At 36.3% G+C, this 515,349-nt stretch overlaps 4 protein-coding genes across 8 annotated transcripts; 1 reads left to right on the plus strand and 3 right to left on the minus strand.

Annotated features, from left to right (window-relative positions):
• Window positions 1–11,462: 11,462 nt before the first annotated feature.
• On the minus strand, window positions 11,463–103,448 carry LOC150099280 (SPARC-like). 2 transcript variants are annotated; one of them, XM_090403937.1, is made up of 8 exons: window positions 103,379–103,448; window positions 75,739–75,815; window positions 65,692–65,779; window positions 44,586–44,701; window positions 32,880–33,018; window positions 32,550–32,760; window positions 28,180–28,328; window positions 11,463–12,061 (listed from the first exon to the last, which is right to left on the minus strand). In XM_090403937.1, the coding sequence occupies exons 1-8, from the start codon at window positions 103,431–103,433 to the stop codon at window positions 12,021–12,023; spliced, it is 876 nt and encodes a 291-aa protein (XP_090260063.1). In that variant the 5' UTR covers window positions 103,434–103,448; the 3' UTR covers window positions 11,463–12,020. The 2 variants fall into 2 exon arrangements, with proteins under 2 accessions (XP_090260063.1, XP_090260062.1); XM_090403936.1 differs by having other exon boundaries at window positions 65,692–65,775; window positions 75,720–75,815.
• Window positions 103,449–182,784: 79,336 nt separating this feature from the next.
• LOC150099281 (uncharacterized) lies at window positions 182,785–292,271 on the minus strand. Its single transcript, XM_090404302.1, has 11 exons — window positions 292,093–292,271; window positions 288,627–288,681; window positions 264,581–264,601; window positions 251,109–251,128; window positions 229,174–229,270; window positions 223,482–223,648; window positions 218,942–218,994; window positions 213,303–213,413; window positions 209,109–209,247; window positions 188,038–188,158; window positions 182,785–183,052 (listed from the first exon to the last, which is right to left on the minus strand). Exons 1-10 carry the CDS (start codon window positions 292,137–292,139, stop codon window positions 188,059–188,061), a joined length of 810 nt encoding a protein of 269 aa, XP_090260428.1. The 5' UTR covers window positions 292,140–292,271; the 3' UTR covers window positions 182,785–183,052; window positions 188,038–188,058.
• A 5,425-nt stretch (window positions 292,272–297,696) lies between these two features.
• Window positions 297,697–406,146, plus strand: LOC150099282 (renalase-like). Of its 3 annotated transcripts, none has more exons than XM_090404227.1 (7): window positions 297,697–297,970; window positions 321,774–321,879; window positions 333,182–333,321; window positions 363,082–363,252; window positions 378,118–378,291; window positions 395,932–396,107; window positions 405,037–406,146. In XM_090404227.1, exons 1-7 carry the CDS (start codon window positions 297,856–297,858, stop codon window positions 405,190–405,192), a joined length of 1,038 nt encoding a protein of 345 aa, XP_090260353.1. In that variant the 5' UTR covers window positions 297,697–297,855; the 3' UTR covers window positions 405,193–406,146. The 3 variants fall into 3 exon arrangements, with proteins under 3 accessions (XP_090260353.1, XP_090260354.1, XP_090260355.1); XM_090404228.1 differs by having other exon boundaries at window positions 333,182–333,282; XM_090404229.1 differs by lacking the exon at window positions 363,082–363,252 and having other exon boundaries at window positions 333,182–333,282.
• A 4,594-nt stretch (window positions 406,147–410,740) lies between these two features.
• Window positions 410,741–474,816, minus strand: LOC150099283 (marginal zone B- and B1-cell-specific protein-like). Of its 2 annotated transcripts, none has more exons than XM_090404397.1 (6): window positions 474,683–474,816; window positions 452,237–452,320; window positions 435,685–435,824; window positions 426,970–427,070; window positions 419,986–420,090; window positions 410,741–411,097 (listed from the first exon to the last, which is right to left on the minus strand). In XM_090404397.1, exons 2-6 carry the CDS (start codon window positions 452,289–452,291, stop codon window positions 410,929–410,931), a joined length of 570 nt encoding a protein of 189 aa, XP_090260523.1. In that variant the 5' UTR covers window positions 452,292–452,320; window positions 474,683–474,816; the 3' UTR covers window positions 410,741–410,928. The 2 variants fall into 2 exon arrangements, with proteins under 2 accessions (XP_090260523.1, XP_090260524.1); XM_090404398.1 differs by lacking the exon at window positions 474,683–474,816 and adding an exon at window positions 463,538–463,595.
• Between the last annotated feature and the right edge of the window lie 40,533 nt (window positions 474,817–515,349).

Raw genomic sequence — 515,349 nt, forward strand, 5'->3', positions numbered from 1 at the left:
TCCATAGCCAGCATTCTAAAGTGCTGATATTGTCTTAGTCACTCACCTCTGGACCCTCTCCAATGTCTCCACATCACATTGAAAACCAGGTGACGAGATCTGAGCACAATAGTCCAAGTGTGGTCTGACCAGTGCACAACCACTTCCTTATCCTTGCATGTTTAGAGTACTTCTTATCATAGCAGCACTACGATGTGCAACCTTTGCGATATATAGTACACAGCCTCATATATATTTCTGCTTCCAAAATAGTCATCTATTCAAATCTTCCTGTAGAGTATTACTGTCAGCAGTACTACTTATAATTCTTACCAACTTTGCATCATTCCGCAAATAATTGAAGATCCTTAGTCAGTCCACATGATGTATCGTTTACAAACAAATTAAACAGCAGGAAGTTTCAACTGCAGATTTTAAGCATAATATCATATGTCACATATAAGAATAATGAAACAAATCAAATTTAAATCATGAAGGTTCAGCTGTAATAATGATATTACTATTATGATCACACCTGTGCATCCAGGTGTAATAGTAATAACCCAGTTAAATATTTTTGTAAGAATTATGGATCTCTACCAGGACTAGTGGCATCAGGCTCTTGTCAGCTCATATCATCCTGTTGACTAAATGAATTAGTCAACACTTAGCATTCTGTTGACCACGGAGGAGTACTGGTGGTACTCCTCCATGGTGTTGTCTTCTTACACACCTTGGAGCACCACCTTTAGATATTCTCAGAGCTGAGAGAGAATGTGTGATATTGCATACTCCGGTCATTCATCATTTTAGTCAATCTTCGGTAATCATTCACTGAGGCAGGTTGGATCTTTATGCCATCAACCTTATATTAGCCCCAGCATATGTGATTTGCATATCTGACATGGTGGACCTTAGAGTCATCCACCTGTGCTTTTCTTGAAGGACTACTGGAGGCACCTTCTCTTTAGGAGAGCTAGAAGATTCATCATTTGGGACTTCATCTTCCATCCTGTCATCCCTAAGTGTTTTTTTCTGTTCTACGCTTCTTGCACGTGTGTACTTCCTTAAACTCTTGTGGGTGGGGAAATGACCAAATCAAACTTTTCCTCCTCTGGTCTCCCCCCCCCTTCACTACTTGTCATGGAGTACACGTTTAGAAATCCCGACCATTCCTCGTCAAATCTTTTTAATTAGCTCAAAAGCATGTTTCTTGTTAAGGCTTTGGATTAAATTGTCCGTATCTAGATTATTCATTTTAAATCACTTACCTGTGAATCCGCCGACACGTCCTCCAGGCAGTCAAAATTAGTGCAATGTCACAGTTAATAAGAAAACTACTAAATTCTCAAAAGTCAAAATTCAACCCTCACAATTCTAATCTCATGCTCTAATTGTAATACTACTCAATCTCCCTACTCAATACTCAACAACCTAATTCCATGTGGCTGCAAAAAATATTGCTTTCTCTCTCTCAAATTAATATACATGTTATGCTAGAATAAATGAGGTGTTTTGACAATTCTTTGAAAAAAAATCTCCATAAATATTAATTTTTATATTATATAAATTATAATTTTATAAATTTAGTTTTTATATTATACACTAAACTGAGGTCTCAGTGACGAGAATTTCGCAACAAGTTCAAGAAAGAGTTATCTGAGAATCTTTTTCTTCTTTTAGGTTTGCTATGTGAAATAATTTCTCAGTTGGACACTGCCTTATATAACTCTCGGGTTACCATCATCTATATCTTGATAAATACCCTCAATATCCCATGAACAGGATACTGAGGGAATTAATACTATATTCCTATCGATAAGTTATCCTCACATACCCTAATAATAACCCTAATATATATATATATATATATATATTATATTAGGGTTACCAAGTAATTTTATAAGCTTGGTTATTTAACTCCTAATTCAAAGTATGCAAACAATTAAGTTTGCGCCTGAAACATAGCCTGAAACCAAGTTAAAAAATTAATTACATCGATATCTCCTCCAGAGATTCTTATTAAAAATCAAAACACCTTGCAGCAACTTCTATAGGTAAAGTTGATAAGGCTCTGTATTGCTAAAACCATGGTGTTTAGGGTCTAGCTACTCACTGAGGAGACCTCAAAAAAGGTTGAAACCGGTCTGGGTAGTGACCCCACCCATAATGTATTGCAGTATACATCTTTTAGTGAGATGTGCTTTACATTATGGAAAATACTAAGAACAGTGATCAGAGCTTTACCTACCTTTACAATGAGTTCCCCTCGTGTTGTACCATCTTTAGACTTGAACTATGTTTCAGGCGCAAACTTAATTGTTTGCATACTTAGGATTCGGAGTTAAATAACCAAGCTTATAAAATTACTTGGTAACCCTAATATACAGTATCCCCAAGTTAAAAAATTAATTACACACACACACATACACACACACACACACACACACACATATATATATATATATATATTATTATTATTATTATTATTATTATTATTATTTTGACACCTCCAGGGAGTCCAAAGACTCATCGAGGGAGAGTGTGCCGACAGCATCGAATGATTGGTCCCCTTCCAACTACTAACCGCGCTCAAACTTACTTAACTGAGCCATTAGTAGCAGAGGCTCTATATGAAGGCCTTTGTTATAAATAAATATAAATACTTATTTATAAAAAAAATTTTTCTGTATTATCTATAAATATAAATAAAGAGGAAATACAAATAAAAGAAAACATGAGCACTAAATATGGCTTGGTATTTTAATAATTTTTATTCCATATATTAAAATGCATTGATATAATATACGAAAATTGACATGCCATGCTTGTAATAAGCACAAAGTTGGATTGGAAATTCTTTATTACAAGTAATGAGGAGCTTTGAAACACTCATCTTCGATAACATCTTAGCTCGACTTGAATTCTTAAGAGAAGAGTATCGAATTTGTTGTGACATCATCTTTCTCACTAGGAAGGTCCTCGTAATACCACCAATCAGGAAATGACAAGTCTGCTTCGTTTAACCACATTTTAGCAACATCTCGTAGAGAGTTGAAGCCCCTTTCAAACCACCGATTCTCACGTTGGCGGGACGAAAAACCCGAGGTTCCGGGAGAAAAACCCTGCCAACCTTAGAGGAGAATCGACTAACTCACCTTCACTTGAAAAGTGCTCTGAAGGAGTTCTTCGAGTTCTAAGACGGGAATTGAACCCCCATGGAGATTTCCAAATAAAGGGAGAGCTTCGCTACGGTGTTGATGTAAAAATCAATTTTGAGTGAATCAAAGTCAGAAAGAAATCATTTCTAAGTCAACTGCTGCAAATAAGATCTGCATAAGAAAACTTGACGATCTGCGAGATCAATTAAAGAAAAAAAACGTCTTTGTGTGATGGTAAAGAATTGTTTCGAAATATAATTCAGTCCACACATAAGTGTTGAATCCTATCGAAATATGGAAGAGAATAAGTCGTGATATAAAAACAGAACATGATATGAAAATGTTGATTATTATACAGATATAATATATTTCTTAAATGTGTTATTCTTATATTCGCATATGTTGTTTCTAAGGGTAAATTCTAATTATTTTAGAAGATTTATTTTAAAAGAAAAATGAAAACATTAAGCCTATTTTCTTTCTGATGCAAACTCTTCCAAAAAGAAGATGCTGCAGTTAACAGCAGTGTACATTGCGATGGACTACACTGTGATCGGAAATATGTTAAAATGTAGTCATCGTTTTAAGCCTTATTTGCTGCAGTTGCCTCTTATATTCCTAAAATTATTTCAAAATGAATTTTTTAAGCACATTTATGTAATGTTACCGCGCTCGTGTCTTCAGTGTCGGTAGAAATGGCTTCCACCATCCGTTCGTTCAGCTCCACCTCAACCTCTTCCGCACCGCAAGACGGAGGCCCTCAAAGGGGGTACCACTGTCCCACAGAGCTGAACGTGTCGCCGTGAACCCCCACGACCTCGCCTCGTATCACGGTTAGAACAGGTGGATCACCCGAGTGGTTCCATTTCCACTGGGCTACTGCGCAGCTAATAGAAAGAATGAGGGAGCATTGGAAGGGATGTAGACCCACAAGATTCTCACTCAGTGTTCTAAATGAGGTTCTTTTGCATTTGTTAGAATTTAGCTCAAAGACGTCTAAATGTCATAAAGAGACATTCGGAGATTTACATGCGTTCACTGGCTGGTTTGCTATTGCCCGCAGGAAAAATCCTCAGCTTCCGAGAGAAAACACCGACGCACACTGGCCGAAACCAGGTGCTGCAGGCATCCATCCCACCGGGAAACAGAAATCTTTCCACCTGTTGGCCATGAGTAAAGTTCACAACTTGTGTGCCTGACAAACCTTTCAAATAACCCTCATAGGACCGAACTGCACAGCGAAGCCAATTCATGTTGGACACTCCGACACGAGTGTTTGTAGGCAAAGCACACCCAACACAGAAGGATTCGATGAATTCCATTCTGTTACACTTTCATTGTTCACATATAAGGGGTAAAAAAGGAATTTCTGCTGTGATTATTACCGAATGTGTAAACAGCAGAGCAAAAATATTTGTAATAAAGTTCGTTGTTATCCACTTAAGTTCATTGTTGTTTTTGAATTCTGTTTACATCTCTCGGATTGGTTAAATATTAAAATTGAAATTGAATGAATTTATTGGTTTATAATTAAGCAAAATCTAACGAAATAAATATTTTACTATATTAAAACTATTATTTCATATTATTTATCTCGTTAATTTATCTTGTTTTCTCAATATTGTGGAGATTATTATTATTATTATTATTATTATTATTATTATTATTATTATTATTATTATTATTATTATTATTATTATTGTTATGTGATCGGTTCAAGAAGCGAAAGAATTCATCGCGGGAGGGCGCTCCACTCCACTTCGCTACACACATCTCATCGTCTGCTTTACCGTTTATTTCTGAAACTTCGCACAACGACACTACTACCATCATCGCCACCTACCGCCCATCACCGCCAACATTCTTTTTGTACATAAATGGCACGAGATCCTGTGTGGGCATATCTTTTCTATCTGCTCTCATCTTGATTGCCTTAATAAGATTTTCCTTTAACAATCTTAGAAAGACTCGCATGTCACATACACGAAGAGTAGGGAAATATGCCGTGAATTTCAAGGAAAGCATATTTGTCAGTATGTCATTTTTTTAAGACTTTTTAAAGAAGAATTAAGTTAATTATTTTAATGAAGAATTAACTAAATATTAAAAGGCGTTTAACTCTGCTTTTATGGTTTAACAATGCAAACCACAATTACCGTCATTATTTGTAATCACTGAAAATACATCTTTTGGAATGAGCGAAATTATTGTGTATTACTTTTATTTAACTCAATCGATGCAGTACTAGAGACCAGTTCATATCGCTTGATATTCTACAAAAAAGATTTTAATCATATTTCGAATCCTTAACCAGATACTAACTAATATCCTGTTTGTGTGTGTTTGTGCGCGTATGATCACGATATATGCATAATACATAAATATGGGATGTATTCTCCGACATTGTTCAAAAGAAACAGAGTTCAAAAACAACAATGAATTTATTTACGAATAAGATAACAACGAAATTTATTACAAATATTTTTGCTCTGCTGTTTACATATTCGGTAATAATCACAGCAGAAATTCCTTTTTTACCCCTTATATGTGAACAATGAAAGTGCAACAGAATAGAATTCATCGAATCCTTCTGTGTTGGGTTTGCTTTGCCTACAAACATTCGTGTCGGAGTGTCCAACATGAAATGGCTTCGCTGTGCAGTTCGGTCTTATGAGGGTTATTTGAGAGGTTTGTCAGGCACACAAGTTGTGAACTTTACTCATTGCCAACAGGTGGAAAGATTTCTGTTTCCCGGTGAGATGGATGCCTGCAGCACCTGATTTCGGCCAGTGTGCGTCGGTGTTTTCTCTTGGAAGCTGAGGATTTTCCTGCCGGAAATGAGAAACCAACTGGTGACCGCATGTAAATCTCCGCATCTCTCTTCATGACTTTTAGATATCTTATCTTTGAGCTAAATTCTAACAAACACAAAAGAGCTGTACTTGGATCACTGAGACAGTTTCTTGTGGGTTCACATCCCTTCCAATGCTCCCTCATTCTTTCTATTAGCTGTGCAGTAGCCCAGTGGAAATGGAACCACTCGGGTGATCCACCTGTTCTAACCGTGATACGAGGCGAGGTCGTGGGGGTTCACGGCGACACGTTCAGCTCTGTGGGACAGTGGTACCCCTTTGAGGGCCTCCGTCTTGCGGTGCGGAAGAGGTTGAGGTGGAGCTGGACGAACGGATGGTGGAAGCCATTTCTACCGACACTGAAGACACGAGCGCGGTAACATGATAGAAATGTGCTTAACAAATTCATTTTGAAATAATTTTAGGAATATAAGAGGCAAACTGCAGCAAATAAGGCTTAAAACGATGACTACATTTTAACATATTTCCGATCACAGTATAGTCCATCGCAATGTACACTGCTGTTAACTGTAGCATCTTCTTTTTACAAGAGTTTGCATCATTGCCAATAGAAATCTTCTAAAATAATTAGAATTTACCCTTAGAAACAACATATGCGAATATAAGAATATAACACATTTAACAAATATATTATATCTGTATAATAATCAACATTTTCATATCATGTTCAGTTTTTATATCACGTCTTATTCTCTTCCATATTTCGATAGGATTCAACACTTATGTGTGGACTGAATTATATTTCGAAACAATTCTTTACCATCACACAAAGACGTTTTTTTTCTTTAATTGATCTCGCAGATCGTCAAGTTTTCTTATGCAGGTCTTGTTTGCAGCAGTTGACTTAGAAATGATTTCTTTCTGACTTTGATTCACTCAAAATTGATTTTTACATCAACACCGTAGCGAAGCTCTCCCTTTATTTGGAAATCTCCATAGGGGTTCAATTCCCGTCTTAGAACTCGAAGAACTCCTTCAGAGCACTTTTCAAGTGAAGGTGAGTTAGTCGATTCTCCTCTAAGGTTGGCAGGGTTTTTCCCCCCGGAACCTCGGGTTTTTTATCCCGCCAACACGAGAATCGGTCGTTTGAAAGAGGCTTGAACTGTCTACGGGATGCTTCGAAAATGAGGTTAAACGAAGCAGACTTTTGAGTTCCTGATTGGTGATATTAATAGGACCTTCCGAGTGAAAAAGTTGTCACAAAAAATTCGATACTCTTCTCTTAAGAATGCACGTCGAGCTAAGATGTTATCGGAGATGGGTGTTCGAAGGCTCCTCAGAACTTGTAATAAAGAATTGCCAATCGAACTTTGTTTTTATACCATGTCATGTCTAATTTCGTATATTATATCGAAATATTTTAATATATGGAATAAAAATTATCAAAACACGAAGCCATGTTTTGTGTTCATGTTTTATTTATTTGTAGTTTCTCTATATTTATAGATAATACAGAAAGATTTTTTATAAATAAATATTTACTGGCTTATACAGGGTGTTCGGGATAAATTTGACAGTTTCGTAAGGAAAAAGAAAATCTTCTTTGTATCTATTAAATTTAATGAATTGACAAAAAAACATTACAGGCAGAGTTAATTACAATACTATCAACAAGATTTACTCAAAATAACCACCATTAGCATCGATCACAGCTTCAATTCTGCTTCGGAACCTCGAACAAGCTGATGCTACAGTCTCCCTGGGAAGGGCCGCAAAAACTGTTTTAATTTTATCCATTAATTGGGCTTTTGTATTACTGGAAGTGCGATTGGTGTCTTTTTCAACTGCGCCCCATACAAAATAATCCATGGGGTTAAGGTCTGGGGAGTTTGGAGGCCAAACATTTGGACTGGTGAAGTCGTAGAAATTTTCAGACAACCATTTTTGACTTTTCCCAGAGGTGTGGCAAGGGGCCGAATCCTGCTGCCATACATACGGCCTACCATTGGCTACCCTTGTTATCCAGGGCTTGACTACACTTAGCAACTCCACGAACAAAGCCCGAATTCCAATGCCAGGGTTCTTCAACACCTGTTCCTGCAGATTTGCGAGGAATTCTGCTGTACGAACGCAATCAGATCGTCTGCTAGGGATCTTTCTTCTTGCTACATCCTCGTAGTCACCATTGCAAGTCTCTAGTTCATGCCTGATTGTTTTTACTGTATTCAGGGAGCATTGGGCAGCAGTCGTAATATCCTTATTTTGATGGCGGGCACGAATCATCATGATACAAGTTATTCTCTTCCATGATTTAGGTGGGTTCCAGCTATCCATCCTTTCTGACATCTTGTATATGAATGAAGAAGGGTCCAAACTTTTAAATGAAGAGAAGTGTGTGTTAATACATGTAACTTACGGAAAAATATAATTAATTATAAATATGTCAAATTTATCCCGAACACCCTGTATGTTCACACCGTGCAGAACATAGGCCTTCATATATATATATATATATATATATAGATCTCACTTTAGCATATAATTGATGTGTGTTGGTGAAGATGAATGGAATAAAGCATTTTTAATATATAACGGAAATTTAAAATAACAGCAGTAGAAAAAAAAAAAAACTTGAAATGATAGTGTTTAACATTTTACTGGATATTACTAAGCTTTGTGAGAACGTATTTGTTTTGTCGTAAGTGGTCCATGTTGATTCTCTTTTAATTCAAACCATAAAGTCTTTTTTTTTTCCCTTCCAGTCGTATTTGCGTTTCATTATATGCCAACAAAGCACTCAACATTCTTTTCTCTCCCAACAGAAGAATTATTTTCGTAATCTAAATGGAGGAAGTTCTTTAAAATGTACTGATTGAAATGTCAAACCGCATAACTTTTTATTTAAACAAACTTACAGAGATCATTTTATTTTATTTATACCCGCTTGAGGTCGCAAAACAAAATTTGCATTTAAAGTACACTTAAGCAAATCAAAGTTTGAGCTTCTATAATTTTACATCACGATAATTATAAAGAATGCAGTACGAAATTTTGAGGTGTTTGTGCTGATTTTCTCATTTAAATACAACATAAACAATACACGAGACAGTCTCATCGTGTTAATTGCTTTGTGACAATCTATCCATTACTGGAATATTCTGCTCTGGTGAATAATTATATAATTATTTTCAAAAATTGTAATTTGGATAAAAAAAAAATAAGAAAATTAATATTTATAGAGATTATTACTTTTTCTTTTTCAAAGCATTGTAAAAAAACACCTTTCTTATTCTACCATAAAATATATATTAATTTGAGATGGAGAGTAATTTTTTTATAAGTTCCTCTAGATAACTGCGTTCGATTAGGTCGTTTATTTTTATTTCGTGTTCCTCATTTTGCACTGGCTCCGTCTCAACTCGAATCCTACTTTCTCCCCCTCTGCACGAAAAGTGTATGAGGTCAATGGCTGCATAGGCCCGACCCGAAAGGACCAGTGGTGTATATTTCGTTTCTAGGGAAGTATGTATTTTGAGTTGAAGCCAAGTGAAAGCACGACACTCCCTCCCCAACGCTAGGTGTTTGTCAGACACACATTATTTTGCTAGTGGACTCACGTGTGAGTCCACAGGATTCTGTTGGTAGGTCAACAGATCTACGCGATTTATTAATAGGCGCTCAAGCCTGCTGGATTGCTTGGACCGATCAGCTGTGCTTCAGTCTGAAAATATCTCCATCCAGCCAGCACTGCTCGAACAATCATGGAGAGCATTATTATTAACAGAACACGTAAGACCACAGTAATGACTTTTAATAACCACAGTAATTATTCGATTCCATTAACTTTTTTATGATGGAAAGTTCTTGTTATAAGATTTCTGGAGAAGAGCAAACTTTATGTGCTCTATTAATTAGAGATTTAAGAATGCCAAATTTTTGAGATGTGTGGTGAGCAGACTTTTTATGAATGTATCTGCCAGTAAATGTGGGCTTTCGAAAGGCGCTTGTAGATAAGGTACCAGAAGAAGTTCGAATAAGAAGGATGTCCAAGAATGGTAAAGTACTAGAATTTTCTTTTTCATGGTGAATTGAATACATGGGTGAAGGCTATTTATCTGTTGCAGAAATGTGGAAAGCTCATCTTCAGTATGTTTTCATTCATTCATCCTCAACCATTTCTTTGGTATCGTTATGCAGGGATCTGGGCCAATATATTCCAGAAATACTTTAGTTTTTCCCAAGCTATGAAAAGGTGGTGAGATGGTTGTTCTAGGCGAGGTTGAATGGGGTTATGATCTGACGATAGTTCAATCAATGTCCTGATGCTGTACTGATATTTAATGTTCAGTAGAATGACAATATTTAGGATGTCAGCAGTGCCAGTAGGACTGTAATGAGTTGATTCAGTGGGACCTGTCCAAACAGCATAGCTAAGTCTTGTATAACTGAAAAGGATGCAGTAATTTTTGTTGGTAATTCTACTGCTCCATGATGGATGTTTGGAGTTTAGATTCCCAGTGATAATGATGAGCTCCCTGACTTCAAGGAAGGGTATCCAAGTAAGAAATTAGCAGAGTTTTTTTTGGCGAGTTGGAGGCAGCATAGATTTTGTTTTCCAGCTCTATTGGTGTGAACTTCTATGCCTGTGATCTCAAGATTAGTGGTTTAAGGGCAATTATTGTATGAATGATGTTTAATTAATGAATGATGCTTAATGTAATTTTTAATAAAGATGGCAGTGCCATGCAACTGCCTCTGTAGTCCAGCCTGTCGTTTCTGTGGAGCTGGTATCCTTTCAGCTTGGGATTATCTGCAGGTCTTAGATGTGTTCCATTTATTAAAATAATATCATGATATCTCTCTGCAAATTCTTGTAGTTCTACGATCTTACTGGTTAAACCAAGCTACAGATTATAGCTTGGCATTCCAAGCTATAATCTGTAGTGAATCCAGAAGTCTATTTCTGATCATTGGTGAGAGCAGTTAGGACTGTATTTTGTGCAGGAATCTTTTTGTAGAATTTAATGATCGGTTGGATTTACTAAAGTCGAAGCATATTTGCAAGAGAAGCTGTGATGATTGCTGTTAGGTTTGGATGTGATTGATCCTGATCTTGTTGTGTTATCTTTTTCGGGCAGGCCATGTCAGCATACGTCCTTCCCTGACATTGAATATTCACCCTCTTAAAGACCTCAATCTGCGTTAGCTGAGATTCTGCCTTCATGAACTGAAGCTTCTGATGACTGCATACAAGAGAAAAAGGTAGACTGTTTATTAGAATCTGTCCTTTTGTTTTTCAGATAGTAAATACATCCTCTATAATTAGCAGGGTGTGGGCCACTGCAGTTTGCACATTTAGCCAGGGTGGTTTTCGGCTTGGGGTAAGTGTTAATAGGTGGCCCCTCACCGCATTTTAAGCACTTATATTTGGCTTTACATAGCTTTTGAGCATGACCATGCTGCTGACATCTGTGGCACTGCCCAGAAGTAAATATGGAGTTTAGCAGAATTGAATTTTCAAATGGAAATCATTTTATTTATTTCATTACAAGTAGAAGAGATTAAAAAAAAATTTATAAAGAAACTTAATTTCAATGACCTTTCAGTAAAATTTTCCCACAGAGTTTACATTTTTTTTGTTTACACTGAAAATGTTGCATGTATGCAGCATTTTCAGAAAACATTCTGACAAAATAAAATCATACGTGACAATATTCCTATTTAGAATTATGTACTCAAGTGTTAACATATTATTTGGCTTCATGCATCCATTTGAGTAAGAAAAATACACAATTTTATTTTATTAAAAGAAAAAAAAAAGAGTTTGCAATGAGGAAAAAAAAAATTCTGGCAGTGAACAGCTGAACAGGTCACAAAAGTAGAGAAAGCACATGAAATGAGGCTTGTATGTTCCATAATTTGCACATTTTTCATTTCTTCATACATTAAGTAGCAGCAAGTACCATCAGTAAAAACATTCTTTATCTCTGCATATTCATCAATAAACCATCTACAGCAAAATGCTTTCACAAAGAGGACTGATCAAAACAAACATATTCTGATGTCTTTACTGTTGTCTAATATCTTGACATTTGTCTTCAATTTCATCTGCAAAAAATTAAATTATCTTCATTATAAGCAAAATAAATTATGCTACTAGAATCCAAATAATTAAATAATTATTATCCAGTAACTGTTAGCAGTTATTTTACAAAGAATTCATTGGAATTGTTTTCATTAATAATTTTTTAGATATTACTGCAGGCTTAAATTTTATTCTATTGTTTTTACTCTTTGAACCATATTCATTTCTATGGTTAAGTTGTTGGAGAAGCTTGTGAGAACTAGGATTCAGAGTTAGGTTGACAACAATGGTATTATCTTTGATGAACAGCATGGATTTGCTAAAGGGAGGTCATGTTTTAGTAATCTACTTACTTATTACAATAAGCTGACTACTTCCTTGGACAGAGGAGAAGGATACACAGTAATATACTTAGATTTTACCAAGGCTTTTGATAGATTACCTCATGATAAATTGATAGTCAAACTACAGCAGATGAGGTTGGATTTAGATTAGTGCATTGGATTGGAGACTGGCTATCAGATAGGTATCAACAAGTTGTGTATTGGGGAGTGACATCTAGGAAAAGGAAAGTCACTAGTGGAGCGCCTCAGGGGTCTGTTTTAGGGCCATTACTGTTTAACTTGTATATTAATATAGGTGAAGATTTGGATGGAGATATTCAGTTGTTTGCAGATGATGCAAAGTTGGGATGAACCATGAAGAGTAGTGAAGATGTTGTGGCCTTGCAAGAAGACTTGAATATAATAAATTTAGTTTAAACCTTTATCCAAGTGTGAGCAAACAAAGTTTGCACCTGAAAATATCTTCAGGACTGGGGAAAGGTAGTACAGCACCAGGCAACTCGTAGCAAAGGTGGACCAAGCTAATATCACTCCTATCTCAGTATCTCCCATAATGCAAAACACATCTCCTTGCGGATATGTATAATGTTATGCATTAAGAGAAGGGCAACTATCCAGGCTAGTTTCAACCTTTATTGAGGTGAATTTAAAGACCTTTCTAAAAATTAGATGAACCCGAAAGATCGCCCAACTCAGCTTTGTTCCACTCAGTGACAGGCTCACCCCGTCACCAAGAAGAACTTCTCAGCATTGGCTCTACCCAGTGGCAGGCTCACCCCACTACCAGACAGAGCCATAATCTCAGTGGTGGCTCTACTCAGAGACAGACAAAAACCTATCCAAAGCAGAGCCAAACGTGGAGATACCAGGCAGAAGCAATGGCGAGGTCATCTTTACCTACAGGAGTTGCCAAAAGGTGTGCCACCTTTTTATTAAATTACTCTGGATTTAGAGAAAGATGTTGACAGTTTATTTTTCACTTGGTAAGATTATAGTAAATTTAGTTTAATCCTTTATCCAAGTGGGAGCAAACAAAGTTTGCACCTGAAAATATCTTCAGGACTGGGGAAAGGTAGTACAACACCAGGCAACTCGTAGCAAAGGTGGACCAAGCTAATATCACTCCTATCTCAGTATCTCCCATAATGCAAAACACATCTCCTTGCGGATATGTATAATGTTATGCATTAAGAGAAGGGCAACTATCCAGGCTAGTTTCGACCTTTATTGAGGTGAATTTAAAGACCTTTCTAAAAATTAGATGAACCCGAAAGATCGCCCAACTCAGCTTTGTTCCACTCAGTGACAGGCTCACCCCGTCACCAAGAAGAACTTCTCAGCATTGGCTCTACCCAGTGGCAGGCTCACCCCACTACCAGACAGAGCCATAATCTCAGTGGTGGCTCTACTCAGAGACAGACAAAAACCTATCCAAAGCAGAGCCAAACGTGGAGATACCAGGCAGAAGCAATGGCGAGGTCATCTTTACCTACAGGAGTTGCCAAAAGGTGTGCCACCTTTTTATTAAATTACTCTGGATTTAGAGAAAGATGTTGACAGTTTATTTTTCACTTGGTAAGATTATAGTAAATTTAGTTTAATCCTTTATCCAAGTGTGAGCAAACAAAGTTTGCACCTGAAAATATCTTCAGGACTGGGGAAAGGTAGTACAACACCAGGCAACTCGTAGCAAAGGTGGACCAAGCTAATATCACTCCTATCTCAGTATCTCCCATAATGCAAAACACATCTCCTTGCGGATATGTATAATGTTATGCATTAAGAGAAGGGCAACTATCCAGGCTAGTTTCGACCTTTATTGAGGTGAATTTAAAGACCTTTCTAAAAATTAGATGAACCCGAAAGATCGCCCAACTCAGCTTTGTTCCACTCAGTGACAGGCTCACCCCGTCACCAAGAAGAACTTCTCAGCATTGGCTCTACCCAGTGGCAGGCTCACCCCACTACCAGACAGAGCCATAATCTCAGTGGTGGCTCTACTCAGAGACAGACAAAAACCTATCCAAAGCAGAGCCAAACGTGGAGATACCAGGCAGAAGCAATGGCGAGGTCATCTTTACCTACAGGAGTTGCCAAAAGGTGTGCCACCTTTTTATTAAATTACTCTGGATTTAGAGAAAGATGTTGACAGTTTATTTTTCACTTGGTAAGATTATAGTAAATTTAGTTTAATCCTTTATCCAACTGTGAGCAAACAAAGTTTGCACCTGAAAATATCTTCAGGACTGGGGTAAGGTAGTACAACACCGAGCAACTCGTAGCAAAGGTAGACCAAGTGAAGAGACCTCAATAAAGGTTGAAACTAGTCTGGGTAGTGGCCCTTCCCTTAATGCATAACATTATACATATCCACAAGGAGATGTGTTTTGCATTATGGGAGATACTGAGATAGGAGTGATGTTAGCTTGGTCCACCTTTGCTACGAGTTGCCTGGTGTTGTACTTCCTTACCCCAATCCTGAAGATATTTTCAGGCGCAAACTTTGTTTGCTCACACTTGGATAAAGGATTAAACTAAATTTATTATAGTCTAACGAAGTGAAAAATAAACTTTCAACATCTTTCTCTAAATCCAGAGTAATTTAATAAAAAGGTGGCACACTGTTTGGCAACTCCTATAGGTAAAGATGACTTCACCATTGCTTCTGCCTGGTATCTCCACCTCTGGGCCTGGCTGAAGAGACCTCAATAAAGGTCGAAACTAGTCTGGGTAGTGGCCCTTCCCTTAATGCATAACATTATACATATCTGCAAGGAGATGTGTTTTGTATTATGGGAGATACTGAGATATGAGTGATGTTAGCTTGATCCACCTTTGCTACAAGTTGCCTGGTGTTGTACTTACCCCAGTCCTTAAGATATTTTCAGGCGCAAACTTTGTTTGCTCACACTTGGATAAAGGATTAAACTAAATTTATTATAGTCTAACCAAGTGAAAAATAAACTTTCAAGATTTGAATAAATTGAGTGATTGGGCACGGAAATGGGGAATTTTAAAACCTTACATTTTGCAACATTGAACTCAATGTTGCAAAATGTAAGGTTTTAAAATTTGGAAAATAAAGATGGGATGCAGAATTTATGCTTGGTGAGGATATATTGTTGGAGGTGGAGGAAATAAGAGATCTGGGGGTAATAGTGGATAAGTATCTGAAATTTAGGGGACACATAGCCAAAATTGCGAAGACAACACAAAGTCTTCTGGGAATGATGTAGAGGACACTAACTTGTAGAAGTAGGGAGATTCTTCTTCCTTTTTATAAGGCTTTGATTAGGCCACACATGGATTATTGTGTCCAGATTTGGTCACCTGGTTTTCAGAAGGATGAAGAGATGTTGGAAAGGGTCCAAAGGCGATTGACTAAGGTAGTTTCTGACCTCTGGAATGTTGAGTATCAGGAAAGATTGAGAAGATGCAATTTGCAGAGTCTAGTGAACAGAAGGAAGAGGGGAGATATGATAGAGACCTACAAGTTGGTAAGAGGTTGTTATAGGATCAACGCTGGAGAAGTTCTACAGAAAATAGTGGGAGATCGGGGGAGAACCAGAGGTCATCCCTGGAAACTGTATAAAGAAGGTGTGAGTAGGGGAGTGAGAGGCAGGTTTTTTCGTGCAGAGTTGTAAATGATTGGAATGCCTTGCCTGAGAGTGTGGTGTCTGCAAGGAGTTTGAATGTGTTCAAGGCATGGTATGATGAGCTGTGTGTGTGTGTGATAAAAGGACCTCCCAGATGAGGTCTAGGAGTAATAATAATAATATATTTTGATTGGCACCAATCTGGTGCCAAAAGTTCAAGGTATTTGAGAGAAGTATTATCAGACTCTGAACACTTAGGATCAAGAGGATAAAGATAAATCAGCTTTTTTTTTAATGGTAATCCCATCCAAGAGAAGTTCTTAAATGTACAGTATGTGAGTACTGTGGATGGGAAAAATGGTGAGGAGAAAGATAAAATCCTTGGAAATTGTAGAAAATGCAAGCAGAAGAAAATGAATGAAAGAGAGTGAGTGAATTGGTGAGAGATGCAATTAGTTTGATCATTAATCAACCTAATTGCACTCTTCTGTAGTGAGTCTAGTATTTCTAGGGAGCTCAAGATCTCCAAATGTGAGAACAGTTATCAGTGGTGACTGATTTGTGATTTACATAAAGTTAATAGTTATTTGGATGTAAATAATGCTGTTAGTTAAAGATAAAGCCAAAAATTTTGGATGCTGAAGATGCAATATTTGTAATAAGGTTGGAGTAATTCAATAGAAATCTCATCTAATCTAAAGATTAAGGTATTCTTAAAAGCATGCCTGGAACTAGCTGTAGATCCAGAAATGAGTTGTTGTGTTTGTATACCAATGCTAGAAGTATAAGAAACAAGGCAGATGAAATGGTTGCACTAATTGCGTCTGTGCACCCAGAGATTGTCGGAATAAGTGAGACATGGTTAGATGAGGATGACATCCTGACAGGAATAGAGATGGAAAGGTATGATGTGTTTCGTGAGGATAGAAGGGGTAAAAAGGGAGGGGGAGTGCTATTGATGATAGAGAAAGAGTTATGTCCATACAAGGTAGAGATGCAAGGGGGAAATGGGGCCAGTGGTTTTGAGGCAGTATGGTGTGAGATAGAGGTGAATAGAATCAAATACTTGGTGGGATGTTGTTATAGACCTGGTAATGTGGATGGTGGTGATAGTGAAATGTATAGTCAAATAAGCCAAGCAAATAAGAAAAGGGTGATCATTATGGGTGATTTTAATTATGGCAATATAGACTGGAATGAAGAGATAGCAACTGGAAGTAAAGAAAATGAGTTTCTTGAGTTTTTGAGGGATAACTACCTCAGACAGTATGTAACAGAGGGCACAAGAGGATTAAGGGTCTTGGATTTGGTCATCTCATCGGAGGATGTAATTATCAATGAGGTATCAAATCATCCACCAATTGGTGAAAGTGACCATGAGGTGATTACTTGGGTGGTTGCCAGCAGTGCAAGGACCCCTGTGAAAAAAGGGTATATGTGGAACTACAAGGGGGGTGATTATGAAGAGCTCAGGAGACAGCTTGCAGGTGTAGCATGGAATGAGGAGTTAGCTGGAAAAGAGATCAATGCAGCTTGGGGGATTTTCAAAAAATATTTAGTGGATGCAATGTCTAAATGTATACCACGGGTGAGAAGGTTAAATAAGTTAGGTGTGAGATGGATGAATAAAGAGATTAAGCATGCAATACAGAGAAAAAGGGCATTGTGGAGGCAGCATAAGAGAAGTGGAAGTAACCAATTTCATGAGTTCTACAAAGACCAGGCAAGGAGAGTGACTTGGTTGGTGAGAGTAGCTAAAGAGAGGTATGAACAGCAGTTAGCTAATGAAGCTAAAAAGAATCCTAGGGAGTTCTTTCGATATGTAGCCAGCAAAAGAAAGAATGATTATGGAAGGATGACATTGATTGGAGGAAATGGTATAAAGACAGCTGTTGCAGAATGTGTGGTGGAGATACTTAATGAGCAGTTCATAAAGATCTTTCAATCTTGTGAATGTGACTTCATGGAGAGATTAAGAGCAGTTGATGATGGGGAGGAGAGACTGACTGTAAGTGAGCAAGAGGTGTTTGGGGAGTTGAGTAAACTAGATGTAAATAAGGCTGTGGGACTTGATAATATATCACCACGTATTCTGAAGGAATGTGCCAGAGAGTTGACACCTGCCTTGACATATTTTTTTAATACGAGTCTTGCACTTGGTCAAGTCCCTAAAGAGTGGAAGGAGGGCAAGATTGTGCCACTTCATAAAGGAGGTGATCGAACTCAAGCATCAAACTATAGGCCTATCTGTGTGTCGGGTGTTGTGGTTAAGTTGTTGGAGAAGCTTGTGAGAGCTAGAATCCAGAGTTGGGTTGACAACAATGGTATAATCTTTGATGGACAGCATGGATTTGCTAAAGGGAGGTCGTGTTTTAGTAATCTACTTACTTATTACAATAAAGTGACTGCTTCCTTGGACAGAGGAGAAGGATACACAGTAATATACTTGGATTTCGCAAAAGCTTTTGATAGAGTGCCTCATGATAAGTTGACAGTCAAACTAGAGCAGATGGGGTTGGATATTAGATTAGTGCATTGGATTGGAGACTGGCTATCTGATAGGTATCAACAAGTTGTGTATGGGGGTGCAATATCCAGGAAAAGGAAAGTCACTAGTGGAGTGCCTCAGGGATCTGTTTTAGGGCCATTACTATTTAACTTGTATATTAATGATATTGGCGAAGATTTGGATGGAGATATTCAGTTGTTTGCAGATGATGCAAAGTTGGGAAGAACCATAAAGAGTAGTGAAGATGTTGTGGCCTTGCAAGAAGACTTGAATAAATTGAGTGATTGGGCAAGCAAATGGGGGTGTGAGTTCAATGTTGCAAAATGTAAGGTTTTAAAATTTGGAAAACAAAGATGGGATGCAGAATTTATGCTTGGTAAGAATATATTGTTGGAAGTAGAGGAAATAAGAGATCTGGGAGTGATAGTGGATAAAGATCTAAAATTTAGGGGTCACATCGCCAAAATTGTGAAGACAACACAAAGACTTCTGGGAATGATGAGGAGGACACTGACGTGTAGAAGTAGGGAGATTCTTGTTCCATTGTATAAGGCTTTGATTAGGCCACACATGGACTATTGTGCCCAGATTTGGTCACCTGGTTTTCAGAAGGATGAGGAGATGTTGGAAAGGGTCCAAAGGCGACTGACTAAGGTAGTTTCTGACCTCTGGAATGTCGAGTATGAGGAAAGATTGAAAAGATGTAATTTGCAGAGACTAGTGGAGAGAAGGAAGAGGGGAGATATGATAGAGACCTACAAGTTGGTAAGGGGTTGCTATAGGATCAATGGTGGAGAAGTTCTACAGCGAATAGTGGGAGATCAGGGGAGAACCAGAGGTCATCCCTGGAAACTGTATAAAGAGGGTGTGAGTAGGGGAGTGAGAGGCAGGTTTTTTTCGTGCAGAGTTGTGAATGATTGGAATGCCTTGCCTGAGAGTGTGGTGTCTGCAAGGAGTTTGAATGTGTTTAAGACCCGGTATGATGAGATGTGTGTGAGATAAAAGGACCTCCTAGATGAGTCTTTGACTCCATGAGGTCGTGTTTAATAATAATAATAATTAAAAAAAATTTTTTTTTTTTTTTTATTATTTTCATTATTTTGTATGAAATAAATAAAACTGGTTTGAGATTTTCTAGCATGGAAATTAACAAGATTATCAGAATCCCATTGAAGAAATGCTCTGGCAATCAGAATATAAAATTGTAGAAGTTGACATTTAGGAAGTTTTGTGTCATGCAAAACTTATGGAAAAGAAGAGAGAGTGCATGTACTTTTAGCAGCAAAACTGTATATTGGATATGGATTTAACTGTAGAAGGTCAACTGATATATAGAAAGAAGAGAGCAGGTAAAAGAAAACTAGAATTAGTTACAAAGTTTGAGGATAAAGATCCATCTACACAGTGTGCCCATTAAATAATGAGATTGATTTTTTACAAGGGAGCACTTTGAATAAACATAACAAACATGCTTATAATTTTGACTGTTACAGTGTGTTGTAATCGTAGGTGCAACTTTTGAGTCAGGTGACGCAGCAGTTTTCGTGTGGCAACCGTTGAAGTAAGAGCCTGTCAGAAGTTGCATCATAGAGCAAAGAGCTGTGATAAAATTTTACTGTAAATTAGGAAAAACTGTTACAGAAGTCCCCTTCATGTTGGAGGCTTAATGGATTGTATACAGCACTCAGAAAGGATTAACCACCTCACCGGCCATTATGGATCAAATATGCATCCTCATATGCTTTGTATCCATCATATATTTCAATGTAATAACAACGGTATTACAATTATAATATGCACTTTGCATCAATGATAAACTTGACATCTATAGATGTCTTGACCGGTAGCGTGGTTAAAACAGAATTTAATACTTCCTATATTTTGTCTCAGTCACTGAGACATCTTCAGGGATTACAAAAAAACTAATGTAACATCTACACAAAAACCACACAATACTAAGCCCAACCACGTGGGTGACTCTAAAGTCTTATCTAGGTGGAGCGCCCTCTAAGGGAAGTTGTAGGTGGCCTGGAATGTAAGGTGGGATCTCTGATGATAAGTGTTTCCCAAATCTTAGGAAGCTTAATGCAACCGTATTTATTAAGATTTGTAATATAATAAATTTAGTTTAATCCTTTATCCAAGTGTGAGCAAACAAAGTTTGCGCCTGAAAGTATCTTCAGGACTGGGGTAAGGTGGTACAACACCAGGACAACTCGTTGCAAAGGTGGAGCAAGCTACCCACACTCCTATCTCAGTATCTCCTATAATGCAAAACACATCTCCTTGCGGATATGTCTAATGTTATGCATTAAGGGACAGGCCACTACCCAGACTAGTTTCGACCTTTATTGAGGTCTCTTCAGTGGGAGCCAGGCCCGAGTGGAGATACTAGGCAGAAGCATTAGCAGGTCATCTCTACCTATAGGAGTTGCCAAATGATGTGCCACCCTTTTTTAATAAATTACTCTGGATTTAGAGAAAGATGTTGAGAGTTTATTTTTCACTTGGTTAGAGTATAATAAATTTAGTTTAATCCTTTATCCAAGTGTGAGCAAACAAAGTTTGTGCCTGAAAGTATCTTCAGGATTGGGGTAAGGTGGTACAACATCAGGGCAACTCGTTGCAAAGGTGGAGCAAGCTACCAACACTCCTATCTCAGTATCTCCTATAATGCAAAACACATCTCCTTGCAGATATGTCTAATGTTATGCATTAAGGGACAGGCCACTTAAAAAAAAAAAAAAAAAAATTAAGATTTGGTTGATTTCTAAGAGCTGCTGCTGATTCTATAAATAACTTCTCTTTTTTGAATTTGCTGTGGTGGAGCATGGTAGTTTATTTCCATGAGATCCTGTGGGTTGTATCCAAGACATGGTCAACCAGATCTGACTGACCATAGTTGTGGTTGCAGATGTATGACTTGTGTTCCTTGTGTTACAAAAGTGTATCAAGACCTAAAGAAAATTTAGTGATGACTGTCTGAGCCACACTGGATGGCCAGTTACTGCATGAACAAATGTGGTGAAAGCTAGGGAAATTGTTGTCCATGGCAGGCAAATAACCACCAGGGTACTCACTGTACAGCTTGGTGTCGGTAAGGAAATGGCCAGATTAATCTTCGAAAGAGATTTTCACAAGAGGAAGATTTGTTCAAGGTTTGTGCCACACACGTTGACACATGAACAGAGCACATGAGTTTCTGACTTCAAAATCAATTGGAGTGATCGAACATTACCCCTCCCCCCCTTACTCTCCCGTATTCACTAGATTAGACTTCTGCATACATTTTCCTCTTCTCAGAGATGAAGTGTATCTTGAAAACAGGAATGCTTTAGCAATATTAAGGCCATTCAACTTAGTGCGCCCCAGAGACTGATTGAGGTTCCTGTTCCGGACTTCCACCATGTCTTCAAACACCTGTACAGATGTAAAAGTTGTGTGGAGTTGGAGGGAGATTATTTTGAATCTGCATAACTGATAATTCCAAACATAATTCTTTGTTTTGATATAATATTGTTGTCTCATTACTTAATGGGCATGCTGTATACTATCATACATAATGTGCATCCGCAGAGAGAGAGAAAGTTAGCAACCTAGTTGCAGAAGTTAGAAGACACACCCAAACTTAAATCAAATGCCTTAGAGATATTGAGATTTCCCAAATTTTACCATGGCATTTGTCCAAAGGCAGGCAACATAAACAAGAAAGTCTCCCGTTGAAAGTTTATTTTTCACTTGGTTAGAGTATAATAAATTTAGTTTAATCCTTTATCCAAGTGTGAGCAAACAAAGTTTGCGCCTGAAAGTATCTTCAGGACTGGGTTAAGGTGGTACAACACCAGGGCAACTCGTTGCAAAGGTGGAGCAAGATACCAACACTCCTATCTCAGTATCTCCTATAATGCAAAACACATCTCCTTGCAGATATGTCTAATGTTATGCATTAAGGGACAGGCCACTTAAAAAAAAAAAAAAAAAAAAATTAAGATTTGGTTGATTTCTAAGAGCTGCTGCTGATTCTATAAATAACTTCTCTTTTTTGAATTTGCTGTGGTGGAGCATGGTAGTTTATTTCCATGAGATCCTGTGGGTTGTATCCAAGACATGGTCAACCAGATCTGACTGACCATAGTTGTGGTTGCAGATGTATGACTTGTGTTCCTTGTGTTACAAAAGTGTATCAAGACCTAAAGAAAATTTAGTGATGACTGTCTGAGCCACACTGGATGGCCAGTTACTGCATGAACAAATGTGGTGAAAGCTAGGGAAATTGTTGTCCATGGCAGGCAAATAACCACCAGGGTACTCACTGTACAGCTTGGTGTCGGTAAGGAAATGGCCAGATTAATCTTCGAAAGAGATTTTCACAAGAGGAAGATTTGTTCAAGGTTTGTGCCACACACGTTGACACATGAACAGAGCACATGAGTTTCTGACTTCAAAATCAATTGGAGTGATCGAACATTACCCCCCCCCCCCCTTACTCTCCCGTATTCACTAGATTTGACTTCTGCATACATTTTCCTCTTCTCAGAGATGAAGTGTATCTTGAAAACAGGAATGCTTTAGCAATATTAAGGCCATTCAACTTAGTGCGCCCCAGAGACTGATTGAGGTTCCTGTTCCGGACTTCCACCATGTCTTCAAACACCTGTACAGATGTAAAAGTTGTGTGGAGTTGGAGGGAGATTATTTTGAATCTGCATAACTGATAATTCCAAACATAATTCTTTGTTTTGATATAATATTGTTGTCTCATTACTTAATGGGCATGCTGTATACTATCATACATAATGTGCATCTGCAGAGAGAGAGAAAGTTAGCAACCTAGTTGCAGAAGTCAGAAGACACACCCAAACTTAAATCAAATGCCATAGAGATATTGAGATTTCCCAAATTTTACCATGGCATTTGTCCAAAGGCAGGCAACATAAACAAGAAAGTCTCCCGTTGAAAGTTTATTTTTCACTTGGTTAGAGTATAATAAATTTAGTTTAATCCTTTATCCAAGTGTGAGCAAACAAAGTTTGCGCCTGAAAGTATCTTCAGGACTGGGTTAAGGTGGTACAACACCAGGGCAACTCGTTGCAAAGGTGGAGCAAGATACCAACACTCCTATCTCAGTATCTCCTATAATGCAAAACACATCTCCTTGCAGATATGTCTAATGTTATGCATTAAGGGAAGGGCCACTACTCAGACTAGTTTCGACCTTTATTGAGGTCTCTTCAGTGGGAGCCAGGCCCAAGTGGAGATATCAGGCAGAAGCATTAGCAGGTCATCTCTACCTATAGGAGTGCATTACCTATGACTCCTATAGGTAGAGATGACCTGCTAATGCTTCTGCCTGATATCTCCACTTGGGCCTGGCTCTCACTGAAGAGACCTCAATAAAGGTCGAAAATAGTCTGGGTAGTGGCCCTTCCCTTAATGCATAACATTAGACATATCTGCAAGGAGATGTGTTTTGCATTATAGGAGATACTGAGATAGGAGTGTTGGTAGCTTGCTCCACCTTTGCAATGAGTTGCCCTGGTTGTACCACCTTAACCCAGTCCTGAAGATACTTTCAGGCGCAAACTTTGTTTGCTCACACTTGGATAAAGGATTAAACTAAATTTATTATTATAAGAAAGTCTCCTGTTGAACAGCAGTGGTGGAATCCCAACTGGCAATCATTATTACTTGAGAGGCTTCAAGGTAATATAGAAATTCAGTGCATATGGGTTTTTTTCTGTAGTTTAGAAAGAACTGAAGTGAGTGAAATTGGATGATAATTTGATGACTAGCTCCTTTTAGAAATGAGTTGAACACTGGATTTCCAGGCTGTAGGATAAATACCAGTGCCAGTGAATAAAAGGTAACACAGAAGAGAAGTCAATTCTGGAGTCAATTCAGAAAAATAGAAGAAATGTTATCAGGGTCAAGCAGCTTTATGGTATCCAATTTAGACAAGACTCTTTTGATCTTTTTCTTGGGAAAAATTAAAGGCGATATTGAATGTTGTATGTTTGGAATAGTAGGGAGGACCTTATTATTATTATGTGACATTCCAAGGATTCATCATGGGAGAGCACTCTACACCAAAGAACTATATTAATCTATATTAATTAATTTTTCATTTTCTACACATGTGTGAGATGATAAACCTAAGTTTCTAGGAGAAAAAAAAAAGACTTTCAAGAAGAAAAAGCCCTGCTGCCACAGTATGAACTTGGCAAACTCACCTTCAGTTTAAAAAAGTTCCATATAAAGATTCCTCTCATCATGATAAAGTGATAAGAATGAATTGAACTCGGATCTTTTTCAATGCAAGAATTAGAGGGAAAGTAAGAAGCTAGGACAAGACACGATTTTGGTAGATAATAATAATGAAGTGATTGGACGGGAGTTAAATGGGTGAGAGCATGATTAAGCATGAATTGCAAAAAAAAGTCTGATTGTTAAAAGTGGATTTAGCAAAAAGAGCAGCTACTGCAGGCTACTGGCTACAATTTAAAAAAAAAATTTTTATGGGAATTATGACTTTCACAAACATCCACTGTGGGATTCAAATCCACAGCCTGTGGTGGTGGTTAGAGAGCTGGTATGTTATCCACTCAGCTGGCCAGGATATCTACAGTTAGTATACAATGACAAACTCATCTCAGTTGTTTTAACATAAGGTTACTGGTAATTAGCATGGTTCACTGTAGTGGGTTTAACCTCTTAGTCAGTGATCATGGGTAAAATTTACTCATACCTTATATGTCCACTTGCTGGCCTAGTTGGCTGAGTGGTTAGCGTATCCGCCCTCCAGCTAAGAGGCTGCAGGTTTGAATCCCACCTAGGGCATGGATGTTTGTGATTGTCTTTCACCTTCATGTTTGTCCAGATAAGTATGAATACACTCTCCCAAGATGGAGTAGGTCACCATAGAAGTAGACTCAATCCTCCCACAATGGGAGAGGCTTTTACCCAGCAATGGGGAACTTACAGGCTGTTAATGAAATAAAATATGTCCACTTAATTTAGGTTTTACCCTAAAATGATATAATCCCAGTGCTTTCCCATTTCAAGCTTATCAGTGTCAACTCTTTTAGCAGCTACACATAGACAGGTTGTTGTACAGTGATAATTTTTACCCATGATCATATTAGTGTGACCTTCACTCTGTTGATGTGCAAACTGCATTAGTACCAAAATGATGAGTGAAAAACAAAGACCATCAAAAGAGTTTGTTAATACAGATGATATTTTAAAGATAGATGTTTCAATGTTAGTGACTGAAAGAAACAGAAACATCTGAATTTTCTTCATGGAATGATGAATCTGAACATAACAATATGAACATGGAACAAGTGTACAATTAAAAGATGGATCATCAAGATAAAGCATTTATTAAAAAAACAGATTAAAATTGTCAAGGTTATCCTCATCATTGCCATAATTCGTTGTAGTGATTTAGCAAATTTAGTGTTGTGACGTTCAAAATTTCAAGTCTCTTAAACCTCAAGCCTCTTCATTCACCACCAGCACTTCGAGATCTTTCATCTTTTTCAACTCATTCAAAACTTTCCCCATTAATTGTATCTTCTGCATCCCATCCTTGCCTAACAAATTTCAAGACCTTACTGATACTTTGCAACATCAAACTGGTAGCTCCACTCACTGGGTAAAGTCTATTCAAATCCTCCTGTAAGGCCACATCATCTACTCTACTCTACTCATAGTTTTCCAACTTTTCATCACCTGTAAACAACTGTATATCTCCAGTTAAGCCTGTATCAATATTATTAACATACAAGTTACATAATGGTCCCAAAACAGACAGTACACTATTATTGACTTTCCTTTTTTTGGAATACCACTTTCCAATACACAACCAGCTGATAGCAACACAACAGCCAATCATCAATCTAACTCACTAGTCTCTTATCAAATTTCCATCGGTTCCAAATGAGTTACTAGTTTGCTATTATTATTATTTAACACCTCCAGGGAGTCCAAAGACTCATCAAGGGAGGGCACCTGCTCTACAACGCTGTATCCACCACTCAATCCACCAAATGACTGCAACTACCAACTCCATCTACCACCTACCACCACCACTAGTTTTTCCATAGATAATTACAAACATCCATGCCCAGGCACGATTCGAATCTGCAGTGTTTTGGCTGGAGAGCGGATACGCTAACCACTCGGCCAGCCAGGCCAGCTGGTCCCAAATGATCCCAAAACAGACTTCTGCAGTACACTATTATTGACTTTCCTTTTTTTTGGAATACCACTCTCCAATACACAACCAGCTGATAGCAACACAACAGCCAATCATCAATCTAACTCACTAGTCTCTTATGTAGCAGTCTATCAAAGGCTTCTGAAAAATCCACGTATATCACTGTAAATTTTTCCTTTTCCAGTGAATTTGTCACTTTGTTGTTGCAGATTGCTAAAACATAGCCTCCTCATAATAAACTCATGCTGACCATCACAGAGAATACTGCTCTTATCAACCCAATTCTGAATGTTAGCCCTCGCAATTTCAACAACTTCAGACACACAGACCAGCCTATAACTGTACCTTATAGGCCCCCTCCCGCTTTGTAAAGTGGAACAATTTTACTTTCTTTCTACTCCTTCAAAACATGTCCTGTTGCAAGACTCATGTTAAATAGGTATGCCAAAGGTACCATTAATTAAAATTAACTCCTTGGAATGTTCCTTTAAAACATGCAGTGATATGTTGTCAAGCCCTACTAGCTTATTAACATCCAGTGTACTTAATTCCTCATATACCTCCTGCTAACTCACTATCAGCCCCTCCTCCTATACCTTTTAAATTCAAGGTCCTCATGATGTTGAATTCATAAGGATGAAATACCCAAATAAACTGCTCCTATCTCAACTATATCTTTTGCAGCAGATACCAACCTACCATTTTCATCAGCTGACATCATCCTTCCACAATTATTCTTTCTTCTACTTGTCACATATCAAACAAACTCTCTAGGATTTTTTGTTGCCTTAATTGGCTAATTTCTGCTTACAAAGTACTTTTGTTTTCCTTACCAAATAAGTCAACTTCCTGGCCTGCTCTCTGTACTCCTTATGTAACTGATTATTACCTTTCATCTTGCTGCATCTATAAATTTCATACACCTTCTTTTTCCAGTTTGTATGTTTAATTTCTTCATTCATCCATTTTACAATAATAATAATGCAAAACTTAATTTTCTACCTACCTGGATTATGGAATGGGATGACTGTGATCCTGTGGATGTATGGAAGTCTTTGGACATAATATTCCAATATGTCCAATTTTTGGACATAACAGACTGTTATGCCTATTATGTCCATAATCCATTTACTTATGAAATGGATGAAAGCAAGGTCTCTGGATTAAAAGTTTTATAACCTTTTGTGAGTGGATTGAAATTTTTTTTTTTTTTTTTCAAGTAACAGAAATTAAAGTAAGAAATAATTCCAAAAAACTGATAGACCTGATGAGGTCTATAAAATTTATTTCATTTGAAATAAATTATAACAGACAAGAATTATATTCTTGTTTTAATCCTTTACCCATTCAAGATCTTAGGATCTTGAATGAAAAAATTTTGCTCATGAACTTTCCATTCTGTTGGAATGGAAAGTTTATAGAATTTATGCTCTTAGATGCCAGTTCATCATAATGACATTAATATACTTACTGTTTTCTAAACCTAAACAAAGTCCCCACTCCTTCAATGTTATCTTGTGGTCATCATCAGCATCACATCCATCCAAGAATGGTCCAATACAGTGCTCCATTGACAGAAGAGGGGCACGGATTGGAAATAGCTCGTGACGAGAAATAAACCTATGAAAACATGTTTAAAAGTAATCACCATTAGAAAGAGGAATAGTAACAAATATTTAAAAACAGATGACTTTAGTATTGCATTGTTAGATAAAGAGTTCTGAACACTTAACCATTTATAATAAAATGTAAATGCTGATTGTAGCTTAATATTGTTTCTGTGGGTAATTCATTATACAGTAATCACAAATAACCTCTCTGGTTATTTGTGATTACTGTATAATGAAGAAAAAATTTATAAATCACAATAACCAGTTTGAAATGAAAATAACTTTGTTAAAAAGATTATTAAAGAAACAGAACTGAAACACAATGGTACATATTATTAATCTACATGGAATCAAAAGATTCATCACAGGAGGTCCATATCTCTGCCACAATATAAATATTGTGGCAGAGATATGGACCTCTAACTACAAGTTAACTAGCCTCTACCATCATCTATCCACTCTTGTATCCTGTTCCTAATTAATCTTTCCAATATTTTAACCACTCTGCAGAAATGTATATATATATAGGTCCATAATTTGCTACTTCCTTTTTAACACTTTAAATTTCCAGGGACTCTTTTAGTTGTAAGTCTCTCATTTAATAACAAAGTCAAAGGCATTAACCATATAGCCTATCCCTATAAAATGCACAACAAGAGCTCATCCAGTCCCATTCCTTTACTAACATTCAGAGTGCTCTGTACAATGAGCACCTCCGTAGCAATTGGAAGAACGACGGTACATGCGCCTTTCGATTGGAATAGGCCTATGTTCGATTCTCATCACAACGGGAGGAATCTTTATCTGGACGATTTTCAATCGAAGGTGAGTTAGCCGATCTCATACGGAGGTAGCAGGGTTTTTTCTCCCGGAAACTCGGATTTTTTCATCCCGCATACAGACAAATCGGCCCTTCAGAACACACACAATTTACAGACATAGAATACTAGTTGTGGTGGAGGTGGGCGGTAGATGGCATTGATGGAGATGATTTGTAGTAGAGGTGTAGCGGTTGAGACAGTTGTAGGTGTCCTCCCGCGATGAGTCTTTGGACTCCTTGGAGGTGTCAGGAATAATAATAATAATGAATAAATTTTGTGGTGTTTCTCTTGGCCTGCTTTTCATACTACAACTCTATCTTCCTTACTCTACTAGTTATTTTCCTGTTATGTGCATTATTATTATTATCTGACCTACCTAAAGTCAAAAAACTCACAGGAGGTTTATACTCTCTCATGCCAAAATATCATTCAACCATGCCTTAAACCCATTCACAGATTTTCCACACTCACCACACTTTCAGGCAATGCATTTCACTCACCAATCGCTCTCCATGCAAAGAACCTGCTTCTCACTCCCCTCTCATATCTTCCTTATATAGCTTCTATGGATGGCCTCTGGTTCTACCTTTGCCTCTACTCAATGAAAAATCTACACATGAATATGATAACAATCCCCTCATCAACTTATGTCTCAATCACATCCCCTCATCAACTTATGTCTCAATCACATCCCCTCTTCTTCTTCTATTCACAAGACTCTGAAATTTGCATTCTCTCAATTTCTCCTCATATTTGACATTCCATAGATCTGACATAAACTTAGTAAACCTTCTCTGATCTTCATCTACCTGAAAACCAGGTGACCAAATCTGTGCACAGTAGTTCATATGTGGCCTGATCAAAGTCTTATATAAGGGAACCATAACCTCTTTACTTCTGCATGTCAATGTCTTTCTCATTATTGCCATAATCTATTGGGATGTTCTTGCAGTTTTAGCAATGTGACCCCAAAACTTCAAGTCTCTGTCCACCATCAACTCCCAGATCTCTCATATCTTTCACTTCCTTCAAAATTTCTTCATTAATTATATACTTGCATCCCAACCTTGCCTACCAAATTTCAAGACCTTGCACTTTGCAACATTAAACTGATAGCTTCACCAATTTCCCACTCACATAGTCTATTCAGATCCTTCTGCAAGACCATATCATTCACTGCTGCAACGTCATTCACAAATTCACTGCTGCCTAAGAAATTAGGCAGCAGTGAATTTGTGAATGGCGTTGTGGCCTTGCAAAAGAATCTGAATGGACTATCATGCCTAAGAAATTAGGCAGCAGTGAATTTGTGAATGGCGTTGTGGCCTTGCAAAAGAATCTGAATGGACTATCATGCCTAAGAAATTAGGCAGCAGTGAATTTGCATAAGAAAATCAATAGAGGACTGAAATACAAGGTGTGACAAATTCCTGGAATTAGTATTATGAGTATTACTTTCAAGCCTCCATGGAGTCTGAAGACTCATCGTGAGAGGCTGAACACCACAATAACTATCATACCGTACCTTGAAGACATTTAGTATCAAAGCACTCACTACTCATTCCACTCATTCACCACCTGCCATACAAAAAACTCCTTTTCTCCCATCAACCATTACGCTAGGCAATAATTCCCCTGTGTCTAATGTTCACAAATTAGACTGGCTTTCCTTCTCCAGTCTCACAGGAAAAGGGAAGCCTGTCTAATTTTTGATATAGAAAAGGAGATTCAGATGAGGTTATGGTTGGAGTTGCTTAAAAGTAACTCCAACCATAACCTCATCTGAGTCTTCATTTCTTTTAGAACATCCTTCATCCAGTCACTTTCAGTGTCATGCCAATAATACCATGTTTCTATCTCATGCATACTGTAACAAAGTCTGACCTCCTGGCATCATTCTTCTCCTCAAACTTCTACACTGACAATCAATGCAAAGTACCCTTGACTGCTCACTTCATGCCTCCAGTCTTTTATCAGAAAAAAACATCAGAGGAATATGAATAACTTGGATACCAACAAGTCTATGTTGAACCCATCTCAGAGAAAGGGAATAAAATCCAGCTATCACACTATCATCCCATTGCACTCATCTCAGTTCTTCTACTGAACATAATGAAGAAAATTATGAACAGTCAACTCCTTCATCATCAATAAGCTTATCAGTTAATCAGTGACTATTAATATAGATTCTGCATTCTTGAAGCACAGTGAATCTCCTTGCCAACATCAGTATCTGTGGATGCAAGCTACAGAAAGGTTGTTTGGAAACCCATATGGTCACTGGACATTTCAAAGGCATTTTATCAGGTTTGGCACAAAGGTATGCTTACCAAATTACCATCTTATGGACTACTGTGCACCCTTTGAAAGTGAATGACTAATTTCTTCTCTGGTCATTCATTATGAATCATGGTGGATGGCTTCCTTTCTTCAGATTTCCCCACTAATGCTAGAGCATGTCAGAGCTATGTACTTTTGCCCATGCTGTTTCTCCTATTCATAAATGATTTTCTATCTCTAACATCAAATCCTATCCATAGTTTTGCTGATGACAATATTCTCCATTCCTCCTTTTTGTTTGACAAACCTTGCAGTGCTCATATAGCCCGAGTGATGTTCAATAATCAATGCCTTAACACTGATTTTGTTGCCATATTTCAGTTGGCTGAGGGTAACCTTGTCAACATCAATGTTACCAAAACACAATCTTGTCTTATTTCACACAAGGAAGACCACCCTTCACCTTCCCTCATCTTGGATAATCAATATCTGATCATCAAGATCAGATATCTCCTCTTGGAATGATTTTCATCTCTAGCCTTTCCTGGAATAAACATATTACATCCTTAGCTGATCCTGTCTTCCAAAAAACCAAGTGTTCTTTTCTATTCCAAAATATTACTTCTCATCACAGATCTGCTCTATTTTAAAAATTCTTACCATATACACCAAAAACCTCTCCAAGAGTGCCTCATACTATCCACAAGAAGGTGACCTGGTTAACTGCTGATTCCTCTCTCACTCCAGTCACTTTCTGATAAGTGTACTTAAAGGATAAGTACACTTATCCTTTAAGCTCATAAGCATACAAGCAACTACTCATCAAAATCCATTCGCTGTTCATTCCATTTACTTCTGTGCTTTAAAACAGTCCCACAGAGTTTCTTCAAAGGACTTCCTCCAGCTGTTTAAGAAACATATCAAAAGTTTCCTTCTTTCTTCTTAACATTGAACCACACATAACACTGAAGTGCTAGAGATTTGCAATCTCTTGCATGTAAAAAATATAAAAACAATTGATATAAAAAATAACGATGATGAAAACAAAATGTGAATTTCATAAATGTTGCATAAAATAATTGTACACATTGTAAGTTATTCTGTATTGAATAAGTATGTTTGTTTCATACCTGTCATGAGGATGAGTATCGAGATCACAGAACTTCCATATTACTGCATTCACCCACTTTCTTGTAAGGCTACTCTCAGCCTCTTGTTCCAGCTGCATATACGGTTCTACCAATTCATCCCGAAGTGCTAGATCCTTCATAATGTTAAACAACCATTCTCGCATTCTCCTTGGAAAGTCTGCCTTTTCCTCTTCTGTACACTCTTGAATATCTGAAATACAGAATTTTAATATCTTAGAATACCACATGTAGATTTTACAGATTCTTTGGTTTTAAGATACCTTTAAAGATATAAATAGTACAGTATCCAAAATGATATATATAACCTACCTCGGCAAAAGCCATAATATTCCACATGTACATGTTCATACTTTTTATGTTTGCATTCTTCCATTTTATCAACACAAAAGCATCTCATCTGATAAATGTGGCAATCACTATCCCATGTCTCATTGTGATTACTACATACCTGATAAGTAAATAAAAGTATAACCACTAGAGAATAATATAATTTATATAAAATATCAAAAATATCACATTTATGTAATATATTCTGAAATTTTTCTGATTTACAAAATTTGATTTCATGTAATGTGATTTAAAGCAGTTATTTTAATGTAATTTAAATGTGAAATATCTTTATGGAAATTTCAAAAAAAGAAAGCTTAAGAAATGAGATATAAATGATATATTGTCTGAAAATTCATTTACTTTCAAGTTTGCATGACAGTGTACACTAACCCAGATGTGAACAAACCTTTCATGCTATGAATTATATTTCATTAATTTAAGTAGCTTAATAAAGGTTTACAAGTGATTTCCACCCCCCCCTATTGTAGTACAACTAACTTCAACTATAGCAAACTCAGAGGGAGTTTGCTATGTTGCTAAAGAGCACAAACATTGTTTGTTAGCGTGGAAAGTTTGTTATAGTAAATTTGCATTAGGATAGGATTATGCCTTTGAGATTTAGGTCAGAGCTTTCATTTTTTTTCTCTCCAGCTTGTTTATAGTGAATGAGGTGTCATTTATAACAGTAAGAATTGATTGTAATTTCTTTACTTAATCATGCACTTAACTGGCCACTTTATTATGAATTTTAACATGCAAGTACCACATACTCAGTTTTGGCTGTGAATATAAATTTATACATGCATATGTTTTTTTTTAGGGATGCTTAAGGGTCAAAGCTGTATAACTGAGAGGAGACCTCCACATAGCCTTTAAAGGAATGCGGAGAACCGACCAGGGCTTCTGACCTAATGTCCAATCCTCACCTTCTCGTGGTGCACCCTGTTAGGTATCTACCTGGATACTGAACGAACAAGGATGGGCTGGCAATTTGAGATTTAGCTGACCAAATTCTTATTGGCTTAAACCAATATACAAAATGATAGTACAACATGACAAAATTTCATGCCTGCTGGGGCATCGCCCGGTTAAACAAGGCCCCTGTTGTTTTTGCCAGGGAACCAGAGTGAACAGCAAAAAGTCAGCTACTGGAACAAAGCTGAAAGCACACCCCAACTCAACATCACCAGAGTTAAAGATCCGTACTATCAACATAAGAAGCCTGAATGGCAAAGCAATGGAGCTAGCTAAGGAATTAGATAAGTACCAGATCGACACAATAGGGGGTGATAATGAATAAATGATATAGGAAATGGCTTAAAGGGAGATATTCAGTTGTTTGCTGATGATGCAAAGTTGGGTAGCTCAATAAAAAATCAAGCTGATGTTGAAAGTTTGCAGGATGATTTAAATAAGCTGACAAAATGGGCAAAAGGTAATGGATGTCAGTTCTATGTGGAAAAGTGTAAAGTCATGCATTTTGAGATTAAAAGATTACCAGCTGTGTACTACATTGATGGAACAGTACAACCAATAATGATGAGGCTAGGTACTCAGGAGGTGTTGGTAGATAGGGAGATGAAGTTCAGGGGATACATGGTTAAGGTGTCCAAGATTGCACATAGGATTACTTGAATGTTGAGGAACACACTAACATCCAGAGATAAAGAGGGTATTATTCTCCTTTATAAAGTGTTTGATACTTCCACATTTGGATTACTGTGCTCAGGTCTGGTCACCTGGATTCCTTGGAGATGAGGAGGCTGTGGAGAGGGTTCAGAGAAGAGTGACTAAGTTGGTGAGTGATGTAAAAAATGCTCCCTACACTGATAGATTGAGAGCTTGTGGGTTGTAGAGGTTGGTTGATAGGTGGAGAAGAGGGGATATCATAGAAACATTTAAATTACCGAAAGGTTTTTATAGGATTGATGCAGGGGGAAATGTTTCAGCTGTGTGATAGTGATGGTAGAACAAGAGATCATCCCGGGAAATTAAAGAAGAGTGTGGTCAACAGGGGTGTGAGAACAAGGTTTTTTGCTTGGAGGGTGGTGAATGAGTGGAATTCATTGCCTGATTTAGTTGTGAGCTCTTCATCTGTAAATTAATTCAAGAAGAGATATGACATATTGTTTTGCATTGATAGCACAGTGGTAAAAAACACTCAACAGGCATACAGTCAGGAATACATATCCATACTTGAAGTAGAAAAAGCCATCAAAGGCTTGAAATGTGGAAAGGCAGCTTTGGGTCTCCCGCGATGAGTCTACTGACTCCATGGAGATACCCGTAATAATAATAACATTTGACCAGAAATGCTGAAGTATGGTAGTATAAAAGTCTTACAGTGGCTGCACTGCATAGTTCAGAAAGCCTGGACAGAGGGACAAATTCCAGATGATTGGAGAAGAGCTCTAATAGTACCCATATATAAAAAGGGAAATAAAACTGAATGTGAGAATTACAGGAGGTATTTCCATCCTGGCAAGATCTATACAAGTATACTTGAGAAACAGTTGAGAAGAATTGTGGAAGAAAAGCTTGGTGAAGAACAAGCTGGATTCGGGCCAAATAGAGGCTGTCAGGATCAGATCTTCACTTTACGACAAATAGTTGAGAAAGCATGGGAATATAACAAAGATCTGTATTTAAGTTTTGTCAATCTAGAAAAGGCATATGACAAGGTGCCAAGAGAGAACCTATTCACTACGCTATAATTATATGGTGTCAATGGGGCATTATATCAAGCAATACCTAGTCTTTATTTGAGTTGTAAGTCAGTAGTTAGAATTGAAGGAAGTACAGGAAGATGGTTTAATGTTAAATCTGGTGTGAGACAAGGATGTACATTATCCCCTCTGTTATTCATTATCAATATGGATCACATTATGAAGGAAAGTGGTATTAAACATGATATCAGAATTGGAGATGTTAATGTCAGCTCATTGCTTTATGCAGATATTATACTTCTAAATAAATCCGCTACAAGTTTGCAAGATTCCCTGACTAAATTGAATAACTATTGTAATAGATATGGTATGAAGGTCAGCATTAAAAAGACAAAGACAATGAAAATAGGTAGAATTGTTGAAAATGTCAACTGTGTTGTCAGCGGGGAACCTGTGGAACAAGTAAAACATTTCAGCTACTTAGGCACGATTTTTACTGAAGATGGTAAATTAAATATGGAAATAGACAACAGAATCAACAAAGCTGGTATGGTAGGCAGTCAATTGAATAAATTTATATGGAATAAGAGAGAAATTAGTTGGAACACTAAATTAGCTGTATACAAGACAGTGTTCAAACCAGTTTTAACTTATGGATCTGAGAGCTGGGTCAGAAGTAAAACACTTAACCAAAGACTAGAAACTGCAGATATGGGAGTCCTGAGAAAGATTAGGGGCACGAACAGATGGCATCAATGGCAATATCATATTAAAAACAAGGATATTAGGAAAGTATTAGACATTGTCAGCATCCAGGAATGCGTTAGTAGAGCTAATCTCAGGTGGTATGGTCACTTAAACAGAATGGATGAGGAAAGATTAGCAAAGCAAGTGTTCTCTGCCAGGGTTGGCAAGAAAACGACCTAGAGGAAGACCAAGATATAGGTGGATTGATACGGTACAAAGTGCCTTAGACGATAGAAATATAAGATCTGATAATGTTGAGTCTTGACAAGTAACAGACTGATTTGGAGGAAAATTGTAGATAGGAAGTTAGTAATGATGTAAATTTTTCATGTAGTACTATCATATCCTGTACACCCCTTGAGGGTACATGTCAGGAATTTGATGATGATGATGATGCATATTTTTTTTGACATTATCATGAAATTACTATAAAGTAATTATGCAGTCAGTTTGCCACTAAGGAGAAAAACAATGATCTCATAATATTTGAAAAGCATGATAGTTCATAGAACCCCAGTTATCCTGCTTTATCAAGAGCAGTTGCAAATGTTGGTTGATCCAGGAAACATTCATTATTATTAAATCTTTCAGGAATGGCAAAACAGTCGAAAATAAATGGCAATAGATGAGAATAAGGAAATGAAAAGGGTTGGAAATTGACAAATGGCAAACCATGTGACCATGGCATTAAGTGTGCATTCATTCTATACTTCAAATATACAGAATGCAAAGAATTTTGCGGGAGCCTCCATAGCTCAGTCCGTATAGATGAATCAGTGACGTGAGGAACCTTTATCTGGTCTCTTTTGACTAAAGATGAGTTAGCTGGTCTCATGCGGAGGTAGGCGGGTTTTCTCACCCAAAAACTAGGGTTTTTCATTCTTCAGAACAAGCAAACTGGCCCTGTGGACCCACACACATGGATTACAGTCATGAATATGTCCCAGCCCGGATAAAATTGTGGGGGGGGGGTTACAGAAAAACTACTCTGTAAAAATCTCACCAGGAATACTTTGTTGGCAATGCCTACAATCACATACAGTCGGAAACAACTGAAATTGAAAACCAGGTAAGAATTTTTCCAAAACAAACTGTAGGAATATCAGAAAACTGAAAATTAGGAAAGTTATGTTTTTTTTTCTTCTACACTGATAGAACAGTTAACATTTGTATAAACTATTTATATTGGTACCATGACTATACTTCATCTGCTGAATGAAATAGTGAAGCAAACATATTATCACAGGCAAAACAAAAAACTCAACTCTCTTTGGCTGTCATTCCAGTTCGAAGTGGATGACAAATAAAAATAGTGAATGTATCCACTATTTTGAGAAATCATGAAGTTCATAAAATTAATGAACTTACTTAGTAAGAAAGAGTTCATTAATTTTATTTTTTTCTCTTCTTGGTGTTGTTCATACTGTGAAGCACTATTATTATGAAGGGGTATGATGTTTTATATAAAGTACTATTATGAATAACCAACAACACCTAAGCCTTTGTATACATATCACACCTTCTTCATCTCTTCCTGTCAGGGTATCCACTCATCCTCATTCAACCACATCTCAATTATTCGTACAATTTTTGGGTAGAGAGCATATTCCTAAAATGTAGGCATATTATATATGCACTCATAGTACTGATTAGTTTTCTATGAGCCAAATTAGTTGGCAGTGACAGGCAATGCAGACTAACATGTTTAAGAAAAGAGAAGATGAGATGATCTCTGTCAATGCAACAATTTTATTCCTCTTATTTCTGATATCTTATCCCTTCATTCCAACTGTGTTATCATAATTAAAATCACATATGAACATTACCTTTTAATTATTTGCTAGACTAATTTCTGCCTATATATTTCTTTGTCACTGTCCTTCATCTTGCCAAATTTAAAGTAACATCAAACTAAATATTTAATCATGTCTATATCCCACCATAATGGCCTGATTGGCCGAGTGGTTAGCATATCCACTCTCCACCCAAAAGGCTGTGGGTTCAAATCCCGCCGTGGGCATGGATGTCTGTGAAAATACTAGTGGTGGTGGACAGTAGATACCTTTGGTGTAGATGATGCAGTTTGGTGGATGCCCTCCCTTGATGAGTCTTGGACTCCCTGGAGGTGTCAAATAATAATAATAATAATAATAATAACAGATGGTTTCAGGACTGTACAATATGAGTTATAAGGATCGATTGAGGGAATGTGGACTGCAGAGTTTGGTGGATAGAAGGAGAGGTGATATGATTGAGATTTCATACTTTAAACTGTTGACAGGCAGTTACAGGGTGGACATTGGAGAGTTCCTTCACTTGGTGGAATGGTGGGAAGGAGCAATGACAAGGGGCCATTCCTGGAAGTTACGAAAGGAGGCTGTGCACAAGAGAGTGAGGAGTGGTTTCTTTGTGTGGAGGGTGGTTGAACCTTGGAATGCATTACCTGAGAGAGTAGTTGAAGTGGGGATGGTCAATGGGTTCAAGGAGTGGTATGATAAACTTTGTATTTCCTAAAAACGATCTCCCACGATGAGTCTTTTGACTCCATGGAGGCCTGGATAATAATAATAATGCTTCAAAATTACTGTGCCTATTTCGTACTTGCATCTCCACCTTGCAAGGGTATAACTCCTCTGCTATGACCAACAGCACCCACCCCCTAGTCTTCCCTTTCTATCTGTATAAACCTTATATCTCATCTCTTTGTTGTCTGATCACACATTCACTACTGTTTCCAGCACTCATTTTCAGGCAGTGTGACTTCTCTCATTTCCCTATCTGTCTTGCATTCACGCTACTCAACTCTCCATTCATACACACTCCCTCAATCTCTCCTACCACACTCTTTCTGCTCTTTCATATCATCTCTTTCCTCAAATCTCCTGTTCTACCATTGTCATTACTCTCCTTTCCAGTAATGACCTCTCCAGTTTACTTGTATTCAAAACCATTTAAATGCAATCCATCACTCTCTTAAACAATTTCATCCAGCTCTCAAAGTCATCCATCCTACTTATTCAAAAATTGCACTCCATTCTCCTCACACGGCTGTGCTAATGTAGGGAGTTGCACTATGCAGATAAAGTCAGGGGTCTTAGGGTGACAGTTAAATAAGAATTAAATCTCAGGAGACATTACAAAGATGGCAAAGATGAAAAGAGAATTACTTCAATGGGAGAGAAGAACACTAACAAGCAGAGAAAGGAAAGTGAGAATTGATGAGAAGAGCTTGAAAATATTTTGAAGGCAAGTAGCAAATTGTAATTAATGAGAGAGCTGAGTGAATGAAATCTGTAGAACTTGATGAATAGAGGAAATTGAGTGATGTGACTGAGATATAATTGTTGAGAGCATGCTAGATAGATACGAGAAAAATCTTTCAAAGAGCAGAAGAATAAGAAGAAAGAAAAGAATTTTTTATGGACGATGACAAGTGGAATGCATTGCCAGAGAGAGAGAGAATAAGTGCATAAAGGATGAATGAATTCAAAGTATGGTGTAGTTAAGTATTGACCTCCTACAATAAGTTTTCACTCTGCCTTTCATGTGTGCAGCACAAATAAAAAATAAATAAATAAAATAAGCATCTTGTACTTTCATCATAGTTGTAATTTCTGACACATTTATAGTATTTTAAGTATGTACCACACAATATTAAAAATTAACTTGCAATCCAAATTAAAAGTGCACTCAACACAGCTCTACTTAAATAGTTTGGCTGCACTATGCTGATGATGTGTTTGCTATTTGGCTTCATGGTCCAGACACATTGGATACATTTTAGCACATCTTAACAGTCAAAAATCCTAAAATAAACTTTGCCATAGAAAAAGGAAGAACAATTGCCTCCCCTTTCTAGATACATTACTGACACAACTTACTAATGGCTTATTATCCTTTTCCATTTATAGAAAACTCACTCATACAGGAAGTTATTTACATAAGAAATCACACACCACAAATCTTCCCAATAGTATTCAAAACATCCTCAAAACACTGACTCACTGAGCCAAAGCTATTTGTTCAAGTGACAAGCATGTGAAACTAAGCTCAGGTGCCTTTGCAATACCTTTTTAGCCAATGGCTACAACCCATATAAAACAGATAAAATACTGCATACAACATCCATCCCTCCTGCAACCAACACACAAGATCACAGCAAAACTATTCCCATCCAATATATTAAAGGAACATAAGAAAAAATAGCCAAAGTTCTCTACAAATATGATCTCCATGTTGCTTTCAAATCTCATTCAGCTAGTTACCATCATCCATTCTCCTAAAGATCAACTTTCTTCTTGCATATCCTGGAGTGTATAAAGTTCCTTGTGCCTGCAGTTAAACCTACTTTGGACAGACTAGTGGATCAGTTCCACCTTGAAGAACACAAAAATTACATCTGTGATCATCTATATGACAAGTTGAGATTGGCAGACCATGCTCTGGATACTCCTTTATATAGGATTAGAGTTAAAAAAAACAAAACATCGATATTACATAAAAGTCGTTATAGGTCTGAGACTACTTTTAGAATCAGCATCAGCTACAAGTATGGTTGCATTAATTTGCCAAAGATCTGGGAGAGATATAAAATTAATTCAGAATAATCTGAATTAATTTTATGGTTATCCCACCCATAGAGAGTGCCATGTAAGGATGTTAGTTCTGTTTCAGTCAGAGTTTGAACTATTTTCCACAATTATTTAGTTCAGCGCTGTGTGCTTCTTAAAGTTATAATTTGTGCTCTGAAGATGCTGGATAGAAAACCAGTGAAATATTTCAATAAATGTATTTTTTCCTCTCTCGGTATTGTTTATACCTCAAACAAGAATGCTTATGAATAAAAGTGAACAAGTTTTCCTTGGAAGTAATACTTCCAGAAAATTTCTGAGGCAAGAATGCTAGAATGTAAAAAGTAATTTCTATAGCAATCTTGAGTCTATGAGAAACAAGCAGAATAATGATGAATAATGACTGAATTATTAAGGTGAAATATATCATTAAGAAGAACAACTCTCAAAAAAAAAGTTTACAATATTTACAAAACTTGATGAGAAAGCTCAACAATTTTTGCCTTGTTCTGTCAGCAGCACAGATAGCATATTGTTCTTTGTAGCTTCATGACTTCACTAAAAGCTTAGTGAAGTCGAAAAGTTTACTACAAGTTTAATAGCTTCACTACTAAACTTTCTGCTTATTTCTTGTATATAGTTTATAGATATGAACTATTTATGAAAAGGCAACAGCTTGGAGAGTATTCAGTTTTCATTATTATTATTATTGTTGTTGTTGCACAGATAGCTCCATGGAGTCTGAAGACTTATTGTGGGAGACCCAAATTCTCTACACAGTATCTGTCATACCTCTCCTTGAATTTATGACTGACAAAGCACTCACAATAGACTCTGGCAATATATTCCACTCATTTGTCACTTCCAAGGAAAAAAATCTAGTCCTCATATCCTTGCTAACTGCACTCTTACTCAATTGGAAATTGAGTATGACCTCTTGTTCTGCTCCCTCTAGTCAAGTGATGAAATATTTCCTTTGCATCAATCATATGAAATTCTTTTAGCCACTTCAATAATGTCTCCTCTTTTCTGCCCATCAACCAACTTATGCAACCCACAAACCCTCCATCTGTCAGCATAGACAGCATTTCACAGACCACTCACCTCTCAATCCTCTCCACCACTCCTCATCCCCAAGAAATCCAAGTGAACAGATCTGAGCACAGTAATCCGGATGTGACCATATCAAGGCCTTATAAAAGAGAATGATAACTACCTTATCTCTGCTTGGTAGCATTTAATTCAATAAGCAAGTAATTCTATGTGCTACTTTGGTGACCTTTGCAATATGCCCTCTGAGTCTGATGGAGTGGTGAGAGCGAGAACGGTCAATGGGTTTAAGGAGTGGAATGATAGACTTTGTGTTTCTTAGGGGGGACCTCCCCTCGATGAGTCTTGATAGACTTTGTGTTTCTTAGGAAGGACCACCCACGATGAGTCTTTTGAATCCATGGAGGCCTGAATAATAATAATAATAACTTCATTGCATTTTCAACACCTCCTCCAAATTCCTAGCTATATAAGTTTCTTGGAGCATAATTCCAATGTGTCACACAGCTCATAATCTTTTTTCATCCCAAAATGCACAGTTTTACACTTTTTCACACTAAAGTGGTATCCATTATATGGTATGGCACAAAAAAAAAACTACTGAATTTTGACACCCACTTCAGTACACGTGCTATGAGATTATGCCATTCAATGCACATTAATAGAAGAGCACGTGTAAAGTCTACGCCGTTATATTTAGCTGTAGCAATGGTGTTATCGTTGGAAGAAAAGACATTTATTGTTCAGCATTATTTTCATTTATACAGTGTTGGTAGAGCAAATGGTCCAAGTCTATGACATACTTGTGAGCAGTTTGTTTGTTTGTCATTTCTGTAAGCGTGCCCCAAGCAATAGTGTCATCATTGCCATAATGGGCCTTACTTCATTGAAGAGGGTATTGTAACTGTGACCTTGAATAGTGAATGCTATATTGAGAATATGTTGATTCTGTTCACCCAGGATTTGCATATGATATGTCATGCAAAAAAAACATTCCATTTCGTGCACAGATATTCCAACAGGGTGGAGCAATTTGTCACACATCATGTGGTTCTAGAGCATATTTATCAGAATACTTTCCCGGGAGGCTCATTTCAAGGTTCACAGAATTCCTGCACCCTTCACGTTCTCCTGATTTTATATCACTTGATGCCTTTGTTTAGGGTATATTGAAGGAATGGGTATTCAACCATGACCCACCTTCAAACCTTGATGAACTAAGGGATAAAATTACACAATATGTCCAGCAGATGTCCCAACCCTTGTTCTCCATGATGACAGACAACCTTCACATGTGCTATGAAACCTGTCTTGAAAGACAAGGTGCCCATTTCGAGCATGTAATCTACCATCATTAATGCTTTATTTGATCAAGATTCCACTGATAGTTGTGGATGTACATATCATCATGCGTAAACGATAAACACGTTTACTCTATAACATATATCGTTGTAGTTATTCAGTACTGTTTTTGTTTTTTTGTGTGTGTGTGTGTGTGTGTGCCATATTGTACAAGTTGTACAAGTGAAGTTTCACAAGACTTTGTACTGGGACTGTTATTGTTCAATTTTTTTTGTCAGTGATATGTCAAAGGATTACAGGAAGATAGATATTCAGTTGTCTGCAAATGATGTGAAGCTTGGGAGGATTATTAGTAATAGTGCTACTGTTGTGGCTCTTTAAGAGGATTTGGATAAGCTGGAAAGATGAGCAATTAATGGGAATATCAGTTTAATACATAAATGTAAGGTTTTGAAATTTGGAATCCACAGTGGGATGCTTCAGAATTACTTCATGTAGTTATACTGAAAGAAGTGGAGGAAGTATGGGATCTTGGGATGACTGTATATAGAAATGTGAAGTTAAGAGGAAACTGCAAACTCTGTGAGGACAACCCAGATAATTGATGTAATACTGAGGAGAAATGACCGTCTGATCAAGACTACCTTTATCACTATGCTCACTATATATGATATCATGACCTCTACAATGTTGGTCATGAGAACAGACTGAGGGTATGCCAGCTATAGAGTTTGGTGGATAGTGTGTGTATGTATATACATACATACACACACGCACATACACCTCTTTATGAGTTTTAGCTTGCAAAACAATTTTTAGCCATTCTTTTCTTTTCTGTGCAATATTCTTCCAATTTTTAACTTATATATATATATATATTTGAAAGTTACCATGATGTATATAGAAGAAAAAACAACAGAACAATATTAAATAACATTAAAAAGGTGCAATGTTTAAGAAATCTCATATGAATTCATATATGAAAAGTTTCCTTGCTTGAATCTAAAAATAAAAAAAAAATCATTATTCATTGTTGCACAAATTATGCATGACTGTAATAAATTCTGTAGATTTTGAACAGTTCATAGTGGCATAACACAAACAGTAGATATAAAGGGGACCTTGGTTCTGATCTTAAATGCAAATACAAATTATATATACTGTTAATCATACTAATGTTAACTATTACAATATTTTAAAACACTTAACTACTATGTTATTCTGTTAAGTGGTTCTTCTTCTTCGTCTTTTTATCCATTAAAGAGCATTAGAAATGCTCTATTCTAAACAACAAATAAATAAATAATAATAAAAAAAAAACAGGAAAAGAAATTTAAGAAAATACTTACTTTTCTTCTTTGATCTAGCTCTGGTGGACAACTTTTAACACAAACACATTGGGCTTTTCCTTGGTCATCAAGTTCACATATGCGGCCTGCACCACAGTGAACCTCAGAGCAGGGGTCTGCAATAGCGGGCAGATATTTTCAGCAGAGAAGCAAGCAAGCGAAATAGCAATTGATGACCGAATTCACATAGGAAGGGTCAAATATATTGTAATCTAGTCATATTTATAAATAAAGCTGATTATTGCTTTCCTTAAATTTCAACTCATTTTACCAGTGTGTCAATCATCGTAATTTATGCGGCTCACACAGATAGGCCCGATGAAGAGAGTGAGCAGTTTTACAAAAACCTACAGACTGTATTGGACTGCCTGCCAAGAAGAGACGTCCTTTTCATCGTAAGGAACTTTAATGCAAAAGTGGGAAAGAGTACAAGAGTGAGTTCGGAGTGTGGAATGTTTGGTCTGGGTGAATGTAATACCCATGGTGAAAAACTGTTGGAATTTTTCAATGCTAACAGATTAGTTATTACCATTACTTGATTCCAGAAGCACCCATGACAGTCATACACTTGGACATCTAACATTGATAGGTCAAGACACCAGATTGATTACATCCTGGCTCTCCAACAGTGAAAGACAAGCATCTTCGATGTGCATACTTGTCCAGGAGTAGACTGTGGTACTGACCATCAGCTAGTAATAGTCAAAGTAAGACTGAGACTCTGAAACCTTCCAAGTCATGCTCATCCTGCAAAACTGGATGCCACAGTAATCCCTAATGGGTTCACAGAAGAAACTTCAACAAGGTTGGACGATTTTTTTTGAGGCCAGTAAAGAGAACTCACATGAAATGATGTGGGAAGGGGTCAAGTTTATAATAGAAGACAGAACCAATAAGTATCTAGACCCAATTAGAAGACCAAGAGACCCATGGATATCAGATTCAACACGGGATCTGATCGAAAGGAGGTGGATGGAGGAAACCGAGAGACACAAGGATTGAATAATATAAAAGATTACATAGAGAAGTCAGAAAAGCCATCAGACAGATCAAGGAAAGTTTTTATGATAATATGTGTGAAGAGATAGAATTCCAGATGAAGAGGTACAATTATAAAATGATGTTTCATTTAGTTCATGATCTAAAGCACAAGTTTAAGCCCAAATTGAATGTCATCAAAGACAGGAACAGAGCAGTATTAACAGAAGATTTGGAAATCAAAAACAGATGGAAAGAGTTCTGTGAGGAACTGTACAGCAGAGAGGATAAAGAAAATTTGGAAAATTTCTATTTGCAACCTCCTCCACTTAGGCTTCAACCTCATGCCTAAGTGGAGGAGGTTGCAAGTAGAAATTTTTAAGCAATTAAATAGCTTAACAGCCATAGAGCCACGGGTGCAAATGGAATCCCAGCAGAGTTAATTAAGGCCACGAAGGATAAGAGTATTTCATAGATTGATTACATGGATATGCGAGACAGGATCATGGCCTAGAGATTGGAAGAAGTCAGTCTTCATACTTTAATAACTACAGAAGAAAGGAGATATGAAGGATTGCAAGAACTAGAGAACTAATACTTCTATAGTTATTAAAGATCATTGTAAATAGGACTGAGTCCAAAGTTAAGGCAGAGATGTCTGAGGAACAATCAGGTTTTAGGAAAGGTGAAGCAAAGGGTATCAGAGATTAGATCCGATTCTTTGTCTTAGACAGATTATTGAAAAAGTATAAAGAATTTGAACCTCCATAGCTCAGTCGGTATAGACAAAGCCCTTTGGTTGGAAAGGGCTTCATCTTTGAGCTAGACAATCTCGTACGGAGGTAGAAGGTTTTTTCACCTGGAAACTCGGGTTTTTTGCCCCTCAGAACAGGCAAACTGGTCCTGTCAACACACACACACACACACAGATCTACAGTCAAAAATATATAGGAAACTTTTCCCCTGCACTTGGTTCTTGGGTTGCTGTGCAGTATTAGCTCCAGTGTTGTATTATGGGTAGATCCATAATTGCGAGCCTTCAATATGAAAATGCCACAGCAATTAGGATAGGTAGCAGATTGATCAGTAATCTGAGGTATGCTGATGATATGGTACTCCTTCGTAATGACAAGGAAGAACTAGAATGTATCCTTAACAAAGTTAATAAGATCAGTAAGAACAGAGAACTTTAACTCAATCCCAGCAAGACAAAGATTATGGCTCTCAAGGAAATATTGACAGAGAAGCTCCTGAGAAACGTGTACCTTAACAGAGAATGAATTAAGGAAGTCAACAAGTTTGAATACCTGGGATCTGTTATTAATGTGAAGAATTGCTGTTCAAAAGACATCAGAAGAAGACTAGGAATGGCTAAAACAACAGTCAGAGATATCAAAAATCTGGAAGAATAGATCTATCTCCACAGGAACAAAGTTAAGAATTCTAGATGCAGCTGTTTATCCAACAGCGACTTAAGGATGCGAGACCTGAAACTTAAAGAAGTCTGATAGGAAAAGGATGGTTGCTTTCGAGATGTGATGTTATAGAAGGTTGCTGAGAATATCATATATACTGAAAAGCAGTCAAATGGATGGATGCTAGAAAAGATTTGCAAATGTATGGAGGAGCAGAGTCCAGGATGAGGCAGGTATGCCTCAGGGCTCTGTGCTTGGGCCATTATTGTTTAATTTGTACATAAATGACATAGGAAATGGCTGGAAGGGAGATATTCATTGTTTGCTGATGATGCAAAGTTGGGTAGCACAATAAAAAATCAAGCTGATGTTGAGAGTTTGCAGGATGATTTAAATAAGCTGGCAAAATGGGCAAAAGGTAATGGATGTCAGTTCAATGTGGAAAAGTGTAAAGTTATGCATTTTGGGATTCAAAGATTACCAGCTGTATATCACACTGATGGAATGGTACTCCAAGAGATTGATGAGGCTAGGGACTTGGGCATGTTGATGGATAGGGAGATGAAGTTCAGAAGACACATTGCTAAGATGTCCAAGATTGCACATAGGATTACTCGGTTATTGAAGAACACACTAACATCCAGAGATAAAGAGGTTATTATTCCTCTTTATAAGGCGTTGATACTTCCACATTTGGATTACTGTGCTCAAGTCTGGTCACCTGGATTCCTTGGAGATGAAGAGGTTGTGGAGAGAGTTCAGAGGGGAGTGACTAAGTTGGTGAGTGATGTAAAAAATGCTCTCCACATTGATAGATTGAGAGCTTGTGGATTGCAGAGGTTTGTTGATAGGCAGAGAAGAGGGGATATGATAGAAACATTTAAATTACTAAAATGTTTTTATAAGATTGAATCAGGCAATGCTAGAATGCATTGCCTGATTCAGTTGTGAGTTCTTTGTCTGTAAATGAATTCAAGAAGAGGTATGATAGATATTGTTTTGATAGTTTGGGTCTCCCTGCAATGAGACTACTGACTCCATGGAGATACCCATAATAATAATAAATGCTGAAATACTTTGGAAGGATGGAAGGAGGACTCTCAAACCAGTAATAGAAGGTAAAGTTCTTAGAAAAAGAGGAAGGGGTAGACCTTCAGCGAGATGAATGGATGGTGTGTCTGGAATTACTGATCTTCACAGAGTTGACATTTTCAGAAAGGCATATGACCTGACAAGTGCTGGTGTGGAACATTACCAAGGAAAGAAGTACAATTTGCACAGATGCCATATGGCATCTGTGCAAATTGGAGATCATCAGATTGCATCTGATGATGTCTAATGAGCTGATTGATGAGATATTTTTGCTAATTTTTTTATTGTTATAATTCTATATGACTTCTTCTGTAAAGAGATATGATTTGGAACTTCAGTCAAATTATAATGTAAAATTTATGGTTCTAACTTGAAATAATGTTGAGCAGTATTTTCTCTTACTGGCATCTGTGCAAATTACATAAACATGTCATTAGGATGCATTAGCTGTATTGTCAAAATAGCAATACAGCATAATTCATAAGGATGTATATGTGTACTGGTTTTCAGCCATTACAATGTTAGCAAAATAGATGAAATTTTACTCCCTTCCAAACCTTGGTTTTGAGAAAATAATTCAGAAATATATATATTTATTTAAGTTCATGATCGCACAAGAAATTATATAGAAAAGTAATGTAATAAACTTCTTTAATAATCTTCTGTGCTTTCAGTAGTCACTCTCTCTCTTTGGTTAGTAAGCAGCAAACCAGTTCATGTCACATTGGAAAAGACCTGGGTTCGATTCTCGTCATGACGAGGGGAATCCTTACATGGGGTTTTTCAGTTCAAGATGAGTTAGCTGATCTCATATGGTGGTAGCAGAGTTTTTTCTCCCGGAAACTCGGGTTTTTCATCCCACGTACATACAAATCGGCCTTCAGAACACACACAATTTACAGACAAAAATTACTGTTGTTGGTGATGGGCGATAGATGGCGTTGATGGTAGTAGTGTCGTAGTTGGAGAATTAAGTAGCAGTGAAGAGGTTTAGATGTATTTAGCGAAGTAGAGTAGTGTGTGCCCTCCCAAGATGAGTCCTTGGACTCCCTGGAGGTGTCACGTAATAATAATAATAATAATATCATTGGTTGCCAGACGTTAGTTTATACTGACAGAGGTATCATTGCTAAGGCAATTAATAAAATGATTTAGTAATAATAGAAGGATGAAATCCTGCTGTCCAAGTGTTTTCATCACACATAACTTGTCTGAAAAGATACTTAGGTTCAATTTACATCTCTGATGAAAAGAAAATTTGTAACTTATCTAACATAGATAAGTTAGCTGATCTGGCAGAAATAGTAGGATTTTTACTTGGAATGTCCCTAGATGAAAGACAGACTAGCCTAAGGACATGTATATAGACATATAAAAGGCCACTGACAATCCCAGCTATCAAGTGGCTAGATTAAAGTGAGCTACAAGTTTTGCTTAACATAGATATGTCAAAATAATATGAAGAAAAGAAGATCAGAAGACATGATACCTTTTCTTTATATCAGAGTCACCAGTAGCTTATATCTAGGCATAAATAAGGCATGGACCATTGCTGAATATTTTGTACACACATGAAACTATATATCAATATGTGACAGAATGGTGAACACCACTGATAATTTGAAAGTGTGAACTGTTAATCAGGCTAGAACCATCTAAACTGCATAGTACTAATTTGTTTTAGTGTAATTCAAAAGAAGACAGCCAAATCCTAGATGCTGAAATGCAAATAGTTTATATAACACCATAACAATGTTTGTACTAACAGGAATAGAAATCAAAGGGTACAAAATAATCAGGGAAGATAGAAATGATAAAGAGGAAGTAAGTGGAGTAGTACTGCTAATAGATTGTCCCTTAAGAGTAGAGAATCAGGATGAAAATGTGGAGAATAGTTTTGAAAGTATATGGCATGAGGTAAAGGTAGGCAGAACAAAATATTTATAGACCCAGAAATATTACTATTATTATTACTATTACTATTACTATTATTACGGGCAACTCCAGGGAGTCATTAGACTCATCGAGGGAGGCCCCAAATCATTTTCATCACAACTATTCGACATTCATACAGTATCTATCATACCTCGCCTTAAACTCATTCACTGTCACAGCATCCACCACAGACTCAGGGAGCGCATTCCACTCATTCACTACTCTAAAAGTAAAGAACCCAGCTCTAACACCTTTACTAACCACACTTTTGCCCAGTTTCCATGGATGTCCCCTAGTCCTCCCACAACCAGCCCTGTTCTCAAAAATATCTTCTGAATTAGTTTTATAGAAACCCTTCAGTAATTTGAATGTCTCAATCATATCTCCCCTCCTCCGCCTATCAACCAATTTTTGCAACCCACAAATCCTCAACCTGTTCTCATACGGTTCATTCCACAGACCTGCTATCATCTTGGTCACTCGCCTCTGGATCCTCTCCACCTCCTCCCCATCAAGAAGAAACCTAGGTGACCAAATCTGAGCACAGTAGTCGAGATGAGGTCTTATCAAGGCTTGATACAGAGGAACAATAACCTGCTTGTCTCTGCTTGTCAATGTATTCTTCAGCAACCAAGTGATTTGATGAGCTGATTTGGCCACTTTTGCAATGTGTCCCCTAAATTTCAATTCCTTATCCACCAACACTCCTAAATCTCGTGCCTCATCAATTTCCTGGAGCACGGTTCCACCAATGCAGTAAACTGCCTCCCATCTTTTCACCCCAAAATGCATAACCTTACATTTTGCCACATTAAATTGACATCCATTCTCCCTAGCCCAGACCTCCAATCTATCCAAATCATCCTGCAAAATTTTGACGTCATCTGCATTCACTATTGCCCTACCCAACTTCGCATCATCCGCAAACAAATGAACTGTTCCTCTCAGATCCTTTCCTATATCATTTATGAACAAATTAAACAGCAGTGGTCCAAGAACAGATCCTTGTGGTACACCACTAGTCACAGGCCGTCTTGTGGACTCTACTCCTGAGTAAACCACTCTCTGATATCTCTCCGTCAACCACCCTCCTATCCATCTCACCAACCCTATGTCCATTCCCATATGCTGCAATTTACTGATTAGAATTCCATGTGGTATCCTGTCAAAGGCCTTAGCAAGGTCCAGCAGAATCACTGTAAACCCATTACCCTTATCCAGTTCAGCCGTCACTGTGTTATAATACGTGAGCAAGTTACTGAGGCATGACCTACCCTTCACAAAACCATGCTGTCCCCTATACAGTATCCCATTTTCTTCTATCCAATCTTGTATTTTCCTCTTGACTATTTTCTCTAAGACCTTGATAATGATTCCTGTTATGCTGATTGGCCGGTAATTTTCAACAGCAGCCTTGGAACCACCTTTGTGCAGTGGAACTATTTTCCCCTCTTTCCACCCCCTTGGGACTGACCCAGTCCTGAGGCTCAAATTAAACATAATGGTCAAGGGCACTGACAATTCTTTGGCCGCTTCACGTACGACACGAGCTGGTATACCATCCAATCCCACAGATGTATTGACATTGAGGTTCTGTAATAGACTAGTTACTTCTACCTCATTCATCACAATTCCAGTATAAGCTGTTGGTTCCTCCATTTCCGCAAAGCCACCACCTGGATGATATACTCTTGCAAAGTGCTCGCTCAGTAATTCCACAACATCGACTGATTCAGTTACCTCCCTACCCTCAGCATTTTTTAAGATCATTCTACCATGAGCATTTTTCCTTTTACTTGCAACATATTGAAAAAACTGTTTGGGATTCTCTTTAGCCTGCATGGCCAATTTCCTTTCGTAATCTGCTTTTGCTTTTCTTACCACCCTTGTTACCATCCTGGCCTGAGCTTTATACTGTTCATGCACCTGATGGTCACCCTTCTCCTTAAATTCCCTCCACAATTGTTTCTTTTTTTGCAGCTCAAGCTTAATAGTGTTATTCATCCATTTAACCCCTACCTGATTTATTATTCGGACTCTTGGTATACAGTCAACCATTGCCTCCTGCAAACAGTTCTTAACCACCTCCCATGCACCATCAACGTCCAGCCCTTGCAGTTTTACATGCCATGGCATTGAGCCAAGCACACACCTAAGCTTGTCATACTTACCAGCCCGGTAATTCCACATATACCCTGTCTTAATTGTAAATTCGACTCCTTTAGCCACCTCCCAAGTCATGACCTTATGGTCACTCTCACCAATTGGTGGCAACATGGTCATGTTCGTTACAGCTACATTCTCAGTTGCAATTACTAGGTCCAGCACTCTCTGCCCCCTGGTATTTTCCAATACATGTTGCCGTAGATAGTTGTCCCTTAATAACTGCATAAAATCCAATTCCTTCCTCCCATGTGCCCTTTCCTCTTTCCAGTCAATGTTACCATAATTGAAATCACCCATAATAATTACCCTCCTTCCATTCATTTCTTCTATTTGCTTATGCATACTATTCCCACCATCCACTCCATCACCCGGTCTATAGCAGCACCCAATTGTATATTTTGTTCTGCTAGATTGTATCTCACACCAAACAGCCTCAAATGTGCTTTTTTCCCCATCCTGCAGTTCAACTTCTATACTCCTTGGCTGAAGCTCATCAGCTATCATCAATAACACTCCTCCCCCCTTTTTATTCAGCCTATCACTCCTGAACACGCTATACCCATCGCATTCAATCCCACTAGCTTTATCATCTTCTGTCAGCCATGTTTCACTAATACCGACAACCTGTGGCCTGGAAGTGCCAACCATGGCCAAAAACTCTTCCTTCTTGTTCCTAATACTCCTGGCATTAGTGTACATGAATCGCAGAAGCCCATTTGTCCCATCCCTACTTTGATTCCTTATACTAATTATCCCATTCTGATTTGTTGTCCGTCGTACTCGCCCTGGCATAATATACTCATTCATACACTTAACTGCCCCCCCTAAAGTCTGCATATCTACTCCCCCCCTCTTAATAAATCTAGTTTCCCTGAGTCTGTACATCCACTTCCACATCATTCATCAACACTCTTTCAAGTCTCCGTACACCAACTCCATTCAAATGTAACCCATCCATCTTATATAAGTCCTTTTGCCCATCGAACTCATTCCAGACATCCACAAATTCCACACCACTCTCCATGCATAACCCACGCATAAAGTCATTGGCAATTATTGCCCTCCTTCTAAACACTTCGCTGTCATACCGCGGTAAGATACTCACCATCCTAACTCTCTCACTCTTCTCTTTTGCTACCTCAAACAACTCCCTCACATCCTCTATCATTTCCATTTTGTCCTCTTTCAAATCATTCGTTCCTGCCACTATTATCATCTCTTTCACCCTCTGTTTTTGCAGTCGAATAGATTCGCTGACGTCCTTTATGTTCGCACCCGGCTGGTACGACTTCGTTAAACTCTCAATTATTACGCCTCTTAATAGCGAATCCCCATACAGCACTCGCCCCTTCATTTTATTGACGTTTACGTACATTCTATTATTTGCCGTCACAGACTTCCGCCGGTTATTTGTCGGTACGTTCAACACACATTTTTGCATACGCTCCAGTTGTCGTTTGGCTCTGTGTATCGCGCCATTTAAACGGGCAATTTCGCTACTCGCATTTATCTCACCATTTTCATTATCGATCAAATCATCCATTCCTTCGGTGTTTCTTCCTTCATTTACACTTTCAGCGACGCTCTCACACATATCTGGCACTACCACGCAATTCTCTAGTACACCGCCATTTTCTACATTCTGACTACCGTTAACGATATCAGTCTCGATACACGAAACACGCTTGAAGTCCTCATTCTCTTTACACTTTCTACACATATTAACTCCACTATCACTTTCTAACCAGACTCCTACCGCTCTTCGCAAGGCATACATCTCACAGACAGCACATTGCATAAATTCCTTTACATCAAAACTCTTAAGCAAGCATGGCGACCTGGCCGCCATTTTTTTCTTTATCGGTGCCATGAGTGGAATGAAATATGGAGTGGAATGAAATATGGAATGGAATGAAAAATGAAATATGGAGTGGAATGAAAGATAATAATAATAATAAAGCACTCAAACAGTGCTTTATGAGTGAAAGATGTAATCATTACACAGGATTTCAATATGGCAAATCCTCCTTCCAATGTCTGAGATATTATCTGAAGCAGCATGCAATGAAGGAAAGAGAGGATCAAGAATTTTAAATTTGATAAAATTCACAAGCATATTCAGCATTTCAGAATGGGATTGTGAAGGAAGTATAGTAAGTGAATGTATTTAGAGGAAAAGAAATTAATAGTGTATAGCAGCTAGATAAAAAATGTTTGAAGTCATCAAGGAACTGTAATTCCTTAAAATATAATATGAAAAGAAATAAAGAGCTGAGGAAGTGGAAATGATGGAACTGGAGTCACTCATAATAAGTAATTGAGAAGCCAGTAAGCCATCTCAATTACTCAATATTCTAGGAGTAGATATGATTTTGTTTTGTGTTTAGGCATGTATGCTAGGGAACTAAGAGTGCTCTTGACATGGTGTCTTGCCTCTGGAAGAAAACAAATGAAGCAGGTAAGAAGAAACATCAAATAGTGCTCCTTCACAAAGGTGGCCACTATTGTAATTGAAATTTATTATTAAGACTGAAGTAGTACAAATGATAAACAGAGAAATTAGTTAACACCAGGATACAGGACTGGGTGGATGGGAATACAATTCTTGAAAGCCACCATGGAAATTGAAGGGACAAGTATATTTTGGTAAGCTACCTATATTTTTTAATGGCAGAAGTTCATGAGGAGAATGCATACTGTATACTGTGGCATTTTTGGATTTTTCAAAGGCATCTGACAGATTACACATAACAAATTAGCATCTAAATTGCAACCAATAGAGGTGGATAGTATAGTCTGTTAATATACTATAATAATAATAATAAATTAACAACTGGATAGAGGATTGGCTGAGAGAAAGATATCAAAGAATGGAGGAATGGATGTGAAAAGAGATCAGTGAAAAATGGGATAATGCAAGGCTCTGTACTTGATCCACTTCTCTTCATGCCATATAAAAATTATAAAAATGCTATGGTGTGTGGTTTGGGAGAGATATTCTGTTGTTTGCTAATGATGCAAAGCAAGAGGAAGTTATTTATTAAAAATGTGGCTGATATGATGCTTCTTCAGGAGGATCTGAATCAATTTGGCAAAGTGGGAAGAGTTGTACTTGGAGGAGGTAAGGAAGCCTGGAGTAATAGTGGACAGGGTTTCAAAGTTTCAAGGCCATTTGAAAAGATGTCAAAGGCAACCCATAGTATTACTGCTACAATGAGAAGAACATTGACAAAACACACACAAAAAGGTGATGGGCCTGTGACTGTTCACTAGTTTAATGCTGACATGGAAATCTTAGAAAGGAGTTAGAGCAACTAAATAAAGTAATTTTGGCTGCAGAATGAACATTATCAGGATAAAATGTAGTGCTTGGTAAAAGGAAGAGATGATATGATTGAGGCATATAAGTTATTAAGAGGAGCTTATCAGGCAATTTTTTGAGGGATTTTTCAAAGGGTAGAAAGAATAAGAACAACAAACCATTCCTTGATGTTGCATGAGGATGTGGCAAACAAGAGTGTGAAACTTAAATATAATGGGTGTACCTTTTGGACAACTCGTATAGCAGAGTATATAAGTTCTTTTCGCTATACCCTTTGGTATTAATTTGGTCACTGATGAAGCCTCAATAAAGGCTGAAACCGGTCTGGATAGTGACCTCCCACCATAATGTAAAAACAGCATACATTTCCTAGGAAATGTGTTTTTACATTATGGAAAATACCAAGAATAGCGATCAGAACTTTCCCCACCTTTGCAACGAGTTGCTCGTGTTTGTACTACGTTCTAGGACTACTTGCATTTTGCTCACGCTAGTATTCGCCGATACTTTTATAGTTTTTTTATACTATATTCGGCATGAAACTCTCTGATTCCAATCTTTGAGTTTCTTATTCGGTTTTAAAACAATGTGGGATCTAATATCCCCTTAATTTAATTAAGAGTGTGAAATTTTTTTTTGAATGGAGAGTAGTGGGTGATGATTGTCCAGAAAGCATGAATGCTAACACTGTGAATGAATTTCAGATATAGCGCAGGAATTGCTGCACTTAGAGTGCACCTTATGTAATGAGTTTTTGACTATATGATGTATTGTAATGATAAAACAAAAATAAAACTCCAAAGATATGAACATGCATTAAGCAATGCATGTTTATATCAGTTTTTAAAAAAGTTTGGTTTTAACTGGTAATTAATTAACGGAATTAACAACGCATATGAAGTATATTAATTAAAGATAACTTTAATGAATCACTTCTATATTTTGGCAATGTCACATTGCCATCTTCAGGAACATAAAGATATGGTATGTGCAATAAGGAACTAACAAAGCAAATGAGGAAGAAAGTAAGAAACTAATTTTGTTCCTAAAGTCCTAATGGTGCCCTCTTGCGGGCTAATTTGGTAGTCTTGGCAGTTGGGCTGAAGTTCTCATAATGAAAGTCTCCCAAATTTGGGGCAGTTTCATGCACCCAAATTTGTTGAGGTTAGGAACGTTTTTTAGAGCTGCTGAAGATTCTTTGAATAATCTTTCGTATTTAAACTTGCTGCAATGGATTATTTTTGTTTTCTTCCAACGAATTTTATGGTGGGTATCTAAGGCATGGTCTGCCAATGAGAACTTCAGCCCAACTGCCAAGACTACCAAATTAGCCCGCAAGAGGGCACCATTAGGACTTTAGGAACAAAATTAGTTTCTTACTTTCTTCCTCATTTGCTTTGTTAGTTCCTTAGTGCACATACCATATCTTTATGTTCCTGAAGATGGCAATGTGACATTGCCGAAATATAGAAGTGATTCATTAAAGTTATCTTTAATTAATATACTTCATATGCGTTGTTAATTCCGTAAATTAATTACCAGTTATGTCTAACCAACGTATAAGTCTTACTACTAGAAGTTTGGTTTTAATTTAATTTTAAAAATTTTATTGAACCATTTTAGATGAATGTAAATCAAGTCCACAATACACAAACAATATATAATCTTATATCAGCACACCTGTGAAAAAAATTCAGAATTTTGAAGAAATATAACACTTTTACAACCTAGAGCTGGTTATCCTTATTTGCATTCCCAAATTCAATTTCTTCCCTTGTAAGTTTCAGATGATTACACAGTCCCTTGCACCTGTAAGTTGGTCTACTATGGACAAACTGAAAGAACAGCAAATCTCTACAAAAAGAATACAAAAAATGCAGCTGCAAAAAATGCCATTAATTTGAATACTCAAGCATAGCAGATCACCCACAAAATTACATGAAAAAAAAGACACTTTGGAATTTGTAACCAAACTCGAAAACTATCAAAGCCTTAATAAATACAGATAGGATGTTCCCAAGATATAGTATATGACCTCCATCCAACAAGAAGAGTTATTTGTGATAGTACTAAAGTTGTGGCCCTTCTAAGAATTTGAATAAAGTGGACAAGTTGGAAAATGAATGAGGATCTCAGTTTAATACAACAAAATGTGAGATCTTGAAATTTGGGATTCATTGATAAAAAGTTGCATACTCTATTGAGAGAACTATACTAGAGAAAATGGAAGGCAAGGAACCTTAGAGAGTTGCCAGTAAGTCCCCTAAACTTCAAGTCATGAAGATGGTGAAGGTAACAACATGATTACTGCAACACCGAGAAGACTGTTGACCAGCAAATACAAAAAGGTTTTTGTATTTGCTCAAATTTTGCTGGTGATTAAAGTACCAGACATCAGATGTCTGGTGCTTTGATCTGGCCACCAGGATTTGAAGGGAATAAATTAACCTTGGAGAAGAACAAAGGCAGATAAGAAAAATGATATTAGGACCGTACAGTGTTATGAGGAAAGACTGAGAGCATGCAGACTGTAGAGTTTGGTTGATAAAAGATGAAGAGGCGATATGATTGAGAAATTTAAATTGCTGAGAGGTAGTTACAGGATTGATACTAGGGAGATCTTTTTGTATATGGTTGAACAAGGTGAAGAAGCAAAAACAAGGAGCCATCCCTGGAGGTTGCAGATGGAAGTGGTAAATAAGAGGATAAGAAGTAACTTTTTTTGCATGGAGGGTAGTTGGATTGTAGAATGCATTACCTGATTGTGACTCCATGAAGTCCCTGAATAATAATGATAATAAATAAAAGAAGGAATAAATGTCGTGGCTACAATATTTCTTTGTGTGTGTGAATATATTGTTTTGCTGAAAATCAGCTTTATTTATAACAGAAAAATCAATCACGCTCAACACACACATTGCTTAATACTGCAAGCATAGCGCAAGATATGTAAATTATTTATACACATTGATAAAAAACGACAACAGCAATAAGCAAAATAGTTCCACCACCACCTAGCAGCTTCCAGCAGAGCAAGCTGATTTTCGATTTTTACTAATGAATTTCAATATTATTCATTTAAATTTTAGAAAATTATTAGCATATTCAGTATAATCTTACAAAATGTAGGATTAGACTGCATAATCTTAAGAAAATATAAAACATACTATATCACATCACACCATGAATTCTATTGGCAAATGCACTTAAACTTATTAATTCAAATAAGCTTAGAAGCCAGGAACAAATTTAGTTTACAAAGATAAAATATTTAATTTCCATTTGGTATATACCATGTACTAAAGATTTATAGCCAACTTGATTATTCAGACAAAATAAAGTGCACCTGCAAATGCGGCATAAGTTAGGTAACAATAAAGCTTATTCCACCACCACCAGCACTAGTGCAATTATTTGAACAACTAAAAGCTACGGCACACCCTTAGGCAAGTAATAATGCTGGGGAAAAATCCAACTTACGCTTGTAGCCTGTAAGAAAAACAACAGATGACTGTGATCCATTTCAGCAAAACTAGAAGTGGAATAAAAATACTGTTAATTTATACAGAAAAAAATTCTCATTATAGAAAGGTTCCAAACCAGAAAATACACATATACACATATTCATATGTTCAGAGAAGCAGTGTGCATATGAATCCTCTTAATGAGATCATGAGGGTAACATTCCAGAGTAATATCATTTTTATTACTCACCTCAGGATTGGCTCCAGTGTTTTTTCATCTTCAAAGAAATCCAGATGACCAAATCATTTACTATTACAGTTGACTCTCACTATAGCAAACACCATTATAATAAACTAGCTCACTATAACAAACTACTGGAAACTCCCAATCCAAGATCCATAGCAACACTAATATCATCATCTGCTATTTTCTGTCTACTGCTGGATAATGTCTCTCCCTGAAGTTCGTCATTCTGTTCTATTTTGAGCTTTTCTATGCCAATCAGTTTCAGCCATCTCTTAAATGTCATCCTTCCACTGTCTCTGTGATCTTTCTATAGCTTTTAACATCTATGGGATACCATTCAGATAGCAACTGTGTTCATTTTTGAGTGTTATTTCTTGCAATATGACTGTTACAATGTCTCTCACCCTGGTCTAAGCTCTGATCCAAGTATTGCACTTTCTGTCTTGAGTGGCAATACCAAGCAGTGATCTTTCCATTTTTCTCTGGAAGCACTCAATTTTTTAGTTAAAGTTCATGTTTCATCCCATATGTCATCACTAGAAGTATACAACTGTCGAATATTTTTCTTTTCAGGCAGATTAAGATGTCTCCTTTGAGTACTTCATGGTGTTTTCCAAAGGCTACCTAACCAAGTTGAATTCTTTTTATAATTTCTTTCTCAGAGCCTCTCTCTACTGAATCTTTGTCTTACTGATCCTGCCACATATAGTAACTTCCTAAGTAAACATAGGACCTTTGTGAATCTTCTCTAGACCAATGACCAAAGACCTTTGTGAATCTTCTCTGGACCCTTTCTAATATATCCTCGTCACCATGAAAACCCAGTGACCAAATCTGTACACAATAATCCATATGAGGCCTGATCAAGGCTTTATACAATCGCAATCATAACCTCTTTATTTTTGCACATCAGGGTCCTCTGCATCATTGCCATTATCAGATGTGACGTCTTCACAAATTGTGCAACGTGGCCCCTGAATTTCAGGTCCTTGTCCACCACCACTCCCAGATCTTTCATCTCCTCTACTTCCTTTAAAGTTTCCCCACCAAGTGTATACTTTTCATCTCATCATTGCTTACCAATTCTCAAAACCTTACACATTTCAACATTGAACTGACAGTTCCACTTACCTGTCCATTCATGCAATCTATTCAAGTCCTCCTGTAAGGCTATAGCATCTGCATTGTTTCCCCCGATTTTGCATCATCTGCATATCACCAGTTAAACCATTCCAATAATATTAATATACAAATTGAACAACAATGGTCCCAAAACTGACCCCTTTTGCACACCACTAGTGATCTTCCTCTTTGAGGATTGCACCCCATATACAACTTTCTGATACCTATCTAAAGCCAGTCATTGAACCAACTCAGAAGTCTCTTATCCAATTTCCATTTCAATTTAACAGCTTATTATGTGGCAGTCTATCAAAAGCTTTTGCAAAGTATACTACTGTATATGCATCTCCCTTGTCCAAGACATTTGTAAGTTAGTAAAACATGATCTACCTTGAACAAACCCATACTGATAACCATAGAGAATACTATATCCTAATTCTCACCTAGATTCCTTGTGGATGAGAAGATGACAAAGAGGATACAGGGATGAGTGACTAAGATTGTGAAAGGTCTATGGCATGTTGCCTATGAAGACAAATTGGTCTGTGGGTTATGAAGGCTAGTTTTTACAAGGAAAAGAGAGGATATGATAGATACATACTATAAGTTATTAAAGGGGTTTTATAGGACTGACACAAAAGGCATTTTTTGAATATATAGCAGGCAGTGAAGGATCACACCTGTAAATTGTGTAAGAATGTGATTAGCAAGGGTGTGAAGACTAGATCCTTTGCTGAGAGGGTAGTGAATGGTTGGAATTGGTGGCAGAAGTGGCTATGAGTGCTTCATCAGTTAATGAGTTCAAAGAGAAGAATGACAGGTATTGTGTGAAAAATGGTTAGTGCAGGCCTCCTACAATGAGTTTTTAACTCCATGGAGATGTCTGAGACAACAATAATAACAAAATAATTATGCAGGAACCACCTTTGAGTCTGATTCAAAGACTCTTTGCAAGAAGCCTGCAGTAACCATTATTCATATAATACTTATCATATCTCTCATTAAACTCATTCATCAGCAAAGAAGTCATGGCTGCCTCTGACAATCCATTCCATTCATTCATTCAGCACTCTAAGCAAAAATCTAGTCTTTATGCCTCATTTTCTAAGCAAAAGGGGTACCCTCTTGTTCTTTCCCGTCCTGTCAGGTATTGGAACATGCCTTTAGTAACTTATATGTTTCTATCATCAACTTGGTTACTTACAAACCTTAATGAGATCTTCACAGGAAGATAGGTGCATTCCATACTAGTCACCATTTTCGTCACTTGCCTCTGGATGCTCTCACATTTCTGCATCTGTGCACAGAACTGGAAGTACTCCAGTTGTGGCTGTATCAAAGCATTATACAGAAGAATAATAACATCCTTGTCTCTACTTATCAATGAGATCTTCAAGATCCAAGTGATCTTTTGAGTTATTTTGCCCACTTTTGCAACATACCCTCTGAACTTCTGAAGTTTCTTGCAGTCCAGTTTCATCAATGTAATACAGAGCTTGTAATCTTTTCAACTCAAACTGCACAACTTTACACTCTTCCACATTACAGTTCACCCATGCTTGGTCTATTTAAATCATCTTGCAGGATCTATACATCACTATTATTAACTATTGCCATCTCCAGTTTTGCATCATCAGCAAACAACTGGACATTCATTTCCTATGTTATTAATAACAGTGGTCCAAGTACAGAGCCCTGTGACACATCATTTGCAGCTTGCCTTCTCTTGGATTCTACTCCTATACTATTCTCTGATGTCTATCTCCATTTGCTACAATTTAGGTAACAGAGTTCCTCAAATGCCTTTGCAAAGTCCAGCAGGATCATGGTGTAACCATTTCCTTCCAATTCTGCTTTCACTTTATTGTGACAAATGAGTTAATCACCTAGGGTAAGGCCTACCGACCAAAATTCATGTTGACTGTCATATAGTATCATATTATTCCTCTACAATCATTCCTGAATTCTGCCTTTAACCAATTTTTCTAATACTTTTACACCAATGCCGCTAAGATACTGATCAGCCTATAATTTGTTGCCTTTGTCTTGAAACCTCTTATGTAATGAACCTATTTCCTCTCTCTTGGGACTGTGTCAGAACTAAGACTTAAACAATTAGGCAACATCCATTCTCTTGCACCTTGTCATAATATATGAAATTTATAATATATTTAGTTGGCCTGGTTGGTTAGCACACATCCACTCTCCAACCAACAGGCTGAGAGTTTGAATGCCACTGTGGACATGGATGTTTGTGATTGTCTTTAGATGGGAGATGAATTCCATTGCCTAGTGTGAGACCATCACCCTGCTTATTGGAGTTCTAAAGTGGCTTGAAAAGTTCTGTTTGTTTCTAGAACAGGGTTTCTGGACTATGTAAAAAATACAAATTAAAAAAATACAAAAAAAAATATATAACTGGTATGATTATGGTAGGTTAACTTTAATGAGTCAGATATTAAGAAGATGACAGAAGTAGAAGACAGCTGAATTACTGAGTAATCACTTTGTGAGGGTGTATCATCAAGGTGAAGATAGTGCATAAGTGATGGAATTAAAGCTGATACGAGAACAGAGGCCTCAATGTAAAATGGGCATGGAATTATATGGGATATCAGCATACTTAATCCTGTGGTCCATCTAATAATAATTTGTGTATTATGAAAAAATGTAAAAGAATTGCAGTGCTTTTGACAAGGCTGTTTAATTTAAGCTTCAGCACTGACAGGGTAGCAAGCAGTGTAAAGAGGACAGAGAGAACAATATAAAGGGGAACTCAAAGACAGCAAAAGTAAATTATAGACTGATCAGTATCTCAGGAGTAGTAATTAATGTATTGAAGGTGTTTGTTAATGTCAACATTAGGTCTTAGTAATTTATTCATTTCACAAAATAAGTATTTGACAGGATTCCATAAAGAAATCCATTGCTTAAATTGACAGACAGGATTCCATAAAGAAATCCATTGCTTAAATTGGTACAAATGGGAATGAATATGAGCTATTGATAAGGATAGGAGGATTGAATGACTGACAGACAGACAGACAGAATCTGCAAAGAAGAATTAAGAAGACAGCAGCAGGTGACTGGTAGTGTGCCACAGAGTTCTGTACATGAATTGCTGCTTAAATTGTATATTAATCATACTGGGGATGATTTGATGGAGGAATATCCAGTTGTTTGCTATGATGCTAAATTGGGAATGCAATTGGGAATAAAAGTGATGTAGAGATTCTGCAGAATTATATAAACTGACTTACAGTGTGAGCAAAGGATGCTCACAATGTAGTGGGTGCTAATTCAATATAAGTAAAGTTATGCACATCGGACTGAAAAGATTACACACTGAGCATTACATGATAGTGAACCAAGGCATGAAATTCAAAGGACATATAGCAAAAGTTGGTAAAATAGCACAGAGCATATTTTGGATGTCAAAAAACTGATGAATAGGGAGCAAGGAAGTTATTTCTCTTTCTATGGCTTGGATATAATCAGATTGCTGTGAGAGATTTAGACATCTGAAGCAATGTAAGCTTATTTAATAGTTTGATGCTTGCCTTCTGCCACCCATATACATTGGTAATATTTTATCCTATTACTCAATATTATTGGCAAAAAAAAATTACTCAATATTTTTTTGCCATTTTCATGTGACAAGGAATACAGAACAACAACGAGCTAAGGGGATTTCCATTATCATACACTGTCTAACATTTATGACAAATATTAGACAGTGTATGATCTATCTTAACTTAAATAGCCTATTTAGACCATGTCATAATCACATTTACATATGAACCAATTATGCAGTAATAAAATAATATGCAGTAATTAGTTTACTTTCTTGAAAGCTGTCTCGTTCTATCAGGAAAATATTTCTGCAATGTTTTTCTAAGATGCTGTTGTATCTCAGCACAGAGATGACAATCCAGCTATTCTCAAAATTATTCAAAGTTTATTTTTCACTTGGTTAGACTATAATAAATTTAGTTTAATCCTTTATCCAAGTGTGAGCAAACAAAGTTTGCGACTGAAAATATCTTCAGGACTGGGGTAAGGCAGTACAACACCGGGAAACTCGTAGCAAAGGTAGACCAAGCTAACATCATTCCTATCTCAGTATCTCCCATAATGCAAAACACATCTCCTTGCAGATATGTATAATGTTATGCATTAAGGGAAGGGACACTACCCAGACTAGTTTCGACCTTTATTGAGGTCTCTTCAGTGGGAGCCAGGCCCAGAAGTGGAGATACCAGGCAGAAGCAATGGCGAGGTCATCTTTACCTACAGGAGTTGCCAAAAGGTGTGCCACCTTTTTATTAAATTGCTCTGGATTTAGAGAAAGATGTTGAAAGTTTATTTTTCACTTGGTTAGACTATAATAAATTTAGTTTAATCCTTTATCCTAGTGTGAGCAAACAAAGTTTGCACCTGAAAATATCTTCAGGACTGGGGTAAGGTAGTATAACACCTTGGATAAAGGATTAAACTAAATTTATTATAGTCTAACCAAGTGAAAAATAAACTTTCAATATCTTTCTCTAAATCCAGAGTAATTTAATGAAAAGGTGGCAATAGGTAAAGATGACCTCGCCATTGCTTCTGCCTGCTATTTCCACATGGCTAGGAGGAGTTAATCGACCATGAGATGCGGTGATTAATAATACCCTTGGAGGGTAATGGATGGCAATGCTGTAGCCAATAGCCAATGAAGTTCTAACTGAGGCTCGGCTATTGCTGTTACCCTCCTGCCATGATCAGAGCTTTAATAGCTCAATAACACCTTATCCCTACACTGTCCTCTACAGATAACGGGGAAGATGAAAAGCATTCTTGCTTCACCCCTTTAAGCCAGTCCTTATAAGGACTGGTATCTCCACTTCTTGGCCTGGCTCCCACTGAAGAGAGAATCAATAAAGGTCGAAACTAGTCTGGGTAGTGGCCCTTCCCTTAATGCATAACATTATACATATCTGCAAGGAGATGTGTTTTGCATTATGGGAGATACTGCGATAGGAATGATGTTATCTTGGTCTACCTTTGCTACGAGTTGCCCAGTGTCTTCAGGACTGGGGGTACTACCTTACTCCAGTCCTGAAGATATTTTCAGGTGCAAACTTTGTTTGCTCACACTTGGATAAAGGATTAAACTTAAAATTGTTCATTTAGCTTGAAAAAAAATCATTATAAATATATTCCCAAAATAAGTCATTTTTTTTGGAATAATGATATTCACATACTATACATGTATCATACTAGAATTAATCATAATGCTGGACTACCGCATTTCCATAATTCCAAATATATAATATTATATTTGTATAGCAGTACTAAAAATACAAATAATAATAAACTTTACCATTGGCATAGCCGCCTTCTATTTCATTCTCTTCTTCTGTATTCTTCTCATCTTCAGCAATTATATCAATAGCCTCTGCTGTTTCTTCCTATTAAAAAAAATAGAAGAAAAAAAAAGTAAAAACAAGAAATCTCAGTTATACTGGTTTATATCATAGGTAAATCATTAAGTAAACTGTATAATTTAGACAATGCTGTTATGCCACAACACTTGAATAAATTTTATATGCTCATTTCTGCAGAGAATATTTGAATCAATTATTATTATCATTGGCAAGCATCCCCATGAGTTCCAAGATTCGTCATGGAAGCACACTAACTATTATTCCTACAATACCTAGTATGCCTCTCACTAACCACCCTGATGGCCACAATGTATACAGATATCAGCCAAAACATTAATGTGAAGTGCACAATAGTGTTGGCATACAGAGTGTGCCTGCTAAGTAATGAGATTGATGTTTTACAGGACAGCCCTTTGAATAACGTAACAAATGTGTTTATAATAATAATAATAATTATTATTATTTGACACCTCCAGGGAGTCCAGAGACTCACCGAGGGAGGGCACCTGCTGTACAACTCTCCACCACTCAATCCACTAACTATGCCAATGCCATCTACTGCCGACCACCACCACTAACATTTCCACAGACAATCACAAACATCCATGCTCATGGTGGCCAGTTTTGACTGCTAAAGTGTGTTGTAAGCACAGGTGCAACTTTCGAGTTGGGTGATTCAGCAGCTTTCCTATGGCAACCATGTGTGAGTGGGGTGTGTCAGAAGTTGCATTATGGAGCAAAGAGCTGTGATAAAATTTTACTGTAAATTAGTATAAACTGCTACAGAAGTGTACCAAGACCTAAAAAAAGTTTATGGCAATAACTGTCTGAGCTGTGCACAGGTGTTTCACTGGTTTTCAATATTTAAAGGGGGAGGGGAGTCCCTGGAGGATGAACCATACTGTGAATGCCCAGTTTCTGTAGGGACAAATGAAAATGTGGAGAAAGCTAGGGAAATCGTTGCCCATGACATGTGAATAACCACTAGGCTACTCAGTGTACAGCTTGATGTCAGTAAGGAAATGGCCATGCAATTGATCAAGATCATGATGTTTTGCAAAGAATTTTCACTGGTGATGAAAGTTGGTGTTTTCAGTTTCTGGTGTTTCCACGCCAGAGCATGGAATGGCGTGGAACATTTCTCTGGGAGAATAAAGTCAGGTTGAAAAAACACATGTCAAGACAATGGTCTTTTTTTTTTTTTTTTTTTTTTTGATGCTGCTGGAATTATTCACCATGAATTTGTTACTGAGGACACTACAGTGAATGATCAGTATTATGAGTGATGCAACATCTGTACCCACATGAAACATGTCAGGAAAGAACTGTTCCACTTTGCACAATAATGTGCCCATGCATTGTGAACTTCCTGTGAATCTCCCCAATCCCTATTCGCCAGATTTGACTCCCATAGACTTTTCCCTCTTACCAAAGATGAAGTATGCCTTGAAAAAGGAAGCACTTCAGCGACACTGAAGTGCTTCCCTTTATCAACTTATATGTCTTGATCATGTCTCCCTTATCCTTCTATCCACTAAGCTATGTAATTTGCATTCTCTGAATTTGTCCTCATATTCCATATTCTTGAGGACATCCATCGTGGTGTGATCCAGACACTGAAGCAAGGTTCTGTTCAGGACTTTCCCCATGTCTTTCAGCACTTGTATGACAGATGTAAATGTTGTGTGGAGTTGGAAGAGATTATTTTGAATCTGTGTGACAATTCCAAATTATAGTTCTTTGTTTTGATATAAAATTGTTGTATCAAACTTAACAGGTACAATGTATAAAACATGGGTATACAAAGTGCAAAGTTGTTGATATATTTGTTCAGTAGGGTAGTTAAGTGAATTAACTGATTCGCTGACAAATGAGTATTAAGGCTTAGGTACTGGTTTACACTCATAATTAGATTTAATAGAATGAATATTGCACAGAGAAATAATTAAATATGGGTTTAATCATTCCAATATTTCATTTGTCACAGAGATATCTTCAGGGATACAATATTAAAACACAAAAACAACAAATAGGAAGAAGGAGGCCTAAAAATCAATGTTTCCCAAATCTTGGGTAGGGAAATTTAACACAATCATATTTATTCAGATTAGATTATTATTATTTATTATTATCAACAAACCTCCAAGGAATCAAGAGACTCATCATGGGAGGTCCTGCTTGCACATCATACCTCAACATAAATGCATTCACTGCTCCTTCACTCACCATAGTCTCAAGCAATGCATTCCAATCATCCACCACTCTCCATGCAAAAAAATCTACTCCTCAATCCCTTGCTCACACCCATGTTATACAGCTTGCAGGTATGGCCTCTCGTTCAACCCCAATCTCCAGATATTGCATGAAAAATTTCATCCATGTTAATCTGGTAATTACCCCTTATCAATGTATACGTCTTGATCATGCCTCCCTTATCCTTCTATCCACTAAGCTATGTAATTTGCATTCTCTGAATCTCTGTCTTCATATTCCATATTCCTGAGACCAGAGACCAACTTAGTCAATTGCCTCTGAACCTGTCCATCATCTCATCGTCCTTTTGAAAACCAAGTGACCAAATCTGTGCACAGTAATTCATGTGCGACCTGATCAAAGTCTTGTACAATGGAATCAAAACATCCTTACTTTCATGGACAATTTTATTAAAATGTCCATGAAATTTGAAGTCCCTATTTTGTGGGAAATAAGACAGAACTGTGTTTTGCAGGCATTGAAACTGACAAGGTTATCTGTACCCCATCAAAGAATGGTTTGATGGGATGCAGATAACCTTGTCAAGGTTTTTGTGCAAGGTTTGTCAAGTGAGAAGGAGGAATGTAGTGTGTTGTCATCAGTGAAACTGTGTATTGGACTGCTGGTTAACTGAGCAGGACATTGATGTATAGAAGAAAGAGGGTGGGTGAGAGGACAGAACCTTGTGGGATCCCAGCATTACTTGCTTAGTTAGAAGATAGGTACCCATCCACCATCATGCATAATGTGCATCCAGTGAGAAAACTGACAACCCAGTTGCAGAAGTCACAGGACAGACTGAATGATAGGAGCTTACTTAAAAAACTCTTGCACCAGACCCAGTCAAAAGCCTTGGAGGTATCTAGTGCAACCACAGGTAGATACAAATATAAATTTTCTCAACATCACTCTCCCGCTCCCAATAATATGGTATTATTAAAACCCCTGTCAACAGAGCCACCAACCTCTGTTCCAACCAGGCTTCCCTCACACCTGACCTCTTATTTGCTATACCTTCCTGTCCATATGTATATTATAGTCAAACTGGAAGATTTGCCAACATCCACTAAATAATTATGGTCAGTCTAGTCTAGCTGACCATTTCTTGGATACCTTCAGAGAATGATCATGATGATAATAATAATAATATAATACTGTAGTTTTTATTCATTTTATCTAATGTGACAGAAGATATAATGATGATAGCATATGTATTTCTTACATTCTTCAAGGCTAATTTCTATGAAACAGCATTCACATAACCACCTTCATCCTCATGTTAGTTGCATTAAAGGATTACTAAGCAGGATTATCCATTGTTATTATTTATTTATTTATTTATTACTATTTATTATTCTATTATTATTATTATTATTATTTATTTCGGGATGCTTAAGGGTCAAAGCTGTATAACTGAGAGAAGACCTCCACATTGTCTGTAAAGGAATGCGGAGAGTCCATCAGGGCTTCTGACCTAATGTCCAATCCTCATCTTCTCATGGTGCACCCTGTTAGGTATCTACCTGGATACTGAATAAACGAGGATGGGCTGGCAATTTGGAATTTAGCCGACCAAATTGTACTCTTATTGGCTCAAACCAAAATAAAAAATGATCGTACGACATGATAGAATTTCATGTCAGCTGGGGATTCGCTCAGTAAAACAAGGCTCCCATTAAAACAAGGGGGGGGCCTTGTTTTTATAATAGCTATAGTTTTTGCCAGGGAACCAGGGTGAACAGCGAAAAGTCAGCTACTGGAACAAATCCAAAAATAAAACCCAACTCGTCACCAGAGTTCAAGATCGGTACTATCAACATAAGAAGCCCAAAGCAAAGAAATAAAACTAGCTGAGGAATCGGATAAGTACCAGATTAACATAATAGGGGTGACTGAAACAAAAAAGACAAAATCTGGTGAGATTTTTCTGGGCAATAAATACAAAATGTTATATTCAGGCAATGACAATAAACGAAAATAAGGAGCAGCCATAGTATTCAACACAAAATACAAGGCTAATCTTCTTGAATGGCAGGCAGTCTCAAGTAGAGTGATGTGGGCAAACATCAGAATGGGGAACTGGATAATGAGACTTATTTGTGCCTATAGTCCCACAGAAGGTTCTACTAAGGTAGAAATGGAGGAATTTTTTGAGGCTTTAGAGAAAGCAACTGACACAATGAAAAAGGAAAAGTTGGTCCTTGTTGGGGATCTAAATAGCAGAGTAAGAAATGATTGTCAGATATAAAAATATTTTGGGAAAATTTGGAGAAAAGAACAAAGCTAATAATAATGGCAAATACCTGTTGGATTTCTGCTCAGGACATGGACTGGTTATTACTAACACAATGCTCCAACATAAAAATGTACACAAATTTACATGGAGAGAAGAGGCAAGGAATAAGAAAAGTCTCATTGACTAAATTAGACTCACAGTGGGAAAACATCACATACAACATTTGAATGTGATGTTTTCCCACTGGTGCAGGACACTAGAGTGTACAGAGGATTTTAAATTGGAAGTGATCGCCATTTAGTCTTGAGAAGGATAAAATTGAATTTCATACTAAAAAGAAGAACATGTAAGAAAGTTTTAAAGCAAATAAAAGTTGAGCAGCTCTCAGATGTGAACTGTAGACTAAAATACACAAACATTATTCAAGAAAAATGAAAGCGTTTGAGAACAGGAACCAAATTTTGAGTCATGGAAAGGACTGATTCAGCCAGAGAGGCATGTGGTGAGGTTGTCTGCAAGGATAGAAAAATCAGAACTCCATGGTGGACACTGGAAGTTAAAGAGGCAGTGAAGGAAAAGAACAGAGCATATCAAAAGTCAATGGCAAATAAGTCAGCTTGTGCTCTTAGAGAATACAGAGACAAATGTAAGAAAGCTAAACACTGTGTAAAACTAGCTAAGCAAAAGTCAAGGGAAGACTTTGATAAGAACATACAGAATAAATATCAAGAAGGTGGCAAAATATTCTTTAGGCTGTTGAAGAAGCTCAGAAATGGAGGAAAGAGGGCTGTAAAAAGAATTAGAGATGATAAAGGTAACATGAAAACTGGTGGAAAAGATATCCTTGATGTATGGAGTAATTACTTTGAAAAATTGAAGCAAGCAGTGATGACAGCACAGCAGTAAAAAAAACACTCGACAGGCATGCAATTAGGAATACATACTTGAAGTAGAAAAAGCCATCCAAAGCCTGAAATATGGAAAGGCAGCGGGAGATATTCGACCAGAAATGCTCAAGTATGGAAGTATAAAAGTCTTACAGTGGCTATACTGCATAGTTCAGAAAGCCTGGACAGAGAGACGAATTCCAGATGATTGGAGTAGAGATCTCATGGTATCCCTATATAAAAAGGGAAATAAAACTGAATGTAAGAATTACAGAGATATTTCCGTACTAAGTGTTCCTGGTAAGATTTATTCAAGTATACTTGAGAAATGGTTGAGAATGATTGTAGAAAGGAAGCTTGGTGAAGAACAATCTGGATTCAGGCCAAATAGAGGCTGTCAGGATCAAATTTTCACGTTTCGACAAATAGTTGAGAAATCATGGCAATATAACAAAGATCTGTATTTAAGTTTTTGTAGATCTGGAAAAGGCATATGACAGGGTGCCAAGAGAGAAGCAGTTCAAAGTGCTACAGTTGTATGTCAATGGAACATTATATCAAGCAATACTTAGTCTTTCTTTGAGTTGTAAGTCAGCAGTTAAAATTGGAACAAATGGATAATGGATAATACAAGGGATAATGTACATCCTTGTCTGACACCAGACAAGGATGTACATTATCCCCTTTGTTATTTATTATCTATATAGATCACATTATGAAGGAAAGTGGTATTAAACCTGATATCAAAATTGGAGATGTTATACTTCTAAATAAATCTGCTACAAGTCTGCAAGATTCCCTGACTAAATTGAATAACTCTTGTAATAGATTTGATATGGAGGTTAGCAATAACAAGACAAAGACAATGAAAATAGGCAGAAGCATTGAAAATATCAACTGCATTGTGAATGGAGAACCTATAGAACAAGTAAAACATTTCAGCTACTTAGGCACGATTTTTAGTGAAAATGGTAAATTAAATATGGAAATAGACAACAGAATCAATAAAGCTGGTATGGTATGGTAGGATGTCAAATGAATAAATTTATATGGAATAAGAGAGAAATTAGTCAAAACACTAAGTTAGCTGTATACAAGACAGTGTTCAAGCCAATTTTAACTTTTGGATCTGAGAGCTGGGTGAGAAATAAAACACTTGACCAAAGACTAGAGACCACAGATATGAGAGTCCTAAGAAAGATTAGAGGGGTGAACAGATGGCATCAGTGACAATGTCATATTAAAAACGAGGATATCAGGAAAGAACTTAATATTGTTAGCATCCAGTAATGGGTTAGCAGAGCTAATCTCAGGTGGTATGGTCACTTAAACAGAATGGGAGAGGAAAGATTAGCAAAACAAGTGTTCTTTGCCAGGTTGACAAATAAAAGATTCAGAGGAAGACCAAGATATAGGTGGATTGGTACACAAAAAAGTGCTTTAGAAGATAGAAATAGTCTTGACAGGTAACAGACTGATTTGAAGTTAAATTGTAGATAGGAAGTTATTAATGGTAAGTTTTTCATGCAGTACTATCATATCCTGTACACCCCTTGAGGGTACATATCAGTAAATTGAAGATGATTATTTATTTCGTGACACCTCCAAGGAGTCCAAATACTCATCGAGAGAGAGGCACCTACTATACCACTCTCTTTCTCCAATATCTACACTAATGCTATCTACTGCTTATCACCACCAGTACTATTTGTCTGTAAATTGCATGTCCTAAAGGCCAATGAGACTTCTATATTTCATTTCCTTGATGGGATTACTGTTTCAAGTTTTTTGTCCAACTAGTTCCACTGAGCACATTGCTGAAACAATTGTTAAAGGCATGGGTACATTTATGTATTCCACTTTAAATTCTGATCTTTAATTAAGATTCAAATATATGACAACTAATTTTCATATCATAAGGATTCCACCAGTGTTAGTCAATACAGGTATAAGAAGGAGCAAACGAATGAGAAGATGTTTTGTTTGGAAAGTGGCAGTTGAGTATACCTGACAGTGTGGAGCAAAATCAGTAAACAGTTATTTGCTTTACCTTGTGAACTGCTTGTGCACTGATGCCAATCTGCTAGATTCAGGTTGAAATATCTACATTATTAAATATTATTATTATTATGAGACCCCCACTGTGTTACTGACTCATCGAGGGAAGCCATACATCGCCCACACCAGCTGACATACCATCTCCTAAACTCATTCACACTAGATATACTCCATTTCAACAGACAAACTGTTCAACTCACTCTATGAAAGAAAAATCTAGCTCTTATCCCTTTCATAACCATGCACAAACTTAACTTCTATAGATGTTCCCCATATTCTCTCTTCCCCTTCCATATAATGAAAAATTTCATCAGACAATATCCTATAATACCTATTCAGAAGTTTATAGACCTTTATCTTTTCATCCCTTTTTTCTTCTGTGTACCAGTGTCTGCAGTCCAATACTCTCAATCTATCCTCATAATCTACATCCCATAATTCTGATATCATCTTTGTAACACTTTGCACCCTTTCCACAGCTTCTTTATCTCCTTCAAACCCAAGAGACCAAATCTGCACATGGCACTCCAGGTGCATAATATTTAGGCCTTTAAGGAGGCAATATAACTTTCTTATCCTTATATGTCAATGTTTGTTTCAACATGGCAATTATCCTCTGAGTTGTATTTGAAATTTTTGCTATGTGACCTTTAACCTTCAAATGCTTACCCACCATATCTCCAAGATTCCCAGCATCATCAGTTTCTTGTAACATAATCCTGCCAATATATGCCATTGGAAATCTCATCACACCAAAGTACATAACTTTACACTTACTAACAGTGAATTGGTAGCCATCATTTGCCCACACTTCCAGCCAGGGTCGTCGCCAGATTAGATCATGCCCTGAGGCAAACAATTAAATATCACCCCTGATGAATTATAAGAAAAAAATATAAGAAAATCTCCAATTGCTATTTTGTTTTTATTACAAGAGAAACATTAATGCAAAATGATTACATAATATTATTAATTAAATGTTTGCTCTACGGAGATATTGCACAATAAAACTGTTTATAAACTCTTCTAAATTTAAATTATAAGCTATGTCTGCCTCTATCGATATAGTTGTTAAACCAACCAATCTTCCTTGGGTCATTGCAGTTCGCAAATAATTTTTGATCAGTATAAGCTTGGAAAAACTTCTTTCCACACTTGCTACACTAACAGGAATTGTTAGCACAGAGACAGCACCTACCACAATATGGCTGAACGAGCGCCCTCATTAAGCCGTGCTGCGAGGCAGGCTGCCTCTATGCTACACCCTGTCGACGGTACTGCTTCTAACCTATTTAAATGCTGTATACCAATAACATCTCTGATTGCCTTGCCTATTTTTGCATCATCATCATCAGCAGCAGCAGCAAACAATTGAACATATTTCTCAAGCCCTTCTCAATATCATTAATGTATAGATTGAACAACAATTGTCCAAGGACTGATCCGTGGGGTATATAACCTGTCACTTTAAATCTGGCATATTCACACCAATCACATGCCACTTTTTTTGATATCTGTCCATCAACCATCAACTTATCCAGGTCATATTTGTATTTCGATCTCATATTCTCCAATTTAAGCATGACCTCTCCCTTTAGTAAACCTCTGATCCTATTTGTTTTCTTCAAATGCTAGGGACACATTCAGATACTCTCTCATTTAAGCACCTTTTCAAAACTTTCCAAGCATTGCTGGTGTCTTTCCCACTCAGTACTGATACCATGGGACCAAAGATAGTATTCTCCTGAGTTAATCATAATTTCCATCTTTGTAGTTTAGCATGTAACTTGTCCTAATTTGAACATCCATCTAGTTAGCCACATCCCAGGACAATACGGCATTACCACTGTCACCAAATAGTGGTAAAAAAAAGTCATATTCTTAACCAAGACCCCTTCTAATGCTATGATCAATTCTAACACTCTTTGATCTTGAGTTGCTTCTTTCACATACTGCTTGAGGAAGTTGTCTCACAACATCTTTTACTGTCACAAGTTCCATTAAAAACTAGTTTGCAGAACAGTTTGATGTGCACCGTCATATAGGGAGGAACTTCAACAACGAATCTTTTGAACTCAGAGAAGTCCTGTAACGATAACAAAAGCAAGCATAATAAGAAATGGACGTTTCCTTTATGAAATGATTGCTGCAATAGTATCCATTCCCATTAATTTTTTATAGACATCTAAAATGATGAGTATAGCAGATAATGTTTACAAGTTTTAAATTGTAGCTGAATCAATGAATGAAGTTCCTCGCTTCACATCATGTTATACATCTGCATGATCTCTCACAGAGTGAAGACATTTCCAATGCTATCAAGTATTTGAAATTAGTGATATACATGAACTATATTAATATTAATATTATTCCAGAACTCTGTGGACCTCCATATTTATTCTGGTTTCTGGACTATAAAAAAATAAAGGAAAAATATATAAATATGCATCCCTAGTCTGCCAATGGTACACAATGTACTATGCAAATAACATATCATGGTTGGGAACAACATAAAAAATAAATGTTACACTTTCCTTTACGAAGGTTACCTTGGCTAAGCTTACAGCTAGAAGGCACAGCACTACAACCAATGGCTTCATTCTTTTCTCAAAACTCCACTTGATTTCTGCAATAATTTATTCGATAATATTAATGCTTTTCTGTGCACCCAAAGTTATCAGTACTTTCTAAACAAACAAACATTGAATATATACAATATACATAACAAAAGCAAACTAAAATGATTACAATGAACAGCATATAAAACTGCATATATAAATGATGAAAAAAATGTATAGCATTTGCAGATTAATTGAGACATAACTAGCAAACTACTGGTCTACTTAGTCAAGTGATTAGTGTACGGTCCTCCAGCCAACAGGCTGTAACTTCAACTCCCATTTTAGGTATGTATATCGATGAATGTCTTTAAGTGGTAGATGGTTTCCATCACTTGTGATAAGACCATGATTTTGTATGTTGAAAGCCAAAGTAGCTTGAAACAGTTCTATGTCTGGTCTCCAGAGCTGGGTATCCAGATTCTTCTTCATCCCATAGTCTATAAAGCACCACAGAGCAGATATTAGGAAATATTCCTCAGAGAAGTCTTCCACTCAGTCCTCCATGTCTGAAAATGGCAGGTGATACCTTAAAAAAACTACTACTAATCCAGAATTCAATTTAAGAAATGGTCACAAAATTTTGACATAGTAACTGGTTCAATAGCAGTAATTTCAACAAGTTAGAAGCTATATCCCTGTTTCTTGTATAACATGCAGGTTATTTCTGATCATAAGAATTAAAACATGAAATTTTAACCATATGTAGTGATAAAATAGTTTAGTTTTTAATAGCGATTTTGGCTAAGCTTCCATGACGTAAAATAAGCATTAGAATATAATTCTTATTTTGAAAAGGTGTGACAATCATCATGTCACAATAAAAGATGTTAGAAAACTTTTTTACATAATAGAAAATTAAAAAAAAGTCCCCTAGCATAGTTTTCCCCCAAAGGTAGCAGGCAGAACTCCTTTAGCTCTAAATGTTTTGAAAATCGATTAGCAACCAGTCTCCACACTCTTCTGCAATCACTGAGAGTGAGTTCAAGTAGTCAAAATGAATGAAGGCCTTTCAAGGGAGAGATTACGGCAATTAAATGCTGCCATCTAGTGGTACCAAATCCAAACAAGTATATATTATATCAGAAATACCATGAGTTCTATGGTTGACTTGTTTTAGCTACAGGATTAAAATACAACTTTACAGGAGGAAGAACACTACTTGTATGTCCCAAATATCAACTAACTTCAGTACTGGTTGAAAAAAAAAGCCTAAAAAAAGTTCTTTTAGTCAGCAACTAAAATTGAACCAATAACAGTCTTTCTTTGAGCAACCTGGCACTATGAAAGCAAAACTATTTCTACTGGGCTACACAGGTGCCATAGAATATACAGTATTTAGGTAAATTATTAATTTAGCCAATTTATAGAGACTCTGGCCAGAGGTAGTGAAAAAAAATTATAAAAGAAGAGTATCATTAAGAGATTTTCATTAACTGTACCTAGGATTAAAGTTATCTGAAAGCATTAAGAAAAACTCTTTCCAAAAATTTAGAGATGGATACATTGTCATTTATATTCAGATTAAGATACTGGAAAGAGCCATATTGTATGACAAAACAGAAATGGCACCTCTCCACAACATTTTTTTTTCTGCCATTAAGGCCTATGCGAAGGGTGTGAACAACATATGGAAAACCTTCCTGATTCACTTTTCTAAAGAATCAAATATAATCTTTCTTTTCTTCAGACTAGTTTCTTCCCAAAACGTTTAGGGTACATCAGGAAAAGATTACATAGGTAAATTGGCTTGCAGATGGACTTTGAATTGCATTTTATAAAAGACTATTGATATGGGACTAGATTATAAATTATTGGCATGGATAAGAGGATGGCTGACTGACAGATATCAAAAACTGGTTATGGGGTACGCGAGTCTCAGAGTTTTAAGGTAACCAGTGTTGTACCACAAGGATCAGCCCTTGGTCCATTGTTATTCAGTGTGTACATTAATGACATTGGAAAGGATTTGACATACAACATACAGCTATTTATTGATGATACAAAGATAGGTAGGGTAATCAGGAGTGCTGCTGATATGCAGTACTTTCAGAATGATTTGAATAGACTGGAATTATGGACAGGGGAAAATGGGTGTCAGTTCAATGTTAGTAAATGTAAAGCCATGCACTTTGGTGTGATGAAATATCCAATGTTGTATCATATTGGTGGGATTATGCCAGAAGAAACTAATCAGGCTAGGGATCTTGGAGTTTTAGTAGACAGAAAGTTGAAGTTCATAGGCCACATATCAAAGATTGCAACTACAACTAACATGTAAAGATGAGAAAGTTATTTTGTCTCTTTACAAGGCCTTGATAAGGCCTCACTTGGACTATTGTGTGCAAGTCTAGTCTACTTGTTTCCATGGTGATTCTGATACAGTGGAGTGTGTGTGTGTGTGTGTGTGTGTGTGTGTGTGTGTGTGTGTGTGTGTGTGTGTGTGTGTGTGTGTGTGTGTGTGTGTTAAAAATGATATTGGAATGTGGAATACTGATTATAATGAATGAGAGACTGAGAATTTTTAGACTGCAGACACTACCAAACAGGAGAAAGAGGAGTGATATGATTGAGACTAACAAACTTCTGAAAGGATCATACAGGATTTCAGTAGATGGAATTTTTCATTTTATGAAAGGTGGGGAAAGGATGAGAGGGCATTCTTAGAAGTTGAGAATGAATGCTGTCAAAAAGGATGCCATTGGATGTGGTGTGTTCAAGTAGTGTGAATGAATTGAAGAACAAGTATGACAGCTGGTGAGGATATTATAGCCTCCCTTCATGAGTCCATGACTCCCTGGAGGTCTCTCTTAATAATAATAGGTTTCTGAAATGGCATTGATGTGAGATGGTAACTGTTATTTCAGACAGGTTTAGGATGAAATATGCAATGCTTCTGTAGGCAGTATTTTATAGGAAGTTTATCTGTACTTCAGCCAGTCTTCTATGGTTTGACACTGCTGATGAAAATTGCTCGATGAGTAATGGTTTTAACTGTTCCCAGTTTCAGTGAAGAGTGATGGGAATTCTTCAATCACTCTTATTTAATTGATAAGAGGGAAAGAGAGAGAATATATTATTATTAGGGCGTGAAGGCACCTCCATGGAGTCCATAGACTCATCGTGGGAGGTCCACTTCATAAAAATTAATCAACAATTATCATTACCTGTACAATATCTGTCGTATTTTGCCTTGAAATCATTCAGCAACAAAGCTCTGGCAAATGACTGAATAGATGAGAACAAAGGAGAGTGAATAGATTGCCAGAGTCACAAATGACTCTGGCAATCTATTCACTCTCCAAGCAAAAATATCTAGTTCTCACTCCCTTACTAACCACACTTTTACCCAATTTCCATGGATGACCTCTAGTTTTCCTCATATTATTGATGTACGGAAATATTTCATCCACAACAATACTATAACCCCCCCCCCTCTCAAGCAACTTATATCTCTATCATATCCCTCCCATATCTGCCAATCAACCAGCTTCTGTAACCCACAAATCTTCATTCTCTCCTCATATCAAGCATCACACAGTCCTGCAACCCTATCATCTTAGTAACTCGCCTCTGAATCTGCTCCACATCATCCATATCTCTAAGAAACCTAGGCAAACAGATCTGTGCACAATAATCAAGAAGAGGCCTTATCAGAGTCTTATAAAGAGGAATAATAACCTTCTTATCTCTGCATGTCGGGGTGTTCTTCAATAACCAGGTAGTCCTATGAACTGTTTAGCCACTTTTGAAATATGTCCTCTAAATTTCAACTCCCTATCTGCCAATAGCTTCAAATTCTTGTCTTCATCAACTTCCTGGAGTACAGTCCCATCAATATGATACATAGCTGGTAATCTTTTCACTCCAAAATGCGTAACCTAACACTTTGCCACAATCTGGCATCCATTCTTCTTTGCCCTTACTGACAATTCAAATCATCCTACACAACAACATCAACATAATTTCTATTGACTATTGCTCTACCTATAGCTGGATGAATAAATAAACACCTTTTCACTGGAAACAATTTGAATTGAAGTTTTTTTTTTTTTTTTTTCAGAATGTAAGAAACCTTAATAAGGGTTTTTTTCAACTAAAGACAAGTTAGTCATGCAGTGGCAGGATAAGTTCTCCCTTTCTCTGAAACACAACTTCCCAACAAAACACAAAAGCTGGCTAATGAACAGAATCCCCCTCCAATTAATGGCAAAGCATACTGACAACATGACTTTTGCTGCCATGATGTTAACTGTACATGACTAGCATAATTTCTATTCCTCAAGCAACCTATGGTGCCTCCATCGCTCAGTTGGTATAGATGAAGCCCTTTGGTTGGAAAGACCTGGGTTCGATTCCTGTCAGTGATGCGAGGAACCTTTGGTCTCTGGTTTCTTTTGATGAAAGGTGAGTTAGCCAGTCTCATATGGAGGTAGGGATTTTTTTTTTCACCTGGAAACTCAGGTTTTTCGTCCCCCAGAACAGTCAAACTGGCCCTGTGAACACACACACACACGGATCACAGTCATGAATATTGTCCTTAGGAGATGCAGCACAGAGTGACGAACTGGTTGCATTAAATTCATCGTGAGCCTCTCATTAGGGGAATCTACCCATCCTAAAGAGATGGATGAGATCAATCAAGCAACCTATGATACTGAACCATTCTCTCCCTTGCTCACGATTTTTCTCCTGGAAAACTCATGGCCTAATAAAATATTGTCAAGGTCCATCTAACAAATCTTTCAAGTTTAAACATGTAAAGCAGACAACTGCAACCACATAATTTTTTTCATGTTATTATTTATTTATTTTTATTTTTATTATTAGTTAGCTGTTCTCAGGACTGACTCCATATTTTGTGGGGCCCTGTGCAAGATTCTAAATTTCTTCCAAGAAAAAATTTATGAAGGCGGGTATCTAAAAACCTCGTATTTTCTTCTCAGTGTGTATATGTTCATAACATTTTTTGGATAGAAAAATAAAAAGAATTAATAGATACAAAAGTAATCAAAATCAGCTAACGCCTATTTGTTCCCGTATAGGGAGTAGGCGGGACGGCGTATATTCATTAAATCTTTTACATGTTACAACTTGCCAAGAGTTAAATTAAACTGTTTTACTTAGTCTTACTCATTTTTCGGCAATGTCGGTTATTTTACATCTTTAAAATTCAAATTTTTAACTATTTCGTTTTCAAGCGATATAATTGCAAGTGACGACAAACGTTCTTGAGCAATGTAAGATCATAAATAATTTTTCACAATTATACGTATACAAAGCAATGGTTACCTCAGAAACGCCTAGCAATTGGTAACGCCGACGCTAGCCTGCGCGGGTCTTATTATATCCTTACTGTTGCGTCACTCGGAATCCCACAACCATAACCCCCAAAGCGCAAATCTCCCAATTTAAAATTACCTGAGTTTGCTTCATTAAAAAATAACTAATAAGAAAAAAATTCACGAAGTTTTCATATTTATGTTCTCTACCAAGGCGCAAAGCCCTGTTCGATTGCACTCGTATCACATGCAGTCGGCCCTTGCTGTTTTTCCTCTCCCTTCCCTTTTTTTGCACCCGTTTTTTATAGACGCAAGCATATGTATACAGACGTTATCCCATTGAAGAAATACTTAGTTTTTTTTTTTATTTCTTATGTGACTCCAACCCACGAAAGGTTGTACATTTTTGTCGATTATTTATTCATTTTATATATTTTTTACATAACCCTTCTCGGAACATGGACATTTTTCAGCCACTTACGGCTCCGAGCAAACATCCATGCCTACAGCGACATGTTGGTTGGTACGGAGAAGATACACTAACCATTCTGCCAACCAGGCTGGCAACATTTAACATGTGTTTCACAAATTTTCATATTTGCAATTTTTCATTTGTGGATAATCTATATGTCCTACAAAACTTATACCACATCAGTACCAACTATTGATAAACACAGACCTACAAACACACACACAAATTTCTTTATTACTTTATTTTTCTTTGGATTATTGTAGGAAAAAAAGGGAGAAAAAAGTAGTAGTAGTATGTCTGGTTTACACACAAATGATACACCAGTTGTCACAGCATGGGTTTAATTTGATGCACACAAGATTATCGATGGCAGCAATTCACTCTGTGCCGGTAGTCAATCAGAGATAGACTATCAATAATTATAAACAGCATCTGGTGAGGAGAAGTAGACAACTGGTGCCATCTCGTGGATCCTAACTCTAATGCATATATTAATGTCTGAGATAGTGTGAGTTCTACGGTCGATTTTCTTGAGTTTACGCGATAAAAAACCTGAGTTTACGAGCGTAAAAAAAACCTGCTTCCCCGTTTTTTTTAATATTATTTTCTTCATTAATCCAGTGGAGAACGTTTTGTTTATATTTAAAATATTCATTCTTTATAAACAAATTTTAGTATAAATGCAAAACCAATCTTCAATCTGGATTGCGCTTCATTCTTCATTGAAATTTCCTTTATAAATTTTATAGGAAACAGACTGCGGAAGATGTTTTTAACGTATTTTTGGTATTCCTTAGGGGAGGACATGAGACCTTTTGTATGGAGAGCTCTATTTGTGCTCATAAATAAATGGTCAATATTATTGTTTGTTTTCGAGCGCAACTCCCACATGTTCTCCATATTCAGTCCACTTATGTGAATATAGTAGAGCATTAAAACACTTGCCATTAATATACTAAGTTAGAAATTTAAAAGCTGTAATTTTTAAGATAAATATCTGGGTTCTGTTTTACTTTCAGTTTGATTTGAAGTATAATTGTGTATTATCAAAACTGTTAAAATCTCTTAGTTTTACTAAAATGAAATACATGCTAAGAAAAATATAGGTCAATACTGCTCTATAAAAATTGTAGGGGGAGAAGCAAGATTTTTTTAAAATTTTTTTTTACAAAAAAGGGGACCGTCTCTTTAAAAACTTTGAAAATCACTGCCTGAGACTTTGAATATAAGAGGGTGTGCTGAAATATGTGATAATCACCATGAAGGAATTGAGGAGTTTATCACAACTTTTCAGCCCCCCCCCCCTCCTCGTAAGACCACTATGTGGAACGAATTATAGATTAGTTTCCAAAGATGCTTTAAACCTAGCGTCAGTAACTCATCTTGTTCCAGAATGGCCTAATTCCAGGAACTTAAATTCCCTTGAAGTTCCTGGAATTGCTGAATTATTTGAAAAAAAAAAATCGAGTTTTGTACTAGCAGAAAACATATTTAACTGGGCCAAAGATTGCTATTTCTGGAATCGTCGGGGGAAAGGGCCTACAAAAATTTCTCTAGAATCAAATCTATGATTCTCTCTTCAACCAATCTAGCATCATTTGAATCATGACGTTACTCAAGTAACTAGATAATGCCTATAATAAATAATCCATTAAAACTAGATGCAAATAAATCCTCTAGTGTCATTTATTGTGCAAAGGGCAGAGCTCTTTTGCCCTAATTAGTTTTTTAAAAACAAGCAACAGACAGTCTCCATCGTCCAAGCCTTCATTGAGGAGGAGCACAAGCTATCAATGAGTCAGTTTTAAAGGAGAGAGAGAGCAGCTGAAAAATGCTGTCATCTCGTGATCCAAAATTTTAGCACTTGTATTGTCTTTATGATAGTGTGAGTTCTATGATTGATTGTTACTCCCGGAAACTAGGATTTTTAACTCAGGAAGAAGCGAAAGAAAGGCCTAAAAATTATTATTCATTCTTTGTAATAATTGGTTCAGCCATGGGCGTCCGCAGAGGGGGGGACAAACGGGGAACCCCCCGGATCTACTTGTGAAAAACAAAACCAAAAAATTAAATAAAAATTTGTTGATGCAATTATTAATCTCCAAGCTTCCCCCCCTCCCTGGAAAATTTTCTGCAGATGCCCATGGGTTCAGCAGATAATATGTATTATTATTATCACATGACCTTTGAGTCTGAGCACCAGTGGCGACCGGTGAAAATTTTAAGTGGAGTGCTGCATATACAAAATAAGAAAAATAATTCATTTTTTCCTAATCGGTAACAAATTTATTAATAAGTAAATTTACATATTAAAAATTTGCTTTATTAAAAATATTATTTGAAAATAAAACCCATTCTTCTATTTTTGCCTTGGCAAAATTTTTCAATAAAAATATTTCACCCTCACTACGAACACACGCAAATAATAAAAATTTCGTATCTCACAGAAATAACGAGCGGAAGCATACAATTTATCTGTGAATCCGACACTGCTCGTTGAGCAGTGTCGGATTCACGTGTTACGTGCAGTGACAAGTGCAAACGAATATTGGCGAATCTAGCCGCAACTGACCGAACGTGATAATTTCGACACTGCGTTAGATCGCAGTGCATTTGATTCGTAATCTAAAGCGTTAATCAAACTATTCCAATTATTAACTATTCAATCAGTGTCGAAACATAGGCTGTAACCTTTAACATGTATTGCATTTATATAATGTAAGCATTGTTATTATTTATAAACAAACAAAATTTAATTTTTTCGTATTTTCCTTGGGGGTGCTGCAGTGTCGCAGTACTTATGTACAAGCCGTCACTGCTGAAGACTCATTTGGGCTCTATATTAATACATACCCCATCATCTACCCTAAACCCACTAAGGCATTACACAATATCAACGATCAAGGCACACAGTTACATAGTAGTGGATATTACACAATATTCACTATCATGTGACTGTGCCAGCCGAACCAGTAGTGCTTTTATCTGTTAACTGCGTATATTCTCTGGCCAATTTGTCTGTGTGGATGAAAATCCCGAGTTTTACAGATACTACAAAAATAGTAACTTACCTCCAGTTGAAAAACCACGGAGGCACTTATTTTTAGGTTTTTACATATAAATAAGACGATTTCTTCTCCTTCTTTTGCATTCCGTGACCTTCGCTACAAGAATGTTTTTGACATTTAAATGAGTTAATTGTTATTAACTCATTTAAAGATTTATTATTATTATTATGATTATTATTATTATTATTACGGGCGACTCCAAGGAGTCCTTAGACTTATCGAGGGAGGCCCTAAACATCATGTCCATCACAACAATTCGACATTCACACAGTATCTATCATACTTTGACTTGACCTCATTCACTGTCATAGCACCCACAACAGACTCTGGCAGCTTATTCCACTCATTTACCACTCTAAAAGTAAATAATAAATAAATAAATAAATAAAATAAATATAAAAAAAAACCAGCTCTAACACCCTTACTAATCACACTCTTGCCCAGCTTCCATGGATGTCCCCTAGTCATCCCACCACCAGTCCTGTTCTCAAACATATCTTCTGAATTAATCCTATAGAAACCCTTCAGCAATTTGAATGTCTCAATTATATGTCCCCTTTTCCGCCTATCAACCAATTTCTGCAACCCACAAATCTTCAACCTGTTTTCATAAGGTTCATTCCATAGACCTGCTATCATCTTGGTCACTCGCCTCTGGATCCTCTCCACCTCCTCCCCATCAAGAAGAAACCTAGGTGACCAGATCTGGGTACAGTAGTCGAGATGGAGTCTTTTATCAAGGCTCGATACAGAGGAACAATAACTTGCTTATCTCTGCTCGTCAATTATTATTAGTAGTAATAATAAATTGTTATTAACTCATTTAAAGATTTAAGAATAAGTTAATTGTTAAAGCCTCGCCTATTCCCTATAAGGGAATAAAAGGCGTCAGCTTATTTATTTATTTTTATTTAATTGTTATTCAGATTTCTGGTCACGAAATTAGGAATTTCTTTCTGAAAGCCTATCCTTATCAGGGTGATTTTCGGCCTAGAAAAGAAGTAGTAGGGGAAACGAGGAGTTGCTGTGTTTGAATCAGTAGCGCACTCAGGATATAATCTGGAGGGGGGGGGGGGGGCGAATTGAGTAGACGATTAAAGAATACACACTACGCATCGCATACGACCTATGACTGAGCATCTGAAATGATCGCTAATTCATAAGTAGTATAGAAATAGAAGACACGACACAACATAAATTTTAAAAAAAAATGACTTTTATTCATTAGGAAAAGATTTTTGGAAAATTTTCTAGTGTTTTTTCCTTTTTTCTTTGGAGGCCAGCCCCCCCCCCCCCCTTCTGGGTGCACCATTGGTTTGAATAAGAATTCCTGTACAAAACAGGACGGCGTGGCATGGAGCTCGGTCCTGTTTGTGTACGTACGTACGTACTGATGGTGAAGAAAACAACCATCAGCTCGCCTTTTGCATCGTTTTTACCGCATATATTCTAGCATCTAACGGTGAAAAGAACATCGGAATAGAAATGTTGGTTTAGTTTGATCCTTCCCACCGTTTTGATCATCGTGGACATCTTCAACGTTCAGGAACAGACGTCACTCCACTTTTGAATTTGAAAAACCACTTTTTCATGGGTGGGGTAAGAAGTTATCGTTAAATATCTACATACTTGTCACTTTGATGCAGCTAGTAATTTTTTTTTTCTCAAAAAATTCTGTCCCGATATTTTTATCAGCCCTTGTACTTTTGTTTCGTATTTCTAGATTAAGCTAAAAGTTTCCTTTGTTACTTTACCGTTTTGCAATTTCAATCCAGACAATTTTTACCACGTACCAAAAACAAAATATTGGAATATTTGGAATTTGTTACATTTTTTAATCAGATGTCCTACCAATCAATATATTTGGAACACTACGTCAATGGCAATTGATGTTCATACTTGAAATTACCTTGAAAATTCAATAATGAGATGAGAGAGTTTATTTATTTACTGTCAAGTTTGTGTGTAGAGTGTTAAACGTTTCCCTTAAGGCCACACTCACTTAAAATATGTAGAATCTATAAGCGAAAAAAAAAGTAGTTTTAATTACTTCGCACCATTTAATGCGAATGGAAGAAACACAAGAGAAACTCAGTCATTTGCGTATGTCTTAATGACAACTTTGATTCGTTTGCCGTGGGAGATTCAAACGTGCTCACTCACAGTAAGACTTTGAAGTTGACACTTCCTGTTTGTGCAAGAGCCAAGTTATACAGCTGCTCTGTCTGCCTTCGCTGACATCAACCATGATACTTATGATTCTAGCTCAACATCGAAATCTTAAAAAAAAAAAAAAAGCTTCGCAGTGTAGGTTTACTGATGACGTGGCAGCAGAACAGGGTGTGCCAACATTCATTAAAAGAAAATATATCGAAGTACAATTTTAGCACTAACTAATAATAATAATCCACCAAACGATGATTCGAAAGGCAATTTCACCAGGACATCGATAAGTGAAAGAGTGATAGAATAAGTAATTAAGTAATATACTGAACACGTTTTTGTCTTACGTTTGTGCCTGTCGCTATGGATATAACGCATAAAGAATGATGCATAATATATTGTGCATCATTCAATTAGTTTCACTAAAATAAATAATATTTCATCATAATCAATTTCCTGATATGTACCCTTATGACAGCGACACATGATTAACTTAAGGAATTTCGGTCTATGGAATGAAATTGCCAATAAAGTGATTTAATAGCAATTTCATTAGTCAGAGTTACGAAAACTTTACAGAAAAAAATCATAGTTAAAAAGTAGGAAAGCTAATTGCTTTGCATCGCATGATAGCGCAGTGATTACGTCACACAATGCCATTAAACCCCGATGGAGTGTATACATAAGCAGATAGCAGAAGTCACAGTCTATTCATAATTCCTTAGTTAAATAAAAAAAAAGTATAAAGAAATAATCATAAAGCCTTAAACTTTGTCCTTCCTGTGAAGAGAATTGTCCGATAACAGAAGCGACCTCTATCATTTAGTTTTTTATTTGTCGAAAGAACGATTTTAAACCTTTTATCTTTCTTACAGCGATTTTCTATTTAAATTAGCTACAATTAGAAAAGTTGTATATTTTATTTTTGATATATTTGTTCGTATGAATTTTATAATTAAAGCAGACCTATAATTAATAAACTGTGCCAGCGACTAAAGATAATAAATAAAGGCAAAGAAATCTATCTGCTGTATTTGTGTGTGTGTGTGTGTGTGTGCGTGTGTGTAACTTTCACACATAAGTTTTTCTTCTTTAGTAAATGTGCAACATACTATAGTACAGTGGGTGAATTAAGACAGTTTTCTATTTTTATTAATTATATAGATTTTAGAAATCTGATTACTGCTGATGATATAGGGCGGCTAATCCTATCTACATTGTCTACAATGTCTGTATACTGCGTGCTTTGAGATTAAAAACATTTTCCGGAAGGAAACCTGACGCACCGTACGATATCCGATAACACGATCGTCTTCACTTAAAAAGGCCTAAAAACGAGTCTTGACGTCCTAGACGGGATTTGAACCCGGGTCTTTCCAACTAAAGGGCATCGCGGGTTTTTAGGTTTTTTAATACGATACTAACTTTAAAATATTCATAACTTTGTTTATGAATTCAAAATTGATTATTTAATTTTTTTTCGAAAATTTGCTAATTTTAAAAATCTACAGCATATAATTGACTCTAATTCAGTTTTAAATGAAATTACTTAGTATGCTGCAGTATACTGTGGTAAGTAAAAATACTGTTGCAAAAATAAAAATACAGGGCACACATTTTCTGAAATAAAATTATATACGCTATAGATACATATCGGGGGCCTATATTCAGGGTATGCTAGGTGTTCGTTGCACACCCACGGAATAGCAATATCGCCGATATTATATTTTTGCATTTATTCTTGTTAACAACTCGAACGACGGTACATTGCGCCCTTCGATTGGAATAGGCCTAAGTTCGATTCTCGTCGCGACGGGAGGAATCTTTATCTGGACGATTTCAATCGAAGGCGAGTTAGCCGATCTCATACGGAGGTAGCAGGGTTTTTTCTCCCGGAAACTCGGGTTTTTCATCCCGCATACAGACAAATCGGCCCTTCAGAACACACGCAATTTACAGACAAAAAATACTAGTTGTGGTATTGGTGGAGGTGGGCGGTAGATGGTGTTGATCGAGATGATTCGTAGTAGAGGTTCGGTGTAGTAGTTGAGACAGTTGTAGGTGTCCTCCCGCGATGAGTCTTCGGACTCCTTGGAGGTATCAGGAATAATAATAATAATAATAATAATAATAACTCTAATTGTTTCCAGTTTTCGCGTGATTCTTAAAAGTAAACATGATATACTAATGCTTCATGAAGGGGGACACTTTTTGACTCGTAAACATGGCATCATATTCTCGTTAAAAAAACCCGGTGTACAGTGGACAAATATGCTTTTGAGCCTTTAGAATAGATGTACAGATGGCGCAGTGGGTCAAATTCTTAGCGTTCCATTGGTTTTAAACCACCCAGAAGACGAGGCAGGATGTGTGCCAAGACAATAGCACCCAGAAATCAGTGGTTGCTATTGTATCAACCCATCCAATCGAACCCATCAGTTGTAATTAGTTGCTGCCTCTGTTTGCTGAATTAAATCTGTTTTGCGTGAGTGACGTGCGAACTGAAGTGTTTGGGACACCGATATAAACAAGTTGGTAATCTACAGTTTTCTATAAATAATTTATAACTTTTTTGCTCATATTTACAATGGGAAGCACTGTTGACGATGCACTGGTTATAGTCGAAGGTTGGGAACTTGTGATAAGTAAGTATAGATAAGTAAAAGGAGCTATTTCAGCCTTTCTTTGATTCATTCCAGAAAAATAATAACTGTCCAAGTGATTACTTTTTCCCATTTCTGGGCGTATTATATGGCTGTATTTCTAAGTCGCATCAAAATGCAAATTATTCATGTCTCACTCTAGTATTTGTCAATGATAATCTAATCTCACCACGAAGCATAAACCCTTTATGCTTCTCACATAAACGGCGCACGTGAAGCATAGCTATTGTTCATTTGACCTTTATGCTTTCCATATTTAAAACTATATTAATTGATAAATTAAAGTGTTCAAAGTTCTCTTCCAATTAATTGCATTGGACCAGTTAAGATGAGATTGATGCTCTAGGCACTCTTAATCCACATATCAATAAAAATGCAATCATACAGTCAAATTGATGTGAACTTTGTTGCGTGGGTTGCATAAGCCACACATAGCCTGAATGGCCACGCGAAGTCACTGATACATCTATATATATATATATATATATCACACACACACACACACATATATATGTGTGTGTGTGTGTGTGTGTGTGTGTTAAAGATACCAAGCAATTTTATAAGCTAGGTTTTAATCCTTTTTTCCCAAGTGAAGCAAACAGACAAATAAGTCTAGTTTGCGCCTGAACGTAGTTCAAGTGTGAGGCAACTCGTGGTAAAGGTGGAGCAAGGTAGAGAAAGCTCCGATCACTTTCCTTAGTATTTCCCCTTAATGCAAAGCACATCCCCTTGAGGAGATGCATTGTGATGCTTTGCATTGGGGGAAATACTAAGGAAAGTGATCGGAATTTGCTCCACCTTTACCACGAGTTGCCTCAGACTTGAACTACGTTCAGGAGCAAACTTGACTTATTTGTCTGTTTGCTTCACTTGGGAAAAGGATTAAAACCTAGCTTATAAAAGTGCTTGGTATCTTTTGGTATCTTGGTATCGTATAAATGTTTTTTAAAAAAAAAACATTTATGCGATTCTCACCCATTTAACGTTGTCAACGTATCGCACGTTTAATACTTTTGGTAGGTAAAGGATTAATTAATTTAGAACCCTGTCTAGAGACCAAACATGCAACTTTTTCAAGCTACTTCAAGCCTCCAAACGACTTTAGGGTATATGACGGGTGGTATAGAACATCAATAACAGTTCTTTCATTAAGTATTTAAACATATTTTCGACGTCTCAGATTGATCAGGAAACGAGCCACAACCCAAAGCTGCCGAATGTCTCAGATGGGGTAGATCAAGATGAGTAATAATGATAACGAGGAATCATGAATGGTAGTGTCATAGATGGAGAGTCATGCAAGGTCACGTTTCAGTCAATAATAAAATATTTCGCACAAACTTCCAGTTCAGTTTGTTTAGACACAACATAATCCAACCAAGAGGTAAGCAACTGATAAGAGAACAAAACACGCAGCAACAACAATTAAACTGTTTTCCATATTTAGAGTATTTGATCTAACTTTGTAATGATTGCAAATTAAATTCGGTTAACTATCAAACTACTTTGACGTCAATAATTATATGGATACGAAGCGTCCATTGAAATTAATATAACATTTGGACATTATCCGAAGCTTAAATTTTTGATATATTTTATCCTAATGGTAGTTTGGGTGTAATGAATATGTTTACAAAGGCAACGACAACTGATCACAGCCAAATTACTTTGAAAAATAAGTCGTCATTAATTCAGAGCTTCCGTAGCTCAGTCAGCACAGACGAAGCCCTTTGGTCGGAAGGATCTGAGTTCGATTCCCGTCAGTGATGAGGAAACTTTATCTGGTCTCTTTCGACTAAAGGTGAGTTAGCCGGTCTCATATGGAGGTTTAGAGTATATTTTGTGCCCCCAAAACAGGCAAACTGGCTCAGTGAACATACATAGATTACAGTCACGAATATGTCCTAGCCATTTGCCGGTCCTGAGTCCGGATAAAATTGAGGGGTTGGGGAAAGCAATGCTGAATTACCCTGTAAAAATCTCACTAGGAATACTTTTGTGGGAAATGCTTACAGAGTCACCTATGGTCGGAAACGGCTAAAAGGGAAAATCAGATAATCATTAATTCAGATGAATCAGAAAGCTTTCTGATTCATACGCTTTTGTTTGCATGCCAGCACGCATGCAGCAGTATGCCTATTAAATAAAGAGACAAATATATTTTATGAGCATACTGTAAATAGAATTGGGCAAAACAGAATATCATTTCAACCTCTTGAGTACTCCCTATCCAGCGAGATAGGGCGCTATATCGCAACATGAGCGTTGCGATAATTACGTTAGTTCTCGCGTAAATACTGTTTAAGATGGCGTTAGTGCGATTTCTTCCTCAGTCAATTTCTCTACAATGGTATACGATTTTGATCACTGCTCCTTGTGCTCCCTGAACAACCCGGAAACAAAACAGCAAAGCATGCAACAGCAATCGCTGAAGCCTCCAAGCCAGCAAAACGTTCGATTGCAGAAGTCTCGAGTCAAAATAATTCTAAGATTGTTTTCTTTAATATTCATATATTTTTCATAAGGAATTTGTTCCAGCAGACCAAACGGTTAATCAGTAGTCTCTCAGTATCCTCCGAATAAATGCATGAGTCCACTGAGGCTCATGCATGGGAGCTGTACCGAACAAATAGCTGTCTGTTTCTGCACAACATTGCTCCTGCACAGAGCTCCAATTGCTATTTTGTTTTTATTAGAAGAGAAACATTAATGCAAAACTATTACATATTAATATTAATTAAATGTTTGCTTTACGGAGATATCGCACAATAAAACTGTTTATAAACTCTTCGAAATTTAAATTATAAGCTATGTCTGCCTCTATCGACATAGTTGCCAGACAATCAATCTTTCTTGGGTCATTGCTGTTCACAAATAATTTTTCATCAGTTTAAGCTTCGAAAAACTTCTTTGAGGCAGGCTGCCTCTATGCTACACCCTCGACGGTACTGCTCCTGCACATTTTTCGGATTTGGCACCGGCATACATTTTTTTTTTTTTTTTTTTTCGAAATTGAAAACGAAATTCAAAGGTTACTCAGTACAGGTTATCAAGAAGGGTGTAACCGCCAGTTGAACACACTGTCCCTTTAGATGCCTACCAGGCTTTTTCTCAATAAACAAACTTTATTTTTATACCGTATGTATTTATTTATGTATTTATTTTTTAAAGTGCGTCCGCGCGGTTAGCCTAGTGGCTTTGCGCTTCGCAACCATATGCCTTGGGAAGGGGTGTCCTAGGTTCGATTCCCGTCGACGACGTGAGGAACTTTAGGATCTGCCATAGCCAAGTTAGCCGGCCTAGGGCATGGACAGCAGGGGTTTTTCATCCCGCAAGCAGGCAAACCGTCCTCTGTGATACAGCCAAGAATACTTCGAGGCATAGGGGTGACCATCCTGGTACTTCGGATTACGAAATTCAAGCATGCTTGGAAGGTTGTGGGCCTTAAAGGCCTATTAAAGCCATGGGATAGGATAGGTTTTTTAGAGTGCAATGATTTCAAAGTAGAAGGCGATTTTCAATGGTTACGAAGTCTACGTTTTTCTGCTGTTCACATTTTGAAAGATTTCCAGATTATTCTTCGAAGGTTTTCTCAGATTAATTTTATCCGAAGACCTACTTATTATAATTCTTAATGAATTAAAATTTTTCTTAGTTTAAATTCAATTGAGTTTACTAATTTTTTTTTTTATCCTCCTTGTCTACAATCTGTCAGGGCAAGCCAATAGTTCAAGGACAAATACCTCGTTACTTACAAATACTGTAAACATATTGATTACTCGTGTTCAAAGGACACAGTATCGATAATATTTAACTGTGGAACTTCGGATTATTATTTACACCTAGTGACAGCTGGCGGTGTGTGGTGAAACAGGAACTAAAAACAAAAAATAAATAAAACTAGGGGAAATTGACGTTTTGTAATCTAGAACAAAATTCAGATTACCGTGAATGAGATATGGGTTACATAATTACTTAAAAACATTTTTAAACATGAATTTATATAATAGTTTTGGAATTTTTCATTTTTTGTTTGACATTCTGAAAATAACTTGTGAACTGCTTTAACTGGAACCACTGCAACATTGTCTTTTGTACTACTACTACTACTAATAATAATAATTTTAATTTAATTTGGTCTTATATATTAATTATCTCAAATTATATTTTTAATTCCAAGAAGTTTTAAACATTTCTAATACTCGGTAACGCTGTATCTATTTTTAGTTTTGTGTGTGTGGCATTAGCATTACAAACCAACACTAGTATTATCATTTAGCTGAGTTAATTTTCGTAAATTACAAAACTCGTACTGAACTAGTAGTTCCCTCAACAACTGATATTCAAGAGATCACTATTTGTCACTACATGTGCACTCCCCCCTTCTCTTTTCTACCAATGGAACATCCGACCTTGTTAACTTAATCATCACGGCAAGCTTTACTAGTTCTTTTAAACACACATAACACATCTGGAAAGCGTTATGAAAATAAACTCACTAGTACTGGAATTTGGGGAGTGAATGGAGGTGGGGATAGAGAGTAAGTTCATAACGACTTCCTTTAGAGGTCTGTACAACTACACATTGAGCTATTCAACATATCGGGTGTCCAGTTTCACCTCCCCATATTCTAATGATTCCTGTGAGTCGCAGCTATAGTGAAAAAGCTAATAGTTACGAGGTTGATGAACTTGTTAAAAATATTTCGAAGCGAAATGTCATTCAAAAGGCGTATAAAAGACATTGGCGTAGTTCAGTTTATAGTATTTGTGTGCTATAAACTGGATTATACCAATCAGTTATTAAATATTCAATTATTAAACTAATCATTTATTAAAATATTACTATAATGGAAAATATTCGAATAAATACTTGAATAAGAATAAATCTGCACACAACTGCCTATTCTCCATTCAATATATATATATCGTTTTCAAAATTGGATTATATATATATGTTTTTATAGAGGTTGGGTTGTATGTATGTCCATTTTATTTTTGTTTATGACAATAGGTTACATTTTTAAATAGGCTTTAAGGCTTTTTTTCCCCTGCAGCACGGAAAGTACATTTTTAACCCCTTTGTACAGCCCCTTCGTGTGAGTCACAGTGTTCGTTATATAGATATAATTAATCTGAATATATTCTAACAGTTGTCTATAACGTATCATTTCAAAGCAATTTATTTTCATATCTTATTTTAAGTATATTTCAAGTTTTATTTCCATATACTAGTGCTGTAACAATATAATTTTTAATATCTTTAATAAAGGATATTTATAATTCTTCTGAATATGCCTTTCATGCGAACAGTTTAGTTTACTTTCTGTTTGAGACTTTCAGTAAAGAAAAATAAAAGTAGCCCAAATGGTTTCTATAATATTCCTTCGGCGGAAAAGAACTGGGTTCAAATCCAATCCAGAAAGCGATAAACATTTATTAGGCGTTTCATTTGAAGGTAAGTTAGTCTTGTACGGGACAAGGTTTTTTTTCTCTTTCTTTTCCTAGAAACTCCAGTTTTTAATTCCGCAAAATGGGCAAACTAGCCAGAAAAAAAAAAAAAAAGGCAATATACACCCTCTGTCCAAAAAGAAACGGAACTTTTCGAAAATAGAAGAAACTAGTGGCGCCACCTGTTGCATCTTTTTGTTGTCGAAAGCGGCAACCTTCACTAGTGTTGTGTCAACTGTTTATGACATTTGTTTCATTCGAAGCCGAGTTATAGTGCCAAGAGTGACAGTATGTTTTGACGAACGGTAGCAAAATGAGTTTCAAACAGAGAGCTGCGATTGACTTTTGTGCTAAACTTGTTAAAAGTTTTACCGAAACGCATCAAATGCTTCAAAAAGCATACGAATGCTTATCCCGTACTCAAGTTTACGAGTGGTTTAAGCAATTTCAAAGTGATCGTGAGATGATTGAGGACGACGAAAAGCCGGGCCGTCCAAAAACTGGACTGAGCAAAGTCAATATCCAAAAAGTGCGTGATTTCATCAAAGAAAACCTGAAATCGTCTGTGAGATTGATTGAAGATGAATTGGGAATTCCAAAATCAACTGTGCACAACATATTGACCGAGAGTTTGGGCCTTCGTAAATTGAATTCGCGATTTGTTCCCCACAAGTTGACCGACGACCAAAAAATGTATCGAATTGAACACTGCAAGGATCTCATTAAAACCGCTCGTAAGGCTCAAACTTCCTTGAAACGATCTTTACTAGTGGCGAAACGTGGTGAGTATGAGCCCGAAACAAAGCGCCAGAGTGCTGAGTGGAGCCACCAGAAGAGGGGCATCCGAAAAAAAAAAAAGTCGCTTAGTGAAGTCAAAAGTAAAGATAATGGTGATTCCTTTCTACGATTCCAATATCCACAAAGAATTCGTTCCGTCTGGCCAAACGGTCAATAGTGAGTTTTATCTCGAAGTTTTGAAGCGATTGATAGCAAGAATTCGTCGCGTATAGCATGAATATCGTGATGCAGGCAGCTGGTCACTTTTGTACGATAATGCACCATCTCATCGTTCGAACATTGTGAGACAGTTTTTGAGCAAAAACCAAGTTTGTGTGTTAGATCACTCGCCGTATTCACCTGAATTAGCACCCTGTGACTTCTTTCTCTTCCCCCGACTTCATTTGCCGATGAAAGGAAAGCGATACGACACCATTGAAAACGTTCAAGCGGCAGTATCCCAAAAACCGATATAAAAAATTAATTTAACGAATTAATTGACCCTGCCAAACGCTGTATCGAAGCTGAGGGAGAATATATTGATTGAAATAAATGATTTCAATAATTATAATTGGCCTGTGTTTTATTTTCTATCAAAAGTTCGGTTTCTTTTTTGGACAGAGGGTGTATAGATGTAACGATTACGGGAATAAGGGTTAATCATCATTTTTCGTCGGATCTCAGTTTCCAAAGCCTGCATAGTATACAATGTGTCTACATATAACCGTAAAACAGGAAGGAAGACATAAAAGACTTCCTGCTTACGTTCTTAAATGCACATAATAATAAATCCTTTCAAATGATGAACAAATAGTTACTGAATACTTCCTTAGGGATATTGCTCACATGGCCTTCATCTCATCAACACTGACTGCACAAACTTCCGTTTTACCATCCTTTATTGTAATGGATGGGAATGAGTTGGTTTATAGATATGTTACGCCTACTCAATTGCCATGAAATAAATAGCAAAATTAATATTATTATTAAAATTAATATAGCTTTACTGCTATAAAATGAATAATAAACTAATGCTAATGTCTTTTATTTCTTAGGGAATAGGCATAAGGCAGTTTTCGCTCTAACTTTTTTGGAGACTGAGTACTCAGTTCAATCTCCACCGGTAGCCCATGGAGAGTTAAATACGGTAATTGAGTTTGCCAAAGATGTTTTAGATATGAGATAAGTAGCCTTAGTAGCACCAAGTAGGTTTAATGACATTAGGCGACGGAAGAAAAATTTTTAGATTCGAATTTAGTCACCAGCAGAACTCTTTTTTGGTCCTTTTTTCCAGCAGGTTTAAGAGCTATCTAATCTATGACGCAGGCGATTTTTTTTTTGTATGAAACTCAGGTTCTTTACCTAACAACTCGGCAAAACACAAGTATGCACAAATAACTATTAGTTAGCATTAGGAACATCGTCCTGCATGTAGCATAAGCAGAAATGGACTAAATTGTGACGATGATGAAAAAGTAATAAAAATAATGTATTTAAAGACTGCTGTTTACTCCATTCAAGTAAAGAAAATGTGTTATTTTTATTATTTTGTAACCGATATGAAGAATTGATTCTTTAATTCAAAATTTTAGAAAATGTCTGATGCCATCCTTGGAAATATCTTAATCATAGATACAATCAGTTATAATCTAAATTATGGGCTCTTACACAGCAATCTCTGTTCTTATGTGGATCTTTCGGTATTTCTCACAGTCTCGTTAATTAGAAAAATATATTTCCTTTTTTAAATAGATATATTTCATTTTTACAAAAGATATTTCGTTTGCATTTAACGACGATATCAAACATCAAACTTAATTTCGTTATTTTTGGCAAAACGATAGATGACCCAAAGCTACAAACTGGAGACGCAGTTTAAAATCCCTCCGATCGACCAACCATTGTTGATCTGAAAACTAGGGATCTCTTGGGTTTCCTTATCCGTAAAGAAGCAACTTGAGTTTTGGTTCTTTGACGAGGAAGGAAACACCATTTAGTTTAGAGTCGGCTTCATCTTCAACTTCTCTGTGGATTTTACTAAATCCCTGGACTTAATTACCAACTCCTTCCTGCTGAAGAATGATTTAAAATGACCCGAGTTTCAATCACGTATGTAAAAACCTTTCTCTACGCATTTTCTAAACTGTAAAAATCGTTTCAGACATAATTGTCTTATACCAAATCAGCCAGAGAACACAGAATCTGGTATAAGAACAATAATTCTGAATGACCCGACTTTCAATAGCATTTCCAAAGATATGTTTTCAGCTCTTTCTGAATTCAGGAGGGGTGGGAGGATAATTTAAATTACAGAATATGCAGGGTTTGTTGATTGCTTGCTACACTCCAATGCATTTCCTAATATTTTCAGCCCCTATTCTACGGTTATGGTTTGAAATTTACGGAGCACGCAATATCCCATAGTTTGAAGTACAAACTATAGTATGCATGCCATAATAAAATGACTTAAATCACGAATAGTATGCATGCCGTCCACAACTTTATTGATCAGTAATGAACAGGAATAGGAGATAGACTGAAGATGTATTCATATCTCTAATATATTCACCGCAGAACTTTCGCAAATAAAGTTCTGTAGTGAATATTAAATCCTTTTGGCTTCAAATATTACTGCAGAATACTTTTGAGAATCTCGTTTTGCCGCGTGTCTGTATGAAAAATATCATGGTTTTCAATAAAAAATATCTGTCAGCAACTAATTAATTATATATACTTGATTATTATTAATAATAAGTATATAGAATCCCCTTACAGTATATCTCGTAGTTACAATATTAATATTCTTATTTATTCTTGTATATTCACACCTTAAAAGTATTAATTAATTTTGTTTCTTTGAATTTATCAATAGCAATATTGAATATTTTGAAGACAGATGGCGCTTATTCTCATCTCTAATTAAATTATTTTCCGACATTCCTTATTGTTAAATAACGTTCTGACAGGTGGCAGGATCATTACAGCTAACGTCATATCAAAAGGAATAAATAAAAGTTATGCTTTTTTTTATTTGTAAATTTCATGCTAACTATCTAAATCATTATAGAGTATTCATCTTATTCGATTAACTTAAACATTATTCATATGTGATCTCTTTTAATTCCATTATCATATAATTTACTAGTATTTAATTAATAACGAAAAATATAATTTATATCAGTCAATTCAGATACTGAGTATTGAATTCCAGAACGCATGATGTTAGTAAAAGCGTTCTTGTTTAAGATCTGTTTCAGTCCACCAACTCTATAGAAAAAATAAAATAAAAATACTATAGCAGGTTCTAGACTTGTCCCAGATTTTAGTAAGAGTTTTTCACTTAACATACCATCCCTTCCATGGTCCGCATAGTTAACAACCGAAGAAAAATATCCATAGTAAAATATCACACTAGCTAACTAAAAACGATTCGGTATTCGATAGATCAGTTGCGATTTGCGCAGTTTAATGAAAATATACGTTCGATATCAAATTTAATAATCCCTTGCCTTAGTCATGCCACTGGACGAAGAGGACTTAGACCCGCTGAAAATGAGTAAATCTGGGTAGACGGTTTTTATTATCGGCATGACCCAACCTTGTTTGTTGTAAGGAGCCTTCTTAGCTCAGTTGGCCACGACGATGCCATTCAGTTGGAAAGAACTGGGTTCGAATCCCATCTAGGATGCGAAGAACCTCTATAAAGGCTTTTCACCACAAGGTGAGTTAGTCAATCTCATGTCGACGTGGTAGAGTTTTTCTTTTAGGAAACTCGGTTTTTCATTCTTAAAAACAAACAACTGATCAGAAGAATCAACGCACTTAAAGATATTATACACAGCCTCATAGCGGTGTACTACATTTTGCAAACAAATTATTAGCAAAGTAAGTAGCGTCTTGAGTGAGCAAGGTTCTTTACTTGACACCATGATTTCTAGAGGCTGAGAGAACTATCAATAATTTTACTGCTAATCTATAGAAATTCGAAATCTCCCAAATATTAGAATACGGTTTCTCATTAAAAATACTTTATGGTGTCCAAAAAAAAAAAAAAAAAGAGCAATTCGGAAATCGATGATCGCTCTCTCTCTGTGTGTGTGTGTGTGTGTGTGTGTGTGTGTGTGTGTGTGTGTGTGTGTGTGTGTGTGTGTGTGTGTGAGAGAGAGAGAGAGAGAGAGAGAGAGAGAGATTCTTCCTTTTATATTGCGATTAATAAGATAATATTAAGTTCTGGTAGTAAAAGAAGAAATACCGTATCAGATACCGCTAAAGAACTCAAAGCTAACTGAAGTTATGAATGAGCTCAAAATCTTAAACACAACTGAAATATAATGTATAATCTAACGTTTTTATTTTTATTGTTCCTATTAAAAGAGGATATGCTATGACCAGTGCCGGATTTACGTATAAGTAAAAAAAGCTACAGCTTAGGGCCTCGCAATCTGCCGGGACCTAAAAATTAAAAGACAATATATTTTCATATATTAAAAAGGCGTATATATTTTAAATTTTTCTGAGACCAGCTGATGTAATTTAAAACAGTAGGGGACCTCTGGGTTTTGTATAGCTTAGGGTCTCAGCAAGTCTAAATCCGGCCCTGGCTATGACCCTAAGTCAATGAGGGAGATAATGTTCTGCACGATTTTCTTCAGAAACAAATTCAAGTTTGCGAAGTAGAATTCGCTTCGAGAATTATGTTTATTTTATCAATAAAAATACGAACAAAAATATCAAGAGTCAAGTACCTTTTCACTGGACTTAGAACTCATTACACACAAAGCGTTCTCAGTGATTGCTCTTCCCCCCCCCCCACTCTTTCTCGATGTAGTAAGTTTGAATAGCTTCCCCTACAATTAAGCACATGCGTTAAAACGCTGTAACTGATGTTTAATCAGGAGAAAATTAACCACAGCATTCCATCTATCAGAGTTTTAGTACTTTATTTGCTCACAATCCGCTATTTCAAATCGAATTCAGTGCAATACTTTTGGAATTTTGAGTAAACAGTGTTCAAACAATAACTGATTTTTTTTTGGGGGGGGAAGAGAAACTAATTAACGAAAGGTGTTAATTAAACTCATTTGTATGAAACAGAAAGTTACACAAACAATCTTTAAATTACCAGGGCAAACATAATACGCTGGATATAAATGAACTCATTAAGTAGGAAAACAAACCAGTCTCAGTTATTTTAAATGTGTAAATTCGTGAATTTAATTGCGATGTCAATAGCCGAAAAAACATCCGCAAACATGTGCGTGCTAAGAAATAAATCGTGTGAATATGAACGCTGAGAATAAATTTAATATTTTATATTGTGCACAGAATAGAGTTCATTTTATTATAAATCTTTCTAAAACTTTCTAAAATGATACCCCTCCCCCCTCCTTCTTAGATATTCCAGTTATAACGCGAAGTAACAACAAATCCGAAACAAATGTGCAAATAAACTGTTCGGAAGAGGCCCAACTGTTCAACCATGTGCCACCTCAGTTATGTCATACGGATCAGATAATAACCAAACAAATACTGGACAGGATGAGGAAATCTGAGCGTGGAATGCAAAGAGCCACGATAAACATCAGACTGCACGACATAATAAGGAATGGCGATATAAGAAAACAAACAAAAGTGTTGGATATAGAAAATATATTTAAAAATTAAAATAGTGATTAGCAGGACATACTGCAAGGATGAAAAGCGATAGATGGACAAAGACAATCACTCAGTAGCATCGATATGAAGGAAGACAAATGCCTGGACGACCAGTTAAAATATTAAAGAATGACTTAGTGGAGATGGCTGAAGAATGTTGGCGTTGGAAGGCCTTCAACAGAGAAAGATAAGGTGGGGGTTAAAAAAAAAAGGGCTTAGAAGAAGAAGAAGATATATAGATCAATTATACAGCTAAAGACAAAGAAGTAATTCTTGTCAATTGTCTTTTAACTAAGAAATGGCAACTTGATGTAAACCGCCATCGACTACAAATCACTTGCTAGCTGGATGCTTCTTCACTTGTTCAAAAAAAAAAAAAAAAAGATAAAAATCATTGGGTGTGCAAGCTCAAAAGTGCAGTGGGTAGTACAGAACTTTCATTACAAAGGGATCATACCAAACTCAAACCTGTTTTGATGAGATGACCTTTGGCTGGGTACAATTCAATTAAATGGTCATGGATCATAATCCGTTTAGGTACCCTTAACATATAGAATTCGGATCACGATGAGCATATTTATGGCCGTCTTGCCACTTACAACCGATGGTGCAGCTGGACGGCACGGTGTGATGTCCCCTGGTGGTGGTATGAGGAAACAAACGACGCAAACGCTCTCTTCGCTGATTCAAACCCCAAAAGATTGGTTTTCACGCGTGATATGATATTACCTTATTATTTGAAATACCTTCCTGGTCGGAATTCGCTTATGAAATGTTTCGTTGAAATTACCAATATATATATATATATATATATATTGGATAACATTGAAGATGTTTAAAATAAACATCTTCAATGACATTTTACGCTTCTCTCTGATTTGGATTTTATGAATACAGAATAATATTCCATCTTCTTTTAGAATAGCTTGTCATCTTGCTCTCTCTCTCATATATTCTCTAATGTTATCTTCTACGAGTGTTTCAATTGAGAATAATATATTTATATCTTCCTCATTCCCGAAAGGACAGATCTTGGTTTGTCTCTTTTTGTCCAATATTATTTGTCCAATTTTTCTTTTGTTTCCAGAAAATAAATTCCTCTGGCATTTCTTCTACCCTGAGTGTCTCATTCAGACAGTTACAATTTCTTATTCTTTCTTTTTGATTCCAGGTCTTATCTCCTCCCTTCTTTTTTTTCTTCTCTTTCACTCATACAAAAAACAGATTAAATTTATCTTCTTCTTCCTGTTCCTTTCACTTATTTCTCCCCCATCTTATCTTTGATATATACCAGTAACTTTTACCCCCACGCTTTCTTCTTTTCAAACAACGACTTTTATTTAATCTCGAAACCACTTTGAAAAACCACCATGGCCCATCTTACTTTATTTGCTTTCCCAGATACCACAGTTTACTTACAGTGAATGTTGAACTGAAAATAAAAAAAAAAAGGGTCCAGTTTGTCTTGACATTTTTTTCTCCATACAAATGAATTACTGGTATTTCCAAAATTATATTATTGTAAAATGTTTATATTTTTACGCCCAATTTATTATGGTATTGGTCAATACCATAATAAATGAATATATTCATATTGATATCAATATTAATATATATTGACCAATAATATACCTAACATATTCTCTGGAATTATGGCATAATTTATTTCATAATATATTAAGGAATATACCAATATTTATTATGGAATATAGTGTTAGTTTAATATGTATCATGTATATTTCCTTTCTATGAGAACATTTTTCATTAAAAAATATTTATTAAAGATTCTTGCCTTCAAAAATAGATCTAGCAAACTAAATTACGAATTTAGACTCGTTTTAAACCAGTTCAATTTATAGGAGGAGAAAAAATGTCATCATAAATAACAAAAGAAAAAAAACATTGAAACGATTTGATAAAATGGCAGAAAAAAAAATTATAAAATCTGACTGTATAATTAACATTTAAAGCTGATGCAAATCTTATGCCCATAAACTATACTTTAAAATATCAGTAATAAAACACAAATAAAACATTTACCTCTATTTACTAGGGCATTAAAAGAAAATCGTTTTAAAAAGCAAACGAAAACCATCTACTTCAATTACTCACACTTATGGAGGAGGAGAAGAAGAAAAAGTAACAGCCTTACCTCCAGAGTAATCCGTACTGCTCTGTTGGTTACTTCTACTCGCTTTAAAGATCCCTGCAAAGGAGGTTTCGAGAAAAGAGATGCGATTGGTCGCCGTGAAGTGCTTGCAGTAACTTTTTTAACTGTCATGTTTATCAGCAATATGTGGCCCTCCCTGTGTGGGTATGTGTCTGTAGGACGCCAACGGCCAAGGCTGTCGTGATGCAGTGCATTTCCAGATGATGTGCATTTAACGCATTTAATAATCATGATCTAGAACTTTCTGAAGAATATACTTGGTCACAAATGGACGCAGGAAATAAAATAAAATAAAACGCATATGTTTTATATTACTGAGTCGGCAGTTTAAGCACAATAAACAAGAAAAGATGTCTTTATTATTTAAGCGAATATCTTAGAATTGGAATGAAAGATAAAGGCAAAAGAAAATATCAATAGTAGGCATAAACGACATATTTTTATGACTGTTTGTAAACGGCACCGACTTAATTTTTTTTTATATTGAAATTGCTCAATATGCGTGTCTGGTAATCGCTTGGTAATGATTTACAAGTGTCGTTTGGCAAAGCGCGTATCTGATATCCGTTGTTTGTAGATAAATTATCAATAATTTCGCAATTATTTATATAGATTTAATACGCCAAACAGTTATGTTTCAACTAGTGCATTATATTACTATTAATAGTCCATTTTCATAACAGCTCGATTAAAAAAAGAATTTTGCAATTAATCTTTTTTTTTTAAATCTTTATGTGTACCTTTTTTTAAGAAAGGCGCATGAAAAACTTTAATTTATTTAAAAAGGAATTTTTCATAATTTAAATAAACTTTTTACCTGTTGAACAGCTACTACTTTTTACAAACACTAAAGTAAAAATCAAGTTACTTGCAGAACATAAAATAAACTTTTTCACCTAATAAATTCACTACCACTCGCGACAATTGCAAATCAATTCATCCCAAATGCAATCAATTCTTAATCTCAATCAAGTAAACGTTATTCAGCTAGCCATTATGAATTTACAGAAATAAAAATTTCTCTCTCTTAACTACATTTACAAATATTGGCAAAAAAATTTTTAAACAAAATTAAGTCAGTTTTATCATCATCATCATCATCATCAAATTACTGCCATGTACCCTCAAGGGGTGTACAGGATATGACAGTACTACATGAAAAATTTACATCATTACTAACTTCCTATCTACAATTTTCCTCCAAATCAGTCTGTTACTTGTCAAGACTCCAACATTATCAGATCTTATATTTCTATCGTCTAAGGCACTTTGTATCGTATCAATCCACCTATATCTTGGTCTTCCTCTGGGTCGTTTTCCTGCCAACCTGGCAGAGAACACTTGTTTTGCTAATCTTTCTTCGCCCATTCTATTTAAGTATTTAAGTGACCTGAGATTAGCTCTGCTAACGCATTCCTGGATGCTGACAATGTCAAGTTCTTACCTAATATACTCGTTTTTAATATGATATTGCCATTGATGCCATCTGTTCACGCCTCTAATCTTTCTCAGGACTCTCATATCTGCGGTCTCTAGTCTTTGGTCAAGTGTTTTACTTCTGACTCAGATCCATAAGTTAAAACTGGTTTGAACACTGTCTTGTATACAGTTAATTTAGTGTTCCGACTAATTTTTCTCTTATTCCATATGAATTTATTCAATTGACTTCCCACGATACCAGCTTTGCTGATTCTGTTGTCTATTTCTATATTTAATTTACCATCTTCAGTAAAAATCGTGCCTAAGTAACTGAAATGTTTTACATGTTCCACAGGTTCTCCATTCACAACACAGTTGACATTTTCAATGATTCTGCCAATTTTCATTGTCTTTGTCTTTTTATTGCTGACCTTCATACCATATCTATTACAAGAGCTATTTAATTTAGTCAGAGAATCTTGCAGACTTGTAGCGGATTTATTTAGAAGTATAACATCATCCGCATAAAGCAAAGAGCTGACATTAACATCTCCAATTTTGATATCAGGTTTAATACCACTTTCCTTCATAATGTGATCCATATAGATAATGAATAACAGAGGGGATAATGTACGTCCTTGTCTCACACCAGATTTAACATTAAACCATCTTCCTGTAGTTCCTTCAATTCTAACTGCTGACTTACAACTCAAATAAAGACTAAGTATTGCTTGATATAACCCCATTGACACCATTTTCAGCATTTCTGGTCGAATATCATCTACTCCTGCTGCCTTTCCACATTTCAAGCCTTTGATAGCTTTTTCTACTTCAAGTATGGATATGTATTCCTGACTGCATGCCTGGTCAGTGTTTTTTATCACTGTACTGTCATCACTGCTTGTTTCATTTAGCAGTTTTTCAAAGTAATTACTCCATACTTCAAGGATATCTTTTTTTTTCTCCTATTTTCATGTCACCTTTATCATCTCTAACTCCTTTTACAGCACTCTTTCCTCCATTCTTAAGCATCTTCAACAACCTCCAGAATATTTTGTCACCTTCTTGATATTTATTTTCTATATTCTTGCCAAAGTCCTCCCATGACTTTTGTTTAGCTAGTTTTACACACTGTTTAGCTTTCTTACATTTGTCTCTGTATTTTGTAAGAGTAAAAGCTGACTTATTTGCCAGGAACTTTTGATATGCTTTCTTCTTTTCCTTCACTTCCTCTTTAACTTCCTGTGTCCACCAGGGAGTTCTGATTTTTTTATCCTTGCACATAACCTCACCACATGCCTCTCTGGCAGAATCAATCAATGTTTTCTTCAGAGTTTGCCACTGAATCTCCAAGGTTTGATTCCTGTTCTCAAACTCTTTCATTTTCTTTTCAATAATCTTTCTGTATTTTAGTCTACAGTTCACATCTGAGAGATGCTCAACTTTTATTCGCTTTAAAACTTTCTTACATGTTATTCTTTTCAATATGAAATTCAATTTTATCCTGCTCAAGACTAAATAGTGATCACTTCCAATTTCAAATCCTCTGTACACTCTGGTGTCCTGCACCAGGGAGAAAACATCACTATCAACAATAACATAGTCAATGAGACTTTTCTTATTCCTAGCCTCTTCTCTCCATGTGAATTTGTGCACATTTTTATGTTGGAACATGGTGTTAGTAATAACCAGTCCGTCCTGAGCAGAAATCCAACAGATATTTGCCATTATTATTACCTTTGCTCTTTTCTCCAAATTTTCCCAAAATATTTTTATATGTCTCACAATTATTTCCTACTCTGCTATTTAGATCCCCAACAAGGACCAACTTTTCCTTTTTCATTGTGTCAGTTGCTTTTTCTAAAGCGTCAAAAAATTCCTCCACTTCTACCTTAGTAGAACCTTCTATGGGACCATAGGCACAAATAAGTCTCATTATCCAGTTCCCCATTCTCATATTTGCCCACATTACTCTACTTGAGACTGACTGCCATTCAAGAAGATTAGCCTCGTATTTTGTGTTGAATAGTATGGCTACTCCTTCTTTTCCTTGATTGTCATTGCCTGAATATAACATTCTGTATTTATTGCTCAAAAAGATCTCACCAGTTTTGGTCTTTTTTGTTTCAGTCAACCCTATTATGTCGATCTGGTACTTATCTAATTCCTCAGCTAGCTCCATTTCTTTGCCATTTAGGCTTCTTACGTTGATAGTACCGATCTTTAACTCTGGTGATGTTGAGTTGGGGTTTGTTTTCAGATTTGTTCCAGTAGCTGACTTTTCGCTGTTCGCCCTGGTTCCCTGGCGAAAACAACGGGGGCCTTGTTTAACCGGGCGACGCTCCAGCCGGCATGAAATTTTGTCATGTTGTACCATCATTTTTTATTTTGGTTTAACCAATAAGAATACAATTTGGTCGGCTAAATCCCAAATTGCCAGCCCATCCTCGTCCGTTCAGTATCCAAGTAGATACCCAACAGGGTGCACCACGAGAAGGTGAGGATTGGACATTAGGTCAGAAGCCCTGGTCGGTTCTCCGCATTCCTTTAAAGGCTATGTGGAGGTCTCCTCTCAGTTATACAGCTTTAACCCTTAAGCACCCAAGTCAGTTTTATGTGTAATAAAAATTCTCATATTAAATATAATTTTTATTTATCAAAGCATTTTAATTTGCTTCCATTTTTCTGTTCCATGCAATCTCGGAAATGATGAGTTGAATATGAATCCATATTTATATTTTAGGTTGGAAAGGTGCATTCATCCACTAATATCCATTAATATAATCAGAGCCGGCGCTAGGGTCTTTGCCGCCCGCATGCAATGTCTATCTAAGCGCCCCTGTAACAACGATCCGGGGTTGTGTGGTTCTTTTACGATAATAAAAATTTTATTTATTTATTTTTTTTACGATAAATAAAAATTTTAATTATTTCAAATTTATTAAATAAATTTTGACAGAACAGCCACACGTTGGTTTTCTAAATGTAACGAACTGGGGGTGTTGACTAAGCAGGATAATCGTTAAAAACCCAAATATTCAAAAAATTCTCAAAAGTTTAAGCAAATTTTGATAAAGCCACTTCACTTTAATCGCTGAATATAATGATACAGGGATTATAGCCTTCTCACCGACCCGAATTGCTAACAAAATTAAAATGAATTTTAATTAAAGTTAAAATTTATTTGAACTAAAGTTTAAAAAATCTTTCATTTTACAAGTTACTAAATTCTTAGTGACTTGTAAAAATGTTTCAATAATTTTTATAAGTGGAACTATCTATTAGGAAAATAAAAGAAACTCAAGATAGATGAGAAAATAAGAAAATAATTCAGAAATAATTAGAACATTTAATTTAAGTATTCAAAAAATAGAATTTTAAAAAAATTTTAAAAATTTATATTCAAAAAATTTAAATTTTTAAAAATAACAGAAAATAAATTAAATTACATAAATATACTTGACATTTTTTAAATTAAAATTTTAGGGTTTTTGATTTCATATTCACGAAATTAGAAATAATGGTCTTAACGTCTAATGCCGCACATATTTCATTTTCAATAACTATTAACGCCAAACTAACAATCCTTTTTTGTGACATACTTGTTCTTAAGTAGGTTTTAAATTAAAACCTACTTTTAATCAATTTCAACTTGGAAAAGGAACGTATACTGCTCACTACACTAACAGATAAGGTTAATAGTGTTCTTAAAGCAATCGAAAAGTTAGGGAAAGATAAATTATTGGACAAAATAAAATTAAGAATATCGAAAGGGTTTTGAATATTTAAATTATTCTTCCGAAAAATATCCCGGAAAGCACATAACTCGTCATATAGTTATATTGCATTTACGTCTTTATTGTCGCCGTCCTTCAAGAGAATCTCTAAATCGTCATAATTTTTTCGAAAATCTTCGTTATTAATTTGTAGTAATCTATACAAGAAATTGAAATTATCATAATATGTTTTTAGTTGTTCAAAACGTTCTATTAACGAACACATTGCAAGAAGTGCATAAAACACATTCACTCTAAATTTATCTTCTGGCGATTGTGGCGTTTCGTCATGATGCTCGTAGTCAAATTGTCATGTCTTCTTTCGTCGTCGGACTTCCGTACCAGTTTTAAATTCTTGTTCTTCATCCACCTCTTCACTCAGTTCTTTTGCCGTTTTAGAACTTCTTTAAAATTTGTATCTGATCGATACTCTTGTAAGAATATTTTTAAGTTGTCGATAGATTCTAAAGTAAGTGTAATGTTCATATTTTTGTCTTGAAGCATTTTACTCACAGGGTTTATTCTGTTAAGTAAATCATGCCCAGTTATAAGAGAGCAAATAAATTTGTAGTCCTTTATTTTAGCACATAATGTTTGTGCTCCATGCTGAGTTTCTTTATTAAAATCTTCATTATTTAAAATTTTAAAATGTGCATCGTAAATTTCTCGTAACTGATATCGTAGAGGGCGGATTGCATTCATTTTACTTCCCATCGCGTATCTGATGGCTGTTTCAATGTTAATTTTTTTACGAACTTTAAAAAGAATGAAAAGAAATTGTATATTTCTTGAATAATTGCAAAGAAACTAATTGTATCTGCATTCACTTTGGCTGCATCCTTAATGATTAAATTTAGAGTATGAGCAGCACATGGCACGTAAAAAGCTTCAGGGTTTTTGTTCAAAAGAAATTTTGGAGCCCATATTTTTTCCCTTTTATATTTTCCCCATTGTCATACCCTTGACCTCGCATGTCTTCAATGGGAATGTTCCATTTTTCCAGTTGTTCCATTATTATTGCACATAAACCACGTCCTGTGGAATCTGATATATCTGCAAAACCTAAAATGTTTTCCCTGATCTTGACAATTCCATTGTCACAGGAAACAAAGCGAATAATAATGGTCATTTGTTCTGTTTTACTTACATCAGGTGTGCAGTCTAAAATTATGAAAAAGTTTTAGATTTTCGAATTGATAATAAAATTGCATCCCTGATTGCGTTACTTAAAGTTTCCAATATTTCATTTTGACTGTCTTTACTCAAATAGTGTACTCTATTGTTTCATGTTGAAATGATACTCTATTGTATCCTTTCAACATGATTTTCCATAACGGGATCAAACTTCGCAAACAGTTCGACTAATTTTAAAAAATTGCCATTATTCCTTTCATGCAATTTATCAGATGATCCGCAAAAAGCTAAATTTTGGCTACCAAGGAATTTTATAATTTCAATCAAGCGTTCTAAAACACTCGTCCAATGTTTCTTTTCCATCGAGTCTCTCACTCAATAGTAGTTTTGTTTTTTAAATTTTTATCAACTTCCTTCAATTTAAGAAATTTTTCATGCGAGTTAAACTAGTCTCATGTATATGCAAAGTTTGCTTACATTTCTCCAATCGTTATAGCCTTCTACAAGACTACTTGATTCGGTAGGTTTGCAACAAAAGCAAAAAACAGAATTTAAAGTTTCGGAATAAATGAGCCATGTTCTTGGCACGAGCTCCCCGTTTTCCATTTTTCTATTATAATACGTGTCGCCAAATTTCGACCATATGTATCTCTGGGATATATTACATTTTTCTTTTGAACAGGCCCCATTTCAATTAAAACAACTCGTAATTTTTCATCAATATTTCCCCATTCACCTGGATCTTCTAAATTTACAGAGACTAACAATGTGTTAGTTTCGTGGTCATCTACAACTAAATCTTCTCCTAACTGTTTTTCACTTAAATCCTGCGTCTTGTTATCTTGCTCAATAGTTGCAAAGTACCTTCATGAAAACTGGATGATGTGCACTGTTCTTCAACTCGGATTTCTGATGTATCGAGTTGGTTACAATCTGCATCAGAATATTTTAATATTTTAACAAACTTATTAAGAGCCCCAGTTTGTTTCTTAATATCTGCTTCTTTCGCAGCATGACGCTTACGATTTTGTGCACCAGATAACTTTTTTTTAAATTTTTGATTCCATTTCTATTTTATACCCACAAGAAATTATTACACAACACGACACAGAGAAGAAATAATAGTCCGCACTGCGCTACTGTCAGTAGCCTACTGAGATGCGTACCATATGACTGGTTAACTAACAACAAATGTTTTGTACGAAAATTCGTTTTTGCACATAAAAACCGTTCACCATTTCACGATAGACTGCAGTAGACACAACATTCTTTAGGCAAGCATTTAGCCTGCTCTCGCTGCAAAATTGTAAGCAGCCGGCTGATTAAAGAGGCGGCAATATGCAATTTTTTTTAATTTTTATTCGGTGTATCCAGCCAATATGTATTTTAATATTGATCATTCTAAGATTTTTTTGTTTTCATGATAAAAATTTTGTTTGTTAAAAATGAACTTATGAACGGTGCCCCAGCGGCAGCGCCCGCATGCACCGCATGCCGCTTCCGTCGGCCCTGAATATAATAGCTAACAATTCTAAGTGCGGAAAGAAGTTTTTCTAAGCTTAAACTGATTGAAAATTATTTGCGAACAGCAATGACCCAAGAAAGAATAGGATGGTCTAGCAACCATATCGATAGAGGCGGGCATAGCTTATAATTTAAATTTAGAAGAGCTTATAAACAGTTTTCTTGTGCGATATCCCCGTAGAGCGAACATTTAATTAATATTATTATGTAATCGTTTTGCATTACTGTTTCTCTTGTAATAAAAACAAAGGAGCAATTAGAGATTTTCTTATATTTTTAATCCATCAAGAACGATATTTAATTGTTTGCCTCAGGACGCAATCTAATCTGGCGACGACCCTCACTGAGACACTGCAGCAGCACCCCCAAGGAAAAAACGAAAAATTAAATTTTGTTTGTATTTATAAATAATAACAACACTTACATTATATAAATGCAATTACAGCATGTTAAAGGTTATAGCTTATGTCTTGACATTGATTGAATAGTTATTAATTGGAATTGTTCGATTAACGCTTTAGATTAAGAAACAAATGCACTCGTGCATTTGTTTGTTAATTTATTATTAATTTATTAATAATAAGTTTTTAATATTTTTAATATTTTTATTAAAAATAATTATTAATATTTTTAATAAAAGTGTCGGAATTATCACGTTTGGTCAGTTGCGGCTAGACTCGCCGATATTCGTTTGCACTTGTCACTGTATGTAATAAGTGAATCCGACACTGCTCGTGGAGCAGTGTCGCAGGTAAATTGTATGCTTGTGTGCGTATTTCTGTGAGATACAAAACTTTTATTATTGGTGTGCGTTTGGTGAGGGTGAAATATTTTTGGTAAATCTTATTTTATTCTGTTATAAGAACATATAATTATTTATTTATTTATTATAGATACAAGACTGAATTATGACAAGTGTCAAAAAACATGATTTTGCAAATTACAAATTTTAATGAAAAGGTTATTGAAATTTTTCTAAATGGGCCACCTACACAGGCAGTCCATTTAGAAGAATGGGCCATCTGTGTAGCTCAGTAAAAATGGTGCTTGCTTCGTCTGTGTGCTTGGTCGCTCAAAGATAGACTTCAGTTCAAGTCTAGTCGCCGACTGGAGTAACTTTTTCTAAGCCTATCTTTAACCGATTCCCGAGTTAGTCGATCTCTGGCATGGGCAAGCAGGTTTTTTCTCCCATTACATTATGGGATGAAAAACTCGGGTTTTTCATCCCATAAACTCAAGAAAATCGACCTTATTACCCACATTATTTCAGACAGTAACATATCCTGTTAGGATCAGGTACCAAGAGAATGGCAGCAGTTGTTTACGAGTCTCTTCATCAGTGGCAACCTATAATTAATGATAGACATGGGCCAGCTATCTGTGATTGGCTACTGGTGGAGATTGACTGCTCACTCAGTCTCCAAAAGTTAGATAGGGTGTAAAGGCCTTATAATTGAATGAAAAAGGCGTTAGCTGATTTTTTTTAGTTTATAATATTTTTAATAAAGCAATTTTTTAATATGTAAATTTACTTTTTAATAAATTGGTTACTGATCAGGAAAAAAGGGATTATTTTTCTTATTTTGTATACGTAGCATCCCCACTTAAAATTTTCATTCGTCGTCACTTAATTGTACATAGTGGTGCACTCAGGAATTAATCTTGCTGGGGGGAGGGAGGAGCACTCAAGATTTAATCTGGAGGACCGAGTTTAGTAAACGGTTTGAGAATACATACTACGCATTACCTACGACCGAGATCTATAAGGATTGCCAATGCATGCAACCCAGGATCTCCTCTAGCCCGGCTCGGGCAAACGTAGTAGCAAGCTCGGTACGCCCGAGCACTACTTCGTTCGCCTTGCGTTCACAGCGGCAGTGATTCCCGAGAGCTATAAGGTATTCTCACCTTATGTGACCGCTAATTCATAAATAGTATGGGAATAGAAGACACAACATAAATAAAAAAAAATAAATTTTAATTAGGAAAGATTTTTGGAAAATTTTCTAGTGTTTTTTCCTTTTTCTTTTTTTTTGGGGGGGGGGGCATTGACTCCTCTGGGTGCGCCACTGATTGTACATAATTTAAATGTTCGATTTAAGATAGCATTTAAGGTAATATACTACCAAACAAAACTGAAAATTTTCGTAGACGAACGAAAAAATCAATAGCAACTGTTAACAAGTAGAAATGGTCCGAGGCTACTCTCAGTTGTAGTTTATACAATACACAATTCATTTTATTGACTATTGTAAACTTTATAATGATTTAGTCATGATTTCAGACATATATTAATATAAGAGTATGGAGATATATAATATCAGGTATTATCATAATTAAACAAATTTTTTCATACGCTACTTCACATCGCCATTAAATACTTTTTTGTACAATATTAATTAATGTCGAACTGAAAAGAATCTGATAGTCACTTCAAATCTACCTTAGAAATTACTTTAGTTTATCCAATATTATAGCATGCTATCTCAGTTTATTTCTTAAATATTCTACTTTTTCTTCTTTATTTTCTTGAGGATTATGAATGATTATGAAATTATTAGATATGAAATATGGGTGAACATCAGATATAATTGAAATAAACTAAATATCTACACGAGTATTACGATCCTCTAAAACATCCCACATGTAATTCACGAATATTTTGTACGATGTGGAAAAAATAAATAAATGAAGTCGGATTCACGTATATTTTCCATTCTCATCCCGAAATAGAAACATTTATTCAGTAATAGATCACACAAATGAAACATCTCTAATGTTCTTTCAAATACCTTTATGATGCGGATTGATTTTTTGTTTGATTGGAATTACCTCATGAACAAAAAGACCCCCAAAAAGTCATGCTTTCAGTTATCCCTTTAATCCCAGACCTAAAACTGAATTTATTACACAAAAAAGTAATCCAGCTTGTTTAAGGATTAACATTTCGGACATAAAGGGTGAAGCAAAATGCTTTTCATACTCCCAGCTATCTGATAGGCAAAATGGTGAGTGGAAACATTTATGAGCCAATTGCTCGCTCTGAGCGAGCTTGGAGATTAAACATCAGAAATGGAGTTTAAGATGGCTTTTGGTCTTTTATGTTTGAAGTAATCCGTTGCTTCGTAATTTATAGCTAGTTGAACCAGTTTGTTGGGGGGTGTACAGATGATTTTGAAAAGAACTTTGTTGCTATAGTCTGCAGGAAAGTGTGAATATAGGGGACATCTGTGTCCCGATGGAGTTGCACATTTCTTACGAACCATGGAGCGTTTAGGATCATTCGTAGACATTTATTTTGCGCTCGTTGTAATTTGAGAATATTAGTATCAGCGGTATGGCTCCAAGCCGGAGAAGCGTGAGTATAGGACTAACTATCAGTTTGTAGATACGTAGTTTATATCTACAAACTGATGGTTAGTAGTAGATTCTAGTGTTTAGTTTACTGTTCCTGTTGATTAGAGGATAGAGTTGAGCAATGGCTTTTGATGCCTTTACACAGAGAGCCTTGGTATGGCAGGTGAAAGTTAGCCTTCTGTCCAGTAGTACACCAAGGTATTTGACTTCTGTTTGACTCGTGGCAAACAGAAGTCAAACGGGATTTTTGTATTAAACAGGAAGATGTCCCCTTTAGGAAGAATTGATCTCCATTTGGAGAACCATTTTACAATCAGTAGTAGGTTGTGTTGCAGTTTTTTGATGGCAAGATGTGGCTGTAGAGATCTGGCTAATATTGCTATATCATCCGCGTAGAGGGCCATGATAGATGACAATAGATTGTGTGGGATATCAGACATGTATATGGAAAACAGAATCTGTACTAGTAAGGATTCCTTGTGGGACTCCAGCCAAGATACGTTTCTGTGCTGATACTGTACCGTTGATCTTGATTTGCATACGCCTGTCAAAAAGGTATGATTTAATTAGGTGAACCATTTCCAATGGTATTCCAGTTGAGATCAGTTTATGCAGTAATCCGAAATGCCATCTTTTATCAAATGCACGCTATATCAAGGAAAACAGCCCCAGCGCATTGTATCTAATGGAGATGTATTCGACTAGTCTGTGTCTATTGTGTGGTACTGTGGAATTGACAAAATCCTTCCAGTCAAATCAGTCGCATAACCATCGTGAAAGCTAGGTGAAAGACCGCAATTCACAATTCAAAACCAATATCATAACAACCAAATATCACAATCCCATCTCCATAATCTCACCAATTCTCCTGAAATCAAACTCTCCAGCTTGTTTTTTGTCAAAAATACTTAATTAATAAATCAGTTATTAATAAAAATTAGGTGCAAGAGTTTTTTTAAATTTAATTCTTAATTTTTCAAAATCACTTGGTGATTTAATTTTTTTTCCCAAAAATTTTGTTTTTTCTATTATTATATAAAAGTAAAAAAAGAAATATTCTAAATTACTTTAAATCATTCATACTACTACAATATGTTTGTAAAATAAATTTATATTTATATACATAGTTATATACAAAATCAGTCCCATAATTATTAGGGAGACGGTTTTGCATCAGACTTATCAGGAACGCTATAGTTGCATAAAAGAACACAGCGTGATGTGTGGCTAATTTGCCTCTTTGGACAGACTATAGAAATATGTGGCAGTTAATCAATTCTACTTTCCTGTACATGAGTCAACTGTCATTAACAATATCATATGTCTACTACACAGGTTCCTTTAAATTTGTATGGTTCTGTAATTACATGATTTCAAAATTAATAACTTTAAATTTGACAAAATGTATATAGTGAACTAAGTTAGCACACTTCCCTGCAGTAGTAGAGGCAGGGCTGTTCCATGTAGGTGTGCAGGTTGTGCCCAGCACAAAAGCGCCTGATCAGGGGGTTGCCATTTCATGTAAAATTTCATTTCAATTTGCAAATTCTATTTAATGTGGGCGCTGAAATATAACTTTGAAGAAAGACGCCTCTTACCCACTGGGCTGCCCTGAGTAGAGGAATTTTACAGGCTTTAAGTTTAATTGATTTTAAAATCGTGTGTGTCTTGCGTTCCCCTCCCAGTAGCAACTCTACCAGGAGGCAATTTAGTCTTACATGCTCCATTGCATAAAACGCATATATTACATGTAGCTTCCAATTATTGATTAATATTTATATTTATATTTTTGCATCAATATTCATATTCTCATTTATATTTTTACACGTATTCTTCACACAATATCAGTAATTTAGGTCCCATTACAACGACTGGAAGTTGATACTTTTGCAAAATTAAATAATTCTGTGGAATGCTTTTGGATAAGTCTCTGTTTGGACACTGGCCACTTGTCTCCGGAAGTGATGACGTGTTCTATTAGGGGCATCCGGATGGAGTCCAGTAGCTGACAGTCGTGAAGTATGTGATCGACAGTCTGTTGAAGGTGCGGACAACAAATGCATGATGAGGATTCAAGGATATGAAATCTGTGTCGGTAGTGTCTTAGTTTTCCATATCACGTTAGTAGCGTGGTTAAACCTGGAGAAATGGCGTGTTTTTTTAACCGGAGTCTGCTTCTGACGCTTGGCAAGAATTCTTTTGTTGTTGATCCGTTTTATGATGTTTTTCGTTCTTCTTCTTCCTACAAGTTTAGACTTATTTCTTCTGCAAGTGTTTTTATAGCAGATTTTGAGCACTTTTGGTAATTTGTTTCTAACTGTTCGTTTTAGCCGCTTCTTTACCCAGCTGATCGGCTCTCTCGTTTCCTGTACCCGCAGAACTTGATTTCCTGTCCGTGTAGAGTGAGATTCTGGATTTGTATGCCGTCTATAATGCTTCTACTGTCACTGTCAATTGTTGCTGTCTTTTGATGAGAGGTGTTGAGTTCTAATTCCTGGAGATATGTGAGTGAATGAACTATAGCAAGTTGCTCTGCTTGGTTGTTGGAACAGAGGGGATGCAGCCTAAGCAGCGTTCTTGTATAATGGACTGTCTGTTATATGCAATGAAAGAACAACCAACGTTTCCTTTGGTTTTATTTCCGTCGGTGTATATATGGAAATCGTCACTTTCAGAGCTTTCCTTCTTCTTCATGTATGTTTTCTTTGCTGATGCACATATCCTACTGTAATGAAGGTGGCTTCAGTTCGCAGCAATTTGGATCAATGCTGGCATTTCCATTATATCTTCCGAAAGCGACTTCATACATAAGAGAGAAATCCCATATTTTCAGGCACATCAGTGTTAGACCAGCAATAACGCAAGCTGCCTCTAAACATATTGTCCTGTATCCTTTAATCATTCGTATCTCTTTATAGGAGTTGAACTCTATTTAGCTTCTTTCGGTTTTTCTTAGATTTTAATGCATCTTTCCAAGCAGTGCAGCATAAGTTATCAATGGTGGTATAGCTCTGGTGTATATTGTTTTCAGCGCTTTGTTGGCCTAATCCCCACTTAATCCCTGTCGATTAGATGAAGGTTTGCCATTTGTAGGATTTTTTTTCAGCAACGCATGAGATATACTTGTTAAATGTAAATTTTTCATCTATTGTTATTCCTAGGTATTTTAGCCCACTGGCTACCTCGAGAACTTTCCTGTTTAGGAAGACCGTTACAGGTTGTATTGATTTTTTACGTGAGATGTGGAGCACTTTACACTTGTTGCTATTGAAGAGAAGTTCTTCTTCCACACGCCCACTCCGCAATTTTAAAGGAGAGAAGAAGAGAAAAGCAATGAAAGAGTTAGTGGTGTTAAAATAGAAAGTACGGACAGTGAGTGTGTTTTAATGGTATAATAGAGGAGAACTGTGTAGCAAATCCAAGATTGCTGATGAGTCAATAAGTGGATTTTACAATAGGACTAATGACTTTTTATTTGTTATATGTGAACTGCATAATAAGCTTTTATGAAAATGTAGGCATTTTATTAAAAAATGTTGCTAAGGCGATTCCAAATTTAATTCCATAGATTAATGGAAAAAGTAAGTAATATTGTTGCTTAATGCGAGACTAAATCATCAAAATTCTCTCATCCGAAAAACGGTATATTCTGCTAATTACGTTGCCACTGGCTGCACGCTATTTATGGAACTTCTGTTCGATGTGCCTCCCTTCTGTAAAATAACTTTTAAACATAGGTTCGAAAATTTCGAACAGAACATCAATGCTTTGAACGAAACTTTTACCTCCTAAATACGTGCAGTGGAAGCTAAACTCGAACAAATTGACGACTAGCTCAACGCAAGCTCACCTTTGCCCGCGAATGAACTCCGCGACCTAATCGCATCAACAGTAAACGACTTGATCGAGGCCAAAAACAAAAAATTAAAAGCCGTCATTTTGAACTTTCCGATAGAAAACGGAAATTCCTTAAAAGAGGACATCAACAAACTAGCTGAAGAATGCAATATAGATTCTAAGAATATCATCAGGTGCCATCGTTTATGGCCTATAAATAAAAGAAAGGGATAACGAACTTTCCACGCCTAGTAAAAGTGACTTGCGACAGGCACATCAAAACTAATAACATCCCTGATCGCGCATACGTGCTCGACCAGATTTAACATTTGCACAAAAGGAACAAAGACGCCAGCTTCGAAGACAACTCGAAGAAAAACGTCAAAATGTGACATCCAAGGTGAAAACAGTTGGATCATCGACTATAGACAAGTTAAATTGGTGCAAAAGCCAAGTGTTGCCACTAGCAGCCACCATGGAGTCCAGTATGCAGGCACCGCATAGGAAATCTACAAGACCCTTGTGGTCAAACAGAAGACTCACAAAACCCTACATATCCACCTCACCAACATCCGTGGCTTAAACTTCAACCTTAACAGTGTCCTCTACCACCTTCAGTCTACCAAACCCCACCTACTATTTCTGGCAGAAACTCAAATCTCACCTTCCCCAGCACTATTTATTTCAACCAAACTTCCAAACTACTCATTCGTTAACAACTTTTGTCCCAAGGGTGGTATCTGCACGTCGTTCTTACACACCTTGCCAGAGAGCACCCGACCTAGAATCACCCAACTTTGATCTTCTTTGGTTGAAAATATTCCTTTCTCACTTAGTCAAATTCATTTGCTGCCACTATCACTCCCACCAATGCAACCAACCACTCTGAACTCTTTAATTTCCTCTCCTTAAAAATTGATATTCTCCAATCTCACTTTCTCACCAGCAAAATTATTTTCCTAGGCGATTTAGATGTCCACAACACCAGCTGGCTTTCCTCCTCCAGTTGGACAGAACTTACAGGCAGAGATGCTGAAACATTCGCCATCACTAACGACCTTACACAACTTACTAAGATGACAACCAGATAACCAGAAACACTCCCCAAACACTCTAGATCTCTTCCTCACCAACGATCCCTGCAAATACACAGTGAAAGTCGTGCACCCCTGGGTGGGTAATTCTGACCACAATCTAGCTCATCTCCACCCCCATGCAACAACGCTTACACAGACACTCCCATACAAGAATACTTAGCCATTATAACAATGCCACGTGGAACATCCTCTGCAACTTCTATGCCACATTCCCGTGGCTGGACTATTGCTTCTGGCCTTCCAATCCAAACATATGCACCGAACTTATTACCAAAGTAATCCTCACAGGCATGGAAAAATACATTTCACACACTACTCTGAACTGCCATTCCCTAACTAAATCATGATTCTCCAAAAGATGTACCAAGGCCGTACAGATGAAACACAAGACATAGCCTAACTGGCTGAAATCAAGAATCTCATCCTCGTTTAGAGTTTATATCGAAGCCCGAAATAGATGCAAAAAACAATCAATGCTTCCAAAACAGAGTTCCAAAGAGCAAAAAGCAGGAAACTAGAAGTCTGTCCAAACGGCAGCCGAACCTTTTGGTCTCTTGCCAAAACAATTGGTTGTAACTTCTTCCCAACACTATTCCTGCTCTTATCATACCAAGATGGCTCTATTGCATCATCAACCACAGAAAAAGCCAATCTTCTGGCTTCACAATTCGCTTCCAATACATGCATAACTGACGATAGTAAATGTACCCCCAACCATTCCAGACACCAACATAGAATGTCCCCTATATCCTTTTGCCAGGATGAGATCAGGAAAATTCTGTCCAAATTAGACACAGTAAAAGAGTCTTGGCTCTGATGGCATCCCCCCAATGGTCCTGAAAATTTGTGCATCAGAACTGACTCCTCTCCTATATCTCCTATGTATACTCTCTTACTCCACTGGAATCTATCCCACATCCTGGAAATTGGCCTATACTCACCCATTCACAAGAAGGGTGACAAGTCACTGCCGTCCAATTACTGCCCTATCTCGCTTACCTCAGTCCTGTCTAAAGTAATGGAAAAAATCATCAACTTCCAACTCCTACAATACCTTGAAGACACCCACCTAACCTAATCTAACCTAATAAACGACCACCAGTATGGATTCCGTCGCTGCCGATCAACAGGAGATCTGCTCACATATGTCACACATCTCTGGACAAATGTCATGGAGAAGTTTGGCGAATCGCAAGTGGTTGCACTTGATATCTCCAAAGCCTTTGACCGGGTCTAGCACAAGGGCTTACTAAGCAAGCTGCCATCGTTTGGTCTATCTCAAGACTTTTGCAGTTGGATTGCCAGCTTTCTGTCTGGACACACACTACGTGTGGTGGTGGTGGATGGCTACTTATCCTCTCACCATTGAACTAATGCCAGGGTTCCACAAGATTCAGTTCTCTCACCGATCATCTTCCTTCAATACATCAATGACCTACTTCAGCTTACCTCCAACCAAATATACAGTTTTTGCAGATGACAGCCCTTGCACTGCTCCCTTTCTTTTAATAAACCTTACTCCACACAACTCACCTCAACCTATAGATCAGCAACTAACCTCATCAATTTCAATGCTAATAAAATCCAGTTCTGTAATATTTCCCATAAAAAAAAGAACCACTTTACCCCAGTACCTTTTTGACAATACTTAAATTTCCAGACAGTTGGAGATTTCCCTTCTTGGAATCACCCTTACATCAGACTTCTCCTAGTATAAACACATCACAACCATTGCATCCTCAGCTTCAAAAGCACTTGGATTTCTCTTTCGCCCATGACGTTACTTCACCCCTGAACAGCTGTTAACATTATACAAATCACAAATCCGTCCAGCTATTGAATACTGCTGCCACATATGGGGTGGAGCCCTTAAAAGCTCCCTCAAAATGCTTGACTCAATACAGAGGAGAGCAATTGGACTCATTAACGACGCATCCCTTAACAACTCTCTCCTCTCCTCTCCCCCACTTTCGTACAGAGACGTTTGGTTTCTGCAATATGTATATTCTAGAAATATTTCCATGGGAAATGCTCATCTGAAATAACATCAAGAATTCCTCCACTCAGTACTATGCTCATTGGAACAAGTACAGTTGCTGCTCAACATCCCTTCACAGTACACATCCCTACAACTGCTGTACTGTGAAACAGTCCACCCCCTGCCGTGTTTTACAAGGAATACAATTTACAATAATTTAAATCAAATGTAAACAAGTTCCTCCTTTCCCAACCCACTACCCACACACAGTACTAATATACTATAGGTTGATCAACCAACCTCTTGGGTATGGGCACAACATAAAAAAAAAATCCTGTAAACAAATGTCTAATTGATTGTGCCCTAATCCTAAGTAGCTATATAAGAATAATTATTATTACTGGAACTTGGAACGCCGGCTACATATCCCAGAAGGCCTTTTGTAATTGTGGCTAAACAAAGTCTCCATCAGAAATTAAAAATAGTCTTCAATTTCTATCTGCTATAGAGATGTGAAACAACATTCTCAGGGATGGTAGTGAAACTCCATTATCTGGTCACTGGGTTGAAGACATGTTGCTACTGTTCCTTTTGTGTAACTCTCTTCAGTGAAACAAATCCATGATTATTATTAATGAATATTTCGAATACCAGACTAAGTTATGTCTTATTTTTCAAAAATTTGATATGCAGGATAATATAGTAGGATAATACTGATTCTATGGAAAAGATTTGAAACTCAATTTCAGGTCTTCTGTAACCAATGCCCCAGCATCGAATTTCTTCGGTTCGTGTGGTTGTGGATAATCTACTGAAAGACTATCGAAATGCAATTTTGTCACCCGGAGAAAAGAACATGTCTCATTTACCATCACTTTTAGCTATAAGAACCTTTCTGCATTACACTTACACGTGTCCTATTTTAGGATGAAAGATATGAGGCAGATTTGAAAATTAAAGATGTAAGTTTTTTTATTTGGAGAATAATTAAATGATCAGGCCATCAAAAAATGTTCATACCGCATCGTCCGTCGCGCGGGTTACCAAGGGACGCGTTCCGGTCTTAGGCAGAGGGACCCGTTCGAAAAACATGTTAGTCTCCTTAGACACCACTCCTCAGCACTCTGCTAGGGGAAACTCCATCAATGGGCCCGCTACCCGTTTGGGGAGGTGTTTAGGGGTAGCGCAAAGAAAAGGTTCTGCAAAAGGACGGAAATGGCAACGACAACGGCACCAGACTATGGCTTTAGGCAACTGGAACATCTCTCTGACAGGGAAGGAGTTTGAACTGGTTGAGGAAGCCAAGCGCTACCGGCTAGACTGAGTCGGGCTTTCTTCAACGAAGAGGAGCGGCTCTGGAACTATCGACCTGGATAAGGGGTGGAAGCTCTACTACTTTGGTGTGAGCCCGACGATGTCTGCTCAGGCGGGTGTGGGAGATACTCACAAGCCCCCAGCTGTCAGACTGTGTTGCTGAGTGAATCCCATTGGGTATGTGTGTTAAGGCTTCAGATGAAAAACCATGATTTGGCTGTGGTATAAGCCTATGCACCTAATCTGGAGTCAGAATAATCTGCCTTCCTAGAGAAAGTGGATGCTGCTTTTGACAGGGTGGCAGACATGGAATCAGTCCTGCTAATGGGTGACTTCAATGCACATGTTGGAACAGATGACCAGACATGGAGGGGTGTGGTTGGGAGGAACAGGGCTCCTGAACTTAACGCGAATGGGTTGAAATTATTGGATTTCTGCTATACTAACAGCATGTCCATAATGAATACCTTCTTCCAGCAGCAAGAAGTCCATAAGTATACCTGGTACAGGGATACACTAGAACAAAGGTCTCTGATTGACTTCTTTATAGTCTTAGCAGACAGATTTTCCTCAGTGTTGTACGTTCGTGTGAGGAGAGGGGCAGAACTGTCAACTGACCACCACCTTGTTGTGTGCAATCTACGGCTTCAGAAACCAAATGCTACCATCAACGCTGGTAGGCCTAAGCAGCTATACCGTGTGAAATGGGAGGCATTAGAAAATGAGGCTGTGAGGAAGAATTTTGCAGATGACATTTCTTCCAGGTTCAAAGAGATTCCCAAGCATACAGCAGATGTTGAGGAGGAGTGGAAGCTGTTCAGAACAGCTATCACTGCCTCTGCACTCTCATACTGTGGCAGAAAGCGGCTCAGCGTGGCAACGGGCAGTGAGAAAAGGACACCTTGGTGGAACCAAGAAGTCCAAAAAACTGTCTGGGCAAAAAAGGAGTCCTACCTAACATGGCTTAGGGTCAGGTCACCTGAGATGCGTTTACGGTATGCTGAGGCACTAAAACCTGTTGCTTAGGCAGTAAAGACAGCAAAGCAGAAGGCTTGGGAATCCTTTGGAGAAAGATTAGACTCATCCTATGCAAACAAAGTATTCTGGCAGACCATCCGCCGCCTTCGATGGAGGAAATCGTGCACAGCAAGGGCAATTAAGGCCTCTGATGGTGCACTTTTAACAACCGAGAAGGATATCTTCAACAGATGGAGGGAATACTTTGAGCCTTCTTAACCCGGGTAGCCCAGCAGTTATGGACATCCAAGAGATGCAAATCGGGGCAATGACTAGTCTCGGAGCAGAAGAGGTCCATTTAGCAATAAAATAGCTAAAATCGGGCAAGGCTGCTGGCGATGATGATATTTGGCCCGAAATGCTAAAAGCCTTAAATCGAGACGGTGTTCTCTGGCTGACTCGAGTGTGTCAGGCTGCTTGGATATCTGGGCGAGCACCAAAGCAAAGGAAGACAGGCATAATAATACCAGTCTTCAAGAAGGGAGACCAGAAGGATTGCAGTAACAATCGTGGCATCTCTCTGCTCAGCCTGCCTGTGAAAGTGTATGCTAGGTGCTTGGAAAGACGGTGCAGGAGCATGGTTGAGTCAAAGTTCCAGGAAGAACAATGTGGCTTTCATCCTGGTAGAAGCACAACTGACTAAATCTTCACTTTAACACGTTCATTGCCAATCGCGCGATGCAAGTCCTCACCAAACGGCCGATCACGCGTTATCGCGTGGACGTCGCTAACTAAATAAAAAAATAAAAATAATTCCAATTTTCAGCTTGGCAATGAAAGTGTTAAGGAAAGTCTTTGAGAAATCTTGGCAATATGCCAAGAATGTCTACACATGTTTTGTGGACTTGGAGAAGGCATATGACCGGGTTTCTCGGGATAAGCTTTGGCAAGTAGTACAGGAGTATGGAGTGGATGGCCAACTATTAGCTGCCATCAAGTCCCTGTAAGAATTCCCAGAGTTTTGTGTCAGGGTAAACAGCACAAAGTCTGAACCTTTCACAGTCTCCGTGGGCCTCCGTGAAGGTTGTGTTCTGTCACCCCTCCTTTTCATGATATTTATGGACTGGATTGATAGGCACAACTGAGGCAGTGAATGTGTCAGAATTGGAAGGTGTAGCATTGGACATCTGCTTTTTGTAGATGATCCAGTTCTGCTTAGCTCTTCCACAGATGATCTCCAGCAGACCCCGGATAGGTTTGTAGCTGTTTGTGCAGATGCCGGAATGAAGATTACTGTGGCCAAAACTGAAACATTTGTGGTTTCAAGACAACCATCCCAGTGCACTCTACATGTAAGTGAAGTCCCAATGAGGCAGGCGGAGAAGTTTACATACGTTGGGTCCATATTCACGAATGATGGAAAGTGGGACGTAGAGCTAGATACTCGAATTGGCTTATCAAGCTCAATATTGCCGGAGCTTGGCCGTTCTGTAGTATTGAAGTGGGAGTTTAGCCAGAAGGCAAAGCTGGCTGTCTTCAATACAGTCTATGTCCCCATCCTCACCTATGGTCATGAGAGTTGGGTAATGACCGAAAAAATGCGGACACGAATCGAAGCGGCTGAAATGAGGTTCCTTTGAGGGGTTGTGGTGCTGACAAGACTCGACAGGGTCAGAATCTCTGCAATGCGGGAAACCCTCAATACTCAACCGCTGCTTCTCCGTGTTGAGAGACCACTTACGTTGGTATGGGCATCTGTTCAGAATGCCACAAGAGAGGCTCCCTGAGCAGGCCCTCTTTGCCAAGCCAGAGGGTGGGAGGCCACGTGGAAGGCCAAGGACTCGCTGGATAGATTATATCCAAAACCTTGGGTGGACACGTTTGGGAATCCCACCAGAACACCTCAGCTTGGTGGCAGAGGATCGTGACCATTGGAAGTTCCTCTTGCAGCTGTTGCCTCCACAACCCAATTAGGAAAGGTGGGCCTTGAAGATGTATGTATGTATGTATGTATTAAATCTACCCTATGAAAAAAATAATAAAAGAATACATACTTACTAAAATAAAGAGCCAAAAGGCTTTAATCCATAAGCTGAATGCAGAAAGAAACTATGAAAGTTTCGTAAAGTAAGTTGATCAGAGAGCTTACTGGAATACGCTCCCCGACACTCACGAGTTTCCATGAGTGGATCTAATATCCACTTTGCTTATATAATTTTGTATCGCCGAACAACTGAAGGCTTTCGGATCGTTATTTTAGTAATTACGCGACCGAGAGTTCGCTTACGAAAAATACATTTCTCTGACATTTCAAGATGCTCACTACTGAACGAAAGTTTTTGCTCTCTTAAGCTTTCTACCTAATCTCTGAGGAGAACTAAACAGTTAAAAACGGCTGTCAGTGAAAGTTATTAAAATGGACTAATAAAAGGTGAATATATAGACATTTAGGTGGCGCCCATGTGTTTTAAGTAGTGTGCACTAAGGCAACTCGTGAATATCGGGGAGCGTATTCCAGTAAGCTCTCAGGTTAGCTTTCTACCTAATCTCTGAGGAGAACTAAATAGTTAAAAACGGCTGTCAGTGAAAGTTATCAAAATGGACTAATAAAAGGTGAATATATAGACATTTGGGTGGCGCCCATGTGTTTTAAGTAGTGTGCACTAAGGCAACTCGTGAATATCGGGGAGCGTATTCCAGTAAGCTCTCAGGTTAACTTACGAAACTTTCACATTTTCTACATTCGGCTTGAAAGTAATGCTGGATCTAATATCTACTTTGCAAAAAAAAAAAGCTTTCTCGTTGTTTCTAAAATGTTCATTTCCATTTTTAAAAACATCTTTCAAATAATAATTTACTTATGTGGAGTGAAGTAATTGCAGTCTTGATCCATAATATAAAATCAGGGAAAAATTTCTGGGAGGAAAATTTTTAGTTAGTTACACAACGACAAGAACTTTGATATGGAGTAACCTCAACTGACCACTGAAACCCGAAGTATCATCAACTTATTATTATTATTATTATTATTATTATTATTATTATTATTATTATTATTACGGGCGACTCCAGGGAGTCCTTAGACTCATTGAGAGAGGCCCTAAACTATTCGACATTCTTACAGTATGTCCACAACTATTCGACATTCTTACAGTATCTATCATACCTTGCCTTGAACTCACTCACTCACTGTCATAGCACCCACAACAGACTCTGGCAGCTTATTCCACTCATTTACCACTCTAAAAGTAAAGAACCCAGCTCTAACACCCTTGCTAACCACACTCTTGCCCAGCTCCCATAGATGTCCCCTTGTTCTCCCACCACCAATCCTGATCTCAAAAATATCATCTGAATTAATCCTATAGAAACCCTTCAGCAATTTGAATGTCTCAATCATATCTCCCCTTTTCTGTCTATCAACCAATTTCTGCAACCCACAAATCTTCAATATGTTCTCATAAGGTTCATTCCATAGTCCTGCTATCATCTTGGTCACTCGCCTCTGGAACCTCTCAACCTCCTACCCATCAAGAAGAAACCTAGGTGACCAAATCTGGGCACAGTAGTCGAGATGAGGTCTTATCAAGGCTCAGTACAGAGGAACGATAACTTGCTTGTCTCTGCTCGTCAAAATATTTTTCAACCAAGTGAGTTGATGAGCTGATTTAGCCACTTTTGCAATGTGCCCCTAAACTTCATCTCCCTATGCACCAACACTCCCAAGTACCTGGCCTCATCAATCTCATGGAGTACAGTTCCACCAATGTGGTAAACTGCTGCTAATATTTTCCCCACAAAATGCATAACCTTACATTTTGTCACATTAAATTGACATCCATCCTCCTTAGCCCAGAACTCCAATCTATCCAAATCATTCTGCAAGATTTTGACAACTTCTGCATTCACTATTGCCCTATCCAACTTTGCATCATCAGCGAACAAATGAACTGTGCACCTTAGATTCTTCCCTATATCGTTAATGAACAAATTAAACAGCAGTGATCCAAGAACAGAACCCTGCGACACACACTAGTCACAGGCCATCTTTTGGATTCTACTCCTGAATAAACTACTCTCTGATATCTCTCCATCAACCACCCACGTATCCATTTCACTAACCCTATATCCATTCCCATATGTTGCAGTTTACGGATTAGAATTTCATGTGGTATTCTGTCAAAGGCCTTAGCCAGGTCCAGCAGTATCACTGTAAATCCATTACCCTTATCCAGTTTGTTATAAAACTTGAGCAACTTACTGAGGCATGATCCAGCCTTCATAAAGTCATGCTGTCCCCAATACAATATCCCATTCTCATCAATTCATTCCTGTATTTTTCCCTTGAGTACTTTCTCCAAGACCTTCACAACGACACCTGATATGCTGATCGGTCGGTAATTTGCAACAGTAGTCTTGCCTCCTTTATGCAGTGGAACTATTTTCCCCCTCTTTCCACACCTTCGGGACTAAACCAGACCCGAGACTCAGATTAAACAACATGGTCAAGGGCACTGATAATTCTTTAGCCGCTTCACGTAAGACCCGTGCCGGTATACCATCCAATCCCACAGATGTATTCACATTAAGGTTCTGTAATAGACTATTCACCTCCACTTCATTCACCATAATTCCAATATAAACTAATGGTTCATTAATCCCTCCACCTGGATGATATACTCTTGCAAAGTGCTCACTCAGTAATTCCACTATATTGAATGATTCAGTAACTTCCTTGCCATCGGCATTCCTTAAAATCATTCTGCCGTGTACAGTTTTTTTTTTTTTGCTTGCAGCATATTGAAAGAACTGTTTGGGATTCTCTTTAGCTTGCATAGCTAGTTTCCTTTCATAATCCGCTTTTGTTTTTTTTTACCACACTCGTTACCCTTCTGGCCTGCGCTTGATACCGTTCGTGTGCCTGCAAGTCACCTTTCTCTTTAAATTCCCTCCACAATTGTTTCTTTTTTTGCAGTTCAAGCTTAATGGTGTTATTCATCCAATTAACCTCTACTTATTTTACTATTCGGACCCTAGGTATACAATCAGCCATAACCTCCTGTAAATGCTCCTTGACCACTTCCCATGCTCTATCGACATCCAGCCCTTGCAGTTTTACATGCCATGGCACTGAACCAAGCAATCTCCTAAGCTTGTCATACGTGTCAGTACGGTAATTCCAGATGTATCCTGTCCTAATGGAAAATACCACACCTTTATCCACCTCCCAGGTCAAGACCTTATGATCACTCTCACCAATAGGTGGCAATATGGTCATATTCATTACAGTCAAATTCTCAGATGCTATTACCAGGTCAAGCATTCTCACACCCCTAGTATTTTCAATTACATGCTGTCTCAGATAGTTATCCCTTAATAATTGAATAAAATCCATTTCCTTCCTCACATGTGTCCTCTCCTCCTTCCAATCAATGTTACCATAGTTGAAATCCCCCATAATAATCCCTCCTTCCACTCATTTCATCAATTTGTTTATGCATACTATCTTCACCATCTATTCCATCAACTGGTCTATAGCAGCACCCAACTGTATATTTTGTTCTGCCAGTCTCAATCTCACACCAAATAACCTGAAATGAGCTCTTTTCACTATCCTGCGATACAACTTCAATTCTCCTTGGTCATCAGCTATCATCATTAACACTCCTCCCCCCATTTTATTCTCTCTATCCCTCCTAAACACACTATAACCTACACATTCTATCCCAGTAAGTATATCATCTTCTGTCAGCCATGTTTCACTAATGCCAATAACCTGTGGCCAGGAAGAGCCAACCAAGACCAAAAATTCTTCCTTCTTGTTCCTAATACTCCTGGCATTAGTATACATGAAATGCAGAGGTCCATTTGTCCCACCCCTATTTTGATGCGTTATTCTAACTATCCCATTCCGATTACTTGTCCTTAGTACTGGTTCGGGTACATTATATACATTCTTACACTCAACTGTCTCACTGATGTCCGCATATCCATCCCCCCCCCCTTTGGTAGTTCTAGTTTTCCTGCTTCTGCACATCCATTTTCACTTCATTCAACAACACTTTTTCCAGTCTCCGCGCACCAAATCCATTCAAATGCAGGCCATCCATCTTGTATAAATCCTTTCGCCCATCAAACTCATTCCACACGTCCACGAATTCCACACCACACCGTCTACCAAACCTGCGCATAAAGTTTGCGATTATGGCCCTCCTTCTAAACTCCTCTCTGTCGTATTGCGGCAACAGACTCACCATACTAACTCTGTCAATCTTTTCTTTTGCTACCTTTAACAATACTTTCAAGTTCTCTCTCGTAAAACATTTATCTCCTTTCAATTCGTATAACAGCCACAACTATCAATTTTTTCACCCTCTGTTTTTGAGCTCCAATACTCTCACTTACATCCATAAATTTCGCACCCGGTAAGTACGATTAAGTTAAACTCCCATCTGTCACACCTCTTAATAACGAGTCACTGTACAATACTCTTTCCTTTATTTCTGAATCTCTCCCACTGTTACGGTTATTTTTTCTTTCAAACAACTTGTTTATTTCTGTTAGCCGGGGCACTCTGGAAAGAGTTTTGCAGGTGCTCCAACTGCCGCTGCGCATTGTGTATTACTCCGCGTAACCTTGTGATCTCACTCCTTACAAATAATTCCTCCTTTTTTCCCATCATTTAAACCATTTTCTCTCTCTGTATACTTGCTTTCACTCTCTCTTTGATCACTGCTCTCATTGCCATCTTGTATAACATCGCAGTTCCCTATCAAGCCACTATTTTCACTCACATTCTGGCTTTCTTCAACCACAACAATCTCACGACCTGACACATACTTCAATTCCTCACTTTCTGCAGAGTCTCCCCCCACTATCATTTTCCATCCAAACTCCAGCCTCTTTCGGGAAAACATACATCCCACACATATCACACTGGACAAACTCCCTCACAATGTCGCATTGGCACCATGTGCTTATTCTATGAAACGTATCCTTAAAATAATAAGTTAAATAAAACGGAATTCACACCAAAATCACACAGAACACAGACATAAGAAGCTACCAAAAATAAACAATACTACGTTAAGATTTAAACCAATATTCCAATTTTTACTCAAAATTATACTTAGCTTTTGGGAGCTCTCTGAAAACACTACACACACCATGTAGCCCTCTAGCGGCTACCATGTTATTAAGAGAAAAAGACGATCTAAATAGTGTTTGTACTCCTAGCGCTAGACCATCTGAAGAAAGACGACGTGAGTTTGATTCTAGTCGTTGACTAGAGCAGCGTTTCCCAGATTTTTCCTACAATGGAACACTTCACAAATCCTGAAAATTTCACGGAACATCTTAGTTATTTTATAATGTATTAATAATTAGTTATTAATAATTTACAATATTAATAATTGATTATGGCATAATCATAAAGACTATTAGTACACTTATGTATACGTGGTGACATGTTGACAAATATAAAATTACATTTAAATCAGTTATCAATCACTTGAAATCTTGTAGCATATTCTAGTTTCCTCAGGTCAACATCATTAAATTAATTTGCTCTGATTTTCATTGACATATCCCATTCTGATCACCAAAAATTTCTAATATTATTATGAGTACTTAAGTGTGAATGCAGACTTTTTCTCCTGTGTGCTGGTAGTTTTCCCCTCCTTTTGTACATCCTGGAGATCACTTTGTAGGTTGGGGATGGATGAATCACTATCTGTTGTGTCACAAACATCTTCAATAAGAGATTTTTTTAACACCAAAATTTAACAAAGTTCCTTGTCTCTTATTCATATTAAAATTTAAATCTGTAGTCCGATTACTTTTAAAAAAGCAGGGCACTTCAGTTTCGAAACAAGCACTTTCACCCTACAATACGAACTTGCGAAGACAGTATTCAGTATTACTAGATTTGAGAACCAGATACAGACTACTTTGATCTTCAATTTCAGTGGAAAATTTTCTTTATACTTCCTTGCTGATTGGTCACTAACATTTGCAACACATGTTATTTCGTTCAGTTTTGAGAACAGAGGATACGCCACCCATTGTTGTAATCGGCTTGCAGCAATTTTTATGACCGGTCATAAACAGCGGTATTCCATGTTTAAAAATACAAGGCGTGGTCACTGACATCATGGAATACTTATTCACTTTCCACTGAACACAATTTGGGAAACCCTGCTTTAGATGGTAGCTGTCTTAGATCGTCCGTTAAAACACCACCACATTGCGTATTGGAGGTTCGAAGTAGCTTTCAGCAATGTTTGGTCGCAAGAGCAAGGACGCTGGTTTCTGTATCCTCCTTTTCTCACATACTACGATACCATCTAGGACATATCAATAACACTGTAGGGGCCCTGTTCCCATTCGAGAATTAGGGTCCTGAGTTAACGATAAATAGGGCTCTGATCTAACTAAGTTGGGGTCAAATTTTCTATAAATTTAACTTTTAATATTATCAACGAATACACTCTGAGTTATAAAAAAAATCAACATTTTTATTTTGCAGATATAATCAAAATGGTGTTTGTGAAGATGTTCATTCCTCCTCCAAAAAGTCCATTTGCTGTGCACCCAGAGAGTTTCAGAAACCGCAAACTACTATCTTCAAAGTACTCCACAAGCAGCTAAACCTGTATGTGGAAAAACTATGCATCGTTATGAAAAGAAAAAAAATTACGCCTTTTTATTCCCCAAACGGAGTAATTAGATGATTCATTTAGCTTCAGACGGCTTTTTTTGGAAATAGGTAGGTAGCCCATCTTCACCTTTAACTATTATAGATGGTTGAATTTACAGCTGATTGATAATTTTTAAGACACGATACGATACGGCTGTCACCATTTTGTGATCCTAAACCATAACACTCATATTGCAGTTAGAGACAGTTTAACAGTAGATTTTTTTTTTCTTAAAGAGGGATTCAAAACCAAAGTTTCCTGAATATAAACCATACTTGTCTGTTCTGGAGATTGCTTAATTCAGGAAACTGTTGAAAAAAAGGGCTAGAAAAAATTCCTCTAGTCGGCAACTAGAATTGAGCCAGAAAGGTTACTAAAAGCTACATACGTACTTCATTACGAGATGGCGACAAAAAATAAAAACAAGAAACTAATTTTTCTCTGGACATGTTAAACGACTAATTGGCTTAAAAAGAATCATCATAAATTTGAAACATCGGGACTTTGAACAACTACATATCCCACAAGAACATGAGACACAGCCCAAAGATGAATATCTAGTGCTGGATGTTGGAAATCTTAGATTATTCAGTATGAGGTATACTGAAGATAAGAATGTTTCTGTCGCGAAACTGAAAGGACGTTCTGACCTCTTTGATTGGAAAATATCGTGATTTGAATCTCAGCATGATGCAAAGAACCTTTATAAGAGCATTTTCAGATGAAGGTTAGATAGCCAGACAGATAAGATTTTTTTTTTAAATATTTTATTTTATTAGTATTGTGAAACAGCCAAACTGACCCTTGTATCGGAATAACGGAATTTTTTCCCCGGTTCACATGTTAGTGCCGCTTGCGTAAGGCCCAGTTTCTCATTCTTTGTCTAGTTACTTGTTCATTGACTCACTTCTTGATACCAAAGTTAGAACTTGTCATTAGATAAATGTATATTTTCCATAAACTATTAAACTTCTGTTTAAATCAAATCACTTTATGGAGATTATGAACATATTTATGCAGAAGTTTATCCTCATTAGGAAAAGTTCTATATTAAAAATGTTCATAATCTCCATAATAAAAACTATTTAACTTACACAGCTGAAAAAAAATTGATAAAACTACAAATGTATGTACTACATAGGATATGAAGAAAAGTACAGTACTGGCATCCCCTTCAAAAGCAGCGGAAGAGTGTATCGCCGTTATTTAGTTTCATAAATAAAAAGACGAATGGATCACCACCGTTACATGTCATCGACAAGTTGAAATCCTACAGTCTCATGATCCTTGACTTGCCTATAGGGGTCGCAACAGTGTCAAACAAAACCTCTTACAGAATTTTTTTTTTTGTTGTTGATTTCTGCTCTTTGAAATTATTTTATTGTTTGAAATATTTCTGTAAATGTTAATATTTTTATCTCACATTACAATATAATTGAAAAAAAAAGGGACTAAAATATTATTCATCATTACATAAACATTGTTTGTTATTATTTCATATACTGCAATGACCTACAGTTCCTTTGGGCAGTATGACGTAATTCTTACTTCTTTTTTACAATCAGCGCCACCAGCACATCGGTCAAAAAAAAGCATGTTGATGGTGAGGAGAATGAAGCTCTAATTAACAATAATATTTCAAAACGCACACGAAAAATACTTACGGAGCGGAAGATTTTAAAATAGAGGAAGATAGATTAAATAGTTGCTACTTAAAAGTTTAAAATAATGCTATTAAAATGAAATTAAATAAAAAATAAAACGATTTTTAGTGTTTTATTTTTAAAACAATGAAATTGAAAAATTTCCTAATAATTCTCTTTATATATATCAAATTTCATTCAAATTCAAGTTCATCTAAACCAAATCATTGACCCACTCAGAAATATTTAAAAAATTTATGAAGAAAAGTGACTTTTCTTCATAATTACGGTTAAAACATTTACAAGTATTTGAAGTCATAGGAATCTTATAACCTGGGCATTAGTTTATCTAGTCAAAGATATATAATTAATATTATTAGCAGAGGAAAAAAAATCAGGTCTAATGAACCTTTAAATATACATGAAATTTTCGAAGTTACCAAAAACAAGATTACTGTATTAGGTTTCGACAAGCAAGCTGATTATATAGTAGTAGGTAATGCTGACAAAATCTCTGAGGCGAGTTCGTGCATATTTTAATATTAATGATGTGTTTAAATTCAAAAACTGTTTATTCTTACTGTAAGACTAAACTCTAAGAGAGATAAGCAAGTTCAGTGAGCTTTAGGAGGAATCTGAAACGAATTAAAAAATCGAATAGTTTTCATAGCTCTACCATTTATGTTTTTAACTAAATTATAAAACGATGTGTATACTGTGACGCTTATCATAAAATGAGGAACACTTTAAATCATCATCTTCGTGCGTATCAAGGATTTAGGCACCATGGCCTGTTCCGGCCTTAGAAGTCATCGTTGAATCGTTTAAGAGGACGTCCTAGTTTTCTTTTTCCTAATGGCTTGTTTTGGTAATCTTTCTGTTTTCATTCTTTGAACGTGTTCCATCCATTTATGTTTATATTTTTTAATTTTTTCTATTATTGGTTCTTGGTTTAATTCTTTCATAATTTCTTGCGTTTCTGTCGTGATCAAATAGAGTATACTTTGCAGTTTTTCTCATAAACTTCATTTCTGCTGTTATTAATCTTTTTGCTTTATTGTCCAGATTTCGCTTCCATACATTAAGACTGGTAGGGCTAATGTATTGTATACTTTTAGTCTGGTTTGTTTTTGAACTAGGTTTGGTTTAAATATAGAGTTAATTATACCTGTTATTTTTAAATATTTTGCAATTTTTGCGTTTATATCTTTTTCATTTTCATATGTGATCGTACATCCTAGGTAGTTAAATGAATTCACATGTTCTAAGATCTTGTTATCTATTACTATTTTAGTTCTTGCTGGATCTTGTCCTTTAAAAGCCATAGTTTTTGATTTTTCTGTTGATATTATCATACCATAATCTTTGGCTATCTTATTTAGATCTAAAATAGCTTTCTGTAAGTTATCTTCAGAATTTGTAATTATTATTTGGTCGTCGGAAAAACGGAGAGTGTTTAAGTTCACTGTAGGAGAAAGTTCAATTCCTTGATGTAAATTTATATTCCTTGATGTATATCAGGGATGTCCCCTCTCAGGGATGTCCTGAGAGGGGACATCCTTGTCGGACCCTTGGTTTATCTCTCTCGTATATGATAGCTCGTGATTTAATCTTATTTGTATTTGATTATTTTCATATGTACTTGTGATAGCTTTTAGGATATTATTTGGTATTTGTCTTTCTTTTAATATGTTAAATAATATGTTTCTTTTAACTTTGTCAAATACTTTTTTAAAGTCAATAAATGCAATATGCGTTTCTAAATTGTATTCTCTTCTTTTCTCTATTATTAATTTTAGGCAAAAGGCCGGGTCTATACATGATCGTCCCTTTCTAAATCCATTCTGTACTTCTAAAATAAAGTTTTCGGAATATTTCATTAGTTTGCTATTTAAGATTCTGCTATATATTTTGTAACAGGAATTTAGTAGTGTACTGATACCTCTATAGTTTTTAGGGTCATCTCTATTACCTTTTTTAAGAATAGGAATCACAATTGCTTTTTTCCATTCTATTGGGGGGGGGGGGATATCAGTTGAATAAATTTTATTTAAAAATAATAAGTCTTTCTTTGAATCTTGTTCCTTAATTGTTCCTTAATCTTATTTGTATTTGATTATTTTCATATGTACTTGTGATAGCTTTTAGGATATTATTTGGTATTTGTCTTTCTTTTAATATGTTAAATAATATGTTTCTTTTAACTTTGTCAAATACTTTTTTAAAGTCAATAAATGCAATATGCGTTTCTAAATTGTATTCTCTTCTTTTCTCTATTATTAATTTTAGGCAAAAGGCCGGGTCTATACATGATCGTCCCTTTCTAAATCCATTCTGTACTTCTAAAATAAAGTTTTCGGAATATTTCATTAGTTTGCTATTTAAGATTCTGCTATATATTTTGTAACAGGAATTTAGTAGTGTACTGATACCTCTATAGTTTTTAGGGTCATCTCTATTACCTTTTTTAAGAATAGGAATCACAATTGCTTTTTTCCATTCTATTGGGGGGGGGGGATATCAGTTGAATAAATTTTATTTAAAAATAATAAGTCTTTCTTTGAATCTTGTTCCTGCGTATTTATATAGTTCTGAACCTAGCTTATCTTCTCCAGGTGATTTTCCGTTTCTTTCAGGCTGATTTCTAATTCTTCTTTAACACTTTAAATGAATTAACTATTTTAAGGAGTATATTATTAAATAAATGACTGACCGAATAATGAATACTTATTCTTTGCTACCAAACATAACCTTCCTAAAAATATTATTCGAAAAACGACAACTTACTGACTTTCTAGCAGACGCCACTGTTGAAATTATCAACAGATATGAGCGCAACCTATAAAGATTGCGCTCATATCTGTTGGTAATTTTATTATTTTAATAATCTATTAATTTTAAACGATTTTTTTCATACAGACTTAAAGAAACTGAGTTAATTAAGGTAATCTTAATTTTTAAATGCAAAATTTTGCACTGTCTATATTTAGAACTAAAATAATAAGAAAAACATTGAGTATATTGTTTAATTATTTGAAGGTGGAATAATAACACTTTCAAGAAAATTATTTATTAGTGTGGAGGGTTTTGTAACTGAAAAAAAAATTAAATTTTTTTCTAGAATCGCGGATTACAGACTTATGTGGCTGATTTGGTCTTCAAGTTGACAACATAGAGAAGTGACACTCATCATACACATTGCGGAAGTATGTAAATAAAAGTGGCAATGGTCAAGGATGAAATTCGTTCTAACATAAAATACGCAACATGTGTTGCTATTCAAGGACTGAAGGGCCACTCGATGAGTTACGTCAGAGCATAGAAAACGCGAGTAGTTAAATCAACAGAGACCAAGATCTGTTAGATGTTAAACAAATGTCATTGACTCACTTTATAGACTTAATTTAAATATTTCAGTGTTGCCAGAAGGGTGGGTGTAGAAATAAAAATAAAAATTTAAAAAAATTAAAAAAAAAAACACTCAGATACTGAAGCTCATTAAATGCAATTATTTTTTCAGTTTTTGCATGCTAAAATATTCAGATATACTACAATATTTGCCTCGTTTGCAGTGAATTATTAAATAATCGAAACATTTAGCCTCAGTAACAAAAATCTTAATTGCTATAAAATACAAGGGTTGTTTCCTCTTTCCACAAAAAGAAACCTACTCAAATATTGATTTTTTTTTCATGATGCTACGAGGTTTATAGATTTTTTTTCTTAACCCCCTCTCTTCTTTGAAATTCTTTGCGTTTCATTTCTTAAAATTCAGTTTCATCCTGATTACGTCAAGCAACCCTTCCAATAGCAGTTTAAAAATTCTGAAAAAAAAAAAAAAAAAAAGGAGAGGGGAAGAGAATCAAGGAAGATACAGAATTCTATTGACACATTTATTGCACTTTTGGAGCAGCAGTGCCTCTAACCAGTTGGAAGAACCACAGGACATTTCAGAAAAATTGGAAATCCTTATACGTGCTTTTTCAATTAAAGGTGAATTAGCCGATCTCATATGGAAGTAGGTTTTTTCCCCCTCAAGGAAACTCGGATTTTTTATCCCGTGTGCATGCAAATTGGCCAGAGAGCATGCGCAATTTACTGTTAGTGAGGGTGAATGATGTATGTCATTAATGAAGGATTAATTATCTCATACTGTGCTGGTAAGAAACGGAAAAATAAGTTAACATGGATGTAAAGAATGTCGTATAGTCCTACTAACTGAAATTTATTATTAGTTCCAGAAGTAAAGAAAGAATACATGGTATATTATTCCGGTAATTGGACCACATTTTTTTAATAAACTATATAAAACACAATGGATTAATAAAAGACCCGACAAGTTTCGTAAGTCGTTTGACTTACATCTCAAGGGTAACAGGTAACTTAAAGTTTAAAACACAAAGAAAAGAGAAATTATTAGTAATAGTTCATGCCATACATTTGTAGTCGTAAACCACAGAAACATCCACTTACAAGTAAAGAAAGAAATTAAAAGCACAAAATGATTATTTTTAAATGCCTTCCCTTCAAAAAACTATTCCTAAAACTCGTGGTTATGAGTTTTTTTTTTTTCAATTTAATTAATCCCACGAATAATTAATGAATTAGCAAGTGAAACGTGCCGGTTTTCATTTTTCACGATTTCTTCCAGTTAGCGATTGGACCTGAACTTGAAGTTATCCACATCTATCGGATAAAAGTCTGATAGCGAGTGTAGCGTAATCATTACACTATAGCAGGCCTGCACTATTTATTTTGGCCCGTCTGTCTGGTTGAAATTATTTAATCATACGGGGAAATATGAAATTAGACGATTTTTTCCTATTGAATTAAATTTTTACTTAGACTCTGCATGTTTACGTTCATGCGATTAATGTCACAATCATGTTTCTTTCAGCCCGACAATAAATTGCATTTGGAGTTATTCCCACTGTCGTATTTAATAACAAATTATTACAATCGCTTCGAGGTTTTGTTAGCAGTAGTGTCGCTGCGGGAAAATTCAAAGTTACATCTCCGTGATAACGACTTGATGTCTACGAACGAGAATGAATTGTATTACACAAAGTTGGCTGTGCCTTGACTGGCTTTGGCAGTGTGGTGGTTGGTTGTAGCTGGAGCAATACATTACATAACTGTTATCATAACCTGCATTATTGCGAGTTTGTCATCATTAGTTTTTTATTAATATTGTCAATCACAATGAGCTTAAGTAATAAGCGTAAAATAGATTCGGAACATCGAGCATTTAACCCTCAGTGGACAAACAAATATATTTTACGTTGTTTAAGGACAAAACAGTGTGCATTGTTTGCCGGGAATCTATCGCTGTGCCGAAAGAGTACAATCTGAGATGTCATTTTGAATCGAAACATCCTAACCTTGGTAAGTTGGATGCAAGTGAAAAGTAAATAAAAGCAGCAAAGTCATTGAAAGTCCTTAGCGATGAGCAACAAGCTTTTTAAAAAGTGACATCTGCAAATGAAGTTGCCACGAAGGTAAGCTTAAAAATGTCACAAGAAATAGTTTGTGCTGGCAAATCATTTGCTGAGGAAGAGTTGATCAAAAAAAGTGTCTGAAAAAGATTCAAGGTCCGAAATGATCTGGCCCTTGGTCAGGTGGTCCAAGTTGGGTTTGGCCCTCAACGACAATCAAGTTGTGCAGGCCTGCACTATAGGATGTCTTCCTGATTAAAAAAAAAAATAACAAAATAAGACAGGCAGTATAGAAAGTGAATTAGAGATGACATTCATTTGAATGAATGAATGACAAGAACTTCAAATTACACGAGGATATGTAAACGTGAAACAAAATTTATCACTAACTGGTAACTAGACAGTTCATCCTTCGTCAAATCAAGGGTTGTTAAACCATTGCTAATTAACAAAACTGAACCGAACCATTATTTCGGACGGGATGGAAGAATCTGCACCTCAGTGAATTTCCATATTTGATGTGATGTTCTGTTATTTTTCGCATTAATTTTTTGGATGTCAAAAGTGAACTTGGATTTCGGATATAGAATTTTTCTGTTTCTATTTTTCTGAAGTTTCTTTCTGTGGGTATACAAAAAAAAAAAGTGTCCCCCTTCATATTTAAAAATTCGAAAAGAGTATAAAATATTACACAACTTTATGTGGTTTATGAATATTTTATTTCCAATGAAATTTTTTAAACCTAAAACAATCGATATTAAGGGGAAATTTATAAACAGGTTAATGAGTGAAAAAGCACATAAATTCGAAGCAGCGGTAAAAAATGAATAGAGATACAAATAAATAAATACACACACACATATATATATATACACACACACACACATATATATATATATATATATATATATTACAGAAAAAAAAATCTCTATATTTCTGTATTTTTAATTCTGAAAAACAGGCAAGTTAGCCAAACGAGACTACGTGCAAATTACTAAGAATACTACACTGGCTTACTTCCGCTATATTAAAAAAAAAAATTATTTTCCCTAATTATAAGTCTGCATTACAGTGAGGAGAAAGGTAAGCAATTTTTTATTGCTATTATATGACTCTAAAATAACGGTTGCCTGTGTAGATCTATTGAAATGGTATTTGCCACAGAGCTAGGCTGAGAAACAAAGAACTACTGACAGTCAGTTCCCGAGTCAGCCGATCTTTGATGAAGGTATTATTAGCATGCTCAAAAAACTCGACCGTAGAATTCACACTATTACAGTCAAATAATAATGCGAATGTTGAGGCCAGCTTACTGCAGTTGTCCGTCATGAGAATAAACACCCGAAGCGATTAAAGTAAACAACTTTAATGAAATTAGCACAAATTTTTCGTGCCAAAACTAAAGTACGTCATCAGTATGGAACTTAGCCAAATAAAACAAACGGTTAGCCAATCACAGCAAGTGTCGCGAGCTAGAATGATTACATAATTCGTGAATACACAATAAATCATTTCTGATATTTACATACGATGAAAAATTTCCATACTTTTAGGAAAGCGGCTACTATTCAGACTTAAATTAGGCTAGTGTACCCGGGCTTCACTTCAGAACGTTCTTTGGGGGAAAAAAAGTCCATATTTTAAACAGGTTTTATGGAAAAGATGAGCCTTATCTCCTTCCATAGGATGCTGCATTGGGCCTCAGTGCTCCTTTCACTAGGGAATTATTATAGAACAAAGTGTTTTTTTTTTTCTCTTGCCTTCCTTGTCCAATAGTATTTTATATGCAGATGTGTGTGCTCATGGATGATAAACCAGTTTCTGGAAGAGAAATCTCCGTTCCACATGAGACCAGCTAACTCACCTTTGAAAACTCTGATAAAAAGGTACTTCGAGTCACAGACAGGATTTGAACCGAGGTTCGAATGCTATCTATGGCTCCTGTCGAATTCAACCAAAGAACCATCGAAATCAGCTGAGTTAGAGGCTGTATCGAATGTAGTTTTGAATACTATATCGAATATCTTAAATTCTTCTATTTGTATTGTATTCTTGTTACTTAGTCGTTTACTTATATTTTTATAACGGCTGACACATGCACAGAAAAACAGAATTTATTTAACTTCAGTATATTTTATCTTGCATTTATGAACATCAGAGAGAGAAGATCAGTTGACAACATTGAAATCATAAATCAAGTCGTGAGTTCCGTAGCAAGTGCTTGTTTGCAGTTGTCTTGGTCTCAGCTGAGTTAACAGAATGCACTATTACAATTCAAATTGAAATAATGGTTAGCTTTTGCTATGCAAACACTGGATATTTTAATAATTCTTCTGAAGGCAATATTCAGTTTTCAGAAAAATGTCTTCACTAGTAGATATATCCATTCGTCTTCACCCCATCATCGATCACGGAAGACACACAGCTCACGCAATATTTTTTTCCGGTTCCCTTCTGCTGGAAGAATTAAATAAAGCATCACTTTGACCACTAATGGATATAACCAAATTTCCTTACAGAAAATTGTCGACAGATATCATTCCTCAAACAGCCAACAATCTGATGTAAAAAAGTTCCCATGCATTATCTAACAAAAACACTGGAATAAATAGCATGGGTTCAGGGGAGAATTCTCCATGCTTGCTGCGCAAGCTCATTAATTGAGAAAGAAGTAATATTTATTTGCTAATAAATGCATGCATTTATAAGCATTCCATTTAGGCTTCTATTTTTGTAGACAGAAGACATCTTAAGCTTGTGCGGCAGTAATTGAGATTTGCGTTGTGTATCGAAGGTCGATACTTGCTCGTCTAGTCAAAGCAACCTTGGCTTGCTCGGTTGTAGGAGTTTCCAGGTCCTCGCAGCAGCACTGTGATTTCATGTGCGCGCATAGCCATTTCCGCTCCCTTCACGTCATCTTAAACACAGGTCATACGCAGTCAAAGTAGCTCTAGCCAGTGAGCTTCAGCAGCCTTTACAAATGTGCGTTTTGCTTGGGAAAATTAAGTTACAACCAACTTTTTATGACGATGTTATTGACCAGTTCATAAAGAAGAACCGTAGGGTAGAATTTGTATTCAAGTAGCTAAATTGAAAAAGATAAAATATCATTTGTAAAATAAATGTTGTATTTAATAAATTTAGTTTAATCCTTTATCCAAGTGTGAGCAAACAAAGTTTGCGCCTGAAAGTATCTTCAGGACTGGGTTAAGGTGGTACACACCAGGGCAACTCGTTGCAAAGGTGGAGCAAGCTACCAACACTCCTATCCTAGTATCTCCTATAATGCAAAACACATCTCCTTGCGGATATGTCTATTGTTATGCATTAAGGGAAGGGCCACTACCCAGACCGGTTTCGACCTTTATTGAGGTCTCTTCAGTGGGAGCCAGGCCCAAGTCGAGATATCAGGCAGAAGCATTAGCAGGTCATCTCCACCTATAGGAATTGCCAATTGGTGTGCCACCCTTTTTTAATAAGTTACTCTGGATTTAGAGAAAGATGTTGAAAGTTTATTTTCCACTTGGTTAGAGTATAATAAATTTAGTTTAATCCTTTATCCAAGTGTGAGCAAACAAAGTTTGCGCCTGAAAGTATCTTCAGGACTGGGTTAAGGTGGTACACACCAGGGCTACTCGTTGCAAAGGTGGAGCAAGCTACCAACACTCCTATCCTAGTATCTCCTATAATGCAAAACACATCTCCTTGCGGATATGTCTATTGTTATGCATTAAGGGAAGGGCCACTACCCAGACCGGTTTCGACCTTTATTGAGGTCTCTTCAGTGGGAGCCAGGCCCAAGTCGAGATATCAGGCAGAAGCATTAGCAGGTCATCTCCACCTATAGGAATTGCCAATTGGTGTGCCACCCTTTTTTAATAAGTTACTCTGGATTTAGAGAAAGATGTTGAAAGTTTATTTTCCACTTGGTTAGAGTATAATAAATTTAGTTTAATCCTTTATCCAAGTGTGAGCAAACAAAGTTTGCGCCTGAAAGTATCTTCAGGACTGGGTTAAGGTGGTACACACCAGGGCAACTCGTTGCAAAGGTGGAGCAAGCTACCAACACTCCTATCCTAGTATCTCCTATAATGCAAAACACATCTCCTTGCGGATATGTCTATTGTTATGCATTAAGGGAAGGGCCACTACCCAGACCGGTTTCGACCTTTATTGAGGTCTCTTCAGTGGGAGCCAGGCCCAAGTCGAGATATCAGGCAGAAGCATTAGCAGGTCATCTCCACCTATAGGAATTGCCAATTGGTGTGCCACCCTTTTTTAATAAGTTACTCTGGATTTAGAGAAAGATGTTGAAAGTTTATTTTCCACTTGGTTAGAGTATAATAAATTTAGTTTAATCCTTTATCCAAGTGTGAGCAAACAAAGTTTGCGCCTGAAAGTATCTTCAGGACTGGGTTAAGGTGGTACACACCAGGGCAACTCGTTGCAAAGGTGGAGCAAGCTACAAACACTCCTATCCTAGTATCTCCTATAATGCAAAACACATCTCCTTGCGGATATGTCTATTGTTATGCATTAAGGGAAGGGCCACTACCCAGACCGGTTTCGACCTTTATTGAGGTCTCTTCAGTGGGAGCCAGGCCCAAGTCGAGATATCAGGCAGAAGCATTAGCAGGTCATCTCCACCTATAGGAATTGCCAATTGGTGTGCCACCCTTTTTTAATAAGTTACTCTGGATTTAGAGAAAGATGTTGAAAGTTTATTTTCCACTTGGTTAGAGTATAATAAATTTAGTTTAATCCTTTATCCAAGTGTGAGCAAACAAAGTTTGCGCCTGAAAGTATCTTCAGGACTGGGTTAAGGTGGTACACACCAGGGCAACTCGTTGCAAAGGTGGAGCAAGCTACCAACACTCCTATCCTAGTATCTCCTATAATGCAAAACACATCTCCTTGCGGATATGTCTATTGTTATGCATTAAGGGAAGGGCCACTACCCAGACCGGTTTCGACCTTTATTGAGGTCTCTTCAGTGGGAGCCAGGCCCAAGTCGAGATATCAGGCAGAAGCATTAGCAGGTCATCTCCACCTATAGGAATTGCCAATTGGTGTGCCACCCTTTTTTAATAAGTTACTCTGGATTTAGAGAAAGATGTTGAAAGTTTATTTTCCACTTGGTTAGAGTATAATAAATTTAGTTTAATCCTTTATCCAAGTGTGAGCAAACAAAGTTTGCGCCTGAAAGTATCTTCAGGACTGGGTTAAGGTGGTACACACCAGGGCAACTCGTTGCAAAGGTGGAGCAAGCTACCAACACTCCTATCCTAGTATCTCCTATAATGCAAAACACATCTCCTTGCGGATATGTCTATTGTTATGCATTAAGGGAAGGGCCACTACCCAGACCGGTTTCGACCTTTATTGAGGTCTCTTCAGTGGGAGCCAGGCCCAAGTCGAGATATCAGGCAGAAGCATTAGCAGGTCATCTCCACCTATAGGAATTGCCAATTGGTGTGCCACCCTTTTTTAATAAGTTACTCTGGATTTAGAGAAAGATGTTGAAAGTTTATTTTCCACTTGGTTAGAGTATAATAAATTTAGTTTAATCCTTTATCCAAGTGTGAGCAAACAAAGTTTGCGCCTGAAAGTATCTTCAGGACTGGGTTAAGGTGGTACACACCAGGGCAACTCGTTGCAAAGGTGGAGCAAGCTACCAACACTCCTATCCTAGTATCTCCTATAATGCAAAACACATCTCCTTGCGGATATGTCTATTGTTATGCATTAAGGGAAGGGCCACTACCCAGACCGGTTTCGACCTTTATTGAGGTCTCTTCAGTGGGAGCCAGGCCCAAGTCGAGATATCAGGCAGAAGCATTAGCAGGTCATCTCCACCTATAGGAATTGCCAATTGGTGTGCCACCCTTTTTTAATAAGTTACTCTGGATTTAGAGAAAGATGTTGAAAGTTTATTTTCCACTTGGTTAGAGTATAATAAATTTAGTTTAATCCTTTATCCAAGTGTGAGCAAACAAAGTTTGCGCCTGAAAGTATCTTCAGGACTGGGTTAAGGTGGTACACACCAGGGCAACTCGTTGCAAAGGTGGAGCAAGCTACAAACACTCCTATCCTAGTATCTCCTATAATGCAAAACACATCTCCTTGCGGATATGTCTATTGTTATGCATTAAGGGAAGGGCCACTACCCAGACCGGTTTCGACCTTTATTGAGGTCTCTTCAGTGGGAGCCAGGCCCAAGTCGAGATATCAGGCAGAAGCATTAGCAGGTCATCTCCACCTATAGGAATTGCCAATTGGTGTGCCACCCTTTTTTAATAAGTTACTCTGGATTTAGAGAAAGATGTTGAAAGTTTATTTTCCACTTGGTTAGAGTATAATAAATTTAGTTTAATCCTTTATCCAAGTGTGAGCAAACAAAGTTTGCGCCTGAAAGTATCTTCAGGACTGGGTTAAGGTGGTACACACCAGGGCAACTCGTTGCAAAGGTGGAGCAAGCTACCAACACTCCTATCCTAGTATCTCCTATAATGCAAAACACATCTCCTTGCGGATATGTCTATTGTTATGCATTAAGGGAAGGGCCACTACCCAGACCGGTTTCGACCTTTATTGAGGTCTCTTCAGTGGGAGCCAGGCCCAAGTCGAGATATCAGGCAGAAGCATTAGCAGGTCATCTCCACCTATAGGAATTGCCAATTGGTGTGCCACCCTTTTTTAATAAGTTACTCTGGATTTAGAGAAAGATGTTGAAAGTTTATTTTCCACTTGGTTAGAGTATAATAAATTTAGTTTAATCCTTTATCCAAGTGTGAGCAAACAAAGTTTGCGCCTGAAAGTATCTTCAGGACTGGGTTAAGGTGGTACACACCAGGGCAACTCGTTGCAAAGGTGGAGCAAGCTACCAACACTCCTATCCTAGTATCTCCTATAATGCAAAACACATCTCCTTGCGGATATGTCTATTGTTATGCATTAAGGGAAGGGCCACTACCCAGACCGGTTTCGACCTTTATTGAGGTCTCTTCAGTGGGAGCCAGGCCCAAGTCGAGATATCAGGCAGAAGCATTAGCAGGTCATCTCCACCTATAGGAATTGCCAATTGGTGTGCCACCCTTTTTTAATAAGTTACTCTGGATTTAGAGAAAGATGTTGAAAGTTTATTTTCCACTTGGTTAGAGTATAATAAATTTAGTTTAATCCTTTATCCAAGTGTGAGCAAACAAAGTTTGCGCCTGAAAGTATCTTCAGGACTGGGTTAAGGTGGTACACACCAGGGCAACTCGTTGCAAAGGTGGAGCAAGCTACCAACACTCCTATCCTAGTATCTCCTATAATGCAAAACACATCTCCTTGCGGATATGTCTATTGTTATGCATTAAGGGAAGGGCCACTACCCAGACCGGTTTCGACCTTTATTGAGGTCTCTTCAGTGGGAGCCAGGCCCAAGTCGAGATATCAGGCAGAAGCATTAGCAGGTCATCTCCACCTATAGGAATTGCCAATTGGTGTGCCACCCTTTTTTAATAAGTTACTCTGGATTTAGAGAAAGATGTTGAAAGTTTATTTTCCACTTGGTTAGAGTATAATAAATTTAGTTTAATCCTTTATCCAAGTGTGAGCAAACAAAGTTTGCGCCTGAAAGTATCTTCAGGACTGGGTTAACCCTTCCCTTAATGCATAACAATAGACATATCCGCAAGGAGATGTGTTTTGCATTATAGGAGATACTAGGATAGGAGTGTTGGTAGCTTGCTCCACCTTTGCAACGAGTTGCCCTGGTGTGTACCACCTTAACCCAGTCCTGAAGATACTTTCAGGCGCAAACTTTGTTTGCTCACACTTGGATAAAGGATTAAACTAAATTTATTATACTCTAACCAAGTGGAAAATAAACTTTCAACATCTTTCTCTAAATCCAGAGTAACTTATTAAAAAAGGGTGGCACACCAATTGGCAATTCCTATAGGTGGAGATGACCTGCTAATGCTTCTGCCTGATATCTCGACTTGGGCCTGGCTCCCACTGAAGAGACCTCAATAAAGATCGAAACCGGTCTGGGTAGTGGCCCTTCCCTTAATGCATAACAATAGACATATCCGCAAGGAGATGTGTTTTGCATTATAGGAGATACTAGGATAGGAGTGTTGGTAACTTGCTCCACCTTTGCAACGAGTTGCCCTGGTGTGTACCACCTTAACCCAGTCCTGAAGATACTTTCAGGTGCAAACTTTGTTTGCTCACACTTGGATAAAGGATTAAACTAAATTTATTATACTCTAACCAAGTGGAAAATAAACTTTCAACATCTTTCTCTAAATCCAGAGTAACTTATTAAAAAAGGGTGGCACACCAATTGGCAATTCCTATAGGTGGAGATGACCTGCTAATGCTTCTGCCTGATATCTCGACTTGGGCCTGGCTCCCACTGAAGAGACCTCAATAAAGGTCGAAACCGGTCTGGGTAGTGGCCCTTCCCTTAATGCATAACAATAGACATATCCGCAAGGAGATGTGTTTTGCATTATAGGAGATACTAGGATAGGAGTGTTGGTAGCTTGCTCCACCTTTGCAACGAGTTGCCCTGGTGTGTACCACCTTAACCCAGTCCTGAAGATACTTTCAGGCGCAAACTTTGTTTGCTCACACTTGGATAAAGGATTAAACTAAATTTATTATACTCTAACCAAGTGGAAAATAAACTTTCAACATCTTTCTCTAAATCCAGAGTAACTTATTAAAAAAGGGTGGCACACCAATTGGCAATTCCTATAGGTGGAGATGACCTGCTAATGCTTCTGCCTGATATCTCGACTTGGGCCTGGCTCCCACTGAAGAGACCTCAATAAAGGTCGAAACCGGTCTGGGTAGTGGCCCTTCCCTTAATGCATAACAATAGACATATCCGCAAGGAGATGTGTTTTGCATTATAGGAGATACTAGGATAGGAGTGTTGGTAGCTTGCTCCACCTTTGCAACGAGTTGCCCTGGTGTGTACCACCTTAACCCAGTCCTGAAGATACTTTCAGGCGCAAACTTTGTTTGCTCACACTTGGATAAAGGATTAAACTAAATTTATTATACTCTAACCAAGTGGAAAATAAACTTTCAAATGTTGTATTTGTATTATTAAATGTACATAAATTTCTAAATATATAGTTTTAAATGGTCAGTAATTCATTATTCCGCTAATCAGACTTCAATCACACCTCTCACTCCCTGATTGACAACAAGAGCAAGCGTAAATTTCAAGACCAGCATTCGCCTCTGCATGGGTTCTAGGCAAGTGTAATCTATACATGACCTTAAAACCAGCTCTGAAGCTGCCATCCACCAAAAAAATTACCACCTTCCCTTGTTTAGTGTCCAATAAATCCTCCTTCATATCGACTTCATTTTGTCAGATGGGCAGTTCCTGCTGAGATTCGAATCGAAAAACATCAGGACTACATCCAATTTTTGTAATGTAAGAACTTGACCTTGCTTATGCCATTTACACCATATAGTTCTTTGGAATTATAACAAGATTCTTCACTCTAGAAGATTTAAATTTGATATCTGATTCTTGATAAACACAGGCCATACGCAGTCAAAGTAGCTCTAGTCAGTCTTTACCAGTGTGCGTGTTGATTGGGAAAATAAAGTTACAACTAACTTCTTATGACGATGTTATTGACCAGTTCATAAAAGAAGAACCGTACGATAGAATTTGTATTCAAGTAGCTAAATTGAAAAAGATACAATATTTATTTTACAAATGATATTCTATTTGTATGATTAAATGTACATAAATTTCTAAATATATAGTTTTAAATGGTCAGTAATTCAATGATTAAAAATACAAAGAGCCAATAAGTTTCACTAACCACTGTCTAGAATTTTCAAGGCTGTACTGCTGTGAAAACAAACGCATCAAGTTACATGAAAACACACTTTAGTAACTGCTAGGCCGTTACATTTCATAATTCGTGTTTGATGTGTTCTTTGATGCTAAAGTTCACACCATCAAACACGAATTATCAAATGTAACGGCCTAGCAGTTACTAAAGTGTGTTTTCATGTAACTTGATGCATTTGTTTTCATACCAGTACAGCCTTGAAAATGCTAGCCAGTGGCTAGTGAAACTTGTCTACTCTTTGTATTTTTAATCATTAAATCTTATGGTCTTTTAACAATAAAAGGTCTTGGTCAGTAATTCATTATTCCGCTAATCAGACTTCAATCACACTTCTCACTCTCTGATTGATAACAAGAGCAAACGTGAATTTCAAGACCAGCATTCGCCTCTGTATGGGTTCTTTGGAAGTGTAATCTATACATGACCTTAAAACCAGCTCTGAAGCCGCCATCTTGTCTGCCATCCACCTAACAAATTACCACCTTCCCTTGTTTAGTGTCCAATAAATCTTTCTTCATGTCGACTTCATTTTGTCAGATGGGCAGTTCCTGCTGAGATTAGAATCAAAGAACATCAGGACCACATCGAATTCTTGTAATGTAAGCACTTGGCCTTGCTTATCATGCCATTTACACCATACAGTTCTTCGGAATTAAAACAAGATTCTTCACTCTAGAAGATTTAAATTTGATAGTCTGATTCTTGAAACTTATGACTACTTTGCCCAAATCTTACCGCTCTGATTGCATACTTGCCTCAAAGTTCTGGATAATATATATGCTAATCTGTTTCCCTTTGAACTTTAATAGTACATTTTCTTGTTAACTCAACAGTAGGATTGCCAGATTTCTACTAACAGAGTAAAAGACACTCAAAAAATTATTTAGAGCTTCCCAACTCTTACTCCACCCCCAAAAGTAAAATTGAATGATTTTTGAGTTAATAATTAAACATTGTTTATCTATTTTTTAGTTGTTTTAAAACTTATAGTTTTCATATTTACTATAATTATTTGCAAACTTTAGTTTAATTTCGAATTTAAAATATTTAATGGTAAGCTATGGCTTTCTATGGGAAAGGATATGGATTAATATATAAATATATATATATATATATAAATAAAAGGATGCTGAAGGATATGGATAATATAAAAAGCATGATTTGATCCAAATATTTTAATGCAAATTTAGTACATTAATCGACATTAAGCTAAAGTAATTTTAGGTAGGCGGAAAAAAAAAAAAAAAACAGTACTGGTTTAAAAGCTAAAAATTTATATTGAACATATTTTATACTTCGAGTAGGCTTAAGAACTTCAGCATCATCATTTTTATTCCCCCCCCCCAAAAAAAATCTAAACACTCTAAATAATCTAAACAGTCATATCTTTAAAATTTAAGTAGATCATTTTAATTTGCTTAAAGGATTTTATAGGATAGATGCAGGGAAAATGTTTCAGCACTTCGCTAGAGAGACCAGAACAAAGGGTCATCCTTGGAAGTTGAATAAGGATGTGAGGACTAGATTTTTTGCTTGGTGAGTGGTGAATGAGCGGAATGGGTTGCCAGAGTCAGTTGTGAGTGCTTCTTCTGTTGATGGGTTCAAGAAGAGGTATGATAGATTGGGTCTACAGAGATGAGTCTTCGGACCATGGAAGATAATGATAATAATAATTTCGTATAATGATAATAATAATTTCGCTTTTATGGATGAAACTGAACATCTATTTCGTTCAGCCCTCATTTGACAGTTCTTTACTCACCAAATATCCTTTTTGAATTTGCCGAAATGCACTGAAAAAATATACCAAGTGATCTTGAAAATATAAAATTTCCTTTCCGTCGGTTTTAGGTACCTGCGCATGTCGGATCCGAAGCGTGCGCCTGTATAGAAATTCGCTACTGCTATTACAAAGCATAGCCATTGAAAAAAATGAAAAGGACAAATTGCGTCCTTTCTCGTTTCAATAAAGGTCAAGGACAGTTTGGCTGAAATAAAGGTCGTCTGACAACCCTAACTCAATGAGATACACGCAAGTAAGCACACGCCAGGTCATCACTGATATTTTGAATGTTGTCAACCGCTCTTCTCTCCCCTTGAAGATATCCTTGTAATACCGTATTTACTCAAATATAACGCGCCCTCGCACCCCTGATTTCACTTTACGAAAAAAAAAAAATTAAAAAATTTTGCATAATACAGTATCTCGCACACGAAAAGCTTAAGAAATAGATAGTGAATTTATGTGAATTATGGCAGTTTCAGATATTTTGGGATCCGGTTGAAGACAATCAGCATTTCAACTCAACAAACCGTCGACTTGCCTTTGTCGTTGAGTGGCGCGATCGTTTGTTAATACCATACAAATCATATGCATAGAGATGGAGGCAACCAATAGAGGAAATATGGGAGGTGAGAGTATTGACTTCTACTCGATCTTGGATTGCGCCGAGGTGGATTAAGAGACGATCATTAGAACTATTGTGCAACTAGAGCTGGGGACATTATAAAGCAGAAATAATTTACTTACAGAAGCATTGTCGCTAAAAGATTCAAATATATCGCGTAAATAACGTCGATAATTAAAATTTAAATGCATTCATTTTATAAATAATATGAACAATTATCAATTATAATGAATGCTGAGAATTTAATTATAAACGTCAATTTAGTATTTTCCTGAAAAAGTTTAGTTTTCGAAAATCCCCGCATATATCTCGCACCGATTTTTTTTAACTTTAATTGGGATGAGGGGGGGGGGAGACAGTTATATTAAGTAAATACGATATAAGATGGAAATAGTGGACAAAAAAAAATCTATTTTTCTGCACATGGATCAGTCATAAAAATAGTCGAACTACACACAGCTCTTTGAAACAGTTATTTAATGTTATTTTTTCTGTCCTGATTGCTATATCAAAATTAACGCATCCTTCACTGAAAATTTACTAAACTGACAGGCAAATTAAGGAATTTATCATAAAACAAAGGTAAGCTCCGTTCTGAGATCGCTTTTTTTAAAAAAATGCTGTGACAAAGTTATCTCCATGTTTCTTAATGTAAAGAGACCGTATTAGGTCGCCAGAAGTCTATGGGATTTATACTCGCTCAAGCGTTTCTTCATACGGAGTGGATAAAAAAGAAACATTAAGCATCTAATATCCATTTTTCAACTTGATCAGTTATTTCTGCTACTATGAATGTCAAATTATTGGATACGTTTTACGAATCTCGAACTTATTGGCCGGGCCGCTGTCAGATTAGATCGCGCCCTGAGGCAAACAATTAAATACCGCCTCTGAGATTATAAGATAAAAATATAAGAAAATTTTCAATTGCTATTTTGTTTTTATTGCAAGAGAAACATTAATGCAGAACAATTACATAATAATATTAATGAAATGTTTGCTCTACGGGGATGTCGCACAATAAAACTGTTTATAAGCGCTTCTAAATTTAAAATTGTAAGCTGTGTCCGCCTCTATCGATATTATTATTGTTCCGGGCAACTCCAAGGAGTCGACAGACTCATCGAGGGAGGCCCTAACATCATGGCAAGAGCAACTATTGGACATTCACACCGTATCTATCATACCTTACCTTGAACTCATTCACGGGCGTAGCACCCACAACAGACTCTGGAAGCTTATTCCACTCATTCACTACTCTCCAAGTAAAAAACCTAGCTCTAACACCCTTGTCAACCACGCTCTTGCCCAGCTTCCGTTCATGGCCCCTAGTCCTCCCACCACCAGTCATATTTTCAAAAATCTTCTGGATCAATCTTATAGAAACCCTTCAGTAATTTGAATGTCTCAATCATATCACCCCTCCTTCGCCTATTGACCAATTTCTGCAACCCACAAATCTTCAACCTATTCTCATAAGGTTCATTCCACAGACCTGCTATCATCTTGGTCACTCGTCTCTGGATCCTCTCCACTTCCTTCCTTCCTCCCCATCACGAAGAAACCCTGGTGCCCATAACTGAGCACAGTGGTCCAGATGGGGTCTTATCAAGGCTCGATACAGAGGAACAACAACTTGTTTGTCTCTGCATGTTAAAGTATTTTTCAGAAGCCAAGTGATTTGGTGAGCTGTTTTTAGTCACTTTTGCAATGTGTCCCCTAAACTTCAATTCCCTATCCACTAACACTCCCAAATCCTTGGCCTCATCAATCTCCTGGAGTACGGTTCCATCAATGCAATATAATTCTGCTATTCTTTTCACCCCAAAGTGCATAACCTTACACTTTGGCACATTAAATTGACATCCATTTTTCCTAGCCCAGTTCTCCAAACTATCCAAATCATCCTGTCATATTTTGACATCCTGTGCACTCATAATTGCTCTACCCAACTTTGCATCATCAGCAAACAAGTGAACACTTCCTCTCAAATCATTTCCTATATCATTGATGAACAAATTGAAAAGCAGTGGTCCAAGAACAGAGCCCTGTGGCACTCCAGTAGTCACAAGCCATCTTTTAGACTCCACTCCTGAATAAACCTCTCTCTGGTATCTCTCCTTCAACCACCCTCCTATCCATCTCACCAACCCTATATCTATCCCCATCTGCTCCAGTTTACTGATTAGGGTTCTATGTGGTATCCTATCAAAAGCCTTGGCAAGGTCCAGTAGTATTACTGTAAACCCATTACCCCTATCCAATTCAGCCGTCACTGTGTTATAAAACGTGAGCAAGTTACTGAGGCATGATCTACCCTTCACAAAACCATGTTGTCCCCATACAATATCCCATTCTCATCAATTCATTCCTGTATTTTTCCCTTGAGTACTTTCTCCAAGACCTTCACAACGACTCCTGATATGCTAATCGGTCGGTTATTTACAACAGCAGTCTTGGAACCACCTTTATGCAGTGGAACTATTTTCCCCTCTTTCTACCCCGTCGGGACTAACCCAGACTCGAGACTCAAATTAAACAAAATGGTCAAGGGTACTGACAATTCTTTAGCTGCTTCTCGTACGACACGAGCTGGTATACCATCCAATCCCACAGATGTGTTGACATTGAGGTTATGCAATAGACTACTCACCTCCACTTCATTCACCACAATTCCCGTATAATCTACTGGTACATTCGTTTCTGCAATGTCACCACCTGGATGATATATTCTTGCAAAGTGCTCACTCAGTAACTCAACTATATTAACTGATTCAGTTACCTCGCTACCATCGGCATTCTTTAAAATCATTCTGCCATGTACATTTTTCCTTTTACTTGCTACTTATCTAAAAAACTGTTTAGGATTCTCTTTAGCCTACATGGCCAATGTTCTTTCGTAATCCTTTTTTGCTTTTCTTACCACACTCGTTACCCTTCTGGCCTGCGCTTTATACCGTTCATGTGCCTGCTGGTCACCTTTCTCCTTAAATTCCCTCCATAGTTGTTTCTTTTTTTGCAGCTCAAGCTTAATGGTGTTATTCATCCATTTAACCACTAGTTGATTTATTATTCAGACTCTAGGTATACAGTCAGCCATTGCTTCATGCAAAAACACTTCTTAACTACCTCCCATGCACTATCAACTTCTAGCACTTGCAGTTGTACATGCCATGGCATTGAACCAATCAAACTCCTAAGCTTGTCATACTTTCCAGCCCGATAATTTCACATGTACCCTGTCTTAATTGAAAATTCTACACCTTTAGCCACCTCCCAAGTCAAGACCTTATGATCACTCTCACCGATTGGTGGCAATGTGGTCATATTTGTTACAACCAAATACTCAGATGTAATTACTAGGTCAAGCACTCTCTGACCCCTAGTATTTTCCATTACATGCTGTCGCAGATAGTTATCCCTTAATAACCGCATAAAATCCAGTTCCTTCCTCCCGTGTGTCCTCTCCTCACTCCAATCAATGCGACTATAGTTGAAATCTCCCATAATAATCACCCTCCTTCCACCCATTTCTTCTGTTTGCTTGTGCATACTGTCACCACCATCTTTTCCATCACCTGGTCTATAGCAGCACCAAATTGTATATTTAGTTCTGCTAGCCACAATCTCACACCAAATGGCCTCAAATGTGCTCTTTTCTCTATCCTGCAATTCAACTTCTATTCTCCTTGGCTGTAGCTCATCAGCTTTCATCAACAATACTCCTCCCCCCATTTTATTCTCCCTGTCATTCCTGAACACACTATACCCATCACATTCAATCCCTCTAGCTATATCATCTACAGTCAGCCATGATTCACTAATACCAATAACCTGTGGTCTGGAAGTGCCAACCATGGCCAAAAACTCTTCCTTCTTGTTCCTAATACTCCTAGCATTAGTGTACATGAATTTAAGACCCCCATTAGCCCCAACCCTACCTTGATGCCTTATATTAACTATCCCACTCTGATTTGTTGTCCTTATTTGCTCTGGCATATTATATTCATTCTTACATTCAACTGACTCCCTAGGGACTGTATATCTACTCCCCCCCCCTTAATAATTCGTTTCCCTGAATTTGCACATCCACCACATTCAGCAACTTTCTCAAGTCTTCTTACACCGTAACCATTCAAATGCAAGCCATCCATCTTATATAGATCCTTTCGCCCATCGAACTCACTCCACACGTCATACATAACCCACGCATAAAGTCATTCGCAATTATGGCCCTCCTTTTAAACATTTCGCTGTCATACCGTGGCAAAAGACTAATCATTCTAACTCTCTCTCTTTTCGTTTGCTACCTCAAACAATTCATTCAGGTCTTCTATCATTTCCATTTTATCTCCTTTCAAATCATTCGTACCTGCCACAACAATCATTTCTTTCACCCTTTCCTTTTGCTCTCTAATAGACTGTTACATCCTTTATGGTCGCACCAGGTTGGTACGATTTTGTCAAATCCTCTACTATCACACCTCGTACTAACGAGTCTCCATACAGCACTCTATCCTTCATTTTGTTCATGTTCACACTCATACGTCTAATTTTCCTGTCATACTTTTTATTATTGGCTGGTTCATTCAGTCGACTTTTGCTCATACGCTCTAGCTGCTGTTTTGCCCTTTGTATCGCACCATTCAACAATGCAATCTCACTCATTGCGTCTATCTCATCTTTTTTATTCTCAGTAAAACCATTAATACTATCATTCACACTCTCACAATCCTCTGGTACAACCTCGCCGTTTCTTGTCATATCCCTATTTTCTTCATTCTGAAGTTTGACAAAAAAATATCACACTCACGATCCGAAATACTCTTCAATTTCTCATTCTCTCTACATTTTCTACACACATTCACTCCTTTATCATTTAACCACACTCCGACTGCACTCCGCAAAGCGTACATTTCGCAGCTAGTACACTGAATCATCTCTTTTATACTACCGTTCTTTGATAAAGATGGCGAACCATCATTACTGGCCGCCATTTTCCTTCATACTGGAGCCATACTTACTTGCAACGTATTTTATCAAATTATAACACACAAAAAGATGCAAAGCAAACAAAACTACGCGATATTGAATATACTTGATAGACCAACCAATCTTTCTTGGGTCATTGCTGTTCGCAAATAATTTTTAATCAGTTTAAGCTTGGATAAACTTCTTTCCACACTTGCAACGCTAGCAGGAATTGTTAGCGTAGCAACGCCGCCTAACACAATATGGCTGAACGAGCGCCCTTATTAAGCCGCGCCGTGAAGCAGGCTGCCTCTATCTTACAGCCTGTCGACAGTACTGCTTATTGGCAGAATCGAAGTTTCACCTATACCCACATATATTATTCCATCAACAAAATTTCTTCTCTTACCAATTACAAAAGACTTTTGTCTGTTTCAAGCAAGTGTTTGCCACATGATCTTGAAGTTCATAAGGAATCTTGCACTTTGAAGACAGCCAGATTCTGGAGGGGAAAAAAAAAATCAACAAACCAATACTACACTGAATATCTTAAATTTCGGTCTGGTTTTGCACATGGTATTGATTCTAAACATAGCATTTTTCAAACGAGGCTCACCATCTCCATAGTATTAGTTTAAATGTTATTTCAAAGTTCTGAAGCCCTGTTATGCTGGCCTCTAGGCTAATTTAAATCTGATTTCCTCTCTCTCTCTACCTGAGTCATGTAAATATAAATTATTTATTAACCATTTGATATGATCACTCAAACCATGCAGATTTGCATGCTAGAAGGATCATACTAGTTAAAAAAAATTGTTGAATTTGTTTTGTATGCTGTATCTTTGAAATGCATGTTTGTTCCATACTGATTATGTACTGCATTTTGATACAAAATGTTAATTTCATTAAAGTTAATTACTGTGTGTAACAAGTTCTTGATTACTATCACAGATTCCATTAAAACTGTATGTTTTATTCCCCCCCCCCCCCAAAAAAAAAGCTTTAAGCTCATTGTTGGCTTGAACTCATTAGTGAAGGATGGAGACTGGCTATTGACAATAGTTAGGACTAAAGGAGCTCTGCTTTCACCGTTGGGGGAAATGAAAGGCAGAGGATTTATGCTTAATGGTAAAATTTAGATAACTGGAAGACTTCTGCATGGTTGTGATGAATGTAGTCAGTAATCTAAAATTTCCCATGGCTTGCCCTGATGATTGGTTATTCATCATGCCAGTTATTGCTGCTTTGATAAGTAACTATTGTACCAATGTTTGCACCATCAACAAAGTATCTGAAAAGAACTGAAACTAGCAGAGAAACATGCATAAATAACTGACATGAAAACACTAAATATTCTTACATAATTATTATACTTGGTCATACTGATCAGGGAAAGAAAGGAGTAGCTATAGTATTCAACACAAAACAAAAGGTAAGCCTCTTGAATGGCAGGCTATTTCAATTGGACAACTTATGTGCCTTTGGGCCCACAGAAAGTCCTAGCAAGAAAGAATTGGAGGTACTTGACAGTGAATGACAAAGAAAAATGAAAAACTGGTTCTTATTGGAAACTATAACAGCAGAGAAGGAGAGGAATATCAGACATGTCCAAATGTTGGGGAAAACAGTAAAATTAATAAAAATTGCAAGTAGTTGCTAAATTTCAGTTCAGAATATAGCCGTCATTACTATTAACCGTGTTTCAAAAAAATTCACATGGAGAAAAACCAAAAAATAAAATTGATATCTTCTGAATGGTTCAGGATACAAAGTATACAGTGTGGACTATGAAACAGGAAGTGATCAACATTTTGACAAAAACGAGTATCATACTGAAAAGAAAAAAAAATGTTCTGATGTCTTTTTATTCCATAAAGGGAGCTGGCAGAGTTTTTTTAGTCCTAACGATAAAGAGGTGCATGAAGTCAATCTCCATCCTTCAGATTTCATTGATAGTAAGCTAAAGCTAACATTGAACCAAGACAACTGCCATTTTCTTGTGGCCTTAAACCTTAACAAAATGTATTACTGACAATAATATGGTCAGTAATGGATGGCACTCCAGCATTGAGCCCATACCCAGCCACTGCTGGAGATAAGCTTGACTCTTATGTGGCAGTGAATAGCAGGGTTGCAGCAGTGTGCATGGAAGGTATCAGGAATAAGCCCACCTGGAACCACTGTTGATGCAGATCTTGGTGGTAGTAGCAAATACTCAAGTGAGAACCTTGAGGAGGAGAAGGATTCCATGTGAAGAGCAGTTGAACATGAGTCAGTCCTAAGAGATAGGAGAAATCCATTCCAAAGCAGACTTTGCAAATATTTTGACAGACTGGTTGGCCGAGTGGTTAGTGAATCCGCTCTCCAGCCAAAAGGCTGCAGGTTGGAATCCCACCGTGGGCATGGATGTTTGCGATTGTGAAAAGAAGTGTTGGTGTAGATGAAGGTAGTTTGGTTCATTGTAGTTGGTGGATTGCAGACAGTTGTGGAGTAATGCTCTCCCTTGACGAGTCTTTGGACTCCTTGGAGGTGTCACGTAATAATAATAATAGAGTTCTGCATTCCGTTTGAGATATGGGAGTTAAGACAGCGAGTCTCTGGGAATAAAAAAAAATATGACAAACTTGGGAAATGCCTGAAGAAAAGCCTAGAAAAATTTCCTGTAGTCGGCAACAAGAATCAAACCTATAATGGTCTTTCTTTTGCAGCCTACCACTACAAATGCCATTTCCGAAGGGCTACACAAGCATCCAATGTAAAAAAGAAAACTGTTTATGAAAGTTTTAAAAAAAGCATAATAAATCCAAGTTCATCAGCTTTCAGAAGAGGACTGTAAGTTTAAAATATACAAATAACAGATGGAGAGTTTGAACTAAGCCACATAGAGAGAGTTGCAAAATCTGAAGAAATATTAGAACATCAAGGTAGACAGACTCAAGGAATTAAATAATCAGAAAAAGAAACCATATGAAAAGTTTGTGGCAAGTAAATAATTTAAGCCCTTAGAGAATACTGAGTAAAAATGTAACAAATACAAATTATTTGTAAAAGTAAATTAAAGGCATTGGAAGGCTTTGATAAAAACAAAACAAAACAAAAAACTTAGAAATGAATGAAACCTACTGTAAAAGGAATCAGTGTCGATGATAACAAGAAATAATTATAAAGATATTATGGGTGTCTGGAGCAATTACTTGGAAAGACATCAATGAAAAGCAGTGATTGCATTGCAAATATGCCAAGAGAAAGCTCTTCAAAACAATGCAGTTATCTGGTATAAATGATAAATTTTACAGTGCAAAGTATAATCTATATTTAAGTTGTAGGTCAGTAGTCAGAAATGAAGGTTGCAAAAGAAGATAGCCAGATGAAAAGAAAAAAAAGTCATATCCTATTCCCACTGATATTCATTTATATGGATTATATTATGAAATGGGATTAACCTTGACTTCAAAATGTAAGATACACAACTAAATTCTTTATGCATGTTATAATCCTAAATAAATCCCGTACGAGTGTTCAGATCTTTCTTTTAAATGCACCGAATAACTCGTGTAATAAATGTAATAAATTTAGTATTAAAATCTGCAATTAAAAAGAAAGGCTATGGAAAAGACAAGAACACGGAAAACAACTATATTCTCAATGGATATCCTATATAATAGGATAATATTTAACTCAAACAGATTTAAAAAAATTTTTTTTTTTTAAACCAAAGTGAGTCTTATCCACAAAGGGCAGTTTGCCTATAATTCATTATAGGCAAACTGCCTATAATGAATTATAGGCATTAATATTAATATATATAGGCAATAATATAGGCAATATAGGCAATAATATTAATACTATAGTATTAATATTAATACTAATCGGAAATCCAAGAACCCTAGTTCTTAGAGATATAACATGGATCTTTTTGCAAGACACTTCAAGCTTCAAAATACTGATCTCATAAAATATGGAAATAGATGATAAAATATTATTTGACACCTCCAGGGAGTCAAAGGACTCATTGGGGGAGGGCACCTGCTCTACAACTGTCTCCACTACTCAATTCACCAACTGACCACAACTACGCCATCTACTGCCAACCACCACCACTAGTATTTCCACAGACACTCACAAACATTCATGCCCATGGCGGGATTCGAATCCACAGCCTTTTGGCTGGAGAGTGGATACACTAACCACTCAGCCAACCAAGCCAGCAAGGCTTCCCACCAAGAGTGGGAAGCCAACTGAAATATCGAATAAGAAAAATTATCCCCAAACCTATACTGTTAATTTAATGATGGTGTTTAAACCAATTTTAACTTATGGATCTGAAAGTTGAGTTAGAAATAAAAATTGATTAAACTGGAAGCTAGAGAGAGGAGAGGGGAGTTCTAAGGAAAATTAGAACTCCCCTCTTGTTATTTGTTATCATTGAACAGATAACAATGGCAGAATCATTAAAAATCAGTATATTAAAAACTTGACATTGATAGCCTGACAAATAACTCCCCTACAGCACATTTACAACTCTGCAAATTACATCTTCTCAATCTTTCCTCATACTCAACATTCCAGAGGTTAGAAACTACCTTAGTCAGTCAGTCACCTTTGGATCCTTTCCAACATCTCTTCATCCTTCTGAAACCCCGGTGACAAATCTGGGCACAATAGTCCATGTGTGGCCTAATCAAAGTCTTATACAACAGAACAAGAATCTCCCTACTTCTACAAGTCAGTGTCCTCCTCATCATTCCCAGAAGCCTTTGTATTGTCTTCACAATTTTGGCTATGTGTCACCTAAATTTCAAATCCTTATCCACTATCACCCCCAGATCTCTTATTTCCTCCACCTCCAACAATAAATTCGCACCAAGCATAAATTCTGCATTCCATTTTTGTTTTCCAAATTTTAAAACCTTACATTTTGCAACATTGAATTCACATCCCCATTTCTGTGCCCAATCGCTCAATTTATTCAAGTCTTCTTGTAAGACCACAACATCTTCTCTACTCTTCATGGTTCGTCCCAACTTTGCATCATCTGCAAACAACTGAATATCTCCATCCAAATCTTCACCAATATCATTAATATATAAGTTAAACAATAATGGCCCTACAACAGACCCTGAGGCACTCCACTAGCGACTTTCCTTTTTCTGGATATCGCTCCCCCGTACACAACTTGTTGATACCTATCAGATAGCACTAATCTAATATCTAACCCCTATCTGCTCTAGTTTGACTGTCAACTTATCATGAGGTAATCTATCAAAAGCCTTTGCAAAATCTAAGTATATTGCTGTGTATCCTTCTCCTCTGTCCAAGGAAGCAGTTACTTTATTGTAATAAGTAAGTATATTACTAAAACATGACCTCCCTTTAGCAAATCCATGCTGTCAATCAAAAGATAATACCATTGTTGTCGACCCAATTCTGGATCCTAGTTCTCACAAGCTTCTCCAACAACTTAACCACAACACCTGACACAGATAGGCCTATAGTCTGATGCTCGAGTTCGATCACCTCCTTTATGAAGTGGCACAATCTTGCCCTCCTTCCACCCCTTCGGAACTTGACCCAGTGCAGGACTCATTAAAAAAATATGTCAATGCAGGTATCAACTCCCTGGCATATTCCTTCAGAATACTTGTTAATAAAGCTGTAGGACTTGATAATATATCACCATCTAGTTTGCTCAACTCCTCATACACCTCTTGTAGAAAAATTTTGGAGGATGGTAATTAGCTGAAGCCTAATTATGTTCTACTATCATAATATCCTATGTTTCTTGTTTGAGATGTAACTTGGTCTAAAACCAAGTCTATATTGTAAGATGGAGCAAACTGGAAATAAAGAGATTGAAGGAAAAATAAATTACATAAAAATAATGATCATAACATAAGTGAATATATGGTACAAAACTTTCTTTTGCCTCCACTATATTAATAGCTTTTTTTTTTTTTTTTTTTTTATATGTACACAAAATACATCCGATTCTGTATTATATTTTAGCTGTGTATTAAAAGAAGTGACTGATAATACCATCTTGCTTAGTGGAGGACTGAAGCAGCTGCTTGAAAGGATAATGTTTTGCTTCTAGAGCATAGGTTGTCAAACTTTTTCAGGCCACCGCCTACTTTGCAAGACAAATTTTGTAACCGTTTGAGACTGAATAAAACCATATTTCACATACTCAATACTGTACTGTCGACATTTCTTCTTATATTCAGACATAATGAAGTAATAAAATTTGCAAAAATATTCACAAAATAAAAGATTTAATTTACACTTTGTATGACTCCACTTATCTATCACATTTTCGAATGATGACTGTTGGCAAAGCACACAAAAAATAATGAAACTTATTCCTAAACCACTGGTATTTATAGATTTGAAATCTAGCCCGAATCGACTTGCATGCATTGACTTGTTTGCGATACCATCGTACTCGTGCTTTGAACAGGTCACTGCAAGCACCCATATTCCTGTCAAAACATGCTGAATTGAGTGAATTACCTACGTAATAGTTGACCAACATACTACTAGTTAAGATTCGTCTGCTGCGTGGATAAACTAAAGCCTGTCTGGCACGATCAATTTTTACAATAGCAAAAAATGAATAAATTTTTTAAGTATATAAAAAATAGAAGTTAAAATATCCTGTATGACATGTTCAATTTTCTCATTGACATAGAAAATTGACATATTTCTATCTGACATGGTAAATTTTCAAATGATTAAATAATTGAAATAGAAAATTGATAAAAAAATTGATCGTGTAAGACTGGCATAAGATGAATTAAAATTCAATATTTAAATGATTATCTAATTGCAAAATCACGAAAATAATTAATTTTTAAATATATATTATTAATTTCTTCTATAAAGAGCCACCGAACCCTAGACGACCTGAACGCTCCCAAATGCTTCTGATCCCACTATAGCCCCCCCCCCCCTCCCCTAGAAGGCTTCAGCACCCACTGAGGGCGCGGTACCTCCCATTTTGGGAACCTATGCTCTAGAGCAGTACTTCAGGATTCTCTAACCTTTTGTCTGATTTACTCAAATTAATCAATAAGATGTGCTAAAAAATAGCTCAAACATCTTCAATTAGCTTCCTTAAATAATTACACAATTTTATAATGGAGTACTTCATTATCAACAGTGATAGCAAAACTCAGTCCTGTCTTATTTCTCACATAAAAACTTTAACACACTTCCACTTATATTTCTCTAAAAAGGAATAATTAACTTGCAATCATACTGGCATAAATGCTTCATATTTTGTAACTTCAGCATTAAAAAAAAATTTTAAAAGTTCACTCCAGATATTATTTTCATTCAAAAAGAATCATTTATTCTGTACAGATTAGAATCAAACTCACCACAAATACTATTTCCTTTGAGATTGTATTCTGATAATTCTGAATCCAGAGATTCTTTTCTAGAGAATAGTTTCATTTTCTCTCTCACTCTCTTTCTGCCCCAACCCCTTCATGACCATATTAGATTCATGATGAAAAATTGGATAGTCTTCAAACCTAAGCATTTGTGGTGAAATGAAGCAGCTAGCTTCTGAACACTGCAGGAAATAACTGATCAAATAAATTACTGTGTACCCATATTTTGCCTTGAATTTTTTTTTTACAGATCGTTAATTCAAGGCAAAATATAATTTGCTACAGATAGCTTACATACTAAATAGAAAAAATACTGGTGGTAAAACAGCATGTTGTAATGTGCAAGTCACAGATAATGTGACATACAATTTACCTTTAAAATGTTGTGCATATTATTTCTAATACAATATACAGGGTGTTCGGGATAAATTTGACAGTTTCGTAAGGAAAAAGAAAATCTTCTTTGTATCTATTAAATTTAATGAATAGACAAAAAAACATTACAGGCAGAGTTAATTACAATACTATCAACAAGATTTACTCAAAATAACCACCATTAGCATCGATCACAGCTTCAATTCTGCTTCGGAACCTCGAACAAGCTGATGCTACAGTCTCCCTGGGAAGGGCCGCAAAAACTGTTTTAATTTTATCCATTAACTGGGCTTTTGTATTACTGGAAGTGCGATTGGTGTCTTTTTCAACTGCGCCCCATACAAAATAATCCATGGGGTTAAGGTCTGGGGAGTTTGGAGGCCAAACATTTGGACTGGTGAAGTCGTAGAAATTTTCAGACAACCATTTTTGACTTTTCCCAGAGGTGTGGCAAGGGGCCGAATCCTGCTGCCATACATACGGCCTACCATTGGCTACTCTTGTTATCCAGGGCTTGACTACAGTTAGCAACTCCACGAACAAAGCCCGAATTCCAATGCCAGGGTTCTTCAACACCTGTTCCTGCAGATTTGCGAGGAATTCTGCTGTACGAACGCAATCAGATCGTCTGCTAGGGATCTTTCTTCTTGCTACATCCTCGTAGTCACCATTGCAAGTCTCTAGTTCATGCCTGATTGTTTTTACTGTATTCAGGGAGCATTGGGCAGCAGTCGTAATATCCTTATTTTGATGGCAGGCACGAATCATCATGATACAAGTTATTCTCTTCCATGATTCAGGTGGGTTCCAGCTATCCATCCTTTCTGACATCTTGTATATGAATGAAGAAGGGTCCAAACTTTTAGATGAAGAGAAGTGTGTGTTAATACATGTAACTTACGGAAAAATATAATTAATTATAAATATGTCAAATTTATCCCGAACACCCTGTATATTGCATGGACATATATTATAATGATTCCAACAAGACACATTTCATATAAATAAGCTTTATTTTTTTTAAAATTATTAGTAAATTTATTACATTTCATCATGGAACATTCTCATGGATACTGCAGTAATGGAAAATACGTTTCAACTTACGGATTTAGTAAGCTTTTGACACATTGCAGTTTTGATAGTTTGACCAAGCTCAACATATTGCTCTATTCACACAAAAATTTCCTCACTAATTTTCCACTTCTTAATTGCATCTTTTTATATTATTAAATATCTCACCTAAACTACTGCCTTTACAGAGAAAGGAGACCTAACTGAAATATCAGGTGCAATCAAACAAACCACATATTACTAATTGTTTATTATAAAGAAGGAAGACTCAATTTACAAGTTATTAAAAGAATTTTTCACAAGATAACTTAAAACAGAGGTGCCCAAACCTTTTCATGTCTAGGGTGACTTCCAGCCCGCAACCTGTCTTATGGATTAATACAACTTTTTATTCCTTAAACTGCATGGCATACACTGTATCTGAGTGTGTTAAATCTGAATAGGCTTTTTTGAAGTATCACTTCTTTATGGATTTTGGAAATACTTCAGAAACAAAAGATATGTTCTGACTAAGCAAAAAAGCCGCAAAGATTTCCCAAAAGAAAATTGATAAAAACAGGAATAGACGAAGAAAGCTTGAACCACCTTTGCCACAAGCATTTTCTGACATATACAATACCACTCTAAATCATTGAATAACCAGACAAGCCTAATAAAGGCAGTTCAATTTCTTTCTTTGTGAAAGCATTCATTTTGCTTAAAAATATGAATATTTATCTGTCTTTACTAAGTTTATCAATTAAGTTTTTTTGCCAAATATGGAAGAATGGACTGCTCAGTTTTTATTTATAGATTAAAAATGAGATTATCTTTTACATACTAAGAGGGAAAAATATCAAGAAAATAGTCACCCTGTGCAATTCTATGACAACTTAAGATCACTTAAAAGTTAAAACTTCACACTTGTTCCTTATAATCAGTTACATGATTCTTTATGGAACATTCTCATGACATAAAGGGCACCCTTAGTTTAAGAAACTGGGAAAGACAGATATCACATATTTAAATTCTACAGTAATCAGCTCTCCTTTTTTTTTTTTTGTACCCAAAATTTGGCACAAACACACTTCATACTGTTTACAGACTGAATATGCCCTGAGACTCTTAAAATACCACTCAATGTGGTTGTATATTTTGACACTATCACAAAATAATGTTTTGAAAAATTAGTTTAACACATTGAAACATATCTTTTTTTTTGTAGGAAGATTTAATCAGAACTTTCTTTTGCATGTAATTTAATGCACTGCATATCCAATAGCACCAACTGGTTACAAAATTGAATTATTTCAGTAAAACAAGTGAGGAAAAATGTTTCAATAATACACATTTCAAATTACTGCTAAAAATGATGTACAAGACTCTCAAAATATATGGATATGTGGAAAACTTGTTGCAACTTATTGAAATCTGTAGAGTGTACAGTATCTATAAATATTCATGAATGAGGATGAATAATCAGAAGTCTTTTTTAAAATTTTTTTTCGAGTGCATAACCTTCTTGAATAAAAAATAATTTGTTACATTTCTCAATTTGTATACAAGATTTCAAGTAGTGATAACTTTTTTTTTTCAACACTTATAGCCCTAAAACTTTTCATTTTTGAAATTTGAAAGTTATAGATTCAAGAAATTTACTTTGAATGTTCTAGAAACAAGCATCTCACTTCTTGCCTTGCACACTAAATCGAATGTATATCCCCCCCACCCCACCCCACCCCAAAGTTTGCTAGAGCAGTATTGTTGAGTTATTTTATCTGTTCCATAAAAATAAGAAAAGATAAATTATAGCAGTCAAATGAAGTTTACCAGCAAATGATGCGATACAATTCCCAGATTTCTGACTTAACACAGCTACTGTATTTTCTGCAAGCCACTATAAGGAACGTTCTATAATTTAAGAAAAAAAAATTAACAAAAGTACTCGGTATTAATGAAGAAAAAGGCATAAAGGAAGGCAGATCTAACTTGTATTTAAATGGTATCTAAGGTGGAGGAAGGATATGACTATTTTATTTTTACACAAGTTATTAATGTGACCTTCCACATTAAGAGGAGGAAAGCAATTCTCAGAATTTTAGACTACAGTAAGATGAAAGCGAGTTTGTACCATAGCATGATGTGAAATCTCCAAACATTAAAGTTATCACTCAAGAGAAATTCAGGAGTCTGGAAGCCACAATTACATTTTATCATTCTCTGCATGCATCTAATTTTATATACACAGATGCACCATATAAATATAGAGGAAGACAGAGGAAAAAGTAATTATCAATTGGATTAAAACTTTTAATGCTTGCAAAAGGACCAGTATATTGTAGGCAAATTAATAAGTATGTCTTGTAAAGATATGATCATAAGAAATTCAGATCAAAATAATGATAAATCCAAACAAAAATTACAGTCAAGTGAAACCCCCTCCCCCTAATTATCCACTCCAAAGCAGTACCAAAATTATGCAGTTTATGCAAAATAACAGATAATAAAAGAGACTAAGAAATTTTCAGTGATTTTAAAATAGATTTCAAAACAAAAAAAAAAAAATTCTTGTTCATCTTTTTTTACCCCCATACCAATGCTTGCTAATGCTAAAGACTGCATAATTTTGGGGTCAACTGTAAAGTGTATAACTGAGGAGGGGAAATCATTTAATAACCATCCAATTGGCTGATTAATGAATTATTAAAGAACAAATAAACAATCACTGGCCTGGCTGGCCAAGTAGTTGGCATATCTGCTCTCCAGCTGACAGGTTTGAATCCTGCCTTGGGTATGGATGTTTGTGAATGTCTTTGGGTGGGAGATGAATTTCATTGTCTAGTATGAGACCACCACCCTACTTACTAGAGGCTTGAAGTGCCTTGAAAAAGTTCCATGTTTGGTTTCCAGGAGAGGGATTCCAGATCTGATAAAAAGAAAAAATAAATAAAATACCAAATCATCGTACAAATATAGGAAAAAAATCCTTAATAAACAAATAAGCCTTTCGTGGGTGGGAGCCCACAAAAGGTTTATTTGTGAACCTATTTGTGTAAAACAATAAAATAAAATAAAAAAACTGGCTGCAGGTGAGTTTTAATGTCTTCATGGAAGATAGAAGAGAAGCAACCTACATTAGCTTATAAAGAATGCAGAGAACCAAATGGGATTTCTGATCCAATGGCAAATGCTTATCTTTTCACTACTAGGTATCTATTTTTAAGGCAAATCTTACCCACAGAAGGTTATAAACCTATTGTACATAATTCTTTTTTTTTTTTTCACTAGAGGTCATGCCTGTAGAATAACCGGTGATCAAATCTTTGTTTCTTTAGCTTACTGTGTATGTAATGTAACTCAGCTTGTCCTTGTATATTTGCATATACTCCAGATGGTGATCTTAATATGAAGATCGAAACGTCGGGAAATTAAAATAGTTATTTATAACACAGTTGTAAAATCCATAATTTCTAAAATGAATGCTGATCACTGTGCAACACTAAAAGAAAGGACTATCGTACAGAAGTACAGTGAATAGTGTAATGGTAAGATAATCTGGACACTTTAGAGAACAAATGTGGAATTTTAAGCTACTTCAGTCCATCCTTGTCCATTCATGTTGAATAGACAAGGATGGACTGAAGTGGATGAACTGGCACAAGACTTGACTAACCATAATTGTATTCTACAAGATGTATAAGAGACACTGAATTTGATGTTGACAAAGATAAATAACATTCACTCACATTAATGATTCAGTAGTAAATTAGTGTGATATACTGCATCTTAAATACAAATACCACTCCCTGTTTGTATTGAGTAAACAGTGTCTTATATTTGTGTATAACTTGTTTTACAGCCCTTGGAGGAAAATGTAATTGAACTTTACAACAGTACATGAATCAAATTTTTGGTTTAGAAGTTAGTAGATAAATAAATAATTTAGTATGAATTTAGTAGTATTTAATGTATTTATTAAATAATGAATTTAGTAGTAAATAAATCTGGCAAACCTACAACTGGAGATGAAATAATGTCTTGCTTGTATATTTTGAGTGGCATAAGAGATTACTGGACAGGCATTAAGACATGATGAATCTAAATCCTTTTGTGGGACATAGGTACAAACAAGTCTCATTTTGCAATCCTCATTTTGATGTTTTCCCACATTACTCTATTTGATCCCCCCCCCCCCCCCAAAAAAAACAGCAACAACAACAGGACCTCTTTATTTGGGTGACACTCCAGCATTCATAACATTTCATCTGTTGTACCTCAATCTTTTGGTTTAAGCAAATATAGACTGCAATTCAGTCAACTAAATCTCAAATTGCTACCTATCCTCATTTGTTCCTCACCCTCTCGTGGTGTGCACCATGAAGTGAAGAAGAACGCATGTACATTATGTCAGTAACCCCGCCCCCTTCAGTTCTTAACATTCTTTTAAGCAGTCTCTTTTAAGTTATCTACTAACTTCTAAACCAATGAAACAAATATTTCTAAATTCACAGTGCAGTGTACTATTTAATATCAAAATGATGGTCAAAAATGCTACACATGAAGAAGGAAATAACATGCAAGCATTTAATCAAAGATTTGGCCATGAGGAAGATGTACATGAAGAGTGCTTGAAATTCTGATTTCAAACAAAATGAAAACCCAATTTATACTGACATTCTGGAATGAATTGCAAAAGGAGCAGACTTGCTGAACAATGTTATTATCAGCTTCATTTCGGTGTTCTCAAAGACTATGTCTAAGTGAATGTTATTCTGTGCTGCTTATACTCTTAAGTGTAAAAAAGAACCCTCATTTTACAACAACAAAACAATGTGTGTTTGAGAACTATAGCTTAGCAGATATGGAGCATCTATTAATGATAAAACTGAACAACTATTGATGAAAAGCAAAATGTTTCCATACAGTGAACAAAACAAGGTATGAGAACAAGTGAAAAAACCAGATGCAATAGCTTTTAAAAAAAGTGCTGATCTCTCTCTCTCTCTCTCTGACCAGATGACATCTTTTTACACTGCACTGTGAAAGACCAAAATGGCATAAAAATGTATTGTTCATTTGCAAAAAATTAAGTTACACTTGAAATCTATTTTGTAGTTTGGAAAGAAGATTTTAACTTCAGGCTACTTGATATAAAGAATTATAAGAAAAACACATGCACAAAAACCATCACCAACTGAATAAAACAAACCATCTCATCTCAGGAAAAGAAGAAAAATTAAAAAATAAAATCCCACAGCACTGCAAATAACATCAAGCATGAAGTAAGACTGACAGACCAGCCATCAAAGGAAGTGACAATACTGTGAATGCAACATATTGTAAATAAAGTTTTTTGGCACCAAGCAAGCAAAGGCAAATTAAATTATTTATAGTCAGAGTAATGGTAGTAACTCTTAAGTAGCAGTAATGTAGTGTCAATAGCTATTCTTATTACAAGAATCATTAGAGAAATTCAAGATGACTTGCTGCAAGTCTGCTTCTCAGTTGAATATTAGTTATTTGCCATTTTTATTTGGCAAAGGTATCAACAGGACACAGTCAAATCTGAAGTATTAAATCCAATTAATGAAATAACTAGGGCATTTTGAGCACAGTAAAAACAGCCGAATATTTTTTTTTCTCCTTATCCACACATACATATACACTGTTGGTCACAGTATTCAATTTCAACCAAATGGAATATTGTTTCGTATACTGTCTGGGTTTCCTATGAATTTCAGCCCAAAGTAAAATGGAAGGTTTTTCCATTGCTCAACCAATTATGAACCAGATTTTATGCATAGTTGTTTCTGGTAACGAATAAGCCTCTAAGCATTTTTAGCCTAATCAGACTAAGACCAATTTTGACCAAATATTGAATAGTGGATTTTTTTAGATTGCTCAAGATCATTTCCACCTGTGTGGATTAAAAGGAAATAGTTTTATTACAGGGTTGTTTCTTCTACAGATACTTCTACAGTGACATCTTTGGATTGGCATTTATGTTTCACAAAGTTTCTTGAGAATTTTGGCACAATCAAACCAAAATAAAAGACAGATGTAAAGAAGAAACAAGAAAAAATGCTGTAGACATTTCTACAGATTTCTTTTGATTCGAAAGATTATTACTTTTGTTTATTATTCAAGTGTGTTGTCTAAAAAAATAAGTGATATCAAAAAACATTTTATGTTAAAATGTGAGTCAAGTACTAAGTAATCATGGTCACAATTTAGAAGCAATTACTTAAAAACGATTACACCAACATATATTTCACTGTAAATTTACATTATACAAATCTGAAATGTGAACAATAGCACTAATTACACTAACATCAACCAAGTGGCCTTCTATTTTTACCAGTACTTGGCATATATTTACACATGAGATGTGTATTACTGTAAAATAAATAGCTTATGCTAATATGCAGTAGAATCCCACTTTTATGATCTAATTGGTTCCTGGAAACAGTCACAGATCAAACACAAATTTATTCATCAAGGTGTGTATCATGAATTGGAGTTGTTCCTGAAAATATAGTTTAAACAATAATAATAAAAAAAAAAAAAAAAAAAAAACCAACTTTTGTTTATTATTTAAGATTGTGCTTACTGTAGAATGAGAAAAATGAAACTTGGAGGCAAGTTCTATCACTTTCATCTTGGATTCATGAAGGCTTAAAACTTTATGTTTCTCTTTCAATGCGTTTTTTTAAGGATATTGTATTCATAAATTCACTTTTCCTTTTTCTGAACATCTGAGGGCATAAATATGCAATATAAATAATTTTATCATCATCAAATTCCTGCCATGTACCCTCAAGGGGGTGTACAGGATATGATAGTACTACATGAAAAATACATCATTACTAACTTCCTATCTACAATTTTCCTCCAAATCAGTCTGTTACTTGTCAAGACTCCAACATTATCAGATCTTATATTTCTATCATCTAAGGCACTTTGTACCGTATCAATCCACCTATATCTTAGTCTTCCTCTGGGTCGTTTTGCTGCCAACCTGGCAGAGAACACTTGTTTTGTTAATCTTTCTTCGCCCATTCTGTTTAAGTGACCATACCACCTGAGATTAGCTCTGCTAACGCATTCCTGGATGTTGACAATGTCAAGTTCTTTCCTAATATCCTCGTTTTTAATATGATACTGCCATTGATGCCATCTGTTCACGCCTATAATCTTTCTCAGGACTCTCATATCTGCGGTCTCTAGTCTTTGGTCAAGTGTTTTACTTCTGACCCAGCTCTCAGATCCATAAGTTAAAACTGGTTTGAATAAATAATTTTGTGATAATGTGATAAATGATAAATAATTTTAAACTGACAATAAATGAAGAGTGAGGCAAACTAATCTGGGCATAGTGATGGTTTTTTTTTTTTTTTTTAAATGACAAAATATTGAATATATACATTTGTAATATAAAACTTAATTATCAGATAAAAAAAATCATGGTGATTCAGCTATTAGAAATCATTCATACTAGCTAAAATGTTTATTTTCAGTTGTATGGTATGATCTGTCAGCTGACTGGCAACTACTATTAAAGTATATGCATTTCAATTACCTCATTTCTGTGGCCCAGTATTTCATAATCATAATGGAATAAAGTTTCTATTATGTTTTTCAAGATATACTGTCATGGTTGCTGTTGTTTTATTAAAAAAACTGTTCTTAGGAAAGAAAATCATGCAAAATGATGAGATTTCATGCCCAGCTGGGGAATTACCTGGTTAAACAAGGTTTTAATTTTTCATCAGGGAACCAGGGTAAGCAATGAAAGTCAGCTACTGGAACACACTCAAGCTCAACATCTAGAAGAAAAACAAATCCATCATCAGAAGAGAAGAACTGAAGATAGCAACCACCAATATGAGGAATAATAATGAAAAAGAAATCTAGCTTGCAGAACTAGAAAAGTACCACATGGACATAATTGGAATTACAGAAACAAAGAAGAAGTATAGGATGTTATATTCAGGCAATAATGATCAAGGAAAGGAAGGAGTAGCAATGGCATTCAACAAACATGAAGATAAACTTCTTGACTGGAGACAGTTTCAAGTACAGTCATGCCTATAGTAAAACAGAAGGATCTACTAAGGAAGAAGTATGTGAATTTTTCGAGTCACTACAGCAGGCAGCTGACATAAAAAAAAAATGGACAAAAGCAGTAACTGATGGAGATCTAAACAGCAAAGCAGGAAGTGAATCCCACCAGAAATACAGTAATGTTTTGGGAAAATGTGGAGAAAAAGGCAAGGCTAATAATAATTGTAAGTATATGCTGAATAAGTATCTGCTCATCATATAGACTAGTCATTATGAATACTACGTTTCAACATAAAGATGTGCACAAGTTCATATGGAGAGAAGACAGAGGAAATAAGAAAGCCTCATTGACTATATTGTTGTTGATAGTGATATCTTCATGTCAGAACAGAATACAAGAGTGTAATAGAGGATTTGAAACTGAAAGTGATAATCAGTTTTAAGTAGGATAAAACCTTGCACTGCAAGCTACAATGAATAACAGATTGAAAAGAACAGTATGTAAAAAAGTTTTAAAAAGAATTAAAGTTGAGCAGCTTTTACAGGGAAACTGTAGACTCAACTTTTACAAACATTATTGAAGAAAGAAAGAAACAGTTCAAAACAAGAACCAAACCTTGGAGTCTAAGTGGCAAACTCTGAAGACGACATTGATTGATTCAGCTGGGGAGGTATGTGGCGAAGTTGTCTGCAAGGATAGAAAAATAACAACACCATACTATTAGCAAAACTCTCATCTTACTGGCTATAAATGAAGTTTTAGATACGATGACTGACCCAGGTAAAAGTAATATGACATCATCAATTCCTCTCAGCAATAGTTCAGTATCAACAAGAATTGATGAAATGGCAAAGGACATTGAAAAAAAAAAAAAAAAACTCTGTGATGATTTAAAATCCATAAAATTTTCTTTACAACTTTACATGACAACAATATTTTGTTAATGGCCTACGTGCATATAAATACTAATGAAGAAATTATTGAAGAGTTTCTATTTGTTGAACAACTGAAAATTGACACAAAAGGTTTCTACAATTTTTAAGGTTGTTAAAGACTTTTTTTAATGCTAAAACATTCCTCTCACAAATATTATTATTGTGTGCAACTGAACAGTGCACCAGCTATGATTGATTGTCACCATGGATTTATAGCACATTTAAAAGAAGCAGTTCTAAATATCTTTACAATTCACTGCATTCTTCATAGACAGCACTCAGCGGTAGACACATAAGACGTTGGATGATGATATTAAAGCAGTGAATAAAATAAAAGCACAATCATTGAATACTCTTATTTTTTGGGAACTTTGCCATGAAAATGAAGAATTTGAACATCTTTCACTTCACAAGAAGTTAGATGGCTTTCAAATGGAAGCTGCCTGTGATGCTTTATGATCTCTACGATACTGTTTTAGAATTTCTTAATTCATGTGATGAGAACATTCTAAAAAAGGAAAAGGTTGACATCTCATATCTTTCTGATATTTTTACCTAATTAAACAAGGTTAATATCAAACTGCAGGGAAGCAACATGAATCTTATTAAAGCAAAGAGAATTATAAATGCTATTGTATACAAATACAACAGCATCCTTTACTCACCAACCCAAGCCTAGTATTTCTTCTGGCTTCATTGTTCCAATATCTTTACTACCTGTAGTTGCAACATCTGAACACATAGCTTCAACTAGTTACAGGGAATCAGATATAACTTCAGGCATAAATGACTTGGTTTCTGAAGCACATCCTATAAATGAACGTATACAAGAAAATGAAAGATCACTGCTGGAATCTTCCGATATCCATCCTGAGCAAATCTGAAATGGTTTTTTTGCTGAACATCCATTTCAGCCACTTGATGATCTGCCATTTGATGCTCGTTTGTATGAGAGGAAAATTATGAATGACTCAATCCCAAGAAAATGGCTAACATATAACAAAGATGTAACAAAAATAGGTGCTTATATTGTTCATACTGCTTGGCCTTTGAGTCTCCCAACACTTGTAATCCATCACCCTTCGTACAAGGCTATAGTGACTACAGGCGTATTAGCCAGAGCTTGGCTTTACATGAATTGACAACACATGTCAGAAATGTTCAGCAATTTATCAGTGTGGTTAATGATGGCACCTTAGATAATTTTTTGCATCTTCACTAATCAAAAAGAAAGAAGTGTTGAGGCAGAGGAATATTGTCATGAGGATTATAGACATCATAAAGATGTTAGGCAAGCAAGCAATTTCTTTTCGAGGTCACAGAAATGAATCGGCCTACACTCTGGATAATGAGGTTCTGAATCACGGCAATCTTTTAGCTACAGTGCAGTTGATGGCAAAATATGACCCCATTATGGCAGCTCACGTTTCTGCAGTACAAAATAAGTCTCCACAAAGAATCAAAATGATTAGAACGACAAGGAGAAGTGCAAAAGTAAAGGCCGTGGTGGACTTGTCACATACCCAAGTAAAACAACTATTAACATGTTAATCCAAATTATGGAGAATATGATAAAAGAAAGAATTAGTCATGAAGTTTCTCAAGCAAAATATTATTCTATTCAAGTTGATTCAACACATCAATCAGTTTAGCATTATTATTTGCTATGTACTTAAAGGTGTTATCTGTGAGCGACTACTTTCAGTTGTGCCAAGTAATGATGGTACAGAACATGGACTTTTTGATCTGTTGACTGAAACATTATAGCATCTTAAAATTGATCCCAAAAAATGTTTATCTGATAACTTAGTACAGATGGAGCTGCAAGCTACCATGGCCAGTATAATGATTTACAAAGTAAAATTACGGATGTGGCTGATCAGCATGTTCATATATGGTGCTATACCCATGTCTTGAATTTGGTGATAACTGAAAAAAAAAAGATGTTGCATACCTGCAGTTTCTTTTTTCAATTTGCTCCAGAATTTAGCAACTTCTATGAAAACATCATCCAGGAGAATGGTTGTATGGATAGAAGTTGTTGGAAAACATCTAGGACAAGAAAAAATTAAACAGTTAAAGCTAACTGGTGAGACAAGATGGTCAAGGAAAATCCAACGCAGCAACAACTATATTTGGACGTTTTGATGATGCCGCTGTCAGTACTTTTGGTAAATCTATTGACACGCTTATCAATGATACAAGATTCAGGCAATTTTGATGCAAAATAAGAAGCAAATATTTTACTTCAAAGTCTTCTAAAATTTGAAACAATATCGACAGCATTTACTTGTATATATTTGAAACTGCGGCCCCGTTATCAAGTTATTTAAGTGGTTTAGATATGTTTACTGCATGGAGTTTAATAGATTCAGCTATAACAAAGTTGAAGGAACAGACAAGAACATTTGACAACGTTCACAACAAGGCACTGGAATTTGTAAATAAATGTAATGACAAGATTTCACAGTTGAATATGGATGAAAATCAAACATTGGAAATCGACTCTTTGAAAACAGCATTGCCAGTTAAGAGGCAGAGGAAGAAGAAAAGAATGGCAGATGAGCTTATAGATGATGGATGAAATATCCTCAGATTCTCTAGCTGATTTTTGAGTAAATGTGTTTAACTTAATAAAGGACTGCATTGTCCAGTTACTAGATTCATGTTTTTTGTCCAACACAAAAAGTTGTATAAAGATTTATCCTCCTTGAACCCAGCAAAGTTTAAAACTATTGCAGAGAAGGGCCTTGAAGATGAAGCATTAGAAGGTATTATTAAGCTTTCTCCACAATCAGCAAAGATCAAGTAATACTGGAATTGTTTTCTTTTGCTTTGATGTATTAAAACTATTGCTTAATGATGGTGAGAATATGGATTCCAGTTGCAACAAGTGTAAAATTTGTAGTACTTGCCCATCGTGTGTACTAAAAATTCTGGCATCCAACAGACTTCATAACAAGGCATACAATAACCTTTATGAACTTTATAAAGTCATCTGCACACTATCACTTACTCAAATCCAATGTGAGAGGACATTTTCAAAGCTAAAGATCACAAAGACAAGGCTAAGAAATTCACTGTCTGAGGAGAACTTGAAATCATACATGTTGCTATCCATTGAAAAGCAATTGTTAGATGAATTGGATGCAGAAGCAATTATTGACAGATTCGCACAATCGTCTAGTGAATTCAAACGATTGCTCTTAATATAGTGGACTGCATGAAATATGTTTTTGAACTACCTGTTAATGTGTAAAATGTTCAGTACAAGCAAACTATTTAAAATTATCCACCATTTATTTAAAATTCAATCATAGCAATCTGTATTTACATTTAGTATGTACTGTATACTACCAGTAACATGTACAATATATGTATACTGTAATTACTAAAAATATACATTTATTTTTTGATAATTTTATTTATTTCTTATAAAAATTAAATGATAGCCTTATAGTTGTGGGTGGGGCTCCCCTTTGTCTCCTGGCAACCAATATTTTTAGACCCAGTCTGCCTCTGCACCTGTGTATATGTTTAGTTAAATTTTATTCACCATCCCTTTCTGAGAGTAGCTGTATTCTTTTGTATGAGACTGGAATTAATCACTTGAAACACTTTGGCTTCCTGTTCATACTGCAATGGCGAAACATTTTCTTCAGTAAAAGGAACTAAATTAGCACTAATTTCCAATAATTCTGAAGGTTGATTTTTTTTTTTTTTACCACAAACTCTGTAGTTAATCGTTGAAATCCTGTTTTGACTAGATCTTTGTATAATTCTTCATGTCGTACCATACATGACTTCAGATCACGTTTAAACTGTTCAGCTCACATTCAGTATTTGGATCAGGTGTAAGAAAATGACTTGAATTTTACTAGTCATTTGAAGCCCTTTAATTAATCCTGCAGTGAGTAGAATCTCTTCTTCATCGAGATTCTGAAGGACAGCTTATATTATTTCATCATAACTAACAGCCTTGTCGACCATCAATTCTTCAATATCTGCACAATCATCAAATCCTTCTCTGCCAACTGCATGTGCTAATCTGATGATATTGGAATATGCAGTTGTATGCAAAGGTACAAGGTTTTTCTTTTTCACATATTCTGGCCAAGTAGCTTTCCAGCATGCATTTAAAGTTGAAGGTTTCAATTCTGATAACACACCAACTTAGCAAGTTTGATGCAATCAAAAATAGGAAATTTCCTCCTCACATCAATAATTGTCAGTAAATTATCCTTATCTAGTTTATCCAAAATGTATTGGAATGTTCTTCTTATGTAGAAAGTTTTGAAGGTAGCAATCACACCCTGGTCTAGTGGTTGTATTAGGTGGAAGAAAACAAAATTTCACATTTGGGTGTTCTGAAACAGGATGAGCAGGCACATTGTCTATAATCAACAGAACTTTATAAAGTCCAGAGTTTTTCCCATCAAATAGCTTTTAACTTCTGGAACAAAACATTGATGGAACCATTCATTAAAAATTTCTTTTGTAACCCAACCTTAAATGTTGCCAGTACACTGGTAACATTTAACATGTTAAAATCTACACCTTTCATTGCCCGCGGTCTTAGGGATGGATTAATGAGTAATGGTTTTAATATACAATCTCTTGAAGCATTGCTGCAAAATAATAATCACACGATCCTTGGCTGCTTTAAAGCAGCCAATACTTTTTTGTGATTTCGCTATATAAGTTCTACTTGGCCTTGGCATTTGTCTACATTCTGTAGCATAGAGTAATCCCTGATATTTAAAACATCAAGGGGGGGGGGGTGTCCCCAAAATTCAAGTTTAAGTACATATGTACCGTACTAGGAAATGATAATTATAATGGAAATACATTTTTTAACAGAACTGAATTGAAACAGAAATTTTAAAAATAAGCACCATTTGAACTGTGGTAAATCAAAATCGTGTAAAAAGAGAATTAGCTGTATTTACTTTTGCCACTAAATATATTCCAAATGGACCCATCATCCAGTCCCAAAAATAGTCATTGTCAAAACTTTACTCAGAGCTCATGGTATCTGTTCCTCATTTCCTCTTTACAACAAAATTTGTGCACCATTAAATGTCATGAAATTAAACAAGTTTAACTATCAAATGACACTGCATTATAGATTGTGGTACTATTTGATTGCTTGCAACTCCACCGCTGAATGTAGGGTTCCTATTCTCTACATCCCTAGTATCTTGAATTCCGTAAGGGTAGTATAATTTTTTTTTTTTTCTTATTAACAAACTAACTTATTACAACCAAAGATATTCACTACTGTCTCTATAGGGTGCTTATCAAGTACATCCTTTAAGAACACCATTATATCTGCTACCAGAAATCTCATAAGTCTGGTCTTACTCAGCACGGAGTTGAACACAGAAAAGTTTGTATTTCCATGTTTAAATTTCTTGGCTGTTGCCAAGATTCATGTTGAAGCTTCTGGAACAAAAAACTATGTAAAATTGGGATGCAAATAAATAATTTACTAACTAAAATTATTTATAGGCTAATGTTTCTTTAGCTCAATCCAGCATTACCAGATGCACTTTAAATCATGCTCACAGTATATGGTTTACTTTTACACTAAAAATAATTATTTATAAGCTAACGTTTCTCTAGTCCAAATCCAGCATGGAGGTGCACTCTAACCATATACACTAAGTGAAGATAGAGAATAAAATTACCTCAAAAACAAGGGCAGCCACATGCATAGAAGGCAACTGTGGTACTTTTGTAATTTGTTATTAATGAAGATAGAACGGCGTGATGCAAGATCACATCAGTTCCGTTGCAGTTAACCAGGTTTTGGAGAAATTGTGCCGCCACTTCCAGGAGCAGCGTGATTTAGGGAAGGAAGGCGTAAGCCTGAAGGAAGACCATTTCATCAGATGGAGAAAGCTTGGATACTTCACAAATCCCAGTTTAAATCAGACTTTTCCTGGAAGTGGCACAAATTCTACAAAAACCCAGTTAGCTGCAAAAAGAACTGATGGCGTGATCTTGCATAGATTTCACGCAGCATTAAAAACAGAAATTACTATGAAGAGCACCATTGCCCTTCATGCAAGTGACTGTCCTTGTTCTTGAGGTCATTTTATTCTTCGTTTTCACCGAGTGTGTGTAATTATAATGCTAGGTTGAGCTAGTGAAACATCAGCTTTTAAATAATTAATTTTAGTTAGTAAATTATTTATTTGCATTTCAGTTTTGTATCAGAGTTTCTGGAACATCCTTTGAGGCACTTAAATCCCTTCCCCCAAGAAAGAGGTCTGAGGTCTTATTTAAACCACCTAATCTAAATCAGAATCAACTTTCTCTCCTTATTAAAAGTTCAGATTTTAATTATATATTTGAAATATCTCATCCCACCTCCTTTTCACATTAGGCTAGATGGCCTGTCACGAACAAGTAACTTGGAATCTTTGAAACTTACTTGTTTGTGATAGGACAGTTAATCACTATGTGCAGTGTTTGCCATGTCTGTAAATTTCACATGTTCTTCTGTAAAAAATCCACGTTTTCAGGAGAAAAAAATCCTATTAACTAAATCACTTTCACCTGAAAAGTCCTGATAAAGGTTCGTTTTTTCCTAGATGGGATTTGAACTTAGGTCTTTCCATCAAAGAACTAAGGTGATACCAACTAAGCTACGAAGAATCCACTTAATTTGAATATATATATATATATATATATATATATATATATATATATAGTGTGATGAGATATTTGCATTTACCTGTTGTATCACTGATGGACAGTCACTTTTTGGTACTAAATCTGATGTATTATGTGACAATTTCATATCAGTAAACTTCTTTCTTGTAGATATGTTTGTTCTATCGCAATTTAAATCACCATTGGTCAACCTGCTCTTTTTTGGAGTACGATTTATACTGCTTCATTATATTCTCAATTTGAATATAATTGAGAATATAATGAAGTTGTTTATTTATTTATTTAAATAAACAACCAAGCAATTGATACAGCATGTTTTCTGAAAGAGTTATGCTATAAAAAAATTTCAAGGAAAATGCTAATGAAAAGTTCAGGGCTGCAAAGTGTTAGAAAATAAATTTTAACATTAACCAGTGTTATCAATTCCATAATCTATTTAAGCAGTTTAGATTACAATTTCCATGAATAATGAAATAATTTTCAAAATATGCAATTTTTATAACTTGGGTATGTTAGTAAACATATGTACTAATAAATATTTCTAATTTGTATCAACAATCATCTTTTTTTAATGTACACTCCATACAGAGGCGTAGCTAGGGAGGAGCGAGGGAGCAGTCCGCCCCGGGCAGCACTTTGAACCTTTGCAGTTAATTCTAAAATACAGTCTCGAGAACTCATTTTCAAATATTGTAATACTACTGCGAATTTTCCTCACAACTGCTTTAAGTGTTGCTAGTTGTGAGAGGAGTTTTTCTAAATAAAACTGATTAAGAATTACCTACATTACTATGAAATAGACTTCACCAATGTCATCAACGATTTTGCTAACAGAAAAACAAGAAAAATAACATTTTAGAATATTGAAATTAAAGTTTTACTTCAAAAATAAACATAGTGTTTTAATTTATTTCCTTATACATCGTTTTAACTTCTTGTAGTATTTTTGATGTGTAATGAGAGGGGCGGCAAATGCTCTAGCTACACCGCTGACTCCATACATGTAACAAGCAGATGGAAGGATTGATGTGATATGAAGATATGTACAGCCTTACATTTTTGTCATACCCTGATTATAATCTAATAGAATACTGTATATTCAACCAAATCACTTAACTTCCACCTGGAAGTCAAAAGATGCAATCATTTTATAACCTTTTCTTCAAAACATTAAAATTTCTAACTACTATACCACTTTCTTTTATATACTGGAGGCAAAATGCTCCTTTTGTTTTCTCTAAACGGCATTAAAATTCATCACTATTATACACTTCAAGATACAAAAAATCTTTCTTTGTCAAGTCATAACTTTCCTTTCTTTAAAAATTGCAACTTTTACTTCTCTTTATACAGCTTTATATACAAATAAAATATATGTCTTTGAAAGACCAAAAAAATAAATGTTTCCAATGCACAAGTGTTATAAACTTTTTTTTTTTTTTTTTTTTTTTTTTTTGTGGGCCAGTAAATTATACATTCATGTCCAAACCATCACATTATCGCAAGATGAAGAGCATCACAAAGGAAGAACTCAGCAATTTCCTGTACAAGGAAGGTAACTTGTTTCCATGTATTACTCTTTACTGCTGGCATCACAGAACAACTTTGCTTATTTACCTAGATAAAAGCTACTGTATTAACATATTGATTAAGCAATAAATTTCATGCAATTTGTAAGGCCAAAATAATTTGTGAGTGATATGTTATAAAAAGATGCACAGTGTAAAGTTATATGGCTAACATTAAGCAGTATAAAGTTCAGATTTACACATTGTTTTCAAAATTTATAAAGCAATATAAAAACAATTTTTATATTGTTTTTCATCCATTTTATAAATTCTATAATTCATTCTATAAGATTAATGCATCTCTAGCTATTACAGCAATTTCAGTTTACTTTTGTTTAGTTTAATTTTAGATTTTGACAAATTTTATAACTAATTTGTCACAGTAATTATTTAATTTTGTTAAAGACTTGTAACAGATTTAATTAAAAGGATAATGTTATCTGCATAAAGCAGTAACTAAATATTTTCTATTTGAATACTAGTTTTAATATAACTTCACTTATGTGGTCCATACAGCTTATTAAATAACTGGAGATAACATACAACTGCCTTACCTTATGGCTCACTTAGCATCAAACCATTTTCCTGTGCATCCTTCAATTCTAACTACTACCTAATATGAACTATTGTATAATCTATGTACTGCTCTGTTTACAAAGCAGTAAATATGTATACTTTATACAGATTCAGTGTTTTGAATAGTTTTTCCCCTTGTTATTTTCATGACTATCTGATTTGGCATTTTCTCAAGAGTGCTTGCATAAATTTTACTTGAAGTAAAGGAAATCAATGTGAAATTTTTGCATTCAATTTTATTTCCCTTTTAGGTCATTTCAAGTAAAATCACTGCAGCAGGTGGGGGGGATGAAGTTGCATAATTTTTGATTCTGATGTGCATCCACCTCTTAATCCTTTAAGTAAAGGATTTTTTTCTTCTTTCCCTGGCATCCCATTAAGGATGGTGGCCACTTATTTGGTAAATCCACACAATTTTTAATTTTGGAGGGTTTTAAAATTAAACACAATTTCCAGATTGCCCAATTCTGTTTATTTATTTATTTTTATGCCATTTTAATGCACAAGGTATGTAACTTCTTTATTTCTTATTTGCATTTTCAGATGAACTAACTTCTTTTTCAAAATAGCAGTCACCTGCTTGAAGTGTTCTGAGTACTCTTCTCCCCCAGTTTTGTACTCAACCTATGAAATGTGAAGATGTAGAGAATGTGTTGTTTTTTTAGATTTTGCCATTTAGGCTGGAACCAACTTATCCACAATAAGAATGAAAGTTAGTTTAAATACATTATGTTACTGTACAAACATTTCACCGTACATTGTGTAGAGCATTGCTGGCTAAAGGAACAAGAAAGTAAACATTCCGAGGTAGTTAGATATCATTATGCGGAAAAATGAACATCTAGACACTGGTGCACATATGCTACAGATTAAAACAATACACTATTAGGAAACATAGTACAGAAGGCAATTTTAAGTAGACGAATTTCATTGCCTGGCAGGACACCCCACACCGCTTGAAAGTGTTAAGCAGTTTAAATTTTTTTATATCATTCCCACATACAAGAACCCATAAGGTCTATAGTAAATTAATGCCATATGTGGACAGGGGGTTAAGATAAAAGCAATCTGTTGATATTCCCTTTTGAAGAGCTAAAAGTTGTAGTCATTGTAAAATACACTATGGGAAAGGCTGGTCCAGAGAACAGAGGTAAATAGAATGAAAGACAAATGGGAGTAGCAGAGTAGGTTAGTCAGCAATTCAACTGTAAAAGGATGATGGGTAGCTGTTGCCCATGTTATTGTAGGTTAGTGTGAAAATATCTGTAGAAGAGGCAAATGCAGAAACTGACTAATTGTGATCAGGGGTTTTCGATACAGCAAATTGCCTTCTTTTGGAAAGCATCAACACAAACAACAGATTGACAACTGTTCCAAATGATTTCTCATGGAGACATGTGATTTATGTAAGTCAGGTAACAACAATAATACTCATTTCTTTTCCCATCTTCTTTTCATGTTTGGCTCAATGGCATGTCATGACCAAATAACTTGGTATCTTAGAAACTCAATTACTGCTTATGATTTTGGTGGGGAGGGAGGTTAATTGTTATGAATCACATATACTTCTGTTTGCTTTGCCTACTTTGCAGGGTTAAAAACAGTTCCCAGGACAGGAAAACACTTGATTCTCCATACAAGACTGGCAAAACCCACCGTTACTTGAAAAACCCTGATAAAAATGCATGTCTTAGACAAGATTCAAATGCATGTTGTTCCAACAAAAGGGTATTGTTGATACTGACTGAGTTATGGAGACTCCATTTCTTTTGCAACAATTCAAAATTTTACTATACATATAACAATTTTGTGATACCAAGTTGTTATATATATATATATATATATATATATATATATTAGAATTTCACAAGGTTTTACATTTTATAAGGTTATAAACTTGTAAATTATGCTCTCTCTCTCTTACTGCTTAATTTTTAAAGTCAGATATACCCCATTAGATTTTTTTTTTTTTTTTATATTTAAATTCAAAATGAATCTCTTCACTCTTTAAATATCAGCTTCCAGCATAATCTACTATATGTAAGTAACAAGAAAGGGAAATGATTGAGGTATTCGAAATTATACCTCAAGAAACTAAGCTATAAGGCTAGTTAGCAGTCGATTGAAGTATTGTTGGTCTGTCTGTTATGCAAGATGAAATACTAAAGTTTCCAGGAGAAAAAAAAAACTTCATAATGGCTCTATGTTCTGGGTGAAACTGAACTTCCTGATTGCAATGCAGTCAAATTTTTAATATATAAGGATTAAAAATAGTTTGTTATAGATAAAACATGACAGTAAATTTCTTTTAGAATAGCAATGAGGTTTCTGCCAGGACGTTTTTTAGATAGTTTATTATGAGCAAGTTTGCTATAACTGTGTAATAAAAAGTGACTATATAATGTAAATATTATTAAACTAGGCAGCAGTTAAGTTTGCTCTAAACTCACAGTATATGTCATCCTTTTGCAATTTAGGATTTACAGAAACATTTTGACTTACCAGATTACTTACCTACTTTCACTTACTATGTACAATTTTGGTTAAAGCAACAAACGCTATGAGGCCAATATATTACATATTTTCCATGGTTGGCAGATTGGCCTATTTTTCAAAGATGAATAAGCATTTCTGGGAGGTAAAACCTTGTCACCTCTATATGACTACTCAACTTAAACTTATCTTCAGCTGAAAGCCCATATCAAGGTTACTAACATTCTACAGATTCAAACCCAGGTCTTCTTATCAAATTAAAAATGACATGTCTTCACAACTATATTATGAAGGTGGAAAAGTTATAACAAATTATCTCTTGAATCAGAAATTGCTTTTTTTTTTTTTTTTTAATTCCTCAGTAAAAAACATTTGCCATTTGACCAATAGATGGCAAAGGATTTTTGGGACAAAGTTTATTATTTTTATGGCTATTTAGCCTATTTTTGTTTAGAAGTACCCTTTTTTATAATGTCATTGGCTTTTTACTCAAATTTTAGGGCATTACTGGTGTTTTGTATGGACAGATATATGAAGAATATATAGGAAGAAAAACTGGACATATCTTTGTGGCAAGTTGCTGGCTGTCTTCTTTTTCAGTGGCATCCTGGCATATGACCTGAACGGAAAGGGGGGGTCGGAAAAGTGAGATTTGAGAGATGTGGGAGAATTACTGGTGAGGCAAGAGGTATGCAAACGTTTTTTTTTGTAAAACACGTTTTTTTTTAATATTTTTTAAATTATTAAAAAGATTAAAGAGAAAAATAATATCCTTCTCTCTGATCTCATCCCATAACATCCTTCTCATTCCCCAAAAATTTCTATGTTCGCCTCCATCCCAATGTATTCTCTGCCCACCTTTAATAATTTAAAGAATATAAAATAACTCTGGTTTTCAAAAAAAGTTTGCATACCTCTTGCCTCACCAATAATTCTCCCACATCTTTCAAACCCCACTTTTCTGACCCCCCCCCCTTCTGTTCAGGTCATACTTCCTTCCTTCAACAACGAATGTATATCGCCATGCACTGGGATGCGACTGAAAAAGAAGACAGCCAGCAACATCCCACAAAGGTATGTCCGATTTTTCTTCCTATATATTCTTCATATATCTCTCCATATAAAACATCAGTAATGCCCTAAAATTTGAGTAAAAAGCCAGTGACATCATAAAAAAGGGTACTCATAAACAAAAATAGGCTAAATAGCCATAAAAATAATATTTACTTAGAGGAGTAACATGGGAATTTTCCCAGAAATAACACCTACAAAGTTTATTGTTTTCTTATTATTATAGAAATAATGACCAACATTTTATTAAATATCTAAAGTTTATTATTAATTCTACATTATTTATGTCTCAACTGCAAAACAGACGTTGGAAGATGTTGCAATCTTATTAAAGAACACTAGCTGTAGATAATTTCCATAGCTCAGTGTAAGAGCACCACCTACACTACTTATTGAATGCCTGAAGTTGCTTGAAAAAAAAGTAACCATGTTTGGTCTTTAGAGCAGGGTTTCTAGTTTATCCAGTACATAGCCAATCCATGATTCTAATGTGTGATAAGTTTACAACCTGCTGTATGTACATAAAATAAGACACTTGGCATTTTTTTTTTATGAGCATCCCATCCACAAAAGATTATAAATCTATCACATTAGTACCTGGATGAGCCAAGAATGATCTCATGTAGAGATTACACTAGTTGATAAAAATCCTCTACCATCTAAAAAGATATTCAAATATGCATGCCACACCAGTGACTATAGACTTGGCTAACCAGGCTAGCAAGATTTTCTCATTCCTACTTAATGTTTACTTGAGGAGACCACATAAGTAATGAAATTAAAACAACAAATGGTTAGTTTCCCTCAATTGTTTAATGTATACTCGTATACTGTTTCATAAGTAAAAAGCTATAATGATTACAAAATTTGAAAATTAAGAAGAAGAATACTTACATTTAACTACAAATCCTACAGTCACCTATCTGGATCCATATCATCAAAGGTATGAGATGTCATTTTCTCTATCTCAGATATAAGCTGTTCTGTTTCTAAGTAAAATTCAGTTTCAGGAACACTGCAAATGATATGGAAAGTAATATAAGCAATAAAGTGCAAGAAATTTATATATATTACAATATAAATAATTAAATCAGAAACAACTTAAACATATAAGACTAACAATTCTTTAGGAATTGTTAGTCATCATCAGTTGCATCTTCAATGTACCCTCAAGGGATGTACAGGATATGATAGTAATACATGAAAAATTTACATCATCATTACTAACTTCCTATCTACAATTTTCCTCCAAATCAGTCTGTCAAGACCCCAACACTATCAGATCCAACATTTCTATCGTCTAAGGCACTTTGTACCGTATCAATCCACCTATATCTTGGTCTTCCTCCATGTCGTTTTCCTGCCAACCTGGCAGAGAACACTTGTTTTGCTAATCTTTCCTCTCCCATTCTATTTAAGTGACTATACCACCTGAGATTAGCTCTGCTAACGCATTCCTGGATGCTGACAATGTCAAGTTCTTTCCTAACATCCTCGTTTCCAACATGATATTGCCACTGATGCCATCTGTTCATGCCTCTAATCTTTCTCAGGACTCTCATATCTGTGATCTCTAGTCTTTGGTCAAGTGTTTTACTTCTAAACCAGTTCTCAGATCCATAATTTAAAACTGGTTTGAACACTGTCTTGTATACAGCTAATTTAGTGTTCCGACTAATTTCTCTCTTATTCCATATGAATTCATTCAACTGATATCCTACCATACCAGCTTTGTTGATTCTGTTGTCTATTTCTATTTAATATACCATCTTCACTAAAAAATCGTGCCTAAGTAGCTGAAATGTTTTACTTGTTCCACAGGTTTTCCGTTCACAATGCAGTTGACATTTTCAATGATTCTGCCTATTTTCATTGTCTTTGTCTTTTTATTGCTGACATTCATACCATATCTATTACAACAGTTATTCAATTTAGTCAGGGAATCTTGCAGATTTGTAGAGGATTTATTTAGAAGTATAACATCATCTGCATAAAGCAAAGAGCTGACATTAACATCTCCAATTTTGATATCAGGTTTAATACCACTTTCCTTCATAATGTGATCCATATAGATAATGAATAACAGATGGGATAATGAACATCCTTGTCTCACACAAGATTTAACATTAAACCATCTCCCTGTACTTCCTTCAATTCTAACTAATGACTTACAACTCAAATAAAGACTTAAGTATTGCTTAATATAAGGCCCCATTGACACCATATAATTGTAGCGTTTTGAATAGCTTCTCTCTTGGCACCTTGCCATATGCCTTTTATAGATTGACAAAACTTAAATACAGATCTTTGTTATATTCCCATGATTTCTCTACTATTTATCATAAAGTAAAGATCTGATCCTGACAGCATTTATTTGGCTTGAATCCAGCTTGTTCTTCACCAACTTTTCTTCCACAACTCTTCTCAACTGTTTCTCAAGTATACTTATATAAATTTTAACAGGAACACTAAGTAGAGAAATACCTCTGTAATTCTTACATTCAGTTTTATTTCCTTTTTATATATGGGTACTAAGACAACAGTACTCCAATCATCAGGAATTTGTCCTTCTGTCCAGGCTTTTTGAACTATGCAGTGCAGCCACTGTAAGACTTTTATACCACCATACTTCAGCATTTCTGGTCGAATATCACTATTTCAAGCCTTATATGGCTTTTTCTACTTCAAGTATGGATATGTATTCCTGACTGTATGCCTGCTGAGTGTTTTTTACCACTGTGCTATCACTGCTTGTTTCATTTAGCAATTTTTCGAAGTAATTACTCCATACTTCAAAAATATCTTTTTCTCCCATTTTCATGTCACCTTTATCATCTAACTCCTTTTACAGCACTATTTCCTCCATTTCTAAGCTTCTTCGACAACCTCCAGAATATCTTGTCACCTTCTTGATATTTATTTTCTATGTTCTTACCAAAGTGTTCCTGTGACTTTTGTTTAGCTAGTTTTACACAGTATTTAGCTTTCTTACATTTGTCTCTGTATTCTCTAAGAGCAAAAGCTGACATATTTGACAGGAACTTTTGATATGCTTTCTTCTTTTCCTTCACTGCCTCTTTAACTTCCTGAGTCCACCATGGATTTCTGATTTTTCTATCCTTGCAGACAACCTCATCACATGCCTCTATGGATGAATCAATCAGTGTTTTCTTCAGGGCTTGCCACTGAATCTCCAAGGTTTGGTTCCTGTTCTCAAACTCTTTCATTTTTTCTTCAATAACCTTTGTGTATTTTAGTCTACAGTTCACATCTGAGAGCTACTCAACTTTCATTCGCTTTAAAACTTTCTTCCATTATTTTTTTCAATATGAAATTTAATTTTATACTGCTCAAGACTAAATAGTGATCACTTCCAATTTCAAATCCTCTGTACACTCTGCTGTCCTGCACCAGGGAGAAAACATCACTATCAACAATAACATAGTCAATGAGACTTTTCTTATTCCTTGCCTCTTCTCTCCATGTGAATTTGTGCACATTTTTATGTTGGAACATGGTGTTAGTAATAATCGTGTCCATGTCCTGAGCGGAAATCCAACAAGTATTTGCCTATTATGATCAGCTTAGCTCTTTTCTCCAAATTTTCCCAAAACATTTTTGTATGTCTGACAATCATTTCCTACTCTGCTATTTAGATCCCCAACAAGGACCAACTTTTCCTTTTTCATTGTGTCAGTTGCTTTCTCTAAAGTCTCAAAAAATTCTGCCATTTCTACCTTAGTAAAACCTTCTGTGGGACACAAATAAGTCTCATTGTCTAGTTCCACATTCTGATATTTGCCCACATCACTCTCTACTTGAGACTACCTGCCATTCAAGAAGATTAGCCTCATATTTAATGTTGAATACTATGGCTGCTCCTTCTTTTCCTTTATTGTCATTGCCTGAATATAACATTTTGTATTTATTGCTCAGAAAGATTTCACCAGTTTTTGTCTTTTTTGTTTTGGTCACCCCTATTATGTCAATCTGGTACTTATCTAATTCCTCAGCTAGCTCCGTTTGTTTGCCATTCAGGCTTCTTATGTTGATAGTACCGATCTTTAACTTTGGTGATGTTGAGTTAAAGATCGGTACAGATTTGTTCCAGTAGCTGACTTTTTGCTGTTTGCCCTGGTTCCCCTGGCGAAAACAACGGGGGCCTTGTTGAACCCGGGCAACGCCCCAGCCAGCATGGAATTTTGTCATGATGTACCATCATTTTGCATTTTGGTTTAAGTTAATAAGAATACAATTTGGTCAGCTAAATCCCAAATTGCTAGCCCATCCTCGTTCGTTCTGTATCCAGGTAGATACCCAGCAGGGTACACCACAAGAAGGTGAGGATTGGACATTAGCTCAGAAGCCCTGGTCGGTTCTCTGCATTCCTTTAAAGGCTATGTGGAGGTCTCCTCTCAGTTATACAGCTTTGATCCTTAAGCACCTCAGAACTGTTAGTCTGTTATTTTTATTATGTTTTATGCATTTGAAAGTGTGCACAAAATATTACTAAGACAGAATTATCAATAAACACTATCAAGATTTTTCTAAAATTTTTTTATGTATCTGCTGAGGTGAGTAAATAAAAACTTGTTTTGCTATTAACTCTGTCTAAGCTTATAGTTATCCATTAGAAAAACATTCCCTCAGATATACACTGATTTTTTTTTAAAGAACTCTTCTTACACTTAGTTGATATCATAACCAGCAGTCAAAGAATTTTTAAAGATGTTGGTTGCAACTAATTCTTGATTGTCAAAAAAGATACTAGCAGAAGTTGATCACAAGCTGCAGATTTTCAATTGTCAGTGATCAGATGACTGCATTTTTTTCAATCACTGGTTATGAAGAAACATAATTAACAGGAAATTATAGCTTATAGAATTTAAAATGAAGAAAAATTTCATTTCATACTTAAGTTAATGGATTGTAACATGAATTACATATATCACATTTAAAATGTTAATTTTAGAATACACCTAAACCTCTTTTTATGTGAATTTTTTTTATGCGATTTTTATTCATTTTACGCGACCAACCTAAAGTCTAAGTTAGGAAAAAATCCGTAATTCAAGAAAATTCTGAGAATTTTGTAGAATTACATTCTCGTTTCAATTAAGAAAATTCTGAGAATTTTGTAGAATATTCCCAATAAATGAAATAAATTGGGAATTCCCCGAATTACAGTACATAATTGACTGCGCATAAAAAAGCAGTTCTTAGCAGTTTGAATTTGGTGTTTGAGTAGACAATACAGTTAGAGCATTTTCTGCATTTGCTTTTATTAAGTGAAATCAAAATAAAAATCGCGTTATAAAATTAAGAAATAATAAATGGTAAGCTATATGTAATTTTCAAACTTTCATTTCATTAACAGAAGACTTTAATCCAGCCCTCACATGATGTTGCTGATAACCAAAAAAAAAAAAGGAAAGCCATTTCTTTGGATATAAAAATTCAAATTTCATACTGGGGAAGGTGCGACGGCTGTGGGTAAGCATTTTGAAGTCTGTGAATCAACTGTCAGATCTATAAAGAAAAATGAAGAGGCTATTAGAAAAGTGGTATGTTCTGGTACAAAATCGAGTGCGAAATTATCATCATACATAAGAGATGTTGTTCTAGAAAAGGCCGAAAGCTTTTAGTAGATAGAAGATAATGTACAAAAAAGAATGCCAGTTGAAGGAAATTCCATCAAGCAATCAGCATTGAGATTTTATGAACAGATTAAAAAACTGCAGCCAGATACTTTATCTCAATCGAGAAAAAAATATGAATTTCATGCAAGCAATGGTTGGCTGGCTAAGTTTATTAAAAGACATGCTCTTCATAATATAAAAATTAAAGGTGAAATGGCTTCTGCTGACGAAACAGCTGCTAAAGCATTTCCACAAAAACTTGCTAAAATAATTGAAGATGGAGGTTACACTCGTGAACAAGTTTGGAATATGGATGAAACCGGCCTTTTCTGGAAAAAAAAATGCCAAACAGAACTTGCGTATCAAAAATGTATAAAACTGTTGATGGTTCAAAGCAGCAAAGGATCGCATAACACTCCTATTTTGCTCGAACGCTTTAGGAGATCGGATGTTAAAACCACTGCTCATAAATCGATCATTAAGACCACGGCCAATGAAAGGCGTAGGTTTTCAAAAATTGCCAGTTCATTGGATGGCCAATGAAAAAGCTTGGGTGACCATTGATATTTTCACAAGTGGTTCCACAAACATTTTGCACCAGAAGTTAGATGCTATTTGAATGACAAGGTCTCAAATTTAAAGTGCTTTTAATTCTTGATAATACACCTGGTCATCCTGCCATAGAACACCCAAATGTGCAATTTTTTTTTCTGTCGCCCAATACCACATCATTGCTACAACCTCTAGATCAGGGTATAATTGCGACTTTTAAAACATATTATGTCAGACGAACATTTCAGTACGTTTTGAACAAGTTAAATGATGATGAAACACTGTCAGTTATGGATGTGTGGAAAAAAATTTCAATTATGGATTGTATTGATCAGGTTCGATTATCGTTATCTGAATTGAGACCAGAAACTATGAATGCATGCTGGAAAGCTATTTGGCCCGCATGTGTTAAAGAGAATGCTCCTGTTCCCTTCAATCATACTGCAGAATTCTCCAATATAATAAATTTAGCATGTGAAATTGGCAGAGAAGGATTCAATGATCTTACGTCGGCAGATATCGAAGAATTGTTAATTGATAAACCTCTTGGCGAAATAGTGGAGATTATTTCTGAGACTCCTGAAAGTGAAGAAGTTAATGATAATGATCAAAATAATCCTACTTTTACTGGTGATATAATTAAAGAAGGTCTTAAACTAGCCAGTAATTTAGGCAATTATTTTGCCCAACATGATCCAAATGAAGAACGTGCTGGGAAGTTTTCACATGATCTTAAGTTGTTAATGTCTTCATACAGAGAATTATATTGCGACTTATCTAAAGCATCAACACAGCGATTAATAACTGAGTTCATGCTTAAAACTACTGAAACAACCAGTGGTACTTTTGTTCAAGACATAAAAGAAGAATTCCATAAGTTGAGGTGGAAATCGATGACGATAATACCATATCTAGTAGTTCTAGTGATATCACGGTCTCACAAAAACGAAAGCTTTTGCGTTTATTGTCAGAAACTGATAGCGAATAACAATTTTTTTAATAGAATCCTTAGCAAACAACTAAAATGAATGTTTTTTTTAAAGTTATTAAAATTCATTATATGTATGTGTGTTCTCCATGAAATGTAAATAAAACTCTTATGATCCTAACGAATTTAATGTTTGTTTTTTTCATTATTTTGCTTATATTTCAGGTTTGGAACCACTCTTCACTTTTTCTATGGAGTCAGTTCTTTTTACGCATATTCTATTTACGAGAAATTTTTAGGAACATATCTATCGCATAAAAAGAGGTTTAGGTGTATATATAAACTGAAATAATCAAATCAAAAATGTGTCATTATTACTTGCCATTAAAGAAATGAAAAGGAAAGAGTGGTAAAAACGTTTAAAAAAAAATTGTCATTTCAACAGTATATGTGATATACCCATCTCATAATGGGTAATGGAAGCCCTGAAATAAGTTTCCATTACATTATTCTGAGCAACACTACACTAGTTGATAAAAAACTAGTGTTTTATCAACTTCTTGGACCTGGAGTGGCTTGACAAAATGTCACGTTTGGTCTCTAGAGTAGGTTTTCTGGACTGTCTGACCCTTAACACACTCAAAGTACAATGTGTAAATTAAATGCCTTTTATGAACAAGATTCACATTTATAAAAAATTCTGGCAGTCAAGGGATGTGTGTCCAGTAAGAGTGGATTCTCCTACTGGAAAAATGAGAAGCCATTCAGAAGAAGCAAATGAGAAGCATTTCTCTTACTCAGTATCAAAACTAATCTGATACCAAGTAAAAGAAATTAGCCAAAATATGAAAATAGCATACACATGACAGATTCAAATCAATTTTAACTTATGGATTACAGAATCAGCATACAAATAAAAGAGGTGATTAAAGACAGTTGATTAGAAGGTATCAATGGCTGAACCATATTAAAAATTAAGATATTAGAATATAACTTCACATTATTATTACATATCCAAGGAGTCCAAAGACTCATCGAGGGGGAGGGACCCATTCTACAGCTCCCTCTCTCCACCAACCACAGAGAACTGCATCATCTACACCAACAGTATCTAATGTCGACCACCACCACTAGTATTTTCACAGACAATTACAAGCACCCATGCCCATGGCAGGATTCGAACCCGCAGCCTATTGGCTGGAGAGTGCATACGCTAACCTCTTGGCCAACTAGGCTGGCTTCAAGAATTCAAGAATGTGTTAGTGAAACAAAATTAATCTAAGATGACATGATCTAACAGAATGGGAACATGAAAGAATAATCAATAGTGTTTTTTTTTTTTTTTGCCTTTCATTGGAAAGACTTGTAATCTGAATCATGCGTACGACACAAGAAAAACCTGACAAAATATTTAACTGAAAGTGACTTAGCCAGTCTATACAGAGATGGCAGTCCTAACACAAAACAGACAATCAGATAAAGAATACACACTAGGTTGAAGTCACATGTTAGAACCTAATACATTAAAAGGAAGATGAAAAATAAATAACAGCCTGTAATGTTTTTTTTTTACTGCCCAAAGAGAAAAAAGGCAGAGTTCTAATACAGCCAACTCACTTTTTGGAAATTAATGGACAGCCAGTCTCCATCTTTAATCATTGCAAAAAGCAAAACCCATGGCTATCAATGATTTTAGAGACATAGCATATAACTGCTGCCATCCTATGGTTCTGAACTAATTGGTACTGTGTGGAACAGGGCAAGTCAATTTTTTATGAGATGTGGGGGTAAAAATCTGAGTTTCCAACAGAAAAAAAATTAACTGGCTTGCATTAAAGACTTGCTAACACAGGGAATGGTAAAAAAGAAATGCTTAGGAAAAGTTCTTTTCAGTAACTGGAATTGAACCTACTTATAATGTTCTTATAAACAACTTTGCAAATTACATAGTAAAAATTTATATAGAATTTAATTTCAAAACTCCAATATATTTCATTCAAAGTTACGTGTACTTCGTCAGGGAGACAAACCATTAACTACATTCAAATGATGAATTGCAAAAATGAGTCATAATTTATACACATATTAGCTTGTTGTCTCAGTCACAGCTGAAGTACACGATACTACACTATTAGAGTTCAAAGGAAGAATAGAAAAAGTTGCATGAATAAAAAAAAAAAATATATATATATATTTAAAAACGCCTGTGAACAGATAATAGTGATCACTTCCCAAAACTTGGATATTGGCATACAGTCTGATTGGTTCATGTTCAGAAAATTTCATAGTTTTACATTTCTAGGAAAAGACTATTGAATTTAAACTTGCTGAAATGAAGATGTTTAGTCTGATTCCAAAAATCTAATACAGTCTTGATGTTCTTCAATTCTAATCAATGCAAAACAACCAGTCTGTCCAAAATAACAAAGATGGTATGAGCAGGGTACTCGATAGACACTTGTTAAGGAAAGCGGTGGTAATGCATCCTTTGTCATCATCATCATCAAATTCCTGCCATGTACCCTCAAGGGGTGTACAGGATATGACAGTACTACATGAAAAAAATTACATCATTACTAACTTCCTATCTACAATTTTCCTCCAAATCAGTCTGTTACTTGTCAAGACTACAACATTATCAGATCTTATATTTCTATCGTCTAAGGCACTTTGTACCGTATCAATCCACCTATATCTTGGTCTTCCTCTGGGTTGTTTTCCTGCCAACCTGGCAGAGAACACTTGTTTTGCTAATCTTTCCTCTCCCATTCTATTTAAGTGACCATACCACGTGAGATTAGCTCTGCTAACACATTCCTGGATGCTGACAATGTCAAGTTCTTTCCAAATATCCTCATTTTTAATATGATATTGCCATTGATGTCATCTGTTCACGCCTCTAATCTTTCTCAGGACTCTCATATCTGCGGTCTCTAGTCTTTGGTCAAGTGTTTTACTTCTGACCCAGCTCTCAGATCCATAAGTTAAAACTGGTTTGAACACCGTCTTGTATACAGCTAATTTAGTGTTCCGACTAATTTCTCTCTTATTCCATATGAATTTATTCAATTGACTTCCCACCATACCAGCTTTGCTGATTCTGTTGTCTATTTCTATATTTAATTTACCATCTTCAGTAAAAATCGTGCCTAAGTAGCTGAAATGTTTTACTTGTTCCACAGGTTCTCCATTCACAACACAGTTGACATTTTCAATGATTCTGCCTATTTTCATTGTCTTTGTCTTTTTATTGCTGACCTTCATACCATATCTATTACAACAGCTATTCAATTTAGTCAGAGAATCTTGCAGACTTGTAGCGGATTTATTTAGAAGTATAACATCATCCGCATAAAGCAAAGAGCTGACATTAACATCTCCAATTTTGATATCAGGTTTAATACCACATTCCTTCATAATGTGATCCATATAGATCATGAATAACAGAGGGGATAACGTACATCCTTGTTTCACACCAGATTTAACATTAAACAATCTTCCTGTACTTCCTTCAATTCTAACTGCTGACTTACAACTCAAATAAAGACTAAGTATTGCTTGATATAATGCCCCATTGACACCATATAACTGCAGCGTATTGAATAGCTTCTCTCTTGGCACCTTGTCATATGCCTTTTCCAGATCGACAAAACTTAAATGCAGATCTTTGTTATATTCCCATGCTTTCTCGACTATTTGTCATAAAGTGAAGATCTGATCCTGACAGCGTCTATTTGGCCTGAATCCAGCTTGTTCTTCACCAAGCTTTTCTTCCACAATTCTTCTCAACCGTTTCTCAAGTATACTTGCATAGATCTTGCCAGGAACACTCAGTAGGGAAATACCTCTGTAATTCTCACATTCAGTTTTATTTCCCTTTTTATATATGGGTACTATGAGAGCTCTACTCCAATCACCAGGAATTCGTCCCTCTGTCCAGGCTTTCTGAACCATGCAGTGCAGCCACTGTAAGACTCTTATACCACCATGCTTCAGCATTTCTGGTCGAATATCATCTACTCCTGCTGCCTTTCCACATTTCAAGCCTTTGATGGCTTTTTATAGTTCAAGTATGGATATGTATTCCTGACTGCATGCCTAGTTAGTGTTTTTTATCACTGTGCTGTCATCACTGCTTGTTTCATTTAGCAGTTTTTCAAAGTAATTACTCCATACTTCAAGGATATCTTTTTCTCCTGTTTTCATTTCACCTTTATCATCTCTAATTCCTTTTACAGCACTCTTTCCTCCATTCCTAAGCTTCTTCAACAACCTCCAGAATATTTTGCCACCTTCTTGATATTTATTTTCTATATTCTTGCCAAAGTCCTCCCATGACTTTTGTTTAGCTAGTTTTACACACTGTTTACCTTTCTTACATTTGTCTCTGTATTCTGTAAGAGTAAAAGCTGACTTATTTGCCAGGAACTTTTGATATGCTTTCTTCTTTTCCTTCACTGCCTCTTTAACTTCCTGTGTCCACCAGGGAGTTCTGATTTTTTTTATCCTTGCACACAACCTCACCACATGCCTCTCTGGCAGAATCAATGTTTTCTTCAGAGTTTGCCACTGAATCTCCAAGGTTTGATTCCTGTTCTCAAACTCTTTCATTTTTTCTTCAATAATCTTTGTGTATTTTAGTCTACAGTTCACATCTGAGAGCTGCTCAACTTTTATTCGCTTTAAAACTTTCTTACATGTTTTTCTTTTCAATATGAAATTCAATTTTATCCTGCTCAAGACTAAATAGTGATCACTTCCAATTTCAAATCCTCTGTACACTCTGGTGTCCTGCACCAGGGAGAAAACATCACTATCAACAATAACATAGTCAATGAGACTTTTCTTATTCCTAGCCTCTTCTCTCCATGTGAATTTGTGCACATTTTTATGTTGGAACATGGTGTTATGTCGTGACGACCTTTCTCTGTCGTGTTCTAAATCTATCTTCTAGATTCAAGTCACTTTTATAATTAAAATAACCAATTGCGAAGTGATCACCGATCCAAAAGTAGGGAAATTTATATTTATACTGCGCCACCCTATTCTTAGATTAGTCTATATAAATAGTAGGATCAATTCTTAATTAGGTCAGCAGTCTTCTCATTAGGCCGAATTATTTATTATCATTTTTTTTACTTGGGGTTCCCGCAAGATTCGAATATTTATGAACGGTGCAATAATAAGGAATTCAGGCAAACACAATATTTAGATCAACAAAATAAAACATTTAATATATGATATGGTTAACAAATACAAGAACTCTATTTTAAAATGGAACTATACAAATAACTTAACACATCTTCCTAAATCAGTATGCCAACTCAATGTTCTAATCTTCATATACAATTCACAGTCTCAAAAACACAAATCTTCTTATCTCAAGTTAACATAAGAACTTCACATTTAATCAGTCATCACAAATCTATCAGCTCAATGTTTATATTCACAGCAGGCAATAAACTACGTAAGCAATATTCCAAGCAAATATATTCCGGTCCTTGAGCGTCGGAGATATATTACAGTTAATGCTAGAATAGAAAAACTTATACAACTACTCTTACCAGACAAATTCTTCAATACATCAAATTACTGAGAGAGCACTTATGAATTAACTTAATTAACTTTAGCGGAACACACATAACAAATATTCTCCATAGTTTAAACTGTATTACTGTAAGTCGCACTTCACTATTCCAAACAACAGTAATTAGGTACTAATATCTTTTCCTGTTCACTTTTCTCCAAGTAATCAATATAACCTTTTTCTAGGGCAACATAGAATTTAATCGTAATCCAGATTAACTGGAACTAATCAGAATTTTCGCATTGACTGTCCAGTTTCCTTTTATCTGATTACGGCATCAACTTTTCTTCAAAACAACAGCAGATTTCGCTTATAACATTAAACTTTATGTTTCACTACTTATAGGTTCACTTCCGAACACTATAGTCATAAATTTCTGCCCTCAGGATTTTATAATCTTGGTTCTGCAAAACTCTCTCCTCACTCGCTTAATAATAATTCTTCTCTCCCTTCCCTGTCTTATCTCTGACCTTCCTTCTCTTTCTGCTTTCTCTCTCTATGACCTTCACTCCCACCTTACGTTCGAACGCCACGCTCTCTTCACTCGTGGTTGTTTACGCGTGCGTCTCCATGACAACAGACTAAGCGTAAACATTTCGCCAATGTAATGTATGCTCTATTACTGCTACATGAGTGATTACATAACATTAAATATTTCACAAATAAGAACAATATAATATTTAAGCTATTTCTTCAACTTTTTGATTACGTATACAGTTAAATATAAAATAACACTTTACGTTACACCATATATATTTAGTTATACAAGATTCTATACATTTTGTTATTTTATAAGTTAATAATAGGTCAGGTTTTGAGTAAATATTTAATTAGTAATTCTTAATCAAGGAATAATAAACAATTTTATATAAACCATGATTAATATTTAATAAGCAATGTTAAATGTGAATGAAAAATAATAAATTACATAACATAGCTTCATTCACAATTTAACATAGGCTCACCCTTTCTTTGAAAAATTTTTATTATAAGAAAAATTTTTCTTTTGACACTAGGCTCCTTTAAAAAAAACTGGATTACATATTTCCTTTTCGATTTCTTAAGTAATACCTAGTTTTACTGAAACTTGGTTCCTTATTATGTTTTGTGCCATTATTCCCTTTCACTTTATCATCAATTCTCTTATTACTATTATTATCACTTTCTGCATGTCTTTCAAGTTTGTAGTATAGGATTCTCTTCTTTGAATTAAATTCACGTTCTCCATTATTAGAATTAGGTTTTTGTTGTCTCACAACTCTGTGGTTTGTTCTACAATATAGATTAGACATTTTACCAAAATTGACTTCAACCTTTAGTTTGCTATTAGTGGTAACTTCTGATTTGGGCTTTGTCACTACTACTTTTTGTTCATCAGTAAGAAAAGGAGTATCAGATTGAATGTGTACATGAGAGTTATTACCACTATCTCTATTAGATGATTGATTCACAGCTGATTTTTCTTCAGTAGATGGTCCTGATTCAAGTGGCAATCTAAGCTGTTTTGTCTGATACTTAGACTTATCATAATTATGAATTTCATTTCTTCTAGTACATCTCCTTTTGTTCATCAGGGTTATTTCCTCCTTAGAAAAGTCACAAGAAAATTTATATCTTGCTAAGAAGTTTGTTCCCAAGATAATGTGAGAACTTAGATTGGAAGTAGTGGGGACACCAAGTAGGTCTTGCCACACGTACAGTCCAAATTCTGGCAGGTATATTCTTGCTCGAAGCTTTTCATATGCCACAAAGTTTGAGTCTGAGAGAGAAGTAATCCTTACAGGTTGTCTCAGCTTGGCAGTGCTCTTCCACAGTTTGTTTTTTAATGTTAGGAAATAATCCATCCTGATGGTAGAGGCATTGCATCCTGTATCTAATAAGATGTCACATTTAGAACCCAGGATTTCTCCTCTAACTGTCATCATTCTTTCATTAGGTGCCTGGTGTTTCTGAATTCCATTATTTCTTCTGTGGTTCACATATCCAAATTTTGAATTCCATCTGTTGTTATAGTAGTTTTCTTTGTTATGGAAGCAGTTCCTGGCATAATGTCCAACTTTATTGCAATTGTAACACCTAAGAGGATTTCTTTGCTTTATCTCTGTCTTGGATTGAGGAATAGCAGACATTTGTTGTCTAACATCATTTAATCCTCGCATTACCCTATCTAGACAACTTAAAATAGGTTGACTTTGTTTTTCAACCTCATGCTTGATCATCTCATCAATTTTATTTGTAGTGGGGTTTTGATTTTCTTGAGAACTCAAAGTAATAGCTGATAACTGTCTCACAACTTCATTAAGACTATCCATTATTGGTTGATTTAACTTATTCACCTCCTGGTGAATTAGGGATTTCACTTCTGTCATCAGTTTCATGTCCAATTGCTCTTTACCTTCAGTCATGTAGTTTACACTACTTGAATTTTCGCCAGTATTCTTTGCTTCTCCTTTTTCAACTTTACTTCTCTTTTCTATTTCTGATTGGTTGGAGGAACTATCAGTCTTATTCACAATATTCACAAGACTTACATTGGTTGAGGGATAAAGGTCTCCTAATATTTGTTCTTTTTCCTTAACACTTTTGAGACACTCTTCTAAAGTAGAAATTTTCTTCTTGTAGGCTGTTTCTCTTAATTCTTGCCTAACACCTTGTCTAAATTGTTGGAACACAGCCCAATCTAAGTGAGGTTTATCTTCACCAGTAACATTCAAACTGTTGGCCAATGTTAATAATCGATTGTAAAAATCAGTAACAGTCTCTTTATCCTTTTGAACAATTTTCTGCAATTTCCACAAGTTAGGACCTACACTTCTAAGTTTACAAAATTGAGACAATAAGGTGTCTTTAAATTTGGAATACTCAAAAGTTTCTCGAAGTATTGGAGAAGAATGCAAAAATGTTTTTGCTTTACCTACCAATTTACTTCTAATCAGAACTAGCAATTGAAAATCAGTCCAACCTGCAATTTCTCTAAGTTTTTCAACATAGGTAAAGAAAAATAGTACATCATCTGATTCTTCACCTGAATATTGGGGAAAAACCTCTTGCGGGTTTACAGTACGAAAAAATTCACTGTCATTCATTTCAGAGTTTGATGTGACAGCCATAGTGATTAATAAATTACTATCTCAATAAATACAATAAATACATATAAATCTTTCTACCTTAAAATAAACTTTTATCTTTGCCTGAGTCCAGATTATAACCAGTTCACTGTGATTTAATTATTTCACTTTCCAAATTCCAGGGAGTACTTCTACAATTATTATTACTAAAACTTAAATTCAATTTCTTATCTTATAGTTGTTAAATTTAATTCCTACCTATTAAATCACATCCTGCCGACTGCGCCATTTGTCGTGACGACCTTTCTCTGTCGTGTTCTAAATCTATCTTCTAGATTCAAGTCACTTTTATAATTAAAATAACCAATTGCAAAGTGATCACCGATCCAAAAGTAGGGAAATTTATATTTATACTGCGCCACCCTATTCTTAGATTAGTCTATATAAATAGTAGGATCAATTCTTAATTAGGTCAGCAGTCTTCTCATTAGGCCGAATTATTTATTATCATTTTTTTTACTTGGGGTTCCCGCAAGATTCGAATATTTATGAACGGTGCAATAATAAGGAATTCAGGCAAACACAATATTTAGATCAACAAAATAAAACATTTAATATATGATATGGTTAACAAATACAAGAACTCTATTTTAAAATGGAACTATACAAATAACTTAACACATCTTCCTAAATCAGTATGCCAACTCAATGTTCTAATCTTCATATACAATTCACAGTCTCAAAAACACAAATCTTCTTATCTCAAGTTAACATAAGAACTTCACATTTAATCAGTCATCACAAATCTATCAGCTCAATGTTTATATTCACAGCAGGCAATAAACTACGTAAGCAATATTCCAAGCAAATATATTCCGGTCCTTGAGCGTCGGAGATATATTACAGTTAATGCTAGAATAGAAAAACTTATACAACTACTCTTACCAGACAAATTCTTCAATACATCAAATTACTGAGAGAGCACTTATGAATTAACTTAATTAACTTTAGCGGAACACACATAACAAATATTCTCCATAGTTTAAACTGTATTACTGTAAGTCGCACTTCACTATTCCAAACAACAGTAATTAGGTACTAATATCTTTTCCTGTTCACTTTTCTCCAAGTAATCAATATAACCTTTTTCTAGGGCAACATAGAATTTAATCGTAATCCAGATTAACTGGAACTAATCAGAATTTTCGCATTGACTGTCCAGTTTCCTTTTATCTGATTACGGCATCAACTTTTCTTCAAAACAACAGCAGATTTCGCTTATAACATTAAACTTTATGTTTCACTACTTATAGGTTCACTTCCGAACACTATAGTCATAAATTTCTGCCCTCAGGATTTTATAATCTTGGTTCCGCAAAACTCTCTCCTCACTCGCTTAATAATAATTCTTCTCTCCCTTCCCTGTCTTATCTCTGACCTTCCTTCTCTTTCTGCTTTCTCTCTCTATGACCTTCACTCCCACCTTACGTTCGAACGCCACGCTCTCTTCACTCGTGGTTGTTTACGCGTGCGTCTCCATGACAACAGACTAAGCGTAAACATTTCGCCAATGTAATGTATGCTCTATTACTGCTACATGAGTGATTACATAACATTAAATATTTCACAAATAAGAACAATATAATATTTAAGCTATTTCTTCAACTTTTTGATTACGTATACAGTTAAATATAAAATAACACTTTACGTTACACCATATATATTTAGTTATACAAGATTCTATACATTTTGTTATTTTATAAGTTAATAATAGGTCAGGTTTTGAGTAAATATTTAATTAGTAATTCTTAATCAAGGAATAATAAACAATTTTATATAAACCATGATTAATATTTAATAAGCAATGTTAAATGTGAATGAAAAATAATAAATTACATAACATAGCTTCATTCACAATTTAACAGTTAGTAATAACAAGTCCATGTCCTGAGCAGAAATCCAACAGATATTTGGATTTTATTATTAGCTTTGCTCTTTTCTCCAAATTTTCCCCAAATATTTTTGTATGTCTCACAATCATTTCCTACTCTGCTATTTAGATCCCCAACAAGGACCAACTTTTCCTTTTTCATTGTGTCAGTTGCTTTTTCTTAAGCCTCAAAAAATTCCTCCACTTCTACCTTAGTAGAACCTTCTGTGGGACCATAGGCACAAATAAGTCTCATTGTCCAGTTCCCCATTCTCATATTTGCCCACATTACTCTACTTGAGACTGACTGCCATTCAAGAAGATTAGCCTCGTATTTTGTGTTGAATACTATGGCTACTCTTTCTTTTCCTTGATTGTCATTGCCTGAATATAACATTTTGTATTTATTGCTCAGAAAGATCTCACCAGTTTTGGTCTTTTTTGTTTCAGTCAGCCCTATTATGTCGATCTGGTACTTATCTAATTCCTCAGCTAGCTCCATTCAGGCTTCTTACATTGATAGTACCGATCTTTAACTCTGGTAATGTTGAGTTGGGGTTTGTTTTCAGATTTGTTCCAGTAGCTGACTTTTCGCTGTTCGCCCTAGTTCACTGGCAAAAACAACGGGGGCCTTGCTTAATCGGGCGACGCCCCAGCCGGCATGAAATTCTGTCATGTTGTACCATCATTTTCTATTTTGGTTTAACCAATAAGAATACAATTTGGTCGGCTAAATCCCAAATTGCCAGCCCATCCTTGTTCGTTCAGTATCAAAGTAGATACCCAACAGGGTGCACCACGAGAAGGTGAGGATTGGACATTAGGTCAGAAGCCCTGGTCGTTTCTCTGCATTCCTTCAAAGGCTATGTGGAGGTCTCCTCTCAGTTATACAGCTTTGAACCTTAAGAACCCCGTGGATGGTAGAAAGGAAGACAGTTTCTGAGCTGGTTTGAAGGAAGTGTATTGAAATTCTTTTCACACTAGATTGTAGTCTGGTGGAAGGATAATTAGCAATATTATTTTGAATAGAAGTTTTTTTTTTTTTTTCCAAAATGGCAAATACCTGTTGGAATTCTGCTCAGGACATAGAATGGTTATTACTAACACCATGTTCCAACATAAAAATGTGCACAAATTCACATGGAGAGAAGAGGCAAGGAATAAGAAAAGTCTCATTGACTATGTTATTGTTGATAGTGACTATGTTTCTCTTGGTGCAGGACACCGGAGCATACAGAGGATTTGAAATTGGAAGCGATCACTATTTGGTCTTGAGCAGGATAAAATTGAATTTCATATTGAAAAGAATAACATGTAAGAAAGTTTTAAAGCGAATAAAAGTTGAGCAGCTGTCAGATGTGAACTGTAGACTAACATACACAAAGATTATTGAAGAAAAAATGAAAGAGTTTGAGAACAGGAAACAAACATTGGAGATGCAATGGCAAGCCTTGAAGAAAATCCTGATTGATTCAGCCAGAGCCATGTGGTAGGGTTGTCTGCAAGGACAGAAAAATCAGGACTCCATGGTGGACTCAGGAAGTTAAAGAGGCAGTGAAGGAAAAGAAGAAATCATATCAAAAGTTCCTGGCTAATAAGACAGCTTTTGCTCTTAGAGAATACAGAGACAAATGTAAGAAAGCGAAACATTGTGTAAAACTAGCTAAACAAAAGTCATGGGAGGACTTTGGCAAGAATATAGAAAATAAATATCAAGAAGGTGACAAGATATTCTGGAGGTTGTTGAAGAAGCTTAGAAATGGAGGAAAGAGGGCTGTAAAAGGAGTTAGAGATGATAAAGGTGACATGAAAATAGGAGAAAAAGATATCCTTGAAGTATGGAGTAATTACTTCGAAAAATTGCTAAATTGCAAGCAGTGACAGCACAGTGGTAAAAAACACTCAACAGGCATACAGTCAGGAATACATATCCATACCTGAAGTGGAAAAAGCCATCAAAGGCTTGAAATGTGGAAAGGCAGCAGTAGTAGATGATATTCGACCAGAAATGCTGAAGTATGGTGGTATAAAAGTCTTACAGTGGCTGCACCGCATAGTTCAGAAAGCCTGGACAGAGGGACGAGTTCCCGATGATTGGGGTAGAGATCTAATAGTGCCCATATATAAAAAGGGAAATAAAACTGAATGTGAGAATTACAGAGGTATTTCCCTACTGAGTGGTTCCTGGCAAGATCTATGCAAGTATACTTGAGAAACGGTTGAGAAGAATTGTGGAAGAAAAGCTTGGTGAAGAACAAGCTGGATTCAGGCCAAACAGAGGCTGTCAGGATCAGATCTTCACTTTACGACAAACAGTCGAGAAAGCATGGGAATATAACAAAGATCTGTATTTATGCTTTGTCGATCTGGAAAAGGCATATGACAAGGTGCCAAGAGAGAAGCTATTCAATACGCTACAGTTATATGGTGTCAATGGGGCATTATAATAGTGGCTGCACTGCATAGTTCAGAAAGCCTGGACAGAGGGACCAATTCCCAGTTTATATGGTGTCAATGGGGCACTGAATGTTCTACTACTGAGTGTTCCTGGCAAGATCTATGCAAGTATACTTGAGAAATGGTTGAGAAGAATTGTGGAAGAAAAGCTTGTTGAAGAACAAGCTGGGTTCAGGCTGTCAGGATCAGATCTTCACTTTACGACAAACAGTCAAGGAAGCATGGGAATATAACAAAGATCTGTATTTAAGTTTTGTCGATCTGGAAAAGGCATATGACAAGGTGCCAAGAGAGAAGCTATTCAATACGCTACAGTTATATGGTGTCAATGGGGCATTATATCATGCAATACTTAGTCTTTATTTGAGTTGTAAGTTGGCAATTAGAACTGAAGGATGTACAGGAAGATGGTTTAATGTTAAATCTGGTGTGAGACAAGGATATACATTATCTATATTATATGGAACACATTATGAAGGAAAGTGATATTAAACATGATAATAGAATTGGAGATGGTAATGTCAGCTCTTTGCTTTATGCAGACGATGTTATACTTCTGGAATTATTTATATTGGAATAATTTCATGTTTCACCATCTGGAAATCTGACAGATGAGCGTGTCTGGTGGATGCCAGGAGAATGCTACTTGCCCAAACATGTTGTGCCAACTGTGAAGTTTGGTTGAGGAGGCAATCATGGTATTGGGCTGTTTTTCACTGTTGGGCTGGACTTCCTAGTTCCAGTGATGGAAAATCTTAACACTACAGCCTACAAGACAATTCTGTGCTTCAAGCTGAAAGGCAACAGTTTGGTGAAGGCCCTTTCCTGTATCAAAATGGCAATATACCACTCCACAAAGCAACGTCTGTGAAGAAATTGTTTGATGAGATGGGTGTTGAACTTACTGGCTTGAACACTTGCATAATGAATTGGAACACTGAACGCTCAATTGGAGTGACTGACCTTGCTCTTTTCAAAGAATGAAAGAGAATTAATGCAATAATATACCAAAATCTATGGAAAGTCTTTCCAGAAGATTGAAGAATTATAACAGCAACAGGCAGGACAACTCCAAATTAATGACGTTCATATTAGAGTGAGAGTTGGGATAAGTAGGTATTTGAATATTTTTGATCAGATATTTTGCTTCATGTATTTTTTTTTCTTTAACACGTTCGCATATGCTCTGCACAAGCCAACTATGAGTATACTCGTATGATGCTTACCGCCGGCAGCGAGATTACCGTACTGACCTTGAAGAAGTGAAATTGCTCGACATACGGGAACAGACTATGCCGAAGTAGCGTGGCAGTAAACGTGTTAAGACTAATTCCTTTTTTTTTCACCAATTCAGTAATAATATTATCATCAGAATAAACTCCAAATGTATGCATGAAAATACAAATAACCGTGAATTTACAGTAGTAAAACTACTTTACAATCTAATTCAGAATTACAGTGAGGAAAAATTATTCAGAGAATTCCAAAACAGTCTTGCTCTTATAACCTTTCTCATTTTACCAACAAAGAAAGAAACACATTCTTTTAGCTGTAGAGGTTTGTTTCCAATAAAAGATATTTGTATATGCAAACATTTGTAGTTCTTGTTGCAAAACTAATTATCTTTAGTTTGCCAAGATGTTTTACTGAAAAAGATAGTTTCATATAACTACTTCACTCGTTATGCTATTTATTTTCTAGAAGAATAAATTTCTTAAATTTGAAGATCATTCTTAACAAGAAAACTACAAATAAATTTTATTTTATTTTTTAAGTACTAAAGCAATTAAGTAATATTGCTCACCTGGTGAAATCACCATCCCACTCCAGTTCATTATCATTTGATGCAGGAGTAGATCGTAAGGAAAGGCAACTAGCTGTATCTGATCCAATTAATGATGTATCATCTGCAACTGAAGGAAACTGTGCTGGTGGAGTTAGACCTGGTTAAAAAACAATTAGAACTTGTTATTGAGGCCAAACTTATGAGCTAAAAATTCTTGAACACTTAACTAAAGTTAACTATGCATGGAAAAGCAATCTATGTTAATAAATAGGCAGATAGCTTTTCCTACCCATGTTAAACATCTGTAGCAACATAAAACAATTTGTCATGTTGGAGGTTTAGTGGAATATGAACAGCACTAAGCAAGGATTAAAAAATTACTTTAATTCTTCCAATATTTCACCCAATCACAGAAATGGAGTACATATTAACATTCGTTACACACACACACACACACACACACACACACACACACACACACACACACACACACACACAATACTAAATGAAACATATGGATACAGACTCATCTCTAGTTTTATATTGTTGTAATCTTCAAAGATTCCAGTTGTAAATTCGGATCTTTGAGGATTAATGTCTCCCATATTTTGGAAAGTTTCTTACTTCCATATTTATTTAAATTTGGTTGATTTCTGAGGGCTACGGCAGATTCTTAAAACAGTCTTTCTTTTCTAAATTTGCTGTGACGAAACATATTCCCTCCCCCCTCCCACAGGTGATTCTATGAGTAGTATCCAGTGCATAGTCTAAAACACCAGACTGACCACACACACTTAAAAATTAAGAAATAGTTTTTCATGTCAATTTCCATTTGGCACAAAAAGCCCATCACTACAACAAGAACAGATAAAGGCAATGCCATATTTGTTCTCAACTATCAACTACTGCATACACATATGAAACAGATTTACTCAGCTATATGACATACATACATCTTCAAGACCCACCTTTCCTAATTGGTTGTGGGGGCAGCAGCTGCAAGAGGAACTTCCAATGGTCATGATCCTCTGCCACCAAGCTAAGGTGTTCTGGTGGGACTCCCAAACGTGTCCACCCAAGATCATATCCAAAACCCAAGGTTTTGGATATAATCTAACCAGCGAGTCCTTGGCCTTCCACGTGGCCTCCCACCCTCTGGCTTGGCAAAGAGGGCCTGCTGGGGGAGCCTTTCTTGTGGCATTCTGACCAGGTGCCCGTACCAACGTAACTGTGATCTTTCAACACGGAGAAGCAACGGTTGAATATTCAGGGTTTCCTGAATTGCAGAGCTTCTGACTCTGTCGAGTCTTGTCAGCCCCACAACCCCTCAAAGGAACCTCATTTCAGCCGCTTGGATTTGTGTCCGCATTCTTTCAGTCATCACCCAACTCTCATGACCATAGGTGAGGATGGGGACATAGACTGTATTGAAGACAGCCAGCTTTGCCTTATGGCTTAACTCCTGTTTCAATACTACCGAACAGCCAAGCTCCTGCAATATTGCGCTTGCTGAGCTAATCCGAGTATCTAGCTCTACGTCCCACTTTCCATCAGTCGTGAATATGGATCTAAGGTATTTAAACTTCTCCACCTGCCTCAGTGGGACTCCACTCACATGTAGAGTGCACTGGGATGTTTGCTATATGACATAATTAAAGAAATTTAATTTAATGTTTAGAAGCAGAGAGATACCAAAAGAAGAAACTATTATTTGTTTGAATACATAACTAGTTTCATCTTCTCAGATGCTATGATGAACTGGAGAGAATTGTGGAATCAACAGAAATTGTCCTCAATCTGGTCCATCTTAATACTAACCTTAGCTATAACCTATAGCTAAGGTTAGTTAATTTATGTATGTGTGTATGTATATATATATATAAAATGGATGGTCTCTTTCTAGATCACAATTAGCTATGTTGCCAGTCAGTTTCTGCCAGCAGCTAAGTTGAATACTTTACTGGATAACATCTCTCTCTCTTTCAATCCAGATACTATTGACAAACTTACCATGTCAGACCATCCAGGATATAATCTGCACAAACTGCAAAATCTGGATACCTTCCTTAGAACAATTGTTGACTTAACAAGTAATATACATGAAAAATTTCCCAACTTCCTGACTCTATTTAACCATTCACATTCTTTTATTTAAAAAAAAAAAAATACTGCTGACCTTATCTCAAGAATTAAAACTTGACTAACGACCCATTTTGACATCAACTCGTTCTTCAATGTCACTCTTAATGATGCTCTTGAACTTTTAAATTTTCACCAGACATTGTAAATATTGAACTCAAAATGTCATAAATCCAGCCTTGCAAAACATGGAATTAATCACACTAGTCGTAGGATAAGCAACTACATAGAAGCACCTGAAAAGTTGAATGTCTTTTCTATGACAGTGAATTCATCATCCAAATCTTAATCTCAGTGATGGACTTTTTTATATCAAAAGTGTAGCAAATTATCATTAAAAACTGGGATTTTTCTTAATTTTATTTTTTAAATGTGTGTATGTATATATATTATTAGTATTATAATTATATTACTGAAACCCCTTCTGATACTAAAATCAGGTTTAATATGTTTTGTTCTTGAGCTCGTGTCATATGCTGCTTAAGGAAGCTGTTGTGCAACAGCTTAATAAATTTGATTTCATTCTTTTCATGAAGTAGCATGTGACAGAAGGAGCTTGAGATCAAAGCATATTAAACCTGCTACTCGATCAATGTTTGGATAATTAACATCACCCATGATGAATTAATTATTTAACACTCATTAGTTTATTTAGTGATACATTTCAATATTTCTTATCAATGTCACTAGCAGCTGATCCACTAGGTCTGTAGCAATACCCCACCACATATTTGATCTTGTGAAACCCCATCGTACACAAATATCCTCAAACTCTGGTACATGGAAAACTTACTAATATTGCAATCATAACTATCTACCCTAAATAGACCCAAATCATCTGCTATCATTAGCATCACCTCTACTAATTTTGTCAATCCTTCTTACAAGACTGTACCCTATACACTCAATACCAGTTAGCACATCTGTCTCTGAGAGCCAGGTCTCAATAAAGCCAATAATCTGAGACCACAACTTATTCACTAAGGCAGCAATCCCTTTGTCCCTTTATACTCATCATTTGTATACAAACATAAATTGCCTCTTGGCTTATCTGTATACTCTCCTCTGTAGCCAGTATTATCTAGATGGTCAACTTTCAAATTCCTGTTCATATCTAATGCTTTGCATATGCAGACATCCTCACACATACTTAAGTCTGAATCAGATGAACACACAACCATCTTTTTATCATAATCACCTCCATCATTAATCATATGCCAGCCTGGTTGGCCAAGTGGTTAGCGTATCCACTCTCCAGCCAAAAGGCGGTGGGGTTCGAATCTTGCCGTGGGCATGGATGTTTGCGATTGTCTGCAAAAATACTAGTGGTGGTGGGCAGTAGATGCATTGGTGTAGTTGAGGTTCATTGTAGTTGGTGGATTGAATGGTGGAGACAGCTGTAGAGTAGGTGCCCTATCTCTCGATGAGTCCTTGGACTCCCTGGAGGTGTCACATAATAATAGTAATGATATTTTTATCATTAATATAGTTGCATAAGTTAGTAGCTGTTACACACACATTTGCGCCATCATCCCATCATAATCTTGTTTTGACTCTTTGTTCAAGGTCTCATACCAATAAATAATTTTTCAAAACTCCTGATACCAAATGCATTCAAATCAAAGCCATCTTTCTTATATAAATTCCTTCAAACTTACTCCACATTTCATATGATCCCTCTGCTAGAAGGATCACATCAAATATGATAATGCTACAAATTAAACGATTGTTTATTTGGTGTGTACTGTGTCCCTCTTTGAATGGCTTGCTTATTCCACACTAATGATACACTTACTTTCGATATGAAATATTTACGATTTTCAATAACATATTGTATATTTCCCCTCTTGACTACTATGTCATAAGTTCCATTATAACTAAGATGTTATAATTATAATAGATCAGATATCACAGAACTTTGTCTATCTGTTACAAAATAATGACAATTCCATCAAATCTAATCAGATCTAAACTAATGATATCTAAATACATTTTAACAAATTTTTATTTTTATAAACTACAACTCCTTACTATTTCATGTTAAAATTAAATTTGCAGTCTTAATATCCATACCTTCCTCATTTTCCCATTCTAGTTCCAAAGAAGATGGTGGAGTACTGTTAAATGTAAGAAGCTGTTCTCTTGATTGTGAGGTCTTTGGTCCACCACCAAATAATGACATATCTAAATAGAAAAAAAAAAGTTTAAAATGCATAAATTCAGAATAATGTAACATTTTTAATTAAAGAACAATGTTTAGTGCCATTTCACCTGCTCACATATTCAGTGATACACAACAGGTTTTACGATCTTCTATGTGACAGGACTGATAACACACACACACACACACACACACACACACACACACACACACACACACACACACACACACACACACAGACTTAAAAAATTTCATGCATATTTCTCTTCTATTCTTTTTCCTCAGCCATACGGCTGGTGGGGGTAGCTATATGCTACCATACTAGGGAAATAATTATGAGCAAGGTGGTCTCCCGTTGCCTTCCTTTCCGTACTATATAACGTACTATGACTATAGCCTGTATGTTCACGGGGTCCAGTTTGCCTGCTTGCAGGATGAAAACCCTAGATCAGGATATATGTTGGCTTTAAATCAAACAGGACCTGTCAGGATTAGATCTAGATCTTTTACTTTAAGATAGAATTCAGCAATCTTGAGAATCTATATGTTAATTGCTGAAGCTGTACAGTGAAAATGGAGCAATATATACCTCAAAGTGCAGTTAAAATTAAAGCATTTTCAGGAAGATCATCATTTTCACATGCATAGTAAAATTAATATTGATAACTTAAGCCAAAATCATTTGCTAGTATAAAACTTGCTTATATTCCATGGGCATCCTTGGTACAAACATAACAATATTACATTATTGAATTTTTTGTTATGCATATTAAGAGTCATAGCTAGATAAATGGGTGGAGACCACCAAATTTTATTCTTTATTGACTTAAGCCAAAACAAAATGACAAAATGAAAGAATTTTTTTAACCTTTTTTTTGGTGGGGAGGTGTTAGAACAATACTTAAGGTTCTAACACACCTTAAGTAAGGTGTTAGAACTCAGCCATAAATCTGTATTATCTGTGAGTAGGGTTCTACTACCAATATTAAGAGTAGTCATGACATAAGCAATAGCAGAGGCCTCTAACTAGAGAAAACAGAATAAAAGGAGATGGGACTCTGGGGTAAAAAAAAAAAGAGGGTGGGAGAGGAAAATGGGGAAAAAGGCTAGAAAGCTGCATGAGAGAATGCTGAAAAAGAAAGCATGATGGGGAGAAGTGTTGGCAATACAAAGAGATATGACTGAGGGGAAAAAAAAAGTCACTTAACCTCGAAAGCCACTGCTACTGACAGGGTAATGAAACATTTAGATAAATGGCAATTGATTCTTCCAACATACTGGTATATTTTACAGAATAAAGTTCTGCAAATCTATAGTAATACGTGTCTTTACATTGTGTTTAAGGAATGGTATCAATTAAGAATAAAGGATCAGATTTTTCATAAGTCAGCTAATGGAAAATTTAAAACACTATATTTGTTGTTGTGTGTTTACTACTTCAGTTTATTGGTGTATATGCCTTGTAGAAATAAGACAGCATAACAGGTAAAAGGAAAATACGTACTGTTGAAGTACACATTATGTGTATATGTGTGTATATAGTGTCAACTCTCAGAACATACTGTATATATCTAAGTGTGTCAGAACATGTAAGTTGTTAACTTAAGTTATAAATACAATGCTGTTATGAGAAATTGTACATATGTAAATAAGTTAAACCGATTAAACTGTATACATTACAAAAAGATGTTAATTAAATTCTTATGTCAAAGAGCTTATTTCATAAAACTATCTCACACACGTCAGTAATCAGAATCTCATTAAAGGAATAAAACCCTTTATTATAATGAGGATGCAAACTACTCCTTTCAAGTTTTGCTCACAACCCTGAGAAGTACAGCCTGTCCCCTCTAACCTGTTATAACACAAAGACCTTACCATTTTCATTAAGAAACCAAGATGAACCATGAAAGTCAGCTTCTGGAACAAACTCAAACTTGACTTCCACAGAACTAAAGACAGGCCGTGTCGAGAGAATTCATCATGCAAACTACTGATTGCTGAAAATGTTATTCACTAGAAAATTGAAATGATATTGCATTGATACCGATATATGAAAAGTAAATGCAGTGCAAGATAAATTTCACAAAATAATTTTATTATGTATCTATGTATTAGTCTGCGCAGTTAGCCGAGTGGCTTGCTTCACAACCATATGCCTGGGAAAGAGTCTCCTGGGTTCGATTTCCGTCCCTGACATGAGGAGCCTAGGATCTTTCTCAGACATAGCCAAGTTAGCAAGTCTTGGGTGAGGACTGCAGGGTTTTTCTCCCCAGTTTATATGGGATTTTTCCTCATGCAAGCAGGCAAACCAGCCTTGAGAACCTAACTCTTCTATAGACATAGGATACACTGGGAGGCATAAGCCAACCACCTTATCCTTGTATAACGGTTGCGGTTATAAGGAATAGAAACCTCGACACTGTAAAGGTAAAAGAGGGATAGATCTATGTATTATTTATTTAGATTTTCATATTTTTTATTCTTATACAGTGAAAGTAACATTTTATTGATTGGAGAGTTTCCTAATTTCTGTTTCGTCTTAAAATGGTATAAATATTCATTCTTATTTTGATACTCAGATTCTGTTGATGGAATATTAATATTTACAAAATCATATCCACAACCATCATATGAGGATAAGGTGGTTGGCCATATGCCTCCCAGTGTATCTTATGTCTGTAGAAGCGTTATCTTCTCAGGGCTGGTTTGCTGTTTGCTTGCAGGAGGAAAACCTCCACATAAACTGGGGAGAAAAACCCTGCAGTCATCACCACTCCTCACGTCAACAACGGGAATCAAACCCAGGACACTCCTTTCCCAGGCATATGGTTGTGAAGCAACCAGCCACTCGGTTAACCGCACGGACTAATACATAGATACATAATAAAATTATATTTTTTGAAATTTATCTTGCACTGCATTTACTTTTTATATATCGGTATCAATGCAATTCATTTCAGTTTTCTAGCGAATAACATTTTTAGCGAATTTTTTCAGAACATGTTACATATAATTGCCTATGTCCAAAACATTCAACTCTTAAATCTAAACCTGCATATCTAAGGGTCTGTTCTTAGGTTCACTTCATTAACCCTGAAGAAGCGGCATTTGTCGAAAGTCACATCATCAAAAGAAATCAGTCTATTCGTTCTCAAGTTATAAGCAAACATCGAAAAAAGACTGCTTTATATATATTCAAGAGGAATGTAGCAAGGAGAATGCTTACCAGTACTTGGAGGGAGAGAAGCATTAAAAATCAGAAACACGAAAAAAAGCAGCTAGAGTTGATATTTAACCAGAAATGTTCAAATAAGAGGTATATAAGTTTTACAGTGGTTACACTGCATAATTCAGAAGGCCTGGTCAGAGAATGAAATTCCAGATGATTGGAGTAGAGCTCTCATAGTACACATTTGTAAAAAAGGGAAATAGAACTGATAGAACTGAACCAATATAATTATAGGAAAACAGTCACAAAAAAGAATGGCCGTGAAGCACTCTATAAAGTAAATTTTGAAAAATCAACAAATAAAAAGAATTGAACTAATGTAAGTGTTACCATTATTAATTGATTATAATGAATTCTTCCACTTACATCTCAATTTTTAGATCAATTACATCGACTATTTTCTTCCAAATTAACCTGTTATCTATCAAGACTCCAATATTATCAAATCTTATATTTCTGTCTTCAAAGGCACTTCTTACTACATCAATCGACCTAGATCTTGGTCTACCTCTGGGTCTTTTACCTAGCAAAGAACACTTGTTTTGCTAACCTTCCCTCTCCTGATATACCACCTGAGATTAGCTCTTCTAATGCATTCCTGAATGCCAACAATGTAGAATTCTTTCATGATATCCTCATTTTTAATATGATACTGCCACTGATGCTACATGTTCATTCCCTAAACCTTAGAACTCTCATATCTGTAGTCTCCAATCTTTGATTAAGTTTTATTTCTAACCTAGTTCCCAGATCCATAAGTTAAAACTGGTTTGAAACTGTCTTGTATACAGTTTAATGTTTTGATTAATTTCTCTTATTCCATGTATATTGATTCAGTTGAACTTCCTACTCTACTAGCTTTGCTAATTCTGCTGTCTATTTCCATATGTAATTTGCCATCTTCACTAAAAATAGCTGAAATGTCTTGCTTGTTCAATTTGGGCTATGTATGAAACATAGCCCAAAATTCTATAAATAATGATGTAAGTGTTTCCATAATTAATTAGTTATGACGAATTGTTGATGGGAGTCAGTAATGATGACACTTTTTCATGCAGTACTATCATAACATCTTGATCACACCCTGAGGGTACACGATGGGAATCTGATGATTAAGTTTTTCACAACAATCAGAATTAAAATGTAACATGTTTTTCATTAGAAATGTTTGATTATAATCATTGTGTGAAAAACATTTGAAGTATTTTTCTCAGCAAAAATTAGGTCAGCAAACAGATGCAATTAACAGATAAAAATACACTGGCAGTGGATGGATTGTGCTGAATAATGTGATGTGCGAGTTGTGAGATTAAAAGAGAGGTAAAAAAAAAAAAAGTTGCAAAGATGCAACTTTTTCTGTGTTGTGAATAAATTGGTTATAAAAAATATACCCATTTGCCTGAGGGTATGTATCAAGAATTTGACATATACCCTGATTTAATTACTGATATTCATTAGCATGAATATCAATAATTAAAGGAAAACTGAAAATTGGAAAAAATATATAAAATATCAACTGAACTCTGAACTAATCACGGTTTTCTACAAGACAGGGAAATAGTGGAACAAAGCAAGTTTGATTATGGTGGTAAGGCAGTTGGAATAAGATAGAAATCAACTAATTTTTTTTTTTTAATGTAAAGCCCACTTATAAAAAATTATAAACTTCCCTTCAGAGATTACAGCCACTTTGGAAGGACAATAAAATATAGATAGCTACAAGACCATCTCATTGATACTGTTGTTAACTCTGTCTCACTATATGGATACATGAGGTGAACATTGTTAAAGATGGCCTTTGAGAAGCACTACAGAAAACTTTTGAAGATATCATACACTGCACATATAACAAATGACGACATTAGAAGGAAAATCTGCTCCATTGCCAGAACACAAGAAAATATCACTAAAATACATTGGAAAGCTCCGTGGGTAGATCAGATAGTTTACCTAAAATAGTACTCGAGGATTTGACTTCTGGTAAAAATTACCAAGGGTGACCTAGAATCACCTGGAGATATTAGAAAATGGACTAATTCTTCATTCTCTATCTTGTTAAAGAGATTCTAAGACAGAAATACCTGGAGAAAGCATGTTAGGACTGTCACTGTTATAATGTACCAACAGTCAGCATAGACTATGGATGAAGAACAAGTAGTGGCCCATAGGACAATGGTTTCAATACACATTGTTTTCCTTCATTCTTCGTCACCATGCATGATATTGATGCACAAAAGGTTGCACAGCCTACAGTACATAGAACTGATATGCGTGCTTATATATATAAATGAATAAAGCTTCCTAAGAACATTAACCTACCTTGTTCGTTTGAATTTCTCTTCCAGGTTGCAGATACATATTCCCCACCAGCTCTAAAATTAATATAGTTTCCTATTAATTTTTAACAAGTTTGGTGGATAATTAAAACAATACTCCTTGTATTTGCAATTATAAATACAATAAACTTGAATAAAATATAGCATGATTTATTACTACTTTGAATAAAAATGACCCCATAGTGATTCTCTACATCATTTTAATTTACTGCTAGTGAATATTTATAATGCACATTTAGAGTATATAGTATTTGTTGTTATTAAGAAATTTTAGAGATCAATTAAATTTTTTTATATGAAGCTGAATCCATTGTTTACTTATCCTCTTCAAATTGTGAAAATTAATTTAAATGGTATTCAATATAAATATAACAAGAACTGACTATGTTATGAATATTCCATATTTTGTGACAAATGAAAAGATGTTATCATTGGAATAATTTTACAAGATTCAGAGATTAACAAAATTTAGAAGACAGTAATGCTATCATATTCAAATATGTTTGCATGCAAACACGCTGTAATATACAGGCAATAAGGCATAAATAGTTGCAAAACCACACTCTGGATAAATTAACCAGTTTCATATAGAGGTAGCAGGGTTTTTACTCCCAAAAACAGGCATAATACAATGATCTCATAGCTTTTGCTGTACCTGTAAATCTGTAAAAGAAAAAAAAGCACAAAAGGATAAAAGTTTTTAAGCTTCTTTGCAAAGAATATGAAAGAAAAATAGTTTTTGAAATAGCAATAGCATATTGTTTGAAGAGAGGAATATTAAAAAGATACATTTAATGTTAAATGAAATGTAAGTTGGCTCCCCAACTCTTATTCTGCATGAAAATCCTGAGTTTGTGAGACTACTGATTTTTGTGAAACACGTGTATGTAATTTTTATATATATTCCGTTAATGTTTTGTTTATTCCCACACATACAAAAAAAAAAAACACATAGATGGCCTTCATTAATTATCTGAAAAAGCCTTTGATAAAATTATTTAAAATATTAACTTGATCTAAATATAACAAACTCTTACAGTCTATTCTCTTTTCACACAGTATATTTTGATGTAATGCAGTTCAAATGGTGTTTTTTTTTAAACTTTCTGTTTGAATTCAGTTCTGTTATGTTGGTGGCTTTAAAGCAGCTAAGCATCATGTGACTATTATTTTGAAGCAATGCTTCAGGAGATCGTATATTAAAACCATTACTCATTAATCAATCCCAAAGACTGTGGGCAATGAAAGGTGCAGATATTAACACATTATCAGTGCACTGGAAGTCAAACAAAAAAGGTTGGGTTACAAAAGAAATTTTACTGAATGGTTCTATCAATGTTTTGTTCTGGAAGTTAAACGCTATTTGGTGGAGGAGGGAAAAAAAAAAAAAAAAAATATGGACTTTAAAAGTTTTATTGATTATAGGACAATGCGCCTGGCCATCCTGTTTTAGAACACCAGAACGTGGAATTCCGTTTTCTACCACCTAATACAACAGCCTTAATATAACCACTTAGACCAGGGTGCGATTGCTACCATCAAAACTTACCACATAAGAAGAACATTCCAATACATTTTGGATAAACTAGATAAGGATAATTTACTGAAAATTATTGATGTGTGGAAGAAATTTCCAATTTTGGATTGCATCAAATTTGCTAAGTTGGTGTTATCAGAAGTGAAACAATCATCATAATCATCAAATTCCTGCCATGTATCCTCAAGGGGCGTACAGGAGTGATAGTAGTACATGAAAAATTAACATCATTACTAACTTCCTATCTATAATTTTCCTCAAAATCAGTCTGTTACCTGTCAAGACTCCAACATTATCAGATATTATATTTCTAAGGCACTTTGTACCATATCAATCCACCTATATCTTGGTCTTTTTCCTGCCAACCTGGCAGAGAACACTTGTTTTGCTAATCTTTCCTCGCCCAAACTGTTTAAGTGACCATACCACCTGAGATCAGCTCTGCTAACACATTCCTAACAATGTCAAGTTCTTTCCTAATATCCTAGTTTTTAATATGAAATTGCTATTGATGCCATCTGTTCGATCCCCTAATCTTTCTCAGGACTCGCATATCTGCGGTCTCTAGTCTTTGGTGAAATGTTTTAGTTCTGACCCAGTCTCAGATCCATAAGTTAAAATTGGTTTGAACACTTGTCTTGTACAGTCTTGAACACTTGTCTTGCTAATTTAGTGTTGCAACTAATTTCTCTCTTATCCCATATAAATTTATTCAATTGACTTCCTACCATACCAACTTAGTTGATTCTGTTGTCTATTTCCATATTTAATTTACCATCTTCACTGAAAATCGTGCCTAAGTAGCTGAAATGTTTTACTTGTTCTATTGGTTCTCCAATCACAACCCAGCTCATATTTTCAATGCTTCTGCCTATTTTCATTGTCTTTGTCTTGTTATTGCTGACTTTCATACCATATCTATTACAACAGATATTCAATTTAGTCAGGCAATCTTGTGGACTTGTAGCGGATTTATTTAGAAGTATAACATCGTCCGCATAAAGCAAAGAGCTGACATTAACATCTCCAATTTTGATATCCGGTTTAATACCACTTTCCTTCATAATGTGATCCATATAGATAATGAATAACAGAGGGGATAATGCACATCCTTGATTTAAACAGGTACCCTCAGGGTGCACGGTTAAATCAAGGATACCCAGAATCAAGTTCACCTGGAAAAAGAGGAAAACAACAGCCTCCCTTTTCTAGACACACCAGTCACCCACCAGCCTGATGGAACCTTGGTTTTCTCAGTTTATAGAAAACCCACCCATACAGGTAGGTACATACACCAACAATCCCCCTCACAACAATATGGAGTTATTAAGATACTATACAACAGGGCTAAACTAATCTGTTCAAATGACAATGCCCTAACCACTGAACTAAATCACATCCTTAACACTTTCTCAGCCAATGGCTACAACCCCAATAAAATCCAAAAAATACTAAAACCAGTAAACCACACCCCCCCCCCTCACAGGAAAGATTACTCTAAATCCATCATTATTCCCCACATCCAGGGCACCTCTGAAAAAAGTACCAAAATCCTGAATAAACATGATCTGACCTCTACAGACCATATAGGAAATTCGCATCCCTTATCTGCTCCTCTAAAGACCAACCACTTCCCCTAGACGTACCAGGTCCCTTGCAGCTGTAAGCTGTCCTACTTTGACCAAACAGGCAGGACAGCAAATATCAGAATTTCAGAACAAAAGGACTACATCTGGTTTCACCATTACAGCCACACTGGGCTTGCAGACCATGGTGCAAGAAAGCCACAGTAATACACTGCTACAAGTATAAATTTGAAAGACTATTCATGGAATCAGCTTCAGCCCTAAGAAACATGCCAAACCTCAACAAATTTGGATGCATGAGACTGCCCCAAATTTGGGAGATGTACATCTTGAGAAATTCAGCCCAATGGCCAAGAATACCTAATATAGCCCACTGGGGGGGGGGGGGGCACCATCAGGACTTTAGGAAAAACAGTAGTTTCCTCGCTTCTACCTCATTTGCTGTTTTTAGTGCCTGCATGCACGTGTCTTAATTTTATGTTCCCATGAAGATGGCAACGTGACGTTGCCAAAATATAGGAAGTATATATTAAAGAGTATACATTGTGAATTCCTTAAGTTATTTAGTGATCATGTGCAACCAATGTATAAACCTTTCTACAAGAAAGAAATAGATCTTAGAGTAACTGTGGATAAAGATCTAAAATTTATGGGATACATTGCCATAACTGTGAAGACAACACAACGAATTCTGACAATGATGCTAAGGACACTAACTTGTAGAAGTAAGGAGATTCTGGTTCCAGGTGTAATGCCTTGATTAGGCCACATGGGCTACCATGCACAGATGTGGTCACCTGGTTTTCAAAAGGATTAAGAGATGTTGGAAAGGATCCAGAGGTGATTGACTAAGGCAGTCTGATCTCGGGAATGTTGAATCTGAAGAAAAGTTGAAAAGATGCAAATTTACAAAGTCTAGTGAATAAGAGGAAGAGGGGTGATATGATAGAGATGTACAAGTTGGTAAGGGGTGGTTATAAGATAAACAAAGTTTTTCATAAAATGGTAGGAGACTGGGAGAGAAGATGAGGTCATTCCTTTAAGCTGTATAAGGAAGGTGTGAGCAAGCACATGAGAAGCAGTTTTTTTTTTTTGCATGGAGAGCTATGAATGACTGGAATGCATTGCCTGAGAGTGTTGTGTCTGCAGAGAATTTGAATGTGTTTAGGCACAGTATGATTTGTTGTGTGTATGACAAACGGACTACCTAGATAAGTCTTTGATAATAATAATAATGGTCATAATATAATAATAATAGCTGTATGTCGGCTGCAATATTCATTGCAGATAAATATTACCAGGAAGTTAAATAATTGAAGTGTTTATAAGTGAATTTCATAAGAATAAAATGACATTTCACAAACAATAAAAGTTTATAGCATGTTTGGCTGAATACGCACACATTCCAATTGGTTGCATCTTCGCCTAGCCACTGTTCCGATTTAAAAGCTAAACGAGCGGGATTCATTATCTCTGGTGATTGGGCTAGCCTTTTAATTCTAACTGCTTCTCTTTGTGCTTCCATATTAACCTCTTCCTCAAGCTCTAATTCTTCTTCTTTATGAAACTGTGTAAAATAAATTCATTAATATAATAAAGATAAGAATTTTATATAATGGAAGCAACTACGATTTGTTCCATAAAATATATTTATAAAAAATTATTAAACACCATATATATATAAATATTTTACAGATTAAATAATATTTTCTTGATTGTATCAAAGTTGCAAGCTGCTTTAATTCTTCAGTAAGCTAGATCACACACCAGATAATAAAAATCATCTACCACCTTTGCACTAACTACAGAACAGAAGCAAGTTCTGAAACCTCACACACTGCTCACTTTATGGATTAAGTGCACTATTGTTGCACTGCTTTGAAATTCAAGATCAGATGAGATGTTTTGCCTTTCGTGCTTTTAAAGAGTTAAAAAAATAAGCAGTATCTGTACATTATCACATGTGTGCAATCAGAAATTATCACTTTTGTTTCAGTGCTTGATGTTATTTCACTAAAACAAAGTAATTTTTAAAATTTTAGTGAAATAGTTACAATTTTTATGAGGCCTTTTTAAGCTTATTCATCAAAATATGATTAATACTTTCTCTTTACAATTGTGGATAAAATCAACTAGATTACGATTAACACGATGGCAACTACAAATTCACTCATGTTTGCTGTAAGGAACTTTACTGAAGACAAGATTACCTGTAGCCAATACAGTATTTCAAACGGTGGAATAAAAAGTTTGGCATGCAGAATAAGTATAGTGAAACTGAACTAAATACTTTTTACAAGCAAATAAAGGAGAGAGAAGTAATAAACTTTTAAAATAAATAAAAATTGTAATATCAGTTTTATTAATGTTTTCAGAGCTTACATGTTTATATTACTGTCTCAAAGTTTCTAGACCCATGCAGGAAGGGAACATCAAGCTCATTAGAAGCAAATGGCACAAAGGTCACTAACATCAACATGTAATTACTGTAAGTTGTTTATCCTTTTATAGGAATAAATTAATTTTTCTTCAGCAGCTGAAAGACTAGATAACTCCTGACAAGATATCTCCCAGATAGCATACATTATCTTTCAGGGATTTGAGCTCAATAGCATGTTCTGGTCTCATTCCAGATGGTTGTCCTTGACTTCTATATCCTTCAAGTGGGTGAGATCCTGGAGTATCTTTTTGGATAGTCTTCAACTGCCCATTCTTTCAATATGTTCAATCCAATTCTTTTGGTATTCACATACTTTGTTCAATAAAATCAATTTTTAGTTCTTTACTTACTTTTCTTGTCTCAAGAAAAGTAAGTAAAGAACTAAAAATTTCTTGTCTCAAGAAAAGTAAGTAAAGTTTTCTTTCCTGCTGTTCTTTATAGGAATTTATTTTTTTCAGTTGATTCTTTTTCTTCTGCAATTTTTATGGTTCATAATTCACTTCTATAAGCAGAGAAGGTCTTGCAAAAATTTTATAATTATTCTTGCATGCTTTTGAACTTGGTCAGGTCTTGGTCTTCTTCAAACTGGAGATGGTCTTTTAAAAGACATGGTTTTTGTTTTGTCTGTTAAATTTCCATTCAAAATTCTTTAGCAATTATGCTTAAGGCGTATATTGATCTCTGGAGTTCATGATGACTTCTTGCTATAACTATCTGGTCAACTGCAAAGAAAAGGGTATTAAGTAGTCCCATGAACGAGTTTAAACTTTGGTTTTATATTCTTCTCCTTTTTCTTTACTAGTTTCTTTATTAGATATTGAAGAGGAGTGGTAACATTGGGCATCCCTGACAGACTCTTCTATTTATCGATTTCTATTCTTAACTTTTATCACTGATTCTTACAGCTATTTGGTTATTTTGATACATGTTAGTTATTGCTACAAGCAGTTGATTTGAAATATTTAGATTCTTGAGTATAGTCCACAGTTTCTTCAAGACTGTCAAAAGCTTTCTGGTAATCTACAAATGCTGTATGTTTGTATGTTGAATTAAGTGTTTCTCCATTAAGATTTTTAATGTAAAAGCTGGGCCAACATGCAATTGTTTCCAAAAGCTATTTTGTTCTTCAAATTTTTTTTTCTACATATGATTTAAATTTTGAAGTTAATATTTGTGCATATAACTTATAACCAGTATTTAGGACTTATTCCTATGTAGTTTACACAATTGCACTTATCGCCTTTTATATATTGGGATGATAATTGCCTTATTCCAATTTTCTAGAATTTTTCCTTGCCGCCAGATATTGTTAAGCCATTTTAAAAGTCATTTGATGAACAGGATGCCTGCATATTTAATAAGTTTTATATTTATCCCATCTCCAGCATATGATTTTCCTGATTTACTATGCTGAATTGCTTGTTGGATTTCCTGTAATGTTATTTCGTCTAGCATATAATTAGTAGTCAGCATTATATTAGTTTTATACTATTATGCCATGAAGAAGTCCAGCCAGGTTTTCTCTTTGATTATTTCAAGATTCATTTTACCTCCTTCATATTCCTTAGAATTTTTATATGTATTTGGTCTCTTCACTGTAAGATCTCTTTCCAATTTCGCTATGAAGTTATCCCATGTTTCTCTATTCTTTTTTCAGCATACCCCCCCCCCTTCCATTGTTCCATCTATTTTTTGTTCAAAGGCATTTTGTTGCATTCATTAATGTTATTATTATTAGATAACACCTCCAGGGAGTCCAAAGACTCATCGAGGGAAGGCACCTACTCTACAACTCTTCGTCTCCACCAACCGCAACTACCTTCATCATCTACACGAATGCCATCTACCGCCGACCACCACAATCACTAGTATTTTCACAGACAATCACAAACACCAATGCCCATGGCAGGATTCAAACCCACAGCCCTTTGGGTTGTGGGTTTCTATCTCTATTCTATCTCTATATCATCATTTTCTTTTATTTGCTCTAGTTTTCCATTTATTCTTTGCAAAGGAATAGTTAATACTATTGTCATCCAAGAACTCAACCGTAAAATATTCCTTATTCTAAACCATCTTGGGAGAATTCTTCATTTACCTTATAATCGGAAATTGAATATGATCATGTAATAGACAATGATCATATATTCAATTTCTGCACTTCTAAATTCCCAGCTATCTAGCATCATATTAACTGTTTTCCTATTAGCTGTTATATAGTCTTATGGTTTTTTAGATTTCTTGTTTCTCAAGAATTTAAGACAATCTTTATTATTTATAATAAAGATTTAAGGCACCTTAAATCTTTATTATAAGGCACCTACTGAAAGTGCCAGAGTAGGGAATTATTATTATTGCATTATTATGGCCACCTTTCTTGCCTGACCCTTGAGTTACTCTTCATGAGTTAGCTGGTCACATTTCTCCTTATAAAACTCCACAACATTTTCTTTTTTTTGTAGCTCATGCTTAATGTTACTACTGATTCATCTAACTTCAATTTAATTAACCTGCCTGCCCAATATCATGCTGTATACCCAGCAATATCATGCTGGGTATACAGCATGATATTGCTTCCTCCAGATACTCTTTGACTATTCCCCATGCACTGTGAACATCTTTCACTTGCAGATCTTTATGCAATGGTACTATTTCAAGCTGTCTCCTAAGTGTATTATAATCACCTGCCTTGTAGGTGATTATAATATATATTACTTCTTAACTAAAATTTCTACACATTTTGCTACCTTCCAAATCAAGATCACATGATCAATTTCGCCAATTGGAAGAAATGTAGCCACCTAGAAATAGAATTTACACTCAGTGAGAGTATAAATTTATTTCCTTCTGCCCTATGATCTTCTTTCCTCCTTTCAATCTATGTTTCCTTACTCAACTTACACTCATTATACTAATCTGCTGATGCTTGTCTTCCACATCATCCCAGGCATCTCCTGGCCTATATTAGCAACCAATTTTATATTTGTCCTCTTGGCCTAAATCTCACATCAGATTGATTCAAAAGAACTGCCATTTTCATGATTGACTCCTACTCTGGTTGGTTGCAATTCATATTCTATCAGGCGGTGCCCTACCCCTTGTCCTATCTACTCTATCCTTCCTGAAAATACTAAATCCATCACATTATCCTTGTAACTACATCATCCAATAACTTTTGGATGATGTAGTTACTTCTGTAACTAATGCCAATAACTTTTGGCAAAGTTGCACTAACCAATGCCTTAAACTCCTACCTCTTACTCCTGATACTTCTGGTATTAGCATATAATAACTGTGGAATCTCCATTAGGCCCACAACCACCTTTACATCCTAAATTGTCTATCCCATTCGATATTGTTGCCTGAGAGACTAGATTCTGCATATTTTGTTCATTCACACACTCGTCTGCATCAGCCCTAATTTCTTTAGTTTTCTTGACTTTGCACTTTCACACTCTCAGTGAAAGAATCTCTCTCTAGACAGACACCTAACTCTGAATCTATTTAAGTGCAGTATCAAACTCGGGTCATAGGTCCACAAAGTCTACATCATCTGTACAACCTGCACATAGATTCATAAGCTATCATTGCCCTTCTTCTCAGTTCACCTCTATCATAGCATGGTAACAGACTTAAAAACTTTACCCTCTCATTCTTCTTTTTTGCTTCTTCCAACAACTCTTTCACATCCTCTCTCATATCACGCTTTTCGCCTCTTAGGTCATTAGTTTTAGCCAAAGCAGTAAATTCTTTGCCCTTCCCTTTCTGCAATTTGACAGCATCACTGATCTTAATTTTTGTGCCTTTATTAATTATTAATATCAGTAATAATCTTGATATTCTAAGTAGCAACATTCCAGATATTCTTGTTTATTTTCATTCTTTTCCTTTGTTGTCCTGCTCATATCCATTAACCTGTGAGTCATTCTTCCAGAGTGACAGTCTGATTATTTCATTCCTGAGAGACATAACTAGGTTGGTTACTGGTTATCCACAGCCTCATTTGGTGGTGGGGCTGCTACCTTAGGGCCTCCAAACTTTCTCTAAATCTCTCTTTTCTCATATGTACCTAACCAAACCTCCCATTGGGGGGGGGGGGTTAGTATCCAATCTTTCATTTGGTTGCTCAAGTTCCAGGGTTTACCATGTACGTACATAAAAGAATTATTTTTCCATAAGCCATTGCAAGATAATTCAATTCTAGTTCCTTTACAAAACGTTTGTGGCTAATGTGACAACGTAAAAACAAAACAGGAATTATACATTTTTGAAGAGAAAATATCATTAACATTTTTGCACCAGAGACAAGTTAATTAGCTTATAATAACTGTATGCTGATGTTTGTGCAACTTTGGTGCTACTTGTTTCTAATGAGCTGTATGCTCCCTTTCCATACAGTCTGACCAGTAAAGGCACAAACTCTGAACACTTATTAAAAAATAAAATTTGTGGTTACAGTGATAAAGTGAAAAAAAAAATAGCATTTATATATATTTTGAAGACAAAATACTAACAACCTTTTGGCAATGGCAGCAAGTTGACACATTAGGCCAACAGCAGTTAATGCATTCAACAGTAATATATCATAAGTTCATAATGCCACTAATAATTAAGTGGCATTATTAACATCTGGCAACATATGAATAAGATACCTGAGACAGAATTTTATATTCTTGTTCAGCATGTTCTTCTAGTAATGCTTCAAATTTCCTTGAGTTCAAAATATTTCTTTCATGTTGAGTTATAAAACTGAAAATAAAAACAATAACATAGAAAAAAAGAAACAAAATGAAAGGATATCACACATACACACGTGCACACATACACACAAAATAAATCAATAAATAAAAGAAAAGAAAAATGCAAACAAATTTATATTAAAAACAGAACCATTACACTGATGAGTACAAAAATGATGATCCAGATGTATAATAAAATTAAACAAAATAAATATATTAAATGAGTTGTAAATTAATAACAGTTGCTGTTGAACTGATTTTAGCCCCCAGTTATATTAGTCAATGCTAACTACTAACTAGCAATTATTTAATCTTTCTTAAGTTCATCTTAATGCCAATTTCAGGAGATTACAAATTATGTGAATTGTCAAAACTGACTGTTGTTAAGGAATAACTAAATATCAAGCAAGAGAAACAAATATCATGCATTACTGAACAAATGTGAGGAATTAGCTTTGGATCTTCAAATGTTGGCTGACAATGTAAAGTTAGGCAAGAATTATGAGGAGTATTGCTGATGTTAGTTCTCTACACAAAGATTTGAATATGCTGAATATTGAATAGGGTTGTAATTTTAATATAAATAAATGCAAGGGGCTACACTTTGGGGTGCAGAGATATAAAGTTATGTACTGTATTGATGGAGTCGTACTAGAGGAAGTGAACAAGATTCGGGATCTTGGCATATAATAGACATAGACTGAAGTTCTAACAGCACACTGCAAGCGTTGCAAAGACACACATATTGCTGCTATGATAAGTACATCAGCATGTGAGGATAAGGTGGTTGTTGTGCCTTTGTATAAGGCATTGGTCAGATAATACATGGCCTACTGGGCTCAAACATGGTCACCCAGTTTTCAATGTGATGTGGAAATACTAGAGAAAGATTCAGACTAATGACCAAAGTGCTACTGAGACTCTGGAGTGTTGGTTATGCAGGGCAGTTGAGGGAATGTATATTTCAGAGTTTGATAGACAGAAGGAAAAGAAGTGATATGATAGAGATCTTCAAGTTAGCTAAGGGATTTTATAATATGGAAGGGATTATAAAGAGTGGAGGAAAGAAGTAATTATAAAGAGATGGAAGAATGAGTGAAAATCCCGTAGTTGTGTAAAAAAGGTGTGAGGAGTAGATCTTTTGCATGGAGAGTGAATGTGGAAAGTGTAAAAAAAAATTCAAGGTTCAACATGATAAATATGTTGCTAGTTAAGTGAACATCCCACAATGGGTAACTGACTCCATGAGGTTACTATAATAATAAAAATTATAATCTTTTATTACAGAATTTTACTTCTGCACTTACACGCATCAAGTGCAGAAGATTAAATATTTCACATTTTTAGAATTAATAGAATTTTATCTATGTACAGAAACTTTTTTTTTTAAAAAAGGTCAAAGTCTTCTCACAGGAAGATTCCTTGAAAGGCTATTGAAAGTTCGCTGTGCCTGCCAGTCTGGTTTGTCATTCTGGGTATGTGCATATAGAATGCACTTTATTTTGTTAATATACAGATGAAAGATATGAATATTTCAGAAGAAGAAAAAATAAATCAAACAGATAAGCAATTTTAACATTTCCCTAATATAGAAAACAAAATACAGGCTAATAAGTAATAACTGCTAGATCTAAGGGTTGTTTTTCACAAGAAATCAGCCAATCGAATGCATAAAGGATTCATATTAGTAAAACATTATGCGCTTGATCACTTAAGCATTTTTTTTTTTTTTTTTTAACAATGATAAAACATTAGAGCAAAAATGCAACTTCACACATGCAAAGAACAAAAATTTACAGGAAGTTGAGAGCAAATAAAGCTCTTAGAAACTCATGAAATGCTAAGGCTATCATTTGATAACTAAGCTGTAGGAAAACTAGAATTTAAGAGTTGCAGAAAAATTGAAGAATGGCTTAAAGCACTAAAGATTTTTTTTTTAATGTGAAAGGTAGCTATCAGCAGATCAACTTATGACAAGCCATCACAGAAACGAAAACCATGGCTAATGCTTTCTCAGTTGAATTATATAGATATGAGAGATATGAAAATAGGAAGAGATATTCAACTCAGCTCTTTAAGCAGATGATGTTATACCCATAAATAAGTGTACTACAAATCTTTGGGATTCTTAAAATAACTAACAAAAATCAAAATAAAAATTCCAACTATGAAAATAGGCAGGAATGCAGAAAACAATCGCAATCACACCGTAGGAACTATAGAACAAAATATTTCACTTATTTATAACTTTTAGAGAATTGTCAAATTAAACTTGGAGATAAGTAATTGAATAACCAAAGCTGGAATGGTTGGGAGCCAGCTGAATAAATTTATATGGAATAACAAGAAATTAGCAAAAACACACTAAAGTAGCAGTACATAAGATATCATTCACAGCAATTTTAACTCATGGATCTGAGATAGTACTAATATGCTCTATTTTTATATTAAGGTATGCCATAAACATACCAGCACTGGGAACTACTTACATTTCTTCTCTTATCATCCTTACTATAGCCACAGATCTGTTATTTTAACACATTTTAAATTTTGTAGTTTTTTGCATGTAGTGAAGATTATCTGAAATTTGAATATTTGAAGATGTGCTTGATGGCTTTGTCAGTGTTATGGATATATGGGAATTTTAGAATGGTGTATGATTTGGATAAGTTGCTTTGGTAAGAAGGCATGTGATTTCTAGTAACGTATAGCATCAATCATCATCAAGTCTTTCCGTGCCTACTAGCACATAAGGCTGCAGCAATGTATAGCATGATCTATTAATTGTTGAAGGAAGTCATGAGAAGATGTTTTTAGGTGTGATTCTTTGATTTAGACTAATGGTTACAAATACTCTTTTTCCACCACTATTCTAAATCAAAGAATCACATACCTAAAAACATCTTCTCATGACTTCCTTCAACAATTAATAGATCATGCTATACATTGCTGCAGCCTTATGTGCTAGTAAGCACGGAAAGACTTGATGATGATGATTGATGCTATACGTTACTAGAAATCACATGCCTTCTTACCAAAGCAACTTATCCAAATCATACACCATTCTAAAATTCCCATATATCCATAACACTGACAAAGCCATCAAGCACATCTTCAAATATTCAAATTTCAGATAATCTTCACTACATGCAAAAAACTACAAAATTTACTAACATAAACTCGCATATCTCAGACTGATGTTTTACTATTAGCACAACATAGTTTGTAAGTTTAACTGCCAATCTAGATGCAATATCTGTTACACTGAATGTACTGTTTGCTGTTTAAAGTCTCACTTAATGGAACATTGAGATTGCTACATCCCAACACCAGAATATTTACATTCTGCCATGAAAAAGATGCAGACTAGGATAACTAATATGATTAGGTATTACTATTACTAAAATCAACTGCAAAATGTGTTTCTCAAACTTCAGAATTATCTAACATCAGGAGCAATGTGAAACCTTAGTTTCAGAAAATCCATATACATGATATGAAGAGTCTGAGAAAGATTAAGGAAGAAAAGCATTAATAGCAGAATCATATGAAAAATGAAGATATTAGAATTCAGGAATGCGTGAGAAGAGATAATCAAAGATTGTATAGCACTTAAATGTAACATTTCCAAGATATAGAAGTATTGATTAACGTTTTCTTTTAATTAATATTTAGTATACGTTATAATTTCCTGAAATAATTTAATAGCTGTTGCATAAACTGAAGAATATGGGATTGGAATATCTTTATTTGAATCAGGGGATGGTTGACAGATATCAAAATGTGGTATACAGTGGGTGTGAATCTGCTAGATTTAAGGTGATCAGTAGTGTACCTCAGGGTTCAGTCCTTGGGCCATTATTGTTCAATCTATATGTTAATGACATCAGGCAAGATCTAACATCAGATATGCAACTGTTTGCCAATGATGCAAAGATAGGCAGGGCAATCAGGGATGACATCGTTATTGAGCACTTAGAAAATGATTTGAATAGGCTGGAAATTTGGGAATGAAAATGGCTGTCAATTTAATATTAATAAGTGTAAAGTTATGCATTTTGGCATAGTGAGAATTTCAGTGGCATATTATATTAATGGGGTTATTCTACAAGAAACTGATGAGGCTAGGGATCTTGGCATAATGGTGGAAAGGAATTTGAAGTTCAAAGGACACATAGCAAAAGTTGCAAATACAATTCAGAGAATAATTGCAATGTTGAAGCAAACCTTGACATGTAAGGATAAGGAATTCATTTTGCCTCTTTATAAGGCTTCAATAAGACTACACCTGGATTATTGTCTCCCAGGTTCCAAGGGGATAAAGAAGCTATGGAACAGGTGCAAAGAGGAGTTACAAAGATTATATCCAGATTATGAGGACAGATTGCAAGTATGTGGATTATAGACTCTGGTTAACAGGAGAAAGAGGAGTAATATGATAGAAGTCTATAAACTTCAGAATGGGTGTTATAAAGATATCATCTGGGGAGAGAACATGGGGGCATCTGGAAGTTAAGTTTGTTTGCAGTCAAGAAAGGAGCTTTTCTCTCACAGAGTAGTGAGTGAATGGAATAGTTGGTCTTTAGGGATGGTGAGTGCATGTAGTATGAATGAATTTAAGAGAAGATATGATGGCTGGTTTGCAGTTGTATGCTTATACAACCCATGCTACAAAATTCACGTCCAATTTGACCATATGATTGCATTTTAGTGATATATGAAAGTTTTAACAGTATATAGCACATCAGAATTGGTCCAATGCAATTAATTGTAGGATAAATTTGAATATTTTAATTTATCAATTAAAATAATTTCAAATGGAAAGCATAAAGGTCAAATAAACAACAGCTATGCTTCATGTGTGCCATTTATGCTTCGTGATGATATTAGACAATTACTGGCAAATACTAGAGTGAGATACAGATAATTTGAATTTTGATATGATTTTTAAATACAGCCATACACTGTATTTAATACACACAATATGCACAGAAATCAGAAATCAGAAAAATAATTTCCCAAGTAATCACTTGGGAAATTATTTTTCTGGATTGAACTAAAGAAAGGCTGAAATAACTCGTTTTACTTATTTATACACAAGTTCCATAATATAATAACATAATATAATCATATAATCTGTGAAAGCTCTGGGCAAGAAAGTTACAAATTATTCATAGAATAACATAATATGTAATATAATATAATAGAAAGTTATATATTAAAAACTTGTCTATATCGATGTCCTAAACATGTCAGTTCATACTTCATGCACACAAAACAGATGAAACTCAGAAAACAAAAACAGCAACACATAACAACATTCGATTGGATTAGCTGACATAATAATCAATTACAGCCACTGATTTCTGGGTGCTATTGTCTCAGTGGACACCCTACCTCACTTTCTGAGTGGTTTAAAACCACTGGAACACTAAGAATTTCAGCTGCTGCACCATCTGTATGTATGTTCAAAAGGTGTCCAGTATTGGCGACCACATGCCTGAGCCATTAACGCAAATGTGATGCAATGTTTACACGTAGAAAAGTGTCCTCTCCATGAAGCATGAATATATTGTGTTTAATTTTAGGAGTCGCATTATTCCAGGAATCAATTAGGAGAGTATTTAACATGAATAAATGCAAAAATATAGTATCGGTGATATTGCTATTCCAATGGATGTGCACCACATACCTGGAATACGTGCCCCAGGTGGGTTGGGTGATTTATAGCCTCCCATGATGAGTCCTTGACCCCCAGGTGATCTCAGATAATAATATCATCATTATTATAAGGTAATTGATATATAGTGAGAGATATTTCCACTTTTCAATTTCTGAACATATTCGATTTATTTACATGACCAAATAACACACAAGCAGAACAATGCACAAATATTACATAATGCACTGTACATAATGTCACAGTGAAGCTGTTACAGACCATTTAACATTTAGAATTTTTTTTCTCTTTAGCTGTTTACATTTTTTGCAATGCAACACAAATAATCACTTTTCCTATTAACAAATAAAATGGATTCAAGTCTGTTTTGCATTAGAAACAATATGGATGATTTATTACACCATGAAAAAGAAAAAAGTGTAACCTCTCTCCCCCCACTCCCTTAGTGATATATTTCATGAAAAAATTATGGAAACTGAAGTTCTAAATACTGAAACAACTAAAATATTATCCAGAATGGCACTCCTTAATTAGTAGAAAACTAAGTACTGGTATTGCAGTTGCAATAGTAGTATCAAGTATTGCAACTGCAATTCAACTGATGTGACTATTTGCTTATATTAATTGTCAATAAGGGATGAACAAGTTATTATACTACCAGCAGGCAGCCCACAAATCTGGGAGTCAAATGTCACATTCTATTAATTCATAAACTTCTGTAATCCACAGTTAGTTGGGTTATAGCTCATTTCACAAAAACAGACTGCATCACAGATGGATTATTTAGTTTGTAAGCATGGAGATGACTAATAGCAAAACACATTCACCAATCACTAAGTATGCCAAACTTTGTCACTGTTTACTACTGCCTGATCGTTCCATCACTTTTTCCATCCTACTGTAACCTATCAGAAGTACTAGAGAAAATATCTGAAATTCTGGATTTCAAATATCAGGTCATCCTTGTCTGCAAATACATTGTTCAAACTTAATTGCATTTTATATGTTCACTGGACATCCACAGATGCCGTATGGTCACTCTGATGCTCGGTGATGTGCCACACCAAGTCTCACCGTGTAGTCATGTTGTAGACTATTCTGGAGGCTTCAATTCTTTGAAGATCAGTCACTCCACACACATCATTCATCTCATTTACAGTCTACCCCTTACTCTTTTTCCAGGAACTTTACCTTCTATGACTGTTCTGAGAAGTCCTCCTTCCATCCTTTCAATGTGTCCAAAATATTTTAACTTTCTGCTGTCAATATCCTTAAGCAGCCTTAAGGTTCTACTGATCTTTTCTAACACCCATTCATTTGTATGCCTTTCAGTATATGATATCCTCAACAGCCTTCTGTAACACCACATCTCAAAAGCAGCTATTCTTTTCTTATCTGACTTCTTTAGGTTTCAAGTCTCACATCCATAAGTCGCCCATTGGATAAATAACTGCATCCAAAATCCTCAACTTTCTTCCTCCCATGGAGATAAATCCATCCTTCTAGATTTTAGACAAGTCTCTGACTGTTGTTTTAGACATTCCTAATTTGAACAGCAATTCTTCACATTAACAATGGATCCCAGGTCCTCAAAACATGCTGACTTCAATTCTTTCTCCATTAGCTTCCCTTTAAGTTTGTATTTCCTTTGAGAATCATAATCTTCGTTTTGCTAAGACTGAGTTAAAGTCTTCTGTTATTACTGATCTTAACTTTATCAAGAATTTGTCCTCCTAGTTCGTTCTTCCTTGTCAATTAGAGGAGTACGGTATCATCAGCATACCTCAGATTACTGATCTGCCACCTATCCTAATTCCTGTCTTGAGCTTATCCAATACTTCATAAATGATGTCCTCTGCATATATACTAAACAAGTGAGGAGAAAGTAAACATCCTTGCCTAACTCCTTTTCCCACCTGAAGCCAATCATTTAATCCAACACCTTACAGTGGCTTTTTTGTGCTCCCTGTACAAGTTGGCTATCAACTTGATAGTGTTTTGAGGAAAACCCATTCTTTTCATTATTTCCCAGTTACACACACACACACACACACCATAAGATGACTAATCATGATGGTTGAAATGCTAAGGAATTAAAATCATTAATTTCCTAGTGAAGGAAATTAATCACTATTTCATACCATAATGAATGTTGATCACTGTGCAACATTAAATGGAAAGAACATCAAAGTCATGTGGAATTTGTAAATCAGGAAACAGCTATATTCACTTTCACAGAAGACCTGTTTTTTCAGTATGGGTTGGTTGTACTTTCAAAGCTGAGCAAAACTGACACTGCTTTGAGGGGGAAAGGAGAAAGTAGAAAGACTTTTAGAGAGCAAATTGCTCTCTAAAAGTCTTGGAAAAAACCAATGTAGAGAAATAACGTTTTACAACTGGATAGAAAGTTCTGTATGGAGACTGCCTTTCAAAATCAGCTGATGCCAAAGCACCAACAAAAATCCCCCACCTTCCAGTTCCAAAGGTCACAGAGTAAGTCATTAATCCAGGGAATGAAGCAGAGATAGCGTTTTTCATCTAGAAAAGAATATATAAGTGATCATGTGATACACCATTACTCACATTTCTATATTGTTTATGAAGTGCTAGAAAAATCTTCAGTTCTGAATACAGATAACTGCAAAAAATTCACTTAGCTTGAGATGACCATAACCAATGATGCTTTTTGGGTTTTAATGGTGCAAGGACAGTAAAGGTCTTGCTGTACCATATCAAAGGTTATAGCAGTACACAAAATAAGAATCACAAACATCCATCCCTGCAGAAGGATTTGAATCCACAACCTGTTGGATGGAAAGCAGGTACGCTAAACACTTGGAAACCAGGCTGGCAACCATAAGCGAGAATGGCATTTTTCATTATTTATTCTACCACAACCAAGAGAAAAACAGAACGAATGCTAGAATGTCTAGAGCAAGAACAACTGACATTTTGAATTCCAGTTATATTTTTGTCTGCCTTCAGAGGTGAAAGGACACTTAAGCAAAATATATCCTCACACTGTGTGGTTCCCATCATGTTAGACAGCATTCTAATCAATTTTTAAAATTAGAAAAAAAAATTAAGACTTTACACATTATAATTATATCCCTTATCTTTTACATTCATTTCAGCATTCATAGTATAAACACTAATCCAAATGATGTGTATCACCTGCAGACATCCTAACACAACCATGTTTATTGTTTACTGATTCTGAAATCTCTGCAACTACAGACCATCTTTAACTCCACATGATTTCTTCTGCTGCAAGAGTGGCACTTATGTTTTTGTGTGATCTGACATCACTGCCAAAGGATGCCTAATGTTAATTCCCCCTTTTGACTTTCTGTGATTTAAGATTTAAGATTTCCCTGTCTTATTCATCTAGTCATCATTCTCCCCAATTCATAACATCATTCCAATCTCTAACTTCTTATCCTTGAAGCCTGATTTCATACAATGCAAATTCCCTAACAGCAAAGTCATATTCCTTGGCAACTTTAATGTCCACAATTGTAACTGACTCCTTTTTTTTTTTGAATTCTATTGACTAAGCTAGAAGAAAAGCAGAACTATTTGCAGCATGTAATGATTTAAAACAAATTATCTCCCAACCAGAATTCTGACAATCTTCTCGCACCCAAAACATTGAATCTTTTCTTAACCAATTCTTCTTCCAGAAACACTGTTGAAGTGGCTACTCCTCTTGTAATTCAGATCACAATCTCACCCAAGTTTCATGTCACGGAATATCCTCCCACGAATCTTGTATAATCTGGCATTACAACACTGCCAAGTAGGAAGATATCAGTAACATTCCTCCCCATACTCAGATTACTATTTCCATTCTTCGGACCCCTCCCACCAACAATTTTTGATGCAGTTCAGAGGATTAGAGCAATTTTGGTTGAGTAACAATCGCCCCCGCCTTTCTCTTTCACTTCAGCCACTATAAGTGACTAAAATAAGAGAGAGAGTAACACTGGGAGTAACAGCTATACCTGTTACTCCCAGTCTTTTATTCCATCTGGCTTGGTTCTGTGGAACACCCTTCCTCATGAAAGAGCATTTCCCGAGGACTACAACCTCCAGCTCTAAGTAGAATATCAACAGATTACTTTGCTCTTGATTCCAAAAGATATCAGTTTTCAATTACCAAATTATCATATTTGTGAATGTCTTTTCTTTATTAATAATCTTTTAAACATACTTTGGGAAAATAAGTATGCACTCCTGATTTCAACAAAGGCAAATTGTTGACATAAGAATGGCACAATGATTCTGAAAAGACTTAAAAATTTATTTAATCCATGCTAGAATGTCATTTTTTCAAAACATTGCAGTAATTTCAAATTTTGGATGATATAACAAATTTTAGAAGGATGCTTTAATTATTGTCACATCATCACAATGCTAAGTTTTTTGGGACTGAATAGTATACGATGCTTAGCACATCAGAGAGTTCCAAGGGAGCAGAAAGAGGACAAAATAATTCCCTTGCATAAGGGAGGTTTTAAGCCTGCAGTAGAAAATTATAGATCAATCAGTATCTCAGGGTTGGTAGTAAAAATACTGGAAAATTGGTCAAAAAGAGAATTCAAGAATGCCTGAATAAAAATATGATACCACATGATGGGCAACATGGCTTTGTGAACATGTAAATTCCTCTTTATAAGTAATTTACTACCTTTTTATTTGAGTAACAGCAGAGTTGGATAAATGAAATGGTTACACAATAATATTGCTAGATTTTGCAAAGGCATTTGACAGAATGCCAAATGAAACTCTGTTTCATGGAACACAAATTAGAACAAATGGATTTGGATATGACACTGATTAAGTGGATAAGAGGGTGGCTACTGTCCAGCAGCCACCATATCTAAAAGTGGTATATGGAGGGGCAGAATCAAGGCAAAAAGCAGATGACTAGTGGTGTGCCACAAGGTTCAGTGCTGGGATCATTGCTGTTTAATTTATATTTTGTAATTTATAATTTGTACATAAAGGATATAGGAAACAACCTGAAAGGAAACATTCCATTGTTTGCTGATGATGTGAAACTAGGGAGAGTAATAGTTAATCAAAGGGATGTGGAGAACTTGTAGGACGATTAAATAGGCTGGCAATATGGGCAAAAGACAATGGGTATCAGTTTAATGTGGAGAAATGTAAAATTTCTGCATTTTGGGATAAACAGATTGCAAGCTGTCTATCACACTGATGGTACTGTATTCCAGGAAATAGATGAAGCCAGAGATTTAGAAGTAGTGGTAAACAGAGAGTTAACGTTTAGAGGACATATTATTGCTAAGGAATTCCATAAGATTATTTGGCTATTAAAGAACACATTAACAAGCAGAGATAAGGAAGTTGTTATTCCTCTTTATAAGGCCTTGATACATCCACATTTGGATTACTGTGCTCAAGTCTGGTCTCCTAAGTTTCTTGAGGATGAGGAAGTGGTGGTGGAGAAGCTTCAGAGGTGAGTGGTCTGTGAAATGTTCCCTATGAAGATAGATTGAGAGTTTGTGGATTGCAGAAATTGACTGATAGGAGAAAAAAGAGGAGATATAATAGAAACATTTAAATTACTTAAGGGTCAGGGGTGCTTAAGGGTCAAAGCTGTATAACTGAGAGGAGACCTCCACATAGCCTTTAAAGGAATGCGGAGAACCGACCAGGGCTTCTGACCTAATGTCCAATCCTCACCTTCTCGTGGTGCACCCTGTTGGGTATCTACTTTGATACTGAACGAACGAGGATGGGCTGGCAATTTGGGATTTAGCCGACCAAATTCTATTCTTATTGGTTAAACCAAAATAAAAAATGATGGTACAACATGATAAAATTTCATGCCGGCTGGGGCGTCGCCCGGTTAAACAAGGCCCCCGTTGTTTTCGCCAGGGAACCAGGGCGAACAGCGAAAAGTCAGCTACTGGAACAAATCTGAAAACAAACCCCAACTCAACATCACCAGAGTTAAAGATCGGCACTATCAACGTAAGAAGCCTGAATGGCAAAGAAATGGAGCTAGCTGAGGAATTAGATAAGTACCAGATCGACATAATAGGGGTGACTGAAACAAAAAAGACCAAAACTGGTGAGATCTTTCTGAGCAATAAATACAAAATGTTATATTCAGGCAATAACGATCAAGGAAAAGAAGGAGTAGCCATAGTATTCAACACAAAATACGAGGCTAATCTTCTTGAATGGCAGTCAGTCTCAAGTAGAGTAATGTGGGCAAATATGAGAATGGGGAACTGGACAATGAGACTTATTTGTGCCTATGGTCCCACAGAAGGTTCTACTAAGGTAGAAGTGGAGGAATTTTTTGAGGCTTTAGAAAAAGCAACTGACACAATGAAAAAGGAAAAGTTGGTCCTTGTTGGGGATCTAAATAGTAGAGTAGGAAATGATTGTCAGACATACAAAAATATTTTGGGAAAATTTGGAGAAAAGAGCAAAGCTAATAATAATGGCAAATATCTGTTGGATTTCTGCTCAGGACATGGACTGGTTATTACTAACACCATGTTCCAACATAAAAATGTGCACAAATTCACATGGAGAGAAGAGGCTAGGAATAAGAAAAGTCTCATTGACTATGTTATTGTTGATAGTGATGTTTTCTCCCTGGTGCAGGACACCAGAGTGTACAGAGGATTTGAAATTGGAAGTGATCACTATTTAGTCTTGAGCAGGATAAAATTGAATTTCATATTGAAAAGAATAACATGTAAGAAAGTTTTAAAGCGAATAAAAGTTGAGCAGCTCTCAGATGTAAACTGTAGACTAAAATACAGAAATATTATTGAAAAGAAAATGAAAGAGTTTGAGAACAGGAATCAAACCTTGGAGATTCAGTGGCAAACTCTGAAGGAAACATTGATTGATTCTGCCAGAGAGGCATGTGGTGAGGTTGTGTGCAAAGATAAAAAAATCAGAACTCCCTGGTGGACACAGGAAGTTAAAGAGGCAGTGAAGGAAAAGAAGAAAGCATATCAAAAGTTCCTGGCAAATAAATCAGCTTTTACTCTTACAGAATACAGAGACAAATGTAAGAAAGCTAAACAGTGTGTAAAACTAGCTAAACAAAAGTCATGGGAGGACTTTGGCAAGAATATAGAAAATAAATATCAAGAAGGTGGCAAAATATTCTGGAGGTTGTTGAAGAAGCTTAGGAATGGAGGAAAGAGTGCTGTAAAAGGAATTAGAGATGATAAAGGTGAAATGAAAACAGGAGAAAAAGATATCCTTGAAGAATGGAGTAATTACTTTGAAAAACTGCTAAATGAAACAAGCAGTGATGACAGCACATTGGTAAAAAACACTGACCAGGCATGCAGTCAGGAATACATATCCATACTTGAAGTAGAAAAAGCCATCAAAGGCTTGAAATGTGGAAAGGCAGCAGGAGTAGATGATATTCGACCAGAAATGCTGAAGTATGGTGGTATAAGAGTCTTACAGTGGCTGCACTGCATAGTTCAGAAAGCCTGGACAGAGGGACGAATTCCCGATGATTGGAGTAGAGCTCTCATAGTACCCATATATAAAAAGGGAAATAAAACTGAATGTGAGAATTACAGAGGTATTTCCCTACTGAGTGTTCCTGGCAAGATCTATGCAAGTATACTTGAGAAACGGTTGAGAAGAATTGTGGAAGAAAAGCTTGGTGAAGAACAAGCTGGATTCAGGCCAAATAGAGGCTGTCAGGATCAGATCTTCACTTTACGACAAATAGTCGAGAAAGCATGGGAATATAACAAAGATCTGTATTTAAGTTTTGTCGATTTGGAAAAGGCATATGACAAGGTGCCAAGAGAGAAGCTATTCAATACGCTGCAGTTATATGGTGTCAATGGGGCATTATATCAAGCAATACTTAGTCTTTATTTGAGTTGTGAGTCAGCAGTTAGAATTGAAGGAAGTACAGGAAGATGGTTTAATGTTAAATCTGGTGTGAGACAAGGATGTACATTATCCCCTCTGTTATTCATTATCTATATGGATCACATTATGAAGGAATGTGGTATTAAACCTGATATCAAAATTGGAGATGTTAATGTCAGCTCTTTGCTTTATGCGGATGATGTTATACTTCTAAATAAATCCGCTACAAGTCTGCAAGATTCTCTGACTAAATTGAATAGCTGTTGTAATAGATATGGTATGAAGGTCAGCAATAAAAAGACAAAGACAATGAAAATAGGCAGAATCATTGAAAATGTCAACTGTGTTGTGAATGGAGAACCTGTGGAACAAGTAAAACATTTCAGCTACTTAGGCACAATTTTTACTGAAGATGGTAAACTAAATATAGAAATAGACAACAGAATCAGCAAAGCTGGTATGGTGGGAAGTCAATTGAATAAATTCATATGGAATAAGAAAGAAATTAGTCGGAACACTAAATTATCTGTATACAAGACTGTGTTCAAACCAATTTTAACTTATGGATCTGAGAGCTGGGTCAGAAGTAAAACACTTGACCAAAGACTAGAGACCGCAGATATGAGAGTCCTGAGAAAGATTAGAGGTGTGAACAGATGGCATCAATGGCAATATCATATTAAAAATGAGGATATTAGGAAAGAACTTGACATTGTCAGTATCCAGGAATGTGTTAGCAGAGCTAATCTCAGATGGTATGGTCACCTAAATAGAATGGGAGAGGAAAGATTAGCAAAACAAGTGTTCTCTGCCAGGTTGGCAGGAAAACGACCCAGAGGAAGACCAAGATATAGGTGGATTGATACGGTACAAAGTGCCTTAGATGATAGAAATATAAGATCTGATAATGTTGGAGTCTTGACAAGTAACAGACTGATTTGGAGGAAAATTGTAGATAGGAAGTTAGGAATGATGTAATTTTTTCATGTAGTACTGTCATATCCTGTACACCCCTTGAGGGTACATGGCAGGAATTTGATGATGATGATGATGATGATGAAATTACTTAATGGGTTTTATAGGATTGATTTCTTTTATGAGCTTCATTCCAGCAATTTTAGGTTTGGCTTGTTGAGGTCCTTTGTGTGTCTCCTGTAGACATAAAATGTCACGTTTTTGTTCTTTACACATTTTTGCTATAAGATCTTCTTTTACAGAGGAGAAGTCCTCTGTATTGTGTGAGATAATTGTCAGGGTTGGTTCCCATAAGGGCCATTGAGTTTTAATCATTGTGTCTCTGATAAAGAAGATGCTAGTTGCACTATAAAACAATAGCAGACTGTATTGCACTATGCTATACTGTAGATCACCAACAGCAGAATTCGCGGCTTGTAAACAAGCCGACAGGGATCACGACATGAACACTTCTGCTATGACCCCCATTTTCTGCCATGATCCCTATTCTTTTAATGTCGATTTCTTTAAATGTATGTGTTTAATCATTTATATGTATGCTCTTACATTTTCTGTAGTTTGCACATGAAATAAAAAAATAAGATTGATGCAGGGGAAATGTTTCAGCACTTTGCTGGAGGAGGGCAGAACAAAGGGTCATCCCTTGAAGTCGAATAAAGGTGTAGTTAGTAAGGGTGTGAGGACTAAATTTTTTGCCTAGAGAGTTGTGGATGAAAGGAATGGGCTGCCAAAGTCAGTTGTGAGTGCTTTATCTGTTTACGTGTTCAAGGAGAGGTATAATAGATCGTGTGGATAGTTTGGGTCTCCTGCAATGAGTCTTCGGACTCCACAGAGCTATCCGTATAATAATGTGAGAATAGGCCAACAATGATTTAGAGGACCACGGGTTAAAGTATAAGTCTAGAGCACATTCTGTTGATAAGGTAAAAACAAATGCCGAATACAGTATTTTAATAATTTTTAAATGTAAAATATTATCTTTGTACATATTTTAATAATCTCCTCCTCCTCCCCCCCAATTATTTCTGGTAAAAAGCATAATAGTATGAAAAATTAGACCATGGTGTGGGGAAAAAAAAAAAATCAATAAATAAATGAAACAAACCATGGCAATATGGAGAAGACTGTAAGCTATTCATAAAGCTGATGCATAATAATAAAATACAAGACCTGAAAGATGAGTGTATTCTAACAATTCCATCACTAGAGACAGATTCAAATTTACAAAAAAAAAAAAAAAAGAATGAGTGGTCACTAATGGTTTTGACTATTAATTTGAAAAACTATACATCTGGACATAATGATATGTATTATTTATGGTTAGAAAATAAGAATTTTTAATGAATCTAAAAACATACAAACTTTATTTTCGTCGAAGAAAGCAATCCAGTGTAACTAGCCCTTGGCGTTTTGCTCAATTATTTCATGTCTACTAGGTTACAAATGCAAAAAAATAATACTCAGTGTAGATGTGTTAAGAAAGCCAATAACGAAATCACATTACCAGATTCGATGTTTGCAAAATTTAATCATCTTGTAGACTCATCCATGCATACATACAGAATATATGCATAGAATACATGCATAGAAGAGAAAGTGATTACATGCATTTAATGCACTATAAAATAGCTCACAGACAAACAATATAACACATCACAAAAACAAGCTCAGAGAAGACAAAAGCAAGACTCACCCGACTTTTCATACAGCTAAGCCATGATGATATACTGTACAAAAAAGATAATGTATTAAAAAAAGCTGGAAAAATTTTAAAAGAAAATTAACTTTTTACTAAAATTCAAGTTTCAGCATACCTCCTCATTTTATGATAATAAAGGATACAATATATAAAATAAAATTTATGTTTCATACAAATTATCCCATTTCAGTAATTTTATGCACCAGCTCTATTCAAAAAACAAGAAACTATGACCTAATACTGAAGTAGTGTAGAGTGTATGCAAAACATGAAATAAGTTTAAAATTTCATAATCTAAGAGACTGTTTATCCTGACAGAAAAGTAGTTTCTTGTACTTGTTTTTCTCTTAAACTGTTCAATATTTGAGAGGAAAAACTGATCAACTATGCTTTTGAGTGAAGAATGTATTGCAAATTGAAATAAGTGTTCTTACTTCAGCAATCAGTTACTTCTTTGACAATCTTATTTATTACTTTATGTGATCCTCAAGGCACAGCAAGAAATATATCCCTACTTTAAAATGATTTAAAGTCTTTAGTTATGTGTTATTATTATTATGTTAACAGTTATTAACAAGAACCAAATCTTGAAGATTCAGTGGCAAATTATAAAATAAAAAAATTGATTCAGCCAGAGACATGTGGTGAGGAGAAAAAATTCAGAACTCCATGAACCCAGGAAGTTAAAGCAGTCAAAAAAAAGTGGAAAGCATATCAAAAGTTTCTGGCAAATAAGTCAGCTTGCTTAGAGAATACAGAGAAAAATGTAAGAAAGCAAAGCAGTATGTAAACCTAGCTAAACAAGTCATGGTAAAACTGGTAAGAACATAGAAAATAAATATCAGGAAGGTGGCAAAATATTCTGGAGGCTATTGAAATAGCTTAGAAATAGAGGAACAAGTATCACAAAAGGAATCAGATGATAAAAGTGACATGAAAATTGAAGATAAAGATATTCTTGATGCCTGGAGTAATTACTTTTGAAAGAATATTTTTATATCTTTTTCTACCACCAGTGACAGCAGAAAATTCTCAAAAAAGGAATGTAATCAGAACATACATCCATACTTGAAGTAGAAAAAACCCATCGAAAACCTAAAATGCAGAAAGGCAGCTGGAGTAGATGAAATTTGACTAGAAATGCTCAAATAGGAAGGTATAAAAGTTTTACAGTGGCTGTACTGCATAATTCAGAAAACCTAGTCAGAGGGTCAAATTCTGAACGATTGGAGTAGAGCTCTCATACTACCCATCAATAAAAAGGGAAATAAAACTGAATGTGATAAAGGAATTTTCCTACTTAGCACTCCTGGTAAAATTATGTAAGCATACTTGAGAAATGGCTTAAAAAAAATTGAAAGGGGGGAAGCTTGGTGAAGAATAAGCTGGATTCAGGCCAACTAGAGGTGTCAGGATTTTCATTTTGAGACACATAGTTGCGAAATCTTGGGAATATAACAATTTGCATTTAAATTTTGTTGATCTAGAAAAGGCATAAGGTGCCAAGAGGAAAGCTCTTCAAAAATGCTACGATTATATGGTGTAAAAGGGATATTATACCGACTTTATATTGAAGCTATACGTCAGCAATTAGAATCGAAGGAAGTACAGGAAGATGGTTTGATGTCAAATCAGGTGTGCAACAAGGTTCACATTACCTGCACTGTTATTCATTATCTATATGAAACACATTAGGAATGTGGTATCAAATTGGTGATGTTAATCTTAGCTCTATTTTAGGCAGATGAGTTATACTTCTATAAATCTAGCACAAGTCTGCAAGATTCCCTGACTAAATTGAATAACTGTTGTAATAAATTTGGTATGAAAATCAGCAATGAAAATACAAAGACAATGGAAATGAGTAGAATTCTGAATGGTGAGCCTATAGAACAAGTAAAACATTTCAGATATTTAGGCACAATTTTTAGTGAAGATGGCAAATTAAATATGGAAATAGACAACAGAATCAGTAAAGGTACTAACACCACCAAACAAACTATTTTATAAAAAAAAGATGTTTATTAGCTGGCGTCTATTTTGCTGAATTTCAAATCAGCATCTTCAGATGCACAGAGCCGACTGTTATAGCTTATATGTGACAATAAATGAAACAATTCAAATTGTAATGGACAAAAATCTAAAGTCCTAATTTGGTGCCCTCTAATGTAAAAAAAGAAGTATTACAGTTATGTAGGAGTTCATCTTAAGATAATAGTCTCCCAAATTTTTGGCAAATTAATGCAGTCATACTTGTTCAGGTTAGGAGAATTCTTCATAGCCACGGCCGACTCTAAAAATAACCTTTCTGATCTGTAACAACTTCTAAAATCCTGTATGAAGGGGTGTTCAAAGCGTGGTCTGCCAATCATAACGTGCCATAATAATGGTAGTGAATGTATTTTTTACATTGTCCAAGATAAATGTTAACAGATCTTCCTGTTCTTCCTGATAGAAATATAGTCTGATAATGTTAGGGTCTTGACAGATGGCAGATTAATTTGGAGAAAAATTGTTGATCAGAAGTTAGTAATAGCATAACTTTTTCATGGAGTGCTATCATAATATCCATGTTATTTCCATAGTATCCAAATGTTATATTTAGTTCAATGGACACTTTGCATCCATGTAATTATTGGCATGTATACATATCAAGGCCAGTATAGTAGATAATAGCTATCAAAGAAATCAGATTGGAAGGTAGGGAACATCTTTCCTAGAACTTAAACTTGCTCCATTGGATTTCTGATCAGTTCCTAAAATGAAGGTATATCACAGGTATCCATTTTGAAAATGATGAGTGTTCAAGAAGAGACAAAGAAACAGAAACTGGAAGGTTTTTTTTTTTTTTTAACTATATCTTTGAAACAGTTACACAATGCAGAAAATGTACCATTATGTTGAGTAAATAGTGTATGAAAATAAAATACTCTTCCGAATTAATTTCACTGGTGTCTCTTTTGGTTGAGGAGCTATCACAGTGAGGATATTGTTTTAAAAGAAGATAGATGACAGCAAATACTGAAGTCTAGTATTTAACTAGTGATATATAACTAGTAATAAGGCATGCTAAATTTCTTAATGATTTGAGGGAAAAAAACAAAAAAAAAAACAAAACAAAAACCGATGTTTTCATTTATGAGTAAATGAAGGTTTGGCTGTTACTGAATATTTTCGCTAAAAGTCTCTCTCTCTCTTGTTCAATCATCCTATGGCTGAGGGCTTGAGACCAATCTTCTCCTTCAGTCTTCTTTAGTCATTCTATGTGCATCCTCCAACTCTAGTCCAGTAAGATCAGGAATTTGATCTATCCATCTCCCATAGGCCTACCTCTTCTAGCTTTTGGCATCTTGGCTCAGCATGAAAAGTGTTTTAATATTCTCTCCCTACCATGTTACAGAGACTCATTTCAAGATTTAATTGATCTCAGGTTAGTTCTTTTCTCTGTCCAAAGAACTCAAAGCATCATTCTCCAAGCTCACATTTCAAAAGCACTAATCTTAATTGCCTTGTTCAGTGTCCAAGACTCTGAGCCATAAAGAACCACAGAGAAGACCAAGGATCTGATCTGACCAGTATGATCTTTGTGTTGATAGATATATTCTTCCAGATTTTGGTGAGTTGAGTCATTGCAGATCTTCCCATTGTAATTCACCTTCTTATTTCCTCCATATGACTGATTGGTAGAAAACAATGAGCCCAGGTAGATAAACTGATCAACTTTACAAACTTTCTCAATTTGAACAGGAATTGTACCTGGAAAATCTGCAGAATTTTGGTCTACTTACATCAGACAACCTGATCTACGAGTGTGTGCTGAGAAGTTGTGATAATGACCATGAAGGAATTGAGGTAGTGTAAAATCTCGCACGATAAGTAAATTTAGTTAACTTATCGAGCTCAGTTTTACAAGGGCGTCAAATCAAACTATACAGAAAATACGATGTATTGTTTTGTTTTTTTAATATAAATTAATTACTTTGTAGAATGTGTAACCTGTGTAACTATAGTCTAACCAAGTGCAAAATAACCTTCCAACATTGAGGTTCATTGGTGTGGACTGTGAAACAGACATTAAAAGGTGGGGGGAGGGGAGGGTTGAAAAGTTCTGATAAACACCTAAAACAAATAATAAATTTAGTTTAATCCTTTATCCAAGTGTAAACAAACAAGGTTTGCGCCTGAAAATACCTTCTGGACTGAAGTAAGGTGGTACATCCCTTGGCAATTTGTAGCAAAGGTGGACCAAGCTCTCATCACTCCTTGTCTCAGTATGTCCCATAATGCAAAGCACATCTCCTTGCGGACATATATACTGCTCTGCATTAAGGGAAGGGCCACTACCCAGACCGGTTTTGACCTTTATTGAGGTCTCGTCAGTGGGAAGCAGACCCAGAGTGGTGATAGTCAGGCAGAAGCAACAGCAACTCGTATAGGTAAATGTGATCTCTCCATTGCTTCTGCCTGAGAATCACCACTCTGGGTCTGCCTCCCACTGACGAGACCTCAATAAAGGTCAAAACCGGTCTGGGTAGTGGCCCTTCCCTTAATGCAGAGCAGTATACATGTCCGCAAGGAGATGTGCTTTGCATTATGGGACATACTGAGACAAGGAGTGATGAGATCTTGGTCCACCTTTGCTACAAATTGCCAAGGGATGTACCACCTTACCTCAGTCCTGAAGATATTTTCAGGTGCAAACTTTGTTTACACTTGGATAAAGGATTAAACTAAATTTATTATTTGTTTTAGGTGTTTATGAGAACTTTTCAAACCCCCCCACCTAATGTCTGTTTCACAATCCACACCAATGAACCTCAAGCATCACAGGTTTCTTGTTCATGCAGATAACTGCAATCTATATTATTGTAAATATACAATTTGCATATGATTATTATTCCAGGATTTCAGAACTGACTAAGAGTTAACTATTTCCAACTCCAAAACAATATCTAGAGTGAAAGGAAGAAAACTCCAATAATACTGGACATACATGACATAGTACTGGACCTACAAGCTGATTCTTCTGGAACCATAATAATTATGATCTTCATGAAGAGTTAAGGTGAAAATTCACTTTAAAATACTGTTCTAAAACAGTTAACTAAAATCAGACAATCAAAATGTTCCTAAAAAATACTTTATACTACTCATAGGACAATCCCTTTAACATATCTTCTTCATTTCTCCACTTTCCTTTAAGGATGTAAACATTCCAATCAACAAGCATTCACAGTTCAGCTTCAAACCAACTGAACTAATTTTTCATCCTTTTTCATTCATCTGCTTTTATCTGGACCCAGTTACTCAAGAAACATCTAGGATTTTTTCTTCTCAAAAGATGTGTTCTTTTAGGCATTAGTATGTTATAGATTCCGCTATAATCTAGCGTATAGAGTTAAAAGCAGCTCATTAGTTTTAAATAAATTTTCTCAGTGTATAAATTTCAAAGTGTAAGTGCAGTAAAGAACAAATCTGAAATGGTATATCACACTTATGGAATACACTTTTAAAATAAAAAAACATTAACATGGGCAGATTGACTAAAAATGTTTAAAAATCAGCATATTACATGAAAGCGAAAGCAAAACTTACCTATGGGGGTGCACAGGACTCTATAAGAAATACAATAATTTGGAAATTAAAGTTATACTTCCTTGTAAATAATTTAATACACAAAAAAATTCTAACTCAATAATTATATCAGTATTTAAGAAAAAAAAAAGTCATGTCAATAACCTTCAATTGTAAACACCTTTACTTTCCTCTCTTTTCTCCAGAAAGGCATCTTTAATTTAAAGCCTTTGTCATTATTCTATTGTATTTCTATTCTTAGTACTAATACATCAGAAATCATTACGCTATCAGGTGGAATGTAATTAACTGTAAAGTTAAAAATACATTGCAAATAGTAAATGAATGTTTACAGTAACAAACACTATTATAAGTCTTATAGCTGGCAAAGGTTAGTCGATTGGTAGAGCCTCTGCTACTAAGGGATATGACACCTTCCAAACCACATCGCCAATGATATTAGACTGGATGTGGCTTGTGTTTTGACCAAAGCAAAACTATCAAAAACTAACATACCCAGTAAGGAAATTAAATCTCTACTAGAATTAAAGAAAAACAAGGAAATAATAATCACCAAAGCTGATAAAGGGAATGCCACAGTATTGCTTAACCAAAAGGATTACACAGGTAAGCTGAAAGCTCTATTGTTAGATCGGGCTACTTACCTCACTATCAAGTACAATCCCACCAACTCATAAATTAGAAAACTCCACAGGTTCCTTAAGAAGGTCACTTCTTGGCCTGTGGAAATCACTAACAAATTAAAACCATTTAACACCATACCTCCCCCCCCATATTTATGGACTCCCAAAAATACATAAGGAAAATGTGTAATTACGTCCCATAGTGGATGGCATTCATTCTCCCACATACAACCTAGCTAAACATTTGGCCAAAGCTCTCTCACACTATACTGGCAACACACCTTCACACATAAAAAACTCAGCCCACTTCAAAGCCAGCATAGAAAACCTTACACTCAAACACACACTGACATAATGGTCAGTTTTGATGTCTCCTCCTTATTCACAAATGTCCCACTCAAAGAATCTTTAGAGCTAATCCAAGCTAAATTTCCTCCCGATATCACAGCCCTATTTCAGCTCACTATGAACTCGGGCTATTTTGTTTGGCAAGGAAAATTCTACAAACAAATAGAGGAAACAGCTATGGGTTTTCCACTCTCCCCACCCTTGGCCAACTTTTATATGGCGACTTTTGAAGAGAAAGCCTTAAACTCTGCCCCAAAAAAACCAACCATTTGGCTTCGCTATGTTGATGATGTGTTCGCTATTTGGCCACATGGCTCCGATGCACTCCTCTCCTTCCTAACACACTTAAACAACCAACACCCCAGAATCAAATTCACTCTGGAAGAAGAAAAAACAACTGCCTTCCTTTCTTAGACACACTAGTCACCCGCCAGCCTAATGGAACCTTGGTTTTCTCAGTCTATAGAAAACCCACCCATACAGGCAGATACATTCACCAACAATCCCACCACTCCTCCTTGCAACAATATGGAGTCATTAAGACACTACACAAAGGTCTAAACTTATCTGTTCCAATGACAATGCCCTAACCACAGAACTAAACCACATTCTCAACACTTTCTCAGCCAATGACTACCCCCCCCAAAAAAAATATTGAAACCAGTAAACCACGACCCCCCCCCCCTCACAACAAGGATTACTCTAAATCCATCACCATGCCCTATATCCGAGGCGCCTTGGAAAAAATTACAAAAATCCTAAAAAAACATTACTTAACTGCTTGTTACAGACCATATAAAAAATTGGCATCCCTTATCCGCTCTACTAAAGACCAACCTCCCACCCTAGACCTACCTGGTGTATACCAGGTCCCTTGCAGCTGTAAGCTGTCCTACTTTGGCCAAACAGGCAGGACAGCAAATATCAGAATTTCAGAACGCAAGGACTACATCCGGTTTCACCAATACAGCCATCAGGTCTTGCTGACCATGCGCTGGATACAGAATACGGTGGAAGAAAGCCACGATAATACACCATAGTAAATACAAATATGAAAGGTTTTTCATGGAATCAGCTTCAGCCCTAAGAAACAACCCAAACCTCAACAAATTTGGCTGCATGAGACTGCCTCAAATATGGGAAACCTACATCATCAAAAGACCTTCAGCCCAATCGCCCAAGAATACCAACATTGCCCACTAGGGGGGCACCATCAGGACTTCAGGAGAAATAATAGCTTCCTGCTTCTTCCTCATTTACTGTTTGTTGTGCCTGCGTGCACGTGTCTTGTTCTTAAGTTTCTTGAAAATGGCAACGTGACGTTGCTGAAATATTGAAGTATATTAAAATTTATTTTAATGTATATCCTAGTTGACGTTGTAATTTCCTTAAATTAGTTAGTAAAAAATGCATAACCAACGTCTAAGCCTTTCCACGAGAATTACGATAATCCACGGAGATGATATCGCATGTAAAGCACGCCATTACGGTAAAACGAAGTTAAAGCTATCAAGACAACTGAATCGTCTCACCTTCCTAAAATGCTGCCAGGATAACCAGGTAATTCCTAACTGTGTGAAATTCAAGCACCGTTTCTTTTCGCAAAAGGCTCTTCGTATTTATAACCATGCCAGCCAAGCCTTACTCAGGGAACAAATCGCCATGACTCGCCGTTTCCTGAATTATGCTAACTTAGAAATCCAGGCACTCGAAGATGACCTTTCAAGCATTTGGTCTATTTTATACGACATCTCGTGCACTGCAGCAGAGAAAGAATTTAAAAAGGTACGAGATCGACACATCAAGAAATTTGAAAATTTAAAAAAGAACTCGATCTCAAGACCACAACTTCCTACCGAAACGGTAGTCAACCTTTCGTCATTTAGTGTGAAACTTGAAGCACTCGACGCCCTCGCACGTGGCCACAACTTCGCTATTGCGCCCAGAAGAATACCTGCTGAAGATATGATTCAAATTGAATGCAGGATACGACACCTTCCAAACCACGTCGCCAACGATATTAGACTGGATGTGGCTTGTGTTCTGACCAAAGCTAAACCACAAAAAGCCAACATGCCCAGTAAGGAAATTAAATCTCTACTAGAATTAAAGAAAAACAAGGAAATAATAATCACCAAAGCTGATAAAGGGAATGCTGCAGTATTGCTTGACCAAAAGGATCACACAGGTAAGCTGAAAGCTCTATTGTTAGATTGGGCTACTTACCTCCCTAGAGTACAATCCCACCAACTCACAAATTAGAAAACTCCACAGGCTCCTTAAGAAGGTCACTTCTTGGCCTGTGGAAATCACTAACAAATTAAAACCATTTAATTTCATACCCCCCCGTATTTATGGACTCCCAAATACATAAGGAAAATGTGTAATTACGTCCCATAGTGGATGGCATTCATTCTCCCACATACAACCTAGCTAAACATTTGGCCAAAGCTCTCTCACACTATACTGGCAACACACCTTCACACAAAAAACTCAGCCCACTTCAAAGCCAGCATAGAAAACCTTACACTCAAACACACACTGACATAATGGTCAGTTTTGATGTCTCCTCCTTATTCACAAATGTCCCACTCAAAGAATCTTTAGAGCTAATGCAAGCTAAATTTCCTCCCGATATCACGGCCCTATTTCAGTTCACTATGAACTCTGGCTATTTTGTTTGGCAAGGAAAATTCTACAAACAAATAGAGGGGACAGCCATGGGTTCTCCACTCTCCCCACCTTTGGCCAACTTTTATATGGCGACTTTTGAAGAGAAAGCCTTAAACTCTGCCCCACAAAAACCAACCATTTGGCTTCGCTATGTTGATGATGTGTTTGCTATTTGGCCACATGGCTCCAATGCACTCCTCTCCTTCCTAAAACACAAACAACCAACACCCCAGAATCAAATTCTGGGGTGTTGGTTGTTTGCCTTCCTTTCTTAGACACACTAGTCACCTGCCAGCCTGATGGAACCTTGGTTTTCTCATTCTATAGAAAACTCACCCATACAGGCAGATACCTTCACCAACAATCCCACCACCCCTCCTCGCAACAATATGGAGTCATTAAGAAACTACACAACAGGGCTAAACTTATCTGTTCCAATGACAATGCCCTAACCACAGAACTAAACAACATTCTCAACACCTTCTCAGCGAATGGCTACCCCCCCAAAAAATATTGAAACCAGTAAACCACGACCCCCCCCCTCACAACAAGGATTACTCTAAATCCATCACCATACCCTATATCCGAGGCACCTCGGAAAAAATTATAAAAATCCTAAAAAAACATGACTTAACTGCTTGTTACAGACCATATAAAAAATTGGCATCCCTTATCCGCTCTAATAAAGACCAACCTCCCAACCTAGACCTACCTGGTGTATACCAGGTCCCTTGCAGCTGCAAGCTGTCCTACTTTGGCCAAACAGGCAGGACAGCAAATATCAGAATTTCAGAACACAAGGACTACATCCGGTTTCACCAATACAGCCACTCAGGTCTTGCTGACCATGTGCTGGATACAGAATACGGTGGAAGAAAGCTACTATAATACACTGTAGTAAATACAAATTTGAAAGGCTTTTTCATGGAATCTGCTTCAGTCCTAAGAAACAACCCAAACCTCAACAAATTTGGCTGCATGAGACTGCCTCAAATATGGGAAACCTACATCAGAAGACCTTCAGCCCAATCGCCCAAGAATACCAACATTGCCCACTAGGGGACACCATCAGGACTTTAGGAGAAATAACAGCTTCCTGCTTCTTCCTCATTTACTGTTTGTTGTGCCTGCGTGCATGTGTCTTGTTCTCAAGTTTCTTGAAAATGGCAACGTGACATTGCCAAAATATTGAAGTATATTAAAATTTATTTGAATGTATATCCTAGTTGACGTTGTAATTTCCTTAAATTAGTTAGTAAAAAATGGATCTCTTTGTGTATTATGTAATTATTGAGAGTGTGAAATATTTCTTCTCCAGTTGTTTGGGATGACAAAGTTCTACAAAACAGAATATTGTCACGAATGCTGTTATCATGCGCATATTTTACGTAGCATATTAACTGTACATCATCTGTAACATCAGTAGTCTCATCTATTTGTAACGCATAATAAGGGCTCTTCTCAACTCTTTTGATTAAATGAGATTCTATGTCACATGCTATATCATTAATTCTGCGACCTACAGTGTCATTGAAAGAGGAGTCAAATCAACTTCTTTTAGTAACTTGTTGCCAAACATAGTTTTTACCAGTTTTTACCAGTAATAGTTTTTACTATTTCCAGCTATACAATCTTGTATAGCTGGAAATAGTAAATTTTCCCTGTTTTCGCTATGCACAAATTTAAAGGATAGATGCTTCCAGTGCTTTGCTATTAATCGAACCCATAGCCGAAACTACATCTTCCCCATGATTTAATGTCGCTAAGCATTGCTGAAATTGGCTTTTTTTTTTCAATTTGCTTATTTTTCACATCACAATGTTTAGTTTCTAAATGTCGGAGTTTCGCAGGTTTCATGCACTAGTTCGACAACACTTCATAAAACACATTGAGGTTTCTGTTCACTTTCATCTCCACACCAAATAAACCCGAATTCCAAATATGAACTGTTATATTTCCTACTGTATTTTTTCTTTGAACTGTTTGTTTCTTCTACTTTAATAATTAGGGTAAGCATCACCTGTATCATTTGCTCTTGTTTTCAAAGTCCTAGTTCTAAGTCACTTTTCCATCATTAAAAAACATTTCCAAAAAATATATAAATACTGAGGTTAACTCACGACACACTTTGTCCAAGTATCATTTAGCACTTCTGAAGGTATACTGTGCCTTGGTTGATGGAGGAAAACTTTCACTAATAAAAATCAATAAACAACAAGCAATTGGTTGAAATGTGGATAACACATGTTCACTTGAAATGTGACAAAACAGCAAGGGAAGGTGGAAGCAATAAAACTATATTGTTGTTCACTTCACACTTCTTATTATTCATCATTCTACTACTACAAATTATTGCAGTGCCAGAATGAAGAGTAATAAAAGAGGGGTGAAGTGAACAACAATATAGTTTTATTGCTTCTGCCTTTGAACATTCTGACACTATTTGTTGTTTTTTTAAGTCTCCATTTGATTTCAATAATTTTTACTTATTCAATTTTAATTTGTTTAGATAACTAAAAAAAAATATTTATTAATTAATTTAAGTCTGCCTGCGGACCACAGGTTGCGAAACACCGTGCTAAAGGAATATTCTGATACTCATCTGTCCATATTGATGAATTCTTATCCAATTTATGCAAATACTCTAGAACCTCTTTATGCACTTCTATCTCTCTGCCCAGGGTACTGGTAACCCTGTGTACCATGTTGCATACACCAAACTATTAGATCTCATTATTTGAACAATTTGGTTCTGATGGAAAGGTACCTTTTGCATTTAATAAAGTTATTCCTACACACATTTATATTTTCTTTTACTTGCAGCATAACAATAAAATTCTTTTGAATTGCTTTTAACCAGTACAGCCAATTTCTTTTAATACACTGATTTAGCTTTCTGTACAATATTCAACTTTTCTGGCATACACTTTATTTCATTATTCCTCTCACCCTTATTTTCATGATATTCCTTCCACATCATTGGATTTCGTTCTTAATAAGGTTGTATGTCAATTTCACCTCTATCCTATTTGTTCTTTGATCTCTAGGAATAATTCAAATACTGAATAATTTAAACATCTTTTCAAAGCCTTCCATACACTGCTGCTATCCTTCCCATTCAGTAATTGATATCATGGGGCTGAACATAGTAGTCTCCTGTAATAATTTCAAGCTTTGTAATTCAGCATATAACCTCTTCTAAATTGAAACGTTCATATAATTAACTACTTCCCAGGTCATTAGTATGGCATGATCATTGTTACCAACTGGAGCAAAACATTCACATTCTTACTCGAGGCTCCTTCTAATGCTAAGATCAAATCTAATACTCATTGACCTCGAGTTTCTTCTTTTACATGCTACTTGAGAAAGCTATCTGCAGTAGTCAAATTCTAATTCATTCTTGAGTTTTCTCTGCTGCCCAATGAATATTCAGATAATTTCAATCACCATAATGATTACTTGTTTAGTACCCATCAGGGCAATTTGGCAATGGATTCCATCGACCCCCCCCCCACAAATGAACCATCAGGTCTCTAGCAATATCCCACCATATATTTCATTCTGTTAGCCTCCATTTCACACCCAGGTGGCATTAAACTCACCACCACATGGGACATTACTATTATTACTTTTATAAGTTTCTATCCTAACTGGAATCAAAATCATCTGATATCATTAAGAGTACTCCTTCCTTCCTAAAAATGCTAGATCCTTTAGATGCGATACCAGTTACTACACATGGTTCTCAAACCCAGGTTTCACCAAAGCCAATAATCTTAGGTCAAACATATTCACCAAGGTGACAAAACTCAACCCTCCCTCTTTGTTCCTGATGCTCCAAACACTTGTGTTTAGACATAGCAAGTTATCGCCTGGCTTTTTGATATATTGACATCTGCAGCCAGGATCGGCACAATTGGGCAACTTTCTCTTTCTTGTCCACACACAAAGTCCAATCCCCAAATATGTAGGTCTACCCTCTTCATTAGATTCATAACCATGCTCACTAATTTCATATCATTATCATATTTGCATACCTGGGGCTGAACTTGTATGCATTATCACCATTCTTCTCATGATCTAGTTTCCCCATTATGTCTCACCCTAATAAATTTCACGAGGCCTAGTACATTTATTATTGCCTTCCACCAGGAAGACAAGCCCATCTAGGGTGGCAATGGTGTGAAATTTATGAACTGCACAAATTTATACCGAGAGTATATATAACTACGACCAGATATCATTTGAAGTGTGTTTATTTTATTTACACATAACAGTACTGACAGATGATCAATCATGATTATATTATAAATCAAAAGTTATAAATCATTATTATAAACCATTATACATAACAGTTCAAAGTAGACAATGCTTCCATTTTCCTGCCAATGGTTCTTGGGTGTTCAAATCCCAATATGGGCAAGGATGTTTATAGTAAATGAATTTCATCATCATGAGACTACCACCCTGCATATTAGAGGCATGAAGTGACTTAACATTCCATGTTTTGCCTTTAGAGTAGAGTGTCTGGATTATGTAACCTTTAGTCCATCCACAATACTAATGTACAATTTGGTTTATAATCTTCCATGAATGAGATTAATGCTAAAACAATTATTAACTAACCTATTCTCCAGCAATACTAACTGTATTTGTTCTAACTCTCTTCAATATCTTTTTATTAAGTCCTCTAATAGTTCTGGTTCAGCTAAATGCAATAAACTACTGCTCTTTTATAAATCTTCTTTACATCTCCTGTTAGATAAATTTATTCAATTACAAACTAACCAAACAATTCCCTCAATTATCTTGATAATGCAATGCTTCTGGAAACTCAATTTTCTCTGAATACCTTCAATTTTATTAACATCAATTAAATACCATGGTAAGTAAAGTTGTAAGTCATAATTCAATACTGACATGGTGACAGATGTGGACAGCATCAACATTTTTGTCTTCCAACAAGTGCAATGCACCTCTGTTATATCATATTCTGATCTTTAATAGCTGATTTACCAATGATTTCTGAACCTATTCCTTATCAATGAAAATACCTAAATCCTTATATTCCTTAACTTTTTTGATGGTCCTACACAGGTGACAAAATACATCTCCCACATTAATCTCAAAAACTTTAATTAAATGAAGACTAGTTATGATAATGTTATTTTCGACCACTGAATATTATACAAGGAAACATATAAAACTGGGTTTTAATTGGATGGAGATTTCTATAGAGATGTAGCCTAATAGTTTTGCCAACTTGATTGTTGGCTTCGTCTGGGCACACAAAAAGTAACAAAAACAGAACAGAAACAAGCTAAAGTAAAGTAAAGTATCAGGTTAAAACATAACTAAATCTAAATATTACCAAAATTCAAATGAAACGTTACACCAACTGCATGGAGCGTGTATGTTAGCAGTCAGTCATTGTTATACAGGTGCATTCTGTAATTGGCTGCAAAGTTGAACTCCAATGTGTGTTGAATGATCTTATGATTGTTTTCCAGATGTCACCAAGGATCATCCCTTGGTTTCTGTTAAGGCTGCCTCTTGAATGGATCACTACTGCATCTTCTTTTATGTTGCGGGTATGAAAATCTTCTAAGTACAGCACAGTAATTTTATCGCATTCAATTTTGCAATTGGGACAAATTCTAAAAGTTCAGATATAAGAAAAAAGAATACATTGGGAACATTAACAACAACAACAGAGAAGACAATTCTGGTTTAGCTCTCCATTTTTCTAATACCAATCATAACATTGAATGGGATAAAAGTACTATGCCATACTTAGAAGATTTTCATACCCACAACATCAAAGAAGCTGTAGTGGTGATCTGTTCAAGAGGCAGTCTTAACAGAAGCCAAGGAATGGTCCTTGGTGACATCTGGAAAACACTCATAAGATCACTCAACACATCGGAGTTCAACTTTGCAGCCAATTACAGAACGCACCTGTATAACAATGACTGCTAACATACATGCTTCATGCATTAAGTGTAATGTTTCATTTGAATTTTGATAATATTTAGCATTTGGTTATGTTTTAACCTGATACTTTAGCTTGTTTCTATTCTGTTTTAAGCCATTTTTGTTGCTTTTTGTGTGCCCAGACGAAGCCAACAGTCAAGTCGGCAAAACTAGTAGGCTACATCTCTGTAGAAATCTCCAATCAATTAAAACCCAGTTTTATATGTTTCTTCGTATTAAGGTTAGTTAATTAATCATCAGCTTAGTTGGCCAAATGATTAATGTACCTCTTTCTTTTAAGGATACACGGTGATCAGCATTCATATTTCCGAATTTAGGGACACAAAAACACACGTGTTGAAATGATTATTTTACTTATTATTAATAAAATAATACTTGACGTTTCGACCCCTGTATTGAGGTCATCAGAAGGATACATGTGTATAGGAAAACAAGCTACATGCTCTTGCACTCTATAAGGTAAATTAAATCTACGCTGTTAATCATCATCTTTTTCTTAGTCTGACCTCTAATAATAAAAATAATAAATAAAAATAAAATAAAATAAAAAAATTTCCTCTCGAACCAGGTTTTGGTGCGGTGTAGGGACTTGGTACCTTTCCAATCAGTTCTGTGGTATGTTTGGAGTGCATGGTCAGAAAGGCCAGTTTTTCCAAAATGAAGGTATTTAATGTGTCGTTTAAGTTCGTCCTTCCTAACCGGGATGGTTCTCCCTGTTTCCCCTATGTATGGTAGGTTACATGCATTGTATTTTGTAAACCCCTGGGTGGGCTAAGTGTGGAAGAGGATCTTTGGAAGAACTGAGTAGGTGTCTTAATTTTGTCAAGGGTTTAAAGGTGGTTTGATGTATTTGTGTAGTGTTCTGTCTATTTTTTCAGAAATGCCTCTAACATAAGGTATGGCAATAGCATTCTTGAAATCTTTTTTTTTTTTTGTTTTTAGTGGTATCCCTGTGGAGGATCTTGTGAATAGTTTTTTTACTGTATCCATTTTTCATAAATGTATGGTTGATGATCTTGTATTCCTGGTTTAGAGCTTGTTCATTTGAACAAATTGTTTGAACTCTGTGTGAAGGGTGCTTATGACCCCTAGTTTTTGTGTTGGGTGGTGATAAGAATTTTTGTGTATGTACTGGCCTGTGTGTGTAGGTTTGTGGTAGGCTGAGAAGGAGAGACAGCCCGAGGGAAAACATGTGATGGGTGTGTCTAGGAACGGAAGAGCGAGTTGTTTTTTTCCCATTTCAATGGTGAATTGGATACATTTGTGTTGTTTGTTCAGGTGGCTAAGGAATGTATTTAGTGTTTCGCGGCCGTGGGGCCAAATGGCAAAAATATCGTCGACATATCTGAGCCAAATTTTGGGGTTTAGGCATGCTGACTCTAGAGCTCGTTGCTCAAAGTCTTCCATATAAAAGTTAGCTATTGGGGGGGGGGGGTGAGCCCGTGGCTGTACCCTCTTTTTGAAGGTAAAAATTGTTTTGCCACACGAAATATCTGGAGCGGAGTACGTGGGCAAAGAGGGCCGTGATGTTGTGTGGAAATATGTTCTGTAGGAGCAAGATAGTATCATTGATTGGGACATTGGTGAAGAGGGAAGTTATGTCAAAGCTGACTAATAAATCTTGATCATTGAGTGTAATGTTTTTAATTTTGTTTATGAAATGTTGTGTATTTTTTATATAGGAAGGGGAATGACCTACCAATTCCTTGAGTGTGGCTGCTAATTTTTTTGGCTAAGCGGTAATTTGGGCTGTCGATTCTTTCAACAATCGGATGTAGTGGTGTGTCTGTTTTGTGTATTTTTGGCAGGCCATAAATTCTGGGTAAGCGGGCATAATGAGGTATTAGTTTTTTAGTTGTTTCTTCTGGCCATGTGTTAACGGATTTAATTAATTCAGTTGTTTTCTTTTTGATGCATTTCGTGGGGTTGTAATTTACCATTTGGTAGGTGTTGTGGTTCGATACTAAATGGTTCTATGTAAGTTGCCTGATCTAAAACAACAGTGCCATTCCCTTTGTCTGCTTTTGTGATTATAATGTCATGGTTATTTTTGAGGGCCCGTTTTTCCCATTTTGTTTAGGCTGCTGCTTAGTTATTTTGTTTGAATTTAGTATACAGGATGTTTCCATACGTATTTTGTCAGCTAGACTGGCGGGGAGGGATATTAAACCTCTCTCGATATGATAAATGATGTCAAGTTTGTTTACTGACCTCGGCGCAATGGCGTAGTTTAGACCTTTCTCCAGCAGCGAGAGTTCACCTTAGGTGAACTCTCACTCTTTGCTAATGGGTGAACTCTCACCGATTCTTTGCTAACAGGAAAAAATCAAAACAATATGGAAAGAAAACTAAAAATAACATACTAATATTTTTACTTCATAGTGTGATAATGTTTTTGGAATACAAGGGTCAAAACGTCAAGTGTTATTTCATTAATAATAAGTAAAATAATCATTTCAACAAGTGTGTTTTGTGTCCCTAAATTCAGAAATATGAATGGATTAATGTACCCGTTCTCTAACCAACAGGCTGAGGATTCCACCAGAAATACAGCTAACTATACACAATGCAAATTATAAAAGCTTGATGTCATCATCTTATTTCTCAGAAGAAAGATCTTGCTTTGCTCTTTCCTTAACTTTTGATAATATTCCAATCAAGATCACTTTTCCCTTCTTTAGATAACTTTTACATCTAGCCTACCCTGTCACAAAACATATCACATCTACAGACTTTAAAAATACTTTTTTGTGTGTGTTTATTTGTTCAAAATACTACTTACAACTAACACTTCATAATTTCAGATCTGCTCGAAACTTTAGATATTGTTCACACATTAGATGTCTGAGTCAGATATCTTGCAGTACTTTATATTTGATTTTTCCTGTTAGCAAAGAATGGGTACTGGCACATGCCAGTACCCATTCTTTGATAAAAGGAAAAATCAAAAATTAAAACAATATGGAAAGAAAACTAAAAATAACATACTGATCTTTTTACCTCATAGTGTGATAATGTTTTAGGAATAAGAAAAAAAATTAAATATATAGCACACAGCTGATTAAGCATAAAGATATTATAGAAATAAAAATAATAATAATAAAATAAACAAAGTGAAAAATAAGATGTAGCAAAAACTTTTCATTTTTCATTATCTATTATTAATATTTGTTATATGAAACTATTTTTTGCTACACACACATACTCACACAATAATTTCTAATAAAATTTTTGGAGCAAATATTTTAATAGACAGTGAAAAATACAAACTTAATTCAATTACTTCCTGCATACTGGATAAATGTATAAAAAAATATTTATCACATCTGTACATCACTATAAATAAAGATATAGCAGTATGCTATACCTCTGTGTAGATATCCCCCCTCCCCCCAAAACACTGAATTTATATGAAATAAATAAATATATTTTTCAAAGGGCCAATGATTATGGAAAATAAAAAAAAAATTAACTATCTAGTTCATAACTAGAGTGAAGTTGAATTTTTATTAGACTGAAGTAGTAACAATAGAATCAAAGAAACCAACAGATCAGTTCTGATATGATGCCCTACTTGGAAAATACACAATGGGCATGATGACAAATGTTTATGCAATTTAATCAAAGTAGTATAAATAAGTCTGAAAACATTACAAAACAAATATGTAATTAAACTGATTATGAAGAAATGATTATCTACAATGATAAACTTTATTTTATCTCATTCAGAACATATAGAGCTTACATTTAATTCTCAAACAAATCTCTATAATTATAATACAATATAAAATTTATGCAATTAAAATTATTTTTGTGATGAAAATTACTCACCTCCTCAATGAGATTTTCAAACTGGATCATGCCAAGAAAAAAGAAAAAAATTAAATATTTCAGAGAACCATATACAAAAATATTGCATCAATTAAATATTCATTACCATACAAATAGCAATTCAAACCTTCCATTTATCAGAGAACTATTTTATAAGTCTTCAAAATAAAAATTATTTTTTAAAATGGCTGGTTAGATAGGAGTCAGCATTAAATCTAGGAAGGAAAAATATGCCACAGGGAATATAGTGATATATATATATATATATATATATATATCATCAATTTTATTATTAATAAATATGAGATCCAATGACACGTTAACTAGCTGTCTATTAGATGGACATGGGTATTTCTTATCATAAAGCTAAGCAGAATTTTACAAAACCTGGTAAACTAGATTTTTTTTTTTTTTGGTATAAAATGAAGGATATATGTTAATCTACCACAATGAAGCTATTATTTGGGGAAAAAAAAAGTTTTTTTTTCAAATAATTCCCCCACTTTCCAAAAAACCCCCCCTTTCCTTTAACAGCTTAACAGCAGATGAATGCACATCACCAGGATAAGGAGACAGAAAATAACATCCAAAAAAGTATGTCCAAATTTTCCTCCTATATTCTTTCTTTCACTATGCGTTATTCCCACTTCCTGTGCAGGGTCCGTGATGCGACTTCTTGTTAGTACCACTCCCAACCGACCTGTCACTTGGGGGGGAGGGATTTTCCTCCTATATTATTCTTCATATATTAGTTTTATATATGAAATAATACCTACAATACCCTATCTGTTTATAAATTTTTGTTCTTCCATGAGAAATTACTGGAATGGACAGCAAGGAAAAGAGGTCAATGATATCAAGGGGAAAAAACTTCTTTAAAAGGATAAAGTCTCATTTAGGGGGAATGTTAGTAAATAATGACGTGATGTCAAAACTCACTAGGATATCAGCATTATTAACAATTATATTTTCAATGGAGCTTTTAAAATTGGAAGAATTATATTGTGTTACAAGTCTCATTTTGTACTCCTTGATGATGTATCTATAACTGAGATGAAATATTGGAAGCATTAAATACTACTTTTAATTGTTTCCTAGTGCCGTTTCACTCCATTAAACTTTATGAGCTTTATACCTTTGCAAGAGTTACTTTAACAAGTCATGACTGAAATTTCCAATGCAGTGGATGTCTGCTTGTTGTAATTCAACCCAAAAGTCTTGGTAAGTGACGTTCACAATCAGGAAGCAACAGAGATCTGTCCCCCTCCTCAACACAAACTTCAATCTGGATCAGTCCATTTCTGGATGAGGTCCCCCCCCCCCCACCCCAGTGTCCCCTTTTGTAAGGTTTAAAAAAAAAGCAGAAGAACCTGCTGTCTTCATGTTCAGATTCTTTCTTCTTCCAATAAAAATTTAACTAGCTTTTTTCCCATTCATATGAAACAAAATTCAATCACAACTTTGACACGAGATGTCCATGTGGATACAATAGAAAAATTCTTGTCAAACCCATAAAAAGACATCTTTACTCTACATCAAAGATACAAGCAATAAACTGGGTTCCATCCTAAAACAACATAAAATCACAACAGTACACAAACCTCTGAATAAAGTTTTCACCTTCCTGAAACAAATCAATGATTGCAAGAATCCTCTCTCCTTAGATATCTATAGTACTCCCTATCATAAGTGTGGAACTCAGTATTTCACACAAAGACTACCTTGGTCCAGAAAAAATGAACATAAAAAATACATCTGGTATGGAAAACCAAAAAGCAGGGATAGCACAACATGCTATGAAGGAAGTCCATTTCATCAGATGGGAGAAAGCCAAGCTACTTCATAAATCTCAGTTTAAATCAGACTGTTCCTGAAAGCAGCACAAGTTCTACAGAAGCCAATTAACTGTAACAGAAGTGATGGTGTGATTATGGATAGATTTTAGTGCATCACCTTACCTTCTCATCAGCATTAATAATAGAAATTACCACAAAGAGCACAGTCACCCTCCAATGCACGACTGTCCTTGTTCTAAAAATCATTTCACCCGCTGTGTATTGTATTGTTAAAGTGCCTCTGATATGCTAGCTTGAGTTGATGAAATGTTGGCTTGTAAATAATTTTAAGCCTACAAATTATTTGCATTCTAGTTTCTATGTAGTTTTTGTTCCAGAAACATCAACATGATTCATTTATTGCCAGGGTGCGAGTTTGTGAATAAATGGAATGCATTACCGGAATATGTTGTTAATGCAGGAAGTATGAAGGATTTTAAGATTTAGTATGATAAAAAAATGTCAGTTATGAATGAACCTCCCACAATAAACCTGCTGACTCCATGGAAGTGTATAATAATAATAATAAAATTTAGCTATTAGTGGCAACCAGAGACCTGAGGTGGCCAGAAAAAGTGCATCTAGTCTCTAGAAGAAGATTTCCAGATTATATAACTTTTACTATTGATGTGTTACAGATAGTATAACCTTTGGTAGGTAGAGATGTCAAAAAAGTTTGAAATGTGAATGATCACCAATGTTCCCTAAGCTGCTGCATGGGTGTATTACTATGAAGTAACTGAAATGGTCCCCCCTCCCCCTCCACACACACCCAAAATCTCATGAGAAGAATGAAACTAAATTTACTGAGCTGTTGTGAGACTAGAATGTTTATAAATGGAGGAAAGAATAACACACACACAAAAAAAAAAAAAAAAAAAAAAATCGGGTCATATATAAACTGAAGGTAATATTCTGGATTTCTGGAATAATTCTGCTCTGAAGAAGTTATTAGCCACAGGTGGTGTGTATTAACACAGATATAGTATTAAGCTAGAAATGAAATATCAGATATTATTACCGCACATGTACCTCCATGGAGTCTTAAGAATCATCATGGGAGAGCCTAACTATCAACACAATATCTACCATAACAAAGCACTCATAACTGATTCAGGCAACTCATTCCATTCATTCACCACTCTCCAAGAAAAAAATCTAATCCTCACGCCTTTGCTTTTGAGGGATGACCTCTTGTTCTTTCCCCCTCTAGCCAAGTGCTGAAACAGTTTCCCTTCATCAAATCTATAAAAGCTTCACCTCTGGATCCTCTCCACCACTTCCTCATCCCCAAGATTTGGTTGTATCAAAGCTTCATAAAGAGGAATGATAACTCTCTTATCTCTATGAGCTACCCTGACTACTTCAACAATATGCCCTCTAAAATTTAGCTCTTGATTTACCACTACCCCCAAATCCTTGGCTTCAATTTCCTGGTGTATGTTTCCTTCAATGTGATACACAGCTTGTAATCTTTGTATCCCAAAATGAATAACTTGACACTTTTCCAAATTAAATAAACATCCATTATGTTTTACTCATACTGTCAGCCAATTTAAATCATCCTACAAGCTCTCTACATCACTTTGATTAACTATTAGCCTACCTAATTTTGCATCAACTGAAGATCTCTGTTCAAGTTATTTCCTAAATCATTTATGTACAAAATAAACAGCAGTGGTCCAAGCACAGAGTCTTGCAGCACATCACTAGTCACCTGCCTTCTCCTGGATTATGTTCCTTCATATATTATACTACTTTTTGGTATCTGTGCATCAGCCACACTTTCATCCATATAACCAGTTTCATATCCATATGTTGCAGTTTGCATAAGAGTTCTATGTAGTATTCTGTCAAACACCTTTGCAAAATCTGGCAGCATCATTGTGTAGCTATTCCCTATGACTGCTACACTTCATTCACCATGGTTGGGTTGGTGGTTAAGTAAGGTAACAACAAACAGAAAACCTGGCAGAAAAATATCCAGAGGAAATGTAATCAGGAGTACTTATACTTGATGTAAAAATAGCCAAAAGATCCAAGATGTAAAAAGGCAGCTGAAGTGAATGGTGGTATAAAACTTCTGCAGTCTACACTGCTTATATAAGCAAAGACCTCTATGGAGCCCAAAGAGGTGTTTATAGAGATCCATAGAGGTGTCTGCTTATATAAGCAAAGACCTCAATGGAGCCCAAAGAATCATCACAGTTGGCTCACACTAAACATTAATGATATAATACCTATTGCACTTATTTGCTGCAAAGCATTCGATGACGTATGGACCCATTTCATTCATTCACCTAGTTTAAAAGGGGAAAGAAATCTAGTCTTCAAACCTTTGTTAATTACACCATTTCCAGAGGTAACCTCCATTCCCTCCCTTTCCTGACGTACTGAAAAGTCCTTGTAATTTTTGTAACTCAAAATTTGTGGGTATTCTCATAGCAATTCCACAAATCTGTTAATTTTAGTCACTGACCTCTAGATCATCTACAGAGCAATCCAGATGAGTCTGTATGAGACCCTTATAATGAAGAATAATAATTGTATTTATTAATATATTCAACGTCAGTGTTCAAGATATTTTGCATACTTTTGTAACAGAACCTCTAAATTTCAACGTCTGCCATTATCTTAAATCGTTAACTTCAATTTCCTACAGTCCAGTTCCATCAAAGCAGTAATTTTGTGCATAACTTTACACCTGCCACAATGAACTGGCAACCATTACCCTTTGTCCACATTAACAGTCTATTTAAATCAACCCAAAATCTTCACATCACCTTCATATATAATGCTCTACTCAGTTTTGAATCATCAGCAAACAACTGGATATTGTCCCATAAATCACTTCCAACAGCTAATATACAAATTAAATAGCACTAACCCAAGTATTGAGTCTTGCAGCAACCTTTAGTCATTTACTGTCTCATGGATTTCACTCCTCCATACTACTCTTTATTATTATCTATCCACTGGCCACCTTTTTTCCATCTATATCACTAGCTTCATATCCATTCCTATTTACTCCAATTTATGTAATAATTCCTTTTAGTATCTTGTCAAATGTCTGCAAAATCCAGCACTATCATTGTGAAGCCATTTTTTCCCTACCAAACTGAATTGCGACTTTATTACAGAAAGTGAGTAATTTACTGAAGCAAGACCTATTCTTCCGAAGTTGTGCTACAGTTCATGAAGTACTGCAGCACTGTTCTTATCTCTCTATTCCAGAATTCTAATCTGGACCAACTTTTCCAACTACTGAAGTAATCTGTTATAATTGGAGTGTCCTTTATGCAAAAAGAATTTCCTTGTTCCTCGGGATTCTGCCTAGGTCAATATCCTAATCATGCGGCCACATTTACTGTACATTAAGATCCTGGAGGATTCTAAAGCCCTCTAGATTTTTTTCTTTTGTGGCTCCTACCTGCAAAAGGTTGGGAACACCTATAATTCAATAATACTATGGCTAGGCTAAGAATTTTTTTCCTTATTTCATTTTTTATTAAATTAAACTTTTTCCATATTTTCTTTTAACTTGTTTACATAGACCAAAAACTACTCTAGAGACCAAACACTGGTTTTTTTTAAGCTGCTTCAGACCTCCAATAAATCAGACGGTGGTCTCATACCAGGTGACAAAATTCAACTCTCACCTTAAAAAAAAAAATCAGACACCCATGCTGGGATCAAAACTTGCAACCTTGTCAACTAGAGAGATCAGGTATGTTAACAACATGGCGAACCAAGCTGCAATCCAGCAGATTTATCTTATCACACGCTGCCACAGCTGTCTCTGCAATGTCTTCATCACCTGGATGATACCAAGTGATCAGTTTGCAAGGCCTCCATCACCTCTCTAACATCAGTATGCATTAAAGTCAACCTGCCCCCCCCCCCCCCTTTCATCACACAGCAAAACTCCTTGAGATTTCTTTTGGCACATTCAGCTAATTTCCTCTCATATTTGATTTTGGTTTTCTCAATATGCCATCTTTTTTTCCCATGTTTTATACTTCTCATGAACCTGCTGATCACTTTTCTCCTATTTTGCAGTCATGATTAATGACTCTACTCATTCATTTAAATGCTACATGATTTACAATACTGACCCTGCGTTTACAATCCGAGATACTTCTTTCAAATATCCCTTTGACTATCTACCATGCCCAGCTAATATCCTTTCCTGTTGTAGATTCTTATGCCATAATGCTGTAGTGTCCTCTAAGTTTGTCATAATCATCTACACCACATATATATTCAGTTTTAAATGAAAATTCTGCACCTAACTACATCCTAAATCACAACTTCATGATTACTTTCCCCATCAGTGGCAATTGGTTATGAACAAATCCTATGAATGCTATCACCAGATTAACATGCTCTCAAACCCCAAGTCCCTCTCCATCACATGCTGTTTCACTTAATTCTCTCTTAGTAGCTGCATAAATTCCATTTCCTCCTTCCAAACCATGTCCTAATAGCTGAAGTGCTGATAATACTCACTGTGCTAATTTGTCCTGGCCTGTAGCAGCAACCAACCAGGTATTTTTGTTCTCTCACATTAGGGCTTCAAATGCATTACCTCCTTTCTACTTTCCTGCTGAACTCCTGCTCTTGCTGGGTGCAATTCTGATATCATCAACAGTACTCCTTCTTCCATTCCTGTTTTCTCTATCCTTCCTGAGGGTACTATACTATTTACATCCTATGCTTATTATCATCTTCCACCAACAAAATCTCACTAGTGACTAACTTTTGGCCATGTTTAACTAACCAATACCAAAAAATTCCTCTTACTTATTCCTAATGCTTCTGGCATTTGCATACATAAAGTGCAGTAACCACTGGGCCATAACCATTCTTGTATCTTGCACTGACTGTCCTATTTTTCATCACTAGATCAAACCCAGATAGTTGGAGGGAAGCTCTTATCATACAAATTTATAAAATGAGAATTAAAACTAGATGTAAGAAAGAGAGGATTTGCCTTACAAACTGTTTTAGAAAAGATTTATACAAGCAAATTTGAGGATATAAAGAATGATTAAAGGGAAAAATTAATGAATACTAAATGAATTAGGATAAATCAGATTGAGACTAGTTTTTTACTTTATGATAAATATTGACAAATAATGATAATATAATAAACTTTATGCTCTTTTGAGATCAAAGCTTATTATATTAATTTGTTGATTAAGGCAAATTAAAAACTTTTCAAAATGCAAATCTGAACAGTTTTTAATCTGTCTTTATTAGTTGCCAATTAGATGGTCTGACAATAATTCAAATGGTAGGACTACATGCAGCTAAAACTTGGACATTGAAGAAAGAAGAAATTAAGATTTTGGAAAGCTTTGAGAAGTAGATTTGGAGAAGGATGGAAAAAATCAAATGGACAGATAAAATAACTAAGAGGTCCTAAAAAGAGTAGAAGAAGAAAGAAGTCTGTTAAGGAAGATAAAAAGAAGAAAGAGAAACTGAATCTGACATATTCTGAGAGGGAATGGAATCATCAGAGATGCCATCGTAGGAAAAATAGACGGAAAAAAGACCCAGAGGAAGAGTAAGGAAAACAATGCTAGATGACATGCTGAATGGAACTAAGAGAAGAACCTGCTCATTTGCAGAACACTCAAGAAGAAGAGAAAGATTGCATGCAATCTCCACTTATTAAGGAAAGTGGTATTAAAGCTGACATTTAAACAGGAGATATCCCCTTGAATCTGCTATAACTCTTCAAAAGTCTAAGGAAATTGAATTATGAAAAATTCAGTATAAAAACCAGCAGTATAACACTGACAATACTTACCCATTCATCTTCCTTATCACATCTAGGAATTTATGAAGCATTCGATACTACCTGTCATCTGTTACTATGGATATACAGAAAGGTCTGTTTGACATCTGCCTTGGAGCATATAAATACATTTGGCACCATAGTTATGGCAAGCAGACCATGTGCCTTGGACACCTTTTCACACAGAATTAGATGAAAGCAAACAAAAGTGCTACAGAGAAGTCATTACAAATCAGGGAGACTTTTTGGAATCAGCTGCAGCTTTCAAACATTCACCAAACCTCAACAAATGTGGCTGTATCAATTTGCCAACAATCTGGGAGACAGTCATTTAAAGATAAAATTAATATTTGTTTACACCTCTCTCTCTCTCTAGAGAAAACAATGAAGAACTAAACTGTTTGTGTGCTGAAGATGCTGGGTGAAAAATCAGTGAAATATTAGAAATTAAGTAAATACATTATTTTCTTATTAGTGTCTTGTGAATTATACCATAAAAAAATTCAACAATAACTGTCAATACAAGCTTCTCGACTGATCTGAGAATTAAAAAACTCTAAAAACAAGCAGAAAACAGAAACATCATCTACACTTTTTAGGCACAATTTTATGGTGACCAATTAAATGCAGAACAGGTAAGGCTGGTATAATGGAGAGCTATCTGAATAAATTTATATGGACTAAAACTGAAATTTAACAAAACATCTTTGAGCAAAATTAAGGATATGATATCAATGTCAAAATTGATACCACTGATGTTATCAATGCCATAAAACATATTGGATAAGAACTTGATATTTTCAAAAATATTCAAGCAACTTATCTCAGACATACACCACCTTACACAAAAAAAGAATGACAACTTGTAAAAAGTTGTCCCCCCATTTGGTTATTTAAAAAGTGTATGATACTTAACAAGAAATTATATTATTGTTTTAAACCTTTACCCACACATAAGTAAACAAACTTTGCATATGAGGTATTCTCATGACTAGTCTACTTATGTACAGAGAATGGGATATTAACTTCACATCAATTGCCTTGGCATCCCATAAAGCAAAAAACAGTTCCTTTGGGATGCGTATATTGTTATGCATTATGGGAAGGGTCACTACTCAGACTGGTTTCAACCCTCGTGAAATACCTGGTGTACTGCTGTAACCTCTGATATGGCACAAATGGTTTCAAGCTTTCTTTTGAAGAATCTTTTATATTTAAAACTGCATCCATGAATCAATAAAGATTGCCATAAGTCCTGGAATCTGAGCAACCGAGTGGAAGATTGTGTACTAATCCCCAGTGGAAAGCTTGGTCAGGTACAAATGAGAGAAGGGAAACTTAGGGCTAGTTTGGAGTTCCTAAGATGGCAGCCCCACCACCAAACTGAGCTGTGAATGACCAGTAACCAACCAAGCTGAATCTTTCTTACTCCAACCTCTCAAAAAAGAAGTAACTGAACTGTCATTCTGGAAAATGACTCAGACAGGTTAACAGGATAAGGAAAGAAAATAAATAAATAAAAGAAACAAGAATATCTGGAATGTTGCTACTCAGAATGTCCAGAATATCCATCACAAATATCAAGATCTAGACAAAACCCTAATAGAAAGAAATATCAAATTAGCAGTAATAACAGAAACAAAGAAAAAACAAAAACGCTCAGACAAAACCCTAATAGAAAGAAATATCAAATTAGCAGTAATAACAGAAACAAAGAAAAAACAAAAACGCTCAGATAAAACGGATAATTACATCTATATCTACAGTGGAGTCAAAAAAGGAGGAAAGAGCAAAAGCAAGGTTAATGATTTTTATTCACTAATCAATTAAAAAAATATTACTATCATTGGTGTCTATGCTCCAAAGGAAGAGAGGAAGATAGCAATGCCTTTTATTCAGATTTACAAAAAATAAAAGATAAAATAAATGCAAATGATTATCTATTAATAATGGAAGATTTTAATGCCAGAGTAGGGAAACATTCCAGTATATACATAAATATAGGAACAAATCATGAAACAACATGCAATAAAAATGGATACAGACTTAAGGATTTTCTGCATTTAATAATTTAAAAATTACTAACATTTTTTTTGGGGGGGGTCTTAAGGGTCAAAGCTGTATAACTGAGAGGAGACCTCCACATAGCCTTTAAAGGAATGCGGAGAACTGACCAGGGCTTCTGACCTAATGTCCAATCCTCACCTTCTTGTGGTGCAGCCTGTTGGGTATTTACTTGGATACTGAACGAACGAGGATGGGCTGGCAATTTGGGATTTAGCCGACCAAATTGTATTCTTATTGGTTAAACCAAAATAAAAAATGATGGTACAACATGACAAAATTTCATGCTGGCTGGGGCGTCGCCCGGTTAAACAAAGCCCCTTTTGTTTTCACCAGGGAACCAGGGCAAACAGCGAAAAGTCAGCTACTGGAACAAATCTGAAAACAAACCCCAACTCAACATCACCAGAGTTAAAGATCGGTACTATCAATGTAAGAAGCCTGAATGGCAAAGAAATGGAGCTAGCTGAGGAATTAGATAAGTACAGGATCGACATAATAGGGGTGATTGAAACAAAAAAGATCAAAACTGGTGAGATCTTTCTGAGCAATAAATACAAAATGTTATATTCAGGCAATGACAATCAAGGAAAAGAAGGAGTAGCCATAGTATTCAACACAAAACACAAGGCTAATCTTCTTGAATGGCAGTCAGTAGAGTAATGTGGGCAAATATGAGAATGCGGAACTGGACAATGAGACTTATTTGTGCCAATGGTCCCACAGAAGGTTCTACTAAGGTAGAAGTGGAGGAATTTTTTGAGGCTTTAGAAAAAGCAACTGACACAATGAAAAAGGAAAAGTTGGTCCTTGTTGGGGATCTAAATAGCAGAGTAGAAAATGATTGTGAGACATACAAAAATATTTTGGGAAAATTTGGAGAAAAGAGCAAAGCTATTAATAATGGCAAATATCGGTTGGATTTCTGCTCAGGTTATTACTAACATGGACTGGTTATTACTAACACCATTTCCCAACATAAAAATGTGCACACATTCACATGGAGAGAAGAGGCTAGGAATAAGAAAAGTCTCATTGACTATGTTATTGTTGATAGTGATGTTTTCTCCCTGGTGCAGGTCACAGGAGTGTACAGAGGATTTGAAATTGGAAGCGATCACTATTTAGTCTTGAGCAAGATAAAATTGAATTTCATATTGAAAAGAAAAACATGTAAGAAAGTTTTAAAGCGAATAAAAGTTGAGCAGCTCTCAGATGTGAACTGTAGACTAAAATACACAAAGATTATTGAAGAAAAAATGAAAGAGTTTGAGAACAGGAATCAAACGTTGGAGATTCAGTGGCAAACTCTGAAGAAAACATTGATTGATTCTGCCAGAGAGAGGCACGTGGTGAGGTTGTCTGTAAGGATAAAAAAATCAGAACTCCCTGGTGGAACACAGGAAGTTAAAGAGGCAGTGAAGGAAAAGAAGAAAGCATATCAAAAGTTCCTGTCAAATAAGTCAGCTTGTGCTCTTAGAGAATATAAGACAAATGCAAGAATGCTAAACTGTGTAAAACTAGCTAAAACAAAAGTCATGGGAGGATTTTGGTAAGAATATAGAAAATAAATATCAAGAAGGTGGCAAAATATTCTGGAGGTTGTTGAAGAAGCTTAGGAATGGAGGAAAGAGTGCGTAAAAGGAGTTACAGATGATAAAGGTGACATGAAAATGGGAGAAAACGATATCCTTGAAGTATGAAGTAATTACTTTTAAAATCTGCTAAATGAAACAAGCAGTGATGACAGCACAGTGGTAAAAAACACTAACCAGGCATGCAGTCAGGAATAGATATCCATACTTGAAGTAGAAAAAGCCATCAAAGGCTTGAAATGTGGAAAGGCAGCAGGAGTAGATGATATTCGACCAGAAATGCTGAAGTATGGTAGTATAAGAGTCTTACAGTGGCTGCACTGCATAGTTCAAAAAGCCTGGAAGGACGAATTCCCGATGATTGGAGTAGAGCTCTCATAGTACCAATATATAAAAAGGGAAATAAAACTGCATGTGAGAATTACACAGGTATTTCCCTACTGAGTGTTCCTGGCAAGATGTATGCAAGTATACTTGAGAAACGGTTGAGAAGAATTGTGGAAGAAAAGCTTGGTGAAGAACAAGCTGGATTCAGGCCAAATAGGGGCTGTCAGGATCAGATCTTCACTTTACAACAAATGGTCGAGAAAGCATGGGAATATAACAAAGATCTGTATTTAAGTTTTGTCGATTTGGAAAAGGCATATGACAAGGTGCCAAGAGAGAAGCTATTCAATACGCTACAGCTATATGGTGTCAATGGGGCATTATATCAAGCAATACTTAGTCTTTATTTGAGTTGTAAGTCAGCAGTTAGAATTAAAGGAAGTACAGGAAGATGGTTTAATGTTAAATCTGGTGTGAGACAAGGATGTACATTATCCCCCTCTGTTATTCATTATCTATATGGATCACATTATGAAGAAAAGTGGTATTAAACATGTTATCAAAATTGGAGAAGTTAATGTCAGCTCTTTGCTTTATGCGGATGATGTTATACTTCTAAATAAATCCGCTACAAGTCTGCAAGATTCTCTGACTAAATTGAATAGCTGTTGTAATAGATATGGTATGAAGGTCAGCAATAAAAAGACAAAGACAATGAAAATAGGCAGAATCATTGAAAATGTCAACTGTGTTGTGAATGGAGAACCTGTAGAACAAGTAAAACATTTCAGCTATTTAGGCACGATTTTTACTGAAGATGGTAAATTAAATATAGAAATAGACAACAGAATCAGCAAAGCTGGTATGGTGGGAAGTCAGTTGAATAAATTCATATAGAATAAGAGAGAAATTAGTCGGAACACTAAATTAGTATACAAGACAGTGTTCAAACCAGTTTTAACTTATGGATCTGAGAGCTGGGTCAGAAGTAAAACACTTGACCAAAGACTAGAGACCACAGATATGAGAGTCCTGAGAAAGATTATAGGTGTGAACAAATGGCATCAATGGCAATATCATATTAAAAACGAGGATATTAGGAAAGAACTTGACATTGTCAGCATCCAGGAATGCGTTAGCAGAGCTAATCTCAGGTGGTATGGTCACTTAAACAGAATGGGAGAGGAAAGATTAGCAAAACAAGTGTTCTCTGCCAGGTTGGCAGCAAAACGACCCAGAGGAAGACCAAGATATAGGTGGATTGATACAGTACAAAGTGCCTTAGACGATAGAAATATAAGATCTGATAATGTTGGAGTCTTGACAAGTAACAGACTGATTTGGAGGAAAATTGTAGATAGGAAATTAATAATGATGTAATTTTTTTCATGTAGTACTATCATATCCTGTACACACGGCAGGAATTTGATGATGAACATTTTTTTTTTTTCAAGCATAAAGATTGCAATAAATTCACCTGGGAATCAAGAAACCTAAAAAGTATAGACTATTATTAAAAAGTATAGGAAAACAGCTAATATGATACTAGATAGCCAGGTATTTAGAAGTGCAGAAATAAAATATGAATCATCATCTCTTAGAAGATAAATTAAGAATACCCCCAAGATGGTTTAAAATTAACCAAATCAGTGCTAAGAGAAATCCCCACGAATCTTTTGGAGTTCAACTACCTGTATTCGCAAAGAATAAATGGAAAACTAGAGGAAATAAAAGAAAATGATGATATAGAGATAGAATGAAATAATTTAAAAAATGTATTAATAAAATAAGCAACAGAATGCCTCAAAACAAGGAGTCCGTAATTTGTCTAAAATGAATGCTGATCACCATATATACTAAAGGAAAGGATAAATGGAAGAGGAGAAAGGTAATAAGAAACAGGATTTTTATTTATTCTTATGACAAAAGGAATACAAAACAGCTACAGGTCAATGTCCAGTGGAAAGCCAATCCAAGGCCTCATCTGTCACCTGTAGGACACAAGAATTGGCACTTTGGGCAGTCATTTACAATATGAGTAATCGTCTAAGCCACGGGATCACAATAAGAGTGGTTTAACAGCCTCTACCTATTTAGTAGGTAGCCACATCTGCTCTTGTTAGTTCTGATCCTGTTGATAGATGACCAAATCTTCCTAGGAAGAGAAAAACCAGGTTGCCGAGCACAGGGATCTTCTACCAGGAAGCCGTTTGTTGGGAGATTGTTGGACCAATATTCTCTCCACATGTCAGGTGTTGATGGCAGGGAGCTGAAGAGAGTTCGTCCATGGACCAGAAAGGCTTTCTAGATTTTAGGTGAAGACTGGGTGGATTTATAAGAGTCTGGTGCAGAGGCAGGAGTGGGTTGCTCATTGCTTTATTAAATTCCTTAATCGAGGCTTCTCTTCTCTGTATGTTTGGTGGAGCAATGTAGATAGAACAGGCAACCAGGAGAGAGGGGTGCTTCTCACTGTCCCACTAATTGTGCGCATGGTAGAGTTTAGCTGGGTGTCTATAATGTTAGTGTGCGCACTTCTTTCTCAGACAGAGACACAATATTCTGCTGCAGAGAATGCAAGGGTTAGCGCAGATGACCTCAGGACTTCTGCACCATAACCTCAGGTTGTTCCAGCAACTTGAAATGATGTTGTTTCTCATTTTCATTTTGTTGGACAGGTTGGTGATGTGCCTTTTATAGGTTAGGCTTCTGTCCAGGCTCACTCCAAGGTATTTCAGGTGAGACTCGTGTTCTACCATTTTTCCACAGAAAGAAAGATTGAGGTGTTGATTTGCCTCTTCATTGCTCAAGTGAAATACTGTGGACACAGTTTTTGTTGGATTTGGCTTCAAGTACCACTGCTTGAAGTACTCTTCGAGGATGTTTAGGTCTGTGTTCAAGGTTGATTCCAGGTTGGCAAAGGAGGTAGATTGATGTAGGATTGCTAGGTCATCAGCATACGTATACTTGCTTGAGCTGGTATGTGGTAAGTCGTACATGTAGATGTTAAAGAGTAAAGGAGCTAACACAGAGCCCTGTGGGAGACCATTGTGAAGGCAACTGTGCCTGCTCTTTTCTCCACCAACATGGACCTGGATTTTCTGTTGGAGAGAATGGATTCAAAAAGCTGGAAAGTTTTTTTGCACCTTATATTTCTTAGCTTTAGGAGGAGGCCCTTGATCCAGACTGTGTCATAAGCTGATGTTAGGTCAGTGAAAGTGGCTCCAGATTTAAGTTTCTTCTGGAAGCTTGCTTCAATCTGGGCCAGGACCTGGTCACAGTAACTTCTTCCTGGCCTGAAGCCAGCTTGTTCAATCGAGAGTGCTCTTTCGATGAGTGGTGAAATTCTTTTAAGGAGAATTCTTTCAAAGAGCTTAAAGATGGAGCAAAGCAAGGAGATAGGTCTTAGATTTTTGACATCATTTGGATCTTTTCCTGGTTTAGGCACAGCAATTATTTTGGCTTCCTGCCACAGATTTGGTAGTTTTCCAGTCATTATAATTTTTGAGAAAAGGGCAGCCAACCATGTTTGGCACCATTGACCAAGATGTTTTAGAAACTCGGGCATCCGCTCCTACAGCTTTGCCATTCTTGGCGAGTTTGAAGGCTATCGGTACCTCTTCCCGTACAGATACAAGGTGTACAAGTTCAGGAAGCTCAAGGCCTGTCTTCAGGATTTGTCTGATGGAAGATTGCATAGTAATTTTCCTGATAGAGTGGACGTATCTTTGGATAAATGATTAGCCATTTGATCAGGAGTTATCTCTGTTGTTTTGTGTGTTATTGGTTTTGCCCCACCTAATTTTCTCAAAAGTGACCAGCTTTTCCGGCTAGATGTGGTGAAATCAAGTTCATGAATGGTTGAGATACATCTTTCCTTTCTGTTTTTATCCAGAAACTTCCTGCTTGACATCATAAATCAAATACAGGTTACATGTATTTGATTTATGATGTATTTGATATATTACCGTCCCGGTTGTTAGAGGAATAGCCATACGTGGTGTGATGAGAGTTGAAGTCACCAACATAGATAGCAGGGTAAGGTAGTGGCCAGTCCATCTGATCAGGCCAGGATTGCGATGGTGGTTTGTAGACATTGTAGGTCGTATTTTCAACTTTAATACCTATGGAGTATTCTGCATCAGGTACACATTGGGTTATGTCCTTGATGCCAGGCCAGATGCAAGTTGCCAGGCCATGTTTGGAATGGCAGTTATAAGACACGAGAATTAGGCCTGGGATCTTTAGTCTCTTGAGGGCTGTGTCAGGCACATGGGTTTCCTGGAGATCCAGGACATCAAATGCTTTGTCTTTGGCTATTTTGGCAATGACTTTGGCTTTGAATTTAGATAGTCCTATGTTTTAAGGAACATATCTTGAGAGAGTGTTGTTTAGGGGACAGTAGCATATTTTTTGAAGCTTGCCCTCCACCCAAACAAGCCACACAATCCTTGTTATTCTGGGCAACGATCGAGCTGGCATGGAATTTTTTAAGTTTTGTATTTATCATAGTTGCTGCAAGTGATCCAGGAGGCTTGCTGCCTTTGGATGCCTTGTTTGAGACATTAGCTTCATGTTACTTGTGATTCATCTCTGGGGCTTCTTGTGTTTGAAGCACCAGCAATGTACCACAGAAACTGGGATGAAAACATTAAAGCAATAATCAAAGATAAGAAAGAAGCATATAAACAATGGATAAACACAAAATCACTAGAAGCAAAAATTAATTATAAATACAAAAGAGCAACAGCAAAAAAAAGCATGTCGAAAAAGAATAGCGAAACATGGGATAACTTTATAACAAAATTGGAAAGAGATCTTACAATGAAGAGACCAAATACTTTCAAAATTCTAAGGAATATGAATAAAGGAAAAGTGAAGCTTGAAATAATCAAAGAGAAAACCTGGCCAAACTTCTTCCAAAACTTATCACAAAATAGTAACGAATCTAAAACTAACATAATGCTTACTACTAACTACAGTGGAAGAAATAACATTACAAAAAATCCAACAAGCAATACAGCAAAGCAAATCAGGAGAATCCCCTGGAGAAGATGGAATAAATATTTAACTTATAAAATATGCAGGCATCCTATTCATCAAATGACAAATTATTTAACAATATTTGGAAGCAAGGAAAAATCCCAGAAAGTTGGATTAAGGCACTTATCATCACAATATGTAAAAAAGGTGATAAGTGCAACTGTGAAAACTACAGAGGAATAAGTCTTCTAAATTCTGTCCGATAGGTATCAGAGAGTTGTGTATGGTGGGACAGTTTCAAGGAGGCAGAGGGTTACAAGTGGGGTCCCACAGAGCTCAGTACTGGGACCTATATTGTTTAACCTTTATATCAATGACATTGTCCGTGGACTGCAAGCAGATATTCAGTTGTTTGCAGATGATGCGAAGCTGGGAAGGATTATTAGTAATAGTGCAGATGTGGTAACCCTGCAAGAGGATTTGAATAAACTAAATAGATGGGCAAATGAATGGGGGTTTCAGTTTAATACAGCAAAATGTAAGGTCTTGAGGTTTGGGAAACATCGATGGGACGCTACATACTCTATGGGAGGAATTATACTGGAGGAAGTAGGGGAGACAAGAGATCTGGGGTTGATGATCAATAGAAACCTTAAATTTAGGGGACATATTGCAAAGGTGGTGAAGGTAACATAGAGGATTGCTACAATAATGAGAAGGACACTGACCTGCAGAGATAAAAAAGGTTATCATTCCGTTGTATAAGTCTCTGATCAGACCACACTTAGACTATTGTTTTCAGATTTGGTCCCCAGGATTTGAAGGGGATAAATTAACTGTGGAAAGGGTACAAAGGCAGATAACAAAGATGGTTTCAGGACTGTACCATGTTAATTATGAAGATCGGCTGAGGGAATGTGGACTGCAGAGTTTGGTGGATAGAAGGAGAGGTGATATGATTGAGACTTTTAAACTGTTGAGAGGTGGTTACAGGATTGACACTGGGGAGTTCTTTCGCTTGGTTGAACAGCGGGAAGGAGTGATGACAAGAGGCCATCCCTGGAAATTACGAAAGGAAACCGTTTGCAAGAGGGTGAGGAGTGGTTTCTTTGCATGGAGAGTGGTTGAACCATGGAATGCAATGCCTGATGGAGTGGTGAGAGCGAGAACGGTCAATGAGTTTAAGGAGTGGTATGATAGACTTTGTGTTTCTTAGGAAGGACCTCCCATGATGAGTCTTTTGACTCCATGGAGGCCTGAATAATAATAATAAATACTGGTTATAAGTACTGTATAAATATTGGTTGTAGACTACCAGAAAGCCTTCGACAGAGTCCTAAGGAACAAACTGTGGGCCATACTCAAGAATCTAAACATTCCAAATCAGCTGCATGCTGCAATAACTAACATGTATCAGAACAACCAAATAGCTGCAAGAATCAATGAAAAAGTTACAGAATGGAAATCAATACACAGAGGAGGGGTATGTCAAAGATGCCCAATGTCATCACTATTATTTAATATCTATATAGATAAAGTAGTAAAGATATGGAAGGAAAACAGGCATTTAAACTGGATCATGGAACTTAATAGCCTTTTGTTTGCAGATAACCAAATAATCATAGCAAGAAGTGAAGAAGAACTCCAAAAATCAATATATACTTTAAACAAGTGCAAAAAAATTTGGAATGCAAATATCAACAGACAAAACAAAAATAATAGCTATTTAAGGACCATTTCCAGTCAAAAGTAAAATCTTGATTGAAAATAAAATTTTAGAACAAATTAACTGCTTTAAATACCTTGGATGTGCTGTATCATATACAAAAGAAGCTGACATTAACATCAAAGTTTCAAATTTTCAAAAGGGGAATGATCAATATTTTTGAGCCTAGCCAAGTTCAAAAGCATACAAGAATAAGAGTTTATAAAGTTTTGGTAAGACTGTACAGAAATGAATTATGGAGAAATGAAATTCCTGCAAAGGACAGCAGGCTATACGCTCTGGTACAAAAGAAGTGCAGAAATATATAAAGAACTAAAAATAGCCTCACAGTATTGGACAAAGTATATGAATACCGAAAGAAGTGGACTGAACATATTAAAAGAATGGACAGTTCAGGATACTCCGATACTATCCATTTGGAGGATATAGAAGTCAGGGATGACCAAGGAAAAGATGGAGCGAGACCAGAATAGGCCACTAGGCCTAAACCCCTGAAAGGATGATGACGATGAAGAAAGTGAGAATCATTCCAAAGGATGCAGTGTTGGTTTCATTCAGATGTAGAACAAGACTTTTGAGGATTAAGTTCATCAGCTATCATCAATAATATCCCTCCCATTTTTTTCTCTCTATCCTCCCTGATTGTTCCAAATGCTCCTCGCATTAGTGTACATGAAGTGCAAAAGCCTCTTAGGTCTACTGTTGTCCTAATGCTTTATACTAACTGTCCCATTCTGATTTGTTATCAGCAGTACTAACTTAGGCATTTTATGCACATTCTTACACTCAACTGCCTCACTGATATCTGTGTACCCATTCAACAGCTTCTCCCATAAAAGCTCTAGTTTCCCTAATTTTGCATGTCCACTTTCACTTCATTTAACAACACTTTTTTCAGACTCCAAACACCAAATCCATTCAGATGCAAACCATCCTTCTTGTACAAGTCTTTTCATCCAAACTCACTTCACACATCCATAAATTCCACATTATTCCTCCCACATAACCTATGCCTTGACTCATTCACTATTATAGCCCTCATCCTCAGCTCAACTCTGTCATACAATGGCAACACTATCTTAACTCTCTCACACTTTTCTTTTGCTACTTCCAGTAACTCTTTCATATTCTCCCTCATACCATACTTCTCTCTATTCAAATCATTCATTCCAGTCAAATCAGTTAACTCTTTCACTTTACACTCTAATGATGTTCACCAATTCTTTTTTCCATTGCACTGCTTGTCTGTCCAAGGTATGTCAGATTACATTCATAAGGAATCTAGTAAATACAAGCTAGACTAAGGGAAAATTTTTTCTTTTGTAGTTGGCAAGCGATTAGAAAGTTTGTTGACAGGAACGTGTGTATCAAGTGAAACTCCAAGATTCTGCATATAGGTTTGGGAATGCCAGAAATTATGGAATTGGAATCCTGTGTTTTATTGAAGTATCTTTCAGCATAAAGATGTAGGAGTCTTATCTATTGAATATGATGAAAGTTGTAGCCATTTGATTCCATTACAGTTTGGAAAGTGAGAAGTTCTTCGCCCTCACCCTTGTTGCAAGGGTGAGGGCGAAGAACAAATGTAATATGTTCTATTAATTAAGGATTTGAGGAGCAGAACTCTGATGCACATAACTGTTAGTAAACTGTTGATATGATGTAGGAAGGTAGTTCATTTTCAGAATAAGGCCAAATGACAACATAGTAACTCAGGAAGAGGGGCAAGAATAAATGGTTGATACTAAAGTATCGTCTAGATGGTTTAAATAATCTTGGTTAATTATTTAAATTGCCTAGAAGATACTTTGTTTTCAACCATCTATCCTCAACATTCTCTTTCTTGGTTAGCTATGTAGATGATACATTTGCTTTGGCTTCATTCTGAAAATGAACTAATTACCTTCCCATATCAAATCAACAGCTTACATCCACATATTTGGTTCACCATGAAAAAGGTGAGTTCTGGGAAACTTTTGGACCCTATTTAACTTCTGGTATTTTGTCAACCAGAGTATATTGGAAACCTACCTTTACTGGTAGTCATACACAATGCTGTAACTAGGCAGATGCAACGGGTGCACAGGGTCCAGGACAAAGGGGGGCCCTGAAATGGGGTATCAATAAAATAATCCATATTATATTTTCATTGTAATGATTTTTGTTTTCTCTTCGGCTCATTTTTAGAATCGATGAGTGTTGCTGATTTATAAAAATCGGCTGCAGATTTGGCTATTAAGTACGTATGAGTTAGTTGTGAAATTCAAGTTTGAAGCTTCAAAACATAACTGCAACTCCGCTTGATATCCTACAGGCTCTTCATGATTTTGGATTAATTGAGTCATATTCAAATATCAGTATTGCTCTCCGAATATTTCTCACTCTTCCTGTTTCCACTGCTTTATGTGAGTGGAGTTTTAGCAAGTTAAAATTAATCAAGTTAAAATTATCCAATCTTTCCATACTTTCAATAGAGTATAATACTGTTAAAGATATTATGATGTGATTAATGATGTGCTGAAAAGAAAGCCTGAAAAGTCCAATTAAAATAATCATTTTAATTTATTAATATACCACATATTTATTATATACACAAAGTTTATTTATAAACAAAATTTCTATCGTATCTGTTTTTTATTTTTATTTTTTTCCAAAAAAATAGGGGACAAAAATAAAATCTTGCACAGAGTCCATGAAAAGTTAGTTATGGCATTGGTCATACACATCACACTTCTGCTAACAGAAAACTGGGACTGTCAAATCCTTAATAGAACACATTACATTTGTTTTTCACCTTTACAACAAGAGCTTCTCACCATCAAACTTTAATGGAATCAAATAGCTACAACCCTCACAATCAAGAGACAAGGCTCCATTTCTACACTAAAGATACTTCTATGAAGCACAAGACTCCAATGCCATAATTTCAAGTATTTCCAAACCTACAGGCAGAATCCTGAAGTTTCACCTTATATCCATACATTCATATCAACAAAACTTCTAATCTCTCTCTTACCAACTGAAAAAAAACTTTTGCCTTTGTCTCTGGCTGGGGTACACCATACTCATCGTGAATGTAATTTAACATACCTTTCCTTGGCTTCTCTTTTCACATTCACTAAGCTAAGATTAAATTTAAAATACCAAGAAATTATACTATTGTTTAATCCTTTTATCCAAGTGTAACATGAAGTTATTGGGTTCTATACTCAAGTAGACTAGTGGTGAGGAAACTTCACATGAAACTTCTTTTGCTCCTCGGTAAAAGAGGAAAGCTGATCCAACATCAGCTTTCTCCTCCAACTCCTGCAAAAAAGACCCAGGAAATCACCTATATCAGAACAGCATGCCTTCTCCCCAATTTTCACTAGGGGGAAAAAAAAAAAAGTCCTGAAAAGCAAAAATAACAAATCTTCCAGTAATGATGGTACAAGGGTGGTCTGAAAAGTTCTCAGCCTAACAATGAAAAAACAAATTTATAATTTCAAAATTATTTTTATTTTTCAACATAATCTCCCTTAAGACTAATATATTTATTCCAGCAATTCTCCAGTGCCATTATCCCGTCCCTGTAGTGGTTCTCTGTAAGATCTGCAAAATACCCCTCTGATTTGAAGAAAAATGCTAAACAGCAAGGAAGAGTTTTAGTTTTGGGAAGAGATAGAAATCAGAGGGAGCCAAATCTGGGGAATAGAGTGGATGTTCCAACAATTCATAGTACAGATCCCTTAATTTTCCCATTGCCAAAACGCCTTTGTGGGCAGGTGCATTGTCCTGATGAAAGATGATTTTTTTCTTCTGCAAACTGGGTCTTTTCTCACGAACTTTTTCATCTAGTCTGGTTAAAAGATCGGAATAATATTCCCCGGTTATTGTTTCACCCTTTTCAAAGATAATTAATAAACAAAATGTCTTTAGCATCCCAAAATACCATGATGACCTTTCCTGCTGATGGAACCAACTTTGTCTTCTTTGGCGCTGAACAACCGGCTTCTGTCCACTGTTTTGACTGCTGTTTGGATTCTGGTGTGTAATAGTGAATCCAAGTCTCATCCATAGTAATAAATCTATGCATAAAATCAGTTTTATTCTTGTTAAAATGCTCCAAGTACTGTTCAGAGATTTTCATGCAAGTGCATTTTTGACTGTGAGCAAGCGCAGCACCCATCTTGCACAAAGCTTTTTCATTTGCAATTCTTCATGCAAAATATATCCTACACGTCTATAGTCTCAGCAATTTCATGCGCTTTGACTCGCCGGTCATCCAATACCATATCGTGCACTTGATGAATGATTTCTGGTGTTGTTACACTTTTTGGACGTCCTTCATCTTCAAGGCTGGTACGGCCAAGTTTAAACTCAGCAGCCCATTTCTTAATTGTTAAAAATGAAAGAGAAGAGTGCCCATAAACTTTTATGAACTTCGTATGAATTTCTTTTGGTGTTAAATCTTCTTTTTACAAAGAATTTTATAACTGTACGATACTCAATTTTATCCATTTTAAGGGACACAGACAACATTTTTGGTTCAGATAGCTGTATAAAACAAACTACTTAAAAGAATGAGTTGTAATTTCACATGGATGCTTATAACAGATGTACTAACTTAGAAAAAAAAAACCTTGCCGATAGTGTTGCCATCTATGATTGAGGCCGAGAACTTTTCAGACCATCCTCTTATCTCTAAATGTATTTCAGACTTACATTATGGAGCAAATCTCTACCCTAGCATGGAAACAATACTATATCAAGCCTATTTCCAAAGAAAAATCAAACTGTTATCAAACTTCCATTACTTCAGGTCTCTTAAAAATAATGGAGAAGAGCTGATTAACTGATAGGCCTCATCTTAGAGACTGATTAATCAACAACCACTATTGGTTTCTTGTGCTCAATTTACAGCCCACATCACTTATTTCTGGATATAGCCATGGAAACTAAAGAAGCCTGTATAGTCATTTTTAGCATTTCAGGCATTTAAGCAAGTCTGCATATATAAATTTTAGCAAACTTTCATCTTATGGGCTATCCTCCACTTCTTGTTACTTGGTCAGTTTCTCTCTGATCATCCACTGTGTCATGGTGGATGGCTTTCTCCTCATATATCTTGACCAATTCCATAAAGCTCCACAGCTTCATATTTTCACCTATGCTCTTCCTCCTATACATAACTGACCTCAAACCTCGTTCATTAATTTGCTGATGGGAGCATCAGTATCTGCTATTTCTCTCACTCGAGTATCTGAACACCTTGTAGTGTTCTGACACTTAAACTTTGAGATATCTGTAATAACTAAATACTTAAAAACAGTGATCTACTTAACATTCTTCAATGGATGGACAGCAACAACCTCATCCGACTTTAACTAGAATATAGGAGCCAGTATCTATTGAAATAAATGACGAGTCTCTGACTCCATGGAGGTCAGATGTTAATAATAATAAATGCATATTACAGATATGCATTATCCCAATTTGTAAGAACATAGAAATGCTATTTAAATAATTTGAATAAATATTTTTCTAAATAAGCTCAGATGGCAAGAGATATTGGCAGATGCAATCAAAATTGCATCTTGCCTGCCAAAACCACTTCAAGACTGAATTCCATTCAAATACAGTAAAAAAAAAAAAAGCGCACTAAACAAACTAATAGCTTAATGAGTATGTCTTATCTTTAAGAAATGAAGTAATCTGTTTTAAATAGTAACCCCACCTCAACAAGAGCCTTTTCTTTAAAATATTTTGATCCACCACCATTTCTTCTCTTTCTAAAAAAAAAAAAAAAAGGTGATAGTATTAGGTCACAATACAAATTGTTGAATAATAACATGAAATTTCTAAAGTACATCATAAAAATTAAGAATTTTTTAATATTTCTTTCTATCTTAATGATTACAATGACAGTAAATAGTGTAAACTTGTACAAGTTTGATGCTGGACTCAAAACAGAAAAAGAACCCTAACTCAGCTACTGCTGCTACTCATGTTTCATCACGTTTTGAAAATGTTCTGTAATCTTTTACCATCTTCAACTGACCGATGGCTATTTTGATACTGACAGAAATAACCAAAGCAATTGTACAAGTAAAAGTGAAGTCAATTAGTGAGGGGTTATATATTTATTTTTCTAACTTCTAGATTTCTAGGAATACTCCAAAAGAAACAGTATTTATCCTATACAAATCCTAGATTTCTGTATTTTTATTATTATTATTTTATGTGGATTCCACCCATGAAAGATTTATTTGTAAACCCATAGTACATTTATACCATGGTTGGGCTAGATTTCTTTATTTTTGTTAATTTTCTTTCTTGTTTTTTTTTTGTATTTTTTTATTTATTTCTTACATAGTCTGGCATCTCTGCTCTAGAGACTAAACATGGAACTTATTCAAGCCACTTCAGGCCTCCTTGGGACACTGGTTTCACACTGGAAATTGAAATTCACATCCCACCTAAAGGCAATCACAAACATTCACAAAAATTGAACCCATGAAAAGTTGGTTGGAGAGAGGATATGCTGACTACTCAGCCAACCAGGCCACAAACACATCTGTAAAATAGATGGATAAATCTGGGATTCGTAAAGATATGGCTGTTTAAGTGAAAATAGAGGCAAAACATTTCTGGATACTAAAGCTGGAAACTTTTCTGGATACTAAAGTTTGAAATGCTTTCAAGGCATTCAGATTTCCAAGAAGCAGAGTGGTGGTGGTCTTTGCAGAGTGATGACATTCATCTACCATAAAGAAGGCATTTGTAAAACATGCACGAATGTCAAATTTTTAAGTACAGAGAACACAGATTCCAAAAACAGTCCTCTCATATTTTTTTTATTTAGTTCCGTACAATAGAGGTTCCTTTCTTCCCTCAGTGAATCAAATGATCTATGTCAATGACATGGGCTGCAACTCCAGAAGTAGCAATGTGGATACTGTACATATTTTCTATGCTCATTCAGTTGTTCTTCCAGTGTGATCAACATATTTCAATTTTCAAGAATAATCAAAATAAATACAGCTACCTCATCAGCAGGAGTGTTAAGTAAAAGTGCCAGAGCGCTATAAGGTTTTATTCACCTTCTCATCCTGCTAGTCCCTCTTCCCACCTTTGTTGGCAAACTTATAAAAATTAATTTAAAACAGATAAATTTTATAACATAACAATTAATTAATATTTCTGCAAATTAATCTTTTGAATTTTACTTATCAGTGGTAGAGAAGATCCAAATTTTAATTGAGAATTAATGCTGTGCACTCTGGCTCCACTACACCACTGTACCTTATCATAACAAAAAAGCAGAAAACTGAGCAGAATGATCAACATCCCTTCAAGACATGCATTAGGACTATAGTCATGCCATTTTGAACTCAGTCCATTTATCTTCCTGCATGTGGTAATTATCTCATATCTTGGTGTTTTCGAAAATACCATTGGTTACCAAGGTAAAAGATTGGTTAATAAGTAAATAAAAAGTTAATCCCTAGACGATTGTTGTTGTTATTTTTTTCATTAAATAAAAACATGAATGGTAATCACATTCAAGCACACATATCAGGTCAGCCTATATCAGTTCAGATATTTTATAAAAGGGAGGCAGAGAAACCAGTTTCCAACACCAGTTCAGTTGAAAAGCAAGTATAAATGTTCATTATATCAGAGAAAATTTGATCTGGATCTTTCCAACCAAAGGGTGTGTAAGATTTTTGTGATCACAATATAGAAGCATAAGTTTTTTGCATGAAGATTATTGTATTTTCAAATCTAGATATCTGAACACCACAAAACCACCAACATTCTACTTATCACATAAGGCAAACGCATAACAACACAGAACAATTAAAATCCATTTTAGAAAATATGGCACATGGTGCTTCAATCTGTTCAAGTATAAAGGAAAATGGAACTTAAGAATGGACACAAAGAATTTGCAGATAATCTGAGCACAACACAATATGCTGTGAGGCATTTGTTAGATTATTTTTCTTTCAACATTTTTACAGAAAGCAACGCCTATCTGCAAATATGAATATCTCAGTTTTACTTCATCGTTATAGATGCAACTTCTTCTGTGGCATTCCACACCATCGTTCTAAAAGTACCTAATAAATCTAACTGAACTATCGCACCATTAAGTTTTTGTCTTGCGGAATTTTGCAATGCTGTAATGCACCAGCCTCTATAGACTGGCAGGGGCGCAATTGTGCCCTCATTCCTTGAAAGAGAGAGGCATAATAACAATGAAACTATGGAGAAAATAAAAACGAATGTAACAGTCGGGCCCATAATTTGTATCCCCCCCCCTCTCCTTCTCGTCGTCCCTAGAGACGCAACAAAAACAATTTTTTGCGTGAACAAACTAGCATACCAATTAAGTTTTCCTATCAGAACGCAAAATGACTTTCGTCGATGTACATTGTTATTGCAAAACACCTCCACTCTAACTCACACTAGAAAACAAAAATTTTAAATAATATCTGAAAACTAAATAAAAAACAACGAATTTGAACAAGGCTAAAATTCAGCAGTTAGTGAGCAATTAGTTGACAAACTGCTTACAAATTTCATGCCACCTGAATATGAAGTTGGTTTGAAAATCTTTTTCTCTTTCTTTTTAAACACCTTATCACTCAGTACTTTTATACATTTCAAGAAGCAATAATTTTAATAACTCATACTATCTTTTTCGCCTGATAAACATATACTCTAGCCATATTTGCGTTACGTAATTACCGCAAATCTCAGGCTGTTATTCCATTTCATTAATTAAAGATGAAGAACCAATGTTTTCTAAAAAAAAAAAAAAGGCATTTCCTTATATTCGACAAAATTAAATAAATTAATCAGAAAATTTTCTAATTTTTCAATAGTAAATTTCCAATACTATTTATTGGCATATGCCTGTGATTAGAATTTCCATTTTGACATTTAAATATGCCCTTTATAGCTGTAAAATTACTACATCGTATGGACCGGTAATCATCAACTTACTGACATTTTATTTTTATTATGAATTCATATATATATATATATATAGCAGTTTGATCATGTACAGGAGAATCTTCAGTTTATGTAAAAGTATAATTGCATAATTACATATATTAAATAAACAAATCTTTATAATACATTTTTGAATAACTTAAGGTCGAAAAACACATATTTAATTTATTATGACTTACCTGCTTTGTCTATCCTGAGGGCAACAACGGCCAAAGCATATTCCCATACTGTCACCCTGTTATTTTTTCATTAATTGTATTCTTTATTAAAAATTATAATGGCAAACCCGAAATCTTTGAATAACCGGAGGAACGCAGCATGATTGACATTTCAATCATACAAGAAGTCAATCATGGCTAACAAATTACACGCAAAGGGTAATTCCAACACTTGGGAAATCGATATGTTCTATTATGAAATGCTTTCTAAATAAAAAACGAAAAAAAAAACTATCCAATATCTAAGTTCTTCTAAATTATATCAGCATCTCTGATACACCTCCCAACGTTATCTTAAAAGATACAAATTCACATGGAAACGAAGACTCATATTTTCCTATGCTAATAAATATATTACATAGAGGGCACCATCTATCGGCCAGGCTGTTTAAAAGTGGATATTCTGTATCTAGTACCGAAACATCTTAGTGGTAGGAACTGTACGTGTTCACTGGAAAAATTATCTTAAGTCCGGATTGATGAATTTCTCCTTTTTTTAACGGCTTTTACATTTTCTAATAAAAATAGATGAGGCTATTCTAGTTAGAAATTTTTAGAAATCTGCAGTCGCCCAGAACTCAACCATTACCATAGACAAAGTTGGGAGTATTCTCACCACGATGTTTTCTAACGCTAACTATCACTTATTTATTATAACTAAGATGAAAAGCCAAACGGCTGTTTTTTTCTGGCGAAGTTAAGAAAATATAGCCGTTTGGCTTTTCATCTTAGTTATAATATAATACAATATAATATATGGACACACCATTCTGGCATAAGTAAGTTTGAGCGCGGTTAGCAGTTGGAATTCGTTCGATGCTGTTAGCATGAGTCTTTGGACTTCCTGGAGGTGTCAAATAATAATAATAATAATAATAATAATAATAATAATAATAATAATAATAATAATAATAATAATAATAATAATAATTCGTATAGTGAAGGTATGTAAGTTCTTTTCACTTAAACTTTGATATAGCCATCCAGGTCTAGCTACTCACTGATGAGACCTCAAAAAAGGTTGAAACCGGTCTGGGTAGTGACCTCTCCTCATAATGTAAAGCAGTATTACATCTCCTAGGAGCTGTGTGTTTATACATTATGAGAAAATATCAAGGACAGTGAGGGAGCTTGCTCCACCTTTGCTTCGAGTTGCCTGGTGTTGTACTACCAGGTGGTCACTTACACTTGGATTCGCCGATAGTTCTTCGGCATGAAACTCTTAGATCGTAGTTTTCGATCTTAGAGTTTTGCATACTGGCTGTAAAATAATAAGGGATTTTTATCCCCTTAATTTTATCGCTTATTTATGATTGTCCTATAGCGATGCAGGATCAAATCACAGGTAATAACCCGTTTTTTTCTATCAACTTGAATTTTCCCCGGTCCTTAAAATAAATATATAAATAAATTAGTTTTATTCTTGGTGACTAAACTGGAATCTATGATAAACCGCTTTGCAAGCATAGAAACGTAAAACTCAGGAAGACTGTGAATGCCTATAGCAAAAATCAGGCAATATTTCTCTCTCTCTCTCTCTTTCTCACTCACCTTCCTCTGTTCCTCTGAAATATTATAGAGAATTTTTATTATTGTGACCTAGAAAATTAAATTCAATAAAAATATTAATAAAATCAAGACCTCTGAAATTCTACGAAAATACCGGACTTCCTAATAAAACTATAATGATACTTATTCAAGAATTACGGAACTCTGTTCAAAAGATATGGATTATTATAATTACCAGATAATACCTCACTACAGTTAGTGAACCCAACCACTCTATAGTACTATGTTCATGTCAACTGCATATGTTCTCTGTCCAGTTTTCCTATTTGAAAGGACAAAAACCAAGTTTTGGGAAGGGTGTGCGTGTGTAGGGGGGGGGGGGGGGAAGCAACTCATTTTGACATACAGTAGCGAACAAATTAATCCCAACGAGCCGAATTTTCGTCAAGTTTTTGGTTTAGAAATGGTTTTATTTTTTTTAGTTCAAAATAATTTTCGTATTGCTTTCGGTTTGCTGTTTTAGGATTTGGTTTTAGTTCACAATTTTGGTTGACTGCTGTGTGTTTTAACTGTTTTAGCAATCTAAAGATGTTTATTAATAGCGTTGTGAGTTTTTAATAGTGTAAACAAGTTGATAGTCATAGTGTTTTATTCATTTTATGTAGCTATAAATTGGGCACATCTCTAAGAAAGCGTTCAAAAATAGGTACTACTTTCTTTCGCACATTTCTATGACTCAACGTCAAATTACCATTGAGTGTAGTGTTAGTTTGGGAACTGTTAATTCGATTTTAAAGCGGTTTAAGGTGACAGGCGCCTTTTCTCCTGACAGGAAAGAAAAACTACACTTATTCAAAATCGTTTACTAATTAAGAAAAAGAGAATGAAACTAAGATTGTCTTGCAGACTTAAATAGAGGCGGCAGCAAGTGCGATTAGTGTTTCTGACATGCGAATGCATCGAAGATTGTTGGAAACAGTGAAGACTGCCTACAGATCAAAAAAAGAAAAACAACTGTTGAAGAAGTCTGCAGAAAAAGTGGCTCTAGCTGGTAAAAGTATAAAGATTGGACTATTCAGAGGTCGAAGAAGGTCATATTCTTAGGTGAGAGCTATTTCTTCGTCAAAGGAGAGCGAGTACCATATGTTCGCAAATCAGCAGGTCGAGGAGACTTCTCCCTGCCACCTTCAAACAAGCTCCTAAACACCCAGCTAAAGAGATGGTCTGGGGTTGTTATACACTTGACGGTCCAGGATCACTTGTGCCTGTTGATGGTATGATGAAAAGTGACCAGTGCATCAAAAATATTGGAGAAAAGAGTGATACCACAGATCCAGAAAGACAAAGAAATCATCTTCCAATATGATTTCTTTGTAAATTACTACGTAAATTACAAAGAAGAAAAGGCAGATGCCAACCGAGGCATCATCACACGAAGAGTATATAGCTCTCTGGAAAAAACAAAATCCAATTCTCTATAGATGCATGTGATAGGAATACAGCCGTCAACTTCCATCAGTATCAAAGGCACTATCTAACGCAGTGGTTCTTAACCGGTGTTACCAGGAACACTCGTGTTCCGCAAGCTGGTTACAAGTGTTCCACCTATGAAAGAAGTCACATGACACAGTTCTGAGCGTAATTAATACATCGAGTTGTGAATTTTCCTTACAAGAAGAGGAACAATTACTTACCTTGTCAACTGATCGCACTCTAAAAATAAAATTCTCTGAAATAACTCTTGAGAAATTTTGAATTTTTGTCCCAGCTGATTCGCCGAATACAAAGCTCTCTCCAAAAGGACACTAAAATTTTTTTTATAGTTTTCAGCATCATATTTGTGTGAGCTCGGTTTCTCAACATTAACCAATATAAAAACTAAAAAGCGTGAAAGACTTACTAATATAGATGAAGGTAGCTATATCACATTTTAGATCTGATATTACTGAAATCTGGAAAACCCGACAAGCTCAAGTATCGCATTAAAATAAGTTCCATTTTTTTATAAAAGGCAAGTCCATGAATATTTTTATTGTTAGTTTTATGACCCTAATGCTTTTGATGTTCCCCAAATTTTTCTTATAATCAGAAATGTTCTGTGAGTTCGAAAAGGTTAAGAACCACTGATGTAACACGGACACACTTTACGTGTGTTTGATTAACTCCAGCTTTTATTCCAGTATGTCTATTCACTTTTTTTTGGGAATCAAAATTTCGTGTTGGTATGCTAATTTCATTTCTTATAGTTACAGTTTAAAAACTGTCCAACTTATAGTATAAGTAGTCTGATGAACTTACAAACAGCAGCAATCATATAGGAGAAGGAGTTTCACTTTCCTGAGCACCGTGAACCAGTGAAAGAAACACCTTTCACTGATTTGTTTAGTTGCCGCATTTCTTCGACAAGATTCTGCAAATGTCATTTTAACACAACCTAAAATTTAGCAGTAACAGTTTCGTGACTCTTCTATTCTGTTTTTTTTTTTTTTTTCAGTATCATTTAAGATGTCATCCAAAACAAAAATGTCCTTCATAAGTAAGAATCGGTGGTCAAAAAAAAAAATTATTTTAAAAATTTTTTTCATCCCTAAATTTTGATAGCCAGTCTTTAAATATTTTAATATTCTAATTAAAATCTTAACGAAATTTTCATTTTAAAAATGTTAACCTGAAACGATGATAAGAAATGTGTTTTTTTGCTTTATGAAGAAAGGATGTGGTTAGTTTTATTACCCTGATTCTAAACTTTTTCGAACTGTCAGTGTTTCAGTTTCATTTTGGAAATCTTTAGCTCAAACGCCCACTCTCATAATAAAAATTATAATAATAATAATAAACAGTAATTCATGAAGACTAGCTACATGTCCATTTTAATTGCTAATACTTTAGAATTCTCATGGGATTCCTTTTTGATAACATGCTGGAATAGAAGGATATTTATTTCTTGTGTTTAGAAGTACATCTGGATCGCGTTCTCTAGCCATCGCTTCCTATAATTCCTTGCTATCATTTCGGTTTTCAAGAATACGATGCTCTACTTGATCAGAAATATAATAATACATTTCAAAATTTTCAAATCTGTCTTCGATAAATAGAATTAGCCTTAACTGAAAGCACTTTGGATATTTTTGCTTTGATTTTTAGCACCCATTATATCAGAAAATACATTATGAGATCAAAGATATCTGCATGCCTTTTTTGTAGTAACGGATATGGTGGCCATATACATCACAACAATAACTCTTATGGTATAAAAGGAAGCATCCGGGCTTCATTGACAAACATTAACAGTAAAATGGGAAGTAATGAAGAGCTCTTTTGCAAAGGTGGCATCATACGATGTCACCTTTGCAACAACTCAGTTCAGGAAATTTCTACCATGATGCAGCTGACTCAATCAGTACTATGTGATGCTGTTGTAAAGTGGAAATGTCTAAGACAACAACAGCACAATTGCAATCTGGTAGCCCACATAAAATCACTGAGAGGCACAGCCGAATACTGAAGTGCCGCGAAAAACTCGTCTATAGCTAAAGAACCGGTGGTTCTTCACTTTCCAATTACAGCTAAAAAGAGTTTTGCCTACTGCGTTTGGCGAAAAAAAAAAAAAAATGCTGGATAGGATTTTTTTTTTTTTTTTTTGTGTGTGTGTGTAATTTTTTTACTGTAGTACAGCTCTGACTGAACCACAGAATTTTTTTTTAAAGTTGCAAAAAAGAAAGCTTGAAAATGTCATGAGTGAGAATTATTTCCCAAAATATTTATCTACTATTGTGTCATGAAATATGACGGCATTGAATTTCACAGTTAGTCATAATGTATTTTTTTTAACCTTGCCGATTGCTGTTTTATGTCAAAGAAAATTATGACTAGTAAACCAGTGAGGCTGAGCTATCTTATATCTTGCTCGACAGGTTACGTAATTTCCTAAACTCCCGCAATCAGAATCTCCAGTTTATCATCATATCCTGTTGCTATGGCGGTTCAAGTTGAAATTGGAATTTTACTGATAAAACGATTTTCGCAGAGTATATCTAAGAAGCAGTTAGAGAGAGACTTTAAATATAGATAATTTATACTATATCATTAACTGTTATTTGAATGTCTTAGAATTTTAACGTGTCTTATTTATATATCATATTTTCAGCATAAAGTGTTCAATAACAGAAAGAAGGGACCGTTTTTAAAAGGATGTCAAAATAAAAATATTTTATAATGACCAAAATTTTAGTCATTGGAGGTGGCTTAACAGGTGGTGTTACAGCTGGTTTGTTACGTTCGGAATGCAATGATGTAAAGATTGTTCTGTGGGAAAAGAGTTCAGCATTAGGTTAGTAGTTAGGGAATTCAGCATATATTACGGTTATATTAATAACATTATTATACTGGTGCCTTCGTTGAGTCCAGGACTAATTTAAGAAGGACCACCCAACAACTCGCTTTTTAAAAAAAATGTTGCCCCCCACTCATGAAAGTTTGTTAACCTATAGTCGGGGCCGGTTTTATCATTAGGCGAACCTACTGAAGTGCGATCGCCTAGGGACGTTGACTTGTGTACGTGTGCTTGTGTGAGTATGACAAAATATATATAGAGAGAGAGACGATATATAGGGGCACCTAATTTTCTTTACCTAGGGGCTTCAGATACTCTCGGACCAGCCCTGCCTATAGTGCATTAGTACTGTGGATAGAATGACGATTGTTTTCCATTTTTATTAATCTGTGCATATATATATATATATATATATATATATTCATTTATTTATGTGTGTGTGTAGAAAGTATTTTACCTTGGGTATAATAAATGTTAAAGATACCAAGCTATTTTAAACCTGGTTTTACTCCATTTCCCAAGTAAGCAAACAGACAAGTAAGTCAAGTTTGCATCTGAATTTCGGTCTGAATTAAGTTGATAACTATATGGTACTAACTGATGGTTGATTTCACAATGTTGCTTATGCAAATTAGAACATAGAGTGGTACAGTTTAAAATAAATTTTCTCTGTGTTCAAATGTGAAGTCAGTCAACAAGTATTGCAAGTCTAGGTGATCCCACACGTAGTGCAAGACCAAGGCAACTCATGGTAAAAGGTGGATAAACTCTGATCACTATTCTTAATATTTACCCTTTGTGCTTTGCATTAAGGGTAAATATTAAGTGGAACAACGCTGAGTTGGATGGTCTAGGGATCGTCCTAATTTTTTGAGAGGTCTTTACTTAAATACACATCAATAAAGGTCAAAACCAGTGGGGACTATTATGAGTTCGCTCTCTTAAGGTTTTTGCCTTAAGGGAGCAATTTGAGTCTCCGTGGAAAGTGTTTTCCGGCATTGTCCGGTGAGGGGCTTTGTCGGTGAATGCTTTTCTTTGGAATATGAGTGGTTCTGCTCACTGGTGGTGGTAGGTGGAAGGCCATCACTGAGTGGAGCCAACGCTGAGATGGACAGGCTTTCGCCCACAATTGAGTGGCCTAGGGATCGTCTGAATTTTTAGAGACGGCTTTACTTATTCATAAGGTCGAAACCGGTCTGGGTAATGGCCCCTTGCCTTTAATACATAGCATCATACATCTCCTTCAGGAGATGTGCTTTGCATTAAGGGTAAATATCAAGAATAGTGATCAGAGCTTATCCACCTTTTACCATGAGTTGCCTTGGTCTTGCACTACATGTGGGATCACCTAGACTTGCAATACTTGCAGGCGCAAACTTGACTTACTTGTCTGTTTGCTTACTTGGGAAATGGAGTAAAACCAGGTTTAAAATAGCTTGGTATCTTTAACATATATATATATTGAAGTTCATATTTACTCGGTAGATTATGAAAAATAAATTAGTTTGAATGACTATAATACCAAGAATAAAAAATAAACATTTAATGCTGAGATACTACTAGTTTCATTGAAAAATTCAACTTCTTCAGGTATCAACGATAAACATAAATCTGGTACCGTTATATAGATGATGTATTCCTCATTTGGGAACACGGTTTAAACAATGTTAATATTTTTCTAGACCATCTCAACAAGTTTTATGAGAAAATCAATTTCACCTATGAACTGGAATTCAACAACTGTCTTCCCTTTTTGGACTTAAAACTTACAAAGATGCACTGAAAATATCAAAATCTCTATTTTTAGAAAACACCACACACACAGACAGATATTGTCATGCTTCTTCCCATCACTACCCTCTGCAAAAATTTGTTATTATTTCAACCCTGGTACATCGAGCTAGATCTTTATTAACAGACGAAACAGAGATTGAAAATGAACTCAGTTTACTAAAAGGACTTGTCAACAATGGTTTCTCTCTTAAGAAGATTGATAAATTTATCTCTTACCATCGTTCACCTACTATTGAAGATTCTTCTTCCCCAAGAGCATTTATATCTTTGCCATACATCAGTCTCTCTCCCCAAAACTGGCAAAAATTCTTAAGAAATTCAACATTAGAACTTGTTTCACTACGTTTCCAAAACTTCGCTCCCTACTTAGTAGACCTAAAATAAAACATCTCCCTCTTCGGTATCCAAGAGTCTACAAGATTATGTGTGAATGTGGCAAACCATATTACGGTCAGACAGCTAAATCTATCCTTTTGCATATTGAGGAACACCAGAGAGACATATCCTACAATAGGACTAGAGCCACCGCTCTCTCAAGCCACATTCTCTTCTCTATTAACTCTGATGAAGGCCACAAACACCTCGTAGACTGGCTGCAAACTTCTAACATACATTTGTGTTATGATGAACTCGAAAGAAAGATAATCGAATCTAAAGAAATATCCCTCAATTCATCTCTTATAAACAACAGCCTTGGCTACAATCTTTCTGATGCACACATTGCCACTGTCCAGTATTGGTGTACTCATAACAATTGGAACTCCAGCATGCATTCCTGTTTAAAATGTACTATGGTCTTTTATATTAGATCTGTTGATGTAATTTTATAATGTCTCAGTTATTTTTTAGATAATTCTTTATCGTTGATACTTGAAGTTGATTTTTTCAACGAAGCTAGTAGTATCTCAGCATTAAACTTTATTCTTTTCTATTCTCAGTATTATAGTCATTCAAACTAATTTATTTTTCATATATATATATATATATATATATATATATATATATATATTTGTGTAATCCTGAAACCCTGTTGTAGTGAATAAACTTGGAACTTTTTCAAGCCACTTCATCCCTCCAATACAAAATCACAAACATCCATGCCGAGATTTGAACCCATATAGCAGCCTGTTGGTTAGAGAGTATATACATTAGCCACTCAGCCAACTATGCTGACAATTTACAGTTACTCCTACTGTTCCTTAAACTTAATCTCCCTGGAAACATAATTCACTTGCTCACCACTCTCTATAAAAAAAAAATTTGCTTTCCTTGTTGACACATTTTTATTAGATTCCTCCATAAATGACCTTTTCCCCTCCTGCAGTATATGGAAAAATCTTTCCTTCATCTAATAAGATCCCTTGCTAACTTATATATTTCTTTAATCCCCACCCCCGAACTACAACCCATGATTACTTAATTTTTCCACACAGTCTACATTCCCCTTCTAAAACCGTCATAGTTATTTGCCTTTGAATCTTTTCCAATGTTTCTTCCTCTCCATCCTATCCTACCAGACTTAGTAGACCAAATGTGCACACTGCAATCAAAATATAATCAAATCAGTGCCTTTATATGATTTTAATATAAGAATGCATTTAATCTAGCCTTACCCAAATGGATGCATAAAATCCTCTAGAAATTCCTCTTTGGGTTGGCCCACATATGGTAATATTTGCCTTTCTACATTTTTTTTTTTTTTTTTGTGTGTGTGTGTGTAAACAATTATGTGAAGGAAGGGAGTACTAATATTGATGGTTTGCATTTGCATTGATTTGGAGTATGGATTTTGTCAATCTACATCTATAGGAGATTTCCTGGCCTACATCATGCACCATTGGATCCATTGCATGGAAAGGTTTGGAGAAACCCGTGATGTTGCACTTGACATCTTCAAGCGTTTGATAAGATCTGGTATTGAAGGCTTCTCAATAAGTTATCATCATTTGGACCACTTTCAAACCTTGTGCGATTTGATTGCCAGTTTTCTTTCAGATCGATCCATATGTGCAATGGTGGATGATGTTCTCCCTTTAGACTTTCTTGTTAATGCTAGTATTTCATCATCCTCTTCCTGATTTATATAAACCACCAGCTCTCATTGACTGCAAATTCTATTCATAGTTTTGCTGACAATAGCACACTCCACTTGTCTCACTCCTTGGACTGACTCTTATTCTAAACCTTTCCTGACATAATCATATCACTTCTATAGCATTATCCACTTACAAAAAAACTTGGCATCCTTTCTGCTCAAGATGGTACTTCTCTGCTGAACAGTTACTCTATAAAGCCCAAATCCAACCAACCTTGGAATACTGCTCTCATATTTGGGGTGGTGCACCTAAGACCTCCCTAAAAATTCCAGATGTTGTCCAGAAAAGGGCAGTTGAGTTGATTAATGAATCAACAACACTGCTTTTACAGACTCTCTTCAGCCATTTTCCCACAGAAGATCAGTTTCTGCATTGTGTCTCTTCTACAGATATTTCCATGGACATTGTTCAGCAGAAATAGCATCCATTATATCTCCCATCTCTGCAAGATCTACAGGAACTTGAACAACAGCTGCTCAACATCTCTTTACAGTCAAACTGCATACTCGCTGAACCTTCTACTCCCGGTTATCTTTCATTCTATCCATCTGAATCTTGTGGAACTGCCTCCCTCATGAAGCATTTCAAAGGACTATGACCTCCAACAGTTAAAGAAGAATATCAGCGGATTACTCTACTCCTGACTCCTGCCCACACACTGCATTTATTTGCTATAGGCTCTTCTGCCTTTTGTTTGTGGGAGTAATATATAAAAAAAATGTCTTGAGAAAGTAATGTTCATTGAGAGTTTGGAAGTGCAGATTCAGGGAAACCAGAATGTTTTTATCAGATGGGGACACATTTAAGCATAGGTCCAGGCAACCTAGAGGTAAGTGGGAGAGTCATTGCATGACATGGAATGTAGCTCCTCAGGTTAAAATTTTGATCAGGATAACACAAGGTGTAAGGGAGATTGTGGGATGAAAGGGGTATTGTAGTTTAGGTATACTAATACCAGAAGTATAATAAGTTTAGTTTAATCCTTTATCCAAGTGTGAGCAAACAAAGTTTGCACCTGAAAGTATCTTCAGGACTGAGCTAAGGTGGTGCAACACCAAGGCGACTCGTTGCAAAGGTGGAGAAAGATCTCATCACTCCTATCTCAGTATCTCCCATAATGCAAAGCACATCTCCTTCCTGATATGTGTAATGCTATGCATTAAGGCAAGGGCCACTACCCATACTGGTTTCGACCTTTATTGAGGTCTCATCAGTGGGAGCCAGGCCCAGTAGTGGAGACACCAAGGCAGAATCCCAACCTATAGGAGTTGCCAAAAGGTGTACAACCTTATTATTAAATTATTTCAGATTCAGAGAAAGATGTTGAGAGAGAGAGAGACCTCAATAAAGGTCGAATCCTTTATCCAAGTGTGTTTGCTCACACTTGGATAAAGGATTAAACAAAACTTATTATAGTCTAACCAAGTGAAAAATAAACTCTCATCATTAATACCAGAAGTATTCAGAATAAGGGAGAAGGTTTTTAACTTGGCTAAAAGTTACATGCATTAGTGAGACTTGGTTGACTGAGATTATATAGTCATAGGTATAGAATGCAAGAGATATAGTATTTTCAGAAAGGATAGAGAGACCAGAATGGGAGGAGAGGTTTTGCTAATGATAGCAGGAGAACTGAAGCCTAAAAGAGTAGACGTATGCAGGTGATTGACAAGCTGAAGATACAGCTTGCAGCAGCACTATGAGATAACAATTTAGAGGGAAGAAAGGTTGGCTACGTGTGGTATCTGCTCAAGGGATGTTTGAAGATAGTAGTATCAGATTGTATACCCAGAGTCAGGAGGATAAATCAGGCAAGAGTTAGGTGGATGAATAGCATTATTAATTAGGAGATGCAGAATAAGGAAAAACTGAGAAAGGAATATAAAGAAGGTAATCAACATATGCATGACCAGTACAAGGCACAGGCAAGAAGGGTCATCTGTTTGGTAAGGAAGGCCAAAACTAATCAGCAGAGGAAAGCTATGTGATGAGGCTAAAAGAAATCCTGAAGAGTTCCTTTGCTATGTGGTAAGTAAAAGGCAGAATGACTTTAAAAAGGGCTGATGATAGGACGGTAGCAGATGCAAATTATTATTATTATTATCAACACCCGACGTCAATGGAGTCAGAGACTCACCGCAGGAGGTACTCGCTATTGCATACAATGCTCATCCAACCGTGTCTTAAACTGATTCAATGTGTCCACATCCACAACCCACTCAGGCAATGCATTCCACTCACCAACCACTCTCTATGCAAAGAACCTGCTTCTCACTCCTTTGCTCACACCTTCCTTATACAATTTCCAGCAAAGGCTTCTTGTTCTACTTCCCTCTCCAATTCTATGAAAAGTCTTCTATGTCTACCTGATAACAACCCCTGACCAGTTTATTTGTCTCAATCATATCCCCCCCCCCTTCCTCCTATTCACGAGGCTCTGCAACTTACATTCCCTCAATCTGTTTTCGTACTCCACATTCCAAAGACCACTGACTACCTTTGTGAATCTTCTCTGTACCGTTTTCGACATATTCTCGTCATCATGAAAACCCGGCAACCAAATCTGTGCACAATAATCCATACGGGGCCTGATCAAGGGCTTATACAATGGAATCATAACCTCTCTATTTCTGCATGTCAGGGTTCTCTGCATCATTGCCATTATTCAATGTGATATCTTCACAACTTGTGCAATGTGGCCCCTGAATTTCAGGTCCTTGTCCACCATCACACCTAGATCTCTCATCTCCTCTATTTCTGTTAAAGTTTCCCCACCAAGTGTATACTTGGCATCCCATCATTGCTTACCAAATCTCAAAACACTTGGCAACATTGAACTGATAGTTCCACTTACCTGCCCATTCATGCAATCTATTCAAGTCCTCTTGTAAGGCAGTAACATCAGCCTGACTGTGCATTGCTCTTCCCAGTTTTGCATCATCTGCAAACAGCTGGATATCACTAGTTAAACCCAACCCAATATCATTAACATACAAATTGAACAACAATGGCCCCAAAACTGACCCCTGTGGCACACCACTGGTGACCTTTCTCTTTTGAGATACTGCACTCCCATATACAATTTTCTGATACCTATCTGACAGCCAGTCACTGATCCAACACAGAAGTCTGTTATCTAATCCCATCTCTTTCAATTTAATTAAGAGCTTGTCATGTGGCAGTCTATCAAAAGCCTTTGCAAAATCCAAGTACACCACTGTATATGCATCTCTTCTGTCCAAGGTATTTGTCACCTTGTTATAGTACATAAGTAAGTTAGTGAAACATGATATCCCCTTAACAAACCCATGCTGATAACCACAGAGAATACTGCTGTTATCAACACATTTCTGTATCCTACTTCTCACCAATCTCTCCAGAACCTTCACCATAACTCTAGATATACAGACCGGTCTATAATTTGAAGCTACAGCCTTATCATCACCAATAAAATAGTTGAGTTACTGAGTAATCATCCATATTGCAATGCCAGATATTATCTTGACTGAATGGAAGAATAGTAGTTTGATGAATTAGAGGTGTTTAGGATATTGTTCTGGAAGATGCCAATGGATTGGAAAGATGACAGATGTTCCACTGCATTTAAAGGAGGCCCAAAAGCAGAAGTAGCAAATTAGGCCCATCAGTATCTCAGGAGTGGGTTCAAGACAGAATTCAGGAGTGGGTACAAGACAGAATTCAGTACTGGTAGACAGGAATATGATACTCTATAAGGGACAACTAATTTGGGAAAGGTAGCTCTTGCTTTATAGTGATTTGCTTAGTTTTTATAATAAGGTGACAACTGAATTGGATAAAGGAAATGGCCAAAGAATTCAACTTTTCATGGCTTGTTGTATCCACATTGTCCCTTATAGAATAATTCTGTCTTCTACCAACTTTGCCAATATACCTTAACCAACTGAGATACTGATTAGCCTATAATTAGGTACTTTTGTCTTTAGGCCTCCAGTAATTAACAAAACAAAACAAGGAAATGGCTACTTAGTGATACTTCTGGACTTTGCAAAAACATTTGACAGATTCCACATGGAACTGTTGCATAAATTGGAGCAAATGGGGATGGATATGAAGCAGGTGGTTTGGATTAGACAGTGGCTGATGGACAGATATCAAAGAATGATTTATGGAGGAGCAAAGTTCAAGAGAAGGCAGGTGACTAGTAGTCTACTGCAGGACTCAGTATTTCATCCTCTGCTGTTTAATTTCTTCAATGATATAGGAAATGATTTGAGGCAAAATATTCATCGTTTGATCATCAGATTTGCTGATGATACAAAACTGCATAGACAATAGTCTATGAAGATGATGTAGTGATCCTGCAGGATGGCTTGCAGTATGGCAAAGGTAAATGCATGCAATTTAATGTGGCCAAGTGTAAGGTATGAACTTTAGGAATAAGAGATTGTAAGCTGTGTACTAAATTTTTGGAACTGAACTACATGAAATTGAGGATGCCATGAATTTGGGGATAATTGTGCACAGCAGGGAGTTTAAGTTTAGAGGGTAATACTGCAAAGGTGGCCAAAACATCACATCAAATTATGTGGTTATTGAAGAACACACTGACAAGCAGGGATAGGGAGGCTATTATTATGGCAGGTCTGTGGAATGCTCCCTATGAGAATAGATTGAAGGTCCTTCAAATTCTAGCAGATAGGAAAAAAAGAGTAGACATGATAGAAGCATATAAGTTGTTACAGGAGTGTGGTTTGCAGGGATGTTCAGACTAGATTTTTTCTTGGAAGTTGTTGGTGAATGTTTGCGATAGCTTGCTTGCCACAGGTGGTTGCAAGTACTTCATCAGTGAATGAGTTTAAGGAGAGGTACGATAGGTATTGTGTGAATGATGGTCTCCCGAGATGAGTCTTCTGACTCCATGGAGATATCTTTATGATAATAATAATATCGAATAGCATACCATTTTCATTAATTACTTTACTGTAAAAATATGTAAAGTTCATTTGATGCAAAAGTAAATCTGCAACTCCATTATGTGTATTTAGCTGAAATTATCAACTTAAGAGGAAAAGGGCAAACTTACTTCATGCGAGGAGTATTAAGCAGCTGTTTTGTGTAAAATTGACAGTAATAGATAAATATTTGATACATGATAAAAGGATTGAGGTCTTGACCAAGAATTATATATTTAAAACTACAGAGGGTATTAAAATAATGGAAACACCTACAAATTTTTTATTAATAGACTGTAGACTCACCTCGGGCTGTTAGAACACCATGAATTTGATGTGGAATAGATTGATACAAGTCATATACATAAGATAATGAAATTTAGGACCATTCTTCCTACAGAATATGTCCAAACTGTGCCAGTGATGTTGGATGCATAAAATGTGATCGAACCATGGAGAACCGATTGGGGATAACACCCTGTCCGTTTCCATACGTTGCCATAATTTTCGATACTGTGGCTTGTGATACACATACACCTATGATTTCTGCCATTTTGGTCACAGCAGTTCCTGCAAGCAGCACTCCGATGATACCTTTTTTGACAGTCACTGAGGTCTGACAGTTTGGTATGCAAATCACAGAGACTTCATCCGCAATGTAAGGTATATAATACAGTGCAATATGATATATGCTATTCCATAGCAGTTCCATTGTCAATCCTGAATTAGCTGTTATGCAGTTAGTGTGAAAAATGTCAGACTTCGTGACCTCCAAAAAGGTATTGATCATTGGAGTGTGACTTGCAGGAGCTGTTGTAACCAAAACGGCATAAATTGTAGGTATATCACGAGCCACAGTATTGAAGATTGTGACAGGGTATGGAAATGGACAAGGCATTGTCTCCAATCGGTTCTCCAAGGTTCGATCACATTTTCCACCTGCAGCATCATGGCACAGTTGGGACACATTTTGCAGGAAGAATCCATTATCTTATGTACATGACTTGTATCAGTCTATTCCACATTGAATTCATGGTGTTTTAAAAGCCCAAGGTGGGCGGGCCTACAGCTTATTAATAAAAAATTCTCCAAAAAATTTGTAGGTGTTTCCATTATTTTGAAAACTCCCTGTAACTGGAAAGGAGAGCAAAAAAACTGAGTACATGGAAATTGTGAACATCTGAATAGACTGGTTACAATCTTTTACAGATAGTGTCATTAGTGATGGCTTTTGGTTTTTACATTTACTGGTCCCAATTCAGACAGATAAATTTAATTGGGACAGTCTGAAAGAAAAGGCAGATTAGACCAATTTGAATGAAAACAGTGTGAACTCATGCTCTTTTCTTAAAATTATCAATTTTCTTTGTTGAGATAAAGAGAAAATCTTTCACTCCTCTGGAATATCTTCATTCCAGAACACTAGGTCTTTATGAAATTATCAGGAATCTCAACCCTAAAATGGGAATGTTACACAGTGCACATATTGACACTGTGTAACATTTTGTGAAATTTTGGCACTTATCAAAATTATATAAAAAATGTTTTCTATTAGCATCACATTCATTTTTTCAAAATTATTATTTTTGTTTCAAGTGCATGTTTATAAGGCTAAATTGTTAATAATATATTTATTTATTTTTTCTTTTTGACATTATTCCAAACAGCAAACACAAAATGGCAAAGTTTTATGTCAAAATTTCAGATCATTCTAAGTACAAATTTGTCCTTACTTCTACATATTGTTACAAATGGTATTCCAGAATAAACGTTCTTTAGATATCTTCCAAGTAGTTATATATTTTATTATTATTATCATTAGACCTCCATGGATTCAAGAGACCCATTGCAGGAGGTCCCACTAGTATGCACAGCTAATCATACCTTGACTTATTTGCTGTCTCTGCACCCACCACGCTTTTGGGCAGTGCATTCCAGTCACTTGCCACACTTTCAAGCAATGTATTATATCCTCCTTATATAGCTTCCAGGAACAACCTCTTGTACTCCCTATCTCTCCACCCATTCTATGAAAAATCTGATCCACATTAGTCCAGTAAAAACATCTTATCAACTTGCCTCGATCATGCTCCCCCCCCCCCCTTCATCCTTCTATCCACTACACGCTGCAGTTTGCACTCTCTCAATCTGTCCTCATACTCCACATTCCAGAGACTTCAAACTGATGTAGTCAATGTCTTTGAACCCTCTCCAATAATTCATCATCTTTTATCCTTTTGAAAACCAGGCAACCAAAACTGTGCACAGTAATCCATATGCAGTTTGATCAAAGCCCTGTACATTGAAATCATAATATCATTACTTCTACATATTAGTGTTCTCTATCATTGTCATAATCTGCTGTGCTATCTTTACAATTTTAGCAGATTGTTTCTGCTAAAATTGTAAAGGAACAATTTCAGGTCCCTGTCCACCATCACCCCCCCCCCCAGGTCTTTTTAACTGGGATATATTTGCCTCTTGTTACATTTATATGTATAATTTGCTAATAAGCATTAATAGGGCTCATAGACAAAAAGAAAACAAAAGAGGTGAAAGACTGATTGTCATATCCACCGAGATTACACTTCACAGGAATTACGGAGACATGTAGCATTAAAGTGGAATATAATTCTTTCTTTTAGGGTTATACAGTGGTCAGCATTTATAGTGAAGAATTTATGGAGACACAACACGTATTAGTATAATTACTTTACTTATTATTAAGAAAGTAATATTCGACGTTTCAACCTTCGTATGGAGGTTATCATCAGGAATACATGCATATATACAAGCTACATGACACTACACTATCCTGCACAAAAGTAAGATGAATCTAAATGTTTATTACTCATTTACTCTAGCCTGACCTCTGGTGGAAGAAAAAACTACATCAAACAATTTCTAAAGTCCTCATGTATTAAGATTTTCTTCTGTTTGGGGTTGTTTTGGATGCCATACAGGTTGAAGATGGGTCCTCCAAATTCTTGGAATAATTAATCCATCATTCTTATTTAGATTTGGATGATGTTTCAGCATTTCATAGGCTTTGTTGAACTTTCTTTCAAACCAGGTTTTGGTGCAGACTTGGTGCCTTTCCAGTCAATTCTGTGACATGTTTGGAGTGCATGATCTGACAGGCCTGTTTTACCATAGTGGAGGTAATTAATATGGTATTTGTGTTCATCTTTTCTAATTGGGATTTTGTGTCCTGCTTCCCCTATGTAAAGTAGGTTACAGTTGCATTGAATTTTGTAAACCCCTGGGTGGGTAAAGTATGGAAGAGGATCTTTGGAAGAGGTAAGTAAATTTCTTATTTTGATTCCTATGGGTCCTAGACATGCAAGAATTTCTTGCATATCTAGGACCCACAGGAATCAAAAATCATCAGAAAAACTTGTAATAAAATCTGGGAGACAGGAGATTGGCTTGATAGTTGAGTAAAATCCATTTTTATTCCAATACAAAAAAGGAAATGTTGATGAATGCAATAATTATAGAACTATAGCCTTGAACTCACATTGAAGCAAAATTCTTCTTTATATTATTAAAGAAAAACTTAATATGTTGAGCAACAACTTCCTGCAGAACAGAGCAGGTTTTAGAAAAGGACATGGAACTAGAGATCAAATTTCTAATTTAAGGCACTTGGTTGAAAAGGCTCAAGAATTTAATATTCCCTTGTATATGTGCTTTATTGATTATATCAAAGCATTTGACTGTGTCAGGTGGGAGGACCTAAGGAAAATACTAAGTAAAATGGGCATTCTATAACATTTGACACACATTTTAAAACAACTCTATGAGAGTAATAAATTTAGTTTAATCCTTTATCCAAGTGTGAGCTAACAAAGTTTGCGCCTGAAAGTATCTTCAGGACTGGGGTGAGGTGGTACAACACCAGGACACTCCTTGCAAAGGTGGAGCAAGCTACCAACACTCCTATCTCAGTATCTCCCATAATGCAAAACACATCTCCTTGCGGATATAGACTAGTTTCGACCTTTATTGAGATCTCTTCAGTGCTCCACCTTTGCAAGGAGTGCCCTGGTGTTGTACCACCTTACCCCAGTCTTGAAGATACTTTCAGGTGCAAACTTTGTTTGCTCACACTTGGATAAAGGATTAAACTAAATTTATTATACTCTAACCAACTGAAAAATAAACTTTCAACATCTTTCTCTAAATCCAGAGTAATTTATTAAAAAGGGGTGGCACACCATTTGGCAATTCCTATAGGTAGAGATGACCTGCTAATGCTTCTGCCTGGTATCTCCACTTGGGCCTGGCTCCCACTGAAGAGATCTCAATAAAGGTCAAAATTAGTCTGAGTTGTGGCCCTTCCCTTAATGCATAACATTAGACATATCCGCAAGGAGATGTGTTTTGCATTATGGGAGATACTGAGATAGGAGTGTTGGTAGCTTGCTCCACCTTTGCAAGGAGTGCCCTGGTGTTGTGCACCACCTTACCCCAGTCCTGAAGATACTTTCAGGTGCAAACTTTGTTTGCTCACACTTGGATAAAGGATTAAACTAAATATAATATACTCTAACCAAGTGAAAAATAAACGTTCAACTCTATGAGAGGAATTAGGCTGCGGTGACGATGGATGGATGGAAAAACATCTCGCTGGTTCAACGTCTAGAAAGGTGTGAGGCAAGGATACATACTCTCCCCCCCCCTTGAATAGTGGTTTCTCAGTTGGTGGCAAAAAGATAAATAACCTTAGGTGTGCTGATGATACTATTCTTATTGCAGCAGCAAAGGAGAACAGGACTCCCTCATTAAAAGAGTTAAATGGGAAAGCCTGAAATATGGTTTAAGAATTAATCATGACAAAACAAAATACATGGCCATAAATGAAAATGACAATTTCACCCACAACATGAGCTTTGAGAAGGTGGATGAATTCATTTACTTTGGAGCTCTAATAAACACCAAGAGTAGATGTCAACTAGAAATTAAAAAGAATAATTACCATGGCAAGGTCAGTAATGACAATTGTGGAAAATATGGAAACACATTTCTGTCACCACTAAATCAATAAAGACTGGTCAATAGCTTGGTGTTTTTGATTTTCATTTATGGTGCGGAATCTTGACACTCAGCAAAAAATGATATGGACAAGATAAGTAGCTTCAAGATGTGGTGCTGGAGAAGGATGTTGAGAGTTTTCTGGATAGACAAAATGTTTAATGAACGTATAATAAGTCAACTAAAAATCAAGCGGTAGCTAGGTGACATTGTAAAATGAAAGAATTCTCAAATATTTCGATCACATTTCAAGACAGGAAAATGATAACCTAGAAAAAACTTATCATCCAGGGCAAAGTGGAAGGACAAAGAAAAAGAGAATGCCCAAGACCAAGATGGTTGGACCAGATTAAAGAGATCACCGGATTTACTTTGGAGTTGGCCACTGCTGCAACAAAAGACTGAAAGAAATGGAGAGACATTGTGAGAGAACAATTAAGGCCATGAGTCCTCAGATAGGAGGAGACTGAGCTATAGAGATTATCACATCATCAGACCTCCATGGAGTCAAGAGACTCATTATGGAAGGTCCTATTCTCTCTCTCTCTCACACACACACACACACACAGCTCATCATACTGTGACGTAAATGCATTTACCATCCCTGTACTCACCACACTTTAAGGTAATGCATTCCAATCATCTATCACTCTCCATGCAAACAAACCTATTCCTGTCCCCCTTGCTCATGCCCTCCTTATACAGCTTCCAGGGATGCCCTCATGTTCTTGCCCTCTCTCCATCCATTCTATGAAGAATTCATTCACATTGATCTGGTAATTATCCATTACTAACTCATGTAATTCAATCATATCCTTCCCTCCCCTCTCCTATATGCTAGACTCTGCAATTGGCATATCATCCATCTGTTCTCATATTCAACATTCCAGAGACCCCAAACTATCTTAGTCCACTATCTCTTAGCTCTTCATCCTTTTGAAAACCAGGCATCCAAATCTGTGTATAGTAATCCATACGGATTCGTATCAAAGAGCCATGCTTTGGAATCATAACATCCTTACTATAATCTGCTGTGCTACCCTCACACTTTTTAAGTGTGAGGGCAGCACAGCAGAATTCATATAGTAATCCATACGGATTACTATACGTATAGTATACCAATCCGTATAGTAATCCATATGGATTCGTATCAAAGCGCCATGCTTTGGAATCATAACATCCTTACCATAATCTGCTGTGCTACCCTCACACTTTTTAAGTGTGAGGGCAGCACTAGTAAAAATGTCAAAATTTCAGGTCCCTATCCACCATCACTCCCAGGTCTTTCATCTCCACCTCTAAGCCATATCAGTCTTATATTCTGTATCCCATCTTTGCTTCCCAAATTTTATAACTACACTTTGCTACAATGAACTGGTAGTCTCACTCATTTCCCTAATATATTTAAGTCCTCTTGCAAGACTACAACATCCATTCTACTCCTCATAGCTCTCCTAAACTTTGCATCATCAGCAAACAAGTATATATCACTATTTAAGCCCTTCCCAATGTAATTTACATAATGTTTTAATAAATACATGTAAGGCACTAGAAAATAACAGAAAAAAAATACAACTGTTGTATACAATTATTGGATGACATTTGGCAGAACTAAGGGTTTCAATTAACAAACTCTAACTGAACTTCCAAAAAATCTGATTTTAATTTTTTTAGTCATACAAAACCAGCTAATTAGCAAAAACATGCCATTAACCACTGAACGTGCCTTGATGTGTTTACATGTGAATAATTACATGTATGCAAAGTGCCCATTGAAGTTAATATAACATTCGGATACCATTGAAATAACATGGATATGAAGCTTAACTTTTTTTAATACTGTATATTTTATCTATGTGGGTGGTTAACAGGCATAAACTAAGTGACAAAACAAAATTCATTGCATTCAAAGACAAAGATCATATTACATCAAAAATAGTCATAGATAAAATAACAGAACAAGTGAGAGTTTAATATTTAAATTGCTTAGTAACACATTTAAAAAGATAAAGATGAAAAATAATTTTCAGAAAATCTGGAACAATTAAAAGGGTATAATACAGACAAGAAATCCAACTTACATTTTATAAAATAATGCACATTCTCACCCTCTGATGAGGTTCAGATATATGGACTGTTAAAAATAAAGACCACATCATTGCCATAATCTACTGGGCTCTCTTCAAAAAATGTCCCTGAAATTTCTGATGCAAAATTGAGACTTTATAAAAAAAAAAAAAAAAAAAATGAAGGCTTAGAAGAATGTGAATTATTATAATTTAAATGAAAATATCACGGAATATAGAGAGAAATAGAAAGAGCATTTGTAGCAAATGGAAAAATATCAGCTACCAAAAGAAGTGGATAAACAGAGACAGAAGGGAAAAAGAGAGAAAAGAAGACCAGTTGAAAGTGAAAAGACCAATGAAGCAGAAAAAGGGAAATATCTTGATGAGAAGACCTACTTACCTCATGGATTTAGCTGCCTGATGTATTTTTTTAACAATAGAGGCAAACTGAGGAGGGGGACTTTGGTAGTAATGAGTCTATACGCAGATTGTTCAGAAGGAATGACGTAGGATTTGTTGATCTGTGCTCTGTTTCATGGAAACAAAGATTTGTACAATGCTGATGGACTGCATCTAAATGGTTTTGGTGTTAGATGTCTTCGTTCACCAAGCATACTGAAGTGCAAATTCAGGAAAACTTATGCAGTTAGGGTTGGAAGCAAGTGAGTTTGTCTGAAGGCACCCATGAGGCAAGTGAATGTGAGAATGATCAAGATGTGGAATCTAGTCTCAAACAAAAATATTGAATACAGTAGTCATTTCAGGAAGTAAAGGTGGATGAGGGACTAAAGGGATGCTGCAGTTTCTATATACTAATGCCAAAAATATCAGGAACAAGAGGGAGGAGTTTTTGGCATTGGTTAGTGCAACCTCACCAAAAGTTATAGGCATTAATGAGACTTGGCTAACAGCAGATGATGTGGTTACAGGAATTAAATGTGAAGGGTTTAGTATTTTCAGAGAAGATAGGATGGGAAAGGATTACTACTGATGATAGCAGATGAATTGCAGCCAAAAAGAATAGGAGACGGGCAGGAGGGTGGCTGTTCATTTGAAACAATCTGGTGTGAGATTAAGGCCAGTAAGACAAAATATATAGTTGGTTGCTGCTATCGGCCAGGGAGTTCCACAGATGATCTGAAAGACATGCATCACCAAATTAGCACAATGAGTAGAAGTCAAGTAATTATTATTGGGGATTTCAACTATGGAGAGATAGACTAGAAGGAAGGAAGATCACATGGCAAAAAGGAAAATAGAATTTATACAACTACTAAGAGATAATTATTTAAGGCAGCATATGATGGATGGGACTAGGGGTGGGAGAGTATTGGACCTGGTCATAGGATTGGAAGAGCTATCCATAACAGATGATTACATTGCCTGGAGATTGTACATGAGGAATATTCTGTCAAGAAGGAGTATATGTGGAACTACGAGGCAGGTGATTATGACAAGCTTACGAAAAGCTTAATTCTGTGCCATGCCATAAAACACTGCAGGGTAAGGATGTTAGTAGTGCATGGGATATAGTTAAGGGTCATCTAGAGGAAGCAGTATTAAATTGTATACCTAGGGTAAGTAGGGTTAATCAGGTAGGAGTTAGATGGATGAGTAATATCATTAAGTACGAGCTACAGAAGAAGAAATGCTGTGGAGGGTATGTAAAGAGAAAGGTGACCAGCAAACTCATGAACAGTACAAGGCTCAGGCAAGAAAGGTGACCAGCATGGCAAGGAAGGCAAAATCAGATTATGAGAAGAAGCCAAGCAGGTCAAAGAAAATTCAAAGAGTTCTTTGATAATGTGGCAAGTAAGAGGAAGAATGACTATGGAAGATAACCTTAATGAGTGATGATGGTCGTGAGGAGACAGAAGTGGATAAAATAGTCGAGTTACTGAGTGACCACACTGTAAGGGTATATCATCTTAGTGAGGTTACTGCTTTAATCTATCTGGCAGACACTAATATGGGAACACAGGTGGAAGAATTGGAGGTTGTTAGGATATTGCAGAATCTCATTGTAAATAGATCGGTGGGATTAGATGGGATATCAGCTTGTGTTTTGCGAGAATGTTGAAGAGAACTGGCAATACTTCTGACTAGGTGCTTTAATCCTAGCTGTGGTAAAGTTCCAAGGGAGTGGAAAGAGCAAAATAATTCCATTGCATAAGGGAGATTCTATGACTGCAGTAGGAAATTATAGACTAATCAGTATCTCAGGTGTAGTGGGAAAAGTACTAGAAAAATTGGTCAAAACGAGAATTGAAGTATGGGTAGATAAAAATATGATACTGTATGAGGGTCGGTCATGCCTTAGTAATTTACTAACTTTTCACAATAGAGTAACAACTGAGTTGGATAAAGGAAATGGCTACATGATAATTTTGCAGAGGCATTTAATAGAATACCACATGGAAATCTGATACGCAAATTAGAACAAATGGGGATGGATATGACAATTAAGTGGATAAGAGGGTGGCTGCTGGACAGATATCGAAAAGTGGTATATGGAGGGGCAGAACCAACTAGTGGTGTGCTGCAAGGTTCAGTGCTGGGACCATTGCTGCTTGATTTGTACATAAATAATATAGGAAATTACATAAAAAGGAAATATTCAGTTTGCTATGTTGTGAAATTACATAGGGTAATTTCACAACATAGTTAATCAAGACGATGTGGAGAGCTTGCGGGATGATTTAAATAGACTATCAGTGTGGGCCAAAGATAATGGATGTCAGTTTAATGTCAAGAAATGTAAAGTTATGCATTTTGGGATAAATAGATTACAAACTATGTATCATATTGATGGCACTGCACTCCTGGAAATAGATGAAGCTAGAGATTTAGGGTGGTAGTGGTAGTAATAGAGAGTTAATGTTTAGAGGACATATTGCTAAGGTAGCCCATAAAATTATTTGGCTATTTTAGAACATATTAACAAGTGGAGATAAAGAAGTTGTTATTCCTCTGTTATTTACCAACATCTGGATTACTATGCTCAAGTCTGGTCCCCTCAGTTTCTTGGAGATGAAGTAGTGGAGAGGATTCCCAAGCGAGTAACCAAGATGGTGAGTGGCCTGTGGTATGTTCCCCTATGAGGATAGATTGAGGGTGTATGGATTGCAGAAGTTGATTGATAGGAGAAAAACAGGGTATATGATAGAAACATTTAAGTTATTTAAAGGCTTTTATAGGATTTATGTAGGGGAAATGTTTCAGCACTTGAATAGAAGCCAGAACAAGGGGTCATCCCTGGAAGTTGAATAAAGGTGTGGTTAGTAGGGATATGAAGACTAAATTTTTTGCTTGGAGAGTTGTGAATGAGTGGAATGGGTTGCCAGAGTCAGTTGTGAGTGATTTGTCTGTTAATGGGTTCATGGAGAGGTATGATAGATTGGGTCTCTACAATAAGTCTTTGGACTCTATGGAGATGCATGTATATTAATAGTAATTGTAACACCTTATGAAAAATCTCCCCTGTGTCATCAGCATCATGAACATCAAGGATTTAGGCCTAGCATGACATGACCTGTTCTGGCCTTAGAAGTCATCATTTAAGAGTATGTCCTGGTTTTCTTTTTCCTAATGGCTTGTACTTTAAGGCTTCTCCCTAGTGTCAATCCTGTAAATAACCTCTCAACAGTTTAAATGTCTCAGTCATATCACTTCTTCATTTTCTACCTGCCAAACTCTGCAGTTTCATGCCCTCAGTCTATCCTCATAACCAACATTGTATAATCCTGATATCATTTTATTTTTGTTATCTTGCTCTATATTATTTCCATAGTTACTTCATTCCATTTAAATTCCAGTGGCCAAATTTGAGCACAATAATTCAGATGTGGTCTGTGACAGGTTTACATTGGAATTACCACTCTTTTATTTGCTGGTCAATGTTCTCACAGTTGCAGCATCCCACTGACTTATCATCACCATCTTTGCAATATGCTCCCTAAACTTCAGATGTCTGTTAACCATCAGCCCCAAGATCCCTTGTCCCTCCACTTCTTCTAGTGTAGTTCCTGGAATTCCAGATTTCAAGACCTTACATTTAGTTGCATTAAATGTATATCCCCATTCTTGTACCCATTAGTCTGGTTTATTCAAGACGTCTTAAAGGACAAGAACATTAGCACTATATTACTAATAACCTTTTCAAGTTATGTCATTTATAGACAACTAAATATCTCTGTGAAATCTAATCCAGTCCAGTTGCAATGCACTAAAGGACAAGAACATTAGCACTATATTACTAATAACCTTTTCAAGTTATGTCATTTATAGACAACTAAATATCTCTGTGAAATCTAATCCAGTCCAGTTGCAATGCACTGATGTAAATGTTAAATAGTAAAGGTTACAATACTAATCCTTGGGAACTCTGTTTGTGACCTTCCATTTCCTTGATACTACTTCCTTGTCTATCTACTCCTCTGATATCTGTCAGACAACCAGTTTCCAATCCATTTCACTAACCTGATATCTAAATCTATATGTTCTAACTTATATATCAACTTATCACATCACACCTTCTCAATTGCCTGTGCAAAATTCAAAAGAAATGCAGCATATACCTTTCCCTCTGCTGCTCTTGTTAGTTTAAATGACAAGCTGATTTTTGAAATGAGAGTACCCCTTAACAAATCCATGCTGATCTTCATAGATAATATTATTTTTATCTGTCCAGTTTTGTATATGATTTGGCACTAACGTCTCAAAAATTTGAACAACGACAGAAGAAATACAAACTTGATAGTTTTATGCCTCCATGATCCCTGTGTTCTCTAAAATTTGTCTCTGAAAAATTACAGAAATTCTGTCTTCTTACTACTGTACCTAGTAAGTGTTATTTGCCTAAATAATGCAAATAATCAATCTCTTGTAAATTGTCTATTCTGAGAAGTCACAAATCATCACTTATCATAAGTAATACTTCATTATCCCACTTACTTTCATATCCTTCCAAACTATGCTATATCCTTCATGTATTCCTCTGTGTGTGTGGGGGAGGGGGATGTGCAGATAAAGAGGTTAATGAGAAAGAAGAAACCTATTGATGTGCCTCTAGAGGTTGTAGTCTTTAGAGAAAACAGTATGAAAAAAAGTTTATCCAAAAAACAAAGTAAATGTGTGAAGTAAGGCCATTTTTTAATTTTTTCTTTCATTGAATTTAATATCATTCTAAAGAACAAGATATCATGTTCCAACAGCAAAGCATATATTGGTCAAACTGTGAGAAGTAGAAAATCTGTTTAAAAAAAACATACAAGCAATATCAAATATAAAAGGAAAGATAAAAGTGGACTCAACTCGCACATTTTCTCAAAACATGATGAAACGAATTAGTGATCTGCCTAATAGGCAATCTATTGATAAGGACATTTATGGAGTCTTCTGAAGTATTGCTTACATAGCATGTTAAAGGAACCAGGGCTTCATATTACATTTGGAAGGCTCTTACATGACTATGCAAGTTATCAGACCTCCATTATGTTCAGTAATCATAAACACCAGTGTCATTTGACTGGGCAAGTTTTGGACAGACCTATTGAATATGTAGATTTGGATATTTTATAGGAGATTTGAGCATTGGAATTGTATTAGTAAAACAGTAAGAAAATTTCAGATTTTTTGTATTTATTATTCCTCCTCATTATTATTAAAATATGCCTTACTTGCCAGAGTTAGTAGGTTGTGATGCCCTTTTATTAATCTGTGGTCAGACAATTATTGGATGGTGGCCAATAAATAATTTGAATCTCAAAGTGGCTCTTGGAGGAATAATAATATACCTTCATTAAACTATTCAGCCTTATAAACTTAGGTCTAAATGAAGGTATGATAATCCCAAATATGTCTATGTTACCACTTTTTACTTTTCCACAAACAAATTTCAGATTAATTTGATGTTACTGTGATAAATTAGTTTATTATTATTACCCAAGATCCCATGGAGTCAAAGACTCATCTATGAGGTCCTTTTATCAAACACACAGCTCATCATACTGTGCTTTAAACACACTCAAATTCTCTGCAGACATGACACTTTCAGGCAAGGCATTACAATCATTCACAACTCTGCATGCAAAAAACCTGCTTCTCACTCCCTCCTTATACAGCTTCCAGGGATGACCTCTGGTTCTCCCCTGATCTCCCACTATTTTCTGTAGAACCTCTCCAGCATTGATTCTATAACAACCCCTCAACAACTTGTAGGTCTCTATCATATCTCCCCCTCCTCCTGTCCACCAGACTCTACAAGTTGTATCGTCTCAATCTTTCCTCATACTCGACATTCCAGAGGTAACTACCTTAGTCAGTCGCCTCTGGACCCTTTCCAACATCTCTTCATCCTTCTGAAAACCAGGTGACCAAATCTGGGCACAATAGTCCATGTGTGGCCTAATCAAAACCTTATACAATGGAACAAGAATCTCCCTACTTCTACAAGTCAGTGTCCTCTGCATCATTCCCAGAAGCCTTTGTGTTGTTTTCACAATTTTGGTAATGTATCCCCTAAATTTCAGATCCTTATTCACTATCATACCCAGATCTCTTATTTCCTCCACCTCTGACAATATATCCTCACCAATAAATTCTGAATAAATTCATGAATTCTGCATCCCATTTTTGTTTTCCAAATTTTAAAACCTTACATTTTGCAACATTGAACTTGCATCCCCAATCACTCAATTTATTCAAGTCTTCTTGTAAGGCCACAACATCTTCTCTACTCTTCATGGTTCGTCCCAACTTTGCATCATCTACAAACAACTCGATATCTTCATCCAAATCTTCACCAATATCATTAATATACAAGTTAAACAGCAGTGGCTTGAAAAACACGTGAGGCACACCACTAGTAACTTTCCTTTTCCTGCATATCGCTCCCCCTTACACAACTTGTTGATACCTATCAGATAGCCAGTCTTCAATCCAATGCACAATCTAATATCCAACCCCATCCACTCCAGTTTGACTATCAACTTATCATGCAGTAATCTATCAAAAGCCTTTGTAAAATCTAAGTATATTACTATGTATCCTTCTCCTCTGTCCATGGAAGCATTCACCTTATTGTAATAGGTAAGTAGATTACTAAAACAAGAACTCCCTTTAGCAAATCCATGCTGTCCATCAAAGATAATACCGTTGTTGTCTATCCAATTCTGGATCCTAGTTCTCACAAGCTTCTCCAACAACTTAACTACAACACCTGACACACAGACAGGCCTATAGTTTGATGCTGGAGTTCTATCACCTCCTTTGTGAAGTGACACAATCCTGCCCTCCTTCCACTCCTTAGGAACTGACCAAGTGCAAGACTCGAATTAAAAAAATATGTCAAGGCCAGCATCAACTCCCTGGCACATTCCTTCAGAATACATGGTGATATATTATCAAGTCCTACAGCCTTATTTACATCTAGTTTGCTCAACTCTCCATACACCTCTTGCTTACTTACAGTCAGTCTCTGTTCCCCATCATCAACTGATCTCAGTCTCTCCATGAAGTCACATTCACAAGATTGAAAGACCTTCATGAACAGCTCATTAAGTATTTCCACCTTCTGCAACAGCTGTCTTTATACCATTTTCTCCAGTCAATGTCATCCTTCCATAATCATTCTTTCTTTTGCTGGCTACATATCGAAATAACTCCTTGGGATTCTTTTTTGGCTCCTCGATGAGTCTTGACAGACTTTATGTCTTAGAAAGGACCTTCCTCGATGAGTCTTTTGACTCCTTGGAGGCCTGAATAATAATAATAATAATAATAATAATAATAATTCTTTAGCTAACTTTATTTAGTTAACTTTTAGTTAACTTCATTTTGATAAAATTATATAATCTGAATATATTTTTAGGTGGTAGAATGACTAGTATGCCTAGTCCAGATAAACCAAACTGTATTATTGATCTAGGACCTCAGTTTGTAACTGCAACACTTGAAAGCCTAAAATATCATGCACAGTAAGTTATTATATTTTGAATTCCATATTAACCTTGTTAGCTTCTATAGCAAAAACATTTTTTTTGCTTGCTGAAACTTTATTAAATGTGTTTTTAAGTTTATTAATCCATATTTAAGAACTATGCAAGATAACTATGGAACTTTCCCAAATATTATTTATTTGATTAGTTAAATACAGTTATTTTGGAAAGAATAATAATGAGAATTACAGTAAGTCGAGAGGCATTTGGGGAGGAAAAGAAAATCGAGCAGCAAAATAAGAAACAATGGAATCAGGTAAGTCAATACGTAATGAAAATCTGGTAAGTAATGTTTGGAAAAAGAAGGATGTTATTTGGAATTATGACTCTATCAGAAAACTTGCTGTCGATGAGCTGGTTATAATTTCACGTTTTCCCAGTGCAAAAATTAAAAATATAATGCAAGCAATTCAAAAACAGAAAAGAAAAGTAAACAAGATCATAATTGTAGTAGGTATTAAGATTTAACTAGCAATAAGTTTAGTATGAGAGAAGACTTGTTGGAAAAGGCGATGAAGAGCGAGAAAGTGAAAAGAGTAAATATATTACCTTGCTATGATGGCAAATGATTCAATGCATAGGCTGTGTAGATGAAATGGGTATGAGTTTTTGGATGTGTGGATTAAGTTTGAGGGAAGATTAGATTTGTATAAGAAGGATGGCCTATACCTGAATGTGTTTGGTATCAGGAGTCTTGAAAAACTAATAACTGGTATGAGACCTGACACAGAGAGTCAGGAAAACTAAATTATAATGGGAAGAATGTGAGAATAAGAATGTAAGTGCAACAATGTTTTATAATTGTCCTAATGATGGGAATGGGCATCATGGAAATGATTACAAGGAGAGAACAATTTCATTTCAACTTTGTGTTTATCTGGTTCAGACCCATCAAATGTGTGCAAATATGTCTTACTATAAGAGAAGAATAGAGATCTGCACAGTTTTTCAACTGTGATGCAGACTGAAGACAAGGGTATATAAAATAACATGCAGGTAGATAACTATGTTTGTACACGAAGATAGAAATATCAGAAACAAAGGGGTAGAGTTTGTTGCCTTGGTCAGTATGTTGGGACCTCAGATTGTAGACATTAGTGAGACCTGGCTATCAGAATCAGACATACTAACTGGTATTGGATGCAAAGGGTACAATATTTTTATTTTGAAGAAGGATAGGAGAGGAAGGAGTGTGCTGTTAATGATATCAGATGACTTGAATCCAGTTAGCGGTGAGACAAGTCACGTAAAATACTGTTATTAGTATAACAAGAAGATTGTTGTACTAATAACAGTATTTTATGTGACTGAGTTTGAAGCCATCTGGTGTGAGGCAGAATCTAACATGATCAATTACATAGTGGGATATTATTACAGACCTAGTGAATTGGTTGCTAGTGATGAAGAAATGCATCACTAGCAACCAATTCACTTGTCTGCTCTATAACATGTTATAGAGCAGACAAAGGGTTTGAAGGTGTTGGATCTGATAATAGTATCAGAAGATGTATCCATAACCAAGGTAGACACTCTGCCTCCAGTTGGGAGAGAGTGACCATGCAGTTTTGTTCTGGGCAGAACTCCATCTGCTCAGATGAGGCTGGTGATTATGAGACTCAGGAGTCATCTTGGAACAGTGTTATGGCTTGAGAACTTACAAGGAAAGAAGGTCAGTAGTGCATGGCAAGTTGTCAGAGATTGCTTGAAGGTAGCAGTATGCGTACCCAAGGTCAGGAGGATAAATCAAGTTGGAATTAAGTGGATGAGTAGGGATATAAAGCAAGAGCTGCAAAACAAGAAATTATTGCAGAGGAAATATAAAGAAAACAAATGATCAGCATACTCATGAGCAATACAAAGTGCAAGCAAGAAGGGTGACTAGTATGGTAAGGAAGGCCAAATCAGACTGTGTGAGAGAGAATTAGCCAAACAGGTCAAAGTAAACCCAAAAGAGTGTTTTCATTATGTAGCAAGTAAGAGGAAAAATGACTATGGTAGAATGACTTTAAAATGCTTATGGTAGGAAGGTGACTAAACCAAACAAAATAGTTGAGTTGCTAAGTGATCATTTTACAAAGATGTATCATCCAGGTGGTGATTTTACAGTTGCTGATGTTACAAAGATGCATATTAATATTGAAGTAGATGAACAGGAGGTGTTCAGAATATTAAAAAATATGAATGTGAACACAGCAGTGAAACTGTATGGCATATATCATACCATGCACTACATGAATGTGCAAGAGAATTACCATTGCATAAAGGTGGCTCCAAGTCAGAGTTAGCAAACTACAGACCAATTAATATATCAGGAGTGGTTGTTAAAGTATTGGAAAAGTTGGTGAAAGGTAAAATACAACAGGGTGGATAGGGATGTGATACTCTATAGTGGACAGCATGGCTTTATAAAGGGTAGGTCCTGTCTTAGTAACTTATTTACATTTTATAATGAAGTGACAGCAGAATAAATAAAGGTAATGGCGGCTATACTATGATACTGCTTGACTTTTCCAAGATATTTGATAGAATACCACATGGAAAACTATTACAAAAATTGGAGAGAATGGGAATGGATATGAGGCTAGTACCTTGGATTGGGGGTTGACTGACACACACCATTGAGGTACTTACTAGGTACCTGAAAAGTACCTAGTACTGAAATCTGAGTACCTCAGAGTTCAGTACTAGGGCCACTACTCTTTAATTTGTATATCTGACATAGGGAAAGATTTAAGAGCAGATATTCAGCTGTTTGCTGATAATACAAAACTGGGGAGAACAATAGTTGATAAAGGTGATGTAGATATCTTGCAGGATGAGTTAAATAAATTGGCATTGTCAATTTAATGTTGCAAAATGTCAGGTTATGCACTACGGATTGAAAAGGTTGCATATGGTGTATCATATGCAACTTCCTGTTAGTTTGCAGGAAATTGATGAGACTAGGGACTTGGGGATAATGGTGAATAAAGAGTTAAAATTCAAAGGGCATGTTGCAAAAGTTGGTAAAATCGCTCAATCAATTGCTTGGTTGTTGAAAAGCATGCTAACAAGTAAAGATAAGGAAGTTATTATCCCTCTTTATAACGCTATGATTCAGCCATATCTTGACTACTATGAGCACCTCCTGGTCACCTGGGTTTCTTGGGGACCAGGAGGTGGTCGAAAAGATTCCGAAACCAGAGACAAGTGACCAAGATGGTGATAGGTCTGTGGAATACTCCCTACAAGTATAGCTTGAGTGTTTGTGGATTAAAAAGTTTAGTTGATAGGACATATAGAAACTTTTAAGATATTAAATGGGTTTTATAGAATTGATGCAAATGAAATTTTGAATATATGACAAATAGTTAGAGAACTGAGGACCATCTGTGGAAGTTATGCAGGAGTGTGGTTAGTAGGGGTGTGCTGACCAGATTTTTTATATGGCGAGTGGTAAGCAAGTGAGTGGAATGGATTGCCAGAATTGGAATCCTATCATATCTCTCCTTAAATCCCTGACAAACGGATTTAAGGAGAGATATGATAGGATTAGTGTATGATTGTTGATTTGGGTCTCCCATGATGAGTTTCCAGACCCCATAGAGATGCCTTAAATAATAATAAGAAGAATGAAAATGAATTTATTGAGCTGTTGTGAGACAACTTCCTCAAGCAGCATGTGGCAGAAGGAACTTGAGGTCACAGAGCGTTATATTTGATTATAGTGTTGGAGGTTGTTTCAGTTAAAGATGTAACTATTCTGACTATGGTTGGTGACAGTGATAATGCAGTACTACTTGGGAAGTGACTAAGTTTATGAATGTTCCATTCAGAAAAGGTTACATGCTGAATTATGACCAACTGAAGAGTATACTGAGTTCAGTAGAATGGGATCAGTAGCTGAATGGGAAGAATATCGACAGTACATGGGAAGAATTTAAAAAATACTTAAATGATGCAATATCAGAATGTGTCTTGAGAGTTCGAAAAGTCATATGGATGTGTAATCTTATTAAGCAAGAGATTCATAAGAAAAGGATGCTGTCAAAGGAATACTGTGTACATAAGGATGATGTCCATTATGAAAATTATAAGCAGCATGCTAGAAGAGTCACAGCTGTTACGGAAAGCTAAGTCTGAGTATGAAAAGAAACTGGATCTTCAACCCACAAGAATTATATTATTATTATTACCCCAAGACCTCATGGAGTCGAGGCTCATCTGGGAGGCCTTTTTATCACACACACACACATAGCTCATCATACCGTGCCTTGAACACATTCAAACTCCTTGCAGACACCACACTCTCAGGCAAGACATTCCAATTATTTACAACTCTGCATGAAAAAAACCTGCCTCTCACTCCCCTACTCACACCCTCTTTATACAGTTTCCAGGGATGACCCTTTGGTTCTCCCACTATTTTCTGTAGAACTTCTTCAGCATTGATCCTATAACAACTCTTTACCGACTTGTAGGTCTCTATCATATCTCCCCTCTTCCTCCTGTCCACCAGACTCTGCATATTACATCTTCTCAATCTTTCCTCATATTCGGCATTCCAGAGGTCAGAAACTACCTTAGTCAGTCGCCTTTGGACCCTTTCCAAAATCTCTTCATCCTTCTGAAAACCAGGTGACCAAATCTGGGCACAATAGTCCATGAGCAACCTATTCAAAGCATTATACAACGGAACAAGAATTTCCCTACTTCTACAAGTCAGTGTCCTTTGCATCATTCCCAGAAGCCTTTGTGTTGTCTTCACAATTTTGGCTATGTGTCCCCTAAATTTCAGATCCTTATCCGCTATCACCCTCAGATCTCTTATTTCTTCCACCTCCAACAATATATCCTCACCAAGCATATTGATATGTTGCAATTAAAAGAAAGAATGAATATGAAAGTATAACTCTTCTAAATGCCGAATGCATGAGGGTGGCAGATGCAGAAGAGGTTGTTCAACGGAGTGCTCATTTTCTTAAAAGCTATCAATCTGATAGCTTTTAAGAAAATTTTAAGATTGATAGCTTTTAAGCTAATGAGCTCACTGCTACTTCTTCACTGCATTTTATTTATTTATTTTGTGTGCGAAGTACAGAAAATGTAACAGCATACATATAAATGATTAAAAGCATACATTTAAAGATAAAAATGCCACTTGCATAAAATATTAAACAAAAACATAAAATGTCAAATTTCACTCATCCAGTGACTAATATACTTTAAAGTTGTTTCATTACACTGCATTAAATCTTCTCCAATACATATATTATTAATGTCTATTAAGCATCATTGCAGAAGATGATCCATGGTTTGTGTTTCACCACATGAGCAGCTGTTATTGTCTGTGTAGCCCCCATCTGGCCATATTCTGCTTTGATCTGCCCATTCTGGAACGAAGTGTATTCAATGTCTTCCATCTTTGTCAGTCAAGATGTAAGCCGGAAGGAAGAGATTCATTTAAGTTCAGAGCCTCTGGAGATTGTTCTTGTCACATTGTTGACCGTGTAGCTTTTATGGAATCAACCAACAATTCCACTGAGTGAATAAAACTTTTCCTTGATCTTAGCCTGTTATGTACTGCAGCAAAGGATGCTGTTCATCATTTAGTTGTTGTTTCCGCTCATATCTACTCTGTGTAGTCCTTCTGATGTGAGGAGGTGCAATACCAGGCAGTTGAGTATAGGTGGTCAATTTCTGTTGACTTGAAGCAATCGGTAATGTGCCGACATGTTTCATTAAGAACCTTATCAATAATTTTGATATGTGATAATCTTTCCCAAAGTCAGCTGTCAAAAAGCAGAGTGCCAGTTCAGAGGTGCATAGTACTTGTGGATTTGCACCCCACTGAGATGATGTTAATCTGGGCAGAATATTATTGCATGTTTGAATTTTAGCCGCTGTCTTCTCTATGTGTCACTTATAATTTAAGGTCCTATCTAGTGTAACACCTAGGTAAGTTGGATTTGGATAATTGACCAGTTTCACACCATTCCATTCTATATTCAAATCTCTCCTCACCTCCCTTATTATTGAGATGGAAAAGACACATTTGGGTTTTACTGTGATTTGGTTTCAGTTGGTTTTCCTTATAGAAACTGTAAGGGTTTCTAACTCTTGTGTGAGCTGCTTCTCAATGTCATCAAAGGATTTTGCTTGATAAGCTATTGCCAGGTCATCTGCATATAAGAAGGTTCTTTTCTTGACTGTGGGTTTATAGGTTGGTCATTAGCATATATATTGAAGAGGAGGGGGAGATAGCACACTTCTCTGAGGTAGACCATTTTTCTGGATATGCCATCTGCTCTTTTTTCCTTGAAAATCAACAAATAATCTCCTGCTGAACAGCAGTGACCTAAATATGTACACTAACTGACAGCTGTTTCTCATGCTGTAAGATGCAGAAGAGGTTTCTTCATCCTCACTGGATGAAGAAACTAATGTATCAGGATGACGTATTAAAGCTGTTGCATAAACCGAATAAGAATTCAGCAATAGGGACTGATGGGATATTAGCACAGGTGCTAAAAGAGTGTTCAGCTGAACTGGTTATTCCTTTGACCAGGCTATATAATATGAGTCTCAGAACAGGGAAGATTCCACAGGAATGAAAAGAATGTATGGTAATCCCATTGCACATGAGTGGTGCAAAGACCAATGTATCGAACTATCGACCAAGCAGTATCTTAGGAGTGGTGGTGCAGATTTTGGAAAAATTGGTTAGGGCTTGCATTCAGAAATGGGTTGATAATGAATCTCTACTTTGCAATGAACAGTATGAGTTTACTAAGGGAAGGTCATGTTTTAGCAACTTTCTCACATTCTGTAATAATGTTACCATTGAACTAGACAAGGGGAATGGATACACCATGATACTTTTATATTTTGCTAAGGCTTTTGACAGAATACAGAATGGTAGACTGCTGCATAAATTGGAGAATATGAGTTTGGATTATACGATATTAGTGTGGATAAGAGGATAGCTGAGTGACAGATATCAAAAAGTGATATATGGGGATGTGAGTCTGCAAGATTTTAGGTAACCAGTGGTGCCACAATGAACATTGCTGTCCACTAGTTATTCAATCTGTACATTAATGATATTGGGAAGGATTTGACAGGCAACATACAACTATTTGCTTATGATACAAAGATAGAAGGGTAATCAGGAATGCTGCTGATATGCAGTACTTGCAGAATGATTTGAATAGGCTGGAATTGTAGGCATGAGAAAATGGATGCCAGTTCAATGTCAGTAAATGTGAAGTCATGCACTTTGGTGTGATTAGATATCCAGTGTCATATTATATTAGTAGGATTATGCTAGAAGACATTGATCAAGCTAGAGATGTTGGAGTGTTAGTAGATAGTAAGTTGAAGGCCATGTATAAAAGATTACAAATACAACTCAGAGGATAATTGCAAGGCTGAAACGAACTTTGACATGTGAAGAGGTTATCCCTGATCTCTGGAAGCTGTATAAGGACTGTATCAGCAAGGGAGTGAGAAGCAGGTTCTTTGCATGGAGAGTTGTGAATGATTTGAATGCATTGCCTGAGAGCATGATGTCTACAGAGAATTTGAATGTGTTTAAGGTGCGGTATGATGAGCTGTGTGTGTGTGTGTGTGTGTGTGTGTGTGTGACTCCATTGGGGTTCTTAGGATGATGATAATAATAAGGATATCATTTTGCCTCTCTACTAGTCCTTGATAGGAGACCTCACTTGGGCTATTGTGCACACGTTTGGTCTCCTGGTTGCCATGGTGATTCTGATATGGTCAAGACAGTGCAAAGGAGAGTGTTAAAAATTATATCAGGATTGTGGAATATGAAGATAGATTGAGAATTAGTAGACTGCAGACACTAGAAAACAGGAAAAAGAGGGGTGATATGATTGAGACTTATGAGTCATACAGGATTTTCAGTTGATGGAATTTTTCATTTTATGGAGGGTGGGAAAAGGACGAGAGCATCCCTGGAAGCTGAGAATGAATGCCATCAAGAAAGCAGCAAAATCTAGATTTTTCTTTTGTAGAGTGGTGCATGATTGGAATGGATTACCATTGGATGTTGTGTGTACTAGCAGTGTGAATGAATTCAAGAACAAATATGACAGCCGATGCATATAGTATGTGGCCTCCCTTGATGAGTCCCTGACTTCCTGGAGGGCTCTCTCTCTCTCTTAGAAATAATATATTCTTTTCGTTATGTATAACAATACTTAGGTTCTGAAGAAGTCACTAGTTATTGTCTATCAAAACTTGTCATTCATATTATTTTTGATTTTGTATGGTTTCCTTTTAATGATATTAAAATTCCAGTTTCACTTATATTAATTTCCTGGTCTTAGTTTCCTCTTGGTTCTTCTTTTTTCTTTTTGTTGCATTTCTACATGTACATCATGAAATGTTGAAGATTTTTATTTATTTGTCATCTATCTTATTCATTCATAAAGTAAAAAAAAGATTCAAAATAAATAAGATGGACATAAGACACACATATATCTTTCTTTCACAGTTGCATAGTCATCTGCATTCATTATAATAAAATTATGGAGACAACTGCCTTGGTAGAGTAACATATTAAATTTGATATAAACCAAAACAATTACCCGATGTTTTGACTTTCATATTATAGTCATCATCGAGTACACATGTATGTACAAAGAGACAAGCTATATTACAGTATTCATACTATGCTAAATTATCTACTTTGGGCAACCCTTAACATTACGCCTGATCTCTGGCGGAAAAAAAATTACTATAACAAAGCTGTCTCCTGTTTATCTGTTTGGCTAAAGATCACTAACATATAATTAAAAATGAAACAATATTAGTTGTGAGCAATATGTGAAATAAGAACTAAAATTTCTAGAGTCTTGAAGTGAAGGATTGTTGGTGAACTTCAAACAGAAGTTAGGTGGGTTGATTTGTGTGTCATCCATATTCTTGAAATTTTTAGGCCATCATTATTTTTTAGATTAGGATGGTTGATAAACATTTTACAGACTTCCTTAAATTTGTGTTCATACCAAGTTTTAGTATGATGCAAGGAACTGGTTCTTTTCCAGTCAATCTTGCTCTTAACAGAAAAGAGGAAATTGAGTTTCTGGATGTTAAAACATAACTAACTCACCTTCAGTTGAAAAACATCTAAATGTTTTCTACTTCTGAAATGGAATTTAAATATAAGACATTCCAGCCAAATTATATGTGTCACAATACATCCAAATGGTATTGTTCAACTTCTTGTCCTCCATTTTTCATTTCATCTGTCTCTGTGCTTTGGAACAGTCTTCCTCACACAGTTTTTCCTTAGTACTTCAACCTTCATTCATTCAAAAAACATAGTCAGGTTCTAATTATAATGAGGAGCCAAAGGCTTCAATTCGGCAACATGAACTTATTTAAGTTAAGGGATATTATATCCCATATTGTTTCTTAGCCGAATAAGAAACTCAAAGAGTTTCATGCCGAATATAGAAACTATATAAAGTTCGGCGATTCCAAGTGTAAGCAAATACCTGGATAAAGCAGCAACTGACCCTTGAAGGTAGTGCAAGCTGAGGCAACTCATACAAAGGGTGGAGCAAGCTCCGATCACTATTCTTGATATTTACCCATAATGTGAACTTAACTCCCAGGAGCTGTATTATTGTTCAACATTATGAGAGAAGGTCACTACCCAGACCGGTTTCGACCTTTTTTGAGGTCTCATCAGTGAATAGGTAGACCATTCCTTCTGATAGAAGGGATGTAAGTTCTGTTCGCTACAAACTTGGTATTAACTTGGTCTACCTACTCACTGATGAGACCTCAAAAAAGGTCGAAACCGGTCTGGGTAGTGACCTTCTCTCATAATGTTGAACAATAATATAGCTCCTAGGAGTTAAGTTCACATTATGGGTAAATATCAAAAATAGTGATCAGAGCTTGCTCCATCCTTTGTATGAGTTGCCTCAGCTTGCACTACCTTCAAGGGTCAGTTGCTGCTCTATCCAGGTATTTACTTACGTTTGGAATCGCCGAACTTTATACAGTTTCTATATTCAGCATGGAACTCTTTGAGTTTCTTATTCGGCTAAGAAACAATATGGGATATAATATCCCTTAACTTAAATAAGTTCATGTCGCCGAATTGAAGCCTTTGGCTCTTCATTATAATTAGTAATGTAATAGGACACCTCTTCTCATAGAAGGGATGTAAGTTCTGTTCGCTACAAACTTGGTATTAACTTGGTCTACCTACTTACTGATGAGACCTCAAAAAAGGTCAAAACTGGTCTGGGTAGTGACCTTCTCTCATAATGTTGAACAATAATACAGCTCCTAGGAGTTAAGTTCACATTATGGGTAAATATCAAGAATAGTGATCGGAGCTTGCTCCACCCATTGTATGAGTTGCCTCAGCTTGCACTACTTTCAAGGGTCAGTTGCTGCTCTATCCAGGTATTTGCTTACGCTTGGAATCGCCGAACTTTATATAGTTTCTATATTCAGTTAAGAAACAATATGGGATATAATATCTCTTAACTTAAATATAGTCAGGTTCCTTCTTTCCTCATGATCATATCACTTGCCCACACACTCACAGCACTGGTGTGCAATAGATATTGCAACCTTATTGCAACCTCTCATGTGTGGGTTTGATATTAAAAAAAAAAAATAAATAAATAAATAAAATAAATAAATGCAATTAAAACTCATGTGGAAAAGGTACAGAGGCAGATAACAAAGATAGTATCAGGACTGTACAATGTTAGTTATGAGGATCGGCTGAGGGAATGTAGACTGCAGAGTTTGGTTGATAGAAGAAGGAGAGGTGATATGATTGAGACTTTTAAGCTGTTGAGCGGTAGTTACAGGGTTGACACTGGGGAGTTCTTTTGCTTGGTGGAACAGTGGGAAGGAACAATGACAAGGGGCCATCCCTGGGAGTTATGAAAGGAAGCTGTGAGCAAGAGGGTGAGGAGTGGTTTCTTTGTATGGAGGGTGGTTGAGCCGTGGAATGCTTTGCCTGATAGAGTGGTGAGAGCAAGAATGGCCAATGAGTTCAAGTAGTGGTATGATAGACTGTGTTGCCTAGGAAGGACCTCCCATGATGAATCTTTTGACTCCATGGGGGCCTGAATAATAATAATATTGAAACATACCAAGCATTTAGAATAATATTGGGCTTAATAGCTCATCTTGAGTAGTTGAATAATTAACTTTGGACCCTGTCAAATGGAAGTAGTGATTCATAGAATGTATGGATTTACATGTCTCATATATTGTTTTAATAAATTGATTTTTCTAGGTTTTATGATAAATTAATTGAAGGTCAAATGCTGGTCCCTTGTTCAGAAAAAATAGAAGGTACAAAAAACTCACATTCACTAAGATATGTGGCTCCAAAAGGTATTTCTTCAGTGGTTCAATATTTTTTTGATACATCAGGTAATCTTAATTTTTGTACTTAAAATATTCTGAATGATCATTATATTAGTACTTGCACATCTATATATTGTGGATTGGAGATCTGACTCCATGCTTTTTTTTTTTTTTTGCCCAGATAGAAGCATTAAAATGTCTAACATTCATGTAAATTGATTAATCTTAGCACTATGCATGTTGAAGTTTTATTAGCATATACTTTATCTCTGTATCAAACTGAGAGTCAAAATAAACATCAGAATTGGTTTTGTCATCACTGCTGATCTATAACTGACTTGTACCTAATGACAATTACTTTCTAAGATGATACTGACTGATTCATATCCACTGTCAAAATTGTGAGCTGGTGATTTGATTATTAGAGGTGTGGTGAATGAAAAGATGCACAAGGCTTGTTTTCTGGGAGATAAAATGAATATTAAATAAAATAAAATGAAGATTGAGGTATTGAGATTGAATATGAGGAGTAAGTGAGCAAAGAGTTGATAGTGGGAACAAATAAAAATGACTTGACTGTCAACAAAGAGAATGTAAGACTGGATATCAGGAAGTTGTTGAGAAGGATAAAAAATAATAGCATGATAGGAAAGGTAGTCAGTGTGTTGCCCAGGTATGACAGTGATGAGATGAAGTGGAGAGCAAGGATTATGAATATGTTAGCAGAAATGTGTGAAGTTTGACAGAATAATTGAACTGATGTATAAAACTGATGGACTGCATTTGAATGGTTCTGTTGTGAGTTATTTGGAGTGACTGCTGCTGGAAGGGAGAGAGTAATAAGTTCAGAGAATGGATCTGAGCAAATAAGAAGGAAGAGCAGAAGAGTAAGGAAGAATTGAAGTGGTGCATATGGATGAAGAAGTGGGTAGCAGGCAATTGTAGAGAATGAGAGAACAAGTGTGGAGAACAAACAGGGAAAAGGAGAAGGGACTCGCAGTGGACAGGAGAACACAGTGCGAAAAATTCAGTGCTCAAAGAGAAAGTGAGTAGACAAGTCAGGAATGAGATGGCCAAGGATATAAGGTGGGGGGCGGAAACAGTTGGGTTTGAAGGGAGTACTGTGATGGGTAATGAGAGAGGAGAAGCCATAGAGAATCCACATCATATAAGCAGTACCAGTGAAACTGGTTATAGATTCAGAAATCAACTGTTATATCTTCATATGAATGCTAGAAGTATCAGAAACAAGGGAAATGAAATGGTTGCATTGATTGAGATTGTTCACCGAAAAATTGGTGAAATAAGTGCGACGTTGGATGAGGATGACATCCTGATAAGAATAGAGATGGAAGAGTACAATGTTTTTTGTGAATATAAAAAGGGTAAAGAGGGAGGTGGAGTGCTGTTGATGATAGAAAAGGAATTATGGCCAAATGAGGTGAAGATGCAAGGGAAAATAGTGACAGTGGTTTTCAGCCAGCATGGTAGAAGTGAATGGAATGAAAACTTAGCCAGATATTGTTATAGACCTGGCAATGTGTGTGTGGAGAGTACTGATCATGAAATACATAAGCAAATTAGCCAAGCAAATAGGAGGAAAAGGGTGATCATTGTGGGTGATTTTAATTATGGCAATATAGATTGGGATGATGATGAGATGGTGAGATGATGCAGGACAACTACCCCAGACAGTATGTAGCAGAGGGCATTCGAGGATTGAGGGTTTTGGATTTGATCATCTCACCAGACGATGTCATTATAAATGAGGTATCAAATCTCTCTCCAGTTGGTGAGAGTGACCAGGATTACCTGGGTTGTTGCCAGCCATGTAAGGGCTTCTGTGAAGAAAGGATATATTTGGAACTACAAGGATATGAGAAGCTCAGGAGACATCTTGCAAGTGTAGCATGGAATGAGAAGTTAGGCAGAAAGGGAAACTTGGATGATATTTAAGAACTATCTAATAGAAGCAATGTCTAAATGTATTCCAAAGTCAGGAGGGTAAATAATTTACATGAGAAATGGATGAATGAAGAGATTAAGCTTGCAATACAGAGAAAGAAGGCATTTTGGATGTAACATAAGATGAGTGGTAATAATCAATTCCATGAGGAGTATAAAGAATGGGCAAGGATGGTGACTAAGTTGGTAAAAGTAACAAAAGTGCAGTATGAGCAGCAGTTAGATAATGAAGCCGAAAAAAAAAAAACCTAGGGAGTTCTTACGATATGTAGCCAGCAAAAAACAAACAAACAATGATTATGGTAGAATGAATTAATTGGAAAGAATGGTATTCATGAGCACTTCATAAATGTCTTCCACCCTTGTGAATGTGACATCAATCTAATCATCTACTGCTCTCAAACTCATGGAGAGTTTGAGAGTAGTAGATGATCAGGAGGCAACCTGACTGTAAGTTAACAAGAAGGTGATCAGAGGGGACAACAGCAAATTAATAATAATGTGGAATTGAGTAAACTAGATATTAATAAGACTGTGGGACTTAATGATATATCACCGTGTAATTTGAAGGAATGTGCCAGAGTTTACATCTGCCTTGGCATATTTGTTTAATATGAGTCTTGCATTTGGTTAAGTTCCAAAGGAATGGAAGGAAGGCAAGATTGTACCACTTCATAAGGGAGGAGACAAGAATTCCAGCATCAAATGATAGGACAATCTCTGTGTCATGTCTTGTAGTTGAGAGGTTTGTTGACGGAAGTTTTTTCACTTGGCTATGCTACCAATTATATATTTGGTTTAATTCTTTATCTAAGTGTATGCAAACAAAGTTTGCGCCTGAAGTATTTTCTGGACTGCCTCAACTCGTGGCAAAGGTGGTATAAGTTCTCATACCCAGACCGGTTTTGACCTTTATTGAGGTCTCATCAGTGGGAGCCAGACCCAGAGGTGGTGATACTAAGATGGAAGTAATGGAGAAGTCATATTTCCATATCATCACGAACCATGGGCTCACTGTCTGTTGGTCTCCAATGCCGTCTTCACTTCTTCCACCTTTCTTTGTCCAGTGCACAGTGTCGCAGTTTCTGTACATCCATTCCACACCAGTCCTTTATATTGTCTATCCATTCTCTGTATGGTCTACCTCTTCTGTTTAAACCATCCAAAATACCAAACATAAATGTCTTTATCTTCCGGTCCTCACTCATTCTACAGATGTGTCCAAATAATTGCAGCTTCTTTTTTATAATCTTCTGCATTAGTTTTTCTCTTTTGGCTGTATCTTCTGATAGAGCTCTTCATTTATGATTTTCTCTACCCATTCTATTCTTAAAATCTTCCTGTAGCAAGTTCTTTCAAATGCCAAAATTCTTTTTTCTTGATTACTTATTTATTATCCATGTCTCAGATCCATACAGTACGCTGCTAAAGAAGCATGTTTCCAGTACTTTTAGTTTTGTTTGCAGGCTGATTACTTTACTTTTCCAGATGTTATCCATGGCCTTCATATTTGTTCTGTTCTTCCATTTGCAATCCTGATCTTTATTTCTTTTTTACAGTCCAAATCATACCTCATTTTACTTCTCCAAATATGTGAGTTGTTCTACATTTTCTATATCAATTCCATCCACTTGTATCTTTTGTTTCATGTTCTTCTCACCAAATACCATTGTCTTTGTTTTTTCCAAGTTCATAACAGGTCCAAATCTCTTCCCTTCCTCATTTAACAGGTTCAGTGTTTTTTGTGGCTCTCTTTCGTCTTCTTCAACAATAACAATGTCATCTGCAAATCTCAGATTAAATTCTCATTCCGTATGCAGATATTCCTTTTGCATCTTCCTTCAGTTTGTCCATTGCTCTTTCTAAATGTGCGATGAAAATGCTTGGTAATATTGGGTCCCCCCTGTCTAGTACCTCTGCTTGTTCTAAACCATTTCTTCAAATCATCACCTATTCTAACTGCTACAACTGCATTCTGATAAATATCTTTTAATATAACTATTAGTTTTTTTATCAATTCCATAGGATTCCAAAACTGCTAATGTAACTTTCTGGTCAATATTTCCATATGCCAGTTGCCAAAAGGTGTCACACCTTATTATTAAAATTCTCTGGATTAGAGATAAGTTGATGGAAGTTTTTCATTTGGCTATGCTACCAATTACAGGGTGTTCGGGATAAATTTGACATATTTATAATTAATTATATTTTTCCGTAAGTTACATGTATTAACACACACTTCTCTTCATTTAAAAGTTTGGACCCTTCTTCATTCACATACAAGATGTCAGAAAGGATGGATAGCTGGAACCCACCTGAATCATGGAAGAGAATAACTTGTATCATGATGATTCGTGCCCGCCATCAAAATAAGGATATTATGACTGCTGCCCAATGCTCACTGAATACAGTAAAAACAATCAGGCATGAACTAGAGACTTGCAATGGTGACTACGAGGATGTAGCAAGAAGAAAGATCCCTAGCAGACGATCTGATTGCGTTCGTACAGCAGAATTCCTCGCAAATCTGCAGGAACAGGTGTTGAAGAACCCTGGCATTGGAATTCGGGCTTTGTTCGTGGAGTTGCTAACTGTAGTCAAGCCCTGGATAACAAGGGTAGGCAATGGTAGGCCGTATGTATGGCAGCAGGATTCGGCCCCTTGCCACACCTCTGGGAAAAGTCAAAAATGGTTGTCTGAAAATTTCTACGACTTCACCAGTCCAAATGTTTGGCCTCCAAACTCCCCAGACCTTAACCCCATGGATTATTTTGTATGGGGCGCAGTTGAAAAAGACACCAATCGCACTTCCAGTAATACAAAAGCCCAGTTAATGGATAAAATTAAAACAGTTTTTGCGGCCCTTCCCAGGGAGACTGTAGCATCAGCTTGTTCGAGGTTCCGAAGCAGAATTGAAGCTGTGATCGATGCTAATGGTGGTTATTTTGAGTAAATCTTGTTGATAGTATTGTAATTAACTCTGCCTGTAATGTTTTTTTGTCAATTCATTAAATTTAATAGATACAAAGAAGATTTTCTTTTTCCTTACGAAACTGTCAAATTTATCCCGAACACCCTGTATATATTTAGTTTAATCCTTTATCCAAGTGTAAGCAAACAAAGTTTATGCCTGAAGTATTTTCAGGCCTGGGACAACTCATGGCAAAGATGGTATAAGTTCTCATCACTTGCCTTAGCAATAAGTATCACCCAGAGTATCACCACCTCTGGGTCTGGCTCCCACTGATGAGACCTCAATAAAGTTGTCATCACTTGCCTTAGTGATGAGAACTCCCACAAGTTGCCCCAGTCCTGAAAATACTTCGGGCACAAACTTTGTTTGCTTACACTTGGATAAAGGATTAAATCAAATATATAATTGGTAGCATAGCCAAGTGAAAAAACTTCCATCAACTTATCTCTAATCCAGAGAATTTTAATAATAATGTGTGAGACCTTTTGGCAACTGGCATATGGAAATATGACTTCTCCATTACTTCCATCTTAGTATCACCACCTCTGGGTCTGGCTCCCACTGATGAGACCTCAATAAAGGTTGAAACCGGTCTGGGTAGTATGCAGGCATGTATAATGCTATGCATTAAGGAAATCCTTCCCTTAATGCATAGCATTATACATGCCTGCAAGGAGATGTGCTTTGCATTATGGGATACTAAGATAAGTGATGAGAACTTATACCACCTTTGCAATGAGTTTCCCCAGTCCTGAAAATACTTCAGGTGCAAACTTTGTTTGTTTACACTTGCATAAAGGATTAAACCAAACATATGATTGGTAGTTGAGAAGTTATTGAGAACCAGGTTCCAGAATTTGGCTGACAACAGTGGTATTATGGATGAATGAATGGGGTTGAATGAAGATGATATTGTAATGGGAGGGGGGAGGTGCTGCTGATGATAGCAGAGGAATTAAGTCCATGTAAGATAGACATGAAAGGAGGAAATAGTGGCAATGGTTTTGAAGCAGTGTGGTGTAACGTGGAGGTTGAGAGGAAGACATATTTAGTTGGATGTTGCTATAGCCCTAGAATGTGGAGGTTGGTGATGAAGAAATGTATAAACAACTTGGATTAGTGAACAAAGGAAGGGTAATTATTATGGGTGACTTTAATTATGGTGGTATAGATTGAAATGAAGAGATACCATTTGGGAATAAGGAAAATGAATTTCTCGAGTTCTTGAGAGATTAATATTTCAAGCAGCATGTATAGGGGCATGCAAGGATTGAGAGTTCTAGATCTGATCATTTCATCAGAGGGTGTAATTGTGAGATGAGTTTCACACTTTCCTGCAGTTGGTGAAAGTGATCATGAAGTAATCACCTGAGTTGTGGCAAGTCATATGCAGACTCTTGTGTGGAAGGGATATTTATGAAATATAAGGCTAGTGATAATGACAAGCTTAGGAGACAGCTTGGAGCTATAACATGGAACGAGGAGTTGAACGGTAAGGAAATAAACTGCATGAGAACTGACAAAAGAAATACATAACAGCATCACTGTGTGAATGTATTCTGAAGGCCAAAAGCTGAATAAGGTAGGTGTAAAATGGATGAATGTGGAGCTTAAGCATGAAATCTGGAAAACAAAAGTACTTTGGAGGAAGTACAAGATGAATAATGGTAATAATCAGTCACATGAAGAGTATAAAGAATAAGCCAGGAAAGTGACTCAGTTAGTAAGGAAAACAAAAGTAGAGTATAAGCAGAAATTGCAAATCAGGCAAAGAAAAACCCTAGAGTTTTTTTAGATATGTGGCAAGTAGAAGGAAGAATGATCATGGTAAGATGAAGTTAATGGATGGGTGTGGTAGAATGATAACTGCTGCAGAAGACATTGTTGAGATATTCAATTGATCAATTTATAATGGTGTTTCATCCTGACAAGGGTGAAATCATGAGGAAATTAAGTGTGGAGGGGATGGCTTAATTGTGAATGGGCAGGAGGTATTTGAAGAAATGAATAACCTTTATGTCAATAAGGTGATAGGATTTGATGACATATCACCATGCATCTTAAGAGAATGTTCCAGGGAATTGGTAGTAGCATTGGCATGCCTGTTTAATAAAAGTCTTACAACAGCACAAGTTCTAAGGGAGTGGAAGGAGGATAAAATTGTTCTGCTGCATAAAGGTGGCGATAAGGCTGTAGCTTTAAATTATAGGCCGGTCTGTATATGTGGAGTTGTGGTGAAGGTACTGGAGAGATTGGTGAGAGGTAGGATACAGAAACGGGTTGATAACAGCAGTATTCTCTGTGGTTATCAGCATGGTTTGTTAAGGGGAGATCATGTTTCACTAATTTACTTATGTACTATAACAAGATGACATATACCTTGGACAGGGGGAGATGCATATATATAGTGTTCTACTTAGATTTTACAAAGGCTTTTGATAGATTGCCACAGGACAAACTCTTAAATAAATTGAAACAGATGGGATTGGATAACAGACTTCTGAGTTGAATCATTGACTGGCTGTCTGATAGGTACCAGAAAGTTGTATATGGGGGCGCAATATCCAGAAAGAGAAAGGTCACTATTGGTGTGCCCCAGGGGTCAGTTTTGGAGCCATTGTTATTCAGTTTGTATGTTAATGATATTGGGATGGGTTTAACTAGTGATATGCAGCTGTTTGCAGATGATGCAAAACTGGGGAGAGTAATGCAGTCAAGTAGATGGCCTTATAAGAAGACTTGAATAAATTGCATGAATGGACAGTAAGTGAAACTGTCAGTTCAATGTTGCATATTGTAAGGTTTTAAAATTTGGAAAACAAAGATTTTAATATTATTATTATGTGATACTTGCAAGGAGTCCAAAGACTCATCGAGGGCGGGCACCTACTCTAGAACCTAATCACAAACATCCATGACCTTGTGTGGGATTTGAACCCACAGCCTTTTGGCTGGAGAGCTGATACGCTAACCACTCGGCCAACCAGGCCAGCTGAGATGTATAATTTACATTTGGTGAAGATATAATGTTAGAGGTGGAAGAAATAAGAGATCTTGGAGTGATGTTGGATAAGAATTTGAAATTTAGAGGACACGTTGCCAAAATTTCTAAGACAATACAACAAATTCTTGCAGTGATGCAGAGGACATTGACTTGTAGAAGTAAAGAGATTCTGGTACAATTGTATCAGCCCTTGATTAGGCCACATATTCTCTGCAGATTTAGTCACTTGATTTTCAAAAGAATGAAGAAATATCAAAAATGGTCCAGAGGTGAATGACTGAAGTAGTTTGTGGTCTCTGGAATGTTGAGTATGAAGAAAGGTTGAGAAGATGCAATTTACAGTCTAGTGGATAGTAGTAGTAGGAGGAGGAGTGTTATGATAGAGATGCAACGTTGAAGAGGTTTTTCATAAAATAGTGGGAGATATGGGGGAAAAACAAGAGGTCATGCCTGGAAGGTATAAGAAGGGTATAAACAAGGGCGTGAAAAGCAGTATTTTTTGCATGGAGAGTTGTGAAAGATTGGAATGCATTGCCTGAGAGTGTGGTGTCTTCAGAGAATTTGAATGCATTTAAGGCATGGTATGATGAGCTGTATATATGATGAAAGGACATCCTGCAATGAGCCTTTGACTTCATGGGGATTGTGGGATAATAATAATAACACGTCAGGAATTTATCTCTCTCTCTCCAAGGATGCTTAACATTCCTTATACAGCTAGATCATAGTTCATCTGAATATTGATGGGATGAATTATTTTCTTATATCATTCTTATCTACAAAAGTTAGAAACCTCTTCTAGGTGAGACTGTAGACAAAGTGAAGAGCTGGGTGATGTCTATATCAGTATTCCTCGTTTCAGTAGCATTGTATGAGAAATGAGTGAATGCTGTAGAGAAATGCAGATATCATGAGGAAGGAGAGTGCGACATGGAGATTGATATAACCTTAGGAAGTAAGTGTAGCAGGATTTTAGTGATTGGGTAGATGAATGCTGAGTGTGGGTATGCTTGGAGAGAGGTACCAAGGAAGAAGTGGAATGTATGAAAAATGAATTGAGAAGCATTAAAGAAGAGAATAGGAGCGATGGAAGACTAATTGATGTGAGGTGAATAAGAGTAGTTGTGTGTGTGTGTGTGTGAGAAAGAGTTATGGGAATGATGGAAGGAGAAAATGAGAGAACCAGGGAAAGAGAGGAATTGAGAGAAAGTTGATATAGTTCAGCAGAAAGGGAAGGAGATGCTAGGAAAGCAAATAAGTGAGAGCAAGGAGGGAGAGAGCGAGAGAGAATGTGGGTTTGATGTAGGTGAGCAAGGAATAAATAGATTAGTGAGAAGTTGATGTATGAAGATTCAGTGATGCATGGTGTGCAAAAGAGAATGCCAGAGGGAGTGCTTGCCTGGAGGAATGATAGAGCATGTGATTATGATAATTAAGCAAGGTGAAAATGCAGATGAAGTGATAGTGACAGTGTAGTCTTGGATTAGGTCCAAGGCCATGAGTTAACTATAAAAAATGTAGATGAGGAATGGGAAAAATTTCCAGATGTAATTGTAGAAACAGCAGAAGAGGTATGTGGAAGGAAGCAGAAAAGCAAAAGAAACATGCTGGTGTAATTAAAGAAAAAGTCAAATTAAAAAATAGAGCTTTTCAGAGGTTTATGAAAACTAGATCAAATGATAACAGACTTATTTATAATCAGAAAAGAGCTGTGCAAAAAAATTGTTAAAGAGGAAAAGATAAAAAGCTGGACTGAATTTATACATAAGTTGGAAGCAGATGTTATTGGGAATAAAAAATGTTATTTGGACTTCTGAACAATAGAAGAAGAAATGAGGAGCCAGGTTTTTTAATACATGAAGATGGAAATCTTGTCACAACTGGAAGAGAGATTGGGATGATGTAACAACATTATTTCAGAGGTCTGTTAAATAAAGACAAAAGCCTTAGTAATATCAGTTGGAATGAATACATTGGTGGGATAATAAAGAAATAAGTCTATCGGGGTTGAAGAAGCATTAGGGATGAATGATGGAAAATCCCTTGGGATAGATGATTTGCCCATTGTACTAATTAGAGCCTCTGGTGGTAGAGGGTTGAAATAGTTATGTGACATCTTTAGACTAATCTGGAGAAAAAAGATCATCATCAAATTCCTGACATGTACCCTCAAGGGGTGTACAGGATATAATAGTACTACATGAAAAATTTACATCATTACTAACTTCCTATCTACAATTTTTCGCTAAATCAGTCTATTACTTGTCAAGAATCCAATATTATCATTATCAGATCTTATATTTCTATCGTCTAAGGCACATTGTACCATATCAATCCACCTATATCTTGATCTTCCTCTGGGTCGTTTTCCTGCCAACCTGGCAGAGAACACTTGTTTTGCTAATCTTTCCTCACCCATTCTGTTTAAGTGACCATACCACCTGAGATTAGCTATGCTAATGCATTCCTGGATGCTGACAATGTCAAGTTCTTTCCTAATATCCTCGTTTTTAATCTGATATTGCCATTGATGCCATCTGTTCATGCCTCTAATCTTTCTCACGACTCGCATATTTGCAGTCTCTAGTCTTTGGTCAAGTGTTTTACTTCTGACCCAGCTCTCAGATCCATAAGTTAAAAAAACTGGTTTGAACACTGTCTTGTATATAGCTAATTTAGTGTTCCGACTAATTTCTCTCTTATTCCATATGAATTTATTCAATTGACTTCCTACTATACCAGCTTTGTTGATTCTGTTGTCTATTTCCATATTTAATTTACCATCTTCACTAAAAATCGTGCCTAAGTAGCTGAAATGTTTTACTTGTTCCACAGGTTCCCCGTTCACAACACAGTTGACATTTTCAACAATTCTACCTATTTTCATTGTCTTTGTCTTTTTAATGCTGACCTTCATACCATATCTATTACAACAGTTATTCAATTTAGTCAGGGAATCTTACAAACTAGTAGCGGATTTATTCAGAAGTATAACATTGTCCGCAGAAAGCAAAGAGCTGACATTAACATCTCCAATTCTGATAACATGTTTAATACCACATTCCTTCATAATGTGATCCATATAGATAATGAATAACAGAGGGGATAATGTACATCCTTGTCTCACACCAGATTTAACATTAAACCATCTTCCAGTACATCCTTCAATTCTAACTGCCGAATTACAACTCAAATACAGACTAAGTATTGCTTGATATAATGCCCCCATTGACACCATATAACTGTAGCGTATTGAATAGCTCCTTTCTTGGCACCTTGTCATATGCTTTTTCCAGATTGACAAAACTTAAATACAGATCTTTGTTATATTCCCATGCTTTCTCGACTGTTTGTCATAAAGTGAAGATATGATCCTGACAGCCTCTATTTGTCTTGAATCCAGCTTGTTCACCGAGCTTTCATTCCACAATTCTTCTCAACTGTTTCTCAAGTATACTGGCATAGATCTTGCCAGGAACACTCAGTAGGGAAATACCTCTGTAATTCTCACATTCAGTTTTATTTCCCTTTTTATATATGGGCACTATTAGAGCTCTATTCCAATCATAGAGAATTCGTCCCTCTGTCCAGGCTTTCTGAACTATGCAGTGCAACCACTATAAGACTTTTATACCACCATACTTCAGCATTTCTGGTCGAATATCATCTACTCCTGCTGCCTTTCCACATATCAAGCCTTTGATGGCTTTTTCTACTTAAAGTATGGATATGTATTCCTGACTGTATGCCTGTTGAGTGTTTTTTACCACTGTGCTATCACTGCTTGTATCATGTAGTAATTTTTCGAAGTAATTACTCCATACTTCAAGGATATCTTTTTCTCCTGTTTTCATGTCACCTTTGTCATCTCTAACTCTTTTTACAGCACTCTCTCCTCCATTTCTAAGCTTCTTCAACAACCTCCAGAATATCTTACCACCTTCTTGATACTTATTTTCTATGTTCTTTCCAAAGTCTTCCCATGACTTTTGTTTAGCTAATTTTACATGGTGTTTCGCTTTCTTACATTTGTCTCTGTATTGTCTAAGAGCAAAAGCTGACATATTTGCCATTAACTTTTGATATGATTTCTTCTTTTCCTTCATTGCCTCTTTAACTTCCTGTGTCCACCATGGACTCCTGATTTTTCTATCCTTGCAGACAACCTCACCACATGCCTCTCTGGCTGAATCAATCAGGGTTTTCTTCAAGGCTTGCCACTGAATCTCCAAGGTTTGGTCCCTGTTCTCAAACTCTTTCATTTTTTCTTCAATAATCTTTGTGTATGTTAGTCTACAGTTTACATCTGAGAGCTGCTCAACTTTTATTCGCTTTAAAACTTTCTTACATGTTATTCTTTTCAATATGAAATTCAATTTTATCCTGCTCAAGACTAAATAGTGATTGCTTCCAATTTCAAATCCTCTGTATGCTCTGGTGTCCTGCACCAGGAGAAAACATCAATATCAACAATAACATAGTCAATGAGACTTTTCTTATTCCTTGCCTCTTCTCTTCATGTAAATTTGTGCACCTTTTTATGTTGAAACATGGTGTTTGTAATAACCAGTCCATGGCCTGAGCAGAAATCTAATGGGTATTTGCCATTATTATTAGCTTTGCTCATTTCTCCAAATTTTCCCAAAATATTTTTGTATATCTGACAATCATTTCCTACTCTGCTATTTAGAAATGTTGGTCCCCAACAAGAACCAACTTTTCATTTTTCATTGTGTAAGTTGCTTTTTCTAAAGCCTCAAAAAACTCCTCCACTTCTACCTTAGTAGAACCTTCTGTGGGACCATAGGCACAAATAAGTCTTATTGTCCAGTTTCCCATTCTCATATTTGCCCACATCACTCTACTTGAGACTGCCTGCCATTCAAGAAGATTAGCCTCGTATTTTGTGTTGAATACTACGGCTACTCCTTCTTTTCCTTGATTGTCATTGCCTGAATATAACATTTTGTATTTATTGCTCAGAAAGATCTCACCAGTTTTTGTCTTTTTTTGTTTCAGTCACCCCTATTATGTTCATCTGGTACTTATCTAATTCCTCAGCTAGCTCCATTTCTTTGCCATTCAGGCTTCTTATGTTGATAGTACCGATCTTTAACTCTCGTGATGTTGAGTTGGGGTATGTTTTCAGATTTGTTCCCGTAGCTGGCTTTTCGCTGTTTGCCCTGGTTCTCTGGCGAAAACAACGGGGGGCCTTGTTTAACTGGGCAACAACCCAGCTGGCATGAAATTTTGTCATGTTGTACCATCATTTTTTATTTTGGTTTAACCAATAAGAATACAATCTGGTCGGCTAAATCCCAAATTGCCAGCCCATCCTCGTCCGTTCAGTATCCAAATAGATACCCAACAGGGTGCACCATGAGATGAGGATTGGACATTAGGTCAGAAGCCCTGGTCGGTTCTCTGCATTCCTTTAAAGGCTATGTGGAGGTCTCCTCTCAGTTATACAGCTTTGACCCTTAAGCACCCTGGAGAAAAAAAGATGTTGATTGCAATGTGTTTGACAAGGGTTGACAAGGGTGTTAGAGCTAGGTTCTTTACTTGGAGAGTGGTGAATGAGTGGAATAAGCTTCCAGAGTCTGTTGTGGGTGCTACGACCGTGAATGAGTTCAAGGCAAGGTATGATAGATACTGTGTGAATGTTGAATAGTTGTTCTTGACATGATGTTACGGCCTCCCTCGATGAGTCTGTCGACTCCTTGGAGTTTCCTGGAACAATAATAATAATAATACCAGATGATTGGACAAGCGGATTATTGTTCCAATATATAAAGGAGACTTAAGAAGCAGGTGTAGTTATAAAGGAATAATATTATTGTGCCACTGTGCAGAGATATATGAAAGGATAAAGGCAACAAGAATAAGAGACAAAATAGAGTAGAGCAGTTAAGTTTTAGTAAAGGGCAATCAATTATTGATCTGATTTTTACTGTAATAGAAATGATGGAAAGACAGTGTCGATTTGGAAAGAGTCTCTTTATGGCATTTCTTGATTTGGAAAAAGCCCTTGATTGGGTTCAAGGAGAAAAAGTCTGGAAGAAAGTTTGGAAAAGATAGAAAAAGAAGAAATAGTCATGATAAAGAATATATATGTTAAGTCTAAGAGCTGTGCAAAGATTAAATTTGGTAATTTGGAGTTATTTCCACTTAAAATGGACTGCAACAAGGAAGTTTGCTATCTCTGTTGCTGTCCATTGTGGTGATGAATAGTGTCCAAGATATGGTTAATGACCAGAAAGGAGGAAACAGCTGTGCTTGCAGATTATGTGGATTTGGGTACATTCAGAAGAAAGTGGACAAATGGAATAGCTTGACACAGAATTATGGATTACATATTAATAGTAGAAAGAGTGAGAACATAGTTTTAAATCATAGAAATGTAAACATAAAAAAGTGTTAGACTCAATGGGCAAGATTTGAAGAGTAAATGAGAACATCTATCTTGGAAGTATATTTTCTAGTGACAGACCAGAAGATAATGAGGATATGACTAGATCAAACTTTTTTTAACAGTGTAACTAGTCCATTCTAAGCCAGTGTGGTTCCATTTAACAAAACTCACTTTTTGCCCATTTTGACATTTGCATCAGAGACATGGAGACTAACAAAAAGAGTGAATAGAATACAAGCAATGGAAATGAAAGTTTTAAGGACAGTGTCGGTAAAAACAAGGAAAGACAGAATAAGAAATGTGAACATCAGGAATAATTTAAGATGTAGCAGAAAAGTGTGAGATGGGAGATAGGCAGCATATTTCTTAGATATGATAATGCAGAGTCGAGATGAAAATCAGCAGTAATGAATGAAATGATAAGAATAATGTGTCGAAAGAGAGACTTAGATCATGTGGATGCCTGGAGTTCATTTGATGATAGAAGAGAATTGTATTTGAGATGTGGACTGCATTGAATATGGAAGGAATGTGTCTGGAGAGATGATTGTTCTCTGGACAAGTGAGAGTGTCAGGGAAGGGAAACTAGAGTTGCCAGGAGGATGAACAAGGATGGCCTCTTGTAGGGATAGTCACTTGGGAGATAGGAAACTACATGGTACATTGCAGAGTCAAATAGAGTTTAATACAGACTGACACTAGTGCTAATGCTAACAGTTCATTTCATTTATTCCTGATACTCCTGGCATATGTATCAGAAATAAAAAAAAATGAATTTGGAAGGAAATAGTACTGCTGATTTTGAGAGCATATGGTGTGAGCTGGAGGTAGGTAGGATATGATATTTATTAGGTGTTACTATAGGACAGGGAAAACAGAAGGTGAAGAGTAGAAGAATGTTTAGACAGAATTGGCAAGTGCAAAATGAGCAGTGAGTATGGGAAATTTTAACTACAGCAGTACAAATTGGGAAGAGGAAGTGGCATATAGTGATGATTTACATCACTATATGCCATTGCAGTGATGATTATAACCGAGGTATTATCTTTGTTCCTGGTTTGGTTGGAGAGAGTGACCATGTACTCTTCACTTGGAGAATGAATAGGCTGTGGAGACAAGATATCAGAGAAAAAGGAATTTATGTGAAATTGTAAGGCAGGTGACTATACTTCATTTAGAAATTAGCTTGAAGGAGTACAACAGATGGAAGAAATAGAAAGGAGTGATGTCACTGGTAGTGCCCAGGAACTAGTGAAGAAATATTCATTAGCAGCAGTAGCAAGTTGTATACTCAAAGTGCAAAAGATAACACACTTTGGTGTAAAGTGGATGACTAATTAAATCTAACAGGAAATGCAAATGAAAAAGAGGTTATGGAAAAAGTATCAAGAGAGGAATAAAGAGCAGTTGCATGAGGAATATAAGACTCAGGCCAGGAAAGTGACTAACATACTAAGGCAGAGAAAACTGGATAAGAAAATCAGTCCTTTGATTCAAGAGATATCCTAGGAACCTTGTTTGTTACATAGCCAGGATGATGAGGAGAAATGATTTTGGAAGAGTGACATTGTTAGATGAAATTGAAGTCAAGTGACAGATGCAGGTGACATAGTGGAGTTGTTTAATGCTTACTTTATTGGGGTGTTCATCCTGGAAGGTTTTATTACTGAAGGATAGGGAGGGTTAAAGGTTTAGAAGTGCATGAGGAAAATGTGTTTCAAATACTAAGTACTCTGAATGTCAATAAGGCAATGAGACTGGATTTTGCCACATTTTAAGAGAATGCTAAGAAACTGACTGCACAATTCACTTGGCTTTTCAGCAAAAGTCTGGTTACAGTAAAGGTGTCAAACTCTAGACCAATTTGTATTTCTTCTGTAGTTAAGATTTTGGAGAAATTAATGAGAGATTGTATGCAGCAGTAGCCAGATAAGGATAATGTTATCTGTGAGAACCAGAATGGATTTATTTAGGAGCACTTTTGTTCCAGTAATCTGAGAAAAAGCATGTACTTTTTTTTTCTTTTTTTTTTAAGCCATTTGCCAGAGTACCATGTGATAAGCTGCTAATTAAGTTGTAAGATTATTATTATTATTATTATTATTATTATTATTCAGGCCTCCAAGGAGTCAAAAGACTCATCGAGGGAGGTGCTTTCTAAGACATAAAGTCTGTCAAGACTCATCGAGGAGAGGTCTCCCCCTGAGAAACACGAAGTTTATCATACCACTCCTTAAACCCACTGACCGTTCTCGCTCCCACCACTCCATCAGGCAATGCATTCCACGGCTCAACCACCCTCCACACAAAGAAACCACTCCTTACCCTCTTGCTCACAGTTTCCTTTCGTAACTTCCAGGGATGGCCTCTTGTCATCACTCCTTCCCGCTGATCAACCAAGCGAAAGAACTCCCCAGTGTCAACCCTGTAACCACCTCTCAACAGTTTAAAAGTCTCAATCATATCACCTCTCCTTCTTCTATCCACCAAACTCTGCAGTCCACATTCTCTCAGCCGATCCTCATAACTATCCTTGTACAGTCCTGAAACCATCTTTGTCATCCGTCTTTGTATCCTTTCCACAGTTAATTTATCCCCTTCAAATCCTGGGGACCAAATCTGAGAACAATAGTCCAAGTGTGGTCTGATCAGAGACTTATACAACGGAATGATAACCCTCTTATCTCTGCAGGTCAGTGTCCTTCTCATAATAGCAGCAATCCTCTGTGTTACCTTCACCACCTTTGCAATATGTCCCCTAAACTTCAGGTTTCTATCAATCATCAACCCCAGATCTCTTGTCTCCCCTACTTCCTCCAGTATAACTCCTCCCATAGAGTATGCATTGTAACCTTCGATGTTTCCCAAACCTCAAGACCTTACATTTTGCTGCATTAAACTGAAACCCCCATTCATTTGCCCATCTATCTAGCTTATTTAAATCCTCTTGCAGGGCTACCACATCTGCACTATTACTAATAATCCTTCCCAGCTTCGCATCATCCGCAAACAACTGAATATCCCCCTGTAATCCACTGGCTATGTCATTGATATAAAGGTTAAACAATATAGGTCCTAGTACTGAGCCCTGTGGGACCCCACTTGTAACCCTCTGCCTCCTGGAAACTGCTCCACCATACACAACTCTCTGATACCTATCAGACAGCCAATCCTGAATCCAGTTGACCAATCTGACATCCAGACCCATGTGCTGCAACTTAAATATCAGCTTATCATGTGGCACCCTGTCAAATGCCTTCGCCAAGTCTAAGAAAATTGCAGTATATGCCTTTCCCTCATCTAATGCTCTTGTAACTTTATTATAAAAGGCTAGCATATTGCTAAAACAAGAGCGTCCTTTCACAAATCCATGTTGATTCTCACAGATAACATTACCCTCATCTTCCCAATGCTGTACACGGTCCCTCACTACTTTCTCCAAGATCTTAACAACTACTGATGACTCACAGACTGGCCTATAATTAGACACTTCCAGTCTGTTACCACCCTTATGCAATGGCACTATCTTACCTTCCTTCCATTCCCTGGGCACCTTTGCCAAAGCCAGACTTTCATTGAAAAGCCACGTTAAAGGTATTGTCAATTCCCTAGCACATTCTCTCAAAACTCGTGGCGAAATACCATCCAGTCCCACAGCTTTACTGACATCCAGAGTACTCAGTATCTGAAACACACTCTCCTCCTGTACCTCCAAACCTCGTACCAGTCCTATCCCTCTAGCATTAAAACTGACTCCTCTAGGATGAAATACTCCAATAAAGTGTTCATTGAACAATTCCACTATGTCCTCTGCATCAGTCACTCTATTCCCATTTTTATCCCACAATATCATTCTTCCACAGTCATTTCTCCTCCTACTGGCCACATAGCTAAAAAATTCCCTAGGATTTTCTTTGGATCTTAGGGCCAATCTCCTCTCATATTCCAGTTTCGCTTTCCTTACCACACGAGTCACTCTTCTGGCCTGTGTCTTATATTCCTCATGCATCTCTTCACCTGTCTCCTTATATCTCTTCCATAGCCTCTTTTTCGCATGCAATTCCTGTTTAATATTGTTTGTCATCCACTTCACTCCAAATTGCGTCCTCTTCTTCACTCGTGGTATACAACTTACCATTGCTGATAACAAATATTCTTTCACAATTTCCCACGCACTGGTGATATCCCAGCCTTCCAATTCCTCCCTCCATGAAACTTCCCGAAGTTGACATCTAAGACTATTATAATCACCTGCCTTATAATTTCACATAAGTTCCCGTCTCTTTGATACTCCTGCATGTCTATTCATTTTCCAAGTCAACACCATATGGTCACTCTCTCCAACTGGTGGGAGAGACGTCAACTCAGTTATTATCAACTCTTCTGATGCTATAACCAAATCCAAAATTTTTGAACCTCTTGTTCCCTCTGTTACATGTTGCCTAAGACATTTGTCCCTCAAGAATTCCAGAAATTCCATTCCCCTATTGTTACATGCATCTTCCTCTCTCCAATTTATACTACTGAAGTTAAAATCTCCCATAACAATCATTCTTTTTGCACTTGCCAAACTTAGCTGTCTAAACATCTCCTGGTCCCCATCCTCTGTGCTCCTGGGTCTGTAGCAACACCCCACTAAATATCCCGTCCTGCCTACCTCTACCTCACACCATACGCTCTCAAAATCATTTGTCTCACTTCCTTCCAAATTCTCCACTCTTAGAGGACATAGGTCATCACTTATCATAAGCAGCACCCCACCACAAAATGGATTTAAATATCTTTATTTATATTTAGATATAAAGATATGGATTTAAATATCATTTAGTGAATTGGAGTGGAGAGTGGCTGTCTAGTAGATACTGGACAGTTGTGTATAAGAGTGCTGTGTTATGGAAGCAGAAGGTTACAAGTGGAATTCCACAGAGCTCAATACTAGGACGTCAGATATTTAACATTTATATCAATGACATTGTAAGTGGATGGCATGAGGGGGGGGGATATTTAGTTGTTTGCAGATGATGAGAAGCTGGGAAGAGCTATTAGTGATAGTGCTGATGTGGCTCAGAAGAATTTGAATATGCTAGCCAGGTTGGCCGAGTGGTTAGTGTACCAGGTCTCCAACCAACAGGTTGTGGGTTTGAATCCCACCATGGGCATTGATGTTTGTGATTATTTTTCGACAGGAGATGATTTTCATTACCCAGTGTGAGACCATCTCTTATCGGAGGTCTAAAGTGGCTTGAAAAATTCCATGTTTGGTCTCTAGAGCAGGGTTTCCAGGCTATGTAAAAAATAAATTTTAAAAAAGTATATAAAATTTATAAAAATAGAAAAAAATCTTAAGCCTACCCATGATACAAAAGGTACTATAGGTTTGTATGTAACCTTTCACAGGTGAGAGAAACAAACCAAAAAAAAAATGAATGGAGATACCAGTTTAATGAAACAAAATATAAGATCTTGAAATTTAGGGTACATCAATGGAAAGTTGCATACAATGTTGGTGAAACTGTACTAGAGGAAACAGAGGATGTTAGGGGACAAATCGTAAAGGTAGTAAATGTAACCCAGAGGATTGTTACAGTGCAGAGAAGGAGTTAAAGGGCAGAGATAAAAGATGGCGATTCCATTTCATTAAATTCTGGTCAGAACACATTTAGATTATGTGCTCAGATTTGGTCACTGTTATTTGAGGGGATGTGGACTGAGAGGATGCAGAGTTTGATGTATAGAAGACAGAGAGGTGATATGATTGAGACATTTAATTTGTTGAGAAGTACTTACAGGATATTGACAGTAGGGCAGTTTTTTGTATGGTAGAATAAGGGGAAGGAGTAAGGACAAGGGAACATTCCTGAATGCTAACAGAAGTGGTGAGCAAGAGATGAGAAGCGGTTTTTCTGTATTGAGGGTGGTTGGACCAATAAATGCATTGCCTGATAGGGTGGTGAGATCACGAATGGTAAACGAGTTTAAGGGGCTTGTATGCCTTTGTGATTCCATGGAGGTCCTGAATAATAATAAAAAAATCTATAGCATATTTTGTACCATGGGCTAAGGATCAGATAATCTGGAATTCTATTCTAAAGACCAAGCATTATAATTTATTTAAGCCTCTTCAGGCCTCAAGTAAGCAGTGTGTCACACATTGCTAACAAAATCATTCATCACCTAAATATGTCATCGACAAACATTCATGGTACAGTGAGATTTGAATCTGTAGCTGATAACTTCTTTCCCTATGTTTCAGGGATAAATAAAGTCAGATTGTAACCCACATGTGATTGTCATAACTATATATAACTATATATCTCCCCTCTCCCCCATCCAGGGGAGTTATTAAAGCTACAGTTTACATCAAAATAGTCCATGTCCAAAATAGCTACAATACTAAGGGGACTAATTAAATAGCTACAATACTAAGGGGACTAATTATACACTGACTAATCAATCAGTATATAATTACTTCACCTTCTATATCAATCTATTAATCTCCTAATGTACATTTTTGAAACATCACATAAAATTCAGATATATTACTAATGTTTAAATTTCTTTTAATGTAACTTCCATGATATTTCAGAACTTATAGCATGCTAATACTGTGTTTAGGCAAGTGGTTATGAGAGAAAGAATCAATTAATTTTCCTTTTATATCTGTGACTGTTTCAGAACAGTCACAGGCATTCAGAAACACTTATAAAGAAGGCCTTACCAGAGAATAGAGGTAGATAGAATAAAAGAGGAGTAAGTGAACCAAGTTTAGAGAGTTATCAGTTGATCTGCAATGGATGTTTGCCAGCTGTTGCACATGTCATTGTAGGCCTACAATAAAGAGAGAATTGATGTTTGCTAGTTCTGTGGAACAGCATCCAAAGCAACTATAGAAATGGGATAAATCGATAATATGGATGGAATACGTTTTTGAGATTCTTCTCTCTTTACCTTTGATAACACTCAGCTCAATAGACAAGATCAGATCTTGAACTGACACTTACTCCAAATTTTCAAAGCAGAAAGACATCACTTCTACAGAATCCTTAGCCAACAAAAAACTTTACATCCATTTTGCTCAAAGTATTACTTTTCAGTTACTAACTTTGTATAAATCCAAAATTCATCCAGCCTTAGAACACTGTTCTCAGATTTGGAGGGGAGAATGACATATCTCTCTCTCTAAAAATGTTTGGTGCTATCCAGAATGTGGGCATTTCAGCTAATTGACAACCCTTCTCTTTCAAACACAGTTCTGTTCCTCCATTGTTTACCACAGATACTTCCATAGGTGGTTTTTAGTAGAACTGGCATTTGTCATTCTCCTCTCCTCTATTTTTGTTAAATCTATAATAATGACCAGCAGTTATCCAACATCCATTTACAGTTCAATTTCTAACTCACCAAATCTGCTCCTCCCATTCATTCTTCATTGCATTGACCACTATCTTCTGGAACAGCCTTCCCCATGAAATATTCCTGAAGATTACAACCTCCTGTTTTCAGAAAGAATATTAGCAGATTCCTTCTCACTTAATCCCTACCCATACACATTATCAATTAGATATAGGTTCTGCAACCTCCTGTTTTTTGGGAGTGACATAAAAAAATAATTATTACTGGATTATTATAATTCTGAAACTTCCTGAAATGCCACTTGCTAAAGGCACTGCAGCAAATTTTGTCATGTAGAAGAAAATAATAAATAAATACAATATATATGTTTATATTTATGAATTTAGGGACATAAAACACACCTGTTGAAATGATTATTTTACTAATTATTAATAAAATAACGCTTGACGTTTCGACTCCTGTATTGAGGTCATCATCAGAAGGATACATGTGTATAGCAACCAAGATGCATGCTCTTGCACTCTATAAAGGTAAATTAAATCTATGCTGTTAATTAATCTCTTATATAGCCTGACCTCTAGTGATTAAAAAAAGTAATACTAATAGATAAATAAAAAATGAAACATTAAAAAACTTTAATAAATAAAAAACTACAATAAACTCTGCTAAAGTCCTTCTCTACTAAAATATAAAATAAAAAAAATATATATATGTAGAATGTATCACTAGGGATAAAAGTTGCACCATTGCTAGTGGAGTGAGTGAGTAATCAATTTAAAAATGATTCAGTGCAGTACTACTATTATTATTATTATTATTATTATTATTATTATTATTATTACGGGTATCTCCATGGAGTCAGTAGACTCATCGCGGGAGACCCAAACTAGCAAAACAATATCTGTCATATCTCTTCTTGAATTCATTTACAGATGAAGAGCTCACAACAAAGTCAGGCAATGAATTCCACTCATTCACCACCCTCCAGGCAAAAAACCTTGTTCTGACACCTTTGTTAACCACACTCTTCTTTAATTTCCAGAGATGACCTCTTGTTCTTCCATCACTATCACACAGCTGAAACATTTCCCCTGCATCAATCCTATAAAAACCTTTTAGTAATTTGAATGTTTCTATCATATCCCCTCTTCTTCGCCTATCAGCCAATCTCTGCAATCCACAAGCTCTCAATCTATCAATGTAGGGAGCATTTTTTATATCACTCACCAACTTGGTCACTCTTCTCTGAACCCTCTCCACAGCCTCCTCATCTCCAAGGAATCCAGGTGACCAGACCTGAGCACAGTAATCCAAATGTGGAAGTATCAATGCTTTATAAAGGGGAATAATAACCTCTTTATCTCTGGATGTCAGTGTGTTCCTCAACAACCAAGTAATCCTATGTGCAATCTTGGACACCTTAGCAATGTGTCCTCTGAACTTCATCTCCTTATCTACCAATACCCCTAAGTCCCTAGCCTCATCAATCTCTTGGAGTACCTTTCCATCTATGTAGTACACAGCTGGTAATCTTTTAATCCCAAAATGCAAGAGTTTACACTTTTCCACATTGAACTGACATCCATTTTCTTTTGCCCATTTTACCAGCTTATTTAAATCCTCCTGCAAACTTTCAACATCAGCTTGATTTTTTATTGCACTACACAACTTTGCATCATCAGCAAACAACTGAATATCTCCCTTTAAGCCGTTTCCTATATCATTTATATACAAATTAAACAACATTGGCCCAAGCACAGAGCCCTGAGGCACACCACTGGTCACCTGCCTCATTCTGGACTCGGCTCCTCCATACACCACTTTATGGTATCTCTCCCTGAGCCATTCTCCTATCCATATCACCAATTTAATATCCATTCCCATCTGCTCCAATTTGCGTAACAGTGTTCTATGGGGTATCCTGTCAAAAGCCTTAGCAAAATCCAGAAGTACCACTGTGTAGCCAGTTCCTTTGTCCAACTCTGATATTATTCTATTATGGATAGTTAATAGATTGCTAAGGCAGGATCTACCTTTAACAAAACCATGTTGGCCTCTATAGAGTATCATATCCTGATCCACCCATTCTTGAATTTTGTCTTTAACCAACTTTTCCAATACTTTTACCACTACTCCTGAGATGGTGATTGGTCTGTAATTCAATACTGCAGTTTTAGAGCCACCCTTATGCAAAGGAACCACTTTGCCTAACTTCCACTCCCTAGGGACCATACCAGAGTTCAAACTTAAATTAAATATCCAGGTAAGAGGGGTTGACAATTCATTTGCACATTCACGCAACACCCGAGCTGATATTCCATCTAAGCCTACCGCAGTGTTTGCATTTAAGTTTCGCAATATATTTAATACCTCTGATTCTTTAGCTTCAATTCTCACATTAGGTATTGCTATAGGTATAGAGATATCCTCACTTGGGTGATAGACTTTTGAGAAGTGATCACTCAGTAACTCGACTATTACATCTGATTTTGTCACCTCAATACCATCAGCACCCACTAAGGTTATCCTTCCGAAGTCATTCTTCCTCTTACTTGCCACATAGCGGAAGAACTCTTTGGGATTACCCTTGATCTCTTTGGCTAAGGTCTTCTCATAATCTGATTTAGCTTTTCTTACTATGCTGGTAACCTTCCTAGCTTGAGCCTTGTACTGCTCATGGGTATCCTGATCGCCCTTCTCCTTGTAAATTCTCCATAACATTTTCTTTTTTTGTAGTTCAAGCTTGATACTACTGCTCATCCATCTAATGCCTGCCTTGTTTGACCTCCTGACCATGGGGACACAATCTGATATTGCTTTCCTCAGATACCCACTGATTTTATCCCAAGCACTGCTAACATCTTTCCCTTGCAATATGTTCTGCCATGGGATGGCTGCAAGCTCACTCCGAAGCTTGTTATAATTGCCTAACCTGTAGTTTCGTACATACCCCTTCTTAATAGAAAAATCCACAGATTTTGCAACCTTCCAAGTCAATACCACATGATCGCTTTCACCAACTGGAGGTAACGAGGTCACCTTACTTATGCACATAACCTCTGAACCAATAACCAGGTCCAACACTCTCACACCACGTGTCCCTTCAGTTACGTGCTGTTTCAAGTAATTATCTCGTAGCAGATGTATGAACTCCATTTCCTTTTTGCTACGTGATATTTCCTCCTTCCAATTGATATCACCATAATTAAAATCCCCCATAATAATCACTAAGCCTTCACTCATTGCACTAAGTTGCTGATGCATGAATTCAATATCTCCCCCTGTACTCCCTGGCCTATAGCAGCATCCAACTGTATATTTGGTTGCGTTGGTCACTATTTCGCACCAGACTGCCTCAAATGAACTCTCATTCACATGTCTATCATCATGATATACTACTTTCTTTGGCTGCAACACATCAGCTATCATCAACAGTACTCCTCCTCCTGTTCTATCTTCTCTATCCTCCCTGAAAATACTGTACCCATCACATTCAATTCCAGTGACCACATCTTCTGCTGACAGCCAAGTTTCACTAATGCCTACAACTTTTGGTGAGATTTCACTGACTAATGCCAAAAATTCTTCTCTCTTATTTCTAATGCTTCTAGCATTGGTATACAAAAATTGCAGATTCCCTCTAGATCTTGTACCGGCTTTAGAACTGATATATAAGTCACTAACTACCGTAGTCCTATGCCGATTTTTTCCCCCTCTCTTCTGCAATTTATTCTGCCTGTAAGGATCAATAAATACACAATCAGTGCTAAAGTTTCTCTCTCTTACACTCAACCTTTTCAATATTAGTTTCCCTGCCCAATAACTTCAACCTGTTCAGAAAACAATAACTTCTTCAATCTCTTATGTCCTTCCATGTTAAGATGCAGTCCATCTCTAGCATACAACTGCCTTTTTCCTTCAAACACACTCCAAACATCAACAAACTCCAGACCTCTTTTTCTGCACATTCTTGCAATCATATCATTCATTATCATTGCTCGTCTACTTAACTCGTAATTGTCAAAACGAGGCAGCACACACACTATTCTCCCATTGACACTTTTCCTCTTCACAATATCTAATAATGTTCTTAAATCTTTTCCTACCCGATTTATACTACCTCTCAGGTCATTCGTACCCACCATAACTATCATCTTGTCTGTTTCATGCCCTCTCTTTATTGCTAAAGCCACTCTTTCTATTGTACCATCAGCCAAGCACTCCTCATGCATACCACTCTCCATACCCTTAATCATAGAATCACCATATATTTTACCACTGTTCAGTATAGTTTACTACTGTTCAGTATAGTATTATTTACAATTACAGAACATAGTATATAGGAGGAATGAAGATTTTTTGTTTACTTATTAGATAGTACTGTCTTTGAGATACACTTTGGGATTCCACATTTCATTATTATACTTGACAAGAAATTATATTCTTGTTTTAATCCAATACCCAAGCATAAGTGTGACATACGTTCATGACTAGTTTCCTTGTATATAGAAGTTGTTGACTTCACATCATTTGACTTAGTATCTCATAATACAAAATCATGATTATTGGGTCATTCAACTGACAACATATTTATCATCTACTAAATCTTAAAATTCTTAACATTCCTTGCATTAGCAGCACATTCTGGTAATGCATTCCATTCACTGACATTTCTCTATCTAAAAAATCTACTTCTCACCCCCCCCTTCATCATGCTCTTACATAACTTCTAGGGATGGCCCTCTGGTTTTTCCTCTCCTGCCTTCTGCTCTTTTTATAATCCCATCTGAATTAATTTGATAAACTCTTCTCACTAACTTAAATGTCTCTATTATATCACCTATTTTCCTCCTATCCACCAAACTCTGCAATCCACATTTCTTCAATCCCTCCCTCTCCATAACCAGCATTCCAAAGTCCTGATGTTGACAATATCAGGACTTTGGAATCACTCGCTCATCTCTGGACCCTCCCCAATGTTTCCACACACTGAAAACCAGGTGACCAGATTTGAGCACAGTAGTCCAAGTGAGGTTTGACAGTGATTTATACAGTGACACAACCACTTCCTTATTTCAACATGTTAGAGTACTTCTTATCATAGCAGCACTACAATGTGCAGCCTTTGCAACACTTGTAATATGTCCTCTAAACTTCAGTCTGCTTTTAGAAAAAAAAGTTTTTTCTTTACAGAGAAAGAAAAAAAACAAGATAATTGCAAAAGAACCAATAAGATGACTTCCATTGCCTGATGTGAGACCACTCCCTGCTTATTGGAAACCTGCAGTAGCATGAAAAAGTTCCATGTTTGGTCTCTTAAGGCAGGGTTTGCTGACTGTGTTTTATTAGGATGTGTAAAAAATAAATAAAATACAAAAAATACAAAATTAATAAAAATAGAAGAAAAAAAGAATAAATTCCTTAACCCACCTATGGTACGAATGTACTATATATAGGTTTACAAAAACATTGTATGACATTTCATGAGTGGGAGCACCATAAAAAAATATAAATTAGAACTAAATGGAAAAATATTAGGACAAGTAATGAAATTTTAATACCTACAAATAACTGTGAACAATTGAAATTTAACACAGGATGAAGTGAAAGAATAATCTCTAAAGTGAATAGGAAGAAGAGAGGATATATGATTGAGACATTTAAGTTGGTAAAGGGTTGTTACCGGATTAATGTGAAAGAAATTTTTCATAGAAGGAGAGAAGGGTAGAACAAGTGGACATCTCCAGAAGTTGTATAAGGAGGAAGCATGGAGAGTGGTTGGTGAATGGAATCCATTGTATGACATTGTGGTCTATGCAGATACATTTCATGAGTTTAAAGCACAGTTCAATGGGCTTTGTAATAGTGTGTACCTCCTGCAAATAATAATATTAGGATGTCTAAATTCAGCTATATGGAAAGATAAAGATAACAAAAGAGAATATATAAGTCGGATCCCACCAATACTGACTTATGCAATGCATGGTAAACAAAAATCGAAACACCAAAAATACAACAAGTAAATACAATATGCATTAAGAAAAAGAGTCAATAAGGTAAAATTTAATATAAGACAATACATTAAAGCCTCAGCTGCTTCAATATCAGTTAAAGATAAACAACCCTTAATTATTCATGCTTTACGCATCTTTGTTTTATACACATTAGTACATAAACAACATGCAATATGACTTTTGTCTCACAGTGATATCTGATTTGGCCTTCTCTTCTCTTTTCATGTTATGCATTATATGAATGGTGCATTTTACTGTATACGCTCTCAGGCCAAAAAGAAACCGAACTTTTTGAAAATAGAAGAAACTAGTGGCGCCACCTGTTGTATCTTTTTGTTGTCGAAAGCAGCCATCTTTACTAGTGTTGTGTCAGCTGTTTGACATTTGTTTCATTAGAAGCCGAGTTATACTGTAGTGCCAAAAGTGACAGTGTTTTGATGAACGGTGGAAAAATGAGTTTCAAACAGAGAGTTGTGATTGACTTTTGTTTTAAACTTGGTAAACGTTTTACCGAAACTCATCAAATGCTTCAAAAAGCATACGGTGATGAATGCTTATCCCATACTGAAGTTTATGAGTGGTTTAAGCGATTTCAAAGTGGTTGTGAGACTCGAGGACGACGAAAAGCCGAGCCGTCCAAAAACTGGACTGAGTGAAGTTAACATCCAAAAAGTGTGTGATTTCATTAAAGAAAATCTGGAATCATCTGTGAGATTGATTGAAGATGAATTGGGGATTCCAAAATCAACTGTGCACAACACTTTGACCGAGAGTTTGGGCCTTCGTAAATTGAATTCACGATTTGTTCGCCACAAGTTGACCGATGACCAAAAAATATATCGAATTGAACACTGCAAGGACCACATTAAAACCACTTGTAAGGACTCAAACTTCCCTGAAACGATCATTACTGGTGATTAAACGTAGTATTTTGAATATGAGCCCAAAACAAAGCACCAGAGTGCTGAGTGGAGACCACCAGAAGAGGGGCATCTGAAAAAAGTCGCTTGGAGAAGTCAAAAGTAAAGACGATGCTGATTTGTTTCTACGATTCCAAGGGCATTATCTACAAAGAATTCATTCTACTAGCCAAACGGTCAATGGTGAGTTTTATCTTTAAGTTTTGAAGCAATTGATAGTGAGAATTCGTCACATATGGCATGAATATTGTGATGCACGCAGCTGGTCACTTTTGCACGATAATGCACCATCTCATCATTCCAACATTGTGAGTCAGTTTTTGAGCAAAAACCAAGTTTGTGTGTTGGATCACTCGCCGTATCACCTGATTTAGCGGCCTGTGACTTTTTTCTCTTCTCCCGACTTCATTTGCCGATGAAAGGAAAGCGATTAGACACCATGGAAAATGTTCAAGCAGCAGTAACCACAACCCTCAACAGTATCCCAAAAACCAATATAAAAAACTCATTTAATGAATTAATTGACCATGCCAAACACTGTATCAAAGCTGAGGGAGAATATATTGATTGAAATAAATGATTTGAATAATTATAATTGGCCTGTGTTTTATTTTCTATTAAAAGTTTGGTTTCTTTTTGGACAGTGGGTGTAGTTCTAAAGAAAGCAGTAATAAATTTAGTTTAATCCTTTATCCAAGTGTTAGCAAACAAAGTTTGCGCCTGAAGATACTTCAGGACTGAGGCAACTCGTAGCAAAGGTGGACCAAGCTATCATCACCCCTGTCTCAGTAGCTCCCATAATGCAAAGTACATCTCCTTGCAGATATGTATAATGCTATGCATTAAGGGATCAGAATGAAGATACTTCAGTCCTGAAGTATCTTCAGGTGCAAACTTTGTTTGCTAACACTTGGATAAAGGATTAAACTAAATTTATTATAGTCTAACCAGATGGAAAATAAACCTTTTGGCAACTCGTATAGGTAAAGATGACCTCTTCATTGCTTCTGCCTTAGTATCTCCATTTCTGGGCCTGGCTCCCACTGACGAGACCTCAATAAAGGTCGAAACCGGTCTGGGTAGTGGCCCTTCCCTTAATGCATAGCATCATACATATCGCAAGGATAACTCTTTCATTAACTCTTAGCATCAACTAATTTACATTTTTTGTCATTCTGCTTTAGATTGTGAAATGCATCTTAACAGAGAAGCAAAAGCCATTAATATCAATAACAAATCTCAAGAGTTGAGTGTGAAAGATGATAAAGGACTAGTGGACGACTTTGATATTGTAATAACAACAATACCAGCACCAGTTTTACTAGAAATAGAAGGTACATTTAAAGAAATTTTGGGTAAGAATGTTTCACATGTAAAAAAAATAATGAATAATAAATCTAATTTCACACAAAAGTTGCAGCATCAGTTTTGCAGTGAGCTAACCTTGGATTTTTGCCATCATTATCTTGTCATCTTCTATTTGATATATCAAGCCTAGTTATCTATTAATAGCCAAGTATGTTGTTTCCTTGTAAACTGTTTGCCAGAGTTGGGTGACCAATTCTTTTCTCATAGTCTGTGTGATTTGCATTTTCTTACCAGCCATTTTGTCTGAATTGCCGAATTAAAAATGGATTAAGGTATAGTGCATATTACAAGTTGCATCACACATGTCCTACAGATAAGTCTTTTATTTTAGTGAATATTAGTAATTTTAATGATTATTTTTGGTTATATCTTACTTACTTTAAACTGTAAAGTTGAGTGTATATGTAAAATATAATATGGGATATTGTTTAGTAAGCATTTTTTCATGGCACTGATGCATACAAGGAAAATGGTGGCCAAAGCTTCCTTGTTCACCGAGTTCAGCATGATGAATTTTGTGTGATGTAGTGTATGTTCTATATTAAATGCCAAGAGTGAATGGGTTATGGTATGAAAGAGAGAGAGAGAGTGTATGGTAAGTGATTTGTGTGCAAGAAATGCGAGTCATGTCGAAAGTGGTAAATAAAGTGACAAATATTAACAATATAAGGAAAGATAGCAGAAATGTTCTGGAGAATGTAGAAGTAGTGAAATATGAATGAGAGAATTGAAGAAGTGGCTGTAAGTAATGTGGATAATGAGTGAAATAGCATGCTTATGTGGTATCCTTCACAGCCGAAAGTAGAAGTTATACTGACTGGAGAAAAGATTGTTGTGTGGTACAACAGGTGGGAGAATGAAAGAAAAAGTTAATGAGGAGAGTATGAAGGTGTAAGAAATTGGAAATAAGGTATTGTATGGAGATTCGATGATAAGAGGTATACTTAATGCAAAAGTGATGAAAGCAAGTTTCCAAGGTGCAAAGATCAAGGATGTTACTGAAGTAGTTAGTTTGCAGAAAGGAGAAGCAAAAAAAAATTAGTTGATTATTTTGACAAAAACAAATGATTTGAAGGGGAATAAACATGCAATAAGAGAGGATATTTGAAAGCAGCAAAAATGAAGAGTGAGTCTGCTGCTGGTATGATAGGACAGAGTTGAGAAAAAAAGAGTGATAATTGCTAATGAGTCAATAAGAAGATTGTGCAGGAGGAACGATGTACAGTTAATAGATGTATGGAGTGAATTTGATGGATGAAAGGACTTATATATGCCTGATGAACTACATTTGACTGGTTTTGGAGTTACATGTTTGAAGAAAGTACTTATTATTATTATCATCTCAAGACCCCATGGAATCAAAACTCATCTAGGAGGTCCCTTTGTCATATACACAGCTCATCATACCGTGCCTTAAATGCACTCAAATTCTCTGCAGACATCACACTCTCAGGAAAGGCATTCCATTCATTCACATATCTGCATGCAAAAAAATCTGCTTCTCACACCCTTCTTATACAGCTTCCAGGGATGACTTCTGGTTCTCCCCTGATCTCCCACTATGTCCTCCTGCAATGAGTCTTTGGACTTCTTGGAGGTGTCACGCTAATAATAATAATAATAATAATAATTCATAGTGCAGATCCTTTAATTTTCTCATTGCCAAAACACTTTTGTGGGCAGGTGCATTATCTTGATGAGAGATGTTTTTTTTTCTTCTGCAAACCGGGTCTTTTCTCACGAACTTTTTCGTCTAATCTGGATAAAAGATCGAAATAATATTCCCCAGTTATTGTTTTACCCTTTTCAAGATAATTAATAAACAAAATGCCTTTAGCATTCCAAAACACCAATGCCATGACCTTATCTGCTGATCGAACTGACTTTGTCTTCTTTTGCACTGAACAACAGGCTTCTGTACACTGTTTTGACAGCTGTTTGGATTCTGGTGTGTAATGGTGAATCCATGTTCTTATTCATAGTAATAAATCAATGCACAAAATCAGTTTTATTCTTGTTGAAATGCTCCAAGCACTGTTCAAAGATTTTCATGTGAGTGCGTTTTTGATCTGCTATGAGCAAGCGCGAACCCATCTTGAACAAAGCTTTTTCATATGCAATTCTTCATGCAAAATATACCTTACACGTTCTTTTGAAATGCCTATAGTCTCAGCAATTTCACGCACTTTGACTCACCAATCAGCCAATACCATATCATGCACTTGATCAATGATTTCTGGTGTTGTTACACTTTTTGGACGTCCTTCATGTGGATCATCTTGAAGGCTGGTATGGCCACGTTTAGACTCTGCAGTCCATTTCTAAATTGTTGAAAACGAAGGAGAAGAGTGCCCATAAACTTTTAAGAACTTTTAATGAAGTTCTTTTGCTGTTAAACCTTCTTTTACAAAGAATTTTATAACCACACGATACTGAATTTTATCCATTTCAAGGGATACAGACTAAACTTTTGCTTCAGACAGCTGCATGAAACAAACTGCTTGATAGCATGACTTGCAGTTTCACATGGATGCTTATGACAGATGTACTAACTTAGAAAAAAAAAAAATTTGTCGATGGTGTTGCTATCTATGGTTGAGGCCAAGAACTTTTCAGACCATCCTAGTATATATATATATTTGGCGGGGGGGGGGGGTGTATCCTCATATATGTTTCAAAAGAAGATATATATAAAAAGATAAATCTTGCAAGTAAAAAAAATCGAAAGAATGAATGATAGTGAAAAAAGAATGACTGATGGCGAATGTTGGACTCATGTTGGAACGAAAGTACTGAACCAAAGAAGGATGAATGACAGTAAAAGTGAGAAGAATGATAGCGAAAGTTGGACGCATGTTAGTCCGAAAGTACGGAAACAAAGAAAGATATGTGAGAGTGAAAGTGAGAAGAATGATAGTGAAAGTTGGACGTATGTTGGACCGAAAGTACGGAAACAAAGAAGGATGAATGAGAGGGAAAGTGAGAAGAGAGGGTCGAGAGTTAGAAAGTTAGAAAGATTTAATGATAGAGTGAATGTGTCGCGAGGTTCAGAAGCTGAATTGGATTGGATGAAGCAAGAAATGAAATGGATGCGGAATGAAATTAAGAGAATTCAGGTCAAAACTATTAAAATAAATCATGATGGCATGAAAGAGTTAACAAAAGATGAACGAGTGGCGTTGTATGGCGACTCCATTATTAAAGGTGTGCTAGAGGATAAAATGCACAAGGTATGTTTTCCAGGCGGTAAAATGAGTAGAGTGATTGAGGCATTGAATATAAGGCGGGAACGAGCAAAAGAGTTAATTGTATTAATTGGTACGAATGATTTGAGAGAGAACAAAGAGCATGTCAAAATGAATGTCAGGAGACTGCTTGGAAAGATAAAGGAGAATAGTGTGACAGGAAGGGTGGTCAGTGTGTTGCCTAGGTATGATTGTGGTGAAATGAGGCGGAGAGCAAGGATTATGAATGATATTCTGGCTGAAATGTGTGAGGAGATGGGAGTACAGTTTGTTAATGTGTGGAATGAGTTTGAGGGATGAAGTGAGCTGTATGGGAGCGATGGACTGCATTTGAGTGGTTATGGTGTGAGTCGCTTGGAGAGACTGCTGCTGGAAGGTAGAGAAGTGAATAGAGAGAATGAATCATATCGAGAGGGGAGTGATGTGGAAGAGCAGGAGAGTAAGACAGGAGAGATTGAAGGAGTGGAAATGAATGGGGAAGTGAGTGGTATGAGTATAGAAAATGAGAGAATGGGTGTGCAAGAGGAGCAGGGAAACGGGGAGGCTCAGGGTGGACAGGGATACACAGCGTGAGAAAGGTGGATGCTCCAAGAGGAGGTGAGAGAATGTGTAGGCAGGAAAGTAATGGGATGATCAGGGATCAAAAGGAAACAGATGGAATTGCAAAGGGTTCTAAAATGAAGAAGCAGAAAGGGAAATGGCCCCAGTCCAGCATGGAGAGATCACATCGAGTGAGTGGTATCAGTGGAACTAGCTGTAGATCCAGAAATGAGTTGTTGTGTTTGTATACCAATGCTAGAAGTATAAGAAACAAGGCAGATGAAATGGTTGCACTAATTGCGTCTGCGCACCCAGAGATTGTCGGAATAAGTGAGACATGGTTAGATGAGGATGACATCCTGACAGGAATAGAGATGGAAAGGTATGATGTGTTTCGTGAGGATAGAAGGGGTAAAAAGGGAGGGGGAGTGCTATTGATGATAGAGAAAGAGTTATGTCCATACAAGGTAGAGATGCAAGAGGGAAATGGGGCCAGTGGTTTTGAGGCAGTATGGTGTGAGATAGAGGTGAATAGAATCAAATACTTGGTGGGATGTTGTTATAGACCTGGTAATGTGGATGGTGGTGATAGTGAAGTGTATAGTCAAATAAGCCAAGCAAATAAGAAAAGGGTGATCATTATGGGTGATTTTAATTATGGCAATATAGACTGGAATGAAGAGATAGCAACTGGAAGTAAAGAAAATGAGTTTCTTGAGTTTTTGAGGGATAACTACCTCAGACAGTATGTAACAGAGGGCACGAGGATTAAGGGTCTTGGATTTGGTCATCTCATCGGAGGATGTAATTATCAATGAGGTATCAAATCATCCACCAATTGGTGAAAGTGACCATGAGGTGATTACTTGGGTGGTTGCCAGCAGTGCAAGGACCCTGTGAAAAAAGGGTATATGTGGAACTACAAGGGGGGTGATTATGAAGAGCTCAGGAGACAGCTTGCAGGTGTAGCATGGAATGAGGAGTTAGTTGGAAAAGAGATCAATGCAGCTTGGGGGATTTTCAAAAAATATTTAGTGGATGCAATGTCTAAATGTATACCACGGGTGAGAAGGTTAAATAAGTTAGGTGTGAGATGGATGAATAAAGAGATTAAGCATGCAATACAGAGAAAAAGGGCATTGTGGAGGCAGCATAAGAGAAGTGGAAGTAACCAATTTCATGAGTTCTACAAAGACCAGGCAAGGAGAGTGACTTGGTTGGTGAGAGTAGCTAAAGAGAGGTATGAACAGCAGTTAGCTAATGAAGCTAAAAAGAATCCTAGGGAGTTCTTTCGATATGTAGCCAGCAAAAGAAAGAATGATTATGGAAGGATGACATTGATTGGAGGAAATGGTATAAAGACAGCTGTTGCAGAATGTGTGGTGGAGATGCTTAATGAGCAGTTCATAAAGATCTTTCAATCTTGTGAATGTGACTTCATGGAGAGATTAAGAGCAGTTGATGATGGGGAGGAGAGACTGACTGTAAGTGAGCAAGAGGTGTTTGGGGAGTTGAGTAAAGTAGATGTAAATATGGCTGTGGGACTTGATAATATATCACCGCGTATTCTGAAGGAATGTGCCAGAGAGTTGACACCTGCCTTGACATATTTTTTTAATACAAGTCTTGCACTTGGTCAAGTCTCTAAAGAGTGGAAGGAGGGCAAGATTGTGCCACTTCATAAAGGAGGTGATCGAACTCAAGCATCAAACCATAGGCCTATCTGTGTGTCAGGTGTTGTGATTAAGTTGTTGGAGAAGCTTGTGAGAACTAGGATCCAGAGTTGGGTTGACAACAATGGTATAATCTTTGATGGACAGCATGGATTTGCTAAAGGGAGGTCATGTTTTAGTAATCTACTTACTTATTACAATAAAGTGACTGCTTCCTTGGACAGAGGAGAAGGATACACAGTAATATACTTGGATTTTGCAAAAGCTTTTGATAGAGTACCTCATGATAAGTTGACAGTCAAACTAGAGCAGATGGGGTTGGATATTAGATTAGTGCATTGGATTGGAGACTGGCTATCTGATAGGTATCAACAAGTTGTGTATGGGGGTGCAATATCCAGGAAAAAGAAAGTCACTAGTGGAGTGCCTCAGGGATCTGTTTTAGGGCCATTACTATTTAACTTGTATATTAATGATATTGGCGAAGATTTGGATGGAGATATTCAGTTGTTTGCAGATGATGCAAAGTTGGGACGAACCATAAAGAGTAGTGAAGATGTTGTGGCCTTGCAAGAAGACTTGAATAAATTGAGTGATTGGGCAAGCAAATGGGGATGTGAGTTCAATGTTGCAAAATGTAAGGTTTTAAAATTTGGAAAACAAAGATGGGATGCAGAATTTATGCTTGGTGAGAATATATTGTTGGAAGTAGAGGAAATAAGAGATCTGGGAGTGATAGTGGATAAGGATCAAAAATTTAGGGGACACATCGCCAAAATTGTGAAGTCAACACAAAGACTTCTGGGAATGATGAGGAGGACACTGACGTGTAGAAGTAGGGAGATTCTTGTTCCATTGTATAAGGCTTTGATTAGGCCACACATGGACTATTGTGCCCAGATTTGGTCATCTGGTTTTCAGAAGGATGAAGAGATGTTGGAAAGGGTCCAAAGGCGACTGACTAAGCTAGTTTCTGACCTCTGGAATGTCGAGTATGAGGAAAGATTGAAAAGATGTAATTTGCAGAGTCTAGTGGAGAGAAGGAAGAGGGGAGATATGATAGAGACCTACAAGTTGGTAAGGGGTTGTTATAGGATCAATGGTGGAGAAGTTCTACAGAGAATAGTGGGAGATTGGGGAGAACCAGAGGTCATCCCTGGAAACTGTATAAAGAGGGTGTGAGTAGGGGAGTGAGAGGCAGGTTTTTTTCATGCAGAGTTGTGAATGATTAGAATGCCTTGCCTGAGAGTGTGGTGTCTGCAAGGAGTTTGAATGTGTTTAAGACCCGGTATGATGAGATGTGTGTGAGATAAAAGGACCTCCTAGATGAGTCTTTGACTCCATGAGGTCTTGTTTAATAATAATAATAATATACATGGCTCACACTGGTTACTGAAATAAAATCACAAAACACTGCCACCTACTATATTACTCAGATAAGCTCAGCAGCAGCAGCAGCTTTGAGAAAGACAGTAGAAATGCTATTCGAAAAAACAAATAAGTCTATCAACAATGTATTTATTCAGTAATTTGTATAAAGAGGTGTTGTTGTGTTAAAAAACATAACAATAATATTTTTGTAGATCGTATAGGGTCCCTTCGTTAATGTTAAAGTCTTGTAAATAGTAAGGATAGAAATTGTACCAAGTGCACTGATAACTATTGGATAATTTTAGTGTGTTTGAGTTTCGAAGTAGGTGGGATTAGCCCGCCTCATTCAACTAAGTCTCATAATCACAGACTGCAAATTATAGTAATGTGTGTGTCAATAAGGTGTATAATAATAAATGATGATACTTATATAAAAAAATCTCTTCCTGACAAGTTCTAAAGACTAAATAAATCAATCTTATAATGTTTTGTAGATGATTATATTTTAAGTTAGTAGTTATTTTTTTGTGACACTCTCCTTGATTAAATCAGATTCGCTAAACACATTCATGAGGGGATCATGTGCCCGATTAATGATTTTTGACATTGTTATAATTTTTGGATGTGCTTCACGTTAATTATCAGTAAGGCTGGTATGGCCATGTTTAAACATGCCATTAAACCTTCTTTTACAAAGAATTTTATAACCACACGATACTCAATTTTATCCATTTCAACGGATACAGATAACACTTTTGTTTTGGACAGCTGTATAAAACTACTTGATAGAATCACTTGCAATTTCACATGCTTATGACAGATGTACCAACTTAAAAAAAAATCTTGCAGATAGTGTTGCCATCTATGGTCGAGGCCAAGAACTTTTCAGACCACCCTCATATATTCCAAATTTTAATAAGGTAGATGTAAAATGAATGAATGAGGGGATTAAGCATGAAATCTGGAAAAAATTAGCAAATCAGGCCATGAAAATCCGTTGTGAATTTTCAATATGTGGGAAGAATGAGGAAAAAACAATGATTATGTTAAGATGCTGTTAATGGATGAAAGTGGGAAATTGGTGACTGTTATTACAGAGGACATAATTGAGGTTTTTGGTGTTCATCAACATGTTTCATCCTTAGTGTGAAATCAGAAGCTCAAGTGTAGAGAATGAAATGAAAGAAGACAATGGTGAGCAAGCAAGAGGTATACGAGGAGTGTAATAAATGCAATAGCACTTAATGATATAATCACGTGTCTTAAGGAAATGTTCCAGGGAGTTAGCATCAGCCTTGGTCTATCTGTTACAAGGGGGGATGTGATTTTCATCTTAGGGGACTTTAATGCAAAAGTCCAAGATTTGTTAAACTAATCAAAACTGTAGCCAAAGCCTCTATTCCTAGAGGCTACAGAAAACAATACATCCCATGCTAGAGTAGAGAAACTGAGAAACTTTTAGCCAAAAATATGAAGAGACTGAAGACCCAACTGTTTCTACGGAGCTCATAGCAACTCTGGATAAAAACAGAAAGGAAAGATGGATCTCAGCCATCAATGAACTCGATTTCACCACATCTAGCCGGAAAAGCTGGTCACTTCTGAGAAAATTAGGTGGGGTAGAACTAGCAACACACAAAACAACAGAGATAACTCCTGATCAAATGGCTAATCATTTATTGAAAACCTCCAAGATACATCCCAGTTCTATCAGAAAAATTACCGTGCAATCTTCCATCAGTCAAATCCTGAAGATGGGCCTTGAGCTTCCTGAACTTGAACACCCGGTATCTCGGAAAGAAGTACAAGTAGCCTTAAAACTCACCAAGAAGGGAAAGGCTGCAGGAGTGGATGGTATCCTTCCCAAATTTCTAAAACATCTCGGTCAACAAGGCCAAACATGGCTGGCTGCCCTTTTCTCAAAAATTATAATGATTGGAAAACTACCAAATCTGTGGTGGAAAGCCAAAATAATTGCTGTGCCCAAACCAAGAAAAAATTCAAATGATGTCAAAAATCTACAACCTATCCTTGCTTTGCTCCACCTTTAAGATCTTTGAAAGAATATTCCTTAAAAGAATTTCACCACTCATCAAAAATGCACTCCCGATTGAACAAACTGGCTTCAGGCCGGGAAGAAGAAGAACAGCAACTTCTGACAACACAGATTGAAGCAGGCTTCCAGAAGAAACTTAAATCTGGAGCCACTTTCAACACAATCAAACTGCTTATGACACAGTTTGGATCAGAAGCCTCCTCCTAAAGCTAGGAAATATTATAAGGGGTGCAAAAAAGTTTCCAGCTTTTTGAATACTTTCTCTCCAACAGAAAGATCCAGGTTTATATTGGTGGAAAAAAAAAGAGCAGGCCCAGATTCCTTCACAATGGTCTCCCACAGGGCTCTCTGTTAGCCCCTTTACTCTTTAACATGTACTACTTACCACATACCAGCTCAAGCAAGTATATGTACACTGATGACCTAGTGATTCTACATCAGTCTACCTCCTTTGCCAACCTGGAATCAACCTTGAACACAGACCTGAACATCCTGGAAGAGTACTTCAAGCAGTGGTGGTACGTGAAGCCAAATCCAACATAAACTGTGTCCACAGTATTTCACTCATCTGAACAATGCAGAGGCGATTCGACACCTGAACCTTTCTTTCTGTGGAAAAATACTTTGGAGTGAGCCTGGGCAGAAGCCTGACCTGTAAAAGGCACATCACCAACCTGTCCAACAAAATTAAAATAAGAAACAATATCATTTCAAAGCTTGCTGGAACAACCTGTGGTTATGGTGCCGAAGTCCTAAGGTTGTCAGCACTAGCCCTCGCATTCTCTGCAGCAGAATATGTTCCTCTGTCTGGGAAAGAAGTGCTCACACTAACATTGTAGACACCCAGCTAAACTCTACTATGCTCACAATTAGTGGGACAGTGAGAAGCAGCCCTCTTTCCTGACTGTCTGTCCTATTTACATTGCTTCACTAAACATATGGAGAAGGCAAGCCTCAATTAAAGAATTTAATAAAGCAATGAGCAACCTGCCCCTGCACCAGACTCTCATAAATCCACCTAGTCTTTGCCTAAAATCTACACAGCCTTTCTGGTCCATGGACAAACTCTCTTCAGCTGCCCTGCCATCAACACCTGACATGTGGAGAGAATGCTGGTCCAACAATCTCCCAAGAAACGGTTTCCTGGTAGAAGATCCATGTGCTCTGTAGCCTGGTTTTTCTCTTCCTAGTAAGATTTGGTCATATAGCAACAGGATCAGAACTAACCAGGGCAAATATAGCTACCTACTATATAAGTGGAGGCTGTTAGACCACCCTTATTGTGATTGTTCTCCCATTGCTCGATTTCTCATATTGTGAATGACTGCTCAAGGCACCAATTTCACATTGGTGGCCTACAGGACATCTGCAAAGTGAGGATGAAGCCTTGGATTGGCTTTCCAGACTGGACATTGACCTGCAGCTGTTTTGTATTCCTTTTGCCATAAGAATAAATAAATAAATGCAAAAGTGGGAAAGTCAGGCCTAAGTGTGGCATGTTTGGTCTGGGTTAATGTAATACGCATGGTGAAAAACTATTAAAATTTGTCCATGCTAACAGATTAATCATTGCTAATACCTGTTTCCAAAAACATCCATGACAGACCTATACTTGTACATCTAATATCGATAGGACAAGGTACCAGACTGATTATATCTTAGCTTTCCTCTGGTGGAAAACAATTCTCTAAGATGTGTGCACATCCTTGATGTGCACACTTGTCCTGGAGAAGAGTGTGGTACTGACCATTAGCTACTAAGAACCAATGTAAGACTGAGATTCCAAAATATTTCAAATCAGGCTCTTCTTACTAGACTGGAGGTCAGAGTAATCCCTAGTGGGTTCACAGAAGACACATAACATGGTTGAATGATCTTTGGAGACTAGCAAGGAGAATTCACCTGAAATGTTCTGGGAAGGAGTCAAGGTTATAGTAGAGGATGCAGCCAAGTTGTATCTAAGCCCAGTGAGTAGACCAAGAGACCCAAACTATGTGAATGCATGCAAAATAAAAAAGAAGTTTTATTGTAGCACCAGATATAGTGTCATGTTCAAACACCATTTTTCAATATTGAAAAAAGAAAATTTTTTCTAAGAATTTTTGAAAATCTTTGTCCTATCCTTTTGTTCATTTATTCCAAGAAAGAAAGGACTCTGGGTTTTGAAGTTTATTTTCAAGAAATTACTGTTAATCCTTTAATCTCTTCCCCATTCCCTCTAGGAAATCACCTTGGGAAAAAAACCTAAGCGGTAGACACTTTCGTTGCCTTATATGTCACACAACTGCCTTGCTTATTGGTAGGTTGAAGTGACATATAAGGCAACGAAAGTGTCTACCACTTTCGTTGCCTTATATGTTGAATTTGCAGCTTAGCCAATTCTTGATCTATCACTGATGTTACTATGTTTTCAAGATACTTCTGCAATCTTTTGTGTGAAGAGAGGGAAATTATGTTTTAAAAAAGAAGAGACTTATTCATCTTGCATCACTTCAGAACTCAGACCTGAGTCCTGAAGTGTTGATTGTGGGAGGAAATGAATGATGATCTGATAATAGGCAACTTACTGTGTATGCTTGTTTATGTATGTTGTATGTATCTCTGTAGTTCAGTCAGTATTGTTGAACACGTAGGATAGTTTGATAACAGGTGACTGTATGTGCATTAATACCCTTTGACACACACAGGTCACTGTGTGTGGTTCAATCAATATTGCTGAAACTGATACCTTTGGTTGAAAAGAATCTGGATCTGAATCTCCTCGAGGATTTGAAGAAACTTTATAAGGACTTTTTCAACTGCAGGTGATTTAGACTCGTATGGAAATGACAGATATTCTCTCCCAGAAAATCAGATATTTCATCTTGCAAAACAGACAAACTAACTAAAGAAGACACAGAACACTTTGACAGATTAGCACATAGCAGCCTAGGCAGGTAATATTAATTGTCCTTTCATAACATTCAAGGGTTTACAGGGGCGAATGCTGGTCTTGAAATTCACGCTTGCTCTTGTTATCATTCAGGGAATGAGAGGTGCGATTGAAGTCTGATTAACGACATAATGAATTACTGACCATTTAAAACTATGTACAGGTAACCATCATATAACGTGGATGTTAGGTTCCACAGAAATGGCATGTATAAATTGTGTTATGCGAGTCTCAGATCACATAGAAAAAGTAAAGTTCTGAAATATATTTTTTTAATTATATAAACAATAATGACATATCCAACAAATAAAATATTTTTACTTAATTCAGGTAATTAATGTAAGTTAAGAAAACATAAACTATGAAGCAACACAGTATAAAAATTACAAATTGTACTTAAACTTCATTGCACATAATTCATAAATGTTTTAGGCAAAATAAAATGGTGCATATTTTAATCTTTCATAGCACAGGGATTGGTTAATAAACACTGGTTTTGTCATGTAATCACCTGATGCATTACTACAAAACAGTAGAGTAATTCTGTCTTTGGAAACCTTGGATCCAGGAGCTCTTTCATTTTTCGAAATATAAGGTGCGTTTTTGCACTTTTCTCCAATATAACCCGGATTCATTCGCATTGAACACCTGGTCTGCACTATAAATGTTTATAAACTTTAAGAGTTTTTTGTTTAATAAGATTTTCATCCATAGGAATTTTCTTTTGAGGTGCAATCTTCTATCGAAATCATTAGAGATTTCTTCATTTTTCCATTAGAATATTGCATATACAAGCAACACGCTTTGCACTTATCGTTGACCGTTGCAATAAACACTTTCTCAAATTTTATGTTTATTTTGTTTGATTGTTCGAATTGTTGATTCATTTAAATTCAAAGTCCCTGCAAAAACTCCTGATTTTTCTCCATTTTTCAACCGATCCAAGATTTTGAATATTTTTCTTCGAGAGAAATTAATTTTACTACTATAAAGTGCTCAGTTGGAGATAAACACACTTATGATATTTAACGCACTTTCCTGGCAGTTGAGAAAGAAGTAATATTTATTTGTTAATAAATGCATGCATTTATAAGCATTCCATTTAGGCTTTTATTTTTGTAGACAGAAGACGTCTTAAGCTTGCGTGGCAATAATTGAGCTGTGCATTGTGTATCGAAGGCCGACGCTAGTCAAGCTACCTTGGCTTGCTTGGTTGTGGGAGCATCCAGGTCCTCACTTCAGCACCGATTTCATGCATGCCTATAGCCATTTCTGCTCCCTCCACATAATCTCACCCTGTTGCTTAAACACGGGCCATACGCAGTCAAAGTAGCTCTAGCCAGTGAGCTTCAGCCAGCCTTTACAAGTGTGTGTGTTGCTATGGAAAATTAAGTTACAACCAACTTTTTATGACGATGTTATTGACCAGTTTATAAAGAAGAACTGTAAGGTAGAATTTGTATTCAAGTAGCTAAATTGAAAAAGATAGAATATCATTTGTAAAATAAATGTTGTATTTGTATGATTAAATGTACATAAATTTCTAAATACAGGTAAACCTCATATAACGCAGTCTAAAATTGTAGTAACCCTTGTTGAACGCGGTACTTATACAACACGGTCCTGATTAAAACACGGTCTACAAATTGTAGTAACCATTTATCTTTTCATATGTTTTTCACCACGTGACTTAAAAATCAAATTTTATCTTCATTAAATTTGTGTTTGCCTGTATCCCGCATGTATTCAATATAAGTAGTGAATTTACATTAGGGAAAATACCCTTTAGCACGCATGTACCTCAATTGTTTACCGTATAAAACGTTTATTGTTGAAAATTGTCCTCGTTTCTGCAAAGAAAGTGCATTAAATATCATAAGTGTGTTCATCTCAAGCCGAGCATTTTATTTTCTGGTGAGTTACATACAATATGATGCTTGCTTTTTTGTGTAAAAAATTATTTTTATAGTAATGGCCACAAACTGCAACGAAAGGGAAAAACCAACATTGAAAACAAAATTAATTTCTAAGTTAAAGGGGAGATGGTAAATCCCGTTTTTTTTTTTTTTTTTGTGTTGAAAATTGTCCTCATTTCTGCCAGGATACAGGCAGACACAAATTTAATGAAGATAAAATTTGACTTTTAAGTCGCGTGGTGAAAAACATATGAAAAGATAAATGGTTACTACAATTTGTAGACCGTGTTTTAATCAGGACCGTGTTGTATAAGTACCGCGTTCAACAAGGGTTACTACAATTTTAGACTGCGTTATATGAGGTTTACCTGTATTTAGAAATTTATGTACATTTAATCATACAAATACAACATTTATTTTACAAATGATATTCTATCTTTTTCAATTTAGCTACTTGAATACAAATTCTACCTTACAGTTCTTCTTTATAAACTGGTCAATAACATCGTCATAAAAAGTTGGTTGTAACTTAATTTTCCATAGCAACACACACACTTGTAAAGGCTGGCTGAAGCTCACTGGCTAGAGCTACTTTGACTGCGTATGGCCCGTGTTTAAGCAACAGGGTGAGATTATGTGGAGGGAGCAGAAATGGCTATAGGCATGCATGAAATCGGTGCTGAAGTGAGGACCTGGATGCTCCCACAACCAAGCAAGCCAAGGTAGCTTGACTAGCGTCGGCCTTCGATACACAATGCACAGCTCAATTATTGCCACGCAAGCTTAAGACGTCTTCTGTCTACAAAAATAAAAGCCTAAATGGAATGCTTATAAATGCATGCATTTATTAACAAATAAATATTACTTCTTGCTCAATTAATGAGCTTGCACAGCAAGCATGGAGAATTTGCCACTGGGGATTTATATGAAGCCAAATTTCTTAGCATGACAGGTCGTTAGGCCTAAAACATTAAGAGAAAGGTGAGGGGTGTATGTGTGTGTACATTTTGATTGAGTAATTTTTATTTATTATTATTATTTTTTTTTTTTTTACTTAATTCTTGTATATTATCATACATTTTGTAAAAATAAATAAATAAAATCTTTTAATTATTTCAGAAAGTCAGTTGGATGTAAAAAATACACTGGAGAATATATTGTACAATCCACATATTTCTTTGGGACTTTATTTCTATAAGCCTGTTCTTATGTTTGAAGCTTTACCTTGGACATGTAAATATTTTTCACATGATAATATTATAAAGTTCATATCAGTGGATAACAAAAAAAGAGGTTAGTGGCTTTACATTTTTTTTTCATTACTTATTATGTTATGTAAAACTGATCACTTAAACAAATTTTTTGTATCTTTCGAAGAAGAAATATATATTTTTTATTCAAACACGTTAAACTTAGATGGCTTAGTGCTTATCTGTCTTTGCTTAATCATATATTAAAGCCATTGCATTTATTCAGTGTTAAATTTTGGTTACTGATTCTGTTTATTCATATAAATACTAACAAAAATAGCAGTTCTGAGAAGTGACAGTGGTCCAATATTCAATATTTCATCACATCTTTCTATTATAATACAGTATTCTTCTTTTATTAACTTTTAAAGATTTCACAGTTGTCTTAACAGATCATGCAAGTGATAACACATGTGGAATAGGAAACCTTTTCTGCATGGGAAAGCTGAACATTTACAGCTTTGAATGTTAAATGGCTGTGACCATTTATACCATGTGAAAATGGTATAAATTTTCTATATATATATATATATTTAGAAAATAGTTTGATATCTTTTATGTTTCACATATTTTGTCCATTTAGAAATTTATATGCCTGGGAATTGCTTGTGCTTTTTAAGTAGTGGAAGCTAAATTAGAATTTTATAAATTCCAAAGTGCCTAAGTATATTCGGCTTTAAAATAAGGTTGAATTTTTAATATCCCCTATTTCTATAGAAATTGATATATTTACACAAGTTTGAAAAAAATTGCTGATAGAGATCTAATGGTTAAAAACTATTGTCACACTACATCAAACTAATAAGGATCACAGGAATAGTTTATTATTGTGGATAGTTTGTTATAGTGTAATACACACATATATAATACACATACACGTATAATACACATGTGTATATATACACATACACATAATACACATTCAAGGCTTCAGTCAGAACTTTTTTGGTAGTTTGTTATAATGGTGTTTACTACTGTGTGAGTTAATTATATATAGCCTGTGCCATGCACTTCTGAGAATACATTCATGAAATTACAATATTTTAAAAAATTATGCAAATGAATATATATAAAACAGAATTGTGCACAAATTTGGTCCCCTGTTTTTCATGAAGTTATATTGGAATAGTCCAGAGAAGACTGAGTAAGGTGGTAATGGGATATTAAGACAGATTGAGGGCATGCAATTTGCAAAGCCTTGTGATTAGGAGGAAGGGGATATGATTGAGACATTTAAGTTGGTAAATGATTATTACTGGGTTAATGTGGAAGAAATTTTTCATAGAATAGGGAAAAGGGGGGGTTAGAACAGGAGACATTCCCAGAAGCTGTGTTGTTGTTGTTATTATTACAGGCAACTCCAAGGATTCCTTAGACTCATCGAGGAAGGCCCGATGAGTCTAAACATCATGTCATGAACTATCCAATATTTGCGCGGTATCTATCATACTTTGCTTTAAACTCATTCACAGTCATGGCACCCACAACAGACTCAGGCAACCTATTCCACTCATTCACTACTCTCCAAGCAAAAAATCTAGTTCTAACACCCTTGCTAACTTCACTCTTACTCCGTTTCCAAGGATGGCCCTTAGTTCTCCCACCAACACACCTGTCCTGAAAAATTTCTTCTGAATTAATCTTGTAAAAACCCCTCAGTAATTTGTGTCTCAATCATATCACACCTTTTCTGCCTATCAACCAGTTTCTGTAACCCACAGATCTTCAACCTGTTCTCATAAGGTTCATTTCATAGACCTGCTACCATCTTAGTCACTTGCCTCTGAATCCTCTCCACCTCCTTTGCATCACCAAAAGACCCTGGAGACCAGATTTGCATGCAGTAGTCAAGATGGGATCTTATCAAGGCTCGATAAAGGGGAACAATAACCTGTTTGTCTCTGCTCATCAAAGTATTCTTCAGTAACCAAGTGATCTGATGAGCTGCTTTAGCCCCTTTTGCTATGTGACCCCCTAAACTTTAACTCCCTATCCACTAACATTCCCAAGTCTCTGGCTTTGTCAATTTCCAGGAGTACAGTTCCACCAATGTCATATACAGCAGATAATCTTTTCACTCCAAAATGCATAACCTTACACTTTACCACGTTAAACTGACATCCATTCTCATTTGTCCAATCTGTTAATTTATCCAAATTATCCTGCAAAATTTTGACATCATCTGTATTAACTATTATTAAATATTGCTCTACCCAACTTTGCATCATCGGCAAATAACTGAGCAGTTCCTCTCAGATTATTTCCTATATTGTTAATGAACAAATTAAACAGTAGCAGTCCAAGAACAGAACCTTGTGGCATGCCACTAGTCACAGGCCTTCTTTTGGACTCTACTCCTAAATAAACTACTCTCTGATATCTCTCCATCAACCACCTCTGCAGTCTTCAGTTGCCTGTGCTGTAGTTTACTTAGAATTTCATGTGATATCTTGTCAAAGGTCTTTGCAGAGTCCAGCAGTATCACTGTAAACCCATTACCTTTATCCAACTCAGTTGTCATTGTATTATAAAATGTGAGCAAGTTATTGAGGCATGATCTACCTTTACAAAACCATCTTGCCCCTCCCACCATAAGGAGGGTGTGAGTAGACACATAAAGAGCAGGTTCTTTGCATGGAAAGAGATTGTGAGCAGAATGCATTTCCTAACATTGTAGTGAATGTAGGTGTATTGAATGAGTTTAAAGCATGGTTTAATGGGCTTTGTGTGTAACAGTGTTTACCTCCCACAATGAGTCTTTTAACTCCATGGAGGTCTGGTGTAATAATAATGATAATAAAATACAATAGATAATTTATTATTTGGCTACTTTAACCAGCTATTTTTTATTTGTTGTTATTATTTTTTCTTGGAAAAGGTTGTTCTTGCATTCTAAATGTTTTTAAAAAAACTGCTAATTAAATTATATTGCATTAACCACCAACTGGCTGTAATATATATTTCTGTCATCTAAAACATCAATGCGAAGTGTACCATTAAAATTACAATACTATTGAGATTCCATTGAAAGAGCATGTGAGAAATATTGTATGAGGAGAGGATGTCAAAGAGTTGTTGGAAGAAGAGATAAAGAAGAGTGACAGGGTGGAGTTTGCGAGTCTGCTCCCACACTATTATAGAGATGAACTGAGATGGAGAGCGATGATAGCTAATGAATCAATATGCAGGTTTTGCAAAAGGAATGTTGTAGAGTTTACGACAATATGTGGAAGAGATAGGGTCCTCACCACATGTTGTTATGCCCGTAGTTAACCATGAATCACATCATGGTAGTCAACCTCCTAGATAGGAGATGACACATGAATGGAAGAGTTTGTGGACTTATAGCCTAAATTTGATGGATGGATGGAGAGATTTATTTGTACAGTGCTGATGGACTGCACTTAAATGGATTCAGAGTTAGGTGTTTGAAGAGAGCTTTATTCACTGAGAGTGTGGGAGCACAAAGTCAGGAAAACTAAAGCAATTAAAGTGGATTCAGACAAGTGTGTGTAAAGGCACTCATGAAGTGAATGAAGAAAAAATGCAGTATCTAGTCTCTCAAACAACAATATTGAATGGGGTAGTCAACTCAAAATGTAAAGGTTGTTGGAGGTCTAAGGGATGCTACAGTTTCTATATACTAATGCTAGATGCATCAGAAATAAGAGGGAAGAATTGTTGGCATTGATTACTGCAACTTGCCAAAAGTTATAGTATTAGTGAGATTTGGATAACAGCAGATGACATAGTTACAGGAATAGAATGTGATGGATTTAGTATTTTCAGAGAGGATAGAGTAGACAGGACAAGCGGTGGGATACTGCTGATGTGGTGTTACAGAAGGCTGTTGAGGATATCATATACTGAGAGGTGTACAAATGAATGGGTGTTAGAAAAGATCAGTAGAACTTTAAGGCTCCTTAAGGATATTGACAGAAGAAAGTTAAAATATTTTGGACACATAGAAAGGATGGAAGGGAGACTTCTCAGAACAGTAATAGAAGGTAAAGTTCCTGGAAAAAGAGGAAGGGGTAAACCATCAATGAGAAGGATGGATAGTGTATGTGGAGTGACTGCCCATGCAGTCCTGTTGTTTGCTTTTCTGGAGAAGCCTGGTGTGGCACATCACCAAGCATTGGAGTGACAATACAGCATCTGTAGATGCCCAGTGAACATAGAGAGAAAGAGAGAGAATTCAACTTTGGAGACATAGATTGAAAGATCACATTGCAGGAAGGAAATGGAATTTATACACTTACTGAGAGATAATTATAAGGAGACAGGTGAAGAGCAGATGCATGAAGAATATAAGACACAGGCCAGGAGAGTGACTAGTATGGTAAGAAAGGTGAAACTGGAATATGAGAAGAAATTGGCCCTAAGATTCAAAGAAAATCGTAGGGAATTTTTTAGATATGTGGCAGTAGGAGGAGAAATGACTATGGAAGAATGATATTGTGGGATCCAAAGAAAATCGTAGGGAATTTTTTAGATATGTGGCAGTAGGAGGAGAAATGACTATGGAAGAAAATCGTAGGGAATTTTTTAGATATTGGCCAGTAGGAGGAGAAATGACTATGGAAGAATGATATTGTGGGATAAAAATGGGAATAGGGTGACTGGTGAAGAGGACATAGTGGAATTGTTCAATGAACACTTTATTATAGTATTTCATCCTGGAGGAGTAAATTTTAATACTAGAGGGATAGGACAGGTTTGAGGTTTAGAGGTGCAGGAAGAGAGTGCGTTCCAAATACTGAATACTCTAGATGTCAGTAAACCTGTGGAACTGGATGGTATTTCACAATGAGTTTTGAGAGAATGTACTAAAGAACTGACAGCTCCTTTGACCTGGCTTTTCGATGAAAGTCTGGCTATGAGAAAGGTGCCCAGGGAATGGAAGGAAGGTAAGATAGTGCCATTGCATAAGGGTGGTAGCAGAATGGAAGTGTCTAATTATAGGTCAGTTTGTGTGTCATCAGTTGTTGGTAAGATCTTGGAGAAAGTAGTGAAGCACCGTATACAGCATTGGGCAGATGAGGGTAATGTTATCTGTGAGAGTCAACATGGATTTGTGAAAGGGATGCTCTTGTTTCAGCAATATGCTAGTCTTTTATGACAAACTTACAAGAGCATTAGATGAGGGAAACTCATATACTGTAATGTTCTTACACTTAGCGAAGGCATTTGACAGAGTACCACATGATAAGATGATATTTAAGTTGCAGTATATGGGTTTGGATGTCAGATTGATCAACCGGATTCAGGATTGGCTGTCCAATAGGTATCAGAGAGTTGTGTATGGTGAGGCAGTTTCAAGGAGGCAGAAGGTTACAAGTGGGGTCCCACAGCTCAGTACTGGGACCTATATTGTTTAACTTTTATATCAATGACATTGTCAGTGGATTGCAGGGGGATATTCAGTTGTTTGCAGATGATGTGAAGCTGGAAAAGGTTATTAGTACTAGTGTGGTAGCCCTGAAAGAGGATTTGAATAAGCTAGACAGATGGGCATATGAATGGGGGTATCGGTTTAATGCAGCAAAATGTAAGGTCTTGAGGTTTGGGACACTGCATACTCTATTGGAGGAGTTGTAATGGAGAGAGTAGGGGAGACAAGAGATCTGGGGTTGATGATTGATAGAAACCTGAAATTCAGGGGACATATCGCAAAGGTGGTGAAGGTAACACAGAGGATTGCTGCAATAATGAGAAGGATGCTGATCTGCAGAGATAAAAGAGTTATCATTCCGTTGTATAAGACCCTGATCAGACCACACTTAGACTATTGTTCTCAGATTTGGTCTCCAGGATTTGAAGGGGATAAATTAACTGTGGAAAGAGTACAAAGGCAGATAACAAAGATGGTTTCAGGACTGTACAATGTTAGTTTTGAGGATCGGCTGAGGGAATGTGGACTGCAGAGTTTGGTAAATAGAAGAAGGAGAAGTGATATGATTGAAACTTTTAAAATGTTGAGAGGTGGTTATGGTTACAGGGTGGACACCGGGGAGTTTTTTCGCTTGGTTGAACAGCAGGAAGGAGTGATGACAAGGGGGCCATCCCTGGAAGTTACGAAAGGAAGCTGTGAACAAGAAGGTGAGGAGTGGTTTCTTTGCATGGTGGGGTGGTTGAACTGTGGAATGCATTGCCTGATAGAGTGATGAGAGCAAGAATGGTCAATGAGTTTAAGGACTGGTATGATAGACTGTGTTTCCTAGGAGGGACCTCCCGTGCTGAGGCTTTTGACTCCATGGAGACCTGAATAATAATAATTAAAGTAGAATGTGACATGTCGAATCTTGTTTTAGGATCAGAAGATCTGTCCATAACGTAACTATATTGCCTACTACTACTGGAGGCAATGTAGTTAGTACAGAAAATCTGTCCATAACTACATTGGCTCCAGTTGAGGAAAAGTGATCATGTGGTCTTGACATGGGAGGTGGCAAAATGTGGAAATTCCAGTTAAGAAGGGGATGTATGTGTAACTATTAAGTCAGGTGATTATGATACACTTAGAAAGCAGCTTGAAGCAGTGCCATGTTGTGGTACTGCTTCAAGTGTGGTACAGAAGATCTGTCCATAACTACATTGCCTCCAGTTGAGGAAAAGTGATCATGTGGTCTTGACATGGAAGGTGACAAAATGTGGAAATTCCAGTTAAGAAGGGATATATGTGAAACTATAAGGCAGGTGATTATGATACACATAGAAAGCAGCTTGAAGTCCACGCGGTTAATCTAGTGGCTATGCGCTTTGCAACCATATGCCTGGGGAAGGAGTGTCCTAGGTTCAATTCCCGTCGACGACGTGAGGAACTTAAGGATCTTTCTCAGCCATAGCCAAGTTAGTCAGTCTTGGGTCTGGACAGCAGGGTTTTTCCCCAGTTTATCTGGGGTTTTTCATCCCGTAAACAGGCAAACTTGCCCCATGAACACATGCTGCTACAGTAAAAAAAAATACATTTTCCCCCTCAGCGACAGGCTGGCTGGGGGTTATACTAACAAATGTCGTATCTACGTAACACGTGGACCCTGCAATGGAAGTGGGAAAAACGTGCAGAGGAAGAAGAAGAAGGAAGCAGCTTGAAGCAGTACCATGTTGTGGATGGAAGAAAGATGACCAGCTAACTCACAACCAGTACAAGAATCAGGCAATAAAGGTGACCAGCATGATAAGAAAGGCAAAATCAGATTTGAGAAGAAATTAGCTGAATAGGCAAAAGGAAATTCTAATGAGCTTTTCATTTTGTGGCAAGTATTAATTTTTTTATTAATTTGCATATCACCATATTAACTTCTTATTTGCATCATTGTAATGTTAACACTTTACATGTCAATCAGGTGGCACTTGTGAATAAGCTACTCTAAACTTGTGCTCCAACATTTTATCGTTACTGTGAGTGTTTTTCATTCAAATTCATCAATAAATGTAAATTTAATAGCAGGTACTAAGGAGCCGATTACTTCTGCACAACCTGCAGTTAAAAAGCAACCATGTGTAAGTGCCTGCTATACCTACCATGTGAAGCAAAGATGGCAGCAACAAAGGCCAACAACAAAAGAGCACCTCATGTCTTGCCAACGTAGTGCCATAGATCGCCGACAAATCCAATGATAATATAAAGTGCTGCAGCTGATGTTACCACCATATTGATGTTACCAATAAAAAGATGAGTATATTGTGTGATTTCTGTTGCCACTGTCTACATGCTTCATGTGCCAAAATAGATGAACTGCTGCATAAGCTATTTATCGGCTAAAACAGTCCTTTTTCTGTTCTCTGTGTCTCCCTTCTGTAAAAAAGCTCCTGAACTTAGGAAAACGAGTTGAAAAACCTTGAACAGCACCTTAATACTATGAATGAAACTTTTTCCCTTAAAATCTGAACACTGTAAACTAAGCTTGAATTTATTGATGATCAGCAGTGCAACATAAATACATTCTTTCCTGCTAATGAGCTTTGCAACCTAATCACATCAACAATACACACACAACTCGATTGAGGGTAAAAAAAAAAATTCAATGCCGTTATTTTGAAATTTCTGATGGTAAAACCCTAAAAGAAGACATAAGCAAATTAGCAGAAGACTGCAACTTTGATTCTAGAAATATTGTCAGATGCCATCGCTTCAGACCCATAAATAAAAGAAAGGACTGAATGTACAGGGTGTTCGGGATAAATTTGACATATTTATAATTAATTATATTTTTCCGTAAGTTACATGTATTAACACACACTTCTCTTCATTTAAAAGTTTGGACCCTTCTTCATTCACATACAAGATGTCAGAAAGGATGGATAGCTGGAACCCACCTGAATCATGGAAGAGAATAACTTGTATCATGATGATTCGTGCCCGCCATCAAAATAAGGATATTACGACTGCTGCCCAATGCTCCCTGAATACAGTAAAAACAATCAGGCATGAACTAGAGACTTGCAATGGTGACTACGAGGATGTAGCAAGAAGAAAGATCCCTAGCAGACGATCTGATTGCGTTCGCACAGCAGAATTCCTCGCAAATCTGCAGGAACAGGTGTTGAAGAACCCTATCATTGGAATTCGGGCTTTGTTCGTGGAGTTGCTAACTGTAGTCAAGCCCTGGATAACAAGGGTAGCCAATGGTAGGCCGTATGTATGGCAGCAGGATTCGGCCCCTTGCCACACCTCTGGGAAAAGTCAAAAATGGTTGTCTGAAAATTTCTATGACTTCACCAGTCCAAATGTTTGGCCTCCAAACTCCCCAGACCTTAACCCCATGGATTATTTTGTATGGGGCGCAGTTGAAAAAGACACCAATCGCACTTCCAGTAATACAAAAGCCCAGTTAATGGATAAAATTAAAACAGTTTTTGCGGCCCTTCCCAGGGAGACTGTAGCATCAGCTTGTTCGAGGTTCCGAAGCAGAATTGAAGCTGTGATCGATGCTAATGGTGGTTATTTTGAGTAAATCTTGTTGATAGTATTGTAATTAACTCTGCCTGTAATGTTTTTTTGTCAATTCATTAAATTTAATAGATACAAAGAAGATTTTCTTTTTCCTTACGAAACTGTCAAATTTATCCCGAACACCCTGTACTTTTCATGCCTCGTAAAAGTGACTTGTGATACAATGACAAGCACATCAAAATTAATAACAGTGATTAATAACAAGTTCAAGGATACTTTCCCCCAATCACACATACTGCTTGACCTGACCTAACGTTTTAAGGAATTCAGGACTTTTAATTCTGATGGTTGGATATCATAGATCACTTTGGTTATTTTAAAATGTAGTCTATTAGCTTCAATACTAGACAGATGACTGGTGTTTTTTTCAATGTTGTGTATGAAATCTAGATAGGGAATACATTTGGGCAAAATCGTCCATCAAATGACTCAAAACATACCATGAAAGACCTCCTAGAATATATGGTTCATCAAAATTATATAAAAGTAGCTGTCCACTTAGACCCATTGTGGATTCTGTAGGCAGTCTCACTTATAAATTATTAAGATTTCTGTCTAACCTTCTCCTTCCCCTCACTGGCCACTCAGCTTCTTCAATAAAAAATTCCATAGATCAAAAAAAAAAAAAATCAGCTAACGCCTTTTTATTCCCGTATATACGGGAGTAGGCGAGGCCATTTAGCCCTATCTAACTTTTTGGCGACTGAGTGGGCAGTTCAATCTCCACTGGTACCCAATCAGAGACAGATGGCCCAAGGCTATCACTAATTAAGCGGTACGCAGTGAAGAGAGACTGCTCAAATGTGCCGCCATCTCGTGGTCTCTAACCCTAACACAATATATTTAATGTCTGAAATAATGTGGGTTCTACGGTCGATTTTCTTGAGTTTACAGGACGAAAAACCCGAGTTTCCGGGAGGAAAAACCTGCTTGCCCGTGCCAGAGATCGACTAACTCGGGAACCGGTCGAAAAAAGGCTTAGAAAAATTTCCTCTAGTCGCCGACTAGACTCGAAACCAAGACTTCCTTCGTGCGGCCTAGCGCGATGGTGTGCAAACGCCACATCCACTGAGCTACACAGGCTCCATAGATACATTGAATAAAATTCCATAGGTACATAGATGACATTTTTGCAGTTTGGAGCCACACAGAACCAGAACTCTACACATTTCTACAAAAAATCAACAAACTACATCAAGTTCACAACTGAATATATTTTCATTGGCACGTGAAAAAGAATCACCAAACGGTATTTCCTTTTTTGATGTACACATCAGTGTAAGCAAGATGGATACATTTCCACGTTTGTCTACTAAAGCTAACATTTTTTCAGGTCGTTATATCCACAAAACATCAGCTCACCATCCATCTCAAAAATATGGCATCATAAAATCTTTAGTATCCAGTGCACACAAGATTTGTTCTGAAACAGGAATTGGAAATTGTCAAAGAAACAGCCTTACTAAATGAATATAATCCAATAATAACTCAATCAACCACTCTTCTATAAATCGACTCAGACAAGAAGAACCCCGAAGGACCCTATACCATATATTAAAGGCATCTCTGAATGTGTGGCAAAAATTATGAAAAAATATCAACTCATTGCTACCTATAAACCTATCAACCAAATTTGCAACTTGCTACCTTCTCCAAAAGACAAGCTCCCACCAATGATACTACCTAGCATATACGAAGTACCATGTTCATGTAAATTGCCTTACTATGGACAAACAGGAAAATCTATAAATAAATGTATCTCTGAACATCAAGACCATATCTGTCTCATCAAACCTCATAAATCTAGCTGCATAACATGGAATTGAAAATGCTAACCACAGGATCCAATGGAATAATGTTAAGCTGCTGCATAGATCTATATATAAACATGAACATTTATATAAAGAAAGTGATGAAGCCTGCCTTCATAGACCTCATCTTAATCGAAATGACTGTCTCACTGTTCCAAAAGTTTGGGAAATTGTTATCCTCAATTGTATTAAATAAATATAGCTGTTATATTTTAATTTCAATTTAATTAGGTTTAATCTCAGCCCATTAGTTTTAAGCCATGAACTATATGTAGAGGGATTCCATTTTTTCATTTTACACAAATTATGGACTCTACAATCTTGTTATAAATAATTATTTTAATTTCCTGATGTTTCAACCAGTGGGGTTGCTGCAACTTTTGAAATATATATATATATACATATACCCTGTAAGTACAGTGTATACATTTGGGTAAAATATCAAAATTATGGTAAAAATTAAAAAAAAAATTCAACATAAAAAAGTATTGTTTATTATCGATAATAAAATTATACAGTTTGGTATAATTCAAAATTACTTACAAATAAAATATATTCTGTTATTAAAAATAAAAAATATATATTCAATAATGTTCTAAAATAAAAACTATAACAAATGTTATGGTTTATTATCTTTAATTGTAATGTCCAAATATTTAAAGAAACAGAGTAAACATGATAAGTACTATGAACACTCTATTACTGGCGCAAACTGCATATAAACAACAGTGGAACTGCATGACGGACAATGCCTGCATTACGCTAATAGCTCGCATCTCACTATGACGTGCATGTGCTTGCACACGTAGCAAATACTAGCAATATGACACTGTGGTGAACACAGTGCTAGTGTCCTTCACCCTCTTAAGTGCTATAATATGGAATTTTATTATTTTTTATAATAAGAGAATTGTATATGATTGGTGATGATAAAATTAAATATTACAAGCAAATATAAATAAATTAATAAATATATTTGTATATTGAGAAAAATTGGGGGTGCTGCAGTTCCACAGTGCCTATGCACAAGTCGCCCTTGGTTTCAGCCTTCATATTAAGGTCATCATCAGGAGTAGACACACACGCACGCACACACACACACACACACACACACACACACACACACACACACACACACACATATATATATGTATATATATATATATATACACACACACACAGAGACAAGCTAAATTACATTTCACACAGTATGCTGAAGAGACAATGATTTGATCAATGATAAATAATAATATTTGGTTAACCGATCAAGTGTTGATCAATATTTTATTAATTAACTGGACCAACTAGTTTCGCCACACTTATCTGTTGGCTTCTTCAGGGCACTAACATATAGGTTTAAACACTCTCACAATTATGCGTAACTGCAAAACTGACAAGAATAAAAACTGACTAGAATAATTACAAATGAAATAGTATCGAGCGTGAGTGAAACACGTATCGCGTGTACAAGATCACCTAGCTGTTGCTGAGGAACCTTCTGTAGTTTGTATTAAAGTTAATTTCTTCTGTTTTTAAGGCTCTGATTAGGGTTTTCCATATCTCTGGCAGTATTAGGCCTTGATTTCTGTTAAGGTTCACAGTAGAACGGGTGACTGTGGCTGCTTCTTTGAACATTCTCGATAGCCCAGAAATGTCCTGTCTGTTGTTTTTGACATAGCCAATGTGCTCCTTTTGCCTGATTTCGAGGCTTCTCGAAGTCTGTCCGATGTAATTAGAGCCACATGAGCATGGAATATTATAGACTCCAGCATATTTGTAGAAAGGATGGTTGTCTTTTGGAGATCTTAGTAGTTTACGAATAGTATCTATAGGTTGAAATGCTACTCTTATTTTGTGTTGTTTGAGGAGATTGGCGAGCTTGTTGGAGATGCCACTTAAGAAGAGATTCAATATATAAAAACGATAGCAATTCCGTATGTAAGTGGCATCTCCAACAAGCTTGCCAATCTCCTCAAACAACACAAAATAAGAGTAGCATTTCAACCTATAGATACTATTCGTAAACTACTAAGATCTCCAAAAGACAACCATCCTTTCTACAAATATGCTGGAGCCTATAATATTCCATGCTCATGTGGCTCTAATTACATCGGACAGACTTCGAGAAGCCTCGAAATCAGGCAAAAGGAGCACATTGGCTATGTCAAAAACAACAGACAGGACATTTCTGGGCTATCGTCTCATTTCTCCACAACTAACCATGTCATCGAGTGGGACAAAAGCTGTTCCCCCTACTTAGAGGAAGATTACCATTCAAGAATGTTCAAAGAAGCAGCCACAGTCGCCCGTTCTACTGTGAACCTTAACAGAAATCAAGGCCTAATATTGCCAGAGATATGGAAAACCCTAATCAGAGCTTAAAAACAGAAGAAATTAACTTTAATACAAACTACAGAAGGTTCCTCAGCAACAGCTAGGTGATCTTGTACACGCGATACGTGTTTCACTCACGTTCGATACTATTTCATTTGTAATTATTCTAGTCAGTTTTTATTCTTGTCAGTTTTGCAGTTACGCATAATTGTGAGAGTGTTTAAACCTATATGTTAGTGCCCTGAAGAAGCCAACAGATAAGTGTGGCGAAACTAGTTGGTCCAGTTAATTAATAAAATATTGATCAACGCTTGATCGGTTAACCAAATGTTATTATTTACTATTTATGATCAAGAAAACAACCTTCATGATTTGATCAATGGTTATTCTGCTGGTCTGACCTCTAGTGAAAATAAAATAAAATTACAATAAATAAATGAAATAAATTAACTACATCAAAGCTGTATTCTGTTTAAAACAACATCAGAGAAACATTCTTTCACATAGATAGTTTTCTTACAGTAAAAATGCTGTCCTAATTTAACATGACAATTGTTATATTAGATTTAGGATTCTGGATTACCTATGGTCCTGTTTATAATTAACTCTTAGGGAGAAAAGTTAAGTAGGTAGAATATGTGCCTTCCATATGCTTGGGATTTTTAGACCATCATTATTGTTAAGATTAGGGTGATTGATAATAATCTCACAGGCCTCCTTAAATTTACGTTCATACCATGTTTTGGTGTGATGTAAACAACAGATGCTTTTCCAGTCAATTCTATGTAAAGTGTTCAGGGCATGATCAGAAAGACCAGCTTGACCATAGTTATTATATTTCATGTGTCGTTTATGTTCCTTTTTTCTGGTAGGAATTGTACATTCTATTTCCCTTATATAGAGCAAATTACAGGTACAATGAATACAGTATACTCCAGGGTGGGCCAGCAGAGGGAGTGGATCCTTGGATGAGTTGAGTAAGTTCTTTCATTTTGCAGGAGGTTTAAAGGTGGCTTTAAGGTTGTATTTTTGTAGTATTCTGTTTATTTTGTCTGATATACCTTTAATGTATGGATTATTATTATTCAGGCCTTCATGGAGTCAAAAGACTCATTTTGGGAGGTCCTTCCTAAGAAACACAAAGTCTATCAAGACTCATCGAGGGGAGGTCCCTCCTGAGAAACATAAACTCTATCATACCACTCACTGACTCTATCATACAAAAATATATACTCTATCATATATTGAAACACAAACTCTATCATACCATTCATATCAAACTCATTGACTGTTCTCACTCTCACCACTCCATCAGGCATTGCATTCCATGGTTGAACCACCCTCCATGCAAAGAAACCACTCCTCACCCTCTTGCAAACAGTTTCCTTTTGTAACTTCCAGGAATGGTCTCTTGTCATCACTCCTTCCCACTGTTCAACCAAGCGAAAGAACTCAGGGAGTTCTTTTGCTTGGTTGAACAGTGGGAAGGTTGTCCATGAGGGAATGTGGACAGTTTGGTGGTGTCAACCCTGTAACCCACCTCTCAACAGTTTAAAAGTTTCAATCATATCACCTCTCCTTCTATCCACCAAACTGTCCACATTCCCTCAGCTGATCCTCATAACTATCATTGTACAGTCCTGACACCATCTTTGTTATCTGCATTTGTATATCCTTTCCACAGTTAATTTATCCCCTTCAAATCCTGGGGACCAGATCTGAGAACAATAATCTAAGTGTGGTCTGATCAGAGTCTTATCTAATGGAATGATAACCCTTTTATCTCTGCAGGTCAGTGTCCTTCTCATTATTGCACCAATCCTCAGTGTTACCTTCACCACCTTTGCAATATGTCCCCTAAATTTTAGGTTTCTATTAATCATCAACCCCTGATCTCTTGATATTGGCCAGTATGGGTCGGTTTCTGGTAAACAGTGAAGGAAAGACTGTGATAAGTGTATCTAGAAACGGAAGTATGTTCTGCTTTTCAATCTTAATTGTGAATTGTATGCGGTTGTTTGTTTAGGTGGCTGAGGAAACTGTCTATGCCATTGCAATCAGACGCATGAGTTCTTCACACGCTCAGTCTACAGTATATCTTTAAACAATTCAGTTGATGGTAAATTACCTCTCCCTATTCTTGCCTAGTGTGTGTCAGGTGCCTTGCTCTTGTTAGCTATGTTATTTTAGACAGATGGGTCAGTCTGCTAAGATTAGAACCCAGGAGCATCATGGTTACACCAAATACTTGGAATCTGATAAATCTGGTTGACATATTGATTTTTTTTTTTTTGAATGTTTTTCTTAGATTGATTGCTGGCCTGGTTGGCTGAGTGGTTAGCATATCTGCTCTCCAGCCAAAAGGCTGCAGGTTCAATCCTGCCGTGGGCATGGATATTTGTGATTGTCTGTGGAAATACTAGTAGTGGTGGTGGGCATTAGATGGCATTGGTGTAGTTGTAGTTAGTTGTAATTGGTGGATTTGAGTGGTGGAGACAGAGAATTGTAGAGTAGGTGCCCTCCCTTGATGAGTCTTTGGACTCTCTGGAGGTATCATGTAATAATAATAATAATTAGTGTATTTTTAGTATATTATTGTAGTTTTCAGTGTATTTATTGTATTTGATTTGTTTACTAATATATTTGCTAATATATTTATTTTCCCTCCTGGAAAACAGGTATTGTGAACCCTCTCATCCACCACACCTTTAATAATACCTTTTTTCTAGGAGGGAGACTGTTTTCCAGCTACTCTTAAGTTATTTGCCATCTCTTTTTCTCCTTTGTCTTATTTTATTATTTTTTCACTCTTCCGTTTGTATTAACCAAATGCTTAATCTCATTTTGCATATGCCTCATGTCTTCTTGAAGTCTTGTGCTCTCTTTTCATATTGGCAATTCCACTTGATTTTGTTTTGTTATTCATGCTTGCTTTCATTCCCACACTCATTCTTATTTCTTCCATCAGTTGTACTTGTTTTTGCTTCTTCTGCCTCTTCTACCCCCACAATCATATTTGCAGCATTCATATTCTTTTGTTCACCCTTCTGGCTGATGCCATTCTGAAGCTTAGTTGTAAGAAACTAGTTTGAATTTTTTTCTTCTCAGTTTAGTAAAGTGCAGCATTGTATTATTGTCATGAATTTTATTTATTTATGCATTTATTTATTTATTTATTTTACCTTTAGCAGAAATTAACGTATACACATAAAAAGATATCAACATTCCACTTAATATGCTGTGAAGTACAAATATATTTGAACTTCATGACTTTGCCATCTACTGTCAGGGTCATAGGAAGCTGTAAAATTCAGTTTGCTAAGGTTATTGTATAACTATGAAAATGCTGATTTGTATTCTGTTTCAGATGGTAGCTGTGAGTACTTTAATGGATTATCTTTTAGTGTAGATGTTTAAGTAAGCATGAAAGTTAGTACATACAAGCATAAAATGTGTTATATCCAAAGCAAATTCACATATTATCATTATCATCATCACAATCTTCATGGAGTCAGACTCATCATAGGAGGCCCCACTATAATACATATAGCACATTAAACTATGACTTCACACTTACTGACATTGAATTGACAGCATTTTCAATCCAAACCATTCTGTAATTGGTATATCAATAGTATTATTACTGACTACCTTGTTTATATTTGCATCATCAACAAACATTTGAAGATCTCCTGTCAGGACCCTTCCCAATATCATTAATATATAGAATAAACAATGGTTCCAAGGACTGATTTCTGAGGCACTAGTCATCTTAAATCAATCAGAATCATATCCCCCATGAACACACATACTACTTTCTGATATTTGGCTTATTCAAGCCAATAGGTTATTGTAAGCCAATCAAATATTCTCCAGTTCATGCAACAGCCTGCAACATTATTATAAAAATAAGCTTATCGGTACATAATAAATAACGTAAAAAACTCACGTAGAAAAATTATTTATTAGTATAATTTTATGGGAGATAGTACTTTACAAATCAGCTAATCTTTCCTAACTTTTTATTATATTAATTTTTTTTTTTTTTTTTTTTTTTTAGGAAAGTTATTGACCTTTTTAGTTATCTTACACCAGCTACTTAGGTGGCGCTTTTTGGAATTGTCAGTTAGTGTTTAATTTTGAGCTTAATGTACTGAGGATGCCTGTGACACACAGACGAAAATTATACTAATAAATAATCTTTCTACGTGAGTTTTTTCCATTATTTATTGTGTACCGATATGTCTACTCACGGTTTACCTCTTTTAAAGCTTAAAAATAAGCTTGTAATATTATAAAATATAAAATAATTAAAAAAAAATAACCCATTATGTTCCTTGAAAAATATAGCTTGTTTATCGATCAATTTTTGTATGCAAGTTACCAACCTCTCTAAAATCTCTTTTAGATACATCTCTTTAAGACAAATCAGTCCTTTTACCAGTCTTATGCAGATTATCTTACATTAATTTTAAGATACACATTCTTTCATCAATTTTATGCAGATTATTTCAGAAAAGTTAGATTACAATGCAATAAGAGCAGTCTTTTTATTCTGTTGTTGTTATTATTATATTAGGATGTCCCAAAGACCTGCCCGGTGTAGTAATTCAGACTGCCAATACTTACAGCTGGGAAAACATTGAAGAAGATGAAGAGAAAATAAAAATAAATTTACTTGACAAGGTGAAAACTATTCTTCCAGATCTTCCTAATCCTGATAGAATCATTATTAAAAAATGGAGGTATTTCAAGGTAATTGTTATCTTTTAATCTATTATGAGAACACCAGGATAATTAAATTAAAAAAAAGTTCTGTTCAAATAATTATAATAATCACCCTTGCCAATGTTCTGAGTTAGTGATCCATTCTTCTAATCTTTCTGGATAAGCTCAGATTTTCCTGATTTTCTGAGATTACAGATGTCCTATTATATTCTCATTTATAAAATGTAGCACTTTCTGCATCTTCTTGTTTGTCTCCATTTTACTGAACGATATGACTTCATAATTATTATTATTATTATTATTATTATTCCTCAAGCCCCCCCCCCCCCCATAGAGTCAAAGACTCATCTAGGAGGTCCCTTTGTCATACACACAGCTCATCATACCATGCCTTAAACACACTCAATTCTCTGCAGACACCACACTCTCAGGCAAGGCATTCCAATCATTCACAACTCTGCATGCAATAAACCTGCTTCTCAGTCCCCTGCTCACACCCTCATACAGCTTCCAGGAATGACCTCTGGTTCTCCCTAATCTCCCACTGTTTTCTGCAGAACCTCTCCAACATTAATCCTGTAACAACCCCTTACTAACTTGTAGGTCACTATCATATCTACCCTCTTCTTCCTATCCACTAGACTCTGTAAATTGCATCTTCTCAACCTTTCCTCATGTTTGACATTTCAGAGGTCAGAAACTACCTTAGTTGGTTGCCTCTGGATCCTTTCCAACATCTCTTCACAGTAGTCCACGTGTGGCTTAATCTAGGCCTTGTTGTTGTATGGGATTCCCCCAGTTTTCCCCTCATCTGTCCCTTTGCACCAGTTGAGGTTGTGCCCTCCAATGAGAGACTTCTAAGTATGCAGTTTTGATTGTAGATCCATGTGTGTGTTCATGAGACTGGTTTGCTTGTTCTGAGGGATAAAAAACCAAAATTTCTGGGAGGAAAAACCCTCTACCTGTATGAGACTGGCTAACTCACCTTTATTTGAAAAAGACCAGAAAAAGGTTCCTCACATCATCGATGGGAATTGAACCCAGGTCTTTCTGACCAAAGGGCTTTATCTATACCGATTGAGCTGCAGAGGCTCATAATCAAAGCCTTATACAATGGAACAAGAAACTTGTTACTTCTATAAGTCAGTGTCCTCTGCATCATTCTCAGAATTCTTTGTGTTGTCCTCACAGTTTTGGCAATGTGTCCCCTAAATTTCAGATCCTAATCCACTAACACTCCAAGATCTCTTATTTCCTCCACCTCCAACAATATATCCCAACTAACCATAAATTCTACATCCTATCATTGTTTCCCAAATTTTAAAATCTTACATTTTGCAACATTGAACTTGCATCCCCATTCCCATTCACTCAATTTATTCAAGTTTTCTTTAAGGCCACAACATCTTCTACTCTTTATAGTTTGTCCCAACTTTGCATCATATGCAAACAATTGAATATCCACATCCAAATCTCCAATATCATTAACATACAGGTTAAACAGCAATGGTCCTAAAACAGACCCCTGAGGCACACCACTAGTGACTTTCCTCTTCCAGGATATTGCTCCTACATGCACAACTTGCTGATACCTATCAGATAGTCAGTCTCCGATCCAATGCACTAATCTAATATCCAATCCCGACTATCAACTTATCATGCAGTCCTATCATCCTATCAAAAAGCTTTACAAAAATCCAAGTATATTACTGTGTATCCCTCTAATCTTTAGTAAGTAGATTACTAAAACATGGCCTTTAAAACATGAACATTAGCAAATCCATGCTGTCCATCAAAGATAATACCGTTGTTGTCAACCCAGTTCTGGATCTTAGTTCTCACCAGCTTCTCCAACAACTTAACCACAACACCTGACACACAGATAGGCCTATAATTTGATGCTTGAGTTCTTTCACCTCCCTTATGAAGTGGCGCAAGAATATCTGGTGATATATTATCAAGTCCCAAAGCCTTATTAACGTCAAGTTTGCTCAATTCCCCAGAATGAGCAATACTTAAATACCTATCATATCTTTCCTTGAACACACTCGCTAGAGATACACAATATTTAACATTCCACACACTCACCATGGAAAGCATTTGGAGCCTGTACTTCTTAATCACACCAATTTCCAAGGATGATACCCAAGTTTCATCCCTACCCGCCATAAGCTGCAAAATATCATTTTTATGTCTACTATAACCCTTTATTAACTTTTTTCTATCCATTCTCCTCACATCTGTCTATTCCTCAAATGTTAATGACTATATTCCCCCAGTCTGTCTACATTTGTGAAGACAGATGGTCCATAGTCATGACTGCAGATATATTGTGTTCATCTATGTGGATGGTGGCTGATCTGTCTGTCTGTCCAATAAGAGAGATATCTGATTCAGAATTCCTGCAGACTGACTTGAACAGAGTAATTCTATGGAAAAATGTTAATGAGTGTGAATTTAATGTTTCTAAATGTAAGGTTATGCATTATGGACAAAGGGTAGTGCAGAGTATGATATTAATGGTAATTTGCTGCAAGTAGTCGGTGAAGCTAGACACTTGGGGATTATAGTGGATAGTGAGTTATTAAAGTGAAAATCCATTGCATCAGATAACTACACTGCTGAAGCAAACATACTGTAATAAAAAGAGTTATTCTCCTGCTTTACAAGGCTTTGATAAGGCTATAGCTGGAATACTGTATACAGATATGCTAACCAGGGTAGAGATGAAAAGAGATGGGGAAACAGTTGAGAAGATTCAGAAACAGGTGACCAAGATGATAACTCTGATAAGACAGGCATGTCTCTTATTGGGCACTGGATAGACGATAAATCAGCCACTATCCACATGAACACAAATAATACATCTGAAATCATGACTATCAATTTGCAAAATTTGGACCAATTTTGCAAATCATGCATTGGACATATGCATAGAATCTTCTGGGAAAAAATGCTTCATCACAATAAATTAAAAAAAAATATTGTTTTTGGAATCTGTAGCTGCTCTCAGAAATCAACTGAATTTAAATAAATACAGATGAAAGAAACTTTCCAAAATCTGGGAAACATTAATCCTCAGAGATCGCAGTTTACAACCTAAGTCTCCTACGAACGCCCATAGAGGGTGTTCCCACTCCCACCTAGATAGGACTATAGTGTTATATCCATGTGTTTTATTTTAGTATTATGCTGTCTTTATGTGTGTGTGTGTGTGTGTGTTATAAATGTTAGTTTGTACTTTCAGAAGATGTCTTATGAAATATTGGAAGAATTAAAATAGTTTTTACTCCTTTCTTAATGCTCTTACTACTTCACACACAGTCTCTCTTATTACTGATCATTACATAGCATCATCAGCAAACAATTGAATATCACCCTCCAGTACATCTTGGTATAATTTGTATACATATATAAAGCAAAATCTGTTTTTGATGTTCATTTATAACTCGAGAATGAATTGACCAATTTTGATTATGTCTCCACCAATAAGAGAATGTTTCAAAGATGGTTTATGTGCATTTTCATCAATGTATACTTCCAGATCATGGAGCAGTTATTAATGTTTTTTTTTTTACCTCCCTCCATGGTCCATATTGCAGTTTAACAATATCTGGCCAATATTTTATAGCCAGATATCGTTAAATTCTATTATTAGATATTAAGTTCTTTTGTTATTACCATCATTATGTTTATTAGTAGTTTTTATAATTATTAGTAGGTATTTTATTTTTTTCCATTATGCATGACAAAGAGCAAGTTCTATAAGTCACTTGACTCCTGCGGCAAGACATATGAGACTAAACAGACAGAGTGAAATTATTGAAGTTTCTTGGAATAATAAGGAATAGTCTGCTTTCTCTTGCAATTGTAATATAAGATATGCCACTGAGCCAACAGTTGCGATTGGTACTATGACTAGTATGTCATCACTGTAAAGCATTTAAATACAGACACGAATCCCCTGGAATGTGTTGTTTGAATGGAAAGGTGAAACTAAATGAAATCACAGCTCCTGAACCGTTATTATCACTCATTACAATGCAACATCCACAGTCTCATCAATTTATAGAAACTATTCAAGCTTCCAATTCCACATTTTAAATGACGTCATTTGGTGCAAAGTAAAAGCTGAAAGGGGGTTCATGCCTACTTTCAGGGTGCAAGGTCAAGTGTACCATTTGGCTGAAAGTTTGTTGCCAGTTGAACCACAAATGCTCATAAATTTTTACAAATTTATTTTGTTTCAAACCTACATGAACAAGCTACCCTGTGATCTGTTGTAGACAGATCGCCAGGGTTGAACTGAGAAATTGTATTTGACTTATAAGGAATTTTACATCAGCATAACATATACATACAAATTTTTAAATCAGCTATAGAGAATGCTAACAATGTGCAAGAACTAAAACTGGCCATACATTCAAACCAAGTACTGACAGGCTATCACCCACACAGATTCAATGTGTCCACAGCTAATGAAGTAGTGATTGTCATTACTGTGCAAGAATTTAACTGGAGAGACATAATCTTACACGGTCATTATGATAAACTCAAACGGATACATGAGATACATAGAGTCTATGATTCACTGCAACATCCTCTTTTATTTTGCAGAGGAGAGGATCGATATTGCATTGAATGAATCAAGGAAGTAGAAAAACCTTTGAGCAATGAATTTTTATGCATATCACATGATGATATGGATGGACAATTTAAATCCAATACATAGATATGGTCAACTCATCAATCAATACTAGGTTGATGTGTATGATAAAACTGAGTCTGAGCATATCACACACACATGTTTAAACCAAAGTGAAACTTTGGTCTAAACTTCAGGTAGAAAATTATATACATCTCTGCAATACATTGTGCACTGATGAAAGTGCTTCAAACATTGACCAAATTCAAATATTGCCATCTTCTTTCGTGGGAAGCCCCAATTATTTCCATGAAAAGACTTAGAATGCAATTGTCTATGTTAGAGCATATGGTGATGCTGACCTTTTCATTACCTTCATATGCAACAACAGTAATTGGCCAGATATTTTGGAAAATTAGCTACCCAGTAATAAGACTTATGACAGGTACAACATCATTGTAAAAGCTTTCATGGCAAACTGATGAAATTGATGAATCTCATCACAAAGCACAAGATTTTTGGAGCATAGAGGTGCTATACGTATTCAGTAAAATGGCTAAAAAAGGGGATTGCCACACGCTCACATATTGATTTAGATCGAAGATAAAATCAGGAGTAGTGAAATCGATTTCATTATAAGTGCTGAGATACCCTCTCCTCAATGTGACAAAGAACTGTTAGATCATAACAAAACATATTGTGCACCGGTCCATGCAAACCTGTTCATCCAAATTCGCAGTGCATGAAGAGATATCCAAGATCATTTATCAATGAAACTCAAACAGGTAAGGATGATATCCATGATATCGTCAACATACTCCTTCAGATGATGGCTGAATTTCTGTCATACATGATAGCCAAGGAACTTTTGAAATTGATAATCGCTACATAATGCCTTTTAATCCAGTTTTGTCATCAACCTTTAATTCACACATAAATGTTGAATTTGCAGTTCTGTGAAATCCATCAAAATGTGCAAGTATATCAAGGACTCAAACCAACTACATTTTGTTTGCAAAATGAATGTAGCAAAGTAGATCTATATCAAACTGGACGATACATTAGTACCTCTGAAGCCATTTGGCAGGTTTTATCTTTTGATGTTCATGAGCATCAAAACCATCAATACCTCTGAAGCCATTTGGCAGGTTTTATCTTTTGATGTTCATGAGCACCATCCAATCATAGTTCATATCACAGTTCATCTCGAAAATGGTCAAAGAGTATACTCCACAGAAAGTAATGCACTCAGCATTGTGGAGTCACCAAGAACATTAACAGCTTTTTTTAAGCTATGCATCGAAGATAATTTTGCCTAAACATTGGCCTGTAGCGAGGTGCCTACATACTACACCTGGTATCAAAACAAAGAAGACAGGGTGTCAACTTGGACGGTTATCCTGGTGTGAAAAAGAGTCATGCTCTAGGTCGTGTTTATAGTGTACATCCCAATAATGCCGAATGTTTTTATTTATGAATGTTCTTGATGCATGTGAAAGGACCAAAATCATATCATTCAGTGACCTAAGAACAATAAATGGTGTAGTACATCTGACATACCGAGATGCACGTAAGACTTAGAATTTGATAGAAGATGGTTCTCACTGGTCCAATTGTCTCAGCAGTGCAATAATTTCAAACGCACCGTCATCTTTGCACCTTTTGTTCGCTGTAATGTTGGTTCACTGCAACATGACTGACCCTTTACTGCTTCAATGTACAAAAATCATTTTTTGGAAGCTATCTTACACCAAGAATGCTCTGGTTAATAAGTTAAATAATAATGGTTCAGGTACAGACCCCTGTGATATAGCACTGGTCATCTTCTTTCTCTTAGGCTCAGCATCTCCATAATACATCTTTTTTGATACCCTTCAGTCAAACACACTTATTCATGTCACATCACAAGTCTATTATGCAAACCGATCCCTCTGAGTTTGTATAACAACCACACTCATGGAACCTATCAAATAACTTGGCAAGATCCAGTAGTATCGTGGTATATCGATTCTTTTATCTCACTCCTGTTTAATGAGAGTCAACTTGTGTACTTACTTCAGATGTTAAGTCTTATCATTGCTCTTATCTTCTTTGCAAAATATCTACTGAAATTAGTCTAAGTTAAATAAGAAAATAAACAGACCTTTCCCCCACATATAAAATTTTTGGTGACATTACATATAAGAATTAGACAAAATTAGTTTTAAAAATGCAGGAAAAAATAAGGAAAAAGTAGGAATTGACATAAAACAAATGTTGCCTTTAATTTTTGTATGTAAAAAAAAAAGACTAAATCATTTCAGTCTTTCCTATATATAAGAAGAGGGAAATTTATAATTCTTATTTGTACATTAAGTTGTAAAGGGAGTAGAAAATAAGATTTGTTATCTTAATGTAATTACTTCCACTTTTTCTTTAATTTTCCTCTTTTATTTAAAAAACACTTAAATAATCAAATAATTCATTACTTTTAATTCATTTTTTAAAAATCCATTCACATTTCAATTCACTCTACTGAAAAAAAAAAATCTTTGTTCATTTATTTTATTAGTTTTTGGAAGTTTATTTTCCACTTGGTTAGACTATAATAAGTTTAGTTTAATCCTTTATCCAAGTGTAAGCAAACAAAGTTTGCACCTGAAGTATCTTCAGGACTAAGGCAACTCGTAGTATCACCACTTCTGGGTCTGGCTCCCACTGACAAGACCTCAATAAGGTCGAAACCGGTTTGGGTAGTGGCCCTTCCCTTAATGCATAGAATTATACATGTCCGCATGTATAATTCTATGCACGATTTGCAAAATTATACATGATTTTCTTTGCATTATGGGAGATACTGAGACAAGGAGTGATGAGAGCTTGGTCCACCTTTACTATGAGTTGCCTCAGTCCTGAAGATACTTCAGGTGCACAGTTTGTTTGCTTACACTTGGATAAAGGATTAAACTAAACTTATTTTATTAGTTTTTATTTTTTCAATTTGACACACTATATTTATCTGAACATATATATTACTTCAGGATATTCCTGCTTAGGTTGTCAGAAAATTACATAACGAATGAAGCAATTCCAGCAGTATGGAATACTGTTTGTAGGATGATGGTGGCTGCATTTTTAGAATCATGGTGATCCTTCTTCAGTACTAGAGAGAGAGAGAGAGGGAGAAAGCAGTTTGAATACTGCTTGCTCTTTCCAGTACTGAAGTTTGTATAAGCAGTGTCAAGGAACATCAGTAGGTTAACTGTACAAAGGTATCCCAAAAATTTAACTACTAATAGCCTACTGTTGACCAGAAGCTTTACCGATAACATAAACAACCAATTAACACATATTTTGTATGGTATGTATGTATTATATACTATATTCTTACAATAAAGTGATCTAGAGAAAAAAAAATGTTATTAAAGAAAATCATAAGGAAGTTAACATTTCCTTATGATTTTCATTTACGGTACTATACTGTATTTATCGATACCGTAAGTTTACATTGTCTGTTTACAAGATGAGGCATATGTCTGTCAGTGCCTACATCAATATTGTCTTACATAATACAAAACACTTTAGATGTTATATGTATTACTAACAATGAATGAATCATTATAAAATTTTTATTTTATGCTAATTAATTTAACTAATTAATAATAGTTAATATTATACAGGTATGATTTAGCACTGCATCTTTACGTTTGTTCACATTTCTCTCGACCACAAATGGCAATGTACGGTCTGTAAGTGTTTGTGTGTGCAAGTTTTGATAAATTTTAACTTTTTATAATAGATTTGTGTTTATTTTATGATAGTAAATGATAAAATAAACTAGTGTCTGCACATATTTTATACATTCAAGAAATACCTAACTTTTTTTTAATTTTTTTGATATTTCTATGCGATGCGGTTCGTCTGTGCATTTTTTCAAATTGCACAAATCTCCCAAAAATTTTTCAGTATGTTTATTAAAAAAAATTTGTATAAGTGGAACTGCACAGTTCAAACCTGCGTTTTTCAAGTGTCAACTGTACATCAAAATTTTAGTATTAACTAAGTATATTAAAAAAAAAAAATGGATTCAGCTGTTACAAGTACATTACCCTAAGCATCTTGCCATTCAAATATTAAAACATTAATTAATATGGAGAGAATATCCCTCCATATTAAATAAGTATATTAAAATGACAGTTATGTTTTGGATTCCCAAAACTCTGAAGAGTTATGAAATTTTCTGCTTACAATATGTAAGCAGATTGCAATTAAATCTCTTAATGTAGGAAGAGAACTTTCTTTGACCTAATAATGTTAATTTATATTTTCCAGACAGATGTGCCTTATCCAGGTTATCCTGGCTGTATTGTCATGCATGAAAATCCTAGTGTTGTCTGTGGAGGTGATAGCTTCGCAGAATCTTCATTTGATGGTTGCCTAGATTCTGCAATGAAAATTGTTGAAAAAGTAATAAAAATGTTGGGATAAAAAAATAATTATTGGAATTCTTAGATATTTACTGGGACAGTGTATATATTTGTAAGGACTGTTCTGTGTTTCTGAAAAAAGATATAGCTTCACAGAATCTTCATTTAATGGTTGCCTAGATTCTGCAATGAAAATTGTTGAAAAAGTAATAAAAATATTGGGATAAAAAAAAATAAGTATTGAAATTCTTAGATATTTACTGGGACAGTGTATATATTTGCAAGGACTGTTCTGTGTTTCTGAAAAAAGATCTTTTACTGTATGTCATATTACAAACACTTTGTTAGCATGAGACACAACCAAATTATAATGCAACATTTTTATAAACTGGTTTTTGTCTAGTTTGTAAATGATAATCCTGCATGAAGTATTAAATATTTATAATATTTAATAAAATATTCAGTTTCAAAAATATTTGTTAACATTCACTGTTGCATTCTCTATTTTAATTACATCTGAAAAAATAATTTTACTGAAGCACCGTTAGAAGAACGATGGTACATTGCATCCTTTGATTGGAAAAGACCTAAGTTCGATTCTCATTATGATGAGAGGAATCTTTATATGGTTTTTTTTGTTTGAACTGAAGGTGAGTTAGCAGATCTCATATACAGAGGTAACAGGGTTTTTCATCCAACATACTTCAAGACACACGTGATTTACACACAAAAAAAAAAAAAAAAAAATCAGTGGTGGTGGGCAGTAGATGGCATTGGTGGAGATAGAGTTGGTGTCCTCCCTCGATGAGTCTTTGGATTCCTCAGACATGTCACGAAATAATAATAATATGCATTTGGCATTTCTAGTTTTCATATGTTCTGTTTTTGTAAAGTAAGGAAAAAAAATTTTTTTTTCTTTTACTAAATTGTCTCATTATTTCTCATTTTCTTAGTATTTTAGTATGCTTTTGCTATCAGTCCATTTTGAATAACTCCTGATTATTCAAATTGACCACCGAATCTGCATGAATTTCCTTTTTTTCTTTCATGTTTCTTTAGGCATAGAACAATTTAGAAAAACTTCTATGATCAATCTCAACACTTTCAGGACATTTGCTAATGACTGGCATATAGACCTACTTAGCAAACTGCCATCTTATGGTTTACCTTCCCCATTTGCAATTTGTTCTCTTTCCACTCAGATCAGTCACCATGTCACATTAGATGGCTTCCTCTCTATAGATTTCTCCACCAGTTATTATACCTTCATAATTGAGCATTTCCATGAAATATCATCTACTCTAGCTGCCTTTCCACATTTCATGTTTTTGATGGCTTTTTCTACCTCATGTATTGATATGTCCTCTTAATTGTATTCTTCTTGACTGTTTTCCACCAATGTTCTGTCACTTCTTGTTTCATTCAGTAATCTGTCAAAGTAATTACTTCAGTCATCAAGAATATCTTCATCTTCAGTTTTCATGCCGCCTTTATTATTATCTGAGACCTTTTAGAGAGTCAAGGACTCATCAAGGGAGGCTATACATCACCCAAACCAGTTGTCATACTTTTCCTTTAACCACATTCACACTAGACGTATTCACTATCTCAAAAGGCAAACTATTCCACTCACTCACTCATTGCTCTATGTGAGAAAAATCCAGCTCTCTCCCCTTTCTTAACCATGCACAAAATTAATTTTCATGGATGTCCCCATTTTCTCTCCCGACTTTCCATATAATGAAAAATTTCATCTGAGGATATCTTATAACACCAATTCAGAAGTTTGTAGGCCTCTATCATATCATCCCTCTTTTTTTCCTGTTAACCAGAGTCCATATATTTGCAATCTGTTTTCATAATCTACATTCCATAATCCTGATATAAACTTTGTAACTCTTCTTCTCTGCATCCTTTCCACAGTTTTTTATCCCCTTGGAACCCAGGAGACTAAATCTGCACACAATAGTCCAGGTGTGATCTTATCAATCTTAACATTTTTACCTCTTTACAAGGCCTTGTAAAGATGCCAATCCTTATATCCTCACATGTCAAGGGTCTTGAACATTGCAAATATCCTCTAAGTTATATTTGCAATTTTTGCTATGTGATTTATCATCTTTAATTTCTTCTACAATACTATAATAAATTTAGTTTAATCCTTTATCCAAATGTAAGCAAACGCAGTTTGGGCCTGAAAATATCTTCAGGAATGAAGTAAGGTAGTGCAACATCAGGCAACTCCGAGCAAAGGTGGACCAAGCTCTCATCACTCGTTGTCTCAGTATCTCCCATAATGCAAAGCACATCTTCTTGCAGACATGTATACTGCTATGCATTAAGGGAAAGGCCACTACCCAGACCAGTATCAACCTTTATTGAGGTCTCGTCAGTGGGAGGCAGAAGTAATAGGAGAGGTCATATTTACCTATAGGAGTTGCCAACAGGTGTGTACCACCTTATTATTGAATTACTCTGGATTTAGAGAAAGATGTTGGAAGTTTATTTTTCACTTGATTAGACTATAATAAATTTAGTTTAATCCTTTATCCAAGCGTAAGCAAACAAAGTTTGTGCCTGAAAATATCTTCAGGACTGAGATAAGGTAGTGCAACAGGCACAAACTTTGTTTGCTTATTTGTTTGTTTGTTTGAAAATATCTTCAGAACTGAGGTAAGGTAGTGCAACAGGCGAAAACTTTGTTTGCTTACACTTGGATAAAGGATTAAATTAAATTTATTATAGTCTAACCAAGTGAAAAATAAACTTCCAACATCTTTCTCTAAATCCAGAGTAATTCAATATTTTTCTATCCTTGAAGGCAGCTTTACCACATGCTTCTCTCAGTCCGAATCAATGCTTTTTTAGTTTGCCAATTCATTTCTAAGGTTAATTCCCGTCTTCATGCTTTTTCATTTTTTCCTGAATATTATATGTTTGAGTTGACAGTTCACTTCTGATAGGAGCTCTCGGCTTTGATTATTTTTGAAACTTACTTGCAAACTTTTCTTTTCAATATGATATTCAGTTTTTATCTTGATAAAAACTAAATTGTGATAATTTTTTACTTTAACCCCCCCTTGAATTAGTATGAAGTTATTATTACTGTTGGTACTAACATAGTCAATGAGATTTTATAAGAAAAGTCTCGTGTGTCTTCTGTCCATCTGAATGTATACACATCTTTATGCTAGACCATGATATTAATAATGACTAGTCATGCCCTAAACAAAAATTCAGCAGGTATTTACAATTATTATTACCTTTGCTCTTTTCTCCAAATTTTCCCAATCCATTTCTGTATGTCTAGTATTCACTTCTTGCTCTGCTGTTAGGATCTCCAAGAAGGACCAACTGTTTTGTCTGTCTGCCTACCTACTGTAATTATTCAAAAATTTTTTCAACTTCTTCCTTAGTAGAATTTCTGCCTATTGTCCCACAGAAAGTAGAACTTTCTGTCGGACAGTAGGCATAAATCAGTCTCATTTTCCAATTTCTCATCCTGATGTTTACCCACATTACTCTGCTTGATACTTCCTGCAATTTATCCTAATATTGGGTGCTTGAATGCTGTAGTTACTCCTTCCTTTCCATGATCATTATTGTCTACTGAATATAACATCTTATAATGGTTATTTAGAAGAATCTTATCCATTTAGTCTATAACAATTTTTTACTTTTCTGATTTGAAAGCAGTGGTGCTATAAAATTTTTAAAAACGGTTTTGGGAGACAAAGTTTGAAACCACTGCCATAGACCTGTTAGAAGCTAGTTAAGCTTCTAACAGGTCTATGGTAGTGGTCTATGGAACTTGACTAGAACTGAGACTTTAATTAAAGAACCTAGTAAGAGGCATTGCCAGTTCCCTTGCACATTCTCACAAAATGTGAGCTGATCCCATAGTTGTTTTTACATTGAGATTCTGCAATATTCTAAGAACTTCCAATTCATTCACCTCTTTTCCCACATCAGTCTGTCACATGTGTCACAGTATTAATTTCACTTCAATGATATATCCTTGCAAAGCGGTTACTCAATAACTCAACAGTTTTATCTGCTTCTGCCATCATCAGCACTCAATCAGGTTACTTTGCCATGTAATGAAAGAACTCTGGAATTTCCTTTAGCTCCACATCCCAAATGGAGTCCCTTCCATTTTGCCTACATGGCTAGTTTCTTCTCATAATCTGATTTTGCCTTCCATAGTATAAAAGGTCAGGCAAGAAAGATGACCAGCATAGTCACCTTTCTTGAAGTGACATGAAAAATTCCATGTTTGATCTGTAGAGTATGATTTCCAGATTACATGAACCTTAGCCCATCCAAGGGATTAAAATATATCGTAGGATTATAACCTTTTGTGAATAAGATTTACATTAAAAATAAATAAAAATAAGTAAAAACACTAGTAATTCATTTTACAGAGCAACTTACATAGTAAAAAAAAAGAAGCAGTATTAACCTTAATAACGCTACGAGTTTAGAAGGAATTTATTAAGAAGAATGGTAGTCAAACAACTCATCGGGGTAGTCCATACTCTCTCATGCTGCAAGAGCCACGCTTGAATCCATTCACAGTTTCTGCACTCACCACACTTTCAGGCAATGCATTCCACTCATCAATCACTCTCAGCGCAAAGAACCATCTTCTCACTCCCCTGCTCACACCCTCCTTATACAGCTTCCAGTTCTACCCTTGCCTTCTGCTACTCTATGAAATATCTTCTCTACATTAATGTGGTAACAACCCCCCCCTTCAACTTGGCAACTTGTTATATGTATCCCCTCTTCTTCTATTCACAAGGCTCTGTAAGTCTGCACCTGAAAATATCTTCAGGACTGAGGTAAGGTAGTGCAACAGGTGCAAACAAAGTTTGTGCCTGTTGCACTACCTTGAAGAAGAGATTGAAGTTGCATTACTTTGCATTACTGTTGCACTACTTTGAAGGAGAGATTGAAGTTGCATTCCTTCAATCTTTCCTCGTATCTGACACTAACTTAGTAAACCTTCTCCAATACATTCTCATCACCCTGAAAAGCAGGCGACCAAATATGTGCACAACAGTCCATATGTGGCCTGATCAAAGCCTTATACAGGGAAATCATAATATCTTTGCTTCTGCATGTCAGTGTACTCTTCATTATTGCCATAATCCATTGCTAAAGCTGTAAGATGTTCTTACAGTTTTAGCAATATAACCCCTAAACTTCAAGTCCTTGTTCACCATCACTCCCAGATCTGTCATCTCCTTCACCTCTTCAAACTTTCTTCATTATATGTATATTCTGCATCCCAACCAAAATTGCCTACCAAATTTCAAAACCTTAAACTTTGCAGCATTAAACTGATAGCGACAATCAATTTCCCACTCACATAGTCTATTCAGATCCTTTTCAAGGCCACAATGTCTGCTCTACTTCACATAGCCCTTCCCAACTTTACATCATTGCGAGCAGCTGCACATCCCCAGTTAAGTTAATAATGACAGCAACATGAGATTTAGGGAACATTAATAAAATCTGTATGATATATACAGATACATTATGAGATTTCTTTACAATAATGATGCAGAGACAAAATTTCAAAATATTTTTATGCATTAGTAAAACCGTATAAGACTATCATAACGGCCTGTAAAAATAGTATGACAGCATTTTAAGTGTAGTCACTAAGTAAAGTGGTGAAACAATTATTGGAAAAATATTGCACTGCAATGAGGTATATTTATGAGTGGGTAAAAAAATATTTTTTTGCTGTAAATAGGAAAAAACTGTGCAATTCACCACAATATGTATCTTAAAGTTCGTCACTGTGAAATGAAAACTTTTCTTGTTCTAGGCACGCTTCCTGTACTCCAGATTGATAACATAAGAAGTCTTGAATTGTTTCAGGATCTTTACGAAAGGCTTTAAAAATATCCATTTCCTCTACATCTCCCAAGAGAGAGTAACACATCTCTTTGATTCTGAAAATAAAACATAAGTTCATATCATATGTAATTTTGTGTTTGTTACTTAGGAAAAATATTAAAAAGAGAAGTTATTCTTTTTGTTTTAAATTTCAACAGAATACAGGCAGGCCCTAACATTTCATACAAAAAAAAAAATTTAAATTATAAAAAATTCTGTTGAATGTGCATACATTACTCATGCACCATCTAACAGTAGTTTTCTACAAGATAGACAGCACACGTGGTACACGAGCATGCCTTTCTTGGTTTACTACTGAACACAGATGTACTATATATTTTTATTCATGTAGTTTAATAATTTTTAGTGTTTCCGTATGCTGTGATAGAGTACAATCATTTCTTGATAATTTTATAAGATAGGTTGAATGGTCAAATCATACTTTTTTTTTTCTATTTTCTCATACTATTTATACTATATTATATTAAATTGCATTGATAAATACCTATCAAAATGTAATTTGTGTGTGCATCCTGTGAATTAAACTAACACAAATAGTTTTTAAAACATGTTAATGCTACTGTACACACATACTGCAAAACATATAAGCAATATGATGTGTATAATAAATTTAGTTTAATCTTTTATCCAAGTGTGAGCAAAGTTTATGCCTGAAAGTATCTTCAGGACTGGGGTAAGGTGGTGCAACACCAGGGCGACTCCTTGCAAAGGTGGAGCAAGATACTATCACTCCTATCTCAGTATCTCCCATAATGCAAAACACATCTCCTTGCAGATAATTGCCTAATGTTATGCATTAAGGGAAGGGCCACTACCTAGACTAGTTTCGACCTTTATTTGAGGTCTAAAAAAAATAAAAAAAAATAAACTTTCAACAATATGATGTGATTAACAGGTGGAATGGATTAATTCTGACTTATGTCAAATTCATGTTATGATTGTAGAATGTAAGACAGATTTCATTACATCAGGCATCATTACAGACAGATCCTGATTAAGTCAGGATCTGTCTGTAATGATGATATGAGCATATTTAACCAAGTGATAGTTGCAGGAAGCTCAATATAATTTGAGCTTCTAGCATTAATTATTTAGTTGTTGGTTTGGTCAGAAAGTAAATTTTAATAAGAAAGTATTATTATTACACCCTCCATGGAGTCGATAGACTCATAGTGGGAGGTTCATTCAACTGACAACATATTTATCATATAGAATCTTAAAATCCTTAACAACACATTCTGGTAATGCATTCCATTCACTGACAATTCACCATGTAAAAAATCTACTCCTCACACCCCTCTTCACCATACTTTTACATAACTTACAAGGATGATCTCTGGTTCTTCCCCTCTCACACCTTCTACTCTTTTTATAATCCCTTCTGAATTAATTTGATAAAATTCTCTCACCAACTTAAATGTCTCTATCATATCACCTCTCTTCATCCTATCTACTAAACTCTGCAATCCACATTTCTTCAACCTCTCTCCATAACCAGCGCTCCAAAACCCTGATATTGTCTTAGTCACTCCCCTCTGGACCCCTCTCCAATGTCTCCACACCATATTGAAAACCAGGTGACCATTCTAGTTTTAATCCTTTAACCAAGTGCTAGTAAACAAAAGTTTGCATATGAAGTGCAACTAGGCTACTTGTATATAAAGGCTGTTGACTCAACATCAGATTGCTTCAGTATCCTAAAACACAGCAACCTTTCACTCCTTTCAGATATTGATATTACCATGCATTTTGGGAAGCATCAATACCTGATCAGTTTCACTCTTTATTGAGGTCTCATGAGTGGGAGCTAGACCTGTTGATATACTGACAGCAAAATCAATGCATTTCATTCACTAACCACTTTCCATGTAAAGAACCTTATTCCTCTATTCACACCTTCCTTATACAGTTTCCAGAGATGGTGTCTTGTTCTAACCCATTCTCCCATTAGATGAAAAATCTCTTCCATGTCAATCTGATAACAACCCCTGATTAACTTATATGTCTCAATCATATCCCCCCCCCTCCTCCTCTCATTCACAAGGCTTTGCAATTTACATTCTCTCAATCTGTCCTGATACTCCACATTCCAAAGACCACTGATCATATTTATGAATGTTCTCTGGACCCTTTCTAACATATCCTCATCACCATGGAAACCAGGTGAGCATATCTATGCATAATAATTCATATGAAGCTTGATCAAGGCCTTATACAATGGCATCATAACCTCTCTATCTCTGCATGTCAGGGTTTTTTCACATCATTGTCATTATCTGATGTGACATCCTCACAACTTGTGCAATGTGGCCCCTGAATTACAGGTCCCTATCCACCATTACTCCTGGATCTCTCATCTCCTCTACCTCCTTTATTGTTTCCCCACCAAGTGTATACTTTGCATCTATTGTTGCTTACCAAATTTCAAAACCTTACACTTTGCAACATTAAACTGATAGATCCACTTACCTGCCCATTCATGCAATCTATTCAAGTTCCTCCTATATGGCCATAACACCTGCTTGACTCTGCATTGTTCTCTGCAATTTTGCATCATCTGTAAACAGCTGCATACTGCCAGTTAAACCCATTGCAATAATATTAATATACAAATTGAACAAGAATGGTCCCAAAACTGACTCAAGTGGCATGCCACTAGTGATCTTCCTCTTTCAGGACATGCACCCCCCCCCATATACAACTTTCTGATACCTATCTGATAGCCAGTCACTGCTCCACCTCTGCTACCCAGTCCCATCCATTTCAATTTATTTAACATCTTTTCATGTGGCCATCTATCAAAAGCTTTTGCAAAATCTAAGTATACCACTGTTCATGCATCTCCCTTGTCCAAGACATTTGTCACCTTGTTATAGTACATAAGTAACTTAGTAAAACATGATCTCCCTTTTACAAATCCATTCTGCCAACCACAGAGAATGTTGCTGTTATCAAGTTTGACTAGAGATCTGAGTATTATCAAAAATAAGAAGTGAAACGAGATCTGTGTTATTAGAAATAAGAAAGGACTGTGCTTTGTTAGTATTGGTACTCAATAGGCTGCCCTCATCCCATTGGAGAACAGTAAGGAAATCACTTTTAAGACATTGTTGTGGAAGATCTTGAAGATCAAATCATTTAAACACTGCAAGGTTTGTCAAATAAAGAAGAGGTATGGAAAGTATTCTCATCAGAAAAACTTTTTTCTGATGAGAATACTTTGGGTTTTTGATATTAGCGGGAAAAGGTCATTAACCTTCCTACCGGCTGAGGTGGATGAAATATCCAACCCACCATAGCATTCTGCATAGATCAAAACTTCATCGGCATTGTACCTTTCATCATGCCATTACCTCCCTCTGCCGTTAATCCCTTTACGGCTATTTAAAGCCATTTGTGGATTAACAGTTAGTGCCTGACTAACAGTTTGTGTCACCTGTCTTTCCACTCACTGTTTTCTTTACTGTCCTAAAATATTTGACTTTTTTGCCTCTAAAATGATTTGTTGTGTTTCTTCCCAAAAATTGAAACGAATTTCACATTTGTGAAAATAATCAATTTTGAAATGACCATCGATCAGCCTTTGCAATGAATCTATTTAATAGTAGCAAATTTGCTGTATTATAAATTTATTCTTCAAATCACTGCAACGGAACAGTTGCACTGGTTGTTCCAATATAGAAACAGCTTTTTTCGCGAATTTTCAGATGTTTGCATTGAACATATTATGTCACATATTTATATTTTTAAATAATATTTATTGAAATAAATATGACCTTTTGCTTTCTTTCCTAGCAAAATACCGTTATATGGATTATCACATTTCAGTTCTAGAAACGAATTTTTTTTTTTGTTTTATGAACAAAAATTTTATAAAAAAAAAGTTATGCAATATAACGATGTTATATTGCATAACTCTGTTTCCGATTGTGAATCTTTTTAGTATCGAAAATTTATATCCAATGATGTTTTAGCAGGAATTCTTCGCCTTTTTTCTTTTTTTTTTTTTTGTAGGATGCACATTTCTATAATATCCAGCGCATAACCACCACAGATATGTTGAAAATATAATATGAAGGCTATCATATACAAAATAATTCAAAATTCATGCTCGTTTTGAAGATTTGCTAATGCTTCCCCCCCATCCTTATCCTCTCCTGGAATTCAATTACATAACCACTCTAAATTTCTACAGGTTCGAAAACGTTTCCACACAGTATTCAAAATCTATTATTTCATTTTACCGTTTTGACAAAAGAAATAAGACAATAATATTGTTGTATCCTGAAGCTTCTAATTCTGTACTATTTCTTTGCAATCTAAAACCAGCTGTTCTACTGTCTGCTGAAATGATTTGAAATTTTAGAAATACTATGCTATATTTTCACCACATAAAATTGTTTATATGCATACCACACAAAAAAAAAAGTTTAGTAGTATTATTTTAGTTTCTTTTTCTTAAAATAATCTAAATATTTTTACTTCTACTTATGCTTCTGGTTGCTATTTCTGAAGTAATCTACGTCTTAGAAATACTTGTAGTAATCCTCTTAGCTAGAGGGAAAGGTAAAGGCTTAGATTACTCTCAGTGCTATTGAGGAAGAAAATTGAGAATGCTTAGCTAGAAGGAACACTAAAGTGCCTAAAGGTATAGTGCGAGATACATCAAGAATGTCGTGTTTCGTTTTCAATTGTTGATTAGGAGACATCCTAACATAGAAAAAAATACAGACATTTCTTTTACAGGCTGATACAGTATTTATACTGAAATAAGTTCTTAATTTATAATGATCAGTTTCATTTTTATTATTGAAAAAGTATAAATTATTTCATATAATTATCTTGAAAAAGAGGACTTGAATTATTTTTAAAGAAAAGAAGACTTATATTGAAGACTTATCCAATTTGCAGATATTTCAGAGAATTTATTTTATAAATTGTTCGCAAGACAACTGTTATAAACGTAAATCACTTGGGGAACATGCCCATTCATTTTAGTGTAAATAGTAGCAAAGGTTTAGCTACTTCAACAATGCCATGTATCTAAACTAGAAGAAAATGTCGTTATATCTGCTGATGTTAGAACTCTTACATAAATAATTTTTCTGGCATGAATTCTCTATCAGCTATAATGTAATCAATCTACAGATTTTTGCCCTCTTGTATTCTACCATCTTATGCATAGTGATTTCTTCTTTGTACTACAAGAAAAAAATCAGATAACACAAGAAAAATATGGAGTATTTTCTTTTTCATTGGGTGAATTTACAATGTTCTCTCTTTGTGTTTTGAAAAGAAAGTACAAATGAATTTTTTTTTCTTACTATTTTTGCCATTATAACATCTGATACAATTGGAAGAGTGGCATTTTACCGTTTTCCTCCCACACGAGAAAAAGAAATATGCCAATAATATTGTTGATTCTGTCAAACTTTTGTAGTGGAAATTTTTAATACAAAACTTTGTAATTTATATATATATATATATAACCAAAAGTATTGCTTATTATAAAATTGGAGCATAATATCTGAACTAGCAGAAAATATATACATATCAATTTAAATCATAACTGTTAATTTTATTTTGTAATGACCAATTATACAGGGAAACCAAGAAGGTGAAAGTGGAAAGAACAGTAGATTACAATATAAAGAAAAAAAAATTTAGTGATATGCTTAAAGAATTTCATTATTCTGTATAAAGCAAAGTTGCTCAAGCAGGTCCTTCAGGAAATCTGTGAAGTATTCTTCGAATCTTGATTTTGAACAAAAATATAACATAATCTCGAACGTCGGCAGCCAGTTTTTTTAAATAATATTTCAAATAATTATCGTGAATTAATTTCTTCGAGAACAAAGAAAATGTTTTGTGGAATAAGCGATTAGAAAAAATTAGCAAAAAAATTAAAAACTAAATTGGTTCTGGAAGGTAACGCAATATTTAAGTGAAGAAATTAGGCAAGGATCTTTATTTTGTCCAGGCATTAAAATTGTATTGTACAATAAAAAGAGAAAATAAAAATAATTTCTATATTTTTAGTTTATCCAATACAACTAAAATTCAGTTACCCAGCATAGATCAAGGAACTGCATTTCTTGTTATGGGTAACTGAGTCATAGCTATGAGCCTGAGATAATCTGATTAAGTGCTCTCTTCAGCATGAGGGATTATCACACCTTCTAATGGACATGCTGGCCGAATTGCACTTCTTATCCATGGTCTTTCAACAGATAGCATGAATCGTATCTAGATTTTGCTGGAAGTCTATAGACGTCCTAGTTGGGAGGTAGAAGGAAGAGTATATGAAATCATATAATAGGTAAGGTTACCTAGTAGATCTGCTCTGGAGTCAGAGTAGTGGCATCCATACTGGTGATTAGTAATTGTTGTGAAGTTGAATATTGATGACTTTCTCCATAGTTTCTCTGTCTGCACTCCACTTCGCTAGAATGGCATACATTCCAAATTTTTAATTACCATACAAAATTTTTAGCCATCACTGCTGGCCTCACTTGTTATCTATATTAATGGATAATAAGTGAGGTTTGTTGCCCTTTTACTCCCAAGAGTTTCACTCCTTTCCATTAGTCTTGTTGTTATTAGATGAACAGTCTACTTCAGATCACTGCTTACAGCAAATACCTCAGTTTCTTTTCCAGCTTGGTCAGTGGAACTGCAAAAAGAGAGCCAGCTGAAGTTGAGATTAGGAAAACAACATCACTTGCTCAGATAGTTGGACTGCAAAAAATCAATATTTTTTGCAGTCCAACTTCAATGCTAAGTTAAGGAGGTTAGAGTGATTTTCAGGAAAGAGAGTAGGAAGAGACAGCAGAGCCTCAATAATCATTGAGGTAAGGAAATCTTAGGTCACAGAAAGTCAAAAAGGAAAATTCAAGAAATACTAAGTTAAGGAGGTTAGAGTGATTTTCAGGAAAGAGAGTAGGAAGAGACAGCAGAGCCTCAATAATCATTGAGGTAAGGAAATCTTAGGTCACAGAAAGTCAAAAAGGGAAATTCAAGAAATACTAAGTTAAGGAGGTTAGAGTGATTTTCAGGAAAGAGAGTAGGAAGAGACAGCAGAGCCTCAATAATCATTGAGGTAAGGAAATCTTAGGTCACAGAAAGTCAAAAAGGGAAATTCAAGAAATACTAAGTTAAGGAGGTTAGAGTGATTTTCAGGAAAGAGAGTAGGAAGAGACAGCAGAGCCTCAATAATCATTGAGGTAAGGAAATCTTAGGTCACAGAAAGTCAAAAAGGGAAATTCAAGATTAGGCATTCTCTGGTAAGGAATATCAGATCACAGAATAGCATGGATACCACTCTTGTGGCAGAAGGAATCATACAAAATATAGATTGAACAATTCAGATAGGTTTTAATTTGGAGAGGAAAGACTAGCAAAACAAGTGTTCTTTGTCAGGTTGGCAGAAAAAAGACTCAGATATAGGTGGACTGATACAGTAAAAAGTGCCTTAGAAGATAGAAATATAAGATCTGATAATGTTGGAGTCTTGACTAGTAACAAATTGATTTGGAGGAAAATCATAGATAGGAAGTTAGTAATGATGTAAATTTTTCATGTAGTCCTATCATATCCTGTACACCCCTTGAGGGTACATGCCAGGAATTTGATGATGATATAATTTGTGGCTCAGTCAAAAAGAGGAAATAGTTTGGGTCTGTAGGTGATAATGCATATTATTTAGGTTTGTGTTTATACTATAAATTACGGTGAAGTGAATGTGTAAGAAATGATTTGTAAGGTTTTGTGAGTTTTTTACATTTTTTGGAAGTTTTTGAGGAAGGTTTCTTTTTTTATTTTTAACTACTGTGACATTATATTTGGGTTTACTGTGTTAATGTTGGGAAGGGGAGCATGCTGCGAGATGAGATACTCTTAGGCATGTTTCTCTTCACCTTTTTAACACTAGCACAGTAAACCCAAATATATTCTGCCTGCCAGATAATGTACAGGACCAAACATGATAGTATCATGCTTAGGAGGCTTTCTAATCAGGTGGTACATAATCTCACTGCCAGATTGCCTCCTAAACCTGATGCTATCAGGTTTGGTCCTGTACATTATCTGGTAGGCAGAACTGCTGTATATCCTTGAAGGTGAGAGAGATTCAAGATCTGCACAATATGTCTGGCATGCCCTTGAAGGACATAGCTAAAGTTGCATGCTGAAAGATTGGGGGGGTGCAGAAACTAGAACTGCTCTGGAGACCAAACATGGGCTAGCTCCCCCCCCCCCCCCCCAATAAGCAAAGTGGTAGTATCTTACTTGGGTAGTGAAGGTTCATCCACCACCTACTAGGTCTGGTTAGCATTTCTTCGCTGATAACACCAGAGCCCTATAGTGAAAACGGGCCTCACCTTGAGAAGGTGGGTTTGACTTGACAAAGGGAGAGCGAGAGAGCATACTGCATATCACTGACCCATGAGTGGTAATAATAAATATCAATATACAAATACTTCTTAGATACATTTATTTAACATAAAATTAGATAAAAACTTATATACAGCACTATGCTTCTTTTACAAACTTTTTTCTTAGAAATTCATTAATTAGGAAATATAATACTCAATCATTAAATACACTTAATCAGTTATCATTTCTTCTGAAATTGCATACTGCACACGTTAACTATTTCAGAAAAGAAGGAAAAAAATCTGTATTTCTTAGCCATGGAAAGTTTGCTCAATAGAACCAAAACAGTTTCATAGTTTAAATTAGGTTTCTTGCTTCAGTATTTTACACTTTTAAACTAATCTAAAAAAAAAACTTGGAGGGTTAAAAAATCAAATTATGGCTAGTGATAGTTATGTTGCCTACAGTAAAATAAATTTAAAAATGGCTCTCCACAAAGTAAAAAGTTTAGTACCACAGATTTAACATGCTTGTGTTATATATTGCATACCTATGTGGCATTCTTCCTCCCAGATGTGTCATTGCCATCACTGCTTCAGTATACAGTCCTGGTCCAGATAGCCTATTTTTACCATCTACAACCTTCACACCATAACTGTACAGAATGAGAAATAATTATTTATATATATGTATATATATTTGTAAATAAATGACAAGTATAACTACAAACAATAAATTTAAAGATTAAAAGTATAACTACATTTTACAAAAAACAAAACAATGAGAGACAGAAATATTCTGGCTGTTACCCATGATCTAATTCTAATGGAATTGGTCAGACATGCAGATATTTTCCTAATAATAATGTAGCCAATTCTATAAGAATTAAGCTACTTCTTAGTTACTAATTAATGTTTCAAGCTGAATATAATCATGCCTCAGATAACATCAGGTTACAAATGCATAAGAATTGCACTAGTTTGTTCTTTGTCTTGTCAACTTCTCATCTTCAAAAATTCTTCCTTCTTTCAATTTTTTAAAATTTTTGTGAAAAAAATCACCTAACATTAATTTTTTATTTATATAAATGAGTCAGTGACCAATTTTACAATGAATAACACAAACGAAATATGTAAATAAAATATAGCGAGAAAGGTGTAACATAAGTATTGAAGGCAAGAGTATTGTATGATGATTCTATGATAAGATTCATGCTTGATGAGAACATGATAAAAGCATGTTTTTTTTGGATGCAAAAATCAACGCTATTAATAAAACTAATAGCCAATGTAGTTTTCTCAGGTTCCAAGTTTGAAAGGGATAGTTCATTACAGTTGTGGACCCCCCCAATGGGGAGGGGGATATTGCAATTGATATACATGAATGCCAGAAGCATCAGAAATAAGAGTGAAGAGTTTTTTTTGGCAATGGTCACTTTGACTTGGTCAGAAGTTATCAGCATCAGTGACACTGAATGACTTCAGGAAGGATAGAAGAATAGGTAGTGGGTAGGATTATTGCTCATGATAACTGAAGAATTGCAACCAACAAAAGTAGAAGGAGGAATTCAAGGCACTGAAGGAAGGTTAATTTCAAGCTATATGTGAAATCAACAGGCGAGAACAGATAGTTTATGGGGGATGCACAGAAAGATGTGGTCATGCATTGGCAGATTAGCACAATGCGTGCAGGCTGCATAATTATTATTCAGTCTTCACTTATTGTTTGTGCCATCAGTGTAATGATGGTATGCAATTAGAGTAAATTCAAATTATACAGTGCACCACTGCTATGACAAGGAACGCACTGACAGGCAGAACTTGGAGGTAGAATGTTGGTTGTGGAGAGAGGTTGAAAAAAAGGTAAAGTGTAGATTTAGTGGATAGGTCGAAAACAGATGATATGACAGAGACATTCAAGTGGATAAGGAGATTTTACAGGATTAATACAGAAGAGATTATTACATAAAGTATAGGGAGAGAGGGAAGAATGAGAGGTCATCCTTGGAAGTTGTGTAAAAGTGTGGTAAGGAGGAATACTGAAAGCACACCCTCTTTGCTACACTTACAAGGAGACAGGAGTGGATTTTTTACATGAAGAGTACATTGCTAGCTTTCCATGATAAGGGATTTATTATGAAAATAAACCCCCTTATCATGGATTTTGGGTGCAAAAAAGTTTATTATGAAAATTATCAAAACGTTCATTATGAAAATAAAAGTAAACCCGCTTAAAATAAGTCGCTTAACACTTTATCCTCTGTGGATCTTTTATACACCTTAATCAACTTTTTGCCTTTGCAAAAAGGTGATTTTAAAATACTGCACAACAACATATTTCATTAACAGAGCATCTGCTCATTTAGAGTGTATACTAAGGCGTATGAGGAAAGGGAATTTGAAAGAGTTAGTTGTTTGTTAACAAAGGCAATAAATAGTAAGAGAGCTTAGATGGTAATAAATACTGAGAAGTGGAATTATGAAGCTGTTTAAAACACTGTATAAAGTTATAATTAATTTATGGACTGAAATAAGAAAAAAAGAGATTCAGTAAAAAAGCTAATCAAGCTTACCAGTCTACAGTGGATTACAGGACCAGTTCTCTATTTAGATAAACTAAATTTATCAGTATTTATATTTTTATTTCCTTATTTTATTTATATTTAGTTCATTATTTGTATTTATTTATTTATATTTATATGTATTTATATTTGCATAGAAGCTTTGAAAAAGAGGCTTAAATGAAGTCATCTCTGAATGTGTCAATAGAAGAACAAATAGGGCAGGAGTGAAATGGATGTGCAAACTTACTTATAAAAAGATCCATAAGAAGAAGATGAAGTGAAAGGAATTATGTGAATGTAAGAGTGAGAGGAGTTATGAAATATATAAAGCACAGGCCAGAAAAGTTCTAAATATGTGCTAAATCGGATTACAAAAAGCAACTGACTATGCAGGCTAGGACAATTTAAAAGAATTTTATTATATTGCAAATAAAAGAATGAATGTGGCAGAATTACTTTACTGAAATAAAATAGTACCCTTGTGTCAGAGGCTGATGGGGTTATTCATATAGTGAGTGCTTACTTTGCTAAGATCTATCAACCAGCTTTGTGTAACATGATACTTGCTGCTGCTACTACATCAGATGAAGAGATAGAAGTGTATGAGAATGAGGTTAAAGAGATGTTGTATAACCTGGAAAATAATTTGGCAATAAGGATAGATGGGATATCAGCATGTTTGCTAAAGGAATGTTCATCCAAATTGGCTAGGCCTTTGACATGTTTGTATAACTTGTGCTCAGCTCAGAAAAGATACCACAGCAATGGAAAGAATGTATGATAGTTCCATTGTACAAGGATGGTATCTATGAAGCAGTCATGAAGATTTTAGAGAAGTTTGTAAGGAATGGGTTGACAAACAAGCTGTACTTGCAAGGAACAGCATACATTTACTAAACGGAGGTCATGATTTAGCAATTTTCTCATATTTTATAATAATGTTATGACAAAGTAGAATAAAGAGAATAAATGACACTGTTAGACTTTGTTAAAGCATCTGATAGAATATTAAATGAAATGCTGTTGCATAAAACTGGAAAACATGGGATTGGAATATAAACTCTTGACTTGGATAAATGAATAGTTGACAGACAGATAGAAAATGGTATATGATAGGTGTGAATCTGCCAGATTTAAAGCAACCACTTCTGTACCTTAGAGATAAGTCCTTGGACCAGTGCTGTTCAATCTATACATTAATGAGATTGGGAAGGACAAGGACTTGTCAGGAGATGATCAATTGTTCACCGATGATGCAAAGATAGGCAGGGCAATCAGGTATACTATTGATATATAGCAATTACAGAATGATTTGAATAACTTGAAACACTGGGCAAATGATAATGGTTATCAGTTCAACATTATTAAGTGTAAATATGCACTTTGGCATGATAAGATTTCTAATGTGACATTATTATTGGTCAGATTGTATTATAAGTAATTGATGAGGCTAGTAATCTTAGTTATGGTGGATAGGAAACCAAAGTTCAATGATTATGACTGAGAAGACATACTTGTCCCCCCACCCCATTGGTGAGAGTAACATGACAGGAGATGCTCAACTATAGTCCTGACTTAGAGGATAAATAGAATGCATGTGGAGGTATCAAAACAGAAGAAGTTATGTGGAATTATAAGGCAGGCAACTATCATAGACTTAGAAATCAGCTTATAGCAGTACGATGGATCAAAGAATTTGAAGGAAGAGGGAATCATTAGTGCATGTGAGATACTTAAGAAAAAATTGTTGACAACAATGACAGATTATATATCTCGAGTGAAGAATATAACACAATTTGGAGTCAAATGGATGACAAAAGGAATAAAAGGGAAATTGCAGAAGAAAAAGAGATTATAGAAGGCATATAAAGAGAGAGATGTGAGAGCAGTTGCATGAGGAATATGTCTTGGGCTAGGAAAGTGACTAGTTTGTAAGGGAAAAAAAATGAGAATATGAGAGGAGACTGGCACTGCAATCCAAGGAGAATCCCAAACAGTTTTTATTGCTATTTGGTGAGTAGGAGGAAAAATTATAATGCACAGATTGTCTTGCTGGGTGGAGATGGGAATCGGGTGACGATGACATAGTTGAACTATTTAACGATCACTTTATTAGAGTGTTCCATCGTGGTACCACAGGCTTTCCTAGAAGGATAATGAGTGGTCAAGTATTAGAAGTGAATGAAGAGGATGTATTTTGAATACTAAGCATGCTAAATGTCAATGTGGCAGGGACAGACTAGATAGAATTTTACCACGTGTTTTACGGGAATGTACTGCGGAACTGACTGTGCCATTAACTTAGCTATTAAAGGTAGAACAGAGGTATCAAACTATAGGCCTGTTTGTATTTCTTCTGTAGTTGTTAAAATTTTGGAGGAATTGGTAAGAACCCATACAGATTGGGCAGGTGTATGTAATATTATTTATGCAGGCCAGCATGGATTTGTTAAAGGGCACGCTTGTTTTAGTAATCTGATTACCTTTTACAAGAGTAGTAGATGAGGGTAAGCAGGAAGTTATTTTTTATGGATTTTTTCAAGGCATTTGAGGGTGCCACATGAGAACTTAATTTTTAAGTTGCATCATATGGATTTAGATGTTAGGTTAGTCGATTGGATTGGTGATTGGCTCTCTGATTGATATAAAAGAATTGCATATGGGAGAACAGTAGCAGGGTGGCAAGTAGAGTTCCACAGGGTTCAGTCTTGGGACTACTGTGTGTTCAATCTTTAAGACAATGATATTGTCACAGAACTACAGTTATTCATTTCATCTGCAAACTTCAGTTGTTTGCAGATGTAAAGCTTGGGATGGATATTATTAACAGTGCTAATATCTTGGTTCTTTGAGAGGATTTGAATAAGCTGGAAAGGTAGGCAGATGAATGGGAATATCAGTTTAATGCAACTAAATGTAGAGTTTTAAAATTTGGGATTCACAGATGGGGATGCTTCATACTCACTAATGGAGTTATACTGGAAGAAATGGAGGAAGCAAGGGATCTTGGGGTGATTGTGGATAGAGATTTGAAGTTCCAAGGACGTTGTGAAGACATCTCAGAGAACTGCAGCAATGTTGTGGAGAACACCACTGACCACAAGAGATAAAAGTGTGCTGGTCCCATTGTATAAAGCTTTGATCAGACCACATCAGGATTTCTGTGCCCAGATCTGGTCACTAGAATTTGAAGGAGATTATTATTATTATTCAGGCCTCCATGGAGTCAAAAGACTCATTGAGGGAGGTTCTTTCTAAGAAACACAAGCCTATCATACCACTCCTTAAACGCATTGACCATTATTGTTCTCACCACTCTATCAGGCAATGCATTCCACAGCTTAACCACCCTCCATGCAAAGAAACCACTCCTCACCCTCTTTCTCACAGTTTCCTTTCGTAACTTCCAGGGATGGCCCCTCGTCATGATTCCTTCCCTCTGTTCAACCAAGCAAAAGAACTTCACGCTATCAATCCTGTAACCACCTCTCAACAGTTTAAAAGTCTTAATCATATCACCTCTCCTTCTTCTATCCACCAAACTCTACAGTCCACACTCCCTCAGCCGATCCTCATAACTAACATTGTACAGTCCTGACACCATCTTTGTTATCCGCCTTTGTACCCTTTCCACAGTTAATTTATCCCCTTCAAATCCAGGGGAACAAATCTGAGAACAATAGTCCAAGTGTGGTCTGATCAGAGACTTATACAACGGAATGATAATCCTCTTATCTCTGCAGGTCAGTGTCCTTCTCATTATTGCACCAATCTTCTGTGTTATCTTCACTACCTTTGCTATATGTCCCCTAAATTTCAGGTTTCTATCAATCATCAACCCCAGATCTCTTGTCTCCCCTACTTCCTCCAGTTTAACTCCTCCATAGAATATGCAGTGTCCCATCGATTGTGTCTCAAAACTCAAGACCTTATATTTTTCTTCATTAAACTGATACCCCCATTCATTTGCCAATCTATCTAGCTTATTCAAATCCTCTTGCAGGGCTACCACATCTGCACTATTACTAATAATCCTTCCCAGCTTTGCATATCCACAAAACAACTGAATATCGCTTGCAATCCACAGACAATGTCATTGATATAAAGGTTAAACAGTATAGGTCCCAGTACTGAGCCTTGTGGAACCCCACTTGTAACCTTCTGCCTCTTTGATATTGCTCCACCATACACAATTCTCTGATACCTATCGGACAGCCAATCCTGAATCCAGTTGACCAATCTGACATCCAGACCCATTTGCTGCAACTTGAATATCAGCTTATCATGTGGCACCCTGTCAAATGCCTTTGCTAAGTCTAGGAAAATGGCAGTATATGCCTTTCCCTCATCTAATGCTCTGTAACTTTATTATAAAAGGCTAGCATATTGCTAAAACAAGAGCACCCCTTCACAAATCAATGTTGAAATCCATGTTGATTCTCACGAATAACATTACCCTCATCTGCCCAGTGCTGTATGTGGTCCCTCACTACTTTCTCCAAGATCTTACTAACTACTGATGACACACACAAACTGGCCTATAATTAGACACTTCCAGTCTGTTACCACCCTTATGCAATGGCACTATCTTACCTTCCTTCCATTTCCTGGGCACCTTTCCTGCAGCCAGACTTTCATTGAAAAGCCAGGTCAAAGCACTGTCAGTTCCCTAACACATTCTCTCAAAACTCGTGGTGAAATACCATCCAGTCCCATAGCTTTACTCACATCCAGAGTATTCAGTATTTGGAACACACAATTGACAGATTGCTTATTAGCAATCTGTTAATTGCTAATCAGCAACAACACTATCCACTTGACCACCCAAGCTGGTAGTTAACTTGAAAAGATGACTTAGTTTGTTAAAGCAGAAGAAAGTATGTATGAAGTCCATAGGAAAAGTATAAAAAATTATTTGTCACATATAAACATGTTGATCTCTTAAATAAAGAAACTTAAAAAGAAACTTACTTTTCTAGCTTTGAATTACAAACATTTTCTAGGATGTCTATTACATCTGATTCAGGAAGCAATCTCCTGTTCTTTGTAGCTGTTTCTAAAGAAACCTTGAACTGTAAGTTAATATACTATACTGAGAATCAGGTTTCATTTTGAGAATTAATTGTCAAATAATAAATTCTTAAATGTAACACAAGGTTATGTATAAGATTTTCAAGATTCTGAAATCAATCTACACCTTGATTACATGGGGATGAAGAAGTGGTGGAGAGAGAATCAAGTGGTGATGACAAAGATTGTGACAGGGTTTATAGAATGTTCCCTACAATAGTAGATTGATGGTCTGTGAGCTTCAAAAACTAGCTAATAGGTAAAAAAAAGTGGAAACACTATAGAATCAGACAAGTTATTAAAGGGATTTTATGTGATTGACCTCCATAGCTCAGTTGGTATAGATGAAGCCCTTTGGTCGGAAAGACCTGGGTTCGATTCCCATCCATGATGTGAGGAACCTTTATCTGGTCTATAATAAATTTAGTTTAATCCTTTATTCAAGTGTAAGCAAACAAAGTTTGCGCCTGAAGTATCTTCAGGACTGAGGCAACTCGTGGTAAAGGTGGACCAAGCTCTCATCACTCTCATCTTAGTATCTCCCATAATGCAGAAGCACATCTCCTTGCAGACATGTATAATGCTATGCATTAAGGGAGGGGCCACTATCCAGACCGGTTTCGACCTTTACTGAGGTCTTGTCAGTGGGAGTCAGACCAGAGGTAGTGATACTAAGGTAGAAGCAATGGAAAAGTCATATTTACTATACGAGTTGCCAAAAGGTGTATCACCTTATTATTAAATTACTCTGGATTTAGAGAAAGATGTTGGAAGTTTTTTCCCACTTGATTAGATTATAACAAATTTAGTTTAATCCTTTATGCAAGTCTAAGCAAACAAAGTTTGCGCCTGAAGTATCTTCAAGACTGAGGCCAAAAAAAAAAAAAAAAGGCAATCAGGCCTCGGAAAGGCAAACTGGTCTGTAAACACACACGGATCTGCAGTCATAAAATACATATTTAACTCCTCAATAGGAGGGCTCCACCAATCCTAAGGGATGGTGGAGGAATGGGGAGAGAACCCCCCATATGAATAAATATGATTGACACTGAAAATTTTTTTCAGACATGGCAGGAAGAGAGAGCACAAGGGATCACTCATGGAAATTGTGTAAGAGTGTGGTTAGCAAGGGTGCTAGGACTAGATGTTTTTCTTTCAGGGTAGTGAATGGGTGACCAGAGATGGTCGTGAGTGCTTCATCAGTGAATAAATTTAAGGAGAGGTATGATATGGTATTGTTTGAATAATAGATCTCCCACAATGAGTCTTCTGACTCCATAGAGATACCTGTATTATTATTATTATAATAATAAAGTAATGCTTAAGTTTTACTTTGTTTCAATTCTCTGTAGTACTCATTTCATATATTAACAGTTATTAATTAATATATATTAATGGTTCGATATTTTCATTGCTGATCACAGAAACCTTTTCTAGCCTTTTTTTAATTTCATATTATATTTGTTCCCAATTTATTCAAATTTTTAACTCAGCAATTCAGAAAACTGGTCAGAACTCATATGACACACACATCAAAATAACACCAGCAACAGTGTGTGTGTGTGTGTGTGTGTATATATACACACTGAACAAAATGAAGGATAGAGTGCTGTATGATGGAGACTCGTTAGTACGTGGTGTGTTAGTAGAGGATTTGACAAAATCGTACCAACCTGGTGCAACCATAAAGGATGTAACTGAGTCTATTAGAGAGCAAAAGGAAAGGGTGAAAGAAATGATTGTTGTGGCAGGTATGAATGATTTGAAAGGAGATAAAATGGAAATGATAGAAGACCTGAATGAATTGTTTGAGGTAGCAAAAGAAAAGAGAGAGAGAGAGAGAGAATGATTAGTCTTTTGCCACGGTATGACAGTGAAATGTTTAAAAGGAGGGCCATAATTGCGAATGACTTTATGCATGGGTTATGTATGATGAGTGGTGTGGAATTTGTGGATGTGTGGAGTGAGTTCGAAGGGCGAAAGGATCTATATAAGATGGATGGCTTGCATTTGAATGGTTACGGTGTAAGGAGACTTGAGAAGGTGTTGCTGAATGTAATGGATGTGCAAATTCAGGGAAACTAGATTTATTAAGGAGGGGGGTAGATATACAGTCCTTAGGGAGGCAGTTGAATGTATGAATAAATATAATATGCCCGAGCGAATAAAGACAACAAATCAGAGTGGGATAGTTAATATAAGGCATCAAGGTAGGGTTGGGTCTAATGGGGGTCTTAAATTCATGTACACTAATGCTAGGAGTATTAGGAACAAGAAGGAAGAGTTTTTGACCATGGTTGGCACTTCCAGACCACAGGTTATTGGTATTAGTGAATCATGGCTGACTGTAGATGATATAGCTAGTGGGATTGAATGTGATGGGTATAGTGTGTTCAGGAATGACAGGGAGAATAAAATGGGGGGGAGGAGTATTGTTGATGATAGCTGATGAGCTACAGCCAAAGAGAATAGAAGGTGAATTGCAGGAGAGAGAAAAGAGCACATTTGAGGCCATTTGGTGTGAGATTGTGGCTAGCAGAACTAAATATACAATTAGGTGCTGCTATAGACCAGGTGATGGAAAAGATGGTGGTGACAGTATCCAAAAGCAAATAGAAGAAATGAGTGGAAGGAGGGTAATTATTATGGGAGATTTCAACTATGGTCGCTTTGATTGGAGTGAGGAGAGGACACACGGGAGGAAGGAATTGGATTTTATGCGGTTATTAAGGGATAACTATCTGCGACAGCATGTAATGGAAAATACTAGGGGTCAGAGAGTGCTTGACCTAGTAATTACATCTGCAGATTTGGCTGTAACAAATATTACCACATTGCCACCAATTGGTGAGAGTGATCATAGGGTCTTGACTTGGGAGGTGGCTAAAGGTGTGGAATTTTCAATTAAGACAGGGTACATGTGGAATTATTGGGCTGGAAAGTATGACAAGCTTAGGAGTTTGATTAGTTCAGACCCATGGCATGTACAACTGCAAGGACTAGAAGTTGATAGTGCATGGGAGGCAGTTAAGAAGTGTTTGCATGAAGCAGTGGCTGACTGTATACCTAGAGTCCGAATAATAAATCAACTAGGGGTTAAATGGATGAATAACACCATTAAGCTTGAGCTGCAAAAAAAGAAACAACTATGGAGGGAATTTAAGGAGGCAGGCACATGAACGGTATAATGCGCAGGCCAGAAGGGTAATGAGTGTGGTAAGAAAAGCAAAAAAGGATTACGAAAGAACATTGACCATGCAGGCTAAAGAGAATCCTAAACAGTTTTTTAGATATGTAGCAAGTAAAAGGAAAAATGTACATGGCAGAATGATTTTAAAGAATGCTGATGGTAGGGAGGTAACTGAATCAGTTGATATTGTTGAGTTACTGAGTGAGCACTTTGCAAGTATATATCATCCAAGTGGTGACATTGCAGAAACGAATAAACCAGTAGATTATACAGGAATTGTGGTGAATGAAGTGGAGGTAAGTAGTCTATTGCATAACTTCAATGTCAATACATCCATGGGATTGGATGGTATACCAGCCCGTGTTGTAAGAGAAGCAGCTAAAGAATTGTCAGTACCCTTGACCATTTTGTTTAATTTGAGTCTCGGGTCTGGGTTAGTCCCGAGGGGGTGGAAAGAGGGAAAAATAGTTCCACTGCATAAAGGTGGTTCCAAGACTGCTGTTGTAAATTACCGACCAGCATATCAGGAATCATTGTCAAGGTCTTGGAGTAAGTAGTCAAGGGAAAAATACAGGAATGGATTGATGAAAATGTGATACTGTATGGGGGACAGCATGATTTTTTAAGGGTAGATCATGCCTCAGTAACTTACTCACGCTTTATAACACAGTGACGGCTGAACTGGATAGGGGTAATGGGTTTACAGTGATACTACTGGACATTGCCAAGGCCTTTGACAGGATACCACATGGAACCCTAATCAGTAAACTGGAGCAGATGGGGATAGATATAGGGTTGGTGAGATGGATAGGAGGGTGGTTGAAGGAGAGATACCAGAGAGTGGTTTATGCAGGAGTGGAGTCTAAAAGACGGCTTGTGACTATGGTGTGCCGCAGGGCTCTGTTCTTGGACCACTGCTTTTCAATTTGTTCATCAATGATATAGGAAAGGATTTGAGAGGAAGTGTTCACTTGTTTGCTGATGATGCAAAATTGGGTAGAGCAATTGTGAGTGCACAGGATGTCAAAATTTTACAGGATGATTTGGATAGTTGGAGGACTGGGCTAGGAAAAATGGATGTCAGTTTAATGTGGCAAAGTGTAAGGTTATGCACTTTGGGGTGAAAAGAATAGCAGCAGTATATCGCATTGGTGGAACCGTACTCCAGGAGATTGATGAGGCCAGGGATTTGGGAGTGTTGGTGGATAGGGAATTGAAGTTTAGGGGGCACATTGCAAAAGTGACTAAATCAGCTCATCAAATCACTTGGCTTCTGAAAAATACTTTAACATGCAGAGACAAACAAGTTGTTGTTCCTCTGTATCGAGCCTTGATAAGACCCCATCTGGACTACTGTGCCCAGTTATGGGCACCAGGGTTTCTTTGTGATGGGGAGGAAGGAAGTGGAGAGGATCCAGAGACAAGTGACCAAGATGATAGGTCTGTGGAATGAACCTTATGAGAATAGGTTGAAGATTTGTGGGTTGCAGAGATTGGACGATAGGCAAAGGAGTGGTGATATGATTGAGATATTCAAATTACTGAAGGGTTTCTACAAGATTGATCCAGAAGATATTTTTGAAAATATGACTGGTGGTGGGAGGACTAGGGGCCATGCATGGAAGCTGGGCAAGAGCGTGGTTGACAAGGGAGTTAGAGCTAGGTTTTTTACTTGAAAGTGGTGAATGAGTGGAATAAGCTTCCAGAGTCTGTTGTGGGTACTACGACCGTGAATGAGTTCAAGGCAAGGTATGATAGATACTGTGTCAATGTCGAATAGTTGTTCTTGCCATGATGTTAGGGCCTCCCTCGATGAGTCTGTCGACTCCTTGGAGTTGCCTGGAACAATAATATCAATAATAATAATAATATATATCATCATCATCAGCCATTGTCAATCCACTGCTGGATGAAGGCCTATCAAAGATTACTCCAAAACTCTCTGTCTATGGCTCTCCTTTTCCATGTGACTCCTGCAAATCTGATGATATCATCAATCCACTGTGATTTAGGTCGGTGTTGTGATTTTTTCATCTTGTGGAATCCAATCCAGTACTTCTTTTGTCCATCACTGATCTTGTCTTCGAGCAATATGCTCAGCCCATTACCACTTCAGATGTTTCACTCTTTCTATGATGTCAGAGTCTTTGGTTTGATTTCTTATCCATATATTCCTTTTGTGATCTAATCTTGTGATACCAAGCATACTTCTTTCCATACTAAATTGTGTTGTTCTTAATTTTTGAATTTCCTTTGCATTCAGTGTCCATGTTTCACAGCCATATGTCAGTATAGGAAGAATACACTGGTTAAAAACTTTTCTCTTTAGGCATAATGGTAGTTGGCTTTTGAATATTGAATGTAATTTTCCAAATGCTTTCCACCCAAGCATCGTGCGCCTTCTAATTTCATCCATGATATTTTATTTCATTGATATCTGTTGTCCTAAGTAATTAAACAAGTAATGATCTACTTGTTTAATTTCCTCATTATTGACTTTTATTATTTCTGGTTGGAAATAGCTATTGAACATAATTTGGATCTTCTTTAGGTTTATCTTTAGGCCTGCTGTTCTGCTAGCAAGGTGGAGCTCATGGATACGAGTCTGTAGTTCATGTGCAGTTGAAGTAAAGATAACTATGTTTATCTTTACTTCTGCAAAGTAAAGCTAAACATATTCATCTGCAAAGCATAAATGGCTTAAATATCTTCCATTTATCTTCAGACCTTTCCCTTCCCAATCAAGAGGTTTGAATATTTCTTCTAGGCACGCTGTGAATAATTTTGGAGATATTGTGTCACCCTGTCTTATACCTTTCTGTATTCCCACAGTAGAGATGTTCATTTCCATTGAAATGAATTGCTGCTGTGGCATTGATGTTTGCTGATTTGATGGTTCTGATGTAGGGCTTCTCCACTTGTTGGTTTCGTAATGCTTTAAGTATCGAAGTTTTAAGTGAATCAAAGGCTTTCTTGTAATCAATAAAACTTTTGTAAACACTTTGTAGAGACCACTAATAGTAGACTGGTAGGTCGGTAGTTCGTCAAGTCTTCCATCTCACCTTTTTTATGTATCAGAATTAGGGTGGCCTTCTTCCATGTTGTTGGTACATCATTTTTCTTCAGGCATAAAGTAAATAGTTTTGCTAAGAGTTTGTAGATTATTTCTCCACCTGTTTTTAGAAATTCAACTATAACTCCATTCTCACCTGCAGCTTTCCCATTTTGTAAGCTTTGGATGCTCTGCATAACTTCTTCTGGTAGAATCTGTGGTACTTCAGCTATGTCATAGTTTTCTTCTTCTTCTTCATTTAATTCATCATCCTGATATAATATTGAGCAGAATTCTTCAATTCATTTTGCTATAGTATACCTATCTCTGGTGATGGTCCCGTCTTGTAGTTTGACTGCAACCATCTGTTTGCTGTTCATCAATTGCTGTTTGGCTTTTTTGAGACTATAGTTGTTTTCAATTGTTTGTTGTATGAATTTACAATTGAATTTTCTTATTTCTTCTGTGATATGTTTTCTGATTGTTTTGCACAATTCTGTGTATTCAATTTTATTCTGTAGGTTAATCGATTATTTCATTTCTCTTTGTTTCTTCATAAGCTGTTTTGTTTCTTCAGAGATTTTGTTTTGTTTCTGTTCTGTGGTACCAGCTATTTCAAGTGAGCATTGTAGAAGGTTTTGGATAATAACTTTCTGATAGATCAGCATTGTCATCTATAATAAGATGACATCTTATTTAAATCTATTGTTTAGTTCGTGTTGGAATATATCTTTTTTAATGTTGAGTTTGTGTACATCTATGTTTTGCTTTGATCACCGAAATATTTTTCTTCTTTCTTTTTGGCAGTTTATTTTGATTTTACTGCGTACCATATCATGGTCACTTCCAATGTTGAAGGTGTTTATAACAGAGCAATCTTGAAAGAAGTTTTTCTTTCTGAGTATAAAGTCAATTTCACTGTATTCACTGTAATTTTTCTATTTGGACATTTTTTCCAGTTTTTCCATTCCAAGTCCACTTTCTATGTGTTTTTTTCTTGAAAAAAGGAATTCATGATATACAGGTTTTCTTTTTCTGCAAATTCTATTAACCTTGCTCCTCTGTCATCTCTAATGCCATATCCAAAATTTCCCATTGAGCTTTCATCTGAATGTTGAATACCAATTCTAGCATTAAAGTCTGCCATTACAATTCTGAAATGATGTTTTCCTTTATTGTAAAGTTGGGATACATCATGATAGAAGGCTTCAATTTCTCCATCAGTATGACTTATTGTTGGTGCATAGACTTGGAGTGTGATCTTAAGAGTGTATCTTTTTGAGATTTGAACAACAATACTTGCTATTCGATCAGATACACTGTCAAATTCTATTATATTGTTCTTCAGTTTTTTGTTGATCAAGAATCCAACTCCACTGATTCTTTCATTATCTTGGCCTCTATAATATAATATGTCTCCATTTTTTAATCGAAGAATTTCTTCACCATTGCATCTGATTTCACACAGTCCAAGAATGTCCCATTTTAGTCTCTTTAGCTCTTCAGTTAACCATGCTTCACTGCTCAGAGTCCTACAGTTTAATGTTCCAAGGTCTAGTTTCCAATGGAAGCATGATCTGGTTACCCGGGGATTCCTAGCACCCTCTGCCTTCATGTTTAACTGCCTGCTGCCATAGGTAGTAACAATCAGGCCTCTGGGGAATGAGTGCCATTTTATTTCTGTTGGATTCATCTTGGAAGGTGAGGCCATAAATTCACCACGCTGGCCAAGTGCAAGTTGGTGAATGGCAATATTTTCACATGGGATCGCCAGTCCCAAAACCACTGGTCCACTGCTCTTTATTCAATATATTCAGAGCTACCCTGATATCCAATGGATGGTATTCAGGGTTTCCCCCCATCTGCCACCTAGGGGAGATGCACTCGGTAGTCCGTGGAAGCCCCGAGATATATATATATATAATAACACTAGAATGTATGGACACAGTTGATCTCAGGTGATATGGTCACTTAATGGGAAAGGAAAGGTTAGCAAAATAGGTATTTGACCACTAGAATTACAAGAAAAAGACAAAGAGGAAGACCAAGATCTAGGTAGATTGATGCAGTTAGAAGTGCCTTAGAAATATAAGATCTGACAATAACAATATTGGAGTCCTGACAGATAGGCTAATTTAGAGAAAAACTGTCAGTAATAATATAAACTTTTCATATAATACTTTCGTAGTATCCTGTCCACCCCTTGAGGATACATATAAATTTAATGATTATGATGACGATACAATTTCCAAACATGTTTTCAGTTGTTACTTTTGAAAATGAATGAATTCCTATATTTAGAAAATAATTTGTTTATTAATTCAAAGAAAGTTTCTTTCCATTACTACTGATTGCTATTAACACAAGAAATTACCTGGTATGCAATAGCATGACAAGCATCACACTGCAGATGTTTTGGCATGTGTGGACTGTCTGCTTCTTCTTGTGACAGTTTTGGAACTTTTAGTCTTATTCCATTCTCCTCCTCTGATGGTTTATTGTTCTTCCCAAGAACTGGAGAAGGGAGGAAAAAAAAAGAAGAAAGAAATAATGTAATGAATCCATTACTTTCTGTGACTAATAACATATCCAGAACATGGAAATTATTAACATGTGATTTCATTTAAATGAAAGCTTTAATTTAGTGTTTTTATTGCACATAAAGTATGGTTATTGATTATGGTGGTAGAGATTGGAATGAATATTAATTAATTAATAATTTCATCAAAATTTAACTGTTAATTTCATCAAAAGATGGGGATTGTGAGTGGGTGTTGCATTTCCCTCCAGTTGGCAAGGGTGATCATGAGGCGATCAACTGGGTGCCAGCCATACAAAGACTTCTTTGAGGAAAGAATATATGTGGAACTACAAACCAATAATTATTAAAAGCTTAGAAAACAGTTCCACAATACATTATTAGGTTGATAGATAAGATAACCTATGTAGTGAGCAAGAGGCAACAATAAGAACAGATATTAGATTAACTGACAGGCATCAGATAAGCAAGAGAGTTAAGAGGGACTTTCTTCACCTGTTCAGTATTTGTACTGATATATCCTCTGTATAGCACCAAATGAGATGAAGACAGGAATTAGGACAGAGAACAGATGGGTTCAGCAATCTGAGATATGCAGGTGATACAGTGCTTCTTTGTAATGACTGGAAAGAGGTAGAATGAAATCCTTCACAGAGGTTAATGAGATCAGTGGAAGCAGATTACTTAAACTCAACCCTAGTAAGTTGGAGATTATAGTTCTTTAAGGATGCGAGACAAAGAAGGTCCCGAGAAATAAGTGTACTTCTGTACCTTAATGGAGAAATAATTGAGGAGGTCAGCAAATTTCAATATCTGGGAATTCATCATTAATGAAAAGAATTGTTGTTCAGAAAACAGAAGATTAGGAATAAGACAATAGTCAAAGACTAATTTAAAGTCTGAAAGGAGAGATCTTTCACCACAGGAACAGAGTTGAGGATCCTTGATGCAGCTATTTTCTAGCAGTTACTTATGGATGTGAAACTTGGAACCTATATATATATATATATATATATATATATATATATATATATATATATATATATATATATGTGTGTGTGTGTGTGTGTATGTGTTAGGGTAGGTTAGGTGCAGGCGGTTGTTGTGACAGATGATTGGTTTTACCAATCGTCTGTCACATTCACAACATATATATATATATATATATATATGTTGTGAATGTGACATATATATATACACACACACACACACACACACACACACACACACACACACACACACACATATATATATATATATATATGTTACTGGCAAAGTGTGAAAAGCAGGCATTCTATACAATGCTAGGCGTTTTTTGGCAAAGTATGAAATGTCTTTTTTTTAATATTTTACATACTTTCCCTAGATATTGTATAGAATTACAAACACTATTTCGGATATATTTTCATTTTGAAGTTTTCAATTTTGCCGCCATGGGAGGTTAGGGTAGGGTAGGGTGGGTTAGGGTAGGTGCTGGCAGTTGTTATGAGTGTGACAGACGATGGTTTTTACCGACTTGCAACTGATTAAGTTAGGTTTTGAAGTTTTAAATTTTGCCGCCATGGGAAGGTTAGGTTAGGTTAGGGTAGGCGGTTGTTGTGAATGTGACACACGATCGGTTTTACTGACTTGGAACTGCTGAAGGAATTTTAAACCAACTTTATGCCAGATTATATACAATTCACTTTATGCCTCAAGACTTAATGAGAATTGGAGACGTTTTGGAATGGCATTTTGAATTGCACTTAACTGCCTTTTTCATACAAAAGCACTTCAAATTTTGGCACTTGGTCTTGCAAGTACACCTCATGAACCCTTGGCTGCTACTTGTGGACTGGGCGGAAGCTGATGACCGGAGAGCTATTTTGTGGTAAGGAACAGCTCCAACTCTCAGTAAGTCCTTGAGACATAAAGTGAATTGTGAAATTCCTTCAGCAGTTCCAAGTTGGTAAAACTAATCGTCTGTCACATTCACAACAACCGCCTGCACCTAACCTAACCTACCCTAACCTAATCTGTCGTAACCTAACCTTCCAATAGTGGCAAAATTTAAAACTTCAAAACCTTACCTAATAAGTTCCAAGTTGGTCAAAACCATCGTCTGTCACACTCATAATAACTGCCAGCACCTACCCTACCCTACCCTAATCTAACCTAACCATCCCGTGGCAGCAAATTTTAAAACTTCAAAACCTAACCTCCAATGGCGGCAAAATTTAAAACTTCAAAATGAAAACATATCCAAAATAGTATTTGTCATTCTATACAATACCTAGGGAAAGTATGTAAAATATTAAAAAACACAGAAATTTCATACTTTGCCAAAAATCGCCTAGGCATTGTATAGAATGCCTAGGCATTCTATACAATGCCTAGGCAATGTTCAATGTACAATGCCATTGTACATCGCCAATGTACAATGAATGGCGATATACAATGCCATTCTATACACTGTATAGAATGCCTAGGCATTCTATAGAATTTCACACTTTGCTGGTAACATATATACATATATATATATATATATATATATATATATACATATATATGAAAAGGATAACTGCTTTTAGGTGTTACAGGACTGTTGATCTCGTACTTTGGAAGGCAGACAAATAGATGGATTCTAGAAAGGAGCAGTAGGACTATAAGACTCCTTAACAATACTGATAGAAGAAAGCTGAAATACTTGAACATATATAAAGAATGGAAAGGGAATTTCTCAAAACAGTACAGAGAGTCAGAGAGTACAGTAATGGGAAAATATTGCATGTATAATAGTTAGTGTGGACAATAATAATAATAAACTGGAAAATAAACAGGAAAGGTCAGTTTATTGTGGGTCTGTTTTAGATTCACAAATGTTGAAACAGACTTGTAAAAGAACAAAATATAACAACTTCCAGACAAACAGAGGGAAATATATATATATGAGGTGTGGCTATTAAATAACGAGACTGGTTGCAAAAATGTGGTTTATTATTACAATTGTATGAATTTTCCATTGTTGGAAGCAGTGCTGCAAGTCATCAGGTGTTATATGCTTCAGTAGTGCTACTGAATTTCTCCTTTACCTCATCCACTTACTGAAAATGGGTGTCCTTCAATTCGGATTTCAACTTTGTAAAAAGGGAAAAGTTGCATGGAGATGAGTCTGGTGAGTAAGGTGGATGGTCCAACAGTGGGACCTTCTTATCAATCAGATACTGCTTTACAAACAGTGAACCATGGCTAGAGCATTATCCTGATGGAGAATCCAAGCATTGTTCTTTCACAGATTGGGGTCTCTTCTTCCTTACTTGTTCTCTAAGCTTGGCCAGAACCTCAAGGTAATAATGTTGGTTAACTATCTGACCCTCTGGTACTCATTCAACCATTACCACGCCATTGATATTTAAAAAAAAAACAATCTACATTTCCTTCAGTTTTGACTTGCTCATTCTTGCTTTTTTCATTCTTGGTGACGTGGGAGTTTTCCAGTGCATCGTCTCTTTGTTTTTGAATCGTACTGGAAAATCCATGTCTCATCACATGTGATGATCTTCTCCTGCAAGTCCAGCTCTGCTCAGTCATTCCATGATGTCAGTGGATGAGGTAAAGGAGAAAACGGCAGCACTACTGAAGCAGATAACCCTGATGACTTGCAGCGCTGCTTCCAACAATGGAAAATTCATATGCATGGTGTATAGATAGAGGAGGGATAATAATTAAGTTGTACAATTGTAATAATAAACCACATGTTTGCAACCAGTCTCATTATTTAATAGCCACACCTCATATATGTATATATAAACAAAAATTAGCAATACGAACAAGTGGCATAATCTGAATACTTGAAAGTAACATGGTGTACCACCGGGTTCTCTCCTTGTGCTCTTCTGTTTAAACATATTTGTGATTGATATTTTATGTGGACTGATTGATGAGGAGCTTCAGCTGTTTTCTGATTTTGCAAAATTGGTGAAATTTGTAAAGAATGATACTAATTTTAACTTCCTTGAGGAAGATTTGAATAGACTTTTTTGCTTGAACAAATATTTGAGTTGTGTTGCAGTGTTCGTGTTAATAAGGGAAAAATATTGCACATTGGAGCACAGAGATATGAGGTTGTGTACTAGACTGGTTTGAACCATATTTAAGGAAGTAAATGACATTCAAGATCTATGGCATGAAGGTCAGTGATTAGAAGTTTAGAGCACACTACAAGTATGGTCAGTCCTTGACTTGCAATATATATCTGACTTATGACCACTCATGTTTAAGACAGCCATCCCATTAACATGTTCATCCATCATCATCATCAAATTTCTGACATGTACCCTATGGGTTTTACAGGATATGATAGTACTACATGAAAAACTTACAGCTTCACTAACTTCCTATCTACAATTTTCCTCCAAATCAATCTGTTACCTCTCAAGACTCCAACATTATCAGATCTTCTATTTCTGTCTTCTAAGGCACTTTTTACCATATCAATCCACCTATATCTTGGTCTTTCTCTGGGTCTTTTTCCTGCCAACCTGGCAGAGAACACTTGTTTTGCTAATCTCTCCTCTCCCATTCTGTTTAAGTGACCATATCACCTGAAATTAGCTCTGCTAATGCATTCCTGGATGCTAACATGAGGATCTTATGTCAAATGAGGATATTATGTCAAATTCTTTCCTAATATCCTCATTTATAATACGATATTGCCATTGATGCCATCTGTTCACACCTTTAATCTTTCTCGGGACTCTCATATCTGCAGTCTCTAGTCTTTGGTCAAGTGTTTTACTTCTGACCCAGCTCTCAGATCCATAAGTTAAAACTGGTTTGAAAACTTTTTGTATACAGCTAATTTAGTGTTTTGGCTAATTTTTTTTCTTATTCCATATGAATTTATTTAGTTGACTTCCAACCATACCAGTTTTGTTGATTCTGTTGTATATTTCCATATTTAATTTACCAGGTTCACTAAAAATTGTGCTTAAGTAGCTGAAATGTTTTACTTGTTCTATAGGTTCTTCATTCACAACGTAGTTGATATTTTCAATGTTTCTGCCTATTTCCATTGTCTTTGTCTTATTATTGCTGATTTTCATACGAAATTTATTAGAATAGTTATTCAAATTTAGTCAGGAAATCTTGCAGACTTGTACTGGATTTATTTAGAAGTATAACATCATCTGCATAAAGTAAAGAGCTGAGATTAACATCTCCAATTCTGATACCAAGCTTAATACCACTTTCCTTCATAATGATCCATATAGATAATGTACATCCTTGTCTGACACCAGATTTAACATTTAAATCATCTTCCTCTATTTTCTTCAATTCTAGCTGCTGACTTATAATTCAAGTAAAGACTAAATATTGCTTGATATAATGCTCCATTGACACCATGTTCACCCAATACCACCTCATTCTTGCAAACCATGGACTAGGGTGTTATTGGTGTCCTTGAGACATTTAAAGGCGTCAGAAATTGGAAGAAATATATCTTTCAGATGTAGCATGGAGTAAGGTGACAGCAAATTGTATGGCAAAACCTTACAAGAGATTGATGATAAGGTAATGCTGCTAGCTAGTTGTAGAGTAAAGTTGTAACCTGTGGAAGCTGAAGATTATTATTATTATTCAGTCTCCATGGAGTCAAAAGACTCATCATGGTAGGTCCTTCCTAGGAAACACGTTTTTCAGCAGAAGTAATCAGTATGCACAGAATAAAATAGTGAGCACCACCTTGTAACTGAACTCTAGATTCGAAATTGTGAAAGGTTTTCAGCTTGACTGTATATTTAGTACACAAAATAATCTATTCTTGTTTTATTATATATATATATATATATATATATATATATAATAAGTCTATCAAGACTCATCGCGAGAGGTCTCTCTTAGGAAACACAGTCTATCATACCACTTCTTGAACTCATTGACCGTTCTCGCTCTGACCACTCTATCAGGCAATGCATTCCACGGTTCAACCACCCTCCATGCAAAGAAACCACTCCTCACTCTCTTGCTCACAGCTTCCTCCAGGGATGGCCCTCTTGTTCATCACTTTTTCCCAGTGTTCAACCAAGTGAAAAAACTCCCCAGTGTCAACCCTATCACCTCTCCTTCTATCAAACTCTGCAGTCCACATTCCCTGAGCCGATCCTCATAACTAACATTGTACAGTCCTGAAACCATCTTTGTTATCCACCTCTGTATCCTTTCCACAGTTAATTTATCCTCTTCAAATCCTGGGGACCAACTTTGAGAACAATAGTCTAAGTGTGGTTTGATCAGGGTCTTATACAATGGAATGAAAACTGTTTTATCTCTGCAAGTCAGCATCCTTCTCAGTATTGCAGCAGTCCTCTGTGTTACCTTCACCACCTTTGCAATATGTCCTCCTGAATTTCAAGTTTCTATCAACCATCAACCACAGATCTCTTGTCTCCCATACTTCCTCCAGTACAACTCCTCCAACAGAGTATGAAGTGTCCCATTGATATGTTCCAAACCTCAAGACCTTACATTTTGCTGCTGAAGATGTAGAACATTTGTTGGAAGTTTTGCTCTCAAACAAAGCCCTTATAGAGCTAGAAGCACATAAAGTTGCAGAAGAAGAGAGAAAAAAGCTGAGCCCACAAAACAGTAAAAAAATTGGATTGGAGGCACCTCTGTTAAGTCAATTTGATTGTTTGAGGAAATTGCCCCAAAGTAGTCAGAATGATGCAAGGTGCAATTGCTTGCTACAGAAAAATTTATGCTGAAAAGAAAAGGCAAACTGTGTAGACTAAGTTGGATCTAATGTACACATTTTTAACGTAGGCCTCCTACTGTCACTTCACCCCCCTACCAAAGATTAGCCTAAACTTTCCACAAGTTATGCATATGGTGAACCACCACCAGAACATATTGTTGATATTACTGAATTTGAAGAATTTGTTGTTAACAATGTAACCTCCCCACCTCCCCTGCCATATTCTCTTATAAATCATCCAGTAAAGAAAGCAGCAGCTTTGAAGAATTATACTTGTTCCATGTTTTCTTTCCAGTTCATTATTTTATTGGTAAGTGCAGAGAAGCATTGTACATACTTATGTTTCGTTATTTATTACAGTACTATACACAGTAATTTGACATAATTTGTAAATTGTATTATTTCAATTTACAAATTAGTCGAGAAGTTGAGGAATGTAAAATGTAGAGTTTGGTGCAAGGGGATTATAAAGAGTGAAAAGTGAGTGGGGCAGGGAAATAAGAGGCCATTCTTAGAAGTTGCATAAGTGTATGGTGAAGAGAGGGCATGAATAGATTTTTTACATGGAGAGTGGTGGGTAAGTGGAATGCATTGCAAAAATGTGTTGTGAATGTAAGGAGCATGAAAGAATTTAAGGGTCACATCTATCATAAACATGACAGATATGTTGCTCATTGAGTGAGATCTCCCACAATGAGTTTGTTGTAATAATTATAACAACCAAACTACATTCAATGTAGTGAACCTGAAGAATGAAGGGGATGAGACTACTAAACATTCAAGAATGCATGCTGAAAAGAATATATTTCAATTAATTGGCTCTGTCTGAAACTTTTTGGTAGTTTGTTAGAGTGAAAGATGATGGTATCACCACTCAACTTCACAGAATTTGATAACATGTATTTCAACTTTGTGGAAAGTTTTCTCATTTGGTTGAGTAATACATTATTATTATCCATGACACCTCCAAGGAGTCTGAAGACTCATCACAGGAGGACACCTACTGTACAACCCTGCCTCTCTACCAATCATCTACATTAATGCCATCTACTGCCCACCACAACTACTAGTATTTTCTGTCTGTAAATTGCGTGTGTTCTGAAGGGCTGATTTGTCTGTATGTGGGATGAAAAACCCGTTTCCGGGAGAAAAAAAATCCTGCTACCACTGTATGAGATCAGCTAACTCACCGTCGATTGAAAAAGTCCATATAAAGATTCTCCCCATCATGACGAGAATTGAACTTATGCCTTTTCTAATCAAAGGGTGCAACGTACCGTTGTTCTTCCAATTATGCTATGGAGGTGCTTATACTTCATAAACATCTTGGGGAGGATATATGAAGAATATTTCTAGTGTCATGAAGTAAATGGCCTAGGATATCAAGGATGGACTAAAAGATCATGGTGGTCCACCACACTATCAGTTGGGGATCCTAATAAATTGATACATAGATAATTAATACATCAGATCACAAGTCCTCAATCATGGGGAGATTGACTAAGAATATACTTATTTTTAATGTGCATTATACGCAAGTATTTGTCAAGCTCTCACAATACTGATTATTGGGGGTTTGAAATGGCATGAAAAATATCTTCTAAGACTATCATGTATTAGAAGGTATATCTTTAAAAAAAGTTAAGAGCAGGGCTCATGAAACAATTCTTGTGAAAAATCCTTAACCGAGTTGCTACATACATAAATCATCTTAGTCTTTATCGGAACCTAATCATAGGAGATTTTAAGTCATGCTGACATTTTTCAGCAGAAGTAATCAGTATTCAAAGAATAAAATAGTAAGCACCACCTTGTAACTGAACTCTAGATTTGAAATTGTGAAAGGTTTTCAGCTTGACTGTATATTTATTACACAACAAAAATCTGTTCTTGTTTTATTACACACACACACACACACACACACACACACACACACACACACACACACACACACACACACACACACACACACACTTCAATAGATTTCAGAACATCCCACATGTATCATTTAGGTTAAGACTGGTCAATTCGCTTATCATTGAAAATAGTGGATGCATTCTATGTGTTTTAATCAGTTCCATAGAGCATGAGCCTGGCAAAATGATGCATTATCATACTGGATGACTTAGCCTCTGTCAGCTCATAGAAAGACAGCATAATAAGTATGATCACATTGGATAGGTATGATCTTAAATACACTATAACAGAATACAATATCCTAGGAGGATGAATAACATGTTTTCATTGTGGTCAATATTTAGCACCATTGGAAGGGAAGTTATCTGCTTTCATTATATAAAAAATGACTTATGAACTTATGTCCACACACACATATCTTTGTGAATCCATAGCTGAGCAGTTTTGCCATGTGTCATAATTGTCACATAATACAACAGGTCATAACAAACTTGCTTCTGTAACAGGATAAAACTTTGAGTTCCTACTTTTTTTAAAAAAATATATTATCATCATCATCATCAAATTCCTGACATGTACCCTCAAGGGATGTACAGGATATGATAGTACTACATGAAAAATTTACATCATTTCTAACTTCCTAGCTACAATTTTTCTCCAAATCAGTCTGTTACTTGTCAAGACTCCAGCATTACCAGATTTTATATTTCTATCATCTAAAGCACTTTGTACCGTATATCTTGGTCTTCCTCTGGGTCGTTTTCTTGCCAACCTTTCAGAGAACACTTGCTTTGCTAATCTTTCCTCACCCATTCTGTTTAAGTGACCATACCACCTTAGATTAGCTCTGCTAATGCATTCCTGGATGCAGACAATGTCAAGTTCTTTCCTAATATCCTCGTTTTTAATATGATATTGCCATTGATGCCATCTGTTCACACCTGTAATCTTTCTCAGGACTCTCATATCTGCAGTCTCGTCTTTGGTCAAGTGTTTTACTTCTGACACAGCTCTCAGATCCATAAGTTAAAACTGGTTTGAACATTGTCTTGTATACATCTAATTTAGTGTTCTGACTAATTTCTCTCTTATTCCATATGAATTTATTCAATTGACTTCCTACCATACCAGTTTTGTTGATTCTGTTGTCTATTTCCATATTTAATTTACCATCTTCACCAAAAATCATGCCTAAGTAGCTGAAATGTTTTACTTGTTCCACAGGTTCTCCATTCACAACACAGTTGACATTTTCAATGATTCTACCTATTTTCATTGTCTTTGTCTTTTTATTGCTGACCTTAATACCATATCTATTACAACGGTTATTCAATTTAGTCAGGGAATCTTGCAAACTTGTAGCAGATTTATTTAGAAGTATAACATCGTCTGCATAAAGCAAAGAGCATATATTAACATCTCCAATTCTGATATCATGTTTAATACCACTTTCCTTCATAATGTGATCCATATAGATAATGAATAACAGAGGGAATAATGTACATCCTTGTCTCACACCAGATTTAACATTAAACCATCTTCCTGTACTTCCTTTAATTCTAACTGCTGACTTACAACTCAAATAAACACTAAATATTGCTTGATATAATACCCTATTGACACCAAATAACTGTAGTGTATTGAATAGCTTCTCTCTTGGCACCTTGTCATATGCCTTTTCCAGATCGACAAAACTTAAATACAGATCTTTGTTATATTCCCATGCTTTTTCAACTATTTGTCGTAAAGTGGAGATCTGATCCCGACAACCTCTATTTGGCCTGAATCCAGCTTGTTCTTCCCTAAGCTTTTCTTCCACAATTCTTCGCACTGTTTCTCAAGTATACTAGAATAAATTGTGCCAGGAACACTAGATAAGGAAATATCTCTGTAATTCTCACATTCAGTTTTATTTCCCTTTTTATATATGGGTACTATTAGAGAGGTATTATTATTCCTGATGATTGGAGTAGAGCTCTACTCCAATCATCAGGAATTCGTCCCTCTATCCAGGCCTTCTGAACTATGCAGTGCAGCCACTGTAAGACTTTTATACCACCATACTTCAGCATTTCTGGTTGAATATCATCTACTCCTGCCTTTCCACATTTCAAGTCTTTGATGGCTTTTTTTACTTCAAGTATGGATATGTATTCCTGACTGTATGCCTGTTAATGTTTTTTACCACTGTGCTATTACTGCTTGTTCCGCTTAGCAGTTTTTCAAAGTAATTACTCCATACTTCACGGATATCTTTTTCTCCTGTTTTCATGTCAACTTTATCATCTCTAACTCCTTTTACAGCACTCTTTCCTCCATTCCTAAGCTTCTTCAATAACCTCCAGAATACCTTCTTGATATTTATTTTCTATGTTCTTGCCAAAGTCCTCCCATGACTTTTGTTTAGCTAGTTTTACACAGTGTTTCGCTTTCTTACATTTGTCTCTGTATTCTCTAAGAGCATAAGCTGACTTATTTGCCAGGAACTTTTGATATGCTTTCTTCTTTTCCTTCACTGCTTCATTAACTTCCTGTGTCCACCATGGAGTTCTGATTTTTCTATCCTTGCAGACAACCTCACCACATGCCTCTCTGGCTGATCAATCAGGATTTTCTTCAAGGCTTGCCACTGAATCTCCAAGGTTTGGTTCTTGTTCTAAAATCTTTCATTTTTTCTTCAATAATCTTTGTGTCTACAGTTCACATCTGAGAGCTGCTCAACTTTTATTTGCTTTAAAACTTTCTTACAAGTTATTCTTTTCAATTTCAATAACCAGTCCATGTCCTGAGCAGAAATCCAACAGGTATTTGCCATTATTATTAGCTTTGCTCTTTTCTCCAAACAAGCATCGGTGGTTGAGTTTTAGAATGCTTGCTTGCCACGTGGACGGACCGGTTTCGATTCCCGGCCGATGCAAGTGTTTTGGTGTGAGGTAGAGGTGGGCAAGACAGAATATTTAGTGGGGTGTTGCTACAGACCCATGAGTACAGAAGGTGGGGACCAGGAAATGTTTAGACAGTTGAGTTTGGCAAGTGCAAGAAGAATGATTGTTATGGGAGATTTTAACTACAGTGGTATAAATAAACTGGGGAGAGGAAGATGCACGTAGCAATAAGGGAATGGAATTTCTAGAATTCTTGAGGGACAAATATCTTAGGCAACATGTAATAGAGGGAACAAGAGATTCAAGAGTTTTAGATTTGGTTATAGCATCAGAGGAGTTGATAATAACTGAGATGACATCTCTCCCACCAATTGGAGAGAGTGCCCATATGGTTTTGACTTGGAAAATGAATAGCCATGCAGGAGTATCAAAGAGATGGGAACGTGTGTGGAATTATAAGGCAGGTGATTATAATAGTCTAAGACGTCAACTTGGGGAAGTTCCATGGAGGGAGGAATTGGAAGGCCGGGATATCATTAGTGTGTGGGAAATTATGAAAGAATATTTTTTAGCAGCAATGGTAAGTTGTATACCATGAGTGAACAAGAGGACACAATTTGGAGTAAAGTGGATGACAAACAATATTAAATAGGAACTGCATGCGAAAAAGAGGCTGTGGAAGAGATATAAGGAGGAGACAGGTGAAGAGAAGATGCATGAAGAGTATAAGACACAGGCCAGAAGAGTGACTAGTATGGAAAGGAAGACGAAACTGGAATATGAGAGGAGATTAGCCCTAAGATCCAAAGAAAATCCTAGGGAATTTTTTATATATGTGCCCAGTAGGAGGAGAAATGACTGTGAAAAAATGATATTGTGGGATAAAAACGGGAATAGAGTGACTGATGCAGAGGACATAGTGGAATTGTTCAATGAACACTTTATTGGAGTATTTCATCCTTGGAGAGTTTTAATGCTAGAGGGATTGGGCAGGTTCGAGGTTCAGAGGTACAGGAGGAGAGTGTGTTTCAAATACTGAGTATTCTGGCTGTCAGTAAAGCTGTGGGACTGGATGGTATTTCACTGTGAGATTTGAGAGAATGTGCTAGGGAACTAACAATGCCTATGACCTGGCTTTTCAATGAAAGTCTAGCTGTGGGAAAGGTTCCCATGGAATGGAAGGAAGTTAAGATAGTGTCATTGCATGAAGGCGGTAGCAGACTGGAAGTGTCTAATTATAGGCCAGTTTGTGTGTCATCAATAGTTAGTAAGATCTTGAAGAAAGTAGTGAAGGACTGTATACAGCATTGGGCAGATGAGGATAATGTTATCTGTGAGAGTCAACATGGATTTGTGAAGGGGCGCTCTTGTTTTAGCAATATGCTAACCTTTTATGACAAAGTTACAAGAGCATTAAATGAGGGAAAAGGCATATATTGCCATTTTCTTAGACTTAGGGAAGGCATTTGAATGGGTGCCACATGAAAAGCTGATATTTAAGTTGCAGCACATGGGTCTGGATGTCAGATTAGTTAACTGGATTGGCTGTCTGATAGGTATCAGACAGTTGTGTATAGTGGGGCAGTTTCAAGGAAGTAGAGGGTTACAAGTGGGATCCCACAGGGTTCAGTACTGGGACCTATATTGTTTAACTTTTATATCAATGACATTGTCAGTGGATTGCAAGAGGATGTTCAGTTGTTTGCAGATGATGCAAAGCTGGGAAGGATTATTAGTAATAGTAAAGATGCGGCAGCCCTGCAAGAGAATTTGAATGAGCTAGATAGATTGGCAAATGAATGTGGGTATTGGTTTAATGCAGCAAAATGTAAGGTCTTGAGGTTTGGGAAAACATCGATGGGATAATGCATACTCTATGGGAGGAGTTATACTGGATGAAGTAGGGGAGACGAGATCCGAGGATGATGATTGATAGGAACCTGAAATTTAGGGGGCGTATTGCAAAGGAGGTGAAGATAACACGGAAGATTGTTGCAATAATGAGAAGGACACTGACCTGCAGAGATAAAACAGTTATCATTCCGTTGTATAAGACCCTAATCAGACTAGCAATAATGAGAAGGACACTGACCTGCAGAGATAAAACAGTTATCATTCCTTTGTATAAGACCCTGATCAGACTACAGACTATTGTTCTCAGATTTGGTCCCCAGGATTTGAAGGGGATAAATTAACTGTGGAAAGGGTACAAAGGCGGATAAGAAAGATGGTTTCAGGACTGTACAATGATAGTTATGAGGATCGGCTGAGGGAATGTGGACTGCAGAGTTTGGTGGATAGAAGAAGGAGAGGTGATATGTTTGAGACTTTTAAACTGTTGAGAGGTGGTTACAGGGTTGACACTGGGGAGTTCCTTAGCTTGGTTGAACAGCAGGAAGAAGTGATGACAAGAGGTCATCTCTGGAAGTTACGAAAGGAAACTGTGAGCAAGAGGGTGAGGAGTGGTTTCTTTGCATGGAGGGTGGTTGAACCATGGAATGCATTGCCTGATGGAGTGGTGAGGGCGAGAACTGTTGATGAGTTCAAGGAGTGGTATGATGGACTTTGTGTTTCTTAGGGGGGACCTCCCCTCGATGAGTCTTGATAGGCTTTGTGTTTCTTAGGAAGGACATCCCACGATGAGTCTTTTGACTCCATGGAGGCCTGAATAATAATAATAATAATAATAATATGAAATCCAATTTTATCCTTTTCAAGACTAAATAGAGGATTTGAAATTGGAAGTGATCACTTCCAATTTCAAATCCTCTGTACACTCTGGTGTTCTGCACCAAGGAAAAAACATCATTATCTACAATAACATAGTCAACGAGACTTTTCTTATTCCTTGCCTCTTTTCTCCATGTGAATTTGTGCACATTTTTATGTTGGAACATGGTGTTAGTAATAACCAGTTCATGTCATGAGCAGAAATCCAACAGGTAATTGCAATTATTATTAGCTTTGCTCTTTTCTCCAAATTTTCCCAAAATATTTTTGTATGTCTGACATTTCCTACTCTGCTAATTAGATCCCCAACAAGGACCAACTTTTCCTTTTTTCATTGTGTCAGTTGCTTTCTCTAAAGCATCAAAAAATTCCTCCACTTCTACCTTAGTAGAATCTTCTGTGGAACCATTGGCACAAATAAGTCTCATTGTCCAGTTCCTCATTCTGATATTTGCCCACATCACTCTACTTGAGACTGCCTGCCATTCAAGAAGATTAGCCTCGTATTTTGTGTTGAATACTATGGCTATTCCTTCTTTTCCTTGATTGTCATTGCTTAAATATAACATTTTGTATTTATTGCTCAGAAAGATCTCACCAGTTTTTGTCTTTTTTGTACTGATCTTTAACTCCTGTAATATTGAGTTGGAGTGTGCTTTCAGATTTGTTCCAGTAGCTGACCTTTCGCTGTTCACCCTGCTTCCCGGGTGAAAACAAGGGGGACCTTGTTTAACCAGGCAACGCCCCAGCCAGCATGAAAAATTTGTTATATTGTACCATCATTTTGTATATTGGTTTAAGCCAATAAGAATACAATTTGGTTGGCTAAATCCCAAATTGCCAGCCCATCCTTGTTCATTCAGTATCCAGGTAGATACCCAACAGGGTGCACCACAAGAAGGTGAGGATTGGACATTAGGTCAGAAGTCCTGGTTGGTTCTCTGCATTCCTTTAAAGGCTATGTGGAGGTCTCCTCTCAGTTATACAGCTTTGACCCTTAAGCACCCCAAAAATATATTAGTCAGTTATAAATAAAACTGATAGTGGGTTTTCACCCACTAACTGTAATTAGTATAATAAAATTGCAAAAAAAAAACTACTACAAAACAGTCCATGGATATATGCCTCTTCAGAAGGTATGGACATAGGACTGAACCAAATTGCTCTGCTAAGATAAATACAGACTTCATGGCAAAGCAGGCAATCATGATGCTCTCTAGTTAGAAAGACCTGAGTTCAATCCTATCTAGAGACAAAGAATTTATACAGTTATATATAACTGGTCTCATGCAGTGGTTGCAAGATTTTTTTTCCTTTCCAGAAACCTGAGTTTTTCATCATGCAAAATAGGCCAACTGGCTAGAAAAGCACACAAACAGACATAATATACTGGTCTTATAGCCTTAGTTCTTTCAGACATAATTTACAACCATCCACAACTCTTTAAGATAAGATAAGATGAAACGTCAATACAGGTACATTACCATTTTCTAGCAATGAAAGGTCTGGCACCTCAGTTAGTCCAGAGGCAAAATTACGATAGCACACTTGAAATTCCTGCGGCTACCTTACTGATTCACTGGACAACCACAGATGACATTGCACATGCATATGGTTTCTTATTTCCTTTGTACATGATGATGAACTCCTGATTTTGCTGACATTTAACCAGAGCTAGGGTTAAAGGAAGATGACATAAGGAAGGGCCAGTTCACAGAGGTGCTGATGTCAAACATAAGCGTAAATCCATATCCATTTGCACTGTATCATTGATATTAATGCATTTTATTTAATCATTTAATTCATTCATTTACATTGAATATTTCCATTTCCAGCAGTCCATGACTACTAGGAACTGCAATTATACTATTCCTATGTTTTCTTTAAAGACAGAGTGGTATAATTAGTGGGTCAGAGGTGTAATGATGAATTACTACTATGTGACCTCTATTGAGCTGGAAAAACAGCTAATCCAGCAAGGCTCTGGAATGAATGATGCCAGAAAATCAGTGACATACCTGTAACAACCTCTCAGCACCTGAAAGATAAAATAAGTGTAATAACACACAATACACTAGGTGAAATCATTTATTTTTCCAATATTTTAATGATCACTTACCATGAAATACACAGAGAAGTCCTATAATTATCTTCCCAGCAGCACACATACTCATATTTACAAAATAAAACTAGGAGATTTAATCTGAAAATATGGGAAATTTTTCTTAGTTTTGTTTAAAGTTTAAAAATTGAAGCTTTTTTTTTTTTTTTTTTTTGTGAAAGCTATGAAAATTCTACTATAAAAATTTGAAAATATCCACATATCAGAATAGGTATGTAAAAAGTTTTAGATTGGTTCCTATGTCTGTGGATTCCATGAAAATCTTGAAATAAGAATTCAACTAAAATAGAAAAGCTGCATGAATCAAAAGATGACAGCTGTGGCAATGCCCTCTAAATCTGTTGAAATTTAGAAGAAGAAGTTTTCATTCAAAATTTGAATCTAATCCCATTTACTGTAAGCATTATAATCGCAATAAAAATATATTCGATATTTTATCTAAGATAGAGTATTTCAGATTAACCATCCAACATTATGATCTAAGATTATAAGATATTACTACCAGAAGATTCTCATGGAATCCAGAAGCTCATTACAGTCAGTCTGATTTCTGAAACTAAATATCATTGGCTTCTGTCCATCTAAGGTCACAATGACATAAACTTACAAATTACCCAAGTCTTGAAGTCAGTTTAATGTAATTGTTAAATAATGGGTTCACACATGTAAGAGAAAACTAAATATAATTTATTACTCCTGTATATCTCCTATGAAGAGAGGGTGTGAGAAGTAGATTTTTTACATGGAGAATTGTCAGTGAATGGAACACATTACCAGAATGGGTTCCATTGTAGTGTTAAGGATTTTAAGATTCCATATGATAAATATGTTGTCAGTTGAATGAACCTCCCACGATGAGTCTACCGACTCCATGGAGGGTGTAATATTTTGCTCAATATCATTTAAATGTTATTACCAGTTCTTCTGCCTTCTCTCTGAGAGAAGCTCATGACATATTGAGCAAAATATCTGAGTAATAAATTATATTTATTTTTCTCTTACATGTGTGAAGCCATTATTTAAAAATTATATTATGCATATAGCCCTGACTCACGAGTTAAGTATCTATTAAATTGACACGTCTCTATTAAACTTCTGAATTCACTTTAATGTTTTTTTTTTTTTGGGGGGGGGGAGAATTGTAGCACTTGGAGTAAAGCCAATTCCACAGTTTGACAGAGCAATTAACTTAGTGTCAGAAAAAAATGAACAGCAAGTGAACATACATCTATTAAAAACCACCTTCTTACCAAATCCAACCAACCATCTTCCACCTAGGTGGTAGCTGAATTTTATCGCTCGATGTGATATCACTATGCTACATATCAGACACATGAAGTGGTTTAAAAACTTTTCATGTTTGGTATCTAAAGAAGAAAAACTGGATTATCTAACTCTTAGCCTATTCAAGATACTAATAATGTTCAACAGGTTTACAACCTCTCATAGGTTGGATTCACATTAAAATAAAAGCCCCACATAATACATGCATTTATTCACATTATATATTTTAAATGTTGAAAGTTTTTTCACTTAGTTATACATTAAAATAATTAATTAAATACTATAATTTAATTATAAGGTGATACACCTTTCTACTACTTGTATGTGGGAAATATATGAATTCTGCATTACTTTAACCTTAGTATCCCATTGATGGGAGTTCAGTACAGGTTGAAATACCAACTAAAGTCCTAGTGGCCCATCCCATAATGCATGGTATTATACACATCCTTTTTGGACATGTGCTTTGCATCATGGGATATCAATTGCCTTATTATCCCATAATGCAAAGCACACATACAAAAAGGATGTGTATAATACCATGCATTATGGGATAATAAGGCAATTGTTATGTGAAGTCATTAGCCTCTATATACAAGTAGCCCACTCATGAAAATAGTTTATAAGCAAACTTTGTTTGCCTATACTTAGATAAAGGATTAAACTGAGAATATAATTTCTTGGCATTTTTAATTTAATTATATTTTAAAATCCACTTCTTAGTCACAAACTAAAGTCATTCAAACAATTCAACACTTTATGTGGCTTCAGATCATCAGGCAAAAAGAGAAATTTTATCACTAAAGAAAAAGCCATATGGCTTCATTTCGGTGATGTAATTATGTAGGAAAAGTGGATTTTAAAGATCAACATTATTTCAAAGCCAGAAGTTGTAAAACTATGAAAGTATTGTAAATTTGACCTTAGAGCTTATGAGAATACAATTTTCAGCATCAGAGTTGCCTTAATTTGCACTACTTAAAATATCTCAACTGCTGCCCAAGCATTTGTATGCTTATCTTTTATTAGTCTATTTTATAAAGATCACACTGGCTTGGCAGCTGTTTTAAACTAATTAAAGGACCGAATACAGCATTTGGCAGATGAGAGTAATGTTATCTGTGAGAGTCAATATGGATTTGTGAAGGAACGCTCTTGTTTTAGCAATATGCTAGCCTTTTATGATAAAGTTACAAGAGCATTAGATGAGGGAAAGGCATATACTGCCATTTTCCTAGACTTAGTGAAGGCATTTGACAGGGTGCCACATGATAAGCTGATATTTAAGTTGCAGTACATGGGTCTGGATGTCACCTTGGTCAACAGGATTTGCTGCCAGATAGGTAGTTGTGTATGGTGGGGCAATTTCAAGGAAGTAGAGGGTATCAAGTGGGGTCCCACAGGGCTCAGTACTAGGACCCATATTGTTTAACCTTTATATCAATGACATTGTCAGTGGATTGAAAGGGGATATTCAGTTGTTTGCAGATGATGCAAAGCTGGGAAGGATTATTAGTAATAGTGCAGATGCAGCAGCCCTGCAAGAGAATTTGAATAAGCTAGATAGATGAGCAAATGAATGGGGGTTTCAGTTTAATGAAGAAAAATGTAAGATCTTGAGGTTTGAGAAACATCGATGGGACACTGCATACTCTATGAGAGGAGTTATACTGGAGGAAGTAGGGAAGACAAGAGATCTGGGGTTTATGATTAATAGAAACCTGAAATTTAGGGGACATACTGCAAAGGTGGTGAAGGTAACAAAGGATTGCTACAATAATGAGAAGGACGCTGACTTGCAGAGATAAAACAGTTATCATTCTGTTGTATAAGACCCTGATCAGACAACACTTGGACTATTGTTCTCAAATTTGGTCCCTAGCATTTAAAGGGGATAAATTAACTGTGGAAAGGGTATACAAAGGCAGATAACAAAGATGGTTTCAGGATTGTACAATGATAGTTATGAGGATTGGCTGAGGGAATGTGGACTGCAGAGGTTGGTGGATAGAAGAAGAAAAGGTGATATGATTGAGACTTTTAAACTGTTGAGAGGTGGTTACAGGGGTGACACTGGGGAGTTCTTTTGCTTGGTTGAACAGCAGGAAGGAGTGATGACAAGAGGCCATCCCTGGACATTACGAAAGGAAACTGTGAGCAAGAGGATGAGGAGTGGTTTCTTTGCATGGAGGGTGGTCGAACCATGGAATGCATTGCCTGATGGAGTGGTGAGAGTGAGAACGGTTGATGAGTTCAAGGAGTGGTATGATGGAGATTTTGTGTTTCTTAGGTGGGGGGGGGGGGGAACCTCCCCTCGATGAGTTTTGATAGACTTTGTGTTTCTTAGGAAGGACCTCCCACAATGAATCTTTTTACTCCATGGAGGCCTGAATAAAATAGTAATATAATATATATATATGTATACACACACACACAGTGGTATCTTGCTAATCCGAACCCCTTTAAGCTGAACCATCCAGTAATCTGAACTGCGGTTTGAAAGAATAAAAAAAAAGTTTTATTTGTTACATATTATTATTTTGTGTACTATTATTTTTATTTAATAATTATTATTTTAACTATTATTTATTTTATTATTATTACATACAGTATAACTATGGCAATACACAAAAAGAGGAAATTCAAACCGTGCATAATTTGGTTAAAAATATATATCCATATGTTGAAATTTCACAAACTGATGTTATGGAATGGATTACAGGTAGAAAAGAAAGCGAATTCAAAATCAAATCAGATGCTGAAATTATAAATATGACGCTGCAGAATGAATTAGAAGATGATGATAAAGAACTCGGGGAAAAAAAAAAGTAAAACACGAAGAGGCAGTTGACAATTTTAATATGTGTGTAGAATGGGCTAAGCAGAATTATTATTATTATTATTATTATTATTATTATTATTACCACGGGCTTCTCCAGGAGTCCTTAGACTCATCGAGGGAGGCCCTAAACATCATGTTCACACAGCTGTTCAACATTCTCACAGTATCTATCATACCTTGCCTTGAACTCGCTCACTGTCATAGCACCCACAACAGACTCTGGCAGCTTATTCCACTCATTTACCACTCTAAAAGTAAAGAACCCAGCTCTAACACCCCTGCTAACCACGCTCTTGCCCAGCTTCCATGGGCAAGTTCCCTAGTTCTCCCACCACCAGTCCTGATCTCAAAAATATCATCTGAATTAATCCTATAGAATCCTTTTAGCAATTTGAATGTCTCAATCATATCTCCCCTTTTCCGCCTATCAACTAGTTTCTGCAACCCACAAATCTTCAACCTGTTCTCATATGGTTCATTCCATAGACCTGCTATCATCTTAGTCACTCGCCTCTGGATCCTCTCAACCTCCTCCCCATCAAGAAGGAACCGAGGTGACCAAATCTGGGCACAGTAGTCGAGATGAGGTCTTATCAGGGCTCGGTACAGAGGTACAATAACTTGTTTTTCTCTGCTCGTCAAGGTATTTTTCAACAACCAAGTGAGTTGATGAGCTGATTTAGCTACTTTCGCAATGTGCCCCCTAAACTTCATCTCCCTATCCACCAACACTCCCAACAAAATTTTGTGGAATGATACGCCATTCCACAAAATTTTATTGCTGATGCAGCTCTGAGAAGAAGCATTCAAAAAAAGTTTAGCTTTCAAGAAGCAAAAGAAAATCAGTGACTTTTTACAAAGAAATAAAAAGTTTTTTTGTATTATTTTGTGAAACTTTTTTTGTGTTATGTACAAGAAAGTGATATTTTTTAAGCAAATTAAGTTATGTATTGAAGTATGCAATTTTATTAAATCAGAATCCTAAACAATACAGGTACATACAAACTAAATTTTTTACTAAAATAAACTTGTTTACTGTATTATTTTTTAAGTTTTACAGTACAGTAGCTTTTTTTCTATCAGTTACTTCATTTATTTCATTTATTCACAGAATTAAATTGATGTACCATTAGAATCTGTTTATTGTTGTTTTAAATGCTAGTTATTGTTGTCTCTTGGGGGGGGGGGGGATATTCGCTAATCCGAACAAGCACGGTTTTTATTAATTCGGATTAGCAAGATACTACTGTATATGTGTATGGAATTATCAGGTGTTGGTGATTATGAGAAGTTCTGCAGTTAACTAGCATCAATGCCTTGAATTGATGAACTGTGTAGAAATGAAACTGAACATAGGAATTGATTATGCAGCATCTGACATGCAATGTTCAATTGTATACCAAATGTTAGACAAATAGAGTAGGGGTGAAATACATGAACAGCAAAAGCAACTAGAGCAGCCTGAATATGGATGGTGCTTAGGCATCAAATGTTATTTTTCTCTGCTAGACTGTATTATTAATATTATTATAATAATAATTATTATACAGCAACAGAAAGTCACAGTGTTGTGGATGGAAAGACAAGTTCTGGAAGGGCTCACACCTTGAAGTGCCATGTGTAAATCCTTCCAGAACTGTGACTGTTGTAGATTTTGAAGACAGTAGAGTAAATACTGAAATGACAGATGTTAAGATGGTCAGTATACTAAAAGGGAAACTGAGTTAATACTTATAAAATAATACAAAATATAAATTTCCAAATCCAGAAACATTTATAAATAAGTCAATCAGAAATGAAATGCTGTTTTCTATGAAACTGTTAATCAATCAATGCATATTCTCAGCAAAACTGGTGATTTCATTTGTTCAGTTAGTGCAAAAATAGGTTCCCTGCATTTGTATTCTGCTGATTATTATTAATATTATTACACCCTCCATGTAGTTGGCAGATTCATTGTGGAAGATTCAACAGGCAATATATTTATTTATCATACTAAATCTTAAAATCCTTAATGCTCCCTGGATTAATAACATATTCTGGTAATGAGTTCCAATCTGACAATTCTCCATGTGAAAAACATACTCCTCACACCCTTCTTCACCACACTCTTACATAACTTCCAGGGATGGTATCTGGTTCTTCCCCCCTTGCCTTCTACTCTTTTTATAATCTCCTCAGAATTAATCTGATAAAATCCCCTCACTAACTTAAACATCTCTATCATATCACCTGTTTTCCTCCCATCTCCCAAACTGTGCAATCCACATTCCTTCAACCTCAATCTCTCCATAGCCAAAATCCCATAGTCTTGATACTGTTTGCAGGTTCTATTGTCAAGTTTTGGGACTGATGATTAATAACTTCTCTCAGAACACTGAAACTTGAATGGGAACAGTTTCATGGGAAGCCAAGTATATATCAAATAAATTCCATTTTCTTTAATAACATAATATAATGGGAATTTCCATTTCTTTTGCATCCCTAACATTAGAATGCTACTCCTAATTCAGCCCATTTTCTGGCATATTTCGAAAAGCAATGCTTTGACTGTTATAATTAATGTCTCCCTGATGGTTAGATTTTAATGAAATCTGATAGTAGAAATCATTAATTAAAATTTATTAGTCACTAAATACTTCTTCCCATTGTTGGTAATATGTGTTATAGGCCAAAAAATCTCTCATTGATGGTATTATCATATAAAAAAATTGAATTTTATTATTATTATGTGACACCCTTAAGCAGTAGTGCACTCAGCATTTAATCCTGGGGGGGGCTGAGTTGAGTAGACAATTTGAGAATACATACTACACAACTCAGCCCCCCCCCCAGGATTAAATGCTGAGTGCATTACTGCTTGAATGTGTAAATCACCTGTGTACAAAATTTTAGTTGGTGCCCCTATGCCCAGTAGCACGCCAGTAGTGTCTGGCGCCTGTGTGCAAAACTTTAGTTGGTGCCCCTATATCCTCCTCCAATAAAAAAATCACTTAAAAAAAAAACGTTTATTTTAAGTATTTCCTCCTCTTTGGTGCCTTTATTATCCTGGCACCTGTGTGTGTCACACACATTGTACGTATGGCCGGCGCGCCCCTGACTGAGGATCTGCAATGATTGCTAATTCATAAATAGTATAGAAATAGAAGACACGACACAACATAAATAATAAGCCTCCGTAGCGCAATTGGAAGAATGACGGTACATTGCATCCTTCGATTGGAATAGGCCTAAGTTCGATTCTCGCCGCAACGGGAGGAATCTTTATCTGGACGATTTCAATCGAAGGTGAGTTAGCCAATCTCATAGAAGGGTTTTTTCTCCCAGAAACTTGGGTTTTTCATCCCGCATACAGACAAATTGGCCCTTCAGAACACATGCAATTTACAGACAAAAAATACTTGTTGTAGTGGTGGTGGAGGTGGGCGATAGATGGCATTGATGGAGATGATTCATAGTAGAGGTTCAGTGTAGTGGTTGAGACAGCTGTAGGTGTCCTCCTGCGATGAGTCTTCAGACTCCTTGGAGGTATCAGGAATAATAATAATAAAAGGAATTTTAATTAGGAAAAGATTTTTGGAAAAATTTTCTAGCATTTTTTTCCTTTTTCTTTGGGGGGAGGCAAAGTCCCCTGGCCTCCCCTCTGGGTGCACCACTACCCTTAAGGGCTCATCACAGGAGGATACGCGACTCCACACCACCACCATTCACACGACAAACAACAGTACAACCATCTAAACATTATACCATCCACTTGCCTTGTACCCATTGTGCTAATCTACTGATGCATGTCTTCCACATCATCCCTAGCATATAGCAGCAACCAATTTTATATTTTGTCCTACTGGCCTCAATCTCACAGTAGACTGACTCAAAAGAACTGCTATTTGCCTGAATGACTCGCAATCTTGTTGGTTGCAAATTCTTCTGTCATCAGCAGTATCTCCCCCCCACTCCATGATGCCTACTATATCCTCCCTAAAAATACTAAATCCATCACATTCTATCCCTGTAACTACATCATCTACTGTTTGCCAAGTCTCACTAATGCCTAAAGAAATAAAATATAAAGCTCAGATTATTCATGCATCACTTTCATTATTCCAGATAAATGAGAATACACCTGTATACGTTTCTGTTTTCCAACCAACAGGCTGTGGGTTTGAATCTTGCCTTGGGCATGAATGTTTGTGAATGTCTTTAAGTGAGAACTGAATTTCATCATTCAGTGTGAGACCATCATCCTGCTTATCCAATGCTCAAATTCCTGGATTGTCTAGCGTTTAGCCCAATTTACAATACTGACACTAGCGTATTATAGGCTAACAGTCTTTGATGGGTAGAACTGCAAAATTTGTAATTCCTTCATGAGAGTGCAACCTTTTGGAATTTGTAAGCTAGAGCATGATTCAATTAGAAATGTCATGTTTGTGAAAATGCCACTAAAATATTTGTCAATATTCTTATTGATGCATTTTGTCTCCTAAATAATTTTTCATGGTACAGTATTAAAGTTTAATACTGATTCAACACAAGAAAGTATAAATGTAATGATCAAAATTCCTGACTGGACACTATTTACAAATTATTTTAATTTCATGTATTGAGACTGTGATACGGTACAAAGTGCCTTAGACGATAGAAATATAAGATCTGATAATGTTGGAGTCTTGACAAGTAACAGACTGATTTGGAGGAAAATTGCAGATAGGAAGTTAGGAATGATGTAATTTTTTCATGTAGTACTGTCATATCCTGTACACCCCTTGAGGGTATATGGCAGGAATTTGATGAATTGAGACTGCTACTAAGAGGTTTTTCACTTACAAAAGGTTGAGGCTACAGTGATCATTTCCCATTGTAGGAACAAAAACAATGGCAGCTCCAGAAATGTTTTTTCTGTTCTAAAAATAGTGCTTACTACTGTGTTACTGGGTTAATGCTGGAAAGAAATAATATATATTAATTTTTATATAGTGTTTATTAATATATAATAAATGAATATATAGTGTTTATTAATAAACACTGTATATTAATTTTATTTAGGTAAAAATGAGTATAGTGTCTGAATTAAAAAAAAAAAGTGTGAGAAGCCTGCTAATGGATTTTCGGTGAGCATTTTGCATTTAAAAATATTCTTCCGTAGTTAATAATTTGCATATTTCATTTGCAGTGTATCTGACAAGTTAGCACTCCAGGTTAGTCACATGACCAGGGCATTTTCCTAGTTTGTTAATGCTAACTAACTTTACATTTTTTTTTTTATGTGAACCCTACCACAAAAAGTTGAAAACCAATCATAATATTAATAATATAGGTGTGGAATAAAGGGTTACATAATACAGAAATCATGCTCTATAAACTAAAACTAGGGAACTTGTTCAAGCCAATTAAGACTTCCAATAAAAAGGGTAGTGATCTTATACTAAGCAATGAAATTCATCCACCATCTAAAGACATTCACAAACATCCACATGATTCAAACTTACAACTGACTGGTTGGAGGGCAGCACTATCCACTGAGCCATTAATACATCATGTAACTAAAAAGACACTACCTAACAACTTTTTTGATACAAGCATATATTGCTCTTAGCAAAAAGTTGTTAAAGAAGAATTAGAATCAAGAATAAATAATAATAGGTATTCCACAAGGGAAGATCATGTAGTGATGCTATATTTGTTATAAAGCAAATAATAGAAAATGCAATAAAATATAAAAAACTGAAATATGTGTGTCATTGACTAAGATAAAGCTTTTGACAAAATTAGATTATAGGATGTTCTGAAAGCTAGCATCAAGAAATATGCTACTATATATATATATATATATATATATAGCAATGCATATATATGCATGCATATATATATATATATATATATATATATATATACACACATATATATAATCTCCAAAAGCAATTATTCAAACTCCAACATGCAGTAGTTTTACAGTTTTAACATAATAATATCAATAGAGAAATAAAAAACAATGGCAACTGCAAAAGAACCAATAAGTTGCAAATTAGAACTAAATGGAAGAATACTGGAACAAGTAATGAAATTTAAATAATCAGGAATAACTGAACAGTGAAAATATAATACAGAATAAAGTAAAAGAACAACATGAATATATAAAGATATAAAAAAAGGAAGAATTTATAAATCAATAGTCTGATCGATACTGATTTGAATATGTGAAACAAGAATAGAAACATCAAAACTACAACAGATAAATGCAACATAGAAATGAAAACATTAACAAAAAAGTTAATAAAGCAAAATTTGATTGTGTAAAAAAATGAAAAGATTTACAAAGCATGTGGTTACAATTCATAAAACAAGGGATAAAAAAAAAGGGGGAATCAGAATGGAATAAACATGTTAACAGAATGAACCTAAGAAGAATAGTTATGCAAGAATGTGGAAAACAAATGTGAAAAGACCAGCTGCATTGAAGTTTTGGACATAAGATGAAGTTTACAGTAAGAATGTTCTTAATAACCTGTTCTCGTGTTCACTAACCTTGCTGATTTTGTACACAGCTTAACTGATATTACATTCATCTTCTTTCCTGTTATGAATATGTTGCTTTGGTATACTGATTTGCTAGTTAAGCATGATACTGCATTAATCACTTTCTTGTTATTACTCATGCCCATTTTGCTTTTCTGAAACCATGAAATTTAGTTTATCAAAAAATGGGTCAATGTAACTTTTATGCAACCACCCCTGCATGTAGCTTAAAAGGATACTATGATCTTACTGGCTGTAAAATGATAAGGGATTTTTATCCCCTTAATTTATGATACTATGATCTATTGGAGAGAGAGAGACAGAAGAAAGATAACAAGATCATCTCTGGTAAATATATTTGAAAAAAAGGGGGAAAGAACTCAGATATTCAAATAACTGCCTCTGAATATTTTAAAACTAGGTTTAGTTATTTGCTAATGGTTAATAATTGCAATAAGATTCGATGCTTTAGTCGTACCATGTACAATGAAATCAAAATACCACTGAAATAAATATGGATACAAAAGTTTGAAATAGTTGATATATTCCATCTACGATGGCTAGTTGGATGGCTAAAGCATTTCAACTTTGATATATTAGTATTACAATATTACTCCATAAAGAGAAACAAAATGCAAATCCTCAGGATCCTTTACCTACTATTTTATATACATTTCATTACGACACCCCATTATATTTGCTCCGTAACTAAACATAGTTGCAGTATTGTGTATGGTGAAATGTCACACGTGTCGCATGGAAAACAATTTACGATCGATAAAACCAAGCAATGCTATATCTGATCAGTAAGTAAACAAGAATTTAATTATTCAAAATACAAAGAACAAATCGAAATGTTATATTGTTTATATTTTACTGAGTACATAAAAACACGTTCTCAGATCTCTTTTCGTTGAGAAAAGAAAATGCAGCACACTCTAAAACTAGCGCATGAAATACATTGAATTTTCTTTCAGTTTCAGTTCAAGGAATACAGAAAACTCATATGCGAGCTAACTTCCGGAACATGAATTCAAGTCTGGTTGAGATATTTGCTCCTTATTGTGCATCACCGATAATTTTCAATATCCCGCACAACAATCATACATCCTTTCTACGGATTCACAGTCTCCTGCCAGGTGGTGCATCATTTAATATTTGTGTAGTTAATTAACAGAGCTTGTATTTATTTACACAAAATAATCACTTTAATAAAACACACGTACACACACAAACATATAGGAATTGTTTTAATTTAGGCAATAAAGATGACATCGATAATTGATTTTACGCCTCAATATGATAACTAAAATTGCGAACATATTTTCATGATAAATATAAAACTTTTCTTAGCCTGTGTAGCTCAGTGGATGTGGCGTTTGCACACCACCGCGCTAGGCCGCACGAAGGAAGTCTTGGTTTCGAGTCTAGTCGGCGACTAGAGGAAATTTTTGTAAGCCTTTTTTCGACCGGTTCCCGAGTTAGTCGATCTCTGGCACGGGCAAGCAGGTTTTTCCTCCCGGAAACTCGGGTTTTTCGTCCTGTAAACTCAAGAAAATCGACCGTAGAACCCACATTATTTCAGACATTAAATATATTGTGTTAGGGTTAGAGACCACGAGATGGCGGCACATTTGAGCCGTCTCTCTCTTCACTGCGTACCGCTTAATTAGTGATAGCCTTGGGCCATCTGTCTCTGATTGGGTACCAGTGGAGATTGAACTGCCCACTCAGTCTCCAAAAAGTTAGATAGGGCTAAATGGCCTCGCCTACTCCCATATATACGGGAATAAAAAGGCGTTAGCTGATTTTTTTTTTGATTTTTTCTTATTAACTTAAAATTATATTCTATGGTCAGTCACTATTGAAATTTCTCCTTAGTCGTTAGTCCTCATAACTGAAGGTTCTTCTGATATTACTTAAAACAACTTACTGAATTCATTTAGGCTAATTTTAAGGCGTTAGCTGATTTATTAATATTAATATTATTATTATTATTATTATTGCATAGGCATCACCAACTCATTCCATTCATTCACCACTCTCCAAGCGAAAAATCTAGTCCATGCATGCACTTGCTAACCACGGGAGAACCACTTGTTCTTCTCCCACTAGCCAAATACGGAAACATTACATCAATTCTATAAAATCCTTTAATAACTTAAATGTTTCTTTCGTATCCCAACAAAATTTCGGCTATCAACCAACTTTTGCAATCCACAAACCCTAAATCTATCCTAACAGGGGCATTCCACAAACCATTCAACATCTTGGTCACTCTCCTCAGGAGCCTCTTCTTCATCCTCCAAAAATCCAGCTGACCAGACATGAGCACAGTAATTCAGAAGTGGTCATATGAGGGATTTGTAAAGAGAAATGGTAACTCTCTTTTCTCTGTTTGTTTGTGTTCTTCAATAGCCAAGTAATCTTATAAGCAACCTTAGCAATATGTCATCTAAACTTCAATTCTCTATCTACTACTAATACACCCAAATCCCTGGTTCATCAATGTTCTTGGATACAGTTTCCTCTATGTGGCACACAGCTTGTAATATTTGTATCTCAAAATAATTAACTTTACATTTTTCCGCATTCAATCGACATCCAATATGTTTTGTCCATAATCCTACAAGCTCTCTACATCACTTTGATTGACTATTACCCTAGCCAACTTTGCATGATCAGCAAACAACTGAATATTTCCCATCGAATTATTTCCTTTATCATTTATGTGCAAATTAAACAGCAGTGGTCGAAGAACAGCGCGTTGTAGCACGCCACTTATCACCTGCATTTTCCTGGATTCTGCTTCTCCATATGCTACTTTTTGGTATCTGTCCATTAGCCCCTTTTATCCATATTACCATTTTGATATCCATCACCATTTGTTGCAGCTTGCGTTAGAGTTCCACGTGGAACTCTAACGTAAGCTGCAAAAATCCAGCACTATCATTATGTAGCCATTGCCTTTATCCAACTCATTTGTAACCCTGTTATAAAAAGTTAGTAGATTACTAAGGCATGAATGACACTTCACAAAGTCATGCTGCCCCTCATACAGTATCATATTCTTATCCACCCATTGCTGTATTCTCTTACTAACAAATTTTAAGATAATGTGCACTATAAATGGCTATCTTTATACAAAGGGATTATTTTGTATTTATTTTACTCTCTTGAGATTTGCCAGATCTGAGACTTAAATTAAATAGTGTAGTCAAAGGCATTGCCACTTCTCGTGCACATTATCTTAAAATACGCCCAGATATCCCATAATTCTATGTGCATTTAGTTTCTGCAATATACTAAGTTTCACCAATTTATCAACCTCTGTTCTCACATCAGTCCTTGTCATCTGTTATAACAATGCCTTCACCAAATGATATAACCATGCAAAATAATAACTCAGTAGCTCAACAATTTTGTTTGCTTCCATTATCTCTGTACGATCTACCGTTATTAAAGTTATTCTCCCATGGTCATTCTTCCTCCTACTGGCTATATAACGATAAACTTTTTGGGATTTTCATTTGCCTATCAGGCTAATTTCTTCTTATAATCTGATATTGTCTTCCTTACCATGTTGGTGAGCGTTCTTGCCTGATCTTTGTAATCATGAATTAGCTGATCACCTTTTCCCTTATACCCTACACAACATTTTATTTATTTATTGATAAGATATTGCTTCCTCCATATACCCTTTGACTACCCCCCATGCATTTTGAACGTCCTTGAAAATCGTTGTACTATAGTACTACTTCAAGCTGCTTCCAAAGTGTATAATCACCTGCCATATAGATCCACATATATCCTTTCTTAACTGGAATTTCCACATGTTTTGCTATTTCCCAAGTCAAGACCACATGATTACTTTCCCCCAGTTGGAGGATTTGTAGCCACCTTAGTTATGGACAGGTCTTCTGATCGCATAACAAGATCCAACACTCTTGCATGCGAAGTCCAGTCTGTCACATTCTGCTTCAAGTAATTGTCTCTCAGTAAGTGTATAAATTCAATCATGTGATCTTTCTTCCTTCCAATCTATGTCTCCGAAGATAAAGTCCTCCACAATAATTAAGCGATTTTCACTTATTGAGTACTAATCTGCTGTGTATATCTTTCACGTCATCCCTGGAAACGCCTTATAGCAACAATCTATTTCATGTTTTTTTTTCCCTAAGTGTTGCTAGTTGTGAGAAGACTTTTTCTAAATAAAATTGATTAAGAATTACCTACATTACTATGAAATAGACTTTGCTAATGTCATCGATGATTTTGCTAACAGAAAAGCAAGAAAAATAACATTTTAGAATGTTGAAATTAAAGTTTTACTTCAAAAATAAACATAGTGTTTTAATTTATTTCCCTATACGTTGTTTTGACTCCTTGTAGTATTTTTGGTGTGTATTGAGAGGGGCGCAAACTCTGGGACCGCTCCGGGCGACAAAAACTCTAACTACACTACTGCTGCCATGTGATCTTTCCTCCTTCCAATGTATGTCTCCGAAGATAAAGTCCTCCACAATAATTACACGCCTTGCACTTATTGTGTACTAATCTGCTGATGTGTATCTTCCACATCATTCCTGGAAATGCCTTATAGCAACAACTTGTTTTTTTTCCTATTATCCTCGATCTCACACTAGATTGACTGAAAACAACTACCATCTGCCGGACAGACTCCTAATCTTGTTGACTACAATTCATCTGTTGTCATTAGTAGTACTCCATTCCCTGTCATGTCTACTATAACCTCCCTGAAAATACTAATTCCATCACATTTTATCTCTGTAACTATGTCATCCTGTTAGACAAGTCTGACTTTTGGCGAGGTTGCACTAACCAATGCGAGAATCTCTTCCTTCTTATTCTTGATGCTTCTAGTATTAGCATATAGAAACCGTAGCATCCCTTTAGTTCCTCCCCCCAGTTACCTTCACATTCCAAATTGATTACTCCATTTGATATTGTTACTGAGGGACCCATTCACTTCCACACACACACACCCGTCTGCATCAGCCCTAATTGCTCTAGCTTTCCTGACTTTGCACTTCAACACTCTCAGTAACTAAAGTTCTCTCCAGTCGCCTAACTCTGATTACATTTAAGTGCAGTCTCTCAGCATTGTACAAATCCTTCCATCCATCAAACTCAGGATTTAGGTCTACATCATTCCTTCTGCACAACCTGTGTATCGATTCATTAACTATTATTGCCCTCCTCAGTTAGTCTCTATCATAGCGTGAGAGACTGATTTCACTTTGTCACTTTTTTGTTCTTCCAATAATTCTTTGCCATCCTCCACGATACAAAATTTCTCACCTCTCAAGTCACTGGTCCAAGCCAAAATACCAATTCTTTCATCTTTCATTGAAGGCCTGTGTAACTCAGTGGAAGTGGCGCTTGCATCCTCTGCGCTTGGTCGCTCGAAGTTTGACTTAAGTTCAAGTCTAGTCGCCGACTGAAGGAACTTATTCTAAGCCTTTTTTCGACCGGCTCCCGAGTTAGTCGATCTCCGGCACGGGCAAGCGGGTTTTTCCTTCCGGAAACTCGGATTTTTCATCCCATAAACTCAAGAAAATCGACTGTAGCACCCACATTATTTCAGACAGTAACATATCTTGTTAGGATTAGGTACGAAGAGATGGCAGCACTTGTTTGCCAGCTTCTTCATCAGTGGCTGCTATAATTAGTGATAGACATGGGCTAGCTATCTCTGATTGGCTACTGGTGAAGAGTGAACTGCCCACTCAGTCTCCAGAAGCTAGATAGCGTATAAAGGTCTCGCCTACTATATATATATATATATACTAATTTGTTATTATTATTATTATTATTATTATTATTATTATTATTATTATTATTATTATTATTACGGGCGACTCCAAGGAGTCGTCGAGGGAGGCCCTAAACATCATTTCAACATAACACAGTATCTATCATACTTTGTCTTGAACTCATTCACTGTCATAGCACCCACAACAGACTCTGTCAGCTTATTCCACTCATCCACCACTCTAAAAGTAAAAAACACAGCTCTAACACCCTACTAACTACACTCTTACCCAGCTTCCATGGATGTCCCCTAGTCCTCCCATCACCAGTCCTGTTCTCAAAAATATCCTCTGAATTTATCCTATAGAAACCCTTCAGCAATTGGAATGTCTCAATCATATTTCCCCTTTTCTGCCTATCAACCAATTTCTTATTAAAAAATCCTTATTAATGAATTTCAGTGATTACAATGTTCTACTACTGTTAAATAACATTTATTTTTATGTATGCGTATAAATTGTTTTGTACTTTTAATAAAGTAAAATTGTTCGCAAAAATTTTTCATGGAAATTTATTTTATGGTGGCACTGAAAAACGTTTTGCATAAGGGCGCTTCCTACCCACGGCGCAGCACTATCTGTACATTTTGCTCCGTTAGTCTCAATCTCAAATGATTGCACTATTAAAAAGAATTGGATTAGATGGTAAAGACAACAGGATCATTCAAAACTTATATTGGAACCAAAAGGCATCTGTTCAAGTTGATGACATTATTATAGACTCCATTAACATCAAACGAGGAGTAATGCAAGGATGTGTGCTGTCACCTCTTCTTTTTAACATGTACTCAGAAGCCATATTTCAAAAAATCTTAAAAGAAAGAGAGGAAGGGATTAATGTAAATGGTAAAATCATCAGTAACATCCGATATGCTGATGACACAGCTCTCCTGGCTGACAATATTCAGAATATTCAAAATCTTCTGGAACTAGTGAATGAAAAGAGTGAAAAAATGGGATTGGAAATAAATATCACCAAAACTAAATTCATGGTGATAAGCAAGAAACCAAATCTTAATTCATCACTTTCTTTAAATAGGAAACGAAAAGAAAGAGTGGCAAAGTTTAAATATCTCGGATGCTGGATAAATGAAGAATGCAATCCAGAAATGGAAATAAAAGTTAGAATTGGAATGGCAAGAGAAAATTTTCTCCTGATGAAATCAACACTGTGTAACCGCAACTTAAACTTAGAGCTTAGAGTATGCATGGTTAAATGCTGTGTATGGTCTATATTGCTGTACGGTGCAGAAACGTGGACCTTGAAGACAGCATCAATAAAAAAAACTTGTAGCCTTTGAGATGTGGTTATACAGACGAATGTTAAAAATCCCATGGACAGCAAAAACGTCCAATCAGGAAGTACTGGAAAAAATGGGGAAATCACGGAACTTTTAGATACCATAAAAAGAAGGAAAACTGCATATCTTGGTCACCTACTTCGTAATGAAAAATATAAAATACTTCAATTGCTTATAAAGGGGAAGATAAATGGAAGAAGAGGATAAGAAAGACGAAGAAAATATTGGCTGGCAGACATCAGACAGTGGAATGGCATGAGCTCTGAGGGACTGTTTAGATCGCTCAAAATTTGCCAAGGTGGTCACCGACCTCCGATAGGAGATGGCACTCAAAGAAGAAGTCTCAATCTCACTCAATAGCCTCAAATGAACTCTTTTCACTATTCTACAATACAACTTCAATTCTCCTTGGCTGCAGTTCATCAGCTATCATCAATAACACTCCTCCCCCATTTTATTCTCTCTGTCCCTCCTGAACACACTATACCCTACACATTCCATCCCACTAACTATATCATCTTCCGCCAGCCATGTTTCACTAATGCCAATAACCTGTTTCCAGGAGGAGCCAACCAAGGCCAAAAATTCTTCCTTCTTGTTCCTAATACTCCTGGCATTAGTATACATGAAATGCAGAGGTCCATTTGTACCACCCCTATCTTGATGCGTTATACTAACTATCCCCTTATGATTTCCTGTCCGTAATGGCTCGGGCTCATTATATACATTCTTACACTCAACTGCCTCACTGATGTCTGCATATCCACTTCCTCCCCTCTCTAATAGTTCTAGTTTCCCTGATTTTGCTCCACTCTCACTTCACTCATCAACACTTTTTCCAGTCTTCGCACACCAAATCCATTCAAATGTAAGCCATCCATCTTGAACAAATCGTTTCGCCTATCAAACTCACTCCACATATCCACAAACTCCACACCACACCGTCTGCATAACCTGCACATAAAGTTATTTGCGATTACGGCCCTCCTTCTAAACTCTGTCATACTGTGGCAACAGACTCACTGTCCTAACTCTATCACTCTTTCCTTTCGCTACCTATATTTAGTATAGGTAACGAAAGGAAAGATATTTAGTAAAGGTAGTATAGGTAGTATAGGTAGTAATATATTTAGTATAGGTAGCTATGATATATATTTAAGATATTATAACGTTTTCCCTACATGTAAATAACTCAGTCTATCTCCTACACAATAATAAATAAATTATTGTTGTTGCCGCTGTTGCCCACAACTGACTCAGGCAACCCATTCCACTCATTCGCTACTGTGCAATCAAAAAATTTAGTCCTCACGCCCTTGCTAACTACACTCTTACTAAAATTCCAGGGATGAGCCAAGTGCAGAAACATTTCCGCACTTGGAAATTATTAATAACTTAAATATTTTTATCATATCACTTCTTTTTCGCCTATTAGACAACTTCTACAACCAACATACCTTCAATCTATCCACACAGGCATTTCACAGACCACTCACCTCTTGGTCTTCTCCACAACGACTTCTTCATCCTCAAAAAGCCCAGGTGATCAGACCTAAGCACAGTAATCCAGATGTGGGACCTTGATGTTTGTTCTTTTTTTTTTGAGGAGGGGATGCTTCATGAGGAAATCTGTTCCAAAGGAGAGAGGTGGATGGAATATAAGTGGAAGACGGCGTGTGGTGTGTTTCCAGTTACATTACATGGTGAAGGAATCCAAGTCAGTAGTTGCTTTTGTATTAACAGCGCATCAGAAAGTGGAGGAATGATAGTTGCCAATTCGCTGGAGTAGTGATCATGGAAGTACCTGTAGACTAGACACAATACCCAAACAATGTGTCTGTGAGATAGAGGTTGAAGTGAATCTGTAAGAGTTAGATCGCTAACGAGCCTAATTGCTCAGCAGGAATTTAAGGGAAGTTTTAGGTGCACTATCTCAAACGTGTGAGCAGTATTTTAAGCATAGGTAGATTTGGACTTTGTATATAAATAGAAGTTGGTTAGTATAAAATAGTCTCTTAAACAAAAGAAATGCCTAGTTTTTCGGATGCCGATGAGGCTATTAATATCATGTGTTTATGCCAAGAGAGACTGTAGGTAAACATTAATGCAAGAATAAAAATCTGTTCTTGTCTGATTTATGGATTACTGAGGGTGGTGAGTTGAGATCTCTTTTCCCTTGGTTGTCCACGCCCATTGAAGAACACTGTTTGAACAACACTCTTTAAGGCATTGCTCTTAGACAATCTTGATCAGATAATCAGCCTGAGATTTCTGAGTACTGCAAGGTTTGTCAAATGAGTGGAGATTACTATTACCTGCAAAGCTGTGGATAGGATTAGTCGTGATTGTGAGTAGGTGATTTATGAATAAGAGAAAGAGTGTAGGTGACAGGACAGAGCCTTGAGGCACTCCAGCATTGACGGTGATGCTTGAAGAGAGGGAGCCATCTACAATGACTCACAGAGAACGTTGGCTAATCAATTAAAAGGGGTGACAGAGAGAGAGAGACCAAAGGATGGCAGTTTCGTAAGCAGGTCAATGCTACACCCGGTCAAAAGCTTTCGAAATGTCTAGGGCGATAGCTCAAGTATTTGAACCTTTTCATGGTACATGCCCTTGATTTGGTCATGCAAGCTGCACATTTACAAGTTCTATGCATTTTATTGTTCTTTTATCAGCCAACTTGTAGAAGACTTTATTCTATTTTCTTTTCTTTTCTCTTTTTTTTCTTTTCTTTTTATTTAGTTTTTTTATTGCACGTTCCAAAATTCCAAATCAGACTGTGAAGTACGTCTTAACTTGGAATTTTTGGAAAATGACATCTGAAATTGCTGGCCAATGTCATGTCGAAGTTTACAAAAATAAAGATTTGCAGTTGTACTTGAGCGTATTGATAATTTTTTTGCAATCTAATAGAAAAACCTGACTTGAAAATCAATAAAATCAACAAAGCATTAATTTTAGGTTATTGGAACTACTGTCTTATTTTTTTCACATACCAAGTTTCTTCTTTCTCTTTTATTCATGTTACTTTCTAAAGGAACATGAAAAAAATTGAGCAGGAAATATCTATTTTTCTTTTATTCTTGCCTATTTTGTGGAAGAACAAAAAAGGAAAAGGCATCGAAATACCTTTCCCTTAATTATATCAGTTAAAGCGAAGCAATTAGCTTCATGTAAAAATGAAAAAAAAACCAGCAAACGCCTTTTTTATTCCCGTATAGGGAGTAGGCGAGGCCGTTTCAGCCCTGTCTAACTTTTGGAGACTGAGTGGACAGTTCAATCTCCACTGGTACCCAATCAGAGATAGCTGACCCAAGGCTATCACTAATTAAGCGGCACACAGTGAAGAGAGATGACTGAACAAGTGCCGCCATTTCGTGGTTCCTAACCCTAACATAATATATTTAATGTCTGAAATAATGTGGGTTCTACGGTCGATTTTCTTGAGTTTACGGGACACCCGCTTGCCCGTGCTAGAGATCGACTAACTAGGGAACTGATCGAAAAATTTCTTCTAGTCGCCGACTAGATTCGAAACAAAGTCTTCCTTCGTGCAGTCAAGCGCTCTGGTGTGCAAACGTCACATCCACTAAGCTACACAGGCTCTATGTAAAAAAAAAAAAAAAAAAAAAAAAAAAAAAAAAAATACTCTCAAACTTTTGACTGAAATTTTTGCAAGCGACATTTATGAATAATATAAATTACTTTCTTTATAACTAATTTTATACCTATATAACTCTATAATTTCTCTTAACTGAGAAATTTCCCCAGATGTGGAAAACACATTTGATATAAAAAAAAAAAACCCAGCAAAAAAACAAGATTTTTTTTTGTATATTAAGAGCTATTTTACAGTATCAGTTAATCTACTGTATATACTATAAAATGATAAGCTGAAATTAGAAACGGATGTGACGTCGGCTTGAAACCGATGTAGGCTGTAACGGTTTTGTGTAATTTTTTTGTAACGTTTTTGTCAAGTTATTTGAAACGTTTTGAAACTCAGGGGCTTTTGAACTCGAATTTTGAAGACTCGACCCTGAGTGTCGAGTCTTCAAAATTCGAGTCATCGGAATTCAAGGAGAACTGGTCTACCAGTCCGGAACACGTTGGGCGCCGTAGGTGTCAGGGGGCGGAGCCCCCTAGTAAAATATAAAGCTACAAGGTTGTTATTTTGGCAAACCATTATTTTAACAAAATGTTTGGTAAGCAGCGTTTAAAATTTTGTACTCCACTAATTTTCACATACGTATATTATTTATACATATTCAGATTTTTCATTTTATATTGGAAATGTAAATTTACATACAACATATTCATATATTATTATTATTATTATTATTATTATTATTATTATTATTATTATTATTATTATTATTATTATTGTTGTTGTTGATTATTTTGTTTTGTTCTGGTGAATAAAACAAAAAGATTTTTTTCCCCGTTTATAACATTTTTACTGAACACTTCTAGATCGAAACACACACACACACACACACACACACACTATCACATTATACCAAATTGCTTTCTTTCCTAAACAGAAAGATTAGCGATAAATGCTCTTTAAGTCAGATACAAAGTTATTTAGTTTGAACATTCTAACTAAAATGTAGAACTTTAGTAAAAGCTTCATATTTAAAGATCAATATACCACACTTACCTTTTTATCTGGTTTACTATTTAAGAATTGATAAAATGCTTTCACATGGAAAATAATATGTTTTTTATATGCTCAAACTTTAGTTGTTGTTTTTTTTTTCTAGACGAAACACCTACAACGTTGATAAAGGAAGCATTCTTGTCTTCTGCTGTGAATACTGAACTGAGCATGTCAACATTCTTATCTCCTTCCGGAAACAATACTCGCGATATTAAGTACTTTCCAGTGGCACCGTAATGCTTTGATTTGAACGAATGATAGATATTAGAGATTTATTTTTCAAAGAGCAATTTCTGATTTTATTTGAAGAATATGTATTATTAACATGTTTGATGGACTATGTTTAAATATATTTCTAAAGTCAGTATTGTTAACAAGGTCTTATTAAAGTAATATATATATATATATTTTTTTTTTTTTATTTTTATTTTTTTTTTTTATTTTATTTTATTTTTTCCCAAACACAAAATGAAAAAGGTCTCAATAATCAAATTGTGTCCGGAAACCTCAAGTTTGCAAATACAGGTCACAGTTACAGCGCAAACATCGACAATGTTGTGTAGACATCAACACTGCAGATAATCCTAAGATTTGGAAATCATTAAAAAAAAATCGCTTTGAACTGACGTCAATTTTAATTTAGGGACGAAAATTGAAAAAAAAAAGCGTTGTATATTTCATAAAAGATATCTTTACAAAAAATAAACTAAATTTAGTAACTTTCTATAACCAACAAATCGCGGGTTCGAATCCCGCCGTAGGCATACATGGATGTTTGTAGTCGCGGTGCAAGATGAATTTCATCTACCAGTGTGAGACCACCGTTACGCTTACGGGAGGCCTGAAGCGAAAAGGTTCCAGGCAGGGATTCCGGACTATGTAAAAAAAATAAAATAAAATTTCAAATGAATAAAAAACTGACAAAAAAAAAAAAAAACCTTAGCCCACCCACGGTACAAATGTACTGTAAGTTTAGTAATAATCTCCGTGGGTGGTAACCACACAAAGAGACTGAACATTTGGTCGGGAAGAGACCGATGATGGCAGAATCTTGCCACACACACACACACACACACACACACACGCGCGCTCATGAACTAGAAAACAGTTGGAGTCTTATAATTGGCTTTGCTGTTACACCTTGCGATGAGATGAAGTTTAATTTATACTCAATGGCTCCCACAGCATTTGCAGTTTACTCGTATGGACAGAAACAAATAATCATTCCGCTATTAAAAATAATTTTCGCTATTTCGTCAGTGTTTATGTGCGGAGTAGCATTCTTTAAGATCACTTTATTGATCGATTTATTTAATAAATTGGAGTCACTAATAAATGGAAGTTATCTGGCACCGATGATTTCTTTTCGACAACACAAATTACGGTAATGTCGTATGTTTTATCATTGGTGTGGATGCGTCCAACGTTCAAGGGGTTTTTTTTTTTGCACCCTTTCCACAACTTCTTTATCTCCAAGGAGACCAACCCTGCTCACAGTAGTAGAGGCGCTCAGATCACCCTTGTCAAGAGGCAAAATGACTTCAATATCCTTAGATGGCCTCGCAATTCTCTTCTGAGTTGTATTTGCAATTTTTGCGATGTGATCTTTGAAATTCCACGTTCTATCCACCATAACTCCAAGATATTTAACCTCTTCAGTTATTCCAAGCATAATGCAACCAATATAAAATATGAAATATATAAAATATGAGCAAATTGTCGTACAGACATGACCTCCCTTTAGTAAACCTATGCTGTTCCTAGTAAAGTATAGTTTGTTTGTCCACCTATTTCTGCATTTTTCATATTATGAAGAAGTTATGGCGTTAAGAGATAAGACTGCATCTAAAGCATAACTTTCTTAGATCTTATTTCTCATCTGTTACCGTCTACAAAAGACAAGCTGTCACCTCTATCGTTAGCTGGTGTTTACCAGATTCTTTGGGAATGCAAGTTGAAATAGAGTGGTCAAATAAAAAAAATAAATAAAAAAATAGTAAAAATAAAAATGCGTCATCGTTTCGTCGTATTCTGCAACAATAGATCACTAATAATACTGCAGCATAAGCAAACCTTTTACTCATCAGCGATTGTCACTAACTGCTAACAATATCAGAGACAATAACCCCTTTCCATACACAGTTGAGACTTTTAGACGGAGAGATGTATCAATTAAACGCATGCATTTATCTCATAAAAACTGGAAGATTTCTCACCAGAGTTTCTTAATTCTTCAAAGATCAGAACTTCCAGAGATCTCCATTGGCAACAGAGTGAGTAAACTGCTTCGATTCATCCTCCTTAAATGTGAAGCATGGTTAAACACGGTTTAAGTTTTATAATTCGGAAATGGGTAGATGGAATCTAATCATTAGATGGAAGATACTTCACATGTATTTAACTTCTTCGCTATTAACTGGACTTTCTTAAAACGTGATAGCGTTAGTGTTGTGTGCGATGCAAAACGAGTGTCTAGAATATCTTTGAAGATCCCAAATTGAAACCTGACAGTTCTAAGAAATTACTTCGTAATGTTTCGGAAGTCATAATGGATTTTTGGTCCAAAGGGATTAACACATTGCAATTTGATTATGGCTTTTCTCTGAACTCAGTATATATGCATGGGACGATATGCTAATCTTCCGATGTTCTTTATTTTATTTTTTAGATTTTTTCCCCTGGCAATATTCATAAAATTAGTCAGAGGCAGATCGTGGTTTTGATAGCGTATATTCATAACTGTAAGAATATAAATATATGCCACAATCCCCCCCCCCACACACACACACACGAGCCAAAACTTTATGACCATCGAACTTGTTTCTGATCAAGGCCTATGCAATGTGAATGCAAACGATTATCTCATCCAAAGCAAATCCAAAAACGCTACTAGACAGGTGGCCATAACGGCTCGTATGTATATGCACATATTAAAATAAAAATAAACAGTTTTATTTTCTATTCGTAAAGGATGCAAACTTCTGTTTAACTCATTAACATTAACAGTGAAATGACGCTCTGAGATTGTTATTCGAGGTGGAACAATAATATCAGCTTTCATTGTTTCGAGCTGTCAATAATACTCAGGCCTTCAAGCGACATTTGGAGACTTTTGCCTTAAACTACAGGGCCATATCTATCTGGACCAGAAAAAGGAAATATCCACAGTAGAAAATCTTTCTCGCTAACTTATCTGGTATGTTAAACGGTCATCTTTTATTTCGAAAGTTTTTCTTTGAATCTGTTAACGATAACGAACTTATTTGAATTAGTAATCCGCGACTAGAGATGGTATTGCATTAGTGCTTACTGCTGTGGACATTTTACTGGAAAAGGAATCAATTAAGTTTTTAAAGGTGATATATAATCACTTAATAGGAACGATTCAATGGATATATAAGCGAGCACATATTAAAGATTATGTTAAATATTACAGTAAACGGCGAATCTTTAAAAAAAAAAAAACAGTTGTAATTAAAGTGATGTTAATTTAAATTCTGGTTATTCTATCTTCTGAGGAAATAATATATTTGATAATTTTGAATATATTCATTATATAATTTCATTGTGTTATATATTTAAAATTCATTTACATAATAATGTCAACATTGTAATAGATTTTAAGAAAATTAATTGTATATAATAGGATGTTTAGAATTGTTATACTGTAATAATTATACTCATAGTTAGCATTTATTTCCATCGCTAATATTGTGGTTAGCGATGGAAATACTTCTTTACTTCGATGTTTTGTCGTCGATAGATGGCGTAACTGTAAATCGTTACGGAATGTTGTGATTGGCCACAGCTATGAAAGAACACTGACGTCACTAGAGTTGGTATTAGAAATACACAAAAATGCTGTCGTTTTATCTCTCTTTCGTCTAAATTTATTTTAAATGCAAATTAGTAGATTCTATTTATTTTATGAAATAAACCTTTAATTTTCTTTTTCTTTTTCTAATCAAATCACTTTATTTCGATGGTGAATTTTGTGAAAATTCCCCTTTACATTTTGTCATTTCTCCAATATTTCTATAATTTCTAAGGTCTAACTCAAGCAGACAAATGAACTCGTGAGTCAAACATTCAGTTAACCAATAATTCTTTTATTTTTAAGAGTTTGTCTTTCAATGCTTTCAAGATATATTTTAATACGATGAAAATTATATTGAAATTTGTTGCGTCATTTTTTTAGAATTAATAATGAAATGAGTGTTATTTAATAGTGGAAAAGAAGCAGGGTGTGCTTAAAAAAGAGAAAGAACTAATCACGCTTTTGGGATCGAGGATTTTTGGTGAACATCATTGTTCTGAAAGATAAGTCATTTTTCTTTCAATTATTTGCTAATAATACTGATTTAATTTATGGAACTTCTTTGTTTTTTAAATTCGCGCGATAGACGGAGTTATTTAGAATAAGTAAATGGTGAACATTTCGTTAAAGTATACTGTAGATTGGTCGCTATTAAGTTCGCTCATGCTACGATCAGATCCTAATAATTTCTCGACCTGCGCTCATCATGCTAATATGCCAATGTATTCTCGTGTATACCCACTGGATATTAGACATACACAAAAATGCTGTCGTTGGCAGCAACTAATTGCATATTTCGTCCTGTTGGCCTTTCTCTCACACCAAAGAGATTCCAGTGAACTCCCAGCTGCATTCCTGTCTCCCTCATGTGCTCCTAATTGGGGGGAGGGTTTCAATCCGTCCTCTTATTAGTAATCCCCCACTCCTCATCTTGTTCTTACCGTTCTCTCTGAAAATACTCTATCCTTTGCATTCTTTTACTGACTATGTCATTCTCGGTCAACCAAGTCTCACTAATGCCTATAACCTTTGCCTAAGTTTGGCTAACCAATGCCGAAAACTCCTGACGCTTATTTCGATTACTTCTGGCATTAATGTACATAAACTGCAACAACCCTTAATCGAACAACCTTCTTAACACCTAGTGTTGCTTGTTCCAATAAAGTTAAGAACCTACGGTGCTACATTTGACATCATGTGACCACTCTCCCACTTATTAATCTCTAGGTTGCGACCGCTTCTAACTAGCATCCCCCTCAAAACATTCTACAAAAGTGGAATGTTTTGAACAACACAGGGCAACATTTCTCAAGATTTTGACCCCAAATCCGTTCAAAACCAAGCCGTGCACCTTATCGAAATCCCTCCTTCCATCAAAGTCACTCCTCACATCCACAAAGTCCACACCATCCCTCATACGCAATCTGCCCGTTGATTCCTTCGCGATCATCGCTTTCCGTCTCATTCAGCCTCTCTCATACCATCGCAACAGATTCAACTCAACGTGTACTTCTTTTTTTCGCATGCACCAGCAACTCTTTACTATCTTCTCGCATCCCCCCTCTTGTCACCTTCTTAGTCATTACTCCCATCCAAAATGAACATCTCTTTCATCTTCACGCTCTGCATTCTTAATCTCAGCACCAGGAAAACACCATTTCTCCGCACTCTCCTCAAACCCCAATCTTCTTAATGACTCGCCATACAGAATCTGATCCCAACTCTTTCGCTAAATCCTTCTCTGCTTACTCTCCACTCTTGCATCTCCCCTTCTTTCGCTTCTGTGTTATACCATCCGCCAGGTCTTTCTCCAACCACTCATAGATATATTACGCACTCATCTACATCTTTCTCTCATTCAGAGATTTCTATTAATAATGTCGAGCAGCTTTTAGCTTCATATATATATGAGATATACATGACTTCTGCATTACTGCAATTCTTGCTCAGATTATATTTTCAACTAAATAAATGTTTTACTGTGCTTGTTCAATTTCTTTTTTCATTATTAGGAAGAAGTTGTTTTTAATTTGTGGAGTTGACCTCACTCTGAAAGCGTTTCAGGATAATATATCCGAAATAGATATCATATATATATTGTAGAAAGTTTTTTACCTTGATATCTCCCAAGTCTGACTCACACTGCTTAGTAGAGCCGGCGCTAGGGTCTTTGCCGCCCGCATACAATGTCTATCTAAGCGCCCCTGTAACGATCCGGGCGTGTGTGATTCTTTTACGATAATAAAAATTTAAATTATTTGAAATTTCTTAAATAAATTTTGACAGAACAGCCACACGTTGGTTCGCTAAATGTAACGAACTAGAGGTGTTGACTAGGCAGCAGGATAATCATTAAAAACCCGAATATTCAAAAAAAGAATTCTCAAAAGTTAAAGCAAATTTTGATAAAGCTATTTCACTTTAATCGTTGAATATAATGATACAGGGATTAAAGCCTTCTCACCGACCCGAGTCGCTCACAAAATTAAAATGAATTTTAATTAAAGTTAAAATTTATTTGAACTAAAGTTTAAAAAATTCTTGCATTTTACAAGTTACTAAATTCTTAGTGTATAATTTTATAAGTGGAACTATCTTTTAGAAAAATAAAATAAACTCAAGATAGATGAGAAAATAAGAAAATAATTCAGAAATAATTAGAACATTTAATATAAGTATTCAAAATATAACATCCTTACAGAATAACAGAAAATAAATTAAAATACATAAATATACTTCAAATTTTTTAAATTAAAATTTTAGGGATTTTGATTTCATATTCACAAAATTAGAAATAATGGTCTTAAGGTCTAATTCCACACATATATCATTTTCAATAGCTATTAACGCCAAACTAACAATCCATTTTTTGTGACATACTTGTTCTTAAGTAGGTTTTAATCAATTTCAACTTGGAAAAGGAATATTCACCGCTCGCTACACTAACAGGTAAGGTTAATAGTATTCTTAAAGCAGTTGAAAAGTTAGGGAAAGATAAATTATTGGTCACAATAAAATTAAGAATATTGAAAGGGTTTTGAATATTTAAATTATCCTTCCGAAAAATATCCCGGAAAGCACATAACTCGTCATATAGTTCTATTGTATTTACATATTTATTGTCACCGTCCTTCAAGAGAATCTCTAAATCGTCACAATGTTTCCGTAAATCTTCGTTATTAATTTGTAGTAATCTATACAAGAAATTGAAATTATCATAATATGTTTTTAGTTGTTCAAAACGTTCTATTAACTAACACATTGCAACTTCTAGAAGTGTATAACACACATTCACTCTAAATTTATCTTCTGGCGATTGTGGCGCTTCGCCATGATGCTCGTAGTCAAATTGTCGTGTCTTCTTTCGTCGTCGGACTTCCGTACCAGTTTTAAATTCTTGTTCTCCGTCCACTTCTTCACTTAGTTCTTTTGCCGTTTTAGAACTTCTTTAAAATTTGTATCCGATCGATACTCCTGTAAGAATATTTTTAAGTTTTAGATAGATTCTAAAGCAAGTGTAATGTTCACATATTTTTGTCTTGAAGCATTTTACTCACAGGGTTAATTCTGTTAAGTAATCATGCCCAGTTATAAGAGAACGAATAAATTTGTAGTCCTTTATTTTAGCACATAATGTTTGTGCTTCATGCTGAGTTTCTTTATTAAAATCTTCATTATTTAAAATTTCAAAAAGTGCATCGTAAATTTCTCGTACATGATATCGTAGAGGGCGGATTCCCATCGCGTTTCTGATGGCTGTTTCAATGTTAATTTTTTTACGAACTTTAAAGATTGCCCAACGTTTGTAAGAGAATGAAAAGAAATTGCATATTTCTTGAATAATTGCAAAGAAACTAATTGTATCCGCATTCACTTTGGCTGAATCGTTAATGGTCAAATTTAGAGTATGAGCAGCACATGGCACGTGAAAAGCTGGAGGATTTTTTTCAAAAGCAAATTTTGGAGCCCATGTTTTTTCCCTTTCATATTTTCCCCATTGTCATACCCTTGACCTCGCATGTCTTCAATGGGAATGTTCCATTTTTCCAGTTGTTCCATTATTGTTGCACATAAACCACGTCCTGTGGAATCTTATATATCTGCAAAACATAAAATGTTTGCCCTGATCTTGACATTCCATTGTCACAGGAAACAAAGCGAATAATAATGGTCATTTGTTCTGTTTTACTTACATCAGGTATGCAGTCTAAAATTATGGAATAATATTTAGATTTTCGAATTGATAATAAAATTGTATCTCTGATTGCATTACTTAAAGTTTCCAATATTTCATTTTGACTGTCTTTACTCAAATAGTGTACTCTATTGTTTCGTTGTAGGGCCCTTTCAACATGATTTTCCATAACGGGATCAAACTTCGCAAACAGTTCGACTAATTTTAAAAAAATGCCGTTATTCTTTTCATATAATTTATCAGGTGATCCGCGAAAAGCTAAATTTTGGCTACCAAGGAATTTTATAATTTCAATTAAGCGTTTTAAAACACTCGTCCAATCTTTCTTTTCCATTGAGTCTCTCAATCAATAGTAGTTTTGATTATTAAATTTTTATCAACTTCCTTCCATTTTAATTAATTTTTCATGTGAGTTAAACTAGTCTCACGTCTATGCAAAGTTGTACTTACATTTCTCCAATCGTTATAACCTTCTACAAGACTACTTGATTCGGTAGGTGAGAAAGGTTTGCAACAAGAGCTAAAAACAGAATTTAAAGTTTCGGAATAAATAAGCCATGTTCTTTTGCACGAGCTCACGTTTTCCATTTTTCTATCATCATACGTGTCACCAAATTTCTGACCATATGTATCTCTGGGATATATTATATTTTTCTTTTGAACAGGCCCCATTTCAATTAAAACAACTCGTAATTTTTCATCAATATTTCCCTATTCACCTGGATCTTCTTAATTTACAGAGACTAACAATGTGTTAATTTCGTGGTCAAGTACAACTAAATCTTCTCTTAACTGTTTTTCACTTAAATTCTACGTCTTGTTATCTTGTTCAATAGTTGCAATAGTACCTTCATGTAAACTGGATGATGTGCACGGTTCTTCAACTCTGATTTCTGATGTATCGAGTTGGTTACAATCTTCATCAGAATATTTTAATATTTTAACAAATTTATTAAGAGCCCCAGTTTGTTTCTTAACATCTGCTTCTTTCGCAGCATGACGCTTACGATTTTGTGCACCGGATAACTTTTTTTTAAATTTTTGATTCCATTTCTATTTTATTCCCACAAGAAATTATTACACAACACGACACAGAGAAGAAATAATAGTCCGCACTGCGCTACTGTCAGTACCCTACTGAGATGCGTACCATATGACTGGTTAACTAGCAACAAATGTTTTGTACGAAAATTCGTTTCTGCACACAAAAACCGTTCACCATTTCACTTTAAATAGACTGCAGTAGACACAACATTCTGCAGGCAAGTTTAGCCTGCTCTCGCTGCAAAATTGTAAACAGCCGGCTGATCAAAGAGGCGACAATATACAATTTTTCTTAATTTTTATTCGGTGTATCCGACCTCATTTATTTTAATATTGATCATTCTAAGAATTTTTTGTTTTCGTGATAAACATTTTGTTTCTTAAAAATGAATTTATGAACGGTGCCCCGGCGGCGGCGCCCCTTTTGTAGCGGTGCCCGCATGCTCTGCATGCCCACTTCTGCCGGCCCTGCTGATTAGGCTTCAATAAAGGTTGAAACCAGTCTGGCTAGTGGTCATTCCCATTATGCACAACATTATACACGTCAGAAAGGATGGGGGGGGGGCTGCTCTTTGCATTATGGGATACATACTAAGGCAAGTGATATGAAGTCATTAGCCTCTATGTACAAGCAGCTCAGACGTGAATATATTTCACGCTCAAAACATTGTTTTGCTTCCTTGGGAAAAGGATTAAAATCAAGCATGAAATTTCTTGGTATCTTTAACGTATAATAAACCCAAGGCAAAAAACTTTCTGCATATATTATATGATACCGATTTTCGGATATATTATCCTGAAACCCTATGGCTTTCAGAGTGAGGTCGACTCCACAAATTAAAAATTTCTTCCTAATAATGTAGAAAGAAACTGTCTGAACATATTGCACAGCTTTATTTATATTTAATTTAATAAAATAAATATAAATAAAACATCTATTTTTTTGAAAATATAATCTGTCTAAACATATTGTCTAAACATATAAAAAAAAAAAAAAAAAAAAGATCAGCTAACGCCTTTTTATTCCCGTATATACGGGAGTAGGCGAGGCCATTTAGCCCTATCTAACTTTTTGGAGACTGAGTGGGCAGTTCAATCTCCACTGGTACCCAATCAGAGACAGATGGCCCAAGGCTATCACTAATTAAGCGGTACGCAGTGAAGAGAGACGGCTCAAGTGTGCCGCCATCTCGTGGTCTCTTACCCTAACACAATATATTTAATGTCTGAAATAATGTGGGTTCTACGGTCGATTTTCTTGAGTTTACAGGACGAAAAACCCGAGTTTCCGGGAGGAAAAACCTGCTTGCCCGTGCCAGAGATCGACTAACTCGGGAACCGGTCGAAAAAAGGCTTAGAAAAATTTCCTCTAGTCGCCGACTAGACTCGAAACCAAGACTTCCTTCGTGCGGCCTAGCGCGGTGGTGTACAAACGCCACATCCACTGAGCTACACAGGCATGTCTAAACATATACTGGAGAAATATTATATTATTACGCTCTACACCAAGTTAAAGTTACCGATCAAGACGCAAGACGTTGCTGACTATAAGGGTGAAGCAAAATGCTTTTATAATCCCTGCTATCTGATAAGGATTGCTGTGTGAGGAAAAGTTTATGAGCTAAATGCTCTGCCTGAGTGAGTGTGATTTAGAGATCTTCATTTGGAAGTAGGATGGCCTTCGGTCTCCTGTATTTTGAGAAGTCTGATTCATTATAATTGGCTGCTTGTTGTACTAATTCATTTGGATGTGAAGAGGACACTGAGAAGAACTTTACTGCTGAAGACTGCAGGAAAGAGTAGATGCAGAGGATATTTGTATCCCGGTGGAGTCGGGCATTTCTGACATACAATGGTGCCTTTAAGATCATGCGGAGACATTTGTTTTGCACTCTCTGTAGTTTGAGGATATTTGTACTTGAGTTGTGTCTCCAGGCTGGGGAAGCATAAGTAATAATGGGTCGAATCATCAACTGATAAAGGAGCAGTTTTATTTTGGTATCCAGCTTACTATTCCCATTGATAAGAGGGTAAAGCTGTGCAATGACTCTTGATGCTTTTGTACATGAGGCTTTTATATGTGGACTGAAGGTTAATTTTCTGTCCAGCAGTACACCCAGATATTTGGCTTCTGCTTTCTAGGGAATCTTGATATTAAATAGGAAGATGTCATCTTTGGGAGATATTGAGTTTTTAGTGAAGAGCATGGCGACACTCTTCTGAGGGTTTACTTGCAGTCTCCATTCCGAGAACCAGTGCTCTAATCTCTGCAGGTTTTCTTGCAGTTTCTTGGTCACAAGGTGCGGTTTAATAGATCTGGTTAGTATAGCTGTGTCGTCTGTGTATAGAGCAATGATAGATGACATTGGATTGGGCGGAATGTCCGCCATGCAAATCGTGAAAAGTATCGGTGCCAGTAAGGCCCCTTGAGGCACTCCTGTCAAGATTCATCGCTGGGTAGATAATATATCATTTAATTTGACTTGCATTCGTCTGCCACTAAGAAATGACTTTATAATTTTGACTAGATCTAATGGAATTCCAGCTAAAATCAACTTGTATAGTAGTCCAAAGTGCCATAATTTGTCGCACGCCTTTTCTAAGTCAAGAAAAACTGCTCCGGTGTATTGGTACCAATTGTAACTTGTGGTAATGAATTCGATTAGTCTATGAATTTGTTGGGTGGTACTGTGAAACTGGCGCAAACCAAACTGTTCTGAAGGAAGGATGTTTAATTTTTTTTTACTGAAGGTTGAATTCTGGAAAGGATAGCTTTTTCTGCTATTTTGCCCAAATTAGAAATCAGACTCATGGGACGATAACTTTGAGGCTGCTGAGAATCCTTGCCAGACTTGTATATAGGAACTACATCTGCCAACTTCCATGCAGAGGGAAAGTACTTAAACCAGAACATAGCATTTATTATTATTGTAAGATGAACGATGGCCTTTCGGGGTAGCAGTTTAATAACTATTTGGGATGCCGTCAGGTCCAGGAGCTTTTTTTATTCTTTAAGTTCTTTATAATGTCATAAATTTCAGTTGGGGAAGTAGGTGTGAGTTGGCTGGTACAGGTATCAGGCCGTTTTAACACGTGTCTGACGTGGCGGTGGGATTTGTAAATATGATTGAAATTTAGTTTATCATAAGAGAGGATACACTGTTTTTCTAAATTTTTAGCTATAGTTCCGGCTTTTTCTGCATCTGTGTAAACAATGATCAGGTCAGATTTGAGAGGAGGAAGAGATTTGTTTTTGTTTTTGATGTTTCTCAGGAACTTCCGGACGGTTTGATCAGCAGATGATATGGAGGCTAATTTGTCTTCCCATAGTTTTTGTTTCTGTGGGCTTTAAGTGCATCTCTCACTGCACTGTTCATTTTGTTGAGATATTTTTGTCTTGGGGTGCTCTGGTGTTGCGGTATCTTTTTCTTGCTTTATTCCCCCCCCCCCCGATTAAGTTCATTATGTCGTCTGGTAGTCGTTTAGGCTTACAAGCAATTGAAGCTGAGGTGATAGATGCTATGGCGGTGTTGATTTGATCAGTAAGTTTATTGACTGCAGAATCAATTTCTTCCTTGGAATGAATATGAGGGACGGAATCAATGTAGTTTGGAAGCATTTTGGATAGTTTTTCCCAGGGAATGAAGGTGTGAGTCCACTCTGGTAACCCAGTTGGAGCAGAATAGGATTGTGGTCTGATGATAATTCATTCAATGATTCCAGGGTGTACTGCAGGTTGACATTCTGAAAGACAGCTATATCCAAGACGTCGGATGAGCCAATCGGACTGTGGTGAGTTGGCACTGAGGGGCCAGCCACAGTTGCGCAATTTGAGCTTATGTAGTTAAAAAGGATGCGGCCATTCCTATTTATAGATCTGCGGCTCCAGGCGTGATGTTTTGCGTTTAAATCTCCGGCGATAATAACCGGTAGTTTAACTCCGTGGATAGCATCCAGATCTGTGGTCAGCAATGTTTTTGATGATGGGTTATAAGCAGCATAGATTTTTATGTTTCCGACAGAGTTTGTGATGACATTGATACCTGTGACTTCGAGATTAGTGGTTGTAAGAATGGCTACAGCATGATGGTTGATGTGATTTTTGATGAAGATGGCTGTATCACCACCTCTGTAATCCAGCCTATCATTCCTGTAAAGTTGATATCCTTTGAATTTAGGATTGTTAGCAGGTCTCAGGCGAGTTTCATTAATTAATAATATATCCGGATTATATTTGTCATTGAATTCCTGCACTTCTAGTATTTTATTTTTAAGGCCATTGGCATTCCAAGCAATAATCATTAGAGAATCTGGGGTGAATTTTTCCCTATGAATTGGAGAGTGCAGATAAAATGGACTGTGTTTGCTACAAGAAACTTTTTGTAGTGCTTAGTGATGGATTTGCGTTACTGAAATCCTGTAACATATTTACAAGAGAAGAGGTGATGATGGCTGTTATATTTGAATGTGGATTTGGCATATTCTGGTCATATACTGCTTTTTTGGGGCGGGCGACGTCAGTATATATTCTTGTTTGGTGTTGAAGATTTATTTTCTTGGGGGGGCTCAGTTGATGGTGGGTGAACACCTGTCATCTTGTTCAAACTAATAGGAGCCTGATGAACTTGAGCTTCTGGGCTCTCGTTTCTGATAGTGAGGTAGATTGACTGATTAACTCAGTTTGCCTGTTTTTTGGGTTGCAAATGCACCCTCTGTAATTTGCAGGGTGGAGACCACCACAATTAGCGCACTTAGCCGGGGTGGTTTTTGGCTTGGAGCAGCTATGTGTAGGGTTGGTGTCACCACATTTTAAACATCTGTATTAAGCTTTGCACAACTTCTGGGCATGACCAAATATTTGGCATCTATAGCGCTGCCCAGAAGATGCCCTCTTCCTAAATGGCTCCGGTGAGACCTTAAGCCCACAGATTGTCTTCAAGTTATAAATATTTTTATAGATATTGTGTATTTCCACCAATACCAGAGGCATAGGGATCTTGTTTGATCTGTACATTCTGCTGACCTTTATGGGAGGCAGATCTTGCATGTTGAGGTCAGCAGCAATTTCAGCTCTTTCAATGTCTTCTGATACTCCTCGGAGTACCACTTTTCAATTTTTGTCCGAGGTAAGTGTGAAGGTATGGTATTTTATACCTCTTACATCCAACTCTTTGGTTAAATTTCTATAGTCAGTCATTGTAGGGGATGTTTAATGCCCTACTCTGTGTTCTTGGCAGTGGAGTAATTTATCTGCAGGTTGGCTATGGTGGTTCTTAAGGCTGTCCATCTCTACTTTTCCCTAAGAATGACTGGAGGAACCTTTCAATTGGTGGAGGCAGAGGAATCTGTGTTGGGGCATCTTCATCCATGCCATTTTCATTTGCTGACTCCGAAGCGAGAGTTTTGCGCGCGTGCGTCTCTCCTTGATCTGAATGAGTAGAGTCCGAGATTACTAGATTTAATTTTTCCTCCATTTGAGCAGCGTCTTCATTTTAATCTTCATCAGGCTCGGGTAAAGAATAAACATTTAGGAAGCCGGGCCATTCAAGCTCGAACTTCTAAAGGAGTTTCTTTATGAAGCTGAATGCCAGTTCTTTATCTACAGAGTCTATAATGATGTCAGGATCTATCATGTTTGATGGCCATTTGATCTTAAACTTCCTTTGAAGTTTATTCATCCAGAGAATCTGTGAGGGCATCCAAATCTAACACATTCATCATTAACGATTTGCGTATAAACGCAAGTAATTCCTGCAAATATATATGGATCTGAAATAGATGTGCTAACAATGGCGATTCTAGCGGCTGTTAGGCCTAACGAATCGCCCTCGTTGTAAATACAGTCCACTTACCTGTGCTGCTGTTCTTATATATATATATATATACAGTATAATCCGCAATTTAATAACTTTAAACACGTCTCTACTAGTTAATCAAGCAGCTACACTACAAAACTAGAGTTTCTCATATCTCATTAACACGTTCTACCCGTAATTGCAAACAGAAACAATAACAATATACTAATACTAAGGAAAAAAACAGAACATCAACGTCATATATATATAATCGTTACTGATCAATTGACAATTGACATTTATTCTTTAAGGGTGAAGCAAAATGCTTTTCATATTCCCCGCTATCTGTCGTGGTTACAGTGAGGGTAAAATTTATGAGCAGTTTGCTCTCCCTGAATGGGCATGAAGATTATGTATCGCTATAGGAGGCTAATATAGTTTTTAGTCTTCTATATTTGAATATGTCCGTTGGCTCGTATGCTGCAGCTTGTTGAACCAAATCGTTGGGATGTGTGGACGTCTTTAGAAAAAATTTGGAAGCTAAGGATTGTAGATAAGAGAGAATATAGGCAATATTTGTGTCTCTGTGGAGTTGGCTGTTTCTAACATACCACGGGGCATTCAAAATCATTCTCAAGCACTTGTTCTGCACTCGCTGTATCTTAATAATATTAATATTAGAGGTGTGGCTCCAGGCTGGAGAGGCATAGGTGATTATAGGACGAATCGTCATCTGGTATAGTTGCAATTTGATTCTGTTGCTGAGTTTGCTATTTCTATTAATTAGCGGGTAGATCTGAGCTATGGCTTTAGATGCTTTTGCACATGCAGACTTGATATGTTGGTTGAAAGATAGCTTTTTGTCGAGAATCACACCCAGGTAATTTGTTTCTTTCTGCCAGGGAATTTTAGTATTGAATAGTAATACATCTCCTGGAGGAGACATTGGCCTTTTTGAGAAGAGAACCGCTGAGCTTTTCAGGGGGTTGACTTCCAATCTCCACTTGGAGAACCAACCCTCCAGCTTTAGAAGATTTTCTTGAAGCTTTCTGGTAACGAAGTGGGGTCTGAGAGATCTGGTTAGTATTGCCGTATCGTCCGCATATAGAACTAAAATGAAAGTCATCGGATTGTGTGGGATGTCTGACATGTATACAGAAAACAGCAATGGAGCCAGTAGAGATCCCTGCGGCACTCCAGCAAAGATATGGCGCTGGGACGATGTAGAACCGTTAATTTTAACTTGCATTGATCTATTCTGAAGATATGAACGGATTAGATGAACCATTTTTAGTGAGATACCGGCTGAGATAAGTTTGTGCAGGAGTCCAAAATGCCAGATTTTGTCAAATGCTTTAGATAGGTCTAGGATAACAGCTCCTGTGCACTGGCGCCAGTTGTAGCTGGTCGTGATATATTCTACAATTCTGTGGATTTGCGGGGTAGTACTATGGTGTTGTCGAAAACCAAACTGTTCTTTAGGGAGGATGTTTAGGTCATTTACTGAGGTTTGGAGTTGTGAGAGGATGACCTTCTCTGCAACCTTACCCAGATTGGAGATGAGACTGATTGGACGATAATTCTGCGGTAAGTGTGGGTCTTTGCCTGGCTTATGTATAGGAATCACATCAGCCATTTTCCATGTGGAAGGAAAATAGTGAAGTCTTAAGATTGCATTTATTATACTGGTCAGATGCACCATAGCTTTTCGAGGCAGCAGCTTGATCACCCTGTTTGAGATGCTGTCTAGTCCAGGAGCTTTATTGTTCTTAATTTTTTTAATAATATCATATAATTCAACAGGTGATGCGGGTGCAATATGATCAGCACTGGTATCCGGGAGGTTTAGTGCATGCCTAACCTGTCTGTGGATTTTGTAGATGATTGAAATCAATGTTGTTATAAGAAGGTTTGCACTGATCCTCAAGATTTTTAAGTATGGCTTCTGCCTTATCTGCATCTGTGTGGACTAGGCCCTGTTTTGAGATTATAGGGGGAGGGATCTGTTTTATTTTTGATGTTTCTCAGTAGGCCCCAGATAGAGTGATCAATAAGTGAGATAGAGGCTAACTTTTTATCCCAAACTTCGTTTCTATGTGTTTTATGTGCATCTCTTACTGCTCCATTCAATCTGTTAAGCACTGTCTTATCCTGAGGTGCACGAGTGTTATGAAATCTCTTCCTAGCTCTGCTCTTCTCTCTGATTAGGTCCATAATGTCCTCAGGCAAACGATCAGGCTTGGGAAGAGGTTTCTGGAAGGTTGCAACCATTATAGCGGACTTGATCTGTTGGGTGAGGCTAGTCACTGCAGATTCCACATCTTCTGGTGTGCATATGTGAGGGACGGGTCCTATTTGATCCCGAAGTGCTTTAGACAATCTCTCCCACGATATGCCTGAATGAGAAGGAGGAGACAGGCATTCTTGTTCTCCCAATTGCAGTAGAATTGGGTTGTGATCCGACGACAGCTCGTTTAGTGATGTAAGGCTGTACTGTAGTTTAATGTCTTGCAGGATGGCTATATACAGGATATCAGCAGTGCCAGATGTACTGAGATGAGTTGGTTCGGTAGGTCCAGCCACAACAGCATGGTTTAATCCTGTGTAGCTAGAAAGGATGCGACCATTTTTGTTAGTAGATTTACTGTTCCAAGCAGGATGCTTTGCATTGAGGTCTCCAGCAATGATGACCGGTCCTTTTACTCCAAGGATGGCATCCAGATCTGAGGTCAATAATGTCTTTAATGGAGGGTTGTATGCAGAAAAAATTTTGAGGTTTCCAATTGAGTTTGTGAGAACATTGATTCCTGTGATTTCGAGGTTGGTGGTAGTAGGGTTGGTTATTGAGTGATGATTGATATAGTTTTTGATAAGGGTGGCTGTACCTCCACCTCTATACCCAAGCCTGTCGTTTCTGTAAATCTGATATCTGATACCCTCTGATTTTCAGGGTGTCAGCAGGCCTCAAGTGAGTTTCATTAATTAGCAGTATATCTAGGTTGTATCTATTATTAAATTCCTGGATTTCTAACAGTTTGTTTTTTATACCGTTTACCGTTGGCATTCCAACGTTACTCATCAATCACCGCATGAATCAATCACCGCTCGTTACTGATCACCAATTCTATGAAAGTATTTTAGGATAGTTTATGTAAAACAGAAATTGGTAATAAGTAAGTATTATTGTTATTTTTTTAAAAAATTGTTTAAAGAATTTTCTAAGTAATTAAAGCATTTTACTTCTACAAATAATTTATCAATAATTTTATAAGACGTTTTGGAAATTTGACTTTTTTTTCCCTCAATAAAGTAGTGTCCCAAAAAGAAAAAAAATACCTTAGGCACTTAACAATAGCAAGCAATAATCAAAAAGGAGAACATTAAAAATATTATAAAACCCAGTACAACGAAGAATAAACATCTATAAACGCTCATACACGGATAAAACAATAAGGACAATGAAACAAATCTCGACTAGATGGTGGTCTGAGGAGACGCTGACATACACAACACACTTTGGGACCATTATTAAGTAAAATATGGGTTACGTGAACACACGCACTTTGATACCACGATAGTCGATCTAATAAGAACTACTCAGAACGGGCGCAATTCCAGATATTGACGATTTCCAAAAGTATGCAAGGGCGTGTAGCTTTCTCCACCTTTGCAATGAGTTACCCTGGTGTTGGACTACCTCTGGGATCAAAATTGTCAATTACTAAAAGAAAGAGCCAAATAGCTTCATTTCGGCGATGTAAAATTAAATAGGCAGAGTGAATATTAGACCCAACATTACATTTCATAAATTATGAATTGTTTATTTCTGGAATTTTCCATTAATATCTTCGGACCGGAATAACCGAAACCGCGGACTACTGTGTTTATTTTAAAATGTTATCTGAGCAAATTGCTCAGCGAGACTGATTTTTAAGTAAAGTCCCCTCTAAAAATTAGGCGATCCCCTGGACCACTCCCTACGAGTGACCGTCCAACTCGGCGATAGTTCCACTCAGTGACAGGCTCACCCCACCACTGAGCAGAACCGTTCATATTCCAGGGAAAAGCACTACTGACACGGATCATCCCTCCCCAAAGACTCAAAAGACTCTCTCAGGCAAGCCCACCGAAATCTGAAACTCCCCTCAGCGGAAGTCAAACTCGGCAGAAACTTTCAGAGCAAAAACTCTCTGTGATTGGAGAGATTACATTTGTGCACATTTCAAAAGATACCGATTGACAATTGACATTAATTGCATTAGGGGTGAAGCAAGATGCTTTTCATATTCCCGCTATCTGTTACGGCTACAGTGAGGGAAAAACTTTATGAGCAGTTTGCTCGCCCTCAATGGGCATGGAGATTATGTATCGCTACAAGAAGTTAAAATGGCTTTTGGCCTTTAATGTTTGAATATGTCCGTTGCCTCATAGGATAGCTTGCTGAACTAGATCGTTGGGGGTGTACAGACCTTGTTAGGAACAACTTTGTTGCTAAAGATTGTAGGAAAGAGGAGATATAAGAAATATTTGTATCTCAATGAAGTAGATTGTTTCTGACGAACCATGGAGCTTTCAGAATCATTTGCAAGTACTTGTTTTGTACACGTTGCAGTTTGAGAATATTATTATGGAGGGTATGGCTCCAGGCTGGAGAAGCATAAGTGACTATGGGACGAATTATCAGCTGGTATAAAAGCAATTTGATTCTGATGTTTAGCTTGCTGTTCCTCTTAATTGGGGGGGGGGTAGATCTGGGAGATAGCTTTAGACGCCTTTGCACACGTAGTCTTGATGTGTTGGTTAAAAGTTAATTTTTTGTCGAGGACGACACCAAGGTATTTTGTTTCTGTCTTCCAGGGAATTTTAGTATTGAATAGTAAGACGTCTTCTGCAGGAGATATCGACCTTTTCGTGAAGAAAATGGCTGAGTTTTTCTGTGGGTTCACTTCTAGTCTCCATTTGGAGAACCATTTCTCTAATTTTAGAAGGTTTTCTTGAAGCTTTCTAGTAATAAAGTGTGGTAGGACAGATCTGGCTAATAATGCTTTATCATCTGCATATAGTGTCATGATGGATGACATTGGATTGTGTGGGATATCTGACATGTATATAGAGAACAGCAATGAAGCCAGTAGAGATCATTGCGGTACTCCGGCAAAGATATAATGCAGAGATGAGGTAGTACCATTGATCTTGACCTGCATGGTTCTGTTATGTAGATATGATCTAACTAAATGTGCCATTTTCAGTGAGATACAGGCTGAGATAAGTTTATGTAGCAATCCGAAGTGCCATATTTTGTCAGATGCTTTGGATAGATCAAGAAAGACAGCTCCCGTGTATTGACGCCAGTTGTGCTAATATATTCCACTATTATGTGGATCTGCTAGGTAATACTATGGTGTTGTCGAAAAATGAGAGGATCACCTTCTCTGCAATTTTACCCAAGTTGGAGATGAGGCTGATAAGACGATAATTGTGAGGCAGGTGTGGGTTGTTGCCGGGTTTATCAATAGGGATTACATCAGCCTGCTTCCAGGTGGAAGGAAAATAGTGAAACCTTAAGATTTCATTTATTATAATGGTCAGGTGCACTACAGCTTTTCTGGGCAGCAGCTTGATCACCCTATTTGTGATACCGTCTGGGCCAGGAGGAGCTTTTTTGTTCTTTAAATTTTTGATAATATCATATATTGCAGCAGGTGATATGGGTGCAATATGGTCAGCACCGGTATCAGAAATGTTTAGTGAGTTTCTGACCTGTCCGTGAATTTTATATAAGTGATTGAAATCTAAGTTTTCGTATGAAAGTTTGCACTGCTCTTTTATATTTTTTGCTATGGCTTCTGCGTTTTCGACATCTATGTGAACAAAGCCTTGGTCAGAAAGTATAGTGGGGAAGGAATCTGCCTTTGTTTCTGATATTTCTCAGTAGTCCCCAGATAGAGTGATCAGTAGGTGAGATAGATACTAACCTTTCTTCCCATAACTATGTGTGCTTTGAGTGCATCTCTCACTGCCCCATTTAATATATTAAGAGCTGTTTTGTTCTTGTGGCGCACGAGTGTTGTGAAATCTTTTCCTAGCTCCGTTTTTTCTCTGATCAAGTTCATGATGTATTCGGACAAACGACCAGGCTTGGAGACAGACTTGTAGGATATGGCTACCGTTATAGCGGAGTTAATTTGTTGGGTGAGACTTGTAACTGCTGTTTCTACACCTTCTTCTGTACATATGTGAGGAACAGGTCCGGTGCAATCCCAGTGCACCCATCACAATCTTTCCCACAATAGAAACGAGTGAGAGGAAGGAGATAGGTATTCTTGTTTTCCCAGTTGTAGCAGAATTGGGTTATGATCAAATGACAACTGTTCAATGATTCTAAGCTGTATTATGGTTTAATATCTTGTAGGAGAGCTATATCCAGGATGTCAGCAGTGTCAAACGTACTAAGATGAGTTGGTGCGGTGGGGCCTGCCACAACAGCATAGTTCGATTATGTAGTTGGAAAGGATGCAACCATTCTTGTTGGTGGTTCTACAATTCCAGGCAGGGTGCTTGGAGCTTAAATCACCGGCAATAATGTTGGACTCTCTGACGCCTAAGATGGCATTTAGATCAGAATGCCGTAGTTTTTTTAAGGGTGGGCTGTAAGCTGAGTAGATTTTTAGTCTGTCAGTCGAGCTAGTGAATACTTCTCCAGCATGTTTGCTAGAGAGGCCGTAATAACAGCTGTCAGGTTTGTAGGTGCTGTTGACTGATTCTTGTTTGCCTTTGGCACCCTCTATCTTTGAAGGCCTCCGACTGCGGCCGAACAGCCTCCGGTAGTGGTGCAAGGGCCTCTGGTATTCTTCTGTTAGAGGAGAAGGACTTTAGCTGTCTCCAACCGTTTGTTCTTCGGGTGTTGAATACATCCCTTATACTTGACACCACAATTGGCAGATTTAGCCGGGGTGGTTTTCGGCTTTGTGCAGATATTGGTTGGGTGGCTATCCCCACATTTGAGACATTTAAACTCAGCTTTATATAGCTTCTGGGCATGACCAAACCTTTGGCACCTGTGGCATTGCTCAGAAGATGCCCTTTTCCGGAGTGGCTCTGGTGTGACAGTAAGCCCGCAGATTGTTTTTAAGTTCTAGATATTTTTGTAAATGTTGTGGATCTCTATAAGGACAAACGACATGGGAGTCTTGTCGGATCTGTACATTCTGCTGCCCTCAACAGGAGGCAGATCCTGCAAGTTAAGATCAGCATGTATTTCTTCTGGATGAATGTCTTCACAGACGCCACGGAGGACCACTTTTAATTATTTTTCTGAACTGAGTGAGAAGGTGTAGTACTGAATACCTCTGACGTCAATTTCCTTCGTTAACCTTCTGCAATCCGTCACCGTAGCGGGTTGTATCTTTATACCCTCATCCACATTTTTGGCCTTTGTATAACCAACGTGTAAACTGGACATTGTAGATCTTAAGAGCTGACCATCGGTGTTTTTCTCTTAGTATTATCGGAGGCACCTTTTCTTTGGGAGAAGCAGTAGAGTCCGAAACTGGACCGTCTTGTTCCATTTCGTTGTCTTTGAGTGGTTCTACTGTTGTTCTGTGCTTTTTGCGTGCGCGGACCTCTTCAAAATCTGAGGGAGTGTAGATCACCGATTCTATCTGTTCCTCCATTTTCTCGGTGAGAACGTCTGTGACACTTCCGGGGGGAAACGTATCATAAAGTTTCACCTTTCCCGGCCAATTGTTATTAAGTAGCTCGCTTAGTCTGATGAATTCACGATATACTTCCTCAAATGTCGTCTCATCTATTTGTTTTTCCAAGTGATGTGTCTGAAGCTGAAAAAAAAAAGCTTACCGTGCAGTTGTAGTCTAGCTGGCACTTCTGGAAAACTCGGAATTTTTTGGGTAAGAGTACTGATATAAAATGGCGAGATGTTCAGAACTCATCTGCAACAAATATCACTTACAAAAGTCCTATTGTCAATCTCATTCTCATTTAAGATACAGATCACTCCTTCTAGGCTTATTTCAAGAAAGTCTATCTTCTTTCACTACGCGTTATTCCCGCTTCCTATGCAGGGTCCACGTGCTACTCAGATGCGACTTCTTGTTAGTACCACTCCCAACCGACCTGTCGCCTAGTCTGCCGCTGAGGATATATATATATATATATATATATATTTTTTTTTTTTTTTTTTGCTGTAGAAGCGTATGTTCACGGGGCCGGTTTGCGGAATGAAGAATGAAAAACCTCTGATAGACTGGCGGAAAAAACCCTACTGCCCGCGTCCAAGACCGGCTAACTTGGCTCTGCCTGAGGAAGATCCTCACGTCTTCGACGGGAATCGAGCCTGGGACACTCCTTCCCCAGGTATATGATTGCGAAGCGCAAAGCCACTACCATTAACATTACTGACAGGATGGGTGAAGCACTAGTGCTTTTCATGTTCCCCTTTATCTGTAATGAGAGTTGTTTGGGAATGGGAGGTTTGTGAGCAGTTAAGCTCGCCCTCTGGGGGCAGTTGTGTTAGCTATGATCAGTTGAGAGAAGAATAGCCTTCGGTCTTTTGTGTTTGTAGTAATCAGTCTCGTTGTAATTGACAGCTTGTACGATTAGTGGGTTTGAATGTGAACTGGACTTCACGAAGAATTTTTCTGCAAGATTACGAAGAAAGGAGGAGATGTATGGAGTGCCGGTTTCTGGGTGAATCTGTGAATTTCTGATGAACCACGGTGCATCCGGGTCATCCTAAGGCATTTGCTTTGGATTCTCTGCAATTTCGAAATGTTTGATCTTGAAGTGTGACTCCATGCTGGTGAGGCGTAGGTTATTACCATCTGGTAAAGAAGCAATTTATTATGTAGGTTCAATTTGCTCTTATGGTTGATTTGGTGGAGCCAATGAGACTGATGTGCTTGTAAAAAAGGAGCTTCTCATCCATTAATACCCCACGATATTTGGTCTCTGATTGCCATGGGATTATTATATAACCAGAGAGCAGGATGTCTTCTTTGTTGCAGACCTTTCTTCTTGAAAACAACATGGCTGAGCTTTTCAAGGGGGTTCACTTGAATCCTCCAGTTGGTGAACCAGTTTGCTAAGTCATTGATACTTCCTTGGAGTCTAGTGATTGCTAGGCGAGGGCTGAGCGATCTAGCTAGAATAGCGGTGTCGTCGGCATAAAGGGCCATAGTAGTTGTTCTTGAATTGAACAAAGCCACTAGTCCTTATAAGGACTGGCTTAAAGGGGCGAAGCAATATTGGTTTTCATATTCCCCGTTGTCTGTAGAGGACAGTGTAAGGATAAGGTGTTAGTGAGCTATAAAGCTCTGATCATGGCAAGAGGGTAACAGCAATAGCAGAGCCTCAGTTAGAACTTCATTGGCTACAGCATTGCCATCCATTACCCTCCAAGGGTACCAATTTTAGTCGCCTCGTACGACATGCATGAGCTACATTGGTGCTATTCTTATCCCGGCAACCACACGGGGAGCCAAACAAAGCCACTAGGCTAACCTCGTGGACATTTCAAGAAAGTCTATATAAAACTAAAATTGGTAAGTATTAATTTTTTTTTTTTTTTTTACAAAATTGTTTATAGAATTTTCTAAATAACTAAAATATTTTAGTCCTATAAATAATTTATTAATAGTTTTATAAAATTGTAATTAAACTTTTTTTTCAATAAAGTAGTGTTCCAAAAAGGAAAAAAATACGCTAGACCATTAACAATATCAAGCAATAACAAAAAAAGGAGAACTTACTGAAATAAAGACCCAAAAGGCTTCATTTTGGGGATGTACAATTATAAAAATCAAGTGGATATTAAATCCAGCATTACTTCGGAGCCGAATGCCGAAACATGAAAGTTTCGTACTGATTTTTTCGTACTAATGAAATTTGACCTGAGAGCTTGAAACAGTTGTCAGGCCAGTGAAACCTTATCAGAATAGACCAATAGTAGGCGAATATATGGAGCTTGTGCAGCGTTCATGTCTCCCATAAGGTCCGCGCTTGGGCAACTCTTAAGCTCTCTGGTCAAATTTCTTACGGAACTTTCATAGTTTCTACATTCAGCTTTGAAATAATGCTGGATTTAATATCCACTTGATTTAAATAAAAAAAGAAAAAAGAAGAACATTAAAAAATATAAAATCCAGTACAACGAAGAATAAACATTTGTAAATGCTAATAAAAACGGATGAACCAATAAGATCAATGAAACAAATCTGGACCAGATTGTGGTCTGAGTTTCCCACAGGAGAGGCCACATACACAACGCATTTAGAGTGATTTTTCGCCAAAGGAGGTAAAAATTAGGAGATTCCATTTGGATACTGTTTGGCATGGTATACTGCAGCGAATGCATCCACAATCCCCACCTTGGAGACGAAACGAGTCAGAGATGTGGATGTCTTCTTCTTCCCTTCAGGTATTAGGCCTAGTGGCCTGTTACGGAGCTATCATTAACCCTTCTAAACCGTACCCATGTCGAGGATAAGGTGGCTAACTCCATTTCTTCCGTTATGTGTCCTATGTCTGTAGCTACGTGTGTTCACGGGACCGGTTTGCCTGTTTGCTGGAGGAAAATCCCCCAAGATAAACTGGGGAGAAAAAGCCTGCAGTCTACGCCCAAGACCGGCTTCCTTAGCAATGTTTGAGAAAGATCCTTAAGCTCCTCACGTCGGCGACGGGAATCGAACCCAGGACGCTCCTGTCCAGGCATATGGTTGCAAAGCGCATAACCACTCGGCTAACCACGCGGACATGTGTGGATGTGTTATAGTCATAAAGCAACAATGGGTGGTGTTTTGAGAGTGATATAATTTTCTGTCAGGAAATATAGGGCAGACCGGACGAAAGTGAACATCTTTAAGGTTAGATGTGAGACTGCGTATATTTGAGAAACAGATCCGGAAAATTCTCTGAATTTTCCAAATCTGGTGACGTTATAAGTCCAAATGGACTTATAACGTCACCATTTCGCTTTTCCCATGCTGTATTTTGTTCAAATTCTCCACTGGTTATTTGCGTGTTCCTTCTTTGTAATTGATTGTCCACATTTCATCTTCATTTTGATGTTTCTCATCGAAGTCTTGCAGTTACTAACTTTGTTTCCTTTGAGAGTAGATCACACCTGATAGTAGTGGACTGGTGCCTTCGAGATTACCGGCTGCCAAATTAATAAAAAACAATAGTAACAAATTTGAAACGCAGAAAAAAAAAAAGTAAAAGAGATTGTTGTCCTAGTATGAGTAAACGCTTTGTCTGAAGATAAACACAGTAGGAGAGAGAGGATATGAAATGACCACTTTGACTACTCGAAGAAGGGAGTGTGAAGAGAGTTAAAGTGAAAATAGTTAATAAAATCCCTAGATATGATAACCCGGAATTAAAATGAAGGGTTGGGATAAGAAACGGGTTCGATTCATAATCGATGTAGAAAAGAGGATTGCGAGTATTTGGATGTGTGGAGTGAGATTAAAGAAAGAAGGGATTTATATAAGAGGGATGGCCTGTGCACGTGCATTTGGTATCAGGAAAATATTTATTGCAATAAGATCAAGAGAGAGAGAGAGAGAGAGAGAGAGAGAGAGAGAGAGAGAGAGAGAGAGAGAGAGAGAGAGAGGAAACTAGATTGTTTTATGAGGAATGGAAAGAATAAGAACGACTAAGATACGCATCTGTATTAATGACATAAATATGATCAACGACTGAGGTTTTCATGATGAAAAGATGAATGCGCATTGGTCAGGTTCGGTCTTGATTCAGGGATGTCTGAAAAGGAAGCATTATATAAGTACAGGAGTCTGAAAGTTGCCTTACTTGATCAGACTATTGAGGAAAGCACACAAAACAGAAAGAAAAAAAAAACATGGATGTAACTTATTATGCGTACGCACAAGTGCCAGAAGTATCAGGAATAAAGAGGTAGAGGTTGTTGCCTTAATACGGTGGAGCCTAAGGTTGTTGGCTCACACAAGTGCAGATATATTAAGGGGTATGGAGCGTAAAGGATGCGGTATTTTCACGAAGGATAAGCAAGATAGGAGAGGAAGTAATGCGATGCTAAGGATATCAGATAATTGGAGTCAAGTTAGGACGGATTGCTGTGATTTCGATATTAGTAAGAGTATTCGTAATCCCATGCAGCAGTGCGTTTTAGGCTGTTTTGTGTGAGGAGGAATCTAACAAGGTCAAATACATGACGGAGTGTTTCTTTAGACCTACTGGATCAGCTGCAAGTGACGATGAAGTGCATCAGCTAAATAGATTCAATGCGTGCCAAACGATTAACCATCATTGGTGAGTTTGATTATCCGAAAACTGATTGGGTAGCGTTGAAATCTCGTGAAAAGAATTCAGCTGAATTTACTGAGCTGTTGTAACAACTTTTTAAGCAGTATGTGAGTGAAGGAACTCAAGGTCAACGAATAATTGACCTGATAATAGTGTCCGATGGGGTTTCAGAGGAGACGTGATTGTTCTGTCTCAGGTTGGGCAAGTGATCATGGTATAGAACGTGGTAGTTAGCTAAGCACATGGATATTCCGATTAGAGAATGATGAACTTCAAAGCACGAAGTTGTAGTCGACTATGTAGAATATTAGGTTCGGTGTCGGTGGTTAGATGGCTGTGCGAGTATTAAAAACATATCGCTGGTGCAATATCACGATGTGTCCCTTGAGTTTGAAAATAAACATGGCAGAATAAAATGGATACGGCATCTTATTAAGGAAGATATTCTTGGGAAGAAAGATAATGTGGAAATAATACCCTAGGCATTTCATATGTCGGCAATGAAAATTATAAGATTCAGGCCAAAAGAGTGGCAACTATTGTGACAAAAACTAACTGTGGCTGTGAAATGAAAAAAGCTTAAACAATCCAAAAGAATTCTATCCTCGTGTTGCAAGCAACAAAGAATGGATGTGAAAAGAATAACTCTCCTCAATTCGGATGGTGTGCAGGTTGTGGTTGCATAAAAGATTGCATTCAACTAATGAGTGTCATTTTGATAAATGGTTTCGAGCTAATGAAGTCAATATTGCATACATTAGCTTGAAACCATTTATCAAAATGACACTCATTAGTTGAATGCAATCTTTTATGCAACCACAGCCTGCACACCATCCGAATTGAGGAGAGTTATTCTTTTCACATCCATTCTTTGTTGCTTGCAACACGAGGATAGAATTCTTCCGATGCCTCTACCTGAAGGAAGTGATTCAGGTATTAAGGAGGACGTACTAGAGCTTTTGCATAAATGGAATACGAATTGGGCAATACGGATTGACGGAATATATGAGCACTGTTGCTCAACTGGCTGTATAATTTGAATCTCAGCACAAGGGGATGCAGTATATGATAATCCCATTGTACAAAGGCAGCTGATTGAAAGAATTTATGATAATGTAGGATTCTTTATATGGACTTTAACAATTGAAGATGAGTTGGCCGATGGGATAAGGAGGTTGCATGGTTTTATTTTCTCAGAAACATAGGTTTTTCATTGCGCGTACAGAGAAATCAACCATAAGACACGCAATTTATAGGGAAAATACCGTTGTTGTTGTTGTTGGTGGTGGTGATAGACGGTAGATGGCGTTGATAGAAGTAGGAGTGTCGTTGTGTTTAGTTGGAGAATTACGTAGTAAGGAAGATGGTGAGATGTGTGTGTGTGTGTGTGTGTGTGTGTGTGTGTGTGTGTGTGTGTGTGTGTGTGTGTGTGTGTAGCACAGTAGAGTGCCCTCCTGCCACGAGTCCTTGGCGGTGTCCCGTAATAATAATAATAATAATAATAATAATAATAATAATAATAATAATAATAATAATAATAATAATAATAATCCAATTGTACAAGGGCTGTGCAAATATTGATCTGTCCAATAATCGACATATCAGGATTTCTGGAGCGGTGATGTATTTAAAAATGTAGCCACCACTACTTCTTCCAAAGCGTGGATTAGGCCTACTGGGGATACCACGTTAAAAAAAGCGGGCCTGGTACTCTACCTCTGAGGTGGTGTGGAAAAGAGTACACCTTTCGTCTCTTTTCTTTTCTATCAATTTTCATTAAAACAGAGAAGTCAACATTATTCAGAGATCCTTTTTTTAAGCGTAATCAAAATAGCTAACTATCTTCCTTTGATCCAATTAATAGCTAATACCTTCCTTTACAAGTGGATATATTTGAGGGTTCACACGATTTCTAAATCTCAGAATAATGAGTGAGTACGACTTGAAAAAAAATCTTGGCGTCTTTCTAACTGCAAAATGTGTTTCCTTCAGAAAGAGCACGTGATTATTATACATTCACGAGTCTACATTGCGATATTGTTGAGTGTAATGATGGAGTATGCTAAATACTCCATCCATTACACTCAACAGTAAGTAGTTTCACAAACTGTTTTTTACAAACAGTAAGTAGGCGAAATTTAAATGGCTGTTACTTATTTATTGTCAATGAAAAACGTTGATCCAGTTATAAGATAAGTAAATTAGAAAGTTATTTTAGGTTTTTAATTTTTTAATTTATTAAATTTTTTTCTTTGAATATTTTAAAGTTGTATTCACACACCATTTATTCTTTTATTTAATACTTTTGAAATTTCATTTCGAAGACATATTAATGAAAAAAAAAAGAATACCCTTGGAGGGTAAAGGATGGTAATTCGGTAGCTAATGAAGTTCTAACTGAGGCTCGGCTATTGCTGTTACCCTCTTGCCATGATCAGAGCTTTAATAGCGCAATAACACCTTATCCCTACACTGTTTTCTACAGATAACGGGGAAGATGAAAAGCATTCTTGCTTTTCATCTTCCTTTAAGCTATATATGGACTATTAATGAGAAATTTAATATTAAAAAAAAAAGAGGAGGGAAGTTTAATGATTGACGAAGGCTGGATTATTTTAAACTATGAATAGTGGCAAATGTGTCTTGAATGCAATTTTGAATCAGTACTCTTACCAAACAGTTCCGAGTCCTGAACAAGTACCAGTTAGGCTACAACTCCACGGTAAGAGTTTTTTTTTTTTTTTAGGTCCGCATTGACAGATATGAAACAGCAGCCAAACGAGACAGCGTTTGAGAAGGTATACCTGGAATTTATCAGACTGGGCGAACTACTCAACAAAAATTGGTCAGGAAAGGTGAAACTTTATGATACGTTTCCCCCAGTAAGTGTCACAGACGTTGACGCCGAGATTATGGAAGACCAGTCAGAACCGGCAAACCCCACCACTTCAGATTTTCAAGAAGTCCGAGTACGTAAAAAGCGGAGAACAACAGATGAACCACTCAAAGACCTCACAATGGAACAAGATGGTCAAATTTTGAACTCCACTGCTTCTCCCCAAAGAAAAGGTGCCTCCGATTATATTAAGCAGAGATGGGCAGCTTTAAGATCAACAATGTCCAACCTACACGTTGGCTATGTAAAGGCCAAAAATGTAGATGAAGGAATAAAGATATATCCTACAAGTGTGATAGAGACTACAGGCGACTAACAAAAGAAATGGACAGTAGAGGTATACAATATCATACCTTTTCGCTCAGCTCGGAGAAAAATTTAAAAGTGGTCCTCCGTGGTGTCTGCAAAGACATTAATACAGAAGATATAGCTGCTGATCTTAATTTACAGGATCTGCCTTTAGTTAAGGTCAGCAGACTGTACAGATCCAACAAGACTCCCATGCCGTTAGTCCTCATAGTGATCCATAATATATATAAAAATATCTACAACTTGAAAACAATCTGCGGATCCTTGGATTGTCACACCAGAGCCACTACGAAAAAGAGCATCTTCTGGGCAATGCCACAGGTGTCAAAAGATTGTCCATGCCCAGAAATTATGTAAAGCTGAATTTAAATGTTTGAAATGTGGGGACAGCCACCCAACCAATATCTGCACAAAGCCGAAAACCACCCAGGCCAAACGTGCCAACTGCGGTGGCCCTCATCCTACCAACTACAAGGGATGTATTCAGCACCCAAAAAATAGACGGATGGAATCAGCCAAACAGTCCTCTTCTTCTAGTACAAGACCACCAGAGGCTCCTGTACTACAGCCGGAGGTTTGGCGTCAACAGTCGGAGACCTTCGAAGATCGAGGGAACCAAAAGCAAACAAGAAGTTATGCTGATGTGGCTCGTACAAACAAATCAGCACCTACAAACCTAATTTTTTAAGATTTTAAGTCTGCCAGCCGAACTGGTGAATCACACCTAAGACCCTCAGATAACCCTAAAATAAGGGGTTACCGCTTATACAGAAACGACAAATTGATCTAGAGAAGCAGTGGCACCGCCATCTTCATTAAAATTTACATCAGGCACCATTCTATAAACAACCCTCCAACCACTAACCTTGAGATCACAGGCGTAGAAGTTTTCACCAGTTCGGCTGGTAGACTTAAAATCTACTCAGCTTACAACCCACCCCTAAACACTCTACAGCACTATGATCTAAATGCCATCTTAGGCACCAGAGAGCCCACCATCATTGCTGGGGATTTGAATTCCAAGCACCCTGCTTGGAACTGTAGAACCACCAACAAGGATGGCTGCATCCTTTCCAACTACATAATCGAACTATGCTGTTATGGCAGGCCCCACCGAACCAACTCATCTCGATACGTTTGGCACTGCCGACATCCTGGATATAGCTATCCTGCAAGATATTACAAGATATTAAACTCCAATAGAGCTTAAAATCATTAAACGAGTTATCATCTGATCACAACCCAATACTATTACAGATGGAAAGACAAGAATACCTGTGTCCTCCCCCTCACTCCTATATATCGTGGGAAATATTGTAAGAAGTGCTCAGGTATAGTATTGGCCCTTCTACAAATCTGTTCCCAAGCAAAAAAACAGAGCCAAGAAAAGATTTCGTAACACTCGTGCGGCAGAAGAAAAAAACAAATCTAAACAGACTTACTGGGGATGTGAGAGATGCACTCAAGGCTCACAGAGACCATCTACGGGAAGAAACGTTAGTCTCTATCTCACCTACTGATCACTCTGTCTGGGAACTACTAAGAAACATCAAAAATAATGGCAGATCCCTTCCTCCAATACTTCCTGACCAGGCCTTTGTACACACACCGATGTAGACAAGGCGGAGGCCATAGCAAAAAATTTGGAAGAGCCATATAAACCTGCGTATGGAAATCTAGACTTCAATCACATATACAAAATTCACAGACAGGTCAGACACTCACTCAAACTTCCTGATACCAGTACTGACCACATTGCACTCACATCACCTGGTGAAATATATAATATTATTAAAAACTTAAAGAACAAAAAAGCTCCTGGACCAGACGGCATTTCAAACAGGGTGATCAAGCTGCTGCCTCGGAAAGCTGTAGTGCATCTGACTATTATAATAAATGCAATCTTAAGATTTCACTATTTTCTTTCCACGTGGAAACTGGCTGATGTAATCCCTATACATAAGCCAACCTACCTCAAAATTATCGTCCAATCAATCTTATCTCAAACTTTGGTAAGGTTGCGGAGAAGGTCATCCTCTCACGACTCCAAGCCTCATTAAATGACCTAAACATCCTTCCTAAAGAACAGTTCGGTTTTCGGCAACACCATGGTTCTGCCCAGAAAATCGACAGAATTGTGGAATACATCACCACCAGCTACAACTGGCGTCAATACACGGGAGCTGTTTTTCTTGACCTTTAAAAAGTATTTGACAAAATATGGCACTTCGGATTGCTACATAAACTTATCTCAGCCGATATTCCACTAAAAATGTTACATTTAATCAGATCATATATTCAAAACAGAACCGTGCAAGTTACGGTCAATGGTACTACCTCATCTCAGCGCCATATCTTGGCCGGAGTACCGCAGGGATCCCTAATGGCTCCATTGCTGTTCTCTATATACATGTCAGATATCCCGCACAATGCAATGTCATTCATCATGGCCCTATATGCGGATGACACAGCATTGTTAGAAAGATCTCTCCGACCACACTTCGTTACTAGAAAGCTTCAAGAAAACCTTCTAAAGTTAGAGAAATGGTTCTCCAAATGGAGACTAGAAGTGAACCCACAGAAAAGCTTAGCCATTCTCTTCACAAAAAGGTCGATATCATCTGCAGGAGACATTTTACTATTCAATACTAAAATCCCTTGGCAGACAGAAACAAAATACCTTGGCGTCGTCCTCGACGAAAAAAAAAACCAACTTTTAACCAACACATTAAGACTACGTGTGCAAAGGTATCTGAAGCCATCGCCCAGATCTACCCCTTAATTAACAGTAACAGTAAGCTAAACGTCAGAATCAATGTTTAGCTCAAGAATCAAGCGTAAGTGAGTATAGGACGAATCTGATGATTCGTCCTATACTCACTTACGCCTCTCCTGCCTGGAGCCACACCTGCAATCCTAACATTCTCAAACTGCAACGTGTGCAAAACAAGTGCTTGCGAATGATTCTAAACGCCTCATGGTTCGCCAGAAACAATCAACTTCATCGAGATACAAATATCCTTATATTTTCTCTTTCCTACAGTCTTTAGCAGCAAAGTTCTTCCTAAAGACGTCTATACACCCCAACGATTTGGTTCAGCAAGCTGCAGCGTACGAGGCAACGGACATATTCAAACAAAGAAGACCAAAAGCCATTTTAATTTCCTGTAGCGATACATAATCTCCATGCCCATCGAAGGCGAGCAAGCTGCTCATAAAACTTTACTCTCACTGTAGCCGTAACAGATAGCGGGGAATACGAAAAGCGTATTGCTTCACCCCTAAAGTCATTAATTAATATTAATAAGAAAAGTCTCATTCGCTGTGCTATTGGTAACAGCGATGTCTTGTTCAAGGCCACAAGAGTATCCAGAGGATTTGAAATACGAAGTAATGGCCAGTTTGAGCTGGATTTATCCTGCTCAAACTGGTCATTACTTCGTATTGAAAAGATTGAAAAGATGAGTGTATGATTTTTTTTTTTAAAAAAGTTGAGCGGCTTTCAGCAGTTTACTGTAGACTTAAATAAGCAAAGATTATTCAATTAAAAATGGAATAATTTGAAATCAAGAGTCCAAACTTGGAGATTCATTGCGATTCTGTAGGAATTCTAAAAATAAAAATCAGGAAGGTAACAAAATATTGTGAAAAATGAAGGAAAAAAAACTTGGAAATCGAGAAAAGAGTCCGGTAAAAGGAATTGGAGATGATAAACATGACATAATCGCTAAAGATAATCTCGCCATACGCTTCTGTGCGCTGCCGATTATAAAAACGCTGCCGTGGGTGTTTCCACATGAGGAACAACCTCAAACAAAATCGAGCTCGTCTATTTATTTTTGTCGATGTGCCTCTAGCTCGATTTCTACGTTTTTTTATTTAGGGAACCACTGGGAATACCGTTTTTCTGGTTTGCACGGCACCATCCCAATTATCTGTACAGATCTCCCATCGTTTTCCTTTGCGCATGAGCCCTTTCTCTCGAGCAATTCTGATAGTGCTGTTTTTACCTCATTTTTAAAGGCCCAAGCATCCCAGTCTCGGTACGTGTTCTTCCATTTGCCGTACAACAGTTGAAAATCCTGTTTAGACATTTTCGGGGAGTTTCCACGGTAATTTGCATGTGTCAACGACCACGGTAGTTAACAGAACCATTTTATGGTCTGTTACTGAACTATAGATCATTTTTTAAAATCTAAACATTTAATTAATAACTCTGACAAAATAGACACACTTTCTGTTTATAGGGAAATAAATAAAATTTGTTATAATACAAAACTCAAAATTGTTTTACCTAAGTTAGATCTTACGTTAGTTGCTTAATAGCTCGCTTTGCAACAGAGTAAGTATTGTTATGTCCTACTGAAATCGAAAAACGCGATCTCAAAGAGAGACTATGGACTCTGGACTTTCATTAATATATGGACTCTCATTAATACACATCTCTTCAAGGTTCAATTGACTAGACGGCTAAAATTACGCCTGTTTAGCTAAAATCAGTTTCTCACTAAATCAGTATTCATGATGTTTATCATATCAGTCCCAGAGAAAACTTTTAATCATTTAAGTTGATTATTATCCCAACAGGGAGTAGTCCAGGCGGTTTTAGTCCCCATCAAACTAAGGGGTAATTCAATCTTCACAGGTAACTAATCAAAGATACACATACTGGCTAATGAATTTGAAATTTTCATTTCATACCTTGTTGGACCTCCTTTAGCCCGAATTACAGCACATATGCGGTTTGGCATGGATTCCTCAAGGTGTTGGACTGCATCTACGTCTGCAACATACCAGGCGTTCAATAGAGAATCCTTTAAATTGCTCAGATTCGACGGAGGAGGAGTTTGCTCTCTGATCTGTTTTTCTAACATCTTCCATACATTCTCATTGGATTCAGCGTTTCTGGTGGCATGGAAGATGGTGGAAGTCACTTCTCATGCACGCTGAGCCACTGCTGAACAATTCTTGCGTGATGGAGAGTAGCATTGTCGTCCATCAAACAACCTTCACCAGTTGGATAAAAAGTGAATGTTACAGGATGGTCTTGATCAGCAACAATGTACAGATATTCCTTGGAGGACACCTGACCTTCCAGAAATATCAAGGGACCTCCAGAACCTTGAGTTGTGTTTACAAGGCAAGCCGAGTTCATTGCTTCATGGGGAAAACCCCCAAACTCTCTGCCTACCATCAGTACAGAACGGCGTGTACTGTGACTCGTCGGACACATAACTTCCTTCCGGTGTCCAGTACGATATTTCTGACACTGCTATAAGCGAACTTTCCGATTCTTCGCAGAAATCAATGGTTTCCGTATAGACATGCGACGGCCAATACCTATCCTCTTCAATTCCCTGTGCATAGTTCTGTGAGATAAGGGTCGGGAACAGCCTTCATTAAATGCTTCAGTCAGTTGCTGCACAGAGGAAGTTCTGTTTGTCCGTACAAGACTTTTCAGATGACTGCGATCTCTTTCCTCACAGAGAGTTTTAGGTCCACATGTATGACTTAGAAAAACAATGTGGGTTATTTTCCGACTGATTAAACACCTAGGATATCTGACCTTTTGAGAAAACAGTCAGCTCTGCTGTTTTCAAAATCGTGGCTCCAGAAAGACGGACCCTTTATCGAACTCCGAAATATCCTTTTTTTTTTTTCCCATTGCTATTAAGACTATTGACGATGACCGACTAGTAGGAATGTTACATGGTTTCTCACGTGACCAAGTATTTTGTATATATAGGCTGTGTGCGTAAATGATGTTTACATACATCTGACTAAAGATTTCTAAGTCAGTGGTTGGTATGTGTAGTTGACCCAAGACTATCACTGATTATAAACGACATCCAGTGAATGGACGACTGACAAGTGCCGCCATCTCACAGTACCTAATCCTAACACTGCATTTATTGTCTGAAGTAGTGTGGGTTCTATGATCGAATTTTCTTGAGTTTACAGGATGAAAAATCAGAGATTTTGGGAGAAAAAAACAAATCGACGAACTCGGGAGCCAGTAGAGGAAAGGCTTAGAAAAAATTTCTGCTAGTCTTTGTCTAGAATCGAATGTAGGTCAGTCTTCGGAAAGTCTAGTGCTGTGGAGGGCACACGCCACCTCCACTGAGCTACACAGGCTGCAATTAATATTTTTAGGAATCATTATATTAATGAATATGAAGATTTTGAAGAAGGTCTGGGACAAGTCATTCCTGTTCGGCACTATTACACTCTCGTTTTAACTCCCTTTGAGAAACAACATTGAAACTGTTGTTTCTCAAGTACATGAGATTCAGAAAAGATAAGAAAGATATTGATTATAGTTTGATCAATGTATAAAAAGATTTTTAAGAAGCTATAGCGAACTTTTAAAAACAGAACCCAGAAGTATTGCCTCCGCAAAAGTTGGATCGAGGTGGTTGGAATTATGGCTGAAGAAATAATATATTATCAATATCGATGCAATATGTGCATTATTATTTTATGTTGCTCACGCCCACATAATCGTGTACCCGTAGTACATAATACTGTGAGTGACCTAAGGATTTTTTTGTATTGTTATTAATATTTTACATAATCTGGAAATCCTGCACTAGAGACCAGACATGTGACTTTTTTCAAATCATTTATGATTCAATAAGCGGGGAAGTGGCCTCACATCGGACGACGATATTTATCTCTAACCTACAATTGCGTGTGTTCTGGTCGGTTTTCCAGAACAGACGCAATTGTAGTTTGCCGTACAATATCCAATGACTGTAGCCTGTGTGTGTTCACTGGGAAGAAAAACCGTGCAGTCCACACCCAAGACCGACTAACTTGACAGATCCTTAAGCTCCTCACGTCGTCAACGGGAATCAAACCTAGGACACTCTTTTCCCAGGCATAATTTGGTTGCGAAGCGCATAGCCACTAGACTAACGGCGCGGACATATTTTGCCATTAGTTAGTTACCATATAAAGATACAACGGCCATAAGAAACCAATATACATCTGTCGGTTATAAGGTATTTTTGTCTCTCAATTGCGTGTGTTCTCCTGGATGGCTTGTCTAGTTGCGGTACGACAACCTCGACTGGCTAACTTACCTTCAATTGAAAAGCCCTGGTAAATGTTCTTCACATTCTAGACGAGATTCGAACCCAAGTCTTTCCTACCAAAGGACATCGTTGAAGACTGAGCTTTCGAGTTTCACCTCACAAATGTTGAAATTATTATCAAGCAGGGATTTAAAAAGTATTTTAACTCGACCTTACATCTCAGTTCACAGACTGTGCAGTTGGAATCCTAAAATACAATATTCATTCACAAATCATGAGACTTTGCTGAATAAATTTGTCAACTTCGAAATCTTACTTTCATTACCTGTGTTAACACTCAATTCTTTTGAATCAAAATTCAAATATACGACGTTCATAACGTATAACGCTATTATCCAGTAGTACTGCAAGATATTTGGTCTCTGATTGCCATGGGATCTTTTGACTAGAGAGCAAGATGTCTTCCTTAATGCTGACCATTTTTCTAGAGAATGACATGGCTGAGCTTTTGAGGGAGTTTACTTGATTCCTCCAGTTAATGAACCATTTTTCCAGTGCGTTGCTACTTCCTTGGAGTCTTGAGATCGCCAGGCTACGGCTGAGAGACCTTAATAGAATAGCGGCGTCGTTGCTATTCTAGTAATGTGCAGTAATGGTTATTCTTGAATTTAGAAGGATGTCTGACACGTAAATTGTGAACAGTAGTGAGGCCAGAAGGGAACCTTGAGGTAGACCAGCTAGAATTTTGCACCTTGATGAAACAATTCCGTTAAGCTTTACTTGCATGTATCTTTCGCTAAGGTATGAGGTAGTAAGTTTTACTAGCTTAATTGGGATGTTGTTTTCAATAAGGTTGAAGACAAGGCCTTGATACCAGACCTTATCAAAGGCCTTAGCAACGTCCAAGAACACAGCAGCAGCAGTGTGGAGGTGTCAGTTGAAACCATGGATGATGTGTTCTGTTAATCGGTGATTTTGTTGCACTGTGCGGTGAGCTTTGCGAAAACCAAATCGCTCATTTGGGATTATTTTATGTTTGTCCACTACTAGTTGTAGCCTTGTCAAAATTATTTTTTCTGTTACTTTGCAGAGGCAGGAAAGAAGATTGATGGGCCTGTAGCTTTGGGGGAGTTGTGAGTTATTAGACTTTTTTCAGAGCGATGATGTCAGCAGTTTTCCAAGCTGTGGGAAGGTACTGGAGTCTTAATATGGAATTGGTTATATTAATTAGATGAATTATGGCCTTCCTTGGAGGTAATTTTATTATTCTATTGGTGATGCCATCGGAACCAGGAGGCCTTTTTATTCTTCAGTTGGGATATAATGTTGATTATTTCTGTTGGAGTAGTGGGGGTGATGAGATCTGAATAATCCTTAGGCTGTCTTAAGGCTTTTCTGACCTGACGATAAACTTTATAAATGAGATTAATATTTAAGTTTTTGTAAGATCGACTGCATTGATCTTTCAGGTTATCAATTAGGGCTTCTATTTTTTCTTCATTCGAGTGTACAATTCCATGTCAAGTCTTCATATGGGAAAGGGGTTGTCTTTCCCCTATAAGTTTCACAAGCTTCCAAACTTGTCACTCAAACAAAATTGCAATATAGTAATTAGATGAGATGGGATTTTTAAATGAAGGTGAATTATCCGATTTATGTTGAGGTGATAGGGTTTTCGTCAAGGAAAGTCGAGTGTTTCATCAGATTAAACCTATCAACAGGCCATCGATCTCCTAGGCCTAGTTGCTTTGACCATAATTTCAAGCAACTCAAAGCAACTAATCCATGTTACTAATAGTCAGATATTGCCATTAGTCTAATAAGAACAGATACTACACTCAATATTGCCATATTAGATTGGTAGAACACATGCTACAATGAATTAGACTACTAGAAACAGATACTACAATCAATATGAACTACACACCTTACATGCAATGTCAACACACATAGGTGTGTTGTCCCTTAATGCATAACATTATACATACCCGCAAGGAGATGTGTTTTGCATTATGGGAGATACATTATTGGTCCACCTTTGCTACGAGTTTCCCGGTGTTGTACTACCCTACCTCAGTCCTGAAGATACTTTCAGGCGCAATCTTTGTTTGCTCACACTTGGATAAAGGATTAAACTAAATTTATTATAGTCTAACCAAGTGAAAAACAAACTTTCAACATCTTTCTCTAAATCCAGAGTAATTTAAGAAAAAGGTGGCACACCTTTTGGCAACTCCTATAGGTAAAGATGACCTTGCCACTGCTTCTGCCTGGTATCTCCACTTCTGGGCCTGGCTCTCACTGAAGAGACCTCAATAAAGGTCGAAACTAGTCTGGGTAGTGGCCCTTCCCTTAATGCATAACGTTATACATATCCGCAAGGAGATGTGTTTTGCATTATATAGGAGATACTGAGATAGGAGTGATGTTAGCTTGATCCACGTTTGCTACGAGTTGCCCGGTGTTACTACCTTACCTCAGTCCTGAAGATATTTTCAGGACTGAAGTTGAAAGCTTTTTATCAATCCCTCGTTAACTTAAGTTTGGATATGACTAAATAACTTTAGTAATCTAATACCAACTTCCAGCTAATAATGTTTGTCGGAAAAAAAAAAAAATGCAGTAATTACTTCGGAAGTAACAGCGAATTTATACTGATGCTAAAATAGGCTTAATGTTCTCAGTTTACATTTAAAAATACTGAATAATTTTATATTATCACTATTTTATTTATTCTGGATAAACAGAACGACGAAACCCGATACATATTTAATAGAGCTTGAATATATATTTTCAATTTCTCAAAAATTCAACTAGGTCCACAACCCCCCCCCCCACACACACACACCGCAATTTATTTAGTACTTTCATGACTGCATGTAATAACAACAATTATTTTATTGAGTTTGCGGAATTTTATAACAGATGGAAATTATGTTTATGTCATTCAAAAGTTAAAAGAAATTTGTACAAAAAATTATATTTATGCACAACTTCAAAGTTTTAAGAAAATTTTACAATAATCAACTTGCTAACAAATTCTCCTTATAAGGAATAGAAAGAAAAAAATCCAAACAAAATACAACATTAAAAAATAATAATTTTAATTCTGACTGATACAATAAAATGCGACTGGAATTGAAAATAAATAACCGACTAAAATTATGGAACGATTTCAAAATTGTATTATTATTATTATTATTATTTGACACCTCCAGGGAGTCCAAAGACTCATCGAGGGAAAGTGTATTATTATTTAGTTAATTGATTT

Source organism: Typopeltis vanoorti, chromosome 14 (genome assembly GCF_054136105.1).
Source record: "Typopeltis vanoorti isolate ZY-2024b chromosome 14, IOZ_Tvanoo_1.0, whole genome shotgun sequence".
Taxonomy (NCBI): Eukaryota; Metazoa; Arthropoda; class Arachnida; order Uropygi; family Thelyphonidae; genus Typopeltis; species Typopeltis vanoorti.

Coding starts and splice junctions, on each gene's coding strand:
- LOC150099280 (XM_090403936.1), bottom strand. CDS start 103,433: ATGGTTTTCGTTTGCTTTTTAAAACGATTTTCTTTTAATGCCCTAGTA. Junction 32,761..32,879: donor ATATTATGGCTTTTGCCGAG/GTAGGTTATATA, acceptor TCTGTATTTCAG/ATATTCAAGAGTGTACAGAA. Junction 28,329..32,549: donor GATACTCATCCTCATGACAG/GTATGAAACAAA, acceptor ATGTTTTCATAG/GTTTATTTCTCGTCACGAGC.
- LOC150099282 (XM_090404227.1), top strand. CDS start 297,856: ATGACCAAAATTTTAGTCATTGGAGGTGGCTTAACAGGTGGTGTTACA. Junction 378,292..395,931: donor AGTGGATAACAAAAAAAGAG/GTTAGTGGCTTT, acceptor TTATTATATTAG/GATGTCCCAAAGACCTGCCC. Junction 396,108..405,036: donor AAAAATGGAGGTATTTCAAG/GTAATTGTTATC, acceptor TATATTTTCCAG/ACAGATGTGCCTTATCCAGG.
- LOC150099281 (XM_090404302.1), bottom strand. CDS start 292,139: ATGGGAATATGCTTTGGCCGTTGTTGCCCTCAGGATAGACAAAGCAG. Junction 264,602..288,626: donor AAGAAAAGGCTCTTGTTGAG/GTGGGGTTACTA, acceptor GGCATGATCCAG/TTTGAAAATCTCATTGAGGA. Junction 209,248..213,302: donor AGAATGGGAAAATGAGGAAG/GTATGGATATTA, acceptor TTTTTTAACCAG/GTCTAACTCCACCAGCACAG.
- LOC150099283 (XM_090404397.1), bottom strand. CDS start 452,291: ATGAGTATGTGTGCTGCTGGGAAGATAATTATAGGACTTCTCTGTGTA. Junction 427,071..435,684: donor GTCATGCTATTGCATACCAG/GTAATTTCTTGT, acceptor ATTAACTTACAG/TTCAAGGTTTCTTTAGAAAC. Junction 411,098..419,985: donor GGAGGAAGAATGCCACATAG/GTATGCAATATA, acceptor TTTTATTTTCAG/AATCAAAGAGATGTGTTACT.